Source organism: Rhinolophus hipposideros (genome assembly GCF_964194185.1).
Source record: "Rhinolophus hipposideros genome assembly, chromosome: 9".
In the NCBI taxonomy this organism is placed as follows: domain Eukaryota; kingdom Metazoa; phylum Chordata; class Mammalia; order Chiroptera; family Rhinolophidae; genus Rhinolophus; species Rhinolophus hipposideros.
This window is the reverse complement of record NC_138055.1, coordinates 86,194,025-86,735,642: the sequence shown is the minus strand read 5'-3', so window position 1 is coordinate 86,735,642 and position 541,618 is coordinate 86,194,025. Positions and strand designations below refer to the sequence as shown.

Here is a 541,618-nt window from a genome sequence, read left to right as displayed (position 1 = left end):
GGAGAGAACTCTGGGCTGGAAGTCTGGAGACCTGGGGGCTAGTCCTGGCTCTGCCACTAAATTCACCGTGTGGTGCATGGCAAGATGTTTCACTGCTTATTCCTGAGCCCTCCATTTGATCTGGGAAATGGAGAATTAAGCCAAGTGGTCTGCAATGTCTGTTCCCACTTAGTGATTCTGAGATTTTAACTCCATTACGTGGGTAACTGAGGGCAAACTGATTTCCATGTACATGATGGAAAAAGAAACCTCTCTCCTTGCCTAGGGAGATCCATGTTGATTCAATTCTTATTAAACATCTATACTCAGTGGCAAGCATTTATAATAACCAAGTGACTTTGGCTCTTGTTAAAATTATTCTGGTATCCATGCAAGAATGACACGTTTATGGATTACCTGATGTGGGGTCATTGTGATGGTTAAATAAGTTAGTATAACAGTAGAGTGATTAGAACTGTGCCTGGTCTGTAGTAAGCATGTATAAGTGTTAACCATTATTATTATTGCTAATTATTATTACTACTACTGTTATTACTATTACTATTAAGGAAGAGTGGAATTCCTCAGCCTCATTTTCACAGGGCTCCAAGCTCAAGCCAACAGACCTGATGGAACACTCAGCCTGGAATCTTTGGCTCTGTGGGCCCCAGAGGAGGATCCTTCATCTCTGAGCTCGGTCTCAGAACACAAAGCCAATCTGGTGGCTGGGGCAGAGAAGGAGCGATCAGGATAAGGAGCGTCAGATGGTTGTTGTGAGAGCACAGTGCAGTGATGTTTGTGAAAGTGCTTGGTGACCGGCAGGCTCCCTTCAGCGTGGGAGGCAATGAGCAATGCTGTGGCTTCCTCCTGCATGAGCAATAGACTGTGAGCTCATCTGAGAGTCATGGCGTTTTAGAGCATCTCAGAGATGGGAGATCAGCTGGTTGACCTGCACACCACCCCACCCCACCCCGACATATGGAGGTAAACAAGCCCCAGAGAAGAGAAGGGAATTTGTCCACAGTGTGGCAGTGGCTGGAAGAGACTTCCTATGTAGGATGCCAGTGCTCTTGGCCTGCTGGTTTCTGGCTTGGTAATGACCCTGAGGACTACAGTCAGAGATCAAGAGTGGTTGTCCCTGCAGCCACAGCCTCCCATGCTGGAGGTGATAAAAAACACAACAAAGTGACTTCCTCCAAAAAACTTTATCTATTACTTGAGATGATGTGTATGAGAATCTTTGGGCCACCCCCATCAGCTGGGTATCCTCCAGCAGGTGCTTTCTCCATTTAAGATTCAGAGCCGGTTTCCATATCTGACAACTCCACTAGAGGGAGCCACTGTCACTTGTATTTTTCCCATTGTCCTGAAGGGAAACAAAGACCTTCAGAGCTGCCCTTGGGGGCCCATGGCACCTCCTGGTTGGAAGAGCTCTGAGGCAGCACATGGGTCATTCCACAGAGTCCTTGCATGACCAACCAAACTTGCTGTGTGAATGCATTCAGGTCTAGGAGTCTGCACTGCCCGTCCTCTGGGGCTGTAGGGTTCTCTTCCCTAGCAGTCCCGATGTGGCTGGATGATCAGTGAATTAGGTGATGAGCATGCCTCCAACCCCCGTCCCATTCATACTTGAGCACGAGTAGGAGGTGCCTGTGGGGACAGAGCCCCAGAAAGCAGTTTCCAGGCTCTCATCCTCATGTGGAGAGGTGCTGGCTCAGATAGTGGATGGCCGTCAGCTGTGGCTGGTTGGCCATCAGCTGTAGCCATTAAGCCATTGGTCACTGATATAACTGCCGCTGCTACGGAGGGGAGCCGAGGAGAGTGAAGGAGGAGACTGAAGGGGAGTAAGGAGAGTTGAGGAGAGTTGGTCGGTTGGCAGCAAAGCGGACAGCAGGTCGCACGTTATGTAAACCCAGCCTCCAGTGAGACCATAGTGGTATGACTTCCCTACCTATGGATCCGTGGGTGTTCCTTTTCGGCCTCACCATGTCCTGCGTTCTTATGTGGGGAGCGGGAGCTGAGACCCCGCCGGACGCACCGCACGACAGTGCCGTAGTAAACATGATGCTCAGAGATCCTGGGCATGTATGGGGGAAGCCGAGGCTTCAAAGTCTCCCAGATCCCCTGGCCTATGAAGCCAAGTGGGCAACTTGAGGGCCCCTTATCTGTGAGGTGTCCACAGCATCCTGGAAGAGGCAACAAAGCCGTAGGAAGCAGAGGGCAACTACCCTGGAAACTCACACAGAGACTTTTGCCCCATTTGCTCTCCGTGGAGGAAACTAGCCGTAGAAGCTGGGAGATGACATGGCAAAGAGATCAGGTATCTTTTGAAAAAATGATTTTCCAATTCAAATACCACTGAGTCACAGAGATTTTCCAGAATCTCACCAGCCTAAGAATCAACCTGAATTATCTTGAACTCCTACCTGCTAATCGCTGGAGTTAGGAGGGAATAGATGGATAGGTGACCTTGTGTAAAACCTTTTTCCTACTGGGCAAGTCTTCGACTCAGGGCCTCAGTTTCCTTCTCGGCCAAGCGGGGAGTTGATTTCAGCGATCTCCAAGATTCCTCCTGAAAGCAACAGTGGTAGGCTCCGTGTGTCCTCCTGTATTGTGGTTCATTTGTCGCTAACTCTTTGCTTTTTGCAGTTTGGAGCATGTTAAAAGTCATTTCTTGTCCTTACATAAGCATCTAAAAAAAACCACAAAACAGTAAAAATAAAATTAGATTGACCTCCTAGAACCAGTCAACTCATCAAAATAATTCTGAGCCCTCTGTGCTTAACAGTGTCAACAGTAATTGGTGCATTTCACAGCAATAGGCTGGAAAAGTCCAAAAGCAACGCTCAGGTTTACATTCTCTATGTCAGCAATCATTTGCTTACTGTCTGGTTTCTTTCTTGGTCCTGCTTACTTTTGGCGGGCTAGCGGCCAGCTCTGTAAAATTGCCTTATATCCTGGTGACCAGGTCCTCATTACTTTTAATTTCCAAGCACTGCTCAGTCTCTCAAAGATGTTTTAATGATGGAAACTCCATTTTGAAGTGTTTCAATGAAAAAGAAAGTGGGGAACAATGGTGGGGGTTTAGCGGGACTTTCCTTAGAGGTAAACCTGGGAGAAGAAATTCCTTATTTAAATCAATACATTATTCCAATCAATGCATTATTGGTCAGAATAAGGAGGAAGTGTCTTCCAGTTTTCTTTTTTTTATACCCTGCATCCCCATGATTACTGTGTAACAAACAATTTGTACTTTTTATTCCCTTCTCCTTCTTTCACCTCCACCCCCAAGCCCCTCCCATCTGGCTACCATCAATCAGTATGTTCTCTATATCTATGAGTTTGTTTCTGTTTTGTTTATTTTGTTCTTTAGATTCCACATATAAATGAAATCACATTGCATCTGTCTTTCTCTCTCTGACACTCCACTAAGCACACGACCCTCCATGTCCATCCATGCTGCCGCAAATGGCAAAAACCCATTTCCCTCCACGGCCGAGCACTATTCCATTGTATATATGTACCACCTCCTCTTTATCCATTCATTCATAGATGGACACCCAGGCTGTTTCCACATCTTGGCCATTGTAAACAATGCTTCAATAAACATATGGATTCACAGGTTCCCTCCAAGTAGCATTTAGGTTTCTTCAGGTAAATACCTTGAAATGGAATTACTGGGTCCTTGTCTCTTGTACAGCCTCTGTTTTAAAGTTTATTTGTCTGGCATAAGTATGGATACTCCAGCTTTTTTTTTTTTTCTTTTTTTAATAATATTGGGTGACTGTTTTCTCCAGGGCCCATCAGCTCCAAGTCAAATCATTGTCCTTCAATCTAGCTGTGGAGGGCCCAGCTCAGCTCCAAGTTCAGTTGCCATTTTCAATCTACTTGCAGGGGGCACAGCCCACCATCCCATGCGGGAATCGATCAAATTGACAACCTTGTTGTTAAGAGCATGTGCCTTAACCAACTTAGCCATCCGGCTACCCCACCGGCAGCTCAGCTCAAGTCATTGTCTTCAATCTAGTTGTGGAGGGCGCAGCTCACTGGCCTCTGTAAGAATCGAACCGGCAGTGTTGTTGTTAAGAGCTAGCACTCCAACCAACTGAGCCATCTGTCTGCCCTCTATGTCCTTTTTAATGCTTCTTATCTCTTTGTTGAAGTTATCACTAAATTTCTTGAGCATTCTTATAACCGTTGTTTTGAACTCTGTCTCTGGTAGGTTGCTTGATTCCATTTTGGTTAGTTCTTTTTCCGGATTTTTCTCTTGTTCTTTCATTTGGGATGTAGTTCTTTGTTTTCTCATTTGTTTCTGTTTGTTTGTTTGTCTTTCTGTTTGTTTCTATGTATTAGGTAGATCTGCTGTGTCTCCCAGTCTTGGCCAGGTGGCCTTATGTAGTAGGTGTCCTGTGGGGACCTGGCACAGTCTCCTTGGTTACCTGCTCTGGGTGCTCCAGGAGTGTCCCTTGTATGGGTTGTGAGTGCCCTCCTGTTACAGTTGAGCCGTGATTGCTATTGGCGTGTCAGTGGGTGGGACTGACCCTCAGGTTGATTGGCTGTGGAACTTGGCCACATCCACAGCTAACAGGCTACTCTGTAGGGGGGCTTACTCCACTGAGTGGGATTTGCCCCAGTGGGCTCTAGTACCTGTTGAGACCACCCTTTGGATATGCTGCTTGTGGGGCTAATTGGGAGGTGCTTTGCTGTGGTCTGAAGCCAACCTCCAAGTATGCTGGTTCTGGGGCCTCTTGGGAGGGGCTCCAGTGCAGGCCCAGGTCACCTACTGCTTGTAACCAGCTGGGGACTACCTGGTAAGAGCTACAAAATGATTCGTGGTTGTTTGCTGCCTCTGCTAACCCTGGAGGCACGTAGGAGAGGCCACACTGTGAACTGAGGATGTCTGCCACCAGTACTGGGCCTGGGGTAGCTCTGAAAATAACCAGGACAATTGACCTGCTGCCACCTGCCAGCTTCCTTAAGGTTCAGCCCCTGACAAAGCCTTGTGTGGTACACAAATTGGGTGAGGCAGCGTCTCAGGGAGTCACTAGAGTGGGAAGAGTTGTGGTCCACAGGTTAATGTAGACCTTGGTTTGGTGTCAGTGCTAAGCTTGGAGCTACTCAGCAAAAGTTTCAGAGCACACCCAGGCCACCTGCCACCCGCCTGAGTCCTGTGGGCTCAGATAGTTTTTCAAGAAAGAGAGCAATGTGGGCACGGCTGGCTGCTCTCAGAGAAACTGTCTCTGGTGTTGGGCAAGTTGGGTGGGTTGGGGTCTTTGTGAGGCAGCAGGGTGGAGCAGTGGAGCTCACCAGGGCAATCACATTCAGATTTGGCTGTGGTGGGGACAGGCTCAACACAGGAAAGATGGCACCCACCTGCCAGCTGCATGGAAGAAGGACCTCATACAGGGAAAATGGTGACTGTCCTCCAGCCCTCACTCTAATGTCTGCCAAGTTACAGTCCCTCAGCTGGAGCCCAATGTGGATGCCCGTGAGTGAGAAATTCTGTGTGTGGCCTGCAGCTTTCCGTCCCACCCAAATGGTCAGAATCTCCACTGTTTTTCACAGCCAGATGTTGTGGAGGCTCCTCTTCCCGGGACCAGTACTCTGGGCTGAGGAGGCCTGTGTGGGGCTGGGGTCTCTTGCTCCTCTGGGGGGAACCTCCATGGCCGAGATATCCCTCCGCGTTCTTAACCACCACACAGAGGTTTGGGGCCAGCCCGTTACGCATCTCCTACAGTTCTCAATGTGGTATCTTCTTTATATCCTTAGTTATAAAACTTCTGTAACGCCAGACTTCAGATGGTTCTCCAGGTTGATTGTTTTATAATTTAGTTGTAATTTTGATATGTTCACAGAAGGAAGCAGGACAAGTGTTTATCTACTCCTCCATCTTGGATCTCCTCCTCTCTTCCAGTTTTCTTTTTGTCCAATGTTTTAATAGTCAAGAAAGCCTTCTGGATATTAATAGGAGCAAAATACCAGGGCATACTTGGTCTGAGCCAGTACTTCCTTATTCTTCGTTGTGGCTCGGAATCATCTGGAGAACTTGTTAAAACGCAGATTCCTGAGATGCAACCCCCAAAGTTATTGATTCAATAGGTCTGAGAAGGGGCCCCCAAATGTGCATTTTTATCAAGCTTTCCGGTAATGTTGATTCTGATGGTTGGGACACCACATTTTGAGCAGCACTGGCTTAGAACACAATGAGGACACCAGGCTGCCATCTACATCCAGTGCAGTGAGCACTGAGCAGGTAAAAGCACCTGGGGATTTTAGCGGTCGGAAGAAACAGTCAGTGCGATAAATGCATGCACAGCTAAATCTCCAAGGCAGTGGGAATGGTCCCTTTTTTCCACTGTTAGTTAATGAGTGTGGTTGTAACTAAACTATTGGCTCATTACCACGTTTGTGGGAAGCATCCCGAGTTAGTGGTATGAGCTTCTGGCCACTAGGGGGAGCCAGGACTATTTCTTCACAGACGCAAGGGTCTGAGAAGAGGAAAAGTACTGGAGAGGGTAGGCAAAGCCTTTCAGAGAATGCGGCAACATTCTGCACGGAGGCCACACACCACTGCAGTCTTGATATACACAGACACCATGGAGAGCTAGGGTTCGGCGGGGAGAGGGGATTGCTTCTTTTTCAAGTTGTTTGGTCTTCCTTCCACTCTCTCAAAGTACACTCACGTGAACCCCGTTACGCAAATAGATACTTGTGGTAGCAGATGGAACAAAGTTTGCTATCCCTATTTTGTAGAGGGAGCAGGGAAGAGCGTGAAAAGAGCTTGTGCAAGGGGACAGTAAGGGCGGGCTGGGCTGGTTGGACCAAAGTGTGTCCTGCCCAGGTGTGTCGTGGAGGAGATGCAAGCCTGCGGGTGGGCTGTGAGGCCTCTGTAGACCCCAGTATTGTGGTGCTGGCCAGGCTGTGCTTCCCGGGGGGTGGGGCAGGAGAAGGAATTCTTTAGGGAGTAAAAAGACTGAGTAAGGCAGTCCTAGAAGCTATGAAGACAAAATAACCAAGATGGATTTTTCTTGCCCTGTACTTGCAAAGAAGTGTGGTCTGGGAGTTATCACATGTCCCTTTTTCATGGCCCATGAGCCAGTCTCACGTTCCAAGCACCACAGCAGGCAGCAGAGTCTACAGAGCGGTCGCTAACCAAGAACTAATGGGCCACCTAACATTTCTGTGACATCCTGTCTCTTCCTCCTTCGTCATTAGGCCGTTTTCCCACAGCACCAATGAGCTTTGGAAAGAGCTTAATCTCTCACAGATTATTTGCAAGGGATTTGCATTTCAGCCATCAAAACCTTTTCTTTCTTTTCTTGGCATGAAAGTGGCCATGTAGGGTTTGGAAGAAAAATTATGAATCCAGGTAACATTGGGACATGTGCCATCACTGGTGGGCACCAGGTGTGTATTTTGAACCCTAATTCATTTGAAGGACACATTTCTCTGGTGTTTCTGTGCATGTGGGTGTACAGTCTCTATGGCAAATTATAGTGACAGGACATCCACTGTAAACATTTAGTTTGGGGATGTGGTAAATATTTCCTGGGCCCACCCATACTTCTCCTAAGAGATCCTACCTCTCACCTCCAATGATCCTCCAGTTAGCTTATTAACATTGGTCCCGCGACCAACACAAACACATCATTTGTTCAGATACAGCCCCCCATTAGAACTAAATGGAGGGACCAGCAGCCTTTCTTCTCAGGCTGCAGCCTAATTTTTCTCTAGCTCACAGTGGTAGCTTTTTGGCATGAACAAAGGAGCAGGTTCCTTCTTTTATAGATCTAAGTGAAAAGGGGTGTGTGTGTGTGTGTGTGTGTGTGTGTGTGTAGACTCTATAAGCTCCTACCCCAAAACACTCCTTAAACCATTTTAAGTAAGCAAATCCCTGTCTCCATGCTGGTCTGTCATTTCCACACAGCTCTCTTACTGCTGGTATAGAAAGGATCTTAAATGAGACCAAGGGGTTCCCCTTTCCTTGCATGATGTCCTGGATATAAATTCTGCTTTTCCAAGTGACAATTTCCAAAGGCTCCTTTGTTCTTTGTTGAGTCCAAAGCAGTAACTCTTTAAGACAGACCCTCTGCTCTTACTCCTCAGCCATTCTGTTGTTTGGATGGCAGGTACTTTCAGCATCAGATCCTAGCCGGATCCATTGCTCCCCATGAAGTCTCGATTTGGGGTACCCTTGCCACTACACAGCTCCACTGCCAACACAGGCCTCCATGGCTCCCTGCTGCTGTCTTGAGTGCTGCCTGGTTGCTGGGACCAGTGGGGTCCAATGACCCCAAGTCAGGGAACAGAGAGCAGTGTTTGCTGTGGATTGCGGTTCCCATCCTTTGCCTCTCCTTGCAGGGCCGCACCCACCCTCCCCCCTACCCTGCTCAGCCTTCCCCAGTGCTGTAACTGACCCTGAACAGCAGAGGCAGGAAAGTCACTGCTCCAGTTGAATTTTGCTGCAGTTTCTTTTTTTTCTCCCCTAGATGCTGAGAGCTATTTTTAGCCAGGGATTTTTTTTTTCTTTTTTTTTTTGCAGGGGATCCACAGTCTATTTTTAAAGCCCTTACGGAGGCCAAACCTTGCAGTGCTCCTCACGGGGACTTTGGAGCTAGGTGGAGAGACCAGGGCAGTGAGGATGGGGGAGGGTCTTCCTGAAGATGAGAAGGTGGTCAGAAAAGGCCTAAGGAATGTTGGCAGAAACTGGGTCCCAGGCAGGGGGAGAGGGCTCTTTACTCGGGCTGGGGAGCCCATGAAAGTCCACCAGGTCCCCCTACCCCCACCCCAGTCACTCACGCCTCAGGCCAGGGAGACTCCGACTCTGTTAACCCAGCAGCTGCAACGCCATTGCCTTGGAACGTGGCGTTGATTTAGTTTACATCATTTTCCTTTCCTTTTACTGAGTATCTGCACTCACGTCTCTCCCTACCTCCCTTTCCACAGCACCATCTTGTGCAGGTGAGCTGAATTATGGAAGTTTTGGACAATGGGTTTGGCAGGAGGCCTGTCCTGAGGGAGGAGAGGGCCTGGGTGTGCCATAGATGGTGACCAGGGACAAAGGGCTCCTCAGGTGGCAGGGAGAAAGCAGCTAAGTAAGGATCTGATAGCTGTAGGCTCCACGAGACAGAGAGAAGGAGGAAGAAAAGAGAAAACAAGGCCTCAGAGTGCAGGGCTACTTCTGGGAGATTTCAGAGTCCCATGCAGCGTGACTTCGCAGAGACGCTGACAGGGTGGGGGTGTTGTGGTGTCCTAAAGAGCCTCCCCAAGACCCTGCCTTTCCCCCACTCCCATTCCTGGCACCTAACCCCTTCCACGCCACGCCCTGTGGGACTGGGGAGGGGCATTCACAAGACCTGGATGGAATAGGTAGGGAGAGAGGCCTGGGTGGAAAATTCCAGGCAGAGTTGGTGCACAGTCTCCTAAACTGAACCAAAGGCCTCTCTTACCTTTGCTTTCCATGTAGGGAATTGACAGAGGACCTCCGCTGAGCCTGAGCTTGAGCTTCTCTGCCGGCTTAACTGATTACACCCCTCCTTTCTCTCTCCTCATAGAACTTAGTGCATGGGGCCTGGGACTGCCCTGCCAATGGTGCCTGCCTGCCCCCAACCCCCCTTTCCTACCATCTCCAGCTATACCAAGGGGAGAGGAGGAAGAAGAGAAACAGGGAGTCTTTCATTCCAACTCACTTGCAGATGTTCACATGGCTCTTCAGACAAGTACAGGCTGGGGACGCTGCTGTGGGGTCCACGTGGCGATGGCAGGACCCCTGGGAAAGGCTGCTGTCCTGGGACGGGAGCTGAGACCTGGCCTGGCTCGCTCAGCCCTGCCGACACTCCGGGATGGCCTGCCTCCCCCCCACCCCCGCCCTCCATCAGCTAGGGAGGAAGGGGCCAGACCTCCGTGTGCCCCTGGAAAGCCCCCATGTTCCCCAGACGCATAGCCTCCCCATTGTTACCTGCCCAAGACCCAGGCCAGTTTTACGGTGCCCTCTTTGTCTGTTCCATCAGGCTCCACAGGAGGCTGGGGCTGTGGGATGCCCCTCCTTCTGGACTGTCATCTCCATGACACCCTAACTTTCTCAGTGGTCACTTTCTCAGTGGCACCTTCCCTGCCCCTCTATTTGAAATTGTTATGCCCCCTCCCCGATACCTCTTAATCCCCCTTCTTGCTTAATATTTAGTTTATCACCATCTGACATACCATGTATCTTACCACCTCTTGTTTATTATCTGTCTCCTAACCTAAGTTCCATGAGGACAGGGATTTCATTTCTTTCTTTTTTTTTTTTCCACAACAAATGCCTCAGTTCCTAGGCCAATGATGGCATATTTTAATATATATTTATTGAATGAATTGATAAAAAGGACAAAGTGTGCCATGTTATAAGCATCCTGGGTGGCTTTCTCCCTGACAAGCAGATAATTCAAGAAGGTGATATAGGGAAAATAACACCTCCCACCCCCCAATAGACACACAGAAAAGATCAGTTTAGGCCCCAGGAAAACAAGTAATTCAGAAACTCAACAAGAAAGGGCTGAAGAGATCATAAGATCTAAGTCCCACATTTGTGCAGAAGAAAGAACTAAAGCCCAGAGAGGTCAAGTAACCTGCCCAGAGTCACACAGCCAATTAGTAACCAAGAGTGGAACCTGGGTTCCCTGCTCTCCAGCTACAATTCCAGCAGTTCCAGTGGCTGCTGACCCCCCAGTGCCTTAAAAGGTGTGGAAAGCATTATGTTCCCTCCCAAGCCAAGGAGGCAAGTGTTTTCCTGACCTTCAGGGTAGAATTTTCCCCAAACTCAGGGCAAACAAGTCAGCAAACCAGAGTCCCCAGGTTCTCAGCCAGCTGGAGGGCTCTGGGAGGCTGCAGAAAAGTCTGCTCTCAGCAGGACCCACACTGTGGGGCGTAAAAAAACCCTGTCAGCAAAGTGACAGACACTCTGCTCTGGGAGGTGATCAAGGGCTGTGTCATCCTCGTCCCCAGCACAGTGGAAATCCTCACAAAGGGTAGTTTGCTGGGGTGGGGGCAGGGGGTTGCAGTCTCCATTCTTTCTACACTTGTGGTGGCCCTCGTGGGCATCACTGAGCTGTCAGTGGTAGCAGCTATGGCAGGACAAGGCAGTGAAACACCCCTCGTCTGGGAACAACAGTCTGTCAGCCAGCGATGCCATTACAAACACTGGACTCCCTTCCCACACTGAATCCTATTACCCTGGAGAGACAGGTGTCCCTGAGCTCAGGGACTCTGTCACGTGGGAGAATCCAGAAACCATTATAACATATACAGATCCACGAGCACAAATTGAAATCATGGCAACTAGGTAACCAGGAAACGAGGAAACCAGGTAAGAGAACAATGATACTAATCAATAATGAAAGTGAGTGTGTACGTGTGTGCATTATACATTTGCATGTAATGCTTGTACCAAAACAGATTTAGAGTGACTTAATTCACTATGTCATCATGCTTACAAAGTGCCAGGTGCTTTTCACACCGTGTTATGCTGCATAGCTTCACTGAAAACATCAGGCCAAGGATTTATGGTCTGGGTTTATGGTTAAGGAAACAGAAGATCAGAAACGTTAAATCCCAGGTCTTAAGTCTCTCCACGGGTAAGTGGCCGACCTGGAGCTTGAAACCAAAACTGCCTGATTAAATACAAATGCCACCTGGGGCTAATCAGGATTGGCTTCAGGGAGGGAGCTTAGAGCCCGTTTAGAGGGAGGGAACCCGCCTGGAACAAGCCAGCCTGGCCAGGGCCAGCCTCAGGGCTTAGAATAACCCCATCTTTCCAAGGAGTGCCCAGTCCAGCAGAGCGGGTCCATTCCAGCCCTCACCTCCAGCCACACTCCCCAGGGACTCTCCTGGCCTGGTGCCACCACCTGTCTGCTTCTCTCCTACGTGTGTGCGTTGGGAAGAGTTGCAGAGATGGCTGTGCTGATGGGAGAATGACGATAGGAAGGACCATGGAGAGTTGGCAAGCATGAGGTGAGTGGTGAGTTCAAACACACCAGGAGGCAAGAAGGGCCCACAGTCAATGTTGGTGCCTTGGACTCCGAGTCCCAGAGGGCCCGTGGGAGAGTGAAAAACAACTGCCTGGCCCCCATCACCCTCCTCATGCTGCTGCATTATCTGTGCAGTGAGTTGAATGGTGGCCTCCACAGTGATAGGTCTACATTGTAAACCCTGGAACCTGTGAATGTGATCTTATTTGGACAAAGTGTCATTGTAGATATAATTAAGTCAAGATCTTAAGATGCAACCATCGTAGATTATCTGGGTGGGTCCTAAATCCAATAACAAATATTCTCACCAGAGACATAGAAGAGAGGCAAGAGGAGGAGGAAGCCAAGTGAAGACTGGAAAGATTGGGGCCATCGGAACTGGAAGAGGCCAGGAAGGATTCTCTCCTAGAGCATGGCCCTGCAACACCTTGAGCTCAGACTTCTGGCCTCCAGCAATGGGAGAGAATAAATTTCTGCTGTTTAACCACCACGTATGCGGTCATTTTACAGCAAGTGTTGGAAAATAGTACAGCCTGGAGCACCCTTCTTCTCTAATCTCTTTACCTCAGCCAGCCACTCCTCCTCCTTCAGGACTCAGCCCAGGTATCTGATTCTCTGGGAGCTTCTTCTAGTGAGGCTCTCTCTCGTCAGCCCCTGAGCTTGTCCCTGTGCTAACATTTGCCAACTGGATGCAAATGCTCCCTCATCTAGCTTCACCTTAACATGAGTCTCAGGCAGGGACCTTTCCAGTCTAGGACGTTGTCCCCCATGTTTTCATGGGGTCCAGTACAGAGAAGGTCCTCAGTAGCAGGTGCCTGCACCAGAGAACACCTGTGTGCTTCAGTGTGTAGGAGCACATTAGGTCAGAGGTCAGGGAAGGTGGAGGTCATCGTGCTTGCGAGAGACTTCCTGGAAAAAGTGGGACCTGACTTCAATCTTAAAACACAAAACGGAGAAGGAGAATATTGCAAGCAGGTGGCAGCATGGGCTAATGCGCTAGAGTGAGGCTGCGCGGTGTTCCTGGCGGTGGTGGGCTGGGCTGGACACACCTGCAAGGACTCCGACATGGCTGGCCTGCCCGGAGTAAAAGCTGTTAATTCAGATGCAGCCAAGCCCCCCTATGACAGAGTGCTCCCTATGACCCTGACCTCAGTCCTTTCCGCGAGCCCTTGACTCTTGGGGACAACCCTACGGAATGGGTATTAGTATCGTCCTCACATCTAGAAGAGAGAACAGAGTTAAATAAATTCCCCAGTGTGTCACAATTAATAAGGGGAGGGGCTGGAATTCCAACCCTGACAATCTGGATGTAGGACCCTCATATCATTCTTTTTCTGTCTGGATGATGATGGTGGTGATGGAGATGTCGCTGACACAGTGCTTACCGTGCATCAGAGGCCACGCAGAGCCCTTTGCACATACTAATCACGTCAATTCTCCCCAGTGCTGTAGAACTGGGTGCTATTGTAGAGAGGGAAATGGAGACTCACAGAACATAGGCACATTGCTCAGGCAAACCGCCCGCTGTCATGAAGTGATGGAACAAGATATAAATGTTGGGATGCTGTGGGAATAATCACAGTCCTGTTTCCCTAGAACTGGGGACCAACCTGGATACACAGCAAAAGCTGGTGTTTCCGGGGCCCTGCCTCCACGTGTTCCAGGAGGGACCTCTGTTCCACCAAGATTCCTCCCACGTGCTGTTAAGTGTCCCCAAAGCACCTCACATGCTCTAAGAATTTGTGCTGGCACCTAATGCTTGCTTCCCACTCTTGTTTTCCTCTCAGGCCACGGTGCCCACAGTCATGAGGTCCTCTCCTGATTATTCCCCGTTACTCCTCCAGCTCCTGGTGCAGCTTCTATCCCTGGCCTTGAAATATTCCAAAAGTGACCCTGAATGGGAAAGCAGACTTCACTAGCCCACGCTGCTCTGTACTGCCCTGCCTCCCAGAGATTTCAGTGGAGCAGCTCTCACTCTTTCCTGCTTCTCAGTTCCATCCCCTCTTCCTACCCACCACCAGCCAGGATTCAGGTGCAGGTCCTGGGGCTGGATGGTCTGAGTGACACACCCTTCCCCACTAATGCTGTGCCACTGCTTCTAGAAGGAGAGTGGTCCAATTTCTGGAATCCATTTATTCCCAGCAGGTGCTGCTTTCTCATGTCAATCAATTGCTGCAGTAGATTCTCCTCAATGGTTCTTCAGACACGTGCAGATGGGTCTGAATAGATAGCAAATACGTTTCTGTTCTCCAGCTGATGTGTGAAATGAGTCAGATGGGAAGGAATTGGCAAGTTTTCACACCGTGTACCCAGCCATCGGGGTCACTGAAGGCTGTCATACGGCTGCATTAGAACTCAGAGAGCATTTTCTAAGTTTCACAGCACATTTGCTTTTACTGGGTCATCCTCTCCTCCTTCAAGGATGAACCACCAGATCTCCAGGGCGCTTCTGCTGCCTCAGCAAGTTCAGGAGCAAGACCGTCCCAGCACTGAGCTGCTGCTTGGGAGACACACAGCTTCCAGGAAGACGTGCTGTCAGCAAAGTGCTCTGGTTGAGCTAACACCCAGCTGTGCATGTTGGGAGAGCTCTAGACTGAATATCCTTTGTAGAAAACTCCCCTGCCTCTATATGCTTGACAGAGCCTTAGTATTTGTCTGCTTGGTTATTTGTCTGATGATAACGTGGGCTTTTCTAAGGGACTGGGAAAGTCAGGGCTCTTAACACGGCCCCAGGAACCTCTGAAGTCTGGCCTCTCCAGTGTGGCAAGGATGGGATACAAGGCACTGACTTCTTTCCTGAGATTTTCCTGCCCCAAAGAGATTCCAACTAAGGACAGAACACAAAGGAATGTGTGGGCAGAAACGTACTTATAATCCAATATACTACTTATGGGAATAATAATAGTGATGATGATGATCTGAGGCTACCGGTAATAATAATGATGATGACAGTAGTGAGGGCAATGATGGTGACGATACCAACTAATGGTTACTGAAAGCCAGCTCTGTACCTGGGACTGTGCTAAGTCCTTGATGTGCAACAGCTCATTTACTCCTCCTGGGAACCTGGTGAGATAGGTACTATTATTCCCACCTTTCAGAGAAGGAAACTAAGGCTCAGAGAGGTTGAGTAACTTGCTTGAGGTCACACAGCAGGTAGCAGTGGAACTGAGTCTCACAAGAAGTCTACCTCCAGAGCCCCAGCCTTGAGGCAATGTCTCTCATGTTTTCAGTCCATTTCCTCTCACGCATGCCATATCTTTAATCCAGATAAAGGGCTCAACTCTCTCCCCCAAAAGTGAAGGTATTCTGACCCAGTAAAAAGGCATAGTGAGCAAGCAGTAACTGGAGTTGTCCACAGGGCACATGTGGCAAACAGCCTGAGTGTGTGAGTGGGGAATGGAGGGTGTGGGAAGGGGTGGAAGGAGAGGAAACTAGAGAGGTATATGTGGTAAGATAAGGAAGGGGATCATGGTTTGACTTTATGCTGGAAGCAATAGGGAGGCCTCAAAGGTTTCTGAGCAGAAAAATGGCAAGGTCTAATTTGTACTTCGGAAAGCACCTACAGTGATTAAGTTCTGGATGGGGCAATCTCATGCATATTCCTTCAAGCCATACCACCGGGAGCACCCTCTCGTCTGCCTACTTATGAGGCTGTGCCTGCCTGGGAGGTAGGAAGCAATGGTGAGCCCCTCCATTTTGATTTTGCAGAGGAGGAAGTTGGGACTCAGGTTCCATGCCATTTTGGCTTCCCTTAGAGCTCAGAAATTCCAATGTGACCAGTGTTGTGATGGTAAATGTTTAACAACCTGCTCTCTAGGTGGGGATTTGGAGCATTTGCAAATTCCCTTGGTATAAATACCCCCACTGTGACTGATTTCAAGCCACCAATGTGATATCAACTGAAATATTTATTTATTTATTTATTTGCAGAATTCCTGAAAAATTTATTTATTGATTGATTGATTGATTGATTGGTTGATATTAAAGTATAGCTGACATATAGTATCATACTAGCCTCAGGTGTACAAGATCAACATTTATATACCTTATGATGTAATCACCATGATTAAGTCTAGTAACTATTTGTCACTGTACAAAGTTATTATATTATTGACTATATTCTCTGGGCTTTATACTATATACTATGCTGTATACTATACATTCCTTGTGAAGAAGAAAAAGAGGCACAAACTTCCAGTTATAAAATAAATAAAGCACTGGGATGTAATGTACTGCAGAATTCCTGGATATTTAACATTTGGTTCTAGCAAGCCCGCAGGAGCCAGCTCCACCATATCCCTGCATGCGACTTCGTGCCCTCCCCCTACCTTATTCATGCAGAGACTGAGGGAATTCCCCATCAGTGCTGATAAGAGAGGCAAAGTAACTTGCCCAGGCCATAGCTGGCCAACATGGAGACTCAGGAATGGAGTGAGGGATAGAAATTGGCATCTTGGCTCTCAGGCCACAAGTTTGTGTAGGCTCTGTTTAGGAGGACAAAATTTGATCTCTGCCTGGATCCCCTTCAGAACAGATTTTACCTTCAGGAACAGCAAAATTTTCCTCTGGCTTGTAAGACCTATGTGTCATAACCTCCTACCAGAACTGGAAAAATAATGTCATGGAATATTTTTAATAGCAAGTACAAATCCCTTACAGTGAGAATTTAAGTCCAGTGACTTCTAGAAGATTATATATCATTTTTCAGTTTCCATGGTGCTTATATTGCCCTGGCATTCATTTGGTCATTTGTTCATTCATTCGTTCATCTGACATAAATTGGGAGCCCAGGCAACAGAAAAGAAGGGTCACCAATTAGGTATTGACGAGTCAGAAATCAGAGGTCAGAGCCAGAATCAGACAGTAGACCATGAGTCTTGACAGGTGAGAGGAAAGTTGAGAAGTAAGCAGTCACTGCAGTTTTGAGAACCAACAGATGGGGTGCTCAGGACTGACTGGTGCTCAGCACTGGTGGTCAGAGAACATGGCTCACAGCAACCTGCGCTTGAAGCAAGAGACTGACCTCGCCATTGGGTACTTGCCTACTTTTTGTTGGGAGAAGAGATAATGCCAGGTACGGGATGGCCCTAAGGTGGACCACGGAAGGGGAAAGGAACTGATACTTGTAGGGAGGCTGTTATACATCAGGCACTGCATAAGGTTTTGATAAGTGTTTGTTTGAGAAAATTGTTTGAGAAAACGGATGCTCAGAGAGGTTACATTACTTGCCCAGGGTCACATAGCTGGTAAGTGGCAGCGGTGGGAGATGAGAGAGTAGAAGCTGAGTACAGATTTAGAAAAATTGGCAAGCACTTGGAACTTAATAGAAATAGAATCAGTTGGGTGTTTCCCTGCATTTGGGGGCAGTATGGCAGTTGTTGGGCTGGGGTGGTTGGGTAGAGAGCTGAGGGAAGCAGAGTGATATTTCTGTTCTCCCCATGCCATGAGGAGAAAGGTGTCGACTGCCCTGTTCATGTGTCCTCCCTGGAGGAAATGCTCTGAGTGTTTACACAGAGGCACATTTCGGGCCCTCTGAGGAAGGCCAAATTATAAACGAGATCATACCCCAGCTCAGCAAATGCCCAAGAGTGAGGCACTCGCTGACATGTTGACGGAGAACAGGGACTTCTTGTTTACCCGTTTTGCCATCTGGATGAGCAAAGCAACGTCCAAGGAAATAGCTGTAACTAAGAGCTCAGAGGCTGCCTCTCTGGCTCCCTCTATGCCTGCTCCAAAGGGTTTTGACTGCTTCTTGACCAGGTGCAAGAATGGATAGTTGGGGAGGGGAGGGGAGGAGCTCACAACAGCAAGCAGACACAAGCCAACACGGACCCATGGTCTAGCCGTGGGATCTGGGTGAAGGATTAACAGTGAATGTCTGGAGATCAGAGACCAAGACATTCTCCTGAGGGTGTATGAGTGAAAGGGCTTTATCTGTTGAAGGAGGAATTTAGATCAGACAAGAGGTAGAACTTCCTCATTAGAAGAGTTGAGAAATGGTTTACTGTGTTAAGCAGGTCATACAGTGAAATTCTTCTGTATGGGATGGGGGGTGGAAAGGTTGGGAGTAGAACTGCTGGATCAGGGGATGAGTAACTGATGCGAGTGACTCTCTCCCAGCCTTGGCCCTACAATCCATTCCACTCTACAGAGCTAAGAAAACTGGGGAAGATTTGACTCTTTGACTCCTTTGAGGGTATGTGGCTATGAAAACAGGTCAAAAGTTCCCTTGACCCTGCCATTCTTGCTCTTGAAGGAACACAGGGATCCTGAAAATCTGGAACTGTGAGCAACCCCTACCTTTCATTTGACATTAGAATACCCTGCTTAGTGCTTTGGCACAAACTAATTTGGAAAATTGCTTACATTAGTCAGGAAGGAGCTATCCCAAACAAACAAAAAGCTCAGTGGCTTTACACAATAAAGTATATTTCTCTCTCTCATCACTGTTCAATGAGTTGGTGAAAGAGGAAGACTTGGAGGAGGCTCTGTTCCATGCAGTCATTCAGGGACCCAGGCCCTGATCTTCCTTAGGCCTCACAGTTCTCCACTGCTTGTGGGTGGAAGGTGAGGGATGGAGGGAGGAAAGAAAAAATAGATTACCAGGAAGATTTTTAGAGACTAGTCCTAGAAGCTGCATTAATCACTCTATTTTTTGGGGGGGGTGGGGGAAGGGAAACAGGACTCTATTGGGGAACAGTGTGTACTTCCAGGACTTTTTCCAAATCAAGTTGTTGTCCTTTCGATCTTAGTTGTGGAGGGCGCAGCTCAGCTCCAGGTCCAGTTGCCATTGTTAGTTGCAGGGGACGCAGCCCACCATCCCTTGTGGGAGTCCAACTGGCAACCTTTTGGTAGAGAGGATGTGCTCCAACCAACTGAGCCCTCTGGCACTGGCCCATGTGGGAATCGAACCGGCAGCCTTCGGAGTTAGGAGCACAGAGCTCCAACCACCTGAGCCACTGGGCCAACCGGGCATTAATGACTCTTGATAACATTCCATTGGACAGAAGAATCACATGGCCCCATCTGACTGTAAGCGAGACTGGGAAATGAAATTCCCAGGAGGAAAAGGAAACCATATTTAGATTTGGTGAATTCATATCAGTGTCTGGCACATATTCCTGAGGTTTCTGGAAGGACACTGTGTGTTAGGGGAGTTGATTGTAATGAGAGGTCCTCTGTGACTTCCCGTACAGACATAGCCTGAAAGAAGCACCTTGTGAATAACTCAGAACTGCTTTCAAAGGGTGGTGATGCATGGTGGGGTTCTCAAGCCTTGAAGCTGGACTCTCAGCCGTGCATTGTAGAGCCAGCTGTTACCAGTGGCAGCTCTGTCCTCATCATTGGGAAAAAGTTGTAAATCTGGAATTCATGTGAACTGAGCCTTTGGAGGGAGGCTCCACTGTGGTTAATTTATATTTTGCTCATTGAAGTAACTTAAGCACAAGAACTGGAGCCTTTTAGGACCTGAGCTTCATGCATTTATGAGGCTTTGTGGGGTTCCCAGGAACCTTGAATTGGTTGGTATTTTGCAAGGCATCAGGTCTAAGGCTGAGGAGTTTAAGACCTGTTGGTTTCATTCCTCTCATTTCTGCAGGACATTCTGGCCTATTTAACATGGGTTTTCTAACATCTCTACCAGCTCTACATAGAGAAGTCCAGAGATGTGAAGGGAAAGTATCTGCAACTATTTCTTCAACTTACAGGTAGGATGACCACCTATCCTGGTTTACCCAGGACAGCTCTGGTTTACACCTATTGTCCAGGCATAATTATTAATAGTGCCTGCTTTTGCTCTCAGAAGTGTCCCAGTTTGGACAATGTGTTATGTGATCAGCCTACTTAGAAGAGACTCAGCACCTGGGCTCTCTCCTGACATTGATCAGGGTACATTGCTGCCAACCAGCCTGCCAACAACCTAACATCTCCATGATGACGCAGGAGCTGGGCCTGTGTTACTAGCTACTAATCCCCTTGTCATTGTCTTTCTTTGAAATTTATTAATCGTGTGACTTCCAGGTTCTACAGGATCCCGATCTCTTTTCTTTCAGGCCTCAGAATCATGGGCTTGTGCTTATGCAGTGTTCAGTAAGAAGACAATAAAACAAAAAGTCAACATGCCTACAAGGTTAGTAAAACATGGATTATAAATTCCAGTTTATAGAAGTACAGTTTAGGATAATGAAGATTTAGGACCATGAAGATAAGGGACATTCTTTCCTCTATGCTAGACATGGGGTCTCTTCAAGATGCCTCTCACCTAATGGAAGGTCCAACTAATTCACATCAATCGAAATTCTATAGGAGGACCCCAAGTCAAACTAATGACCAAAAAAGGATCTATGCCATAGTTAATTTACAGATAGCAGGTTTCTGAATGTTCTCTCTGGGTGATCCATTGTTGTCACCAAAAGGCCTCGTTTGCATGAGTAATATATGTAGACCCTCTAAACTACTTATGTTCCCAGCTCTGAAAGTGACAAGTAAGCGAAAGGCCCACAGCACACTCCTCTGAAGGTGAGCAATGACATCGGTGCTGCAGGAAGGAAGCATTAGATGGGAACGCTTAATTAGTTGAATCTAAACATCAAATAGAGTCTGGGGTTAGTGCCAATTGTTGAGGAGAGGGTGACAAGCATTAAGTGTGTAATCTGGTACTGATTAATGTTGCCTCCAAACCTACACGTTAAGCAAATTGAACTCTCCAAACCAGGCGCCTGTCGTGGTTGTAGTTTTCTGTGGTTTTGGAAGAGCCATCCATAAACCCGATTTGGAAGTGTGGCTATGAGCTTCGGATCGCTTAGGCTGTGCTTTCAGCAGCAGGAGACTTTTTACAGAGTTCCTAGGAAACAAACAAAAACAATGAACTGGAGAAGCGAAGCATGACCTAGGTGCTGGGCCCACCACGCGATATTCCTCTGCTGTCTTTGGGGCCTTGGGAAGTGGGTCAAAGCCAATTTCATGGACACTTAGAATCTAAAATGGAATCATCCAACAATTTCCAAGCATGATCTATTGTATAATTGAGGTGTACAGGGACTTCAAAAATGTGCTGATGCAGTTCATTAAATGTGTCTTAGAAAGAAATATAACAACAATCACATCAAACCCACTAGTCCACAAATGGTATTGATTAAGACAAGGTAAGTAGTAAGTAAAACAAAGTCAGTAGAAAGAGAAATGTCAATAACAAAGTTAGCTCATGGATATGTCAAAAAATGTCAAAGTGTTAATAAATGAATGAAGTTTGGAAAAATCTGACCCGGTGTCCTCCTCTTGTTTTACAGATGAAGAAACTGAGTCCCAAATAGAAGAAATGGTTGATGCAGGACTAGAAACGTGGTGTCCACTACCCCCTAAGTCCCACACTAGAGACTGATGCTGGTCAGCATCCTTGGTCCCTAACTGGTAGAGCGCTTCCCAGGAGCTGAGCCACGGTTCTCTCCTCCCACTGAAGGGCACACACTTCCCATCTTCATTCCTCCAGACACACATTTCCCATCCTGCAGAGTATGCATGATTCTTCTGTGGATATAAGACAGGAGCCTCAGGACCCTCAGTGTTGCCTGGGAATCTTTTGGAAAAAGCAAAGCAAAGAATTTCTGCCTGCTGACTTAATGAAGAGCAGAGGTTGTTTTAAGAGTGGATCTCAAGCACTAGCAGGGCTTGGAGTCAGCCCCTTGTTGTCTGAGACTCTGTGCTTTAATCCCAATCACCAGGAACTGAGGCCTGGCGACAATCTCTCAAGTGTCCACTGGAGGAAGGCAGTCGAGGAGCCACACAATGGTTTACATTGTTTCCCTGGGCCTTACACATTGTCTTTGTTTCAAGGAGCAGCATCCCCACCTACATGAAGTTATAAATACCAGAAGGCAGAAGAACTGCATGTGCCCCAGCTTTAGAACCAGGATCTTCCGGGGGCAAGTTTGGCCACGACACACTAGCTGTATGTTGACTCCCTGGGCTGCCACGAGGCTGCAGAGCTTATGCTAACCATTCCCCATCCCCAGATGCAAATCAGGGGCTCTAACTTGCTTTCATGAGCATCGAAATTTCTCTTAAAGATTTCTTGTTTCCATCTGGCTATTTGGATATGTGTGCCATGTGAGCACACTAGCTTTCCAGAACTCAAGATGATCAAAGAATTTGAAGGAGGATAATGAACCAGGAAAAGAACAGCCTGGATGTGATGGAAAGAATACTAGAACTTAATGACAGACCAAGGTTGAAAATAAAGGGGTGGAAAAATACATATCAAGCAAATAATAGCTAAGAGAAAGCCAGGGTGGCCATATTGGTGGCAGTCAGAAGAGACTTAAGAGAAAGACACTTTAAGAGAAAGATATTTAAGAGAAAGATAAAGAGTCATTCTTTAATTACTAAAGGAACACAGAATAACTCTGAGCTGAATTATACCTAATAATTCAAATTCAAACTATATACTGCAACCATTTCGAGAATTATGCAGAGGGATTGGCAAATACATTTATAATGGGAGATTTTAACATACCTCTCTAAAAACCAATAGATTAAGCAGGTAAAAAAAAGCAGCATATAGAAGATTTGAATAACATGTTTAGCAACGTTTGCTCAATGTACATATCTAGACTCCTGTACTCCAAATTAGAAAATACAGTCTTTTTAATCAAGTACGAAACAAAGCTCAACTTTACTATTATTTTTATTTAAATTGATTTTTGTCTTTGAACTTACTACTTGCTTTCTCGGAAGCATCCATGGAATATTATAAAGTTTGAGGTATAGTTCTTATATTTCTTTTTAAGAAACGTTTTATTAAGTACATCAGTGTTATACCTTTTTTTTTAAGTCCATGTATCCACAGAATTATATATGTATTATATATCACCAGTGATGTGTAAAAATAAAGAATGCTGAAATTAATGAAGGAAGTAAGAGTCTAATTATTTCAAGAATTTATGAAAGAGCGGTGGGGTAATCTAATTGAAATAGAAAAAAGAAAATAATAAAGAAAAGAGTAAAATTAACAAAACAAGAAAAAAATAGTAGAAAGAAACAACTAAAGAAGCCGGTTCTTTGGAAAAAGTAACAAAATAGATAACCCTTAGGTAATATTGATTAAATAAAAGAGAACACACAAAATCAAAATAATAGAAGTAAAAACTGAGAATTAATTGTATTTACAGCATAGATTTAAAAATTATGAGATAATTATGATTAACTTTATGCCAATATATTTGAAAACCTAGATAAAATATAACTTATTATAACTGCGTGAATAAAAGGATAGATAACAAGACTAAACTAAAACTGTTACAGAACTTGCATCAGTAGTTTAAAAGCTATCCGCAAAACAAATAAGCAACACAACAATGTAATCAGGTAGTTTTGCATTGAATCCTATCAGCTCTTTAAGGAAGAAACAATCCTTACATCAAAGAATAAAGAGGGAAAACTGTACAACTTTGGTATCAAATTCAGATAAGTTACAAGATGGGCAAATTATGAACCAAGCTCACTTATAAGTAGGCACAAGAAGCCTAAACAAAATATTCACAAACCAAATCTATCAATACATTAAAAATTACATTGTGACCAAGTTGAATTCATCCCATAAATTTAATATAGCTAATTATAAAAAACATTAATGTAATTGACCACATTAGCAAAAAATAAGTAATAACCTATTATCTCATAGCTATAGAAATAATATTTCATAAATTCAACATTCATTCTGGGTTTTAAAAAAAACCGTAGCAAGCTAAGAATTGAATGGAATATCTTTAACCCTATAGAGAATGCCCACTGAAAACCTACAGCAAAATCTTATTACATGGTGCAACCTAAGAAGCATTGCCTTAAAAATCAGAAACAAGATAGGACACCTGCTATTGCCATTTTTATTTAAAGTAGTACTCATAAGGAAAAGAAATAAAAGGAATAAGGATTCGAAAGGAAGAAAAAGTCTTTCCTTATCACAGATGAAATAGTTGTCAACGTAGAAAATTGAAATAATCTATATGCCAACTATTAAAAATCAGGAGTTCATTGAGGTTATGGATATAAGATCAGTATGCACAAACCACTAGCATGTATGTGTAACCGACAATAAACGATGAGTAAACTCTGGTTTATTAATGAAGTAGGATACTATAGAGCAGTTGAAAAGCATATGAACTAGATCAGCCTGTGTCAATATTGATAAATCACAATAAGCAAACATGTGGAGCTCAGAAAAGCAAGTTGCAAATTGACATGTACAGATTGCTACCATAAATGTAGCAAAAGTATGAGAACACGTAGGAATGGTAAGCACCTTTCCGGTTAGTAGTATCTCTTGAGGACATAGGGACAAGAAGGAGATAAAAGGTGGAAATTCAGCAAAACTCTAATGTTTTTCTTTTAAGAGAGGGACTGGAAGCGAATGTGGCAAAATGTTAACATCTATTTAATCTCAGTGTCTATTGTATTATTGTATCTTTTGTGCATCTTAAACATTTCAATATTAAATTTTAAGAAGGAAGGAGTCTCTAGGGACAAGATTTTAGGCAAGGTGACAAGTGGATGTTAGAGATAGGCTGGCTCTCAAGTCCTCCCAGGTGGGTGGCGACCACCAATGTGCCTTAGGCAATTCATTTCTTGCGTAGGGGTGGGGGTGGGGCCTTATGGAAGACATCACTTAGATTTCCTGGCAGTCTTCTGCCACGTGGTATGAGCAGGGTGTGCTTTCCCAAACTGAAGCAGAATGGCTTCCCGATACCCTCCCCCCACCCAAACTCCCACAGCACTGGTGCTGGTATTTAAGAGGTGAGGCTACTACCACCTGTGTTCTGTAGCCAGAGGATATTGTGACTCTGTTTTAGACTAAGCTAGGTGCTGTAAAACAGTCCAAGGGGACCAATTATGGAATTGAGGTCACTGAGAAAAGAGAGCAGAAAACTCTCACTAAAGGAAAATTCGGGTAAAAAGCAAAGAAAAGAATTTTATACAGTTTCATTTTCATATTATCTGTTTTGGATGAAAAAGGATAACACTTTAATACCCACACTGGTAGGTGGGGAGGAAAGAATGATTTGGAGGTATGTGTTTGGATTCCTTTACTTGTATTTCTCCTTTGAAATGTCCTTCCCACAATAAAATACAACCACAAGAAGATAAATGAGCGAGTGTCTTGTGGGCGGTGCAGTGAGCCTCTTAGAAGAAAAGAACAATATAAAGGAAATGCAGTGTCGCAGTCCGGGCAGTCTGACAAGGCACCATACTCTCCCCGTACTCTAGATTCTTGATGAGGTTTGTTCATTTGGGAGAGCTTTCTCTTTGTTCTCACAAGGTAATTAATTTTCCTCTCTTTCGGCTTTGTTCCAAGATCATGCTCTAAATGCTGATTGTTGGGTGCAACTTTGGTAGTGTCTAAGTGAAGGGGATGGCCACGGCTCATCTGATCCAGCTGCACGTCCCCTGGCAGGGCTATCCACATCTGTGGCTTGGGCACACCCATTTTCTTTGTCCCAGCCACATCAAAAAGGAACACTACTAACTGAACACTCATTCCAGGTCTGAAAAACTCTTTTCCTTCCCGTCTAACTTAATTTCCTCACGTTGCAGTCTTGTTGGTCCCCAAATGGCATTGAATAGGATGGAGATTTCACAAAGAGTCAGCCTTTCTATAACACAAGTCTAATATTATGCAGACCTCGCTTTGAAGATTCCCCTGTTGTGAAATGACTTGATTATGGAAATGGCAAGAGTACCAATACCAGTAGTACACCATATCTGGAGTATTGTGTATGTCTGGATGGTACTCTGAAACGATACTCTCAAAATTAGAGTGTGGAGACGAGACCAACCACTTAAGATGGATACTGATGGAAACGATTAAAACAGTATGAGTTGCTGATGAATTGGAATGATTGGGCCAGAGAAGAAGAGACTCGGAAAGATATGAAACTTGTTGATAGGGTAAATGGATGGTGGGTAGGATTGACATGGATGAGAAGAATGGCTGGAGAGGAAGAAGGATCAGTAGGACATGCACAAGTTCTCATCCTTAGCTCCCTGGAGTCTGGGCTCAGAGAGGAGTCTGGGCTGTGCAGCTGCCAAATCTGCTCTGGGCATCAGTGGAACTTACCACTTGCTCAGTACAATTCTCCCTCCTTGTCTTCCTGTCTCTGGTGCTGCTCTTCCCTCAACATCCCCCAACACATTGCCCTAGATGACTAAAAGAGGAAGGAGGGGGGTGGAAGGCAGGTCAGAGCACTACAGCATGTAGGGAACTGAGCTCCGGTGGGGACCCATGCTTGGATCCCAGCCCTGCCTCCAACTAGCTGAGTGACCGATACTCAGGTACCCTCTGAGTATCAGAGGAGGAATAAAATGCAAGCATAACACCTGATGACCTTTAAGCCTTCATCTAGGTCTAGATTTCACAGTGGTTTTTTGTTTTGTTTCGTTTTGTTTTCCTATTTTACTCTGGGAGATTTTGTGCTCTGAGCTCCTGCAATCCAGGTATATTCTTCACTTTTAAAATACTCTGACCTCAAAAGACGGACAATATGGCTGCCTTGGTATTCTAAGCATTTCCACAGAACTTATCAGCATTCGCATGTACTGTTAGAGTAGTAGCATTTCTGTCCATGGGACAGTGAACTCCTTTAGGACATAACACACATCCCGGTCACCTTTGTATCCTCAAGGCCAAGTACTTGACCCAGCACATAATAAGTGTTCAGTAAGTGTTTTATAATAGCCAGTGGAGAATTAGACATTATTGGTTTAAAATATTCTATGTTGGGCCCAGAAGACATTTTCGGATGTTGTCAGGGCAGTACCCTTTCTATGAATAAGAGAACTATCTTAGTGCTGAGAACTTCTTATGTGTATTCATGGATTGATCCTCGGTCCTTGATTGTGTATTTGAACGTGAAGTCTTCCACCTGGGGATAAGGGCAATTCCTAGGGAAGCAGGTAAATAAATATTCTTTAAGCATCAATGCTCGGGTGTCTTGTGGGTGATGCAGCAGACTCGGGGTATATTAATTATACTTTTTATTTTCTGTATTCTGATGCTTTGGCATTCCAGGCCTTGCAAACTCTGGAGGGCCCCCTCCCAAGGTTTGGCAGTTCCTAGAGATAATAAACAACTCAGCCATAAGTGCACCTTTCAGATGAAACCTGCCAATCCAAAGCCGACATCTCTAACACCTTCTTTATCAGGCTCTTCCAGCCACTATCCCCCTGCCTTCCTCATCCCAGGGCCAGGCACCAGCCAACTAGGGACAGATAGCTCCTATCTCCCAGGGCCCTTGAAATTATTCTAATCAACCAACCCTAAACCTGCTTACCCTGCTCCTCACCTATTTCCTTCCCACAGACACCACAGTGAAGGTTCTTCACACAATTTCTCCCTCCCTTCCTGGCTGACCCCAGTGACGTGGTGTGTCTCCTCCTTTTGTGAACTCCGAGTAACAACCTATCTTTACAATGGCAAGCATCTCCTGAACTGCTGATCTTGCTATATCTAAATAATGATAAAACCTCTATTTTAAAATGGTGAACTCCCCACAGTATCCTGGGAAGTAGGTATTCTATGAATTAGGAAACAGCTCAGGCAGGTTATGTGCCAAAAATTAAACAGTAAGTAAGTGATGGAGCTTGGCTTGGAACCCAAATCTAGGAGCCCTAAACGCACTGTTCTTTCTTTCTACGGCCACTTGTGATCACTGAATCATTTTATGGAAAAGTGTTCCACAGCAAGTTTTTTTTAAGCTACAAGTAAATGTAAATATATACTGATATTTCTACTTTAATGCAGAGGTAGCATTCTCTATATGATGTCTTTCACCTTGCTCCTTTTTCCTTACATGATATATCTTGAGTTTCTTTGTTCTTAACCAAACTTTGTTTATCCCCAAAATGGGGAAAAAAGCATTGATAGTGTACACTGTTTCTCGCTCACTGCTGACCAAATAAATGCTGTTGACTCCAGGACAGATGTAATTTGGAGCCTAATGTCCTCTATCTGAGGTTCTGATGTAGTAGCAACAATAACTTCACTTATTGCGACTTATTTGGTGCCAGGCTCCATGCTAACCACTTTACATACATTGTCTCATTTACTTCCTCAATAGTGCTGTGAAGGAGAGGCGATCAGTATTCCCATTTTGCAGATGAGGACACTGAGGAACCTGCCCAAGATCACAGGTGGGCAAGTGATGAAATCAGGACCCCAACCCCGTCTGTCTGATTTTAAAGTGCATGCCCTGGGCCAGTGCTTCTCACACTATCATACATGTGACCTACTTGGGGGATCTTCGTAAAATGCAGATTCTGACTTGGGAGGGCTGAGGTGGGGCCTGAGAATCTGCATTTCCCACAAGCTCTCAGGAGACACTCATGCTTCTGGTCTGCTGACCACACTTCATGCACAAAGGCTATGCCTTGCCTGAGACAAAGGGCTGTGAGCAGCAGTCCATTTCTCTGCCTTTTGTAGAACGTGTCACTGGGGATCCTTCACTGCTTGTTTCCAAACTCCTACAATTCTCCAGTGGCTGTGCTGAAGCATTAGCCACTGGGGAGGATGTGGGGTTTGGGAGGAGAAACACATCTCGTCTTTATTCACATAACTGGCCGCAATGGGGGAAAGACAAGAAGAAGGGAAGGAAGAAAATATTTGAATAAAAAAGGCACATGTTCCTTTATTCTAACAGGAGCCAAACGCTCTATCCATTTTGACAAATGAAGCATCGATAAAACGAGGTTTTGCCAGAGCATATTTGAGCCCCACTTTTTGATGGAAGATCTGATAAGAACATTGCAGGAAAACCGGAAAAAGAAACAGCTATCTTCAAAACAAATTCTCTGCTGATCTGTATGGGAGAGAAGAAGCTGCTGGGCGCAGTCTCAATGTACAAGATGCTTCATCAACTGGCAAAAGAATTGCTGCTGTGGATCGATGGTTCGCGAAATAGCTTTTCCCTCGTGTATCATCCATGCTACCTCACAAGTGATTAGGGGTACAGGTTATATTTTATTTCCTCTCCTAAAAGAAAATTTAAAAACGTGTGTAGAACAAATGCAAAAATCCATGGTTTCCATCTCAAGGCAAAAGCTTTGTATTTCAGCAATACGAGGCCTTCTTCCAAACTTAGAGTTATAGTTCATGTTCCTTAAGGAAAGCTCCATGAAAAGCCAAGGGCTGGGATTATGACAAGACTTTTGTGGATCAAATGCCAATCTTTATAAGTCTGAGGCTGCAGTGCCACTAGGTCCCTTTTGGCCTTGTCCACAGAGCAAATAGCTACAGCTCCTTCTCCCTGGTTCAACTGATCCACAGAAAACCTGGAGACCTTTCCCTTCCTCTCTTGTCCAAGTGTCTGAGGAAATGTATTCATTCATTCAGCAAAAATTAACGAATGCCACTTTTATGTACCAAGCACTTGGGTAAAGAATTAAGACTATGAAGATCATGAGGGATGGTTATTGCCTTCAAGAGAAGCATAATCGTGTGTGTCCATGTGCATTAATGCATGTGTATATGCATATGTGTTCACATGTTTGCTGGGATAGGTGGGTGGGACAGAGAAGTCAACAGATCATTACAATACAATGTGAGAACATTACACAGAGGCGAGAGCAAGGAGCTCAAAGAGTGTAGAGGAACACTGAACCCAGACTGAGAGTGCTGGTCAGGGGAGACTTCTGGAGGCGGTGGGCAAGGGACCGTGAGCCAGCTGAGCACAGAGGAAGAGACAGTTCACACGGGGTTGGCCATGGGAACGGCATGGACACCTGCAGAGAGGAAAGGGAAGGAAGGATGTGCTGGGCCCAGGGAATAAGCATAGTATAGCTAAAATATAGTGCGCAGAGGGAACGTGTTAGGAGTGAATGTGTATGCTGTTTAATATCCTGAGCTACTCACTTAAAATTATGTATTGAGCACTTAATGAAATCATTAAAATTTTCCATACTATATACTTTCTATACTTTCCATTTCTATACTTTCAATGGCTGCATAGAATATACACAGAAGGTACAAACCAGTTAATAACTCCCCAATTGCTAGATACTCGGATTGTTTTTAATCTTTTATTTGTATAAATCATGCCACAATGACTACCTTTGCATTGGATCAAAATGTACAAACATTTAAAAAATTTGTGGTGCTTATTGAATTAATTACTTCTATAAATGTTTACTTCTTCTCTATGTATGAGAATGCCTATTTTATCACATTTCCCTCAAGAGTTGTTATTATTTTAAAAAATATTTTCAAGTTATAAGGTGAAAAAAACCTGTCACATCATTATTTTTGTGCTGCTTCAACATCTTAAAAGTGTAAAAATTATACACACTATACTTGAACATATTCTCTTGTAAAAAAGTGAACATGCACAAGTTCTGTACCAATATCATTTAGCACATAATAGCCTCCATCTGTCCCTTGGGTCCTGGCCACTGGCCCTGCTTCCCAGCCAGAGGGACCCCGTGATGGCTCCCAGCTCTCCTGCAGCCATTAAATCTTTGTCACTGCTGCAGTGACTTCGTCTTCTGACGCATTGGTTGGCTCTTCCTTTTCACAGACCACTTTGCACTTATCAGAGTGAGAGCCACAGCAGCTCTAGCCCTCAGGCCTAGCCAATCAAACTCACAGAGGGTCCGCTTCCCCAAAATCTGCCTGGAAAGGCTAGGTAACACAACCTGCAGGTTTGGAGGGTTAACACTCTGTGAGACCAACTTTGATCAGTGAGACAGGAGAGAAGAGGGAGCCAGTGCACACGTCTCGCTTGCCCTTCCTTCCCCCAACACATTGTTCTCAGTCACAGTGGTTTCAAATGGCTTCTCTGGAGATGAACCAGATGGGGTGTGTGTGTGTGTGTGTGTGTGTGTGTGTGTGTGTGTGTGTGTGTGTGTGGCGCTTTGGCCTGCTTGGTAATGCACACCACCTTGCATTTTCTTTGCCTCCTCCTCTGTTCCTCTTTCCTTCACTTTTGTTTTCCTAGGCTTGCACTCTATCGTTAAACATTAGCATGTAAATGCTGCATCAGGCTCTGTTTTCTAGGGAACCCAGGCTATATAAATACATAAAGTAAAAGATAAAGTAAAAAGTGAAAGTCTCCTCTCCCCTCCCCTCACTCTACCCTGAGACAACCCCTGTGAACAGATTGGTAGTCCCTTGTCTTTTAACTATGCATGCATTTATTATATATATTTCCATTAAAATACGTCCTTTTGAAAAACATACAGGTAGTCATACTCCATCTTACTTTTGTAAACTTAATATCTTAGAGATCTTGCCCTGTTAGTACAAGTGGAGACATCTCATACTTTTTCACAGCTATGTAATATTGAAAAATGTGGATGTACCATAAGTGTACCATAATAGAAGGCTAAGCCCTTCTGTTAGGTTTCATACGTTTCACATGTTATTGTTGAGCAACTACATATATTGATGTACAACTATATGTATAGGTACGGTAATTTCCCTAGAAGAATAACTAAGGTAAAATGGTTTCTTAGCTGTATGGACATATATTAGATTTTAATAGATACTGCCATGTTACTCTGCCCCCCCAAAAAAAGCTTTTCAAATTTAACACCCTCCAATTGTATATAGCAATATCTACTTCCTTATACCTTACCAAACACTAAATATTTTCAATCTTTTCAAATTTTTGCTACTCAGATGGAGCAAACTGTATTTTAATATTTTAATTTGGATTTTTCTGATTATTGGTGAGTTTGCGCATCTATTCATATGGTTATCCAACATTTGATTTCCTTTTTTTGTGAATTGATTTTATGATTCCTTGGTTTTGTGTCTTGCTTACAAAGGCCTTCTGTGGGGGCAGAGTCCCAGAGAGAGGTTTTCAGGCTCTCGGCCTCACGTGGAAAGGAGTTGGCTCGGTTATCAGACGGCCACCAGCTGTAATCAGATGTCCATCCGCTGTGGCTGGGAGGCCATCAGCTGTTACCAGTGAGCCATTAGCCACTAATATAACTGCCGTGGCTAGGCTGGCGGGGGATTGTTGGTTGGTGGGTTGGTTGGCAAAGAAGTAGACCACGGATTGTGCATCGTGTGGAGCCCGCTTTCTGTGTCTCCAACCCAGCTGCCAGCAAGACTATAGTAGTGTGAACCCCCTATCCATGGCTCCATTGGTGTTTCTTTTTGGCCTCACCATGTCCTGCATTCTTGTGCGGCGATCGGGACCAGAGACCACGCATGACACATGGCACAGTGAGCAGGGTGTGGTGTCCCCCAAAGCTTGCCGAAGGGCGATGAAGCAGTTTGTGCATATGGGCGCTCAGTCTCTGGAAGCCGGTGAGGAGCAACGCCGGAGAACAGGAAAAGCAATCTGCCTGGGAGAACTGTGACCCTTCGGGGAGTTGGTGGACCTCTCTGGCCTCCAGATGGCATGCCGACCTGTTGGCCGTGATGGGCATCACTTTCCTTTTGGTGGTCTGCTGCTGCCCTGGGCTCCTAGAGTTGTGGACATTTTACACCGAGGCCTCCACCCAATCGGACACCTGGCACGGCGAGCAGGATTCCGGCCAGGTAAGAATGGTGTCTGACTCTGGGCAGGAGGACGTGTGCCCCCGCACAATGTGTGGTGCCCGTTGGCCACTGTTCTCAGGAGTTGGACCCCCGTGGAGGGGTGGAAGGATGTGGAAGTTTCTCTAACAAACAAGGCTGGAGAAAGTGGAGGTCATTGCGGCCGTGTGGGCTGGGAGGTGCTTGCTGGGGCAGCCTGGGTGCAGGACTTGTGGTCCCAAGAGGAGGCGCTTGCTGAGTCCTCAGTGGAGGATGCAGGTGAGGTCCGGTCGTCCCTCACCCCCAGGATGGGGAGGACTTAGAGCCCTCGCCCTGCGGAGAGGGCACACATTGTGAGGCCAAAGCACAGCCCTGGCGAATGACTGTGGTCTATGGGGAATTGAATAAAGTGATGCCACCTGTGCACACTGCAGTGCCTTCATCCCTGATTTGAGGGACCGCTTGGCTGTTTGCTTGGGAACAGCCACCATGTGGTAGAACTGGTGGATATTTACTTCCTGTGTCTCCCCTGGCCGCCAGTGAGACTGCAGTGCAGGAAGACCCCTTGTTGGGGTGCAGGCGGATGTTTGCTTCCTGTGTCTTGACTGGTCGCCATCAACAATATGGAAGTACCTTGGTTGTGAGCCACTATTGTTCCAACATGGTGTCCTGGGAACCCTGGCAGTGCCCAGGAGGTGTGGCTGTGCCCAGAAAGGCTGGTGGTACCCTGAGAAACCCTGGCTGTGCCCAGAAAGTAGGTGGATATCGAGGGACGCCACCTGGGACATTACTTGAAGTGGACTGAAACTTTCGTGATCTGAGTTCCTGACACAGGGCCCCTCACAGAAGATGCTTGTTACATAGATTGTGAGGCAAGACTCTAGCGGGTGGAGAGTGGGGACAGAGTCCCAGAAAGCAGTTTCTAGGCTCTCTACCTCACGTGGAAAGCTGCTGGCTGGGTTATTAGATGGCCATCAGCTGTAATCAGATGGCCATCCACTGTGGCTGGGTGGCCATCAGTTGTTATTGGTTAGCAATTAGCCACTAATATAACTGGCATGGCTCTGCTGGCTGTGGGGTTGTTGGTTGGAGGTTGGCAGAGAAGTGGATGGCAGATTGCAGATAGCAAGTGGGGTTGGTTGGTTGGCAGAGAACCGGATGGCGGATTGCACATCGTGTGGAGCCTGCTTCCTGTATCTCCAACCCAGACGCCAGCGAGACTACAGTGGTGTGAACCCCCAATCCATGGCTCTGTTGGTTTTCTTTTTGGCCTCGTCATATCCTGAATTCTTGTGTGGGGAGCGGGACCAGAGACCCTGCGTGACACCTTCCTACCACAAGATTATAAAATGTCTGTTCATAGTTTAAGACTTCATAGTTGGGTTTTTAAAATATTTAACTCGCTATTCATTTTGTGTATGATGTGAGGTAACATCATTTTTGATGTAGTCTATCCTTTCCCTACTGACTTGAAATTCCACCAGTATCATACAGAGGAGTATTATCCTCAGCAAGGAAAGACCATTTAAAGTAAATTCACTGCAAATGGGACCAAACTTTCAGAGAAAATAATGAGGGAAATAATGGGATTAGGACTTTATCTTGAAAGTTGAAACTAACAATTATGAAAATACCTTTATTTGATCTTATATTCAATAATACTCAAGTAATAATTACTACTATATACCTACTGTGAGAATAAATTAAGAGTAGATCAAGTGTTCCGATTTTGTGTTTGTTTTTGGTATTTGTATTTTCTCACTAAAACTGAGTGATAGCACAATATGCCATCTTTCACTTTATATTTGGTTTTCTTAGCAGGATCATAAAAGACATAATTTTTACAAAAATAATGAAAGTTTTATTAATTCCCCCAAGAGTCCCTCTTAAGCTTTTGACAATTATATCTTTCTGTTTTTGATTACTATCCTTAGTATCCTTGTAGTGTTTACATTTTTTGATTGTTAGCCAATTTTATACTACAGAGGTCTGTGCAGATTACTAGAGGTCAGGTCTTCTTAGTTATATTTAATCATGGTCTTTACTTTTTAATCTTCACATGTAATCAAAATCTCAGGATTTCCCACTCTTCCCTATTCTTCTGATCCCAGCAGCAGGTTCTACATATATACTTGACTGATTTTAAAAATCACAATACTCAGGAACTCAGTGGATGCAGAGAATGTGTCTCTCCCATCTCTGGCCCAATCTTTCTCATCTTTAATCAAATTCAATATTAAACTTAATCCCACCTCAATTACTTATGAATTATACACTTCACATAGATTACTTAACTCTTCTGAAGTTAAGTTTACTCCTCTGCAAAGTAGAGATGATACACCTAATATTTTATTTTTGGTACATAATTGATATTATTTTAATTCATAGTGGAATCTATAAAAATATTTATCTCATTGAGATTGTCTTCGTGAAAGAACTAGATGTTCTGCATTGATTACTACTGGGATTTTACAGCAAATTAAATTTGAGTTTTTAAAGCCAACAGTATTTTGAGTTTATCTGGGTCATCTAGTTTTGAAAGTTGGAGAGTTCATTGAACATTTACTACGGGGAATTCTATTGTGTAGTTTATTGACTTGAATTAATTTTTTGTTTGTTTAATAGCATCTTAGTTGGCCTCCACATGTTTGTGTGTTTTCCTTCTTTCTTCGTAATTGATTTCTAGTTTCATACCGTTGTGGTTGAAAAAGATGCTTGGTAAGATTTTAATCTTCTTAAATTTGTTGAGACTTGTTTTGTGGCCTAACATGGTTTATCCTGGAAAATGTTCCATGTGTGCTTGAAAAGAATGTATATTCTGCTGCTTTGGGGCAAAATGTTCTAAAAATATCAATTATATCCATCTGCTCTAATTTGTCACTCAAGGCTGCTGTTTCCTTTTTGATTTTCTGTCTGGATGATGGATCCCTTGATGTTAATGGGGTGTTAAAGTCCCCTACTATGATTTAATTACTGTCGATCTCTCCCTTTATGTCTGTCAATATTTGCTTTGTATATTTAGGTGCTTCTATGCTTGGTGTGTAATTGTTTACAAGGGTTACATCCTCTTGTTGGATAGACCCCTTTATCATTATGAAATGTCCTTCCTTGTCTCTTGTTGTAGTCTTTGTTTTGAAGTCTATTTTGTCTGATACAAGTATTGCTACCCCAGCTTTTTTTCCCCCATTTGCATGAAATATCTTTTTCCATCCTTCACTTTCAGTTTGTCTTTAGATCTGAACTGGGTCTCTTGTAGTCTGCATATGTAAAGGTCTCGTTTTCTTATCCATTCAGCCCTCCTATGTCTTCTAAATGGAGCATTTAATCCATTTACATTTAAATAAATTATTGATAGGTATGTAGTTATTGCCATTTTATTATTCATCTTGTTGACCTTTTCTCCTCCTCCTCCTCCTCTTCTTCCTTCTCTTCCTTCTCCACCTTCACTTTCTTCTTCTTCTCCCTTTAACATTTCTTATAATACTGGTTTGGTGGTGATGAACTCCTTTCACTTTTTCTTGTCTGGGTAGCTCTTTATCTATCCTTTGATTTTACATGATAGCCTTGCTGGGTAGAGTAATCTTGATTGTAGGTCCTTGCTTTTCATCACATTGAAGATTTTGTGCCAATTCCTTCTGGCCTGCAAAGTTTCTGTTGAGAAATCAGCTAACTGTCTTCTGAGCTCCCTTGTAAGCAACAAATGCTTTTCTCTTGCTGTTTTTAAGATTCTCTCTGTCTTTAACCTTTGGTATTTTAATTATGATGGGTCTTGGTGTGGGCCTCTTTGGCTTTACCTTGTTTGGGACTCTCTGTGCTCCCTGGGCTTGTATGTCTATTTCCTTCACCAGGTTAGGGAAGTTTTCTGTCATTATTTCTTCAAATAGATTTTCAAGTCCTTGCTCTCTCTCTTCTCCTTCTGGTCCCCCTATGATGCAAATGTTGTTACACTTGATGTTGTCCCAGAGAGCCCTTAGACCATCCTCATTTTTTTGGATTTGTTTTTCTCTTTGCTGTTCTAACTGTGTCTTTTCTGCTACCTTGTCCTTCAAGTCACTGATTCAATCCTCTGCTTCATCTAATCTTTTATTGAGTCCATCTAACGTATTCTTCACTTCAGTAATGGTATTCTTCATTTCTGACTGGTTCTTTTTAAATAGTTTCTATATCCTTTTGTTATTTTTACACTTTCTTTGTTGTAGTTCTCACTGAGTTGATCTGTTCTTCCTCCAAGTTCACTGAGCATTCTTATAACCAGTGCTTTGAACTCTAGACTGCTTGTCTACATTTTGTTTGGTTCTTTTTTTGGAGCTTTGTTGTTCTTTCATTTGGGACATGTTTCTTTTTCTCCTCATTTTGGTTGCTTCTGTGTGTTTGATTCTACATATAAGGTATATTTTCTATGTCTCCCAGTTTAGGAGACATAATGCAGGGTGGCATTATGTAGTAGGTGTCCTATGGAACCCAGTGGCACAGTCTCTCTGGTCCCTTGTGTGGGCTGTGTGTGCCGTCCTGTGTTAGTTGAGCCTTGATTGCTGTTGGCACATCAGTGGGTGGGGTTGACCCTCAGGCTGACCTGCTGTGAGAACTGGCGTGACTACAGCAGATGAGCTGTTGTGTCAAGGCTGACATCACTGAGTGGGATTCGCTGTAGTGGGGCTCTGATGCCTGCTGAGTCCACCTTTTGGGTGTGTTGTCTGTGGAGGTAGTTGGGGGGTGCTCTGAAGCTGGCCACCAGGTGTGTTTGTTCTGGGGCCTCTTGGGAGGGGGCTCTGGTCAGGCCCAGGTCAACTGCTGCCTGTGCCCTGCCCAGGGCCACCTGGTAGGAGCTACAAAGTGATCTGTGGTTGGTAGCTGCTGGTCTTGGTGGTGACTGGGAGAGGTTAAGCTGAGAACTGAGGCCAGCCACTAGTGCTGGGTTGGGGGGTGCTTAGCTAAAGGTAAAGGGTAAGCTGAGGCCAGCTGCTGCTTGTTTGGGGTTTGTGGACCGTTCATAGATTTTAGGGAAGTGCACAGCCTGGGCTGAGCCCAGTTGCTTGTGAGTAACAGCCGCTGAAAGAGGTTCTGGCCTGTGAGTGAATTGCATGGGGACAGGTTCCCAGGGCATCACCAGGGTGGGGAAAGTTTGATGGAGTCTTAGATTTGGTACCGACCTGCTCCTGCAATTGGGTGGGGGGAGGCCTCAGCAAAGAAACAGTGGTGCCTGCCAGCAATTTACTCCCAGAGACAGCTCCACCCCTTGCTCTGAAGCCAGGCATTTCAGTTTCTCTCCATATGTCCCTGGCACTTTTTGAGCTGCTGTCCCAGCACTAGAGCTCAGAGTGAGTGAGTCTGTCAGTGAGTAAGTTTGTGCATGGGCCCTCTAAGAGGATGCCTGGGACTCCAGCAGCCCTCTCTCTCACCCTGAGAGAAGGAATCCCCAGCCAGATGTTGTGGCAACTCCTCGTCCCAGTACTGGTGTTCTGGGCTGGGGATCCCAAAGTAGGACTGGGACACCTTGTTTCTTGGAGGGATCTCCACAGCTAAGATAACCCTCCTAATTCTTAAATGACAAACATGGGTGTGGGACCAGCCTATTTCACGTCTCTGTCCCTTCTACCAGTCTCCATGTCACTTACATCCTTAGTTGTAGGAGGTCTGTTCAAGTTGTTCTCAAAGGTGGTTGATCTATAAGTGTAATGTTGATGTGGTTATGGAAAAAGGTGAGCACAGCATTTATCTAATCCACCATCTTGACCTGACAGTCACCTAATAATTAACCTAGATAACACATGTACTTGGCGTGTAGAAATTTTTCAGTACTTGTTATATCCCCTCTGATCTAATTTCTCAATTTTCCCCCCTTTTTGTCTGGGGGTTGGTTCATCGCAGGTGAAAGAATTTCATAAATATAAATACTGCAGACATGTGATTGCTCCAATATGTATTTTTTCTGGTATAACTTCTCCTTTTACTAGACATTTTCTAATGTAATATTACGCAGAATGATGGCTTTAGTTTGCTTGTCTTTAAAATGGGATTAGAAATACATATTGAATGTTACCAGTATTCAATAAGTTACATTTCTTAACTATCCAACAGACACATAAAGGGTGTTCAATAAATGGTAGCTATTTTTATTATTTTATAATCATTCATATACGATGTGCACTTCACTAGTTGCTCTCTCTAGTTATGGTTACCTATATCCCCTGCCCTCCCCATTGTAGTCAAAAATGTGATCAGGAAATGAGGAAACCGAGGATATTGTGATACACTGAAGACAGTTTGAGGGCCTCATACTGAGTCAGACTAGAAGGGATGAGAAAAATCTCCATAGTTTTCTGGGTCCAGTGCACAAAGTAGACACCTATTGATTAGAGGGGCTCTAATGTTCATAGGCACTATGTTCTTTGCCTAGTACAATAAGCAAATGACACACTGCTGCTCTGTGCCGGCTCCTGTTCTCTGAGGCTGTAGCTAAGCTCTTCATTCCATCAGTGGAATGCTCTGACATTCACGATCTCATGTGATTTTATCGGAAAACCAGACAGTTTTTATCCTTCCCATCTTACAATGAGCTTAGCAAATCCTGTTAAAGAGTAGGGAAGGCTCAGCATTCCAATGTTCAGATGGCCAGTTGGGTCTCAGGCTCCATATTCCAGTGGTTGGAACATCTGCACAGAACCCTGCCAGCTGTTATCTCTGGCAGCTGTCTCTACCATATCCATCTGTAAGTCGCTGTGAAGCTGCAAGGCTCTGTAAGTCAAACCTGGACACAAATGGTGGGAGAAAGCAAGGTGCACACCAGTCTTCAGTGTAAAGGTGCTTGGTCTCCTCCCCGCAGGTTAGCCTACACCTTTTACAGAAACTGCCTGGGCTTCAGTGGATAGACACACAACTAGAACTCAGCCATCAATCAACCAGTTAGGAGCAACAGCTCCTCAGCACATGCCAAGACAAGCGCATGGGACTTGTGAGATGATACAAAGGAAAGAGACCCATTTACAAGAACATACAGATATTAACGTAGCCTAATGGGAGCAAATTGCCACTATTACACTTTATAACTTGCACCTGGTTAGCATTATTATCCCCATGCCATCTTGTACTTTGCTGCTAGAGGAATCTTCCAAAAGCATCTCGTTGTATTTGAAACCTTCCATAGTCAAATAGCACCAATGGTTCTACATGGCTTCTCAAATGAAGCCTGAACTCTGAAACCCAGGATTTAGCAATCTGTTGCAAATCTACATTTCTCGATTTATCTTGGTTGACTCTCCTGTAACCCTTATACTTCAGCCAAACTAAACCACATGTTACTCAGGGTCTTGCACGACACCCCCTCCCCAAGCCCAGCCATTTGCTTGTGGTGTTCCTCCTACAAACTTGTCTTCCCATCTCCTCCCACCACCTTACATATCTCAGTCACATTGGTCTATCATTGCCCAGTTCAAATGTCACCTATTTTTTTATTATTATTTTTAATTATTAGTTTCAGGTAAGATGCCACCTATTTCATGATAACATCTCTGAGTTCCCCAATCAGAATTTATTTCTTTTTCCTCTAAGCTTCTAGACCATCTTTCATGGCCTCGTATTGGTGTTTTCTCCCAAACTATATCGTACGTCTTTGACAGCATGGCTTTACAGCCTATCTAGTGACTGGATTAGTGATTCACATTTAATAGAAACACCATAAATATTAAACGAATGACAGTGTACAATCCTCTGTTCTTTTCCACTGGTCTCAGCATCCACAATGGTATATGTAAATGAGGCAGCTTTTACCATCTCCATTCTACAAAGGGTGAAACTGACACTCAGAAAGTTTAAGTGACTTGCCTAAAGTTACACAGATGGCTAATAATGGAGTGAAGAAGGCAGTGTGGAAGAACTCCTTGTCTGAGTTCTTTTTACTCAGCATCAAAATGAAAATTGTGCCACCTGTAATCAAAGTGACAGAGCTTTGCTGGGGAAGGGAATAGGCCTGAATTGGTAGGAGAAACAGGCAGGAAAAAGCTTCATGGAGAAAGCTGCTTTTGAGCAGTGCTATAAAAGAATGGGAGGGATGGATTAAGAGGAAGGGGGGAAGTGGGCATTCCAGGCAGGCAGTAGTGACAAAGGTGGACATGAATATATCGTGGTAAACAGATGGAGAGTAGTGTTCACTACTATATCCTCATGGCCCAGCTCAGTGCCTCCACAGAGTCAGTACTCAATATATGTTCACTGGAGAAAGGAAGGAAGGGAGGGAATAAAGGAGGAAAGATTGGAGCAGGAAAATTGCATCTATATTAATGAGACAATACAGTAATGCTAGCCCAGTGCTAGAGATAGACCAGGTTGTCGTTGCAACTGTGTTGCACTAAAAGGTTGTCACTTCCTGGCAGAGAGGGAGGCATGCACCCCATTCAGCACTGCACAGGGAATAGAGTCATCCAAGGCCATTATCATTATTGTTCTCTCTCCACCTGTTGTGTGATTGTCAGTGGTAAATGTTGCCTGGATTTTGTCAGGTAAGAGACCCAGTCAGGGAGCCTAGGAGAAGTCTGCTTGGCTTGCTTCTGAGCCCTTTCCTCAGCCCATTTCCTTGAAGACCCTGATGGCTTTGAGCATGATAACACTGTGTTCACTTTGGTATAGGAGAAAAAGAATGAAATAGAGGGCAAGAGACTCGGGTCCTTTTTCCAGCTGCACCACCGAGGCTGTGTGGCCTTGGACAATTCACATCATCGCCACATCTCTGAACCTTAGTTTCCCAAGTTGGCAAATTAGTGATAATAGTACCTGCCTTACCTCAGGAAGAGATGAACTACTTTGAAACTGTGAGATAACACGTGATATTGGAAGCAAGGGTGAAAACTTCTCTCAGAAAAAATAATTGGAAAGCCTATTCTCCATCTTTCATCTTCGAAGCACCTTATAGAATGAAGGAAATTGGGGTTTTGTCTTATGACCTGAGGAGTAAATTACAGTCCAGTGGGAGGGGCTAGGTCCTGAACACACCCCGTGAATACCCACAAACCCTCAAGAGCCCATTGATGAAACACTACCTGGGAACCACCCAGTGTCCCAGCCCTCCACACAGACCTGGTTTGCCTTAGCTTGCTTATCTGTTTTTGTTTGTTCTTTATAGAATCGGCAAGACTGGGATAACTCAGCCCCTTATCTTTTGACTTCAATCAAACTGGAGTCTCATATACATTAAACCTGAAGACTCCATAGAGTGATCAACAGCAGGGTAAATAAACCCCATGTATGGTTGCTCTTTGCTTTTCTTCCCTCCCTCATGCCAGCTTCCAAATAAAATGCAACCCATGAAATTGCTTGTTTGCATCAGATTTTCCGTTAATAATCAGGAATATTAGTATATCATCTACCCTAGTGACTCTCCATCACTCAGGAACATTCTGGCCAGAAGTCTAAAAGCATGCACTGCAGTCTGTGAAATTCTTACTCGGCTGTTATTTCGGAGCTCTTGGAAGCAGCATGCTCAGATGGCTGACAGCATCAGAATGGGAAATACCTGCTCCAGAGGGGCCAGCCAAACAATCTCAGTTGGTTTTATTGCTGCCACATCCAGGAATCAGGTGCCTGGAAAAATATGCTGACAGGATCAGGCTGAGGAAGCTGTGATGCCATCTGGGGTCAGGAAGGGATTTTTGTCAAAATGCCAACTGCGGGGTTGAGGCAGTGAGGTGGTTCTCTGCTCGCGTGGAGTTGGGAATAAACCAGGAAGTACAGGGGAAAGCAAGGAGAAAAGCTGCCCAGAATGTCACTCAGGAGAATTGGGGGCTTTGGTAAAGATGAGGAAGATACTGAGGCTTGAACCTTCTGCATTTTAGAAAGTGTTTTATTTTGGAAATTTTCGAGCATACACAAAAGTACAGATGATAGTATAATAAATCCCGGTATAACCATTGCTCAGCTTCAGTGATAACCAACTCAAGCCTATCTTGTTTCATCCATACCCCTACTCATTTTCTTCCCCTTATCCCCAACTTGGTTTTTATTGAAGCTAATGCTAGACATCGTATAAATACTTCAGTATGTATCTTTTTTTTAAGAACATTTAAAAAAACGTAACTGTGGTACGATTATCACAGCTAAAAATTCACAATCATTCTATTATACCAATAAATATCCAGTATTCATATTTCCCCAGTTGTCCCATAATAGCACTGGGTATTTTGATCAATCTCAGATAGAATCAAAGAAAATAATGAAAAAGGGGGAATGAGAGAAGGGAAACAAAGAGGGGGAAAGTGAGCCAGCATATATTTACTGAGTGTCTATGATATGCCAGACCCTGTGTTGGGTTCGAGAGCACAGTGACCTCATTTTAGGAGATGAGAAAAAGGGACAAGGAGGTTAAGTCATTTGCCCAAAACCAGCTCACTAGTAAGTCTTGAAGACATCATTCCAACTCAGGTCTGTGTGGTTTCAAAGCCTGTCTCTTCTATACCACATTGCGTCTTAAATAACTAAACTATCTACTAGGGACTCTTGGAGGGAAGGAAAAAAAGGGATAGTCATCAAAAAGTCGTAAAGTATAATTGCTTTGGAGCCAGACATTTCTGGATTTGAATCTCGACTCTGAGGTTGAGTGAGGAGGAGTTAACTTCCCTGAATCCTGCTTTCTTCATCAGCAAAATGAGATGTGGCAAGGATTAAAAGAAATAATTCAAACACTTAATTGTTATTATTATTATTATATCTGATGAATAGGGGTGGGAGAGAGAAAGTAGGAGTTGACAAATATTTACCCCATTCTTCTGCAGACTGATGTTTTCAAGGCACTGATCAGGTTGATAACTAAGAATTAGAGACGGCAACTCTGGTTCTGGTGAAGGGAGTCATGGGGGTCAGTGCAGGATGTAGAGAGGAGAGGTGGAGCGATGGAGAGGAAGAAGGGATCAAGGAAGTGTTGGATAAGTGCCTGTCCCTTTCTAAACACAGGAGCAAAGGTAGGAAATGAAGATGAACATGGTGTGGGAGAGGGAGAGTGGGGACCCAACCTGAGTGAAGTGGCAGGTGGGGGCCCAGGAGCAGAAGTGGGGAACAACATTGGACAGATGGAACCTCAAGGAGTTAGAGGTACCCAGTTGTCTTAATTAAGAACAAAACTTGCTCAGAGTTCTTCAGGAACATTAAACTGACTGTGGGAGGCCAGACAGACTGCCTGAGATGGAGGCAGGGACACTTAGGTAGTAGTTGTTACCAACCTTAAAGAAAGTCTCAAGGTCTTGGGGTATATGCAGATTTTATGTTTGTGCAAAGCTGCTCAGGCCCAAAGATTTCTGAAGCTTATTTACAACATTGAAATTCTAATATACTGGTAGTAAAGTTTCTGGTCTCCAGAGAAAAGCTATGTTCCAGGTGTCCAAAAACAGACCTTTTGCAGAGAGAACCCATTGATCAAAGCCAAAACCCTTCCCAACAACAACTGCTGTCCCAAGCAGTGATGGATGAAGACTATGTTGCCAAAAGGAAATGCCAGCAAAAATATGCAAAAGAGACACTGTGTTATTATAATAAAGTAAACTCAGAGACCCAAAGAGCTCAGAAGATCTCAGAATGTGGGCTGATTTTGGCTTGTTCAAATAGGCACTTATTTTAAGGCTCTTTAAAACTGCATTTTTGTGCCGCAGCCTTAGTGACAATGAAATTTGAGCTGATGACAAACAATATCAGGGCTTTCCTCCATTACCCATAGCTATAAAAATAATCTCATAGCTTAGGAAGATTTCCTTTTGATCCAAATTGAGGTTCAGCCATTGATTTCCAAAGAGTTAGATTACTAGAATCATTAGGTTGGAGTGAAAGTCCAGGGGCATCTTGCCCATTCCCATTCTTCCTACAAGAGAACACTGATATGTGTGTGTGTGTGTGTGTGTGTGTGTGTGTGCTTAAATTAAGTATATATAAATGTATACATATTGAATACACAGACACACACACACATACACACACACAGAAAGAAAGAGAGAGAGAATCATAGAATTATGGAAAAAGTTAAATACCGTCTGTGAAGATTTCACCAAATGCTTGTTTTCCTATTTTAATAATACTCACTTCCAGAAAATTCTTCCATCTACCTTGCTTGCATTCCATTGTTCTAATTTAAGTCAATATCCTAGATTTGCAAACACATTTAGTAAGCTTTACATAAGCACTTTGCAGACATTTAGTCAGAGTACCAGAGGAGAATTATGATGCAATATGGTTCATTTATTGAGACACAGTGATTCACTTTCAGCACTAAAAATTGGTGGAAGGCCACTGACAGCTTTGGTTCTAGCCTAAGACCTCTATCAGACTTTAAAGTGGGAGATGAATATATCTACTTACAGCAGTTTTCCTTTCTTCCTTTGTTTATTCCTTCCTTTCTTCTTTTCTTCCTCTTTTTCCATGGACACCTATTAACCAAACAGATATTATAGAGCCACATTCAAAATCAGAGATTTTCTAATCTATGTCCTATTTATTTGTCTTCCTTCTTCCTTTGAGAGATATCTTCTCTACAGAATTGATTCTCAGGAGCAATAACCTTTCTGAAGGGCCATTTAAAAATTCATTTATTCTCTTCTTTGGGCAGTAGTGAAAAAAGAGATGGTGATTAATTCCAATTTTTATGACGTATTAGGTTATTTGAACCAATCCTTCCATTAAACACAATTAAAACTTTGGCTACAATATAAAAAAAAGTGTCCTTAAAAGCACAAATTGCTGACAAGATAGTAATCAACACCAGGAAAACTCTCAGAGAAAGTGAGAAGCAGAGAGATAAACAGGGCTCCAAAGTTGCTTTGAGAGCATTCTTGATCCTAGCAACCCTGAGCTTCAGTTTTGGCAGGCCTAAGTGGTGAAGGGGAAAGAGGTCAAGAACTGAGTCTCACTCCAGGTGAAAAGTTTAATAAGAAACCCTTCCTTCTACCAAACTAGGATCCAAAGAGACACAACATCAGAGTAAGAGGAACAAGAAGTAAGCCTAGCTGCAAATCCAGCTCCCAAAGAACGTTTTACAAATGCTGAAGGGGGAAAAGTCTCAAACGCAAGAGAAACAAATATTCCTGGGGGATTGTGGATACGAGATGACCTTACCGGGGATTTGCAGCTGGGATTTGTACTGTTTAGGTGGTCCAAAGAACCCAAAGCAGTGAACTGGGTTAATGTGAACCTAGAATGGTAATGCTCCCCAGATCCTGGGGAAGAAAAACAAACAAAAATGCTTTCTGGATAAAGATACCCTTTATTTTAGGTCTCAAGAATCCTCCAGAAATACCTTTTGTAAGGATAGTGAACAATACACAGGTAAAACAAAATTAAGCACAAAAGAAAGGAACAAGATAATATGAGTGAGAACCAGCAGAAATGACAAAAGTTGGAACGACCATAAACATTTTAGATATTGGAATTATTAGACACAGATTATAAAAGAACTATGCCTTATTTTGGGTTAAAAATATAAAAGCATGCAATTGTGTGTAAGTACTTAAAATCATAAAAAGATAACCTAGTTGACTAGAAAGAATTAATAAAATTTCTAGAATTGAAAAACATAAAAACTAGACATAAAACTTAATAGAAGTGATTTAGAGCAAATAAGGCTCAGACGAAGGGAAAATTTGTAAACCAGAAATGCTTTAAAAATATTTTATTCAAAATGTAACGCTGTAAGACAAAAAGTTGGAAAATATGGAAGGGAGGTAATGAAATTTAGAGGATAGAGTTCCAGAAGGAGCAGAGAGCATATGAGTCATAAATAGTATTTGAAGAGGGAAAAGCCTGATGAAGGGCCTTAGTCCACCTATTCAAAATACCTAATAAGTTACACAAGATGAATAAACAAAAATAAATCAACATCTAGACTCATCAGAGAGAAACTGCAAAGAACTAAAGACAAAGAGAAAATCTTAAATGCATCAAGAGAAAATAAAGACAAATTAACTTTAAAGGAACAACAATAAGACTAACATTGGACTTCCCAACAAAGCAAAAAATTAAGACAATGGAAAGCCAAAAGAAAATGATTGCTAATCTAGAATACATTCAAGAAAAAGGGTTAAAGACATTTTAAAACAAAAATGTAAGTAAGTTCAGTGTCAGAAGACTCACACTAAAGAATGTATTTCAGTAAGAAGAAAAAGGACTCTATTGGAAAATGTGAGATGCAAGAAAGAATGAGGAGCAGAAATTAACGAAACAGAAAAGATTCATGTAGTAGAGTAGATTAACAAATGTAAAATTTATTCTTTGAAAAGACTAACAAAATTGAAAAATCTGACCGACAACTGATCAAAAAAGAGAAGGAAGAGGATAACCAACATTTGGAATTTAAAAAGGGGTATAATTAGAAAATGGTACAGAATTTAAAAGATAATAAAAAGTATCATTAACTTCAATATGACAAATTTGAAAACCTACATTTCTTAAGAAATTTATAGATATTATAAAATAATTCAAGAAGAAATAGACACCTTGGTTAATCTTATTACCTTATAATGATATCACATTAATAGTCAAAAATCCTTGCATAAAGAAAATATCAGGCTTAGTTGATTTTACTCTACCAAAATTTAATTTAAAAAGTCCAATATCACAAAATTATATTCATAGTACACTCATACAAAAACTAAACACTTCCTAACTCATTTTATGAGGCTAGTATAACCCTGATACCTGAGTCTATCAAGAACACTATGAGAAAGGAGAATTACAAACCAATTTCTTCATGAACATAGATTTTAAAATTCCAAATAAAATAATAGTACACAAAAACAGCAAACTTGTGTTCATTTAAAGAATGCAGGGGGTAGTTTAATAAAGAAAATTAGACTCACCAAATTAATAGATTCAAAGAGAAAAATATTACAATTATCAAAAGATGCAAAAAAATTGATAAATAAAATCTACATCTATCCATTGTAGAAACTACTAGGAAACTGTCATTAGAAGAGAGATTCTTTAACCTGGTAAGGAGTAATACACATATAGTTATATATATGTAAATATACATATATATATATGTATGTATACAATATGATTATACTTTATGGAGTAGTATTAAAATCAATCCCATTCACCATTTTTACTCATCATTATAGTAAAAATATATAGTGTTAGCACAATATGGCAAGAGAAAGAAATATGAGATGTAAGAATTTCAAAGGAAGAAACAAAATGGTTATCATTTGCAAATGCTGTTTTTCCAACCTAGATAATTCAAATTAGAATTTAGCCAGTTTGCTGAGTACAAATAAACAGAAAAAATCAATTGCGTTTCTCTATTCCAGCAATAGTTAGAAATTGTATATCGGTATTTAAAAATTGTAGTATTTGCAATATCATAAAAAGATAAGGTGGCTACAAATAAATCTAATAAAGTTATTGAAGATCTTTATGATGAAAAATTATACAACTTTTATTGAAAGACATTAATGAAGACCTAAGCCAGTGAAGACATTTACTTGTGTATAGATGAGATGATCATCAAAATATCAATTTTCCCAAAATTGATTTTTAGATTCAAAGCAAACAAAAGTCTCAGTTTTCGTAACGTTTATTTTTTTTTCTTGATGGAATTTGACATAATGTACATGAACCAGCAAAAGGCCAAGAAGATTCAGGACATTACTGAAGAGGAAAAGATGTTGGAGTGGGTGTGATGCTATAGGAATGAAATAATTGTAGTGCAGGGTTGGCTAGAGTGTGAAAAAATAAACCCACACATGTATTTACACTTGATGCATAACAGAGCTCAATGGGGGAAAATAAGGTCACTTCAATAAGGATTGCTTATGCATAAAAATGAGATTGATCTCTATTTTATATCATAAAATTCAATACAGATAGATCAAAGACTTAAACGTGAAAGTTAAAACTATAAAACTTTTAGAAGATAGCTTAAGGTACTTTTATTTTTTGCCTTGGATAGGAACGGTTTTCTTACACAGTTAAGAACTATAAATTATAAAGAAAACTATCCATTAAATTGCCTATATTAAAATTAAGACTTTCTATTCATAAAAAGTATGGTATAAAGAAAATGAAATTAAGCCACAAGCTGGGAGAAGAAATTTATAACAATGAAACTGGATTCAGCATACATAAAGGTAACTTGCAAATCAATATACATGGGACGACTGAAAATAAAAATTGGCAAAGATTTGCTGGTATTCAGTAAGAGAATAGTCAATATGAAAGATTTTCAACTTCATTAATAATCAGAGAAATAAAAATTAAAATACAATGAGTTATCCCATCTTACTCATATATCCTTTAGGATGACTACTATAAAAACAAAACAAAATAAAACCCAACCAAAAGAGAAAAATGACAAGTATTGGCAAGAATGTGGAGAAATTAGAACTCCTGTGCACTGTTGGTGGGAATATTGAATGGTGCAGGCACAATGGCAAACAGTATGCAGTTTATTAAAGAATTAAAAATAGGGCTGGCCTGGGGATTCAGGTGGTTAGGGATGCCATGCATCTCTAACCAGAGGTCACCAGGTGGCGGGTTCCATTCCCACATGGGCCAGTGAGCTGCGCCCTCTACAGCTAAGATTGTGAACAACAGCTCTCCGGGAGCTGGGCTGCGTGAGCAGCTGGAGGTTGGCTAAGTTGGGGGGGGGGGGGGGACGTGGGAGGGCAGGGGGCGGGGCAGGCTTATGGCTGACTGCCTCAGCCTGTGGGAGTGCAAGGCTCATAATACCTGCATGGGCCAGGGAGCTGTGTCCTACACGACTAGACTGAGAAACAATGGCTTGAACCAGAGTGGGGTAGGGGAGGAGTGAGGTGAGGGAGGTGGAAGAAAGGGAAACAAAACTTAAAAATAGAACTACCATGTGACCCAGCAATTTCACTTTTGGGTATATCCCCAAAAGAATTGAAAGCAGGATCTCAAAGAGATATTTTTATACACATGTTTACAGCAGCGTTATCCATAATAGCCAAAAGGTGAAAGCAACCTAAGTGTCCATCAACAGATAAATACAGTATATTTATACAAAACGTGGTATATATATATATATATATCTGACATGAGGCATGACAATTAAGTTCACAAACTTGTTGCAACAATGTTGCTAACTTTTTTTGATATCAGAGGGATTACTCATTATGAATTTGTAACAACTAGACAAACAGTTAACCGAGTTTACTGTTTGGAAGTGCTGAAAAGACTGCTTGAAAAAGTTAGACGAAAACAACCTGAACTTTTTATCAACAATTCGTGGCTCTTACATCACGACAATGCACCAGCTCACACGGCGCTGTCTGTGAGGGACTTTTTAGCAAGTAAACAAATAACTGTATTTGAACACTCCCCTACTCACCTGATCTGGCCCCCAATGACTTCTTTCTTTACCCAAAGATAAAGGAAATATTGAAAGGAAGACATTTTGATGACATTCAGGACATCAGGGGTACTACAATGATAGCTCTAATGGCCATTCCAGAAAAAGAGTTCCAAAATTGCCTTGAAGGGTAGACTAGGTGCTGGCATCAGTGCATAGATTCCCAAGGGGAGTACTCTGAGGTGACCATAGTGATATTCAGCAGTGAGGCATGTAGCACTTTTTCTAGGATGAGTTTGCAAACTTAATTGTCTAAATTTTATTTAGCCTTAAAAAAGAAGGAAATGCTGACATATGTGACAATATCGATGAAACTTGAGAACATTTTGCTAAGTGAAACAAGACAGTCACAAAAAAAGAAATACTGTATGATTCCACTGGACACATAAAGAGCTTCCCAGAAAAGAAAAAGCTGAAGGAGCTTATCAACTCCAAACTGATATTACAAGAAATGTTAGAGACTTCTTTAAGAAGAAAAAGAAGCAAAAGAGAAAATATGAATAATAAAATGGCAATGACTACATATCTATCAACAATTACTTTCAATGTAAATGGATTAAATGCTCCAAATCAAAACATAGGGTTGCGGAATGCATAAGAAAATAAAACCCTTATATATGCTGCCTACAAGAGACTCACTTTAGATCAAAAGACACGCATAGGCTGAAAGTAAAGGGATGGAAAATGATATTTCATGAAAACGGAAATTTTAAAAAGGCTAGGGTAACAATACTTACACCAGACAAAATAGACTTTAAAACTAAGACTATAACGAGACAAAGAAGAACCCAGTGGCCCCCTTCTGGGTATTTCATCCAAAGAAACCAAAAACACTACTTCAAAGGACCATGTGTATCCCTATGTCCATTGCAGCATTATTTACAATGGCCAAGATGTGGAGGCAGCCTTGGTGTCCATCAGTGGATGAATGGATAAAGAGAAGGTGGTACATATATTCAATGGAATATTAGTCATAAAAAAAGATGAAAACGCCATCTGCAGCAACATGGATGGACCTAGAGGGTATTATGCTGAGTGGAGTAAGTCAGGCTGAGAACAACAAATGCCATATGGTTTTACTTATATGTGGAATCTAAAGAACAAAATAAATGAATAAACAAAACAGAAACAAACTCATAGATAGAGAATTTTCAGGGTTGCCAGATGGGAGGGAGGTTGGGAATGAGTGAAAAAGGGGAAATGATTAAGAACTACCACCTGGTTGTTACAAAATAGTCATGGGGACGAAAGCACAGCATAAGGAATATGGTCAATAATACTGTAATATAATAACTACATACCATATAAGATGGGTACTAGATTTATCTGCGTGATCACCTTGTAAGTTATATAAATGTCTAATCATTATGTTGTACACCTGAAATTAATATTGTATGTTGACTACAATTGAAAACTAAAATTAAAAAGTTTGGGGAAAAAAAGAAAATATTTTATTTTATTCCATAGGTTTTATTTTGCTGATTATTTCTCATGCTGTGCAGAAGCTTTTTAGTTTGAAGTAGACCTACTTGTTGATTTTGCTTTTGCTCTTTGTGCTATTGTTGCCATATCTGAAAAGTCATTGCCAAGAACAGTGTCAAGGAGATTTCCCCCCATATTTTCTTCTAGGATTTATGGTTTCAAGTCTTACATGTAAGTCTTTAATCTATTTTGAATGAATATTTGTGAGTGGTATAAGGCAGGGCTTCAGTTTCATTATTTTGCATGTGGTTATCCAATTTTCCCAGCACCATTTATTGACAACACTGTCTTTTCCCCATTTTGTATTCTTGGCTCCCTTGTCAGATATTAGTGGACTATATATGTGTAGGTTTAGTTTTGGTTTCTTGATTCTGTTCCATTGTTCTGTGTGTCTATTTTTATGCCAGTACAATACTGTTTTGATTACTGTAGCTTTGTAATATAGTTTAAAATCAGGAATTGTGATGCCTCCATGTTTGTTATTCTTTCTGAAAATTACTTTGGCTATTCAGGGGTCTTATGGTTCCATACAAACTTTAGGATTTTTTTCTATTTCTATAAAAAATGTCATTTAAATTTTGATTGGGATTGCATTGAATCTATAAGTAGCTTTGGGTAGTGTGGACGTTAATTCTTCCAATTCATTAATACAGGATCTTTCCATTTGTTTGTGTATTCTTCTGTTTCTTTCCTCATTGTCTTATCATTTTCCTTGTACAGATCTTTCACCTCCTTGATTAAATTTGTTCCTATGTATTTTATTGTTTTTGATGATATTATACAAGGGATTGTTTTCTTTATTCTTTTTTCAGGTAGTTTTGTGTTTTTCTTTAGTGTATAGAAACACAACTAATTTTTTTATGTTGATTTTACAGCTTTGCTGAATTTGTTTATTAGTTCTAACAGTTTTTTGGTGGAGTCCTTAGGGTATTCTGTATATAAAATCATGTCATATGCAAACAGAGACAATTTTACTTCTTCCTTTCTGATTTAAATGCTATCTGTCTATATATCTATCTTGCCTGATTGCTCTGGTTAGGACTGCCAGTATTGTGTTAAATGGGAGTGGTGAGAGTCAATGCAGGGTGGTCAGTCTTACCTTTCTGCTAGCTTCTGGTCTCTAAGATACTTCTGTCATCTGAGATCTGAGAGCACCATGGGTCAAAGTCTGCAGTGAGGAATGGAAAATGAACTCTAAGGGATATTGGCATTGGTCAGAGGGAGAGTGTTGATGAGGGCACCTTGGGAACTGTCATCATCAAATGGGTCATTGCTCTGAGTTGGAGAAGTAGATGACACTGCTCAGAGAGGAAAGGAAGGATGGAGGCTTAACAGCTCTGCAAGAATAAACACATATGACTCAATAAACACATAGTTAGATATTGAAATAGATGAGTTGTATAACCTATCAGGCTGCTAAGAGAAAAAGATTTCTTCCAAAAAGCAACAGGTAAGGCTGTTCCCAATAGTGATGAGAAGGTGCTAAGATTTTGGAGAACTGCAGTTATGTGAACATTTCAGTGTGTTTAGTTACTTGCAGATTTGTTGTGTCTGATACATAAGATTCTTTGCAGTGGCTTTGAAGATGGAATTTATTTGTCCAAGCAAAAGTATTTAATACTGTTGTGATGCAGTCTATAAAATATTTACATTGTTGTTCTACATATACACATTGCTTACATCCAGCTGCATTTATCTCTGATGCACTTTAAATAAGAGATTTGGATTCCTGACAGTGTCGTCCAAGCCAGCTCTTAGAGGAAAGAATCACAGAATCATTGCAGCTCACAAACCCCCAGAATGTTAAGCAGTTCATTCTTTTGTCTTCAGGCAGGATAGAATCCAAACTAGCCTAAATAAAGAGGCATGTCTCCTAAACTTGAAAAATCTAGAAGACAGAATAAATAATCTTTCTAAATTATCATATACCTCCCTCAAAAAGCACTGTCTCCAATTGTAATTAGTGTGTTCCCTAAAGAATATGGTAAAGAGAAAAATCCCCAAGTCAATGATGATGGACTCTGAGCTCCAAATGTATTAAGGTGAAGTAGCAGTAATTTAAGGCAGTGTGGCATAAAGGGAGAATAATTGAACTGGGAGTCAAGGGCCTGTGTTTGCTGCTATGGTCCACCATTGTCCATGTGAACTTGGGTGAGTCAAAGCCATGTCAATTCTTCCTACTTAGTGTCCTTATTGTATTATGATAATAAACGCTTGTTCCACACCTCCAAGTGTTTGTATGAGGATTAAAAATTATGCATAAGAAAGAACTTTGGACAGTATAAAGTATAGTACACAGATAAAGATGTAAAACAATTCATTGGGAGACGTCATCAAAATGGCGGCATGAGGTGAGCCTCTTGAAATCTCCCCTGGAATTTACAACAAATTGAAAAACTATAACTCCACAAAGGACTCCCTGCACAGCAGACAGGTAAGACGAAGAGGCCCACTACTGAATTCACCTAAAGGTGGGAGAATCGCATGAGCGGGGGAGGAGGGAAGAAAAAAGTGTGGAGACGAATTAAAACACTTAATAAACACTTAATAACACTTAATAAACACTTAATAAAACACTTAATAAAAACACTTAATAAAATATGTATAGAAGGAAACTACCTTATATAATAAAGGCCATATACGGCAAACCCTCAGTTAATCTCATTATTAACGGTGAAAAACGAAGCACTTTGCTCTACGTTCAGGAACACGACAGGGCTGTCCCCTATCACCTCTGCTTTTCAACATAGTGTTGGAAGTCCTTGCCAGAGCAGTCAGTCAAGAGAAAGAAATAAAAGGCATCCAAATTGGGAGTGAAGAAGTTAAATTGTCACTCTGTAGATGACATGATGCTATATATAGAAAACCCTAAAGACTCCACCAAAAAGCTATTAGAAACAATCAACGAACACAGTAAAGGTGCCGGCTACGAAATCAGTGTACAAAAGTCCATTGCATTCCAATATACTAACAATGAAATGTCAGAAAAAGAAATACAAAAAACAATTTTTTTTGCAGCAAAAAGAATAAACTACCCAGGAATAAACTTAACCAAGGACATGAAGGCCCGATATGCTGAAAACTACAAGACATTTTTAAAAGAAATTGAAGAAGATACAAAGAAATGTAAAGACATTCCGTGCTCATGGATTGGAAGAATCAACATAGTTAAAATGGCCATATTACCCAAAGCAATATACAGATTGAATGCAATCCCCATCAAAACCCCATGGCATTTTTTAAAGAAATAGAACAAAAAAATCATCAGATCTATTTGCAACCACAAAAGACCCCGAATAGCCACAGCAATCTTAAGAAAAAAGAACAATGCTGGAGGTATCACACTCCCTGACTTTACCTTGTACTACAGGGCAACAATAATAAAAACAGTATGGTATTGACAGAAAAACAGACATGTAGACCAATGGAATAGAATTGAGAGCTCAAAAATAAAACCACATAAATATGGATAGATAATTTTTGACAAAGAAGCAAAAAACATACAATGGAGAAAAGACAGCCTCTTCAATAAATGGTGCTGGGAGAACTGGAAAACCATGTGCAAAAGAGTGTGCAAAAGAAACTGGACTGCTATCTGTCATCATGTACCAAAATTAATTCAAAATGGATCAAAGACCTGAAACAATAAACTGCATAGAAGAAAACATAGGTACTAAACTTATGGACCTTGGGCTCAAAGAGCATTTTATGAATTTGACTCCAAAGGCAAGGGAAGTAAAATTTAAAATAAACGAATGGGACTATATGAAACTTAAAAGCTTCTGCACAGCAAAAGAAACCATCGACAAATAAAGAGGCAACCAACTGAATGGGAGAAGATTTTTGCAAACAGTGCCTCCGATAAGGGGCTAATATCCAAGATATACAAAGAACTCATGCAACTCAACAACAAAAAAACAAACAATCCAATTTAAAAATGGGCAGGCTACCTGAAGAGACATTTCTGAAAGAGAACATACAAATGGCAAATAGACATGAAAAAAATCTCAACATCACTAACATCAGAGACATGCAAATAAAAACCACAATGAGATATCAGCTCACCCCAGTCAGAATGGCTGCCATGAACAAGACAAATAGTAACAAGTGTGGAGAGGCTGTGGAGAAAAAGGAACCCTCATACACTGTTGGTGGGAATGCAGACTGGTGCAACTGTTATGGAAGGCAGTGTGGAGGTCCCTCAAAAAATTACAAGTAGAATTACTGTATGATCCAGCAATCCCTCTCCTGGGTATCTACCCCAAAATTCTGAAACATTTATCCATAAAGACATGTGATCTCCAATGTTCATTGTAGCTTTGTTTACGGTGGCCAACACATGGAAACAACCAAAACGTCTTTCGATAGATGAATGGATAAAGAAGTCGTGGTATGTATACACAATGGAATACTATTTGGCGGTAAGAAAAGATGAAATAAGACCATTTGTGATAACATGGATGGATCTTGAGATTATAATGCTAAGCGAAATAAGTCAGACAGAAAAAGCAGAGAATCATATGATTTCATTCATATGTGGTATATAAACCAAAAGCAACAAAAGAACAGGACAAACAAATGAGAAACAAAAACTCATAGACACAGACAATAGTTTTGTGGTTACCAGAGGGTAAGGGGGTGGGGGTGGGAGATGAGGGTAAGGGGGATCAAATACATGGTGATGGAAGGAGAACTGACTCTGGGTGGTGAACACACAATGGGATTTATAGATGATGTAATACAGAATTGTACACCTGAAATCTATGTAACTTTACTAACAATTGTCACCTCAATAGACTTGAATTAAAAAAAACACAAAAATAACAAAAGAAAAAAAACAATTCATTGCCATGTATTGAGTAACTACCATCACAAACCCACATTCTTTTACTATATCACTGAAAACTGGCTGCAATTTTTCTCTTATTCTTCCTTCTGGGGCAAAAAAAGCAATTGGTTACATATTGATGACATTTGGTTGTTCAAGGGTGAAATGCTAAGTGTGCAGGGTTTTCACAGTACTCTCCTTGGTCCTCCATGTCCCTCCTGCCTGTTTCCTCATTCCACTGCTTCTTAGCATCTCCCCTTGAGTGTGTTCCCGCACGCCCCACTGACTTGTTCATTGTCCCCTGGAGGTCCTTGTGGATTCTCATGCTTGCATCTTTGCACTGCCTTCCCTCCCTCCTCAGACGCACCCTTCCTTTCCCTTCCGCTCTGTGGATCCTTCAAAGATTACCTGCAAAGTTGCCCAGTAGGCTGTTTGATCCACTCCTGTCTTCCCATCCCAAACACCTCATGGAACACAGTAGGTGGCCCTGCTCACGTGACTGCCTTTAGAGGCTGTCGTTTTACATTCACTTAAGTCTTATATCCTTAACAAAGAAGAGTATATATCTACTGAGGGTATGGACGATGCATTTTTTTTATTTTTTGCCTTTTCCATAGTAAAAAGGCATGAGCCTAATAAGTACTCAGTACTGTAAAGGGACAGATATGGAAAATAAAAGGGGAAAAAACTGCAGAACAGTCTATATGTGTGTGTGTGTGTGTGTGTGTGTGTGTGTGTTTTCCTTTTGAGAAGGAGCACAGTTGGTTTAGAAATTCTGAAGTCAATTTTTGTATTGCATCTCTTTCTCTATGCTGGATGATTAAGCATATTATTTATTTGTTGCTTAGTATATTTAGTACATGAGTAAAATGTATGTCATGTAATCAGTGAAAGAGGTCAGAGTGGAAGCTTGCATTGCATGCAGTCACAGATAGCATTTGGCTTCTATATAACTGTGATTTTTAAAATACGTACTGCATAAATAGTTATAGAAACACTTCAACCACACTGGAAACCATTACAGGTGCCACAATGCAGGCCAGACCTTTGTTCGGCCTATTACTGCCAGCAACAGCTACATATCAAATAGAACAAGCCTTTGGAAGCTTAATACTATAATATAGGTTTGAATATTTGTCACATCACGCTGACACCTTGGTAACGACTAATCTATTACATACAGCAAAGTAATCATTTACGGTCCTGAACTGGGGTGGCTTAGAAAGATGCCAGAAGTGATAAATTAGAGTGCTTACGGGGCTGTGTTTAAAAGAATGCGTTTTTAGTAATATTCTCCTCCCAAGGACACATATCTGAGTTGTGGGTAAAAGATAATTGTATGTAACACAAGTGTATATGTATGCATATAATGGATCTATTTACTTATATTTTACTTCTATGACAGGAAGGATTTAAAAATGTATGCAACCCAAAACTATGAAATAAATTGGGAAGGACAATGAAGGGAGGAAGTGCGTGTGTTTATGTGTGTGTGTGCGTGCACACAACACAGAACTGCACACTGGAGAGTCCTATTTGGTTGCTGGAGAAAGGCTGCAAATGTGACTCTAAGTTTGTCTAAAGACAACAAGGCCAATGAGTCAGCTTTCAGTCCCAGTACCCGCAAGATAAAAACAATTCAATGTTTAAGAAAACGACAGCTTGCCCTGACGCTGAGATTAAGATTTCTTCCAGGGATACTCACAAAAAAAGACACCGTGTGATATGGTAGATGGCCTTCCCAAAGCTCTGACAATAGTTAGAACCATGAATTTATAATACTTTTTCTGGTAATGTTCCTCATTGCAAGCTGAAGGCATAAAAACCATGGTCGAAGACACCCAAACCACGCTCGCCACTCTTATATGGAGCTCACTGAGGACCTGGATTGAGCCAAGGGGTGAAGCTCTTTAGCAGCATCGTCCAGAGAACTTTCTGCGATGGTGGGAACGTTCTACATCTACACTGTTCAATATGGGAATCACCAGCCAATGTGGTGATTAAGCACTTCACACGTGGCCAGTGGGCTGAGGAACTGAAGTTGAACTCCTATTTTTAATTCATTTAAATGTAAATAGCTGCATGTGGCTCGTGGCTGTCAGGTTGGACAGTGTAGCTCTAGAAAAATGTCTGTATGGTATGTCTTTCCAATAACCTTTCGTGAGTATTATTTCTTGTGACTGGGCTAAGGGAATACTTAGAGCAGGAGGAAAATTTTCATCTGAAAGCATTTCTGCATCTGCTGCAGCACGGAGAAAATTAGGCAGCAGAGGCTTCAAAGCTCTATGCCATCAGGCAGAGGTACGTTATTACAGAATGTTTTGAGATATAAACACTCCCAATGTATCTATTTTTGGATAGAAATTATAGTCTGGGCTCTGATGCTCTAATTTGTTTGTACCTTATAGACAAACACATCATTTTAACAGATTTTTTTTAAAAACTCGTACTGCCAATCTCCTTTTTGATTCAACATCTGAGATGCTGAAACTTTTCAGAGAAGAATGAACCAAACACACAAATTGGCATTTCTTCACATTCCTGGTTTCTGATGCTTTCTTGTGATCTTCTACATGTGCCCCTTTCATCCCTTCATCCTTCCCGTTCTCTTCTCTGGTGGATGGGGGCCTTTTCCAAAACAATACTTTTGGGTTACTATGAGAGGTGATCAACATTAGCAAGAGAGAAGTTGGCTCTTCCGCAGGTGGTCCTTTCTGAAGCCTCCCCCATTACCCTGTGAGGATTGGCATAAATATGGGTTTCTCCAGGCTCAGAAACAACAGACAAAATGGTTTCTCCAGTTTGCCATAGAAGAAAGGTAGAATGGAGCTGGGACCCGAAAGAAAGGCAGAACAGTAGGCAAGGAAGAAAGGGGATGGCCAGGGGAGAAAGGACTTCTCACTTTCCGTCTGAGGTGAAGACTCACAGGAGTGGAAGGTGATCTAATAGGCAACAGTTAAGAACTATATTACCCCAGTCATTGGACTCTTATTGTATGTATGATTGACTATGAGCTAGATTGGGTCTTTATGGTAATAGACTACACATCTTCTGGATGATATGGGACAAAACAGCAAGGTTCCATATGTTTTCCTAATCCACTCTCTCTTCTATTCTTTCTTAGGACTGTCTTTGACCTTTCATGGTCTTTTCTCATATGCCCATCAGGAGGTAACATCTATTTCACTTAGAAACTAGAAATCTTCAGAGGGAATCTGCCTCAGTTTCCTGAATTTATTCCCATTACAAATGCAGTAATGCATTCCCATTAGTCTTTCCCTTTCTCCATTCTATTATAGTGGAAAAATGTCCCTTACTCTTCTTGAAGAGTAATTATCCTAGTGTACTCTGCAACCCTCTACTCATTATTCCTAGGGTTCTTGCTCCATTAATTACTTGATTTCTGGCCTATATCTTTAATCTTGTTCTTCCATACATTTTTCTCACTTACCTTTAGCATTTAAGCATGCTCAAATCTCTCCTATATTAAAAGACATAAAAAGGTTCTCTTTACCTTGAAGTCTTTTTTAGCTATTATCTCTATCTCTCTCCTGCCTTCTAGTTCCAAGATTCTTCAAAGAAGAACTACTTGCTCTAACGTCATTGGCTCACTCCATTCATTCCTTGACTAATACAATCTGGTATCTGTTTCTACTACTCCATTGAAACTTCTGTTTTCAAAACAACCAATGACCAGCCGATGACTACGTTTCATTATATATTGTTTACTTTAACTGACTTTCCTGAAGTGCTTTCCTTCTCTTTGGGTATTTGTCTCCAAGATGCCCAAACAGGAGACCTAGGAGCCAGTCTGAACTCTATCACCTCCTGTCCTAGCATGCAGTCCTCTCTTATTCTTTTTACCAGTACTCTGAAATTTTCCACCACAAAGTTTGGGTAAGATTGAACCCATCCCATCTCTAGGGAAGGGCCCTGAGTTCTTTAATCCAGTCAGTATATCCCATCTTCCTGGCTGCAGTGGTTGACTCAAAGATGGATAAATAACACAAGTCAGGCCAATCAGAGTCACTAAGACTCAAATCCAAAAGTCTTATGTGAACTTATTTCTGTGAGATGAGACATATAGCCTCTGGAATTCCTGGCAGCCATCTTGGGAACACACAGAAAAGGTCTGCTTGAGAGTAGAGTCAGCATCGAGGAAAGGAAATGGAGAAATGCAGAGGAAAAAGAAGTCTGGTTATGACCCCTGAGTGCTGGATAAAGCCCTTCCTGAAGCTTCAGATCTTATTCCCAAAGTGCTGTTTTCTTAGCCAGTACATTCCCTTGTTTTGTTCAAGCCATTTTGGTTCAAGTTTCTACTTCAATAACCAGAAAGAGTTCTAATTGACGCAAGCCCCTATATCTAATCATTTCCCCCAGATATTATCCATAATCTGTTTAAAATTCTTCATGAGGAATCCTTTACTGAGATTTAATGAGCAAGCTCAACTCCAACTAACTTAACAATGAGAAAATTATTGAATTTTATAACAGGAAGTTCCATGATAGTACAACTTCATTGCTGACTGATTCAGCAGCTCAGTGATATTACCAGGATCCAGGTTTATTTTCTTTTAGTTTTTTCCATTTCTACTATGACATCTTCAGTTACGACTTAATCATTCGGGCTGGTAACAGGATGGATATAGCAATGACTCACCCAGACGTGACATCTAGAGGATGAAGGGAAAGTCTTTCTATGGCTCTTTCTTATCACTGAGGAAGCTGTTCCCTGAAGCTCTCCAGCAGACTTGCCCTCCCTCACGTCTCCTTGGCTAGGACTGGGTCACAGACAAATTCCTGCTGAGGTACCCTGGAGCAGTGGGCTTTTCTTCAAGCCCATGGCTGTGTGTAAGGGAGTTGTGTTAGGGAGAAAAGAGAGTGGATTGGAAGGGCAGGAGGAAATCAGCGGGGTCCATTACAGTGACTAACAAGGTGCTTCATGAGCTGGCTCCTGCCAACTTCTCTGGCCTCATCTTTTGTCACTCACCTCCTTGTATTTGATTATCCAGCTCTACTAACCTAAGTTTTGTTTCTCTGAGTATGCTATGGACTCACCTGTACATCGAGAGCTTTAAAGTATGCTGCATTCCCATGCCCACACCTTCTACTTATCTTCAGGATTCATCTTACTCGTTACCTTATTATTTCTCCTAAAAATTCTTCCCTCACTCCCAAGGCTGGGTTAGGGGTCACTCTTCTAAACTCCCACTGCACCTCTGTTTGTCGCATTAAAGTATTTGCCATATTGCACTGCAATTACCTGGTTTAGTCGGTCTCCACCATCAGAATGACTTCCTGGAGGGCAAGGATTCCGTCTTGCTCTCTGATATGTTACGTAATGACTGAGGCACACAAGAATTATTTTTTGGCAAATTCTTAAAGGTCATAATTTTCTTCTCCAAGTTATGAACCTGCCCAGTCTTAGTAGGATGGGATATGCCACTGGTCCTTCATAGTACATATACTCCTTCTCTTTTTTTTTTTTAATTTATTGGGGTGACAATTGTTAGTGAAATTACATAGATTTCAGGTGTACAATTCTGTATTACATCATCTATAAATCCCATTGTGTGATCACCACCCAGAGTCAGTTCTCCTTCCATCACCATATATTTGATCCCCCTTACCCTCATCTCCCTCCCCCCATCCCCCTTACCCTCTGGTAACCACTAAACTATTGTCTGTGTCTATGAGTTTTTGTTTCTCATTTGTTTGTCTTGTTCCTTTGTTGTTTTTGGTTTATATACCACATATCAGTGAAATCAGGTCCTCTGCCCATTTTTCAATTGGGTTGTTTGTTTATACTCCTTCTCTTAAGGATGACTCAGAGCGGTTTAAGAAGGCTTCACAGGTTAAGCTCTTAAAAATATTTGTTTCTAAACTTCTGTCAGCGCAGTGTACATCAATATTATCTATTTGATAACAAGGTATTTTTACAATAAATTTTATTTTGATATCATTTAAATACAATAAAACATACCCATTTTAAGTGGAGAGGCCCATGAATTTTGACAATATATCCTTGTAACTACCACTTAAATCAGAATGTAGACCATTTGCATCACCCTAGAGGTTTCCTATGCCCCTTGCAGTCAACCTCTCATCTCTGGTGCCAGGAAACCACTGATCAGTGTTTGCTCACTCTAGAGGTCCATATAGATGGAGACATACAAGTACAGTGTGTGTTCTTTCACAAAGTGCGCATTCAAATCTTTTGCTCATTTTCTGTAATGTTGTTGGTATTCTTATTATTGAGTTGTAAGAGATATTGATCTGTGTGAATATTAGTCCTTGTCAGATACATGTATTGTGAATATTTTCTCCCAGTGTGTGGCTTGCCCTTTCATTTTCTCAACAGTGCCTTTTGAAGAGCAGAATCTTTTAATTTTTATAATGTTCAGTGTCTCAACATTTTCTTGTATGGTTTGTGTAAATTTTTCTTCTGTGTTTTCTTTTGGAACTTAAACAGTTTTAACTTTTATATTTAGGTCTGTGATCCATTTTGAGTAATTTTTGTGTAAGTGTGAAGGTTTATGGATAGCCAGTTGTTCAGCTCCATTTATTGAGATGACTATCTTTCCCCCCATTTAATTACCTTGTCACCTTTTTAAAAAAATCAATTGACCATATAAGTGAGGGTGTATTTCTGGACTCTCTATTCTGTTCTGTGAATCTATATGTCTCTCTTTACACCAATATTGTACTGTTTTGACTAGAATAAGTCTTACAACGAGGAAGTGTAAGTCCTACAACATAATTCTTTTTAAAACTTCTTTTATTCTAGGTCTTTTGTGTTTTCATGTCAGTTTTAGAATCAGCTCTATTTTCGAATAAGTTTCTGTAGACAAACGTTTTGGCATTTTGATTGCGGTTCCATTTTGGGGAGAATTGACATAACAATTTTAAGTCTTCCAACCCATGGTTATGGTACATCTTTCCATGTATTTAGGTCTTCTTTAATTTTTCTCAGCAATGTTTTGTCGTTTTCCACGTACAGTTTTCCATTGTATATGTAACATATTTTGTTACATTAATCTCTAAGTATTTTTTTTTGATGTTATTGTAAGTGGTAGAGATACTACAGATTTTTACATATTCACCTCGTATCCTTCAGCCTTATTAAATTCATTTAATATTTCTAGTAGTTTTTTTTGTAGAATCTTTAGGATTTTCCACATACATACTCATGCTGTCTATGAATAAGAACAGGTTTGCTTCTTCGTTTCCAATCTGTATGCCTTTTATCTCCTTTTATTACTTCATTGCACTGGCTAGGACCTCTGATATGATGTTGAATCAGAGTAGCAAGAGTGCATATCATTGTCTTGTTCCTGATCTTAGGGGGAGAGTGTTCAACTCTTTTACCATAAGTATGATGTTTGCTGTAGGTTTGGGTTTTTTTGTTTTTTGTTTTTTGTTTTGTTTTTTTGACGTTTATCAGGTTGAGGAAATTCTATTTCTAGTTGTGCTAAAAGATTTGTTTTGTTTTAACCATGGATGGATGTTGACTTTCGTCCAATAGCTTTACTGCACCTAATGAGAATCTCCTATGATTCGCCTGATACAGTGAGTTGCATTGACTGATGTTTGAATATTAAACCAACTCAGCCTCCTAGGGTTTAAACTACCTATTCATGTGCAGTTTAGTATTCAGCAACAGATTCTAAGGGGCCCCATTAAGATTTTTGGTATTCTATCTCTGTGTAGCTCCTTCCTCTCCAGTACTTTTAACTTTTAGCCACATAACTTTTAGCCAGCTCAGCCTCAGTCTCCAGTCTCTGCCTCCTAAACTCAATAAGAATGCCAGGTTGTGTTCGGGTTCTACCTCCTTGCATAGCTTCTGGAAAGTACCTCCAGGGAAAAAGCCAAGATGAACATAGTGCTCACCTCATTTGTTTCCCTTTCCTAAGAGATCTCAGCTTTGCCTTACCGGTTACCCAGCCAGTGCTGCCTCATGTCTTCTATCCAGTTTTCTAGTTGTTTTGGTGGGAGGAAAAGTCCAGGGCCAGTTACTGTTGAATGCTGACATTGGACGCAAGGACTCTTGATGGCAGATAATACAATGGTGCGTTTCTCTGATTCTTGTGTCCTTGGTAAATGTTTATTAAAGATCTGTCTAATGCAATGATGTCTGGCCTTTATGGTCACTTTTCCTTGAAGCTGGCATTTCATCCAGCTTTAACTCTATGCCAGGCACTGATCGGTACTCAATTTGTATTTTATCCTCATAACAGCCTGTGATATAGATACTACATTTTACACAAAAAGGAGATTAAGATGTAAAGTGATGAAGTGACATGTGTAAGATCGGGGTGATTGAATTAGAACTCACCTCTGACTTAAAATCCTAGGCTTTTTAATGGTTCCAGTGTAATCTCCCTCTGAGATTTCAATAAAACTCACTTATAAATCTGGTCCTCAGAAACAGGATTTTTCACATGTACCAAAAAGACTCGTATGTGTACAATTTCAGAGTGTTCACAGGCACGTGCAGTGCATCCACAAATAAGCCCAATCACAGACACCAGCAAGAGGACCCCTGGCTATGTAGCCATCCACACTACCATCGTCACCTTGAACCCTTGGTGAACGTCCGAACTTTCCTTCCAGCCTCTTGTGGTTCTATATCACCTTTACAATTATGCTTCATAACTTGTAAGACGGCCATTGTCCTGCTTGTGACTCTGCCCTCAGCAGGATGTAAGGTGAATCCACATAGGCATATCCATGCCTGGTAGGACCACTTCTTCTCATGCCGTGACTTGCCTTATCACTACATAACACGTAAGAAATGGATCCTAAAAAGGAGGCTATTTTTAGCACTAGTTTTACATTTTCTCATAAAAGATTATCAGCACTAATTTTATCATGACCCACTTCCAAGTTTCCCTCAAACACTCAGGGCCTTGTCACTGAAATGCTTGGTCCCTCACCACAAGTGAGCCCGTAGTATTACCAGCTAACCCTGCTACATTTCCTAATTCTTTCACTTTCCTAATCTCCTGAATTATTTCACATTTTTCCCCTCCAACTTCTAAGACCTCCTTGCCATCTTTATTTGCAGCTGGTGACTTTGCTTCCTTTTTTACTGAGAAAACTTCTTCTGATTGCGTAAGTGAATGTCCACAAACACATGTACTAAATGACTTGTGTCTGAACTCTGTTCCCTTTCTTCCATTTCTGTAGACTAACTGTCCTTTTTCAAGGCCACTCTTTCTTTTGGATCTTAGATTCCATTCTCCTTTTGTCTTCTCAAGAATACGGCTTCCGTTTTTCTCTTTCTACTGCATCAACAATTTTTCTTTTCCTCCTGAATCAATCCCCTCCGCACACAGTAACACATATTATAACAGCTCTCATCTTTACGAAGAATAGGCTTGTCTTCTCTCAGCTACTACTCCATTTTTCTTTTCCTGATTGACCCCCAAACTCCAAGAGTTGATTTTACCCACTGTCATAAGTTCTTCTCTCTCAATCTCTTTTCAACTCAATTTTTCTAAATCCAATAGTCAACTCTAAATTCCTCATTCTACTCATCCTATCAGCAGTATTCAACAAAATTGATCTCTCTCCTCAAAATACTGTATTCATTTACTTTCAAGGACCCCTACGCTCCTGGTTTTCTCACTTTTCCAGTCACTGTTTCTTGGTCTCCTTTGCTGATTCTTCCTTCTTTTACTGGCCTCTAAGAATTAGGACATCCTGAGGCACAAACTCTCAATGTTTCTTCTTCTCTTTATACCTTCATGTCCAAGGGCCCTAGTTCAGTACTCTGGCTTTAACTACCATCTACCCCAGTAGTTCCCAGTGGGGGTGATTCTTCCCCCAGGGGATATTTTTGGTTGTCACAACTGGGAGCAGATGCTATTAGCAGCTAGTGGGTAGAGGTTAGGGATGCTGTTGAACATCCTAAAATGCATAGAACAACAAAACAAAAATAACTTCCACAACCAAAAAGTAACAGCATCAACAGTGCCCAGCCTGAGAAACCCTGATCTACCCATCACTCCTCTCTGAACTCTAGACTCGTGTGCCCAACTTCCTACTCAACATCTTCTTTTGGATATTTAACAGACTTAGCATGCCTCAAACTGAAATTTGGATTCTCTCTGCCTCAGCTCAGTTTCCCTAAAAAATGGAACCTGAGATAGGACTTGCATTTTAATGGAAGATGCAATTCTCTAGTAGTGAGAGTAAGGGAAAAGGGAAGTGAGATAGGGAAGGGTAGTGTGCAAATACAAGGTGGTGACTAGCCATGCTGGCCACTCCTTCATGAGCTATAAAGAGATGCAGCCCTGTTATTAGACCATACGATTGCTTGTCCCTGAAAAGAATAAAGGGAGAGAGAATTTATCTACAGACTCTGTCCTAGCTCTTATGAGATCAGACAATTAAGTTCGTGAACTCATCCTAGAAAAAGTGCTACACACCTCATTGCTGAATGTCACTATGGTCACTTTCAAAGTCCTCCCCTTGGGAAGCTATGCATCAATGCCAGTGCCCAGTCCACCTTTCAAAGCAATTTTGGAACTCTTTTTCTGGAATGGCCATCAGAGTTGTCGTGGTAGTGAACTTGATGTCCCAAATATCATCAAAATGTCTTCCTTTCAATATTTTCTTTATATTTGGGTACAGAAAGAAGTCATTGGGGGCCAGAACAGGTGAGTAGGGAGGACATCCCAATATAGTTGTTTGTTTACTGGCTAAAAACTCTCTCACAGATAGTGCCCGGTGAGCTGGTGCATTGTCATGATGCAAGAGCCATGAATTGTGGGCGAAAAGTTCAGGTCGTCTAACTTTTTCACGCAGTCTTTTCAGCACTTCCAAATAGTAAACTTGGTTAACTGTTCGCCCAGTTTGTACAAATTTATAATGAATAATACCTCTGGTATCAAAAAAGCTTAGCAATATTGTTGCAACAAGTTTGCGAATTTAATTGTCATACCTCGTGTGTCCTTCTAGGCAAGTTATCACTGGTCCACTGAGTTAATGCCCCCACGTGGTGTACTGTTCACCTTGACCTTTGTTCAGTCTTCAGGAATCCAGATTGTATTCATTGTAGTGCAGTCAACCTCATGAGGCAGAACTCTGCTGCCCACACAGCTGGCTGTTCCAGCAGCAGCTGAGGCAGCGCAAGTTGCCACAGGGCAAGAAGAAGAGAGAGGAGGGAAGAATCTGAGGAGAGGTCTCAACTGCCCAATACAGTGACAAATAAGACACTCAGGTGCCTTATTTAAATAAGAGCCAGACTTTGTGTAGCTCACATTCTAGCGGGAGAGAAGCTGTCCAATCCACTTTTTCAGTAAATGACGTCCCCATCTTCATAGTTACTAAGGCTAGAAGACATTCTTGAAACATTCCCCACCCCCCACATCCCAAATCCTGCTATCTCTATTTTAAAAATCTAATCCTATTCCAATCACTTCTCACAAGCTTACCACTCTCTTCCTTGTTCATGCCATCCCCGCCTATGTTACTTTATAACCTGCAAACTCGTGCCTAGTTTCCAGTAGCCAGAATAATCTTTGAAAATAGCAAATCATGTTTTAGTGCTATGCAGATCCAAGTCCTCCAACATCTTCCACAGCACTCAGAATAAGATGAAATGTTCTTACAGTGACCTAAGACGCCTGCACCATCTGAACCCTGCCAACCATTGTGACCTACCTCCTTGGTCACTTCTTTCTAGCCACACTGGCCCTCTTTTGTTTCCCAAATATTCTAAGCTTGCCCTTGCCTTAGAACCTTTGCATTGTCTCTTATACCTATCTTTTTGATCTTGCTATTATTCCTTGCTTTCTCTCTTCTTAAAGTTCTTTGTTGATATGTTACCTCTGCAGAGAGGCCCTTCCTAGACATGTAAATCTCTATTTGTCACTCTCTATCCCTTTTTAAACATTTTCTTTACCTGGCATTATAATGTGAGGTCTATTTGTTTATTATTGGTCTCTCCCAGCAGAATGTGAGCTCTGTGAGGTCTGAGGCCTCATGTGCCTTAGTTATTACTGTGTCTGTAGGGCTAGAACATGTCTGACACACAGCTGGGGTTGAGTAAATATTTGTTGAATGAATAAATACCTTCAGATCCTTACCAATGTTGAGCTTGCATCAAGAATGATGAGTTCCTTGCTCAACAACTTTCTTCCAGGTCCTTGGAGGTCCATTTCTGCTCTAAACACATCTGCTAGGGATGTTGAAAACTTCCTCATCTTATTATGCCCCCTAGTAAAGCCCTGACTTTAGGAACCAGTCTGTGAATTTTGTCTAGGAAGGCAATCGCCAAATGCTGAATCAGGGCAAGTGCATCCACATGAGGCTAGGAGATGAGAGTCCTGGGGGCGTTGAAAAGAAAGAAGGAAGTTACAGGCAGAGTGAGGATTGCCATATCCAGGATTGCTAGGACATGGTAAGAAAATGTTTATCACGTCTGGTAGGGCTGTCTCCCATAGGACTGTAACAGCAGCAGCAGCAAGAGCAGCAGCAGCAACAAAAACAAGGGACTTGTACACCTAAAGCTGAAGTAGAATAATATTGTATGTCAACTATAATTAAACATATATATATAACATATATGTATAAACATATATATATATATATATATATATATATATATATATATATATATATATATATATAATGTATAGTCACGGTATGTGGAGTACAGCATAAGGAAGATAGTTAATGGTATTTTAACAGCTATATAAGATGTCAGAGGGGGAGTAGTTTGGGGGCGGTTATCACCTTGTGAGGGGTGTAAATGTCTCATTATTACGTTGCTTTGTACACCTGAAACTATTCTTTTTTTAAAAGGGACTTGACGGTATTTCAGCACACAGCTCCATGTTTTATTTGCAATAAAGCAGTAGTGCAGAAAGGTAGAGTTAGTGGGATAGAACATGTGTATGGAAGGTGGGGAAAGGGCAGAGTTTTAATATGGGAAGGAGGAGTTTAAGAGAACTAACTCTATTTTTACAAAACAAAGCTGAGATTATGGATCCGGAGGAGTGGAGGGAACAAACACTTTTATTTTTCTGAAAAGAACGCTGGAGTCTGAATCTGGAGGAGGGACTTAACTAGTGCCGTACCCGGGATTATTGCACTGCCTGGACAATCCCGCTGAGGCCCCGGCTTTCCACTAGCCACAAGAGAGTGGCTTTGATTAAAGACGTGGGTGGTGTAGGCACCCGGCCACGCGATCTGCGGTGGCGCGAAGGGGTGGTCCCAATGCAGCGGGGGGACCAATCAGCAGCGACTCCGGGCTCTGGCAGCCTGCTTACAGCCTCCGCTGCAGTTGAACGACCGGAGCCGCTGGCTGCCGGCTTTGGAGCTGCAGGCGCCCCGGCGCATCGCCTCCGAGAGCGCCGCTGGAGCCGCGCTCAGTATGCACCACGCACGCCCCTGCATCTGCTGCCCTGTGTCTGTGTGCCGACCCTTTCCCGAAGAAGTTGCAAGCCTTGCAAGTGGCCCTGTGAGGCTCTAGGCCGGGAAAAGAGGCTGCGGGAGGAGGGACGTAGGTGGGAGGTGGGCAGGTGACTTGCTTCTCAGAATCATCCCAATTAGCACCAAGTTGGCAGACAACCCCCCCAAAACTCACGAAGCCTTTAGTGGTTGCCCACATTCTTCGTATTTCATAATAATCTCACTGTAAGAAAATTTCCAACTCCCATTGTAGGTCAAAGAGGGACAGACTCTTAGCACCACCGTCTCGCAATAACACTCCATAGAGCAAAGCCAGTTGATCCTCAACTGCAGAGCTCTACCCAAAGTCCGCATCTCTCCGACTCCAGCCAGGAGAAGCTGGGTGGACCCGGCAGAGGGCCCCCCGCGGGAGGGGCAGCATGGCCCGCCCAGCGTGGCGACCGAAGCTGATTATTGTGCGACTGCACAAACACAACGCCATCCGAGGAGTTTTGCCAGGAACAACCGCCTGCATTGCGTCGGACCTGACCATTTGAAATGTGGAATTCCCGGTGAAGGTCGCGGCCGGGGACCGTGCGTGTGCGGGGCTGTGGGCCACAAGGAACATAGAATTGGTGGTCGGCTTTTTTGGCAGAAGGAAAAAGCTGTGCAGGCGAGGGTGGGGACCGAATGGCAACCCCCCTCTACGGAACCACCACCCCCTCATATTTTCCCTCTACCTCCTTGCTCTTGCCCTCCCCCGCCCGCCCCAACCCACGCCTGGGTGGGCCAATCGCTGCTCCGCGCTCCAGGCGCTTTCTCAGGTTTCTGCTGATCTTGCAGCGCCCAGAAATGGACCGCGCAGCCCCGCCGCCGCACGCACCCTACCCCACTCGGCGCTCCTAACAGCTCCCCGCGCGCCTCTCAGCCTCCGCGAGGTCCACGCGGGGGTGCGGAAGCGGAGGGCATCCGAGAGCCATGTAGACCCAGGTTCTTGCTCGCCCGTTTCCTTCGGGATCGAATCAAGGGCTCCCATAGTGTTCGGAGGGGGGCGAGAGTGCTGTTTATCATCATTTGCTTCAGAGCTTCGGGAGAGGGTGGCATTTTGCTTTTCCGCCCCGCATCCTCCGGAACTCCCTGCACCAGAAGAGAGCACGCCGTCTCCAGGTTGCTGGCAACGGGTGAGAATGGGGATAGGGAGTGGACATTTCCCCTGTAGCTGCTCAGAAAAGCGATTGTCCGGCTGAAGGGGAGTAGCACGAGAGGACGAGGGCGGCGACTTTGCCCCGGCGCCTCGCCTCTCGGATGCTGCGGCGGCGGCGGCGGCCGCGTCTCCCGCCCGTGTACTGCAAAAGCGACCTGCCGCATTCCAACTCCGGCTCTCGGCGGACTCAGCACCACTCCTGCGCCAAGCCGGCCGGCCAGGTAGGGGGCTCCCCAGGTCGGGGCTACAGAAGCAGGGGTTGGGACGAAGGGTGGGGGAAGCCGGGGCTGTAGGAACGCTGCGTGGGACCTGGAGCTTCCCCAGCGTCTCTCGGCGCTTTTCCGATCTCTAGTTTAACGAAGTTGTAAACAGATCGGCTGTTGGGCATTGGGGAAAGTGGGATGGAAGAGCCCCAAACTTGGATTTCCGGGTGTCTGTGTGTGTCTGTCTGTGTGTATGCCCAGTAAAAGTCCAGTGCTTTCTAACAAAGCTAGAGGTCTGTGCTCTTCAGTGTCTGTAGGTCCGTCCCATCGAAATGCTTCTGATTTTCTACCCCCTGTATCACTTTCTATTTCTCTGCAGCGTCCATCGATCGCCCTGGTGGGAGCTTAGAAGGCGGCAGGCGAAGAGGGGTAGGAGGGGGGAGAGCCGAGGAGAAACAGAGGGGTTGTCAGGCGAGGGCATCTGCTGAGCTGGCTCTGCACCCGGTCCTAGGAGAGCTCGTGGAGGGGAGGGGAGGCCAGGGTCACCCCGAAGCGATGGCCCAGCCCGCTAGAACAGCACTGCGTTAAGGCACCTCGGAGCAGGAAGAAACACCAGCTCTCCCCCCCACCCCAACCCTGGGCAAAAAGGTGCACCCCGGGCCGCAGGCGAGGGGGATTCCAAACTGAGCAAAAGGTAGGGTGGAGAGGAAGGGAACCAGAAGCCAAGTCGCAGACCGGTTGGCTTCGAAGCCCCTCCCCCTGAGCGTGGGGCAGACACGCACTCCGGTGGGGGGGGCGCTTGGGTCCCCCCCACCCCTCCTCGCTCCGTCCCTCCTACCGCCGCTGGCCCTTTCCTGCTCTCTCACCCCTGCACCCGGCTTCTACCATGACGGTAATGTCCGGGGAGAACGCGGACGAGGCGTCCGCCGCCCCGGGCCATCCCCAGGATTACCCCGGGCCGGCGGACCACGAGGACCACGAGTGCTGCGAACGCGTGGTCATCAACATCTCCGGGCTGCGCTTTGAGACGCAGCTCAAGACCCTGGCTCAGTTTCCCAACACGCTGCTGGGCAACCCTAAGAAACGCATGCGCTACTTCGACCCCCTGAGGAACGAGTACTTCTTCGACCGCAACCGGCCCAGCTTCGACGCCATCCTCTACTACTACCAGTCGGGGGGCCGGCTGCGGAGGCCCGTCAACGTGCCCCTGGACATGTTCTCCGAGGAGATCAAATTTTACGAGCTGGGCGAGGAGGCCATGGAGAAGTTCCGGGAGGACGAGGGCTTCATCAAGGAGGAGGAGCGCCCCCTGCCCGAGAAGGAATACCAGCGCCAGGTGTGGCTGCTCTTCGAGTACCCCGAGAGCTCGGGGCCCGCGCGAGTCATCGCCATCGTCTCTGTCATGGTCATCCTCATCTCCATCGTCATCTTCTGCCTCGAGACCCTCCCTGAGCTGAAGGACGACAAGGACTTCACGGGCACCATCCACCGCATCGACAACACCACGGTTATCTACACTTCCAACATCTTCACGGACCCCTTCTTCATCGTGGAGACGCTGTGCATTATCTGGTTCTCCTTTGAGCTGGTGGTGCGCTTCTTCGCCTGCCCCAGCAAGCCCGAGTTCTTCAAAAACATCATGAACTTCATCGACATCGTGGCCATCATCCCCTACTTCATCACCCTGGGCACCGAGATCGCTGAGCAGGAGGGCAACCAGAAGGGCGAGCAGGCCACTTCGCTGGCCATCCTCAGGGTCATCCGACTGGTAAGGGTGTTCCGCATCTTCAAGCTGTCCCGCCACTCCAAGGGCCTCCAGATCCTGGGCCAGACCCTGAAAGCCAGCATGAGGGAGCTAGGGCTGCTCATCTTCTTTCTCTTCATCGGAGTCATACTGTTTTCCAGCGCAGTGTACTTCGCAGAGGCGGAAGAAGCTGAGTCTCACTTCTCCAGTATCCCCGATGCTTTCTGGTGGGCGGTGGTGTCCATGACCACTGTAGGATATGGTGACATGTACCCTGTGACAATTGGAGGCAAGATCGTGGGCTCCTTGTGTGCCATCGCTGGTGTGCTGACAATTGCCCTGCCCGTACCTGTCATTGTGTCCAATTTCAACTATTTCTACCACCGAGAAACTGAGGGGGAGGAGCAGGCCCAGCTGCTCCACGTTAGCTCCCCTAACTTAGCCTCTGACAGTGACCTCAGTCGGCGCAGTTCCTCTACTCTCAGCAAATCTGAGTACATGGAGATCGAAGAGGATATGAATAATAGCATAGCCCATTATAGACAGGCCAATCTCAGAACTGGCAATTGCACCACAGCTAACCAAAACTGTGTTAATAAGAGCAAGCTACTGACCGATGTCTAAAAAGCCAAGCAAACAAAAAAGCCCCACTTAGCCGCTTGAAAGACTTAAAAAACAAAACAAAACAAAAACCCTAGTGACCCATGTCACTCTTTGTCGATACTTTACTAAATAGTTTTTGAATGCTCTATTTAACTGTCAATGCATTGTTGCATTGTGGATCTTGGGGGCGGCCAATCAGAAGCTTCCAAGATCTGTGGGGGAAAAAAAAAACTATTTTCATTTTATTAAAAAATGGGAAAAGAAAGTGTATTTTCTAAAATTGGTTTAAAAATTCAGTTCATGAGCTAGACTCGGTAAAATAAGATTCATATGCTTCCCCATACTGAGACATTTGTAATCTTTGGGCTTCTTTAACTTTTTTCTTTTAACAGAAAACCAAATGATCACTTAGAAGTATAAAATTAAAGCTTGCATGGGACTCCAATAGAAAATCTTTGCAAACTGCATAGCACATTTAAGACAGTGCATCTGATGTATTATATGTAACATGATATACAAGCCAAAATTGGCAACGAACAAATGTTTTTATTTTGATAAAAACACAATCACACTGCATATTATAAGATGAAAGAAAAAAGCAAACAGAATTACTTAAGACTGGTTCACAAAGCACCTTAGCAGTCTCTCATGCTGGTCCTGGTCTGTAGCGATTTTCATTCTGCCCCATTCCCCTTCTATACAAACTATCCTCTAAGAAAAAGATACTGAATTAAATTAATTGATTAATCTGCAGTGCTGCTAAGTTTCTCACCTGCAGATGAACCCAACACAGGTCTTTTCTCACTGGTCCCGTACCCTGACCCCTGGCCTTCAGAACTGGATGTAAAACCTTCACCTCCTTATTGCAAGAGAGCACAAATAGAGTTAAATGTAAGCATGTTTGATTCTGATAATATTTATTTTATAATCGCATGCTGAGAACGGTAACTCAGACAATAGGGGATAAGCTTAAGTTTGAATCAACTCTTCTAAAAATAGATCCTTTTTCATTTGCATTCACCAAAAGTGCACTCCTTCATTTAACTATTTTATTCATAAATAAAGTACTGTATTTAAGTGCATATGTTAGTCAGATGGGAACAAAAACTTTTTGGAGCTCAAAGCATGTTCTCGTATTCAGTATTATGGCCTATTTGATTAAGACGTACCTTGAATTAATTAATGCATGATTTCAGTAAAAAAAAATGTAAAAAAATAATAAAAATTACACGTTTGTGGGATGAAGGGCCCAAAGATATAGTGGGTGGGGGTGGGGGTGGGGGCACTCAGTCAATTTTCCTGCCTTTGCTCAGGGAAATGTCGGGTATCTGTGCAGGTGTAGGCAGAGAAAGGACCAATATGCCCATCCTTTAAAAGGAAGCTATATGGAAAACTAAAGAAGTCATCAAGGTATATAGAGCAACACCTAAGAACAAGTATTCTTTCTAGCTGAGGGTCAACACAAGCAAAACAAACACACACACAAAACAAGGTGCAATACTGCATGTTTTTGGTGCATTCTTAAGATGTAAATGAAAATGTTTATCTATTGTATGCATCCAAAGCAGAGCTGATTTCTTTTTGCAGTCATGACTTGAAGTCTGTGGAGACTTCGCCCCTCTCCTCGAGTCTCCCTGAAGAAACTTAACCAATCGATTTCATAGTTGCTTAGTGCCTTTATCCTGTACCCACAGTGAACTGCAGAAAGTGCCTCCGTTAACACAGCTGAGAAGTTACATAACAAAGGGAGGAAGGGTTGGGGCACAGATAGTTTGCTTTTGATTTTTCCATCCTCGCTGTCTCACTTCACCACTGTGAGAAGACCACACCATCCTGACCCCTGGAGGGGAGAGATCTAGGACGGTGCTGTTTCTCTGGCCATCCCTTGGACTGAGTCCCTCTGGCAGCCTGATGTGTGATACGAATTGGGACCTGAGACCCGGCTTCCAACTGGACATGAACCATGAACTTGAGGAGGATTTTTTTGTTTTTGTTTATGGTTTTGTTTTCCTTTTCCATCAGAAGCCAAGATAAACTCTTTGGGAATTTATTTCCTATCGAGGGTCACTCTGGACATTGAAGGCTTCCTCAGGTCCAGTGTAGTATTTCTTGTACATTTCCTTATTCCTCCTCTGTTCGCAACAGCACTTTGCAAATCTCTACTAGTCTGATCTTTCGAGGCATATCACGGCCGTGGGAACATTCGGTTCAGACTGACCTTTCCTAGGCCCTCCTTTCTGGCCCACTCCCTTCAGATATTTCCTATGATGCTCCTATGGTTTTCTCACCTAGCAGTCACTTCACGGGCTAAGCGTCTAACTTCTGCCACCCCCGGCAACCAGCACAGAGAACAGCTGGGACCCTGTGCCTCGCTGAAAGAGAGCCACGTAACACAGGCCTCTGGGGCCCAGCAGCTGTCCAGCAATGGAGAGGAGCTCACCATCTTTTTACGGACACCAGTGGGGATCTTCATTCTGCACTTAGCATGTGGCTACCTGCTGCTGACCACTTTACACTCTTGTCCTGCTTCTGGAAATCTCCTGTTACCTTCAACCCTTCCCCCACCCTATCCTAGAACTAGCAGTGAGGCAGTACATGAAGAAACTAGAATAACGCTCAGGCTGACTGAGTGTGTGGAAAGAAAGAACATGGATATTTTGTTTTCCTGTGCTGCTTCTGTGACTCTGTAAGACGAATGTAACATCATGGAAGATGAGGGACCAAGGACTGTACACATCTGACCACAGGGCATAAACCCTCCCCTGTGATGTTTCCTTCTCTTGTCAACCTTGACTCATCCTGGCTATTCCTCTCCTACCTGCTTAAAAGTCCCCAGTTGGGGGAAAAAAAATGCCAACCTGCCCCAAATTTCCAGGGATGTCTCGATCTTTTATTTAGGTTCTGAGGTCTAGGACACACAGAACTTGAAACGCTGCACTGTCAACAGCAATAATCCACTCAGTACTGTGGGATGGATGGGTCAGAGGATGAGAAAGTGGGACCAAGGCTGATTAGATGGACTTTGGCTACCTGGTATACCTCTCGTAGTTAGACACTGGACTGGTGATTCTTCTGCATGTGCAACAGGAAAAAGAGCTGCATGCAGTGAACCTGTCAGCCTGGGATTGAGGATGAGTTGTTGTTATGAATTTAGGAGGTATGGGGAAAATGAATGCTGCTTATCCATCTGTAGCACATTGCAACCAAGTCAGGAAGAATGGAGTACAGGGACTATCTGTGTAGCATAGGCATGCGAAGTTTCACAAAGCTCTTCCCCCCTGCACTGTAATGGGCTGAAATGTTTTTGTAGACCTGAAGGTGCACTTCACAAAACTGCCTATTAAGGAATGACTATCTTTTGGTTTACTTCCTTATATTTATTTTATTGGGCTTTTAACCTTTTCATTCCCTTCCTAGGTCTTGAGCTTTAACGGCTCATGTCCTGAATACTTGTTTTCTCCAGAAGGAGAAGACTTCTGACTTGCTGATAGCCATAGCTCAGCTCTTCTAGTGTTTGGGGCCCTAGTTCAATAGGGTGGCAGTGGAAGGGTTGGGTCATACTAGGGCTGTTAGCCATCCCAGAATCTCGGAAGTGATTAACTCACCTCAAGTGATCTGAATTAGATAGACCAAAGATGTTAATTTCCTCTGTCCTCAGATTTTAGAAGACAGATTGTAACCAGGAAAGGTTTTTGTTTTCGCCTCTCCTCTCCCCTTTCTGTGCACAGCCCTCCCTGTTCCCCCTTGAGAGTTGAGTTCTGATCATCAGTTAAAACAGTCCACTGGGAGTGTGTTAGTGAGTTAGCCTAGCAAAATCAAAGGAACCAATAGCAGATTCTTCTCCTGGAATATGGCCGATGGACAGTCAATTCTCTAAAATCAAACTGTGCAGTAGGTTTAGATTCCACTGCAGTGGAACAGAAGCACCAGAGCCACCAGTCTTGACTCAGTTGAGAGTTTTTTAAAAATGCATGTAAATGGTAAGTGAGGAATAGATTTCTTTAGGTAGCAATTTGGTATAGTCCATACAGGACCTTCTTCATATTGTGTGTAGTTAGTTACAGATTTTTCAAATTAGTTAACATTAGAAGAGTCAGTAAAATAGTTCCCCAGTCCTCCTATTTAATATAGGAGACCTCAAAACACATGCTTTGAAACAATTTTACAATTGAATTGTCCTCGTTTGGTAGATTAGATTGAACAGAAAGGAGAAAGGGAACATTAGCGGAAGGCAATTCCCCATTTTCTCCCAGGAACTATTTATTCCTGGGAGTGGTGAGAATTGGTGGGTGGTAACCACCCATAGTATAAAATTGTTAGAAAGAATATAAACTGCCAAACAGCCATTTTCCCGCTTTTTCAAGAAAGGGTGAAGTCTTTCAAGCTTATGTTCATTTGAAAAAGACAAACAAACTATAGTTTGTAAACCAGACACAACCCAAGTCGAATTGCGATCTCAGGAGCGGTTGTCATCTACCATGTGGTGGATGATTCCTCGTATTTATATTATGGAATTTCAGGGTATATGCGAACACGTCCAGCATGACTCAGGTAACTCTCAGGAGAATGTACATTACTTATCATTTTTGTAAAGAAGCAAACAAGAGCTGAGTTGTTAACCAAAACTGTTCCATTTCCTTGGGTCACTGTGCGAACTTATTCAGGGTACACGTGTAAGGTTTAGAGGTCTTAGGATCCAATGCCAGACTCTTAGCTCAGGCAAAACGACCATGGGCTTTCTTGGGAAGTCCAGTGTGTACATAAGGGGTGAAGCCCTGCTGACCTCAGGACTGTTAGCTTTTAGGAGATTAGCCCCGGTCACAGTGATTTTCATTTAGGACTTAACTAGGAGTTTACTTTTTATGACATGAGACTTCAAAGCGTATAGAAAAGTTTTGTACCATAACCAGAGAGGAAGAAGAAACGGTGTAAGAAAAGAAAACAAAACAAACCACAAAATCCCTTGCAAACTATTCCAGGTCAAAAACTGTCTCCTCTCTCAAACATGCAGAAACACCTTTCTTCTCTTCAGTGCAGTTTGATGCCGCAGCTCTACGTAGTCAGCGTGGGCGCCAGGTGAATAGTAAAGTATTACCAAGGTCAAACATAAAAATCGAGTAGTATAATTTAAAGTGCACCATCAGGACAACAAACCATTTAAGCTGAAAAAGCACTCTTTTGTTTCTTGAGTTTGCCAGTTGCTTCCACATTGACTTGAGGATGTGTCTCATTTTCACCTCCTGTACATTTCCCCTGCCCTAACTGTTTAACATGTCAGGTGGAGGACGTTGAATGTTATGAATTGAAAACCTAATTGAAGCGCATAGTTTTCATCTATGCAATTTTACTTGCTTCTGTCACTTTATGATCTGTTCATATTTGGCATCAATTAAAGATAATTTTTAAGGATCTTATCAAGGAATATCTTGACTGGTTATTTGTCTCTTGTTTAATTGGCCTTTTGGGACCCCTTTCTTGGGGGAGTCTCTTTAAAGAATATGATGAATTCAGGATAAAATCATGAAGCAGCCTTGTGTTCTTAGAAACTCCTGAACTGTTGCTTCTGTACAAGGAAATACACTTGGGTTACATTTTGACAATAAATTTACAGTTTGGACTCAGGTGGGATCCCAAGGAGAGGCGTTTGGAATTTGGCCTATGAAGGCAGTGGGGACTGAGCTTCGAAAAGAGAAAAAGAAATGAAGCCCAAGGGAGTAAAATCATTGATTATATTCACTTAAATTGTTTTTGATTGGAAACTATAGTTCATTCGTAGTTTAGGCTTTTCTGGAAGGATAACTGTGTGTGTGTGTGTGTGTGTATGACAGCCCTGTGGCCTGGCATAAATAACTTGATGGTTACAAAATGGTGTTAGAAGTAAGTGATTTGGATGCAGACAAAGTGATCCCTAACTTTTCTTTACATATTCTTTTCTCACATAGTTGCACATGTGGTTAACATGCCTTTCTTCCTGTGTTTTTGTTTGTTTGTTTTTTGGGTTTTTTTTTTTATGACTTGGTGCATTTCCTTTTGATTCTTCCTGAGATTTAGAAGCTCTTCTTTCTTCCTTGTGAATATTATATTTTATATAAGCTCTTTTATGTTCGAGCAAATAAGGTTACATGCTTTATGACAGGTGTCTGCTATATGCCAAAGGCACTGGGTGGCTGGGCTGGTGCGTCACCTTAGAAATGTATTGCATTGTGATGGGCTTAAATGGTAAGATTTGGAGATGAATCTTGCTTTTGCTGTAAAAGTTGCTACTGATAGTAGACTGTGAGGCTGGGCAGGCTGCCCATGATCTTTCTGTTGTGGTTGGAGAACAAGCCAGGCTATGTCCTGACAGACAAGGGTAAGAGAGCTCGAACCGCATCAATGGCGATGGGCAAATGAGCCAGGTCATTCACAACCCTGAGTGTGGTTCTCAAAGCTCAGCCTTGGAAAGGGCTTCTTGAAGCAGAAGCAGACAGATCCAGGTAGCTTCAGGGAAAGAAGGCTATAACTGGGAACTTGATTGTTTACAGAGCTTCAAAAAGAAGTCAAGTCACTTTTAAGGGACGCCAACCAGGAGAGTTGAGAGCAGAGAGCTGATGTCATCTGATCCCACTCACTTTGCCACTGAATAGGGAAGCTAGCTGCTGCTTCCTGCAGTTAGTGCAGACTTGTCCAGCTCCCACCCACCACCCCCAGCCCCAGGCTTGCCTGTGGAGGGAAGGCTAACCCTGAAGCTGGGCAAAATGTGCCCCTCTGCAAAGTCCTATTGCATGCCTAGGACAGCATGGTCATACCGCGCCACTGGAAAGCAGACTTTTGAACCAGTTTAAAGGCAGGTAACTGAAAATATCCTATTTAATTAATTGAATCTGTCAGCAATTTTAAGATGTACCATTGCTTGAAATATTCGTAAGAAACAGAGAACGTTGACAGTTATGACCCACCATTGCATTGATTCATCCCAATTTTAGAGATGTAAAAATGTAAAAACAAAACAAAACAAATCTTGGAATTGATGAACTACAGTGATTGTAATGTTTGTCCTCCTTTGTTTCCTGGTGTGATAATAGGCTTGAATTCCAAACACATTCCGTTTGGCAGTTTCCTTCAGACCTGAACCTTGGCTAGAGTCCTGAGGTCTTCTTTGACCTACCTTTTCCTCCCTCGGTGTTTTTGCTCAGCGCTGCGCTTAACTTAGGCTGTGTGGGGGGATCCGTTTTGGAGCTCCGTGTTGTCATGCTGTTTAGCATCCACAGATCATTGACCCGGTGAGGACCTCTGACTTAATTAGGCTGGAAGGAGGTTTAGTCTTGCTGCTCCCCCCTCCCTTGCCCCTTTAATAGCACTCCTTCCATGACCAGATGTTCAGAACCTTCAGCAGCCCTTGGCTGTTATCACGTTAATGGCAATCTGACACTCATTCCCAGTGAGCTGCTAATAGCAACACCTCTAGTGTGTGTAGCTGTCTTTGCAGTTTTCAAATTACTTCCACATTAATTATATTGCTTGGTGAATTAGGTAGGGCTGATATTGTTGTCCTTGTTTTATAGTCTAAGGGGCCGGCCCAAAGTTGCTGAGTGGAGGGAGCAGGCTTAGGCTTCTCGATGATTCCATGGTAGGGATTGTGAATGCTTACTGAGTTGATGGAATGCTGGAACGTGTCCTGTCTCTTGTTAAAGCAAGACCAGTGGGTTTTCCATAGGGGCGTAGGTTCTTTGAGCCTTCAAATTGCTCACTTCTAAAATGGAAATATAATACCACATAGGGTTGTATGGATTAAATAAGATAATATTGGTTAACATGTTTGGTAAGTTTTAAGGTGTTCTATAAATGTGAGATATAAATAGATATATTGATTATAATGATGAAAGGAGGAGCACAGGGAGGAGGGCTCGGGGTAACTCCTCCTCAGAGGAGGAGCTGCACTTTAAAAGAAGACTCCAGGGAGAGCAGATGCTTTACTCCAAGATTAAATGTACGGAGGTAACACTTGAAGACTTGGGGCAGAGAGGTTTTCATCAGGAATCTTCAGTCCTGCATCTAATTACCAGACCTGCAGCAGCCCCACAGAACACTCAGCCTCTGCTTCTAGTTTCTTTCTCCTTTGCCCTGAGACATAATACTATTTTATATCTCCAGACCCCAAATGTCAAGGGTAAACTCTACCCTGCTTAAGTTGAGGAACCAGAGGTATCTTTAATAATTTACATCTCTTCTGATTGCCTAATTTCTCCCAGGTACACAATATTGTGTGATTTGTTTTTTTTTTCTTTCCACCTGCGAATATTGAGAAATAAAGCAAGATGTTGTTTGCAAAGTTTTCTCATATGCTTGTCTGAGAGACAGTGTATAAATATAAAAACCTATTCTTAACTTTCTTTGCCCAAAATACAATAACCCCCGCAAGCATACATGAGTCAATACAGTCTTTTCTTAAATAGCACATACTACAAAGATGCTCATAAAAATTTATAAGCTATAATATCTCTACAGTGGTCCAGCTCTTCTTTCTTAAAACCTGTTGGACAAAATAACTGTGATTTAAACAGCTGTGAGACTTTTATCTGTTTTCCTTAAGGAATTTTATTGCAATTAAGTAAGGAGTTGAGTATCTGTTGGAATCTTTGGTTCATGAAGTATTTTTCTAGAGAATAACATTCAGGGACTAGATTGAGTTCTCAAACCTATTAATGATTTTCAAAAATAGATTTTATGTGGTATTTCATATTTGCTGTAATAGATAACATTCTCAACATTGTTTCAAGTGCTGAGAGTTACATAATGCATTTTAGGAATGTTTCCAGAGAAACCAATTTCAGTTGAAATTTATTTTTTCAGAATTGACATCAGAATGATCAATGAGTAGGAGGGTTAAGCTTAGGATAATTACATTGTGAGCTCAGGGCCAAATCCAACTTTTGTTAAAAATGTTATTCCTCAATGCGTTGAGTTAAACATATTTGGAAATCCAAGGTACTTTTATCTCTACAGTGATTTTTACCCCCATTTTATACAATATCATTATTTCGCTGTTTCAGAAAGGAAGTAATTTTATGTGACTTTCAAAGAGAATCTCTCTGAGACTAAGATTCACCCTACCAAATGGTCCCCCTCTATTAACAAGCAAATTTTTTTTTTTAACCTTAGAGAAGGTTGTGTGTATGTCAGTCCTAAAAGAAGGGACGTGCAGCTCAGTTTTTGAATGATCACAGGATATTGGCTTCTTGTTAAATGACATTTCTAGTTAAGATGGGATAGCTTTCTTTTTAAGTTTCTAGAGGATGAAGATCACATGTGTTGGCATTTAGAAAATAAAGCTTATTCTTAATGGACAAAGATGAGTACTCTAAACATCCTATAATCACAATATTGGTCATTCAGAAAACAAAAAAGTTGAACTTAGAACATACATAATGATTAGCGAGTTGGAAGAACAACGTTTGTCCACTGCAAGAATTCCAGGTGGTGCCGTAGAGCAGTGCTGCAAGTCAGTGACACCCATTGGATGGGCAATCAGAGGCTGTTTAGCAGGACAGAGGCAAATACTTGACTTTAACTATAAATCTCAAGAGTTTGCAGCAAGAGGATGATGGGTAAAATGAGAACGGTAATGTTTTGCCTGCCTGAAAGTGGAAAGTTTGGCCAGGACAGCTTCAAGTCTCTAGTAGTAAGAAGGATGATTAAGAAGCAGGCTGACACACTGGGGAGATGGGAGACGCTGGCTTACCTGTTGCACAATAAACACAGTACAATTGCCGATGGTTATTATGGTGACTAAAATAACAACTCATCAGTTAATGCGATTTAATGTTACGTGACGAACTATTATGCTGTTTTGAAAAAGCCATATAAATTGTCTTATGGGTTAATTTACTGCTCTTAGTGGTCAGCCAAGTTTTAATGGAAATGTTGTTGGACTCGGCACTAAATTATCTGGGAAATTTGCTGGTGTTCAGTCAGTTTCTTTATCCCAGGTTATATAGGCAGAGTCCTACAGAGGAGGAGGAATTCATTAGATGACATTATGGTCTGATCTCAGCCTTGGGATTTCAGTGCTCAGAACTAAAGAACAACTTTTCCATAGGTCCAAAATGTACATACTGACTTAAAGAGAAAATGATTAAAGACAATTTTTAAAAGACAAAGTCTTGTATAGGTACTGAGGATAGCTGTGTTTCATTTAAATGTGTTTCCGTCATATCTGGTAATTTTATATTAAGCACAATTTCCTCCATTCACATAAAGTATTCTATTACTTTGTGAATGAAAATATAATCAATAATGTTGTGAAGATTTTGTAGGGTGTCAGATGGGCACTTGTCTTATTAGGGAGACCACTTCATGGACGGTGTAGGTGCCTGACCACTGCACTGTACATCTGAAGCTGACGCTGAATAAAATTGAATGTCAACTATAATTTTATATATATATATATATATATATATATATATACACACACACACATGCGCACACACACACACACACACAGTCACAGGATGTGGAGTAAAGAATGGGTAACAGAGTCAGTGGAATTGTAACAGCTGTATACGATGTCAGAGGGGTAGTAGATTGGAGGAGGGGGGTGATCACTTTGTGAGGGGTGTCAATGTCTAACTATTACATTGTTTTGAACACCTGAAACTACTTAAAAAAAGAAAAGGAAAATTCTGAACATCCTCGCCTGTTATGGCAATTCCCACCTTCTCTGGCTGGGATAGCATTTAACCCTCATTGTATTGGGTTCAATTCCCCAATTCAGTAAATATCGTGGTTAAGATTCGCAACAAAAAGTGTTTTTCTTGGTGTTCGCTCCTTTGGGAAGGACTCTTATTGTAGTTTACTTTGACAGGAGTTGTAATTTTAGTTAAAATAGTTCATTGATCATTGAGTTCCCTCCCAAGATCTGAAGCTTGAACATTTCCAAATAATACATTTCTTCACCCATTTTGCTTGAGGTTAGACGGGTGCATTTTTCACATATATGAAGTAGGACAATTAAGTTCGTGAAGTAATGCTAGAAAAAGTGCTACATACCTCATTGCTGAATATCACTATGGTCACCTTTGCAGTACTCCCCTTGGGAAGCTATGCACTGATGTCAGCACCTAGTCCACCCTTCAAAGCAATTTTGGAACTCTTTTTGTGGAATGGCTATCAGAGCTATCATTGTATTACCCTTGATGTACCGAATGTCATCAAAATGTCCTCCTTTCAATATTTCCTTTATCTTCAGGTAAAGAAAGAAGTCATTGGAGGTCAGATCAGGTGAGTAGGGAGGGTGTTCCAATACAGTTATTTGCTTACTGGTTAAAAACTCCCTCACAGACAGTGCCCTGTGAGCTGGTACATTATCGTGATGCAAGAGCCATGAATTGTTGGTGAAAAGTTCAGGTCATCTAACTTTTTCATGCAACTTTTTCAGCACTTCCAAATAGTAAATTTGGTTAACTGTTTGTCCAGTTGGTATAAATTCATAATGGATAATCCCTCTGATATCAAAAAAGGTTAGCAACATCGTTGCAACATGTTCTCAAATTTAATTGTCAAACCTCGTATCTCTCTTCCTTCAGAGGTCAGATGTTGGCAGTTAATTTTGCTGGAAAATTGTTATTCATATTTTTAGACAGTCTGGGGTTTGATTTGTTAAAGCATAATCTTTTGGACTGGTGATTGTACGCACTATTATTTCTTGAGAGCCTTAAAACTTAATTTACTGGCACTTTAGTGCACGTACCTTTCAAGAGTAGAAGTGGGGAAGTGGCTGGGCACTTAATGTGAAGATGAAAAAATAAGACTCTATAAAAGTCAGTGCTGCTAGAGAAGTTTCTAAGAATCCGAAATTATGTGCCAGGTATATTTTATCCCTGGCTGATGCTATTAAATGCCCATCTCACTTATTTTGAGGTCCTGATATTTGTAACTCCAGGAAAATGCGTATCCCCAGCCCCAGCTCATGCATGTGTGTGCACACAGCTATACACACACAGATACACATGAACACACATGCCTATACATGCTAATCTCTACTCGTCTACCTGTCCATGAACCTGTGCTATAGGGCAGGTATGTGTTAGCCCAAATGAGGTAGCACTTATTTTGATACAAAGACTTGTGACCATTCCTTTTAATTAAGCAAAAAAGAATCATAAAGATATCATGATAAAGTATTCCATTTTTCAGTTAAAGAAACTGTCATTCATAAAAGTCATTCCATATAAAAGGAAAAAAGTAAGACAGCAGGATTTGGAGATGCTAGGGCATTTTCCTTTGGGATCTGATCTCTCCTACCTGGATTTACACTCCACTGTTGCTTGGACAGCTCAGGCACTTGGTGACAGACAGTAGTCAGAGGTGGACATTATATATGTAGATCTCTGATAGGGCTAGAGATGGGGCCATCTCTGAACTTTGGCCTTTTCCTGTCTGGGCCATTCCTCCTTCTTCATTAAATTCAAAAAGTGTGTATTTTCTGTCACATGGTCTGCCGTGGAAATGACATTCCTATGTGGGAAACTGGGTCACAAGCTTGATGTTATTACCTTGGATTTACACAATTTGGCTTTGTGGGCCCATAGCCTGTCTCTATACTACTACTCCAAGACTTTGTGTGATGGTTTATAAATATACATGATAACAAGAATATCTTTCTCAACAGAGCTATGAGGCTGATTTGCAAATGCCAAACTTTTGATACTTTTTGAAGAAAGGTGTTTTACACACACACACACACACACACACACACACGTAGGCCCCGCAAAACCCAGCAACACTTCCTCAAATTTGAATGAATGGAAGACTTGTCATAAATGAATGAAAACTTGCCATATACTAAAGGTAGGCAGTTTCAGTATTATTTAAATTCATACCTCAGTAAGCTCGAACCCTCTAGCTTTATTTAAACACGAAATTTGCAGACCACAGGAAAGGCGCACTTTTGTTTGATCCGTGTCCGAATACCACACAATTCAATGGTGTCTTCGTTAAAGGTGGACTGTAACAAATGTTCCCTTTTGATCCTTTACAGTTTATAAGGGGTTTTCAATACACTGCATTATTCGACCCTTACAACAGCCTCTCGAGGTGGCAGGTAAGGTACAGAGATATTTCTTCCCACGGGCTGGTTAAGTCCCATGGGAAACAGACTCAGCAATGGAGATGAGATGCAGGAAGATTGCTAAGATGCGCCCTTGGCATTATACCTGAGGGGAAAAGAGAAGCAGGGATGAACAGAAAGGGAAATTGGGCTGTGACGTGTCGTGACAGAGGCCCAGCTGCCCCTGAAGGTAACGCTGAAGCTGGGACTGTCCTTCAGAGTTGTTCTGAGTTGGGGTATAGGGTCCAGGCCTTTAGACATTCTCAGTGACGTGTCTGTGATGAGGCTGTCCTGGGAAGGAGCAGGAGCTTGGGCACGTGACTGTCTTCGTCGGGGGCAATACCAAGGAGGCCTGATGGCTGGGGGCCCTCCTAGCAGCTCGGGGGGATGAGTTCCACAGTCGTGAATGGCGTCTGGATGATGCATCAGAGCATCCAATACGAGAGAGTCATAAGCTTGTGTGTAGCCAGAGGCCAGGCACCACAAGGAAGAAAGCTGAACAGTAAAACGGAGGAACATTCAGAAGTAGGACCATCAGTTTCTAATAATCAAAAGTTGACTGTAGTTTTTAGATTGACTTGTTAAATGGACAAAGTGCTCTGAGGCCCCTGGGATGCTCCTTTCTAATGCATGCGAGAAGGCTTCTTCCACACTAGCCTGAGCTCCCCTGTATGGATCGAGTTCAATTATTCATCAGGAGTGATGGGTGATGCTGGCTAATGTTGCCTAATGGCACAGACTGGGTAAGAGCGCTCCTCTGTAATGTATGCTCGGAGCACAGCTTCGGATGGTATTGACATGGCCTGCTCCTCACTTCGTCTGGGCACCGTTGTGGTGTAATGCTTTGAGGTCCCAGGGAAATGCGCCAAACCACTTGTGTGACTTAATGCATCTGTGTAACATTAGCACTTCCTCTTAATGTGTCACATGGATGATAAAGAAGTGCCTGGAAGGGAGTTTGTGGGAAGGGGGCTTTTAAAAAGCAAAGTCTCCGTCCTTGTGGCACTATCACCATGCCCACAAGTATGTCTGTGGCCAACTTAGAACTACTCGGCATGGAATTCATGCACCCGCATTCTCATTAAGAGAGTAAGCTTGGCCTCTGGTCCAGGATGATTTAGACTTTTCATCTGAAAACAGAGCTCAGGGGAACCAATTGTTTGGGTAGCTTTGCCCTTGGATCTGAAAAACCCTCTCGGCTATGTGATTAATGGTAATTCCTATCACTCTGTGTCTCTAACGCACTAGCATGAAATTTGCATTTGCTACAAAGTCCAGCTTGTGGTACTAGAAACAGATCTGGCCCAAAGTAGATTTGAAACTGTGCAGAGAGCATATGCAACTTCCCCAAACTTCGGTCATTCTGTAGTATTGAATCATAGTTGTGCTGACAAACTAGATTTTACATTTTTAATCTCAAACCTGAGCATTTTAATACTTGACGTTTAGAATAAAATTCCAATTTCTTTTGCCTTAGGTAGTAAATCATATAATCCCACAGATGCTCACAGTTTATAAACCAACCATTTAAGGAGTAAAATTGAATGTGCCATATTTAAGGCAAGCTAGTTTCAGAGGTGTCAAAGACTCAGTGATATTTAGATTTTGCCCGAATCACTGGGGCATGGTGGTACCTGAAGTCTGCAGGTCTCTGAAGAAAAGGAGAAGGAAGATCGAGAGGCTTGTCACCTCAAAGAATTGGCTTTCCTACCTCTACCTGGAAATATCGTCCGTGTGTGTATACATGTATGTCCCTTTGCAGTGGTTTTGCTTTCTTACTTACTTTTTTTCTTACTTTATAAATAAATTTTTCTCGCTACCAGTGAAAATAACTAAGTATGACATCATTTCAGATCAGACTCTTCTAGAAAAGTGAGCTCCTGAACAAAACCCTGAGTTGGAACAGAAAAGTTCATTTCTTTCTGGCACTCTAGAAACATCATAGCTGTCATCTGATTGTTCTAGAAAACTGAGCAGGTCTCTCAAAAGTGGAATCCCTTCTTTTAGGGACAGAATCGAAATGAACTCCAAACAAATGAGACCAGACCATTAACATTCCAGTGACTTCTGGTGAAGGAAACAGTCATTTCTATGGGGCAAACTGAATAGACAAAGAATTGTAGGGATCGATTAGATTTTGCCAATAAAAGTACTTGCTCCTACCTACGACTCTGTCAATCCACTCTCAAAAAAGTATTTTCAGGAATATGAGGCTCTGAATGACCTGCCCCCTTGTTGAATTCCCCTTGTGACTAATGCCATACATGTGTAAGGGGGCTTTAGAGGCAGTCACGGGAAGTATACAGGTTACTGCAGGAAGCAGTCCCTACCCTGGGCTTCACTATTGCCAAGCCCGACTCTTCTAAGATGACTGCTTTAAAAATCGTGGATTCTATTTACAGAATTTCTATCCATCCAGCTTTAAGGATGAAGTAATAAGGGGTTATTATACGCACGATTATGTATATATTTTGTCTCGAGTCACACAAACATTAGCATCTTGAACACAAGCCATCAAGTGAGATCCTGAACATTGCAGAGGACCTAGGCTTACATCAGCTGGAATTAAGTTACATTTTGTTGAGAAATTGTGTGCAATCACGTGAGCTATGGGGATCAATATTGCCCAAGGCAGTTTGGTGAGCATAAGCGCCAGTCCAGAGCTGCAATAGACAAAAAAGTCTAGACAACGTCCAAAACCTGGAATATTTTGAGTTACTAGGAAATGATGCTTCTCAGTAGCATCTTAGGCAATGTCTCTGACAGTAAGCTTATCTCAGAGCTAGCATCACAGAGGTGCTGGCACTGTCAAGAAGATGGGTTTGGTTCTGGTTTTTACTCAAAAGCAAAATCTGGACTCAGAAATCGTTTACTGTGTTGCTAGTTAGTGTACTTGTAGCTTTCATAGTTGGCCTTTTTTGTGAAGTGTTAAGATACAAGTCTTCAATTCCATTGTCCCACAGAGATCCTTATATCCAGAGAAGATCAAATTGTTGTTTGGATCTTGCGTAAGCCCCTGATAACAAGATCCCATAGTAACAATGCTTTCGAGGTCATGGACTCTCAGAATCTTTGAGTTGACCTGAACCTTTAGTCATCTATTTCTTTTACTGAGTTCATATTTGAAGCACCTCAACAGCCTTCTTGCTAGGCTCCCATCTTTTCTGTGTTGTGGTATTGAAGAGCTTGTCAGTGATCAGCTTGCAAATCCAGTTCTTTATCATTATATTCCTGTATCATAAACTTGATTCTACTGATGAGGAAGGACAGAGCAATGGAAAACCTCCAGCTACTGAAGGGCATGAAGCTGGGTGGTAGAAGAGGTAGAAGTCAAGAATCCTGAATCTCCAGCTACGATTCAGTGCATATGGCCTCACACTGCTATGAAGATAAGTGATCTCATGCAAGTTTAGAAAAGTGGTGTAAATAGCAATTAATATATTTCATTCTTGTACCCATTTTAATTCATCCTGTCTGGACACAGTAGTTGTTTAGCATAATGTTAGAAATATTCATTTAAGCCAAATCCAAAATGCATTTGTTGTTATGAACAGAGATGTTTGTAATTTATAAGCACCCATCCTTTTATACATTTGTTGAGGTCTTCCTAATACAAGATATACATGATTGTGGATTTCACCACTGCTGCATAGTGTAACATTAAATATTTTTTGACATATCACATATTATTTTATCAGCCCAAGCATTTCAACAAGAAGGAAATAAAATTAGGTTTTGGTTAAATAAAAATTTTAGCAAACAGAAGATTGGTCCATATTTTTTAGATGTTTGGTATCATTATTCTTCTTTAAAAATATCAATTCTTCTATACTATATAGAGCATAAAGCTCAAAGTCCTCAGCATAGTAAAGAAGGACCTTAAAATTCAACCTAGCAAAACTCCCATGGAAAGGATACACGTCCTTCTCTTCTAAGTAGCTAGCAATCGGGAAATTTTCATTTTGTAGCGTCATCTTATGCTACCTTACTTTGTGCGTCCTATGTTCCAAACCCACAGAACTACTCAACATTTCTAGCAATTATATGAATGATATATTTATTTTAAGTCAGTTTACCTTTTCACGCATCATCCTTTGCTTGACATTGCCCTCCCACCTGTATTTTTACTAGACAACTACCGTGTTTCCCTGAAAATAAGACCTAGTGGGACCATCAGCTCTAAAGCGTCTTTTGGAGCAAAAATTAATATAAGACCAGGTCTTATTTTACTATAATATAAGACTGGGTCATATTATATAATGTAATATAATGTAATGTAATATAATATAATATATTATATTATATAATATTATATTATATTATATTATAATTATATTATAATTATATTATATAATTATATATAATTATATTATATAATTATATTATATAATAATTATATATAATATAATATAATATAATTATAATATAATATAATATAATATAATATACTACATAATACATAATTCTTTCTCCAAAAGAACGCATTAGAGCTGATTGTCCGGCTAGGTCTTATTTTTGGGGAAACACAGTATTGAATCCATAAAGACCCAGCATCACTACATCACCGTAACACTTTGAAAAATATATTTAACCAATGCTTATGTTTATCTGTCATTTCTATTATACTGAGTTTCCCAGGGGATAGGAATTTTTTGGTCCATAGTAGGTGTTCGATAAGTGCTGAATGAATGAGGAAAGGAAATATTTCACTCTGTTGGATGCTATAGGGAGAACTCAAGAAAATTTTGCAAGCAGGTAAGATTTTTAAGTGCTTCTAATATATTATTTATGCAACAGCTTTCTTCAAGGAGCTTAATGTTCTAAAGTCTTTAGCCTTATTTTATCCTTCCAGATTTACCATTTGACTTTTGCAAGCAGGGTGAATAGTTCTCCATCTGTTCTTCCTCTGGGCAGGAAACAGACTTCCCTTCTGCACATGGCCTATAGAGGTCTTCCTTATGAATCCTTTGCCTTGACCCACTAAATGAAAATTATATAATGAGGTTGATAACCACATCCCTGGGATAGAGAAGAAAAGAGGGAGGTCTTTCTGGAAAAGATACTGAAACAAGCCCAGAAAAAGAAGAGAACCTTCTGAAAATGACACTAAATTAATGGCAGACATGACACTAGAAACCAGAAGACCCAACAGTTGAAATATTCTCTCTCTTAGAAGTCAGACTATTACTATTCACAGTGCAGTGGGGACTGCTTTCTGTCTTTCTGTTCTCACTCAAGTCCCGGAGTTGTGTAGAGTTTCCATTTAGGTCTCCTGAGAGCAGATTAACTCTTTTAATGCTTCCAGGATTAAACCAGCCCAAGGTCCCCACCTCCACACAAAAAAATTATTTCTTCTAGATAAATGACTTCAGATGAAAGCTATGCCTTATGCTTTCCCTGTTGAGGATCAGGTGGCCTCTCCTGGGTGAACGGGTCCCTTTGTCACCCGGTTGAATCCTGTCCTTCTCTCCTTTGCCGAGATTGTCTCCACCATCCCCATCTTTTGCTATTTCTTTGTCTTTTGTGGTGTTGGCAATACCTCCTGATTTAGCATCCTCCTGCCTGTATTGAGTGTGCTGTGAGTGTTTCCCCTCCTACCTCATCATTAATAAAGATGCTATGGGAAACTGGGCCCATCACAATCCGGGGAACACCCCACTAACTACCTCCCACCCACTCGCATCATAATCATTTATCATTATCCTTTGTTTACCGTCCCTTCCACTGTTTAGAATCATGTGGCAGTGCTTATATCCCAGTCAACCTGCAGCTCTCTTCCCGGGGCCACAGAGAATCTCACACTTGTCTGCTGTACTGTGGTCAGTGGAGCGGGAGTGCCTTTGTTCAGTGGAAGTATAATTTGGTGAGAAGTGAGGAGTTTGATGAAGAAAGAATACAGGGGTCTGATTTTTCAAGTGATTATTTCCAGAGAAGAAATAGACCGTACACAGAGAGCTGACACAGGAGCCATATGCCAAGAAAGTGGCAAGTGTAGCCAGTTAATCTGCCAAAGAGATGCCAGCAGCTTCTGTCAACCCAGAATGCATGTAGACACTTATAGAAACACATACGCTCACTCACTCATTTCTTTTTGTGGCTTAAAAATAGGCTCACAGTCATGTTTGACCCCCAAATATTGGATGAGGAGCAAATTCTCTTGGTCTTTTCTTGGGACTGGATTGTATTTGACTTTGATAATCTAGATTCAGAATTGAAAAACAAGGAAGATGGGTTTTCTATCTGCAAGGAGCTTCGTGTGGTGAGACAGACGGATTAGACCACTGACAATACAATGGGATGAACTAGCTATGGGCAGAGAAGGTCCAGAGGAAGCAAGTAGTTCTGACTGGAGAGCTGCCAGAGGGTTTTGGGATGGGGGGCGCATTTGAAGTGGGCCTTAAAGCATCTTCCTTTTTATTTTGGGAGGGTTTAAAATGGCAGAAATTTATCCTCTCACAGTTCTGGAAGCTAAAAGTCTGAAATGAAGGTGTCACCAAGGCAGTGCTCTCTCTGAAGCCTCTTGGAGAGGCTCTTCCTTGTCTCTTCTAGCTTCTGGTGGTGATGGCAATCCTTGGTTCCTTGGTTTGTAGTGGCATTACTTTACCTCTGCTTCTGTTGTCATGTGGCTGTCTTCCCTCTGTATGCCGGTGCCCCCTGCCTTATAACGACCAGTTGTTGGGTTAGGGCCAATGACTCATCCAGGAAACATCATTACATTTTCTTATTACGGATCCTTCTTTTTCCTACCTGTGGTCATTGATCTAATTTTAGCGTGTCTGTGTGTCTGTCCATATTCTGCCTCTCTTGAGTTACAGTTACCCAGACTGCACATTGTATTCAGGCATGGACATGCCACAAAAGGTAGAGAAATATTTTCTTTGTTCCTTCCTTATAACGTCTGTTTAGTCAAAGCAGGTCTTCAGGTTAATTTCAGCCAAGTAACTTTTCTCTATCCTCTGGACTGCCAAAGCTCTGTATTTCCCTCTTTTATGGCATTTCACACTAATAATGGTTTGCTTATATCTTTCTCTCCCACAACACCTTATTGGAAATCACCACATTGTATATACATGTGTGACCCCCACAAAACTGGGAGTGCGCCCTATCTGGTGCTATTTGCTTGATACTGCATGAATGAACAGATACGTACCTGAAGGAAAAGAGGGAAGGAGAGAGGGAGGGAGGGAAGAAAAAGGGAAGGGAGGAAGGAAGGAACAAAGGCATGTCCTAACATTCTTCCAGCTAAATATCAAGGAAACTGTTCACTCTCTTGAAATCTTTCCCTCTCCATTTTCTGCTTTAAAATTATAGGAGACAAATTCAATCCAAAGGTAATATGGGTTTAAAGGGCATCAATCATTTACACGTAAAAAAGTGGGACATGTTTTGTCCATTGACTCTGTGTGGCCTCTCCACACTTCATTTTCCCCAGCTCCAGCACCCTTGGGGGCTGCCAGCTCCTGTACCTCTGATGGAAGATGCCAAATGGTTTGCTGGCGTTAGAGTGGGATTTTGGCATACTCTTTCCTCTAGACTTACGCAGTGCTTAAAGTGCTCATCTAAAACATGAAGGAAAGGACATTTAAAATATACTCATACGCACAACTTTTTAATCATTCTTCAAATCACCCTGTACTCTAATTCTCTCCATTCCTTCCTCAATTATTCTTACATCTTAGCATATCCATATAACTTGTATCTCATAATAGCTGTTTAGATCTCATTTTGGTGTTTTAAACTGAGGATAATGTTTGACAAGGGGGTAAATATGAATATTATTTTTGCTTGGGAATGAAAATACCAAGGAAAAAGTAGAAAATTCCATGCCTAAGTATGATATTTGGGTAGTGAGCAAGTTCAGTAGGACAAAATTGGTAGGACTCTATACGTCTGGTTCTAGTGCTGGTTTTGCTCCTCAAAGGTGGTGCGATCTTAAGCTCGTTACTTTCTCTCTCTGGGCCTCAGTTTCCCATTCCTTCCCACTCCTGAGCTTTTGCTGTCTTCCCAGCTCTGAGGATGCTATGCAGAGTAAAACAAAGCTGAGAAAGCTCATTTGTGTGAAGAGTCTTAGCAAAATCATATGATCTCAAAGCAGCATTAGGTTTGTATTATCAAGGGCTGGTTCTTCACTTTGTGATTATTCAGACCTCTTGCTTCTCATATCCTCCCATCTTCCTTCTCCTTTATGATTAGGTGAGAAGGCGGAAAGTGGGGAGATTGAATCAAATGTTACTTCTAGGCACTTCTTGTAATGATTGGGGAAAGAAGAATGAAATTGTTTTTTTAACTAACCCTATTCAATTCTTTGTAGATTGGATTTTAAGATTTTATACTCATTTCCCCATTAGTCTGAGGAAGTAGAAACTGACAGCTTCTTTTAACAGTGATGATATGGACATTTAGTGGTGCTTAATAGAATGAGTTTTCGGTACTTACAAAAGACATAGTGATAATGCATAGAAAGCTGACTGAGCTGAACCTAGTAAGCTACATTTATTTGTTTATTAATTATTCATACTTGGACTTCCTCCAGAAATAATATAGAGAGGTATACAATAAAAATTACATTTGCAGTAGGGCTGTAAAACCAAAGGTAAAGGAGCCATGTAATGAAGGGAGGAGAGATAATTGTACAGAAAGCCAGAGTTAATAGGCTTTATTTCAGTCGAGCGCAAACTTTACCTTTGAGATTCCTGACAGCCAAAGAGAGAAAGGAAACAATGAGTCACGTGGCCCTCATCATCTAGGAAAATAACCATACTATGCCTCAAGTTAAGACAATCTAATCCTTTATTTTACACTAAACTCTAAGCAATTTAATATCTGATTTTTATGCCAATAGGCATTTTTAAATCCTTTACTAGTGCTTTTACAACAGCTGTGGAATTTTTATTTCATAAACCATATTTTATATTGATATTCATATAAAGCTGAAACCATGTTAAATTGTACCTATGAAAGCATGTCTACTGAGCTAAAGTAAAATAAAGCCCAAGACATAGGTTTTTCTTTTGGTTTTGTGGTTTTGATAGAGCTTAAAGAATCAGAACTTTTATCATGCTCCTTGTATTAGGTTGGTGCAAAAGTAATTGTGGTTTAAAAGGTTAAAAAAAACAGTTGTAAAAACCGCAATTACTTTTGCACCAAACTAATATGCTCTGTTTCAAAGATGAATGGTCTCCTGTAGGCTCTGAACAGGACCTGGATAGTTTACTATCAGAGTGCCAAACATATAGGAAATGCAGCTTTTTATAGAGGAGGTAACCACATGCTTTAACTACGGGAACATTGGTGGCAAAGTCAACATTTCCTGTGCAATTAAACGGTGTCTTGTGCCATCTTACCCTATGGCAATCTGTTCCGTGAGAGAAGGAATTGGACTGCTGACTATTTCAGACAGGGACAGAGTTTGACACTGAAAGTAGGGACAACTGTAAAGGTAGATACACCCTTACATGCCGTAGCTTTCCTATTTGGGGATGCAGCTTTCAGTAGAAAGGTTAGCACTTGAAGTCCATGGACATAACTATGATGTAGTGTTTTCCAGCTGATTGAACCATGAAACTCTATTTTCCTTACAGCATGATGACACAGCTTTAATAGGAGCTTCTGAAATCTAATGGATGCTGAAAAATGTGATATCACAGATGAATTAACTTGTAAGAAATGATCAAACCTTATTCATATGTTTAATGTACAATAAACATTGACTAATATCACAAAGATATGTTAAAATATAAAATATGATGCATAACATAGACCAGCAGTCTTCAAAGAGATGATGGGTAAACACACATACAATATGCTGGTTCGCAATTGTTAGGGTGAAGGTTTGAGTTTCCAAAACCCTTGGCTTCTCCAGTGTGCTGTGGGTAGGTCAGGTATGAACACAAAGCACCGCGTTCAATGGGTATCACAACACTAACTTGTTACCCAGGACCCTGCCAAATTGTTTATAGGACACCATTTAGACTCGAAGCCCAAGGGAACCTCCTTCTCTTCTACCTCACAGTGGACTGTACCTGCCCACTCAGGCCCAGGAAGAGAAGCAGGAGTTGTGAGCTGTCCCGTCATCTTCTCCACACACACCCCACCCAGTGGTCTGCTGGAACCTATGAATGCCTACTCAATAGAACCAGTTGCTACATTTTCAGGAATTATGCAAGCCCGTTGTAAAACAGGCTTGCATTAAAATTAAATTCTATAAACTTGAAATTAAGGAAATTATGTTTAAAAAAAAAGCCATACTCACAACTTATCACTTCCCAATTATTTATTACATTTTATTATTATCTATGCTCTTAACCTTATTTATGTCAGTCATATCCATATGATGGAAAAACTCATATCTGTGATGTCAAGTTGGTAGCTTGAAATTGGCCACGGTGGAAGTACTTACACCATAGAAAGTGGCCAATGCGGCAAGCCCTCTCTACTTCTTGACAATCCAGTTGTTAAACATTTGCCAGCACTACCGTGCCCACTTCTACCGTGTCTTCCCAAAAATAAGACCTAGCCGGACCATCAACTCTAATGCATCTTTTGGAGCAAAAATTAATGTAAGACCCAATTTATATTATATTGTATTATTATAAAGACCCCGTCTTACAGTAAAATAAGACTGGGCCTTATATTAATTTTTGCTCCAAAAGACACATTAGAGCTGATGGTCCGGCTAGGTCTTATTTTCGGGAAAGCACGGTAGCCATGACACTATTATCTCTATTTTGTTGAGAGGAAATGGAAGCAAAAAAACTGAAGTAATTGGCTCAAAGTCACATAGCTGGTTAGCCAGGCAGACTGGCCTAGATAGTTTACTCTGGTACTTGGCTACATTGTCCGTGTGTGATGAAAGTAACATCTCTACTCATGAGACACAGTGCTTCATGTATAAATAGGATATCAGGCAGTGGTAGACTATGGTAATTGACTAATGGAGGCACGGAAATAATGAACTAATTTATTTAAAAATACGGAGTCCTCTTCTGTGCCAGACCCTGAGCTTGGAGCTCCTTGCTTCTCAGGAGATTATAGCCTGAAGGAAGACACAGGCAAGTCACCATGGGGGTTCACTAATGCATGGTAAGTGCTGGGGTAGGGTAAATACCAGGTCCTCTAACAGTACATAGTAGAGGCACCAGCCAAGACTCAAAATCCAGGAAGTCTCCCTGGTAGAAGTGACTTCTAAACTGAGTTCTGAAGGCCATTTAAGCCTTAGCGAGGCAAAGACCTTAGCAAGGAAAGGCACTGCAAGCAGTGAGAACAGCATATGCTGAGGCCCAGTGGAAAAAGGGAGTGCTGAGGAAGGAGTTCAGGCACTCCAGGAGGACCAGTGAGGATGGATTGCAGAGACCAGCAGGTAGGGTACTGGCCATGGCAGGACTGGGGCAAGCTTTGCCAGCCAAGCCTCAGATACTACATTTGATCCCAAAGGCAATGGGGAAAAAAGGTTTTAAATAGAGACACGATGGAGTCAGCTTCATATTTTATAATTCATCTGATTTTATTTGGAAACACAGACTTCTGCTAGAGAAACCATTTAGGGCCCTGACCATGGAAATCCAGGCAAGGTGGCAGTTTGTAAGATAAAGACTCAGTTTTTTCCAGTGGATTTGTCTGCCTGGGAGGCTGGTAATGACACTGCTGAGAGCAGTGTCAGTCAGGAGAGTGGTTAAGAGGCCTGCTAGCAGTGGGTTGGGGGCTGAATAGGAGGTGAGGAAGTATTGATACTGTTTAGAAGCATCTTAGTGGGAGAAGTGAATACAGAAAGGGTGGAGGTCACATGAGATTGGAAAGGTGTTTCCTTCACCACCCACCTGGAAGTGGCTATACTCCTTTACTTCTTGCTCATGATGCCCCCCATGTCATTGCTCAGATCTCAAGCTGACACACGTACATCACTTGCCATAGACAACCATAGAATCCCCCCAACCATCCAGACCTGGGTTCTGGAATGCCCTCTCCTTCCTCTGGCCTCCTCTGAGAAAATGTTGATTTGCTCTGTTTTATTCATTCTAGGCCATCTGAGTTTGGGGTCCATGTCCCATTCATCAGTATATTCGCAAGGTCTTGTTTATAACCCACACCAAATCTTTGTGGAATGATTGATTGAGTTACAGTTAAGTGACAATGACTTAAAGTTCCTAGAGGGTACTTTCAAATTGAGAGGCATTTGTTAACTCAAATGAATCTCTAATTTGAGAATGTGAGGAGAAAATCTATTTGGAGAGTAGAAACATTTATGATTTCTTCTTCTCTGCTCTTGCAGAGACAGAAAACTGGACAGTTCCAGTTTTCCCAGAACTAGATATTGAGGTGGGAAGGGTACATTTTAATCCAGCCCTTTTCTCAGGCCCCTATTTCAAAGTGGAGGAATTCAGAGTATAACTCATTTCTAATCCTTAAGACCAGCTCTTCTTCCATTTATGAGGTGCAGTTCACCGAACTCCTAAACTAAAACTTGAGTGTGGTCCTCCACAACCTTTTCTCTATTACTCCATCTTGGGCAGCAATCTCAGTGTGGGCCCTTGCCAAGTTGAACTTCTCACATTGGCCCGGACTCCACCTCTTACACAAGTCCCTCAGGTATATGTGCTGTTGCTTTTGCCCAGAATGCCCTGGAAAATTCTCAGCTGTCCTTCAAGACCCTGCTTAAATGTCACTTCCTTAATGAAAGCTTTCTGACTCACCTAGGTAGACTTAGTTGCTTCCCATATTTCTGCAGGAGCCCTTACCACATTGTGAAAGAAATAATTTATCTGTTTACAAGCCTGTTTCTTTTCTAAATCACAAGCTGTCTTTGAATAGACTCACCACACTGCTCATCACTTAAAAGATATTAAATAATATCTATAAAATGAATAAATGGATACATGAATGAAGACCCACTTCCTGGTGGGTCCCTGGAAAATATTTCGGTATTTTAAGAAGACATTCTGCTCGTGCTCCTCTCAACTGAAGCAGTTTGATTACTTCCTCAGTTCAATTTAGCGATGCTCAATTGAAACCCAACTGTCTCTCACATACCCTATAATATCCCTAGTCTACCACATGAGTTTGAATACCTCTCTGGAGGACACACGTGAATGTTATTTCAACATGAAATTGCTTTTGTTATACTCCCTTATAATTAGACTCTCCGTATAATGGGACTTGCTAAATTGGGAAGAGTTAGAATATGTGTGGGGGCAGGAGATAAGACTGATAGATTATATTCAGCTCAAACTTTCAATCACTCATGAGATGTATTGCAGACATGGCAGATGGTGAAATATTCTAAAAAAGACTTGTAGAAAGTATTCACAGAATGCTCGGAAACCAAGACAAAACACAATCAAACATAAAATGCAGTGGTCACCCACTGCATGGACATGAGAAGACATCCATTCATTCCACCAATGTTTATTTACTCTGTGACTATTCTAAATGTTGAGGATAACTGCAGTGAATGATATAGGCAAGAACATCTCTGCCCTCAGGGAACTTATATTCTAGTGGGAGGATACAGTTAACAGTAAATTGGTAAGACATGTAGACAGTGCTAATTGTATGGAGAACAATAAGGCTGAGAAGGACAAAAAGAAATGTCAGGGGTTTCTAACTTTAAATAAAGAATTCAGGAAAAGCATCACTGAATTGTTGATATTTAGATGAAGATCTAACAATTAGAATGAACCACATAGACATCTGGGGGTGGGGATGGGGATGGGATGAGCATTCCAGAGAGAGAGAACAGCAAGTGCAAAGGGCCTGAGGCAGATGAGTCTGGCTTGTTCAGAGAACAACAAAGAGGCAAGTCTAATAGGAGTAGGCCAGATTTTGTTGAGTCTGTAGGACATTTGAAGGACTGTGGCTTTTACTTTGAGTAAGATAAGTAACCACTAGAAGGTGGAAAGCCAAGGAATAACATCTGACTTGGTTTTACAAAGACAGAATGGATCTACTCTATTGGGCAGAATTTTGAAATGAAGTGGATTTATTAGGTGAAGACAAGGCTGAGCAAGACATCTTAGCTCAGAGGCTGTTCATTCTCCTTCCAGTCTACCTATGTATTACCTTCTCCTTCTCATTCGTGCAACAAAGATTCTTTATTAAGCACCTTTTTAGTGCCAGTCACAGAGGATACAGCGATGAACAAAGTGGATGGGAACCTGAAGTACGATGGGAGGACAGATGTGAAATCAAGTACGTGCACATCCTTGGTATGGAACATTGTGACTGTGCCTCACCGGCTTTCAGCCGCTGCACTCTGCTCTTTTCAGTAGCCAATTTATGCCTCATTTAGTTCTTTGTCTGGAGTTTTCTCCCCCTGTTCTTTCATTTGGGATGTATCTCTTTTTTTCCTCATTTTGGCTGCCTCTTTGTGTTTGTTTCTATGTATTAGGTAGAGCTGCGATGTCTCCCATTCTTGGCTGGGTGACCTTATGTAGTAGGTACCCTGTGGGGCCCTGGCACAGTCTCCCTGGTCACATGAGCCAGGTGTGCCGGGAGTGTCCCTGGTGTGGGTTGTGTGTGCCCTCCTGTTATAGTTGAGCCTGATTGCTATTGCCACGTCAGTGGATGGGATTGACTCTCAGGCTGACTGGCGGTGGGGTTTGGCCACGGAGTGGGTTCACCCCAATGGGCTCTGGTGCCTGTTGAGATCACCCTTTGTGTGCCACTTGTGTGGCTAATTGGGCAGTGATCTGCTGTGGTCAGAATCCAACCTCCAGGTATGTTGGTTCTGGGGCTTCTTGGGAGGGGCTCCTACGTACACCCAGGTCACCCACTGCCTGTGACTGGCAGGGACTACCTGGTAGGAGCTACAAAGTGATCCACAGTTGTTTGCTGCCTGTGCTAACCCTGGAGGTGTGTGGGAGAGGCCACGCTGTGAACCGAAGACAGTAGCCACCAGTACTCGGTCTAGGGTAGCTTGGCAAAAAGCCAGGACACATGGGAGCCTGCTCCTGGTTGCCAACTCCTGGCTCCTGTAAGATTCAGCAGCTGATACAGCCTCTGTGGTAGGGAGTTGGGATGAGTGGGGTCTCAGTGAGTCAGCAGGGTGGAGCAAGCATAGCTCACCAGGCCCATCAGATTTAGATTTGGCCTGTGGGGGCGGACTCAACACAGGAAAGATGGTGCCCATCTGTCAGCTGCATGGGAGCAGGACCCCACATAGGGAAAATGTGACTGTCTTCCATCCCTTGCCTGAAGCCACACACCTCAGTCTGCACTTCATATGTCTCTGATGTATCCCGAGTCACTGTCCTTCCACTAAAGGCCAGGGTAAGCGCCTGTGAGCGAGTTAGTATGGACCTTTTAAGAGGATATCTGGGTTTCCCGTAGCTTTCCATCCCACCCAGACAGTCGGAATTCCCATTGTTTTTCACAGCCAGATGTTGTGGGGGCTCCTCTTCCCAGCACTGGTACTCAGAGCTGGGGAGCCTGGTGTGGGGATGGGGTCTCTTCCACCTCTATGGGGAACCTCTGTGGCCAAGATATGCCTCCCAATTTTCATCCACCATATGGAAGTTTGGGACGGGCCTGTTTCGCATCTCCACCCATTTTACCAGTCTTGATATGGCTTCTAATTTATATCCTTAGTTCAGCTAGACTTCAGATGGTTCTCCAGGTTGATGGTTCTACAATTTAGTTGTAATTTTGATGTGTTCACGGGGCAAGCACAGAGTGAGGCAAGCACAGAGTGTATCTACTCTGCCATCTTGGATCTCTCTTGGCAAAAAAATTTTAAATGGAATAGTATTTAGTGGTTGTGAGGATGTGGGGAAACAGGAATCCTCATGTTCCATTGGGGGAAGTGACAATTTGTGCAGATCATTTGGAGCAGTAATTTCAGTATACACCCATAACCCAGCAGTCCTACTTCTATGTACTGACCTCAGAACAGCTCTTGCACAGGTCTGTCTGGAGGTATGTGTCAGGGTGTCATCACAGCATTATTTGTGATGTTTGGCTGTTGTACACAGCCTAAGCATCATCATCATGGGAGTGGACAAGTTGCCTGTGGTATATGCATATTTTGTAATACTGTACATCAAGTGACATCAAGTGGACCTTAAACATACTAGACAGAATTAAGGTTGAGTTCTATAACATGTGTTTAATGTAAAGTAAAAACACACACAATAGTCAGAACACTGTCTATTCCTCAGGGATGCCTATTTATCCAAGGATGTATATTCATCACATGGAAAAAGTGCTCATCAAGGGTGTGGGGGTCAGGATCTGCGATGAAGGGGGAAAAAATAACAGCACAAAAGAGGTGCCTTCTAATGACTCTGATCAGAGCGTACCATGAACTGAGCACTGTGCTATTCTGTACTCTCAGGACCTGAGATCTAAAAACAAAGAAAACGAAAAGCTAAGGCATAAGACTTGGAGTCAGAAGGTTGACATTTTTTATTTGAGCCTGGTCCCTAATCCTTATGCAAATGACTTAACGGGCAAGTCTCTGCTTTCTCACATATAAAAGCGAGAATAATAAATAACCTCCCTGAAGAGATGTATTTATTTCTAATTGAGAAAATGAATGCAAATTGCTTGGCACATAGTAAATGTACAATGAGTGTTAGGTTCCTTCTTCCTGTCTACCAGTGTCTCCTGGGGAGGAGCAGGTGGTTGCCCTCCAAGTAACTCCCCTTGATTGTCCTCCAACTTCAGCAGTTGCTAACCTGTGACCACTCTCCTCGATGGGCATTGCTGCCTAGTGCATGGAATCTTACTGTTGAAAGGACTCAAACTCTCCTAGAGCCAGGTACACAGAAGAGCCACCTTGCTAGGTTGGTCTCCCATGACCCTTTAGCTCAGGGCAAACAAAGCAGAGCTGGTTTTCCTTGTCATGTCTGGGAAACGAATTGGTTTTCCTACAGCCTGATATTCTGGATTTCTGTGCCCTTCTTCCCAGTCTAGTGAAAGACTGGACTGCTCCTCTCAGAGACCTTAATTACTTCTCACTTACTCTATCCAGCCAGCCTGGAATTATTCCCAAACCTACGTAGAAGTCTTTGATTACATCTGCTCTTACATAAAGCCCCCACCCCACCCCTGCCAGCAGAAGTGAGTAGCCAGAATCCTTCAATGATTCCTCCTAGTAACTAGGATAAAGTCCAAACTCCTTATAACAGGCTCACCTGCCCTCACTTTACCTGAGTAGCCTCATCTTTCCCCAATCCTCTAAGTCCTTCAAGTGTCTGCTTCATCACAGAAACTTCCTTTTGGCTCTTCTTATACGTTCTGCTCTCACTTTAGGGGGTTTGCCCAAGCTGTGCATTCATTCACTCAATAATTTGTTGAGCACCTACTGTACGCCAGGCACCATGATAGGCTCCTTTCATTCTACATGGAATCTTTTCCCTACCCCATCTTTGCCTAGTTACCGCTCACCCATCCTTCAGGACATAGGTGAAAGCTCACTTCCTCCCGGAGCCTTATCTGATGCCCTTCCTTATGCGGGTTAGAGGCCCGTGCGTTCCCATAGCACCTCATATGTCTCTTATCACTGCACTTTTGTATAGTTTCTTTTGCCTTTATCCTCAGACTCCAAGTGTTAAAAACATAGGATCCCCATCTGTTTTGATCACCTCTGTATCCACAGCTCCTAGCTTATCATATAGCAGGCACTCATTGAATGGCTGTTGAGTATAAGAAAATGATCTCACAGCATATTCCAGTATTGCATTGTGTTTTAGATTAGGAAGGGACCCCGGATGTGACTCAGGCTCAAATCCCGCTTTTTTCACTCTTTTTATTCAAAAAATATTTTTATATAGATATCATTCACATAACATAGAATTTATCATTTAATGTATATAATTCAGTGGGCTTTGGTATATTACAAGGTTGTGTAACCATGACCACTGTCTAATTCTAAAACATTTTCATCACCCCCCAAAAAACCCCCCTATACCCATTAGCAGTCACCCCTTGTTTCCCCCTCTCTCCAGCACTAAGCAACTGCTAATCTGCTTTCTAAATCTATGGGTCTGTCTGGGCATTTCATATAAATAAAATCAATAGAAGCAGAATCTTGTGTCTGGCTTCTTTCATGTTTTCAAGGTTCATGCCTATAGCACATATCAATATTTCATTCCTTTTTATGGCTGAATAATATTACATTGTAGGGATTTACCACATTGTATTTATGCATTCATCAGTTGATGACTGAGTATTTGGGTTGTTTCCACCTTTTCGTTATTATGAATAGTGCTGCTATGAGCATTCATATATACATTTTTGTGTGAACATGCATTTCTAGTTCTTTTCATTATACACCTAGGAGTGGAATTGCTGGGTCATATGGTAACTCTAGGTTTAACTTTTTGAGCTGGCAAACTGTTTTCCAAAATGGCTGCTCCACTAATATACAACCGTTCAAATTTCTTCACATCTTCATCAACACTTTTATTTTCTCTTTTTTTTTAATTAAAAAAATACAAACTTTTTAAGCCTACCTATTGGGTGAAGCCCTTCTGTGTTGCAAATACTTTGTGCCCCTTTATGGAAAGGAATTTGTTTTTTTCTGCATTTGACCTTGGACATGTTATTTAACCCTTGGTGAACCTCTGTTTCCTACAAGGGCTAATGATTTCCACCTCAGAGGTCATTGTAGGGACAGAATGAGGTGAGGGATACAGAGCACTTAACACAGTACAGTCACATAGTCACGGTCAGTGGATATGAGCTTTGTGACTGGCTTCTGATGAGCTTCTCCACATCCAAGGATCTCTGTAGAGAGAGAAGACGAAAATTTCTCAGCTCAGGCTTTGGCTTGGTCGGTGGCCCCATCCGTGGGAGCAAGTGCCTGTGGCAATGAACTGGGGGGTAAGGAATGGAGCAGCAGGAAACGCCCCAAAGCCCTGGAGTTCAGAGGTGTCTCTGGCCTCCTGTGTTCTGCCCACATCTAGGGAGTGTTTGGGGCGCAGGAGGTCACTCACAGGCCTGCTCCCCACAGTAGTGTTGGTGGGGACACTGACATAAATGAGGTGGGCCTGGACACAGGAGCTGCGGTCCGTGGCACGTGACTATTCAAAGAGCTGGAAACCAGGGAGGCAGGCGCTTTGGCTGTCCCCTTAAGATGCTTTGGTAGGTCCGCGTGGAAACACTTTGCAAGCTGGGAGTAGTTTTTGCCGGCCAGTTGGTTCTTTTTAGTACTTCTCTGCCATGCCGAGTCACTCAGCTTGTAATATTTCACAGTCACTTCATAATAAGAGCTTCTCTTCTTCCTCATTCCTGCCAAGCAGGACTTTGGGAAAAGGATGCTGCCTTGCTTAATGCAAAGGCAGCAGAAAGAAAGGCAGTGACATGACCCTTCTGTTGCTCCACTGTCGCTACTTTGGACGACAGAGTTCCTTTTTCATCAGGGATCAATAGCTGGGCCTCTAAAACCAGAGGAGCAAGGAGCAGCTTGGTAAATGTATTTCCTCCGCCAGGACAGAGATTGGGTTTCCCCGATCTCTGAGCAGTGATGGGGTACATTAATTCCACTGATATATATATAATACACACAATACACACACACAATCACGAGTATGTGTTCCTCCAATAGTCACCTGATTCAAATTCCTGATAACACGCAATGTGCCTCCTAGGAAACTTTAAAAGTAGATTAACCAGGCTTTCCTATTTCCTATTTCCTGCTCACGGTTAGAGATTTTGCAAATCTGCCCTGATTACCACGGGGCGCTTTCCAGCTCCGGTCTCCGGGACAGGTAGGAGTGTTTAAGGACTCGTTAGGCCAGAGAAGCCATCTCTTCAACGGCTCCTGAGACTTGCGACAAGTACAGACTAAGCAATTTCAGCACTTCTGCTGTTGGCTTTGGATTCATTAGCCAAGCTGAGTGTGCATCAAGACTGGGGGAAATGGGAGTTAGGAGGGTGACACAGAAAGAATCCTGGAGCCCACAAATAGGGCATATTGATAGTGAACATGGGTGGTCAGGGCACAGCTCTGTAAAATGTTTCCTTATCTGAAAAGTGAGGAGTTAGACTACAGTCTCCAGGTCTTGTTGCCTTTGAGAAGCCACAAGAGTGAAAAGAATAGTAATAGTAGGTGATCTGAAACTCCAGATTCTTAGGTTGGGTGTGGGAAGGTGGGGAGGAAGGCGGCTTTCCTCCTCTCCCACCTTTCCTTCCTTCCTTCCTTCCTTCCTTCCTTCCTTCCTTCCTTCCTTCCTCCCTCCCTCCCTCCCTCCCTCCCTCCCTCCCTCCCTCCCTTCCTCCCTCCCTTCCTTCCTTCCTTCCTGTGTGAAAAGCATGGTGACTGAATGATTAGTCAGGAACCAGCACAGACTACTGATGCCTCTTGGGTGTCTTAGACAATGTAGGGTCTATGGTTTTTCAGAAGAGGAGCGTATAGGTAGAAATGTACTCAGATGGGCTGGTTGGAGACAAGGGAGGTTCATCTGATAGCAGTTTCTGAAGACATAAAACCACAGAAAACAATGAAATATGATATTCTTTTCCAATTATGATATTTCATTTGTTGGACTCTTATCATGTTCCTTGATCTTTTTTTATTTAAGTCCACAAGTATTTTTAGGTATACTTGTACTTACACATTGGCATTCGCACTCTGTTTTCAGAGTAAAAAGTCAGATGGTATTTTGGTTAAGTGAGAGAGAGCCAGAGAGGGAAAGAGAGAGAGAATAAAATATATTTTTTCCCTGTAGGCAGCCAGCCTGAAACAATCATCTAAAACATGTTTGCGGGTACCAACTTGGTCCTTAACAATGGCTGCAGCACTGGGTCACACTGCCTGTGTATATAATAACACACTCATGCTGCATCTCAAACACATCCTAGGGGGGTCTGATGATTCTAAATTTCCTCCGTTGCGTGTTATGGAAGGAAGAAAATGTGCACATGAGCGATGGGATTTTTCCTTAGACTGAGGCTGGAGACCTGGTTGGGCATGGGGGTGCTTTCTCCCCTCCATTTATCTAAATTCAACTCAGCCAGTTTATATATGCATGCAGAACTGCAACAGCAGTCTTGATACTGGGTGAAAAGATGCTTTTGGATTCCAGCATCATATTTAGTTGTCTTGGTGGATTTAATGAAACCTTTCACTATCCTTTGGGCTCTAACTACCGATGATTCAGTTATTCTGAAATGTTGTTTATAATGCTCCAAAAAGCCAAATGGTGGCCAAATCTCCATCCTGTGTTGTGTAGGAAAGAATTCTGCAAGGTGTTCTTTTGCATTCTGCCTGTGAGAAGGCTAAACTTTCATCAGAGCTGCTGTGCAAAGTGGCTGAGGGACCCTGGGGGCTACACTGAGGTGTGTGCTTTCTTGGCAGCAGTGACAGTTGGCAGAGTTGAAGACCCGCTCTGAGCTGTGCCCCAATCCGTTTTGGGTGCTGTGGCAGCATGCAGGACAGGGGGGAGAAAAGTGAGAAAACTCCCATGAGAGGAGAGAGAGGAGGGCCACGAGAGTATGTAACCAGGTGGCAGAAACTTTCTTACCATGCGACTGCCAAAACATGGGAGGACAGAATGTCCTTTGAAGGACATTCAAAGATGTCCTTCCATCTTTGAAGGACAAAGATGTAAGTCCTTCAAAATACATCTGTGAATTGGGCAACTTTGTGCTTTGATTTTTCTCAGACGACCTAAGCAACTGGCCCTCCTCCTGAAATCCTGATTGGATTAGTGAGTATCTCTCATCCGACTCCCAAAAGGGATACCCCCAAATGTTTTGTTAGGGGGGGTGGGATTATGGATGTTTTTCCCTCTCTTTTCTAAACCTACGTACTGTTGGTACATTGCTTTAAAAGAGAAATTACTATATTAAAAGTAACTTCAGTTTTCCCAAAGCTCATTAAGGCTAAACAGGCTCATCATCACCAAAAGATCCTTTAAAAACAGTTTGGTGATTAAATTGTAAATGAAGCAAAAACATATACATTAATTTTTCCCACCAGGGAAGTGATTACACATTTATCTTGTTGAAAATATTTGTAAATTTGTTGAATATATTTGTAAAAAACATTCCGTTAAAAAATAAAAAGCTTTTCAAACCAATACAGAAAGTTCTAGGGCTTAGCGAGGAACTCACATAAAACTGGGATTTGCACTTGGACTTGTCATGTGTTTGGACTTTGCCATTATTTTCTCCTAGAAAAGGGCAGGGAGGTGAAAATTTAAGGTGCAGGAACATGTACGTCAAATGGTAGGACCTCACTGAGGTAGCAGTCATTGGGTGAAGACACAAAATGAGTGACATCTAGGAGGTAACAGCCCTCCTTCCTGATAGCCTCAAATGGCAAAATGATTATTCCAGCTCTTTTCAACTCTATTTGGATGAGCAACCTGCGCATAATATTCCTAAGAGTTATTTAAGGTAAAGTACACCTTACTAATCAGGATTAGTAATGATCAGTAACAACAATAGGCAGTGAATTATCTGAGCATTCGATGGGCTTCATTTGAGTTTTGTCTTGGGTTTCTGCTGAGAGGTGACGTTCTTAACTGGCAGGCTTTTAGGTGACTGGGTAGTGAGATGGGGAAGCCAGGATCCTTTCCTCTCCACTCCTGCCATTGAGGTGTGGGGGCTCCCGCCACAGTGTGGTTTGTGCACAGTACACAAGGGTTGTCTTGGTTTTGGGAGTGCCGTCTCATAAGACCACAGGCATCTCCAGAGCAGGGACCTGAACCTTCGCCTGCTCTGCGAAGCCACCGGCACCAAAGCTTTTGTATAGAGCTTAGTGCTGCGCAGCCCATGCAGCCTGATGGAAGCTGATTTCGGGCACTGGAAATGTCCACAGGGACTGTTTTAAACAATGTCATTGTCATGAGTTCTGGATACTGAGCAGCTTTAGAGCTAAGAGCAGGGTGCTGATACGGCAGGGGTAGTAAGAACGTCACTGGTGGCTGTGCCACACACACACACTCACACCCCAGGCAGCTCATGTTCCTTATCTCTTGTTTTTAGAGAATATGGGCCCCCTGAAAGAGAATGGTTAATCTGTCCCTATGCTGCTGCTGAGGTGGAAAAACAAAAAGCTCTGTGGTTCTCTTGTTAGCACTTAGCACAGTACTAGCTGATTGATCAGACTCCTGTCAGGTGTGCTGGAGAAAAGGGACAAAGCCACGTGCAGCAGCTCCTGGGTCGTCAGGAGGACACTGTGCTGGGACTGGAGGATGAGGCCTGGGTGCGCTTATCCCTGGTCATGCTGGCCCTGGGGGACACCTGGAGGGTCCACAGTCAGAGGAAGGAAATGGATTCCACCAGATACAGTCTCAACTGGGCCAGTTTTACCCCCAGGGGATGATAGTTGGCATTATCTGGAGACATTTTGGGTTGTAAGCCCTGGGGAGATGGTGCTACTGGCATTTAGTGTAGAAACCAGGGATGGTAATAGACATCCCACAGTGCACAGGACAGGCCCCTGCCACAAAGAATTATCTGCTCCTGAATGCCCAGAGCACCGAGGTCGAGAAACCCTCCTCTAGATGGGTGAGTTTTGGTGGCAGGCAGAGCTGTGAGCTGGGTGATTGTTAAGCTCCTTCCTAGATCTTTGATTTATTTTTCCTTAAAAAAAAAAAAAAGAAAAAAGGCAGAGTTGGAGATTGGGAGGCATGAATGAAAGTTGGGAAATTCGGATTGTTTAGTTTTCTCAACTGAATACTTTATTAGCCTTCAAGCATGGATTTGTTTTTTTCATGAAGGATTGTTGTGCGCGGTGACAGGCGGGGTCTCTGTTCCTGCTCCCCACATAAGAATGCAGGACATGGTGAGGCCAAAAAGGAACACCCACGGAGCCATTGGCAGGGAAGTCATACCACTATGGTCTCACTGGAGGCTGGGTTTACACGACGTGCGACCTGCTGTCCACTTTGCTGCCAACCGAGCGACTCTCCTCCATAGCCGTGGCCGTTATATCAGTGGCCAATGGCTCACTGGTCACAGCTGACGGCCAACTAGCCACAGTTGATGGCCATTTACTACCTGAGCCAGCACCTTTCTATGTGAGGCCAAGAGCCTGGAAACTGCTCTCCTGGCTCTGTCCCCACACTCCGCCCCTACAGGGTCTCGCCTCATAATCTACGCGACAAGCATTTTCCGCCAGGATCCCTGTGCCATATTAGCCTATTGACACCTATGGACGAAAAGAAACAGTAGTCTGAGGAACCAACAATGGCAAATCCCTTCCATCTGGAAGGATACATGCTAGCTTTTTGTCCTGGGAAAGGAGGATCGCTGCCACTGGCACCTTTCTTGGTTTGTGGTACTAGACCTTTATGGCAGTGCTTGGGGTCCCTTGCATAGTTTCAACAGGTAACAGAACAGGGGACCCCATAATAGGCCATAGCGAGAGCACATAGTTTTCCCGCAAAATCATCCCTGTATCGGGACCTCCATATACTAGTCACTTGCAGTGGTCACTCAGCCACCATCCCTGGCGTCACTTGCAAATCATGAGTCAAACCGACCCCCCATGGGGCTATCAGGCCCAACCACTGACAGTGGGGGCCTTTGACCTGCCAGGGCCAAGTCCATTGCTGCCGTTCCCCTGCTTTCAAGCATGTGGGTGCTGGCAGCATAATGTTTCCATTCCTGCCATAGCCTGGCTTTAACAGAGTCTCACTGGTGGTGACTTGTAATTGAATGGGAGCGGCCGTTAGATGTAGCAGAGCTTCTACTGGTGCCGGTCCTCCCTTCTGTGGTCTCTCATTCAGGACTCTCAGGACGTCCCATAGACGCGAGGCCCAGTCACGCATCGTGGGAGGGTGTTTTGACACCCCGGAGACCTTGCTTCAAAAGGCCTTTATAACGTTCAATCATGCCAGCTGCTTGTGGGTTACACGGGGTATGAAACAACCATTGCACGTCCATCCTGGCAGCCCAGCGCTGCACTTCTTGCCCCGTAAAATGGGTACCCCTGTCACTTTCAATGACTTGGGGACGCCCATAGAGGGCGCACAGCCGTGTAAGAGCGACCACTGTATGTCGCGGATCTGCAGCCGGACATGGCCAAGCAAACATCAACCCCGTAGCAGTGTCCACTGCTGTAAATGCGTACATCGCATTGTGGGCCTTAGGCAGGGGTCCAATGTAATCCACTTGCCAGCGAGTGAGGGGCACCCTCCCTCGCGTAATCTGCTGTGTCTCCCAGGGGAGCTTCCGCCTTTGGGGACTGTCCTGGGCACAGACGGCACAGTCATAGCAGGCATCTGCTATCTCCTGCCATTTCAAAGGCAGACCCCAGCGTCTGCTCACCTGCCACGTGGTTTGACTTCCAGCGTGCTGCAATTTCCTGTGCAGCCAATGGGCCACATCAGTGGCAGGAGCCCATTCTAACCATCGGACCCGTGCTAGGGCCTCTGCTTCATCATTACCTGGGGACACTAAGGGGGAGTGACATGCATTAGGGTCACCTCCTTTCTCTGCCCTAGGTCCCAGAGGTCCTGCCACATGGCTTGACGCCACAGTGGACGGTGTCCTACCAACCAGTTTTGGTGTTTCCATGTAGGGAGCCACAACATTAGTCCCCGGAACACCGCTCAGCTGTCAGTACAAATAACCAGGGTCCCAGGCTAGTGGCTGATTACCATCCACACAGCCCGTAATTCAGCCCACTGGCTACTCTGGCCCGTCTCAGTATCAAACCAAATGGTGTCTGTTTTGGGCTGCACACCAATAGCCGTCCAAACAGCTGCAGCCCCTCGGCTAGAACCATTGGTAAACCAGACATCCTCAGGTACTGGGGACTGTCCTTCTTTGTAGGGCGAGGGCTCCAAGTCCTCCCCTCTAGGCAGAGCGCTTGGCTCAGCCTGGGCTACAAGCTCCACAGGCCCCAGGACCTGTTGCAGCTCTGTGCTCAAAGGGCTTGAGCTAAGGGTGCTACATTGCTCCAAGTAGGCACCCCACTTGGCGAGGGTGGTGGTCTGTGCCACCCACGTTTTGGGTCCCTGGGTCCACGTACGCACCCACCCCTGGACAGGATAGGTTGTTCGAACCAATACCCGTGCCGTTCCTGTGATGGCTTCTGTGGCCACTAGGGCTGCGTACACAGCAGCCAGCTGATTCTCTATTAGAGAGAAGCGGACCTCCGCTCCTTTCCATAATTGGGACCAAAATCCCACTGGCAACCGGAGACGCTCCTGCCGTTGTCAGAGGCCCCATCCATACCCCTCTTGGGTTACGTGAACATCAAGTTCAAATGGGCGGCCGGGGTCCACTACTTGCAGAGCCTATGCCTGCTGCACTGCCCGTTTCATAGCAATGAAGTCTTGCTCTATAGCCTCTGTCCAATCCCATGAGGCCCCTTTTTTTTTATCATAGTGTACAAGGACCTTGCCATTTGTGCCATGTGGGGTACAAACGCCCGCCAATATCCTAGCAGACCCAAATACGTCTGCAGTTGGGAGACCTTGGTCGGCCGGGGAAAGGCTTGTATCTTATCAATAATCGCCTCAGGTATAACCTTTGTCTTACCCGACCATACAACACCCAAAAACTTGATGGATAAGCCAGGGCCTTGGACCTTTTCCTCATTCACCACCCAGCCACGTGACTTCAGGTGGCGGAGAAGAGAGGGAGCTGCTTGCTCTAAATCAGAAAGAGAATCTGATGTTAATAGAATATCATCAACATAATGAAACAAGGCCACAGAGGATGGGCGATCCCACTGTGCCAAATCCTGGGCCACGAGCCCGTGGCAGATAGTGGGGCTGTGCAAGTATCCTTGAGGAAGGACTTGAAAAGTCCACTGCCGCCCATCCCAAGTAAAAGCAAACTGCTCTTGACACTCGGGTGCAATGTCAATGGAGAAAAAGCATTGGCCAAGTCCACTACATAGTGATATGTCCCCAGGCGGACAGTCAGACGGTCCATCAAATTATGTATTGAAGGTACTGTAGCATGCAAGGGTGGTGTCACCTTATTTAACTACCCATAGTCCACAGTCATTCACCAGGTCCCATCTGGCTTCTTGACAGGCCATACTGGGGAGTTACAGGGACTGTGCGTCGGCCTCACAATATGTGCCTTCTCCAATTCCAATATTGTGCGACCAATCTCCTCCTGCCCTCCTGGCAGGCGGTACTGTCGCACTGTAACCACGCGCCAGGGCTGTGGCAACACTTGAGGAGGGTGGTGAGCATGCCCACGTGTCACCGCTTTCACCACCCAGATCTGGAGACGGAACTCTCCTACCGATGTCTGTAAGCTGAGGCCACGTAGCACGTCCACCCCTAGAATATACTCCAGAACAGGGGAGACATAAACCTTGTAGGTACGAGGGAGAAGCCTTCCTATAACCAGTGGTAAGGAAACGGCTTTCACAGTCACAGTCTTTACCCCGTAGCCATCAATGCAGATTGCTGGTCCAGGGAACAGTTCTGGGTTCCCATAAACGAGACTGCAGTCTGCGCCAGTGTCAACTAGGGCCAAAACCCTCTGCACATTAGAAGGGGACCAATGTATGGACAGTTCCACGTGGGACCTCTGGTCCCTGATCGTCCCCTCTGACCGGGTACCTTGGCCCCGCCCCTAATCAAGCTGAAAGGAGTCGGCCTCAAGTGGCTGCATGAAGTCCTGGAGGGATAGGGTCGCACTTTCCCAGACTTCTCCTTTAGGCTTCTCCGGAATTGTTGTTCCGGACGCAACTGTTTCCAAAGTTCCAGCAGGAGTGCATTGGGTTTGTCGGTCTATTTTCTCCCAATCGACCCCTGCTGCTACGAGATCACGCCACATCTGTGAGCATGTTACTCTCTGAGGCCCGAGACCTCGCCCCTTTACCTTTGATTTGGGCTTCCAGGTCTCAACTGCAGGGACCTCCTGTCTTAACTTTCTTCGCCTCCGGCTTTCAACATCCCCTAGGGTGGCCATGGCAGTTGTAACTTCATGGATCCGTCGCCCTACATAAGGTGTAAGAATAGCAACCAAGGATCCAAAAGCACTCGCAGGTACATTATCCAAAACCAGATCTCTCATGCTGGCTGTAAAACGCTCGTCATCCGGCCCCTGCATGGTAAGGTTAAAAATAGCATGTCTCATACCCATTTCACAGATGATTTACATGACTGCCAATTTATGACTGCCATTGACTCAGTGTCTGGCAGCTTGCCAGCCTGTCCCCATACTGTGCGTATCACAGCAGTGTGCCACTCCATTAGAGAATGGTTGCCCTGGTCGTGGGCCAACCTATGGCAGTTCTGTAACCTTTGTCGCAGGGAAGGATGCACTGTCACGAAAGCTAGCTTTTCCATCTCTCCTGGGGAGCAGAGAACGTTGTCTGCTCCCTCATCCCATAAACGTAGTAGCCAAGCCGAGACTGGCTCTCCAGGGCGCTGTCGGCACCGACCCCCAGCTCCTGCAACTCAGTGGGAGTGTAAGGGGTGTAGGTTGGGAACTCAGTCACAGCTGGGTTGCCGGCAGCAACGCCCCCGGGGCCCAAAGGTTGCTCACGTTTTACCCTTTGCTTCAAGATGGGCCGGGCTTGGGGGTTGGGAGCTACATTGTCTCCACTGTGGGGCCCCTCTTCTAACAGGCGGACCCGAGCTTCCAGCGCCTCCAACTGGGACACCTGGTCCGGCACCTGGGCCATTTCATTAGGCGCATTTTCCGTATTGAGACTCAAGGCCCTGAGGAACATCCAGCCCACATGACCGGCTGTAGCCTTCTCCTCCTCCGGCAACTGCTCAGTCAGAGCTTGCAGGGCCCTCTCCACGCTGCCTGGGAAGCCGTCCATGTCCTCCCACCCCTCCTTGGGGGTCCAACTCCTGAGAACAGTGGCCACCAAGCACCACACACTGTGCGGGGGCCACACGTCCTCCTGCCCGGAGTCAGACTCCATTCCTACCTGGTCGGAGTTCTGCTCACTGTGCCAGGTGTCTGAGTGGGTGGAGGCCTCCGTGTAAGATGTCCACAACCTCGGAGCCTAAGGCCGCAGCAGATCACCAAAATGAAGGCAACGCCGTCCATGGCCAAGAAGGTGGTGTGCCAGCTGGAGGCTTGAGTCTCCCAGGCAGACCGCGCCTCCTGCTCCCGGTGTCGCTCCTCATGGGCCTCCCGAAGCTGGGCTCTCACACGCACAAACCGCTCCACCATGCTTCGGTAGGTTTTGGCCAACAACATTCCCTGCTTATGAAACTGAGCTTTTATACGTGTAAACTGCTCCAGTACATTCCTTCGAGTTTCAGCCGACACCACACCCTGCTCGCTGCACCATTTGTCGTGCAAGGTGGCCTGCAGGGGCTCTGCTCTCGCTCCCCACATAAGAACGCAGGATGTGGTGAGGCCAAAAAGGAACACCCACGGAACCATAGGTAGGGAAGTCATACCACTATAGTCTCACTGGAGGCTGGGTTTACACGACGTGCGACCTGCTGTCTGCTTTGCTGCCAATCGACCACTCTCCTCCACTCTCCTCCACAGCCACGGCAGTTATATTAGTGGCCAATGGCTCACTGGTCACAGCTGACAGCCAACTAGCCACAGCTGATGGCCATCCAATCACAGTTGATGGCCATTTACTACCTGAGCCAGCACCTTTCTACGTGAGGCTGAGAGCCTGGAAACTGCTCTCTGGGGCTCTGTCCCCACAAGGATGCTAAGAGATTATTATTCTTTTGGAGGCAATAGAAAAAGAAATGGTTTGGGTTGAGGAGGAAAGATTTGGGTTCACTTCGCGAAGGTATTTCTCTATGTGTAACAATGATAAGAAATTAGTCTAAGCTGCTGAGGAAAATTATAAAATCACCTTTCATACAAAGCTTTAATGAAGTGAAGCAGTATCATCTGGGATGATGGGGAAAACTCTGAACCCAAAGCAGGGACCCTTTGAGTCTTGGGTGGCTCTCTCATCTGTTCTTTACAGAGTGCACAGTACACATGATATCACTATTGTTATTTTTTCCCTTAACACTCAGCCTCTCCTTTCGTCTGCTCCCCTCACCTTCTGTCCACATATACACATTGGTTAGTAGACATTTACCAATCCTCCACTTGCTTCTTTCTGTCCATCCCTAGCTCCATCTCTTTTCCTCCTAGGATCTTTGAGAGCTTTCTAAGACAGAGGTTCACATCGAATGCTGCCCTGTAATTGTGACCCACCAGGAGTATAAACAAGGAGCTCATCACTCTTCTAGCCCAAAGTGTGACTGATAATTTGGCTCAGGAAACTTTGCAAGTCATGTTAGCGTTGAATTTTGCTACCTCATGGGATTGCTGACCAGTATTGTTATCCTTACATCTTTCTTGATGTTCCTCCAAATCTCTCCTGCCTGCCAGAGTTCTGTGATTGAGGGGATTATTTCACTTGGAAAGTATTTTCCGGATACATTTGATTTTTGTGGTCTCTCTCCCATGTTTGTTACAGAGGAGGGAGGAAATGATTTGATGTAATTCCTCTGCAAAGTTGTAATGAAAAAAAAGGGAGAATATAGGATCTTTCTCTCTTTTCTCTCCAGTCTGTCTTCCCATCTTATGTCTTCCACTTCCAGCCAAGAATTTCCAGACATCCTGGGCACAGTACTTACGTCCCTGTGTGGACCACTTATCTTCATTTAGAGAAAATTCTGTGTCATGACCACTGATTATATCCTTCCCCAGGCCAGCCATCTTGCAGTGATTTTGCTTGGCCAAAGTTAGAGAATTTGGATGCTTTTGTGTAAGCTTTCCCTTTAGAGTACTTGTCTTTCTATTGGTGACTTGTTTGTACCGTGTTTCCTGATGGTGTTTTTTTTTTTTTTTTCCTAATCCTACTGGTTAAGAGTACACACTTTGAAGTGAGTCTGACCTGGTTCTTGTCCTTGCTCTAACACTCACTACATGACCTCGGGTGAGTTACCTAACCTTTCTATGCATCGGTTTCCTCATCTGTATAATGAAGTCAATGATAATACCAACCATAGAGAGTGCTCATGAGGATCAAATGAGATAAGTTACTTAACACAGAGCCTAGCACCAGTCATCACTCAATAAATGTTAACCATGCAAAACAGTTACCCAAAGATTTCTGAAGCAAAGAGAAACACGTTGGAAGCTGAGATGTCATGAAGCCTCTAGAGTTCCAGGATGTTATTCCAATGATAGCAACTTCTCACCTGTTTCTTCATCAAATAGGCCCCCTTGTGAACGCTGTCGTAATCCTGGTTGAATGTCCACGCGTGGGCCCTGTAGGAGGCCACGGACACCAGAGTGAAGGTCTCCATCCTGGGAGAGTGCCCACACTGTGCAATTCTCCTTGCCATAGTTCTCTGCCATCAATTCTCACTTCTTGCTAGGGTGACATTCTCCCAAGTGTGTCATTCTTCCCTTCCAGCCCCAGTTGACTTATCAAATCCATTTTGGTGAGCTCCAATTTCAGGTGTGGTCCAGAAACCATCTTTTCATCCCTTTTTAGACCACGGCACTTGGTGTTGCCTGGCCTCTTATACTTGAGCAGAATCCCACTTGTCCAGACACCTGGGAAGTGGATCCTTCTGACCCCCAGCTTCCGGGTGCTGCACTTGCTAGACATCTGCCAGCTTGGGAGCTGGTCCCTGAAGTGACATAAGCAGTTTCTCAGGATTTAGTTGTGGAGATGATCTGCTCCTTAGCTCCTTCCTTTCTTCCCAGGCCCTGGTCTTGTCTAGATAATGCAAGGCATGGGACTCTCCACATAACATATCTAATGGAATTTGCACAAATTGGGATTGTTTACTTTGTGTTTTTGTTTTTGTTTGTTTGTTTTTTTCCACTTGGATATGTGTGTATGAGAGCTTAGCTCTGTCTGTGTGAGGTCAGGTTCTTGATACCCCCTGAGAGACTCGTTTAGCAACAACCAATGAGATACTGGTTGTCTTTTAATCTCGGTAGTAGAATTCTGGGGTGTCAGGGCCCAAAGAGAAAACTAGGCTGGGAATGAGAGCTGAGGGGCTTCCTTAGCTCTAATTGCTGCATCAGGCCAGGAAGCAAACGACAAACAATGACAACGAGTGCAGAGGCAAAGCCCTGGACACGGGGAGATTTTGCAGGGTCAGTGGCAATGTGGTCAGTCTGTAGACCCTCTTCTCTGCACAGCACCCCAAGCCCCTGATCTCAGCCCAGAACTCCTGCTGACCCACATAGCTATACCAGCCGAATAATCTCCAAGATTTGTCAAATGTGAATTGAAACCGGCGTTGAATCCTCTCCTTGACTATATTCGCATGCGCTGATGCGTAGCAGGTAACTCTTCATAGAGATGAGCCCACGTGGGTCTCGAGGTGTCTGTGACTCATAGGCCACCAGGAGCAGGTGATGAACGGCAAGGCTGAGTCCGGTGTTGGATGTTGCTGTCAGGACCTTCCGACGCCCGGGTCTTTGGAGTTTGCACTGGCTGAGGTGTTTTTGTATTAGTTCCTAGGCCAGCAGAAAAATCCAGTGCTGTTGACTTTCGTTCATCTCAGTTCCATTTAAGTCAAGTCAGGAACTTCTTCACCGATTGTCAATGACTGTGGAGGACCCTGGAACTTGACAGATGGAAAAGGCACTTTCTGCTCTCAGAAAGGTCTACGTAGGGGAGAGAATACAAATGAAACAACTGTGGTTTGGTGTGTGATGCGCCAGAACAGAGGCATGGGGGCAGCAAAGGGAAGGCATGCGTGCTGCCTGCCTAGGCTGGGGCGGGGCGGGGTGGGAGGGGCGGGAGGAACAGAGAATCCAGAAGGCTTCTTGGAGGAGGTGAAGCGCTGAGACACAAGTAGGAGTTACTCTGGCAGACATCCTGGGGAGACGGAAGAAATGAGGGCAGGCCGGAAGTGTGAAGGACCCTGGGACATGTGCAGAGCTGCGAAGAATTCTGTACGGGGGAAGTGTAGGGTTGGGGAAGGCAGTCTGGCAGGGAAAGGAGGGGAATGGCAGGGATGAGGTGGCCGAGGCAGGCACCACCAGGGGTATCTGGAAGGACCTCACGGGCCAGGCAGTTTTCAACATGATAAGATGATAAGAGGCTTTTTACGATTTTGCGAAACTCCTGGCCACCATGTGAAGGAGAGATTGGGAGCCGGGAGCAAAACCAGGTCCATGGAAAGCCTTCACCCTAAGGTGGTCCATGTTGTTTAGCAAGAAATGGGCCCCCATTTCCCATAGGGACGCAAACACATTTTGCTGTGTCAAACAGGACACTTAATGATGGACCAGGACTCCAAGCCAAGTCAGCTCCACGCCCATGGTTGGGAGCTAGCTGTTTCTATGTTCTTTCTCTAGATGAATCCTTGGAAGGGTTAACAAAATAAAAAAAGCAACAGAGCTTCAGCTATGAGATATGTGAAAAGATCTTGTGAAAGAAAGCAGCCAGAAAAATCTCAGGCAGAGAGCGGAGGAAGAAAAAATATGCAGAGTAACAATGGATTATAACAAAAATGTGAACCCTTGTGAGAGAGGATGTGTCTGACTCATTCTTTAATAGGGAACTCAGCAGAGGGAAGCATGCTGGCTGCCTGCTGACAAGAAAGGGGCAGGGGAATTTCAATAATCTGCACTTAATTCATCTCAGTTTGTATTTTAAGGATAATACAAAGAATCGAACCACGGAAATGGACGCTGATGTATCGGTTATCATCCTCAGTGGTGACTCACTTGGGACCCTTGGTTATAATACAGAGCTGAGGCTAAGAAATGTCTTTGGTGGTGTTGTCTTGGGATACAAAGAGTGTCAGGATTTATTACTGAGGGCTGACATTTATGAAGCACTAAGAATGTGACAGGCACAGTTCGTAGAGCTTTACATGTCACTCCTTTAATCCTCACAGCATCCAGGGGTGCGGCTGTATTATTAGCATCCCCATTTTACAGATGAAGAAACCAAGACACAGAGCTTATGTAACTTGCCCAAGGGTACACAACTAGAGAACTGGAGAACAAGGGCTGAAATCCAGGCAGTCTGGCTCCAGGGTCACTGTCGACCATCCTGCTAGGTCTTGTCTGAGAATGATCTAAGTAAACAAGGTGAGCCAGTTAGATGACACGGAAAGGTATGTGTAGGCTGGTGAGAGCCGTTCGCAGGTAATATTTGACAATTTCGAGTGCATGTGATATAACAGAGTTGTAGGAAAAAGCCACAAAGAGAAAGCCAAAAACAAGACATCCCAAAGCAACACAAAGAACACAGTGCAGCCTTGCTGGAGTCGGGGAGACTGGGTATCCTGGTGAGGATGCAGGGGCGTGGGGGTTTGGGGGGGAGGGAATGTGAAGGGGGGGTGTTGGGGGGAGTGGCTGGAGGGAGGGGTGGAGGTCCTCTGCCAGGGTGTCAGCACAGCGGGGAACACAGGCAAGGAGCAGCGCAGGAGAGCTGCCATGTGGTCTCCCCAAAGCACTGTCTTCAGGACTCTGCCCTGAGGAGGGAAGCCTGACTGCGTGGGACCAGTTCAGCCCTGGCCCAGGAGAGTCGGACAGATGTGGTCACAGAGCCACCGAGCTGTGGGCCTGAGGAGCCCTCCTGAGGTCACCTGTCCACTCCCTGTCCAGGTTTGACTCCACTTACCCATCTCAGAACATGGGATATTTCTGTCCTTACAACCCCTGGGAGAGCTTGGAGATGTGCTGCTTCTTCTGCTAGGATCGGGGTTTTGTGAAGTGAATGGTGGTTTCCTTATATGCTTGAGGTGTTTGATCCTCTTTTTTTTCATAGTCCCATAAAAAGTGAGAACTGGAAAGAACTTTCTACTTTTGCTGGTCCAACAACCTTACTTTACAGGCATAGCAACAGTTTTAGAATAAAAGGTGCTTGACAGGGCCACCCAGCTGGCTGGTGGCCGGGATAGAAGTGGGTCCAGTTCTCCTGAGTCCAGCCCAGCACCCTTTAATGAGCTGGTTTTACTGAGAGTTTATTTTTGTGAAGCACTCAATGCAGATTACCAATGGCTAGTTATGGGTTCAGAGTCAGGGAGTTTCCTGAATTAACAGCACCTCTTTTTATTTGTTTTTTGCCCTGTTTCCTGGTTTTCTTTTCCCCCTTTCCTCTCTCCACCCATCATCCCTCGTCTGACATCTCCCATCCTGGCCTCTCTGTCCTCAGATTCCTTATACTCTTTCCTGAGTTATTGCTGCTTCTTTTTCTCACTTTCATGGTTTTCCATTCTCTTTCCTCCTCTTCTCCCTCACCCTCCCGGCCGCTACACACTGACATGCATGCACACATAGACACCCACATGTACCCACACAGACGTACACACTCATGCTGGCTCACGTTCTCTCTTGATTTAGAGAGACAGAGTCAGACTGGCTCCATCTTCTCCCCTTCAGGAGTGCTAAACACCAGTCCTTCTCCTGTAGAGCTAGTTATTATTTGAATTTTTGCCTTTTGGAGAAGGAGAGAGGCTAGGACTCCTATATTTTTTCACTCTTCTCTTTAAACACAAGCGAGTAGATGTTTCTCACCTAATAAGCACATTACTAAAAACTTGGCAGGGAATAGGGAAGCCATAATTGACATTCTTCTTTTAGGGAAATTAGTATAGTGCCTTTTGCAGATGGGCACGTAATGAATTTTTGATGACTAAAGTGATGTGTGCTAGTCATGGTTTAATCACTAACTCACTGGATCTCCACGGAAATCAGTTTCCCTCCTTTGGATTATTTTGCCCATGTCAGATTGTAGAGATTTTGTCAGTAGGAAGACTGAGGCTAGAGCAGTCATTAACCTTGGGGCTAAAACTTGGGTGTGAGGGAGGCCCGGGGCTAGAATCCCACACTTTCAGATCCGAGAGACCATAACTGGCAAGATCTGAGGTGGGGTGGTAGGCGGTGTTCTTCAGAGCTCCTCTGAAGTATTCATTCTTTACTAATGGCCCCAGAGAGGATTCCCACTATGGAGGATTTCTCAGCGGTAGCTTTTCTTCCTACCTGGACACAGCAGGGGAGAGTTCAAGTCCTGTCTTCCTTCCTTCTCAGTCCCACCTCCTGCAAATCTGATCGGCTCAGGACCCTCTGCCCCTCTGTGGAGCCTCCTCACACAGGCTAAGCTGACCTTGCCGTCTCCATCGCCACTCACCTGCTTACCCATCCACTTCCTCTCAAGTCTAACTCTTCTGAGCCACTGGCCCTCTTTTCCTAAGGGACTACATTGGGTTGGCTTTCTGCAGTCCAGTTTTCTCCCCACCACATCTAATAGGCCCGTGTAGGCCAGAGATGGAGGGGACTTTTATCCCAATTTTAGTTACAGGGCCTACTCCCCTGCTTCCCTCTGCGGTGCCCTGCCTCTGTCCTCTTTCTGAACCATGAATAAGCATAAAACAAAGACTCAGAGACTGATGTTCTGATAGGACCTTGGAAAGGTGCCTTCATGGCAACTGTAAAACGAGGCTGTGAAGATTGGCCCTCCCCGGTACCGCCCGGTGGCTCAGGCAGTTGGAGGGCCATGCTCCTAACACCAAGGTGGCCGGTTCAATTCCCACATGGGCCGGTGAGCTGCGCCCTCTACAGCTAAGATTGTGAACAACAGCTCCCCTGGAGCTGAGCTGAGCAGTCGGAGGTCAGTAGGGGCTGCAGTGGGCTACCGTGAGTGGCAGGCAGCCAAACTGCCATGACCTGCTGTGAGCAGCCGAGCAACGACCGGGATCAACTGTCTCAGCTGGGTGGAGTGCTAGGTTCATAACACCAGCATGGGCCAGGGGGCTGCGCCCTACAACTAGACTGAGAAACAACGGCTTAAAAAACAAACCAACCAGGGGGTGGGTGGGGGCAAAAAAAAAAAAGGAAAGAAAAAGGAAAAAGGAAGATTGGCCCTTTGTGCTTCACATCAAGGCTCCACTTTGAAAAGCATGGGATCCTATAGAAAGGCAATATCATTTCATCTTTAGTCTTTTAGGTCTTTGAGTTGGTGTTTTTACAGTTGGATTGATCAGTAATGTTCTACATCTACCCCCCTCGGGAGACCAAGCTCATAGTTTGTTGACTAGTATTAGCAAGGTCGTCAGAGGCTATGGAATCAATCCTTCTTTCCACAAGGACCGAATCCAAAATATAAACCTATTGCCCCTCTCATTCTAACTTCCCAGGGGACATTTGGATATGAGTGAAAGGGTGAGGGTTGTCACTATGATTTGGAGCCAGGAAAGCTAAACATTCTGCTATGCTGCACGCAATCTGCACTGTGAAAAACAGTCCCACCCCAAATACTGAGAAACACAGCTAGGACATCACAAAATCCCAGAGTGATAAAGATGGACGTCCCTGTAGAGGCCAGGATTCCAGCACCCTCCTTTGATGGAGGAGAAAACCTCCGCCTGGAACGGGAAGGTGGTTTGCTTAAGGTCATGCAACTAACTGGTGGCAGAGCTGGGACAGGGCCCCAGCCCTAGGGTTCTCAGCCCAGTGCGCCTCTCACCATGCCTTCCTGCCCTGTCAGGCAGCAGAGGGCGCCAGAGAGATGGGACCACAAAGGCAGGCCCTCCCAGAGCACGGACTGACCACAGGAAGGCCCTGGAGTGGAGCTAGTGTGCCCCCTGCGCTCACTGTGGCCAGGGCTGGTTTCCTATCGGTGGGTTGGCTGGTTTTGTGAAGATTTTCTTCCTCCCTCCAGAAAACATTCCCAAATAACCCCTAGGCTAAGGTGCAAGATGAGCTAGCTTAATGAAACGGAGCAGCTGAGCCTGGGCTAGAGGAGCGGGTTCTCTTGGTGAGTGCCCTGTGTTGTGTGCACTCGTGGGAGGATGGAGGGCGCTGGGTGGGTGGGCAGCAGGGGTCAGAGGCCTGTTCTTAGCTCTGCTGCTATGTGATGCTGGGCAGGCCATGGGGCTTTCTCAATCTGATCTCAGTGCTCTGCTTCCTGTCGCCTGCCTCGGGCATTGCAGGTACCAGCTCTTCCCAGTGAGGGGCTGGAGCTGGTGGGGGTGTCTAGATGTATCAGTCAGTGTCCAGGCAGGAAACTTTAATAAAAGGAATGTTTTCTGAGCAGGTGATCAGGTTAAGGGCACCCAGTAGTCTTGGAGCCCCTTGAACTCCCTCTTATAGACTCCTGTTCCTTCCAGTGAGAATCCGAAGGTGGCTGGTTATCTTCCTTTTCCTCCTCCGAATTCACTCTCCATGCTTCTCTACCTGCCTGTAACCTCGAGGTGGTAAGGAATACATCATCTGGGTCACCCACCGTGCCTCAAGTGAGGGCAGCAGGGGAGGGAACTGGGAGCTTGTTCCCTGCTGGGTTATTGTTGGTTGGCCTGTTCCTATCAGGTGGCCCTCTCCACACAGCTATTGCTCTGGATTCTGGGAACTCTTCTTTCCCCTCATCGTTTCAGAACAAAGGTTATGAGGGATAGAATCCTGTCTCCCCAGGGAGCACAGAGTCTCCTGGGTTATCTTCCTTTTCCTCCTGAGGAGGAATCTGCACTCCTCAGGGATTACGGCACGTGAGAAAGCCTTGCAGAAACAAGAAGTGTAGCGCTGAGGTCCCTAGCTGGCCATGGAGATGGCAGGAAAGGCTTCTCAGGAGCAGAGACACTTCAATCGCATCTTGACTAGATCCATGTGCAAGATTAGTCCCGAAAATATAGGCAGAAGGAACAGCACATGCAGAGGCACCACTGCAAATGAAAACGACAAGGCGCCATTAAGAACCACGAGTTCTTTTTTGATTGCAAATATGAGGGGACAGAGTCCCAGAGATCAGTTTCCAGGCTCTCGGCCTCACGTGGAAAGGTGCTGGCTCGGGTTGTAGATGGCCATCCGCTGTGATCAGTTGGCCATCTGATGTGGCTGGGTGGCCATCAGCTGTTACGGGTTAGCCATTAGCCACTAATATACCTCCCGTGGCTGCGCTGGGGGTTGATTGGTTGGGAGAGGAGCGGATTGTAGTCAGCAAGTGGGGTTAGCAAGCATGGATGGCGGATTGCTAATTGTGCGGATCCTACTTCCTGTGTCTCATCTGGCTGCCAGTGAGACTGGGGTGCAGAAGTCCCCTCTTTGGGGTACTGGCAGATGTTTACTTTTGTGTCTCGACCAGCTGCCATTGAAAATATAGTGGTATGACTCCGCTATCTATGTCTCCATTGTTGTTCCTTTTTGGCCTCACCATATCCTGCATTTTTGTGCAGGGAGTGGGAGCTGAGACCCTGCATTACAAAATATAAACCAAACTCAGTGTAGTTACAGACCAAAAAACAGTGTTGGTTCCAGAAACTAAAATGTCCGGAGGCTGCAGGCATGACCGGCTTCAGGTACTGAAATGTAATCATCAGGTGTCTGTCCTTCTCTCTGCCCATCTTAGCTGTGCTGTCTTCTAGGTCAGCTTGATTCCCAGGCAGGCTTTCTCCACAGCAGAAGGTGGGCAAGAGAAGGAAGGGAGATAGTTCCTGTAACACTGGGCTTATGTGTTTCTTTTGACTTGTGAATCTAGAGAAAGATACACACTTCTCGCCCAGCCTCTATATAGCAAATATGAGAAGTTAGTCCTCCCAGCTGGGATGAGAAGGAGAAACGTGGGCCAGGCCTCTCCTTGGGCAGGTTGCAGGCCCAGAGTCAGTACACCTGGACCACAGAGAGAAGGTTCTCACAGGAAAGGGACACTTATTTCCTGAAGAGGAGGAGCCAAAGCATTCTGGGAAGACCAAAAATATAGCTTCTGCAGTCCATTTTATGGGGTATATAGTTGGGGAGCAGGGTGTGTATGGAAGAGGGGCATGTGGGTATTGGGAGCTGAAGCTGAACAGAGTCTAGGGTCCCGATGATGACGTCTTCCCCATGGGCAATGGGGGCCCTTGGAGTGTTTTAAACAGTTTTCTTAAAAACCATTTAAAGACTTAGTCGGACTTGTATTTTTGAGGTATAACCTGAAAAGCAAAACCACTCTCCACTAAAAAGAAAATGTCTTTAAAAAGCATATACTACTTCCTGAGGCCGAAAAGAAATGCAATTGGGATTACCTGCTATTTAAGTCTCCCTGCTTCACTCCCTTCCCAAACCTCCATTGTCTAAAGACAGAGCACAGGGGCTGACAGTGCATGTTTTCAGTTTGCATTAGAATTCTTACTTAGGCGGGGCCTGATACTTTTAATTTGGGGCTTGAGGGCCAGCCAGGGCTAATGTGCCTATTGCTGGGCTGGGCTCCAGTTCAGCCGTCTCTACGGAGCCAGAACATTTGCAGGCAGAACTTGGCTGGGACACTGACAGGCAGCCTCCCGGAGCTGCTGCCTTTGGTCCCCGCCATGGACTTGTGAGTCCCACCAGGCCCTGTCACACGTAAGGCAGGCGCTAAGCCACACGTTCTGCTTTCCTCACAGTAGGCAATCGCTACTGACACTGTCTAATTGCACAATCATTTTTCATTTGTCAAGACCCACCTGTCTCTGTACAAAATAGAGACTGACAGCCAGGTGGGGGTGGACATTTATCAGCGCGGGGGAAGCACAGACGTTTTGCTAAGAGTGACTGTTGGAGTATTAGTAGCAGAGACTTCTGGAAGAGCGGTGGCAGGGAGAATGGCTAAGGACTTAGACTCTGGAATTGGACTGCGTAGGTTCAACTGCAGATACCAGCCCTTACTGAGCGCGTGACTTGGGCAGGATGCTTTAACTTCCTTATCTGTGAGGTATGAGATAACGGGACCTACTTACATGTGTGCCGGTGAAATGGAAGGATGATTATACAACACTCAGCACCGTGCCTGGGTCAGTAAGTGTTAACTGTTACCAGTGTCACATTTTTCTGGCCTTTTCATTAGATAGGTCCCTCTTTGTGATCAGCTCTGTCCGTGTCACTGGATGTTCCTCTTCTTGGGTCCTGGGCTGTCAGTGGGTGGTCGGATTAAGTGCGCCAAGCCTGGACAATGTTGGCAAGAAGGTTTCTCGGTGGCCTTGGCCTCTAGGGGCACGTGCTCTAAAGGCTTCCTTCTAACCACAGATTTCCTGCCAGTCTGGAAGAAGTAGAGATACTTACAGAGCTGAAAGGGACATGTGGGTGATTTCATTTGCAGAAATAGTTGATGTACAAATATTTTCACAGGTTCCTTATTGATTGAGTCAGGCACAGATTGGAAACCTCAGCATTTTAATATACTGCCTCTCCTGGGGTCCTGTGCATTGAAAATGAATGGCGTATTTAACCCACAGTGTTTTCATGACGATATATTTTTTTATTTTTTATACTAGTGTGACTTTAGAGAACTTATAAATGATCTGTCCCTCCTAGTGTGGACCAATTGAGAACTAGGATCTCACAGCAGGAAAGGTGTGTAGGGTCCTATGGTTGCATGTTTTAGTGATAAGGCAGAACAGGAGGACAAAACCTGACTTGTGGGCACGATGGGGCTCCCCGATATTTTCAGTCCTGAGTTACACTTGACCGTGTGGTCACAGGCAGAGCTGGACACGCCCAGCCTCTCCCACAAGGTGAAGTCTCTCACCACCTGGAGAAAAAAGGAGAAAGGGGAGGAGGGGCTCGTGTGCCCTCATCTCATATCAGCATGTCGAGGACCAAACCTACTCCTCAGTAAGTGGCACTGCCAAGCCCTCAGTTACTCAGGCCAGAAACCTTCAAATCTCCCTGCCTCCTCTCTTCCTGTCTCACCTTACATCCCATTCAACAAAAAGTTATGTTGAATAAATCCCAATAATCTCCCTTCCAACCATACCTCAGCTCCACTCCCACCTTCGCCTAATCCAAGCCACCCTAATTTCTTGCTTGCTTGGACAACCTAGATATCTTCCCAACTGCTCTCTGCTTCCCCTCTCACATCACGGCAGTCAGGGGAATGGTTTAAAACTATAAATCAGATGGTGTTATTCTTCTGACCCAAACTCATAGTTTCCCATCAGAAGCAAAATCTCAGCTCTGTCGTCTTTCCTCTGAGGCTGTCGTCTTGCTTCTAGGGCCATGACAGCCCTACCTACTTCCTTGACCTTTCCTCCTCCCACAGCTCCCTGCTCACCCTGCGTCAGCCACACTGCCCTTCTTGGGGCTACGTGAGCACTTCAAGTTCACTCTTGCCTCTTGCGCGTGCTATTTCCTCTCTGGTACATTCTACCCCCTGATCTTTGCTCATTATTTTATTCAGGTCACTGCTCAGCTTTTGCCTTCTCAGAGAGGCCTCCCCTGACCACTCTTTCTAAAACAGCTACCCTCTCTGTTTGCCTTTATCTTACTTTTTAAAAATCACATATTACTCTTTGACATTATATTATGCATCTTTAAATGCTTGTTTAGAACCTTGTTTTATTTACTGCTGTTTTCCAAATGCCTAGCACGGGGCCTGCCGTAGAGGAAATCATTGAAAGAGGAAAGAGGAAACCCAGAAGGGGCAGAATCGCACTGCTCAGGCCCTTGCCCCAGGCTCACTTACCAGTTCAGCCATTCCCCCCTGTGACACCAAGGCAAGAGGAAGCTTCTCATTCTGACGGTTCAGAGAGGCAGCTTGGCATTGTGGGTATTGCTACAGGCCCCATGTTACAGATGAGAAAAGCCCCAATTCCAACTTGTGTCTCTCTGCTCTTAAGCTCTCTGCACTAGTACCTTTTTGGCTCATGTACTCATCATAGCTTTTCTCTTCTAATCCTCATTACAATCCTAAGAGGCACACATTTTACAGTTCAGGAAGCAGATAAGAAAGGCATTTGGGCATTTAAGTGATGTCCCCAGTATCGTACGGTCTGAAAGTCACAGAATTTGGATCTAGGCGGCCTGTCTCAAAGCCTCTGCTCCTCATCTACTGCCACTCGCTGGGGAGCAGAGGCCACCAAAGGTGCAAAGATGCCCAGTGCTGTCGTGAGGACAGTGAGATGCAGGCCCTGGGTGATCCAGTGGGCGCTTAGTGGGCACCGGCTATGGGCCAGCTGTGCTAGTTCCTGGGGATACAGGGTTGAAGATGACAGAGTCTGTGCCCCCAAGAAAGTCAGTCTAGTAGAAAACACAAGAGTGAAACCCAGCAATTTCATTACAGTGTGGTAAGTATTGCAAAGTACTGAGCCCAGGAGGGAATGGCAGTGGGAGGGACACTTAACCTGGTCTTGTGAGGTTAAGGGAGGCTTCCAGGAAAAGGGACCTACCTGGACAATGGGAAGATGGGTGGACAGCTGAAGGGGCCAGGCGAGTGTGCCTGGCAGGTCTGTTCTGAGAACCATGCAGTTCACTATCTTTGGACTAGATTGTTGAGTGAAGGAGTGAAGACAGGTGAGGCTAGAGGGAAAGATATACTCTGAAGGGCCTTGAGTGACAAGTGAGATAGCTGAGCAGCCGAGACCATGTCCTGTGGGCAATGGGAAGTCTGACTGACTTGAAGAAAGCAGGTAATGTGATCAGACCTGCCTGTGAGACCGATCACTCCCGTTTTAGTGAGGAAAGTAAATTTGAGAGGGAGCCAGAAAGGGGGTAGGACAACCAATCAGTTATGGGACCACTACAGGAGGGGAGACCTGAACTAAGATGGTACCGGTGGGGATGGAGAGAAGAGAGATTCAAGAATGTGACAGAGGCAGAAGCCTCAGCTAGCATGTTAGATAATTCTATACTTGATAATTTCCAGGCAAGATGCACTCGTCATAGTCTAAAGAAAATATGGACACAAGGCATAAGATAAGCCATGTGTCTTCACAAGAGCACAATGCAAGCCTATCACAGGGGCTTCAAAGGTGCAATGACCTACCCTTCCCTCTGAGTTTGTTCTCTGAGGAGGAGCCAGCCAGCTGCAGCCATGCTGCCATTACTGCCAGGCTGTGGCCTCCTGCTGCAGCAGAGTTGGTCTACAGCTGTGGACCTTCCCTCCTCAGTCTCAACCCGTGTCTCGGCAGAACTCTGCAAACCTTCCACCTAGCATTTCTCTTCTAAGCCCTCTGACCCATTGTGGGGACAGAACCCCAGAAAGCAGTTTCCAGGCTCTCGGCCTCATGTGGAGAGGTGCTGGCTCAGGTAGTAAATGCCCCTCAACTGATTGGATGGCCATCAGCTGTGGCTAGTTGGCCATTAGCTGTAACCAGTGAGCCATTGGCCACTAATATAACTGCCGTGGCTGCGCTAGCAGAGAATGGGGGCGAGCAAGAGCGGATTGCAGAGAGGCGGATGCCGCCAGTGAGAATATAATGATTTGACTCCCCTACCTGTGGCTCCGTGGGTGTTCCTTTTTGGCCTCACCATGTCCTGCGTTCTTATGTGGGGAGCGGGAGCTGACACCCTACCTGACACCCTGCACGGCACATGGCACAGCGAGCAGGGTCCCCCACGCGACACATGGCATAGTCGGCAGGATATGGTGCTGGCCAAAGCTCTCCGAAGGGCAATGGAGCAGTTTGTGCGTATGAACACTCGGTCTCAGGAAGACTAGGAGGAGCAGTTGCCTGAGAGCTGGACCCCCATGGAGGGGTAGGAAGACATGGATGGTTCCCCAACCAGCAGAGGCCGGAGAAAGCGGAGAAAGCGAAGGTTGTTGCTGCCCTGTGGGCTGGGAACTGCTTGCTGAGGCAGCTCGGATGCAGGACTTGTAGTCCCAGGAGGAAATGCTTGCTGAGTCCTCCATGGGAGATGAGGGTGAGATCAAGGTTGTCCCTCATTCCCAGGACAGCCCTGGAAAACAACTATGGACTATGGCGAATTGCCTTCCATTTCTAATTTAATGGACGCTTGACTGTTTGGGAACATACCACCATGTAGTGGAACTGGCGGATGTTTGCTTTTGTCTTGACCGGCCGCCATCGAGAATATGTAAGCACCTTGACTGTGAGCCACTGTTGTTCCAGCATGGTACCCCGAGAGGCCCAGAGAGAGTGGCAGTGCCCTGAGAGCCCTGGCTGTGCCCAGGAAGTCTGGCTGTGCCCAGAGAGAGTGGCAGTGCCCTGAGAGGCCCTGGCTGAGCCCAGGAAGTCTGGCTGTGTCCAGAGAGAGTGGCAGTGCCCTGAGAGGCCCTGGCTGAGCCCAGGAAGTCTGGCTGTGCCCAGAGAGAGTGGCAGTACCCTGAGAGCCCTAGCTGTGTCTGGGAAGTCTGGCTGTGCCCAGAGAGAGTGGCAGTGCCCTGAGAGGCCCTGGCTGTGCCTGGGGAGACTGGTGGGGTACCCTAAGAAGCCCAGGAAGTCTGGCTGTGCCCAGAAGGACTGGTGGTGCCCTGAGAAACCCTGGCTGTGCCCAGAGACCCTGTGTCCAGGATATTGCATTCACCTCCAGGCTCCTCGCACAGGCCCTCTCGCGGAAGATGCTTGTCACGTAGATTGTGAGGCGAGACCTTGTAGGGATGGAGTGTGGGGACAGAGCCCCAGAAAGCAGTTTCCAGGCTCTCAGCCTCACATAGAAAGGTGCTGGCTCAGGTAGTAAATGACCATCAACTGTGATTGGATGGCCATCAGCTGTGACTAGTTGGCCATCAGCTGTGACCAGTGAGCCATTGGCCACTAATATAACTGCCGTGGCTACGCTAGCAGAGAATGGGGGCTAGCAAGAGCGGATTGCAGAGAGGCGGATGCCGCCGGTGAGAATATAGTGATTTGACTCCCCTACTTATGGCTCCGTGGGTGATCCTGTTTGGCCTTACTGTGTCCTGCGTTCTTATGTGGGGAGCGAGAACTGACACCCTACCTGACACCCTGCGCGACACATGGCTCAGCAAGCAGGGTCCCCCGCATGACACCCATCATGACTGGTGTTGACTCTTCCACCGTCCTTTTAGGTTTCTACTGATGCGTTCAGGAATCCCAGGAACTTCATGTTTCAGAACATAGAAGGGTGGGAAGAATCTGCAGGGACTCTGGAAATACACTAAAAGAGAAGTAAGAGAGGGAGAATTACAGCAACATTTCAGATTTTTTTCTTGGCTGCAGCAGACTGTCGGGATAAGGCCTGAATAGGATGGATTGCCTCTTCAGACTGCTTTAATTGTCCACTAGCAAGGTTGCAGGAATGAACTAATTAAGGATTGCAAACCTTAGAAATGCAAGTCTTAAGTATTCGCAGGTATGACAAGCTGTTCTTTGTTTTTCCTAATTGAATTGAACCACCCCAAATCTTTTTACATTATAGTATAAAATATAATAATCCAGGCTAAAGCAACCAAAAGGTGTGGTTTATTTATTTAGTTCCTCAACTGAGTAAGAGTGGACTTTTTCAAAGCTGGTGTGGGGACAGAGCCCCAGAGAGCAGTTTCCAGGCTCTCGGCCTCACGTGGAGAGGTGCTGGCTCAGGTAGTAAATGGCCATCAACTGTGACTGGATGGCCAACAGCTGTGGCTAGATGGCCGTCAGCTGTAACCAGTGAGCCATTGGCCACTAATGTAACTGCCATGGTTTGCTAGCAGCAAAATGGGGGCTAGCAAGAAGATGGTGGCTGAGCCTGCAAGCGGGGATTGAAGTTAGCACGGCGGATTGCAGCTAGCATGGGGAGTCAGTCATATGGCAGAAAAGCGGACAGCAGGTCGCATGTCGGGTGACTCCAGCCTCCAGTGAGACTATAGTGGTATGACTCCCCTACCTATGGCTCCGTGGGTGTTCCTTTTTGGCCTCATCATGTCCTGCGTTCTTATGTGGGGAGCGGGAGCAGAGATTCCACAGGCCACCCCGCACAAAGCTGGTTATAGAGCATGCGTTGGGAAGTGGTGGGGGCCAGTGGAAAATATATGCCCTTTCTTCACCCCACCTCGGACAACTGCAGGGAAGGCACCTTCCCTTTTTCCTACTACTCCTCCCGCCCACACACACACCAAAGGAAAAGTAAAATGTAAATATCACATGCTCCTGTAAATATCCTTCCTCATTTATTTTGAGAGCAAAAGGTCATTCTCCATACTGCAAAAGCGACCTGGTTTCTAACACTTCTGGCAAAAGAGAGGGTTAACGGTTAAAAGACCCAAGTTTTAGTCCTGGCTCTTTTGATTAAGGCTCTACCAGCTACTTAATCTCTCTGAGCCCTCAGTTATCCATCTATAGTTGGGGAATTATAAGAGTCCTTGTTCAAAGTGTTGTAAAGGTAGAACAAAATAATGTACATAAAACTATTCTGTCTGGCACATGGTAAGGGCATCAAATATAATTAATAATGATAGTGATGGTAACAGTCATAATGATAATAAAATATAATAAAGACCTCAATACATTTTACTTTGAGATTAAGACAAGTGGTTAGTTCGATTTTAGAGCTTGGAAAATCTAGGCTTCTGGCCATAAGTCAGCAGTGACTCTTAGAAATGGGGCCAGGATATCCTGGGAAGGGAATTCCTCGCCTTTAAGCTCTGCATACCCTGTTCCCTGGTCCTGGGCTCATTCACATTGCCGCAGCACTGAGGGGAGGGCTGTGGATTTGTCCCTGATCAGGAAGGTAGAGGACCAGGCCACTTTCTAAATTGTAATCTGAAAAGAACTCTAATGAATCAAGAAGGTATTGATTTCGCCCATGAGATATATGCTATCTGGAATCAACATGCAACAAAACAAGGTTGAGTGTCCTCTCCCCACAAAAGTCTCAAGCCTGTCCTGGGCTGAACAGAGTGACAGGGAACTGTTACCAGCCCTTTTGACCTGTGACCCTGCTGCCTCCTGCTGCCATGGTCTGCTGAGGGTACATTTTCATCACCTTGCTATGGTCAGTGACTCCCTCTCCAGCTGCTCAGTGCCTACCTGATTCTTTTTGATTTACTTTCTTATGCCCTGTGATTCCATGTCTAGTGTCCTTTCCAGGATTTCATGCTGCCTTGTGTTGTAGAAACATTTACTTGCTCAAGATCATGAGTGGCCAAGTTCCTAGTCCATTGCTCCGTCCATCAGGATAACATTCAACTTGCACAATCAATTTCCTTAGAGCCATTTCTCTGCAAAAGTCAACTGTTCCTTACACTGGGCCCCCATTTAAAGATATTCCTAAATCTTAGAGGAGTAAGGAACCAATCGAATTCTATCACCCTTTCTGTATGTGCTTTGACCTTCAGTGACCTTCAGTGGAAGCTTATGGATGGAAAACAGTTCTCCCAGTTTTCTGACTCTTCCATTTAGTGACCCTGGACTATCAGCCCAATCCACTTGTGCTACGTGTTACAATCACTGTTCCCTGCAGGATCCTCATCGGAGATAAGAACGGTGACTGTCAAATTTCACAGGAAACTTATGGGGCTGTGAGGATGTTCAGTAGGAACCTCCATAACCGTCTCTTCTCCATGCACCATAATCCCAGTGCCTTCCACTCATCCTCATAGAAGTCACCTTGCAGCCTCTTGCTCATTTCCTTTCTTTTCTTCAGACACTGGGCAAGTGGCCTCCTCGGATACGATTTTGGAGTGACATGGCCACTGGAAGTCTCACTTAGTTCTTATACTTTAATGTACCTGAGACTCAGGATGGGAGCTTGTTAAAATGCAGATTACAGGCACCTGCCCTTGACACTGATTTGGGAGTTCTGGAGCTGAGGGCAGGAGGCTGTGTTTTGGATCAGCTCCCTCAGATTCTGGAGCAGGGATGGCTTGGAAAGCAGCTTATGATCTGAGGAGTGATTTTCAATGACTGTAGAGGAAGGCATGGTTTCTGCCGCGTAGCAGGACACAATAATTCTTGTTGGATAATTCCAGCACAGTGGACTGATACTGAAAGATTTTTTAAAAGTTACTTTTCTATTCCTACCATGCACAGAGGAGATTAATTTTCACATGCTCCTGAAAGACAGTGGGCAGAGGGATTTTTCCGCAGGTCCACTGCTGGGGAAACTGAGATTTGGTTACCCACAGTATGTAAACTTTCATAAAGAATACTGTATGACATTGCCTCAGCCTCTGTGTAATAGGCTATGTAACTCCAAAATGGAGTACCAAGATGCGTTAAAGCCAATTTCCACCCTCAAGAATTTTGCCACACACATAGGAACGATCACTAGCAATATTGCTATGGCATTTCAGAAAAAAGGTGGTCACATTCAGTTGGGGAGTCTTGGAAGGCTTTGCAGAGATGGCAGGTATGAGCTGAGGCTTATAGGATGAGCCTAATTTGAGTAGGTGGGAAAGGGGCGTGTGTCCGGGTGACGGTGTACGTTGGAGCAAAGCATGAATGTGAGAAAGTGACTGCTCTAACAATAGTGAGTCAGCTGGCATGGCTAACACTTAAGAGTGTCAGGAGAGGGGAAATAGCTAATATAGAGAAGTTACACGTATGTAATCTTAATTTTCACATCAGTTCTACACGAAAGGTAATGTGTTCCCATTATATGGAAAGAAGTTAGTTCAAGATCGCACAGCTAGCACAGCGCAGACCTGGGGTTTGAACCCAGCCAGCTCTTGGGAATGGACATCCCAAAGCCAGGATCCTCACTCACTTCCCCAATAAAACTGCTGTAGAGCCCTGCGTGTTGAGCTTAGGGTTTTGTATTCAACATCCGGGGAATAGAAGCGTTTGGAAAGAAGGGTCTAGAGGCCAGCTTTCATCCCAGAAGTCTGCCCAGATCTCTCTGCCACTCCAGTATTTCTTCTGGAACTGGAGAAAGCTACAGCCATCCCATTTTGACCTGTCAGACCCTGTTGGCTGCTTGTTATATGCAAACACAGTATCATGGAAAAGCAGGTGGAGAGTTTTACAGATTCCTTCTTCAGCAGCAATTGTCTAATTAATATTGTCACCAGATGGCCCAGTTATCTTATCAAGAGCAGGCAAGTGTCAGCAGTGTACGCGTGTGTGTGTGTGTGTATGTGTGTGTGTGTGTGTAAAAGTCGTTGAAAAATCAGCAGCTTTTCCATGTGAACAAAACCTGCATTTCCAGCTGACATCTAAATGCCTGACATCAGAAAACTTGGGGCAGGGATAACGAAACTTCCTGTTTATAAGTAGCAGACTAAGAAACTCCTTGCCTCCGTGTGGAAAGAATGGCCATGGTTATCGCTTTTCATCAGGGATTTTGTTACTGCTCGCCTGCACAGGAATTAGTGGTGAGGGCACATTTCCTTCCAGTAATGGATTTGGTAGGACTGTTTCCAGACAGGGCAAATGAAACAGGGATGACTTCTGGTTCCTCAATAAAATGTATTCCTTCATTGTGTAAATGAGATACCAATTTCCAAAAGACTTCTTTTAGTGCTTTCCAAATTGACAAAGTATTTTCCCATTTAATTTTCACAAGAGTCCTGGAAAGTCTCTGTAATCATCTCCATTTTGCAGATGAGGGAACCGGGGCTCCGAGACACTGAATGGCTTGACCAAAATTTAAATAAGTATTAGTGAGAGTGGGTGGGACCACCAGAGCTGGTATTATAAGTTCTTGTATTATAAGTTCTTCACACATTTGCTTGTTCATTCATGCTTTCACTTCTTCATTGATTCCTTCAACATTCATTGAACACCTACTGTATTCCTGGCATTGAGTTTGTGTGGGGATCCAAAGATAAAAATGTGCAATACTTTGAGCTCCTTAAATAGAATGCTAATAAAAGAGGGAGCAGGTCAATGACTTCTCATTCTTTGGAATGCTAATTGGTGTTATTTCCACTCACATTTAAATACAAACAGACAATATTAGGAATCCATGAGTCTTCCAGCCAGTATTCCATTTCCTAAAGATATTTTATTCTCACTTATTCATCTGCACTTTGGGTGTTCTATTACCTGCCCTGGGTCAATACTTGCCTCAGTTCAATATTAATTACTTCCTGGATGCATTCATTTCCTTTCTCTTGGTTCCTGAAAAGAAAAATTTTAAATGTATCTGAGTGTTGAATCTACATCAGATAACTCTTCCATTTGAATCACCTCCACAAAGGTTGTCCCCCACTTCCCTTTTCCTAGCCTTCTTGGCAAAGATGATTTAAGTTCAAATGGCCACAATTTGCACTTTATAGAATAAATTTTGCTTCTTCTTCCTTGCTCTCCTTTTGTTATTAATCTATGCCTTTGATATGACGCACCATCCAGTGCCCTGGACTATAGGTATATGCCTACATGTTCTATCTTTACTAAATGGTAACTTCTCTGAGTGACAGAATCGCAATGCATTTATCACTAACTACACCCTTCACAGTACATCCCATACTAGGTTTAAGGGTCTCAATAAAAGATTTAAATTGAGATCTCTCAGCGCCAAAGCTCATCTCTCTAAGAAACCCCTTTTCAGGGGCACTTAGCAATCCCCAAGTGCCCTCAACTCCAAGGACTGCCATCTTAACCAAGTACCAACCACCACCACCTGACCTGAAGGTTTCTTGTCAGCAGTCCATAACCTGTCCGGCTGAGTATTTGCTTTTCTAGTTCCCATTTGCCTTAAAAACTTTTGAGGTCCTCAGGCACTTTGTTGAATAGAATTCCTCCTACTGGGAGTTAGGTTGGAATCTTTGAGCAGAGCATCTGGGTACCTAGCCAGGTGACATGTGAGGGTCTGTGCTGGTCAAGCTGTGGTGGATCTGTGTCTCCCAGAGGCCATTTGTGTGGATGTTGAGTGTTTCCTCAAGAGAAGGGAGGGGAAAGCACTCATGCCCCATAGAAGGAGAAGAAACTCAGGGAGGAAGTGGGATATGAACTTCTCGTTTCAGAACAAAGACATGGATGGGATTCGGGGTCTGGGTTGGGCGCTGCCTGGGAATGCAGGGTGCGGAAGTACTGCATTTGGTTAAGCAGGGTCATGATTTTTATTGCAGAGTTACTCGGATGTCTCAAAAGGTTTACTCTGATATGTGGACATGTTGAGTCAGCCCCTCCCATGAGTATGCCAAAGCAGACAGTAGGGGTCCATTTGGGGACAGTGCCATTTGTTCTACAAAAGATCTTCCCTTTTAGGAAAGCTTGCCACTGAGGTTATTGGAGTTTGCCAGGTATCAAGAATCCACGTGCATCTTAAGCTGTTTGAAGTGAAGCTGGTCTAGAGAAGCCAAGTTTGTTGCAACCTTTGGAAAGTATTGGCTTGTAATGGAATCACACAGAGCAATGCTAAAGAAAAGAAGACTGGGACATGGGCCTCTTGGAAGAGCGTTATGTTGGAACAAGACACTTAAGCCTTCCATCCTTCTGTTTCCCCATCTGTAAAGAGGAGACATGGTTTCTAAATATTAATATACCTTTAGAGGCCCAGGGGGTAATATCATTGAGAGAAGTGGGCCAGGTGTAGGCCAAAAGGAGTGAAGAGAACTGTAAGGTGCAGGGCCTGCATAAGGGCTCTCAAATTAAAATTCTTTCAAGCCACCAATTTTCAACCTCTGTTCTAAAGTGTGTGAGCTTCTTCTTGAAAGAAAGGTAATATACAAGTCCAAGCTGTGATTAACATTATCATCACTTAGTCAGTAGCATTACTTCATGCTCCCTATGGATAAGGTCCCATACCATGTGCTGAAAAAGAATACAAAAATTTTACCATGTGATGCCAATTTTTGAGGATTTACATATTTGGTCTAATTGTGTAGACAGATGTACATCTATTCATTCATTCTTTCTTTCAAACAATATTAATCAGACATCTACTGCATGCCTACCTCAGGGCACAGTGGCTATCAAAAGCACAGGTTACCCCTGTGAAAGATCCTGAGGGACACCATGAAGACTGAGATATGGGCCTTGCCCTCAAGTGGCTCATGTGCTGGTGGGAAGACAGAGATCCACATGGCCCCCATGCCAGGCATGAGATGGTAGTAGCTGGAGCGGAGGCATCAACCAAGTTTTACGTCTGATATGTGGAGAGCAGTGAGGATGGGGGATTACTCCTGTAGGAAGGATTAAGACAGACTTTCTAGATGAGGTGATGTTTTCATGAATCTGGATTTTGATGGGTAGTGAGGTTCACAGGTAAGTGGGTGGGGATGGGTTTTAAGGAAAGAAAAATATATGAGGGAACCAGAGAGGCAGGGAGGAGGTTGTAGCACTGAGGATGCTTTATGGGAAATAAGGCTGGGGAGAGGGGCCAGTCGTGGACAGTTGTACTTGTGTGTTAAGGAGAGTGGGTTTTATTCCCTTGTCATTGAGGAGCGGTGGAAGATTTGGGGCATGATCAGATTCTGGCAGCAGCTCTTCTCCTCTCCTACTGTAAAGGGTCCCTCCCACCTCGGTTGTCTCTCTTGCCTCAAGGAACAAGTGTCCCTACTTTCTGCCCACACAGCCCGAGACCAACTTCTCCATGGGAACTTCTGACCTTCTCCATTTAGGATTTTTCTGTCCTATTTCCTCATTAGATTCTCTCTCACCTGCATATCCCATTATGATGATCAAATTGTAACTATGATTGCTGCTCTTTCAAGCTATTACCTTATCCTTTTCCTTTAGCCATGCAACTTGTTGGTCTAGTTATAGCCATTTGCTTCCATTTTCCTCCCGACTCATTGATTCTTAACCCCTTGCAGTCTGGCATGTGCCTCATGCCCCACCCCATTCCAGGAACTGGCTTTTCCTCCCAACTGCCACGTGCAATGGGCTGTTCTTCTGCAATTGTTTGCCCAACCTCTCTGATCTTCGAATGTGGTTGGCCCAGGAGCTTTCCTGAGCTCACAGATTGGGCTACATTAGTTGCCCTTCATGTGTACCCAGAGTACCCATAGGTACCTCAGTCTCACTCTTCTTACTCTATTTGGTTGGAATTGTGTGTATGGCTGTTCTTTGGTACTCAAAGGCCAGGACCACACCACTCATTTGAGATTCCCCAATACCCAGAACAAGGTATGCTCAGGGATGCCCGATGTGGTGGCCACTCGCCATATGTGGCTGTAGAGCACCTGACATGTGACTCGTCTGAATCTAGAAGAGCTGGAATTATAGAATATGCATGAAGTGCAAATATTTAGTACAAAAAATAGCTTATTAATAATTTTATATTGAATACATGTCAAAGTGATTATATTTTGGATATCCTGGGTTAACTAAAGTGCATTATTAAAATTATTTTGACTTTTGACTTTTGTTTGTTTCTTTTGACTTTTTAATGTGACTGTTAAGACATTTTAAGTTACATTGTAGCTCCCATTATATTTCTGTTAGACAGTGCTGACCTAGAACATGCTGAGGCAGAACGGGGCGCTCAAACTACAAGGTCTGACAATTAAGTTTGCAAACTTTGTTGCAACGATGTTGCTAACCTTTTTTGATATCAGAGGGATTATTCATTATGAGCTTGTTCCAACTGGACAAACAGGTAACCAAGTTGACTATTTGGAAGTGCTGAAAAGGCTGCATGAGAAAGTTAGACGACCTGAACTTTTCACCAACAAGTCATGGCTCTTGCATCACGACAATGCACCAGCTCACACCGCACTGTCTGTGAGGGAGTTTTTAGCCAGTAAACAAATAACTGTATTGTATTAGAACACCCTCCCTACTCACTTGATCTGGCCCCCAGTGGCTTCTTTCTTTACCTGAAGCTAAAGGAAATATTGAAAGGAAGACATTTTGATGATATTCAGGACATCAAGGGTAATACGACGACAGCTCTGATGGCCATTCCAGAAAAAGAGTTCCCAAATTGCTTTGAAGGGTGGACTGGACGCTGGTGTTGGTGCATAGCTTCCCAGCGGAGGGCTTCAGAGGTGACCGTATGATATTCAGCAGTGAGATCGGTAGCACTTCTTCTGGGATGAGTTTGCTACCTTACTTGTCAGACGGTTATCAGCCAGAATTGAATTGAGTTCAATGGTGTCCTTTCTATTGAGCCCCTTTCCCTAATTCCAGTGGTGAGCCTGCGCCTGCTCCTCCTCCCAGCTCTGCGGCCTCTCTTTCTCTGGCTCTTTTGTTTTCCTGCTCTGAGTACTGGTCACCTCCAGAGCTGAGCCTTTATCCAGCCCCCGGAGACCCAGTATGTGGAGGCTGACTGAAAAGGATGAACAAATGCACAAAGCTATGTCGATTTTTTTTCTAAAGCAAATGAATGAAATGAAAAACTGAGGGAACCCATAGCCAATGGCAAGAGTGAGCCATCGCAGGCTTCCTTAACGTGACCATGGGACCTTCCAGAGGCTCTGGAGGCGAGGCACAGGAAGGGCTGGCTGGCTGGCACAGCCCTCCTCCGCCCATTTACATAAAGGCTGCTGTGAAACTGGGAGTAGTATGTTAAGTGCATCGAAGGTCATGGATTGAAAACTGAGAGACCTTGAAATGGAGATGTGTTTGCTTTAGTAACTGTGGGTGTTTTCTCTCCGGGTGGGACCGACAGGGCTGCGGGGCCAGGCTCATTATGCACCCACGGCTCCAGGGCACTCAGTCCTGTTCCGGGAAAGCAGCTGCCAGCAGTTTTTCCTCTCTAGCCCTCCCTCTGCCTGAGTCCTGTCTCTGTTTTGAACAGTGGTCAGATTTAAGAAACTTGGCTTCTCTTACATTCCACTGATTGCTGTGAAGATAATTTTGTGAGTACATGAAAGTGTGAGGGTCTCTTAGTTTCTATGTATGCACACTCACCAATAAACGTGATTTTTGTTTTCATTTTGAAAAAAAATAAAGAAACTTGGGTTCTCTTATTGTTGCCTCACCTTGCTCTGGAATCTTAACTAGGCCCCCTAACCTCTCTATGCCATGACTTCCAAGCCCTGTCCTCTGCCTTCTCAGAGCTTCGGAGGATGAGTGATAAAATAATGAAGAGAATCCTGAGTTTCTCTAAGTCAACGTGAGGTCCCAGGTGGAGTTTTATTGCCAGGCAAGCTGGAAAATACTTAGCCAGCTCGGGGTAAACACTGCCCCAGTCTACCTGCCCCAGTCCGTGACAGGGCTTAGATGAACTAAATAATGATGTTAACAACTATTGCTTGTTGGGTCCACCCCTTGCTGGCCAGCTCTACCTGTCAGCTAAACGTTAACATCAGTATCATACGAATAAGAAGGCTGGTGCTAAAATGGCCCTACTGGTAAGAAGTGGAGCTGGATCTGAACCCGTATGTGTCTCATGCTCTTTTCACTGTCGTTACATCCAATCCTCAGAAAAGCCAAAAGCCCTGAGGCTGAGCTATGTATTCAGTTCCCATTCAGCAATTTTCCTTTCCAGCCTCATTTTATGTGGCCCAAATTATAATTTGATAGGTAGATAGTAAATGGTAACCCCTAACATTTAACTGTTAAGTTATATTCCTGACTTTCTGGAAAAGTGAACCAGACAGGGATTTTTCCGCCATTTCACGAATGGCTAACCTGAGGCTAAGTGCAGTCAAGTGGTGTGTTTGAGGTCTTGTAAGGAGTGACTGGCAGGCTGAGGGTCTGAATTCGAAGCAGTGACCATTAGAATGAGCTGTCCCTTCCATCCGCAGAGTTGAAATTCAGAGGGACACCAGACACAAGTTCCCAGAACAGAGAATCTAGCCCTTCCCAGGCCCCTTATGAGGCTGGGGAAGCAGAGGGCTGTTGTCTGCGAGCTGGCGTGCCTCCCTCTCTAATTAGTGCCATCTGTGCCTGCAAGCTTCTTGTGTGGTAGCGCCAGCCTGTTCTTTCTGCCTGTATCCTCAGCATGGGTCTCTCCACAATGGGAGGATTGTGGTGGCTTAGGAAACACACGAGAATCTTCCGAGTGGCTGCAGTGTGCTTACCTTGAAAATTCGCCTGGAAACAGATGACTCATCATGCCCTCTGCTTCCAGGCAACATCACACCTACAGTATCCCTGACAGTGTGTTACTATTCTTAATGGTCTATGTGAGGATGACATAACTCGGTGCCTCATGGGTAGGCAGTTCTTCTTCACATCAAGCCTGCAACTAAGGAGACAGGAGATGGGACTCCTTACTTGTGGTCTTTAAGAACATGGTGGACGGTACCTGCCCCTGTGGCTGGCCAGGCAGGCGCCGTCTAGGACTGAGCAAGCCCCTTGGGACTGTGGTTGAGACCAGAGACACGTTCCCTGAGCTGAGGGAGCACACAGACTGGTGAAGGTCAGAAGCTGGTCTGGAGGCCTTCTGTGGAAGTCCTTCATTTTGCAGCTACAGAAACTGGGCACCCAGGCAGTGGTTCTCCCGATCAACACCAGGCCAGAGGCCAGGACAGGGCTCCGTGATCACCCCTTCTCCCTTCTTGGAAAGGACACCATCACCTAGTGAGAGGTTCTTGAGCCAGCCATTGGGAGTTCCGTAGACACTTCCTTCCTCCCTCTACCCCAGAGATTCTGAGTCGGTTGTTCCGTGGGGATGCCTGAGATTTTGTTTTTAACCTTTATGGGTGATTCTAATGTGTGGCCAGAGTTAAAAACCACTGGCAGGGGGGGAAGGCTGAAAGGCCAGCAAGTGAAATCAAACAGAATGCAGCAACATTTAGTGAGAATCAGCTGTGCACACAGGAAGGTCTGTAGTACTTAGGTGGGTCCTGGGAATGCACAGACATATAAGACACATTTCTGCCTTTGAGGAGATCGAAGCTTACGGATTATTTGGGAGGAAGATAAGGCAAACATGGGAAACACAAGAGGCGCACAAGAAATATGTTGTCCTGAGTTGCTAGTGTTATTTGCCTGTTTATCCTTGACAAAGCACAGCATGTCACATATGGTGCTATGTACATGATATACATGAGATAAGATCCCGAACACAGTGGCAACAATATTTCTGTCTCAAGGTCTTCGTACTTGCTGTCCCCTCCTTCTAGAATGTTCTTCTGCTCAGCCTTGGCTTGACTAATTCCATACCATTCTGGTCTCAACTCAAATGTCACCTCCTCAGAGAGGTTTTCTAGTGTAGTCCCCTCCCCCATCATTCACTCTCTAGCACACACTGATTCTCTTTATAATACTTCTCTCTGACTGGAATCTTATTTCTTTGCTTGCTTATTTTCTGTTTGTTCCCCGTGGAATATAAGCTCCATAAGAACAGGGATCCAGTCTTTTTTATTTCCCATTGTATCTCAACACCCGGCACAGTACCTGGCACATAGTAGGACTTCATGAATATCAGCTGAGTGAGTTGTTAGCGAAGGAATCTCATGGTGAAGGTAGCGTTTGAGCTGAGTCTTTGAGCCTGAGTAAGACTTCGAAGGAATGGGAAAAATATGGAGCATGTCAGATTGGGAGTGGCACCTGAGCAAATTGTCCATATGAAACAAAGGGTGAGTGTGAGTGTGTGGGGAAGGGTAGGGACCTGGCAGGTAAGTCAGATTGGCAGACACAGGAGTGTTCTGTAGGGAGTGGGGTGGGACATGCATGGGAAGGTGGGTCTGAGCTTGTTCGTGGAGGCTGTGAAAGCCAGGCCCAGAAGTGTGGCCTCTGCCATGTGGACAGTGGGACCCATCAAAGGCAAGCAAGGAGGAGAGGTGCATGGTCATTTCGCAACAGCATGCAGGTGTTTGAGGTTGAGAGCACAGCCAGGGACCCCTGCATCACAGGTGATGAGCTAAGAAAAGGAAGTCTTTGCCACTGTGCCTTGCCAGGTGCCAGGTGGCCTAAAGCTGAGCTGGAGCCCTCTGCCTAGGAACTATGTGTCCCCTGCTGTGGTATCATTGTGCTCCAGAGGAGTACCCGCATGGGAGGTGGTGATGCTGGGGCGAGGGGGAGGGGCAGGAGGCCATGTGGCTGGGCTGGCACTGCGCCCTCACTGCTGTCAGAGAGTGACTCAGATCCCCTCCTGGCACCAGCCTGCTCCGGCAGTGCAAGCTGTTCCTTTGGCTCCTGGAGACTGGGCTGGCTCTTCACTTCTCCCCCAGGACTGAGGCCAGGGAGGAGGGGTGCTGGTGTCCGCGTTCCCGCCCCCTTCCCCCCTCCCAGCACAGGGGTGGGAGAGGAGGAAGTGGACTGGGTGCTGGGTTCTGGGTGCACTGTCTGTGGTACCTCCAGGCTACCCCACGTCCTGCCCAGCACGGGCACAGCAGGACGCCAGGCATACTGTCCGGACGGACGACCAGGTGATGTGCTACTCACATGGAAGGCTTTCCTGAAAAGTTATCATCACAAAATGGGTCAGATGGACAAACGCTGAAGGAACATTGGCAGTGACTAGCTGTGAGTAATGATGTGACCTGAGATTATTCAGCAGCGAACGTTTGTAAAGCACTTTATAACTTGCAAAATCTTTTCACAGCCTTAATGTCAGTGTCTTCACAATCATCCTGGAAGCCCGGTGATGTCCCTGCTTCTTTTTTCTCAGAGGCTCAGAAAGGTTAAGTCACTTGCTGAAGGTTACATAATTGTTGAAAGCAGAGCTGAGAACCCTAACCTGGGTATTCGGGTTATGACAGTTTTAATAAACCATACATGGTGCTAGTTTACCCGGACTCTGCAACATAAGCACTTGTCATATTTTCACTTGCTTGAAATGTCACGTGCTGACAAGGAGAGTTCTAGAGACCATTGGTATCTTATAAGTTCAGTTCCACTGTTCCCAGAGGATCTCCCTATTAAGCTGACCTCAGTCACTCACTGACTTTGGGAGCCAGAGGGCAGGGGAAGTTTTGAACCCCCTGAAACAAATGGGAAGCTTGGAATCTCAGTAACGGTTGAGATTGCTGTTAGGCTGAGCAGAAGTAAATGAGTATTTGGGGACCAAGATGTGTGGACGTGATTATATAAACTATCCTAGAGACCTGTCCACAAATAGCCCTCACTTGGAAACTGCTCTCTCTAATGATTGTAAACCTGACACAGGACACCCATGGGATCAGGGAGAGAGCACAGCCATTCACCTAAGCCTTTTCAGTGGTTGTCCTGGCTGCTTATGGGTGGGGGAGCAACCTTGGATGGCCAGGGCCATGGTCTCTGTCACGCTCATTCCCATCTCTCACCACTCCTGGGAATTTGCTTACCCTGCCATCGATCTCACCACCAACCCCCTGATGGAAATCTAAACACACTGTCCCATTTCCCTCCACCCACGTGCATTTCATGTTTTCTTTATGGTCCTCACATTCATTCTCTGCATCCCTAGGGATCAGCAGGGACCATCTCCATCAGACCAATTCAGAGGGATGGTCACATATGTCGGCCTGCAGAGAAATAGCCTCACCAAGAAGGTTGCCAAATGTCAGTGGGAACCATAAAGACCACATCTGGATGTGGACCTCTGCAGTGGTGCCCCATGATCTTATGTCCCAGGAAGTTTCACCACCTGACTGAACTTAGCCTCCTTTAGGAGGCGGGGCAGCACATGGCTTGCCACAATCCTTCATTAGTTCACGAAGAGAAGCAGACTCCTGCTCTCATCTCAAAGTACCAATATCAGCAGCCACCTTTTCATAACTCAGTAATCACTGAAGCTTTTCTGGGGGCAGGGGTTTCTGAGTAGTTTCACATTTTGACATTTTGTGATTTTTTTTTTTTTTCAAAACCACAATTTGGCATCTCTGTATCTGAGCCCAGGGCAACAAGAAAAAGGAGACTTGATTCCTTCAATTCACAAGTGTTCATTGCAAATTTGCCATAAGCCTAGCACTGTTGGGGTGCTGGGAATTCCAAGATGACGGAGATAGGGTCATGGTGCTGAGGAACACACAGTCCGGTGGGAGAGACAAGCATGCAAATAATGAACCAGGCAGTGAGGGGACTGATACTCTCAAGGAAGAATAAACAATTCTTCTACAAGGAGTGAGGATCAGGAACAGATTCCCAGAGGAGAGGGTATTTCAAACGGGCCTCGAAAGAACATTAGATCTCCACAGATTCAGCAAAGAGAGAAGTTGTTTCAGGAGCCACACAGACAAAAGCAAGGGGTATGAGAATGCACATGCCTTCATGGAAGACACAGAACAGCTAAGGCCCCCACCCACAGCTGCAGCAGCTGTGCACTGCACAACTCCAGGGGAGGTCAGTTATCCAGACTGCAATGTGAATGGTGCAGCCTGGAGCCGTGCAATATGGCAGCTGGAGAGAGGACGCATGGCAGGGCTGGGGGAGGCGTAGAGAGGAATTATGGGAGATTTCACTTTCATGTCATCTGTCGCCTCCGCCATCACTGTGGAATTATTCAGCAAACATTGGTTGAGCAACTACTGAGTACTTGAGATTCTACCATACCTTGCCATTCTTGTCTACTGCACCAGCAGGGGATACTGAGGACTGTCTCCAGGGACGCTTAGCTGTCTAGTAGGAGGTCGTCACTCTTCAGATCTGGGGCACGTCATTAGCCCACATTTCAGTGACAGGCGGGTGTTAGTCAGTGGGACTGAGCCCCTGTTGCCTAGCATCATAAACGTCTTAGAGCAGCAGGGGATGGTATTGACCATTTAGTTCAAGACCCTTGTCATATAAATCAGGAACTGAGGGCCAGAGGAGGAAATGACACCTTGAAAATCACACAGCTTGCTAGTTTTAGAGTCTGGACTAGAAACTAGGCCTCCAACCTGGAATCTCAGTAATCTTTCCACCACATATGTCAAGAATTACAATTGAGTACCTTGTATTTATCCTTCCTAGAATGGGGAATTGTGCCTGTACTAGTTAGAGCAAGTAACCCCACTGCTAGGATAGGTAACGCTTGAACTCTCAATGACCTAACACAATAAAAGTTTATGTCTTACCCTCGTCCCAACCCAGTAGGGGTTGGGCAGCTCTCCCGGTAGTTACAGGAGTGCAGGAGGGTCCTAGCTTATGATGGAAAGAATGGCGAAAACACATCCACTCTCCTAGGCGGCAATGCACACCTGTTGGTGAGAACAATCACAGAAGGCATCCAGATGCCCCAGGCTGGACAATGCAGTTTGCCTGTGTACCCAGGTATATAAAATGAGCCCCCAACCAGCATATGCCACAGACGTAATATGAAAACACAATGCCAGTCAACCAAGTGGTTATTTGGTCTTTACCCCAGAGCCATCACCTCCTTCTTCTGTCCCTCTTGCCATGTTCTATTCTACAAGGTGGAAACTGTGACCCAGAGAATGCAGCGAGCTGTCCAGGGTCATAACCAACTTCAAAGATCCAGAACTTGAACTCGGGAAATCTAGATTTCAGGGAGCATTCCTTCTCTGTTCTGGTACATCTGACGTTATCTTCAGGTGGCACATACCTTCTCGAGGAGACCTATATTCATGGCAGCACACTTCTGCACTGGCTGTGTGCAGTGAGAGGAGGGGGTGGGCGGTGAGGCCCTGGGGAGGAAGAGAGGAAGGAGAGAGGAACAGCCCGCTTCTCTCAGAGCTCTTGTCCCCCTTCTGCCAGCCACACTTCCCTCTTACTCTGCCCCAGAATTGTTCATTGTTCTCAACAGTGAACACCGCAGCCCAGAAAATTTGTCTGCAGGAGAGAGCAGCAGGGACTGACTCCTGGGCCAGATGTTTGGGGGGGTGTATGCCGGCTCACGTGCTCGTCCACTGCTTTGGTGTCAGCTGAGCCTCCCCATGGTATAGAGCAGAAAGCAGTGTTCCTTTCCACCTCCAGGCACCCCAGATATCAATCAGTACCCGGGGAAGGGATTTTGTGGGAAGGCGTTGAGTTGGAAAGAGATGGGGGTATTCAGTTTCTCCCCTGTGCCCACTCTCTGAAGGCCCTTGAAATAACGTCAAAACCCCTTCACTTGGGGTTTGGGGGCTCTTCCTGGGTACTCTGGATACATGCCTTCTGAAGCCTGTTCATGCCACCACTGTTGTAACCATCTCAATCCTTCTGACAGCATGTCAGACTCATCTCTTACCTTCCTCTGGCATTCCTGCAGGCTTTGCGAGGGCAAGACCAGGGCGTGGAAGATTTGATTTGAAACCATTTTGACAACATGCAGCTGATATTGCCTCAACCAATAAACTGTTTAGAGCTACAAAGTTATGGTCTCTTTAGAAATCACTTTTCAGTTCCTGGGTCACCACACCCTAATTTTAAGCCCTTTTTATTAGCAGCCCTAATTCAGGCTGTCGATGAAACAAAGCTTTTATACAACTAACTTTCGTTTTTTGGGTTTTTTTTGTGAGCAAAGGAATATTAAAATTTCTTGTTCTCCTTGGTGAAGGCACTAATTGTTTTCATTACCTCATTATCTCATTTTTGCTTTCATTTACCTTATTATCTCATTTTTATCCCCAAAGTAAAATGTGTCCAGTTACTGTGTGCAAGGTACTTGATTAAAAACTGCAAGGGTCAAAGATGATTTTTAAATGGCTCCATTCCTCCAGGAGCTCAGTCTAGTGGCTGTGATGGCTTACAATCATTGTGATCACTGTCAGCAGGTCCCGGTTACCGAGTGAGCTCGTATTTCGTGCCAGGCAATGCACAGAGCTGACATGCATCACCTCATTTATTTGGCACACCGTTCCTAGGAGTTACGTGTAATTATTCTACCCACTTTACAGCCAGGTAAGCTGAGTCTCAGAGAGGTAAGGTCACCTGCCCAAGGCACTGAGCTAGTATGCAATAGGGCTGGTAGTTAAGCCGCTGACTCTGGAGTCAAGACGCTGACTGTCACAAACAATGCAACTAGAAGCGAGAACCATGGAAAAGGCTACAGCAGAGCGACAGATGGAAGGAGAGGTTAATTAATTCTCACTGGGGAGCCTGGGAAGGTGACCTAGAGGAGTTTGAATCTGAGCTGGTCCTTAAAGCCTTGGCAGGCTCCCAAAGGCAGAATTATATGGGAGGAAGTCCAGTGGGAGAGCAGCTCACTGAGGTGCCACATTCTGCTTGAGGAAGGGCCCTGAGGAGCCAACTGGAGCAGGAGAAGGAGCCAAGTCAGGTTTCCCCCATTTCTCTTTCCTGCTCTCTCAGGTAGAATCATTCCAAACACATTTATATGATCCTGAAAATGATTCCATTATAAAGAACAAGGTTGTCCCCTCCCACTTTGCAGATGGAACCCTTTTGCAAAGGGTTCTGCTCAGAATGGCTGAAGGACAAAGAAAGCTTCTAGGCCTTTGCACTGGAGTGCTTAGCCACACGACTTCAGGGACCTCTGGCCTGTGGTGCGCTGGCAAATCCTAGAGCATCCTGTGGCCCACTGTGCCTGGGCGCGGGAACCAGGCAGCAGCTCTAGCACGGAGGTGCAGGGCATTCTCCTGCCTGATTCCCAGCATTCACCCTCATTCTTTCCTGAGTTCTTACCTTCCCAACGCAACAAGATGACTCTATGTGTTGTAATCTCAGGCACAGCTTGAGCCATCATTCTGGGAGATCTCCAGGCCTTTTTTCCTGCAAGCAGAGTCTACAGGACCAAATGTTGGGGGAAATGGCCTGGAGTCCTACTCCTCTGTAACTCCGCTCTGCTGACCGTGGCTCCCTGCCTGCCCTGCGCCCAGCTCTGTGCCCAGGCTGGGCACACTGCTGCCCCTGCAGATAAAGGCCTCAGGTTTCTGCTCTGAAAACAACCAGAAATGAGCCAGGAAACAGGCAGCAAGTCACTGTCATTAAGCAAATGAAGAATTTTTGAAGCAGTGACATGCCGAGGATGGGGGAAGCGTAGTTCAGCCGCAATCACAGCAGGAGAGGGGAGGCAGGTAGGAGTAAGATCTTCCTGACCGTTTGGGATGGACAGGAGGGAAGGGCCACATGGCATCTTCTTCAGTAGAACTGATTGGGAGAGGGGCAGTCCATCCTGAAGGGGGCTTTCACTGTGACCAGGAGCCAGGGTTTAGTTCTCCACGTGGGAGAAGGCGGTGCTCAGGTTTCACTGTGCCCCAGATCACCTGGCATCCTGTTAAAATGCTTACTCAGATTCAGGTGATCTGGGCAGGGCCCAAGAATGCATTTCTAAACCACTCTGAGAGGAATGGCTGCTGATTCCGTCGGGCTGCGGACCGCACATCCAGAGCAAGGTGGCAGACGAGGACACAGTAGGGTTCTCCATGAAGCAAGTGGGGTGAAGACGCAGGTGTGACTTTCCAATTGTAATTTCCTGTTTTAAAAATCCTGAGGCATTTATATGGGGGTGGAGGAGGCGAGGACCAGATGTGGGAGGAAAGTATATTCTGCTGGTGCAGGAGGAGCCGCGGGCTACTTCAGAGCCCCGTTCAGCAGATGACCCCAAGTGGCTACCCAGGACCCAATCCCCAGCAACACTTGCTGTGCCCTGGTCTCCAAGAGTAAGGTCAGGCCTTGCTCCCCAGGGGACAGAAGGAGTGACCTCACTGGGTGGAGGTGGGAGTAAATGATTCTAGCTTTTCTCCACCAGGAATAACATTCTGGCCTCACTTGTTAAGACTAACATAGTCTGGGGATAGTAAGATATTCCAATTCATGACAAATTCAGATTACAGAGTTTGTCGAGAGCTATCCTTCAGTGACGTCTGAAATGCTTGCACCTAGAGGGCCTGGGGGTCTCCTCAGTGTCCTGAGCATACTATTAATAAAACAAAGTCCAGACCTAAAGAAGTGTTTGAAGAGTTTATATGAACAAAGGTCTGAGGACCAGCCTGGAAGCAAAATCTCAATAGATTGAGAAAATGCTCCGGAGAACAGCAGTTTGCAATTTCTCTTATACGTTTAGAATAAAAGGAGGAGATGTAAGCAAGGTTTCATGAAATCCATTGGTGGTAGATTAAGGAGGTGGGAGAAAGCAAAGTGGGGAAATCTCTAGGACTGGATGAAAAGGAAAAGGGAAAGACACACACTTCTTTTACACTGATTGGCACAGGGTAGGTAACATTTAACAATACAGGAAATAGAGATGGTATGTGGGCAACAAGGTAACAAGGAGGAGTCTCAGTGTCCTCTGCTCGGGTGCCAATAGGTCTGTTTTAGAGGGATTGGAAAAGAGAATTTCTCTGATAATTTAAAGGTATGTTATCCTAGAAGCACAAAAACAATTGACAAGGCTTATTTAAGGTAAAGGTTAACCTTTCCGTTGGGAAGCAATGGGCCTGGGACCCACCATGACCTGCCCAGTTGGGAATTTATGATCAGACCATCCTGTGTGATTGCTTTTGGTCACTTTGCTTGTCAGGCCTGCCATGTGTGTCCCCCCTGAGATTGTCATGTCTGCTTTGTAGACCCTTTTTCATTCAGAAGACAATCTCACCTGCAGCCAGCACCACCATGCTCTGAGGTGTGTGCCGCTCAGGAACTCAGACGGTTCCTTGTGTGTGTGTTGGGGGAGGGAGTGGACCCTTTGCTGTCTTTTTTATACCACTCATCATCTCAGCTAGTCTTCCCTTCAGCTGAGGAAAAAAGTAAACTCAGCCCAGGTTGGCCTATTTGTCACCAATTCCAAATCGAGGGAGCCAAAACTGTAAACCACCCAGGAAACAGAAAGGGTTCATACCATTTACTTACATTCCATTTCTGCAGCCCCAGGGCAAGAGACTGGGGGGCTCATCCCAGAGAGATCGGGCTGAGGGGCCAGGCAGGGGTCGGTGACATGGCTGCTTGAAACCCCCTTTCAGTCTGGACTTCCCTTGGCCACGTTACTTTGTTTGACAGAGCAGTCTAGCACCTTCCATTCGCCCCCTTACAGCCTCCACTCACTAGCAACCCTGCTGCAGCAGGTTCTCAAACTGGCTTGATTTTGCTCCCAGGAGACAATTCGCAATGTCTGGAGATATTTTTTGGTTGTCAGAGCTAAGGGCAGGTCCTACAGTCATCTAGTGGGTAGAGGCTAAGGATGGTAATAAACATCCCACAGTGCACAGGACAATTCTCCGCCTCACCCTCACCCCCTCTCTGCACACACACACACGAGAAAGAATTACCAGGCGCTAAGTGTCATTAGAGCTGAGATGAAGAAACCCTGCCCTAGACCAGTTCCCAGGGGTCCTGGACTGACCTGAGACCGCTGGATACACAGGTAGCTCAACTAGGACTTTGCTAGAACACATGCCTTAGGATGAGGTGTTTATTTTCTTAAAATGTGGATCCCTGTTAACTTGCTCTCTCATCCACCTGCCTTTGCCTTCTTCCTTTCACGTTGTTCTCAGGTCTTTTCGTGTGCTCAGCATTGAAGAGGTTTGAATAGGTGGCTGTGGTCTAGCAGGTGAATGGCGGGGGAAGAAGCCAGGGTCTTTTCTTGTATTACATTCCATCTGGTCACCTCGCGTTACATTCAATCCTTAGCATCTCCCCAGAGTTAGGGCTGGTTGGGGAAAGGCACAGGCTGTAGAATTAGGCAGCCCTGGATCTTGGCTGCGTGCCCTTTGAGTTAACCTCTCTAGCCTCAGCTGCCCCTCTTGCAAGGTGCATGGAACCATGCGTGTAACCATGCAAGGGTTTGAACATGGTGGGTATTCAGGAAATGAGAGCTAGATGGCTATAAGCATCCAACACGTTCATGACATGCTTGTTTTTCCCATCTAACACTGGGTAACCAGGAAGCGAAATCAAGTCCCTAAAGTTGAGGAGTAAATACACTGAAGATGGCAGTAGCCAGAGGCAGAGAGCAAGTCAGGATTCATGCTAAACAAAACGGTGACATTGTACTGTGCAAGCAGATGACCTGCTCATCTGTCTGTGTCCGAGAGTTTGCCAAACGTCAGGTGTGAGGCAGAGACTATTGGAGGAGGGGCAGTCATGCAGGCCAGAACCAGTGCATGTGCTTCTGGGGTGCTGTGTGGGTGTACGTGTTTGTGGCTGGGTGTGCAGGACTGTTTGTAGTCACATGGATTTGATTCCTAGGCTACATGTAGTGCTTTCTACTTTCACCTTGTTTTGTGTTTTTGTTTTTCTCAGGTAAACACGCTGGCATTAAACACCATGCTGTTATTCATCTATTTCTACTTATCTACTGCCTCTTTCCCCAAAAAGGATCTATCTACACCTATACTCACATACACCCGTACATATAGGTGTGGTCAGCTTACTAAAGCAGGAATATGTTTGTGTACCAGGATTAAAAATTATGCTAAATCTGTAAGCCAGGCTAGTCACTCCAATCAGTTGTCAGATTTGTCTCTGAGCTTCCTTGCCAGCTAAGGTAAAAAGGAAACAAGGACAAAATCACATAACGCAACATTTTTATGTGTGACCTGGAATGATATAGTGGACAATTCTCTCGACCACGATTCTACTACAATGGCAGAAGTGGTTTTCACAACAAATCTCAACAAAAGCTGAGGGCATAGCATTAAACTGCAGATTAGTGAAGACAGCTCTACATGGCTCCTGTGGGGACAGGCTCTCAGAGTTCAGCTGATATGGAACAGAACTTAGGATGCCCAGCGGAGTAGATGTGTCACCATTACTCATATTCTCTTCCCTCAGTAGAATTTCTCTGGCTTGGCTTTTTCCCAGGAGTTGTTTACAGATAATTTGAGGTGTTACTTCCTTATGAGCACGTGGCTGCTGCTTTTCTAGATCATAAGCAGATACATAACTTATATAAAAGTGCCATCTCTGCTCCAGGAATTTGAGTAGGCACTCTGTATTCATCTCTATGTTTATTCATTTTTTTCATTTATTTGTCCATCCATCCAACCATCCATCCATCCATCCAACCATCCATCCATCCATCCATCCATCCACCGAGCCCTCCCGTAATTTTGGAAAACAGAGTGGGAAGGTGTAGTAGTTGACACGTTACTTATTTAGATGAGCTTAGAGCCTGTGAGATGGAGGCTGCCATTCTCCATCCCCCATAAATGACATGGTCCTCACCTGGAGTTGTAAAGGCCTGTGGGATAGAGTGGCGATGAACAGGCTTGGGTGTTTAGCAGGGAAGCTGTTGGTGATGTATGGACAGGCCAAGCTGTGGGAGAGAAATCCGAAAGTCCATCCATGGAGTCTCTAAGTAATTAAATGAGTTCACCAACTGAGAGCCATGCTGTTAAAAAGGCTTCATGGTGTCCCTTTCATGAAAAGAAAACAACCCCTGGCTTCTTTCATTCTTATCTATATATTTATAATTGAGACCATGCTTGTTTGCACAACCAAGTCTATGGGTACAAGTCAATTTATTTTGTTTTTGGCACTATGCTACTCAGTTGCCAAGAAACACATCAATTGCTTAATGTTTTATCTAATTCATCCTGTTGATCCTTTGTAATATGATCCATTTCTTTGTTCTTGGTTAAACCAGTCATGTGGCTAGATTCTAACTAAAATCCATCTCTTATCATCACCACCCTCCATCTCCTGGGCAGGTGCACACACACCTATGCACACACACTCACCTGTACACATACGAGTGGATACAAAGCTTCAGAAAGATAGAAAATAGCTTAGAGCAGGAACGAGAGTCCTCTAACCCTCCGAAATCTCCCTTGTGACAACCCTCAGAGCTGCCACATCATGAGGACCTGAATTTGAATTCTGCAGGAGCTGTGCTATTCTTGCTAATGAACTTGCTGGATTTTATTAAAATTAACCAGAACATCTTTTTTGTTAGTTGTTTCATGCTACTGAAAATATTTCTATAATGCATTAGGCCCTTTTCTCACTTTGGTGAATATCACAAATAATTGAACCTACCTTTGAATGATTCAGGCTCATTATAGTCGAGGATGAAGGCTCATTAAGGTGTAAAGGAAATGGATTTTGGAATGAGACAAATCTGGAGTTGGATTTTGGCTTTGAATGCCACTCACATGTCTTGCGATTTTAGGCAACTTTTATTAACCTCGGCTTTATTTACTGGTCTGCAGAAATAGAGATGATCACATTTACCTTACAGGGCTGTTACGAGCATTAGAAATGTTGTAGGTAAATTGCCTGGAGCTTAGTAGTGTCCTGCATAGGATAGCAATTTTGTTTTGGCTTTTTTTTTTTTAATATTCCAGAAAATGCCAGAGGAACATATAGTTATAAAAGGTGCAGGAAATTGAAGCTGAGTGAAACGTGGACTGTCCTTGGACAGCCTTCTGACAGCTGAATTCTGATGCCGAAACCAACGTCCTCCCTGGGAACAAAAGTGGAGTATAGTGGGTAAAGATGCACATCTGATGTGTCCATTTGGTTGCTTACTGCAGAGCTGCAGTGTAAGTGTTATGTGCAGTGCTGAGGAGCCTGCATGGGCAAGGTTATCACCTGGCTCTGCTAGATGCCAGGTGAAACACAGAGTAGAGGGACCAGGGACTTCAGCCCAGCCGCACAGGGGAGTGATGGGGGACGCTGACTTGGACTTCCTGCCCCAGATCTCGCAGCGGCTGCCTGGTCCTCAAGCCACACTGGTGACACCCTTCACTCAGGGTGATGGGGGGGTCACTTATGTCTGGTAGAATGTCCTGCTGTGGAGCAGAGAGAAACTCAGAGAAGCAAACAAAAATATGCTCCTAGAGCATCTTGGGTCTCTAGTAGCTTTTAAGGCAAAGAACATTTTGATGAAGTATCAGCAAATTGTACATATGGATTGCAGTTCTTGGCCTCAAAGACATCTAGACGCAAACTTAAGGAGGAAAGTTTTGGCAGAATGTGTTTTTGGGAAGCTACCTTCTCAACCCCAGGCAGTTGAAAAGTCACAAGGGGCAGATCCGGAAGTAGCAAGAGGTGGCAAGAGGGACAGTGGCTCCCAAGAATCACAGCCCTGCCACATTTCTAAGAACGGAATTAAATTCAGTTGGCTCTGTATTTGCCAACCCACAATGTGCAGCCAAACCCTCAAAGGGTCCACTTGATAAGAAAGAGTTGAGGCCAATTAAATGCCTTTCCTTCCCTTTCTCTTGTTCAAACACCATGAAAGCAAACCCTGACATGTTCAGCTAGTAAGGTGTACGAAGGACGAAAGTTAGGGGAATGAGGAAATCCTCAGCCTATTCCCAGTCTCCCAGCCAACTGGAAACAAGGCTGGATTTTCAATTATTAATTAATCACAAATTAGTAAATAATAAAAAATAAACGATAGTAAAGTGTTGTGATGTCTTCCGTGCTTCTAGAAATGCGAAATGCTAAATGGCAATCCCCATAATAGACTCTCAATAAATGTAATTAAATGCCTACTAACGCCACGTGCTCTGCTGGGCACATTGGAAATCACAGAGAAGTGCTGGGTGTGTCTACAGCTCCTCCAAGGGATCTCAGACTGGTGGGGATTGCAGGGAGCATCAGGAAAAGGCCACTGGCCATACCAGGCAGTAAGTGCCAAGTGTCAGGTGAGCAGGAGGCTAGCCAGCTCCAGGAGCCCACTGGACCAGAAGACAAGATAGTTGGCATGTGTTTCCTCCTTGTGAGTTTCATGGCATCCATTTCACTGGGAGAAACCCGTTAGATATGCTGTCTTCCAGGCAGTAACAGTTTTTAAAGCCCAAGGAAGGAATTTTTAAGGGGGTCAGGAGAGAGGTGGGGGAGGAGGGATCATTCTCTCCCTGGAATCTTTGATCCAACAGACCTGTATTTGTTAAGGGAAAGGATCATGATGCATTTGTCCCAAGACTTCACATCTGTGACTTTAAATAGTGACATAAAACTACCTGCCCCAGGACTGCATACCTCACACTCACTTGTACTGTCAAAGCTGGACCCTGTTTCCGCCAGGAACCTCCACCCCGCCTGGGCCCCTCATGGGCACAACCAGTCCTCACTCATCTTTTCCTGAGCACCGGCCGGACACACTCAGCCCTGACGTGGCCTCTGCTTTTCTTGTCACTGTTCTGCTCTGCTCAGCCTCCTCTCTGGAGTGAATCTCCCCTTTCTGAAAGGGGTGCCCTAAAGTTGCCTTACAGGTCTCCTTTCCTTCATTCTCCGTTCGCTTCCCACCACCTTCTTCAAAACCGTATTTGAAAACACAAATTATGTCCTCCCCTCAATGTCCCTGAGCTTGTGAAGCACTCATGTTTAAAGGAATGAGCTCCTCTCGAGGCTACTCTATCTGTCAACAAAGTGTGTTTCTCTAGGTACATGGCTTTACACTAAGTTGTGAGGGAGGCAGATGAAAAGACAAAGTGCTGGTTCTCAGGGAGCCCAGGTCCAGGAAAGGCGGGGATGTCAGAGAGAATCCTTACCAAGCTCCAGAAGAACAGACTTCAGCGCACGTGATGCCGAGTGTGGCTGCACAGAGAGGTCAATGAGGCAATGAGACAGTATGGCCGTGGGGTCGTGAAGGTGAGCTTGATGTGGCCTTAGAAACAACATGGCCACTAGAAAGCAGAATTGAGAAAACAGCCCCAGAATCAAGATGGGGGTGTCTCCATACTGAGAACCAAAAGGAGCCTGTTGAAAATTGGGACCATGATAGATAGGAGGGAGAGGGGAAGGGGGATGGCATGAGGGAGAAACGGCTACCCTGAGTATACAGACAAGAACTTGGAAAGTCTGTTAAGTGCCTGAGAGGATACTGGTGACATAACTGGTGACAAACTGAAGTGGCAGTTTGAAGAAGTAAAAACAAGCCCTGGGCTCTAGTCTGAGTTCAGGTACTGACTGTCGGAATTGCTGCCCAAACGTGGACAGGTCATTCAACTCTCAGGCCCAGCGTCCTCTCCTTTGTGGTGGGGGTGGGAGTCATGGTGGAAAAGAAGGGCAAGTGCAACAGCTCCATGCCTCTCCCTTCCCCCTCCAGCTGCGGGCCCTGACTTTTGCTGCCATCGCTGCTTCCACTTCTACCCAGAGCCACAGGGATCTCATCCCATGAGTCACAAGAGACGCTTGGAGGAACAAGTCCTCTGACTTTCTAGGAAGAGGCACCCTTCTCCCTTAGTGGAAAAAGCCCTAACTAACTGGGCCTGTGCCAAGAGGGACATCCCAGCCTGCAAGGCCCCAACCAGCCACCCTTGGCCCCTTGCAGTTTGCTTGTGGATGGCCTTTACCATTTCTGGTGCAGTGGGACCCAGCAAGGTACAGTTTTCCTCTCCTTAGGTCTGACCCACTTCTGGTTAAGAAGTATTTAGATTTCTTGTGGAAGAGAAAATCAATAAACCAACTTTATATTCCTTTCTTGTGGTTTTTTAGAAATATTACAATAGTCCTTTAAGTGGGCTCCTTATTTTTTGAATGGTAAACTGATGCACAGGGAAGAGTAGCCACAGGTTTTATCCCACAGTGAATCAGAGTCAGGGCACTGGGGTGCTGAGCTCCAGTTCCTGACAGAGGTTTGGGAACCCTAATGTGCATACAAATGTGCCGGTTACATGCAGACCCTCTGGACCCTCCCTGCAGAGTGAGGGGTAGGATGCCTGGGGTGGCCCCAGGGCTTCCCTGGTCACGGGCTCCCGTGTTTTCTGACACAGGTGGCCCAAGGACCATATTGGAACCTCTGCCCTAAGCCTAAGAGGCTCCTGCTTCCTCTGTTCCTTCTCCTCATGATAGAACGTCTTTCTCAGATGTTCTCTTTCTCTGCCCTGTTCAAGTTCCTGGCCCCAGCATGGTCTGATGGCACCGTCTGAAAATCCCTGCCCTGGCCTCTGTCCCTGCCATAGCCAGACTGTGGATGGGGACTGGCTGGTGAGCTGCCTGTGGACAGGGCAAGGGCAGACCACTTGAAGGGCTCCCGGATGTGTGAGCCAGGCCGCAAGCACGGCATCCAAGCCAAGTGCTATGGGCTCGCACCCCTCTTTTCTCCCTCCCTGCAGTGGCTGGTGCTTAGGGCAAGCCTGAGCCAGCATCCTACGGCCCGGAACCTCTCCGCTGGGCACAGCTCAGCTGCCCTCTCTCCAGGCTTCCTGCTTTGGGGCCCTACTCTCTCGTCTCCTATCAGTCACCCCATCTCTTAGCTCCCCAATTCCTTTGCTATGTCTAATCTCGCCCTATTGAGATTCCCCAACATCCAGCCTGTCAGAATGGAGCTGGGAGGCTGTGACTAATGTGCTTGAAGGTGAGTCATCAGCTAAATATAAAAATCCACTCACTCCTGGGATGCAAAAGCTGCCGAGAGGCCCCATGTCCTTCCCACCCAATGCATCCTTCCTCAGGGGCCGTGAAATCCCCCTGAAGTTTATTCATGAGCAGCAAACAAACAAATACCAGTGAGTGGCAGCAGCGCCTTGGCTCCCTACCCGGTGGCTCTCTTCTGCAGAGCTCTGAAGGTGCTGCAGGCAGAAGAGGTCATTAGGAAGACGGGGGCCTGGGCCCTCCACACAATTGTCAAGGAGGCAGAATTTACCTTCAGGACGTCCCCTCTCTTCTTGCTGCCCCTGTCCTTATTCAGGAGACCCCAAACCACCCGTCCTCTTGCAAAGGTAAAGCTGAGCCTTGTAAGTACACCTGTATCTTGCAGGAATCAGGTGATGCTTAACCATCTGGGACTGAATAGCTGACGGGGGGGAGGGGGGCTGTGCAGTTACAGGCCTCCTCTTGGACAGGTGCCCTCCATTAGTGTCACTTAATTCCCTCCACATGGATTGCTTTCTAGTTGGGCTGATGTAATGTCTTTGTTGCCCTTAAAATGTGGGCCCTTGTTTTATTTATATATATATAAATAATATCACATGTATATTTAATAATCGACACTTATTTTGTGTCAGGTACTGTGCTCAACCTCTGGCATGGATTATTTCAATTAATTTCCTCAATCCTATAAGGTAGGTTTATTGTTATTCTCAGTTTACAGATGAGGGAAGAAAAAAACCAAACAATGTTCAGAAGATGAAAACAGTTGTTCAAAAGTGCAACACTAGGGGTATTAGAACCATTTAAGTCAGTACTTTGTACGTGACCTCTAAGCTAAACCAATAACTTTGAAACTTCCTTTGATGCCAGCCTGACCCATACATAGTAAGAAAAATATTTTATGTCATAATTCATTGACTACACACACACACGTATATATGTCTATGTGTGTATTCACACACACATACATATGAAACAAATGTGTGGGGAAACAACACTTACTCTTGCTGCCTTCTAATTCTATTCTATTCTGTTTTGGTCTGGTTTAATTTTGTTTAAAAAGTTAAATAAATTCGCAGCCTACCACATTTCTTTCATGATCCTCTATAGGTCATTATCTGCAGTTTGAAAACTGAGCATTACATACTTAAACTATACTAATTGTTCCATGGGACAGTGTCTGGAATGCCGAGCTCTAGTCCTGGGACGGGAACTAACTTCTGTGACTTGAGACAAGAGTCTTCTTCCCTTCCTGGGCCTGATCTTCCTAAAGCCTGTTGTGTAATAGAGTTGTACTAAATGACCCTGGAAGCCCCGCTTTCTTTATTCATTGCAAACCATTTGCTTCCATTTCCCTCTCAGGGGAAGCAGAGCAGGTGCCCCTCCCCCACAGCTGTGCGTCTCACATGTGTGCACCTGTGCATATCTGCCATGTAAGGAGAAGGACTGAGTGATGTCCTGGCGAGTGTTCATTCCCGCTTTGACGGTACGCTCCATCACTGCAGCGTAGAACAAAGAGAAAATACAGTTTCCACCAGTCTGGGATTTATACTCCCTGAAAAGGCACATTTTCTCATATGCAGTGTTAATTTGACACCCCCCCGTCCCCCCACCCCACTTTCACCCCACCTCCGTCTTTTCCTTTGTCTGCTTGTTTATCTTTCTTGTTTGAAAAGCAGAGAAAAAGCCATTTCGATGGAGATTAGACCCTGTGAGTGGCAGTACAGAGAGACAGAAACAGAGGGACAACTGGGATAAGTCAGAATGCTGTGTCTGACTCAACAGGACTGGGTCCTGGTCTCCCGTGGGCCACTGAGTGGCTGTCTGACCTTGGGCGTGACACCTGACCTCTGCAGCATGTACTGGACATGAGGGACTTGGATAAAGTCTCATCTAGCACAGACCTTCCAGAATTACTAGTTTATACAATGAGGCGGGAGAAAGAGAACAAGCCTTTGGGTGACGCTGTCCGTGAATGATCAATCCAAGAAAACACCGAGGATGAGACTCACTTCGTTTTTAATAACAAAAATAACCAGTCATTCTTCTCTTGACCTCACCTAAAGGCTGTTTATCGAATTCCCATGAGTTTCAAACTTCCAAATTGGCTGCTGTGGTAGGTGAGCTCCTTGTGGACAAGTTGCATGCCACAGGCTAATGCAGGGCGAATGCCATCGAGTTACTAGAGCAGATCGGCACACGGGCAAACCCAGGCCATAGATGAAGCTGTGGTGGAGAAGAGCTTTGTTCAGGTAACAGGCTAATCGGTGACCTGACCGTGTAGGTGACGGTCACTGCATCTATCTCCGCAGCAGCCCCACCCCGGCCCTGGGTTTCGCTGTGTCACCTGCAGGCCTCTGTCTCTCTGACGTTTGGATAAGGATTGTGTGGGGCGAGTATGCATCCCAGGTCCACCCATGGCAGGCAAAACGTGCTCTTCCTTGGAGCCTGGCTCCGCAGAACACAGCTCCCAGGCGGCGGTTTGGGCAGGAGCATTCCTGCAGCAATCCGTGCCGCACCGCCTCCAGGCCTCGCTCCACGGGCGTGATGGGCACTCTTCCTCTCCGGAGGTCCTGTTCACACTCGCCCTGCACCTGCCTGGGAGGACACTCAGGCCGTTTGGCCCGTGCCCTTTGGCCTTCCCCTCCCTTCTGGGAGAGGGAGCATCGTGGGGTGGAGGCCCAGGGCACACCGGAAATAGAATTCCTTTGACCTGCAACTGGGCAGCAGTTTCCTTCCTTACTGGCAGCCCCACTAGAAGCCACATGGAAACTGGCTCTCTAACTGAATCTCACAGACTGAAAGAGGCTTTGAAGGGTGGTCTTGATCCCCTGTTTAGGGAGAAGACACAGACCCCAGTGACCACGGCCGGCCTCCGAGGACAAGCAGCCTCTCTGGAGAGGCCCGACTCCCCCCTCTGCAGTCCTCTCCCATTTGCATTCTTCTTCCTCTCTTCCCCTCAGCAGGGGACGCTGCCACCTGGCCTCTCAGTGGCAGAGTCCTCTGGCTCCCCTTGAAGAGGCAAGAGGAGGGTCACAGCATCACCACACTCCTGAGCAAAAAGAGCCTGCATTTCTAGTTGTGCCTAACAACTACCTTGTCAAAACGGAGCCAGTGTGCCTCCAGTTCCTTCATCCAAGCATTTATAAGCACCTACTATGTCCCAGGTACTTCCTCCACCCTCAAAATGAAGTTTACTCCCAACAGCAGGCCTCTGTTTATCGTCAGCTCTGGAATGAGATGCAGGGCCTAGGGGTGGGGAACCTGTGTGCTCCCACCAATCTGATCAAAAGGCACTTGGTAAAACACATGGGGGCTGCCTCCTCTCCTTCCTCCTCTGCCCCAGTTAGTCAGGGGGAATAAGGTTGTGTCCTGCTCAGGGGTGAGTAGAGGACATTTGGGGAGCTTCCAGAGCCTTGGAAAAAGGAGCATCTGCCTGCAAAATGTTTCCTGCAATTGCAGCAGGAGAAGAAGGCATGATTATACTGGCTCGATGTGGGTTCAGAGCAGACACTGCAGATACGGAAAAGGGAGTGCTGTCTTCTCCGGGTCTGCTGCGCTCTGGCCGGCTAGTGAGCCCTAGGAGGGAGGGTGGTGCAGGGACTTGGAAACCCATCTCCACCGTGTCTCCTGGGACCATGAACCTAGCAGCTAGCACTATAGGCAGTGACAGAGGAGCGAGAACTCTCTGGGTCTGGGGACCCTATCGTCCAAGGAACCCATGGCCTTATGGGCATGGGGACTTTGCCTTCCAGAGCCTCATCCTAACATGCAGGACATCTCAGAGCTACCAAGTGGAAGAAAGGTGCCAGACACAAGCCTCGTCGCGACCCCGGCACCTGCATTCTGCGCACGCGCTGCTCTTCCATCAGACACGGAGCTGCTCGGGCCAAGGGATGTGTGCGCCCTTTTGCTGCTCCCCTGCGTGCCTCGCAAGGGCCCTCTGCCCAGCCCATTAGCTCCTGTTGCCTCGAATCGAAGTGAGCGAGGGGCTGAGGAGGAAAGAAAAAAGGGAAAGGCCTGGCATTTGTCCCATAGAAACACGTTCATCTTTACAAAAAACATCGATAAGGAGAAGCAGAGTTTACATAATATTTTTTAGGCGTGCCGTCTTGTTTTCTTTCTGTCCCCAGACTTTTCACCTCAGGCTCAGAGTGAAGCAGGCTAATTTGTCTTTCTGAGAGCTGGGTCAAGGATAGAGGAGGTCACCACCTCCCACTTTATAGGTGAGGAAACAGAGACCATAGAAGTACCTGCACCTGTGTCGACCCCCAAGAATCAGGAGACGTATTGAAAATGGGGTCCTCACTTCTCAGCCGTGGGTCATGAAATCCAGTAGCTTCTGGCTCTGCTCAGAATGCCCGGAGGCAGAGGGCCTGTGCATGGTCAGCAGTGGGCAGGAACTCACCTGGCCCAGCCTCCCTCCTCCTCTCTACAATGGGGATTCAGCCATGCTCCTCTGTAGACTTCTTGTGAGGATTAAATGAGATGAGAAATGTGTGATAATCAGGAAAATTCTTTACAGGTGTTTATCTACCCTGGGGTTCCAGTCCCTTCTTCATACTGCCAGACTCTGCCCCTTCTCCAAAGCCCTGGTCTCCTCCTGTAAGAAAAATGGCAAAACTTTGAGGCCAGGCCACCCTGTGTTTGAATCCCAGACCAGTCATGTGTCTTCGGGCAGGTCAACCACTGTGACCCTCAGTCTCCTCATCTGCAAACTTGGAATAATGATACCCACCTGTCCCAAGTGCCTTGAGGATCAGCTGAGAGGAGGCATATTTACAAGCACCCAGGACAGCCTGACCCTGGTCAGCCTTTACCCCTTTGGGTAAACACACCCGTGGGCACACACTGAGATCTTCCTACTCTCGGGGCTCCTCAGACCTGCTTCTACTCATCAGCAGTTTTCCAGTTTGGAACGTTTGCCTTCTTTACTTTGGGAAGTGGGGTGCAGGAAGTGGACTCGAAGCCTGTGACACCACAAGGTGACATTGCCTGGGATCAGAATGTGGAGGTGCTCAGAGCCCTTAGTTTGGGGATCCCCACTGCAGAAAGAGCAGGGGAAGGGAAGCTGACTCCAGTGTCACCCCTCACAGCCAGGATGAGGCCACAGGACTTGTGTTTTATGCCTTTCTCCACTTGGTACCTCTGAAGTGCTCTGTGAATTACACATGTCTTGGCAGAGGCATTTAGCATTCGCTTCAGCAGGGAGGTCCAAGGTGCCTTTGGAGCCTGGGTGCAGAGCCGAGTGGCGTTGGCTGAATCCACAGGGCTCAGCTGCCCTCTAGTGGCTGGATCGGGAAGGTCATGGGCAGCCCGGCGCTAAGCTTGCCTGCCAACGAGACTGAGCCCTGAGTTACCGTGATGATGGGTGTGTGTGGTCACCTGGAGACTCAGCAGCACCAGGAAGCACCAGCCTAAACTAGGCCAACACGCGGAGGTTATCCCCGGACACCCTCGGGGCCCTCGATTTGGGGTTTCACTCCCCCATTCATTTGTTTATTCATTCAACAAACATCTATGGAGTGTCTGCTGGTGTGTGTGGTTTTTTCGGGGGTGTGGTTCTAGGCAGTAGGGACACCGTCGTGATCAAGATAAGCAACTGCACCCACGCCTGGAGTTTTCATTCTAGTGAGTGTGATGTCTGTTGGGCACAGGTAGGGGTCCTCTCAACACCCCACCCCCCTTGCCTCAGAGTCACGAAATCGGCAGACCAACCAGGCACCTGATTCATGCCAGAATCTCTCATATCTGTTCTTTTATTTTTAATGGTCCCAGCAATTAAATGTCGCAATATAACAGGAGGAGCACTGAGCAGACTGTTGAATGAACTAGGTCCAAATCCTGGTTCCTCTAGTTACTAACCCTGTGACCTTGAGGTCATCATTTAAACCCCCAGCTTGGCCTGTGTGAGAACAGAGCCAGAAGAGCAGTTTCCAGGCTCTCAGCCTCACATGGAAAGATGCTGGCTCAGGTAGTAGATGGCCGTCAGCTGTGACTGGTTAGCCATCAGCTGTAACCAGTTAGCCATTAGCCACTGGTATAACTGCCATGGCTGAGCTAGCAAGCGCAGATTGCAGCCAGCAAGTGAGGTTGGTTGGCAGGGAAGTGGACGGCAGGTTGCGGATCGTGTGACTGCAGCTTCCTGTGTCTCCAACGCAGCCACCAGTGAGACTATAGTGGTATGACTTCTCTACCTATGGCTCCGTGGGTGTTCCTTTTTGGCCTCACCATGTCCTGCGTCCTTATGCGGGGAGCAGAAGCTGAGACCACACATAACACCCTGTATGACCTGTTACCCTCAACAGTGGGCCAGGGACTCGTGAACCAGTAATGGACCAGAGCATGTGATTTCTTGGGCTCTCCAGTGGTAATGTGGGCATAGTATTCCCAACTGACCTGCAGCCATGTACACCAAAGAGACTTTTACCTGGCATTTGGAGTGAGCAAGCCAATACTCTTTTTGCTTTATTAAAAGAAGGAGATAAACTCATAAAAATTAGTTTGATACAATGTGTTGAGCTTTACTGTGTGCCTGTGTCTGTTACCTGTTGTTGCATAACAAACCACCCCAAAACTTAGTGACTTAAAACAACAGTGTCTTACATTTCTCGTGATTTCTGTGGGCTGACTGGGTTCAGCTGGGTAGCTTTTCTGTTTTACATACTTTCTGCTGGGACTGGAATGTCCAAAGTGGCTTCTTCATGCACATGTCTGGCACCTCTGCTGGGATGGCTGCACCTGCCAGGGAGGGGGGGATGGTAAGCGGGCTTCTCTCTACATGGTATCTCTAGTGGGTGCCTGGACCTCTTCTGTGGTGGCTCAGGGCTCCAGGAGCTTCTACGACCCAATGAGCAAGTCCTTGTCCAAAATGATTGCACCCCATTCACCAAAGGAAGTCACACGGCCAAGCCCAGGGTCAGTGTGGGAGGGAACCACACTGAGATATGAATTCCAAGAGGCATGTCCGTGGGGGCCACCAGTGCAAGAGTCCCCAGCAGCCAGTCCCAGACTGGATGGGGGAACATTTCCTAAAGCAGTGTGGCTGTGTCCCCGGTCTGGAAATCAGGATGTGTTTGCTGCAGCTGTCCTACCTTAGAAGGGCTTTTAACTGGAAAATTAAAATGCTCCATAACTTGGTGCGGCGGGGATTAATAAAATGAGATCTGCGGAGTCTTTCTTGGTCTTGAGTAGAGGTTTTAATAGCTGCCCAAACACCCCTCCCACCAGCTTGAGGGGTGACCCCCCCTCAATAGGGTCACTATTTCATTTCTCTGAGTGGAAGCCACTCCAGCAGAGAGGCTGTCTGCACACCAAAGGAACACCATAAAATTCCTCGTTTATTTCTGCTTTTCTATTTGTCATTGGTAAGAAAATGGTGGCATTGTAGGTGTACGGCGTAATAGCACTAGGGTTTTGTGACGGCAAGCACATTACATTTTAAGGTCACCAGGCTCTAGACACAAGCTCCAAAAAATAATTGCCAGCTGTCAAGTCTTAGTTTTATTTTCTGTTTTTATCTCTGGTGTGGAGGTTTGGGTTAACCATAGTTCTCTGGTCATTAAACTGCCTTTGTTTTATTTATTTTTGTGTGACTATATGTATTTACTTATTCTTTCTGGCTCCCATTCCCATGCCCCATCCCACAGGCAAACATTTTAATGTGACTACTGTATGTCCTTTTATTTGTGTGAATTCTTCCAAGGTATGTATCACTTTTTTGTATGCATACATGTTTAATTTACACAAACTGTTATGTTATAAATCTAATTTTGCTGTTTACTGTTCCCATTTGTTCTGTGGTTTGGAGGTCCATCCATGTCACTCCATGTTTTTCTAGTTTGTTGTTTCATGATGCGCACTCCCCCAATGCCATTCTCACCTCTGCCATGTGACCTGGCCGTCCTCCCAGTGGCAGACTCCTGGGTCACCTTGGCTCCCACCCGGCAAATGTCACTGCTAGGGACCTCCTCAGCAGACCTGTGAGCATTTCTCGGGGCTCCATGTGCAGGCACATACTCGCTGGCACATATGAGGTGTGGGTAACAAATGAGACAAGAGAGCTTTCCTGACTGGACACCGCAGGCTCCGCTCCCAGCAGCACTGCCGAAGGGCAGACTTTGTCTTCCCAGCCCAACCCTGGAATCAGTCAAAGCAAGAAGATGCAGACACAACCCCCGTTCACGAGGATCCCGTGACATTACTCCTCCCTGCATCCCTAACGCTGGCCCTGGTGGACTTTGGTACCCATGCCCCTCTGCCTGCCCTCCTTGGCTCTGTGTCATGGCAAACACACCGAAGCAACTGGGAACTGATTTACTCAAAAAGAGGAGCTCAGTGCAGACGTGAGATCTCACCTCCCCCAGTCGCCCATCACATGACAGGGTTAGCTAGGTGCCGGCTCCGTGGACCGTGGCCTGCAGCACAGGCCTGGGCAACACGTGGCTTGTTTGACCCTTGACAGTGACTCCTGATAGCCGATGTCTTGGTTGGTTAGTACAAACAATGGTACTATGATGCATGACACAGGGCGGGGAGTCATGAAACCCTGGAGACCTAAACCAGATCACCTGTTCTAGACACTTCATTTCACAAGAAAAGACACTGAAACCCAGGAAAATAGTCTTCTCAAGACCACTGGGTAATTAAGAGGCAAAGCTGGGGCCAGAACCCAGGGGTCCCATCATCCAGACCACGCCCTACATCCTTTTCCACTTCAGGGACCCCAAATCCACAGACAACCCCCATCTTTATTTCATGAGGTTGAACTTTCCTTCCCCAACTCGGTCTTAAGAAAGACTCAGAAATACTAAACTGGCGTTATTGGTGGCTTTCCTTCCTTTCACAATTCAGTGTAGTAAACAGTAAAATAAAGCCAGGATAAGAAAGATAAAAAGGGAGGAAAAGAGCAGAACAGTCAGAACTGTTTCTCAGTAATGAAATAAAGGACTATCTTCCTTAAGAATGGAGGCCAGTGGGTGTTTCCCCCCATTCTCCAGCTGGAGAAACAGAATCAGAGAGACACCTAAGGATGGCTGTGAAGGAATATGATCAATTATTTAGCAAATATATGTAAAACTACACACATAGCTCCTTGTTCCCCTGTTCACAAGAATCACCAAAGCATGTTTTATTCCTTTGTAAATATTTCTTCCTTGTAGCTCAGAGCAACAATTAACGTCCTCACAGTATGTGTTTCTTCTTTCATCTGACATTCCATGAAAATAATAACAATAGTAGTGCCTACAGAAATACTTAAATAACAGGTATGTTATTTGTAAATAACATAAAATGTGAAATTGACAATACTGGACATGGGAAAACAGGACTGAGAAAAATCTTACTTCTGGACAAACGCTTAATCACGTAGGATGACAGGAGTTGAAAACGAGGGCATGAGTTCTGGTAATAAATAAACCAATATCTCGTTGGACATGTTTCAGTTGTGCTCCTGGGGGAAGGCCTGCCTCTGCATTGCAACAGCCCGGAATGCCCCAGAACCTTCCTTTGCAAATTAGAACCAGCCAGAAGGACAAGAATCCTTCAGACCTTTGAGCTTCTTTGATTAGCCACCCCATAGGAGAAATGTTAGAAAGACTGAGTGCTTTCTTGTGAACCTAACTCACACCAAGCACTGGTTTTGTAAATGGGGTGCACGAGAAACCTTTAGGGGACCATGACACCAACATCCATGGAGCCTGTTTGGTTGTGCCCCCAGGACGGTGCCAGGGAGCAGTGTTCCTGGCCCTGTGAGTCCAGCACATGGCCACCCACGCCCTGCCCCATGCTGTGCGTTCCTGGAAGATTTACAAAATTTTTGAATTCGTATACCATTAGATTTACCCTGTCAAAGTGTGCAGTTCAGTCGTTTTGGACATATTCAGAGTTATGTAACCATCACCACTATCTAATTCCAGAATATTTTCACCACTCCAAAGAAACCTCGTATCTAGTAGCAGTTATTCCCGATCTTTTCCCTTCTGTGCCACAGACCCCAGCAACCACTAATCTACTGTCTGTCTCTCTAGATATGCCTATTCAGGAAATCTCATATAAATGGAATCACACAACTTTCTGTGACTGTCTTCTTTCACTCGGCATACTGTTTTCAGGGTTCATCTATGTTGTATTCTGAATCAGTACTTCATTTTTATGACTTTTATGATCTTTATTGTAAAGATGTAGCGTATTTCATTTATCCATTTATCAGTTGAAGCCCTCAGGGAGGATTTTAGTACTAATCTGAGCTGAACTTGAAATCCATAGACAGCAACTTTTGCCATTTCCCGATCTGATGGCTAACATGACAAATTTAGCATTTTAGGAAGATTCTGTGCTGGGCCCGTGAAAATGAGGTGTGTGGTGAGGCAGAAATGGGGGCTGGTGGAATGCGGAGCTTCCTTCTACCAAAGAGGAGAGAAAAGTTAAGGGTTCCTAGGGAATCTTTGTGCAAGAAGCAAACCTGAACACTCTCTGTCTCCAGTTCTGACTCTGAAGCCATAAAGCCACAGGCTTAAAAGAGCAGCGCATTCTGGGGGTGAGAGCCCAGTGGTAGTTTCAACCTTGTCTCATATTTCTCCTGGAAGCTCCATGGAAAATCAGCCTGCCACGCTTCTTCCTGGAATGGGCATAACTGTTAATTGCCTCTCGCACAATTATCCGCCAAAACCCTGTTGTTAATGAAATGAATGATTTGGTTTATCCTTGTTAGTAATGGCCCATAGTGTGCCAAGACCCATTCCTGCATCCGCAAGACTGGCAAGAATGCCCTGCCAAGGCTCCATGAGCGATTCTTACAAGGAGCTCTTTCAGCTCAGCTGGATTGGGGTGGGGAAGGCTGCCTGAGGCCAGAGGAGTGCAGCCTGTCCTCTGCACACACAGCCCACCCCACAATATGCCAAGAGCAGGAAATGAGGCCAGATCTCTGGTCCATACACAAATTTTGACCTGCAAAGCCCAGGGCTGCTTCTTCTCTAGCGTGTAGGGAAAGGGCACACTGCTGGACCATGGTGACATGTCAGGTTTACAGAGGTCCAGGGAGAAGGCTGGCTGACTGGCAGACAAATTTGTCTCCATCCACCCTTTCCCCAAAATACCCCCTGTACGGCTTCCCGTCTGTCCTCCTCTCATCTTCCCTTTGCCTATAATGTTAGGTTTCCACTCTGCTCCCTCTGTCTCTCTTCCCAGTGGCGACTGCCCAGTGCTGCGCCTCCATTTTGTCTGGTCCAGTCTTCCTCTATTGTGCATGCTTACTGCTTTTCAAGCAAGGGAGGGAGAACAAAGAAAGAAAAGCAGACAGAAATAGGTATGGGTGCGGCAAATAGGGCTGCTGAAGGCAAATGTATATGGAAATATGGACAGTTACTTGGAGAATATTGTGTTCAATATACACATGTGGGCACATGCACACACACACACACACACACTTGCACACACATTTTCTCCTCCTCTTGTCTTTAGGAATATTCTATTTAGGAATGAGGTCCTCAGGTTTGGAACTAGTTGCCTAGAGTTGTATTGCGAAATGTGCCTCAACTGTAAAGAGACTAGACTTACATGTAGTTGAGACACTCTCATGAAATCAGCAGAACCAAGTTCTCACCCCATTGTTTGCCAGAGAACAAGGTTTTGGAGGTTGTGTGGGGGATGGGGGTATATATGGACCTAACTCTGGGCCAGCCACTTCCTCCACAACAATATGGAACAATGTGAGAAAGACGCTTGTATACATAGTGAGTTAGACAGCTTCCTACATGCCACTCTAGACATTTTGCAGCAACTTCAATAATGATAATGAAACAGAATGATAAACTAAATTATGTGACAGGAACATAATATGTGAAGAACATATAAAATCAAAGATAAGACCAGCTGCTATTGCAGCTAGTGAGGCTATAGATTTGGCCCTGGGAAGTGCAGCCCTTCCCACTGTTGGAAGTGAGAAAGGAATTGCCCCTGGGTTCTGTCAGGAGGGCATGTGGAGGCAGAGGTGGGTGCCTTGGATAGCTTCCCTGCAGTGGAGAAAGAAAAGGTCTGGATGAGGGTCTCCAGGGGTATCCCTCATGGAAGCTGGGGGGAGGGTGCCAGCATGACCATCAGCACAAGCAAGAGACAAAATATGGCAACCCAAACTATCCAGGTTGAGCTGAAGGTAAAATTCCCATCATCTAGTGCAGTTATATTTTTTTTGGGGGGGGGTATTTATTTGTTTATTTAAGTCTCAATATCATCTTTATTCTTTTTTATTAGTTTCAGGTGTACAAAACAATGTAATAATTAGACATTTTCACCCCTCACAAAATGATAACTCCCCTCCCCCAATCTACTACCCCTCCCACATCATATATAGCTGTTACAGTTTCATTGACTCTATTCCCTATGCTGTACTCCACATCCTGTGACTATATGTATATATATGTATGTATGTATATATATATATATATATATATATATATATATATATATATATATATGTTTAATTATAGTTGACATTCAGTATTATTCAACTTCATTCATGTTTAATGTTTTTGGAAAAGCAGTGGTATTCTTCTATTCCAATAAAATCTTGTGAGGGGAGAGAGAGAGAGAAAGGAGAAGAGAACCTTCTTTGGTTCAGATGGAGGTGGGGACCTGGCCATTTTCCTGGGGCCTCTCCTTCCCCACATAGAGATTGCTGAGACCTCTGCTATGAATCCCAAGAATCTAAAAACACCTGATCTGGTCTAGGTGAATGGATGGACATCAAGAAGGAAAGAGGAAAGGAGGGAAGGAAGACAGGGAGAAAGGGACAGAGGGAGGAAGGAAGGAAAGAAAGGAGGGAGGGAAGGAGGAAGGGAGGGAGGTTGCCTTTTATTGCTAGTTCCACAAAATTACTGTGAGAAGCAATAAGAAAATTTGTATTTTGACTCATAAATTGGAGCTTCCTCTTCTTGTTGGGCCAGGCCACACTTTGATTCTTTTTCACCCCAATACAATAAACCATGATGCACCAAGAGATTGAAGGGGCAGAGTAAGCTTATGGGCTCTGGAGCCAGACTGCCTGGATTTGAATCCTGGCCCTGCTACTTAGGAGCTGTATGATGCTAGAAAAGATACTTACCTTCTCTGTCTCAGTTTCCCCCTCAGTAAAAGGGGGTGTCAACAATACCTCCCTCATGTGGTTGTGAGGGTTACATCTGTTAGCGGGTGTATGATGCTTGGAACAGTGTTTGGCATGTGGCAATGACTTAACAACCTAGCTGTTGTTATGTTATAGGTATGTAAGTGTACAGCTATGCTTCGCGCATGGGATTTCCAGCCCTCTGCCCTCAGGTATCATCCTGTCTCACCTCACAGCCCCAGAAGTGGCTTAGCCCTCCCACTGAGGGCAGACAGGCCCTCGTGATGGGTAACTGAGGAAAGGGTGAGATTTTTCTGCCTTTTATTGGGACAGAAGGAATCTATAGTGACACCCAGTCACCATCTTGTACAGTTGTGAGACATTGAAAGACAAGCCTTTACCCAATCTCCATGATCTATAAACCGAAGGGGCATTTAACAATGTGCCGGGAGCATCCGAGGTGATAATGGGACTCCTTCCTCACAGCAGACGTGCCAAGCTTGGAGAAAGGGCACTAGACTTGTGAGTCTTGCCCACATTCAGAGTCCCGTACTCTTGATCCCACCTGCTTCCCAGGGGCAAGGGGTGTCTTGAGGTCTCAGGTCCTTTATAGGGGATTTTCCACCGTTCTCCCCCAACCAGAGTGAGGCTCTCCATACGTAAGGGGTTGGTATTATGAAGACACAGGTGAGAGCTGCCAGCTAAGTAATGACCACAACCTTTACATCCTGTGTTTACATCTTCCTGATGTCACCGAGGGTCTCCATCAGCCTGTAAAATGCAGTGTGGGGTCATTTCCCACAGTAGTTTGCCATCGTCTCTGGATACCTGAATTCACAAAGCTAACCTCTAAGGTACATACCGCGCCTGTTGTGGGGGAGGGAAGGTGGGGGGGAAGGTGAGTGGGAAGATCTGTGGCAGAGGAAGTGGAGGGTGGAGGGAAGTGTGGCTAGTCACAGACATGGAGCCGGGTGTGGCTGTGCCCCGGAGGGCAGGGACACCAAAGTCACAGCAATGGCCGAAGTAGCACACTGGGCTGTGGGTGGGAGGGTCTGGCTGGAGAAAGAGCAAACTTGAAGTCCCAGCAGAATCATTTTGACTTGATTCTATAGGAAATGGCTTGTGACCTCATGGGAGGCTAGGAAAATTTCCCAGATGGTGAGAAAGGCAGGGGCTCCCTGAGGGTCCATGGCAGCTTGTGCCAACGCTCAGGCTTGGAAGCAGGCATATGTGGCCAGCATGTTCTAAACCACAACCTCCTGGTGGGGAGGATCCCACGTTTTCTATTTCTTCAAGCCTCTTCTGAATACCCTTGGCCACGAACGTGGATAACCCAGGGCTCAGGACCGCTCAGAGGAGAGACTAAGGCACTGCACTCTTAAGAGCCTGTCTCTGGGAGCTGTCCTGGAATCCCTGTGGAGTGAGACTTAGCACATGGGCGCCGGCCGTACATACAGCCATCTGGCTTCTAAAGTTGGTTCTTTGCCCTGTATCTCATGAAGAGGAAAAGGATCTGCCTAAGAGCGGTTATTGGGCAAACAGCCAGTTTAATTGCCTCTCATTAGGCAGGGGCTGATAGATACAGGTGGTAATTCGATTCCCCCAATGCTCCTTTAGCCTGCTGGTGAGCAGAGGGTTAGAGGACGTGTGACGATGAGGCAGCTTCATAAAGAGATACACTTAATCCTGAACCATGTGGGAAGGGGGGCGGGGGAAGAAGACTTGAACCTGAGACAAGAGGAAGTGGCCTACCCCATGAAGACATGAGATGTGTGGTGTCCCATGCACACCTGCTTCTCTAAGAGGGTAGCCTTTGCCCAGAACGTAGAGTGGGGAGCACAGGTTAAGCAGACGCTAAGGGGGGCCGGGCAGCCTGCCTCTCCGTGGGTACTGACCATGCTGACTCTCTCCCCACCCTCTCCGGAGCCGCTGCCATCATCCTTTGCCCTCCGAGTGTCCTTCACCCACCAAGCCTACCTCTACTTCTCTTTCTCCCTGGGGCAGTGAGAATGGCAGAGTGTGGACTTCAGCCTCAGTTCCTGGTCACCAGTGTGTAAGCGTGAGGGTGTGTGAGTGCGTGTGCAGGGGCTCGGGCTGTGGGGTATCCACAGCACAGATCAGAACACAGGAGTAGATGGCGACTATGCATGGGTCATACCCTACACGCTGGAACCCAGAGGACCTACTACTGGGACCCACCATCAGCCTCAAACCTGAGCGGCCAGAGCAGCACCAGTCACTGACCGGAGGAGCACAGACAGGGTAAGTTCAGCCATGGAGGGCCCAGGTGTGGTGGGCCTCAATGAGGGGCGGGGAAGCCAGAGAAGAGGGAAATCAGAGCTCTGTGCCTCTCTGCCCCTCCCCCTTGTTGTTGCACAATATCCATGTCCCTTGGTCCCTGCAATCTGGGGGACAATGCAGAGGCTGGCGATCCCAAATGGAGCAACAGAGGGTGTGAGCATTGGAGCAATGTTATAGCCAATGAAGTCTCCCCAAAGGTGCACAGTGGGTGGTCATGGGTAGGGGGAGGGTACTGTAGACCTCAGCTGGCCATGCTGTGAGGGAAGGAGAGAGTAAGGGAGGGTTGGATGAGACACAAGCTCTGCTTTTACTTATAGGTGCCCACGAGGGCCAGTGCCCAGGGAAAGCTCTGGAATAAACACTTCCAGGCCTTAGAAAATGGAGATAGGAGATGGTGTCATCTGACAGGAACTCTCATTTGTTTCTTCATCCTAGTGTCAGACTTTCTGAGGCACAGGGGTTGCTGACAAGCGGGTGAGGAGTTGGCTGAAGGGAGGGCTTGGGGGCAGATGGGTGTGTGACCAACTCCACTGTCCACCCTTCCCCTTGGCTTTACTAGACCCAAGCACGATTCCTGGTTCCTGACACACTCGCCACTTCCTGTCACCCTCCTCTTTGTCTTCTGTCTTCTCCTGGGGTTGGCAGGCCCTCACATCATGTCCCAACTGGAGCCTCTGAGGCAGGCAGGATCCCTCGCCACCTACAACCTGGGCCTTGCGGTTCTCTCAGGATACATCTTCTATGAGGTAAGGCTGGTGGGTGCCCTGCAGTGTTCTAGTGTCTCTTCCTTTTTGGGGTGCTTAGGAGATAAATAAAACCATGATCTTCCTATGCAGAAAGCTGGACAGCCTTGATGGGGACACGTGCAGGAGCAGGGTTCTGTTTCCTCTTTGGCTCTGCTGTCTTCCCTGTGGAGACTCCATTCCCTGTCACCAGCTCCCATTTTTGTTTTTCTTTTTCTTTCTTTTTATTAGTTTCAGATGTACAAAACAATGTAATGGTTAGACATTTGCACCGCTCACAAAGTGATAACCCCAATCTATTACCTCTGACATCGTATGCAGCTGTTACAATTCCATTGACTCTATTCCCTATGCTGTACTCCACATCCTGTGACCGTTATATATATATATATAAAATTATATATAAAATTATAGTTGACATTGATTATTATTTAGCTTCAGGTGTACACTGCAGTGGTCAGGCACCTACACCATCCATGCTGTACACCCTACAAAATCTTTACAACATTATTGATTATATTCCCCAAACTGTCTTTCATGTCCCCATGGCAATGTTGTAGTTACCAATTTGTGCTTTCTAATCCCCTCACCTTCTCCCTCATCCCCACCTACTCCCATCTAGCAACCATCAGTTTTTCCTCTATATCTCTGAGAGTATTTCTGTTTACTTTGCTCATTTATTCAGTTCTTTAGATTCTATTCAGTCTATTCTATACGTATAAGTGAAATCATATAGTATTTGTCTTCCTCTGTCTGACTTATTTCACTAACCAGCTCCCGTTTTCCTTTTCCTTAATTGGAAAAGTACAGGTCAGTGACAAGTAAGATCAGAATTCATCAGCCCCCTCCCACCTAAAACAAACCCCCACCACCTCCTGTTTCTACCTGTACCTGTTTCTCCGTTAATCTCTGCCCCCAAGCCGGTGTTCCTTCCAGACACCTTGCTCTCAACACGTCACCATTCAGCAAGTGTGCACGGGGCATGTACTTCATGCCAGGCTATGGCAGGACCTGCAGAATCACTGCTGGATGAGGCACCCTTGCCCTCCAGGAGCTCACATTGAAGAGGGGAGATGGATGTGGAAACAGGCGACTACAATTCAGTGAGAGCAGGGCAACAGAAAGTATGCTCCGGGGATAGGCAGGAAACACAGAGACCCAGGCTCTGAGCCAAGGCTTAGGGTGTGGGAAAGCTTTACAAAGGAGTGGTCATACTCGCCGACATTTTGGTGTGTTTCTTATGGTGGGGCACGCTGCTCTGAGCATGTCCTGAGGATCTGCTTTTCTAATCCTCATGACAGTGCTGTCAGGAGGCACAGAGGGGTACAGTAAGTTAGCAGATGGCAAGGCACCCTGAGCTCGCACCGCCCCTCCTCCCCTCCTGCTCCAGCGCTAGCAGGGAGGAGGTAAGTGGAGCAGCCTGAAGTAGCAGGTGCTGACACTACACCTCTTTCACCTTCTCTCCCTCATGGGTTGGTCTCCCTTCCTTCGTTATATCTCATCCTTTGGTCCACCCTCTGCCCTGCTAACATACCCATCCTCCCAAAACACCAAATGGATGGGCCTCTGTCTGCGGGTCTCTGCCTATGTGGCTGCCCGGCCAGCTGGGGCTGAGGTAAGACTCCTCCGCTGAGCGGGCATATGAGGCCTTCCACAGCCCGTTCTGGCCTCAGCTTTCCTTTCCAGGCTCACCTCCCTCTGCTCCCTCAGTAGCCCTGCTTACTTGCCTCACAGCCGAGCTTATCAGGCAGCGGGCCTTGGCACATGACTGTTCTTCTCCCAGAAATTATGTTCTCCCCTGGTGCCCGGACAAATTCATGCACATCCTGTAGACTCAGGCCATTGTAGCCTGTCATGAAGCTTCCCTGATTTCCCAAGGTCAGTGAAGGTTGTTTGTTTCCATCCTTGGGTTTTCACCTCTACTCTCTGTGGTGGATGGGGACAGACTCCAGCAGCTGGCAAGTTACTGACGGTGTGTATCTCCCAACTCCATCTTGCAGCTTCAGTAACTTCCCTTCAGCAGCTTGAAATCAGCCAGAGGGAGTATTTACACCATAGGAATTGGCAAACACTACAAATCAGCCCCCCTCTCATCCCTCTGTCTCATTATTTGCATATTTGTCTGTCTCCTCTCCAAACAGCAAGTGCTTCAAAGGTAGGGCCACATCTTACTTATCTTTTTAAAGACCGGCCCAGCATAATGTCTGGTATCATGTGGAAGATGCAAATAACTTGTGAGACATGAGACATGCCTTAAAGAACTTGTCATTTAATTGTGGTGACAAATTACTCTGCTGCTACCATAATCCTCTGAAAACCTGCCACGTCCAGATGAGCTTCCTGCTCAGAAGTCCTGCGTAGCTCCTTTTGCTTAAATGACCAGAATGTAGAGTCCCTCCAGGTAGAGATTTTTGTCTATTTGTTTTATCGAGGTGGCTCTGTGCTCAGACCAGGCCTAGTATGAAGGGCTCAGTACCCTTTGACACATCATTGTCAAATGATTAAATAAATGACAAAATTCAAGCTCCTTAAAACAGGCTTCACGACCCCTTGTCAATCGGTTCTCCTCTCTCTCTCTGCTTCTGGGGCTGCTCCTCCCCTAGTAGGAGACCTCGTTACAGTCCCGCTGCTCTCTCGCTGGTCCCCAGTGAGCTAAGAGATGTCCAAGCACCAAGCACTCTTCTCCTGGCATGGGGCTTCCTCTCCCTCCCTCTGTGTGCCCAAGGCCTCCTCATTCTCCAGTCCGATACCAGCTTCTATTTCCAACCTCCTATTTCCTACTGTTCATCAGGCCCCAACTGTAAAGGTGAGGATTGTTTCCTACATCCTCAGTGAGGCTTCAAGCTCCCTGGGGGCAGGGCTGAGGTGTGTACAGCTGTGTCCCCTCCAACACTTTAGCACCTCGCTTAGAGTCTCACACCTAGCAGGTACCCAATGTGGGTTTGCAGTCCAGATTAAAAATGTTGGAGACCAGCAAGATGTATGCGAGTCCCAGCCTCTGATCTGGCCACTCCATGGAGCTACCAAGTGTCAGTGAGGTTGGGAAGGATGGTGGTTTCCAGAACATGACCGGAGGAGGTATTAGCCCTTCGGGCCCTGACCAGTCAGGTCTTGCCACAGTGGGAGCAGGCTTCATGACTTGGTCTTTTCCTTCTCCCTCCCTCCCAGTTTGTGGCCACCTGGCTCCTGGCTAACTCCAGCTACTTCTGCCAGCCAACGGACTGCAGCCCAAGTGAGCTTCTCATGAGGGAATAGCTGAAAGTGGGAGTGACCCAAATGTGTCAGCACAGGCTCAGAAAGCCTCAGCTTGAATCTCAGCTCTGCCAGTTACTTGCTATGTGACCATGGGTTGCCTACTTATCTTTTATGGGCCTCGGTGTTCTTATCTATAAAATGGGGTTCATAGTATCTACTTTGTAAAAGGAAACAAGTGACAGCAGATTAAATTAGATAATGTATGAAAGTGTTTAGCCCTGGGCCTGGCACACACTGAGTGCTGGCTAAGGGCTTAGATATTTCAGTATGTTTAGCTGTTCTTTGTCTCAACTGGAAGCAGAAAGAAAGGTTTCCTTGCAGCAAAACAATCTAGCGGAGGTTTGGCACGTTACCTGGGAGTGATTGGGATGCTGAATCAGGGATGTTGAGCAATGAGCTAACATCTGGTCCCCGGACCGGCAGCATCAGCACCGCCTGGCAGCTTGTTGAACATTCAGAAGCTCATGTCCCACCGCCAGCGCACTGAGTAAGAATCTGCTTCTCAACAAAAAAGATCCTAGGTGATCCTTATACTTTTTAGATTGCACGGTTGCAGCCTGGGCACGTTTGGAGAGTCCTTCTGTTATCACTCCAGTAGCTTCTCCCCTCTTTCCTGTGTTAACAGGCGTCTTCCTGCAGACAGGAGGGCACTATGGGCGCAGTGGGCGGCGCAGAATAGTGAGCACTGGGGCTGACGCCAGGGTGAAGTGCGCCCCCTGACAGAGGTCTGACTGCATTCCCCCGTCCTTCCCAGCAGATGGCGAGCGTGTGCTGATAACGCTTCTTCTCAAAGGCCTTGGAGTTGCTTGACCCACCCCGGTAAGCGTTTAGGCGCTTGTGCTGAGTTTCCTCTGTCTTCTGGGTTTGGGGTAGTGTACGTGCAGTGTCCTGTGTGAACACTTCCCTCCAGCCTCCCTGTCGGATGTCCTCAGGATTTTCCCTGGCGACCAGGGCTGAGGCTGATGTCAGAGCAAAGCCTTGGTCCCAGTACCTGGTGGAGGAAGGACGCTCACCGATGCAGGATCTCAGCGCCACAGGCTCCCATGGGCCCCCACACTTCACCCATGTACCTGCATAAAAGTAGGCGTTTGCCCCACTAGCAACCAGGTTCCAGGGTACATGAAAATGAAAGATAAACACATTTTTAAAAATTAATATTATGTGACAAGGGTCATCAGACAGCAAAAGCTGTCCTTAAGTGTTAATGAGGACAAGAAACCCTGCTTATGAATCCAGAAGGCTCACAGGATTGAATGGGGGTGGGGCATGGTCATGATTTGGGGGTACTGAGGAAAGGGAGGGGGCTCTTTTTTTATCAATTCCTTACCAAAATGGAGTAAGAGTAGAGAACCTTTCAGAATTGATCTTATGGTTGTCTGGGTCCTAAGCTGAATGTTCAACAACTGAGTTCTCTCTTATCCTACCTGGGGGGTGATTTAACCTTGGGCAAGTTACTTAACCTCTCTGTGCCTGAGTTTTCCCATCTGTAAAATGGAAGTAAGTATAAATCATATAGTATTATTGTATTTCTATGATTCTTTTATGCATACAAAGTACCCGGCACACAGTAGGTACTATACAGGTGTTTGACTAGCGTTATTTCCCTTGAGTTTCAGTCCCCCCTTTAGAAAAACAGAACCACTCCCTTCTTGGTACTTGAGGTCTCAGGAGAAGAGTCTGGAGAAACAGGGCCCCCACAGTTGACACTATCTTTTCTTCCTCTCCAGGTCTTCTTTACATTATGAGAGAAACCAGAGCAGATCACCTTTCAGCACATCTACGACCATGACATCATGCTCTTCAACTGGTGGGCTGGAGTCAAATATGTGCCAGGTGCTCAAGGTCCATGACGCAGCCCAGGGCAGCCCTACCCAGGCTCCTGTGAGGCAGGTCTCTCTCTGCTGGGCGGAGTTTCCAGCTTGGGAGGTGTGCATTCTGTAGTATCACGGTTTGGCTCTAAGGTTACCCTTCTCTGTGGCCATGACATCAGGCCTCTGCTCCCTGTTGCTCCTCTGAACTCCCTGGCCACCCCTCCCTGGTGCTGGGGTAGAGGCTGTGGGAGGTGCTGATAGCCATCAGCCCAGAGGATACAGAGGAGGGCACAAGCACTCTCATTTAGCATCCTGTTAATCCCACGACAGCATCATGACCTCAGATGGCTCTTGCCAGACTTTCTCAGGATAGACCCTTCCCAAGGATTTTCCCTGTAGTATGCGCAGAGGTGTTCTCTGCAGGACAGAGGATTGAAAGGTGAAAGAGAAAACCCAAAGCACAGCCAGGCCCAGCTCCACTTATTTCCCTTGATCTCCCCTCCCCACTCTGTAGTCAGGATGCTGAATTCTTTGGCTGGTGTCTGTGTGTACCTATGCTAAGGACTGGCTAGTCTGAGTCTCAGCATGCAGCCCTACCTGTGGTGGAAGTGACATCTTATCATCCTACAGCTGGTGAAAAGGGCCCCTTGGCTCCAGCGGCCTTGACTTAGCCTGGGTTCTATTTTTGGCTGCACCAATAACTTGATATCTGACCATGAACTAGCCTTTCTCATCCCTGGGTCTTCCTTAGTAGCCCAACATGCAACAGTCTCAGTAACCATTTCAAGTCCTAGAACCAACTCTCCCTGACACGATGTGAGACCTGTAGTGAATGACTTCCAAGCTTCAGACCTCAGTCTTATCATCTGTCAAATGAAGGAACTGGGCTAGAGGACCTCAGAGTGCTAATATCCTATAAGCCTGTGATCACTAAATGACCGATCCCCCGGTGCCTTGTGGTTTGGGGAGCCTGATTGCCAGATGGTAGTGATAGCTGAGGTGTCCCTCAGGAGACTTGGGATGGATTGAGTTCATCATCAGTGTTGTATTGTATGACATCGTTGTATTGGGGCAAATGGGGAGCCAGAACCACGAGAGGGGTCAGGAAGATTTTAAGAAAAATGTGTTAGGAAAAAATAGGTGCGGGCTTCACCAGGCTTCGTTGTTTTCCCAAGAGGAAGACTGAACTGTAGGAGGTCTGCCCCCTGCTGGTAGATGGAGGGGTGAAGGGGACCGGGTGGGGGAGCTGTGAAGACAGAGGGTGAAGATGGCCTCTCACCTCTCCCATCTCTTTGTTCTCAGGCTTTCTTTCCCCCAGGATCAGTTTGTGGCCATTGCTGCCCACTCCTCCTACCGTCTCTTTGCTGAGTGCGCCTTTCTCAGTGGATTCACCATGGCTATCCTCCTGTATACCCCAGCCTCATCACTCTTTTCTTCAACTTCTACCACCAGACATACCTAAGGAGCAAGAGGGAGAAGCTGACTTAAGGGGCAGGATGTGAGAACTAATACTGGCTGAGCCGTCCTACAGACAGTTGGGTGGAAGACATCAGCGCTTACAGCCTACCTGCACTGAGCAGGCACCTCTGGGCCTGCATTTTGTCCTGTGAAGGAACGAGGAGAATTGCCTCTTGTCCAGAGTTCAGGAGGACAGAAATGGAGTCAGCTTCCTGTACACACTTCTGTGACGGCATTTCTCACATGGATTTGACTATTTGCTTCTTCCTCTGCTAGACATGAGCCTCTCATGGGAGAGACTGTCTTATTCTCAATGTTCCCCACACCTGGCACAGCACCACCATTAACGTGTGTGTGGATCCTTGTATTCCACGATTGGCAGTCATGATCTCTGGTGAAGATCAGGTCTTCACCTCAGGGCATGGAAGAAGTCAAGGCTGGCTTGATATCTTACAGTGGGAAACAATGACGGAGAATATCCAAGAGTGAGCATGGGTCTGTTTGGTTGGTGATGGGGCTATGTAAATGGTTACCCTGCATATCTTCTTGTCTGTTCACTGCTGCTTGCTCGGGTATTTCTATAGTTGTATGATTCTCTGTGTGTGAATGGGGTTGCAGAGAAGGCTATGTGTATATGTCTAAATAGCTGTTTTGAAATATATATGCTGTTTATATAAACACAAATATATGTATATGTGTTTCCATTTGAGTTTCTCTCTGTGTGTTTCGTTGTTTCTTCTGTAAATCTCTGAAAGTGCCACACTGGCAAATAAAAGCCACTGGGATTAATACCGCTCCTGTCCCAAATGGGAGACATTGAAGTCCACTGAGAAATCTCTGAGTACATGTTTCAGTGGGAGCCTCTATAGAGGGATGTGAGAAAAGGAGAAATGGGGTAAAATGGATACAGCCATCCACTTCACAAAGAAGGAAACTGAGGACCAGCAACAGAGAATATACAACCAGGATCATGTAGTATGGCAGAAGCAAAGGTGTGCTGAGCCACTTAAAACCAGAACTGGATGTGTCTCTGAAAAGCAGTTTGCCTGGGAGCTGTCTCTGTATCTCCAGTGTTCTTATTCTTCTTTATAATCTCTCCCCTTAGCTCTTTTCTTCCACTCAGTAAATCCGTAGTCAAGAACATTAAAGAACTGTTGAAGTTTATGCAGTGCTATTTCTCCATCAGATTATCTAGTTAATTAAGTCAAGGCAGGCAGGGCTGCGATCTGTGGACACAATCCTCAGAGAAGTAAGTTATACTGGATATGAACACATCCCACACACTTTTCCACATGCAGGTTCAGTGCCTTTGGAGATGGGTGCCCATTCTAAGGCAAATATTTAAAAAAAGAAAAGAAAAAACACATAGGAGTAAAGTCTGTTCATTTGCTTAGCAGCCAAAAAAAACAGTCATGGCAGAGTTCAGAGCTAATATTTGTCTCGTTCTTTGTGGCTGCCTCTGCCTGATTCAGCACCCAAGAGGAAGTGATAGTTCCCAGGTCATGTGTGAATGAAATAAGATTTAGGCTGGGGAGAGCATGGCTTGAGCTAGTGTGGTAGAGAGTTTGGGGGGAAATGCTCAGTGAGCTGAGGGTGCTCCTCCTTTTTGAAACTCACTGTGTCGTAAGGAAGCTACCTGCTTCAGGAGAGTTGTGCAGATATTGCTCATCAGTGTAGAAAGGTTACATGAATATCATAAAGCAAAAAGTTATTTGTACGTGTCAAAGCATAGCCAAATTCCTAATTATATTGCTGAAGTTCAATTCTATAAACTTTTGAAGTAATGACAAGCAAAAATGATTGCTAGATTTTTAAATATACATATAGCAAGGTTGAACTGTTGCACAGAGAGGGCCGGTTTGCCAAGACAGGGAAGCGCAGGATACCTGGTGGGAAGGTCCCATCAACAGAAGTGAGGGAGTAGCCCCCTCACTCCCCTGTCTCCCATGAGGGTCCAAGAGTTGATGGCCTGGGTTCCTGGCTATTGCCTCTTAAATCAGAGTATATCTAATTAAAGGAATAAAAAGTCCCCAAAATGGAGCCATTGTTGTCCTCTTTCAACTCAAAATTCAGTGATGACCCCCTTGCCTGCTCCATACACACTCTCCTGTCCACTCCGCTGAAATGTGCTCAGTTGGGCCTGAGCAGATGTTTGGAACCAGGAATCAGAAGAAAAAAACATGTCCCCGTTTGTTAGTCCCCCTCCCTTCTCTCTTGCAGTTCTCCATACAAATGGAGGAATCCCTCTAAGAGAAGATAGCCTCTGCCTTTTGTCCTCTGTCCCTGGGTAGTCTCAGGGCGAGATGTCTATTCCAAAGGAGGACTTTAATTAGGGCTTTTGAAATTCAAACCCTCACAATCAGGGTCTAAGATCTCAGGGACCTGGGAGCTTCAGGAAGTCACAAAAGGCACTGCAGGGATGTGTGGTGGGACAAGAAGTGAATAAACTATCAAAGAAATACAGAATTGTGACTTCAAGCATCTGCATTTTAGTAGGGATAGGGAAGACAAGATGCGTGAATACCATAGGGAAGATTCACTGAAAACACACCACATACAGCATTATGCCAGGGGACAACGTGGACAGCAACCCCTAGGAGATAGCCCTGTATTCTCAGAAGCACCACCTGAGTCCAGAGTCCGCCTGTGCCCTCTTGCTGCCTGAGGAGCACGTGGGGCAGTCCACATCCCCTTTTAGTGCCTTTTTAGAATTCAGGATAGGAGATTCTTTCAGCTCTAAAAACTATACTCTGATAGAGCTGGAATAATAATGTATGGTCATTAAAAACCCTTTAAAAATACTCAATTTAGCAATGCAATATTAATAAAATGTAGAACCCCAATTTTGCAAAGAATTACATATAAAATATAAACACAAAAGTGGTAACAATAATCACCTCTAGATGGTGTGTTTTCCTGTTTTCTGCAATGCCTATTTTTTTTTTAACCATAAAAATTATAATGAGATGAATTCAAGATACCTAGGCTGTTCTTTTTTTCTGAGAATGACTACAGCATGTATTTGATCTCCTCATGACGTCTTCGTTACTGACATGGATGGCACATTTGACCCCACTGTTGACCTCTCAGTCATTCAACAAATATTGAGGGTTTGCTGCATTCCAGGCACCGAGCTCCGTGTTAGGGATCTGACACACCAGGCTTCATTTGCACTGGGAGGGCCATGTCAACACTTAGAAGGCCAAACCTGGAGCCTCTCCCACTGCTTCAGGGAAAGCTGGGAAGAAAGCCCGTTTTGCCCCAGTGTGGCGATGAAACTGGACTTTGATCAGATGTATACACAGTGTCATACGTGAAAATGGGGCTGCACCACATCCGCCTAAATCCAGTCTTCCTGGGTGACTCCATTCCTTGGTTTGAAATGAGATCCCAGGATGTCAGAAGAAGGGCATCCAAGTGTATGTCTAAAAGCCCCTCTTAAAAAAAATAAAATATTGTACATTTCTAAAATTGTCCAGTTCCAGGAACTCACTTTTTCCCAGACCATGGATTCATTCTGTGTTCCTAGGAAAGTTTCCTCAGAGCGAGACTCTGAGGCGGAGGCTTGGTAAGAGTCTTCAAGATCACAACAGCCGACTGAGAGTTGTGAATGGTGGGGATGTAAGGGTGCAATGTGGTAGACCAATAATGTAATTAAACCTAGCTGTTTGCAGTTTGATCCATCCTGGTAGTCAGCTGTTTCCTCTTTGTTTCTCCTCCCACCGATTAAATGAAGAACTCTGTTCCCTTTTCCAAGACCACCCATATCTTGTTAACAAACATCCTAACCTGAAAAGAACATCTTCTTTAATCCTCAGGCCCCGGACTTCGGGACCCAAGATCACAGCTCCCTAGCAGTTTTTCCACAGATGGCTACAATGAAATTTAAGATAACATTGAGGCAGACCTGAGGCCCCAGGAGATGACTTCTCAACTATTAGCCCTGCTTTCCTTTGTTCTTTACCATCTATTCCACTACAAAACCTCGTTTGTGTTTTGGCTCAGGGAAGGTGGATTTTTAGACATAAGTCTGCCATCTTCCCTAGCTGCCAGCATCTAGAATAAAGGATGCTTTTCTCCTCACCAACCCTTGTCACTCTAGTTTTTTTGGACTCTTCTGGCGGCAAGCGACACTGAACCTGAATTTGGTAACAGGGATGGTCGAACTAAGCTCTATCAAATTTCCAATGACCTTAGTGTGCAGTTTCCAGCTCTCGGCCTCACGTGGAAAGGTGCTGGCTCGATGATTAAATGGCCATCAGCTGTAATCAGATGACCATCCACTGTGTCTGGGTGGCCATCAGCTGTTACCAGTTAGCCATTAGCCACGAATGTAACTGCCGTGGCTAGGCTGGCAAGGGAGTGGTTGGTTGGCAGAGAAGCAGACGGTGGATTGTGTGGATCTTGCTTCCTGACTGTCCAACCCAGCTGCCATCGAGAATATAGTGGTATGACGCCCCTATCCATGGCTCTGTGGGTGTTCCTTTTTGGCCTCGTCATATCCTGCGTTCTTGTGCGGGGAGTGGGAGCTGAGACCCTCCCTGACACATGGAGCAGTGAGCAGGGTGTGGTGCTGGCCAAAGCTCTCTGAAAGGCTGGTGGTAGGAGCAGCTGCCCTAAAGCTGGACCCCCATGGAGGGGTGAGAGGATATGGACTGCTCTCCAACCAGCACAGGCCAGAGAAAGCAAAAGTCATTGCAGCCGTGTGGGCTGGGAAGTGCTTGCTGAGGCAGCTCAGGTGCGGAACTTGTAGTCACAGGAGGAGAAAAGGCTTGCTGAGTCCTCAGTGGAAGATGCAGGTGAGATCGGGTCGTCCCTCACTCCCACGTTGGGGAGGACTTGGAGCCCTCGCCCTGCGGAGAGGGCACACATTGTGAGGCCAACTCACAGCCCTGGCGAATGACTATGGACTATGGGGAATTGCCTTCCACCCCAGATTTGATGGACCGCTTGCCTGTTTGCTTAGGAACGTACCACCATTTGTTGGAACTGGCAGATGTTTGCTTCCTGTGTCTCGCCTGGCCGCCAGCGAGACTGTGATGCAGGAAGACCCCTTGTTGGGGTATAGGCAGATGTTTGCTTCCTATATCTCGGCAGAAGTGGACAGCAGATTGAGGATCATGTGGCTCCTGCTTCCTGTGTCTCCAACCCAGGCGCCAGCGAGAATACAGTGGTATGACTCCCCTGTCTATGTCTCTGTTGTTGTTCCTTTTTGGCCTCAGCCTATCCTGCGTTCTCATGCGGGGAGCAGGAGCAGAGACCCTGTGTGACACTTAGTATCTAAAAACTTACATTTGGGAAGTGAAGGAAATGCCTTCCAGAGAGAAAAAGAGATTTGCCCTGAATCGATATACTGAAGCATTGGGACCTCAGCTTCTTGACACCCTACCCAGGGCTCTGTGTCCTGTAGGACTGTGTCATGAAACGAATTTCTTCTCGTAAGTAGGGCAGTTTAGATATCCCAGATCCTGGACCCCAGCTTGTAGCTCATGCCACTGGAAAACAATGCTAGGAGGCTTCTATGCGTCACATCTCCCACCATCCTGAGTCTTCTTCCTTCCCCCCTTTCATATGTAGAGTTATTCTGTGGTGATTGCACTTCCCATTTAGCTCACTGGTTATAAAATATCAAAATGGGATCAGGATGAAAAGAGGGGAAGAAGGAAGAGACACAGAGAAAAAAAATGTAAAAGATAGCCTTCCTTTAAAGGAAGAAGGAAAAATGGTACCTGTCAGTCTTCAGATTTTCCAGGAGCAAAAAAAAAGGGAAACACAGGTGTGACTATTGGAGCTCCAGCATCAGCTCTGAAGACAACAGCCTTATAGAGACTGTTTAACCAGGTCCCACGCTTGTGTGGGGTCCAGTTCCTGCAGCTTGTTCCTTATCACATGTACATGTCTGACATCTAGTTTCTACAACTGGCCACAGGTCATAGATGGGATTTATGACTTCCTCTTCCACTACTACTGCAATTCCTGTGCCTTATAGACAGTTAGCAATGGTTCTTAGCCCCTGTGGAGAAACATATTTCCTACCCATTCCCTCCCACCCCACACCTCAAAAAATCTCCATTACACTTTAATTAAATACCTAAATGTGTATGAGTAGTACCTCAGTATACACCGTACAGCTGAGGTCTTCCAGGAGCCTTCGCAGGGATCCAATATGGCATAAAGTAGAAGAAACATTTAGTTCTAACACAAATTGTGGTTTTTATATTGGAGTTTGTGAATGTTGTGGCTTGTGAAAATGTGAATTCACTGTAAGGGGCTCATTTAGTGTTTCACACAATTGCTGTGAGAACTTATTTAACCAGTCAAGCAGGCTAGGCTGAACTGCTTCCCAGAACTTCCTTCCCTGCATGTTTCAGGTTAGATTGGGAACCAGAGACACGTTTGCATGAGATGTGAAGGGCAGAAGTGAAGCAGCAGCTGTATTATTTTTTACTGGCAGAAGATTGGGGTGTATGCCTTTGTAGCTCACGTTGACGTGGGCAATGGGGGGCCTGCAAGCGGCCCACCTTCCCCTGCCTCCCTAGGGTTCTCTGATTCCTGGGCCAGGTGTATGTTTTTGCACCGACAGAAGGCGTCAGCTGCTGCTGCAAAACCAGCTCATCACTAAGGCCGGAGGCAAGGAGGACTGATGTGGTTCCAGGCTGTCCTGACAGTTGCAGCTCGTCCTTGCTCTCTCTCACTGTACTTGCGTCTTCCTTTCCCAGCCGCCTGCCCTGAGGACACAAACTCCAGTGTCAGACAGGAAGACAACAGCCTTACTGTTTCACCAGCTCCCACCATTGCACAGGGTCAAGTCCTGTGACTAATTCCTTATTACACATACCTCCTGGTGGTTCTGCTTCTCTGATCAAACCCTGACTGAGGTGGTCTCCTGCCGTCTATACCAGCTCCACAAACGCATAGAAAACCCTAAGTTAAAAGTGGAGAGAAGTCATCCTCAGGCAGTTAGATTCTGCACCCTGGGTGAGAACAGGAGCAAGCAGAGGCGGTCGACAGAAAAGCTATTGCAGAGTGAGCGCCTCCTGCAGGAACCAAGAGGGGCCTTCAGGACAGGGAGGTGGAGACTTGTCTAGGGTAGGGAGAGCAAACCTGGACGTGGACAACTCTTGGGGGCCGTTCTGATGACTCAGACCCTGCTTACCTTCCCTCATTAGGGCAGCTAGATAATGGGACACTCATTGCTTTAAGATTATCAACTAAGAACAGAGATCTCAAATTCTTCTTATGTTTTTTAGGTGAAAAGTCTCAATTCACATGTAAGGAAAGATTGGAAAGTATATATGTGATCAAACAGGGCCTTTCTTTCTCCATTTCTTTTTTCTTTTCCTTCCTTCTTTTCTTTCTCTCTCTCTCTCTCTCTCTCTCTCTCTCTCTCTCTCTCTCTCTCTCTCTCTCTCCCCTTTCTCCTCCTCATCTTTCTACCCCCCACCCAATAAAACAAAGGGAGGAGAGAATAATTGGAGATTATACAACAGAGTTAGATGGGAGTTTGGAGACCCTGTGCCATGCCCCACCCTCATTTAATCTGGAGATCTGAGAGAGGAGAGACCTTGGTGAAGTCCAGGGAGATGACAACTCCTGTAGATGAGACACTGAATGTGCAAATGGACGATGGCCAGACCATACACAAAAATGGATCTCTGCCCCCCAGTCTGCAGAGCCAGCCCAGGAAACCAGCCCACAATCTACAGTCCCAGCCCAGGAAGGCCGCCTGCTGTCCGTAAGTCGGATTTGTAGGAAGTTACAGCACTATCTCTAGCACCTGGTCCAGGAAGCCAAACAATAACCCCTATAACAATCTTTCCCAAACAATCGGACTTAGATTAGTAACCGACAGCTTCCCTAATTTTTGTCCCTACTTCCAACTTAGTACCAACCAGAGAAAGCTAAATATGCACTTTTAACCTATCTCATAGGATACTCCATTTCTTGTGCAACTGCAGCTTCCGCACTCCAGCAGTCTCCAAGCAGAGCATACCCAAAGCCTTCCCTTTTTCCAGTATCAGGTTTTCCCACCTCTGTGAGCCTTTGAGTCTCCCAAAACATGAGTGATGGTGGCAGACTCCCTGCTAAAGCAAGCTCTGAATAAATAGCCTTTCTTTGTTCCCACTGGGATTGCACTAACCCAGAAAGTAGGGTTGCCACATAAAATGCAGGATGCCCAATGACACTTGAATTTTAGAAAAACAATGAATAATTTTTAGCATAAATATATTCTATGCAATATTTGGGGCATACTTATGCTAAAAAAGCATTCAGTGTTTATCTGAAATTCAAATATAACTGGTGTCCTATATTTTTATTTGCTGCATCTGGTAATCCTACTAAAAGTGCAGCTAAAAGTTCCCATGTCCCACCCCCACAAGTGGAAACAAAAAGTTAAGAAAAAGAAGGAGTGAGAGCCTTGTTGGGGCTACAGGAGTTTCAGAACAGGAGGAGGGGAAACACATCAGAGGTGATGTGAGTCACCTTCCCCGCAGTGGATGAGGGTGAGGCTGCACCTCAGTGATGCCCAGGGTGGAGGAGGCATGCTGAGAGAAAGGCTTGTTCTGATGCAGGATGACAGGAGCAAGACACATCTTGGTGTGGACGTGAAAGCCTAGTCTCACCAACGCTGCAGCTACATGTGTGTAAACACCATTCTCCCTCACCCCGAACTTAACATCAACCCCAGAAAGAAGAAAAGGGGATGTGAGGAATATTCTGAATATGTCTGAACTATCAACCTAAAATGATTTTTTAGGACTTCCTGGGGAGCATGTCAACGTTGCTGAATTTGACTGACTTAACCTCGAAGTGACAGTATTAATTTTCTGCATCAGTTAGAATGGAGCCTCAATATTAAAAAGAAAAGTCCAGTTATCAGAGAATTTTAGGAAATGAACATTTTGCATATGAGTTCATTGTCTGGGAGGCTTTCAAAAATTCATACTCACCATATGTGTGAGCTCCTGGTCATGTTAAACATCAGCTAGACACATATATGGCACCTTTGGAAAAATAAACGTCTCCCCATCCCATCACCCGACCCTCACTCGTTAATCCATTTTCTCCAGAGAGAGATGTTGAATCTCACTTTATTTGGGCAGTATTATGAAAAGAGTAGTCTTGTTTTTCACTTTCCAAATATCAAATTACATTATTGTATTGAATGTACTTTTCAACCTTCATATTTTCCTCACACCCTTTAAATGTTGACAGCTTTCTAGACACTCCATGCTTAGAACCACTGACTTAAAGGCTACTTTGATTTCCTGATTCTTCCTCTACAGGAAATTGATGATGACGATGACGGTGGTGATGATGGTGGTGATGATGGTGATGATGATGGTGGTGATGGTGATGATGATGGTGGTGATGGTGATGGTGGTGATGGTGATGATGATGGTGGTGATGGTGATGGTGATGATGGTGGTGATGATGATGATAGTGGTGATGATGATGGTGGTGATGATGGTGGTGATGGTGATGGGATGATGATGGTGGTGATGATGATGGTGATGGTGGTGACCATGATAACATCAGAGCTGCCCCAGTTGAGGGCCTGTTGGATCCCACTTTCCATATATCATTGATTTAGGTGATGATTCTGCAAGCTAGAGATCATCATCCCCATTTTACAAATGAGAGAAATGAGCTCAGAGAGGTTCACTGATTTGCTGAAGGTAACACAGTAAATAGGTGGTGGAGCGGGGTTTAAATCCAGAGTTGTCTTAGTCCAAAGCCTGTGATTTTCCCACAGTGCCTCACTGCCCAGCCACCACAGTTTCCTAATTCACAGGAAATTTCTGATTCCTTTGGTTGCCTCTAACCATAGTTTTTCTAAAGAGGAATGTGCTGGGTCCTCTTCCTGGCATTGACTGCTGGGCATCTTTAAATTTTCATTTGTTAATAAACATTTATATAATGCTTGCTGTTGCCAGATACTGGCCTAAGCAGTTTACAAATATTAACTCATTTAATTTTTATAACAACCCCAAGAGGTTAAGCACTATGATTTTTTTTATTAAATTTATTGGGGTGACAATTGTTAGTAAATTTACATAGATTTCAGGTGTACAATTCTGTATTACAGAATAAATCCCATTGTATGTTCACCACCCAGAGTCAGTTCTCCTTCCATCACCATATATTTGATCCCCTTTACCCTCATCACCCACCCCCCCACCCCCTTACCCTCTGGTAACCACTAAACTATTGTCTGTGTCTATGAGTTTTTCTTTCTCATTTGTTTGTCTTGTTCTTTTGTTGTTTTTGGTTTATATACCACATATCAGTGAAATCATAGGGTTCTCTGCTTTTTCTGTCTGACTTATTTCGCTTAGCATTATACTCTCAAGATCCATCCATGTTGTCACAAATGTTCCTATATCATCTTTTCTTACCGCCGAATAGTATTCCATTGTGTATATATACCACAACTTCTTTATCCATTCATCTATTGAAGGACATTTTGGTTGTTTCCATGTCTTGGCCACCGTAAACAAAGCTGCAATGAACATTGGAGTACACGAAGCACCATGATTATTATTACTCTCATCTTACAGACAAAGAAACCAAGGCACAGAGAAGTTAAATGACTGCCCAAGGTCACACAGCCAGTTACTTTTACAGAGCCAGTTTCATATCTATTACCATACCATGTGGTCCCCTTTTTGGCAGAGCTTTGATTTCTCATCCTAACCTGTCCCCTAACTAATTCCTGTAAGTGCTGAGAGGGCATGGGGTCAAGGACTCAGAGTTCCCCATACGAAGGTCCTCAATAAGCAAGCCCCAGTCTTTAAAAATACCCACCATAAGGTGAAAGCTGGCATGGTCCAGCTATGGATTCTGGCAGTTATCAGTTCTGTTTAAAAAAACAGGCCCTTCTATATATCCAGTGTTTGCAAAGTGCTAATTGCCTCCAAGAAGTCTCCTTTTTTGAGACTGAAAACCAAACTTATAGTCTTGGTGGTCTTTACTTTCCTCTTCATAGCTTCTTCTCAGCCTCACTCCCTCTTATCTCTGCCAAGCTGCACAGGTGGGCCTGGTGCAGTAAGAGGGAGAAGCCGACAGAAGTCGCTCTGCCTCCTCTGAGTCAGCAATCCAGCAGCACCCCCACCTGGGAAGTCACACAACACCAGGCATAAAATCCTTGCCTCTTAGAGTTACTTGATTTCTTCCACAAGATGCCGGACATCCCACACAAGAATCTTTTAGAAGGGTGGGTACTGCCCAGGATCTGGAGACAGCGTTCCTGGGCTCCTGCCCTAGCATTACCACTAACCTGGGTGTGACCTAGGGCATTTTGCCTGACACCTCTGAGCCTCAGTAGCTCATTTGGACCCATTGAAATAATGCATATTGCGGTAATTTGTAAATGGTAATACACTCTGCACACAATTCATAAAAAAAAAAAAAAATCTTTTAGAGACTCTTCAGGGCTATCAGTCATTCATACCTTTGTCACTGGCTTTTCTCCAGCAGGGACTTGACGTGCCCAAAGGGCAGCATGGGAGTAGGGTATAAAAAGTTAGGAAGAGAAACCCAGTGAAAATCCCTCTCTGTTCTACAGTTATTTAGAGGAGATGCCCTAATAGTGGCATAACAATGACGAGCAGTTTCCAAGGCTTCTACCATTCACTTCTCGATAAACCTTTAACAATGTACTTAACTGCATTAACTCTCAGTTTCCATGTCCAAAACCTAGGATTCGTAATAGCAGCTACCTCTATGGCTGTTTTTGAGGACTAAATGCCATCGTGTATGTAAAAGGCATAGTTCAAGCCTGGGCACATAATAAGAGCTCAAGAAATGTTAACTATGTAGCTGTATTATGGTTATATAATAGATGCCAGTTTAAATGCACTTTGCTATTTTACATAAACTCCACTATAACCTATGAACTCAATGCTGTATTTCCCACTTGACAGATTAAAAAAAAAGAATTAGAAAGGCTAAATTACCTGTCCCAGCCACGTAACTAAGTCAGAGGTGCAGAGTGGGACTCAAAGCCTTGGTTTTCTGCCTTCCAATGTCATGCTCATTTCATTTCCTATAAACAGTGTTAGCAGTCATCGTCTTCTTCTAGCTCAGCCGAAACGTACACGCATGCGCACACACACACATACTCACTCACTGCAACTTTGCCTTGTTCCTGAGCTCTAGGAAAGCAACCTTGTAATTTGGTAGTTGGTTTTACACTCCTCCAGTCCAGTGGAATTGTACTAGGGAGCTGAGAGTATCCAGGCAGTTCACGAAGTCATTGGAGGTGTTTGCCAGTCATTTCTTGGCTGGCAGAGAAAAAGGCCCAGCAGCTTAGTTTTAAAAAATTCCCTGGATCTCAGTGGCGGAGCCCTAGCTGAAAATGTGCAAGTCCTTATTATGAGCCTCAGTATCACATTCCTACTAGTGGCATTAGCCTGCTAAAAATATGGGAGTTGTTTCCCAAGATTAATAAAAAGAAAGGAAGAGTCTTGGTGTTTCAGCACTGGGCTGGGGAAGGGAAAGACATTAATATAGCAGCAAATGCATACCATGTAATTTCAAACAGTCAATAATGTCCCACTGCAGGTTGGTGGTTTTACTGAGATAAGTGCCCTTCCCCAGATGACTATCTTCACCCGAGAAATAAATGATTGCTGTGTGTGAGAAATCACACTGCTTCTCACTTTGTGAGAAGTGACAGTGATTAATAGAAACCAGGTTTTAAGTTTGCAAATATTTCATCCATGCACAGGAACTTTCAGGAGTGGAGAGATAGCTCTTAAAGAAGAAAACATGATAAACTTTTCTTCCACAGACAGGAGACCGAGATCCTTGTGGGATGACTCAGTGTTTAGCGTTGCCCTTCATTTTCCAACAAGTCCAGGTCTGAAAAAGTGTCTGAGACGATTGACCACTTGTGGGGTTTCCCCTGCTGCAGAGACATTGTCTGCTGGAGAAATCTCTGCACCTGGACTCTGCAGGTCTGGGTTGGAAACCAGATCTTGGGTTGCTCAGCCTGTGCTCCTTCTCTAGGGCAAACCTCCCATTGTTTGAGTGTAAAATGAAAATATTTGCCTAGCTAACCACTTAGGTTCCTTTCTGCTCTCCAAGTCCCATCCTGGGAGTCTCCCTTTGTGCCGGGGAGAGGCACAAACAGTGTGGCAGACAGAACAATGGTCTCTCAAAGATGTCCAGGTTCTCATTTCAAGAACCTGTGAACATGCTACTGTACATGGCAGAAGGGACTTGGCAGGTGTGATTAAATAAAGTATCACAAAATAGGAAAAGTATCTTGGATTAGGTCCTCAAAAGATGGAAGAGGGAGGCAGAAGAGTCAGAGAAGGAGACATGACAAAGGAAGCAGAGGTTAAGGTGATGTGATTGATGGCTTTGATGATGAAAGAGGGGCCATAAGCTGAGGGATGCAGGCAGCCTTGAGGAGCTAGAAAAGGAAAGGAAAAGAGTTCTCCCATAAAGCATCCAGAGGGAACCAGCCGAGCTGACACCTTGATGTTTAGGCAGAGAGATCCATTTTGGATTTCTAACCTCCAAAATTGTAAGATAATAAATATGTGTTGTTTAAGCCACTACATTTGGGGTAGTTTGTTAGAGCAGCGTTAGGAAACTAGTATTAACAGAAAGGCCAGGGCCAGATAAGAAGGGTCGCTAACCCCCACACCCACCACTTTGGGCATCTGGGATGCTGAGGCTAATACCCAGCGATCCAGTTTCACCCTCCACCAGACTGGGACACCACAGCTACTTCATTGGGTCAACAAGGAGAAACCCACTAATATAGAGACTTCCCTGTTCACCACAGACAACTGATGCAGGTGCTTTAGGGCCTGTGCCTGAATTTGTCGGCTACCAGGCTAACGGTACACAGCAACAATGCTAATGTTCATTAAGTGCTCACAATTTGTCAGACATTTAATACTTAAAACAACTACAAGAGTAATAAAGCACTATGAGTGGCTTTATTTGACAGGTGAAGAAGCCGAGGCCTAGAGGCTGAGTGTCACAATAAGTGCAAGGTGCTGCAGGCACTTTCCCCAGCTCTGCCTCAGTTCCAACCCCAAGCTCTTGTCTAGGAGGACGGATGTCCCCGCCCCTGAACTTGATATGTGCCCAGCATCCAGTGAAAGGGCCCCTACATAAGACAGGCCCTCCAGGATAGTGGTTCTCAAACTGCAGTGACATCAAAATTACCTGGAAAAGCTGTGGAAATACAGCTTCCTGGGCCCCATCTCCAGATATTCTGAGTCAGTAGGTCTGAGAAGGGTCTTGGGAAATTAGATTTCTAATAAACTTCTAGGTGATCCTGACACTGCTGGTCCACAGACCACACTTTGAGCAGCAAGCCTCTGGAAGCCATCCCATCTCAGCCCCTCCCTCCAGGTCCAGTCACACGGAAACAGTGGCTGAGCCCTAATCCTGTTGCATGACCAAACTATCTTTTTATCAAATCAGAATAAAAAGGATTTATTCTGATAGGGACATTGAGAGAAATGAGGGCAAAGGCGAATATACTCTCCGGGAATTGGATCTCATGTAAGTGTTAACTAAATCAAAGTAAGGGAAGAGAAGGTTGGCCTTGGGGTTGCCCAGCATTTCTTTTGTGCTCCAGTTGGTGCTGCATCTATTCACGTACTCATTTATACATGTGTGTAAGCATTTCTTCCCCTACCACATTCCAGAGTATTTGTGGTTGCTTACAGGAATACCAAAATATCCAAAAAGTAAAGTATAAGTAAAATTAAAGATTACAGCTGTCGTGGGTACAATTTTTTTATTAAAAATATCTCTGCTATGTTTTTCTTATTGCAAAAGTAATAAATGAACATTGTAGAAATTTTAGAATATATAAACAAGAAAAAAGATTCAAAAAGAATATTCATAATCCCGTCACCCAGAGAAAAACACTGGAAATACCTTAAAGTATATCTTCTTATTCTCTCTTTGCAAGTATGTAATGATTTTAATATTTTATAGAAGTGTGATTATACCCTCCATATTGTTTCTTAGCCTGCTTTTTTTACTCAACAATATATTGGGAACATCATACAAAGTTAATGCACTTTCATCTACAGCATCATTTTAAATGAATGAATAGAAGTCCATTGTAAGAACAGATCATAATTTATTTAAACAATCACCTCATTACCACGCAAGACTTTAAAATTTACTGTTATATTTTGATATACTGGTTGCAGAATTCCATTTCAGATAAATATATGGCTCTCTCAGTTTCATGGACTCCTGGTTGAATCAAGCCCAGGAGAAAAAAAAAATAATTATTGAGCAATCGTCATGCTACTGAATCTATTTTTCTAGTCTCTTTAAGCACAAAAGAATGGCTGTTCTCATTAGTCTCTGTCTTTCATGTTATATAACTTGTGAGAGTTTCTAACTGGGCTACTCTGACATTAATTATATCTCCTTTTTTAACTTTGGAAATTATTCAGTGAATGAATAGTGATCCATCTTCCTATGGTTTCCTTGAACCAAAGTGACATGCAGAATATTAACATAGTGCTGGGTTTTGGGAAGAAACGATCCTTGTAAATAAATAAAGCAAGAACTTAGCAGAACATTAACTCACTCTTTGGGGTGTGTCCCATGAATCCTTCCAAAATACCGAGTAAAGTATATGTATTGAGATTCATCTTCAGAGATTATTCATGTGAGTTCTTTTCCTGTGTCTCATTCCATTTGGTGGAGTGGCTGCTAGCCAGCTGAGCAGTGGGCCTTCTGTCTAGTCACCACTTTTATTGTAAAGCAAAAGTGACTTCCAGGAGACTCTCTCTCGTTGCCTTTAGCTTTGGTTTAGAATGTATATTACATACATTCCACCTGTTCCTGTTCATCTGATTCCAGGAGACCTTCCAGTCTCTAGTAGGCCCCTTCCTTCACAATAACAACATCCTGTTTACTTTAGGAAACCATGACACCCACTAATCTCAGCCATGCAGAATTTACGTGACAGATTCCACAGTCATCTCTAATGAGAACCTGGTTTCCCTCCCCCTAATCACAGTGATTGATACAAAGATAATCATAAAACTTAAGCCAGTCCAATCAGAGGTTCTTTGATAGGGATTCTGGGACACAGACACCTTTCTCTAATATTTGATCTTAATGAGGAAGCATGCCTCCCTCCCCCAGGAGCTAGCGGTAGACAGCTTGCAGCACTGAGGAGAACCAGCCTTCGGATGAAGACAGTAGGGATGGGAAGTAACTGAATCCTTTGAGTTGCTGGATCAAATCTTGCCAAAAATCTATTTTAAATTTGTCCCTTTCAAATATGTGAGCTAATAAATTCTTTTTCTATCTAAGCAGTTGAGGGAAGTTTTCCTGATGCTTACAGCTAAAAGATACATGAAATACCTGATGCCATTTGTAAATAAACTAGCAGACTTTCAGCTTTCTTTCTTTTGATGTCCTTATTATCTACAAATTCTTCTTCCTCTGTAACCCATAGGTTTCCTGCCCATTAAGCTCAAACATCCGCTTCTCCTCACTGCCTTGCTATACCTTTCCTCTTTTCATAGGTCCCAAGCATTCAAACTCTCTTTCTTTTCAAAGCTGCCATCCCTCTCTTCATCCCTAGGAGGTTTTCTGTTTCCAGGAGTGACAAAGAAATAGGACACAATCAATCCCCCAGCTTCCTTCCTCTTTCCTTTCCTAGAGGCAAAGGTCCTCTAGGGACCTTTCTGACTTCAGGAGTTTGTTGCTAACCACTGTGGGAAAACATTCAGGGAAACAAAATTGCAAGCATGGGATGTTTGTATGGGTTGCAGAAATCATTTGCTAGTGTTGTCATTGGGCTGTAGGACCTAGCTCATGGCTGGTTCCAAGGTGTCACCCTCATATGAAAGTTGGCCTAAAACGCTTAGCCCAAGAAAATTCAAACTGGTACCTTTGCTCAGTCTGGGGACATTCTGAGTTGCAACCTAAACTTGCATCCTCATTTTTATTTCAGGTATGGATTCCCAGGTCTCTTTAGAACAGGAAATACTTCCAAACTGGTTCCCAGAAATTTTCTTGGGCTTCACGCCACTCTGCGCCTACTTTATAGATAACCAATCTGCCCTTCTAGGAGAGCTCTCTGACTCGGGCCCTTGGAAATTCTACCCTGGTGCAAATATCACCTATTGTTTATTCCTCAGCATTAAGTCTCTCCCTTCATGGTAAGAATAGCCCAGTTCTTTTAAGGGAGCCACCTTTCTCCCACTCTTAGTCATGTAGTTTAGGTAGGAATGCCCTTAACTCCACAGGTACACTCTGATTAACTTACCAATCAGTAAAGCTCACATTTGACTACAATGATTAGATGGTCACATGACCCCATTAAGGCCAAAGAGACATGGAAACATTTGTTAAAGTTCTTCATCTCTGCTTCAGCATGGCTAGTGTCATTTCCTACAACTTCCTGGATGCCTCTTTAGCTTTAGCCCCTGGAAGTCCTCCCTTCTTTTCTTACCCAGATCTCTGTTCTATGCCATGTGCGCCTAGTATTTTGCCAAGACAGATATTAATGCAGATTCTATTCTAACTAATGGTTGGTTCCTTTACCTCTTTTTCTAAACCAGGAATAGCAAATAGGATTTATCTTGTGGGTCAACTCTGATCAATGAGTATTTAGTCTGAGATCTGTGCTGAGAAAGATTTGGAGGCTGCCTCTGGCATCAGCAAGAAATTGTGTGATGATCACTTAGTAATATCTGTCATGGGCAAGGGAGGATGAGTGACGACGCACCATGGTTTTGATATCACTGTTCTAAGTCAAGGTCTGAACCCAGCTCCTCTAGCAGTTACATGGCCTCCCATGTGTCTCCGTGCAGCTCCTGGCTGAATGTATCTTTTCCTGGCTCATGACTTATGGGTGCACCCAATGTGCTTCTGTTCTTTGTCTCAGGAGCTCATTGAGAGACCTGCAGACCTTGCAGACCTGAAATTATTGACATACCGTAAGACAAATGACTTGCTTGGCATCCTTTCTGTCTTATATTATTTGCTCTTTCCATTTACTCAAGTTTCTGGTGGCTCATTCAAGTGTCCCAGTAGTGTTCCCCCCTCCTTTCCCCAGCTACAAAGATAATTTCAGGATTATAAATATACAACATAAAAATAACTTAAATATGAATAGACATAGTTTCCACCAAGAGAACAGGTGAGCTGTTGATAACACACCAACCCTCATCCATCACTAATAAATTTCATCCTTTTCATAGACAGAGCAGGCAAGCTTTATTCATGATTCTTTCCTCAAAACCACAGCTAAATCTTTGGCACTCTAGAAGTTCTAGAGTGTGGTCAGATTCCTGACCAAAATCCGTTTGTATTGGCAGCTGAGCACTCCAAATGTCTTATGTTTAATCTTGTTTTTAAGAAGAGAACTTTCTGTTCTGTGATTATAGACCATTTCTTATATGGGTATCCAATGTAGTATGATCAGTATCGATTTTCACTTAATATCCCAGCTCAGCGGCAGAGCTGTCTGAGGTCTCACTCACCGTTGTCAACAGGTTCTGCCCAGTGATTGGAACAGTGATGTGGGCCCCCTGTGGTATTTGTCTACTGTGAGCCCCTCCCCTCATGGTCTGAGCTGTGGAATGCAAGGGAGCCCGGAGTCTCCTGTGAAGACTGGAGAATCTCCATCTCCAGTTCCTTAATTGATCACAGCTTCAGAGTCTCTTTCACCACGTAAGGTGACAGGTACTGGGGATTGAGATGAAACATTCTTCAGGGGGCCCTTACTCAGACTACCACAGACCTATAGCTATAGGGGGACCTGCTGCTGCAGTAAAAGATCTGCTCAAAAAGAACAAGCTTGGTATTATGTCATTTGCTTGTACCACATTGTAACTGTTAGAAATAAGATAAAACTGTGTGCAGTCAACACAATTTAATAAAAATTTTGGAACGTAAGTCACAGTTCTCCCTGTGCTGGACGTTTTACGGTTTTGCCCCAGGGTCCATATCCCTCTCTCAACATAGCCAGATATCTTGGTTCATCTCCAACTCTGCTGCTTACGGACTTTGTAACCTTGGGGTATTTACTTAAACTCTCCACGTCTTGGGTTCCTTATACGTAAAATGATAATTGTGCTTCCAGCACATGGTGGTTTTGAGAATTGTGTTAACGTGTATAAAGTGTTTTGAACATTGCTTGCACATAGTTTATGCATGAGTTATTACTATTACTTCAATTTTCCTCTGGGGAAACACTTGTCCCTTCTGCTCCATGTAAGCCATGTATGCAAAGGGGCCCCAAATGCCAAAGGAGCTGAGAGGCCAAAGAAAGAAGTAGACAAGTCCAGCTTGTCAGTCAATGAGTTGAATAGGGAACCTACAGAAACACAGCCCTGGGCAGCAGCAGATCATTTGTATCTCTGGGTCTTTCACCCCCAGGCCACCCACTCATATCACAATTTAGAAATGAACCTACATGCTTCAACAAGAATGTGTGGTGCTCAGGGGGAATGAAGGGGCAAGATACCGTGAGGCTCTGGTGCCAGCGAGAGCTAAGACATAGATAGCATCCAGGAGACGTTTCACCCGAGGAAGGATTAATGGAAATTCCATGATTAGCCCGAAGAAGCTTCTGTAGTCCACCAGATTCCAGAGTCCACCAGAGGGGAGGGGAGAGGATCAAAGGTCCGGGTTCATGCACTCAGAAATTAACATGGTGGATTAGCTTCAAGACGTAGTCAGCTAGTGAAGATGGAGTCAGTTGTGCCCCCATTCCTTCCTTCAGTCGGTCTATGTTTCAGGGAGAGCTGACGCTACCTTTACCTCTGTTGTGGTCTGACAGCTCACCCAAGCCCTTCCTGAGTCTGGGGTTTGGTGGCCCAATCTTTCCAGAAAGAACTTCTTGGCCAGGGATGGAGAGTGGATCTGGGCTAACAATCTACTTGCTCCTAATTATCTCTCCCTATTTAGTAAATGAAAGCTCTTCCTTCTATAACTTTAAGTGATCCATGTTATAAAAGAAAATAACCCCATAATACACAAATTCAAAATTATTCTGTGAAAGCTGTCTATTCTGGCCTAAAGAGATAGTGGCAGAGTGAATATTTCTGACCCAGCTTTCTCTGTCCTCGTTAGTCCTACTTCTCAGCTTCCAATATGTTGTTGAATCCCTAGTCTACTATCATCTTCTCTCTCATTCTTTTTGTCCTTGTGGATTTATACCTATTTTATTCTTTTACAGTCTATGGGATTTCAGAAGGGAGAAAAGGTCACAGCCTGTGTTTAACCCACTTTATGTAACTGTAAAGTCTTTCCACAAAGTCTTTGAGGAATTAAAGATGCTTTACTGGCAAATGGACAGGTCGCATTGCCCTGGGCAGCCCATCTTTTAGAAGTCACTGTACTGCACCAACTTAGGTAGAAATTATAGCTGCAAATACCAAGAACTAGTTTTGAGAAAATTGAGCACTCAGAAACCTAATACACTTCAGAGCAAAATGCCTTCATTCTAAAAATATATAATAATAATAACTTAACATACTAAGAATTAATTCCTGTGCTTTGTTCAATGAGAAGAGTGGTCATGGCACTGCAGCCTGTGTCTCACACATGAAACCAGCTTGCTTTGGCTCTATAGACTTACATTGCATCCCTTCTTTGCTTCAGGAGTTGTCCATGGGGTTTCCAGATAGAGACCAGCTCTCTGTTTTTTGTTTTGTGGGGCTTTTTTTAAAAAAGAAACCACTGTCTTTCTTTGCTGTCTGCCATATGAGAGACTGTGGAGTTAGAGCTAAACAGTCATATCCCCCTTGCCCAGTTTTCTCTCCTGTTATCAGCTGTCACCATGTGCAAAACAAAAACAAGGAGAAATAAGGACATAATTCAGTTGTCTGAAAATGACATTCAGGAAATGACAGTTGCTGACTCGTTTACCTTGCAATAATACATCTTGACATTTTGGGGGTCAGAATGAGCTGCCCATTCAGATCATTTTCTATGCCCCCAAGCCCCTCTCACTGGACCTCTCCACACCCAAACGGCACACATAATAAATTATGATATCAGAGGAAGATCCAGGGTTTTGGGGTTTGTTTTTTTTTAACATTCAGTATTATTTTATATTAATTTCAGGTGCACAGCATAGTGGTTGGACCTTTATATAATTTACAAAGTGATCCCCCTGACTAGAACCCACCTGGTAGTAACTTTACATAATTATTACCATGTTATTGATTATATTTCCTATGGTTTACTTTACATCCCCATGACTATTTTATAACTACCAATTTGTACTTCTCAATCCCTTCACCTTTTTCCACCCTGCCCCCAACACCCCTTCCATATATCACCCCAATAGATCTAGTACTCATCTGACACCATACTCAGTTATTACAATATTATTGACTATATTCCTTATGCTATACCCTACATCCCCATGACTACCTTGTAGCAACCACTTTGTACTTCTTAATCCCTTCCCCTTTTTCACCCATCCCTAAGCACCCTCCCATCTGGCAACCATCAAAATGTTCTCTGTATCTATGAGTTTGTTTCTATTTTGTTTCTTTGTTTATTTCGTTCTTTAGAGTCCACTTATAAGTGAAAATATATGACATTTGTCTTTCACTGTCTGACTTACTACACTCAGTACAGTACCCTCTAGGTTTATCCGTGTAACCGCAGATGGCACGATTTCATTCCTTTTTTATGCAGGAATAATATTCCATTATATACATAATGGGGGTGCCAAAAAATGTATACAAGTGGACACTTTGGTCAGCATTGCTCAAATTGTAGTTCACCATAATCAGAAGTGCTGGATGCTGATGGTAACCACTTTGAGCACCTCTTGTAATTTCAGAAGTCAAATGTGACTTCTATTCATCTTTTTTTCTCAGTATATATGAGTATTACAATTTTAACAGTTTTGCTTTCTTAAAATATGTATGTATTTCTTTTGATATAAATATAATCTCAGAGCCAGTGAGTGTGTCAGTGAGTAAGTCTGTGCACGGGCTCTCCAATAGGAGTGCCTTGGAGTGTAGCTGCCTTCCGTCCCACTCATCCACAATCTCTGCTGGTTTTCATAACCAGAAATTATGGAGACTCCTCTCTCTGGCACTGGAACCCTTGGCTGGGAGCCTGGTATGGCTGTGGTACCACTTGCTTCTTTGTTTTGGTGGGAGGAAACCTTCACAGCTGAGATATCCCTCCTGATTTTTAGTGGTCACACGTGGGTGTGGGACTAGCCTATTCCGAGTCTCTGCCTGTCCTACTAGTCTTAAGGTGGCTTCTTCTATATGTTCTTAGTTGTAAGGCTTTAGTTCAGCAAGATTTCAGGCAATTCTCAATGATGGTTGTTTTGTACTTTATTTGTAATTTTGATGTGGTTGTGAGAGAAAGTAAGCTCAGTGTTTGCCTACTCTGCCATCTTGATTGGAACTCCAGGAAAATCCACGTTTTAAGTAAACTAAAGCTTATACAATTTGGGGAGAGGTATTCTCCTTCCTTTAGAAAGAGAATGCAAAATTATGAACATAAAATTAAGTATGAAGTAGGATATTTATTTTAAATGGGAAAATAAATTATAGAAATTACAAAATGTAAAAAGCTGACAAATACAACGAAAATCTAGAAAAGTAATATCTTTATTGTTTGACTACTTGACAAGTCTCTTTAGTAACTTTATCTCTATATTTTTTGAACAAAATATCTCTATATACTTCTGCTTAAGGCAACGATTTTATAATGTTATGTGCTATAGAAAAAGAATTCAGTCTTTCTTTGAGCATGATTGAAAAATTATTTTTATTTTAAATAAATATATAAAATAAATAAATATAAATTTAAAAAATAAATTTGTTTATTATTGATAGATTTAAAAGGCTTTTCAGACTCAGAACTGGTCATTGGTAAGTCACGAACATTTTAAAAATTGTTGTCAGGTTTGAGAAACATCAAGATTTTTTCATATATGAGCCATAAGATTTCATGCACATTTCAAGTTTTCTTGCACAGGGACTAATCTTAAAAACTTTTTGAGTTGATGACCCCATTAAGCAGTTTGTCCTTGGTGACCCCATTGTACTGGTGGATTATGTTGTCCGTATTTTGTGTTAGATCAAGAAAAACTAGATTATAAAATGATATAAAAGCTTATTCTTTACTTCTATTCAAAACTTATCTTTTTCTCTTTATGAATTACTAATTGAGGTATAATTTGAAATGAAAGGTTTTTGACTTACAATTTACTTCTCAATGTCAGAATGATTTCTATTGACTTTATTGTTCATTTATGACTTCCTTCTCTTCTGATCCCTATCTCCATTCCGCACTCACCAACATACGTGGACACTCTAGCTTCATCCATAACCTTCAGCAACCAGCCAGGCCTTGGCCACCTCTGGGGCCTAGGGGTGTGCACTCCATAGTGTGGTCCACTCTTGGAAGGCAAGAGACTCAGGAAGGGGACAATGTAGATCCTGGAAGCAAGTCCAGAGCCATTAGGGTAGGGAATTCTGTGGTCCTCAGTACTCCAAGTAGGAACAGAAAGCAGAGGGGCCATAAATTCCAGTTGAGTATGTCCCCTTGACCTTGTGGACTTATCTTGGGGGGATGGGTAGAGCAGGAGGAGAGGCAGAGTGAGGTCACCTTAAGTGTGGGGCCCAGGGCAGGAGCCTCTGTTGCCCAGGTTCAAAGGTAGCACTGATGCCAACCTCAACTTTCCTCTAACCAGCTCTCCAAAATGCCCACACCCACTCCAGTTTCACCCAACATGGGGGGAAGTGGGCTGCCAATTTTACTAAAACTTGAGACTATGTTGAAGACATTATTAAGGCCCTTCAGGGTCTCAGAAGGGGCCCATGTTAGTGAGGCATATCATTGGTTTCACAGTAAATTGCCTCTGTACAGTTTCTAGCATTTATCTGGTGATATATGGCACGTTGAATGAGAACCAGCTTCAAAGCTGGACCTCAGAGTAACATTTTTGTTCTCATGCAGAACCAAAGTTTCCAGGGAACCCTGTGCTGATCCTGCACCTACATTCTCAGAACCATTCCTTGTTTTTTCCTTGCTCTTCTCTGTATGTCAGCAGGCCAACACCAGGCTGAAGGAGGTTGAGGGGGCAGGGGAGAAGACAGCATATTTCTTCCTTTTTCTTTCTGCCTGAGGCCTCTTCCTCATGTCTCTAACTCTCACTGGACAGACCTCTCTGCTTCATGGTTCCAGCTTTTCCTGGGTGACCTTGGTTCAATTAACACCACCTCCTCATTTTGTCCTTCTAGCTCGGTGGTTCTCAAGCAGGGATGTTTCTGTCTACCACCGCTCCTCCCCCATCCCCCCAAAAAATAACCTCAAGGGACATTTACATAGCAATGTCTAAAAACACTTTTGTGTTTCACAACTTGGGGGGAGGTTGCTACTGACATCTAGTGGATAAAAGCCGGAGATAAAGGCTAAACATCCTATGATTCACAGGACAGCCCCCCACAACAAAGGATTATCTGGCCCAAAATGCCACCTGCTCTATCCTAAGGCAGTAGTGGCTCCTTTAGTTGTTAATCTCAGGTTTGTCTCATTGTCCTGTACGGTGTTTAGGGCTTCCATTAAGTGTAACCAATTCCCTGTATTAAATTCTCTCTGTTGAAATAGTTAAAGTAGCTTCTGTTTTCTTGGTTAGACTGACTAATGCCTCCCCAGAGTATTAGCTTCTTTTCTTTTTTCTTCTCTAGTCAAATCAGTCAATGATAATTTCTCTGCCTCCTTCCCATGGATTCTAGATATTTTCACCTGTCTGTCTATATTAGTCAAGTTTCCCCTCCCCCCAAAAAACAGAACCGATAGATAGATAGATAGATAGATAGATAGATAGATAGATAGATAGATAGATAGATAGATAGAATAAAAGGGATTTATTATAGGTATTGGCTCAAGTGGTTACAGAGGCCAAGAAGTCCCACAATCTGTCATCTGCAAGCTGTAGAACCAGGAAAACTGGTGATGTAATTCAATCTGTGTCTAAAGACCCAAGAACCAGGGGGTGAGGGCAAGAGAAGATGGACATGCCAGCTCAAGCAAAGAGCAAATTTGCCCTTCTTCTGCCTTTTGGGTCTATTCATGCCCTTAATGGACTGTATGTTGCCACCTGCGTTAGCAAACGTCATCTGCTTTATTCAATCTACCAATTCAAATGCTAATGTGTTCCAAAAGCACCCTCATACACCCAGAAATATGTTTTACCATCTATCTGGGCATCCTTTATTCCAGTCAACCTGACACATAAAATTAACTATCACACCATCCTACTCTTTCAGTTAAGAATTGTATAGTTTTTACAGAGTACTTTTTAATTAATAGACAATTTTATTATATAATGAGGCTCATCCACGGTTATAAATAAGCAGGAGAAAATGCATAACTTTCTTTTATTAAATAAAAATAGAGCACTCAAATTAATATAATCCAATTTCCACTCTTCGGAATACATTATTATAAAAATGTATTCGAGTAATTTAATATCACTATAAATACAAAATGTAGATTAATTTTAACCTAATTAAAGTGAGGTCTTCGGGGATTCTTTTTAATTCCCTGTTAGGCAAAACTGAAGAGAGTGCTATCTGTTGTTTTTTTCTATTTTTTCATTCTACAGCATAATGAGTAGAGTTAAATTTATTGAGTTCCAAAGTGACAAAGCAAATACATTTTGGGCTTCTTACATGTAGGGGATATATTAGTTTCTTAGGACTGCCATAACAAAGCAGCAAAAACAGAGTGGCTTAAAATGACAGAAATTTATTGTCTTAGTTCTGGAGGTCAGAAGTCCAAAATCAAGGTGTCAGCAGGGACGTGTTCCCTCTGAAGTTGCTAGGGAAGGAACCATTCCATGACTCTCTCCTAGCTTCTTGTAGCTCATGCATTCCTTGGCTTATAGATGCACCACTCCATCTTCACATGGTGTTTTTCCTGTGTCTGTACATGGTCTTCCTCTGTGAATGTCTGTGTCCATAGTTTTCCTTTTTATAAGGCCACCAGTTATATTGGGTTAAGGCCTTACTGGCCTCATTTTAACTTGGTCACCTCTGGAAAGACCTTATTTCCAAATTAGGTCCCATTCTTAGGTATTGGGAATTAAGATTTCAACATATCTTATTGGGGGGAGAGGGACCACACAATTCAACCCACAAAAGGAGTGTTAACATCATTTTTATACCCTTTAAGATGCTTTTTTTGAAAGAGGAGAACTTGTTTTCATGTTCAAAAGATATAAGTATTCTCCACCCAACAACTTTGGTTAGATTTTAACAAGATCTGTCATTCAGTGTGGAACTTGAACTTCTTACTCTGACTTGGATGGCATTCTTGAGGTGTTTCCTACCTACCTCTATAATCTGACCATATAAACCACTGGCTTTCCTTCTGTTCCTTGAACACACTCATCCTTTTCCTGTCTCAGGGCCTTTGCACTTGCTGTTCCCTCTGTCTAGAACCCTCATCTGCAGTCTTTGCATGGCAATCTCTTCTTATCCTTCAGAACTCAGTTCACATGTTATCTTCTTAGTGTGGCCCTCTTGGTCTATTCTCTGTAAAGGAGATCTCCATCCTTATTACTCTTATCAGATGTGGTTTTTGTTGGTTTTCTTGTTTATTTTCATCAGAGCACTTTCCAGAATATAAATCTATGCTTGTTTACTTATTTATATATTTTTTCCTTCCTCTTGTCTTCAAACACCACTCCCTCCCCACCACCCAAAAACTTAGGAGCCTCTCAACAATGTTACACAACATGGTACTTCAGGGGGATTTCCAAATACCCACCATCCATCAAACCCCTCTAATTTTCCCAGCACTATACTTCTTTGTTTATATTATTTCATTCCATTTCCTCAACAGTCCTGGGGATGGAATTATTATCCTCATACTGCAAGTGAAGAAACGCTCTTAGAGACGGTTAGGTGACTGGCCCAAGGACACATAGCCACTAAGAACTGATGGAGGCAGGAATTGAGCCCATGTCTGTCTGGTTGTGAAGACCTCTCTTTTTCTACCATGCTGGTGTGCCTCAATCCCTGATCCGTAAAGGAGTCAGAGGAACATAGATAAAGCATAACTTCTTCTCTTCTTTTACTTGACCAACTTTAAACATTAACCCTCTGACATTCGGTGGACATTCAATGGCCCATCTCCTTTCATTTAGGAAATTACTCTCACCTGCCCCATAGAAATCATGCTTAGCTATATGGTACCTGAAAGACTAACCCCACCCTGAGAGTGTGCATGTGACCTGGGTTGGCCAATTAGAGTGCACCTTTCCCAGGTCTGCATGCCAGTACAGGAAGGAGCCTGTGATCTGAACCAGGCCAATCAATGTCCTCTCTGGGACTTTGCTGACGCTCTAGGGACAATTATTCCTCATTCATTAGCACCATAGTGGTCAGGACCTGCAAGTGGCCCTCTTAGTCACGTAGAGGAGGCTGGAAGAGGAAGCCAAATAGAAGATAGCAGAGCTAAGAGACAGATGGATAAAGAGACAGAATCAGAGACCTAATAACAATTTCAGCACTCAAACCTGCCCATTCATTTATACAATTACTTGTTTAACAGGTATCTCCGCAGTAAACTAACTCCACAAGGGTAAGAATTATGTCTTGCTTTTGTTCAAGGCCGTGCCTGTCATGGAGTAGGTGCTCCACATATATTTGAATGACTGAGAGTATTGTTTCTGCCAGCAGTGCCTGAGCTCACAGCATAATGATCATATTCAAGTGAAATTATTTCTGTCTCCAGCTTTTAGAATGAGCTGTCCGGGCATAGGGGCTTGATTAAAATTGGAGGAAACCTTAGTTAATCTTAGAGTTGTATTCAACTTTATGATATATTAATATAATGAGTCCTTTTTTAAAATTTTAGGTTGGTATTAGTGTGAATTAAAACTGGGCAGGGATAATGCATTCTGGCTCTGTTCTTTAGAGATGTATGTGACGTCCAAGGCACCATAACTTAATTGAACTCTAATAGGTCTTTAAGCACCCTGTCAGATTATAACCTTATTCATCATCTCTTGGAAGCTAAAAATAGAAGATGATACAAGAGGTTAACATCATCTAGCAATGAGTGCTTTTTCAAAGGGATAGACATAAATCATGGGAAGCATGTCACTCACTCCTATCTAAAGCCACAGGCTGGGTACATCTGGTACTTGGCAATTGTTTGAGAATGAAATAACTCTTGAACTGAAACTGCCATTATTCAGGAGAGGCAGTTTGTGAGGGTTTCAGAAGATGTGACGAAAATCTGCCCCCAGCCAGCCTCTACTAAGCATTCTTTGTGGGCCATGCGGTGGTCCTTGATTGCTGGCTGCTTTTATCTGGTTTCCAGGACAGCAATTCAAATAGTGGGATGGGCTGTGGGAAAGAAAGAAAAATGGGAATTTCTCTCTAATTTTTCTGGAAAAATCATTGATCTTGCATTGTGTCCCAGCTTCCATCTTGGTAAAATAAAACTAGTTTCTGTTTCCTCCCTGGAGTTTGTGAAGTTCTTAGAGATCCTCAGAGGAGGAGGGGCAGTACTAAAATGAAGGAAACAACTGGTAACAGTGCTAACAAAAGGAAGGAGTGGTAATTACCTTTGTTGCCTCAAATCCAGGCAGCAGAATAAATGAAACTCGGCAATTTCTGCTCACTTGGAGTTAGGCAGAGTGCAGAACTTGAATTACGGATGAGAAAAGGAAACAAGCATCTATGGAACATGTAGCTATGTGCCAGGCATGGTTAGGCATTACCTTAATAGGTATTATCTATTAGGTATTACCTGCTTACCTAATAGGTATTGCATGGCATATGGTGTTACCTTAATAAGTTGCAATGAAACTACTCTGTAGATAAACATATTCTAGGATTGACATTCAAGGAAATTAAGTGATTTCTAAGCTAGTAAGTTAAAGAGACAGCATTCATCTCCAAGACTGGCTCCCAATGTCTTTCTTTGTTCCATTACACCATGTTATCTATATATATCTATGAGATATAAAAGTGAAAGTGGTTCTTTGTTGTGACTTTTAATAGGAAGAGAACCACTTTCACTGCACAGAAATCATGGCATCTTGAGTTCCCCTATAGGCACATTATTTATCCATGAATTCATTTGACAAATATTTATCAAATGCACTGTACCAGGCACTAGGCCCTGGTGGAGGAAACGGACATGAGTTCTGTCCTCAGGGTCTTTGCTATTTAGTTAAAGAGACAAGAAAGAAGGAAAATATGCAGCATTACAAACTGTGATAAGTTCTCTGGAGAAATGAACATGGCAGCGATAAGAATAATTATAGCAGGGTGGAATTTTATCATTTGCTGTTTCATGAAGCAGCATAGTGAAAGAGGTTAAGATGTGAGCTTTGAGGCCTGACAAGATTAATGTTAGCTCTGCCATTTCTAAACTGTTTGATCTTGGACAAGTTACTTAAATCTTTCTGTGCCTCAGTTCCTGAACTAGAAAATGGAGATAGTAGTACTTATTTTAAAGGGTTATTGTGAAGATTAGATGATAGAATCCATGTAAATCCATGTGAAGTATTTGGAACTCTGCCTGATACATAGTAAGTACTCGGTGAATGTAATAATTTCATATCTACTATTTGTAGGCTACCCATTATACTTACAACAATCCGTGCTTAAAATATTTGGCCAAGTGACGTCATAGGAATGGAGGCAGCAGGGCACATTTTTAGAGTTCTCCTCTGGATCTTATCACAAACAGGACATCTATAACCCATCAAAGGACTCTCTGCTTATCACGCAGAACAGCTAAGAGACTCATGCAAGGATTACTTGAAGGTGGGCAAATTAGGCGAACAGGGAAAGAGGGAAGGGAGCGGAGTGGAGAAGCGGGCCACATCTGCAGTGGTGGAAATGCAGCCAGCATCCGCAGCTGCAGAGATGCGAGGGATCCCAGGACGGAACAGAACACAAAAGCCAGGAGGTGGGCTCTTTCCCTACATCCCACAGCTGATCTCTCCCACTGAGGGGGCAGCCAGTTGGGCCGTAGGTTGGACAAAGGACACAAACTGCATACCTGGGCCCCTTCCCCCCCCCCACTCCCCGCTCTTCCAATCCTACCTCTGCCCTTCCAGAGATTTAAACTGGCCCCTGAACTGAGGAGTAGTGTCAGATTGCAGAGGAGCCTTAGTGCTCAGGCTCTGGGAAGACTGGCAGGCAGCTCTGACCCAGGGAAGAGACTGGGAAAAGTGTGATTTTTGCTGGGCTAGGAAAGAAGAGACTCCTCCACCCACAGCCACCACCTTTTCTGATCTACGGGAGGAGTGTGACACTGCTGGGCTGGGAGAGAGAAGACCCCTCCATCCTCAGCCCCCACCATTTCTGGCCTGCCTAGGGCAGGGCAATTACAACTGCGGAGGCACTCCCAGGGATCAGCAGTAGGCGGCAGACGCAGCTCCCGGCTTTCAGCAGCTCAGAAATATCCCGCCTGCCACACACACATACACACACACACAAACACACACACACACACACACACACACGGAAGAAGTGCCCTAAGACTCAGGAGAACTGGACACAGGGCTGGTGGTGCTACTCTCAGTGTGCATATGTGCAGGCAAAGGCAAAAACTGCACTGACTTTGCAAAAACTACCATCCAGACCCCTCAGCCCCACGCATCTAAATCTGCAGTCCCAACGTCACTCTGGGCACCAGGTGACCGGCTCTGCCTGCACAATAGGCAGGGACTCTGGTACAGCAGAGGACAACCTGGAGATTACTTGGTGAACTTAAGCCGAGACTGGCGCTGATTTTTTTGTTTTGTTTTGTTTTGTTTTTTGTTTTTTATTTTATTTTGTCTTTATATCTTTGATATCTTTGCCTGTGTTGAGTGTGGGTTGTCAGTGGTTTTTACATGTGAATGTATTTGATTTTTTCTTTGTTGTTGTCATTGTTGTTGTTATGCTTGGTGATTTGCTTTGTTCTGAAATTGCGCTACCAGGGCCCAGCTTTAGAGGCACAAGATTCAACACACCCAGAGGCCAACTCCAGACCAAACCAGAGTACTAACGGGTTTGACCTACAAGTGACACACCCAGAGGGAATTCTCTACAGGCACAAGAGCCGATAGAGGCCAAACCACATTTAAGTGGTCGACCCTCACGCAGCAGAACACCCTGTGATGGGCAGAGCCAAGTCTCACAACTAGTCAGCCTAGGAGTTAAGCCCACCTACTCACAAGCAAAAAGCAATTAAATATCTTCTTTAACAGGACAATATACACAACAACACAAGAGTCACCATTGGAGCACACGCAGAGGAGAAGAACGAAGTAGTGCAAGTCAAATATAAAGGACACATACTACATAAGATAACCCAGCAAGAACTAAGAATGCTAGGGAATCTACCTAATACATCAAAGCAAACACAGAGAGTCAGCCAGAATGGGGAAACAAAAAAAATATGTCCCAAATGAAAGAACAGAAGAAACCTCCACAGCTGGGACCAAATGAAACAGAGGTAACCAACCTATCAGTGACAGAGTTCAGAACACTGGTGATAAGAATGTTTAAGGAGCTTAGAGATGACATAAAGAAGGATAGAAAAATCATAATAAACAACCAGTTAGAAATAAAGAGCACAATTACTGAAATAAAGAACTCACTTGAAGGAATTAACAGCAGTTTAGATGAAGCAGAGGATCGAATCAGCGACTTAGAAGTTAGCAGAGATTACCCAAACAGAACAACAGAAAGAAAAAAGAATAAAAAACAATGAAGATGGTTTAAGAGACCTCTGGGGGAAACATCAAATGCAACAACATGCGCATCATAGAATACCAGAAGGTGAAGAGAGGAAGCAAGAGATTGAGAACATATTTGAAGTAATAATGTCCGAAAACTTCCCTAACCTGATGAAGGAAACCAACATACAAGCCCAGGAAGTGCAGAGAGTTCCAACCAGGATCAACCCAAACAGGTCCACACCAAGACACATTATAGTTAAAATGGCAAAGCTTAAAAACAAAGAGAGAATCCTAAAAGCAGCAAGAGAAAGACAGAGGGTTACATACAAGGGAACTCCCAGAAGACTATCAAATGACTTTTCTACAGAAACATTGAAGGCCAGGAGGGAGTGGCAGGAGATACTCAAAGTGATGGAAAACAAAGGCCTACAACCTAGATTGTTTTATCCAGCAAGGCTGTCATTTAAAATTAAAGGAGACATAAAGAGTTTCCCGGAAAAGAATAAGCTAAAGGAATTTATTACCACCAAGCCAGCATTGCAAGAAATACTAAAAGAACCTCTGTAAATAGAAGATGAAAACAATCTACAAATTTTTAAATGGCAATAACTATGTACCTATCAATAATCACTTTCAATGTAAACGGATTAAATGCTCCAATCAAGAGACATAGGGTGGCTGAGTGGATAAGGAAGCAAGACCCTTGTATATGCTGGATACAAGAGACTCACCTCAGATCAAAAGACACACACAGGCTGAAAGTGAAGAGTTGGAGTAAGATATTTCATGCAAACGGAAATGAGAAAAAAGCTGGAGTTGCAATACTTATATCTGACAAAATAGACTTTAAAATGAAAAACATATTAAAAGATAAAGATGGGCACTATATAATAATAAAGGGATCGATCCGACAAGAGGACATAACTCTAGTAAACATCTATGCACCCAACATAGGAGCACCCAAATATATAAAACAGATATTGACTGATATAAAGACAGAGATCAATAGTAACATTATCATAGTAGGGGACTTCAACTCACCTCTGACAACAAGGGACAGGTCTTCCAGACAGAAAATCAATATGGAAACAATGGCCTTAAATGACACATTAGACTACTTGGATTTAATCGGTATTTTCAGAGCATTTCACCCCAATGCTACAGAATACACGTTCTTCTCAAGCCTACATGGGACGTTTTGCAAGATAGACCATATGTTAGGCCACAAAACAAGTCTTAATAAATTTAAGAAAATTGAAATCATACCAGTTGTCTTCTCTGACCACAGTGCTATGAAATTAGAAATGAACTACAGGAAAAAACCTGGAAGACACACCAATTCATGGAGGCTGAATAACATGTTACTAAATAATGAATGGGTCAACCAGGAGATCAAGGAAGAAATCAAAAGATATCTCGAGACAAACGAAAATGAAAACACAACAACCCAAAATCTATGGAATGCTGCAAAAGCAGTCCTAAGAGGGAAATTCATAGCATTGCAGGCCTACCTAAAGAAACAAGAAAAATCACTAATCAGCAGTTTATCTTCACACTTAAGGGATCTTGAAAAAGAACAGCAAAATAAGCCCAAAGGGAGTGCAAAGACGGAAATAATAAAGATCAGAGTAGAAATAAATGAAATAGAAACCAGAAAAACAATACAAAAGATCAATGAATCCAAGAGTTGGTTCTTAGAGAAGATAAACAAAATCGACAAACCTTTAGCCAGACTCATGAAAAAAAAAGAGAGAGAGGACCCAAATTAATAAAATCAGAAATTAAAGAGAAGTGACAACAGACACTGCAGAAATACAAAAAATTTTAAGAAACTACTATGAGCAGCTATATGCCAACAAATTTGACAATCTGGAAGAAATGGACAATTTTCTAGAGGCGTACAACCCTCCAAGGCTAACTCAAGAAGAAACAGAAAACCTAAATAGACTGATTACCACCAGGGAAATTGAATCAGTAATCAACAATCTCCCAACAAACAAAAGCCCTGGACCAGATGGCTTTACAGGCGAATTTTAGAAAACGTTCAAAAAAGAATTATCACCTATTCTCCTCAAGCTCTTCCAAAAAATCCAGAAGGAGGGAAGAACTCCCAAACACTTTTTGTGAAGCCACTATCACCCTGATCCCCAAATCAGACAACGACACCACAAAAAAAGAAAACTACAGGCCAATATCGCTAATGAACATAAATGCAAAAATCCTCAACAAAATATTAGTGAACAGAATTCAGCAATACATTAAAAAGATCATACACCATGATCAAGTGGGATTCATCCCTGGTATGCAAGGGTGGTTCAACATCCGCAAATCAATTAATGTTGTACACCACATTAACAAAATGAAAAATAAAAATCACATGATCATATCGATAGATGCAGAAAAAGCATTTGATAAAATCCAGCAGCCATTTATGATAAAAACCCTTAAGAAAGTGGAATAGAGGGATCATATCTCAACATAATAAAGGCCATATATGATAAACCCACAGTTAACATCATACTCAATGGGGAAAAGCTAAAACCATTCCCCCTAAGATCAGGAACAAGGCAAGGTTGCCCACTTTCTCCACTTCTATTCAACATAGTGCTGGAAGTTCTAGCCACAGCAGACAAGAAAAAGAAATAAAAGGCATCCAAATCAGTAAGGAGGAAGTAAAATTGTCATTATATGCAGATAACATGATACTATATGTAGAGAACCCTAAAGACTCCACCAAGAAACTATTAGAGCTGATAGATGAATTTAGTAAAGTAGCAGTATACAAAATTAATATTCAGAAATCAGTTGCATTGTATATACCTACAATAAAATATCAGAAGGAGAAATTTAAAAAACAATCCCATTTACAATTGCTCCAAAGACTGTAAAATACCTGGGAATAAATTTAACCAAAGAAGTAAAAGATCTGTACTCAGAAAATTATAAGACACTGAAGAAAGAAATGTAAGAAAATACAAATAGATGGAAACACATACCATGTACATGGATAGGAAGAATTAATATAGTTAAAATGTCCATACTGCCTAAGGAAATATACATATTCAACGCAATTCCTATCAAATTACCGATGTTTTTCACAAAAATAGAACATATAATCCTAAAATTTATATAGAACCATAAAAGACCCTGGATAGCCTCAGCAATCTTCAGAAATAAGAACAAAATGGGAGGTATAACAATACCTGACATCAAATTATACTATAAGGCTGCAGTAATCAAAACAGCATGGTACTGGCATAAAAACAGACACATAGACCAATGGAACAGAATAGAGAGTCCAGAAATAAATCTATGCCTATATGGCCATTAATCTATGACAATAGAAGCAAGAATGTATAGTGGGGTAAAGACAGTCTATTCAATAAATGGTGCTGGGAGACCTGGACAGACACATGCAAAAAAATGAAGCTGACCACCTCCTTACACCATATACAAAAATAAATTCAAAATGTCTTAAAGACTTAAATGTAAGATCTGAAACCATAAAATTCCTAGAAGAAAATATAGAAAGAAACTTCACAGACATTACCCAGAGTAAGATTTTTACTGATATAGCTCCTCGCGCAAGGGATGTAAGAGAAAAAATAAACATGTGGGATTACATCAAACTAAAAAGTTTTTTCACAGCAAAGGAAACCATCAATAAAACAAAAAGGGACCCTACTGATTGGGAAAAGATATTTGCCAATGATATATCTGATAAGGGGTTAATATCACAAATTTATTAAAAAACTCGCTCAACTCCAAAAAAACAATCCAATTTAAAAAATGGGCAGAGGACGTGAAGAGACATTTTTCTAAAAAGGACATACAGATGGCAAACAGATATATGAAAAAATGTTCAAACTCACTAACCATCAGAGAAATGCAAATAAAAACCACAATGAGATACCACCTCACTCCAGTCAAAATGGCTATCATCAATAAATCAACAAACAACAAGTGCTGGCGCGGATGTGGAGAAAAGGGAACTGTTGGTGGGATTGCAAATTGGTGCAGCCACTATGGAAAACAGTATGGAGGTATTTCAAAAATCTGAAAATGGAACTACCTTACGATCCAGCAATTCCACCACTTGGTATCTATCCAGAGAAATCCAAAACTCTAATTCAAAAAATTTTATGCACTCCTATGTTTATTGCAGCTCTGTACACAATAGCCAAGACATGGAAACAACCGAAATGCCCATCGGTAGATGACTGGATTAAGAAACTGTGGTACATTTATACAATGGAGTATTACTCAGCCATAAAGAAGAAAGAAATCTTACCATTTGCAACAACATGGATGGACCTAGAGAACATTATGTTAAGTGAAATAAGTCAGACAGAGAAAGACAAATACCACATGATCTCACTTATATGTGGAATCTAAAGAAAAAAATAAGTGAATGAACTAATCAGAAACAGTTTTGGAGACAAAGAGGAAAAACTGAGGGTTGCTAGATGGGCGGGGGGGTGGGGATAAGGGAGAAGGTGAGGGGATTAGAAAACAGTCAGTAACCACAAGATGGCCATGGGGTTCTGAAAATTAATTTGGGGAATGTAATCAATAATGTAAAGATTTTGTAGGGTATCCGATGGACACTTGTCTCATTAGGGAGACCACCTCAGGGATGGTGTAGATGCCTGATCACTGCACTGTACACCTGAAGCTGAACAATAATGAATGTCAACTACAAGTTTGTGTGTGTGTGTGTGTGTGTGTGTACTTACAAGAAGCGGAGTACAGCATTAGAAATAGAGACAGTGGAAATGTAATGGCTCTGTGCGATGTCAGAGTTAGTAAATGGGAGGGAGGGAGGTTCACACAGTGTGAGGGATATAAACAATAAATGTCTAAGTATTACTTTGTGTTGTGCCCCTGAAACTAATAAAAAAAATAAAAAGAAAAAAAATATTCAGCCAGTTATTTGTGGTGTGACCCATTGAGAAAATCTAATTTCCTATAACTAACATTCTAATATACACAATTTATAATCTGATACATATAACAAACATGTTTTATAAATTTTGTAGACGTTATAGACTCAAAGCTAAATGTTCTGTTTTAGAGAATTTAAACAAATGTGTAATACGTTTTTAACTATATTGGAGAGTCTTTTTTTTTTAACCTTTAAATATGGAAACTGTAATGATCAGGATTATGGGAGATAGTAAGAATTTTTTAAATTAAATATTTGACTGGGTGATACTTATTGTTCCTTGTTTTTTTTCCTGAAGTTTCTGGGGTGTAAATATTCTCTAATCCCCTTTTATCACCTGGCTGAGGAGAGTAATATAACCCGGGATTTTGACTTTTTCATGTAGTTTTGTCAATGAGATTATCCTCTTTCAAGCCTTACCAGTAAATACCACGTAGCATGTTACCTATAGTCTCTTTTAGTTTCAATCAAAGCTAAATCAAAACACTTCCACAGTGGCATGAATTGATTTTAGTCTTCAGAGTGCAGCCAGCACCAACTATGGAATAATACATACTTCTCTTCTTCCATAATGATTATTTCTCAAGGCAATACCGCTTGGATCTAGCAGTTCACTTTCTTTTCTCTTCCCAGCTTGGCCTCTAAAGGTTTTAGTTGTTCTCAACTTCATGTTTAAAGAAGCAGAGATGCCGTGACCTGCTTGTAGTGGGACAGTCAGGTTTCCTACTCAGAATTCCAAGTTCTGAAGTGGCCGTGATCCTTCCTCAGCGCAAGCAGCACCTGAATCTCCCATATTTGCGCACACATTTGCTGCTTATGTTTATGTCATTGATCATCAAGCAATGATCCTTCTTCCCTCAAGCCCTCTGCATTCTGTCTCATGCCATTGGCTTATTGAGAATGAACACAGTCTGCACTGTTCTTGAAAGTGAACTCTAACCCTCCTGGGCTTTGCTTTGTATTCCTCACTCGGTTCAAGAAGAGTTGGAAGATGGTTCCATATTGATTTATTTGCTTTTTTGATTTAGATTATTTCTTTTTTCTTACGTTCTTAAGGGTACTGTTCAAAAACCTTCTTTAGTGCACCCTGGAGGAACATAAGAGGTGGGGTGGAGGCAGAAGAGAGCTAAGGAATGAAAGGGTTAGTTGCAGAAAGTGGGGGGAAAGTGAGCCTAGTGATTTTCGTAGGTTGGCTATCGAACTGGCCCCATATTTCCTGAAGCCCGTTGCATTTCTCCCAGTCTCTGCTTCCCACTACTCATCTGCCAATCCATAGGGCTGTGCAAAGAGAATTGACTGAAAGATGCATCAAATTGGGCTTCAGGTAGTTCACCCTGGCCTTGAGTCTACCACTTCCTATCTATTGACCTTCGTAAAGTTACTTCTAGTAGTCTCTTATGTTCAGTTTTATTTACCTGCAGTCAACCACAGTCAAAATATATTTAATGGAGAATTCCAGAAATAAACAATTCAAAAGTTTTAAATCACCACCGTTCTGGGTAGTAGATGAAATCTCGCACCGCACCACTCCATCCTGCCCTGGATGTGAATCAACTTCTTGAACAGCATATCCACGCTATGCATACAGAGCAATACGATATTTTGAAAGAGAGAGTGAGACCGCATCCCCATAGCTTTTATTACAGTATATTGTTATAATTGTTCTATTTTATTACTGGTTATTGTTGTAACCTTACTCTGCCTAATTTATCAATTAAACTTTATCATAGGTATATATGTATAGAAAAGAAAAAGCATAGCATATATAGAGTTTGCTATTATCTGTGGTTTCAGGCATCCAGTGGAGGTCTTGGAAGCTATCTCCTGTGGATAAGGGGGGAATACTATATGTATTCCTATTTTTTTGAGGGGCAGTATGTCATTTGGTCTTTGTTTGAGGTGGATTCATGTAATATGGACTCTGTGAAAACCAGTTAAGACTCAGATGAGAAAGTTACCCTAAACTTGCAGATACACCTGACCTTAATTACTTGTCCACTCTGGTTTATGCAGCCGAGGCCCAGCATTTCAGAGGCACAAAAGGGACTCTGGGTTCCTTTTTCTCCACAGCCTTGTTGTTACTCCAACACTTGCTATTACTTGTTTTGTGCACTGCTAGCAGGAATGTTAACTGGTAAGCCACTATGGAAAACAGTATGAAGGTTCCTCAAAAAATTAAGAAAAGAATTACCATATGATTCAGCAATCCCTCTTCTGGGTATCTACCCAGAAAATCTGAAAACGTTTATCCATTAAGATATATGTACCCCGATGTTCATTGCAGCATTATTCACAGCAGCCAAGACATGGAAACAACAGAAATGTCCTTTGATAGATGATTGACTAAAGAAGATGTGGTACACTGGGGAATACTACTCTGCTATAAGAAAAGATGAAATGCTGCCATGTGTGACAACATGGATGAGTCTAGAGAGTATCATGATAAGCGAAATAAGTCAGACAGAAAAAATTGAGAGCCGTATGACTTTACTCATATGTGGGATATAAAACTGAAAGCAACAAACGAACAAGACAAACAAACAAGCAAACATAGACACAGACAACAATTTAGTGCTTACCAGAGGGTAAGGGGGAAGGCAAGGAGGTAGAAGAAGATAAAGTGGGTCAAATACATGGTGATGGCAGGAGAATTGACTTTGGGTGGTGAATACACAATGCAATATATAGATGATGTATTATAGAATTTTACGCTTGAAACTTATATAATTTTACTAACCACTGTCACTCCAATAAATTTAATTTAAAAAAGAGACATCTGGTCATCTTATCCCAACCACAAGCCACTCTTTCCAAAGCACTTGTCTCAACACTGGCCTCATAGGACTGTTGTTAGGGTCAAATGGTTTAGTAGGCAACATGAGTACAACTATTATTACCAGCATCTCCATGTTCCAGATGTGTAAACTGAGGCACAGAAAGGTTAGATAGCTTGCCCCAGATCACACAGTTAGTAATTGGCATAGCTAGGACTTAAACCGAGGCATGACTCACAACAAACCCAAATTTATAGTAAAATAGTAAAAGTAAAATAAAATAAAATGATGAGACAATGTTATTTTTTCTTATATTTGTGGTTAGGTTATTTAGGTTATTTTGCACATAGGCAATTTTCTTAAAATGAAAAAATGATACATTTTGCTGGCTTTTTTGGGTATTTCTCCAAAAATGGTACGCTAGTAGGATACATAATCTTTCATACTCAAATTTCCCAACACTATCAAAATACGAATCAATTTTGAAAAACGATTTAAGGGCTTCATCACTTTTCCCAGAAGCCTCTCCTAAGTCTCTGATAGACCAATAATTTTCCCTTGAAGCGCCTGTGCAATTGGCCTGATTGCATTTGCACTCTGGGCTCACACAATTAGCAAGAGCCCCGTCTGGCAAGATGAGATGTAAGAGGACATATACTAGCGTTAAGATGAGAAATGTTTGTTTGAATAGGGACTAATTTGCTATTAGTGAATTTTTTCATTTTAAGATGACCTTTGCTTCCTTATGTAACTTGACAACAGCAGGGACATGGATAATGAAGGCTGAGACGGTGAAGACCCTTTGGTCTTCCACAGACATTAACTGTCTTACCTTCTTTAGAAAACGGCCACAGCTTGACTGACTTGACAATTTGGTGAATGATTGAGGCATGACATTCATTTTGAGAAACTGCAGAGAGGAAGAAGCTCTGAAAACAGAGACGTCATCCTTCTGTAAGGTATTTTACAATAGAAAGGGGCCCACGCTACTAGGAAAAGAGCTAATAGCAGAGATCACTTTTTCATCTGAGAGACTTATCTGCAGGCAGGGCAAAGTTTATTTGCAGCTTCTCTTCTCATCACCCTCTGAATGGTCTCCCCGGCTTTGAAGTCCCAGTCTCTAACCCTCTCCTTAGTTCAGAATGGTACAGAGTCCCCAACTGCCTGGCTGCCTTTGGAGTCTCACTTTTGTGGGGCTCCCACATGTAATTAATTGTTTTTCCTCCTGTTAATCTGTCTTTTTATTATAGGAGGGTCTCAGCCAAGAACCTACAAGGTAGAAAGAAAGTGATCTTTCTTCCCCTAGGACTTAACCATTCACCATAGCCCTTCCCGCTCTGAATAGCCACCATAACCCTTGTTTCTACAGTATTTTCAAAGGCACCACTGGTGTTTATTACATTCTTCCTCTACCACCCAATCCCCGTTCCTTTGCCTGCAGCAAGCATCTCAGCTGACTAGGAGGAGTCTTCACTTGTTATATGGACGCTAGAATCTGCTTGGGTAGAATGCACTTTAGCTATATCAACTTGGGCAAATTGATTAACTGCTCTGTGCCTCAGTTTCCTCATCCCTAATGGGGATGAAAACAGTTCCATAGGATTGCTATGAACACTAAGTGAATTCATAAATACAAAGCAATTATTTTTCAGCATGGAGGGACAGTTCCAGAGGCTTCCACTTAACCCTTCTTACGTTACTAACATTCACATCACAGACCAAGGAGACAGTATGACTATTCTGCCAGTACTGCAACTACAGCTAAATACCCAAGAACTAAAGAAATGACTATAGAATGATTCAAAAATCCACAAGGATCACTGCGAATGGTCCTACTGTGAGTGAGCTAGGTCACCTATTTTCCATGAACTTCATATGCCTACCAGAGAGTTACAGATGGCATTTGGAGCCTCCAGGAATTCGCATTAGCTAGGAGGTAATAATAATCCTGCAAGCCCTGTATAAACCCCTTTTTTCAGGGCCCAGTTGCCCTGGTCAATGGCTCCACGTGCCTTTCTTAAAGGAAAGGAGGACAAGATCAGTACACACTGATGTGTGCTGGTGGCATTGCAGGGCTGCTCCTCAAGAGCATTTGGCCTCCCTTTCATTCAAAGGATTCGGGTCTGGGAACCGGGAAGGACTGCGGCTGTCTTCATTGTGATGCAGTCACTCCTCTGCTCCCCAGACTCAGATATCATTGTCATTATACAAATTAAGCAATGCTTTAGTGCCCACGTGTCTTAGCCCTCAAGACCATTAGGCAGCCTCAGATGTCGCTAAAGTCAAACCCTTCTGATAATCACACCTAGCCTTCGTTTATTTAAGGAATTAGGACCAGCTTGCCCCTTCAGGAAACCTTTCTCCTCGGAAGCGTCTCCTCTGTCATGGCCAACCTACACAGAGCACGTACATGGCGAGAATGCTAATGCTCCTCTTCCCAGGGTGGTTTTCTCCTGAAGCTGGGTGAGTAGGTCAGCTGTGATCAACCCACTCTGCTATTCCTGTCTTCTTTGTCTTTGCATTCTTTCTTTGTCTCCCATCAAGGAATGTGTGGCATCTGAAGTTCACGTGCACAGGCCATTAGCGAAACTCCGTTTCAGACAACCAAGCAAGATGTTTAAACCTCTTATATGTGTTTAATAGAGCACTTCGAATCCAGGATTTTTTGGTGAGGGTACCTATAAGATGAATTTGGTGCAATCTAAAATTATATTCTTCCCCTCCAAACACTCTCAGAATTCTTTCCCATAATCTTGCGATGCTTTTGGTATATAAGCCTGTTCTTCCCAGGTTTGATTTTGATTTCAGGGCATACTAAAATCTGACTCTAACTGCTGGTCTGGAGTCAGTGGGCGAAGGTAGGGGTTGTGCTGTGAGGACATCCCCTCGCAAGGTGACCTCTGAGTACAGCTAGTGTCTTTGAATAAGACAGGGCCAGCCTCATTAGAGTGGGGGAAGGGCTACTTCTGTTAGCCCAGGAAGCCCTGTGAGTTCTGGGTTTTTAGATTCTTGCTTGGAGTTATGTGACACTTCCAAAATATCTCCATTTCGGTGTCATGGAAAGAACCACTTTTTTCCCTTATAAATGCTGTGGGGACAGAGTCCCAGAGAGCAGTATCCAGGCTCCTGGCCTTGTGTGGGGAGGTGCTGGCTCAGGTAGTGAATGACCATCAGCTGTGATTGGCTGGCCATCAGTTGAACCGGTTAGGCAATTGGCTACTGATGTAACTGCGGGGCTGCGTTGATTGGTTGGTTGGTTGGCAGGCAGAGAAGTGAATGGCGGACTGCGGATCATGTGGCTACTACTGCGTGTGTCTCCCCCAACCGCCAGAGAGAATATAGTGGCTTGACTCCCCCATCTATGGCTCCCTGGGTGTTCCTTTTTGGCCTCACCATGTCTTGCATTCTTATGTGGGAGCGGGAGCAGAGGCTCCGCAGGACAAATGCTGTGAAAAACCTGATGAGACTGTGAATTCAATCTATTTTGTAATTCATCAATCTTCAGGGTTGTCTTTGCCTCTGATTTTCAGCTTTATTAGCCCTCTGCCTGCATAATGTAAAAGAGTATTTTAGGGAAGTCACAGAAATTTCCTCATTCACTGACCATGCTTTGAAATGAGAATTTAAATCCCTAAGACTGGGTTTTTTCCTTTAAATTTTACTTACACCTCATAGACTTTACATTCCTCCCTCCTCAGTTTACCAGAGCCTTGCTTTTAATAGGCATTTCAGTCTTGGGGTTTTGCCAGTCGGCAGTGGCTACTACATGCAATTTTATATATATCTCCAATCAACTCTTTAAACATCATTCAGGGTTTGGAGCAAGAAAAAAATGGTCTTTTTCTATACCTGGAGGAAACTTCTGGAAGCTTCTATGGCTTCCCTTTCTCTCCCCACTTACCTTTACCTCTGCCCACTAAAGGTTATTTTCTTTCTTCCCCGGGGTGGAAGGTAAGGTAAAGATGAAAGGGAAAGCAGCAAGTGAGTTATTGCTTCATCTGGTGTCACCATGTCCTCTGGGCCCTGTAGATGATTAAAGCTGGGGCCTAGAGGATGGCTCGAGCTGATTCTTTCTTTCAGGACTTTTGCATAGGAATTTGGGAGGTTCCCTGCAGGCCGCCCCTCCTGCACTTCCTGTGACTCAAGTGGATATCTCTCTATTCCTCAGACCCTGGATACCCAGCTGTACATGCTCAGCTTCTCTCTGCTGAGGTCCATCTAAGAGGAACTATTGGATAAGACCTAGGGCTCTCTCCAGTAACCCAGTACAGTCATGGATAATCTCCTCATTCCTTGCCCAACAAACTCGGAGTCCCTGATGATTGCAGTGTAACAATGCTCCTGGTTTCTGTATCTCCAAAGCACTTAGCCAGCCTTTTGTAACATTCTGCATTTTGTTGGTGGAGTTGAACCCCATTCCACAGCCTGACTGAGCTTTCTTGGTCATTACTTGGGCTCTAGTCTTCTGTGTTTTCCAACTGCAAGAGACACATCTCAAAGCTTTCCCAGGGGTCTACTGGAGGCCATCATGCTAGACTTGGGGTTGTCTAACCCCAATGCCCATTGTCCATTGTCCAAAGGGGAGAGGATTTAATGCAGAGCAAAAGCCTCTTTTAAAAAGATGTTCTCAATCATCTTCTCCAAATCCTCTCTCTGACCCCTTTTTCTATCCTTGATTTCACTGAGAGCCCCAGGAGATGTGGACCAGGTTCTCCTTCATCCCCATTATAAATCCTGCCTGGAAGGGAGGAGGTTAGGGAATAGGAGTTTGGTCTCACTCTAATTTTTGTATCCTGAGATATAATCTATTGATACATCCATGTAACCTGAGGCAGGAATATAATCCAACGTTCTAGTACAATACTTTTAGTCACCTTTTCGCCGTTGGGTGCCAATGTTTTACGTGTATCTCATCCTTACTACTTTCAAATTCAACCAGATCACCTAGTCATTCCCAGTCAATTCCCAGTCCCTTGGGGTCTCTTTTAAAGGAAGAATCCACTGTAGTTAGTTTCAGTAGAAATTTATTGCATCATATTAATTAGAATGTCAGGGAAAGTGAAGGCAAAAAGCCTGGATGTCACACAGGAAGAATGTCCAAGCACACCACAGATGTCCAAACACATTATAACGGTGGTCGAGCTAAATCCTGCTGTGGCTGCCAGACAATGCTCAATGTCTATGAAGCCAGGACTGACCACCAGGGCTCCCATTACAGTTCCTGCAGCAAACCATATGCCCCCATGTCCACACTTACTCGGAGAAGAGTGCATCTGCAACCTTCGCTCAAACCTCAAGTCTTGCTTAGGTTCTGGGTTTGTTAGAAGATAGCCAAATGTCTATATGCCAGGAGCAGAGGATCTTGGGAAATGTGTCATCTTTGTTAGTTTTTGTCTATGGAAAAGAGAACTCATAATACAGAAGAACTAAACAGAAAGATTGGGGGCGGACACAAATGATAAATGTCCCTTACAAATCTCTTATGAAAAAGAGTTTATGATCCTAATCAATAAACTATTTTTGACTATATAAGAACAAATAAACAAACAGAAAATCCCCTCTTACGTACCTTTTGAATTTTGTACCATTATATACAATACGTATTCAAAATATAAATTAAGAAAAAGGTAGATTCACTTTTCAATGCTCTTCCATTGTACCATGTTTCTTACCTTCACTCCTCTTAGGCGATTAGAGTCTTCTAATGCCTTGCCCTATCATTGTTCTTTAACACTGGCAATTGTTATGATTGACGCTGATAGCTTGTGTTCTCATTTAGTCCTTGTGCTGTTATAAAGATAAATGAGGTAATATATTTAAAACATTTAGCATAGTACTTGGCACATTGTAGGTAATCAACGCAGTAATCCTTCTCCTCTCCCTAATATTATTGCCTCTGGTTGTTATTCCAGTCTTGATTGCAAAGAAGTCATCAAGATATAACGGGTGCCTTTCAGGGGCTTTCGAAACATGTTCCCACAACGTAGATATGCACACGAGTCCAAGCTAAGCCAGTTACGCTTTCTTTTTAGAGAAGGGGTTAGGTGCTTGAAAGGTAAGAGCACACATAGGTAGATGGAATCAGAGTTGGTAGCAAAACAGCCAAGGATACGCACGCTAGCTAAGGAAAAGAGATAGCTGAAACTGGGAAATTATCCTGGTTATCACATGTGGGTTCTGTATTCAGGTTGCCGTTATTCCCTGCCCTGCCACTTATCGGCTGTGGGATCTTAGGCAAGTTACCTAAGTGCACCAAGCTTCCGTTTCTTCATCTTTAAATAAGAATAACAACAGTATCTATTTCATAAGCTTTTGTTAATTGTGTTGGACTGTTGCTATCACATAGGAAGTTTGATTTCTGGATTGAGCTTACTTGAAAGTTTGTTTGAAAAACATTTTAATTCCCTCAGTCTTCATCTTCCAGCGAACTAGTGATTCTGCATTTCATGTCTCCTGGGTGTCATAAGAACATCGGTAAACATAGTTAAGATGTTTAAAAAGAAGATTTTTTTTTTTATAACTAATCAGCTTCCATTTACAACTCAGGATCTTATCACTTATAAGAAAAGAGCTTGAAGATCACAATAGGTATAAAAGTGTCAAGCTGAATTTAATTCAAAGTTTTCTTTAGAGAGAAAGTTTCTCTTTAAGCAAGTTGACCGACGTCCTGTTCATGGGTGAATTCACTTGCTATATGTTGGGTAGGGTTAATCCCAAACAGGCTCGGGATATGTCGTCTCACAGTTGGTTCCATGTGAGATGGAACTAGAAGTGAGCAAATAAAAAGGTCTGTCTACTTCTTTCCCAAGAGCTCAAGGAAAACTGGCAAGATCTCTATGGCTAGCTATCCAGAGACACTGATTTGATAAGGTTTCAGACCTGAAACCCTGGAACATATGCTTTCTGTTTTTGTCCCATTCTATTTCACTGAATTAGTAGAAAAATCTCAGCATGCTAAATTATATTTTTTTGGTAGATATCATTTCATGAATATCTTTTGAGTTGTAGAGAAGGCCTTGAAGAAGAATCCCACGGGTAATTCCATTTTAGTTGTGCTAGGTTATTTTATTCCTTCATTTTTTAAAAAAGTAAATCTAATGCTATGAAGATTTTTCAGAGTTCCTTGGCCTGTGGGTTGAAATGGGGGCACATTGGTGGTGATAACCTACAGTTTGCTGAATTTATTGCACATCTTCAAGTTTCAGAGTACCCCCATTGAAGTTTCATTCAGTTATTGTGGGGAGCCCCCAAAGGGTAGATTGCAAATAAGTCTGTCCACTACAGTTACCAAGGGGCACACATTATGTCTTCTTCCCATGCTCTGACCACCTCCCTCCAATGATATCTGTTGTCCACTGAGCCATTTGAGAATGGGGCATATCCACCACCCATGCTGCTGGCGTTCATGGGGTTTCCCTTGAGGTTTGTGCCAAGAATGCCATCTTTCAGTGATCCCCAGACAGCCAACTTGGTATGCTAAAGCAGCCTCATGTTCCCTGGAGCCCTAAATGTGCCAAAGCTGGGCTCCATCCCTCACAGAAGGGGTGAAAGCTCTGCCCTCTGGGTATTGTGTCATTTGGCACAAAAGCTGGGCTTCTTCAGGAGGGAGCCTTTGTAAAATAGAGACTTCATTGTCTGTTTGCAGCTACTCTGGCTGCACTGCTGACATGAGTCCCTGGGGCTGGGCTGTCCTCCCGCAGCCCTCTTCCTCTGAGGAGGCTCTTCCCTTCCTCTCATGTAAATCATCTCATGTCAATAGATGCCTTTTCTTTCAGTTCATCAGTGCATTTGTTGGAACGCTTTTGGTTTCAAATAACAGATATCAACTTGAGCCAGCAGCAGTGAATAAAGGGACTGAATTATAAAGCTCTTGGAGTGTCTGGTAAAATGAAATGATAGAATTGCAGCTGAGCCTCAGGAGGAAATAGGGGACTGAAAAGCTATCATGATGTTTCCTTTCCTCTCCAGTTTACTGGCTTTCCCCGATCCCTACTCCACACGAAGAAAAACATGGTGCTATACGGGCTTTGCTGGGGAAATGCAGTGAACTGGCCATTTCTGAAGCATATGTGACGGTGAAGGTGGGGAATAGGGAAGGGGCTTGATGTAGCTTTGGAGATGTGGGCAAGGGCCAGATTAAGGTGGATTCTAACAACTGGGAAATTTATCCTGAAGGCAATGCATGGCAGAGCCACTGAAGAGTGTAGAGTAGTACATCAGACACATTTCTATTGTAGTCAGGTCATGCTGGTGGTATTCAGAGAATGGATTTAAGGGAGCAAGACGAGATGGATAGAATAGTAAGGACACTCTTGCAATATATAGTGTTGGAAGGAGATTCAGAAGTCTTGATGGGAGCAGGAGCAGAGAGAAAGGGGTGGATTGAGAACTATTTTAAAGGTAGAATCCACAGGACTTGTTCATAGATGACCATGAGAAGAAGGAAGCAAATTCTAAAATGACTGCCAGGTTGTTGGCCTGGAAAACTAAGTAAATGCTGGTGATATTGACTGAGCTGGGTAATATTGGAGGAGGAAGTGATTTTGTCTGGGGGAAAGATGAGATGGCACACTTTGCATAGCCTGGCTGGGACTCACCTGACTGCATATATAGCAAATTAAGTCAACTTTGTGCTGGCTGAGTTTGGGATGCCTAAGGAAGGCTCAAGTAGTGAGGCCCAGGAAGCCAGGAACATAAGTTAATTCCGTCACTCTGAGAGAGTCAGCCCTGGAGATTTATAGTACATCTGGGACTTGTCAGCATAATATATGCTCATTCGATCATGATACTGAATGATATGGCCAAGAAGAGCATGCAGTAAGAAGAGCAGTTGACATAGGATGGAAGTCTGGAGAACACCAGTATTAAAAGGGAGGGAAAAGAAGAAACTGAGAAGGAGAAGCCCACGAAGGAGGCAGAGAAAGAGATAATTTGCAGTGTTGAATACAACAGAGAAGGTCAACAAAATGTCTAAAATATGTCCATTTATCCATAAGATATTTATTGAGCATCTACTACTCGTATGTTCAGCAGTTAAGAGATCAGGCTCTGGAGCCAGACTGCTTATGTGTGAACCACAGTTCCAAAATTTGCTTGCTCTATGACCTTGGGCAAGTCATTACCTTCTCTGGGCTTCTGTTTTCTCATTTATAAACAGGCAACAATAACAGTAATTACTTTGTGCGGATTCAACAATATATGGACGTGGCCGTTACCTAATAAATTCTATTATCATCGTGTATCAGCAACTCTTCTGGACTGCAGGGATATAGCTGTGATTGGAAGGATTTGACAAGACAAAGTGTCTGCTCTTATGGCATTTCCATTCTATGTGGAGGTAAGGGGAACATAGACCATAAACAAATAAACAAATGAAAAATAACAACAAAAAACAAACAAGAAAATAACAGATAAGTGCGAAAAAGACAATAAAAGATGACATGATGGGAGGCTGGGTGAGCTGAGACCATGTAGGTGGGGTGGTCCGGGAAGGCCTTTCTAAGGAGGTGACATTTAGGCTGGAACTTGAAGGCCAAGGAGGGATAAACCATGAGAATATGTAGGGACAGAGAGTTCCAGGTACACAGAGAACAAACGCAACGATCCAAAGATAAGAATACATCAGGTGTGTCCCAGAAAAAGACATAACCCACATTGATCTGGCATCATGCCCCATGATCTCGTCATTAACTATGCTTCATGGTCTTTCTGATGCAAGTTGTGTTAATAGAGCCACAGGCAAATAGAAAGCCCTAAAATTTATGTGGCCAATACCACCAGTTGGCTCACTCAACCCATATTCTAAACCCTATCTGTAAGGAAAGCTAAAAACTACATGCTTAAACTCTCCTGCAAGCTAGATTGAGGCCTGAGACATAGCTTCTGCCCACTTGTGAGGCATAGATGCAAGATGGCGGCTGAGCCCAAAGAGAAAGAGAGCAGATTCTCTGCTAAGCTCAGGGGTAGAAGCGCTTGGTACTTCTGGGGGATTAAAATGGTTCCATATTGAGGTAAGGCACTTTCCCTAGTTGCATTGCTTCTGGCTGAGTAGCATTCAAGCCTGGTTCCCTGGTCTTCCCAAAGTTTCTGTGAACTTTTTAGTACCTTTTATGTATTTATTTCTGCTTACACTGGCCAGAATGAATTCTGATGTCTGCAACAAAGAACCTTGAGTCATAAAATGCCCTACTAATTCTGAACTCTCCCCAGCTTCTCAACCTCTTCCCCCACCCCTATCTTGTATCATTCTTTGGTAAATCTATTTGTGTCTAAGAACAGAAATATCATCCCCACTCCAGACTTGGACCTCTTCTGCTAAATAATCCCAGATGATTTGTCAACTGTGTAATCCAGTACTTTGGGTCTGGCACAGGGCTAAGAACTGTGAAGACTATAATGGTATGTAAGCGTTGCCTTTGTCATGGGAATATGAAATCCCAAGACGTAAAATAGAAACAATCATCACAAGATGATGTAAAAGTGATGTGAGAATAATAATGATTAAAAATAATAATAATAACACAGTAGTTATTTGTTTCATGCGTGTTTACTAGGTGCCAGCTATTAAATAAGAACATTACGTTCATTCTCTAATTTTATCCTCAGAGTCCTATGAAGCATGTATCGTTATCACACACTTCAAAAGATGAGAGAGCTGAGGCTTAGAGAGTCCAGTGACTTTCCCAAGGTACACAGCAAGTAGGTGGTGGAGGCAGGATTTCAACTTGCAGTCTGACTTGAACTTAAAAGCGTGTGCTTTGCTGTGTGCTAGACACTAAAACAAATGTTATCTTATTTCATCTTCTCAATGATTATGTGAGACGGATACCATTTTCCCAACACAGTAAATTGGGAATTAAATCTCAGGAAGACTAAGGTGATTTACTCAAAGTTCCAGACCTCTTAGTAGAAGAGCCACAATTTGAACCAATATCTTCTGCCCCTAAGTCTAAAGTTCTTTCTGCTAAACCACACTTCTCTTCCAATCTAACTCATCAGTTTTAGTTCAGATTGTATTTGACAGCCAAAAATAATAGTGGCTTAAGTAAGAAAGGCTTATCAAAGAGGATCAGAAGGACAACATCCAGGCTGGTGTGGCAGCTCCAGAAAGGCAGGGGCCCAAGCCCCTTGGACTTCCCATCCCACCATCCCTCAGTTGTAGCCTTCATTCTCCTGGTCTGAGGCAGCTGCTGGAGCTCCCACCATCAGAAGCATGATCCCAGAGTTACGATAGAGGAAGGAATGCGGAAGGGAAAGCCAAATGACAGGATCTAGCTGTCTTTTAAGGTTCTCAGAAGCTGCTACATTTTACTGCTGCTTACATCTCACTGGACAGAAATGAGTCATATGGCCGTAACTAATTGCAAAGGAGGCTGGAGGGGAAAAAACAGATCTTTATTATGGGGAGCCGAGCTAAAAATGAAGTGTTCAGCTACAAACATGCCCAGATAAAAATGAAGTTTTCCTTTTAAGAGAGAAGGAAAGTGGATGTTGGAGTAGGCAGATAGCAAGTTCTGCCTACCCCCTTTTGACGTGAATCTTTGAAGGCTACATAGCTGTCGGGCCCTAACAGAAACGTACGGCACACTCAGAAGAATTTAACTGAAAATAAATTGATGGAGAAATTATTTTCAAAATTTTGGGACAGATTAAGGGAAATACAAAGCGATAGGAAGACATCTGGAAGCTAGCAACAGAAGGAAGCTGCTACCAGCTCCTACCCCTAGACCCAAAGAAAGAGAGAATGGCCGGAGATTAAAGACCCCAGTCCCTCTATCCTCCTGCCCTTCTATCTTCTGCAGGCAACTCCCTGGGTCCCACCTGAGGGCAAGGGAGCCTGGGTGATGCAGCCCTGGAGACCAGCCCTTTGGGGCCCAGAGCAGGTAAAGGAGCAGAAGATGGTATGCAACAAATGGGGGATATCCAGCAAAGTTGCTTCTGTAGGTGCCACCAATTCCTAGGGCTCCACACACAAGGACAAGGTGGCTGGCCCTTACTTGTGGTGAGAAGATTTGCAGCAGTTTGAGTTCAAGGAGAGTCTGAAACTTCCAGCAAGAGAACCTGGGTGGGGGAAGGGAGGACCCCCAGGAAGACCTCCCCTCCTCCAAGCTGTGGCTTGGAGATGATTGAGGAATGCTCTTGTCAGCTCAAGGCTGAGTGCAGAAACAAAACCACAGCCTGCCCCTCTTTGGTCAAAGAGAGCAAGGACCGCTACCTGCTTTCTCTCCTTCTCTGTTGCACAGGTGCCGAGTGAGCTGCAAACAGTGTGCAAGAGTGTGTGGATGGGTGGCTGCTCGGAATACAGATGCCTCTGTGCACACTTCTGAACTTCCACATGCAGGCAGAAAAGAGCAGGAAAACTGGGAAGCGAGGGCGATTCATCCTTTCACACCTTTGTCTCTTTCCGATTCGGAATGTGAATTGCATATTGCCCTATATTGTCTGCTGTTGTTCTGGATGTATGTTTTCTCCCTCAAAGTTGAGCAGGGATTAGGGTCCCACTTTATATATGTTCTCCAAAACACTTGTCACTGAGGCAGTGTAGTATGCAATGCTGCAGTCCGAAAGACTTGGGTTCAAGACTCTGCTTGGAAAGACCACATAGCATACGATTCCATTTATAGGAAATATCCTGAATAAGCAATTCTATAGACACAAAGTAGACCAGTGGCTGCTGGGGCTGGAAGAATAGGGAATGGTGAGGGACTGACTGCTAGAGGGTACAGGGTTTTTTGTGAGGGTGATGAAAAGCTTCTAAAATGGATTGTGGTGCTGGCTGCACAACTTTGTAAATATGCTAAAAACCATTGACTTTTATTCTTTAAAGTGTGAGCGCTATGGTATGTGAATTATATTTCAATAATTCTGTAGCAGAATAAAACCCACCCTGCTTGGCATTTATTTGCAGCTTCGCATCTGTAAAATAGGTATAATAACAGCTACCTTCCAGAGCTGCTTCAAAGGTTTAATGAGATGCTGTGTGCAAAGCAATTATCACAGTACCTTGCACATAGTAAGTGTTCAACAAAGCTGACTCTCTTGTTATACTCATTTAATGTTTGCCAGCTGATTCCTGTATTTTTAAAATCAAAGTGGAATCAGCATAAAGCTGAACATTAAAGCAGAAAAGGTGCTTACAAATCAATCTAGTTCTACCCTCTGCAAATGGGCAATTAGTGATAAACCCAGAAAATCACCACAGACGAGAGGCTCAAAGGAGGTTATGAGAGTAAGTGAGTACATGGGTGAATTTGAGATCTTAGAATGATGGCCTTTTTGCCGCATGACTTAAGGCAGTGACACGGAACCTGCCTCAGCCCTTTGCAAAAAGAGTGAGCAGAGGAGCAATTACATAGTTCATTTTCATGCTACAGAACTCAGTGCATGCTCACTAGAGTCTAAAATGGTAATGACTTTATACAGTTGATAATTTTTAAAATTCTGTTAAAATCCCTTAGGTAGAGTATTGAGAACAATATCATAGTTATTTTCCTTAATCTTAGAAATGATGAAAATATTAAATATTAAAACTGCTCCAAACCACTTACATGAGGTATTTTTTAACTACATCATTCTCTTTCTCTGTACACACACACACACACACACAAACACACGTGTAAACACAGAATTATAAGATGCACAATTTTTTACAGCTTAACATCTCTGATCAGGACACAGCTTATAATCAATGGATTGTTCTAATTTAACTGACAACATCATTTTCTTTCTTAGCTTTATATAAAATAATGGTGCATCTTAAAATGGATGACAAATTAAAGTGTGTTATGCATACACATATTTATATAACCTTAAAGGATGAACTAGAAATTTGTGCTGGTTGAGTGATCAGAAGACAATCATGACTGAACCAAGTGCCTGATAAAACACAGAGGATGGGGCACCATACCCTTTATGTGAATAGAATGTGTGTCCTTGGGGCCCGTTAACAGACAATGTGGCCTTATTGATATTTTTGCTAATATAACTCTGAAGTATTGATTAATCAGCACAGCTATGATTAGATATACCTGGATTCTTTTAGGGAAAGACACCATGATCATTTAGATGTCACATGTTTCGGTGTTCCATCCTTGAATGTTCAGGGTTTATCCTAGGCTTCTGTGGGCAACCCTTCAGCTGTTGGCAGACTGCAAAAGCCAGAGAATTGGATGAGGCCTGCCACCTGAATCAGCAAAGCCTTTCTCTGAGAGTCTTGCTTATTTTAGTGGTGAAGGGATTTCTATAGCTGAAAGGCTGAGTACTGGGCATGGTTTGAGGGCCACAACAGATGGGCAAAAGATCTGATTAGCAAACGCATTGCAAAATAATAATTGTTTAGTTGCTGCTGAAGATAATCAACTTGGGTGTTGGAAAGCTTCCTTCTTGGTGCATTCAACTCAAAAGGCCTCCTGCTCTCGGTGTGGGCCTGAGAACACAGTCCCTGGGACAGTAAGAGAGGACAATCACAGCTGAGATTGTTGCCAGTACTGGCCTTCTGAACTCATTTGGAGTTTCCATGGAAGTGGGCGTCAGGGTGGATGCACTTGTTTTCCTCTCTAGCTGAGTGATGAGTTTTCCTCGTTTGCTGGTTGTTTAGAGTAATGTCCCCAGACACATTTCTATCAAAAGCACATGGGGATCTAGAGACATGCAGGGAGAGTTGCACGTGGCTTTGCCGAGCAGAAATACAAAGCACGAGAACAAGTCAGCCAGAAAACATTTGTGAGGCTCATCCCGGAGTTTCCCTTCCTGAGAAAGAAAGGAACACAGAACGGAGGGTCTTCTTAAAGCCCTGCTTTAGGGTAGGGGAGCCGAAGCACTCTGCAGAGGAGTTCTGATCTTCTGGCATGACAACGCCCAAAAGGCTCTTTCCATTCACTCATTCTCCTGTTGTTTTTTATCCACCTACCGTGTGTACATATTCTTCTGGGCAAGGAGGATACAGAAATATCAGTCAATGGAACAGACAATGTCTAGCCACATACATGTTCCCTTCTAGAGGATGGAGTCAATAAACAAATAGATGACTAGATCATATCAGATGGTGATAAGTGAGAAATACTGTGAAAAACATAAGGCAGGTAAAGGGAGAGGGGGTGTGTTGCTGCTTATGCAGGTGGACAGGGTACTCCTCTGAGAGGGTGGGACTGAGCAGTATGGAGACTGGTGGGACCATAGGGAGTGAGTCGCAAGGGCGTTGTGTCCCATAGAGAGAAGAGCAAGTGCAAAGGCCCTGAGACAGGTGGCTGCCCGATACACAATGACCTGTAAGGAGACCAAATGGCTGGAGCAGGTGGAGCTGGGAAAAATGGTAGGAGGTGAGGGCTGAGAGAGCTGGGGGAGGGCTATAGTTCATGGTGGGGTTTTTAGGCCATTGGAAGGACTTTGGCTTTCCTCTGAGATGAGAGCGTTTGGAGGAGTTTGCACAGAGAAGTGATGGTCTCTGAGACACATTTTAACCAGAGCACTCTGACGGCTGTGTGAAGCACACACCGTATCAGGAGGCAAGGGTAGAAGCAAAAAGACCTGCTAGAAGTCTGCTACAATAGTCCAGGTGAAGGCGTGATGGCATGGAGCAGGATGGCAGTGGTGGAGCTAGTGGAAAGTTGTCTGGTTCTACATGTACCGGGTCTGACAATTAAGTTCACAAACTTGTTGCAATGATGTTGCTAATCTTTTTTTTATATCAGAGGGATTATTCATTATGAGTTTATACCAACTGGACAAACAGTTAACCGAGTTTACTTTTTGGAAGTGCTGAAAAGGCTGTGTGAAAAAGTGGGACAAAAACGACCTGAACTTTTCGCCAACAATTCATCGGCTCTTGCATCACGACAATGCACCAGCTCACACGGCACTGTCTGTGAGGGAGTTTTTAGCCAGTAAACAAATAACTGTATTGGAACACCCTCCCTACTCACCTGATCTGGCCCCCAATGACTTCTTTCTTTCCCCAAAGATAAAGGAAATATCAAAAGGAAGACGTTTTGATGACATTCAGGACATCAAGGGTAATACGACCGACGACAGCTCTGATGGTTCCACAAAAAGAGTTCCAAAATTGCTTTGAAGGGTGGACTAGGCGCTGGCATCAGTGCATAGCTTCCCAAGGGGAAGACTTCGAAAGTGACTGTAGTGATATTCAGCAATAAGGTGGGTAGCACTTTTTCTAGGATGAGTTCGTGAACTTAATTGTCAGACCTTGTATTTTGAAGGTAGAACAGGATTGGATGAGGGGTGGGCTGATGGATTGCATATCAGAAGCACAAGAAAGAGATGTGTGAAGGGCAATAGCAAGTCTAGGTCCGCACAACCGGAAGCCTGGCACTGTAGTGTCGTGAGCCAGTGCACTGGAGGTGAGCCAGTTTCTTGAGTAAAATCCTGTTTGGGACTTGTTAAGTCTGAGATATTTATTAGATATCCAAGTGGAGATGCTGAATAGGCCGTTGTGAGTCCAAGTTCGAGGGAATGTCTTGGCTAGGGCCATACACGTGGGAGTCATCAGCCTATAGGTAGTATTAAATGGACTGAATGAAATTATTTAGGCAAGCATGTAAATAGAAAAGAGTCAAGGATGGAGTCCTCGGGCTGCTGCTAGAACACACCCCACACTGGTAGATCAGCTCTGCCTTATATTGTCTTAATGATGGACAGACTGTCAGGCAGAGCCCTGCCAGGAGCAGGCCTTCCCATCTCCTGAGGATTTGCTTGGAGAGGTCACAAGAAAGTAAGGTGCTAACCCGGTTGGCAAATGTTTGGATGAAACATAAACAAAGTGTACCAAAGGGTACTGTCTTCTCTACCATGTGCACCAGTCTATGCCCCCCCCCAGAAGCATTGATCAGAGAGGGAATTCTATCCCCACCCTGAAGAGCTACCATCTTGCCACCTGTGCACTTTCCACCTGTTATCATCTTAACATCGAGTAATCAAGAGAAAAATGGATTTATACTGAGATTGGTAGTACTTAAAATTTGGTTTTGCTGCATGCTAGCTGTGTGACCTTGAGCAAGTCTCTTAACTTCTCTGAGCCTCCATTTCTTCATATCCACGTATCTCACAGGCTTATTTTGTCAATTAAACGGGATTACATGTACAAAGAGGCCACCCCTGTGTCTGGCAAATAAGAGGTAATTATAATAGTAAATACTATGTGCCAGGCACTAATTCATACATCTTTTATGTATTTACGTAATTATCACAACAACTCCATGTGGTACATACTGTTATCATTTCCACTCTACAGACAAGGTTAAGTTACTTAGCCAGCTAGTAACCCAAGTAGTTTGGCTCTAGATATGATTCATTTAGCCACTATGCTACACTGCTTCTTGAGAATACCTTAAAATTTCTCTTCTCTCTCTTTTTATAAATAATCACACAAAAAAGCATTTTATTGTATGGTTCAAGTTTTCCATTCACATTTTTGTATTTTTCCTTGTTATTAAACTACGTTCATTATCCGATCCAACCACTATTATCATCCCCTTTATACTAAGAGAGGCGGTTTTAATGCAATGGCAAAAAAAGAAAAATTCAAATGTTCTGAAACACAAGTAATAAAGGTCTTATTGCCAACCTTCTCTGTGGGAAGTTGGGTCAGCGTAACCAGGCATACAAAGCAAGCTGGAGATATGACTTTCTTCTTAAATGCACAAGAACTGACCAAAAAAGGAAAACTATGTTTTCGGAAAGCCATGAAAGTCTGCACAGAGAGCGAGGGATTTGCATTTTGGAATGTTAGGAGAAACTAAAATCCTTTGTAGCTTGCATGCATGCGTACATTCACATACGTATATGTGAAAGTGTGTGCATGAGTGTGTTTGAAGGTGTGTGAGTGTATGTGAATGTTTGTGTGTAGGCGTGCATGCATGTGTGCATTTGGAATGTGTAATACCTATTGACTGCCAAAGGAGTTGGCCCTGTGAGTATTTGGCAAAAAAAAATGGGCTAGGATTGATTTTCTGGTTTATCTTTCCTCAAATCATTGAGCTGGGGACACTGAGAAGAGAAAACAGTCACCAAGGAGAAAATAAAAGCTTGTTTCCCGTGAAACAGGACTGTCCTGTTTAGCAAATAAAAATACAGGACTCCCAGTTAAATTTGAATTTCAGATAAACAACGAATAATTTTTTTGGTATAAATATGTTCCAAGCAATATTTGGGACATCTTTTACCAAAAAATTATTTTTTGTGTGAAATTCAAATCTAACAGGGCATACTTGTATTTTATCTGCAAACTTACCATGAAAGTGAATGAATTGAAATACCTGTTCAATTTTTCAAATCTTTAAAATCCACAAACCACTTTTGGACTAGCAAAGACCTTTGGTTCTGGTTAGGGAGTCAACATCTTTTCTCTTTCAGAAAGTCCCTTGATGACTGGGCACCACCATCTGTGAAATAGGGAAATAATCCTATGAGCTCTCTGTCCTCTCCCCACGGGAAAACCCTGTTGAACCTCTTATGCTCATGTTTAATGGCCTGGTGCACTTCACAGACCTTCATTCTCCACTTCAATGAAAAAAATAAGAAGAAGAATATTTAAAAAACATTTTTTTAAATTATAGTCCTTTAATTAAGGACTTTTTTTTCTTTTTTTAAATTTATTGGGGTGACAATTGTTAGTAAAATTACATAGATTTCAGGTGTACAATTCTGTATTACATCATCTATAAGTGCCATTGTTTGTTCACCACCCAGAGTCAGTTCTCCTTCCATCACCATATATTTGATCCCTCTTACCTTCATCTCCCACTCCCCTCCCCCCTTACCCTCTCTTGAGAGTATAATGCTAAGCGAAATAAGTCAGACAGCAAAAGCAGAGAGCCATATGATTTCACTGATATGTGGTACATAAACCAAAACAATAAAAGAACAAGACAAACAAATGAGAAACAAAAACTCATAGACACAGACAATAATTAAGGATTTTTAAAAAGGATTCTTATGGTGGAAGGGTGGTTCAGTTGGTTAGAGTGTGAGCTCTGGGCAACAGGGTTGCCAGTTTGATTCCCACATGGGCCAACGAGCTGTGCCCTCTGCAAGTAAAATGAAGACGAGCTACCACTGAGCTGCTACTGAGCTACCACTGAGCTGCCACTAAGCAGCCACTGAGCTGCCGAGGGGCGGCCGGATGGCTCAGTTGGTTGAAGTGTGTGCTCTCAACCACAAGGTTGCCGGTTTGACTCCCACAAGGGATGGTGGGCTGCGCCCCCTGCAACTAATATTGAACAACGGCAACTGGACTTGGAGCTGAGCTGCGCCCTCCACAACTAAGATTGAAAGGACAACAACTTGACTTGGATCTGATGGTTCCTGGGAAAAACACACTGTTCCCCAATAAAGCCCTCTTCCCCTTCCCCAATACAATCTAAAAAGAAAAAAAAAAAAAAGAAAAGAAATTGTCCCTGTAAATTGGGAGCTTTTAAAAAAAATAAAAAGGATTCTATGACATGTCTTAATAACCAGCCAATACCCTGTGGTGTCAATGGCTTTTTTCTCTTTCCCTCTCTCTAGCTCTCATGGAGACAGAATTCTTCCTTTCGGCAGAGTAGCAAACTGTTGAAAGTCTCAGGGGGGAAGAGCACACTCATGAAAATGCAGAGAGGAAACTTCCCATGAGCCCTTAGAAACTCCAGGCAGACACAGGTCAGGCCCAGGAGTCAGAGAGCATGTAATGATGTAATTGGAGGGGAGCCCTTGGTGTCCGGACAGGCATCTGGACCACGCAGGATTTCTTCCAGCTTGAAGTGCCTTTCTTATCCTTTTCACTGGGGCAAAGTACCACGTGCAGGTAAGCCTCGGGCTCTCAGGCAACAATCCCTGTGTCTGTCACTCCCTTGTCTGAGCCAAAACCTCTTGGACCTCTGCTTTTCTCATCTGCAAAATGGCCGAAACACTAGTGCCTACATCACAGTTATTGTAAGGACTAGATGACAATGTTAATAGAACTGTGTCTGGCTCTCAGGAAGAAGCACTCATAAATGTTAGTCACCATTATTACTGTTGTTATTGGATGATGTTTCCTAATAAGTTCAGTTAATAATTTTTAGTAATAACCTTTTCTGATGGTAGATGTAATGCATCTACATAGAATAATATGTAAAAATATAGAAAAACCACAGGGAAAAATTAAATCAGAAATACCCATAAAGCTATCTCTGGGTTTTTTTTTCCCCTCTGTGTGTACTAGTGGTTCTCAATGCGGACAGTGCATCAGAAACACCTGGGAAGCTTTCAAAAATGCAGACACCTGGGCCCCAAACCAGATCTAACAAATTAGAACCTCTAGGGGTAGGAGCAATGGATCTGTATTTAAAAATAAAAAACATTCCAGAATATTCTATAGCAAAATCAGGCTTAAGAACCCTGACACTCACTTATACATTCTCTCACTCTTTCTCTCAGTTTTCAAAAACTGGACAATACTGTACATTCAGTTTTTTAACCCGTTTTGTCAAGTTGCCTTATCTCTCATCACCATTCATCCACAGTATCTTTTTTTTTCTTAAAGCTTTAGTTGTGGTTTCTAATAAGCCCTGATCCACTGTTTTTTGCCCAGCAGTCCTCACACAAAATGAATCCATTTAAGAATGTCATCACTCCAGCCTTCTCTTGCCTCTCTAGTCTGCCACGGTTGATGAATGGAGACTTAGTCACCATTATTCTTTCTCCCCCTCTCTTGAATTCCAGCTCCCTAACTGATGGCCACGAGTAGCTCTGGTCTTTCAGTTGTCTCTGTGGCTTTGTGGCTAAAGCTGGAGATCGTGCTGGCAGACAGGCCAGTGCACATTTTCTTGCACATTTTCTTCCCTAAAATATTAATTTGACATATAACGCTATTTTTCATTTAGTGCTCAGCTGACCATGGTGGAGGTTTATTTCAGCTCAAAACAACCTCCAAGGACTCTGAGGGGGAAATTTTCTTGGCTGTCCAACTGACATTTCAGGAAAATAAAATGACATTAAAACACCATAAAAAATCCCTCGTAGACCGCTGTCTCCAAATACTGATTAATGAGAAAGGACATGGGGTGAGCAAGGGGCTTAAACCAATTAAGAAGCAAACACCTGACCATTTAAGGCTATCCTGCTGCCAGTACCTGAAATTACTGCAACAAATGCAGCAGTCACGGGGCAATAAGCGTCATCCTGGCTTTCTGTCATCCCACACTGATACTCCAACTGCTGAATGGAAGCACAAATAATCTGTATTTGAAAACTTTTCAAATCCTTAAAAAACAGAGATTTCTCCAGAAGCACCCTGATGAAATGTGCATTTGGGTATTATTTGCGTGGATGAGGGAGCAGCCTGGTTTACGACGGGTCACTCACTGGTCTTGGAGGAGAGCAGAGGAGATCTGGACTCCCAGGGCGGACCATTTGCTTCAGTGTCTCTGGCCAGGCCAACTGAGGGATAACAATGCGGGCTGCCGGCCACTCTAAGGACAACAGGGCTTCAAAAAAGAAGCCTGAGTTGTTCTGTGAATGAACATAGGATGGGGGCAGCTTACAATTACTGAGGGATGATGTTCCAGGCTCTCTTAAGGTTGACTGAGGAATCACTTGGGGACAGGCTCTCCGCTCTTGGGAGAGTGGATATTTTGAATGGTACTGGTAGGATGGCTTTCTATTTCAGAGCAAAAAAGGTGAAGATTATTAGAGAGATGAAGCCCATGCAATGAGGTGCGGTGTGCTGGGCTTTTCCCCTCATAGCACGCCTTAGGATGAAGGAATCTTAAATATGTGAACATTTTTTTGTCGCAGTAGGAAAGAACGTGGGTGTGTAGTCACACAGACTTGCAAGTTCTTCCCCCTCATTGAATATTTCTACTGGCTCATCTAACTGGGGAGCCAGCAGTAGGCCTAAAACACGGCAGGAGTCAGGCATTTAAATAGCATTCACTCTCTATAATGGGGATAGGTACCCACTTCATAGAATGGGGACCAAATGAGATCAGTGCGTGCACAGTGTCTGGTACATATGTGGATTCCCATAGGTGGTGGGGCCAGAAAACAGGGGGAATGAAAGTCTCAACAGCAGGCTGAGATGGGGTGGTGGTGTTGTTAGTCAGGGTGACAGAAGGCTGTGCCTGAGGGACAATATGACTCAAGGCTCTGTCTATGGCCCGGGAGGCCCTTGAGACCCTGGATGAGGCCGGCTCACTGACTGTGATGGTTTAATGGTTTGCTAAGCCGCTGTGTGAGCGTTGCCCTGTTCTGCTTGATTATTCAACAACGCCTGATTGATAATGAAAGTCATACTGAGGCCTGCCAAAATTCAGACACTGAATTTCAGAACACTGTAATTCTTCTTGACCCAAAGAATGGACATTGGGGGATCCCAGGAGGTAGACACATCAGACAGGTTTGCACTTCCCTTAGCCCCTGTCCTATCAGATGCTACATCCAGGTAGTAGCCACGCTGCTCCTGTCTTCAGCCTGAATGTGTGCTTCTTCAGTTTTCCAAACCATCCTCACCCAGATGGTGATGGTGGACAGCATAGGTCTGGGCTATGGGACTTTGGTGATAACAATTCTTGCCCTTCCTGTTGTTTGAAGAGAAAAGTTCACGTTGGAGGATGAAAGGAACTCGGAGCCTGGTTTCTGGCCAAATCTGGTCAAAAAAGGGCACAAAGGGACTTTATGAACCTCTTGTATGAGTCAAGATTCTCGAGTGCAAGTGACAAAAATCAACTCAAGCTGTCTTAAGCTAAGAGAAGAAATCTACTGGCTCATCTAACTGGGGAGCCACGAGTAGGCCTAAAACATGGTGGGAGTCAGGCATTTAAATAGCATTTACTCTCTCTCTTCTTTCTCTTCTCTGTGTGTCAGACTCCTTCTGTCCCATTGGAGTCAGGCTTCCTATGCTCAGCTAGGCTTTTATGATCCTAGCTCAGCAAGATTAGCAGAAAGAGCAAGTTCTCTCAATGAATATTAAATCTACATGGTACATACTGAATATAAATGTGGAGAAAGGCTCTAATAAGTCCTGTTTCTGTAATGTGCCCACCGCTGTCCCAATTACAATCACCGTTGTGAGGGTAACAGGGTACTATAATAAGCATGACAGTAGATTGTGATTGACAATCCCACATGAAGTATACGGGCTGGGGATGAAGGAGCTCCCCAAAGGAAATCAGGGGGGTCAAGCAGACTAAATAACAGACGTCCCTGAGGCCCCTGAACTGAAGTATCTGAGTGAATGCCTTTTTAATATTGATTCTTTTGTACCCCAATTACTCTAAACATGACAATATCACATACACCACATGCATTCGTTTGTTAGGTCCACCATAACAAAACCCTACAGACTGGGTGGCTTAAACAGACATTTATTTTCTCGCAGCTCTGGAGGCTGGAAGTCTGAGGTCAGGGTGCCAGCATGGTGAGGTTCTGTTGAGAATCCTCTTCCTGGCTTGCAGATGGCTGCCTTCTTGCTGTGTGCCCACGTGGCCTTCCTCTGTGGGTGCATATGGAGGGGGGGCTCTGGCATCTCTTCCTCTTTTTATAAGGGCATTAGTTCTGCTGGATTAAGACTCTACCCTGATGACCTCATTTAGCCGTATACCCTTCACAGGACCTAGCTCCAGTACAGTCACACGGAGGGGTTAGCGCTTCAACCCCTAACAATTTTTAAGAGGACACAATTCAGTCCATAGCATCTGGGATCTAGATATTTCTACAAGAAACAGTTTATCTGTTTCACAAAAACCTCAAATTCTAAAAAACACTTTATGCTTGAAAATGATTGTGAGAGATATTTGAAATTTGGGGTAAGCAGGATTCAAAAGGAAAGAATTTGCATTGCTTCTAGGTTCGAAGCACCCCAGTATTTCAGAGGGGAGCACAGCAGGAGGCCCTGATAAACACATGGATTAAGGAAAGGAGGTCTTCCAAAAGACGTAACAAGATCAGGAGCTGTGGGGCCATCCTATCTCAGCTGTCAGGAGCACAGCAAGGGAAGGAGGGCCCGTGGTGCCACCGACGGCTGACTAGCCTGGAATTTTCAGAGGCAGCCAAGTTTCTCTGCTGTCTGGTTCTGGTTCTGGTTCTGGTTCTGGTTCTGAAGATGCAGCTGCTAATGATCAGCTCTAGTTCTCCCCCTGCACTCTCCCCAGAGAAATAAAATTTTACACTTGGGGTCTAGCGTTAAGAGCATTTTTAACAAAATAAAACTTTATATATGCCCATGCACACAAGTCAGTTAGTTTAAAAAGAGCCTCGGGAAAAAAACTCTCATTCTTGTATTTTTTAAGAGTTCCTCCTAAAATCTAGGGCAACTTTACAGTTTTGTTCTGTGGCTTGTCTGTTCATTTTCTTTTCTGGGTTTTGGATTTCAGATCCAGCTATAGTTTGCTGCTGGGTTAAAGCCTCTGTCATTATGCCCTTAACTTTTTAAGAATAAGGAGGACCAGGTGGCACCCATTTTCATGGAGTGTAGCTGGTGGCTTACTCTGAAGAGGCCTGTCTCTACTACTTCCCAGCTCTGAGGTCTGGGCTGGTTCATCTTTCTTAGGCTCATAAAGTTGTAGATGTGCAATAATATATGGAAAGCGCATATAGCATAGTGCCTGTCCATAGGAAATGCTCTAAAATAACAGCTATTATAATTATCCCTCTCTTTTGCAAATTGTTCAATGCCCCATATGTAGGGGTCTAAGACTCAAATGTCTTAGGGGCCACGAAATGAATTTAAATGTGTAGAATTACTTGGGATAGGGCAATAGGGAAGGGAGGAAGCTATGAGGAAGTGGGAGGTGCATGCTTTGCTATAACAAAAAGGAAAGGAAAGGAAGAAAGGGAGGAAAAGAAGGAGAAGAAGAAAGAAAGGGAGGAAGAGAAGGAGGGGAAGGAAGAAAGGGAGGAAGAGAAGGAGGAAGACAGCACTGCACGTCTGCCAGCTGGATTTGGCCCTGAAGCCATTAACTTACAACCCTTACTCTGATTTAAAAATGAATATATATTTTAAGGAGCTGAGGGAGCTATGTTGGGGAAACAAATCCCAGGTCGTAACCCTCACTCCGCAATTGTTAGTAGTAAAGGAAACTCCCTGTCAAATTTTTAACCAAAGAGAAGTCAGGTCACTCTAAGTTATTCAGGGTAAAGGACTGACCTACCCCATATCCAGTGTGAATGAGATATTCACTAATTTTCAATAATTTACTATCAATGACAACAACATAACAGCAGCTCTGTCTTTTTATTATTATTATTTATTCTCAGGAGGAGACTAGATTTCCAGACAGGCATTTTCTGGTAATTGAACAGCATGACATTGTTTTCAAAGATGAGGATAGGAGTTACTTTGTTAGAGATTCTCTGGGGACAAGCCTGATGGGCTTCTGTATGGGCTACAGATGGTATTTATTAATATTATTTATAATCTATAAATGTTTATGTATATTCTTCAAAGAATCTGTGTTCCAGCTTTTCTTATACAACGGCCTCATAAGAAGAAGACAACTTGGTATGACTTGGGGAGGATGATAAAGTATTCACATCCATTGTCAAAACTCTCTCTATCATGGTGACCGAAATTGCCATATTATTCTGACCTTTGCAAGAAGGACACGAGACACCCATCTTAAAACATCACCTCACAGGCAATTGAGGAAGAAGAGATAGCACATTGATCTGTTATCTCTCTTATATCTTATCGCCCGCTAGTTTATCAAATTTCAATTACCTAGCTGGTCTTCTAAGGAAGACAATAAGAGAGAAGTAGTTTCTGAAGAAGGGAAGAAGCTAAGGAAGACACATACACAAAGCCATCCATTCATTCATTCATTTTGCCAGCATTTATTGAGTCCTGACTCTGTGCCATGTCTGGCGATGGAGCATGGAGTCCAGTTGGGGAGACACAGTTGCAGAGCAGTGACAGTGCTATGGGAGAGGTAATCCGAGAGTGTTAGGGCCACATTCGAAGGGCATTGTCATGATTCAATTTACGTATCAACTTGACTGAGCCATGGGGTGCCCAGATATTTGGTTAAACATTATTCTGGGGGTGTCTGTGAGGGTGTTTCTGGGTGAGACCAGCATTTGAATCAGTAGACTGAGCAAAGCAGACCAGGCCCTCCCTAGTCTGACTGAATGTCATCCAACCATTGAAGGCCTATATGGAAGAAAAGTCTGACTAAGAAAGCTCTCTCTCTCTCTCTATCTCGGCTGGGACATCAGTCTATCAGTTTCCTCCTATCTTTGGACTTGGACTCAGACTGGAACTTAATCATTGGCTCTCCTGGGTCTCCAGCTTGCTCAGTACAGATCTTGAACTTTCTAGCCTCCATAATCATGTGAATCAATTCCTTATAGCAAATCTGTTTAGATGATAGATAGATGATTAATAGATAGATAGATAGATAGATAGATGATAGATATAGATAGATCGATAGATAGATTGATAGATAGATAGAACCCACACTAATTAGTCATCCTTCTCAGTCTGTGCAGGAAATCTGGGAAAGGAGGGGAGTTGTAAAGACAGCTTCCCAGGAGCTGACACTGGGCTGAATTCTGAAGAATACCACAGAGTTAGCAAGAAGGGAGACTACTCATTGCATACTTCCAGGCTCCGTCCCCAGACTTTTCCAGTTCAAAATTTTAATCAATCACTTGAATGAATATATAAGAGGCACATTTATGACAGGAAGATGACGAAAAGTTAAGAGAGATAAGAGTTACTTCGGATAGTGGCAAAATCGATCTTGACAGGGTAGAGGATGGATCAAGTCCAACCAGATAAAGCTGAACTGAGCTCAACTAAAGGCATTACCCTTGTGTTAAACAAAACAAAGCAACAAAAATCTTGGTGCAGAGGCAGGCTTGCAAACCATTGTATTCCTAGAAGTTAATGGTAGCAGCTGCCAACATCACATTCTCATTTTGTCAGGTGATCATTTATAGGGTCTGATTCTTCTGTTTCAGATATAGATTTCAAGGTGGGGTTTCCCTAATGCACCATAAGCTCTACAGACTACTCAAGCTGCTACAACCATGTTCATTCCCTCAGAAGTCCCATCTGAACATATAAACAGTAATGTCCTACTCACAACATGTCTGGGGCCTTTTTAAGTATTACCTCTACTGTGGGAACAACTGAAATTCTGTACCTCATCTACAGAGGCAAGGCTGAGCTTTACCTCAATGGTTTCTGCAAAGTAATTTCCCTGATGTGTGAATTGTGATTTAATAATAGAAGGGACTACACTTGATACAGAGTAGGTGCTTATTACATATTTGTTTAATACATATAATCATTTGGCATTTATTGGCTTTAGCGGAATGAAGGTGGTAAGGAAATTTATTTTCCCTGATGGTGCTTTTTGAACTCTGACAGTGAGCACATAGTCCTATTTGAGGTTTTTTTTTCCCTCCAGGAGATGTGGGCTTCCAGTAACTGAGCAAAGAAAAATTAGAGCAGCTCCTCAATTGCATTGTATTCCTGAGTGTTAAAATCTTTCTCAAGGAAAACTGTTGTTATTATTTAGAGAACCACCATGTTTCCAGCTTGCTTGTCGTGCAGATCTCTTTTTTCCTCCATATCCAAAGAAAGCAGCCAGTACTATTAGGACATAGAACATGAATTGTTAAATAACTGATTCACTCTCTAGATAACAATCCAGGCTTGAGTGTCTGGGGAGACGGTTTGATTCATTGTGTACAAGGACAGATCATTCCTTGCCTGGCTTATTGACAACGTGTTTTAATTAGCTGCCCATTCTCTCATGGCAGTCACTGTTCCAAATGTAAAAAGATTTGAGCTTGTTAAGGTGATGGCTTAAGTAAGAGCTTATTATGTTTGCACTTTCCTTCCTCTCATTTCTGCTCAGGGACCGAGCCCTATCATACGATGTGGCAAAATTTGCATCCCCTCAGTGGATACATGGTCCCAGAGACAGGGCACTACATTGCAGGCTCTTCAACGACAATAACTTTGTTTTATCTTCATACCCTCTCAGCTTTGCATAGCACCTAGAACACAGGAAGTGCTTAAGAAATGTTGGCTGAACTATTCAACTGAGGCCCATTTAGAAGGCACCCACTTTTATCATCTTGTCTTTTACCTTCCACATATTGTGTCACCAGTCTCCACATCTTGTAGAGTCTATATCCAGAGGTAATGTTCAAAACACTTAACCAACAATACAGCATGGGCACTGACCAATCAGCCATTGTTTAGAATAGGATTCTGAAGGACCCCTCCTGTGAAAGAGGTTAACCCTTAGTTCTTGTTTCACTCAGGGGGATTTAGGGAAGGGACATTTAAGGGAAGGGCATGGAGGTTAGAACAGTGGCTACTTACTAGTTGAAATAGAAGCATTTAAATATTTTAACAATGGTACAGGTGTACTAGTGCATACCAGCTAATTACATCTGTTTAATTGCTTCAAAGCCATCCAATACATTGCTTTTCCCCCAGATAAACGTATTTGTTGTAAAAATATAATGAAATAAAATGAGCTGGGAAGATTGTAGCTGCAGCATAGTTTCTGAAATTTCTCTGAATCTCCAAATAAAGACAGAAAAAACAACGAGATGGCCAAACCAAAAACCCATGAAGACACGGGGGACAAAACAGGTGACAAGATGTATTTGTCACAAAACAGGTGACAAATACATAAAGATCTGCATGGTATTCACATCTATGCAGGAGAAAGCAGAGGGAAGTGGTGGTGCATCTAATGGATCTGAGAACAGGAGAATCCCAAAATAGTCAACAGGCATTCCCTGGAAAGCATGGCAGACCAATCTGAAAACGGCAGCTATAACTACGTAGGAAGATGTTTGCCGACTCCAACAGCAGGAGAGTGGAATGGGTTTGCAGTAAAACTTCAAGGAGCTGGAGCCGCTGTGAACTCTCAGAACTGACCGGCCAGCGTAATCAATAGAGAAACTGTCATCAGTATTCAAGAACTCAGGGAATACTGTTCACAGGATTTTACTTGAGAATAAGCTTCAGACAGGAAAGACTGGTGGCGAGAATTAAAAATATGGTTGTTTTTAAATTAAGATGAAATGGTTGTTAAAAGCATGTAATGGCTATGTGACCACATAATGTAGACATGGCACAACTATTAAGAGGAGGGGCCAGAATAGAGACAGTAAATGCAAAAATGTTCTCAAATGTTTTCTGTAATAATATTTAGTAGTATTAGTATTGCTATTCTGAGACATTGCTATTCTGAGTATTGCTATTTGGGGATAAAGTAAATGAGCAAATACAGGCTATTCTAATTCTATCATCTCCTGTGTTCCTAAGAACCAGGATTCTCATTTGGAAGAAAGAAGATATAATACAAAAGAGGTTAAGAAAAAATAAACAAAAATTAAATTGGAATTATTAGTATATCTATATATCATACAAAACTCTATATAATATAGATATATCTTCTCTATATATATATCCTATAGTCTATAGAATGTGTGTGTGTGTGTGTGTGTGTGTCTTGTAATCTGAGCTCTGTCCCCTGAAAAGACCTAAATTTTGTGACCAAAGCAGCAACATGGAGCACCACTACTACTAATATTGTGGTCTTGAAATACCATTTCTCACTAAATGAAATGAAGGGTTCTTGAAGAAATGGATGATTCTCCGAAAAATAGCTGATTCCTATCTAGGACAGAAAGTATACAAGATGAGCCTGTCACACCTGATAGCAAGGAAAGTATCCAATATTTCTAGGAACATGGCAGGGAAACCTCAGGAGCTGAATTGAAGAGGTTCTCACTGGCCAAAGATGAAACCATTTGAGCTTGAAGAAAGCATAATTATTGTAGTTGATTAAAATCCATCAAATATGTTTAAATTCATGCAAATATTTAAAAACATAATTGATTACTTTCAGAGGATGATAGGGAACCAAACCAATTCATTATCTTGAAAACAGGTAAATAAAGAAATACAATCAAACATTTATCTTGCCTTTTCTGCAGAAACTGTAACACTGGGTAACGAATGGGAGAATTATCTCTTTGTAAAAGCATTTCAGTTAGTAAATAAAAAAGAAGTGTAAAATTAGAATTCTTTTTAATTGTTATTATTTTTATTGAAGTATATAGAAAATTTTATTTTGCAAACCTTAAAAAGTCAAAGGATTGAGGTATTAATCAACAGCACCTAACATCACCAAAAGAGAGACAACCAGACATGATATGCGCCTTAATAAAGATGCAATACCACCTGTGGTCTTGCCAGAGAGAATCTGGATGCAGCTGCTATTTTGTAGGGAATGAAGAGGATAGAGGAACAAACTGCAGTGCACCATAACATCAGCACAAACAGCAAAATCCAGACTGTGCAAAACTCAACAAGACCGATGCCCCCAGGGCTCTTCAACAGATAGATACAGGAAAAGGAAGGGGGGGGGGGAAGCGAGGGAACCTTGTAGATTAAAAGAGACTTAACAACATACCAAACTTTAAAAAATGGAGGTGACATCTAGAAAGGCATGCATACTTGAGTGATAAACTATAAAAAAGTAAGAAAATTAGTACTAAAAGTTAGGATAATATTTACTTCTGTGGGGAAGAATGGGGATGGGGCACAATAGGGCTTCTGGGTTATCTGGCAAGGTTATATTTGTTGACTTGGGAGGTGGTTGCAAGGGTGTTCACCTTAGTAACTTGAAAACACACGTTTGTTTTTTGTGTTCGTATCTGTTTTATTTTCAAATAGAAAGTTTTTAAAAATGATACTGAGGTAGTATAAGTCCTCCCCTTAATTCTCTACTCCAACTTCAGAGATAAATACTGTTAACATTTTGATGTTTGTTTTTGCACTTTTTAATGCATATGTAAGTATGTGCAATATGTAGGCTTTACCTAAATGAAATCATACTGCAGGTGCAATTTTGAAACCAGCCTTTTCACTCAGCAATCGATCATGGACCTCTTTCCATGTCAAATCATAGAGAACAGCCATATTTATTTATGATAAAAAAAATTGCTTTTAAATAAAAGCATCTGTTCCTTACCAAAAATTTCAGGCAATACAGAAAATTACAAAGAAGAAAAGCAGCACAGTCTTCAAAATCTTACTACTCAAGAAAGAAGGAAACCATCCCATTGTAGCTGAGTGAGGTGATGGATGTTAACTAAACATATGGTGATAACCATTTAGTAATATTTGCATACATCAAATAAATATGTTGTACACCTTAAATGAATACAATGTTATGTGTCAATTATATTGCAATAAAACCACGGAAAAAATCTTATCACTCAAAAATAATGAGTATTAACATAATTCAAGAAGTCTCTTTATACCTGAAACTAGTATAATATTGTATGTCAACTATAATTGAAAAATAAACAAAAAATCTCTATTTATATATAACTGTAGAAGATGAAAGAGAATTTTATGATTATTTACCAGTTATTTTAATTAAAGTATTGAATTTGTTTTACTTTTATAAAAGAAAAAACTGAAAGTAAACTGAAATAATTCAGCTTCAGATAACTGTTTTTCCACCATGAGAAAAGTGCTTTTTGTTTTTTGGGTTTTTTAAAATTAAAGTTTATTGGGGTGACAAATGTTAGTAAAGTAACATAGGTTTCAAGTGTACAATTTTGCAATACATCATTTATGTATCACATTGTGTGTTACATAACTGACCCCCCAGAGTCAGTTCTCCTTCCATCACCATATATTTGATCCCGTTTACCCTCATCTACCACCCTTTTCCTTCCTTACCCTCTGGTAACCACTAGACTATTGTCTATGTCTATGAGTTTTTGTTTCTTTGTTTTTTTGTCTTGTTCCTTTGTTGCTTTCGGTTTTATATCTCACATATCAATGAAATCATATGGTTCTTGACTTTTTTTGACTTATTTCACTTAGCATTATACTCTCAAGATCCATCCATGTTGTCACAAATGTTCCTATATCATCTTTTCTTACCGCCGAATAGTATTCCATTGTGTATATATACCACAACTTCTTTATCCATTCATCTATCAAAGGACATTTTGGTTGTTTCCATGTCTTGCCCACCGTAAATAAAACTGCAATGAACACAGGGGCACATACATCTTTACAGATAAATGTTTTCAGATTTTTGGGGTAGATACCCAGGAGAGGAATTGCTGGGTCATATGGTAATTCATTTTTTTAAATTTATTGGGGTGACAATTTTGAGGAACCTCCACACTGCCTTCCGTAGCGGCTGCACCAAGAAGTGTTTTACAAGACAGTCTTGAAGTAAAGAAAAAAAGGAAATCATTATACAGTTGAAGTTATAATATGTCTCTTGATTTGTTTCAATTTTAGATGATCACAGTTGGTTCCCTGCTGGTGAAAGATGAGGTAATTAGCATTTTACTTCCTCCCTCTCTCCTTCTCTTACCTTCTGATTTTTAAAATCTATTATTTTTACTTTGTCAGGATTTATAACATTTGCATTTTGTTTCACAGCTAGAATTCAATCAGTTGTTTGATTTAGTTCTGTATTTAAATAGCTTACCTGCCTATCATTAGCACTTTTTTCTATTACCTTAATGTTTTCTGTTCCTGAATTATTTTTTTTTTTAATTTACTCTTGGTCCTGATTAGTTGGATTTTTTTTTCCAAGAAGGACTCATGAGTGTTTTACTCTGTTGAGTTCTTTCATGTTTGAGACATCTACCTATGGTGGGGTAATATTCCTAGGTCATTCTTTTTTCCCTCCAAACTGTTGACATCGCTTCGTTGTCTTTTGGCATTGAGATTGTTTACAAATGTTTATATCCAGTGTGATTCCACTCCTACCCACCTCCACCTCCATGGATGATTTGCCTTTTCTTCTTAGACGTCTAATTATTTTCCCTTGAAAATTAGTAACTTAACCAGGCTATGTCTTGATGTTTGTTCAAAGTAGTTTTTTTTCCTGGCATACAGTAGAAATTTCCCTCTGCAGGTTCAGTTCTTCCCTCATTTTTGGATAAAACATTCCTGTATTGTGTTTCTGAATGCATATTTCATTGTATTTATTGGACCCTCTACACCAATTAGGGACACCAGTTATCCTTATGTTTGATTATCTCCTGGCTCTCTTATTATCTTCTTGCTAATTGCTTTACTCTGTCTGCATTTTCCCTTTGTATTTGTCATAATTATCTCAAGCCTTTTATCCATGCCATTAATTCAATTTTCAATCATGTCTTTCCTGTAATTTGGCATTTCTAATTTATGTATTAGATATATAATGGTGTTTCAGTTCTTGATTCATTTCCTAACTCTGAAATATCCTTTTTACTCTTCCTCTGTCATTTTTATCATCTCAATTTTGAGCTATTTTCTTAGGTTCATATTCATATTAAGGTCTTTTTAGTACAACGCATTCCCTGGGAAATCTCCTGTATCTTGGAGTTATGCTTTCTTCCAGCTTAGTTTCTTCATAGTTCACCCATTATCTCCCTCCCCTCCTCAACATCCATCCTCCATTTTTTTTTTTTGACTGTGCCACATTCACATGGTCACCATGAAATTTCTTTTCATTTCACTCTTGTTTAGTAGGAGCAGCTCCAACCAAATCTTTTTACAACTGTTGTATAGTGTGGATGAAATCTCCTTGCTCCCCTTCCAACCTTATCTGGGATGAGTTTGTAGCCCTGTCTCTGAGCTTGTTTTTGTTCATGACGTTAGGTATAAGAAAAGGATAAGCTGTGATCATCTTTTACTCTATATCTTCACCCTGAAATTTTGGAAAGCTTTTTCTAAATGCAAATTTTATCCTGCCACATCTTGCTTAAAACTCTGGTGATTTATCATAACTTTTAGGGAAAATGTCTAAACTTCTTAACTTATATCCAAGATCCTTTGTTATTTGGCCCACCTACCTCCCTAGTCTCAGGTTTCCCACCATTCTCTACCTCATTTATTAATTGGTCACAGGAGGCTTTTTTTTTTTTTTTTTTTTTTTTTTGCTGAGCCTGGATCTGCCTTGGAAGCCTTCACAACGTAGGACTTCTGGTAGCCTGTTGGCCATCTGCTCTAGTTGAATCCCATTCATCCTCTAAAAGTTACTTCCAGTGTTCTTTTCTGGGAAGCTTTCCCAGAATACTCCTCCCTTCCTTGCCCTCCATTGTGTACTTCAGATACTTTTGTGCTTTTCTGTCATAGAATTTATCCTACTTAATTGTAATTTACAATATAGTATAATGGGTTTTGAAGCTAGACTACCTGGGTAAATTTGCTCTGCCACTTGCATTTGTGTGACTTTGAGGGATGTTATGTAACCTTTCTGTGCCTGTTTCCTTATGAGAATTAAATACATTAATGTATGTAATGCTTTCATTGAGCATGAGCTCAACGAAATAAATTTTAATTAATTAATTAATTAATTAATTTATTTATTTATTTATTTATTTATTTAAAGGAGCCATCACTAACAGGAACAGTGGTCCCATACCACCTAGAGCCCCTACCTGACATTCTAGGAGCTGTCCGTGGTGCTAAAATAATACTCTTCATAAGGACAATGCCCCCACTGTCTGTCATACATTTAGCCCCAAATGGGTCATATCCATCATTACAACTTTTCAGCTTTAGTAATGGATGTAGAAACTGTTTCTCTCTTTCCATTTCCACAATCACCATTTTAGTTCTGGCCTTGGTCACCTCATCAGCTCCATTTTGTGTGACTGAGGTTAGTTAGCCTCCTAAGTAGTCTCCCTACCTCTGGACCATTTGATTGACATTTATATTATCCTTCTCTAAATCTATCTTTACATTAAGTCTTGTCCGTACTTACTAACTCACAAGAAATTTTGAAACAGTAGAAACAAGTCAAATGTCAACATGAGTGGATGGTTAAATGATAATATATCTATGAGAAATGTACATTAAGCAGCCAATAAAGATAATCATTAAGGCCATTTAAAAATCTAGGAAACAATTTGTTGAGGGAAAATAACAGACTACAGTTTTGAATATCATTCACTCATTTACTAAACATGTTTTGAAGCATCTATTTCGTGATAGGCGTTAGAGATGTAAAAATTATTAAGACAATCTCATTCTTTAAAGGACCTCAGAGTCTAGCAGGAGAGATAGTCATACAATCATGTACATTTGGACAAAGAACAGGAAGGAATATGGAAGTATATGAATACTATTAGTGGTGGAAATGTGGGTGAAGTTTGTCTTTTTGAATATCTGTTAGGGAGTGAATCCTGGCACAGAACCTCAGAGCAGAGAGCAGAATCAAATTCCTCTGACAAAGGCTACAGGTGAGTTCTTCCCAACTCCATTCCTGCATCTTCAGGCTACCCACAATAAATGATTGATTGAATGAATAAATGAATGAATGAATGAATAAATCAGTGGACTGCCCAATCTGAGATTGTTGCTCACATAAGTCAAATAGGCCTTGACAAGGACAAAAGGATAAGAAATAGCATAACAATCATACAGACCTTCTACAGCAAAATAAATGAATATTTCTGAGCAACTGTGATAATGCGATAAAAAAATTAGAGGGAATGTGTATAAGGTTCCCTGATGAGTATCCCAGTCCCTTATTAACTGTCCACCAGGTTTACGTTCCCAGCCCTGTGTCCTGGGATTCCTAGGAGATCTGGTCTTTTTGTAATCAAAGGGTTTGTTGCCCAACACACGTAGAAACCAATACTACGACATTGACTTTTGAGAAATGAAAGAGCAATTTTCTTAATTCTGAGTCAGCTCACAGGAGACAGGAGGTACTGCTCAAATCTGTCTCCTGGTAAGGGGAAACAGGAATGCAGAAGCGCTGGTGGGGCAAGTTTTAGTTGGAGGACCTTGGAACTTGGCCATTTATGGTTGAAGGGAAGTCAACACCAGATATTCCTAGATAACAGGCCCTTGACTTTGGAAAGGGTTCCAATGTTCAAGTTCTGGTTATGTCCTGGTCCTTTGGTCCTGTGAAGGGACAAGACTTTAGTTCTGGATGGAGTCAGAGGTCAAAGTTTTCTCCTCTGTGCATGCTTCGAATGCATGGCTTGTGGTTTTGGTCTGTTGTCTCTGAAAAGCAACTCAGTATCTTGTTAGGACCATTTTGAGTTGTTTCTGCTGTTACATTTTTACTGTCACAGCCTCTATGTTGGTCATTCTGCTGTCCTCCATCAAGAATATTCTTCATTCTTTTAATTCAAATCTTGTATTCCTTTTTTAAGCCAACGAGTCATCTTCTTTAAGAGCCCTTTCTTAGTTAACTCCTCTCAGTTTTTGTATAAATATTTGAAAGTCAGTTTTACTGGATATAAAATTCTTGGCTCACATTTCCACTGCTTTGAAGAAGTTCCAGAAAGAGAAGAGTCTGTGATACATTAGCACCCACCTGTCATTGATTAATCTCATAGGCTCCAGAGTCAGAGAGATTTGGGTTAGATCTGTACCCTTATTAGCCATGCAACTTTTGCAAAGTGTTTAATATCGATACATCTTAGTTTCCTAATCTATCACATGGGGATAATAAAACTATCTGGTAGGGTTTTATAAGGATGAAATAGATTGATACATGTAAAATGGCTTGCCACAGTGCCTGGGACATATGAACTGCTCAATACATGTAGTTGAGACTGTTTGTTTCCTTGATATTATTCTTGATCTGTTTCAGGGCAATATAAATTGATTTAACCAATAATGTATGTTCCCATAGTAGGCATTTAACAGAGGCCTTCTGAAGGGTTGTAATTTAAGAACATGATGAAGAAAACCAGTATGTCATTACTAATGCATTTCTAAATGGAGAACGATAGACTGGTAAGAAGTTATGCTAATTGGTAACATTTCTTATACACAAAATGTAGACAAAATTATTCATTTCTCTTTTACTATTTATGTGAAATTGTAAACTGGTTCATTTTTGCTCAGTTTTATATCAAATGCCTATCTACGTTAATAACTAATGAAAGAAGTTAGGCTGACTTCTCGATCCTGGTGCATTTCCTGCTGTATTTAAGACGCAGACTTGTAAATATGGCCTGAAGATCAAGAGGACTGAATAGCACTGTTGTTTGTCACAGGTGGAGATGTTGTTACATGATTAAGAAAAAAAAGGAAAAAAATGCTATGTTCTCAAATATTAGGAGATTTTCAAGAAACAAATTACATGTCTGAGATTAGAAGGCTAATGGAGGTATGATGATATGAAATAGAGATACAACTTATTATTAAAACACTTTGAAGATCCTTTAAAATTATGAAAGAAATAAAGACCCTTCCCCTCCCAAAAAAAAGGTAGATCTGATTCAATCTAGTTTCAGTTTTATATTGGTTCTTTAAGTTAGTTAATGGTAGCATAAGCAAACGTGGGGATTTCCATAGAGGAGCAGGACTGACTGTGTGCCATTAGCATCTGACGTGTTGTCATTTATTTGTTAGTTGAATAATTGTCTTGGTTTCTGAAGGGAGATTGAAAAATTATTCAGGCTAACTAATGCCTGAAGATCACCCTAATAATTACTTAACTGAAACTGCTCCCTTCTCACCAGGGATCTTATTCAAGTTTAGTAAAAAATGTAATTGGATTAGATTTTGCACTCACAAAGCAAAGACTGTTAATTAGAAGGGGAGAGAGGTAGTGTTGTAGAACACAGCAGAAGCAGTGTAAAACAAGGGGCTGTGGTGAGATACTACACAAACCAACGAAATTACGAAGGTAGGTTTCCCACAATGCTGAGCACAAAATATTCACATGGTAATACTCTAAAGCAAGACCGTTTCTTCTGGACAGGTTCTTTTTTTTTTTAATTTATTAGTTTCAGGTGTACTAAGACAAGGTAATACTTAGACGTTCATCATTTTTATCCCTCTTAATACATCTATTTAGATCAAGTTCTCATTTTACAGAGGAAGATGCTAAGACTCAGAGATAGGAAGCTACTAATTGGATCTATGACAAGAGTTCATGTTTTTAATAACACTTTTCCACTGCTGTACCTTTTATATGAAACAGAGCACAGGAGGGCAGTAAAGCAAGTGGGTGGACCCTGGAATCCGACTGCCCGAGTTCAGATCCTGGCTGTGCCACTAACAAGCTGTGTGACCTTGAGCAAATTACCTCTCCTCTCTGAGCCTTCATAGTTCACTCTGAAAAACCACAGAATCATAGTACTCATTTCATAGGATTGTGTGGATTGAAAGTGATAACAGGTAAAGCCCACGGTGCATAAGTAAGTACACTTAATAAAATTATTTCTCCAAAGTCAAAACATCAAAGACCAATCTGAAGAGATTCGTATGAAGAAAGGAAAAAAAAAAAAACTACTGTATGCAGATCATAAGTTAAAGTTAAAAAGGAGTTAGCAGGCTTCATTAATTTCTCTCCTTCCTTTTTCTCCTAATATATGTCACCCCCACCCCTTTTATCTGTGCTGGTAGTCACCAAAGGGAAATTCAGACAAAATGTTCTTATTTAATAGATCAGAAAGGCACTTAAGTCTGTTTTACATTTGTTTCCATAGTGCTGCTGACTATGTTAGAAATTATAACATGAAAATTAGAAAATTTTAACAATGTTAGAAAATTATAACAGTGTTTCTTTGACAGTGGCGATAAGAGAGGAGCTGCCAGAATTACTGGCAGCCAGGCAATGCCAAAGCCAAAACATTCCTCAGAAGTGTTTACTCAGCACAAGCCTTTGCATTGCCACTGCTGTCTGCCTGCTTACCTGTCACCTCTGGTTTTGAAAACACAAACATCCTTGTATGCTTTTCAAAGGATTCTTTGGTAAACAAGGGATATATCTTTTTTGTTTTTCTACATAGAATTCAGGCTGCTTTGAATTCCGTACTATTTCATTTACTTTGTTCAGCAGTAGAAGCCGAATCGAGAAAGGCTAGGTTTCTTTCTGGGAGACCTTCACACATCATTACATCCTACTCTTTTTCTTGAGGATTTGGATCCTTTATTCTCCTGGCTCAGGGGTGTAAAGTGTTTTCACAGTCAGGAGAAATATACGTCCCCTCCCTGCAGCTAATGCATCTGGGGATGGACTTTTCCTGTTGTTTGGAGAAGCTGGGATAGAGGTGGGGAGGCCGGTTGTGAAGAGGAAGCTCTACACGGAGGGGGTTGCCAGGGAGACCCGTGGGTTCTGCAGTACAGGGGTACAGACTCCTTCCCCTGCTGAGCTGCTTGGTCGGGAGAAAACTAGACCACTTCTGTTCCATGAGGTTGTCTTTCCCCAAGCGGTGGGTTGCTCTGCTGTTTCCCCACTCTTAACTCTCACCACCTCCCCACCGAAAAGGTTTATGGAAGCTTAAGACTTTGAAAAGACAATCGCAGACCCTAAAGAGTAGGATGGGACACCAGTGGGGCATCTTCCTATCCCACGGGGAGAACAGAGGTCCTTTTAAGGTGGTGAGTAATCCCACTTCAGTTCTCCATCCCTGCAAGGTCGGCCCCAACGTTCAACTGCAACCTTTTCCAGCTCAGAGTTGGGCAGGCACTGGAGACCAGCTCCTCTCCAGGTCTGGAGCAGAGCGGTGCAGCGGCCTGGGGAGGTGGGGAGGTGGGGACGCCCCACCCGGGGAAGAAGGCCCTGGAGCTCAGCTCGCCGGGAGCCGGCCGGGGACCCCGCGGCCCGCGCGCCCCCGCTCCGCCCCCGCGGAGGCCCCCACCCGCTCGCCGGCCGCGGCGCACGCGTGTGCGGGCGGGGGCAGCGTGGCGCTCCCCGGCGGCCCTGCGCTCCTTCCCGCCCAGTCCCTCCTCGCGCCCATCCCGGCGCGGACGGTCCCGGCACCATGCGGAGGGTGAGTGAGCCGTGACCCCAGAGGCGCGAGGGGGCAGGTGGCGAATGTGCCGGCGGGCGTGAGAGCGCGTCCCGCCCGCTCCAGGCCGCCGCCGCAGCGGAGCGGAGAGCCTCGCGGGGGAGCCGGGCGGGCAGCGCTGGGGGCGAGACGCAGCCTCTCTGGGCTGCAGCCGCCGCCTGGCGGGAGAGCGCCGCCTGACGCTCTGCGGGGAGCAGGCGGTGCCGCGGGGTCTCCCCCGCCGGAGGGCTCCCCCCCGCCGGAGGGCTCCCGGCCCTGCGCTCCCTGCGGCGGCGCGGACACGTCGGGGCTCCCTGCCCGCGCCCGCGCCTCCCGGGGGCGCAGTGGGGTCCTTCCCAGCACCCCCACCCCGAGCTTTTAGGGGAGCATCTTCGCGGGCCGCTCGTGCCGGCTCGGCCCCTTCCTCCCTGCGTCCTGCTGCTCCGCGCCTCGCTCCCCCCTGGGAGCGTCCGGACTCGGGAACTTTGCGCTGCTCCCGGGCGCGGGGGGAGGGCTGCTCCCGGGCGCACGCCCCAGGGAGGGCGGGCCCCGGTCGGAGTTCGGTGGGTGACCGGCGGAGGGGGGGTGTGTGTGTTTCGGGGCGGTGGGCCTCCCCCCTGGCTCCCATAAATACTCTCGATTCTGGTATTTGGAAGGAACAGGGAGTGTGAACTAGAGTCCCTCCTGGGCCGGAGCGAGCCGGGCGCGCGGGCGGAGGGGCGCCGCGCCGAGTCCCGGGTCAGAGGGGGTCTGCCCCGTGCGCTGGGGGGCGCCCTCGGCGGCCGCGGCTTCCCAGAGCAGGTGTGCAGGTCCTGCCCCTCCCCGCCCCTCCAGCCAGCGCCCTGAGTGGAAAAACTCCAGTTTGCAGGCTGAACTGCAGTTTATTCCACCTCGAGGCACAGCCTGGGGGGTTGGTGCTGCTTCTTGTCAGGCCCGAGAGCACGCGCACGGGCCCTGCGCCCCTGGATCTTGCCTGTCTGGGGGGTGGGAGCTAATCCACACACAAATGTTGGTGATTTTAAGTTACCAATCCCAGCGTGCTGTTCGGATTTAAACCTTGGGGACGGACGCTGCTTTAATCAAATGCAGGACAGGGTAGAAGGGAGTAGAGGAAACTTCAGGAAGTCCAAGTATGCACTTTCCCAGACCTCCTACCCAGATGACAGTTCAGGTGTCAAGGAAAGGCTGTTGGGTGTTTTCTAAAGAGACCGGGCTGAGAAGAAGCCAGAGCCTGCGCATTTCTCTGGGTTGGACTTTGGGCTTGCCCTGCTACTAATGTATGTATGTGCCTATGGCTTTAGACACCTGAGTGGCCCTGTCAAAGATTTCTTCCTCTCAGCTGTTTGGTTGCTTCAAAGGGAGCTCTGGCCTGTGGTTTTGCAGATCGTGCCAGAATTAAATCTTCTGCTGTGTGGGGGGGTGGAGGGTGGAGGTGGGGACAGTGGTATTTGGAGTGAGTGTACAACAAGTAGGGATTGGCCCAGCTGCCACTGGAAAGTGTTAGGGAGCGGACATGGAAATTTACCTGGCTCACCTTTTGGATTTAGTCCAAATCTGCTCAGGTGTTTCTGGGGAGGACAGGATTTCAGCCAGGCTGACCAGATAGTTTGAATGCCTAACATTGGTTGAAGCAGCAGAAATGGGAACTGGCAGGGTTGCTTGTTTGCATTCCAAATTCAGGGGTCAGTAACCTCCTTTTACCCTCAGTGTCACCAAGGTAATTAAGGAAGGCAACTGGGATGGGATATGTAGGCCTAAGTAAGGTGTGTAAGAGAATCAAAATTTGGAGATGGAGATGGTTTAGAGAACAGGTATACCTCAGAGATACTGTGGATTTGGTTGCAGACCACCATAATAAAGCGAGTTATCACAATAAACTAGGTTGTAATCTTTTTACTGGGAGGATCTTGCCTCCAGTCTGTAAAAAACGCAACACCTGTGAAGTGCCATAAAGTGAGGTGCAATAAAACGAGGTATGCCTGTATGGTAAAATGTGATTTATGTACTGCCTGCTTTGGGCTGAAAAGAGATGGATGCTTGCTAGAAATGTAGATTCCTGAGCTCTACCTCAGGTCTATTAAATCAGAATCTCTGGGACTAAAGCTCAGCAATTTGCATTTTAAAACACCCACCACCACGAGGCATATGTATAAAGCACCTACTATGTGTACACACTGTTTTAAGGAATAGTGCAGTGGGGAGATGAGAGCCAAAAACCTGTTTTCCTGAAGAAGGTTACATCCTAGTTGAGAAATCAGATAATAAAGAAGCAAGCAAATATGCAAATAATTTTAAATAGTGATGAGTGCTATGAAGAGACTAAAGCAGATAATGAAATGGGGAGTGACTCATGGCATGAAGTCATTTTAGTTTACGTGGTCAGGGAAGACATTTCTAAGGAGCTGACATTTGAACCATGAATTACATGATGTAAAGAAGACATCTATGTGAAGGTTTGGGAAAGAGTATTCCAGACTAAAGAACATCAAATGCAAAGGCTCTGAGGCAGGAACGGGCTTGGCCTGTAGAGAAATATTCCGAAGCAAAGTGGAGTATGCAAGGTGGAATGAAACGAGTTTGGAGAGACAGGTAGGGACCGACTCCTGTAGGGCCTTGTTGGCCATGGTAAGAAATTTGGATTTTAACCTAAATGCAGAAGGATGTTATTTAGAGAATTTTAAGCAGAAGAATGGAATGATGTGATCTGGTTTATTTTTTTTTGAAGATCATTTTGCCTAGAATGTATAGAATGGATTGTGGAAGGGGTTATGGTAATAGCAAGGGAGACCATCTTTATGTGCAGGGCTGATGGAGACAGGTGGAGAGTCAGGATGATTTTGGAGATAGAGTCAATTGAGCTTGCTGATGTGGGAGGAAGGGAGAGGTTGGAATGCGCTAATCTACACCTACGATTATTAATTGGTGTGTGCTGGAGAGGAAGAAGGAGGGGGGGGAAGAGAAGAGGGCGAGGGGCAAGGAGAAAGATGGTTAGGCCTCAGCTGGAATGCCCCCAATGATAAGAGCTGATATTTAGTGAACATATCTGTGTACCTGGTACGGTGGTACATGTATTATTAGCAAGAGTGCTGTGAAATAGTAAGGCTTGTCAGCATTTTACAGGTATGATAACAAGCTCAGAGAGCTTGAGTATGTTGCTCAAGGCCATTCAGCTAAGTGTTGGAGTTGAGATTTGTGCCTGGGTTTGCCTGACTCCAAGCCCTGCTTTTGGGTTTGCCTAACTCCAAGCCCTGGGTTTGCCTAACTCCAAGCCCTGCTCTTGGCGTTATGCTTTGGTACCCACAAACTGCCTACTTCTGCCCAGGTCATTTCTGGCTCTGGAGAAGCAGATAATTTGGCAAATACATGTGTCAACTTTCAACTGTTATAGATCAGTAACTGTAGATAGGTAACTATTAGAATAGAAAATAAGTTCTCTTATTTGGTGTTCCTGAATGAAAGAGAAGGTGCATCGGGAATGTACAAAGTAAGAGTACAGATGGTGCCCAGTAATTGGGTTTCTCGGAGGAGAGGCTAAAGTGGTGCGTTGCCACTCTTCCCGGCTTTGAACTTCATGCCGTTGACAACCACAGAAGCCACGTGCTGGATTCTTCTTTCACCTCTTCACACAGCTAGCTAATGTTCTCTTCTTTATTTTTGCATCCAAAATGAGCTCTTTCCTACGCAGAGCCAGAAGTTTTAGAGGATTGGTTACTTAAAAAAAAAAAAATTGTTTGTATTAGAAAGAGTTAGAAATCAGTTGCGGAAAAATAATTAGAAAGGCTGCTATCATGTATTGATGGCTTTCTCTGTGCCAGGCATCTGTTGCCTCCCTTCATGTTCATAACAACCTTTTAAGTTAAAATTAATAGGTGATACATTTACACAATATAAAATTCAAAATTTGAAAAAGTTTGCTGTGAAAATTGTTCTTCCTGTTCTGTTGCCCAGCCAGCTGGTTCCCTTTCCCCAGAAGTAACTGATGTTAAAGCCATTTGTTGTGTCCTCCCACAAATTATGTATGTACAAGCAGTTGTATATTCGTAGTGTTTTCCATAAAAATGTAAATGTAAATGGTAGTATGTAAGTGTAAATGTTTTACACACAAATGGGAAAGTAGCATGTAAGTGCATTGTGCCTTTTCCCCTTGGATATAAGATTCGTATTTGTAGATCTACCCAGTTTTTTTTTTGATGGCTGCATATGGAATACCTTTATATGGATATACTAGAATTAGTTGTTTCTAGTCTTTTGCTATTATCAGCAGTGCTGCAGTGAATAATCTTATATCTACGTGATTGTACACATGTGCAAGTATATCATGTGACAAATTACAGTAGATTCCAGGGTCAAGTGATAGGAATATCTTCAGTTTTGTTAGGGGAAATAGCATAGTACAGGGGATTATTCCATAAAATCTCCGAATAGAGCACAGACTTGGAGCTGGATTGCCAGGGTTTGCATCTTGACTCTGCCGTTTAAAAATTGTGAAAGTCGCTTAACCTCTCTTTACTTCTCTGTTGCCTGATTTTTAGAATAGGAATAATAATAGTACCTACCTAATAGGATTGCTGGGCAGTGCCTCCGTTTGTGTTGCATAACAAATCACCCCCAAATTTAGTGGCTTAAAAACAATAACTATTTTACCGAGCTTATGAGTCAGTAGGTAGGCTGGGAAGCTCTTTTGGTCCAGGCCAGCCCAGCTGAACTCTGCTGGTTCTTTCCTGCTTCTGTGATCACCTGCAGGTCCATCGGTAGCTGGAGGCTCTCGGATGGCCTCACTCACATGTCTGGTAGTTGACAGGTGAGTTAGTCTTTAGGGACGTCATTTGGGATGGCATGTGATTTCTCAGGCTCTAGCCAGGTAGCTCAGGTCTCTTCACGTGGTGGCCTCAGGATTCCAAAGAGCAGCGAGAGATGGCAAACCTCAAAGCACAAGCAGTTTTCAGATCTCTGCTTATGTCACATTTGCTGTTGTCCCACTGACCAAAGCAAGTGTCACGGCCAACCTCTGAGTCTGTGGGGGAGGGGAGTCTCCCAGGACAAGGGTGTAGTCAGGGGAATCATTGTCGACATTCTGCTGTCCACCACAGAAACTGAGTAAGTTAATATTTGTAAAGTGACTGTTACAGGGCCTGCCACATTGCAAGTGCTCTGTAAGTTTGTTAAATTGAAAAGAGAAAGAAAAAGAGATGGCCAGATTGCCCCCCACCGGCCATGTGGGTGCCTGTCTCCCCGTTTCTTCATCGGAGAAGCAGACGTTATCTGTGCAGAGAAAGATGTCTTGTTTCCATTTTGCAGATGAAGAAGTGATGCTCAGAGATGTGAAGGCATTCTTCCGATGTTACAGGCCCCACAAGAAATGTGAATCCTTTGCCTATAACGCACCTCGGCGTGTCTTGCCACTCTAGACAGAGGTTTGATTTCTGTGTTTCTGATACCTCCATCCATTGCTCTCCTGCTTGCCCTCGCATTTCATGCCTCTCATTTCCATTTCCATTTGGATCTTATTAGGTTGGGAAGGATCTGTCATCTGTTGAAGTCTTTAATAGTGATTTTGATTTCAGCCTGGCCTAACTGAATTACAGTGTCTCTGAAGGGGGTGGGCTCTGTTACATTCGTGAATGGACAGTAAGGGGAAACCTGTTTTAAATTGAGAAGACAGATGAGTCTGGCCTTATTCTGTTTATTCTTGCTTCCTTTCCATTTCTTATGTCTTTTTGCTTCACTTTCTCCCTTTTTAAAGAGTTCAGGAATTCCATTCCCTAAGGGGCAGATGTGAAAGTGGGAGACATCATTTCTCAGTGGTTCAGGATTTGGTATCTGGAGACAGATTCCATGTATTCAAATCCCACTCAGCCGTTTACTGAGCTCGGGATGGTTCACCTGCATTAAAGAGTTTTTCTGAGGTCTGAATGATAATCTGTTCAAAGTGCTCAGTTATTATTACGTAGATTACTTTTGCTTCTGTTCTGTTTGCTTCTGTCCTTTCTGTTCTGTTTCACAGCCCTTCTTTTCAAACCTATTCCTGTGCCCCTAGATACATCTAGCGTTTCCTGAGCCCTTACTCTCAATGCCTTACATATAATTAGCTCATTGAGTCCTCACAGCAAACCTATGAAATAAGTGCTGTTTCGTTCCTACTAGGTATGTTCAAGCGAGGAAGCTGCACACTGAATGCCTAAGTAGTTTGCCTAGCATACCACAGGTAATAAATGAGGGAGCAGGGATTTTAAGCCAGGCGTTCTGGCACCACAGTGTGTGCTCTTAATGTTTTTGCTAAAAAAAAAAAGAAAAAGAACAAAGAAAGAAATGGGAAGGAAGGTCGGGGATTTAAAATTGAAAGCTTCTGCCCTAGGTATACTGCGGGGGAACTCACATGCACTCTTCGTCCTTAGCAGTAGCTGAATATACCCAGCTGTGCCTTAGACATAAATCCCAACACAAAAAATCCTTATGCCAAAAGCCTTTCCAGCTCAAGCATTGTAATCCTAACAAGATTTCATGCATTGTGCTTCCTTTGCAACTGAGGTATGGCACTGTGGAAAATACGTGGGGCTGTTTTCAAGGTTTGAAAATCGAGCTGGCTAGTTCTCAGTCTCGCCACCTCTTGCTGCTTTTGATGGGCCACTGCTCTGGTGGCAGACGATGTTTGCCAAAGCGTCAGGAGACTAAATCATAAAGATTGCAGTTAATAGATAACTTTCTGAATTTAGAATTGTGCATATCTTCAAGTTGAAGGAAGCCAGTGACTGAGGCTGTTTCTAAGCTTTGTTTGCTTGTAGACTAACTGTGATGGGGTGACGCTCATCACATATTTAAAATGACCCTCCTACTATGTGCAAGGCATCCACTGGAGCCAGCAGGCTCGTAGCCTGGTCTCCTCATCCAGTTTGTAGCCTGAGGAGATTGTTAAGCTGTTTCATGAATTGTGCTGTGATGTTTTAAAGGAAGAACAAATTGCTAGGGGTTGGTAGTGGGAGTTCCTGACCTCCAGACAAGGTGACGTTTCGCTGAGCCTTCAGGGCGAGCAAGGGCAGCCAGGGAAAGAGGAGGAGGGCTGCGTTCCAGGTGAATGAACATGGGCAGAAGGGGGGCGTGGAATGGCATGTTTCAGGAAGTGAGATGCATTCAGAGTAGCTGCATGGATAGAGAGCAGGAGTCATGAACGGCAGCAGTTTAGGTTGGGAAGGTAGGGAGAGGTCAGATCCTGAAAGGCTCTGTAAGGCATGTTGAGAATTGTCCTAAGGGCAACGAAAAGCCATTGAGAGGCTCTAAACAGATTTTGAAAATCAAGTATTTGTTTCCAAAGGATCCTTTGGACACAAGGTGGAGAATGGACTGGAGGAACAAGACGGGGGTAGGAAAACTGTTAGGAGGCTATTACAGTAATCCGGATGGCGTGGACTAAGGCAATGGTCAGGGGAATGGAGAGACGTGTTCTATTTAAGAGGTGTGTAGTGGCAGAACCAGTAGGACTTGGTTACTGAGGCCATGTGGAGGACAGGGAGGAAAGGGGTAAAGATTCCCAGGGTGTGTGGTACTGCCGTGGCAGGAGATCTGAAACTCTGGACGGAAAAGCGAGGGGTGGAACTTGGGAAGCTGGCTTCTGTTTTGTACACATTGAGTCTGAATCACCTGTGACTCATTGAGTAGCGACATCCAGAGCAGATGATTACAGCGTGTCTGTAGCTTAGGAGACAGTTTTATTTAAAGATATAAACTTACAAGTTATTGGCATATAGGAATAGTAATTGAAGCCATTGGAGTTATAAAACACCACATAGAAAACGTATTTAGAAACAGTGGTTCACAAAACCTGCTGTACATCAGAATCACCTGGAGAGCTTGTTAAAAATGCAGAATCCTGAGCAATACTTCCTGAGCTGCTGATTCAGTGGGTCTCTAGTCAGAAACCAGAATCGCCATAGCTGGAAGAGTTGACAATATGCATGAGCTACAACGCAGCCATTTGCCCCTTAGGTGTATGTCTTAGAGAATCTCAAGCTCTCGGTGACCTATACTTTTTAAAAAGAAAATATTTAATGTATAATAAGGTATAAAGAATAATACATTGACATCCATGTATCCACCACAACTTAAAAATTAAAAAAAAATTAAGATAGACTGTAGTATGTTTATGAAACAGAATACCACTCAGACGTAAAAAGGAATAGACTACTGTATATGCACAAACATGGATGAATCTCAAGCTAAAAGAGTGCAAACTATGTGATTCCATTTATGTGAAATTCTAGAACGGGGAAAACTAAGTTATGATGCTAGAAATCAAAACAGTGTTTGCTGATGGGTGTTGACTATGAAAAGGCATAAGGGAAATTTCAGGGGTGATGGAAATGTTCTTGATATGAGTGTGGTTTACATGGATGTAGGATGTATACATTGGTCAAACTCAGTGGACTGTACACTTAAGAGCTGTTTCATTACATGTAAATTGCACCTCTATTAAAGACTCTAAGACAAAAACCAAATCAATAGGGATGGAGTTCTCCTAGTTCTTTTCCTTTCCAACCACAGGTAGCCTCTGTCCTGAACTTAACATAGCAGTGCACTTTAATACTTTTATTACATATGCATATATCTTTAAGCAATACATGCTATTAGTTTGCATACCTTTAAACTTTATATCATATGCATGTGTGTATGAATGTATGTATTGTGTAATTTGCTTTTTTGCTCAACATTACATATTTAAGATTCAGCTATTTGATACCAGAGCTTATCATGCATTTTTAGAGCTAAGTATATTCATATACTGGAATACCACATAATTAAATTATCCGTTCACTTTTGCCACTGCTGTTTCAAAACAGTACTGCTATGGTTTTGTGTATCTGCTTGTTTGTGAGTGCTAGGGCACTTAGGGGTGGCGTCGTGGGGCTGCAGGATAAGCATACTGTCAATTCTACTAAATATCGCCATAGTCTTCTCCAAAGAGATTTATTAGAAGTCTATGAATGGGCTGTATTTTTTTAATTTTTTTTTTTTTAAGATTTTATTGGGGAAGGGCCACAGGACTTTATTGGGGAACAGTGTGTACTTCCAGGACTTTTTTTTTTTTTTCCAAGTCAAGTTGTTGTCCTTTCAATCTTAGTTGTGGAGGGTGCCGTTCAAGCTTCAAGTTGTTGTCCTTTCAATCTTAGTTGTGGAGGGCGCAGCTCAGCTCCAGGTCCAGTTGCTGTTGCCAGTTGCAGGGGGCGCAGCCCACCATCCCTTGTGGGACTTGAGGAGTTGAACCAGCAACCTTGTGGTTGAGAGCCCACTGGCCCATGTGGGAATTGAACCGGCAGCCTTTGGAGTTAGGAACACGGAGCTCCAACCGTCTGAGCTACTGGGCCATGAATGGCTTGTATTTTTACCAAACACTTGGTACTGTCAGACTTAAACTATTTCTGCAAATACGACAGGTTAGAAATATTACGGTTTTAATTTGTGGTTCCCTGACTAGTAGTGTGGTTGAACATATTTTTATGTATTCATCAGTCGTTTGAGTTTCCTTCTAGGAATTACCTGTTCATATATTTTACCCATTTCTTTTGGATTATCTTTTTCTTACTGAGTTGCAAATATATTTTTCCAGTTTGTGTCTTTTAAAAAATATATTATTTTGGTGAATTTTAATGTATTTGAGGTTACCTATTCATTCCTTTGTGGTTTGTGCTTTTTGTTTCATAGGGAATCCTTCATGTGTGTAGACTAAAGATATTATGTTTTCTAATAAGAGTTTCAATTTGGCCTTTATCACTATATTAATTAAATTTAGTGTATTAAGTAGTGTATTAAGGTAGGGATTCAGTTTTTTCCCCATATAAATAATCAATTATTCCAACAAAACTTATTGAATGCCTATCCTTTCCCACCAATCGACACCTTTGTCATATATCAAGTTTCCACATGTGGATGAGTCTATGGCCTCTGTATTCAGATCTTAGTTACTACTTATTTACAGTAAGTTTTGACATCAGGTTGGATCACCCCACTTATTCTTGAGTGTGTTTAAATATTTAATTCATTGATGTTTCTACTGCCCAGAACAATGGCAGGCCTATAGTAGAGGCTCAGTAAGTACCTATGGAATGACTGAAGGAACATCATCTGGTATCAGATAAATAAATAGCCCAGGAGTTCCCTGCGGTGCTGGACGTCGTTTTACCTTTGGGGAGGAGAGGAGATAGTCGGGAGCACTACCTCTTGTTTCCACTCTCCTTTGCTCTCTGTTGCCTTTTGTCCCTTCTCGTTCAGACCAGAATCTTAAAGAATGAATCCTCAGCAAGCATAGCTGTATGGCCGAGGCCAGAAAGTACAGTGTGTGGTGAGAGTGGAACTGCTGCTGACTGTGACCTTGGAGGTTCTGATCACAAGTTGTAGACAGCTCTGTGAGGCCTTTTGAAGTCTAGCCAATAACTGGGCCCTTAAGTCTTAGAACTAGGACGGAGGTCATCTGAAATTTGGTCTTCTATGCATGTGAACATCTTTATTTTGTAGGCTAGTGTTGCTTCAAAATAGACTTCTTTCTGTAGATTAGTTCTTGGCATGTTTTGTTGGTAATAAAAAGAACCACCATACACTTAATGTTTGCTGTGTGTAAGGCATTGTGCTAAGCAATTCGCATATATACATTTCGTTGACTCTTCAAAACCATCTTTTTTTGTTGTTTTCCTTTTTGCCGCGGCAATATTTATTCATTCTTTCATTCATCTAACATTCTTGAGCTTTTGGGCCGAGTTTGGGACAAGGACTGCCAAAATACACAGCTTCTGAGCTCCAGGAACTGAGTTTAGTGAGGAATAGACTTTTAAATAAATAGTTACCATGCAGTGTAATGATTGGATTAACAAAAGCATACCCCAAATAGAGCCTAGCAAGAGCATGATTAACTTTGGGGGGCAGGAAAGAAGAGTTGTGGTGTCAGGAGAATCTAGGAAGATGGTTTTAAGTAGAACATGACCCCTAAACATACCCTTCAAGTTCTGTCTGTTCTCTCATGCTCAGTCTGATGACTTTGACCTTCTTCTGGTCTGTCCTCAATGACCATGTCTTCCTCAATGACACCATGACCAATAGGTGTTTTCTTTCTGTCCTTGACTTCCTTAACTCCTAATTTAAAAATTAACTTTTTAAACACTTTATTGAGGAAAGATTTACATATTATAAAATTGATCAGTATTAAGTGTATAATTCAATGATATTTAGTAAATTTGCTGAGTCAAAACCATCATTTAAAATATTAACCCCATTTGACAGGTGGAAATGGGGGCTCGTGAAATGAAGTGTCATATCCATGCACATCCCACTAAGTAACCAGAAGAGCTGGAATTCAGACTAGTGTCATGTTTTGGTAAAGCATTTTCAAGTTTTCAATAGGAAAATGCGCCTGTGGAGTTCATTATAAGGGCACCTTCATTATTACCTTGGAATCTAAGGACTAGGTTTGTTATAAACTGGAAGGTGTCATTCACAGATTGTTTAGGTAAAAACACTGGGAAAGAGGACTGCATTAGGTATTGTCTGAAATGTGAGTAAAATACTTTGAGTTGAACCAACATACAGAACCAGCCAAACAAAAATCCAACGTCAAAACATTAAAAAAACAAAAAAATGTTGAACTAACAATCAACGTGTGTGATAAAACCACAAATTAAAATAGATATGTTGATAATAAACCACTCTGCTTACTTGTCTTCTAACCATTATGCTTAGTATTTGGCTTTTCAGGGTATTTATAAACATTAATTTCCTAGCAGAGAATATTTTTTTATTCCTACCCCCAAGCAAGCGGTGACATGGAATAGTCTAACAGGCCGTTCACCGGAGCGAGGCTCTCCGCTTTTTCCAGTCGGAATTCCGGGGTTCAAAATGATCTAACAATTGAATTAGCTGACAGGTGTAACGATAGCAAATACTGTATAATTTGTGTTGCTTTTAGAGACGGCAGAAGTGGGGCTGCTGACAGTGCGCTGGAACTGACTGCACTCAGAAAGACCACCTTGTGTCTCCGTGGAAGGGAGGAGACAGCGGCCTCTGCCTTTCTGTTTTGAATGATTGTCTACATGCTGCATTTCTGGTTTTTGAATATTAATGCTGGGAAATTGGCAACAATGCTTGAGATATTTGTTGACCGGGTAGAGCTCTCCATTCCTCAATAAAAGGAGGGCTCAAACACCCCATGCACAGGGCTTTGCTGGACTAGGACGCTCAGCTCCTCTCTTCATACATCCATCATTCTGATAATGGAATTGAATGTGCAGAAACCCTTCCCTGCTTATGCTCCCCCCCAGATCAGGCAACCACAGGAACCGCCTCAATTCAATATTGGGACACTCAGGCAGAGATAACCAGACCGCGGCACGCTTTTTAGGTCAATATCAAAGAAAATATATCTGAGATGATTCTAAGTTCAGTATTTTATTTCATATTCTGCAAATGAAGGCTAGATCAGAATCAGTTTTCAGGAAGCAACCTTAACACCTCCCCTAAAACAGGGACTAACAAACTTTTTCTTTGAAGGACCAGATAGTAAACATATTGGGCTTTGAGGGTCACAGGACTCTGGTCATAACTACTTAACTGTGCCATTGTAACGTGAAGGACACCGTAGAGAACATGTAAAATAAATAAGTGTGGCAGTGTCCCAATAAAACTTTATTTATGTACATTCAAATTTGAATTTCATATAATTCTCATGGCATAAAATATTCTGATTTATTTTCAATCATTTAAATGTGTTAAAACCATTCTTAACTTGTAGGCCATGAAGAACAACAACAACAACAAAAATGGGTTGCAGGATTCGGCCTGTGGACCCTAATTTGCCGGTAGCATTAGAGATTCTCCTGTTACAGGTATGTCTGCAACTTGTTTTCCTGTGTTCGAACCAACCTTTCTGCCATAGCCCATCCTCATCCTCAGTGGGTTATGCAGAGCTACACAGACAGAAAACCAGAAACTCATCCCCCAAATATTTCAGTCTCCTGCCTGCCTCACTTGCTGCCTCCTCATATACCCACACACACCCCTACCTATCTTTATTTGATGTTCATGTCACCCTTTCCTAATTACAAGGAATCTTGTTGCCATCCTTTGGGATCCTGATAAGTTATTACATTAACTAGAAAATGAAAAATCTGCATCAAAATAAAGATAAACCAACTGGCACTCAGCAGAATGTTATAGAAATTAGTAGTAAGAGTATGGATATTACTTTATTTGCAGAAGTGGGTACATTTGTTTTCTATCTTCCAATAATTTCTCATTACAAGTTATAAAATGAAATTACTTTAGAATGTTACATACTGTGTATTCTACAAGTTTATTAAAGTTCCGTTTTAATAGGTATTTTTTTAGTGCTTATATAGTGAAAAGTGGTTAACTGGGATACAGATGGTCTTTCCAGGCAATGGACAGATGGAGAATTGTTCAGATGTACTGCAGTTATTAGTTGGTCAGTTGCATGGATACTCTGAAATGAGACCCAAGATCAAGTCACTAGTGCTCAGAAATTTAGTGCTCAACTAGTGGTTCAGCAGAGACAATATTATCTACTGTGGTATCTGAACTGAGGTCTGACACATACAGGTGTGTGATCTCGGACCACTCTGAGGCTCATTTTCCTCCTATGAAATGGGGATGAAATAGTTTATGTGAAGGCACTTCTTGTAAATTCTGAAGTGCTGTCCATATGAAAGCTATTACTGTTATTTGCTAAGTCTGAATGCAGTTCTTTGTTCATGGCTCACAAACCTGGAAGGTTATTAGAATCATTTGTGGGTATAGTGGCGGGGAGGAGCATCAGGAAAATACAGACTTCCAGTCTTATCCCAGACTTACTGAATCAGAATCTCTGTGAACAGACCTAGAAATCTATATTTCTAGCAGATTCCCTAGGTAATTATGATGTGTTTGGGAAATTCCGTTTTGCTCATAAGTCTCAGTTGATGGACGTAAGAAAACCAAATACTTCTCTCTTAACCCTCGATTGGACTTTCCCCGTAAAGGTTCATGCCATTTTTCTTCAAAGACAATAAGGGACTAGGAAGAGAGAGAGAGGGTCAGGAAGAAGAAGAATTATCTTCCCTTTATTTTCTTGGTTGTGTCTGCTGAAGCAAGTAGAAATAGAGAGAGAACTGGTGTTTTGATGTGCATCCCAGTGTCTGAGCCCAAATTGTGTTTCTCCTCTGTCAGCTCCCCCTCCGCAGTCCTGAGATTTAGTGTTGTTTTCACTTTCTTCTGTGCATTGAAGCATGTTTGTGAAAGAGCATGAGATTCAGTGCACTACGAATGTACAACAGATTGACAATATCCTTCCCAGTTTTGCTTCTCAAAACTCGTCACTGAAAATGTTTTTTCGTGTTATTTCTGGAAATAGCACAATTGTAATGTTGGCACATAGAGATCACAAACACAAAAAGAATCTCAGTAGTACTAAAAAGGTAATCTGATTCTGAATTTCTCACATTTTCTGCATGGCCACTAATTTACATATGAGTAGTTGTAGATTTCAAATGAGTGAAAGCACCACCTCCACATTGACAGCCCAGATTGTTTTCAACAGTAGAACTCATTAGTATATACATACACACAAATGCTCTCTTATAGTAGTTTGAAACTTGCTAGTGTTGGGGAGACATACGAAGCATTCCCCTGTTTGCAAAAGTCCTTCCACAGATACCAGCTATTGGCTGTTTTCCAGGTATTAGAAACTTATGTGAGATGTAGCCTCACAGCCTTTATCTGAGAAGTTTGCAGGCTTCGTAGGAGTTGGTCATGAATATGTCAAATCGTATTTCCATATTCACTTTAAAAGACAATTTTTTTCCATGGAAAAATATACGATTGATGTATCTACTCTGTGTGTAGCCAGATCCTTTATTCCATAATTCATTATTTATTATAGTTTATTATTATCCATTATGTTATTTAGTCCATTTACTGTTTTATCAATTTGATAGAGATACTATAGAAAGTAAGTAAATGTTTAACAAGTACGTATTTGAAGGACTCAAAGGGGTCTGCATGTCTTCTACATCTCGTAATGTTAGATATGCCATACCTGTTGTTCAGCATCCATTTCTAGCTTCTACTCTTATTAGAAGATGCCTTTGGATGCTGAGTCTCTCCTCTATGGCTCCAAGTATCCAGAGATGAAGTTAACAGCCACCTCTTGAATACCTTTACCTTTCTCCTCCTAAATAGTCCTCAAACTCAATAGGTCAAAAGTAAACTTATATTTTACTCTCACACCTGATCCTCTTCTTGGGATTCTTACTTCAGGGAGCCCCACTGCCATTGTCCCAGATGCTGACGCTTCCGTCTGTGATGTCCTCTCTGACTCTCAGTCCTAATCAGGAGCTAAAGCCCCTGGCTGCATCTGTCTTCTTTCGCTTCTACTGCCACCCTCCTGCTGTTAGGTATTTGTTTCTCAAACTGGGGTCCAAGGACTCTCCAGGGGTTCCATACAAATATCCTTGAGGAGTTGAGTGTTTTTCATCGTAAGTTTTACAATTTGTACTTTTATGTCCAGGATAACAACATTAACAGGGACATGTTTGGAGTTATCAAGATTTGTCCCTGAGTTCTGCCACTGATTTTGGGGTGTGTGTGTGTGTGTGTGTTGGCTCTGTATTGGACAGGTCCTCTTCTGGGCTCTCATGGTGCTTACGTTTGGCTAAGACTCCACACATTGTTAGAATTGTGTGAGTCTAGCTTTCCCAGTGGACTTGGGGCCAAGGACCGTGTCTGGCTTATTTTTGTGTTTCCAGAACCTAGCTTTGGGCCTGACACCACGTGTGCGCTAATGCTTGTAGTCAGTGTGGATACATTGTTTTGGAGTTGGCTGTCCTCCCATACACATCTCCATGTGTGGCTACTGTTCTTTTAATGTTTATGTAGTATTTAGTCATATTGATAGATAACATTTGGCTTAAACCTAAGTCCCTTATTTTCAGACTTTTGGATTATTTTCATTTGTTAGCTGAATACCCTGTTTCCCCAAAAATAAGACCTAGCTGGACAATCAGCTCTAATCCGTCTTTTGTAACAAAAATTAATATAAGACCCGGTAATCTAATCTAATCTATCCAATCTAATCTAATTTAATTTAATTTAATATGATACCGGGTATAATATAATAAATATAATATAATATAATACCTGGTCTTATATAAGACTGGGACTTATATTAATTTTTGCTCCAAAAGACGCATTAGAGCTGATGGTCCGGCTAGGTCTTATTTTTGTGGAAACACGGTAGTATAGTTAAAAACATCTTTGAACAAAGTTATTTTTCTCTCATCTAAATTGTTTTCTTGGAAATCCCTCAATGGAATTACTAGGTCAAAAGACACAAGCAGTTTTGTTCCTCTTTTGATATGATTCTAGGCTTCTTTTTTTTGATGAAGAAGCTGGACTGAGTTGTAATATATGACCTTTTATGAGGCATGTTTTCTTTCACTTTCATTTAAACTCTCTTTGATTTGGAATCAAACTAGAAAGAACAAATGATGGTTATCTGTCTGCCACTGTGCCATCATTGCTTACCTAGACTATTCTCTCTTCCTCCAGTCTTTACACCTGCAGCCACACCTTTAGAAATGTGTACAGTGTATATTACGTCAGTCTGAGTAATGTTTCAGCAGGCAAATCTAATCATTGAATCCAATCATGCTCAAATGAAGCAGAGCCTGTAAGATAAAGTTCAACTACATGGTCAGGGCTTACAGAGCCCTTAAGACGTGGCTTCTGTTCCTTATCTAGCCTTATCAGTTGGCTGCTGCCCAGATGCCTGCTCTACTCACCCTGCAGGCGCTGTTCTCAGCTGGGAATGTACATGCTGTTCCCTCCATCTGAAGGGAGCCCCCACCCCCTTGCCTGCCTGGCATGGCCTTATTCATTCTTCAAGACTCAGCTGCAAGTCCTAAGTGCTGCCCTCCTCCCAACCCTTACTATCTGCCCCACGCCCATTCTTCCAGAATATTTTCCATCCTTAAGGTTTTTGAAGTCAGTGCTTCCTGACTAAGAAAACATTTGAAAATCACTTGATTGTATGTCCCTAATGTTCCTTCCAATCTTATAATTAATTATCTGACAAACTGACATCCTGTGGTACTGGAGACTAAAATAGATCATAAGATGAATTCTGGCCTTGGAAGTATACATTTGAGAGATGTGTCCAAATCAGCACACCCAGGGTAGTGATGCTGGCCGGAACCATCCCATATGTCTCAAAGAAAATAAATCCATACTCAATAAGCATTTATTGTTGCATAAACCATCACAATGTGCTCACAAAACTAGGAAAAGACACAGCCTCCCCTTGAAGGACTTACACTATTGAGGAGAAACACATCGAACAATTACAGCTCCATGTTCTTCCCCCCAAAAAAGTGCATAATTAAGTAAGCTACAAACTCTGAACATGTCTATATGTGGCAGCAAGGAAAAGCATAAAAGGAGATGGTTCCAAGCAGTGAGAAAATGTATCATGGAGGAGGAAAGAGTTCGAGCTAAGCCTTGAAGACAACAACTAAAGACCAAAAACAAAACACTAAAATACCTTTATAGTTTTAAACTGCTTAAGTTTAAATTTAAAAATAAGATCATGCTGACCTGAAAAACAAACACTTATTTTGTAGCAGGACAGTTTCCTTATCTTCCTTAACTTCCTGCTTCCTTTAATAAAGCTTTTGTCACCTATTTAGAAGCTCTTTTTTAAATTTTTTCATCTTGTCCCTGAGATTGTGAGCTCACTAAGGATAGGAATTTTGTCAGTCATTTTCGTAACCTAGATTTTAATACAGTGACTAGCACATGGCTGGTCCTCAATAAACATTTTCTGAATGAGTAGAACTGCTATTTTAGTTTCCTTATTTATAAGTAGACTAATTATAGGTAAGTCTACTTATTTGTAAATCAAGAATCCATGTATGGTATATATGGTAATTCTCAATTTTCCAGAATATCAGTGTGTCAGAGCCTCCTTTTCCCTCAACCATTTGTGTTTTTTTTTTTTCAAAAAAGAGCAGCAGTTGTAATTGTGCTTATTAACTAAACTGTAAACCCTAGACTGTAAGGTACATGAGGAGATACCTAATTTACCATCATATTCCCAGAGCTTAGTACTCATACCTGACACCCAGTAAGCACTCAGTAATTATTTGTTGAATGAATCAGTTGATGAATGAATGAAATTTTGAGAAAAGGCACTACCCATGTGGCATGTTACAAGCCTGGACAGGTAGGAATTCACTGCATTTATATGTACGTATCTGCCCTAATTTATTCACCATTCTGCTGATGTTTCCATTTAACTCACTGCTTTTCTTGATAATCTCTGTGCTGTCTTCCACCTCTACCATCCAGATTCTGAGGGAGATGACGTGGAGATGTCAGCTCCAAGCAGGAAGCTAAGACCTTGGTGTAGTTGGCAAGGGAATGCCTTTGCCCCCCAACTGGGAAGCGGCCAGTCTCTAGGGCTGGCCTCCTCATTTGTCTCCAAACGTCAAATCTCAATCAGCGGACATCCTGTTGTTCTGGGGACACATAAATCCTATCTGCATGACCGAGCTGATTTACAGAGCCATGATGTTATGCAGAGCCTGCTGCCAAAACCTGAGGGGCCATTCTGAGGGAAACACTTCGTTCTGGAGGAGAGCGGTCACGTCTCCTTTCTCTGTGTTGAATCTCCTTAGGATGTGTGTCTCATTTCTTGGTATCCAGGGGAGAATTTGTGTTTTTGACCATAGCCTATTCCATCTGCTACCTAGTTTCTGCCTTGAATTGTTAGTCCTATTAAAAAGCTTTATAAAGGAATAAATAACCGAGGTAGAAATTAATGGAGGGGAGGGAGTAACATGGTGTTGGGAAGAAAAGGAATTATCTTCAGGTGTGTATGAGAATGATGCCAGACAGAGGAAGACTTAACAACAACAACAAACAAACAAACCTGGAATGGCAGCAAAACCTGCTACTTGGTTCATTAAAAAGGTGTTATGCCTTTGTCATGCAGGGTGTCAGGCGGGGTCTCTGCTCCCGCTCCCCACATAAGGACGCAGGACATGGTGAGGCCAAAAAGGAACACCCACGGAGCCATAGGTAGGGGAGTCATACCATTATATTCTCGCTGGCGGCTGGGCTGGAGACACAGGAAGCAGCAGCCACACGATCCGCAACCCGCTGTCCACTTGTCTCTGCCAACCCACCTCACTTGCTAGCTGCAATCTGCCTCTCTGCAATCTGCAAGCCACACTCCGCCACACCTTGCTAGCTTAGCCACGGCAGCCGATGGCCAACCAGTCACAGCTGAGGGCCATCTACTACCTGAGCCAGCACCTTTCCATGTGAGGCCGAGAGCCTGGAAACTGCTCCCTGGGGCTCCGTCCCCACAACATTCTCAATGACCTACTTCCAGACGTACGACGTCTATTAAAGCCTTGCTGTGTGAAAGCTATCATCTTACTTGGGAATAGAATGAATTGAGCCAGTACTGTATTTATTACAGCTGTTGTCAATGCCGACTGCCCTCACATGCATTCTTATGACTGTTTTTCTGGAGAACGCTGACTAGTACAGCAGCCTTGCCGCCCTGAGCACTGTTTAGCTTTAGCTGCAGGGCTCGCTGGAGCCAACAGTGCCCAGCAGGCAGAGGTCAGGGTCCGAGTGTCTAAGTGGCAGAGGCTGACATATCTGTACCACAAGGCGTGCTGCACCCACATGGCAGGTGGTGCAAAATGAGGCTGACTTCTGTGTCAGGACAAGGGTGAGAAGCTAGTTACAGGGGCAAGTGAACAGTGATTGCTTGGCACATAGGAGAAAGCTGAATATTGAATGAAAGAGGACCAGGAAGGGCAGAGGAGGTCAAGGGCTTGGGTCTGACATACATGTAGTGTTTCTCTCACTCTGTATCCAAGGCCGTTGGCTCTGACATTCAGGAAAAGCTGCTGTACTAGTCAGGGTTCTCCAGAGAAACAGCCCAATAGGATATGTATATAGGAGATTTATTATAGGAATTGGCCTGTGCAGTTACGGAGTCCACGTCCCATGGTCTTCTGTCTGCTAGCTGGAGAACAGGGAAGCCAGTGGTGTAGTGATTCAGTCCCAGTCTGAAGGCCTGAGAACTGGCTGATAGCCTAAGTCCTGATCTGAGTCTGAAATCCAGAGAACCAGCAACACTGATGTGAGCTCCAAGGGCAAGTGGACGTCTCAGCTTAAGCAGAGAGAGCCAATTTGTCCTTCTGGCTTTTTGTTCTTTTCAGAATGAGGCTAACTGATTGGATGAGGCCCACCTACATTGGGGAGGGCTATCTGCTTTACTCAGTTCATCAGTTCAAATACTAATCTCTTCCAGAAACAGCCTCGCAGACACACCTAGAAATAACATTTACCAGTTACCTGGGTATCCTTTAGCCCAGTCCAGTTGACACATAAAAATAACCATCACAGCTAATTCATTCTTAAGTGCCTATACGAACTCATATGTGTATTTCTAGAGCCCACTCCCTCTCCACCATGAGCACTGCAGAAAAGGCCAGGCTCGGGCAGCACGAAGGACAAGTGTGAGGTGAAGGCTGTGGATAAGGATTGGGGGAAAAGGACACATGTAGAATGGATGGATGATTGTTGTTTGGGCCTGCGTGAATTTAGACTTCTCCAGCTACTTAGAAGAAAGGAGATCTTTTTATTCTGTCCTTGTTTGTCATACTCCCACCCAAGGAAGAGGGCAAAACATATTTTGGACGAGCAATGAGCAAATCAGACATAACACTTAAGGGCGGTGAGATGGGGAAGGTAGAGAGTGGGCTGGGGTGTTGGTTGGATCAGGTGTGCTGTTTATCTCTTTTGTGATTCTGGACACGTGAGGATGTGTGATTTAAGGGAAAGATACGAGATTAGGAGGCAGAAGTCCAGGGTTCTAGTCCTGAATCTGCCATGAACAAATTCATGGTCACCAGAATTGAATCTGGAGCATATCACTGGGATGTGGGGCTTTTCGATTGTTTAGAAAACAATGAGGTTGGTTTTCAAACATAGGATACACATGGAATTTTCCTCAGTCTGAAGCAAAATTGACAATAAGAAAATGACAATGATTGTTGGCTAATCATGAAACTAAGCGTATTCAACTTAATGGATCCTCCTGTTGTTCTAAGATTGGGTATGTCCTAATTCTTTTGATGTTAAATTCTTTTATGAAGTGATTGTGAAAGTAGACGGGGGTTGGATTTTTATTTTTTATTTTTTTAGTTTTTTTAGGATTTTTATTTTTTAATGACTTGGCAAAATAAAAAGTTGGCAACATTGTTTTAATCCCTTAAATTCTTTTAAAATTTTACTGATACACAAACCATTAAAATGCTCAAACCGGAAAACCTTTAAAGTTCCTTTCCGTTCTAACCGTTGGGGATTCTAACCTTTTCTTGCCGCTTGGAACCGTGAGGTGGAGAACTTGTGTCAGCTTATGTTTGCATCCTGAAACAAGCTGTGTTCCTGCCTGGAGAACTCATAGTGCCTGTAGTAAGTATTACAGATGCTTCAACATTTTCTTCGACTGAAACAAAACCATAAGCATTACTTTAAATCTTCTTTGACCAAAGATTAGAACTGAAATAGTGCAGAAACACTCTGTTATACATTGTTAGTTGGAGGATGAATCGGCCTAGTGGAGGGGTCAGCAAACATTTTTTATAAAGGAACAGATCATAAATACTTTGTTATGGGTCCCATGAGGTCTCTGTCATACTATTTTATTCCCTCCTCTCTCTCTCTCTTTTTTTTAAACAACTCAATAAAAATGCAAAAACACTTAACTCGTGGGCGGGATTTGGCCTGTGGATCATAATTTGCCAACCCTCGTTCTAGTGTTTCTGGAAGGGTTTGGCTTTATCTCTCCACGTTACTGATGAGTAGTTACCCACAGGCTGAGCAGTCCACTCGCAGGAATTTACCCTGCAGATAGGCTTGCACCTGTGCAAAATGGCCTGGGCACAAAGTTTCACGTCGTGGTATTGTTAGAAATACCAAAGTACTAGAAGCAACCTAAAAATTCATTAATAAGAACTGGTCAAATAATAGAATATCCATACAGCAGAATATGATGTAGTCTTTTAAAAGAATACAGCAGCTCTTTATAGAATAATACCTGAGATACACCCTTAAGAGGGAAAAAGGCAAGGTGCAAAACAATGTTTTTATAGTACCATTTCTTAGTTTACAAAGAATAGTGTATGTGTGTGTACCTGTATGTACACACACACATACACAAGTGCTTGAACTTCTTAGATGTATAGGATACTGGTAACTATGGCTGTCACTGAGGAGAGTAATTGAGTATCTCATAGGGAAACTTTTTACTTATATTATTTTGCACCTTATGATTTAGCACCATGTGCATGTGTCACTATTCAAAAAATAAATTTTGTTTTTAAAAAAGAACCAAAATGGGGTACCTAGTTAGCTCAGTTGGTTAGAGCGTGGAGCTGGTAGTATTAAGGTTGCCGGTTCGATCGCCACATGGGCCACTGTGAGCTGTGCCCTCCTTAAAAAAAAATAAAAAAAATAAAAATAAAGTTAATTAAGAAAGAACTGAAATGGAGAAAAGAATGGTAATTCTCAATGTGAGCAAAATCAAAGATGTTACTGCTTGAAATAGACCTGAGTCTTTTTTCAATCACAAGTGAACCTACACTGCCTCAAAAAGTGTCCACATTTGGTTCCCTTCACATGAAGGTACTTTGACTGAAAAATAACAGCCTTTGTCAGCTTTTGATCATTGAAGGTGGTAGAATACCCATCTTGAGAAGTTGGCTTTAAGGTTATGTTGTTCGAGTGTTCCTTCTGATTTTTAAAATTGTGAGCAGTCACACTACGAGATCACTTGAAGAATGAATATTTGTGAAGAGAGTTTATCTTGGTAACAGAATGAAATCCGTAGCTGGCCGTGTTGGTGCTGGAAGGCTCACTGAGGCTCGTCTAACCCCCGGGTTTGATCAGTGTCCCAGACGAGACAGCTAACAGTGGCGAAGCCTTTAACTCAGACTCGCTGACATGGAGAAGCGACATGGAACACCTCTGGCAGGTGTTGCTCTGTAAGTCCCAACCTTTCTTTTTCTCTGTTGCTGACTCACTAGAAGGCAGAGGTTTGGAATACGGTTCCCCAGTGGTCACCGCTGTGTCTCTGTGGTCTGCTGTGGTGTCTCTGTTCTCCCGCTTCCCTTCCGTCCCCGCTGGGACAGCTTTAAACGGCTCACTTCTCCGTTATGCTTCTTACCCTGGTGACAAGGCCCCGCTGCTTTTTTGCGCCCTTCCCTGAGAGCTAAAGTGTTGGAATAAAAAACAGCACTGTCTCTTATGGAGGGAAAGGGTGACTTGTGACCAGACCCTGGGGTAGCGAGAAGATGTAAGAGGCTAAGCGTGCAGGGTCACTGAGGTTTAGACTTAGTGAGCTGGAGACAGAGAAGATAGAGTGTGGTAGACTGCAAACGTGGCCAGTTTTCCACCTCTCCCTACAGCCATGCCTTTTTCAGCTCTCCCACCTCTCCCTATAGCCATGCCTTTTCACGAGAGGCAGAGTATTTCCTCACCCTCGAGTCTGACCTGGCCTTGTGACTGGTTCTGGCCAGTAGAGTGCTGCCGTAGTGATGAGTGGTGTGCCAGTTCCAAGCTTATGCCTCAAGAGGAATGGCATGTTTCTGATGGCTCTCTGACACTCCACCATTGCCATGACGACGTTTTTGGAGCAGAGCCAAAAGAGCCTAGTTTTCCCAGCCTATGGACTTCCTACATTTGCAAACAGCCAGCTGACCCCAGGGTGATAATTATTCCAGGGCAAGTCGTCCCAGCCAAGGTCAGCAGAGCCACCGAAGTGACCACCACACCAACAGTAAGAGCTATACGCACTGTTATATGCCAGTGCTGGTTTTGGATTGCTGTTTCTGCAGCATTATTGTGAAAATACATACAGATGGCATGGTAGGGAGTGGACTGGTGGCGGGCTCTGTGTTCAGACATGGAGAAACCAAAGTTTTCTTTCCCCTCCTTTATAACACTGTCTGAAACATGAGAAACTGATTCTGGTACAATAGAAGAAATCAAAAGAAAACAACAAGGAAAGCAGGAAAGGAAAGCAGCAGGAAAGTATTGCATAGCTGCAGTACTCTAAAGGGAAAACAAGCCTTCAGGCAAGGACTATATCTAGCAGGTGCTGTGGAAAGGTCAGTATACCATGACACTGGCATTTGAAAGACCACCCTCTCTTCCTTCTCTATAAACTGTTTAATGTAATCTGTTGGGATTTTCCCTCATTTTGCCAAGGGGTAATGGGTTGCTATTACAATATTACTAATGAACTTATTTCAATTCCCAAATATCAGGTAGTTACCATGTTACACAAATGTGATCACACTTAAGTAGAAGTGCTGCCCAAGTAATGCGATTTTTGAAAACTTGATAAAGCACATGAAAAAGTTAAAGGAACTCTAATTGAAGAATCATTGAGGCTGTTGGCATAACATTTTATCCCAGGAATATGAACATTGTTTTAGGAAGTATGGAAATAGACCGTATAGTCAGTTTTTCCAGTAAAACAAGCCATATGCACACCCATTCTTAATTTAAAAAAAAATAAAATTTTTAGAAAAATAGGATATTTCTTTAGCATGATTTAAGTATACTGTAAGCCAGACAGGAAAATGTGTGTATGTACATGCACACATGCACATGTATCTTAAACCAACATCTAATGTCATATTTAGTAGGAAACACTAGAGATTTCCTAAAATTAAAAAAAATAACCAAGATGATATTCATTATTGTTCTGTCATTGCTTGCCAGTGCAATAAAGCATGAAACATGTATTCAAAGTGTGCTAATAATTGGAAGAATAGAGGTTTTAAAAAATAAACAACATAATTACTGACCAGTAAAGACAAGCAAATGTGTGGTAATACTCTGGAGTCAGAGCTCAGTAAACTTGTGGGTATATACATGAGGAGCAATAGCTATATTATATACCAGCAACAATCTGTTAGCTATAATGGGAAAAACGCTCCTTCACAATAGCCACGAAAAGTGTAAAACCCACAGAAAACACAACACATTGCTGGACTTACGTAAACAAAGAAGTGTACGAGGAGATATTTTTAAAACTTTGAACACATGAGAACTCCATCAGGTTTCTGGGTGTTAAAACACTGAATATTTTACATGTGTCATTTCCCCCCAGTTGTTTTATAGATTTCACATAAGCCTGTAGAGTGCGGAAGGATAGGTTCATTGCTACAGGCTTTCTGGGAGCTCAGTTTGGTAATGTGCAAGGAAAACTTTGAAAGAGTCTCTGTCCTTTTGGCCTCAAGAAATAGAAAACCTGGCTAAAAATGATTTAAACAATGAAAGGTCTCGTTGTCCAGAGGTGGAGTGTTTCCTGGGACCTCAGTGGCTCAACACCACCACCAAGGACATGGTCTTTGCTTTCCCTGCCGTGCCACCCTCAGTTGAATGGCCGGTCGCTTGAGGCCTGACTCCTGAGAATCACAAGGTGGCTGCATCATTTCCAGCAAGACATCCTCGCTCACTGATACCTGGAGTTGAGAAAAGGGACAATTCCTTCCTGCATGGGTGTCTTTTTATACGGGGAACTTTCTCCAAAGCTCCCAAAGACTTCTCATATCTCGCAGGCCAGAATGGCATTAAGTTGCCACTACAAAAATAGGTGGTCGGCTGGATTAGGTTGTAACTGTGACTAATCAAGAGTCTCTCATCTTTCCTTTATGGGGAGAGGCCCCTGCTCTGAGGATATGGTAGAGCATGGGGTGAAAAACGAACAAATGGGTCTCTGCCAGTAAGGGGTGGGGGTGTGTATGTGTGTCTCAGTGTGTGTATGATGTGTGTGTTTGTGTGTGTGTGTGTGTGTGTGTACTGGCTTTGAGTAGACAACCAGCAGTCCATACTCTTTGAATCAGGAATTTCGGTTCTAGAAGCTCATTCTAAAGAAACCATGGAAGTGAATAAAGCTTTCTGTGCTGAACTAGATGGTATTATTTACAATAATAAAAACATTATTAGGTATATAGTTATAGAACTGCAAAATATATGGCACAGGTTTAAATTATTGTACATCCATGACACACAATATTATGAAACCATTAAAAAACATGTTTTCATGGCATAAAAAAGCTATAGAGTGTTTGAGGGGGGAGCAAGTTATAGAATTATAATTAAATGGATCCATTTTCATTCACCCATACACACTGAAGATTGGGAGGACATACAGCACAGCATTGTCTTTCTTCTAGTGATAAATTATGGGTAATTTTCTCCTGTTCTGTATTTCTGACCTTTCTGCAATAATTATGTAATACTTTTAAGATTAGAAAACCTAATATCATGTTTCCACGAAAATAAGTCCTAGCTGGACCATCAGTTAATGCATCTTTTGGAGCAAAAATTAATGTAAGATCCGGTCTTATTTTACTATAGTGTAAGACAGGGTCTTATCTAACATGATATAAGACCAGGTCTTATATTCATTTTTGCTCCAAAAGACGCATTAGAGCTGATGGTCTGGCTAGGTCTTATTTTCGGGGAAAACACGGTAGCATTAAAATCACACTGTATCCATTAGATTTTGCTGTATAGCAAACTGTTCCAAAATTTAGTGACTTTACTTAGCTTGTCATTCTGTAGGCCAACGGCTTGGGCTGGGCTGAGGTCGGCAGTTCTTACGCTCTTGGCTGGGGTCACTGACGTATCTGAGTTAGCTACTGGGTTGGCTGGGGGCTGGCTAGGGGCCCTCATCTTCAGACGAGCTTGATGGCGGTGGAGCAGGGTTCCAGGAGTGAGCAGAAGTGCACAGAGGCCTCTTGGGCTTGAGTTCAGAATGGCACACTGTCAATTCTGCCACATTCTATTGGCCTAAGCACGTTACAGGGCCAGCCCCGCTTCAAGGCGCGGGGAAGTAATACCTTCCCCACTGGCATGCCTTTGGTGAACAAAGCTGCATAACCATGTTAAATAAGGGATATGAATACGAGAGGGGTAGGGAATATGGAAGCATTATGCAAGCAACGTCGCTGCATCTTAAAAATATAAAACAAAACAAATAAGCCTTACCCAAAGATTACTGAAATAAACTATGAAGTGAAGGGCGTATATTTAGGTGATGAGAACTTTCAAATGTTTCCATTCAAGGTCATTGGGAAGATTTTATCTTTTCTTCTCACTCATGGCTGGTTGAGAGTTTAGTGGCCGCATATCTTTTGAGATTGCACTAAGCAATTAAGCTGTTTTTAGAAAGAGAGAGGGGCCAGCAAAATCCTCTCTGTAAATGAATTAATATTGATGCACACTCAGAATTTGTCCTTTGGGTGTATCCGTAACTCAACCTGTGTGGGTCTTGGTGAAGTGCTAGGTGATGGGACCACAGCCAGAAGCAACAGGCCGGAGCCTCACATGTTTTCATCTTGTTCCCCATAGGAATGGAGTTTAGAGAAGTTCCTTGGTGGACGGGCTCCACTGAAGAATTACGAGGATGCATTCCATTCCTTCTTGATGTGTAACCATCAGGCTGTGGCATTAGTAGATTGTGGATAACTGAGAGGCCTTGTGATGCTTCTCAAACTGGGGGTGACAGGGCACATGTAGAGGTTTTGGGGGGACCTGAAGCCTTAGCGTAAGCATGATGCGTCTTGCTGGGGCATCGCTGTAGTGTCACTTTTCACCTTTTGTATTTTGAAGTCACCTTAGATTTACTGAAGAGTTGCAAATGCAGTATAGAGAGTTGTATATCCTCACTGGGCTTCCCCTAATGTTAACAGCTTACATAACCATGGCTCGTTTGTCAACACTAAGAGATGTACATTGGTACAATACTGTTAACTGTAGTGAGTAACTACAGATTTTATTCAGATTTCCCATTTTCCTGCTACTGTTCTTTCCTGTTCCAGGATCCAGTTCATGTTGTGTTCAGACATCGTGTCCTTATTCTCCTCCAGTGTGTTGGTAGTGTCCTCGTCCCTTGTCTTATACGACCTTGACACTTTGGAAGAGTGGTGATCAGGTACTTCGTAGAATGTGCTCTGATCTGGGTTTGTCTAGTGTTTTGTTATGATTAGGCTGAGGTCCTGGATTTGGGGGAAAGAGTACAATGGTGGCAATGTGCCCTTGTCATCGCGTCATGCCAGGGAGCACATGAAGTCAGCGTGACAACACTGGTGATGGGAACCTTGATCACTTGGTTATGAGGTATCTGCCAGGTATCAGTACTGTAAAGTTACTATTGCTCCCTGTTCTCAATCTGTTCTTTGGAAGAGGATCACTGAGCCTACCCCACAATCCAAGGGAGCGAGGGGATTTAAGCTCCACCTCCCAGAGGGAGGAGTATCAAACAATGTGTGGGCGTGTCTTAAAACTACCTCAGTAATTAATAATGCTTTATTCATCTGTCTTAATATTTTGGGGACAATGTTCTAAGACTGCAAATATTCATAGTTTCACCCATTAGTCCCAACAGTCCACCGTGGCAGGGTCACCGTTTGGATTGAGACTTTTCCTGTTATTGCCCCTTAGAAGAGGTGAGGAGTCACCCTGTCCACCACAGCTGACTTTGATTCAGCCTTCTGGATTACCTTGCATGTTGATGTCTGCCAAGGAGGAGCCGGGGGATTGGATTGGCGCTTTCACATTGAGCAGTGGAGAGTGCTGCCCAGTTTGCCGGCAGTGATGAGGGCCAGAAGGGGCAACCATCCAGGTGAGCACCCTCTTGTTCTGGCGCTTTCACTGTGAAGGTTTACGACCTTGGGCAGGGCCCTGAACAATGCTCTCGGGATAGTGTGTTCTGTTACCTGACTTGGACAGGCACAGAGAGTCCTCCTTTCTGCCTCTGTTTCTCATCTGTGAAGTCCGGGAACTGTGGGAGATCAGAATGAACCTTAACACGCTGTGACCCTAGGTTGCTGCAGCAGGTGGGAAAGATGCAGAGGTGCTGGGCTGGGGGAAAGGGTGCTCGTTCAGCTGATCACAGGGTAGGCGGGCCCTGAGCAGCCGCTGGGAGGGCCAGGATACTGCCTTCTGCGCTCTGTTCTGTGCATTGTCTTCTGTTTTTTCTGTTCTGCTCTTCTGTCTCTTGTCTGTCTGCCCCTGCATGTGAGCTACAAGGACTCTCTGCCAAAGAGGTAATCTAAGATCTCAAGCTGGAAGAATGTGGGGACTGAGGACAAGCCAGAGATTTACAAAGCGAGATACCTGGGTTAACTCAGTTTCCTTGGACCCCACGGGGAGTCCTTTCTGGGTTCTGGTTTGTGGCTGTCAGTGGCCCCAGAGGCAGCAGATCTATTTCTCCCACCTAAACGCTGAAAAGCAGGAAATTCTTGGTCTTCTCCGGTATCAGACAGCCTGTCTCAGCCTTGTCCCCAGTAGGCGGCCACAGTGTCTCTTTTCCAGCCGTTTTGATCTTTTGCTTTTTAGTTTTGGTGACTGATCTATATTCCAGCCAGGTTAGGAAAGTGGGCTGCTGTTTCGTTTTCTCCAGGATTCTCTTTTCCCCTTTTTTTTCTGGGCCTTCACAGTCTCTCTCATTTAAACCAGGGACTGCTGAAGTCATCACTCCCCTTTTCGATTTGAAATTCATTTCTGTTTTATAGAGCTCTGCCCCTCATTGAGCCAATATGTTCAGGCGTCATCTTTCACATCGCTTGGTGGTTTGAGGTTCCCCTGCTCTCCATCTCTTGGTCTCCCTTCCCACACACAGGCCCAGCTGCTTAGGGCTCTACCTGCCACCCCCCCACACACACGCCCTCATAGATGCTCTGTAATAGCCTCTTGGCCATTTGAGACCTGGCCTGGTGTCAAGTTTCTTTTTTAACAGCAGTCTTTAAAACCTACAATTATTTTGATTTCTAAAGTAATGCATGTCTACTGCATAAGACTTAGGAATAGAGAAGACAATAAAAATCACCCATAATCCACTGCTCAGGGAATGGCTGTTAATGTTTCTTTCATTTTCTTTCACTCTCTTTTTGAAGTATCTGTATGTGTGTAGGTATGATTAGTCAACATAATTGGAGTCCTATTATACCTAACGTTTTATAACCTGTTCTTGTTTTGCTTTGGTTTTCCCACTTGCCAATGTTAACATGATTTTTGGTATGTCTTTAATTTTTTTGAAGTTAACGGATGTCCTGCTTATTAAATGACCACACAGTCACTTTCTGCCTTTTTCTTATAATCCCCAAGGTTGTCATTTTCGTTTCCCTGTGTTTTAGGATGATGATGATGATGAATTACATAGTGCTTACATCAGGCACTGTTTTAGAAACTGTATTGGTACATTTCATCCTCGGGATAGTCTTCAACGTTGGTGCTGTTATTAGCCCCTTGCGGTGTATGAGGAAACCGAGGTTGAGAAACTCCTAAAGTCACTCAGTCGGTAAGGGACAGAACTGGATTTGAATCTTGTTGGCTCTGAAGCCATATTTCTAGCTCTCTTGATGTTCCCCTTGTGAACATGTTCTTTCTGGGTCACGTGCATGCCCTTTAGTGGAGAGGGTAATTTGTAACCTAGAGCAATGGTATTTTCCAGTCTTTGTGGATCAATCTGGGTGTTAGTCTTGGCTCAGCCACTTCCATGCTCTGTGACCTTTGGTAAATTATTTCACCGCTTGGGCCCCTATGGGCCTTCTCAGCTGTAAAGGTCTGTGACTGTAGTGGAGAAAGCAGGACAGAGGCAGCACTGGAGGACACATCCACAATGACAACATTATTACCCACTCAGTTTTCGGGGGCTGTTACATTGGGCCCCAGTCAACATTCCCATGAGGAAGATGCTTTCCTCCCCATTTTATGGAGCAGGAGGTAGGAGATGCCCAGAACAAGTCCCCACAGAGGCCGGGAGGTTTTCTTGGATGCTAAGCGAAGGCAGTCCTCATGACAGGTAAATCCCATGACATACTTCCTTTGCTTGTGTTGAGGTCTTGGGGCTTCTGTGGCCAGCCAGCAGGTGTGGAGACTGAAGGGCATGTGTCCCTCCTTGGTGCAGGTGCAGCCGCCCCGTGCCACCATTGCCGGTGTCTTGTCCCTAATGTTTTCCAAGGTGTGTGGCTAGAAGGATGTGCTGGAAAACTTGGCTTCTTTAGGGGCAGTGTGTGCTGGTGGGCTAGTGGGATGGGATGGCCAGGGCAGAGGTGACCACTGTACTTTTCCCGACATAGGTGACAAGGTGTGGTTCGTTGGCACCACAGATATTTTTCCTGCCCCCCTCTTCCCCCACTCACTCCTGCAGAAAGAAAAGGAGAACTGGAAGAAGACGCTTGTCTTACAGAATAGAAAGTTCACCCCCTTCAGTTTCCCTTCCCTTTTCATCTAGACTTAAAAACAGAAAAAAAAAAAAAGGAAAAAAAAAGCCAGGGGTTTTTGGACTTGGCTGGCTTCCAGCTGTGACACAGGAAGAGCCAGTAGTGGACCGTGGCCCTTGCTTTACTCATTACTGTGTGGGTGCTGGTAATGGTGCTTTCGTGCTAGCTCCTCGGGCAGATGGCTTTATTTTTCTATTGTTATTTCCCCGTTTGCCGGACATCTCTGAGGAGATGCTGACATTTTCTTCTTTGTCTAGCTCTCCTAGAAACAAATAAGAGAAATGTGCATACTTCAGTTTTGTTTTTCTGTTGTTGACTTGGAAAATGTCTCTCTTCGCTGAGGTATGGGACAACTTTCCAGGCAAACGATTTGGGGACTTTATTTCAAAGTCTCAGTTCCTAAGATAACGAATGAGGGTTTCAAGGAGCCCTGGTTATGTTCGGGCAGTGGGAGTTGGAATTCAATGGAGCGAAGCACAAAGTGTTTGTTGCGAGCACACATGTGTCAGTCACAGCGTCAGGCTTCCTGAGGGGACTTGGAAGGTCGTGATGGTAATGATGACGTGTTTAATAAAAATAACACAGCATTTGTGGACTGCTTCCCGTGCGATTGGTATATGCTCCTTTAAACAGCTCTGTGGTGTGTATAAATTCTTGAGGCTCAGGTTAAGTGACTTGCTCAAGGTCACCTAGTAAGTCGTAGAACTGGGTTTTAGACACAGCTTGAGCCAAAGCCCCCCACCTTTAACATCTAGGCAAACTACCTCCAAAATCATGTTATTAGAGAATCTGGGCATTTATAGCTTCAGATTTTGAGATACCTGAAGGATTTGCTTTTGATAAATAAAATAGAAGGAAAAGAAAATTTGTTCTTCCTCTCCATTCTGTTTCTTTGAACCGACTATGACTTATATGATGAAATGACTAAAAGATCTGCCCTCTGGTCCAGGCCCACTATTTCATGTGTCTCAGGGCGCTACCATTTAAATTGGTTTAAAAAAAGGTATAATTTACATATCATAAAATTCATCTATATTAAATTCACTGATTTTAGTGAATTTCTAGAGCTGTGCAGCCATCACTATAATCCATGTTTAGAATATTTCCATTTACTGCAACTAGTGGCCTTGTAACCGTGTAGTCAGTCTCTGCTCCCTCACCCCAACCCCAAGGAACCACTAATCTGATTTCTAACTGCAGATTTTCCTTTTCTGGAAATTTCTTATAAATGGAATCATGCAATATACCTAGGGTGCCAAAAACATGTATACACATTTTAAGAAAGGGAAAAACTATTAAAATTGTAATACTCAATATATACCAATAAAAAAAGGTGACTACAAGTCATTTGTATACATTTTTTTGGCACCTTGGTATAGTCCCTTGTGTGGGGCTTTTCTTTTTTCATGTAGCATAATGTTTTTGAGATTTCATGAGTGTCATAGTGTATATTGGTAATTCATTCTTTTTTATTGCCAAATAATGTTTTATTATGTGGATATGCCACTTTTTGTTAATCTGTTCACCAGCTGATAGATATTTGTTGTTTCCCTTTTTGGCTATTTGAATAATGCTGCTATGATTATTTGTGTGCACATCTTTATGTGAACAGATATTTTCATTTCTCTTTGGTAAATACCTGGGAGTGAAATTGCTGGGACCTACGGTATTAGGTTGGAGCAAAAGTAATGGCGGTTTAAAAGGTTAAAAATAATTGCAAAAACCGCCATTACTTTTGCAGCAACCTAGTGGATGTATGTCTAACCTTTTAAGAAACTGTTACACTGTTTTCCAGGTGGCTGTACCATTTTTCTCTTCCCACCACTGGGGTCGGAGGGCGTATCAGTTGCTCCACAGACTTGCCAACACTTGATGTATTGTTTAATCTTTTTGATTCTAGCCCTTCTAGGGTGTGTGTAGTGGTATCTCACTGTAGTTTTAATTTGCATTTTCCTAATGACCAATGATGTTGAGCATCTTTTCATGTGCTTGTTAGCTGTTTCTTTATCTCCCGTGAAATGTTAATTCAATTTTTTGCCTATTTTTTTATTTGCGTTCTTTGTCTTATTATTGAGTTGTAAGAGTTTTTTATGCATTGTGGGTACAAGTTCTTTATCAGATACGATTTCTAACTGTTTTCTCCCATCTGTGACTGGTCTTTTCACTTTCTTAATGGTCGCTTTTAAAGAGCACAGCTTTTTAATTTTGAAGTCCAGCTCATCATTTTTTTCCTTTTGTGCATTGTGCTTGAGATATGCCTGTGAGCCTTTCTTTCTGGTTTATTCTTAGTGTAAGTGCCCCAATTTTCACTGTGACATTCCCCCTGGATCCTGGATGTATTCCGCTCTGAGGACAGAAGGCGTAGCCCAGCCTCTAAGTTCTCTTGCTAGTATTGTATGGCAGGCGCCCTGCTGGCAGCATGTGTACAGGCCTCTGGTTACCAAGTTTTGAGATGAAGGTAAAATTAGACCTGCCTCAGCAGTTACAGCTGAGAGAAAAGAAAAAACAACTGCTCCATATGGAAGTGCTTTTTTTTCTTCTTTTAAAATTAGTTTGGTGTTTCTTTGCTTATTGATAAACAGCAATAATAATAAATATCTCTTTCATTGCTTTGAGGTTTTTAGAGTTCATTCACCATTATCATCTCATTTAAGTCCTTTTGCAGATAAGGAATAGAGGGTTTAAGTACAATAGAAGGGTATTTAACAAAAATAAGCTGTTCCTATTTGAGACACATGTATTATTTAATCATTTATTTTCTTACAGGGTCTACCTTAAAACTTTGGGGTGTATCCTTTCACCTACGGCAGGAATCCTTAGATTGCCCTTGCTGGCAGATACCCCTCTGTTTGGTACCCAGGCATGTCCAACAAAACAACCTAAGGCCATTCTTTATTGGCAATGCTTCAACTATTTAAGAGTAGCTACTTAAAGCCTTTACTTCTGCAGGCCCAAATTCCTCCTGTCCCATCAACTATTTTGTATCTAACTCAGATTAGACCTTCAGTCATTCTGGTCACTTCTTGCTAGATATGCTTTAAATTGTCCATATCTTTTTGTGCCCACAGCAAACCTACACATCAGACATGGCCTGGCTGGCAGAGTTCACTGCTCCTTTGATGTGGACGGGGGCTGCCTGGTGGTGGCAGTTACTTAGCAGCTGCATTGCACTGTTGGCACATGTGAAACTATGGGCAACCAAAATCCCAATATTTTTTTTTTCCTTCTGTGGATTTTGGCCAACCAGTTTTCCGTTAGTCTCTTTTTTATATAATTGCTGTTTGAAACATAAATGCCAGACTTTAAATTTACTATTATTAAATATTAATGACAGCACTATTATCTAGTATCTATTGAGAATTTGCCATGTTTATGTTTTTGGGTTTTCCCCAGGGTTTACCTTTTGGAATATTTTGAATTTTGTGTCTTCCCTTTTCCTGTGTCTTTCCCAAGAAACGTCTCTCTATTTACTGAGAGAAACGTTTGCACATGTAGTTCCTGCCCCTCTGGGTGTCCTCTCTACCCAGATATGTTTGGGTTTTACTGGTTCATAATGACTGACGATAGATGTGTAGAAGGTAGATCCAATGGGAGAGATTACAGCCTGGATTCCATGGACTCCTTCCTCCGTGACCTCCTGGCCCGGGGCTCACATGGCTCATTATCATACATTTCTGCCCTTTGGGGATGAAGTCATGTTCTCCAGATCACTGCCCCATATAGCTTATGGGGTGATGATTATGAAGTACTTAAATCGATTTAGAGAAAAGGTTACAAAGAGGGAATTAAAAGAGAGGAAGAAAAAAGATGGTTTTTTTTTTTTTTTCATTTTGAAGTCAGTACTTAACCAACTCAGCCCTGACATTTCTTGCCCAATCTGCTCCTTCCTGCTGTCCCCATGATTGCTTTCAAGTCATTAGTGCCCGTTCCATGCTGTGGACTGAGGGTCTCTTAACTGCTCCTCATCAGACAGGGAAATGCTCTTTTTAAAAATATTATAGTTTGTGTTTTCAGATTTTCCTTCCTGAGCAAGGAATAGGCTGCTAGAGAACCTAACTTGACTAAGAGCAGAGCAGATTCAAAATAGATAATATTTTCCAATCATATATCTGACAAGGAACTTGTATCCAAAATGAATACACACACACACACACACACACACACACACACACACACAAATCAACCCATTTAAAAATGGGCAAAGAATTTAAATAGACATTTCTCCAAAGAAGATATACAGATGGGCAATAAACACATGAAAATGTGTTCAATGTCCCTAGTCCTTAGTGGAATGCAAATTAAACCATATTGAAATACCACTTCACACCAACAAGAATGGCTGAAATAAAAAAGATAGACAATAACAAGTGTTGGTGATGTGGGGAAATTTGAACCTTCAGACACTGCTAGTGGGATTGTAAAATTGTGCAGCCACTGTGGACAACAGTTTGGTACTTCCTCAGAATGCTAAACATCGAGTTACAGTGTGACCCAGCATTCCACTACTAGACCAAAAAGAAATGTAAATACGTGTCTAGACAAAAATGTGCACCAATTGTCTTTTTATTATTGAGTTGTAAGAGTTTTTAAAGAATTGGATGCAAGTCCCTTGTTAGTTTGTGATTTGCAAATATTTCCTCCCATTTTGTCTTTTTACTTTGTTGATTGTGTTCTTTGATGCACAAAAGTTTTGAATTTTCATGAAGTCTAATTTATCTGTTTTTTCTCTTGTCACCTGTGATTTTGGTTCTGTGTTTTTGAAATGCTAAAAATATTAGCTTATCTTTTATTATGGGCCTGTTGCTATAACATACAAGAGAAGCTAGCTGTGAGTAATTGAATAATTAATGTACTTTGTTGGGGAAGAATAAGAGGCCCACACAACTCTAATGTTCAGTGTATTAATGGTTTTCCTTATTTCTCTTTGCATCCCACCACCCCATCCCCAGCATTTAGCATGGGGTTGTGCGTACAATAAATGCTCAAAAAATACTTGGTGACTACATCTAGAAAGGAAAATTGGTCTTTGCTCAAGACCTAAACAGGATTTTGAAGATAAACCTGAGTTCAAATCATAGCTCCACCTACTGTGTGGCCTTTCCTAAGCCCCTTAACCTCCTTTCATCTGTTTCCACATGAGCAAGAGAAAGACAGAAATGTTTGTCTTGGGGGGGTTGCTGTAAAGATTGCATACAAAGCCCTTTGAACGTGCAGATATTCCACAAATAGCAGTTACTGTTTCTATCAATTAATTGATCTCTAGCTCAGTTTCAGCATTTGGTAAAAGAGTGATGGTGACGCTCATCTGTAGCTGTGGCAGTCGTGTACGTAAAAATCGATGAGATGGTACACTCCCTGCTCCCTTGGATAAGTCAAATAGTCCATTTCCCAGAACCTCAGGAAAACCTTCCTTGGTTCCTGACCGTCTCTATTTTTGTAGAATTCTCATTGAAGAAACTTTGAGTGTATAAGCTGTTGTACTGCCGAATACCATAGCTATAGGCCACATGTGGTTATTTCTGTTAAAATGAATAGAAATGAAAAATCCAGTTGCTCAGTTGTACTGACCACATTTCAAGTGCTGAATAGCCATGTGGCTGGTGGCTGCCATCTTGAACAGTGGTTCCTCATCACATTTTTATCATCGCAGAAAGTTCTGTTGGGCCTCACAGTGGCCAATATTGGACCATTTTTTGTGATTTTTCTGTTTAACTGCATAGCCTGTGACGTAGACTTTTCTACACTCCGCTAAGCAGCCACTTCTGGGCGCCTCTCCTGTCCCACTGAGGGGACATTGAGGCTCCCGGACCTTGAATGCTTTCGAATCTTGGGAAACAAAGAGTTACATAACTCAGTATAGTGTTATTGTTTGTTATTGTTGTAATTTCAGAAATTTCAGCTTCCTGTCTGCTAATGTTTTGCCGTTTTATTAAGTTTGGTCATGAGGGAGGCCATTAGGGGGCCCTTTGGACAGTTATGGTCTGGTGAATACCATAGTAACCTGACTGGGAGGCAAGATGCTTCCCCAAATCTCTCATTTTCTGTGAGGCGTCTGGGGCTGGGAAAAAAGGAAAACTATATGAAAAACAGATATTGAGGATTCTGGAAATGTTTTCTAGTGATAGAATGAAGACAGTGTTCTAGAGATTGGAGTCTTTGGAGACAGTTTGACGGGGAAGCCCTGAATAATTCCTCTTGCTTGGATCCGTTAAACTCACCTCCTGGATTTCTTCCTCATGACTGTGCATAGTTTAATTAGATTGTAATGCACCTGGATTCTTCTCCTCGACTTAAAAAAGCAGGAGAATTAAATTCCTTTTGGGGGCAGACTTGCTCTTACATCTTCCTTTCTCATGTCCTCCTAAATGGGTGCCTTCTCCAGGAGTGGGACACACCTTAGATGGATCGTGAGGGTAGTTTATTTTTCACTTGATCCAAGTCCTGCAAACGTGCATGGAATGAGGGGCCGTGGGTTACCATTCTTTCCCATCTGCTTGTAATTAAGCGTGGACTTTGCCAGGCCAGGAGAATAAGCCTACCGTCCTTCCTGAATGGGAAGAAGTGATTAATTTTAGACTATTCCAGCATTTCCAAAACCTAGATTCTAGTAGATGTTCCTTGGGAAAGGGTTTTGTGGTTAAGTTCTCAAATAGTGGGTGAAGCACAAATCACAGATTTCTTTCCTAGAAGGGGTTCAGGCCCTTTAATATGTTGATGGACATTGCGGCTTTCTGGGAGGGGCATACAGTACTTATTTCCCAAACTTACTTGACCTTAGAACCCTTGTATGACCCGGCATCTTGGGACAAGTGGCCTGCAGGCTACCCATTTGGGAATTGCTGGAGTGAAGGGTGGTGTTCTGAGAAACAAGAAAACACCCATTCTAGGAGAGTGCAAATGCAGCAATTTTGTAAATACTTCTGCTTTCGGTTTCTCAGTTTTTGTTTCTCAGTGATTATTTTTAACCCAAACAGTAGTCATTTGAAGCTCTCAGCAGCTCACGGCCCTTATCAAATAAAAGTGCCCCCAAGCCTTGCAGAATCACGGATATCATCTGGCCTGAAGAGAAGGTAAAACTTGCTCTCTGATTTTTCTTTTTTTTAAAGGAACGTTGCAGTGAAGCTGCTAATTCAGTTCTTTCAGAACTATGTTTAGGGTCTGTTAAATATATATTTCTGCTTCGAGGTACAATCACATCCTAAGAAATAAACAATTTAGGGTCAATTCTTGTATGATGAGGATCCATTAATTGCATTTAGAAGATGTCTAAAGCTCCGAGGGCAGACTTTGTTGTCAAGGCGATAGATTATCTGTGCACCTTGCTTCTGTGAATACTTTTCTGGGTAGATTAACTAAATGAACTTCTATTTCACTTGGTGTAATAGTGTTAGCCAGGACAGTGCCTGCTAATAACAATAATAATAGCTAACATTTCCTAAGTGGTCACTCTGCCAGGCAATATTCTAAGTACTGTCCCTGTGCTAACTGATTTACTCCTCACAAAAATGCAGTGAGCTAGCTGGTATTCATCTCACTTTATAAACAGGAAAATACGATAGGCATACTATAATAGTGAAGGTTAGAATGAATTATTGGGTCTGTGTTCATATCAATGAATAACAAAGCCTATTTTTCGGTACATTTTCTTTGAGATGGTGCTCCTTTTTATAAAATCATAGGTACCATGCAGTACGTAATTGATCTTGCAATTAATATGTTGTTCTGAAGGTATCTATCGTACATTTCGTAGCTCCTAATTGGAATTTTTAGATGTCAGCACATGCTTTAAAAATGGAATCGTGTATGTATTTTTTGTACTTATTTCAACAGCTTTTTCTTAGGCCGGTTTCTGTGTTTGATGCTACTGGTAGGACTGCAAAGATGACGGACCCACACATCCTGTCCTCATAGAGATGTCATCAAGGAGAAGAAGTGTAATCATCTGAGCAGTTACCGTTTAAGCCATATCAGGGAAAGCATTTTATTTTAAACAGTCAAAGAGGAAAAGTTGGTAGGCTGCGTGGGACAGGAAGCTGGAGAGAAGCCACAGGTCTTGGAGGACTTTTTTCCCAGCTTTGTTGAGATAATATTGATGTATAACATATGTAAGTTTAAGGTGCACACAGTGCTGATTTGATACATGTATATATTACGAAATGATGACCACAGTAAAGTTAGTTGACATTTCCATCCCCTCACCTAATTATCTTTTGTGTGTGTGTGGTGACAATTATGATTTACTCCCTTAACAACTCTCAAGGATTTAACACAGTATTGTTAATTATAGTCACCACGCTGTACCTTAGATTTCCAGAACTTACTCATAGCTGAAAGTTTGCACCCTTTGACCCACATCTACCCATTTCCCACTCCCCACAACCTCTGGCAACCACCATTCTATCTCTACTCATGAGTTTGTTTTTTAGATTCCACATGTAAGTGAGAACATGCAGTATTTGTCTTCCTCTGTCTGCCTCATTTCTCTTCGCATACTGGGTCCATGGGATGACTTTGGAGTTTCCACAGGCCTGGCTGGATTTCACCGGGAGTAGTCATCTGCGGGCTGTAGCATAATGCTGCTCTGGGAAGCAGGCATCTATGTGGGTAATCAAGGAGCTAGAATGTCGCGCTTTGAAAGGAATACCAAAGGTGCCTCTGATGATCTGCTTAACGCCCTCTCGGGCAGGGTGGGGTGTACTTTTCGTGATGCAAATGAAGGGAGGAAAGTGAGGCCCCATGGAGAGTTCTCTTGTGAGGAAAGATGAGAGAGGCTTGCAGTCTGCTTGGTCGTGGTGGGCCTTCTTTGACACAGACTTTTGGGTTATTCTTGGTTCATGTGAGCACTGGGCCAGGACCTGGTCCCCCAGGGTAGCAAGGGCCATGAAGCCCAGGCTTCCATTTGAATCCACTTTAAAGGAAAATGGTGGAGAGGGTGGGGAGCAGGAAGCAGAGTCTCCATGGGGAATTTTGCACAGAGCTCCAGATTAAGATGGTAGGCAGGACTCTGAGCTCCTGGAAAAGCTGAATGTAGCAGCGAACCCAGGCCCACACTGTCACCTGGAACGCACCTTCCCGCCCCCCAGATCTGCCCTGCCGCTTGGTGTGCTGTGATTTATTTAATAATTGTATGATTACAAAGATAAGGACACTCTTTAAATCACATGATTGACTGAAAGGAATGTTGGGAGCTTTTTATTTCTCGATGATGTGTATTGAGTGCTTCAAAACTTTTGTTTTCAGTTACAGTTGACATTCAATATTACATTAGTTGCAAGTGTACAATTGACATTCATAGAGTCATGCAGTGATCCCGCTATTAGTCTAGTGCCCACCTAGCACCATACAGTTATTGCGGCATTACTGACTATATTCTCTATGCTGTACTTTACATCCCCGTGATTATTTTTAAGTCATTTAAGCCTCACCACAGCCCTAAGAGGTGAGTGTTACTATCCCCACTTAATAGACAAACAGAGGCTCAGCGGTTAAATGACTCCAAACCAAGACTCAAATCGGGAAGCCTGGTTTTGGACGACAGTGGTTTGGCTTCTACCTCAGGCAGGAATCTAATTAAATTGTCCTGGGAAGATAAAAATCTTTGTTTAAAAAACAAAATTGTCTGGGTACATAGTTCTATTTAAATGAAAAATATATGTATCGGCTTTATTATTGTAATTATGTGATTTTTTGTCTCTGGACAGGAGCAAGGGACTTGGTCATTTTTGGCTCCCAAGCCTGGGTGACCGGCTGGTGATGGTGAGAGGTGACCAGGGACCTAAGGATTAACTTGCATTCTGGGTCAGGAGGCTTGACACGAATAAAATGGCATATAGGAGCCTGGTACCAAATCAGAAGGGTCTGGAATGACCCATTCCTGCCTCTGCCCTCACCCTGCACGGTGGATCACCATCCCTACCTACCTATCAGAATGTAAACTGGGATTTTTGTGTGTTTTCGTTATTCCTGCATCTCCAGTGCCTGGCATATACAAGGTACCCAGTATTTCAAATGAGTAGATGCAGGAATAAATCTCGTATGGCTAACATTCTGGCTTTTTAGGGACCATTATGGGAGTTTCCATCCTGCTGCCCACCCTGCCACCATTCTAGCAGTGTGAGCGGCTCTCCCCACAGCTGGGACGGCTGAGGAGTGGGGCATGGTAGCTGGTTCACCCGCAGGACTCACTGAGGAGAGATCAGCAGCCCGTCTGGGTCTGGCACTGCCCTGGTCGTTTTAAGTGTCCTGTTAAGTTGCAGAGTTCCCAGATAGTTGATGCCAATCACCCCTTCTACCTCAATGGTTGCTTTGGGGAGAGATGACTCTGAGAGCTTCCCGCTGGGCCATTTTACATAGCATCACTCCTGAAAGCCTTGCTTTTAGAATGAGAAAAGTCTGTTCTTTGTGGCAGAAGAGGCATCCATAGGGTGCCAGGCGGGAGTGCCCTTCCTTCTGTGTCTGTTGGGTACTTTTTGTGGTCATTGCCCTCAGGGAGTTCACTGGAGGGGGCGAAGGGGCATTTAGATGGAAAACTTACAGTTCCACAGAAATGCTGGAAATGCAGCCACAGAAGGAAGAACAAAAAGCCCAGGGGACAGAGGAGGGAGGAGCTCAGGGGTGTGGTAAAAACTTCCCCAATAAGGGAAGACTTCATTTGCTAGGCACATCAAAGTACTGTGTTTCCCCGAAAATAAGACCGGTCTTATATCAATTTTTGCTCCAAAAGATGCATTAGGGCTTGTTCAGGGAATGTCATCCTGAAAAACCATGCTAGGGCTTCTTTTCTGGTTAGGTTTTATTTTCGGGGAAACACGGTACTTTGTTAACTGAAGTTCTAGGGAAAGGGTAGTAAGTGCAGATGGCCCCACTTTCATGTCTCCTCCTTCTCTCTTCACTTCCTCCCATCCTGTTCACACCTGGATCTCCCTCCAGTCACACTGTCAACCTCACTGTCACTGAAACTGCTCTTGTCCACTTCAGTGTCAGCTCCTTCCAGACCTTCCCCAATCGCGCTATTCGATATGGCCCGTCTTTTACTATCCTCTTACCTTGCGTTATTTTCATTCATAGCCGTGGCATTCTCTGGCATCATGTTTATGAATGGACAAGTGCTATTCATTTCATACATGTATTTATGCAACTGATACTGATTGAACACCACCATGTGTCGGGCGCTGGTTTAGGCTCTGGAGAAAAGTGGACAGGACAAAATGCCTCATTTCATGGGGCTTACCATCTAGAGTGGAGAGGCAGACCAAAACCAAATCAACGATCATTTCTGGTAGTGGTAAGTGTATGAAGAAAATAAAATAGGGCACCGAGATAGAATGCTGGTTGACTGGGTGGTCAAGGAACGCTTCTCTGTGGAGGTCATGCTTCGACTGAGACTTGACTGGACAGAAAAAGCCAGCTGCTATGGGTTGAATCGTGTCCCCTAAAAAATCGTATGTGGAAGAATTAACCTCCAGTACCTCAGAATTGACTTTATTAGGGAATAGGGTCAGTGTGGTGTAACTACTCGTAGTTAAGATGAGGTCATACTGGAGTAGGGTAGGTCTCTAGGCCAATATGACAGGAGAGATACCAAAGATTGCCAGCAAACCTACAGAAGCTAGGCGAGAAAGATGGGACAGATTATCTCTCACAGCTCTTAGAAGGACCAACCTGCTGACACCTTGATCTTGGACTTCTAGCCTTCAGAACTACAAGGCGATACATTCTGTCATTTAAGCCATGGAGAGTGACCCTTGTGGATACCCAGGGGAGGGTGTTCCAAGTAGAGGGAATGGTAAGTGTGTAAGCCAAGGCTGGCTGGAGTGGCTGCAGGTGGGTGGGTGGGGAAGAGTAATTGGACATGAGGTCAGAGAGAGAATCGGGGGTGAGGGGAGATAAGATCCTAGAAGGATTTGTAAGCTGTTGTGAGGACTTTGGCTTTAACCCTTGAAAGGTGGAAGTCAAAGCTCTCCTGGCCTGAGCATTAGAAGAACGGAGTGCACATTTACTGCAGTGGCCCTTCACTGAGGGAGAGCGGGGCCGCAGAGGAGCTCCTTTGGGCCCTGAGGTGCCCACTAGCCCTCCTGGCAGAGATGTTAAGTCGGCAGCTGAATGTAAATGCGGTTCCAGGACGGGGCTACACGTGTGGGAGTCGTCGTCATATCATCCTCGTGTAAATCCATGAAGCTGGGTGAGAGTACCAAGAGAAGTAGTGGGCGAAAAGAGGTCCGTGGGCGTTGCATGAGTTGGGGAAAGGAGGATGAAGGTGGAGCCAGTGCAGTAAGGGGAAATCTAGTGGAGAGGAGGGTCTTGGAAGTCAAGTGAAGAAAAGGTTTGGGAGAGGAGAGTGTGTTAATTCTATCAAATGCTGCTGACCGGTCAGTGATGAGGACCAAAAATTGACCACTGGATTTAGCAATGGCCATTGGAGGTCAAGTCTCCATTACTTTGGAAGCTGACCGCTGATTAATGCCATCTGTCGAGGATTTTCTCTGCGAAGTAGACATGATGCGCTCAAGTGTACACTCTGTGGCTTAGATTCAACTTTCTTCTACTTTACCATCCCCGCAAAATTGTTTATACTCCTGTCCTCATAGATGTACGGTTTAAGAGTTGAGGTATGTTCTCACCCAGCCATCTCATCTTATGACCACGGAGAACAAGGCTTGGGCAGGTTAAGTGATACAAACAGGTTTGCTCATGGTAAAACCAGGACAAGCCCAAGTCCCAGGCCTGCTGTTTTCCTACCACATCTGGCCTGCTCTGCTTAAAGGTGCCAGAGTCAGAGAAGGTCACTTCTTCTCCCTCCAGTTCTTACTGTTCTCTCTCTGTAAGCATGTTGAGCATACATAGAACTCTATGCTCCAGAAAGCTCTGGAGTTCCTCAGAACTGGGTTTACATCCTGATTATTCCACTCACTAGCTGTATGACTCGGGCAGACACATCCATCTCAGCGAGCCTCAGTTTTCTCATCTGCAAAATGGGGATAATAATGACACCCCAGAGATTTTTGATAAACTGTTGCTTGCCTGTAAAGCGCTTTGAATAGTCCCAGTACATAAAGGGTGTTCCATACATGTGGTTCTTATGATCATTAAAATGTTAGGACTTTAGTTTCCAGAGTGTTGCTCTTGTTAAAACCATCTTTAAAAAGATTTTTAAATGATGCCGTTGCCTGGGGTTTATTTACAAAACAGATTGAGTAGAGTTACACCCACAAATCTGTTAAGGCTTTTCCCTGAAGGAGTTACCAGATGTCTCCCCCCCGCCACCCCCAGTTGCTGCTACTGGGGGAAAATACTCCCAACAAAAAAACTGAAAGCAATGTACTGTACACTCAAGGTAGATACATAATCTGTTCCCCTTTTATCAGCACTGAGAAAACAGAACTGTCACTGTCCAGTTCCCTGCTCACCGTCACTCACACAGGGAGACAGCAGGTAGCCATGTCAGGTGTACCTGAGAGCTTCTGAACCTGGGCTTTAGTGTTGACGGGCCTTCGAGATGCTTAAGGGTTACTATCAGAGTTCAGAACAACTTTGCGGTTATTGTTGGCAATAATGCAGGCTTTTTCAAATGAATCTGTACCAACTCTTTTTAAAATATATGTTGGAAATTAATTGGTAGGGTAATGTGTGTTGATAAATTTGCCTTCCTCAAATTAGCAATTGGTTAAAAAAAAAGCATGTAAACATTGGTCAGTCCTTTAGTAACTAAAGCAGCAAAGCATTTCTTATTTCCCTCGTTCCCTCCTTCCCTTTCTTCCTACCTTCCTTTTCATATCTTTCTTATCAGTGAACTGTTTTCCTGATTGTGTGTGTGTGTGTGTGTGTGTGTGTGTGTGTGTGTGTGTGTGTGTAGTGGAGAGCTTGGGAAAGAAAAGGGCAGGGAGCATAAAGGAAAAGTGTGAGTTACAGAACATTTCTCAAAATTGTCACAATTCTATTTCTTTAAACATATACAGGGACTTGGACTCACTCCAAAGTGTTTTTGCCTCTTTGATTAGAGTGGGACCTGATGTAGTGAATAGAAAAACAAATGTGTTTAAATGGTAATTGATAGCATTATTTATTTACATTTTGCAATAAATACTGGAATTCTATTTATGTGCCAGATGCTGTGCTCGGCATGGGCCAATAAATAATAATTAATGCTAACTTCTTTCAGTAAGCTTTAATATTATGAAAATGATGAAGAATTCCATGTTGTGAAAGTACAATGAAAGATTGATTACTTTCTTTTCCATCTCAGACCTTCAGATTTTCTTGACTGTCTTTCCCGAGAATTTCACTACATATCCACTTGTGTGTGTATCTTCATCATTATCTTCTTGTTATTTTTAATAGAAATGGGATATTTTAAAGACTGTACCACCTCTTGCTTTTTTCTTTCAGAAGTAGTCTTTGTTAATATGTTAGCACCAACTGTTCTCACCTACTGATTTTATTACAGTTACATAGCATTCCATGGTATGGGTAAACCATAATTTAATTTTCTAGACTTCTAGCTTATTTGAAAATGGAGACATTACTTCCTGCACTATAAAGTTCTGTTTGAATCAGAATTATACAAAATTATGTCTGTGCTACCCTAGGGCCACCATTTAATAGATTCACAGTAAATATTAGAAGAATGGATGAATTAATCTTGTTTATTCATTTATTATGCATATTGTTTTTCTTTATAGATAATGAAAAATAAAATTCAGAACTAAGAATGATCACATATTCCAAATTAAAGATGTCTGTCCTCAGGAGGTTGGTATCTTATTATTGTGCATCTCTAGCACCTGATTTTCACAGTGACAGACTCAGTAGGTGTCCCTGATGATGACGGCATGAATAGTTACGTTGTCCATTAGTGCCAAGGGGGAAAAGGTAGCTCTCTATAGACCAGCAAGCTTCTGGCACATTTCGTTCTTTCTGGTAGGTGTTTTCATTTGAATGAATGGCACAGGCCTTGAACTCAGACAGGTCAGACTCCAGAAGCATGTACACATTGGTCAGAATTGCTCTCAGAGTTTTTCAGGCCTTCAGGGATGTGACTCTGAAAACCACGAGCTGCCTTTGGTGGAGGGACCTTCCATTCCCCGTGGCAGAGCCCCCCGGTGTTTTATTTCAAGCACATCTTGGTTCAGTAGCCAAAGGGTCTGCCCTAAAGTCATCTGACAATATAGGTGTTTCGGAAATTAATTCAGTTGTGAACTGGCTGCCAGTTAGTTATCACAGGTGCTGAGAGGGCTCATGGTCGGTGACATTCTCTGCTAGCTGCCATGGCAGACAACGAAATGTATACAGTGTAGGCCGAAGCTCTCAGGTGGCTTGTGGGGGCAACACTACCCCCAGACAGCGAGCAGTGTGGTGTGTTCTGGCCATAAAGAGCAAGGGCTCTGGTGCCGGGGCTCGCCTCTCTAGCTGTGTGACCTCGGCAAGGTCGTTGATATCTTTGCTCAGTTTCCTTACTTGTAGAGTGGAGATAACACTAGTATCTACCTGGGTGTGAGAATTAAGTGCCTTAATACCTGAAAGGTGCTTGTACTGTGCCTGACACTTGAGTGCTTAGTAATTATTGCCATAGCTTACAGCACTACAAATGGAAAAGGGGGTGATAGTATCTCCTGTGCTGCAGTGAGCTACTAGCCTCACACATGACCGCCTCCATGACATTCAGTATCTTGTCCCATCCTTAGAGCGCCCAGTGAACTAAGATACTTTCAAGCTGAGTCCCCCCCACCCCCTTCCATTCTGGTTGGTGGAGAGGAGGCCCTGGCAGTGCCTGCTGGAGATGCCGCCTTTCAGGTGGGCGGTGGTCATGTCCTTGGGGTAGTGACCCACTCAGTCAGCCCCAGGACAGGAGGCAAGTCCAGGGCAGGACTTAGAAGGTTTAGGCTCTAATCCAGGTTTTGCCATGTCCTCTGCTATGTGACGTCCAGCCGATCACTTCGCTCTCTGACCTCCGATTTCCTTCCATGTACAATAGGGGTAATAAAAACAGCACCAGCACAAAATTGCTGTGAGGTGCAGAGAAAGGAACTGTGGGTTCCAAGGTCTGTGTCTTCATCTCCCTCACAGTTGAGGGACGGCCTAGGAAATGAGAGTGAATTTTCTTGAGATTCAGTTTTGAGACACCTTAGACAATGCGGAGGCGTTCCTGGATTGTTACACGGAAGGCTCACCTCCCACGCCCCAAAGTGGTTGATTGTTGTACGAGGAGAGGGCCATGTTTGGGGTGTATGATAACATTGAGATCCTGGGGAATTTTGAAAAGCACCCCAAAGTCTAATAAAGGGCCCCAGATGGCTTCAAGGCTGGAAGGAGAATGAATTTCAGCGTTGTATCCTCAAGAAGGACATGGTTGGAAATCGGATGTCCATTGATGACCTCTACGACCTTCACAAATGCATCAGCTCTCTACAAACATGTTAAGCGAGGGAAGTACCGGTAGAAGAGAAAGCTGGGGACTCTGCAAGAGGCACATCTGTCACTGGGGGCAGGGGAACAGTACTTTTCTGTAAGAGTAAAGGGATGTGTATGCTATCCTTAATAAAGTGGAGCTTCCTTGGAATCCGTTACTTCGCTTTCCTCCAGATGCTACTTTTACTCATTCACGTAGACTGGGAATGAAGTCTGACTCCTCCCTAAGTCGTAGGGTTTTAGGTTTGGACTTCACCACTTGCCCTTCGCAGTCTAGCAAGACCTGTGGCCTTGAACAAAGAAAAATTGTTATTGATACTTTTTGACATTTGGGTTTCATGTACTGAGCGTGGTAATTTTTAATTGCCCCATAATGCTAAATGTTAAATCTATTCTTAAAAACCCTTCCATGTTGGAATGAAATGTCCTAGGAAAATGGAATTATACTTCTCGTCAAAAAATATTTATTGGGTACCTTTTCTGAAAACTGTAAGAAAACCCAAAAAAGTATAACATATCCTCCCCTCATATGCTTATCTAGTTGGGGATATAAAGTGGTAGTCCCACATCACTTTAATATGAGGCATTGGGTGCCATGTGAGTGGTTTGCGTGGTGGTTCCTGAATCTAACTGAGCATCAGAATTGTGCTAGTTGAACAATTTCAAAAGCTGGGTCCCTGCCCTCAAAAATCTATGAGCTATAGAGCTTAGTCTTACACATCTCGTGTGTGTGTGTGTGTGTGTGTGTGTGTGTGTGTGTGTGATGAATTACATAAAATGTATCCATACATACAATGCAAATTTTAAAATTACAAAAGGGTATTCAGATTTTGTAAAAAAGATATTTTCAACATGAGAAAAGAGGCTCACAGAGGTGAAGTAGCTGCCCAGCATGATTAAGTGATTTGAAATCTGTATTTTGAAAGCTGATTCAAAATCTATGCTCTTTCCTCCAAACAACAGATAGAAGGATGGAATCTTCACTTTGTGGGTAAAGAATGAGGCTCAGAGCACTTCAGCCACTTGCCCAAGATCACATGGAAACCCAGGTTTTCTAAGACCAGATCCCACAGTGTTTCTAGTCACTTGTAGGGCTGACGTAAAGGGGGACAAACCGGAATGTCTTGGCCCAGAGGAGAGAGTCAGGACCAGTGTGTTGAAATAGGCTGACTTGGGATAAGCCTAAAGGAAAAGATTTGTCACAAAGCTGTCCAATATGGCATGAGATAGAAGTGAGTCTCTCTGAAGGTGAAGGAGTTTGCAGGTTGGCAGTCCCGAGGGAGCTGTCATGGCTCCAGAAAGCCATCAGGCACGGGATACAATGCATGCACCCGAGGGCTGCACTTCTGCCCTGAATCCACACCAACGCTCTGACGTCGGGATTCGGAAGGTCTTTCACGTGAAGCCATTTTATTAAATTTATAGGAGCTGTTTATGCCTTTGGGGAAGCCGACTATGGAAGATTTATTTTTTGCTTATTAGTCTTATGTCCTCCAGTGTTGTCCTGATTTACTTTTCTTTTATGTCCTGCCATTTTATGAATTTGATGTTATACATCTTTTTAATCTATTTAGTACCTATCGATCCTTTTGTGGGCATACTGAAGATGGCCCCAGGGCTTTCAAAGGCTGGTGGAAAATAATTACTATACTAGCTAGTGAAAATAGAAGTGACAACACACAAACCTTCACTGAGGACAGGGGAATTGACTGAAGTCTAGATTTGCTTCATTTTTCTAGAAAGAAAATATCACTTAAAAATATCAGACTGTTTCCTGTTGGCGTTTGTTATTTTCCAATTTTTTTACCTTAATTATTCATGGGGGGGAGTCATATTTTTAAAATGAAGTCATCTACTCAGCAGTTCTGAGCAATATACATGCATGCAGCCCCTGCCTCCATGTCGTTTACCAAATAGCAGGAAACACAATTGTACAGTTTAATATAAGAAATGTAATGATGGAATAATTACAGTGCTGTAGGCACACGTGGGGGAGGTGCCCAACCCGGTATTGGTAGAGGTAAGGGATGCTTCCTGAGGAAGTAACACTTCAGGGTGAGCCCTGAAGCTGGTAGGAATTAGCCACGAGAAGATGTTTTCCCGGCATAGGAAGCAACATGCGTGAAAACCGAGGGAGGAGCAGCATGCAGGTGCATTTGAGGGACTCGGGCATTCTGCTGAGTTGAGACATGAGGCAGTGGGTGCAGACTGGTCAGTTGTGGCTCACCAAAATATAAGCCACATAAAGGATCTTGGGGGCATTGAGATGCGATTATAGAGTTAAAACTAGAGCAGGATGTCTGAGATTTGAGTGGCAGAAAGGTCAAGACAGTGGAGGGTGGAGAGTGTTTCAGCACATGCAAATGCCCTAGGGTGGAAAGAACTCAGCACACATGAGGAACCTAAAAGGTCTACAGCTTGGTCGCAGTGCATGGAGCAATGGGGAAGGGCCCTGTTAAGCCTGGAATCTCTACTTTGAATCTTGCAGTCATGTTAACGAATTTTTACTTTAGCTTAAGAAAACTGTTACTTGAGCTTCTATGTAGCCAGACTGGGTGCAGGGGCGGCAACAGCACAATAGAGAAAGCAGTTAGGAAGCCCCTGTCATGATCCAGGGAAAAAAGAGCTGATGATGGCCCCGCCGAAGATGGTCAGGTGGAAAGAATGGACAGAAGTGGCCCAACTTGTGTGAAATTTGAAGAACTTGCAACCGGGCAAGCGAGGGGGATTAAAAGGAGAGCCAGGCCCTTACGCCCAGGCTGGTGTTTGGTTATGAATTTCAGAGATCCTCACTCATGGGGTTGTCCACAGAGCAGGCTGGCCTGGGAGGCTAGGAGAAGACGGCCACAGGGTGGTGTGCAGTTGCCCGTATGCTCACAGAATAGTCTGCAGCACACCCCCAGGGGAGCTCCATACTGTTGGGTAGGAAGAAATCAGAGGTTTATTGTATGATCACACAGCCTGCTTGCCTCCTGGGCTGGAATCTTCATCCTCCCCTTCTGTCCTTGTGACTTGAATTTGTTGGTCTTGGTTCTGACCTCTGGAACCAGTAGAGCAAGGGTAATCTGCCTTCCACACCACAGATGTTCTAAGACAGCTGTCTCTCTGTTAGATAGTCCTCAAGCTGCACGGCCCCTTTCCTTCATCCATTCCTCATGGCGCTTGTTTTTGAAACCGTTCTCCAACCTGCCTCACCTTCCTTCAGACACCTTTCATCCTCCAATACGATGGATTGCAGCTGGCTGTCACCTTGACGACAGAAACAAAGGCCTCAGGAGAAGATGGTACAATTCTTTATTTAACACTTGTATTTCTGATTATAAAAGGTAATGTATACTCGCAGAAGAATGTTGAAAAATACGGGAAAGTATAAGGAAGAAAAATATAAATTCCCATAATACTATCATCTAGAGATAATGAGCTTAAATCTTGACTTAATTTCTTCTGATCTTTTCTGTGTGTATTTGTTATTACTTTTTAGTGGGTACAAATTGGCCACTTTTATATGTGACATTTTTATGTCATTAAAAGTTCTCATTGCCATTATTTTATGTAATTATTTCCTGATATAATAGCTTTCGGTTTTTCACTTTTATAAATAACATCCAGTTGCACACAACTGCATTGCAGCACGTAAGTCTTTTTTGAACGTCCCATCTCCTTAGGATAGATTCCCAGAATGGAACACGGCGTACAGATATTCTCTGGGTTCTTGTTACATATGGCCAGATGGTCCTCCAGAAAGAATTTACCCATTCCTCTCTCGGGACCCCAACAAGGCAGATGAACTTGTCCGTTCCAGTATGCCCTCACCCGGTCCAGAGGATATCATAAATGGAGATATAAGTCCTAAATATGAGGAGGGAAAACATAGATGAAATACCACTACGTCAAACCGTTAACATTTCTGAGTGCTTATGTATGTGTCTGATACTTGCCAAGCATCCTTCATATATTTATATCAAGCACTTCTCTTGCTTTCTATCAAGTACATCAACTCTGCATTCAAGTACTATTCCGGATAAAGAAATAGACAGTTAAGTGATTTGCCCAAGGTCACACAGATAGTTCCCATAGTGAAGCTAATTTTGGTACAAGCAACAGAGTACTTGACTAAAAGAAGCTTTAGTTCTAGATTTTTAAAAAGTACACCTGTTTTCTTCAAGTGTCACATACGTACAGAGAAGTGCACACACATCTTCAGTGGTATCATTGGATGGATTACCTCAGGTTATCACATCTGTAATCACCATCCACATCAAGATGGTGTGAATATTAGCAACATCCCAGAAGCAAACCGCACAGCCTCCCCAGTCAGAATCCTTCACCTCTTCTGCAAAACTGGGTGACCACCATCCTCATTTCTTACATTTTGGTTTACTTTTGCCCATTTTTGAACCTTATATAAATGTAATCATAGTGTATATGTTCTTTTTCTCTTTGCCTCAACATTTTTTTTATTAAAGTTTATTGGGGTGACAATTGTTAGTAAAGTTACATAGATTTCAGGTGTACAATTCTGTAATACATTATCTATATCTCACATTGTGTGTTCACCACCCAGAGTCAGTTCTCTTTCCATCATCATATATTAGACCCCGTTTATCCTCTTCTAGAGCCCCCACCCTTACTCTCTGGTAACCCCTAAACTATTGTCTATGTCTATGAGTTTTTGTTTCTCATTTGTTTGTCTTGTTCTTTTGTTGTTTTTGATTTATATACCACATATCAGTGAAATCATATGGTTCTCTGCTTTTTCTGTCTGACTTATTCCGCTTAGCATTATACTCTCAAGATCCATCCATGTTGTCACAAATGCTCCTATATCATCTTTCCTTAACGCCGAATAGTATTCCATTGTGTATATATACCACAACTTTATCCATTCATCTATCAAAGGACATTTTGGTTGTTTCCATGTCTTGGCCACCGTAAACAAAGCTGCAGTGAACATTGGAGTACATGTGTCTTTATGTGTAAATGTTTTCAGATTTTTTTGGTGAATACCCAGGAGAGGGATTGCTGGGTCATACAGTAATTCTACTCTTAATTTTTTGAGGAACCTCCACACTGCCTTCCATAGCGGCTGCACCAGCCTGCATTCCCACCAACAGTGTATGAGGGTTCCTTTTTCTCCACAGCCTCTCCAACACTTGTTACTATTTCTCTTGTTGATGGTAGCCATCCTAACTGGGGTGAGGTGATATCTCATTGTGGTTTTTGTTTGCATTTCTCTGATGATTAGTGATGTTGAGCATTTTTTCTCGTGTGTCTGTTTGCCATTTGTATGTCCTCTTTGGAGAAATGTGTCTTCAGGTCCTCTGCCCATTTTTCAATTGGGTTGTTTGTTGTTTTGTTGTTGAGAGGATATGACCGTTCCTTGTATATGAGTTCCTTGTATATTTTGGATATTAACCCCTTATCGGAGGTGCTGTTTGCAAAAATCTTCTCCCATTCAGTTGGTTGCCTCTTTATTTTGTCGATGGTTTCTTTTGCTGTGCAGAAGCTATTCAGTTTCATATAGTCCCATTCATTTATTTTAGCTTTTATTTCCCTTGCATTTGGAGTCAAATTCATAAAATGCTCTGAGCCCATGGTCCATAAGTTTAGCACCTATGTTTTCTTCTATGCAGTGTATTGTGTCAGGTCTTATGCTTAATCTTTGATCCATTTTGAATTAATTTTGGTGCATGGTGACAGGTAGCAGCCCAGTTTCGTTCTTTTGCACGTGGCTTTCCAATTCTGCCAGCACCATTTATTGAAGAGGCTGCTTTTCTCCATTGTATGTTTTTTGCTTCTTTGTCAAAAATTAAGTGTCCATATTTATGTGGGTTTATTTCTGGGTTCTCAATTCTATTCCATTGGTCTGTGTGTCTGTTTTTCTGCCAATACCATGCTGTTTTGATTATTGTTGCCCTGTAGTACAAGGTAAAGTCAGGGAGTACGATACCTCCAGTATTGTTCTTTTTTCTTAAGATTGCTTTGGCTATTCGGGGTCTTTTGTGGTTGCAAACAAATCTGATCATTTTTTTGGTTCCATTTCTTTAAAAAATGCCATTGGGATTTTGATGGGGATTGCATTAAATCTGTTTATTGCTTCAGGTAATACGGCCATTTTAACTATGTTGATTCTTCCAATCCGTGAACACGGAATGTCTTTCCATTTCTTTGTGTCTTCTTCAATTTCTTTTAAAAACATTTTATAGTTTTCAGCATATAGGTCTTTCACATTCTTGGTTAAGTTTATTCCTAGGTATTTTATTATTTTTGTTGCAATTGCAAAAGGAATTAGTTTTTTGTTTCTTTTTCTGAGATTTCATTGTTAGTATATAGGAATGCAATGGACTTTTGTATGTTGATTTTGTAGCCAGCAACTTTACTGTATTCGTTGATTGTTTCTAACAGCTTTTTGGTGGAGTCTTTAGGGTTTTCTATATATAGCATCATGTCCTCTGCAAAGAGTGACAATTTAACTTCTTCATTCCCAATTTGGATGCCTTTTATTTCTTTCTCTTGCCTGATTGCTCTGGCAAGGACTTCCAACACTATGTTGAAAAGCAGAGGTGATAGGGGACAGCCCTGTCGTGTTCTTGAATGTAGAGCAACGGGCTTCAGTTTTTTATCATTAATTATGATACTAATTGAGGGTTTGTCATATATGGCCTTTATTATGTTAAGGTATTTTCCTTCTATACCTATTTTATTTTATTAAGTGTTTTAATCATAAAAGGATGTTGTATCTTGCCAAACGCTTTTTCTGCATCAATTGATATAATCATGATTTCTGTCCTTTATTTTGTTTATGTGGTGTATCATATTGATGGATTTGCGTATGTTGAACCATCCTGTGCCCCTGGGATGAACCCCCCTTAGACGTGATGAATAATGTTTTTAATGCATTGTTGTATTCGATTTGCTAGAATTTTGTTTAGGATTTTTGCATCTGGATTCATCAGAGATACCGGTCTGTAGTTTTCTTTTTTGTGTGTTATCCTTACCAGGTTTTGGTATCAGGGTAATGTTGGCCTCATAAAATGAGTTAGGGAGTACTGTGTCTTCTTCAGTCTTTTGAAGGAGTTTGAGTAGGATTGGTATTAGATCCTCTTTGAAGGTTTGGTAGAATTCACTAGTGAAGCCATCTGGTCCTGGACTTTTGCTTTTGGGAAGGTTTCAGATGACTGATTGAATTTCTTTACTGGTGATTGGTCTATTTAGATTTTCCTGTTCTTTGCGATTCAGCCTAGGAAGGCTATATGTTTCTAAGAACTTGTCCATTTCTTCTAGGTTATTGAATTTGGTGGCATATAGTCCTTCATAGTATTCTTGGATGATGCTTTGTATTACTTTGGCATCTGTGATAACTTCCCCTCTTTCATTTCTGATTTTGTTTAATTGTGTCTTTTTACTTTTTATCTTAGGGAGTCTAGCCAAGGGTTTGTCAATTTTATTAATCTTTTCAAAGAACCAGCTCTTTGTCAGTTTAATTTTTTCTATTGTCTTTTTGTTCTCTATTTCATTTAGTTCTGCTGTGTTTTTTATTGTTTCCTTTCTTCTGCTGACCTTGGGTTTCATTTATTCTTCTTTTTCTAGTTCTTTATGGTGTAAGGTTATTTATCTGGGATTTTTCTTGTGTCTTGAGATAGGCCTGCATTGATATAAATTTCCTTCTTAAAACTGCTTTCGCTGCATTCGAAAAATTTTGGTAGGATGTATTTCATTCTTATTTGTTTCTATCTATCTTTTGATCTCTCCTCATTTCTTCTTTGACTCGGTTGTTCTTTAAAAGTATGTTGTTTAATCTCCATGTATTTGTGGTTTTTCCTGCTTTCTTTTTGCAATTCAAATCCAGTTTCAAAGCCTTGTGATTAGAGAAATCTTTTTTAAGAAGATTTCAATCTTCTCAAATATGCTGAGGCTAGTTTTATGTCCCAATATATGGTGTATCCTTGAGAATGTTACATGTACACTAGAAAAAAATGTATAGTCTGATGTTCTAGGATGAAGTGCTCTACGGATGTCAATTATGTCCATTTTATCTCATGTGTCATTTAGGTCTGCTATTTCTTTATTTATTTTCTGTTTGGATGATCTATCCATAGCTGTCAATGATGTATTTAGGTCCCCTACAATAACTGTGTTTTGGTCAATTTCTCCTTTAGTTCTGTTAGTAGTTGCTTCGATATTTCAGTGCTCCCTGATTGGGGCATAAATATTGATGACTGTTATGTCTTCTTGTTATATAATCCCCTTTATCATTATGAAATGTCCATCTTTGTCTTTTGTTACCTTTTTTATCCTGAAGTCTGTTTCATCTGATATCAGTATGGCTACACCTGATTTTTTCTGGATACCATTTGCTTGGAGTGTCAATTTCCATTCTTTTTCTTTGGGTCTTTGTTTGTCCTTGTAGCTAAGATGTGTCTCTTGGAGACAGCATACAGTTGGGTTTGATTTTTTGATCCAATCTGCTACTCTGTGCCTTTTTATTGGTGAGTTCGGTCCATTTACATTTAGGGTGATTATTGATGTGTGAGGATTTCCTATCATTCTATCTTTGGTTTTCTGGTAAGACTGTGTCTGCATTGTTTCTTTGCCTTTTTGTTGTTGTCTGTTATTTCTGTGTGGTGGTATTCTATGATTTTTCCCTCTGTTTCTTCTTTTATTACATTATATATTTCAGTTCTGTATTTGTTTTGAGTGGTTACCATTAAGTGTATGTAATAGAAAGTTCCATATTTAGAGTATTCCATTTTCTTCAGCATGCTTACTTCTCCATACCCGTATTCCGGTTCAGGTCTTTACTCTCCCCACTTTTACCTTCTTTTTGGTCACAAATTATCCCTATTTATGCTGGTCAAATAGCCTCCTTCAGTATTTCTTGTAGTACAGGTCATGTGTTAGAAAATTCTCTCAGCTTCTGTATGCCTGGAAAGGTCTTTATTCCTTTGTAGATTACTGTCTTCTTTCCCCTGGCTGCCTTGAGGATTGTTTCTTTGTCATTAATTTTGGACAGCTTCAGTACAATGTGCCTTAGAGAAGGCCTGTTGGGGTTGAGGTATTTAGATGTTCTATTTGCTTCTTGGATTTGAGGATCCAGTTCTTTCCACAAATTTGGGAAATTCTCGTCGAATATTTCTTTGATTATACTCTCTGTTCCCTTCTCTTTTTCTTCTCAGTCTGGTTTGCCCATTATTCTTATATTGCTTTTTCTGATGGAGTCAGAAAGTTCTTGTAGAGTTCTTTCATTTCTTTTAAGTTTCAAGTCTCTTTCTTTTTTCATCCGTGTCATTTCCAGATTTCTATCTTTGATGTCACTAATTCTTTCCTCCATCTGGTCAACTCCACTGCCTAAGCTGGGTATTTCATTCTTCATTTCTTTTGAGTTCTTAATCTCCAGAAATTCTATTTAGTTCTTTTTTAAAATTTCAATCTCTTTTGTAAAATATTAATTTTGTTCTTTGATTGTGTTTCTGAGTTCATTAAACTGCCTGTCTGTGTTTTCTTGCATGTCATTGAGTTTTGTAAGAACTGCAATCTTGAATTTTCTGTCATTTAAGTCATATATTTCCATGTCTTTAAGGTCATTTCCTGGAGAGTGTTCATTTTCTTCCTGAGCTGTCTTGTTACCTTGGTTATTCATGGCAATTAATGATTTATTATTTCTCTTCCTAGGACCCACAGGATTGGGTTCTGCAACAGGTTGATAGGAAGTGGTCTTTCTTTTGTTTTCCAGTAGATGTTGGTAGAATGTTTTATTTTCTCTCTGACTGCAGCCTTTTATTCTCTCCCACACTATAGTGTTATATTTTCTCTGCACTATTCTGGCTTCTCACACAACGGTGGGATTCCCTGGAAGGCAAGCTTCTCCTCTGTGAACAGTTTGCCTGGGTCATAGGGTGCTGCCTCTGTGGGGGAATGCGGAGAGCTTCTGAAGTTCCAAATCTTTTTCTGCACCAGATTCAGAGTCTGTGTATTTCAGCAGCTCTATTTACTCCCGCAGGAATCCACCCAGATGGGTGGGGACAGGGGCAGGGTGGGTTGTGAGAGGTGGCCCAGAGCAGTGGCGGCGACCACCACCACAGCTGGTCCTGTTTCCACAGTTCCCTCCCCTTTGCCGGAACTAGTTGGATTGTGAATCTGTGTCTGCGGTCCACAGTTCTCAGAACAGCAAATATTCTGTTCTTTTGATCTGACACTGCTACTGTTCCACTTCCAACACTAGACAGGTGGAGGCGGGGTTAGCTCTGGGAAGGTAGGGAGGGGTTGGCTAGTTTCAGTGCCTAAGGCTTCCGTTCTCTGCGGCAACAAGGGCTTAGACCACCGTTTTCAGCCCTCTTCCCTCAGTCTTTGCTCCGAGGTCTGCCGTGAACGTTGGGTTCAGCTGTGTTATATGCTGCCCCCTCAGCCCTGTGGGCCATAAGCGGAGCCCTAGCAGTCCGAGTCCTTCCCTCTCCCGCAGGTGCGGTAGTTCCGGGATGCAGCGAGCTTGGAGCACTGAGCTAGGTCTGTGTCCTGTGCCTGCATTGCTCCGTCCCGGCACTTCTCCCTTCCCTCTTCCCCGGTCGCGCAGTTTGCCCACCTTTAGGGGAATTCAGTAGTGGGCCTCTTCGTCTTGCCTGTCTGCTGTGCAGGGAGTCCTTTGTGGAGTTATTGTTGTTCAATTTGTTGTAAGTTCCAGGGGAGATTTCAAGAGGCTCACCTCATGCCACCATTTTTATGAAGTCATTCCCTCAACATTTTGATTTGTAAGATTAATGTATTGTGTGTAGTAGTAATTTGTGCATTTTGATTACTGGAGAGCATTCTTACCGTATGATTACACTATCATTTATCATTTTACTGCTAGTGGACATGTATGTTGTTTCTGATTTGGGGCTATATAAATCACCATTTATAGTAGCCCCAAATCAGAAACAATGTAAATCAACTATATGTTGTTAATAAATAAATCTAGTAGATTTATTTATTTACTTTTTATTAAATCTACTAGAAACTACTATAAATCACCATTTATTGTGAACACTTTTATACAGCAGAAGGCACACAAGTGCTTCAGGTCCAAGGGAGACTTACATAGTTCTCTATTTTTCCAGGTCTAAAACATTTCTTTTAAAAACCTATTATGTATATGTGAAGAAAGAAGTGAGACTGAGGGTCTCAAGGAGACCTGCAGGGAAAGGCTGCATGTCGTCTGTCAGAGAATGTGGTCATGGCCTCTTGGAGCGAGAATTGCTCCAATGAACGGGACATTAACTCTGCTGCTGGCACCTCCAGACAGAAGGTGTTTCGGGAGGAGGAATATTGCTCTAATTTAATTATGAAGTTCAAGGAGCAAATGATGAGCTGCTCCAACCTGCTGTACCAGATGGAAGAGTGCCACTGGATGTCCCTCAGGTCTCTCAGGTGTCCTGAAGAGGAGGGGGAGGGAGCGTATATCATGCAAGGGAGCTGCACCTGCACCCAGAAGCAGAGTGAACGCCAGAGATTTGGGTCCAAAATCTGGTCGATCCTGTAAACCACTTATTTCTGAACTTGGAAGATTACAAGGATATGCAGGAAAATTAGAATTAGAGTGACCACATTTCCTGGTGTGCCCAGGGCAGTCCCAGTTTACATGTACCTTCCTGGTGCAGTTGTTAATAGCACCCTTTTTATTCCCACAAGTGTCTGATTCGTATAATAAATTATATGGTCACCCACTTAGACAGTGTTTGAGGTTCTGCCACTTACTTGCATGGTGACCTTGGACAAGTTACTCTACCTGGCTGAGCTTCATATGCCACACCTGCCACAGAGGTTGTCATAAAGATTAAGTGAGGCAGTAGATGGTCCTGGCTCAGAAACAGGACTTGGATTTAAGGCCTTTAAAATTTTATCTTTGCTATCATCGTCTCTGCAGCTGAAACTTTCCGCAGTGATGATTAACTGTGAATGTCTGAGACCACAGAGGCTGGGAAGCTCTGCATTTTCTCCATCTTACCTCTTGAAGAATTTGCTTTTCTTTTTCCCAGGGTAGGAGTGATTGATTGTTTGGGCTTTTTTTCCCCCCAGGATTATCTTCCCCATGCAGAAGATAACAGCATCTGAAATGTGAACTGACCATCAGTTAAGCAGGATGGGATTTAAATGCCTCAGTCTTCGTGTTAGGGTCATGATTAAGAAATCCTGAGATAATAATCAGTTATTTATAGGGTGATCTGAGGTCTGGTTTATGCCTGTGGTCCTGGTGTAATTATTAACAGCATTCCCTTTCACTCCCACATGTGTCTTAGTTTGGACAATAAGTTTCATGGTTACCCTAACTGTTTAGGATCTGCCTGAGGTTAGGAGCTCTGGACTAGGAATGAGGCCAATATTCTGACCAGGAGAATGGCTTGGTATGTTGTGGTATGGTCCTACAATGCATTACTACTTTGTAGCAGTGACAGTGGATGAAGGATAATTAGGTATGTAAACATGGACGAAACTCAAAAAATAAATATTGAATGAAAAAGCAAGTTGCAGAATACCTACTATTTAATTTCCTTTACGTAAAGCTTAACAAAGCGAAATTAAGTGACGTTGTTTAGGGATACATACATATGTGATAAAACTATAAAGTAAAGCAAAGGAATTTTGATCTCAAAATTAAGATTGGTTTTTGCCTGCTGTGGTTGGGGGTTGCGGGAGGGCCAGGAATTATAGGAGGGAACAGAGATCTTCAAAGACACTGATTTTACTCCATTTCTGAAACTCTGTGATGGTACATGAGTGTTTCGCTATTGTTCTTTTACTTAAAATGCGCATACATGTTATGTACATTCTTTTGGTTCCTTGGAATATGTCACAAACAGTATAACAAATACACAAGAAAAAGCATATACAGAATAAAATAAAAGAAGATTTTGCGTGATGTCAAATTTTATACTTTTTGTCTGTGGTTTTTGGGTTAGTGTTCATTGTTGAGTGCATTTAGGGAAAAGGTAGCCAGACTTTCAGGCTTTGAGCAGAGAGGATGACCGGGCAGGTTGATAGTATTTTAACACCCTGGTTGTTACAGGGCAAGCATTTGGTCTTGTTTCTGTCCTGCCGAGGTTACTGCTACCCTCCTGCTAATGCGCTGACGTTCACTGAACAAACATTTCGTTAATCCCTTAATGTGCATATATTATGTCTTTTACTTCTCCAGAAAGTGCTGTGAGATAGATTCTGGTGTCACCTCCATTGTGGGGTTAAGGACAAAGGAGCTCTGAGGGGTGGGAGAGGCACGGGCCTAGTTGTCTGCGGGATCTCACCTGCATTGTCGGCTGCACTGCCCTGCCAGTCTTACCTGGGACTGAGGCAAGTGCCTGACATTCTCAGTTCTACAAAAGGCTTTTGCCCCTTCCTGTTTTTGAGGATGACATCTTTGTCTGGCTCCGCTTGCCCACATGTCAGTTGCCGAGAGTCCCTGTGGCTCCCTTAACAGAACGGCTGCTCCCTGCTCACGCTGGGGACAGCTCGTGTCCAGCCCCTGCTACAGGGGAAGGAAGGAGTGCTGTTTTCTGTGGAGCAGAAACATCTGTGCCTCGGGTGCTCCTGACCTGACCGATTTGGACTTAGGTCTTAGAAATGGGTGGGAAGGGGCTGACCTGACCAATCGTGGGTGAAATTTGAGTGTTTCCTCAGTTGAGTGCATACACTTAGTATGGTTATCTTAAGAATAAGTATAGAGCATGAAATCAAGAGGGGGTGGCGTGGGATTGTAGCCGGAGGTGATTGGATTCCAGCAGGACAGATGGCTGTGGTCAGAGAGAGGCCAGCAGTGGAATAAAAGACAGCCTGACTCCAGTTTTGAATCCCTGCTTTGCCACTTACTAGCTTTGACCTTTGGCAGGTTACATGGCCTCACTCAGGTCCAGTCTCCTCATCTGTATGTTAGAGATGATATTACCATGTCAGACTGTTTCTTGTTTGCCCCAAAGCCATTACTCTTTCCTTCCTTGTTAACCAAGCCAGCGGAACTCACCAAAACTCAGCAAAGATAGGCCTTTGCCCTGGCCTTGGGGGCGGGCATGAGAGTGCCTTCTGGTCCCTGAGATATAGCGGGAAGTCAGCTGGGAGAAGATTTTCCTCCTGGGTAGGAGGGAGGTAGAGGAGGAGAACCTCTGCTGTGCTACTTCTTGCTTCCTGCTTTGAATGCAGCTGACTAGGATGCGATGCTTGGAACTGCAGCAGCCATGTCATGACTATGAGATGAAGACAAGGAGAATCAGAGACGCCAGCCCCATGTCCTGCCATCACTAAGCCCCCTACATGTCTATTGGACGCTCTCTATCCAGATTTCTTGTTATGCAAGGAAAATAGACTGTGATTTATGTACGCTACTGTTAGCCATTTTTTCCTGTTACTTGCAGTCAAACCATGATTTTAAAAGTATTTATTCCTTAGTACGTTCTTGTGAGAATTAGGGAGAATATATTTTGGACCTGTCTGGAACAGAGTGGATGCATATTGGTAGTTGCTGTTGTCATTACCACCGTCACCATCACCTGCAGGGTATCTCCTTGGGCTGCTCACACTGCAGGGCTGGCAACAGAGAAATGGTGAAGGATTTTGTCTCTTCCCTTTCTCCTATAAGTAGTTGTACAAGGCACGGTGGGGTGCCTGATATTGGGGAAAGGATGGAAAGGTAAAGAGGAGTACAAAAAAAAAAAAAGGAAGGAATAGAAGTATATCAGGGAAACACAACAGGTTCATGGTTTGAATTGATTGCCCTCACGTCTTATTTACCTGAAATTGGATTCGGTCATCCTGAATCCCCGATCGAAATAAGTTTTTGAAAATAAATGTAAATGTGTTTATTTTTATAGGGTTATTGTCATTCATGACTTAAAATGTTAATGATCACACCCTTTAAATTAGAATGGCAATTATTTTAAACAGGAATAATGCTTTTTTACACAACAAACAGTCTGGAAGAGGATTATTACAATGGGGCAGCATCTTTCTTTTCAACCCCCAATTACCTTTCAATCCAGTTGCTGGCATTAAACTGCACTTGTATTTAGTGTTCTGGAAATTGGAGAAATGAGTGCATTATCATCAAAGCAGGAAAGGCCAGTGCTTTGCATAATCGTTGCTGGCACCAATCCTCAGATTTTGCATCTGTCGCTCTCACCCTCCAGTGCCCTAGTTTGGGATTCTGCCCAAGCAAAGTTCTACTTGCTGGTTTTAATCATTTTCAAACCCTGGTGTGGATTGTCTAGTCACCCACAGTTGCTTTTTCTTCATGGCACATTTTTGCTTGAAGCAGAGTCCCTGTGATGATTCCAGATTTGTCCAAATAACAAGAGGAAGCCTGCCTGAGGCCACCGACAAACTCTTCACTTGCTTATTGCCACCCACAAAGCAGACTTTTTGAATATCACCTTGGGGGAAGGGGTGAAAGCTCAGCTGGTCTCAGTCATAGTAAAGTGGAGTTGCTGAGACCCTGATCCTCCTGAGCGGTGAACAAGGAAAGCCTTTGATCTCCTGCAGAGCTGGCTGTGTCCAGGAAAGGGGAAGAGTTGGCATGAGTAGATGGGAAGAAATGGGTGAGGGGGGTGAATGAGGCTTTGGTGTTGGATTCGTGGACCAAAACTGAAATAAGGAGGAGCAAGACCGAGGATGCTGGTAAAAATAAATATGTGTCAACTGGTACAAAACCAGTAGTATCCCGTACTACTGCCGTGGTGCCCCGTACTGGAGTGGTGTCCTGGGAGTCCTGCTGTACCAGTCGTGAGTTCATGGAGGACCCTGGGTGCTGGACCAGAGACCAGTTGGCACTGAAAGGCTTGAGGTACAGGAAAACTTAAAAACTTGAAGAACTGGTACAACTGTGCTGCGGCACGCAAGCAAAAATCAACTCTGAACAAAACCCTTTGCGTTCCCCCAAATCACATTGTATAGGAACAAAGCAGGGAGGGTGTATGCCTCACCTAGAGCCTGGCACGTAGTAGGTACTTGAATATTTACTGATAGAATTAACAAATGTGCCACAAAATGATGTATCAGAAATCCTCCCTGTGTCCTAAAATAAGAATTAATTTTCATGAGCATCTTCCTGTGTTTTGCTGGGTTTGGGATTATATCTTACATGATCTTCAAAACATGAAACAATAGCGTATGTAGAAGAGGAAAAACAATATTGTGGAGGGAAGAGAATAATGAATAATTTTTCCTTTAAAGGAAACCAGAGAGAGCTACTGCATCTCCTAATGTTTTTCCCTTTGTACTCTATCATGTAAAATAACTTCTGCAGGATAGGAAGCAATAGTCTACAAAGGCAGCTAGTTCAGTGTTTTAAAGGGGCACACGGTAGATGGTGATAGAGCATTACGATAGAATGTACTTTTACTGATGAGAAAACAGGAATAGAAAAATGATCGCAATCACTTTCTAATCACAGTCTGGCTCTATATCAGGATGAAGCCTGGTGTTTGTGTTTTAAGGCAAAATGGTTCCTTGAGGAGATCGTGAAGATGTCAGCTGGCGTGGCAGAGTCAAGAAGTGTCTGTTCTATAATGAATGCAATTGTTACTGTGGACTTTGAATTCCAAACTAACTCCAGTAAAAGTAGTACAGGTCGTTGAGCTTTGAGCAGTACATAGTTCTGATGAGCTCACTTACGAGGAGCTAGACTACATGCTATTTGGGGCGGGATATAAAAGATTGCAGGGAATTGTTTGACTCACCCTGCTCCTTCCTATAAAAAATTTGAAGTGACTTTCAACAGATGTATAATAATGAAGCTGGCAGAGTGGATCTAGAAATTGAAAATCAAAACCAATGAAAATAAGAGAATATTAAAGTACTATCCATAAGTGTTAAAATAGGCCTTTTGATTGATTTTACTTGGAGCTTCCTGGCAGTAATGGCAAAAAGGGAAACATGAGAAGGTAGATAACTCACACTTTTGGAAAGGAGAGAGCATACAAGATTCTCAAAGGAAGCAAATCTTTTCTAAAAGATTGTTGTTGTTGTTGTTATTATTATTATTATTATTGAACTGATGATTAAATTTTGATCATTCAGTTTGCTTACTTGTTTCCCTTTATTTCTTTACCTGGTATAGTTATGCCTTTGCTTCATGTTCTCTACATTGTCAGTGATCTACTCATTATTAGTGCAATTACGGAATTCAGGGAAGGGAAAGGAGGTAAATTCAAAATAGTCAGTTTTGTAGTTGGTGATGGTTAAAGTCATACATGATATGTCATTTTAACAAAGTTTGTGCTATCTGTGGATTAAAACAAAAATTTTATTGTCCAAAACCACAGAACATAGAATTATTTATATTTTAAAAATCCCTGTGACTTGATAAAGCCCATCTATCTTTGTGCTGGGCCCAGGACTGGAGCCCTTAGCCAGTCGGTCAATTTTTAAAAGTTAAATTGATGTCCTCACTTATATACATTTCATGTGTATCTAATTATAATTAATAAAAAAATTTCTGTTCACTTCATAGGATACGATTTTTGTTTTTATATGGTTTTCATTTTTATGGCTATGTAATATGCTGCAGCGTTTTATATAGTAATTTAGTTCTGTACAGCTAGTATCTGTTTTCTCTTCCTAGTGAATATTCTTCAGCAAACATATTTGTGCAGTTTGTTTCACTGTAAGAAATGAGTTTACTGGATTAAAGAATATGCCCAGCTTTGCCATTGTTTTACTTTCTAAACGCATCAGTTAACTTTCTTTTATATCTTTGCCCACGAAGGAGATGAAAAGAGCTGTTGACAAACTGGTTATCTGTCTCCACACAATTTTTCAACCGCTTTTCATCTCCTTTATGGCTCGCCTGTGTGTACCAGTTCTGATCTTGTCAATCATTGCAGCTCGTGATCCGCAAATTTCTCTGATTCGTTCTTACTGACATCAGTGGTACCCTCCTTTTAAAATACCCTTTATTATATTTTGAGTTTCTAGCATATTGAATGTTGTGGCAGAGACTGCCAGTTACGCCCAACATTTATTCTCTTTCTTTTCAGAACCCACAAGCTTTAGTTGTGTACTCAGCCATCCAGAATAAAGACTACGTTTCCCAGCCTCCCTTGTACCTAGAGGCCAGGTGACTAGTTCTGGCTGATAGAAGTGAGCAGAAGAGATTGGTAACTTCCAGGATCCTTTGGAAAAAACTGGTGTGTGCACTTTACCATCACGTTCTTGTTTACTTTTTCTACCCTTCTGCCAGGAGCACAGTTATGGCAACCAGAGCTCTAGCCACCATATGAATCATGAGCACAAGGGTCGTACTCAAAGGCTGTAGGAACAGTGGGCCAGAAAGCTTCTGGTTCTGGGAGGACATTATGGATTGGAGCTAATACACACGGCGCTGTGCTGCCTGCGTCTGCACTTTCACATACAAGAGAAATACGTTCTTACTTTGTTTCAATCATTATTTGGCGTTTCTGTTTTTCACAGTTGAGCCTAACACTAACTGATGACATATGTGTTTATATAAAAAGCTATATCAACAATTGAAGCGTCTCAGACTTTACCATTTATTGGACATGAATATTTCATGAAAGGCGAGACCAACGTAAAAGCAAATTGCAAGGATCAAATGCTTTCTCAACTCTTTTCTTACTATACTCCTTTCTGTTGAAAAAAATTGTCCTGATGATAATAGCTGTGTTTATTGAGCTCCTCTTATGTGCTTATTTAATACCCTATGAGGAGGTATAATTGCTATCCCCTTTGTATAGATGAGGAAATTAAGGCTAGAAAAGATTAATTTACTAGCAGGGTCACTTATCTAATAAGTGTGGGATGGGACTCTATCCTGGATCTTTCTGACTCCAGAGCCCAGTGTCTTATCTGTGCATGTAAGCCATCCCCTTCCATATGCTGTTCTCTGTCTCAGGAACACTGGCCCTCTCTGTGCCTTCTTTGCCTAGTTACTTCTATGCACCCTAAGTCTCCACTCCTCCAGGAAGCCTTCCTGGATTTCTCCATGCCATTCCATAATCCTGCTGCCTTCATAGCACTATGCATCTCTATTCCAGCATTTATTGAACACATTGCTTATTATCTCCCATAGTAGACTGAGATCCTGGGGAAGGTGAGGAAAGTTTGAGTCTTATTCTTTATTTTATTCCTAGAACCTAGCATGGTGCCTGGCATAGAGATGCTTGATAAATATTTGTTGAGTTATTAAATGAACTCCTGTGGCTGTCCAAAAGGTGTTACTTTTTAAAAACTCTCTTTGGCTTAGACTTTGAATTAATCCCTCTTCTGGAACTTTTTCTTCTGGCATAGTCTTGTGCCGTAATAAAAACATGCCTGTAATTTTTAAAGAGTTGATTTGGCAGATAATTTAGCCTTTGTCATATGTGGCAATTCCTCTTAGTTCTTAGCCGGCCAGCTCTGCTGTGAATGATTGCACAGCGTGAACAGACTGGTATGCTATCCAACTGCAGTGATTTTTTTACATGCAGGCAAGAAGAGATGAGATCATCATAAACTGGCATATGCATGAATTCATTCAGAAAAATGACTCTCTGGATCCCAAATTGCATACTCACATTCTTTTTATATGTCGTGGATGACTAAGAGGTCTTGGCTTTTCATAGAGTTGGAAGATAGGCTCTTGTGTCACAGGAGGGCAGAAACTAGAGCTTCCTTAGGTCTAGCCAGACTGAGTGCAGTGTTGCTCGGTCCGACCTTTATAAAATGCTCTTTCAAACGTATGCCCGTTGAATGAGTTTGCATCTCATTCGTGGAACTGAAAACACATCCCTAATCCGAAAACTCCTGTAGGGCAGAGAGTTCCTGTTTCAGGCCTCTTTGGATCCCCAGCTCTCAGCGCAGTACACCTCACATAACATAGACCCTCTTCAGACGCGGGAATCCACAGAAGGAATTTAGTTTCACATTTGCCGTCTCATTTCACTCAGAAGCTTGCTTGTTCTTGAACTGTTTGAACCTTTTACTTTGTGTGTTGTGGGCCCATCTTACCTTTTGGCACAGAAGTTGGCAGGAAAGAGCAAGGTGATGAAACTGAAACCCAAGGAGGGTAATAACTAACTGCCGTCCTCATCTTTTTATTTATTATTTAACTATTTTAAAGTCAGTGTTTTAAGGCAGTATTTTATTGGCTTTGTTGTGCAGCTATTACCATTGTCCATCTCCAGAACTGAAACTTTGTCCCCATTAAACACTAACTCCCCACTCCACTCCTTTCCCTCCCTCAGCTACTGGTGGTCACCATTCTTTCTGCTATGAATGTGGCTGCCCTAGGCATCTCATGTAAGTGGACTCGGGCAGTGTTTGTCTTTTTGTGACTGCCTTGTTTCACTTAGGATAATGTTCTCAAGGTTCATCCATGTTGTAGCATGTGTCAATCTCCTTCCTTTTGAAGGCTGAATACTATTCCAGTATTTGTACATACATCATTTTGTTTATCCATTCATCAGACAATGGACCCTTTGGTTGTTTCTATCTTTTAGCTGTTGTTAATAATGCTGCATGAATATGGGTGTACAAATACGTTTGCATCTTAATTACACCTCCCCTGTAGGGTGTATACCAAGAAGAACTTAAAAATCCTTTAGCATCATCAAAATTAAAATTGCTTCAAAGGACGCTATCAAGACAGTGAAAAGACAACTCATACAATGGGAGGAAATATTTGCAAATCATATAAGTGTCTTGTATTCATAATGTATAAAGAACTCTTACAACTCAACAAGAACAACAACAAAAAAACAAATAACCCGAATAAAAATGGGCAAATTACTTGAATGGACGTTGCCCCAAAGAAGATATACAAATGACCAATAAACACATGAAAAAATGCTCAATATTATTAGTCATCATGGGAATGCAAATCTAAATGACATAAGACTGCACAGCACCTAGGACGACTATAATAAAAAAGACTATCATAGGTGTTGGCAGGATGTGGAAATATTAGAACTCTCATACACTGCTGGTGGGAATGCAAAATGGTGCAGCCACTTTGGGATGCAGTCTGGCAGTTCTTCAAAATGCTAAGCATAAAGTCACCATATGATCCAGCAATTCTACTCCTAGGTATATATGTAAGAGAAATATGTCCACACAAGACTTGTACACAAATGTTCATAGCAATATTATTCATAATAGTTCAAAAAGTGAAAACAACCCAAATGTCCTTCAACTGATAAATGGATAAATAAAATGTAGGTTATTCAGCTAATGGAATATTACTTGGCAATAAAAAGAATGAAGTACTGATACATTCTGCAACATGGATCAACCTCAAAAAACATGGTAAGTGAAAGGATCCCGTCACAACAGACCATATATTGTGTGACTCCATTTATATAAAATGTCCAGAATGGGCAAATCTGTAGAGACAGAATGTTGATTAATAGTTAGTTACCTAGGGTGGAGGTAGGGGCCAGATGGCAGGGAGAATGGGAAGTGACTACTAATGTGTGGAAGGTTTCATTTCAGAACGATGAGACTGGTCTAAAATTAGATTATGGTGACATTTGCAACATACTAAATATACTAAATCCCACTGAATTGTATATTTTAATTGGGTAAACTTTATAGTATGTAAAGTTTATCTCAATACAGCTGTTTAAAGGAAAAAACTTTAACACACTACCTCAGCATTCCACAAGGTGAGGGTGTCATATCATCAAAGTGGTCCTTTTTTTTAATTCTCCATCAAATAGAATGCTGTCCTCTTTTTGGAGAGGAAATTAGGGAATTTGCCATTAAAAATGTGAGGGGAAAAGAAAATTAATATATTTTGTTTCCCAAGGTTGTAAGACATAAAACAAATTTTGGCAATATTTATTCATTTCCTAAAAAGGTAGCATTTTTTTTCTTTAATAAATGAGGACAGAATTAATGAAATTGAGCTTTGCATTAGAGGACTTTACCAAACTTACCTTAAGAGGACTTACCTTAAAGATATTTGGGGGTCTGTCTTCCCCTTAGCCTGAAGTCTTCCTTTCTCTGACTTTGCGGGCAGGGCAGTGTACACCCACAGCCCTCACTATATGTCCAGACTTCCCAGCGAAAGTCATCCCCTTTCTGCACAGGAGTCTCTTCTTCCTCCACTGGCATTTGGTTCCTGCCACACAGCTGACTTTTGATAAAACAATAGGCCCTCTTCCCTCACCTAATAAGTCAATTTTAGGCTTACTATAATAGTGGAAGTGGTTAAGGCTAATTGAGAGAGATTGACCTGTTAATCTTTTGAAAAGATTTTACCTATTAAATTAGTATTGGGGTTGTCTGTAAATTTTGTTTGTCCCCAACATTGTTGGCTTTGGTTAACACGTGGCTAACTATTGGTTGGACTCTCCTTTAACTCTTAGCTCCCATTTCCTTGTGCCTTGGGATTACTGGCTCATTTTCTTCACCAGATTGTTGAATCCTGGCAGGACCAGTGACAGCTTCAAACTTCTCATAATTCCTTGCGCTACATAGGCGCTTAATAATTACTTGTTGAAAGAGTAACTCTGGGCAGATAGAATTTAAGGATGTGAAGAAAGCAGTGTTTACACAGTAGCTGTGTTTTGTTATTTAACGTCTGCTAAAAGAATGTTACGCAACCAGCTGAGAGAAATGCAAAATGCTCACTGTTTGATTGATCATGACATGGGCTTCCAAGTATGCTAACATGGCATTAAAGCACATGAATTAAATCACAAGAATGAAAATAATGTGTGGCTTCTCTTCTCGACAATCTGAGCATAAAATTTGTCCGTCTAGCATCTCCCAAAGGTACCTCTGGCATGTGAGCTCTGGATTTTGTTTTTGTTGGTGGGGTTGATCAAAGCCATCAGTCCTGTCGGGTGGTTTGACCAAGAGGAACATAAATCTAATCCAGAGCCATGCACAGACTTTTAAAACAAAAGTCTTGTTGCCTAATGTTTTGTACTGTTGCTTAATTTGAATTGATCTTGAAGAATGTGATTCTTCTCAAGTCCCTGTGGGTTGGTTTTTTTTTTTTTTGGTTGTCATTATTATACAACTAAGATGTAGAATGTTTACCATAAGAGAGTAGAAGACAAAAGTTTAATTTCCATTTCAGCACTTTGAGTTTTAGAGATTAAAGAATGAGGGTATGAGTGGATGTGATGTAAATGTCACCATCTTCTCGATACCGGTAGCCAACGTTAGAGGGGCAAGAAGCTGCCCCCCTGAGCGCACTGATATCCAGCCTTCCCATTTGTAGGTCTGATGATCTTGTCCTCTGTTCTGGCTTCATTCCATCGTTTCAAGGAGGAGGAGCCTTGCTCCAAAATTCCAGTGACCTGAATTTGAGACCTGGCCCTGCCTTTGACTTTGGATGGGTCTTAGCCTGAGGCATCCTGTCCCCTAGGTGGCACTTTACATATTTGTTTTAGTTGCCACAGTTATGGGTGTTACATTATTTACGACTTTATTTCATTTCAGGATCATAAAAGTGGCATTATAAATATTAATTCTAGAAAGAAGGTAGTGGATCTTCATTGAGAACCACTAAAGTAGGTAGGTCGTTGGGCTCTCTGAGCATTAATTTACCTTTACCTTCTTCTGAAATGGAGATAATGCCTGCCCTACCTATCAGAATTATTTTGAAGATCAAATGTGGAAATAATGTGAATCGGAGTCTTTCAGTGTGTTTCCCCAACTGCAAAATGGAGATAATGCTGGCTTCCGCTAGCCCTTGTAAGGATTAAGTGGGGTTATGTATACAAAGCCCTTGGTAAATGGTAAAGCAGACTACAACAGTAATGTGTCCTCCACCACTTAATTATTTCATCTGAACTCCTGCCATTAACTCTGCTGCCCAGCCCACTGTCTTAATGCTGACTGAATGTATTTGGTGATGTTCCATTTTTACATCCCATACCTCCCTATGCTCTCTCTCTCAGCCCTTCCTGGATTTTTTTTTTCCATCTTTTTGCCTCTCCTAAATTGCTCTTTCCTAAATTTTTCTCTCATCTAAGCTCACACCAGACCCAGAGGAAGAGTCTTCTTCCTCGGTTAGTCTCCTGTTCATTTACTTCTTGGAACGGTTGATTATCTTACTGTGCACATGTATCTTCCTGTTCCCTAGAATGTAAGTCCCTTGGCCATAGCAGGGGCAGTGCAATTGGTAGATACTCAGTGGTGGTTTGTTGATTTTCAACACCCAAGAGACATGCTTTAAAATGAAACAAGCTAGCAAACTGAAACTTTTTCTTCCTTGAGGATATATAGCCACCCAAGCAATAATGCTAAGTAGTTACAGGCATCCCTCAGAGATATTGTGGGTTTGGTTCCAGACCACCTCAGTAAAGCAAATAAAGCAAGTCACATGAATTTTTTGATTTCCCAGGTAATATAGAAGTTATTTTTACACTCTGATGTAGTCTAGTAAGTGTGCAATAGCATTATGTATAAAGAAGAGAATGTACAATACCTTAATTAAAAAATACTTGATTGCTAAAAAATGCTAATCATCTGAGCCTTCGTCAAGTTATAATCTTTTTGTTGGTAGAGGGTCTCGCTTCCATGTTGATGGCTGCTGACTGATCAGGGCGGTGGCTGCTGAGGTTGGGCAGCTGTGGCAATTTCTTAAACAACAACGAATTTTGCCGCATCAATTGACTCTCTCACAAAGGATTTCTCTGTAGTATGTGATGCTGTTTGACAGCATTTTACCCACAGTAGAACTTCTTTCAAAATTGGATTCAGTCCTCCTAAGCCCTGACGCTGCTTTATCAACTAAGTTTATGCACTATTCTTAATCCTCTGTTGTCATTTCAACAGTCTTCACAATATCTTTGCCAGGAATAAATTCCATTTCAAGAAACCACTTTCTTTGCTCATCCTTAAGAATCAACTGCTCTTCCATTAAAGTTTTATCGTGAAATTGCAGCAATTCAGTCACAACTTCAGGCTCCTCTTTTAGCTCTCTTGCTGTTTCCACCACATCTGCAGTTACTTCTTCCACTGAAGTCTTGAACCTTCAAAGTCATCCATGAGGTTTGGAATCAACTTCTTTAAACTTCTATTAATGTTGGTATTTTTACCTCTTCCCATGAATAACAAATGTTCTTAATAGCATCTAGAATGGTGAATCCTTTCTAGAAGGTTTTCACTTTACCTTGCCCACATCTATCAGAGGAATCACTATCTGTGGCAGGTATAGTCTTATGAAATGTAGTTCTTAAATAATAAGATGTGAAAGTCAAAATTACTCCTTGAGCCACGGGCTGCAGAATGGATGTTGTGTTAGCAGGCATGAAGACAGCACTAATCTCATACATCTCCATCAGAGCTCTTGGGTGAGACCAGGTGCATTGCCAATGAGCAGTCATATTTTGAAAGGAATCTTTTTTTCCAAGCAGTAGGTCTCAAAAATGGACTTAAAATATTTGGTAAACCGTGTTGTAAATAGCCGTGCTGTCATCCCGGCTTTGGTATTTATAAAGCACAGGCAGAGAAGGTTTAGCATAATTCTTAAGGGCCTTTGGAATGGTGAAAGAGCATCACCTTCAACTTGAAGTCACCAACTGCATTAGCTCCTAACAAGAGAGTCAGCCTGTCCTTTGAAGCTTTGAAGCCAGGCATTGACTTCTCCTCTCTAGCCATGAAATTCCTAAATGGCATGTTGTTCCAATGCATGGCTGTTTCATCTACACTGAGAATCTGTTGTTTAGTATAGCCACCTTTATTTATTTTCTTGGCTAGATCTCCTGAATAACTAGCTGTAGCTTTTCCATCAGCACTTGCTGCGTCACCTTGCACTTTTATGTTATGGATTGGCTTCTTTCTTAAACCTCATGAACCAGCTTCTGTGACTTTCAAACTTTCCTTCTGCAGTTTCCTCACCTCTCTCAGCCTTCGTAAAATTGAAGAGAGTTAGGGCCTTGCTCTGGATTAGTCTTTGGCTTGAGGGAATGTTGTGGCTGGTTTTACCTTCTCTACAGACCACTAAACTTTTGTCCACATAGGCAGTAGGGCTGTTTTGCTTTTGTAGCATTCATGTGTTCACTGGGTAGCACTTTTGATTTTCTTCAAGAGCTTTCCCTTTGCATTCACAACTTGGCTAACTGTTTGGTACGAGAGGCCTAGCTTTCAGCATGTCTTGGTTTTCGATGTGTCTTCCTCGCTAAGCTTAGTCATGTCTACTTTTTGATTTAAAAGGAGAGACTTGTGATTCTTCCTTTCACTTGAACACTTAGAGGCATTGTGGCGTTATTAATTAGCCTAATCTCAATATTGTTGTGTCTTAAGGAGTAGCCGAGGAGAAGAAGAGAGATGGGGACCAGCAGGTTATTGTCGCAGTCACAACATACACATTTATTAAGTTCACTGTCTTATATGGGCGTGTTTCATGGCACCAGGAACAATTACAATAGTACATCAAAGTCACTGATCACCATAATAAACATCATAATCATGAAAAAGTTTAAAATATTGCAAGAATTACTGAAACGTGGCACGGAGACATGAAGTGAGCAAATGTTATTGAAAAAATGGAGCCAATAGACTTGTTCAATCCGAGGTTGCCACAAACCTTCAATGTGTAAAACAAACAAACAAACAACACCACAGTATTTGCATAACGCAGTAAAGCAAAACACCGGCCTAAGACTCAGAGCCAGAATTATCTCCAAAGTCATTCATCTAGAAATAGTAGAAGAGCAATTGAAACCTGTCTCTGTCTTCAAATCCCATGTTCCACTCTTTCATTCTGCTTTCTAAGGAGAATGAAGTTTTGACCATCACTAGAAATAGCACTTGGAAAATAGAACTCCAGAAGAGTCAGTGTTAAGTTAAAAAGAAAAAGGCATGACTGAGGCAGGGTCACTGAGCTACAAGGTTTACCAGGGTGGCCATCTAATACTTGTTGCTAGGATACCAAACCGATGTTTTGCTAGGATACCAAAGAAGGGGAGAGGGGCTTCATCCTCAAACCTTATGAGAAAACCCAGAAAAACATATAGAACACAGCAAGCAAGTTTGAATAGCGTGATGGTAACTGTCCAGCCTCTGGGGCCAAACTGGCTTTGGGTCCCAGCTCTTCAGCTTTTTCAGTGGTCAGATGTGGGGCAACTTCTTTATTCATCCTCTGTGCCTCACTTTCTGCACTTGTGAAATATGGGGATGATAATAAAAGCTACCCTTCAGGGTAGTTATGGAAAGAGATCATACAAATAAAGATTTAGAACAGTGCCTGGCACATAATAAGGACTTGGTAAGTGTGGGTTGTTGTAATTAAGGCTGAGGAAAGGATTGCACAGAAAACTTGAAACGTTCCTACCGCTTGTCAAGGGCCAGGAGCTGATGGCCAGGAATCAGGGCCAGAAGCCTCCTGGGTGTGCAGTCATGGCTTTCCTAACTCCCTGGAGGGTCCATCGAAGGTTCCCCACGCACGTGTATTTGACAGTGTGTCCCGTGAAAGCTCACTTTAGACCCAGGACTTACCCTTGAGTAACAGTAATAATATTGTTTAAGGGACAGACTTATGTTGCTAAGTGGTTTTGTTACTAACAGTCCATAGCAACACACTCTGTTCTTCCTCCAAGAATTCAGAATAAATTGGCTTCCGTGGCAAGGTTTGTAACTAAATGCTGAGCCCCTCACACTTCCCTGGAAGTCCCAGCTATGCCCCAGAGAGGCATGAATCGTTTAGGAAGGTTTTGTGTGTGCCGGTTGGACCCTTAATAAAGTAGACTTGCTTGCTTTTAGGAAAGTGCTTCAGTTATTAACGGGGTAAGGTCACGTGGGCCTAACAGTACCTGTGCAGCTGGAACGGTATTTAGGAACATCAAAGTGTGTTTCCCTGGTGGGTTATGGAAAGTGTCAAAGGACTAGATCTGGAAGGGAGATTTCGGCCTGTTCCTGACCCCAGTTTTCTGGCCAGCCTTGGGCAGTAGCTCCTCTCCTTCCACTGGAAAATGAGAGACCCAACATGGTCATCTAACCTGTTGGCCTCTGGGTATGTCATGTGGAAAATGGCAATTATCCTTCCATCAGCTTCTTTGTTACGTACCTTTCGGTACCTGTGTGGTTGTTTTCTTCTTCACGGAGGCCTAGAACTGTGCTGCTGGCTGGACAAAGGCACACAGTCCTGCTGGCCATAAAATTATATTGCACTGTGGCTTGTGACGTGAGGCTTAGGAAGTGAGAGCGCTGGAGGGGTGATTTCCCACCCTTCCTTCCAGAGAGGCTCCTCACCAACCTTATACCTGCACCAGGGTTCCTGTCCCTAGAATTCCAGGAAGCACCCCTGTTCCTAATTTCTGGGACTTGGAAAAGCTTCCGTTGAATAGAGCTGTGGTGAAAAAAAAAAAAAAAATCGGGGCCTCAGAAAGATGGGACTGAAAGTACAATAGGTAATCACTGCTGTAGCTCCTTCCCAGCACTTACTTCATCTGGAAATGCTGCTGGTACGCAGGTGATAGAAAGTCTGTGTTGTTTCCTGCCAGTTCAGAGTGCTGGGGACCCTCCCCTTGACCTGGAGGGCAGGGAGGCGGAGGGAGGGAGAGGAGGGGTAGCTGACCATCTGTTCTTTGAGCAGGGTTGAGAGAATCTCTTGTAAACCATGCATTGAGATGCAGAAAATGAACAAAGGTCCTCTGTTTTTATTCCTAAAGGTCAACTTCATGGCTTAGCCCCAGTCATGCATTAATAATAGCTGGCATTCATCGAACTCTTATATTTCTCATTAAATCCTCACAGCCCTCTGCAGAAATTACTAGTACCCCCATTCTTTACAAAGGGGAATCACAATCTGAGACTTTCCCACGGTGTCACAGGTACTAAGAGATGGCAGTAGAATTTGAACACAGATCCAACTGCAAGGCTCAGATCCAACTGAGCCTTGATGCTAGGCTGTCTCTCACCTTGGCATTCCATATTTCTCTCTTAACTCCATAGTGCAAATGCTGCCTGCAATATATTAAGACTATTTCATGGTTTGTATTTTGCATTGATAAAAATCATGTAAATTGATTAACATTCAGCTTTCTGTGCTAGGAGGTTCATTTTCATCCAGTTTCTTTATGCTCCAAAAAGGAGTCTCCCTGTTTTAAAAAGTGCACATTATGTTCAGAAGTTTGGGAAAATCTCTGGTGGAAACAGCTTATCAAGGGACCCTGCTCTTCCTTCTCTGTTCTCTTTGGCTCCCTCCCTTTGATCCCTGCTGCCACTCCCCTCTCCACTAGAGAGCCTAATTACCTCCCTTTCTCTTCAACCCAAACCCCTTTCTTAAGGCACATCTAAGAAGTATGACATAAGAAGTATATTGACATTTTCAAAAGAACTTTTGCTCAGTGGCAGAGAAAATGAAAAGAAATTAATAACATGCATGTTTCTATTTCTAAAACTATGAATTTTACCAAGCCCCTAATCCCTTCACCTAGAATAATTACACTTCATTTCTTAATAGATGTGAACAGCCACCTAGCTCTTTGCCTGGCCTGTAGGTCCCATCTGATTTTCCCAGCACCTGGGATCCAGTTTATTTTCCACCCACCTCTTTTGGAAATGCAAACCTTTTTCTCTAGAGAGGGTCCTTGCAATTGGTTCTTATTTCCAGTCTGAGGAATAGTGATGGTTTTAAAATATGTCCTAAAATTCTCCTCCATTTAAAAGGTAGAGACTAATTTCCTTCCCCTTGAGTGTGAGCTGTGCTTGCTGACTTGCTTCTAACTAATAGGAAGTTGAGGAAGTGATGGTGTTAAGGCTTTGGAGACTGAGTCATAAAAGGCACTATGGCTTCTGTTTTGCTCCCCTTTGGACTACTAGTTCTGGGGGAAGCCAACTGCCATTGTCATGAGGATGTTGAATCCTATAGGGAGGCCCACATGGCCAGGAAATGGAGCCTCCTGCCCACAGCCATGTGAGTGCGTCATCTTAGAAGGACATCTTCCAGCTCCGGTCAAGCCTTCAGGTGAACAGAGTCCCAGGTGGCATCCTGCCTGGAAACTCTTGAGAGATCCTAAGCCAGAACAACCCAGCTAAGCTGCTCCTGAATCCTTGACCCATAGAAACTGTGAGATAATAAATGTTTGTTGTTTTAGACTACGAAATTTGGGGAGTAACTGTTATGTAGCAGCCTAATACAGGTGTGTGCCTAATTTCCAAGTGGTATTTGGGGCAATGATTATTATACACTAGTAGTCACATCTTTATTTCCAATTCTCATGTTTAGGAATGTACTAGCTGGGTAAGTTGTTTAAAGTATCTAAATTTCAGTCTCTTCCTCTCTACGTTGGAGGTGATAATAGGTACTCATTGAGTTGTTGTGGGTACCTGGTTCATTGTAGGTCACTCAATAAATGGGTAACTGCTGACATTATTAATATATTCTCAACTACTATAATCCTTGGTTCCTCTTCCTTTTTAATAATCCATTCTTTTCTCCTACTGACACAACCTGCCACCGTCTTGAGAAACCTGGTCGTGGCCTTCCCGTAGCACTGTGGATATGGGTCTCTTTGCGCTTACCATGTTATGCTATGATAGAGTACTATGGATCTCCCTGGTCAATACTAAGCTTCATGAGGATAGGGACGAGCCTGCTGTCTTTGTTTCCATAGTGCCTAACACCCAATAAATGAATGGAGAAATTACACAGCTTCCTGTGCTGTATTTGCACATAAGTTGTTATGGGCATTTAATGTCATTACAATGATTAACTCTTGCCTCCAGCCAAAGAGGGTACATATTAAACAATAAAAGCAAATGGGAAAGTCTGTTGTTCATTTTGCTCTCTGCCTTTCCAGTCCAAGAAACTTATGATATTACTGCTGATTTATTGTGGGTCGGTAATTGTCCTCGCTTCCATAACTTTTTAGCATGTAGGGGCCATTTAGAAGTCAGGGAGAATGTTGCTGTGAGAACCTCTTCACAACAGCTGAAATATAGTTGAGTATTCGAGGCATTTTAAATGTGTAACTGTGATTCAGATTATTTATTGCAATACAGATTCTCATACGGGGGCATTAAACGTTCTTTCTCCAATGTTGGAAGGCAGCTTAGAACAGAGAAACTGAATGGGGCTGTTTCTGACCTAGGTCCAAATCCGGATTCCAGAATTTATGAGCTATCTTGCTGCCCAGCTGTGCCCCCAGCTGTTTGATCCCTGAGTGTCTATTTGTTCCACTCGGTGTGGATGACAGAGAAGAACGTCAGAGAATACTCCTTACTCACCCTCACCCCTAACCGGGCCTCCATGAATCTTCACATCCCACATTCCCTCTGTTTGGTGTCTTCTTATCCATTAGGCATTTAATGGATATTTATCATATGCCAAACAATGCTGAACACGGGCTATACCAACAAGGGATTCCTGAGGACTGACACGTGGGACAAGTGGGGTCTGCACATGTGAATGGGTACCAGGCAGCTCTCCAACATTAAGAATATGAAGGATTAAATTTCTCTTAGCACAAGTTGTGGGTCAGATCGGCCCCTGGTGACTGTAGGTTGGGATGTTGTGGAGTGGTCCGGTGTGGTGTTTACTTTCAGTTTGCTTTGCTAAGGGAAATCTGGGACGTGTTATTCTGTTGTGAAAACATTAATTAGTTATACTTGAGACAGTAACCATCATGTAAGCCAAAATTAGTAATTTTAATATGTCTTCTGCTGAAGCCAAGTGGGAGGGAGAGCCAGATCTGGTGGGATGTGAGCCTCATGCTCCAGACCAAAAGCAAAGGAACGCTCAGCAGAATGAAGCAGGGAGGCGGGAGGGTCCCCACGGTAAATGTACAAACCTGTGAGGGGAGTCCTAGAAACTGGAAAAAGACAACTTGTTCATGCCGCTCAGTGTCTTTCCTGGTATTTCTTGACAAAATTCATCTATTCATCCCATCCACCCATCCACCCACCCACCCACCCACAAGTCTCTACTGCATATCAGAAGTAAACAAAAGTAAAAGGCATAGTTCTTGTTTTCAAGAAATCTGTGATCTAATAAAGACATATAATTAACAAACAATTACAACATAGTATTACGTATATATGTTTAAAAAATATTAACACACGGTGTGGGGAGAGGAAAAAGGAGATTAATATTCTTAAACACTCATGCTGGGAGTATTAATCGATGCAGTTGTTCTGGAGAGTAATTTAGTAATACTTACAGATGCTCTAATTTGTATTTCTGTTTGTCAAGCAATTTCACTTATAGCATCTATCTGGAGCGTATAATAATGGAAATGTAAATAGATGTGTAAGAATGTTTGTTATTATTTTTATGACAACCAATTAAAAGGGGGGAAACAAACGAAATGCTGAGCAGTAGGGGATCAGTTAGTGACAACATTGTTTGGACAAACAAGGGAACACAGTGCCGTCTTGAAACAGCGTGTTTTGGAAGAGAGTTCAGTGCCCTATGGAATGTTAATTCCCCATTGTTCAATGAAAAGAATAAGTCACAAAGCAATAAGAGTAGTATTCCAATTTTCTGTACTAAATATATGCATAAAAAGCAATGTTGGCAGTGGCTGTCTCTGCATTATTTTAATCTTCAAATTTTAATTCTTTGTGGATTCTCAAATTTTCTACAGCGTACATGAGTGGCCTTCGTCATTATGAAAGGCAATTAGCCATAGACCCCAAAAAGTGGAGTATGGCTAATGGCCTGGCCACGAGTTCTGGAGTGCGGCTCAGCTGAAACTCCAGAATGTACTAGCTGGGTAAGTTGTTTAAAGTATCTAAATTTCAGTCTCTTCCTCTCTAAGTTGGAGGTGATAATAGGTACTCACCTCCTATGAATTAGTGTACGTACGTACACTAATTCATTGAACAGATACCTGTGTTTGCAGGTAGTGAGTCAGGAAGGAAGGTTAGAGAGGTAGACAGGACCCAGAGTATACAGGGTTGTGCAGGCCACGCTGAGATTTTGGATTTTATTCTAAATGAGATGGAAACTCTTGGGGGTTTTTCAGCTGAGGAGTGGCATGATCTAATTCCTTTGGCTGTGCTGAGCCACCATAGTCAGGTAGCTGTGGTCAGAGGGCTGCCCACTGAAGTGTTTGGAGAGCTGGGATCCTTGGCATTGCCACAGAGCTGCCCCCTGAAGCTGTGGCTCATGTGTCAGGAAGGTGGCAGACAGCTTCTGTTGACAATTCCAGATGCCCTTTTCCATTCTGCTCGGAGCCCTGGGATGTTGGCTTATGTGGACCAGTTTACAGGCTCCTTCAGTCTCTAGTTTCCCAGTGGTTTCAGCCAGTGGGGAGGCCAGTGAGAGTGGTAGGAGGGGAGCGAGGTGCTACTGAGTTTGCCATCTGTTTTCAGCAGGAACTCTGTCTGATAATCCACCTCTTTCCTGGTGGCTTCTGGGAAATTCTGACCACACAGGAGACCAGGAGCCATTCTATAGGGGCCCACGGCCCAGAGTCGCCTTGGGGAGGGCTTGCAGAAGTTAGTGGGACTTACTAGAATAGGCCTCGGTAGCCATGGTTCCAGGCACATTCTGGGGAATCTGATATATTCGGGGCACATCTAGATAATCGAAATTAAAACACAAACAGAATATTTGGTCATGTTAAATATTTACTGTCACACTTTTTAGTGTGATAATAGTTGTGTGGTTATGTTTTTTTCAAAAAGAGTCCTCTTAGAAATACATATCTAAAGTATTTATGGATGAAATATGATGTTTGGGGTTGATTTTTAAATTATCAATGGGGAGGTGGATAACGGCTGGAAGTTTAACCATAAATTAATAATTATTAAAGCTAGATGATGGTTACACGGGAATTCAGTTCGTTTTAATCTTCTCTCTCTTTTGTATGTTTTATAATAAAAAGTTGGAAGTTCACACACCCATAAAAGTTAGGTAGAAGATGAGTCCCAAGTAAATATCTCTTAAGTCTTTTTACTTCTTGAGAAGCAAACTAGTGCATAAACCTTCCTTTCTTCATGATATTCAACTCTTCAGCTGCTCACAGAAGTTAAGCTTCCTTTCAGAGGCTGTTTTGGGGTCATCTGTCATCAAGGAGTGGTAAGGTGTTATGCAGCAACAACAGCAGAGCATATTTTAAACTATACTTCGTGTTATACTTTGTAAAATAATTTCTTCTGTGGTAATAAGCTCACTGGATGGCAGTATTTGCTTTTAGATTGGGTTAGAGGCTTTTTAAAACGTGTGATTAGAGTCTCACCAAAACAGTGTCTTTCACGGAAGGCAAAGGGTGTTATGGAAGAAAGGGTACTCTGTGGGGAAACATGAATGACCTTGCTTTTTATCTCAGCTTTCTTATTAATAAGCTCTGTGGCTTTGGACATGTCGTGTTTCCTCTCTGAGCCCAATTTTCCATATGTAAGGAACAAGAGGATTGCACTAATTTCTCTGGTCCCTTCCAATAATTCTAAAAATTTTATTTTTAATTATAACTTTCTGACTAAATATGAATAATTCATATTCATTGGAGAAAATCAGGAGCATGTAGAAAAGCAAAAACAAATAAAAATCACCTTATTCCTACCTCCCAAAAAATAACTCAGTGTTTTTCAATGTCTATACATGTTGTTATTCATACGAATCAAATTCATGTACCATTTCGTTGAACAACTAATCTGTAGATAGTGTCAATCATTGAAGCAATATAAAGATGAATAAACGTGGTCTCTACCATGTAGAAGTTGATAACTTAAACTGTTCCCTGCATCTTTACCTGTGAGGTACTTCCCTTCAGAGAGAGAAGCCCTTCCATCCGTCGCTTAAATCGGCTGAGTTTGAATGCCATTGGTGGTGTAATTTGGATCATATTTGAAGATATTTTTCCCGACTGTTATTTCTTCTGATTATGTGTAGAAGGAGAGCTCTTACAGGCAGGCTAATGAAGAGAGGACAGACTTTTCTCATTCCATTCAGTTTCTTTGACTGCTTACCCCAGGCATATCAGAGCTGATGGGGAGAAGCAATTTGTCTGCTTTGAATCTCACCTGTTCCTCCTCAGGCCACACTGCCACCTCTGATGAAGGTATAACGAGCAATATGACAGCCACAGAGCAGGAAGGCTGGCAGAAGCAGAGAAAACTTCAGGAGGAACAGATCATCTGGAAGCCGACCTTTCTTCTCTAGGACAGTTCACTTTGTGACAGGAAGCAGCCAGCAATCTAGAAATCTGGCCCAATATAACAAAAGAAGTAAGAGAGCAGGGAGGAAGGGTAGGAGTATTGAGAGACCTTGATTTAATTGGATAAAATGTGTAATTAAGTCCACTTCCATCTGGCATGCCACGCCACGGATGCTATATTAAATATGCACGAAATTTTTGTATATTTTGCACCCCAGTTTTGAAATTGTGATTTGTGATCCCAGTCTGGCAAAATGACCTGCTTACACAACACCAGCCCTGTAACCTCGCCCTAGTTTCAGGGAAATCTGGGTCTGCAGCTAAAGCAATTAATGCAGTTTTCTTGCATTACACTCACCTTCCCTAAACGTAACATTTCCACACCCCTTGATCAGTTCATATAGTAAATAGTGTATTTTTTTCTACAACAGATGTTGGGTGTGATCTTTTTAAATTTAGCTTAGGTAAATGTCCATTACCATTCTGTTATTTGAAAAAGAACTTTAGCCCACCCCTGCAAATGGAACTTGCCTTCCAAGGTGCGAGAAAGATACGTGAAAGAAGAAATAAATATTACTAACGGCATGTATTTCGATTTCCTAGTTCTCAAGGACTTGAGGCCTGAGCATAACTTATTTGAGTCCTATCCAGAAAGGCAGTTAGAAAAAAATTGAAACAACATCCAAGGCTGAAAATCAATTTTGGATTGTATATGAAGAAGGAACTTCAAATCCCATCACAGAAATAGACCTTGGAAAACATGCCTTCCTCGGGAAGTGGTGCAGACAACATACAGCAGAGGCCCTTGGGTGCTGTTCAGCTTGGAAGAGAAGGTTCAGGAATAACAGACTAACTGTCTACAGATATTTGAAGGGCTGCCCGGTGGAGGAGGGATTATATTTTTTGTGTGTGTGAGGCAAAGGAGTTGTACTGATACATTAGTGTGTAAGAACGATAGAGATGTATCTTTTTTTATAAGGAGACATTTCTAGGGAGCTGTACAGAGATGGAAAGATATCTTTGCACAGATAGGTAGAAAGTTTCTGGTTACTAGAAAGAGGCTGGGAGACTGTTTATCCTCTCTTTTTATTTTACTCTTCCTCTTGCTTACTATCCTCCAACCACACTTCCTTTTTTTCAGTTCCCCACAGGAGCTGAAATGCTCCTTTATTCTCTGTCCGGAATGCCACATCCCTGCCTCCCCCTCCTTCAGCCTGCGAAACTGGACCTTGTTCTCCCTTACGTCTCAGTTTAGTTGTTACATCCTCAGTAGGTCTGTCCTGACCTTACCTAAAGAAGGTCTCACTATTAAAACTATACCATTTTTTAATAGCACTTGTATTTTTCCTTTATAGCACTTCCTGAATTTGTGTGTATATCTATATGTGTACAGACACATACCTGTATATATCACATGTATGACATATATTTCACACACACATTTATATAAAACAACAGAAAATAATGTGTGTGACCATTTGTTTAATGTGTTTCACCACTAGAAGGTAAACTATGCAAGAGGTACCACATCTGTTTTGTTCTTTCCTCTCTTCTGTTGTGTATGGCGCTTAGAACATAGTACCATGCTTCCCGGAAAGTAAGACCTAGCCGGACCATCAGCTCTAATGTGTCTTTTGGAGCAAAAAATGAATATAAGACCCGGTCTTATGTTATGTTATAATATAGTTCTAACCCTTGCTGGTCTCCCTTGTCAACGCAGAGAGAGATCAGGCCTCAGCAAGCAATACTGTCTAGCTGGAATTTAATAACATGTTTTGTTTTTATTGCATTTGTTGCTTGGTTGCCTTTTATTTGTGGGTATTGATATTGACTTTTCCTTTATGGGAGTGATCCGAGGTTTTCTTTCAAAATAAAACTATATAAGTAAAGTTGTAATTTCATTTAATGAAAAATATTAAGGAAATTACAGTATAGGTGATTCTTGAATGACTGACATTTTGGTTCTTGAAGGGTCTGAAATTTGGGAACCACTTAGGCGGTCACTGGTTCCCAAGAGTCCATCCCAAACCGGTGCAGGTCCGTGACAAAGGAAATGCAACAGGGTCAGAGTTTCATACAGCTAAATGTCTTATTCGTTGTCATTCTGGTAGCATGTCCTTTTGATATTTGGGAAAGCATCCTTTTCCAAAATAGATAGTGATTTTCAAGAAGTGTCCTCAACTTGGTGGAATTAAGTGTTGGCAGCCCCATGTGTTTCCTTCCTGTTAATGATGTCGTGATGACAGCGTGGGGTGGCAGTTTCACCTGCCCTGGAACCCCAAAGTCCGGGGCCCACTGTGGTCCCTTCCAGTGTGGAGAGTGCATTTAATGGTTGCAAGTAAAGTCTTGTTTGCCCTTTATGTGAATAGCTATAGGGCAGAAAATCCCACTGTGTGTGTGTGTGCATGTGTGTGTACGTGTGTGTGCATTTGTATACACTCGTCCCCAATATAAATGCAGATGTAGTCTACCACCCTTTCTGTTCAAAGGATTTGCGTGTTTTCCACTTATTTCAAATAGGGATTCCAAATACCGCATTTATAATGAAAGAGGATGTATAAATAATTTACAGAAATTATGAGTGATGTATGAGGGGGGAGAGGGTGCTGCTCCTGTAGCAGCTTCTTGCACTGCAGAGAAGAGAGAGAGGAGAGGACTGTGAGGGCGGTGGCTCCTGGAAGGTGGGATGGATATTCTGAGGGCAGCAGCCACCCGGTTTCCTGAGGCGGAATGGCGGGGGCTGGCCACGCAGGAAAGTGGGAGTTGGCAGAGGAGACATGGGCTGGGCCTCTGCGGAAGGATCCAAAAGTCAACGGCTTCCGCCAGCCCGCCAGCAACCTGAAAAGAAGCTAGTGCAGCATTGCTTTTGCTGCTGCTTGTGCTGAATTTGCTTTGCTGGTAGAACTCAAGGCCTGGGTCTAAGACTCTCATGCCCCTGTTAGAAATCTAGTGGAGATATTAAGACTGCAGAGATTATGGCCTTACTGATATACGTGTCAGTTTCGGCAACTTCCTGATTGAAGACATCTGAAGAACTAGACCCGTAAAGTGACTTAAACCGGATGTAACGCACGGTCAGCGTCTTGACTTTGCACTTGAAGCGGCTGCCCTCGGGGACCTTGTTACTGCGGTCAGTATCGTGCCACCCTCCGAGCTGGTTGTCATGGTGGCCGTGTCTGTGTGCGTGCACATGTGTGCTCATGCATATCCAGGTCTGGGCTTCCTGGGCAGGAAGTTTAGCTCTGAGCCATGTGATCAAAGGCCGACGCCTTCACCTCGACCAATAGCCCCTAGATATTTATGGAGCACCTGTTATTTGTCAGGCATCACGGGGGTTGCTCCATAAATGACATGTGTCCATGTCTACTCGGGCATGTAACGCACAGTGACAACAGGATTGGGTAAGTTAAAATGAAACAAGAGAGGGACGGGCAGAATACTGAAGGATCACAGAGGAGGAAGCATTTCATTCTAGGGGGAGAAATGAAGGCCCTATTGAAGAGACATTAATCTGGGCCCCAAGGCGATGGCACGGGGTGCAGGGGAGAGGGTAAGGCTATGCCAGCTGAGGTAATAAAAGCATGTGAAAAAGATGGGAAATACCTTTTGCGGAGAGTGGTGCCCTGAAGTAACCCCGAGACTGGCCCACAGTACGTGTGTAATCGTGTTGGTGAGGACTGTCTGTACACTGCTCCGGTGAGACTGCGCAGTACTGGGGGGACGTGGTACTGAGGGACGGTGTGAAAGCCGCAGGGTCACGGGAAAAAGTCAGGAGACAGTGCAGATTGACAGCTAACGGAATTTAGACCTCATTTGTGGTCGTCAGTTAATAAATGTCTTTATAAAGAAGGTTCCAGGAGACATGCACTTTGCTTTATGGATTGACATTTGGGGAGACGCATTTAAGAACAGAGTATTTGACAGGTGACCAAATGAATGTTACTGTCCCGCAGAGTTTGATTTGCTCTAATACTTAGACCATGGTCAACAGAACTGCATTTTGCTTTTAAAAGTCAGAATTCTTTTAATGTTTCAATATTAGGTTGCTGCAAAGGTAATTGTGGTTTTTGCAATTATTTTTAACCTTTTAAACTGCAATTACTTTTGCACCAACCTAATATAATAATGCTTAAGGATAGCTTCCTTCTTTTTTATATATATTTTATTTTTTCCATCTTTTTTTAAATTTTGACACTCACTATTACTTTATATTACTTTCAGGTATACAGCACAATGCTTTGTATATTTTATGTAAATACATTTATATAATTTATATAATATATTATATAACATATATAATACATTATATAATACATAAATATAATTTATGTAAATACATTTATATAATTTATGCAGTGATCACCCCAATTAGTCTAGTACCCACCTGGGATCATACATAGTTATTACAATATTATTGACTATATTTTCTATGCTGTAGTTTACATCCCCATGACTATTTTGTAATAACCAATTTGTATTTCTTAATCCCTGCACTTTTTCACCCAGCTCCCCAGCTCCCCTCCCCACTGACAACCATCAGGTTGTTCTCTGTATCTGTGAGTCTGTTTCTGTTTTGTTTGTTCATTTATTTTGTTCTTTAGATTCGACATATAAGTGAGATCATATGGTATTTATCCTTCTCAGTCTGACTTGTTAAACTTAGCATAATACCCACTTAGGTCCATCCATATTGTTACAAATGGTAAGATTTCATTCTTTTTTATGGCCAAGTAATATTTCATTGTATACACCACGGGTTCCAAAAAAATGTACACTTTTCGAAGTTGAATTGAAATACAGTAGCAATGTGTAGTATGACGTTCCGCTTAAAAGATGGTGTTAATCAAATGGATGCTAGCATCATTCATTGTATTATAATAGATTTTTTCCTTTCTTAAAATGTGTGTACATTATTTTGGCACCCTATGTGTGTACCACTTCTTCTTAATGGGTACTTGTGTTGCTTCCATATCTTGGCTATTGTAAATAGTGCTGCAGTAAACTTAGGGGTGCATATATCTTTTTGAATTAGTGTTTTGGATTTCTTCGGGTAAATACCCAGAAGTGGAATTGCTGGGTCACAAGGTAGCTCTAATTTTTTGAGGAACCTCCAAACCATTTTCCATAGTGGCTGCACCAATCTGCAGTCCCACCAACAGTGCAGGAGGGTTCCCTTTTCTCCACAGCCTCGCCAATACTTGTTTGTTGATACGTTGATGGTAGCCATTCTGACAGGTATGAGATGGTATCTCATTATGGTTTTTATTTGCATTTCTCTAATGATTAGTGACGAGCATCTTTTCATATGTCTATTGGCCATCTGTGCGTCCTCTTTGGAAAAATGTTTGTTCAGGTCCTCTACCCATTTTTTTATTCGGATTGTTTGTTTTTCTTGGTGTTAAGTTGTATGCATTCTTTATAGTTTTGGATATTACCCCCTTATTGGATGTACCATTGGCGAATAACTTCTCCCATTCAGAAAGTTGTCTTTTCATTTTGTTGATGGTTTTCCTTGTTGTGCAAAACCTTTTTAGTTTGATGCAGTCCATTTATTTTTTTTCTTTTGTTTCTCTTGCCCAAGGAGAGATACCAGAAAAAAATATCACTAAGAACAATGTCAGAGAGTTTACTGCCTATGTTTTTTTCTAGGAGTTTTATGTTTTCGGGTCTTACATTTAAATCTTGAATCCATTCTGGTGTATTCTTGTATATGACGTAAGAAGGTGGTCCAGTTTCCTTTTTTGCATGTGTCTGTCCACAGTTCCCACCACCATTTATTGAAGAAACTGTTTTTCATCATTGTATTTGCTGTGCTTCTTTGTCAAAAGTTAATTCACCAGACATGCATGTGTTTATTTCTGTGCTTGGAGGTTTTGGGACCAGCCTGTTTTGCGTCTCCACCCCTTCTACCAGTCTCAACATGGCTTTTTCTTTACATCCCCAGTTATAGAACTTCTGTTCAGCTAGACTCAGATGGTTCTCCTGGTCAATTGTTCTATAATTTAATTGTAATTGTAATGTGGTCATGGGAAGAGGGAAGCATAGCTTTCATCTACTTCGCTGTCTTGGATCCTCCTTCCCCAGCTTCCTTCTTTAAAGTGTTTTCCATCACAAGAGGTGACTCTTTCCAAAATCATCTTTTAAATTAAAAACACTTTTAAATTAAAACCAACTTGAAACCAACGAGGAGAACTACAAATCCTTTGTCTCTACTGGTAACCAATCTGCACGAAACTGAGTGGTTTTTCTAAGTGTTCGCCAGCAGGGGGTGACAGTGCTGTCTGTGCAGTTTCAGTTTCCTTATACGTATTATGTATAAAACACAGACTACCTGTTCGTCTAAGCAAAATTGGAAAGCACATTGGCATGAATGGGTGGGAGGCACATAATCAGCCCTCAAGTTCTGGCATGGTACAGCCTTTGTTGCAAACCAACCTGAGCCAGTTCAGTTGTACACGATTAATAAGGTCATTTTCGGTAGATTATAGCTCCTGAGAGCTGAGGACCATGGGCCTCTACCACTACAACCTACCTAAGAGGAAGAAGGATAAAGCAAGAGCAGGTCTTCATCCAGGGATGAAGCTACAGCAAGTAGGCTCGCAGCCCGTGCTGGGACCTGCTGGTGAGGTCCCAGCTCCTGGCCTTAAGGTACTCAGACAAGCACCTGGTGTGAAAGACCGTGGTGCTTGTGGTGGAAGCACTGCAGCTGCACAGTTCGCTGACCTTCATAGACCGGCGCGGCCCATGGAAGCCACCCTAACACAGGGCTGGAGGACGTGGCTGCTGGGCTCCCCGAACACTCTCACCCTGGTCCTGAGAAGGCAGAATTACCTGTCTGGCATTCCAGGCTGATCCATAGAGTTGGAACGCCTTTTTATCAGTAAAAATCGTTTCTCATATCCATTCTGCTTATGAACACGCTGCTGATATTGATACAGATAAAATTAGTTGAAGCCTTGTAATAACCGCATCTGGAAGGCCAACTTTTGAGTGCTGAGCAGTCACAAATGCCGAGTACCTGCTTTTAGGTTATAAATGAAAATTCACACTTCTGTATATCACACTGTTTTTGCTGGAGTGTTTTGAAGAGAATTAGAGATGCTTTTTCAGCTTACGTGTAGAGTGTGGACGTGCTTGTGTGTGTGTGTGTGAATTGCTTGACACTTTCCAATTTATAGTCTTTGTATGTGTATGTTGCTTAACAATAGTGGGACTACATGCTGTACATGGTTTTGTCACCTGCCTTTGTCATTTACTAACATGTTAGGAATATATTTCCAAATAATACTTCTGCCTTATCAGATTTAGTGACTGCGTAGTATTCCATTTTATAATATAATTTACTCATAGCTCACTATTAATGGACATTTGTGACTTTCACAACTTTTTGCTATTATAAGCATCCCTATAAATAAAGATTATATATGTTTCTTTGTGTGCTTGTTTATTTCATTATAATACATGTCTAGAAATAGAATTGCTGAATCATAGGGTATGAACATTAAAAACATGTTTAAAATTTTTTTCAAATTACTCTTTGAAAGAATATAGCCATCTATACTCCCACCAGCATCTGCTTTCTTAAATACTCTCCCACACTGGAAGGAATATTAAAGAAAAACATTTGCCCCTCTAGTCGGTTAAAAAAAAAAAAGTCACCCATGTTTTATTAGTGAGGTTGGACTTTTAAAAATATATTTGCTATTTGCATTTCTCCTTTTATTGTTTCAAGTATTGGTAATGTAAGAAAATTAATCTTCCACACATTTACTCTCCCTATCTAGATGGGAGATGCCTTAAAATTATTTGTTAGATTGGGAAAAATACAGGCAACTTAAAGCATTTTAAATCGTCACATTTTCCTAATTGAAGACCCTCTCCAAAAGTGGGGCAGTGTTGCAACTGTGCCATTTCTGGTACTCCCCCAAGGATAGGCATTAGTTTAGACCCTCTTTTAGAAAGGCATAAAGATATTATTTTAGCCGCCGGACTATTCAGAGAAGATGGTGAGATGCTTAAGTTATCAGCATTTAAACCTGCCAAAGTAATATTCATGCAGCACAATGTGAAATGAGAACTTAGAGTTCTTTAATTAATTTGATGGAGATTGATAGCCGACAAGACCATTTAACCACCAGAGAGATACTTTTTCAGCAGAATTACCTAGTTTTCTTGTCTACAATTGATTAACCAGAAAATTGCTATAGCTTCAGTCCATTTGCTGACATGTTTTGAGGAGTTGGTCAAGGAACGATTTCCTTCTCCCTTCACCCCATCATTGTTTTAAGTATTAAACATACAGATCCGGCACCAAAATAGCAATTCTGAGAAAAAAGTTTCTAACTTGTTAAGACATTTGAAAAGAGGACCAGCTTCCAAATGTAGGAGGCCCTCTACCCCCTGGCCACCAAGAACCTTCTCCCTCACTTCCGCCTGTTGCCTGATGCTCAAATCTGCTTTACAAAAAGATGGGCCCTCTAAAGAAAGGATTTTCATTTAGAGCGAGGGCCTAAAAGTAAAATACATTGAAAGGTAAGAATGACTCTGTAAATTCACATTGAAATATAAATGATTTACTCTAGATCATTCTTATAGAAGGAGTAGGCTCTAAAAAGGGGCTGAGGTTAAGTGAGATCTACCAAGAAGAAAGAAACAGAAAGGAGCAGCTGGGATACAGAGCACCACAGTTTGGTCTAAACTCACCTTGGATGAGAGCTTTACTTTTCAGGGGCCTTTTCCAGGTATCAGTGGTATTTGTGATGGAACAGTTTGTGAATAATTGGCATTTTCATTGCTTCATCCAGCCTGTTCTTAGAAGAATTTTCTCTCTCCCTCTGCCTCTCTCTCTGGCCACACTAACAAAGTTATAATAGATATTTAGTAAAATTTTGGTTTTTAATCCCTTTAATTCTTTAATAGGTGTTCACCTTTAAAAGAATGTATGTCTGCTCTGTAGATGCTTCCTACTGGGGGAAAAGAAAAGCTACTTTCTACTCTTGAAAATCCTTGTTCCACTCTTTTCTGCAGTGTTGTCTTTCTAAACAATATCCTCCGGTTCTTGTACTTGTGTTGTTTCCTTGCTGTTTCACCACTTCCTGCATTCCCTCCACTACCCTTCTCGCCTCCTCCAAGCTGAAACCCCACATTTCCGTTTCTCCTTCCTCAAAGTCTTCCTTAAATTCCATCTCCTGGACTCCTATGCCTCTGGTAGTCAAGTAATGCTAAACTGTTTCCGAATAACACTTTCTGTAAAATCTCTGTTCTTTTGTATCTGTAACTGTCCAATTAGTAAAACTTAAAAACAAACCTTTTTAAAATGTAAAAGAAATGTCATTGTAAAAGATGTAATATAGAGTAAATGAGAAAATGAAATTCCCTCTCCCCCACTCCTGCTACCCCCCTTCGCTCTAATATGCCTCATATGGTTCGTTGTATATCTTTTCAGACTTCGCCTGTTCATATGCAAACATTTTTATGTGTAAAAAATATGTTAATTTATTTCTACAAAATAAGATTATACTGTTCTATAACTTGCCTTTGGAAACAATATTCTATGTATAAATTTTATTTCATTCTTTTTCGTGACTTTATTGTTCTGGTGTATGGCTATATTATCGTTTATATAAACAATCCCCTATTGATGGATATTTATTCCCAGTATCATCTTGTTATATACAGTGGTGTAATAACACCTTTTTACATAGCCTTTTGTGTGTTCTCTGGCATTCCTCTTACTAGAAGAACATCTGGGTCAAGGGCTATGTACATTTTAAACCCTGACAAATATTCCCAGATGGCCCTCTAAAGAGGCTGTGGTTATATTAATTCACACTGCCATTGGCAAACCATCATTCAGTCTCCACATCTCACTCCACGTGTCACCTTCTTAGGGAAACCTGACTCATCGCCTTTTTCTCCAGGCATCATGGGCTACCCTTCCTTTCTTTTCAAGTATCCATCCCACCAAAGTTCTGTTACATTCCCGAATTTGTACACTCATCCCATTATTTGAATATTTGTGAAATATAAGTGTTCACCACACCACCATCTGTATTCTTCCTTGAAAATTTTTTCCTGATTCCAAAAGTAACCCATGTTCACTATATGGAAAAGACCTTACATTACAGAAATAGAATGGATCTTTGTGTATTTTAGACAGTCTTCCTCTGGCTACTACCGCCCTCGTTGGCACTTACAGTATGTGCCATACTAACTGAGGCACACATCTGTCTCACCCATAAGCCCACATTCCTAGAGGAAAGGGACCGTGTCTTTTCGTGTTTGTGCCCCTGCACTGATATGGCATCTGATATGCAGTGCGCTCACCGTAAGTGCTTGTCACCTGAAAGAGCAGGGAATAAGACAAGCCATGGAAAATAGGCCGTGTTGCATAAGCACTGTAATAGCGATGGTTTTGCATGGACTCCCACAATACCAGGCTCTCAACAGAAACTCGAATACTGATGAAATCCACCCTCCCCTAGATGATTTGGTTTCATAGCCGTTAGGGCCTATTTAGTTCCTCTCACAAAGCAAATGCAGGATCCTGAGAAGCAGTTATTAGCTGGGGGTGATGGGTTTACCAGTGTGATTTGTTGCTATGTGTGTTTCTTATCCACTGGCTCTGTGCTCATGAAGTCAATATCCCCTGCGTTCTGTTAAGCCAGGCAATCTGGCGAAATACAGAGTGAAGCCGAGCATGTTCAAGTTCCAGAATCTAACAGCAGCAGTAAGAATAGCTGCCATATATTGAACGGCTCCCATGTACAGATGTTTTACAAGTCATTTAATCCGCCTGAAAACCCTGTGAGGAAAGTGGTGTTTTCCTTCAGGTTCCAGGTGACATTCAGCCTCAGGGAGACAAACTTGCCAAGGTCACACAACTGTTAAGTGGTAGTGTCTGACTTTGAATCCCAGTCGTTTTATTTATAAACTGTCTTTATTCCCTTTTTTGATCCTCTTTCCAGCTCTCCCAGCCCCCTGCTATGGAACAGGAAAAGTAGATCATCTGACAGAAAAGTTTGGAGTCCCTTCTCTTGTTCACTGAAACAATACTTGAATCATCAAGAAAAGAACCTCATCTTTCACTTTGTTTCACTCTTTTTCTAAAATCATTTTAGAAAAAGAGTGAAACAAAGTGAAGATAAGAGGGATCAAGTTCACTTTAGGAGCAAGACTGTGTGACCCATTTGCACTGACCACTGCTTTGGGAAGGTTTCCAGATTTCACTGAGTGAAAAGTCTGATGTTACTTTGGATTTCTGGATGCAGAGCTGTTGTTTCACAGAATTAGACATAACGGGGAAACTACAGACTAGAACCAGAAATGTCAGGCTCATCCATGGTCCTCATGGGAACACAGACTGTCCCAAAGCTTGTTCCTACCAAGAGGCTAAATGAGATCTTGCAGGTTTCTTTCTGATTATATTCACCCCATCCCAAACGGTTAAACATTTTTTTCATTTTTACATTTTAGAAAAGGAGACATGTGTCCATAATCACTTACTGATTTTTTTCAGGAAATTCTTTGCTTATTACACATCGTATTGCCTCAGCTCCCAGTGGGATGGGGTAGCACTCTGCAATCAGACACATTAATATATCTGCAGTACAACTTACTATTGTTCACATTCGACAGAGCAAATGAAGACTGGAATTACATGTCATTTCAGGACAGGTTTTTGTTAACCAAATGATTTGCAAATACTTAGGAAAAAGCTTTCAGTTTCCATAACTTTGGGGGTTTCTGAATTACAGCTAAAGGATTGTGGACGTAATTTTCTCTTTTTGAACTGGTTGAAAATTAACTCGTGGACCACCAATACTATAGACAGTGGACCCTCATACCCCTTGTTAAAAGCAAAATAAATGCTGTTTTACCAAGCGGTCTGCCTCCCTGATGTTTAGGGCCTGGTCGGCCCCCATCTCTTGTGCGTCCCCTTGGCAGCTTATGTCAGTTCCAAGCTTGACAGTTCTCGGGGGGGGGGGGGCGATTCTGTCAGGTTGCTCTCCGTGAACCCTACCCCATCGAGTTCCTTCAACCATGTTCCCTCATTCTCTCCTAAGCGAACCTGGAAAAGAGTCAGTTTCCATCATTGTCTTTGTGAGCACTGGTCACACCTCACTCTGCTCAGCACACTGCTTTTCCGGATGTCACGCACTCCCTAAGCCTGTTTTCCTTGGTTTTGGGAGCCCTCACCATGGAAACCATTCTGGCTCGTCTCATTCCATTCCCAGGTGGTCTCTGACTGTGCCCACGTGATGCACACTGGAGAATGCAGTCTGGCTCCTAGGTTTGCTTTTCAAGTTTTAATTGCTTATTTTGGCGTGTGGCACAATCCGAAGGATTTTTCTACAGAGGGATGGGTTTCACCATGCCTAGTGACCGGACCGCTGTCTGTCACCCTAGTTGGTTAAGACACTCACTTCTCATACCCATGATGACACCTTATCATGTCCAAAGCCATTATGAGATCAGGACAGGCCAGAGCCAGATAGTTTGACCAACTTGTCCCTGCCCCTATTTTGGTTCCTTTAGACCTCTTACTTGTTATTTAGTTATTGCTTTTACAGTTTGTGGAGTACATCAAACAAGGAGTGTCTCCAGAAACTATACTATGAAGTATCTGGCTGTTGGTGCTGGTGGCTAGAGTTTGACAGCTGGTACCATCAGCTTCTCCCAGCACCTGATTTGTCAGAGTGCAGCATTCAGGCCACGTGACTCCTACTTGGGCCAAGAGTTTTCAATCAGCCCAGTGACTTAAATTGCCAAAGAAATGATGTCTGCTGAGACTTCAGGATTTACCACCTGTTCCTAGGCTGCAAGGTTTCCCGTAGAATTCTTGCTGACATAGTTTACTCCCATAACCTCCCAGATTTGTGGAGTGTGCAGCTCTGTGAACTTTTCTGCACAATTCACATTCATGCATGAAGGGCCTTGGTGTCCAAAGAAGATGGGCTTTCAGGGATCCGTAAACTTCTGGAAATGGTATGCACTATTTTGTATGGATATGTACATGCGCATTTTTTGTCGGGAGAGGCTTACATTGGGTTTTCGACATCATAGCCTAAAGTGATAATAGCCCCAGGAAAACTATTTAAGTCTCCCGAACCTTTGTAAAAAGAATAATACTAGATCTTATCCAGTTGGTTTTAATGAGGATACAATGATAACATGCATGTAAGCTGCCTAGTGTGGTATCCACAGCATCCGATACAAGTTAGCTGTCATTATTTGCCTGAATATGTGATCCTCAAAAGGTTAAAATTATTTGACGCCTTTTATGTCTTAGAATTAGGTAGGTAGCAGATATGTTATCTGCGATAATTACCAATGTTTTACAGCCCTTTATGCTGTACAGAGAGTCTTCGCAGTACGGCCCCCTGTGAGCTTCACAGAATCCTTGTCGGGAGGTGGGAGAGACGGCCTAACTATTCCTTTTTACAGATGAGGAAACTGAGACTCAAAGGAGACCAAGAGCGGCCAGCTAATAAGGATCAGAAAAATGTCTCCTGCTCGTAGTCTGGTGGACAGACCATAAGACAAACAGTTACAACACAGGGTGTGATGAGTGCCTTAACCCTTGACGTACAGGACGGTAAGGCAGTCGGAAGGGTTGGGAAAGGCTTCCTGGAATAATGACACTTATTCTGAGCCCTGAAACGTAGGTAGAAAGAGTCCAGGCAAAGAGTGGGCCGCAAGTGTGTTGTATGTAGTGGCAGCAGCATATGCCAATTCCTACAGGCAGGGGGACTTCCAGTAGGGAGCCTCTTGGCAAGCAGGATGGAGATGAGCAGAGACCAAAGGGGAATGGCAGTTTCCTGGACCCCCTAAAAACAAGAGGAATGTCTGAAGAAAAGAGCAGAGAATTAAGTTTGGCTTCATAGACATGCCTACAAACCATGCAGCCCTTTAAAATAATTCCGAGGAAGACCAACAACATGGGAATGTATTTGGTATGTCTCGTGAGGATGACTGTGTAAAACTGCCCATATGCCACGATTTCAGCTGTGTAGAAATGAATCTTCAAAGGACAAAGACATAGACATTCAGTTGAAGAAGGAAAATAACTCTGTGTTAAGGCAGTACATTTTTAAAACTCAATGTGTGATTTATGAAATTTTATGTTAGTTGTTTGTTGCCCCCAATACGTCGCCTGGGTGGTCATGGTTCCAGCATTCCACTGGGCTTCCCGCCTCTGTAGTTCTGAGTCATTCATCCATCTACCCATCCATCCATCCATCTATCCAATCATCCATCCATCCATCTACCTATCCATCCACCCATCCATCCAGTCATCCATCCATCCATCTACCCATCCATCCATCCATCTATCCAGTCATCCATCCATCCATCTACCTATCCATCCACCCATCCATCCAGTCATCCATCCATCCATCCACCCATCCATCCATCCAGTCATCCATCCAGTCATCCATCCATCCATCCATCCATCCATCCATCCATCATCCATCCATCATCCATCCAGTCATCCATCCATCCATCCATCCATCCATCCGTCCACCTGTTTCACATTTGCCATGTTCCAAGCACTGTGCTTAGGCGAGCATCAGCTGCGCCTGTGTGTGCACCCCCAACAGGTCAGCTTTCAGAGAGCTCAGCCAAGCTGGCACAAAGGACTCCCACCCCCACCCCTGTGTCTACAGAACTGCAGACAGAAGGCAACTCTGACTTCATAAAGCACAATGTGAGCGCCCCTGTGGGTGAAGTGTGGGCTCTGCCTCTGGTAACTTTCTTCCCTTCCTTCTCTCCTTGTTCCTTTTAAAATTTGTTCCTTCCCATAGATCAACTTCTATTTCTGGGTTCCATTTTCCCGTCATTTGCCTTCATGGGTCTTCTCAAAGTCCCACAGATGTTCTACAGTGCTTTTGGTTGGCGAGCCAACTGCTGAAACAAGACCAGACTTACAATAATGGGAAGATGTGTATGGATTTGAGTTGTAACTCACTACCAGCAGTGTTTTCGTGACTTTGCAAATGAATTCCAAGTCTGAATTCAGCCGTCAGTCTTTTAAACAGAGATTCAAATCTCTTCTTTTTCAAAAGTTGAATCAGACATGTTCAGTTTTAAAAGGAACCTTAGACATTTGTAGTAATGAGGTATTTTTTGGACTGGTTTTTAATTTTTAAAAATGACAGTTCCCTATATTGAGGAGAAAATGGGGAGATGAACATTCTCATCATGTACTGCTGGTTAGAGTAAAAATTGGTGTTGGCATGAAAAACGTAGATGCCCTTTGGCCAAGAGATTCCATCTCTAGGAATTTATTCTCAGAAAAGAATCAGGGATGTGTGCAAAGTTTTGTCTATAAAAGTCTTCACCACAGTGTGTTGAATGGGAAATGATCTAAATGTGGTACAATAGAAAATTGGTTAAATGAACTGTGGTACATCTCTTTCATAGAACACTCTGTAGCCATTTGAAATGATGTAAAGTACAGCGTGCGGAATATAGTCAGTGATATGGTAATAATTATGTGCAATGTCAAACAGGTAATAGACTTATTGGGGTTATCACTTTGTGAGTATAAATGTCTAATCACTGTATTGTTTTGTACACACGTGAAACTAATATAATATTACATGTCAATGATAACTGAAAAATAAGTTTTTAAAAATTAAGAAAACTAAAATATAAATTGTTGAGCCTTAAAAAAAGATATTGTACAAGAGTAAATTCAGTAGCATGGAAAGTTCTTTACATTTTATGCCAGGAATGCTTTTGGATGCAACTAATGAAGATACAGTTATTTGCAGTGGCTGAAGGAAGTAGGGATTTATTTTTCTCACATATGAATAAGTTGGAATGGGGACAGCTGCTGGCATTGGGTCAGTGGTTCAGCAGCATCAGGACCAAATCCTGCAGTATCTGTGAACTTTCTAATGCTCGACACCTCACGAGAGGGTGCTGCAGCGTCAGCAATGAGTCCCCCTCCAGAGCAGAGAGGGAGTGCAGGTGGCAACCACTACTTACCTGCCTTTTCTTTTCTTTTCTTTTTCTTTTTCTTTTTTTTTTAGTTTCAGGTGTACAAAACAATGTAATAGTTAGACGTTTACAGCCCTCTCAAAGTGATAACTCCCCTCTCCCAATCTACTACCCCTCTGATATTGTATACAGCTGTTATAATTCCACCGTCTCTATTCCCTATGCTGTCCTCCACATCTCGTGACCATATATACATATATGTGTGTGTGTGTGTGTGTGTGTGTGTGTGTATAATTACAGGTGACATTCAGTATTATTCAGCTTCAGCTTCGGGTGTATAATGCAGTGGTTAAGCATCTACACCATCCATGAAGTGGTCTCCCTAATAAGACATGTTCCCATTTGACACCCTACAAAATCTTTGCAATATTGTTGATTATATTCCCCAAACTGTCTTTCATATCCCCAGGGCAATATTATACCTACCAATTTGTGCTTTCTAATCCCTTCCCCTTCTTCCTCACCCCCACCCCCGACCCTTCCAGCAACCATCAGTTTTCCTCTATATCTCTGAGACTATTTCTATTTACTTTGCTCATTTATTCAGATCTTTAGATTCTGCATGTAAGTGAGATCATATGGCATTTATCTTTCTCTTTCTGACTTATTTCACTTAGCCTAATGTTCTCTAGGTCCATCTTACCATTTATCGAGAGAGCAAAGCTCTCTTGGAAGCCCCCAGCTGATGTCTCTTTACATCTTATTGGCTAAAACCATATCACATGAACACCTCTGCTTGCAAGAGATGTTAATCAAGTGAGCATTTAGCATTTCAAAACTGAAGAGCACAGGTAAGCAGAGAGATGAGGGTTAGAAATGAGTATTGGGTCACCCAACCCACAGGGTCTGCCGCTCAATATTAAGTGAAAAATGTAATTGGAAGAATAACATTTACAACATGGTCCCATTAAGAATACGTAAAATAAAATGGATAATTATACACATTTTTTTTAAAAATAGAAATATTCCAAAATTTTATTCCTGAATGATTCATTTTCTTGTTTTACTTTTTCAAAGTTTTCTACAATATAGAGTTAAAATAACTCTCTTTTACCTCTATTTACCTTGAAAGCCCTGATGCTCTGGGTGGTGGGATTACGTGTAAAATGAAGCTGAGAGGCGTGAGTGATGAGGAGCTTGTCCTAAGTGCTACATCCAGTGGGACAGAGCTTGGCCAGGCCCCCATCCTGTCCCCACTGCCACACACAGAGTAGCATTTCGTCCCTTAGGTCCTCTTCATTGCATTTCTCATGGAGTTCTTCACAGCTTAAACTGACTCCCTCCCCTTTCTTTCCAAAGTAGCTTTCTGTGGATGGAAAGGGCAGGGTATGTGGCGTTGGTCTGTGTTTGACCCTGGCTTATCACTTAGGAAATTTTACTTAACCTTTCTCAGCCTCAGTTTGATCATCTAGACAATGGGGATGATTAATATCTGTCTCCTAAGATTCTCGAGTTTCGAACATTTTAACATGGGCAAAGCAGCCTGTACACCTGCTGTACAGTAGGTGATCAGTAATTGCCTAAGGCTTCCTTCCCTCCCCTCTGCCTTTGAAATAAAGTCCAAGCCCTCGAGATCCAAACTCTAGACCCAGGGGGCCTAGGTCCTCCACGACCCACCCTCTCCCTTTGTCTCCCATCCCACCGCCATCGTTCCCACTCAGTACTCCATACCAGCCATGTTCAGGCTGCGTCTCTCCTCTCTGCTTCTGTCTTATGGCCCCTTTGCTTGGCTAAAGTTGCATTCATCATTTAAAACAGTTCAGGGAAAGAAGCCAACATACAGATGATTCTGGTTTTAGGAAGTACAAGAACACACAAAACTCATCTATGTCAGAAACCCAGGGAGGGGGAGGAGTTCGCTGGAAAGGGGCATGAGGGAACTTTCTGGGGCGATGGAAATGTTCTAGATCTTGTTTTGGACCATGGCTACACAAATGTGTGCAACTATCAAAACTTGTAAAACTGAATATTTAACATCTGTGCATTTTGTTGTGTGTTAATAATACTTTTATTTTTAGAAGACAGCCTGGGTACCACTCCCTCCAGGAAGTGTTCCCTGGCCTGTCCAGGCTGGATTTAAGCCTCTCTTAAGGGCCCCTAACTCCCCACACACATCTCTGCCATTGCACTGAGCACATAAATATCTCCTCTTTCGGTGTTTTGTGCCGCCTCCGTCTGTGAGCTCCTGTAAGGGCCCAGACTCTTGCTATCTGTGTAACCTTGGGAAAGCTGCTTAATCGTAACCTTTCTGTGCCTTGGTTTGCTCATTTATAAATGGGGAAGTAATCATGTCTCCTAATGTGGGGTTGTTGTGATGATGAAATGAGAATATATACTTCAAGGGTCCAGTGCATAGTAGGAACTCAGTAACCATTAGTGTGACAACGGGGCAAAACATTTACTCACACTACACTCGGATTGGCAAAGAAAGTGTAGATTATTTTTCTACTGCTAACACAGTCTTCCTTGCAGCTCTTCTCCCTCAAGCTGGATAGCAGAGGAAAACCAAGTTTTAGTCCAATCTTATAACTTCGTCCCATTCAACAACTAAAACTCTAAAACTTTGCCCCAGTCGACTCTTTAGATGACAGATTCCGACGTCTGTCTTTCAGAGCCCTGTTCCCACGTCAGTTCCTCCATAAGATGGCACCTGCGTAGAGCAGGGAAGTGTGATTTGCACAACAGAGAATGGGGCCTCACAGCCAAGATGAGCCTTCTGGGTCCTTGTTTGTGCCTGGTCTGGGCTGCTCCCTGGAGTGTAGTGGCTGAAATGCACGCAGGGCTGCCTGGCTTTTCAAGCTATCGTGGAGGCAACGTGCAGTGGTGGCCGTGGGGCTGGGCATTTACCACTAGCCTCTAGGTCCCTGCACACTGCCAATGCACCGGGCGTCAAATACAAAAGGGGAAAAGCATAGTGATGTACTTGAACATTATTCCTGCTTGTTAGCTCTGTACACCCAGCATCTGGCATAGTTTCTGGCCACCGATATTTGGTGCCTCAATTAATATATATTAGCTCCCGATCCTCCTTCCTCCCCTTCCCTTGAAGGGGGGTTAGAAAACAGGCAGATCCTTATGGCTTTCAAAGCGGCACTTGGGAGGTAAGACACTTGGTACTCAGCAATATGGGATTTTAAACTTTTTAAATAAAATAAGGTGGAAGAAACCTGCCCATATCCTCTAAATCTAGGAAAGCCCTGGGAAGCGTCAGTAAACAACAACAATAACAAAACTGTTATTACGACGATCATTTGCAAAGCACCTTCCAGTGATGGTTCCACAGGACGGTGCCCGGCTCAGTGTAAGCACTCAGCGTGTTGTCGCTGCTGTCACAACTGTTATTTTATTTAATTTCTGCGTGACTGTGGTCTTTGCAAGATGAAGTTATGATTTTGTTTATAATTTTTACAGATAAGGAAACTGAGGCTGAGGTAAAGTGATTTACCCGAGAGCACTGTGTCGTAAGCACTGGAGCACGTTGTGAATGTGTGTCTTCCTGCTCTGGCTCCCAGACTCCTTTCCCTTCTTTAGTCTCCTTGGCTCCTCCTCTGTACTTGACATCAACCCCAGTCACTCCAGCTCACTTAGAGCATCTGAAGGTGAAACAGTGCTTCCACCTTTAAACCAGCCCAAAGGGAAATTCTTAAATTCTAAGATACAATCTTGGTAGGGCTTAAGCACAACTGAGCCACATGGGGTCAAATGATTAGCTTTTGATTGTAGCCTGCAGGTAGATTTAGACGTAAAAAAAAAGTACAAGCATATTTAAACAATTGTTTAACATCTCTAGGTTCTAACGTTAGATCGATCTCTCTCTCTCTCTCTCTCTCTCACACACACACACACACACACACACACACACACCCCTGATAAATTATTTTAGTACGTATTGATGAGAAGAAAATGCATGGGACTCATTTTCTTCAGGTTCACTAAGAGTTTTTTACTTTGAGTTAGAAGATAATGCACGGTTTGAACCATTTCTAATTCTAGCAAACAAACCTAAAGAAACCCTACAGTCTTGGCAGTTTGCTGATTGGTCATTTAGTGTTGGCCGTTATTCTTCAGAAAACAGAAGTGAGCAAACCCTTTGACCTGACTGTAGAAAGCAAGACCGTTCCCCAGATGTTCAGTAGAAAGAGAGTGGGCCCAGGAGCCGGCTCCTCAGGTAGGAGGGGAATTAATCATTGGGTACCTTCCGCTGTGTCTCTACTATGCTGCCAATTCCAGTGTCCTCTGAACAGTGTGCACATTAATAGTTTGTGCTGGCAGTGGCTTTGACCTCTCTGAACAGAGAGCACCCAACCTTAGAAAGAAATGCCCTGGCCTCTGGCTCAGCTTGCGTAAGGTTAAATCATCCTTGTTCGGCTCCACCCTACTGCACTGGTTGCTCCCTGTTCCGATTGCTAATCCACAGAGAGTGCACAGGACGACCACAGGGTGTGGGCTGTGGGTTGGAGTAATGGCTCCCCACCAATCCCAGCCCTCATGGAGGGTGGGAGAGGGTCACCTGAGCCTGGTCCACTCGCATGAGCACTCGTGATGCCTTGAACTTGGACAAATCACTTAACCTTCCTGAACCTCCTCTTTCTTGGCCCCCAAAACCCGACTGATGGTCCTTGCCCTGCCTGCCTCGCAGGAGGAAGTGATAACACTTGGTAAATGTTTACATTTTAAAGCACATAGAAATGTAAATTGTTTTCCAAAGGTCAAATACTGTATGATTCCACTTACTGAAGTACCTATGGTAGCCACATTCATAGAGACAGAAAGGAGCAAGGCGGTTGCCAGGGGCCGGGGAAGTAGGAATGGGAGTTAGTGTTTAAAGGGTACAGGGTTTCAGTTTGCGAAGATGAAAAAGTTCTCGAGCCAGATCATGGTCGTGGTTGCACAGCAAGATGAATGCACTGAACTGTACACTTAAAAATGGTTAAGGTGAATTTTAGGTATGCATATTTTACCACACTTACAAAGAATTTACGTTGATTTAATGTCCCCACGCCTGGAAGTCATCACAAGCCAACCTTGACTGTCAGCCGCCCAGCAACTGCAGGTCCTCAGAGCGGGACCCCAGCCTCCCTTCAGTCTTACATAGCCCCCCTTCCTCTAATTGCACTGGCTGAGGAGAAGGCCAGGTCTGCACTGAGCCCCCTCTGGTGCCAGGCTCTGCGCCAGGCCCAGGACGTGCAAAAATAAATGGATGGTGCCTGTGAGGGATACAGACCCACAGATGAGACATTTGGACACAGTACGGGGAGGGCTGTGATGGGATGGCCGGGCTGCCGGGGAGGGGGGGGTGCTTCCTGGGTCCTCAGGATGTGCGAGTCCCAGAGTCAGCCGGACCAGGGGGCTGGCAGAGGTGTGGCCAGCCGCTACTTGTGCCTAATGCTCCATTTACTTTCATGCTTCTCTGCCATTTGCTGGTCCTGTTCCTTCAGCTAGAGTGCACTCTTTCCCTTCTTTCCCCCCAAAATCCTCCTAATCCTTAAAGTGCCAGCTCAGATGCTTCTCCCCTTCCAGAAACATTCCCTCCACCCAGCCAAAATTAATCTCCCCTCCTCCTGAACTCCCACAGCCACCTCTTATATCTCCATTCAGCACATATTTCATTCTGTCAGGTAATACAGCTGTTTATGTTTCTGCCTCTCTTGTTGGCTATATAGGGATTTTTATAGTTCCAAGTAAGAGAAACCAGCTGGAACCAGCCTTAGCTTCAAAGCCATTTATCAGAGTTCTGGGTGTCTTCCCAAACCAAGACAATTCCTGACTTTCTCTTTGTTCCTGCTTCCTTCTGCTCTGCCTGCTTCCTAATCGACATGGCAGAGGCAGATGGCATCCCAAGGCTCCCAGGGGTGATTTCCATCCTTCTTGGTCAGTGATCACCTCACGACCAATTAACTGTGGCCTGAGGAGCAGGATCATGGGTCCAGGCGGGGTGAGCCAAAGCCTGTGTATGCCCTGCGGGGTCAGCGCTGGCTGAAGTCAGTACCAGCTGACCACCCCAGACCACTTCCTCCCTGGGCTCCCACCCTGCGCCTGACCCCACCTCCTCGTGGTTTTTGTCCTGCCTTTCTTTCTTGTGGATGCTACTTCCCCCCTCTGTCCCTGATATTAGTGTTTTCCGTGGTTTCACTTATGCATTATTTCATTTTGTACATTTTCTTTAGGTGATCTCAGTAATTCCGCTGACTTCAGCAGCTGTCTGTGTACGTTCAGATTTGAGTGCCTGAGCCATATAATATCCTGTTTGCTAGTGATTGTCCCATGCGATGCCTCACAGTGCGCAAAATTGCACGTACTATCTGCCTGTCACCCCTCGTCCATTCACCTGACTCTCCCCCACGCCTGCCCCATACTCCGTATCTCTGCGAATGGCATCACCAGCCCCACCCACCCATCAAATCTGGGAGTCACCTGAACACCTCCCTGGCTGTACTGCACAAATCCAGTCTGGCACCAAGCCCTTCCCCTTTCACCTCCTCTCAGATCTGTCCACGGTGTGGTCTTCTCAGGCCTGCATCTTGTCTTACTGTCTTGGAACTGGCCTCCTTGTGCCACCTTCCCCAGTTGGTAGCCCAGATGCTCTTTCTAAATAAAAAAGTCTGGTTATGTCAGCCCCTTGCTTAAAATCCGTCGGTGGCTCCTCATTGCCATTGGAATAAAAGTCGTACTTCAGAGTGTGATGCGCAGACCTCCTCGTCCCCTGCCTGCCTATCTGTGCAACCTTACCTCTTGTGTTCTCTCCAGCCTTAAAGTTTCTGACAGTGTCCTGCTCTCTAAGACTCCCCTCTGTGCCTTCTTTGTAAGAAAATATAAACAAATAAATTTTTGCTATTTACAAATGAAGAGTTAACATAATAGGGAATTAAAAAGTGTATAGACTAGTTCTCAAATGACGAAAGGGGAAAGATGAGGTCCCTAGGTTCAGAGGCAATACGTCAGCCCTGTGATAGCTATTTTACAAGGTGCCATCGAGTCCAAGAATAGTAATAATCCTATATCAGGTATACCACATACCTAGATAGCTGCTTCTTCCCCAAAACAAAACAGGCCTGAGGGTTTTGACAGTGTAATTGGACATGCCCTAAAGTAAACCAGGTGAAATCTGTATTCCAGATAAAATCTCTTGTGTCTAAGGTGGAGGTTAGAAGAAACGTAACTGCCTACGCAGCTGTCAGAGCGCAGCCCCTGAACTGACTGACTCTGTATCTGCTCGGCTTTGCTTAGGTGACGGAGATGGCGCTGGGGCTGGGGCTGGGGAAGGACATGTGCAGTGAGCAAGATGGGGAATGTATGTTAAATAAACAGCCGGCAGCGTCTGCCACATCCCGATTCAGTGTCCCACGATGATCAGTATTGTACGCTGTTCCACACCAAACTGTTATTTCCTGGCATCTGCCCTGAGTCACTAATGACAGAGATTTCTCAGTGTTTGTAGCTACCGTTGCTTACAGCTCAAACTTTTAAGTACAGCCGTCTGCCTTGTGCTATTCTGTTAGTAATACTTGGTCACAAATAACAGAAAAATCAGAGAGCAGTCGTTTAAACAAATAAGGGTGTATGTCCCTCGCATAATATGAAGTCTTGAGGCAGAGTGGGTCAGCTCATTATCAGAGCCACTTGGCATGGTGGCTGTCATCTTCATGGTGACAACATGGTGGCTGCAGCTCCAGGCATCAGGTTTACATTTAAGGGGAGAAGAAAGGTAGGAAAGGGTTTCTTTTGCCAACTGTTTTTGTTGTATTGGGAACCAGAAACGGAGTTGTACTTAGGCTTTATTCACCAGAACCATGATGTATGGCTTCCCTGTGACTTCAAGAGAAACTGGGAAAGTATATTTAATGGTGCGTATTAAAGTACTGAACAGAATTGGGGCATGTGAACAAGGAAGAAAGGAGTAAGGGTTAGTGCATTCCCAGCTGACGGTCTGTCATACTCGTATGCCGCCCCAAATGTGTTTGTATTGCTCTAGCTGCCCATCTTGTGTACTACTGCTGAAATCCCTATAGTGTCGTTCTTTGAGTTCTTGAAATTCAAATGTGTTCTAATACTTTTGCAAAGTGCTTTCTGCAGAATTCCATTTTACGTTGGTTAACCCCGGCTTTAAATGGGCAAGAGATACGGGTTGGACTAAGCGTTTTCTGGCAGCCACACTCCCAAATTGTATTAGCTTTCCCACTATCGAGCTATTTAATCAGACATTCATAATATGTATGCAAATCTCGTCAATCTTCTGGTAATAATAACAGTGAGGCTAGATGGTCCAAGCTTGACATCAGAGGATTAAGATGACTTAATGTGCGCATGGAGACATCATTCGTATCTTTACTGCTGTTTCAGTAATTCTTCACAATCATTTAGTTTTATGATATAAATTTGTTGGAATTAAACTTGAACAGCTCATAAATAGTATAATTAACTTTTGTTCCACTTCAGTTCCAAGTACTAATTGATTTAAACCCATTGCTGCGTGTTCTCTCTGTTCCCCATATATTCCTGAATCAGAACACTCACACTGTCGTTGCTTTACTTTCCACTATAACTGTATGATCTGGGAGGACGTGAACTGCATCTGTCTTGTCTTTCATCTGCTTAGCTGAGTACCTGGCCCATAGTAGGTACGCAGTAAACCTTGGCTGGATCATTTAATTTCCAAATGACTCTTGATAATAATCAGTTGCATATCAGCAGCAGAGGCAATCCCGAGTGGCCTGCCTAGTAGCTCCGTGAGCCGTCAATGTTTTATTTAAAAAGAAAGGTATTGTCGTGCGGGGCAGCAGGCGGGGTCTCTGCTCCCGCTCCCCACATAAGAATGCAGGACATGGTGAGGCCAAATAGGAACACCCACAGAGCCATAGGTAGGGGAGTCATACCACTATATTCTCGATGGCGGCTGGGTTGGAGACACAGGAGGCAGGAGCCACACTGTTCGCAAACTGCTGTCCACTTCTCTGCAATCTGCAACCCGCACTCCGCCGTGCTAACTGCAATCCGTGCTTGCCAGCCCAGCCACCATCTCCTTGCTCACCCCCATTTTCTGCTAGCGTAGCCACAGCAGTTATATTAGTGGCCAGTGTCTCACTGGTTACAGCTGACGGCCAACTAGCCACAGCTGACGGCCATCCAATCACAGTTGATGGCCATTTACTACCTGAGCCAGCACCTTTCTATGTGAGGCCGAGAGCCTAGAAACTGCTTTCTGGGGCTCTGTCCCCACAGTATGAAAGTATGGGCTGCACACTAGACTATGCCAGGCTGTATCTGGGCTGTATTTTTAGGCTCTATATGGTTGTTCCATGTTTCTGTGAAACATGTTGATGTTTTGTAGTCCAGGCACCCAGACAGAGAATGACTTTGTGATTCCATTTCCCGGGCCCAGGGGGTTGTTCCCATAGCCCTGATTTCAGTCGGAGCCCCACCCTACACCAGGCCTCCGTGTCCAGGGGGGTGAGCCACGTAGAATGAATGCCCTTTTTGTAAATGTTTCAGGTGAGGTCGAAGCAACGCCTAGAACAGAGGTTTGAGGCAGACAGTCCCATGGAAGTGACAAGGCCGCCTCAGCAGTTTTGCTGTTTCGTTGCTTCCAGCCCACATCTGTGTTTCCCACAGGCTCACTCGCGTCTCACTCACTCATATATGTACCCAATGATCCCGGACACCGGCTGCAGATCATGTGGCCCATTCTGTGGTCTGCTACTCATCTGCGTTCCTGGTGCTCTCTCGGCAACAGTTTCCCCACCGAAAAATAAATACAAAGAAAGAATACTTCATAGGATTTTTTGAGGGCTAAATGATACTTTATATGTGTGTGTATATATATATATGTATATTTATATCTCATATGTATTACACAGAATATATATTAATGCAGTATATTCAGAATATTATTACATTGTATATGGTTATATATAAACTTAGAACAGTGCCTGGCACATATGTATTAATGAAACATCAGCTGTTACAAGTCCACAGTCCCCTTTTCACAATTCTAGAAATCTACAAGCTCTTGAACACCCAAATGTCCTCATAATTTTGGCAGAAAATTCGGACTGGATCTGAACTCAATGACCTGAAGGGATGTGAGACTATTTTGAGGCGGTATTTGGCCACTTAGTGTGAATATTCGCACATTTTGCTGCACAGATAGCAGGGTGGCAGATGACAGGCTGCTGCCCAGCTCCCCTGGCTATATTATGTAACATTATCGTTTTCAAATGAAAAATGCTGACTTCCGAAACGCATCTGGGCCCACACTTTCCGACAAGGGATTGCGGCCCCGTGTGATCCTTCACCTCCGCCCTCATCACCTACTCCGTGCCGGGTGAATGGACCACAGTCTCCGCCTCGCAGGGACGCTCAGAGCACTGGGCGGATTCCCCTGTTGGGGACCAGGTCAGAGAGCACGCCCGTGACATGGGGAAGCTGGTGGGTTTAAGGAAGGCATCTCCAAAGGGATGCCTGAGGTGAAACTGGAAGCATCCAACTCCTGGCAGCGGTCACAGTGTAAGGGCTGAGGACGAGGCTGTCACTGAAGCCAGCGGTGCCAGGCCGGAAGGCGGAACGCTGTGCAGTGTGGAAGGCAGGCGACAGCAACCACTGAGAGATCACACATGTGACGGGGCGTGTTCTGGATGCTGTGGGAGCCCAGACGAGGGCGCCGGCCTTGTCTCGGGAGTCAGAGGAGGACACCCTGCCCACGTACATCTAGGCCGAGACTGGAAGAAGAAGTGAGCAGGAGAGAGCAGGTGAAGAAGCCGGGAAGTCATGGAACAGGGAGAGGAAAGGACACGTTGAGGGTCCATTTCAGAAAACGGAGCGAAGTCAGTGTGGCTAGAGGAGAGGTGAGAGACGGATGGTGAGAGACAGGCTGGACCACAGGACCAGTCCGATGACCTGAGGGCAGGGTGCCCGTGGTCTTGCCTTGGTGCAGGCAGTCCGGCTTTATGGCTGTTGGCCCGGCCTTACTGTTAATAGCACTGTCTTCCACCCTCAGAAGTGTCCTTATTTGGACCATTAAAGTATATGGTTCCACCCTACTTACAGACCGACTTAGGGACCTGAGCATTTATCCTCAGGGAAGTGGGAACCCATTGAAAAATTTTGTAAAATGTGCATTTTAAAGTTAGTTGGGCCACTAGGCTTTGCACAATAAAAAGGTCGGTTGTCTTCCTCTGCTGATCATTCTACTGGTCTCAAGTTATATCTGGAACAGATATCAGGCCTGGGAAAGTGAACTAGAACTCTGGTCAGCAGACTGACCTTTGCGGAAGCAAAGCAGAACGATTTGCACGCGTCTGTGTATACACGTGTCTGATGATCCTGTGAAGTGGAAATGTTCGCCCTTAGTTGAACTGTCAGCGTCCTATGTTGTCTGGACTACCCTCTGAAACAATTCTCGGTCTGTTTCTGAAGCTTCAGGAGGGGTGGTGGCCTGGTCTTTAATTACGCCCCAAGTGTGTTTGCCCGCCTGCCCTGCTCAGGGGCCTGTGTTACCCTGTGTGGTTTTCTCTACTGGTCAGAGCTAGCAGTTGGCAGGCACCTACTGATGAGTCTCCTGCTTTCAGTCAAGAAAAGACAGGAGAATTCAGGAAAACCCAAGATTCATGTTTTACATTTGTGTAGGATGCTTTCAGTTCCTCCGTGAGACTCAGATTCAGACCTTTGGGAATTCCTTTACTCTTAGTTCTTGTTTCTGTCACATTTTGAGCTCCCCTGGCTGCTGCTGGGTAGGTGGAAAGATAAAAGGTACATGGCAGCTGGTAATCCCCTTTAGGCCTCACAGTGGGATATAGTTTAAGGAGATTTAGCAATAAAAAGCAGATTAGTCCTCCAGATAAGAAGGAATTAGAATAGTTCACAGCTGCGGAAAAGGCTTCTGTGGGCTGGTGCCCTCAGCCCGGATACTGATGAGGAGATGGGCAGTTGTAGGTGAGAAGAGGTTAACAGAACTCCCCTGGGGCCAGCTGCCTGGGAACCCACAGGCTGGCCCTTCCCTGGGTGAGTTCACCTCAGTCAGGTAAACCAGGAAATGGCACTTAGGGAGAATGGGTGATTCATCTGTCAGGGGCAGACTCACACACAACCTCAACTTGCATATACACAATGCACGCACACACACTCAATGTTAGAATGCCAACATTTATTAATTTACTCTCATATCAAATGCTTGCATTGTTTCCCCAAAGACAAGCTAAGTTACAGTTTGAAAGCCTAAATAAAGGCTCTTTTCATTTTACCCTAAAAAAAAACCGTGGTCCGCAGTCCAGTGCGCAGTCCATCTAGGACAAATTGCACAGGTAATTGGACTGTGAGAATGACATCCCAACCTCACCTTTCTTTGACCTATCGCTTAGCAGGAGGTCATCCCCCTGAGGCTTGAGCTTGGAATGTCCCCTGTCCCAGTTCCCTGTTTTAGAAAATTACCCTGAAACTTATGATTAATACCCTTAGGCTTATTGATCACAATCTCTATGGTCTAGCATTCTTGCCAGGCGACTCCCATCTTGTTCCTGGGTTGCTGACTCCACTAGAGAACCACGTTGCCAAAGGAAAGGCTCCATACGGACCCCTGGAACCATCATGGAGGAACGCACAGATTTTCCCTTAAATACCCCAAACTGGTCTGAGAATGGTAAGGCAGTTTTTGGAGGTGTTAACCTGCTGCCTTCTCAGACCACCGGTGCTCTGATAATAAACGCTTATTCTATGACCCAACTCCTGTGTCAGTCAATTGGCTGAGCGGCGCAGGCAACAGAACTCCGGACTCGTTGGTCTCTGGTTTCAAGAACGTTGTCATTTAGAATGTCTCTTCTACAGCCCCTTGCAGTACACTTACTCACTGAAGTAGGGTTTGTAAACTGTGAGTCCCTGGCCATACACCAGGAGACCGAGAACTCCATGAATTGGTGTGTGTGTGTGTGTGTGTGTGTGTATGTGTATACACATGTGTATTTCTCTGGGGAAAGGATCCATAGCTTCCATGAGATCCTCACAAGAAAAGAAAAGAAGAAAAGCTGAGACATGTGGACATCCACAGCTAACTAATAATTTGACGCCCTTTGAAGTGATATTTTTAAATACTTGTGCAGCATATACCTAAAGGGATGACAGGAGAAAATGGCACTCAGCTTCTCCACTGCTGCCCCAAGAAATTCAACTCAGATCCTTACTTGTGTTTGCTGGTTAGCATAACAGAAGCCCTGCAGATATCCTGCGGTCATTACCGGCACCCTCCTTCCCTTTTGTAGTTTTGAAATGGTTCTTAATTAGAGGGAAAATCATTCAGTGAAAAGGAAAGTCCTGCGATTAATGAAGGCTGAGGGAGTTGGGTAGAACTTGAAGAAAGGGACTCCCAGAGTTGGAGTTATTGTCCAAAGCTGTATTTTTTTCAAGGATATCTTCAGATCTTACTATTCCTACAAGCATAATGTAGACGCTATCAGAGTTCCCAGAGGAGAAATAGCACTGCAATTTATTGGCCAAGGGGAGGCACGCTTTGCATCTAGGATAAGACCCAAGCTGATTAGAAGGCGCCGTGCACACCTTCAACTGAGAAACTGGAGCCGCACTGTGTGTGTGCCTCAAGTTGCACCCCTGCCCCCTCCCCACTCGCCCCTCCAGGTACCCTCCCTTCCTTTTTTGGATGCCTAATTTGCCATGGACTTTTGAGTCTAGGTTGGCTTGGGTTGGCCATTTAATCCAATGTTACTCCTGGGATCTGACTCCGTTCCCTCTCCTTGCGTTTCACAGGTGAGATGTTGGCATTCTCCCTACATTTTCCATCTGATTTTGGCCTATTCCTATTTGTAGCTTCGCCACTCCTATTTCAATAATAAAAGATCTTAGTGATGCTGACTCATAGGAAGGTGATACGGGACAGTAACTCTGAAACGATAGTTGGAATGTAGCTTTCGTTTTCTTTGCAATCTTAGGGTAGAGTGTTCTCACAAGAAGCTAGGCCTATGAGAGGCGCTCACTTTCCACATTGTATATTTTGATAATGCTTAGTCTTTTCATGAACATGTGTGATTGTCACACGTGGCTTGCATGAATGTAATGCAAGCAGTACTCAGAAGAGCCCGTTCTCAGTGGTGGCTGCAGCACTTGGGTCCCCATGTGTGATGGAGATAGAGACAAGTTTCCTAGTCAGGAACGGGCAGACCTTTGCTGTGGTGGGCCAGGTAGTACATACTTGAGGCTTTGTGGACATACGGTCTCTACTGAGCCACTCGGCTCTGCAGCTATAGGGAAAGGCAGCCGTCGGTACTATGTAAACAGACGGAAGTGGCTGTGTGCCAGTCAGACTTGTTCAGAGGCACTGACGTGGGAATTTCATACATTTCTTTTCATGTTTCATAAAGTATTATTCCTCTTTTGATTTGTCTCTCAACTGTTTAAAAATGGAAAAACGATTGCTACCTCATGGATCATACAAAAACAGGTGGTGGGCTGGATTGGGCTAATCCCTGATCTTCATCAACTTATCACAAAACTAGGCAACAGTGACAGAAGTCATAAAAGTAAGCTATGATGATAGACGTCTTATCAGTGTTTGCTTTGGGGTGAGGTGGGAATTGACTCAGAAGAGCCAACCAGTCATGTTCGAGGATTAGAGCCGTGTTCTGTGTCTTGCTATGGGTGTGGGTTACACAGTGAACATGTTCGTCAGGACTGATTGAAAGTCCATTTAAGATCTGAACGTTTCATTGCATATAACTTCAATAGAAAGAAAAGGAATGCGTGTTTTATAATAACCACAAAATCTCAGTGGCACATGATAGACAAGCATTTATTTCTCATCTGCATGTCTGTGGCTCATCGGGGGCAGCTTTGCCCCATCCGGGTGCCTATTTGGGGCTCCAGAGTGGACAAGGGTCGTTCTTTTCTTCGCGATGGCAGAAGCACGAGACAGCAAAGCGCACAGTGCATTCTCATTTCAGTTTTCCTCCTGTGACTTTGCTCAAACGCAGCCTGACTGCAAGTGGCCACATATTGTCATTTAAGGAAACGTGACTACAATGCCAAAAAGTGCATTTCTTAGGTCTAAAGCCTGACAAAGCTCCACCTTTGAAAGGACGGCAAACGTTACAAGTCAGCGGGACTACACACATGAAATACTAGAGGAGCAAAACAGGACTGAGTATAACCAAGTGCCACAGTATGTCTCCAGATAAAAATAGGTGTCTGGCAGGTCAGAAAGGGCATGACCTCTGGTGTCCATGAAGTGGTGACACCTGCGATGGTGCTTCCTCTGCCCAGCCCTCGAGGCAGTGGTGCTCTGCATTCTGCTGGTGCGTGCAGCAGGGTCTCCCTGAGTGAACTCATGCTACTCAGGGCCTCTACAGCTGCCTCTTGCTGCAGCTTGACCTCTCTCTTGAACTCCAGCCCCTCATTTCCAGCTGTCTGCTGTGCCTCCTAGGTGCCATGAGTGCATTCAGAGGTGAACTTAGGAACTGATTCTTTTCAGTCCTGTCTCAGTGAAACAGCCCCTTTGTGCCCAACCCACGTGCCCGAGCCAGGCAGGTGGGAGACATCCCACACTCTCCACTCTTCTTCATCCCCAAATCCAGGCACGGGCTATATCTACCTAACCTGTCCCCCTAAATATTTCACAGATCTTCATGTTGCCATGGTTCTATTAGGTTGGTGCAAAAGTAATTGTGGTTTGAAAGGTTAAAATAATTGCAAAAACCACGATTACCTGTGCACCACCTAATATTTTACGGTGTCATCACAGTTCACAAGAACCATTGCGTTTCTGCGGGTCTCCTGGCTTTTGGCCTCTCCTGCCCTGATCCTGCACTGTATCCAGCGTGCCCTACATCTGATTTTATCATTCCCTTTATCATGTGTGTGTGTGTGTGTGTGTGTGTGTGTGTGTGTGTGTGTGTGTGTATTTTCACAGCGGTTGTCTCCAGAAAAGGGGGCTTGGGGTCTAGAAAGGGAGGGAGACGTCCTTTTTAATCATATACTACTTTTTGTAATGTTAGACTGTCTGACCATGCACATGTGTTTTTATTTTTGGAATGCAATAATTATAAAAAGAAATACTAGACACATCGGTGGTTGGGCTTTATGACTCACTGGAGACAGAGAATGAAGTCGAAGGAAGAGTCAGATGATTTTGAAATGTGAAGCCTGAATTACTGGGAGATGATAGTGTGTTGGGAGCTAACCAGCACATTGAAATTCTGCAGTTATAGCTGCAGGCCTTCGTCTTCCTGCTCATGGGTCCTAAGCTTCACCGGGCAGCATAGGGCTGCTTGGATTCCTAAATCCCACAGCTTCTCAAGGGCAGGTTCCTGTCTTAGCAACCTTAGTTGCCTCCAGCATAATCAAGCTGATACAGTAGAGCATTAAGTTTAAAAACCAGGCTTTGGAATCTTGAATCCTGCCTCTAATGCATACTAATTCTGTAAACTTGGGCCATTATCTGACTTCTTTGAGCTACATATTTCTCATCTGTGAAATGTGAAGTATTCACAGTTCTCCCCTCCCCCGTAACAGTGTTTTGGGGATTAAATGAGATATTTCATGTAAAGCTCTTACTACAGTGTCTAGTTCATATTATACTCTTTCTAAATGCTGGCTATTCGTGTTAATAAACTACATCCAAGAATTGGTTTTCCTCTTTTGGCTTGAAAATCTCTAGTGCACAGAATTTCATGGTTTTGGTAGCTGTATCACACTGACAAGTCCTATTGAATAAAGAGTTCACTACAGTTAGTCCCTCTGAGGCTTTTACATAGTATGTTATTCATATTTTTTCTTAGCTCTCTCCCCTGACTCCACCTTCACCCTTCCTGCACCCCAATATTTTGTAGGCTTTACAGTTATTTCTATTACATTTTGTCTTGTTTAGTCTTACTGAGAACTGATCTAGGATGAAAATGTTGATGAGTTTAAAAAGCATTTGTATAAACCTATGAATTATAAAACCAGAATGGTTTATAAAATCGTGTTATGGGGACATCACTTAACATTTTGAAGTCATATATTTCATTCCTTCAACAAATGTTAGGTCGCTACGTGTGTTAGTCACTGTTCTAGGTGGTACAGTGAGCAAGTCTGACAAGGCTTCTCCCCTTGGCATTTACTTGTCGACTGGGAGGATATACGGCAATGAGACGTCCTCGCATGGTGATAGTGAGGAAATGACATTTGAGCTGTCAGGAACGCTCCGACTGTGTGACTTCTGGGCGAAGCAAGCTCCAGGTGGAGGAAGAGCAAGGGTGAGCACGCGCTTGGCGTTTAAAGGAACAGACAAGGCAAGCGTAGAAGGAGGGTATACGTGAGGGCAGAGGGCGGGAGGAGACAGTGTGAGGGAGATGGGCAGGGCTGTGTCACGTGGGGCTGATGAGCCACTAAAGGGGTGTTCTTTGTGTTGTGTTTTGATTTTAGTTTTGTGGTTGGCTGGATCAGGATGACCACCAAACAGCCATGTCCTATTCCTGGAACCTGTAAATAAGTTCTCTTACGTGGTAAAAGGAACTTTTCAGATGTGATTCAGTTAAGAATTTTGAGATGGGGCGATTATCCTGGATTTCCCAGTGAGCCCAGTGACATGACAAAAGTCCTTGTAAGGGGGAGACGGGAGAATCAGAGTCAGAGAATGTGAGGAATGCACCACGCACCAAGGAACGCAGGCAGCCTCTACAAGCTCAGAAAGCCAAGGAAACACATTCTCTTCTGACGCTTCCAGAAGGAACACAGCCCTGCTGACACCTTGATTTTAGACTTCAGATCTCCAGGACTGTAAGAGAACTCATTTGTGTTGCTGTGAGACACTCAGTTGTGGTAATTTGTTACAGCCACAATAAGAAACTAATGTAGGTTTCTGATTCTAAAATGCAGTAGGAAGCTATTGGAGGGTTTTAGGTAGGTAAGTGATGGGATCTTATTTACTTTTTAAGAGACTGGGTTATTGGGAGGCAGGTGGGGCCACAGGGAGGCCAGTGAGGAGGCAGTAATCTCAGGAGAGATGTGACAAAGGTCCGGCTTCAGGTGGCGGCCCCAGGAGGGAGAGGACTGAACAGATTTGGGATACAGAGTCAGTGGTGAGGATGTGGAAGAAAAGGAATGCAGGGCGATGCTGAATTTGGGCTTATGCCGTTGGACGCCATTGACTGAATTGGGAAGATAGGACAAGAAGTAACTTTAGGGGGGAAATTAGGCATTCTGTTTTGGATTTCGTAAGACTTGGGGTGCCTGTTAGGCATCCAAGTTCTGTGTCAAATAGGCGGAGGTCTATACTGGCGGAGGTCTCCTCAGAGAAATCACCTGCATGTCCCCTCACCCCTGGACCGTGTTGCCCTCCCACAGAATTTCTCTAGTGCCACTGTCACCAAGAGACTCCCTGGCTGACTAAACTTGACCCAGTGTGGCATTTCCATTCCATGTTTTTTTTCTTAGTCCTGGGCTCATTTTTCATTCCCTACTCAGTGGAAGCCGAGTGAGCCATTAGCAGAGCCTAAAATGAGGCCCAGTATACTTGATAACTGAAGAGTGATAAAAAAAACAATTTAGATTAATTTGTGCCTCAAATGTGTACAGTTAGTTAGTACTTTCTCATAGCGCTAAATTAATTTTGTAAATTTTAATTGCTGTTCAACTTTTAATTGTGTTATATGGGGTGGCCAGTTGGAACTCTGCCTAATAAGATTGATGAGAGCACCCACATTTGCATATATCATGCCTTGCGGGGGCCAAGCAGGAAGGGCTTAAAGAGGAGGAAAAGGATAGCAAGTGAATGATGATTGAAACAAGTGTATTTTCAGAAAAAAGAGAAATTATCAAAAACTTGTATTCTATTCATCCTAACTATTTCCTCTCATTGGTGTTATTTTTATTTTTTGGAGAACAGCGACCTTGTATTATTAAGAGGAGCTAGGTTGTTATTTACAATGGAAAAAACTCTGATTTTCATGTGTTTATAGTTCAGCTGATGAGCCAGACCAACGAAATGTTGTTTATTGAACAGCTTGCTCTGCGAAGTATTTTGCTGAGTGCTGAAGGAAGCATAGTAATTAGGATGCTGTTGGCCAATGCACTGGCTTAAGCAATCAGGAAATTTATTGCCTTACAGAAAGTAGGGCGCCCTCCGGGAAGAACAGTAAGCTACTGCTCGCCCTGTGGTTGTTACGGCTCTGTCCAAAATGGATGCAGTGATGCCGGCCCTCGCGTCTAGATCTGGTAACGTTCAAAGAAAAAAGACGGGCTGCCTCTTCCTTGTATATGTTAAATGTGAAATAATCTTTCCTAGAAGCCTCTCAGCAGACTTTTCTCACGTCCCATGAGCTAAGATTGGGTCACATGTCCATTTGTAAACCAGTCCTTGGCTGAGGAAATGGAATTAATCTGATTGGCTTAGACCAGGGGTTGGCAAACTACTGCTCTTGACCTGCTTTTACAAATAAAGTCTTACTGGTACAAGCAACACCCATTCATTTACATATTGCTTGTGGCTGATTTCACACTACAAGCAGCAGAGTTGAGTAGTTGCAACAGAGATAGTTTGACCCACAAAGCCTGAAATATTTACTCTTTGCCCCTTTATAGAAAAAGGTCTGATCCTTGGCTTAGACTTATCACCTGGGGTGTATGGGTGTTGGAGAGTCAAGCACTAAAACCACTGTAAATACTAAAGAGGTGTAGGGTTGGTCCTGTTCCTCAGAGGCTACTGGGGGATATGATATTTTAAAACATTTAAAGGTCTTCATATGCTATTCACAGTTTAGTACTGAAATGAAAGGTGTCCCATAAAAACTTATCATTGGAAACTATCTTTCCTTTCACTACAAAGTAAGAAAAAAAGAGACCCCCCCCATTCGGAACCCCCTCCCTCTTGGGAGCTGCAACCTCTTCTCCTGCCTCTAATAAACTATCCATCCTGTTAAAAAAAAAAAAAAAGAGAGAGAGAGAGAAAGAGAGAGAGAGAGAGAGAGAGAGAGAGAGAGAGAGAGAGAGAGAGAGGGAGAGAGAGAGAAACAGTTTCATGGCAGTTCCCATGCAGAAAGAGCCAGAGCAATATTTGACACTGTAATTAGCCAGTCCTTACCACATATCATGCAAACTACTGAGAGTAAATCCAGACTGACTATGTGCAGAGTCTGGGAGAAAGTGATAGATTGGATTGGGTGAGGGAGTGGGTGGCGAGCACAGCAAGGCAGTGACCAGAGGGTACCCAGGAAGTGACCTGTGACGATTTTGAGGTATTCAGAGTTCCTTCGAGGTGAAAAAACTGATACCAGAAGCAGTCCATGAGAAGGGCTGCTAGGAACTAGGTAGAGGTTCAGGATTTGAGTTCAGTCCCCTCTGAGAAGTGAGGGGAGCCCAACTCTCAGGACTCCAGGAAGAAGCACTAAGCACTCCAGCAAAGCCAGGGAATGGGGCTACACTGGGGAATGTGTACTAGGGTTCAGGGAGCGGTCTTTGGAGTCTCCCCAAACACTCTGTGTACCCCTGTCTTCCTTTGTGTCCTGGGACAGGTTACTCGACATTTCGAGGCTGGCTTTTTGCATCTGTGCAGTGGGGGTAATGTTAATATCTGCTTCCCAGAATTGTTGGAGAATGACATGTGATTGATTGAATGCTTAGTGCAGTTCCTGAATTGTACTGCAGTTCTGTCAGGCACCTGGAGCTCTATTTACAGAGAGGGAGCTGCAGGCAAATTCCAGAACATCTTTACGTGTTGGGAAGGATTTCCTATTGCAGTGACTCTGAATCCTGGCTGTACATTAGAATCACTTCAGGAGCTTTTAGAAATATATATATATGTACTGATTTTAAAGAGGATAAACAGATAAATTGAACCAGAACCTTTGGAGTTATAGCCCTCCAGATGATCCCTGTGCACTGAGAGCCATCATCTTGCTTTGTCATCAGTCCTGGTTCTCATTCGCTCAGGGCCTCACTAAATCTGCAGGTGGCCGCCTCACTGGAGACAGCTGCGTGGGGCTGTGGCTGGTGGACACTGATTGTCAGCTCTGAACTTGAGATAAGCTGACAGAGAAGGGAAGCTGCCAAAACCAAAACCCACAAACACATTCACGAATGCCATCCATTCGCTTGAAAAGAAGCCCTGCGTGGAGCAGGGAAAGCACAGGCCCCTGAACTCTGAGTTGGTCAGGGCACATCTGGAGGGTTGTGTTGTGTTTTAGGAGGGATACAGATAACAGTGGACACTGTCTTTGCCAGGCTTTTGAACTGAGTGGGAAGAGTGGCAGTGTCCGAACAGGCAGGCTACGCCCAGGCATCACTGTTGGCTAGAGCAGGTCACAGGTGCAAGACATGTGTCCCAAATCAGCAGTCTGGGAAGAGCACAGTGTATGGAGGGGGAAAGGTGTCCCTTCAAGGAGTAGAGCAAGGGGTCAGGATCTGAGTTTCGATAAGCAATTCATTGTCACAGGCTGTGGAGAAATACAGCGGAAGGTAGAAACAAGGTTGACCAATGGAGACAGAACATGTACGTGTTGTTTTTGGTATGACAGATATGCAAGCCAGTTGAGAAATAAATTGCACAGACACTGAGCAGTGGGCACACTTTCCTGAGTCAAAGGCAGATTCTTAAAGCCCCAACAAAACACCCAGTGGAAGGTGAGCCAAATGTAAAAGGAACAGGGACAGTGTCCGGTGAAGAACTGAGGACGCTTAGTCTAGAGATGGCTGAGGAGCTGAGCAGGATGAGAGCGTCTCAAGATACTTGAAATAGCAGCTTGTGGAAGAGTGTTCAGGACCACTGAGTAGACACTGCAGGGAATCAGACTTTTGTTCAACAGTAAGAAATTATTTTAACATCAGGAATCGAAATTAGAATAAGATGGTGTATTGTGAGATGGTCATCTCCCGGTCACTGGACATAGTCAAGCTGATATTGTGAAAGGTTACTAATATCATGTGGGAAGTGGGACTGGATCAGTGTGAGAACTTCCAGCCCTCACTCATGTCAGCAGTCTCAACTCAACTTTTATTTGATTCAAGTGTGGTGCATTGCAAGATTTTACTTTTTAAAGGGATATGCTCCCCCGCAAAAGAAGTATGAGAAATTTAGATTGTTATGATTCTTTGGTTTCTATTACAAGGAAAGAAACCATGACAGGTATTTGAACAACTAAGTGTTACTTGTTTGCATAGCAAACCAAGAGCTTCAAATACTTATGTAAATAGGGACTCTGTCAATGCAGGTGGAGTGACAGAGAGAGTCCGTAAGTTTATTTTTCTTGGTCTTGTACTTTGGGAGGCACCTTTGGAAAACCTTTTAAAGCTATTTTACATTCAACTCAACAAATGTTTTTGGCTTTTGGACAAATATAAACAGTGATGGCAGTGGACATCTCTTGACTGCTTCTCCAACATGATTTCTCCCTTATGTCTTCCTAATAGCCCGTTTCCATTAGGGACCAATGAGTTTCTGGAGAAGCTGACCGTACCTTGGTTGGGAGATGGAGCCTCTGTGTTAGGCTAAACTAATTTATATGTTATATCCTCCTTGCCACTGTGAGGTCAAAAGTGGTCCCATGACCTAATCTGGACCATTCAGAGTGTATTTCAGGTTTGTCACTGCAAAGGCTGGGACAAAGACATACAGTTACGAGCTGTATTACGATGGTCAACGATGGACCATATAGGTGACCATGGTACCATGAAATGCGTATAATGGAGCTGAAAATTTCTTATCCCCCGTGACATCTGAGCCATCAGTCGTAATGTCGTACCACAACACATTCCTCACATGTTTGTGGCGATGCTGGTGTAAAACAAACCCCCTGCGCTGCCAGCCCTGTAAAAATACAGCACATACAATTATGCACCGTCCATGATACTTGCTAATGATAATAAGTGACTGTGTTACTGGTTTATGTCTGTACTATACTTTTTATTGTTGGTTTAGAGTGTATTGTTTCTACTTATTAAAAAAAAAGTCTGCTGTTACGCCGTGTGCTGTGTTATGCCGGCGGCAGCCTCCTGCATCCCGTGTTTACCGCGTCTCTTGGTCACATCATTTTCTCTTGTGCCGGATTTAATCGTGTGTTTTGTACAGGAGCAGGCTGTACAGGCGTGTGGCCGAGCAGCGACAGGATGTACCCCACAGCCCAGCTGTGCAGTCGGCTGCACCGTCTAGGCGTGTGTCCCTGCGCTCTGTGACGTCCGCACAACGACAAAGTCACCTAATGATGCGTTTTTCAGAATGTATCCCCGTCATTGCCCAGTGCGTGACTCTTTTTCTTGCTTGACTTGAGCAAGAAGTCAGTTTATGGCCCTGCGAGCTGTAGGTAGAGCTATCATGCAACTATGATCAGGCCAGTTTCAGAAGGAGCTGACGCTCAGAACGGCAGAGTGGAGAAATGGAGAAAATCAGGTCTCGGTGCCATAAACTTGCTGCCAGATTAAACTTTGGCTGAAGCCCAAACTCCTACTGGACTTTTCAAGTAGATAAGTACCCTTTATAGTTAAGCCGGTTCGACTTAGGTCTTCTTTGACTTAGAGCGGAAAGATTCTTTAGCCATTAGTATAATGATTATTTTTGAGTAGTGACATTACAGGTTACATTTTATCTATTATTTAACTGTACTTGCTAAATTGTAGTTAGCATGGGTTAATTTTGTAATGAAAAATAACAACAAAAAACTCTATTAACATGTAATCGTAGTATCCACTTTGCCTGAACACTATTTGTCTAGGAAAGTAGGCATTCTTAACTAGGGTTGTACGGAGACACACCTACAGCTAAACTAATCTGTCTGTTGCTTGAGATGGGTCTCTGGTGACATCTCTGATGACCTCTTATACTGCCATCTATGTTATTGTACTATAGATAATTCGCTAGTTTTGTGAATTTACTTTTTAAACAATTTTCTTTATTTTGGTGCACTCCTGTCTAGTTGCTTTCGAGAGAGACAGAGAAATCCGATGTACTGAAATTATACCTTCTACCACTGCTTGCTTTTCTGTTTTCTGAGCACTGAAGAAACTCAGTACTGTGGTATCAGTCATTTAATTATTCCCCCCTCCTGACTTATAAAAAATACATATGTGTGGTCAATTTTAAATTAATATATAAAATTTTAAATGCAGCAAATAAATTGCGAGGAAAAAAAATGGACCTTATTTGAAAACTGATTCAAACAAATAAAAAAACAAATTTAGGATTTATAAGAAATTTAAGCACTGGATATTTGAAGCACTAAGGTGTTATTATTGTTTTTTTAGATATAACAATAGTATTGTTTTATGTTTTTAAAGAAATAGTCTTTGTCTATTAGCAATACATATTGAAATATTTACAAATGAAATAATATAATATCTGGGATTTGCTCCAAAATCATACAGAAGAGAGGAAGTGAGTGGGAATATAGATGAAACAAAATTGGTCATGAATTGATAATTACTGAAGATGAGTAATGGGTACGTAGGCCTTTGTTAATCTGTTTATTTTTTCTGTGATGAAAAGTAAAATAGAAGTCTCCCCTCCACTTACTTTCTAGTGCTAATCAGTATTAACAATTTGATATATTTTTTCCAGAAATTTTTCTATGTATAAATTACAAAGAGAAAGGGCGTTAGTAGCAAAGGTTTGGTTTTGTCTTTATTTAATTAAATGGACCTGCTAGACATGTTGGTCTACAACGTTTTTTGTCGGGGGGAGTGTGGGAGAGCTCAGATATCATGCACATTTTGCCATATAGTTTTATATTGATTTTTCCCCCCAAAGAGAACAAAATCCTTTGCTTCTGTTATTAACCGTGCTGCCTCTGCACCACAGGGAATAATTTGGGCTTTTTGTGGGAAATACCTGTGTTTGAAGCCTGGAGTTTCTGTGGGCTTTGACCAGAGGTTTAATTATAAACTTGGGCAGTTCCCACACATCTGACTCTGAGTCTTCCTGGCACGGGATTCCCATATGAAGAAGCAGCAACCCCACTCTCCTCTACGGGATTTGGCTGTCAGACAGCAATTGTAAAACCTGTTGGAAATTCAGTACTTTCTGTTGCCTGCTGTTTGGGGGGCCAAACATTTGTGAAAGCTAGAATTCCTGTTGCTTTTTGGGGGTTTTCTATAATGTGAATTCTTAGTAACTCATGTACATTGGTGAGAGAGAGAATTTGAGTGAGAGTATGGTTTGTATTTTTTAAAAGAATACAGTGGACAGGGGGGACCAGGCTTGCCTCCTGGTGGAGCTCTCTGTGTTATCATGTCGGGAAATTGCTACAGTTTAATTCCAGTGCACTTTTCAGTACCTATTGTTCATTTCCCTTTCATCCCCATGGGAAAAAGAAAGACAACCTAAGACAACCTTTGCTTTCTCCCTTACCCTTGAGGATGACAGTGATTAGCATGCTTTTCCTGACATATTTCCCAAGGTGTTTCAAAATACGGCTATCGTCATTTCATTCTTATCAGATATTTTCAGAGTGACTGCTCTGTGCCAATCACAGTATCATGCCATTGGAAGCAGGGAACATGCAAGATGAATCGGTTTTCATATAATTGTTGTCTGGGGGGAAATACTGGGGTTGGGCATTGAGGAAGGATGAATCTGTGATTAGAGTGGGGAATATTTGTTCAATGGGTATGTTTTATGTATGTACACATTGATACATAATTATACATAATTATGTATATACATACACATGATAGATACCAATTACTATTTCATTACCATGTGCTAAGTACCTTTTTAAAGGTTTGATATCAGTTATCTCATGTAATACTCATTGCAAACCTTATGAAGCACTTGCTTTTATTATACCTCTTACAGATAGGAAACTGAAGCACAGAGATGAAATAATTTGCTCAAAATCACACAGCTTAAACATGGATTTAAACTCTGAAAATCCAACTTTAGAATCTGTGCTCATTATGGAATTATTACTAAGGGACCTATTGGCTCATTGAATATGGCATTAGTGACTTCCAGTTTTCTCAAAGAGGAAAAGATGGTTGGTTAGTGTTAATTGTAAGTATTCCTAGAGTCTGTTGAGTTTTCAAGCTGTGAGACATGTAGAAGAGCTTTCAGCAGATACACATTGTATTGCAGTTGGGGGTCAGAACTAATTTCTAGACTTCAAGGAAATTGATCAAATTTTAACTGTGTATTGTTACTACCCGGGGGTGACATTTCACCTTTCGTGAGTGTAGATTCATGTCAGAATGAATCTTACTCTGTCCCTTGAAGTGTTACGACAAAAATCCATTAGGCTATTTTCTTGCTTAGTCAATTTTACAATGTTTAGTTATTCATCATGAAGTCTGCTTTCACGTGTGAAAGTGTGTGTTTCCCCAGCGTGCATAAGTGTGTACCCATGTGTCTATGCATGCGTACATACTCTGCTTAAAAACATGAAAATCTCAGCACATTCTTGTTTTGTATGGCCTGTACCCAGTAATTCTAAACTCTTTCAATTGGGAATCCAATGGAAAGTAAGAACTGCATGTTACTACAAGCATGTGGAGCCCGCAGTTCTAACTCATAGTCCCAGGTTCTCTTTTCTCCCCTTCATTTCATCATGATAATGACAAGAGCTGTCATTCACTGGATGGTGACAATATGCCAAGCTCTGTATTAACACCTTGCCTGTATTATTTCATTTAATCCTCAAAAATAACCCTTTGATATAGGTTTTGTTATTCCCATTTTACGGATGCGGAAGTGAGGGCTTAGAGAGATCACTACCTTAGAGATGTGACAAAGTCACGTAGATAGAAGGGAGGGCATAAACCCAGGTGTGTCTGCTTCCAACGCCAGTTGATTCCTGTGGAGAAACCCTGAGGCAGTCGCTGACGATGGAAGGAAGGCAGATGTTCACCACGGTGTGTGCTTGTTGGAGGGTCCGTTTTGATGTAGCGTAACTTGAAAAGGTAAACAGCAGTAACGAGAGGTCCTGTGCACTGGGGACATTAGAGGTGGTATCCTATCTCTGTTTAATAGTAAAATGGTAAACAGTCACGATTCCTCATCTGTAAAATGAGGACAATACCAGGTTAGCTGTATTACAAGGATTAAAGGAGAGAATAGAAATGAAAGTGCTGACGAAGCGCTGTACACATGTGAGGAATTATGAGCCAGCACTCTCATTCCCCCACACCCCACCTATGAGCTTTTAAAGTTAATTTCTTAGGATTGAAATTAGATGCTGCTATGGCTTTGGTTTCACGGGTTCCTTAAAAAGGACTTCGTCTTGTTTTTTGCTTCATTCATTCGTTAATGCATTCATTCATTCAGCTAACTTTTATTGAATACCAACTATGTCCCTCCCCCATCCACTACCCCTCGGACATCGCACACAGCCAGTACATTTCCACTGTCTCTATTCCTAATGCTGTACTCCACTGTCTCTATTCTTGTAACTATATGTGTGTGTGTATATATATATATATATATATATATATATATATATATATATATATATAAAATTGTAGTTGACATTCGTTATTGTTCAGCTTCAGCTTCAGACCTATGTAGTTTTAAAATCTTCCCAAATGAAAAGAATCATATTTCCTCTCAGCTCACCAGGAAACAATAATGAATAATAGATTCCTATCCATTTTGAATATATTTAAGTTGGTTCTGCAAAATTTCACGCTTGTGCTGTTTTTTAAATTTTTAAACTGAACACACACACACACACACACACACAGTCCTATAGGCAGATGGAATCGAGACAAAACTTGCTCAGTGCAATAGGTATTTACTAAGCATTTCCTAGAGTAGACATTATGACAGAGTAAAACACACAAATCCAGCAGTAGTAATCAAAACAACAACAAAACTTCTAGATCTTTTGGATGCCACCCGTCTTCGTTGGGTGCTTTTGGTACAAGCGCCAATAGTCCAGTGCAAGGAATTCTGAGACAATCTATGTAATTCCTCAGAGAGGGTGGGCAAATGAGAAGAATTCTGAGGCCTGGAAGGGTATAAAGTGCAAAGTTCCTAAGTGTTCATTAGGGAAAGCATCAAAATCAGTTCTGTGTTCTCAGGTAGCAAACATGTGCCACCTTCCCCACTCCCCCCCCTGCTGCTCCACACACGTACGCACATGAGCATGCATTGATTTCAGAAGGCTGCCTGCAGTTACACTTACCACCAGGAAAGTATGTAATTTGGGACAGTAAGGGGGGACAGGCTTTGCTGGGGAAAAGGAGGAAGAGAATGAGTTTCTACTTCCAAAAGTTAGGATTCAACTTCCAAAAGTTAGGATTCGAACTGTTCTTAAAACATCATTTAACCAAATCAGTGCCATGCCGCAGAGGTTAACTCGTCGGTAAATGAGAGCTTAATGGAAACAACAGCAGCATCACGCTCGGGTTGCACATTTTAAAGCAGTAAAATGGTATCGACCTCCAATGCCAGCCTCGGGGCTGCCCCCAGTAGCAGCTGTCACTGTCAGGTCAGCCTGATAATGGTCCTGCGTCTCTGTCACTGTCAGTGAGCTCACGGTAGCCTCCAGAGTATCTCACACTCACGCCCGGGGCCGGCTCACCCTCGGCCATCAGGAGAGTCAGAGCTTCAGGAACGGCACAGAGCCTGCCTACACTCGACGTTGACCCTGTGCCTGAAACTGTAAATGTTTCCAGCTGTACCCACATGAGAGAGATCTTCAGAAATGAAGGCGGTGTTCTTTGTACACTGCTGCTCCTGGGAAAACAACTCCCATTCCTGATCCTGCAGCCGCGTCCTTGCTGACTACATTTAGTTCTTTCAGTGATTTTTCCAGAACTTGTCAGTGGCTCTGTCATGCTCGGCTCCTGTCTGATTAGAGACGAGGCGGTTGCTGATCACTCTGTCTCCAGACCTCTTACCTGAGACAGGCGTACTCGTCCTCTCCAGGCCTGTCGGTGTAAACGAAGGAGGGGAAGTTCCAGGTATGCCGAGGCATAAGTGTGTAATGGATTCATGTACCACTTAGAAAACTTAAAGGATATAACGTAGATCTCTTTTCCGACCCTGACCCCTCCCCAGAGACAGCCATTATTCAGTTTCTGTTTATTCCTATAAAGATATTCTATTCCTAAATAAATGCACATTCATATTGTGTATATTATACACCTAAATGTATATGCATATACACATAGCAGCATAATACACAGATATACACACATATACTTATTTAATCATCCTCTTTATTTACACAGGTAGTCGCGTACTATATATAATATTCCATACCTTACTTTTTTCACTTACCTTGGATATCACTCCAGGATAGCAAACGTAGAGCTGCCAGGTTGTTTCTTAATAGCTACAGAATGTTCGTTCCTTTGTTTAATTAGATGGGTCACCATTTACGTAACCGGCTTTGTATTGTGGACATTTTGCTATACAACTTCTCGCCATCCCAACAGTTCTTAATTGAGTAGCCTTGAGCATATACCTTCAGGCACATGTGCTAATTCACCTATAGTATCAGTCTGCAGAAGTAGAATTACTAGACTAAATGGTATATCCTTTTAGTAGTAATAGGAATTGCCAACTTGGCCTTCTCTACAAGATTTATTCGTTTCCAGCAATGCACAAGGGTGCACACCCCTGACTGCCTCTCCCCATGCCCATCCCCACCCAGGCCATGTCACAGTCTGTCTGCTGTGGAGGAGAAGGTGTGGGTCTGGATAGGAACATGAATAGTTTGAAAACTCACCCTAAGGGTGGTAGCAGTCTTTCAGCTAATTAATAAGTTACAAGAAATCTCCCTCAAACCAAAATTTAAAAAGTGGAGACACTTATTGGCACGTACAACAGAAGTCCAGGGTGGAACTTTGGATGGGGCACAGCTGCATTCAGGAGGGGCTGCCACGTTGTGACATGACTGCAGGGGGCACGTTCACATGGTGTCGGGAAGCAATGTGGATGGTGCCCCATGTTCAGGATCACAGTGGACGTCACGTGGACTTGGTCCTTCTCCACATCTCAGCCCTGTTTTCTTGGGGTTTGCTTCATTCTCCAGGCAGGCCTCCTCCAAGAGGTAGCCCTGGCAGCTCTAGGTTTCTATTTTGTCAACTTCATCCTCTTAGATTCCCCTTCTCTGCAGATACAACGACAGTCCCACAAATGAGCCTCATTGATGTGGCTTGGGTCAGACGCTCTTTCCTAACAGATGACGTGTGAGGATGTCTTTTGATTGGCCTACCCGTCATTCATTCCCTGTTCTTCTGAGAAGAGCACCCTTGATTGATTTTATTCCTGAACTCTCAGTCCACATGGTTTGGGGCCCTGCCTTCCGCCAGGTGTGAGCAAGCCACCCAGGCACCCCTTCTTGCAATGGCCAAAGCACTTCTGATTTTTGGATCCCACCACTAACCGGCTGTAGGCTTGATGAGTGCTTCTGAAACTCAGGAGAAGTTCTAGTTGAAGACGAGAGGATGCAAATTTGCATACACACCATCTGGGGATCTTGTAATAAAGCAGATTCTAATTCATTAAATTTGAGATGGGGCCCGAAGTTCTGCATCTCTTACAGGCCTTTGGATGATGCTGATCCACTGGTCCAAGAGCCACACTCTGAAGCGAGGGGTTATACTGTGGGTCCAGTGAGCTCTGCAAGTTCCTTCTAGTCTAATAATTTTGAGATTTCATGGCTTACACAGCAGGATATGAAACAAAATCTCCACAAGCCAGACAATTCCAATTTGTCTCCATTTCACAAAGCAAAGAGAAGTTACCTTTGTGATCCCATTTATCAAAAATAAAAGTATTATTAATACTATTCAGTTTTAGAAATGTAATTCTACTGCCTGCCTTGGTGAAGTGGGAGTTGAGGGAGGAAGCCTTTAATGAATTGTTCCTAAAGAATTGTACTTTTGACCAATGCTGGCAAGAAAATAACTTTTCTCCTGGGGACTATGAGCTCTCTGTTCTCTTGGTAGAAAAAACTGCCACTGTTTTCAGTATCAAGCCAGTGACTTATTAACGCTTTACTTGAGGAATCCATTTGCCCTTGGCAGACACTAGGCTTTATGTGTCTAGTTATCCCATTACAGCTGGATGGCCTGGTAGCAAATTCGAGGAACAATATACTGTTTGGAGGGTGGGGGGAGAATAAAATAAGTTTCTCTCTTGTGACCAACTGCTCTTTAGGTGTTCTTTTAAAATAAATTCTTTCCTCGTCACGTCTCAGAACCACTACCTCAGTCTAGGACTAACTTGAACGGCATTAAGTATTTCCTTTGTTCGCCCTAATTCCAATCAGGTATTAAATGGACCCCACCGTCTAGCATCACTTATTGAATCAGAAAAATAATTTCTTTTGCAAAGCAATTTCATGCCTTGTTATCCCCAATTTGTCTCTAAAATGCAAAGTTAGATGGCACACCAGAAAGTCCCCATTCATTCCAGAGATTGAAAAGAGAAAAACAAGTTTTGTAAGGGGCTCAGCAAGCCCGTGACACTGTTCCCTCAGTACCCTGATGCCTTGTGCAGCCCTGGGATGATGTTTGCTTTTCCACCATGCCTGCTGCCTACTGCAAGGAAAATTGTGGCCTTAAGTACTTGCGTCATTATGCAAATAGGGGTTAATGAATCGGTTGCACAGAATGTACTGTGATTGAGAGTTTGGCTGCTTTTATGAGACAATAACAAAAAGACAGCTGGATTTTTCTTCTGCTTTCTTTGGTGTATCCTTGTACTCTTCTATTTTACAGACATTGCCTTTACTGGAAGGCTAGTCTAGAGAATGCTGCAAATTTCTTTTTTCTTTTTTTGATTAAAATGTATTGGGGTGACAGTGTCAACAAAGCTATCTATGTTTCAAAGAATTCTGTAAAATTTTCATCTTATACTTCATTTTCTTATTGTTAAACTGTTAAATAAAGCCAGTCCCATCTGTAAGCTTGGAAAGCAGCTTTAACCTTTTCACTGCATTAATTGATTTCAAGTTCGTTCTCCAAAATGTGTCAAAAATCCACAGAAAATAGTTATAGTATTTATATTTTTAGCTAAATAGAGTTAAGGTGCTACATTTTATTAAAATAAATGATTATATAGTATAAAATGTCCTATTGTTATTCATTCTTGAAAAACACAAAAATATAGAAAAATGTACATCTGCTTTCCTAAACTTCCTTTCTGGAACACTGAGCTCATGGGGTTAGGTTGAATGCTGCTGTCAGCGGCACGGAAATATCATTCAACTACAGATGATCGTTGCAGCGAAATGTTAAGATTTCATTTTTAAAAGGTAACATCTCCTTTTTAAATACTGATCCTCTCTAAATACTGTGGTGTCCACATTTGTGTATTGAGATTAATACAATCCTTCCTTTGAATTGGAATGAACTTAAAATGCTCCAGAAATGAGGTGTTGAGCCCCTCTTCTGGTTCTCTATTTCCATAGCTGCCTCATTGAGTGGAATAGCCCAAGCTAGCAAGTTATGAATCAACAAATAGCACTCTGAAGGTGGAATAGAAGGGAGAGGGCCATTTATTGCAGGAAGGGGTCATCCTCATCCACTAGCAATGTAGATAGCAGGAGACAGAAGATTCGGGGACTTGTAAACATGCTGAATGAAATTTGTCCCACAATTCTATTAACTCCTGCTGCTACCCAAGGCGTAAGGGTGGGTTCTGGGTACATACTAGTGATGACTCTGAGCCCTGATCTCATGAAGGTAACGTAAATGGACCATTTGATTTCTCTGGGCTTTACTTGAAAAATGAGGCTAATTCCTAACCACGCAACATTGCTGTAATAATCAGACACATTTAGAAAAGTATAAAGTGTGAAATAAGTAGAGTTCTTTAGGTCAACGTGGTTACACAGCCTCAGCACTCTCCTCAACCTTGAACTTTCCAAGATCAGCTGTTTTGCTTATTTTCAACTTTCCTGACTTCAAGTGTCCCTCCCTTTGTCCTTTGTCTTTTTGTGACAGTTGCATTTTCCTCTCTAATGATGATCCCATTTTCCTGACTCTTTATCGATGCCAGCTTCTTATCTGCTCTGCAAAATACTCTTCGAAAGGAGGGGCCTCCTAAGAAATTCCATAGGCATTCAATACGAATTGGAAAAAGAAAAAAAATGAGTATCCAGAAGATAACCTAGAAAAAAATCAGAAGTAATTTCCTATATTTTATACGCAATAAAAATCAGATACTTAAAAATAACACCGAGGATACAGTCAATCATGAGACATCTCTGTCCTTTCCTAGAGTTAAAAATAAACGGAAAACAATTTTGGAGTTGGGCGAGTGGCCAGCCTTGTCATTTGTGGATAGGAATGATGGGGGGCAGTCCTGAGCGGGGCCTCAGGCTGGGTGGGGCTTTCTCTGGAAAAAACTGGAGGAGCGTAGGCTTGGAAACATGAGGGAAACTTTCTAAGAGTGCCTTTGCTGTACGTGTGGGAGGAGGATCTCAGTGCTGTCACTTAAAGACTCCTGGCCCGGCACCCAGGGCGTGGTGTTTTTGGCCCCTTGTACACATTTTTGTGTATCATCTGTTAATTGAGGGAGTCCCTCCTCCCCCTCCAGTTTTAACAGCAGGGCAGTGCCTGTCTCTGTCTCTCTCTCTGCCTCATGGCCCCCCGCAACCCCTTCACCCCACAAACATGATTTCATCATCACCGTGAGTGGGAAAGCATGGCAAACCTCAAATCTGGGCCCCTAAAGTAACATTTTTTGAGGATCTTGTTGTACACTTTGTAAATTGCACGATTAACAGGCTTTCTTAGGGATGAGGGCTCCTTTTACCCATCCCCTGACAAAGACGAGGCTGCTTGGGTGGGTAGTTGGTACCATGGTGTAGTGCAGGGTTGGCAAACGTTTTCTGTAAATGGCCAGTTAGTCAATATTCTAAGTGTTGTGGACCACTGGGTCTCTGTCACAAGTACTCAGCTTGGCCGATGTATTATCAAAGTGACCGTAGGCCAAATGCATGTGCGTATGCAAGTGAGCATAGCTCTGTTCTAGCAAACTGCATTCACGGATGCTGACATTTGAATTTCATGTAGGTTTTACATGTCATGAAATACTCTTCGTTTGATTTTTTTTTAACAGTTTGAAAATATAACAACTATGCTTTGTTTGTGGGCCTTATAAAAACAGGCGGTGGGTAGGGTTTGGGCCACAGACCATCGTAGTTTACTGACCTCTGGGTTGTGGAAGAAATGCAGAACTACCGTGTTTCCCCGAAAATAAGACCTAGTCAGACAATCAGCTCTAATGCGTCTTTTGGAGCAAAAATTAATATAAGACCTGGTGTTATTTTACTATAATGTAAGACCCGGTCTTATGTAATATAAGACCGGGTCGTATATTAATTTTTACTCCAAAACACACATTAGAACTGATTGTCTGGCTATTTTCAGGGAAACAGGTCTTATTTTCAGGGAAACACGGTAGGAGTGAGAAACCGTGCATTCCAGTTTCAGTTTTCCTACTTTTGAGCCTTGACTTAGTCACATAACTTCTAACTTCAGTTTCCTCATATGTAAAATGAGTCTGGAGAGGGGAGCGGGAAAGTAACTTGGGAGTGGAGAACCGGGGCTAACACCACCTCAGCCAGGTGGTCGGTGTTAAGACCATGGTGGTCAGTCATGCTCCTAGCAGGGACCCTGGACATATGCTATGAAAACGGCACCTCACTTCTGTGATCATCCTCCAAAAAAACCCAATAACCCCCGTCTGAACCCGAGGAAAACATCAGACAAACTCAAATTCTACAAAATACCTGACCAGTACACCTGTTCAAAAACAAGAAAAGTGTGAGAAACTGTCACACCAGAGACGACTAAGGAGACATGATGACTAAATGTAATGTATCCTGGAGACAGATGGGATCCTGGGACAGAGAAAGTGTTAGGGTCCGGAGTCAACCCCTCCTCAAGTGAACAGAAGTCACACGATAATGCAAGTCACACAGCGAGGTTTATTTCCAGCTAGCTGGGGTCCGAGTATCTGCCCGACGCAGCGGGTTTCAACAAGGACCCCAAACACTTAAAACTCAGGGTTTATGTAGCATTTTCAAGGCACAGAGTAATTAAACTGCAGGACTTACACAGCTTTAAGGAGTATATGACAAACTGCAGGATTTACACAGCTTCAAAGAGTGTAAGATAAGGTACAGGGTCGCTTGTCTCCTCGCTGTCACTGCCCACATCTTGGAATTTACAGTCAGGTTGTGTTTACACTTAGGTTGTGTTTCAAGCCAGGGGCCGTTAACCCTGACCTTAAGATAGCAGTTCTCAGGCTAACAGTCTCTTACAAAAGGGCATTTGGGGAAAATTAGTGACGTAAGAAGAAAGCGTGGAGTTTAGTAATAGTATTAGGTCAGTGCTGGTTCCTTAGTTGTGACCGATGGACTGCGGCCATGTAACATGTGAACCGCTGGGGGTCTAGGTCAGGAGAATACAGGAACTCTGTACTATCTTTGCAATTTTGCTGTAAATCTAAAACTATTCTAAAATAAGTTTAGTTATATTGAGAAAAAAAAAACAAAAACGAAGAGAAGCATCTCCAGGATTTGGAAAGTGGTAAGGTGTGAAGGACAGGGAGAAGAAATAAAGATGAAAAGTCTTCAGCTGAGTACCTGGGAAGATAGCCCAGACAGAAAAGATGACATAGCCCAGTGGACAGAAAAGATGAATATAGAAGGCAAATCAGGCTTGAAATAGGAAATAATGAACTTGGAATCCCAGGTACTGTTGAACACTTAAAGTGACAAAATCCTCGGAAAGGGCTTTTGGATTTCACATATTTTGTTTAAAATGATCTCCAGCCCTGAAGTATTTGACGTTTAAGCACTAATTTAAGAAAGAAAGATTAACCAGATTAAATAATAACATAGTTATTGGACATTGTATAAATAGTTGGACTCCAGCTCATACATAATATGTTTTATATATACAGATGGTCCCTGACTTAAGATGGTTAGATTTAGGATTTTTCGACTTTTTGATGCTGCAAGAACCATATGCATTCAGTGGAAACCGTACTTAGGATTTAGAATTTTGATTTTTTCCTGGGCTAGTGAGATGCGGTACCTAGTCTGTCCTGATGCTAGTCAGGGAGTCGCAGCTCCCAGCCAGCCACGTTATCACGAGCGTAAACAACTGAGAGTCTACAGTGTAGTGGTAAATGGATTTTCTACTTAATATGTATTTTCATTTTATAATGGGGTTGTCGGGATGTAACCCCATCATAATCGAGGAGGTTTGTATTTGTGGGTATATTTATTCTGTTGTCATTAAACTATTGCTTGGAACTTGGAGTAGCTGTAAGCCCTTCTTTAATTGCAAAAGGAATTCAAGTAGTGTTGCCAAGTGGAACATGATTTAAATGACTGAGCAGCTGGAGCCAGCCCTTTAACTCTAGCAAGAAATGTAACTTGTGTTGACCCACACTAGAGAGAATGTTTTGTTTACTTCAGACAAGAAATCAGAACTTTGTTTGAGCCATTCCTTGTTCTGTCTCACCCTGTTTATCTTTTACAGCCAGGATTGTTTCAAACGTGCACACAGGCCTCTGGGGGCCTGTGATATCTGCTGTACATTCATAATGTATGTGAATGTAGTGTACATTACGTTCAGAATGTCATGTATGTATAAGAATCCATGTACATCCATGCACAGGTCGTGCATAGGTCATGAACAAGCAGGTCTCAACAGAAGAAATTCAGATGTCAATAAATGTGTAGGGGGGAAAAAGTCACAAATAATCAAAGATATATAACTAAACATATGCCAGTGACATGGTAAAGATAGTTAAGAAAACAGGATTCTGTGCTGGGAGGGGTGTGGGAAGCACGCTCTGGTAGGAATGTAAATCAATACGATCTTTTGGGAAGGAAGTTTGAAATCTGTATTCGAAACTTTAAAATGTATATAGTTTCTGTTCCAGTATTTCTGCTTCGAGGAATTACTATCCTCAGGAAATAATGGGACAGGCATATAGACATATATGTAACTAATGATCATCTAAGCATTGTTTGAAACAGGGAGACACTGACATAATTCCAACAATAGACTTAACTTCAACAGTGGAGATGCAGCTATTCTAATAGAAAGACCTGCATTATTAAGTTGTTCAAAAAAGTGTCAAAATGAATTCATAGTCCAGTTTATATTAAAATGTATGTGTGCTTCTAGAATAACATACACTAAATTTTAAATGTCTTTAAAATGGAGAAGTAAATAAAAGAATTTTAAAATCTAAACCAAAATGTAGACCCTCCATGCTAAATTCTGAATGGTGTGAACTGTCCTTGTTTCAGAAATTACTATTATTTGTAGAGCCGAAAACATGCCCCTATCATCACTCATAATCTCCTCCTAAGTAATGCTAACTTCCTTAAATAAAAGTTAGAGTTCATCCTAAATTTTTGAGAAAGCTATTTTATTCAGAGTGTGAAGAATCTAGCGCTCTTAACCAAAGAGAAGCCAATAATACATAGTTACCATTCCTTAGTTTTATTTCATGCTGCCATACTTAAAATACTCCAGACGGTGCTTGGTACAAAGCAGTAAAGGATATAGGGTGATAAAAAAAATGAGATTTCTGAGGAAAAAAATCTCTTTCATCACTTTGATTTCATTAATTTATACCTTACCTCTTTCCAAATGTATTTAAAATACCTAGATCTCTCCATAGAGTGTGCTGAGCACAAATAAATGTTCACACATAGAAAAACCAGCTGTACTGTTTTACTGACTCCAAAGAAATGACTTGTAAAAGACAGAATGTAGTATTTCCAAAAACACTCAAGATTTCTGAACGAGGGACTTCACCTTTAACACATGACTGACATGATTCAAAATCAGTTTTCTTCCCAGGTCAATAGAAAACCATTGTGGCCATGTAGTGCAGTTCAGTAGTTCAGAGGACGCGGACCTTGAGAAAAAGAGCTGACTAGAGCCTGCAGGATTCTTAAATAAAGCTTCATGTAACCATACACAGCCTGATAGAGCTAGAAGAGAGGAAAAGGGAGGAAGGAGTGGAAGGTTTCACCTGCTCTTTGGCAGGCATCTAAGCGTAAATGCTTTTTGTGCACTGTCTCATTTAGTAAAGCTGCAGATATGTGTGTGTGTGTGTGTGTGTATATACATATAATGTTCAGATGGTTGTTTGATCTAAATATTTCTGAATAAAGCAATCCTCTTCCTGATGTTGCTCTTACCTGCTGCATCCCATGGACAGCCATTCCCTAGATTTGCCAGTTATGCAGTTAGTTGTTAATGATCCCAGATTTATCCTTCTCCCCCAGGGTTCCATTAGCCACCGTTTAAAGCATGCACCGTAGCCAGGGTGAGGAGGGCTTGGGATTATATGACGAGGTCTACCAGATGCCTCAGATTTCATAGAGTTTTGAACAGGACTTCGTTTTCATTTCACTAATTTGTAGCTGCCTCTTTCCAAAAAGGATTTAAAGTCCTGAAATCTCCCATCAGTATGTGTGCTGTGAGACATTTCATAAGAGGGAGAAACTCGGGAAATCTACACAGAAAGGCAATATGCAAAAAAGCAGGACAAGTCAGTGAGTAAATGAAAGAAAGCAAAAGTCTCCCTTTGTTGAAAGGAGCAAAAGGAGTGAGAGTGAAAGAGTTAGTAGAGTTGGTGATGGGAGTGGAGCTCTTTAAGATGCTTTAGTGATTAAAATAGGTGAGGCATATGAAAGGGGAGCACTTGGCTTTGTGGCAGATTTGTCTCTGAATCTTTCCCAGCATCAGGAAGCCTTCTTCCTGTGCTAGGACAACTTTAAGCCCAGGTTCCTTCGAGAGCCTTGAGCCCAGGTAATTCCATGTCCGTTATCCCTGCCATGCTTAGCTACAGCTGAAATGACCTCAGTTATGCTGGCATCCTCTTGTTCTTCTGACTCCTTCCGTCTTTCCATCCCTTTGGAACTCCTTCCTGCAGAGTCCCAAACTTGGGCCCAGGGACTCAGTCTGGCCCTCTGCCATGTTTTCTTCAGCCTGTAAACTCCCTTTGTCTCTACATAGCAACCCCTGGCAAGAGGCAGGAGACTGCTGTCTGTGAGAGGGACACATGCCCTCCTGTTTGCAAAGTCCCTGCCACACCCTGTAGTGTTCCCAGTCCTGGCAGTGTTCTGTTTCTCGGTCAGATGAGTGTGTTCAGTTTGTGAAAATTCATAGAGCACTGATTATTTTGTATTTTTCTGTGCATATGTTATGTATCCGTGTTTTTTTTAAGGATTTAAATTAATTAAAAAGCAGAATCTTTATTTCCCAGACAAACCACGTTTACGTTTAGGACATGGAAAGGTCAAGCAGTTTTGTCCGTGGTCAGAAAGCCTGGTCCATGACAGAGCTGAGGGTCACACCCAGGCAGTCTGTTCTTGACATCAAAGGTTTACTTCCTCCGAGGAAAGCTGGTTCAGTCATGAGATACTCTCATACTAGTCTTGGCTTCTCTTTGCTGCCACTTCAATATCCAAAACATGATCAGAGACACATTTACATTATTTCTTTTATATGCTTTGGTAAATTAAAGATGGCCATATATTCTTTGCAAGCCCGTACTGAGATGGGGGATGCAGTTCCCTTCCCTTGAATTTGAGCTATGCAGTAGCCCAAGGACGCTGGCTGACAGCCCCAGCTGAGCTCCCAGCCTACAGCCAGCATCCCCACCCGTGTGAGTGAGCCATCTTGCCAGTGGGTCCTCCAGCCTCAGTTGAGTGACCCCAGACAATGCTACGTGGGGCAGAGATGAGCTGTCCCCACTGAAGACTGCCCGAATTTCAGATTTCATGAGCAAAACAAATGACTGTGGTTTTAAGCCACTGAAATTTCGCATGGTATATTGTGGAGCAGTAGGTGACTGGAACACCTGCCAACTTTGCTTAACAAATATAAATTAGAACCAAATGTAAGATCAAAAAAGTTTTATTTTTAAAAAATATTAGTGCCTTTATGGAAAGCTTCCTCTAGGAAAGAAAAAAGCAACTTAAATCATCCCTGAAAACCATCCCAGACATTATTTTTGCGTAGCTAAAATATTTTTTTCTCTGTCCTCACTAAAGCAAATATCAAAGACCACCTACATTAGTACAGATTTACTGACTAAATTGGAATCTTCTAAGAAAAAACACATTTGCTAGTAGAATCTCAATAAAGGGACATCAAAATAATTGCAGAAACTAAATCAGTGTGAAATCAGACTCTATATGGATCTGTGAGTCACTGGAAGTTAGGTATAAGAACCGCAGTCTAAACTTTGTTCCTGCCATTAGCTAAAGGGCAGAATAAAATCTAATAACATTTTTATTTGAGACTGCCCACTCATTCAAGATATTTACTTGGCAAATATTTCCCCAGCCAGACAGCACAATTACATAGGGTGTGTCCCACCAGACCTGACCAGCCAAGTTGAAGAGTGATTGCTTACCAGGGTAGTGTCTTTACTGCAAAGGGAAATCAGAGGATTTATTGCTCCCGCTTCTTCTGAGCCCTTTCCAATTTGTACTCCCTGTGCTCGGTACTCCCTAGAAGATTGGCGAGGAGGGGAAGAAACGCCCTTGAGTGCATGGCTGGTGGTGAAATGCCTATGAGAAACTTGATAGGGCTATGACTGGTGGTGAAATACCTAGTAGAAAGTTGGTGGGTCTATGAAAACTTAACATGGCCACAAATATAGGTGAGCGGAAAAAAGGACGTCAGACAAACAGGAAGTTGGGTGTCAAGTAATTTGTTGAACATGTAGATGGATGAATGGATAAGATAGTGAGTTAGAAAGAGAAGTGTTTTTTTCAGAAAGGGTGACAACGGTCTACTCTGTTTGACCAGGGGTGTTTCTCAACTTTGCAACTAGAGTGTGGAAGCAGCCATGGACGTAAACAAATGAACATGGTTGTGTGCCAATAAAACTTTATTTATAGACATTGAAAACTAAATTTCTTATCTTAATGTGCCACAAAATATTATTCTTATTTTGATTTTTTTCAACTGTTTAAAAACGTGCAATCCATTCTTAGCTGACAGGCTGTACAAAAACAGACTGCAGGCTGGATTTGGCCCAGGGGCCATAGTTTGCTGACGCCGTTGTCATTTGGGTGGGGAGGAGTTGGATGACTGGGAAAAGAGGAAGTGGCTTGCCTTCCACATTTTACTTATTAAACTTAGGTATTTGGGGAACTTTTTAGACTAAGTATATAACTTTTATAACAGAAACATTATGTCCATGTTAGGGTCCAAAGGAAAAAAAAACAAAAAGTCTCTATACAAGGGCTCTGTTGGGTTTTAGTGGAAAACAGACAAGTGATAGCCCTTGGGGCTCATGTTCAAATAATTCGAGATCTCATTCATTCACACTGACCCACTCAGAGTTTGGGCTGATGGCCCCTTTGCTCACTCTAAAGAGATTTATCAACTTAAACTGTAAACAGTTTAAGGCAAATGGTGTAATTATAACTTATTTTCATCTGCTTATTAAAGCAGGTGCATTAGAATATCTGCTTAAGAAGACTGTGAGCCTAGATAAGATGCTGAAAAGCAATGCCATATTTCTTTTTAAATGCAGTGTTACTCAGGCTAATTCAGACACCTCTCTTTTCTCATTTTACCCACAATTTGTTTTGCTTTTGTGGTACCTATCCTAAGCTAATTTGCATTAGGGTTGTTTATGTTCTTTTTGTGCATCTTCACAAATTCCCTGAAGACATGGTACTGACTCTTATAGATTACAGCTTTCATTCATTCATTCATCCATTCATTCATTCATTCAACAAATAGTTACCGAGTGCTTTTTATGTACCAGGCATTGTTCTAGGTCCTGGAGATACGGGAGTGAACACAGCAAAGTTCCTGACGTATAAACACATTCTTTGTTGAACCAGTTCTGTTCATCTGCATTAATGTTTCCCTTCAGGGATAACAAATGAAATTCATCCCACAAGTCAACCCTGATTGTCAGTGGCTGCGTGGGGTAGTATCTCAGGCGTTTGGAGAGTCAACGACGGTAGAAAGAGGCCTGTGTTTTGTCACTCATCTGGGGAGAAGAGTGTGAGAGCACATAGACCACGTAGATGTCATCCTTTCTGTAGACTGAATCGTGGCACAGGGGAAGCACTGAGGGAGAGTGTGACATGGCGATGGTGGAATGGAGACAGATTTGGCGTCCCGATTCAGATGAATTTTTCTCCTTTTTAAAAATTGTTCATTTTTATTTAAAGAAGAATAACAGAAGATTCTCAAATGTTTTATTTTGGTCTTGAATAGGTTTCGAAAGAAGGTATCTATACAGAAGGTTTTAAGATCGTAAATGTATACTGTGTATAATTTTTGAAACAGGAAAATAGTAAAACTTCTTTAGGATTAATTAAATGTATTGAACAATAAGATGTCAATCAACTTTAAAGAATGTCATTACTTTTCACAGAAGTGTTTTGCCATTTTATATGGTCGTAAAATTATAGAGCTCCTACCACCCCTGAGGACACCTTTATCTTCAGATAAAGACCTGAGCCCTCTGATGCTGTGGTTCCTCACAGATTTTTGAGAAAGCAGCAACCACGCCTTTTTGCACAAATAAATTCAGTGCTTGAATTCAGTAGGCACAGTATATTTCATTAATCAAGGGCTCGAAAAAGAAAAATATCAAGGGGACGTGATTAAAAGTCATCCTGGCTTTTATTTTAGTTTTCTGTGTGTGTGTGTGTGTGTGTGTGTGTATGTGTGTGTGTGTTGTGTATGAATATACATGTATGTATTTATATTTTAGTTGACTGACAGGTTAGTTGTCTTTTGGAAATTATGGTTCATAAAATAATTTATACTTACACTGAAAGCATAATCAACAGATCACTATAGTCTTTTCTATCCCCAAAATCAAGAAACAGTCCCCAAATTAATGTCTCTTCTGCCTCTTCTTTGTGACATGGCTCATGAGGCTTCAGTCTCCTCATCTTTAAAATGGGGGAAATGGTATCTACTTCAGAAGATTGTTATTTCTTCTTCTTATAACTGTCGTCATCAACAACATCATTATTATTAATAGCTAACAGTTATTGAACATGTATTATGTCCTGTCTGAAGCACTTTACGTGTTATTGTCTCCTTTATTCTCTCAGTAACACTACAAGGCAGGTCCTATCATTGTTCCTGTGTTACAGATGAAAAACAGGGATGCAGAGAGCTTACCAGTCTGTTCAAGGTTACACAGTACGTGATGACGTGATGTAGGTGGAAGTTCCTTGCCCTGGGCCGGCACGTGATAGGTGCTCACTCCATGTCCCTGTGCCCCGCCCCCCTGTCCTGCATAGCAGCAGATTTGAGGGAACTGCCAGCTCTGTGGGTGGTTTGTTTAAGGGATGGTAGGGGAAACCTATTTATTCTTTCTTCTTCCCTCTGCAGGCCTCCTAAGATTAGAGATGTCCCTTAGGGTATTTCTAATGGTATCCTTTTCATTCATTATGAAGGCTTTGTCTTAGGCCTTTGACAAGACTACAATAACAACTAGAATGCAAACAGGAAATAGGTGAAACACACAAAGCAGGTCATTTGACGAGAATTAGTAATGAAACTCCTGACAAAGGTAGAGACCTTGCAGGGGATAGTGCAGGGCTACTTCCGGTTGGTCAGAGAAGGGCTGATACCCAGACCAGAAGAGGAAGGGAGTGGTTACCAGACCTGGGATGAGAGGCCGTGTGGAGGGGGCTGCCTGGCCCGAGCCATGACTTTGGTTAAGGGATGCAGCGGACCCCACTGAGCCATAGAGAAGGAAACTGGAGGAATGCATCCCCCAACTCCAGCCTCCTTCTGCTCTCTCACTCCCCCTGCCTGTGTTCCGCAGGGCGAGCCCAGTTGGAAGGCCTCGAAGCAACCCATGTAGACTGGGCTCCCAGAACACGCAGAGAAGATTCTGTGCAGCAGGTGGAAGGTAGTGCTGCTGCCACACCTCAGCAGGGCCGGGAAATGGGAGGAGATTGCACCATTCTTATAAGTCTTGGTATTTGTGCAGATTCAAACATTCTTGGCTCCAGCTGTTTAAACAGATGGCTGGAGCCACCAAGTAGACAGTTACGAATGACTTTTTGTTCGTGCACGTGTGGGAAAAGGTCTCTGCAAAGTCTTGTTGGAGGACAAAGAATGGGACTCGGTATTTCCACACATCACCTTGAAGGCTGATTTACTGTCTCATTAAGCACACCTGTTAAAAATCTGAGTTCACTTTTTTTATGAAGTGAACATAGTAGCACGTCCTTCTCAGGGCCCTGTGGGGCTTCACCTAGTCAAAGTCTGTACCTCTTTTGAGATTTGTCGTGGAGATAAAAAGTCTCATGATGATGAATTTCAGTGCCCTGGACTTTAGATTGTGGATTCTATGGCATATTCTGCACTCTCAGGTCTGAGAGTTTCATCTTGGAGATAAATAGCTTGAATTGAAATGTCATAGATATTTTTCTCTGACCTTTTTGCGTGTTAGATGGTCTCAGACATGCAGACCAGGATGACAAGTGAGACAATCCTACCAGGAACAACCACTTGAGCAACTGTCTAAACCCTTCTTTGTTGTTGTCGTCTGAGAACTACAGGTGAAACCCAGAATAAATTACTGAAATATAAATTGAACATGGAAAGACTGTCATGACATATCTACCAAGTATCTTATGGTTTAGACAGTGTATCAGTAACCAAGAGGAGTAACTGGAACTCTCACACATTACTCGTGGGAATGTAAATTGGTTCAACCATTTTGAGAAACTGACAATTTCAACTGAAGCCCTGTAGAAACCTACCCGGTGAACAGCGGTTTTACTTCTAGCTGTGCATGCAGGAGAAATGAGTGCAGATGTCCACCAAAAGACACACACGAGGGTATTTCTACCTGCCTATTCCTAACAGCCCCAAACTAATTACCCAAATGGACATCAACAGGGAAATGGATAAATTGTGGTACTGTCATACAGTGAAATACTTCACAGCAATAAAAATGAGCATTTTTTAAAAATAATGAACTAATAAAGCATGCAAAAACATGGATGAATCTCAAAGATATTGTATTAGGTAAAAGAAGCTAGACACAAAAAGAGTACCTGTATGAAGTTCAGGGACAGGTAAAATTAATTGATGGTAATAGAAATTAAAAAAAAAAAAAAAAAGATTACCCCTTATGCCGGGCGAGGATTAAAGAGGTTCTGATTTGAAAGAGTCATAATGAAACCTTCTGAAGTGTTGGAAATTTTCTATATTTTAATATGGATGGTGTTCCAGAGGTATCTATATAAAAATTGCTCAGTTTCAATAATAATGTGTGTGTATGTGTGTGTGTTTAAGTGTATTGAGTGACACAGCCAAACCCTGGCAAAGGTAGCAATGATAATACCAGGCAAACACAATGAAACATTTACTTTACTACAGAGTACACATGGATACAGTCTTTCTGGAGTTTGCCAGTATGCATAAAAATCATTAGGAATAGGCATACCTTAGATCTATATCCTATAGAAATCATGGAGAACATATGTACAGGTCTATCCACAAAAATGTCCATTTCAATGTCCTTTGTAATGTTGAGCATTTGGAGACCATCCAGTGTACAGTTTTGAGAACCGGTATGTTCTGTAATAATATGCAGCTATTTAAAAAACGTGGCAGGGAAAGGCACTGGGGTTGCATTCACATGTGTTTCTACTGAGGAAACAAAATAGATACAGCAAAGACTCCAGAAAACTGTGTTAGTTGACTCAAAAAGCGGCTTTAGTGATGATGAAGGCATTTGAAATAATGTATATGACTCAAATTGATAAATATTAGTAGATATATGATTACACATTATTCATATCCCTGGAAGGAAAATGCTATAGGTCTTACATTCTTTCCTTAAATCTATTTATTCTCATACTCTTTGGGTTAGCCTTAGATTTAGGATCTGTATATCTCATTCAGATTGAACAAATGAAATCTTATCTGGGGCCTGAAACTGCAGTTTTCCTTTTTAGCAATTGCTGATTTAAAAACTCCAGGCCTCTGAGTATGTTGATACAAGCAGAGACTGGCTGCTAAACTGTAAAGCCATTGGTGAGAAAGGTCTTGGATAAAGTTGAAGACTTGAAAACATTCCCGTAATAAAATTTCACTCTGTTTTCAGTAACCTTATTAAACATCTATTTAGAGTTGTCTCTGAGAAGCCTGAAAGTGTTCTGACATACAGACTTTCTAAAATCTAATATTACCTCCTATGGAAATAACATTACATGTTTATTACTTGTCAGGGGTAACATTATTCAAATTGGTAACTACCCAAGATGATAGATAGTTTTAATTGTTTTGTCAAGAAAGGGGTCCTCAAAAATTTATTTCTGTCTCCTTTTCTGGGGGGGGCAAAGGAAAAATTAGGCCAGTGACCTTCATAGTGCCCTTATTTTGAACAGTGCATGTAAGAGATGTTTGTACTGTCATTTCTAAACACTTTTTTATTCAGTTTAACAAAAAATCTTTGCAAAGGAGAATGCTTTTTTCCATTGGGAAAAGGAGGAATCACCTTATTTTCAAGGTTGCCTTATATTCAGCCATTGTTTTTGCATCTGTAAATGGAAATAATGCTATGAAATCTTAGTGGTATTAAAAGAATTAAACAGTGTCTGATAAGAGGCAAGTGCTCAATAAATTGTAACTGTGTATACGAAAAAATTTGGACAATTAAGTTCGCAAACTTTCCACCGTGTAAGTGTACAGTAGGAAGTTCATGAACTTAATTGTCCGACCTTTTGTATATATATAGCTGTATGTACACTTGCATAATAACTCACATAAGTGTAGCTCTCTATACAGGAGTCATTATCTTAGTTTCTTATTTCCTACCTAGCATCATATTTGGCACACAAGGCACCATAGTTTTTACCGCAAGCCCCCAGTTTGGGTTTGTCATATATGGCAATCAGTCAATCAGTCAATAGCTAGCCAGCTTTGGTGACTTGTATTTTGTTCTCCAGGCCACACCGACCTGGCGTTTCAGTAGAATTACAGATATTTTCTAGTAAAATTAAACATGTCAACAGCAGGTTTAACTCCTTCCAAAACTCTTTTTATTCACGAGAATTCTTGGGATGCCCTGTGCTCCTACCTCATTCATTCATTCATTCATTCATTCATTCATTCATTCCACACATACTTTCTGAACACCAGTCCTGACTTGTGCACACAGCTAGGTACAGAGGATATAGGGAACAAAACAAGAAGAGGCCCCACCTTCATTCATGGAGATGATATTCTGCCAGGGGTGCCTGCATGGTGTCACTTCTTTTGCTGCTCCAGTGTATTCCAAGCAGTTCCCTACCCCCATTCTCCTATTGCTTATGAGCTGGTGCTGGAGGCCTGCCACTCGCTTCAGTGGGCACAGCTGTTCTCTGAGCACTGGGGCTTTCTTGCCTTCCAAGAAGGAGACCCTTCACCTCGTTCACCTTGCTGGACTTCCAAATAGGTCAGTGGTCACATAGCTCATAGTGGTCTGGAACCCTCTCTCCAGGAACTCCATTGAAATGAGCTGATTGTGGCACAAAGTCTTGGCTGAACACTTGAAAAATACCCCATAAACAAATACCAGGTTATCTGAGGTTTGTCCTGATGATTTACCAGCATCCTTTCACATCTTTGTGGTGTGAAAGGAAAACTAGGGAAATGTGCCGGCCACGATTGGCATGAACTAGAGACGTTTTCAGGGAAGGGTGAGGGATTCCAGTCCAGAGTCTCTTCAGATTCTTAAAACAGAAAGAATTGTGCAAAGATTAAAAAAGCAAAAGTAAACACTAAACCTGTGAACAAAGAATGAGCACAAAGGGGGGAAATCCTTCTATGGAAACAAGCTTTCCTTCAGAGGAGAAAAACAAGAACCTGCTAAAAAAACCTGTCAGCCTGGTGTAATAAATGGAGGCTGGAGTCTGCACAGAGCCTCCTTGGTCTGTTTCTCTGCTGAAACACTATGTTTTTAAATGGAAATTAATGTTTGGCAGCTCAGGGATTGACGTAGCAGGCGCCGGCTCCATTGTGGAGTGGGGACACAAACAACAAGTGGGTAGATGATTTCGGCAGTGGGTTAAGCAGAGGGTGAGAGGATGCAGTTAAATGAGAAAAAAACAAAAAAGGCAATTCTGTGAAGTCTGGCATGAAGGTAGAGGCAGCTCAGTTTAAGAAGTTACTCCTAAATTACGTGTTTGATTATTAAAATGATGTTTCTTGAGCGTCCTCTTTGTGTGTTTATTGTGCTGGGCTCTGGGGACACAGTGGCAGTTGGGTTGGAGGAGCAGACAACACCCATCAAGTCCCTACCCTTTGCGGGACAGGGCTTGGGGCTTTGGCCACCCCGAGAACTGCGTCCCAGGCCTGGACGTGTGGAGCCAGCCTCAGCCGAGGTCTTTCAACTCCAGAGCTGCTGTCTTCCTGCTGTTTTGGAACCTCTGTCCTGTTGTGGTTTTGCTTTTATTTTTACTTTCTTTCATGACTAAAATCTTGATTTCCATTCTGAAGTGCCACTTTTTCTGATTCTTGGAAGCTGCATTGGGACAGTGTTCTTCTGAACAGAGAACTACAGTCTCAGGAGACGTGTGCAATTCCACCTGCTCTCTCCAGCCTGTTTCCTCCCCCGAGCCTCTGAATGGGTTTCAGGTCTAAGCCTGAAAGATGCTTTCTCTGGCCAAATCCTCCTTCTGAAGTCTTCCCAATATCTTCTCGGTTCCCTCTCCAAGATGGGCCTCCCCTCTTCAAACCAAACTTGGTATAAATTAAAATGAAAGCAAGGAGAGACACTCAGTGAACCGTTGATGGCACTCCAGGATTTGACTTCATTCTGAAGTCAAATTCTATTTCAAAGACAAAGACGTGTTTACAGGAGAACCTGATGAAACGAAGGTCCACACGTTTAATTCAGATAATTCTTAATGCAGAAGCCATGGAAGAATTATAAAGAAACATGATTGTGGAAATTTCAAAATTGTAAGACACTGTGTCTGTCTTTAATTTTAATCATTCATTCATTCAACTGATATTTATTGAGCATCTACACTATGTGCCAAACACGTCAGTGCTGGAATACACTTGGCAGTAAACAAAGGAGACAAAAAAAAATGCTTGTTCTTACGGCACATATATTCTAGTTCTTTGAATGACTCGGGGAAACAGTCAATAAATCTAAGAAGTCAGTACATTATATGGAATGTTAGAAGGTGATATGTGCTAAAAAGAAAAAGAGAGCTGGGAAGAGAGGTACTGAGTACCGGAGTATGCCTGCAATGCAGCCTTCCTTACATAGGCTGACATTTGATTGACATGTGAAGTGAGGGAATTAGCAGATGTCTTGAGGGAGAGCGTTCCCGTCAGAGGGAACAGCACGTACGAACACCGTAAGAGCATGTCTGGTGTGCTAGGAAGAGTGAAGCCACCAGCCTGGCTGGGGCACAGAGGGTAAAGTCAGAGGTTCCGTCTAACGGTGGGTCTTTGTAGGAATGCGGCCTCTGTCTGAGTGAGAGGAAAGCCATGAAGGAGTTTTGAGCCGGAGTGACAACATCTGACTTCGTTTTACCGGGGTTAATGGGGTCAAGAGAGGGATTTTTAAGGACTGGGAAATAACAGCGTGTTTGTATGTGTTGGAAACGACCCATGGAGAGAGAAAATATGATGCTGCGGGAGAGGGGAGAACTGCGGGCGTGAGGCCCTCGAGGAGGGAAGGGGGTGGGATGTATAGCACAGGGGACCAATGGACTGGCCTCAGGATCACAGGCGGTTCGTCAAGGGCAAGAGGAGGGCAAGCACCCGTGCAGGTGGAGGGTCGATGTGGGGTGGGGGCTGGTGGGAGTGCTCGTCTGATGCCTTCCTTTTTTTTCAAAGAAGTGGAAAGCACAATTGTGAGCCAAGAGCAAGGATGGAGGAGAAGGTGGTGTTGGAGGTTTGAGGAGAGAGAATATCGATTAGAACCACCTAGGAGGGAGGGAAAGTAAATGGGCCAGGAAAGTGGGGTAGGATTACCAGATCACGATCCTGGTTTCTGATCATGAATCTAGGGTGAGACCAGCTGCATGGGCGTGTGCCCCAGCCATGCCGAGCTGGATGAGGGTAGGAACAGAGTAAGTGGAGGGTCAGATGTACCCCAGGTGGAGGGTTTGCTGGGTAAGTATTATGAAGGGAAGGAGAGGGAAGGGAGTGGGTGGTATAAGTAAGTGAATGATGATAAGCTGCTTAAGAAGTGAAGATAAGGGGGATATTGAAATAGTGAAAAGATGGTAGGATCAATGCATGTCAATCTACTTGGATTGGGAGGGTATTAAAGGGAGTGAGATGGAAATCAAAGCTGTGGGTGGGATGCTTGCAGTGGATGATGGGGGCAGCGACATGGTCTAGTTCAGGGGTGTCCAGACTTTTCTCAGCGGCTTTCACCAAAGGCCATATGCGGTAAAATACACCAACAGCCGGGCCACTCCCTCGAGGTGAAGTACGTATTGCCTCACCTGGTTTATTTAAGTAAACTAAATACACTTTTGGAATTTGCTGCGGGCTAATTAACAATGTATTGCGGGCGCAGTTGGCCCGCGGGCCGCAGTGTGGACACCCTTGGGCTAGAGTGTGACTGGGGAAAGCTGAAGTAGAATGGAGAACAAGACACTTGATGGAAAAGTGGTCGAGGAACGTCAGGGTGGCGGTATTGGGAGGTTCCTCTGTGGGTTTTGAAATCACCAGGTATGTATAAGTAAGTAATGTGGGGAAAGATAACTGAGTCAGGGGCTAAAATCTTCAAGGAATGAGAAGAGTGACCGTTTGGCGGGTTCTGTTGATAACTGCAGCAAGGAGGGGTCGCCCGTGTAAAGTCTAATGACAACAACTGTTAAAAGGTGGCAAGTGTAGAGAGAAAGGAAGATCACTGACACTGAGGAGCAGGAGAGCACCTGTGGAGGTGAATTCAGGACCCATGGCACAAAGGGAGTGGGAGAGAAAACAGAGGGAGCAGTGTCCGCAGGAAGACCCAGGTTTCAATTAGAAAGAGAAAGTGAAGAAAATGTTTGAAGTTTGGGGATAGAGAGGACTTCTTTGGTGACAGACCGTGGGTTCTGAGGACAGAGTGGGAGGGCTTGGGACATCGGGCTGTCAGCACTGTGTGGGGGTGGCAGCCGGGTGACAATGTTTGCCTGCCTGCATCCCTGGAGATTCCGGCCTTACAGACCTCAGCAGGGTAAAGGGCGTGATGGCAGGGTCTTGCTGGTTTTGAAGACTGCAGACATCTGTGTGTTGGGAGGGAGGGTGTGGTGGAAGGGAGACTTTCCAGGACATCTTGCAACTTGGTCCCCTCCCACTGCAACTGTAAACAATGAAAACATAGAAAAGTAAATGGAAATGCATCAAAGTCCCCATAGTAGTTGTATTAGGATAGTGGAATTACGGAAGTTTTTGTTCTCTTTTTCACTATTCTCCCCTTGAATTCCATGCAAGGACCTCTCCTTAAGCTCAGTTTAAACATTCTACCACCTCTTGCTTGCAATTCAAATAAAACAGCCAACACTCTGTGATAGGATTCAACTTACTTTGTCTAGATTCACAAAGGATTCACGCCTTAAAAACAATGATGACTGCAAATAATCTCCCTGCTGCTGATATTTCTCTGGGTGTTCTCACTGTGTTTTCACAGGAAATCCCAGGTAAAGCAAATGCCTTTCCGTCCTTGATTATGACTGAGTACAATGCATCCTGGCCCCCGGCTCTATTATATTTTGTTGGCCAGATCCAAACCTCTCGTGTTCTTTCAGGAAGTGTGTTTCTAAACATTTGCAAAGCCTGTATAGAGAGTTCTTGTGTGCCCAGATACACAGATTTGTAATTAGTAATAGCTGAAGTGTTGTTTTTTTTATATTTTTGCTAAACCCTCTGAAGCTTCAAGGGCTGTTAGATGTGAAATTAGTCTAAATTTCAAGTTTGGTTATCAAATCTATTTATTTTTATTAGGTGAAGTGTTTAATTATTCCCTTTACTGTCATCTATCCTTATCCCCAGCAGCACTTCTTTGTAATTAAACCTCCTGGTCCTGAACCCAAGGTTATTGCACACATGTATGTAGAAACTAACCAATCTATTATCACTTAATGTACTAAACACCATCGAATATTTTTGAAACCCCCTACTATATTCTGATTTAAGGAAAATATACTACTTTCCCTCTAGGTTTTAGTTAGAACACTATTTTATCTGAAGAGAAACACACTGGAATTAAATATTAAATATAGGGACTAACCACAATCACAGTGTATTTCTTGAATGAATGAATGAATGAACGAATGAATGCATGAATGAATGATGATTTTTATAAAAATTCTTTTAACCTCCAAGCATATTAACAGATTGACTTGGATCTTGGGAATGAAATCCTACAGGAAGAATAAGAACAACCTGGAGCTAACAACACAGAAAACCGCAGTATTCTTGAATGTATCCAACAGGAAGGACCTCCGTCAGCTCAGGCAGTTGGCTTAGCATCTCTGGCTCTCACTTTTATATGACAAATGAGAGGATTTAACTAAACTGTAGAATTATGGATACTGTCAGGCATCATAGGGATTTCCTAATTTCCCACAACAGAGACGTCGGATCCTGATTCCCAGTTCATTGCTTTTTCCATTACACTGTGTTAAGCTTAAGCCACTTCCAAATAAAACAGTAGATGATTCCAACTTTAACAGTAGTTTCAAAATGGTGGTGGCCTGGAAGCAGATTTGCTCATACCCCATGCCTACTGAGCCATTTCTGTGGAGTTTGGGAGCAAAATTCTTACGTCATAGTGATGGTTTCACAACTCCATGAATGTACTGAAAACCATTAAATTGTACACTTGAAATTGGTGAATTTAGGTAAGGGAATTATATCTCAATAAAGCTAGGTGAGAATTATTTTGTTGATAGGTGATAGAAACAATTCAAATGACTCGAGTGAACGAACGAGAATCAATGGCCCATGCTATTGAAAAGTCCCTCACCAGACATCCAGGCATGACTAGATTCCAATCGCACACAATAGCTTTGGACCCAAGGTGCTCTGACCATCTCTCCGTCCTCTCTGCTGAGTGGGAACTTCATTCTCAGGAAGATATACTGGCAATTCTCAGCTTTTAGTTTTACCAATTTGGTAATTCTGGCAGCTGCATATCCAGCAAAAGTCCTGGGACTGAGAGTTACTGGCTTGGTTTGGGTCGCATGACCATCCAGTAATAATAACATTGATATAACACCAGGAACCAACTTAATTCTAACGATATCGCATTTTACAGATGAAGAGATTGAGGCACATAGAGGTTAAGTAACTCGCCCAGGATCTCACAGTGGTGAGTATAGGACCCGGATTTAAAACTCAGGCAGTTCGCCCCTAGAGTTTGTGGTCTTACTGGTTTTAAATGCTATGTTGTCTCCAGTCATTGGAGTCAAGGCAAGGAAATGTTCTGACTGTCCAGTCCTCGAGCAGATCCAATATTTGCAATTGTATTCTCTCCTGACACCCTGTGTTCCAGACCTTTGAGGACTGATTAGACAGGTAGGTGTGTGGCTAGGGAAAATCGGTTAGGCGCTTGGATGTACCGTGTTTCCCCTAAAATAAGACCGGGTTTCATATTAATTTTTGCTCCGAAAGATGCGTTAGGGCTTATGTTCAGGGGATGTCCTCCTGAAAAATCATGCTAGGTCTTATTTTCCGGTTAGGTCTTATTTTCAGGGAAACATGGTAGGACCTCATGGATCTCAAGTTGAACCAAGAGCAACATCCATAGGAGGCAGTTTCAGTTGGGGAGGGAAGGAAGGGAGGCTCGTAATCTCAGGGGCTGCTGTATTTTGAGCAGCTTTCATTGTCAGACGGGATCTCTACAGTTTATATGTCTTCATTTCTTCTCGGATGTCCAGAGGTGTGGGTGTGTATATTCACTGCCAGCTCTGTAGAGCAGAAAAGGGTAGCACTAACCAGTGCACGAAAATGTGGCTCCTGCAAGCAATAAGCCCTGACCGCCAACAGGAGCAATTCATATTAATAATAGTAGTCATTACTACTGAGAGCTAATGCTTGTTGAGTGCACTGTACTAGGTACTTTATACGCATTCCCCCATTCTGTCCTCCCGTCACCTTAGGAATGAATAGGTGTTGACGTGGCTCCATTATCAGATGAGGCAACTGAGTCACAAATGTTAAGTAACTTGTCCCCCATCACAAAGATGGCACAGAGTTGGGACTGGTGGGGTTCAGGACATGCTACCCACGACATGGCACCTTGGCCTATGGACTCTTCTAAGCTGAACGGGTTTGAGATAACAGCAGAAGCAGGAAGGTCACTCTGACCTCCTCCCACCCTTCTCTCCTGAGACAGGCCGTGAAACCCTCCTATACCCAGAGGAAAGGAACATCCTTATCTCGAGAAACAAGGAACACTGAGAAGAAGCCAAACAAACAAGCTTTGCTAAGTTTCCCCCGGTTTCCTACCCTTAGCTCACATCCTTTTGTCTTACCACGTTTTTTCTATGACTGCCCACTCTTTATCAAACCTAGCATCAATCTAACTGCTTTTTGGGATCTTCATTTCCTTATGAAGGCTCCCGTGTCACATGAAACTTAAATAAATGTGTATGCTTTTCTCCTGTTAATGTACTTGTCAGTTTTACTTTACTTTACTAGAGTGCTGAAAAACTTTTTCCTCCCCTACAGGACTCATTCAGACCAAGTTCATTTCATTTTAAAGTCCATCTGCTTTTAACCTTTGAACCAAACTGCCTTATTCTACAACAAGGATTTGTTACTCTTCAGGAGACTAAAGACAGAGAATCTGAAGAACCTTTGAAAAGAAAGGGGCCCCCCAAACTTGCTATTCTAAGCTCAGGCTCACAGAGGTGGTTTAATGTCTCAGGTACCTCATCACCGAACTTAGGAAACAGTGGTACCACATCCTGTGGGCCCGTCCATGCTTCCAAAAAGTTTCGAGGGTCAGATTTCTCCTGCTTGCCTGGCTGTTGGATTCCTAACTTTGGAAGGCCAGTTATAATTGCAACCCTTGATGAGTCCTAGAGCCATTTTTCTGGATTAAGGGTAGAGTAGTCAGGGACAGCATGCCTGGAAAAATCAGCCACCATGATCTATCTAGAAATGTGTAAAACCACACCAGATTACTTTTGCTGAAGTTCAAGCACCCACTTTGAGCCCTGAGTTCAAATAAGGCGATATCCAAAGATGTCCAACCTCAGAAATTCATAGAGCAGATGGGACATGTACACAAATCACTACAATAGAAGGCAAGATGTAGAGTGTGAGCTCTGATATCAAACTGCCTGGCCCATGACGTCTAATGCCCCCACTTCCCTTCTAAAGTACTTAATCTTTCTCAGCCTCTATTTGCTCATCTGTAAAAGGGAATAATAATAGCATGTTTGCACGGAAGTCATTGCGAGGATTAAGTTAAATAAAATTTAGAAATTGCTTATAGGAATTCCTATCCCATAGAATCTGCTCAATAAGTAATCTTATAACCAGCTCTTGTTTCTGTTGTAAACAAAATATTCTTTGTGGCAAGAGGAAGGAGATATTGCTTCTAGTCAATGAGGAAGACTTCCTTGAGGAGGAGCCTTTGATCAGGGCCTATAAGGGAGGCATTTCCGTGAGCGAGGAGGGGTCATTCCATCCAGTGGGAACATAACCTGCGGGTAGGGTGTGTGTTGGAATGGTGAGTGATGCAGAAGGGCGGGCGGGGAGAGCTGTGGAAAGGGAGGAGGTTCTCAAAGGGCGACCACCATATTAATCTCCTGGTCCAAACCTCAGTTTCGGGTGCCAAGTGCCCCGTAAAGAAGAACTGCCCCATCTGTTTTGTCTTTGTTTTCGTTTGGTATCTGTGATACTCATGATCCTAGCCAGGGCTGAATTGGAGACAAGAATCCCTTGCAGACTTAAGAGGCGACAAGGATTACTCCTGAAGTCACTGGACTCTTAACCCTTCTATAAACCCCGAGTGCATCACCAGGAGCTCTTCTCTGCCCTCAGCCCATCCTGCCCATTCCTAGCCATAGCCGCAGGGGCCTGGGCAGCCCAGAAGACTGTGGTCTGGGTGTTACTGTCATTGAGCAGCCCAGGCCCCCAGGACCTGGCAGCTAGGGTGAGGAAGGAGAGCCCATCTTCGTTTGCAGAGATGCAGGAGGATGCCTGGAAGAACTGTGCTGAGAGGGTGACTTTAGCTGTTATCTGCTTGGATATGGGATTGCGTCACTCCCACTCAGAGGTTCTTGGAGCCCAGAATGTTACATAAGCGAAACGCCTGATGCATTTGGTCTCTTTAACACTTAATTCACCACCTCCACCCCTGTTCAATATTTTCAATATTTGTAATGTACAATGATAGCTAAAGGGCAGAGCTTGAATGACTTTAAATTTAAAAATTAAAAGTAAAGCCCAAAGGATTCTTTTCTTGGCTTTGTTCCTCTAAATGGAGGGGGCCGTATCTATGTCTCCATAAGAAATGGGCACAGTTGTGGAATTGGCACAGGGCTGGAGTTCTGTGTGATCTTGCCCGGAGTGATACCTAATTGTGGAAGTTTTTAAGGGAGCATCTTGAAGCTTGGCTGGTTTATAATTACACTGGCTGTACTGGTTTTTCTTTGGTTAGTAAACGTATGGCATTTACTAGGTGGCAGGACTTGGGTACAAATTGTTACATTGTCAGATCCAAAGCAAGTTGAAAGTATGTCACACAGCATTTTCAGAAGGCAGACATTGCCTCAAGCTTAGGCCTGGCCTAACCTGATTCATAGTAAATCTGCTTCAGCAGCACAGGTTGTAGGAATCAAAGGTAAATAGGCCGATGTTTCCAAATATATGACATGTGGAATTGTTAAGCAATCACTGGGTGTGGTTTTTTCTCTTGATTCAGTTGGTAAATGATTGTAACATATTCAAACAGATTGCTTGCAGGCTGTGTACATTATAATAAGTGTCTTTTTAGGTTTACCTTCAATCACAAGAAATATGTGTATTACCTTGCATTTGTATAAAGTACTTTTACTGGGCCCGCGTCCTCTGATCCCATTCAGAAGCAAGAGAGACGTAGTAAATATTATCCTGACACTGAAGTTGAACTTGCGCAAGGTGACAGTTAATACTGGCTGGCCCAGAGGGGCAGCCAGCTAGGTTCTCTGCTTCCGCATACAGTGTGTTGGCCTCTCCTCCACGTTGCCACAGAATAGTACGGTTTGATTGATTTTTCTAAAGCCCTGATTTTCCAGCTTCCAAAGAAGACCAGGAGTAGGTCATCTTTTTGTTTCGTTATGTTGACCCAATTACACATCTTCTTTCCATAGATTTCTCTGTTCTGTAGGATGTAGGAAGCAAATGTTATGCATAGCCAAGGATTTTTTAAACCAAATTTATCAGCAAAATCTGAATTTCTTTGGAACAGGAAATAGGGAAAACAAATACTTTATCACTGCTGATTGCTCCTCCACACATGCTAACCAAAACTCTAAAAAAGGGTTGGGATTTGGAAATTCAAATTATTTCCTTGTCCCCTAAATTAAAACCCTCTTTCCCTTTAGCCACAGGTCCAGCACTTTCTGCATCTCCTTCTTCCCAGGCCAGCTTTGGAGAGAGCCGGCTGCCTCCCTGGCCTCAGTTCCCCCGCACCCCCCACACACACACCCACACACACACTCTCTCCAATCTGGACACTGCCCAGGTTTTTGTTAAGGTCGCCAATGGTCTCTGTGTAAGTCAATTAGGTAGACAGTTTTTAGGTCGTCACACTCTTCCCTGGTTCCCGTGACACTGGGTTTTCTTATTTTCCTCCTACACCTCTGCTTCCTTTCTACTTCTCTACAGTATCATGAAATGTTGGGGGTTTTTATTCAACAAATAATTTAGCAAGTGCATGTTTCATGCCAGGAAGTTTTCTTGGCTGTAGGGATAGAACAGTGAACAAAAATAAGTTGCTGGCTTCATGGAGTTACATTTCAAGGTGGGCAATTATAAACATTAATATCTAATATTCCAGATGCTGATTGAGGTGCAGTAAATATAAATATGGTGTAAAGCATAAGTATAATATATAATTTCTATGTTGTATATAATGAACTGTATGTCAATTGGGCATATATCATACAGATCTTAACAAGTTTTGGAAAGCAGGGAAACGGAGATGGATGAATGTTGCAATTTAGAATAGGACGCTCAGCGATGTCTTCACTGATTGGCCGATACCTAACTAGAAACCTCAGGAAGTGAGGTAGTGGTCTATGTATGTAAAATGTCTAGAAGACCATTTAGGCAAAGGGAACAGCAAGTGCAGAGACCTTGAGGTAAGGGGCACTTGGTACATTTGGGGAACAGCAAGAAAGCCAGAGCGGCTGGAGCACAGTGTGCCCTGTAGGGGAGAGGTGGAAATGAGGACAGAGAGGTGGCCTGGGTTAGGAGAGGTCAGAGCGGTCATGTGGTATCATCAGCCACAGTAAGGACCTTGCTTTACTATGAGTGAAATTAGAGGCCAGTGGAGGGTTTTGAGCAAAAGACTGTTGGGGGCCAGGGTAGAAGCAGGGACCTGCATAGGAGGTTATTGAAATAGCCCCAACGGAACTCCCAAACTGAACTCTTTTGCTCCTGTCTTTCTTCTGACCTCCAGCCTTCCTTATCCATCTCTTTAGTTCCACCTACACTTGGTGACCACTCAGTACATCCGAATGTGTCCACGCTCCTCCACACCCCTGACATCTCTGAAGTCCCACAGCTCAGTAAATGGCGCCACTGCCTAAGCAGATACTCCAGCGTCCTCCGAGAGCTCCTCCCTTCCAAACATCACACCCGGGGAATCACCAAGTCCTGTGATTTCTGCCCCGCCACGTCTCGCAGATGGACTCTTCACCACTCTACTCCCGGCCTCCATGGCTTCTTTCCCAGACTACAGTAGTAACCTCCTAACTGGGAGCTCTGTGTCTACTCTGCCCCTCCAGCTACAGCTGGGCTGGGAAACGAATTCTCCACAAAAATGTAGAACTCAGTGAGAAACTGAAAAAAATTTTTTCCATAAACATGGGCCTTTTTCACAGTGGAGCTGCCTTTTAAGTTAGCAAGAGGGACACTTACCATCTAAAGTGTTGGCTTTTAGATTACATCACTGGAGTGCAGAGCTACCCAAGCACAGCAGGCATCCCGCTGACGTTTGCGTGGCTAGAATGCTCCTTCCCGCACTAAAGAATGCTTTTGCCCCAAATAGGACTTGTAACACCTTCCCTGCACCACAGAAAGTTTATTAATGTCTGGTTTTTGAATAATAGTTTGGTACCTACATCCTGCTACTCAGAGCACCCCACTACATAATTAGGGATTGTTTTTTAATTCAAAAAGGGGGTAGAGTGGGTGTGGTACAGATGCATGTTCACTTCTTTATTTAGTTTTACCGGAAAGAAACCAGAGTCTCCAGTTCTAGCCCAACTGCAGCCAGACTTAAAACTAGCACAAATAATAACAATCGGATTATATGGCTCCTCCACTTAGAACCCTCCATGGTTTCTAATTGCCCCAACAATAAATTCTAGATTTCCCTACCAGGCCCTGTGTGATCTGCTACTTACCACCGACCCCTCCCCGCCAATCCCTTACTTTTTCCTGCTACATTAGATTTATCTCCATTTCTCAAGTATATATCAGTCTCCCCTCAGCTGTCTTTCTCTACCCCTTCTGCACCCACTTTAAAACTTTTCTTTCTTTAAACCACCACTTGAATGTCTTTTAATCAGGAAATCCTCCCCAGTTCCCAGATTGGGTTAGGTCTCCCTGTCATATGCCCTGTCACACCTCTACTTCTTGCCAGAGCCCAAATCACCCTGTACTTCTTTAGTATCGGTCTTTCCTGATCAATGCTTTGCTCCATTTGGCCAGGTTCTGTTGGTGGTCTGTTTCAGCTGCTGCCTCCCTACAATCTGGCCAAAGCCTGACACACAGTAGGCCTTCCATAAATGTCAACTGGCTGGTTTGCTTGGGTTTTGCTGTAAACGTCAGGGTGTTTCATAAAACAAAATGTTTTCCAAGTGAAGATTGAAATTGCCACTCTCATTAATTTGGTGATCTCTTCATTAAACAGGAGGAAGGTACAATAGTTGTATGACCTGTACCTCTTAAAAAATGGAAATAGATTTCAAAGGGGGGATAGTGAACTAAGAGAGCAGGAAAGCTGAGATAATTCTGTGACTATTATGTCTGTCTTTTTATGGGCATCACTTCACTTGGTCCCGTTTCATAAACTGTAATGACTTGACTTCATATGTCTCATCCAGTAAAATAGGGTTCCTCTCAACCTACATCTGAAAGAATAATCATAACGTGCCCTCCCTGATTGAGGGTCAACGGATAGTGAGGATAGAAAGAACCAATAGAAAGTATCTCCACAAAACTCCAAGTCTAAAATTCCATTACTTTTGCCCCGCTCCGCCCCCAACAAGGTCGCTCTCTGAAGCTACGTATACCCTCTGTGGAGCTGGTTGCTGTGGGACCAGTATATTTTATAATCTGTATAGTGATAGCCATGAAATAAAGGACAGGTCTACAGTTTTCACTGGTGTAGGATGCACTTAGCTCACGCCAAAAGTTCTTTTCTCGTTTTGAAAAGACTTGTCTCAAGCTGAACGGCTTCAACTTCCTTTTTTAAGACATGGCTCCTTTTCTTCAGGAAACGTATTTCTTTCTTTCTTTCTTTCTTTTTCTTTTTTTTTTTTTTTTTTTTTGCCAGGATACAAATGGGATTTAAAATACTGAAGGAAGTAGATTTGCTTTACTGAATACACCCTTGGCAACCGAGAGAAGGCTATCTGAGATTAAAAAAGAATAATAACCAGGTTTGTCCGTACACGACTTTGGGTGACAGAACTGCACAGGGTTACAAGGTTATTGTACATGGAACCTTGTGGTTCTCTTTTTAAAAACACTGCCTAATTATGCATGTAATGACATAAAAACAAAAGCGGCCCATTCCCTTCCCAGTTTCCATTCTACTGAGGGTGATCCAAGGGCACAATTAGATTTTCAAAGTGATCAGAAAGAAAATTCAGTATTATTAAGGAAAAACAGCTTTAACCTTAGACTCTAACCTTGTGCATTCCATATAAGCAGAAAGACACAAAAAGCCTGCCAGTGAATGTTGCTTGCTGTCTTTTGAAAACTAATGTTATGCCACTGGGCTGCTGCAAATAGTAATGGTCTGTGCCCTTTGAGCTGTTTGTATGACAGTGGTAATTGGTCGCATACTTACCTGGTCACTCATGCAATTCTGGTTTACTGTACGGGGATTTAAGGATGCCCTTTGTGTTCACAGCACTTTAAGTCACAGGTGTGAAACGTCAGGTCTCCTCAGCCTAGACCACAGGTCCAGCGGGGTTTAGTAGCGAGTTTACTTAGAGATATGTAATTAACCAACTGTATCAAATAAATATAAACTTTTTTTTCCTTCTGCCAAATAAAACTATTTCTAATTTAATGCGATCATAGGAATTGAGCACCAATGCTCAGTTTGATGAAACATTTCCAACTAGACTGCAAGTTCTGTGAAATAAATACAAGGTTCAAAGAAGCTTTAAGTTTGAAGAACATTGAAATAAGCTTAATATGTTTTACACATACATTCCATACGTCCTTGGCTTGGTTTCTGATATCAGATAGTCTTGGGTTTGAATCAGTTACTGGATGATTCTGTACCTTTTCAGGTCTCTCACCATGAGCATTAGGTGATGGGTATGGAGCACATAGTCAGTACATTTCCTGTTCAGGTAAGACATGCTAAAGCCCGCTGCATTGCATTTGCATTCTAATAAGTGCGTTCAAAATAAAAACACTCAAAGGATCATGGAATTTTTCATCACCAGTTAATTAAGGTCAGACAGCCAGGATTTCACTTGTTTCACACTCAAACATGACTTAATTCATACTTTCATAACTAAATGTCAGTTCTGCTGCCAAAGTAGAAAACAGTAACAATCCAGAGATTGAATAGTAGGAAATTAACCCAAATTTTTGAGACTCTATTGAATCTAATTTTGTATAATGCCATTATAAATATCAGTTGTGTGCTTAATGATGTAACTTGGTTCTGTTTATTTTCTTTGAAAGTGTAGGGAAGTGGGAAAGGCCTGGTGTGTGGTATCATTCAGAGTTGGGTTTAAATCAGTCTCTCAGAGTGACAGTGGGCAAGTTTCCTAACCTCTCAGTCTCGGCCTCACTGTCCTAGGACGTGACAAGGACACTGTGAGGTGTGTGTGTGCAGTGTGTGTGGTGTGTGTGGTATATGTGTGTCTGGTGTGTGTATGTGTGTGTGGTGTGTATGTGGGGTGTGTGTGTGTGGTGTGTGTGGTGTGTGTGTGTGTGTTGTGTGTGTGTGAGGTGTATGTGTGTGGTGTGTGCTGTGGTGTGTGTGTGTGTGTGTGTGTGTGTGTGTGTGTGTGAGTGTGTGAGAAAGTGCACAGGCACAGACTGGAACACTCAGCCTATGTCCACAGTAATTGCAATCTCTCCTCCTCTTCTCCTGCCTTTTTCTCCAGCTCTGCCTATGATTAAAAAAGTCATTTTACGTACCTGTGCCTCGGTTTCCTAAAAAAGAAGGCTGGACCATACAGTCTTGACGATTCTGAAAAGTTCTACAATTCTAGGCTTTAAAAGTATAAATCCTTTTTTTCAAATGGTTCCTACTTGGAAAAAAAGTATTGGTACCATGCTAAGAAATATGACTGATATGTAAATGCAACTATTTATAGACCACGAACTATGTCTGTTCTTCATGCTAAAAATAAATTATTCTGAGAACGAGTTAATTGGAAAATCCAGAAATGATCAACTATTTTTTGCATTCATCTTAAAAGAGCAATGGAATTCCATATCCTGCAGTCTTGAAATGAGTTAACTGGAAGGATGTAAATATTGCTTGGAATAAGAGTGGCACACAGGCAGATGTGCTTTGTCTTCTGGTGGGAAGTAACACATGTAGGGATCACTGTTTGCACCGAGCATTTAATAATCTCATCTATTGAAAATGCATATTCAGACGTACTTTGAAATTGTGTTAAGCTACCTAGACATTGGCACGGAAGTCATCCTGGACAGATTCCAAACTGCCGCCGACCAAGAAATCCAATACAAATCAATATGTAATTACAAAATCCCATCTTTGGCCACAGCTCTTTAAATATATTTATTTAGGCATGGAATCGACTTTGAACACCAGACTTTAGGACTGTAGAGTCCTTTACTAATCTCAGGTTCAGTGCTTTGGGTATATTGTCCCTTTGGCCTGAAAAGCCCACTCTCCATGTGACCCAGCAAGGGCAGAACTTCTGCTGCCCCCAGTTGGGCGTTGCTGTCTCCACTGGTCACTCTGTGCTCTCCTCGTCTCCCTTTTAAGAGAATTACATCTCATTTCAAAAAGGAATCACTGAGTTTTGTAAAATCGTTATACTTCTTTTTCCTTCCTGTTAGCTCTTTTTCACAGCAGAAGTTCATTGGGTTGGCCCTACCTGAGGGTTTCATTCAGAGCAGCAGGCACCTTTGCAGTACATGCTTACCTCCCCATAGAGTGTTTATTTTTCTCTACTGCTCTTCTTCCTTAAAGTCTCAATTCACTAGTTTCCCGTTTCTCCTATGTCTCTGTTGCTCTCCCTGTACTCTTGCTTTCTGCCCGTTTATCTCTAGGCCCTGCAGGTGTTTTGCGCACAGGGGCAGCATATTGAGAACTGTAGCTGCTCAGAAGGAGAAGAGACGATATTTTGCAGGAGCTGTTAAAGACATTTAATGGATCATCATTACCTCTCTAGTTATCTCTTTTGATGAAATTCTTTACATAACTCCATCTCTATGTGAAATGAAGAGTTTAAGAAAGTACCTAATCAAAATGAATAGTTTTCAACAAAGGAAATCAGGGTTTTATGTTCCCAGGGCCATGGGAGTTCTCCATAGGTTGAGAGATCCCTTCTCTTTCACATCCCAGCTGCTGTCTCCTTGCCTCACAGCACAGCTGCTTACACATGTTTGCCAAATTAATCATCACATACATGGTATTATGGGCTGAATGTGTCCCCCTAAAATTTATATGTTGAAGCCCTAACCCCCTGAACCTCAGAATATGACTGTACTTGGAGATAGGGTCTTTAACAAGGTGAATAAGTTAAAATGAGGCCAGCCTGACTGGTGTCCTTGTAAGAAGGGGCAGTTGGAACACACAGAGGTACCAGGGTTGTGTGTGTCCACAGAGAGGTGACCACGTGAAGGGGCAAAGCAGCAAGGGGGCTGCCATCTGCAAGCCAAGTAGAGAGAGGCCTCAGGAAGCCAGTTCTGCTGTCACTTTGATCTTGGACTTCCAGCCTCCAGAACTATAAGAAAATAAATTTCCGTTATTTACGTCACCCCGTCTGTGGCATTTTGTTACAGCAGTTCTATACACGAATACAAATGATCATAGAATGACCACAGCCGTGTTATGAGATCACCGCAGGATCAAACAGGTGAATCCAAGATATGAGAGCTAGAAAACACGGTGAAACAAATCTCAAGCAGGAAATTTGACTAGCTGGAGAGATAATCCGGGACATATGTGATCTGGAACATGTGTGAAAGGTCCTTTTTCTTTCAAAGCCCAGTTTGGGGGTTTTGTCCTCTCTCGAAGTTGGGGGGTGGGGTGGGGTGGGGGGTGGAAAATGCTACCACAGGCTCCAAACTACAGAAGTGTAAGCAAACCCTGCAACCTCCAGAGAGAGCCATCTCCTTGCTGAGGCTCTGACTTGTGCATGGGGCGACCCTGAGGGTAACCAGCTTAGTTCTAGGTGAGTGAGGATGAAACAGCTTTGCCTCAGTTAACGACAGCCCAGACAGAGGAGTCAGAAGTGCCATGTACAAGTGCACTGCAGCACTCAGCGTTCAGCTGGATTTTGGTTTCTGCTCTGCTCTATGGAGTCAGCTTCAAAGAAGTCTTTAGAAGTACTTGCATTGTAACTGAGTCCCTGTATTTACTTATTCCCCTGCACCTCAGTTCTAAAGGTTTGACTTTCATAAAGCCACAGTGAGTTCTGGCTTGATTCAATACATTAAAGAAGAAAAATATGTGTTTTATGTACCCTGTTGTATGGGCATCTGTAAAATAAGTCCTTAAAAACCATCATTTCTATTCTGTTTGATTTCCATTGGGTAGGAACAATATATTAACAATGTATAATTCATGTACTGTGTAGTCCACTTGGAAATCTCAATGAATCTTCAATAATAGCAAATAGGATACTTTTCAGAGATGAATTGCACCTAAATATTTTATTTTGGTGTGAGATAGGGATCTATTGCAGTTTTACTTTTTGCCAGGTGAACTACCAATGTTTCCTTTCCCCATTGATTTATAATGCTGCCTCCATCATAACTTATGCTTCCAAATATGCATGGGTCTATCGCTGTTTTCTCTTCATTGGTATATAAGCTTATTCCTAGTCATGTTAACTGACTTGATATCGGGTAAGGAAAGCTCATCTTGCCTGCCCCCACTCACCGTATATTTTTCTTCAACATTATATATTTTCCTCTACTGAATTTTAAAATACACTTTCAAGTTTAGGTAAAACCCTTTTTGATTGTGTTCTGTTTCATTTATCAACTGATTTAGAGAGAATTGACAGCTGGTTGATACTGCACCTTTCACTCCAGGGGCATGGAATACTTCAGTATTAGTTTTGGGCTTTCTTTTATAGAACAATGAATTAAAAAAAAAACAAAGACAAGTATATACTATATTCAAATCCCCAAACACTTATGGAATAATTTTCATTGCAAGAACCTTGCTAGGCACTGTTGTTGTTTTTTTATCTGTAATTTTATTTCATTTATAAATAATTTTTTATTTTTCAATTACAGTTGACATACCATATTATATTAGTATCGGGTGTACAACATAGTGATTAGGCATTTATATAACTATATAAATATTACTCATCTGACACGCTACATAGTCATTACAATATTATTGACTGTATTCCCTATGATGTACTTTACATCCCCATGACTGTTTTTATAACTGGCAATTTGCACATCTGAATCCCTTCCCTTTTTTCACCCATTTTCCCCAATCCCCCTCCCATCTGAAAACCATCAAAATGTTCTCTGTTACGAGTTTGTTTCTGTTTTGTTTCCTCATTTATTTTGTTTTTTATATGCTACATGTAAGTGAAATCATATAGTATTTGTCTTTCTCCGTCTGACTTACTTCACTTAGTATAATATCCTCTAGGTCCATCCATGTTTTCACAAATGGCAAGATTTCACACTTTTTATGGCTATTATTCCATTGTATATATGCACCACATCTTCTTTATCCATTCATCTATTGATGGACACTTAGGCTGCTTCCATATCTTGGTTATTGTAAATAACACTGTAATGAACATTGGGGTGCAGGGTCTTTTTGAATTAGTGTTTTGGGTATTTTCAGATAAATGCCCAGAAGTGGGATTGCTGGGTCCTTCTTTGTCTCTTGTTAAAGCCTTTGTTTTAAAGTTTGCTTTGTCTGATATAAGTATTGCTACCGAAGCTTTTTTGTTTGTTTGTTTCCATGTATATGAAATATATTTTTCCATTCCTTCATTTTCTGTCAGTGTGGGTCTTTCCATCTGAAGTGGGTCTCTTGTATGCAGCATGTGTAAGGATTTTGTTTTCTTATTCGTTCAGCCACCCTGTGTCTTTTGATTGGAACATTTACTTCATTTACATTTAAAGTAATTGTTGATAGATATGTAGTTATTGCCATTTTATTATTTATATATTTGATTTGACTCTTTTTTTGTCTTAAATAAGTCCCTGAAACATCCTTGTAATACTGGTTTGGTGGTGATGAACTCCTTTAGCTTTTTCTTGTCTGGGAAACTCTTTTTCTGTCCTTCAATTCCACATGATAGCTTTGCTGGGTAGAGTAATCTTGGTTGTAGGTCCTTGCTTTTTATCACTTTGAATATTTCCTGCCAATTTTTTCTGAACTGCAAAGTCTCTGTTGAGAAATCAGCTGGTAGTCTATGGGATCTTCCTTGTAAGTAACAAATTGCTTTTCTCTTGCTGCTTTTAAGATTCTCTCTCTGTCTTTAACCTTTGGCATTTTAATTATGATGTGTCTCGGTGTGGGCTTCTTTGGGTTCACCTTGTTTGGGACTTTCTGCATTTCCTGGACTCGTATATCTATTTCCTTTGCCAGGTTAGGGAAGTTTTCAGTCATGATTTCTTCAAATAGGTTTTTCAATCCTTTGTGTTCTCTCTTCTTCTGGTACCCCTATAGTACAGATGTTGGAACACTTGATATTATCCCAGAGGCCCCTTAAACTATCTTCAATTTTTATTTTATTATTTTATTTATTTACCTATTTATTTATTTTGCTGTTCTGAAGGTGTTTTCTGCTACCTTGTCTTCCAAATCGCTGATTCAGCCCTCTGCATCATTCAATCTACTGTTGAGCCCCTCTAATGCATTCTTCTTTTCTGACTGATTCTTTTTTTTTGTTGTTTTCTATCTCTATTTTTATGTTTCCTATCTCTTTGTTGAAGTTCTCACTGAGATCATCTGTTCTTCTTCTAAGTTCATGGAGCATCCCAATAACCAGTGTTTTGAGCTCTGAATCTGGGAGATTGCTTTTCTCCATTTTGTTTTACTTTTCTTTTCTGGAATTTTGTTCTTTCATTTGGGACATGTTTCTTTGTCTCCTCATATTGGCTGCCTTCTTGTGTTTGTTTCTATGTATTAAGTAGATCTGCTATGTCTCCTGGTCTTGGTAGTGTCCTTACGCAGTAGGAGTACTGTGGGCCGCAGTGGCTCAGTCTCCCTGGTTACCTCAACTGGGTGCTCAAGGGGTTGTGTATGGCTTCCTGTTGTAGTTGAGCCTTGATTGCTATTGACATGTCACTGGGAGGGATTGACACTTAGCTGATTGGTTGTGAGTAAGTGGAGGGGCTGTTGTGCAGGTGCTGACCCCATGGAGCAGGATTCACTTTAGTGGACTCTGGTGCCTGCCGAGTCTGACCTTTGGATGTGTCATTTGTGGAAGTGGCTGGTGGTGCTCAGGTGTGGTCTGAAGCTGGCCACCAGGGGTCTTGGTTCTGGGGCCTCTTAGTAGGGGCTCTGGTGCAGATCCAGGTCTGCTGCTGCCTGTGCCCAGCTTAGGGCCACCTCGTATGAGGTACAAAGTAATCTGTAGATGGTTGCCATTAGTGCCAGGCTTAGGGCCACTTAGTAAGAGGCACAGGTCATGCTGAGGCCAGATACTGTTTATTTGGGGTTTGTGAACCTTTGAGAGATTTTTAGGAAAGTCCGCAGCATGAGCCAAGACAAACCATTTTTATGGAAAATCCACTTGAAGTGGCTTGGGTGTACCTGAAAGTTGGGTTTCAGGGAATCACCAGAGCAGAGTGTTAGCCAGGCTGATGGAGACTCAGACTTGGTGCTGCTTGTGCCTGTAGCTGGGACAGCGGAGGGCTCAACAAAGGACAATGGTGCCTCCCCACACTTCTGTCTGGGAAAAAGCTGCCCCTCCAGCCCTCAGCCTGAAGCTAGACAATTCAGTTCTTCACCATATGTCCCTGGCACCTTTTGAGCTGCTGCTGCAATGCTGGAGCTCAGAGTAAGTGAGTCCATCAGCAAGTAAGTCTGTGCGTAGGCCCTTTAAGAGGAGGGCCTGAGACTCTAGCCACCCTCCATCTCACTCAGCCATAATCCCCTCTGGTTTTCATAGTCAGAAGTTGTGAGGCCTTCTCTTCGTCTCACTGGAACGCCGGGCTGGGCAGTCTGGTGTGGCGCTGGGACTACTTACACCTCAAGGGGTAACTCTACAGTGGAGATACCCCTACCGATTTTTAACTACCACACATGGATGTGGAACCAACCTGTTCCACGTCTCCATCCCTCCTACCTGGCTCAAGGTGGCTTCTTTTGTATGTCCTTAGTTGTAGGACCTCTGTTCAGCTAGGCTTCCGGTGGTTCTCAATTATAGTTGTTCCATAGTTTAGTTGTAAGTTTGATGTGGTCATGGGAGGAGGTGATCACAGCATTTACCTACTACACCATCTTGATTGGACTCTGATGGATTTTTAATATGAGCAAATTCAAAAACATCACATCTAACAGAGAAGGGTATGGTAGATATATACACAATTGATTTACTATAAATTACACTGTCATAAATACTACGATAAAATTATACATAGCATGCTGCTAGGGAAGGAAGATTAATTTTGACTTGAGAGATCACTTGGGGAAAAGAGCTATGTGCAATATGAGTATTAGCATATTTACGTAATATTTGTCTCAAAATTTCTAGAATGAAATGTAGAGAATACGTGTCAGCCTCTGTGTTTTCATATTTTGGCAACTAAATAAAAGTGGCCTTTGTTGTTTATGTTGGCATGTAGTCATTATAAAATATATTGAGATATTTTGCATTTTTTGTGCTAAGTCTTTCAAATGTAATTTAATTAAAATGAAATAAAATTAAGACTTATTTCCTCAGTTTTAGTACACACTGTTCAGGTGCTCATTGGCCACATGTGGCTGGTGTCTACTCTATCGGACAATGCAGCTTTAGACAATCATTTATTACACAATTTTTATATCTAAAGGAAGGAAAACATTTAAAACATAGTAATTTAAATAGGTGTCTCTGGGCTGGATTTTATGAATAATATATATTCTAACTGATAATCTAATCAACTGTATCTAAAACATTCTGATATTTTGGGGTTGAAGCAAATGCCATTCCCTTTGTAAAAGGATCAGATGGAAATAAAAAGAGGAAGCCTCATCTCAGTGGAGTGCTGCCTAGGGAATAGTTTTGCACTTATGAGTGTCAGAAAGCCACAGTAAAATATAAAGAATTTCTGCTTCTTTGGGTGGAGCAGAAATTCTAACTTCAACTTTGTAAGCTGTTTTGTTTCTTCTCAGATCTTTTATTTGTTTTTTCCTGTTATTACCTCCAAGAATCCCTTTACAAAGTTGAAAAGAATATTGTTGTTCTTAACTCCAAATGACCAAATTTGCTAATATTCTGAAAAGCCTACATGTTGCATTCCTGGGAACTTCTGATAATTCCTATAGATATGTGTGTTAAATGCTTGCTCATGCATGTGCGCGGGTGTGCCTGCCTGCTGGGTACCTGTATACCGCCATGATTTTGTATCAGATACTTTATATCTTATGCCTAGGATAGCAGTTTTTTTCTTTTGTGAAAGGCATTCCTTCAATGGAATGTCAGAAATATTAACTAGGAGTGCATCAGCCACAGCTAATCTGGGAAGAAGCAATGAGAAATAATAGAACTATAGAATACCTTTCAAAACTGTCAGCTGGGAAAGTGAGTACTTCTAAATACTTGCAGGAAATTTGACCTTTACTTCCCAAATGACATGAGATGGATTTCTGGGAATCTTGAAGCACAAAATTGAAACTCTAAAAGTGCTCGGAAATGTTTTGTTTTTTTTTTTTAAAAAAAAAAGATTAACAAGGAGCCTTCAGAGGATAAAATCATAATGGTGTACTTTTGAATTTCAAAAGCCCTGTTTGTTTTCTTTCTTCAAGGGAAGCACAGGAAGCAAGAGGTTTGTCTTGGGGTCATTAGGAATGCTGGATGTTCTTTAAACTGTGTGGGAGAAGCAGGGAAAGGTCAGGCAGGGGTGAGAGCAAGTCAAGTTCATATGAGTTAAATATTATGCACGGTGAAGTGCAACAGTGGACTTTCCTACATTGAGGTTCTTTCCCATTAATATTCTCAGTAGTGCCACTGAGGCCTTTGGTTGAGTCAGTTATTTAATGGTTGCAATTATTCCCATTCTACAGGTGAGGAAACTGAAGTCTATAAAGGTTACATAAATTGTCCAAGAATATACACCTAGTAAATGAGCTTTTGAGTCAGATAAGCCTGGACTTAGACTCCACTGTTGTCATTTGTTAGCTGGGTACCCTTGGTCAAATTGCTGAATCTATTCAGAGACCCTATTGCTACTCAGTAAAATGGGAAAATAATAGCACCTACCATCATGGAGACAGGGGCAGGTAAGAGGTATGGCATAACTGGGAATTGATATATTTAAAGTTCTGGTGCAGACGAATTAGGCTAAATAATAACTATTGTCATTTTCTGACTCTGTACAGAGTACTATAGATATGTTGTAGGAACACACAAAGGAATGGAGAAAGACTTTTTTATTACTCTTCAGTAGCAAAATATTTCAGAGCTTCGATTGACTATTTTGCCCTGGATGTTTGAGGTGTGGGCTGGGGCAGGAAGTATCAACATTTGTGATAACTTCATACCAGACATTTTTTTAGGGTCTGTCAGTCAGTATTAGGTCTGGCTTCATATAACAGAAAAACCTCACTGTATAAAATGAGTTAAAATAATGGGAAATAGGCTTCGGTTAGCATTTTCATGCAGAACATTTGGTTTTCAGCAACAGATGACTATGTTCATTGGGAAATAACTGTACTACAGTTTATCCACTCTGTTGTTGATGACAATTGGGTTGTTTCCAGATGGGGACTATTACCACTATGAATTTTCTTGTGTGTGTGTCCTGATTGGCTCGTGTCCTCCAGGGCATACACTGAGGAGTGGAGAGGCTGGGTCATGTGGTATGCGTAGCTTCAACTTTATGAGATAATTAGTGCCAAATCGTGTTTCAGAGGGGTTGTACCTGTTTATGTGCCCACCTCTGACGAGTGACAGTTCCCCTGCTCCAGATCACTGCCAGCACTAAGGATCGCGATACCTTTGAATTTTGTCAATCTGGTAGGGTTATCCTGATTTCTTTTTCGGATATCATATTGCATAAGCATTTCCCCATATGATTACAGATTCTTCTGAAGTGTAATTTGCAATAGATATACTGTTTTTTTATATCATTACATATAATCAGCCTTTTATTTTTCATAAACAATATGCAATTGTTTTATAAACAATTCTTTAGACTGTTTCAAACTTTTCAGAATGATAAAACAACGAATGAGCAATCTTTGTCTGTAAAACTTTTCCTGTATGGTATTATTTCTTTAGGATGGGTCCCTAAAAGTGGAATTGTTTGGTCAAAGTGTACAAGCAAAAAGGAACTCTTTAATATATATGTATATGTATATGTATATGTGTATGTGTATGTATATGTATATGTATATGTATATGTATATGTATATGTATATGTATGTATAGGAACAGGGGCCTAAGGGTTAAGGGAATTGGAGATTCATATAAAGGGAGGAAGTTTGTCTTTGTCAGTCCAGAGCTGGGGCCCAGAGCTTAGCTAGAGGCTCCTACTTTCTTCTTTGTTCTAGTACCAACTAGAGGTACAGTGTTGGAGTTCACCCTCTTTCTTAACAGAACACGCTCTGGGAGAACAGCAATCTTTGACGTCTTATTGGTAAGGAGAAGAAGATATCACATGAAAGCTGATGTTAGGTCTTATGTTGTTTTCTGCAGACATTTAATGAGCTCCTCTTTGGAAGTACTTTACATACCTTACCTCCTTTAATTCTCAACAACAATATGAGGTGGGATCTATTACTACAGTTTAATTATCCACTCTGTTGTTGATGACAATCGGATTGTTTCAAGATGGGACTATTACCACTACCGTGTTTCCCTGAAAATAAGACCTAGCCAGACAATCAGCTCTAATGTGTCTTTTGGAGTAAAAATTAATATAAGACCCGGTCTTATTTTACTATAAGACCGGGTATCATATCATATCATATATCATATAATATCATATCATATCATAAATACCATGTTTTATTTTATTATAAGACTGGGTATAATACACTATAATATAATATAATACCAGCTCTTATTTTACTGTAATAAAAGACTGGGTATAATATAATATAATATAATATAATATAATATAATATAATATAATTTAGTACCAGCTCTTATTTTACTATAGTAAAAGACTGGGTATAATATATAATATAATATAATATAATATAATATAATATAATATAATATAATATAATACAATACAATACAATATAATATATAATACTGGGACTTATATTAATATTTGCTCCAAAAGACGCATTAGAACTGATTGTCTAGCTAGGTCTTCTTTTCAGGGAAACATGTTATGAATATTCCTGTGTGTGTGTCCTGATTGGCTCGTGTCCTCCAGGGCATAAACTGAGGTGTGGAGAGGCTGGGTCATAGTATATGCATAGCTTCAACTTTATGAGATAATTAGTGCCAAATCGTGTTTCAGAGGGGTTGTACCTGTTTATGTGCCCACCTCCTCATGTCCTCAGCTTATGAATGAGACAACTGAGGCTTTGTAGTTAGTAGGTAGCAACACCAAGCTTTGGATCCAGGCAGTCTGTCTCCAGTATACGATCCTGCCACTTGGTCGATAACAGTACAAGATTGTTTATGTGAGTGATATAAGCAACAGATACTGCCGGAATTCAGAGAACGAGGAGGTGACTGTGAACTGGAGAGGACAAGGAAGGCTTCGACAAAGAGCATCCTGTCTTTTGATCGGACTGTGACTTGAGTTCTTTCCGCACATCACATCATGTTCCTCTGGCAGTTTCATCTCCCACCAACCATCCTGATCTTGCAACGTGAATTGATAAAATGCAAAGTGAATTCATGGACAGTGTGCTTCTCAAGTGTAGCTAGCTCATCCTTCAGATTCAGTATGTGCTTAATAGAGAGAATCCTCCTGGGCTGGCCATGCATAGAACGGAGACAGCTAGACATCTCCAGAGAACGGCTTCCTCTGTGGTCCAGTGAAGTCGGAACCCTCAGCATCGCAACTCCAGTTAGAGATTTAACCGAATGGAACACTGCACCTAGTGCAAAGTAAGGCGTTTCTGTCTGCGTTTGTTTTCTGTCATCGTTGTGGACTTCTGGGAAACTGCAATAGCCGACAGCCAAGAGTCACACCCGTAATCAGACAGTGAAACCCTTTCCTAGCAAATGGTAGGGTCAAGAGGTTAGAAATAACAAAGCACTCACGTTGTAATCTCTGTGTACCTAATATGAAACCAAGACTCGAGCCAACATGGGAACCGCACAACAGAAGGAAAGACGAATTTGTGGAATTCTCCATTCAATGCAGAGAGTGTAAATTGTTAGTTTACTTACAATGTAAATTTTTAATGAACAGCTCAGCGTGTACTGGGTCATTCATTTTGAACCTGAACCAAATCTGTGAACTGAAGCGTACTCCTCCGACCAAATCAGGACGTAATTGTCAGTCATTTAAAAACCTTATAGAACCATTGCTTTGTGTCAGACACTATGCTCCACACTAGTGGACCAAAGATGAAGGACTCTGCCCTTGACGCTCATGTTCTTCCTGCTTGAGCTCAGTTTCAGACCCACTGCCCCCTGCGGACAGAGTCTCACGGAGCGGCTCACATTAAGGAACACAACCTTTGCCCCTCTGTTTCTACAGCTGGTCCCCTTCTTGGGTGGAGTAAGGAGACAGAACCTGGAAGAATGCTGTTCTTGGGACAGCGTCTCCAGAGAAGAGTCCCTACACCACCCACTCCTACTTACTGGTGTGTTACCCTCCCCCCCAAAAAAGACCCCAAAGCTTTTCCTGTAAAAATTAGAATTGCACCTAAAATTTGAACTACATTTTTAATTGAAAATTTTAATTTTGAGATTATTATAGTCACGTGCAGTTAGAAGGAAAGATAGAGAGATCTGTGTCCCCTTTATCTGGTTTCCCCAGACGTAACATCTTGCAAAACTGTAGTCCAAAGATCATATTAACATTGATACAATCCACAATCTTATTCAGGTTTCCCAGTTTTGTTTGTAGTTGTGTGTGAGTGTGTGTTTCCTTCCCTGCAGTTTCATCACATGAGCAGGCCCTACCCACCACTGCAGTTAAGACACAAAAGAGTTCCCCCAGCACAGGACCCCTGGTGCTGCCCTTTATAACCACACCCACCGCCCTCTTGCAACCCCCTTTTCTCCCCACCCAGTCACCCCTGGCAACCGACAATCTCCTCTCAATTCCTGTATTTTTGTAATTTCAAGAATGCTACAGAAATGTATTCATACAATATATAACCTTGGGAGATTGGCTGTTTTCACACAGCGTGATTCCCTGGACATTCACCCAAGTTGTTGTATATCAGTAGTTTGCTCCTTTTTCCTGTTAAGTAGTACTGTAGCATACCCATGTCCCAGTTTGTTTAACTATTCACCTGCTGAAAGACATCTGGACTGTTTCCAGTTTGGGGCTTTTATGAATAAAGCTGCTATGAACATTTGTGTAAAGGTTTTTATGTAAACATATGTTTTCTTTTCCCTAGGAGAAATGCCTCAGAGTGCAATTTCTGGGTCACACGGTATTTGCACATTTCATTTTATAGGAAAATGCCAAACTGTTTTCCAGAGACTGTACCATTTTACACTTCTGCCAGCAGTGTATCCACCCGTGTATGAATCATCTAGTTTCCCCGTATCCTTACCAGCATTTAGTGCCATCACTGTTTTTTAGTTTTACCTTTCTGAGAGGTGTGTAGTAATATCTCATTGTGGTTTTAACTTACATTTCCCTAATGACTAATGATGTTGAACATCTTTTCGTATGTTTATTTGCCATCTATATATTTTCTTTTTTTAAAAATTTTTTTGCGGGGCCAATATTGGGGAACAGTGTGTTTTTAAAGGACCCATCCGCTCCAAGTCAAGTCATTGTTTTTAATCTAGTTGTGGAGGGCACAGCTCACTGGCCCATGTGGGAATCGAATCTGTGACCTTGGTATTATGAGCACTGAGCTCTAACCAACTGAGCCAACCGGCCACCCTATATATTTTCTTCAATGAAATATCTCTTCATGTTTTTTTGCCCATTTTTTGGTTGGATTGTCTATTTTTTAAATTTTGAGTTTTGAGAATTCTCTATATATTCTAGATACTGATCCAACTAATTTGTTGGATATGCGGTTTTGCAAATATTTTCTCAACATGTGTATTTTCTCTTTTCATGCTTTTAACAGATCGTCCACAAAGCAAGCAAAGGTTTTTCATTTTGATGAGGTAAAATACATTTTTGTACTTATTAATGTAACCTCAAGTCTGCAGGTAAGACAAATGTTAGTGACAAGTTTCTGGAACACTTGAAGGTGCCTAGTAGAATCCTCTTTAAAATTCATTGCTTTTGAGAAATCAATAATATGCAATTGTTCAGTTTGCTGCAAAGGACTATTAGAAGGCAAATTCACTAGCCTGCAGAGTTTAATTCTTTCTACTTTCCTGCTTTTTTATCAAAGTCTTACCAAGTGGAAGTTTTGGGCCAGAAGATTGCTAAAACTAAATCAGTAGCAGTGATTGTTTTCTTATAGTCATGTAGAACATGCTATGTGAGAAATTAAATATGAATGTTAAGACTGATCATTTCCAGTTCGCTGGAAACCAGGTGGTTAAAGTTAGAGATTCCTATTTGTATCGGGCCTGGAAGCTTCTGATCCTCAATATAAACAAATAAACAAAAAGCAAATAAATAAAAATGTGATCAGCATGCATTCACCACAGGTAGTTGAATACATTTTTTAAATCCGATTTATTTTTTCCTTTACTCTCTCTGCCCTTAAATCCTCAGGAAAAAAAAAAAACTTACTGTACTTTTTGTCTTACAAATCTTTCCCGCAGAGGGAACACTTTCCTATACTATTAAAATGGAACATGAAAGGAAATACATTTTCCTTTACTTTGTAAGAGGCTTACATTTTCCTCTTTAAAATTGGACTCCATGTCTATTTCCTTCTCCCCGCTATAATGACATGGTAAGCCTGAAATCCCTATAGAGGTCAAGTTCATAGGGCGACTACTTCCTTCCTTTATCCTACCACTGAACCAAAGACAGAACTGTCTTTGCAAATGTAGCAGCTTTATTTGTGACAGTCTGTCTCCATGTCTATTTGGGATGTTCCCTCCGGACTGGACCATGTCTTATTCAGTTTTCTATCCCCAGCACCAAGAATGGAACCCATCACACTAACGGCGCTCAATAAAATTGGGGAATTCAGTAACTGGTCAGTATCTGAGAATCAGTAACATTCATCATTAAGCAAATATTTATCCTTATATATTATTCATTCCAACCCCTTGAGGACAAAAGCTACCTTTTGCTTTTGTCTGACTCATGTTTTAAACCCCAGTGCTTGGAAAATAAGTAGACATTTAATGAATGTTAAATTCTTCCATTCATTCAGCAAATAGGTATTGAATACATACTATGTTAGGAACCATCAAGAATATACAAACTTATATTTGTATAAGGAAAGGCATAGCCCTTTCCTTCAGGTAACCCACAACCTAGTGGGGGTAGGGGAACACATACATTATCACATAAAACATTTAAATGCATGATAAGATATTATGACTTTTGTGTTCAAATAAGAAGTACAGAGTATAATTAGTCTAACAGTCTACAGGAAGTCATCTGACATGGACTGACTAAGGAAGGCTCTCCAGCTAGTGCCCTGAGAAAACTCTGTGACCCCACTAGAGTCCTCTGCTCCTCTTCTCTATTCATCCTGTCTGCAGTTCTTGCCTTCGCTTGAAATGCCACCTTTCTCTACGTCTTCTTTCTACCCATAGCCAGCACTGAATGTTGTGTTAGGCCTCTTGAAACTAGCTTAAGCAAAAAGAGGAATACATTTCTTCTTATAACTGCCAGCAGTTTTTCCCATCCCTGTGTGCACCCACCACTCCTTTCATCAAGCAGCGGTGGGTGCTATTTGTCTTCCCTTTGACTCTGGGCGGGACTTCTGACTTGTTTTCGCCAATAGAAGGCATCAAAAGAGACTAGTTGCCTCCTTTAGCCTACCACTGAACCAAAGAGTTATTCTAGGCCAGTTCTCAGCTAGGTCTTAGGAGGTTTGGCAGCTTTTGTGTTTGTTCTCTTGGAAACCAGTCACTGTGTGAAGAAGTCCAGCTGCCCTGATGGACAGAGGGGAGACCTGGAAGATAAAATAAAAGATAAAAATATTTCATTTTTAAATATATAAACATCTATAAATAGACACAGAGACTTAGCCAGCCCCAGGCATTGCAGCCACCCCCGTTCCTGTAGGTGCTAACATATGAGTGAAGCCATCTTGGAGGCTCCAGGCCCAGCCATGTCACATAGAATAGAGAAAAGCCCCTTCAGAGGAATGCGCCAATTGCACAATCATGAGCAAGTGAATGGTTGTGGTTCCAAGCCAATACATTTTAGGGTAATTTGTCAGGCAGCAATAGATAATGGAGAAACCTAGATCTAGTGCTCTAAAACTCGGTAACGGTGACGTGTCTTTCTCCTTGCATGGCTCTGCTTTCCTCAAAGGCTGTCTTTGTATAGTGGCAGGGATGTCCGCCACAGCAGCAGGCTGACATTCTACCAGCTTAGCAGTGGCCCCTAAAAGGGCACAGCTCTTTCCCAGTAGTTCCAGCAAGTCTCAGGGGTGACGGATTGGCTGTGACTGGGTCATGTGCCTAATGCTACACAAGTTACAGGGACTCCAATTGGCCCAGACTGGATCACATGGAGCCAGAGGCAGGGTGAGCACGGTCTGCCTCACTTAAACCACATGGATTGGGGGTGGGGGGAGCGTAGGTCCCAAAGAAAATCTGGGCTCTGTGAAATTTGTTACTGTAAAGTTGTGAGTTTGTTTTCATTATTTTTTGGAGAGAGAGGATTTTGGTGGCATCGTCGGAGGCACAGACAGTTCTTACAATGACAGGAGAAATTTTTTCTGCCCGCTGCCCCCCTCCACCCTGGGACTGACAAAACCCTAGGCATTGCCTCCAAAGGAAGGGTAATGGTCTATTATCTCCTTGGATCCTACTTCCCAGTAGGAGAGCCAAATGGTGATCAGCACTGCTTATTTTCTGTCTTTTCTGGGGAGCTTGCTCTTGTGCTATTTAATTTGTGTTTTTAAAAACATTATTTTGTACGAGTGCCCAGTAGAGCAGTAGCTTATGAAATAAATCTAAATGATCTAAAAAAGAACATCCTCTGTTAATTGAAATTTCAGTGGGACTAATAAAGTTGATATTCATCCTTTTCTTTGAGAGTAAGCATTTCCAGCATGGACTTCTAAGGAAGGCCAAGACAGTAACAGAAATGGAAAGTAGATGCCTATTGGCATGCTAACGAAAGCCCAACCGTGGTTTGTCAGGGACCTTATTTAGGTCTGACCTCTCTAAATTCATGCACACACAGAGTTACACATAGACACACCTCACTGATATACTTCAGATGGCCCTAAGTAGCTGGAAAAAAAATAATTAGTTATCAGGCAAATGAGGGGGGAAACCCAGAGATAGACTCATATAGATTTTCAGAATGGATCTTTGTAAAATTAAATTGACATAATGACTTAACAACAGCCTGCCTTGCCTTTATATTAAGCTTTATACTTCTAAGAATACTATTATGTTTATTTATTTGATTAGGGGGGTACCTACCCCCACTGATGATTTAAATTCCAAGATTAGTTATGACATCATCACATCCGTCCCTTGACTCTTTGTTGCCTTTAAATTGTAAAATTATTATGAAATACTATGTGTGAATAAATACACAGGCAGTGTACCAATAGTCATCATTAAATAGAGCATTATTTATAATCTTGTATCCCTCTCCTATTGAAGCCTTCATTCCCCCACGAGAGATACTGTCCTGAAATTTGTGTTTATCATACTTTTGCTTTTCATGATAGTTTTACTACACATCTTTGTTCTCCTAAAAAGAAAATCATTTACTCTTCATATTTTTTAACTTTACATGAATAGAATCTTACTACATGTAATTTTATGTGGCTGGCTGATTTTGTTTCTCAGCATTGTTCATGAAATTCATCCATATTGATTATTTTTAGCTCGAGTTCTGTTTGTGGCTTATCTTTTCAACTTATTATTATTTCTTTTCATAAGTAGAAGTTTTAAATTTTAAATCTAGTTGTATCTTTATGACTTTTTGTGGCTTGAGATCATAATGACACTCCCCCATTTTCTTCTGCCAGTTTTAAAAGTTGTGGGTTTTTTTCCCCCATTTATGTCTTTATCTGGTATTGGTTTTTGTGTATGCTGTGAGGTAGGGATCAATTTATTTTTTCCCAAGTGAAAAGGCTGAGCATGCTGTTCCGTTCCCTTGCTTAAAAATTTCCAAACCTTCCAACCTTTGTTAGTATTAAAGTCAACATTCTTAAAATGGCCTGCACGGCCCTCTGTGACCCAGCCCTCTGAAATGTCTCTGACTTCATCTCCTACTTTCCAAGGAATGATGGTCTCCTTGCTCTTCCTCAAACACTCTCAAAATGTACCTACTCCAGGGCCTTTGAACTTGATATTCCTCTGTCTGAAATTTTCAGGTATCTACATCACTGGCTCCCTTACTTTTCAGGTTTCTGCTCAAATGTCACCTTATCATGGAGGCCTTCTCTGGCCACCCTAGCAAAAATCTCTCTCTCACACACACCCACACACTTGTGTCTCTTCTCTGCTTTGGAAGAACTTACCTGAAAAACTCTCTGCCTGATATAATTGTGTCATATAAGTTTACCCTCTTTATTTAAAATATATTTTTACATTTTGAATAGTTAATATATGCACACAATTCAAACATTCAAGTTTAAAAAGTACAGTGAAAAATTAATCTCTCTCCTATCCTTTTTAGCTGCCTAGTTCCCCTTTTCTGCTGTTAGTTTCTTGTCTGTTTCCCTAGTTTCTTGTTTATCCTCCCAAAAATATGTCATGCATATATAAGCACATACATATATATGGTTTTTACATAAATGGTGGAATATCACATAAATTATTCTGCATGTTGCTTTTTTCCAATCAGTGTTTCACACAGCTATCAGATATACGTATCTTAAATTTCCATCCTGATATTGTCATTTCCCTGTCCAGAAACCTCCAGCAGCTGCCTAGTACCCACAGAATAAGGTTGAACTTCCTAGTCTTGAAAGTACAGCCCTGCACCACGTGGTCTCCACCTACATTTTCCATTAGGTTTTTTCGGTTCCTAAAGATACTCCCTAAACTGATAACTGAAGGTTTTTCCCAATGTCCCTTTGTTTTTATGCTCGGTACTTTTCTTCGACCTGCACTGCCCCAGCCCCCAGCCCTTTGAAGGGAAGGAGCACCATTTAGAACAGCACCTCCTTCCTTCTGGACTGGTCACTGCACTTAACGCCTCTCTGGAGCCCTTGCACTTCCAGATTTTCAGCTCAATCTCCCATGAGTACAGCCTACACAATCAGACCGGGCGTTCTGGCTGTTGGCTTAGAAGCATATTTAATTATTCACCAATCAGTCCTTTCTCTTCTAGACTCCAAATTTCTTGTGAGCAGCGATTATTCACTGGCAATAGGGACTACAAAAATGAAAAGGTATGTCGACTTGTAAGTACCTTCCAACGTAAGGTGAGCCAGACCTACAAAATTAAAATACACAGCAGCATAGATCTTTAAGTGCAAGTGTGTTCTATGCTCGGTGGAATCATAAGAAAAACATGGGCTTAAAAAGAAACATCCGATCCCTGCCCCAGGGTCAGGCACGTGGCAGATTCACACACAGTAGGTGCACGCTGACTAAAAGAATAACATGAAAGGAAGCATGGAAGGCAAGCCTCAACATCTTGACAAAAATCCATCTTTCATCATAAGCATACAAAGAAGTCAACAAATAGTGTAGGTGTCACTTATCTTTTGAAGAGAAAAGAGGGCGATGCGGGAGGGGGTGGAATCAAGTGTCAGCAAGGGAGGGAGGTGGAGAAATCGCACCTGGAGAAGGGTCTCGGGGCCCCCGCGGGGCGCGCAGGGGGAGGCGGGGAGAAGTGGTGGGAGGAGTCTCTCCGGGCCCCGCCCCGCCTCCCCTCCGCCCCGCGGCGGCGGCGGCGGCGCGGGGCGGCCACGCGGCTGTCGGTACCGGCTGCAGTAGTCCGCGCCTCCCGCTCCGCCGCGGCTGCCGGGGCGACCCCGACACGGCCGGCAGCTCGCGGCGCGGCGGCCGCGGGAGACGGGAAAGTTCCCGGCGCGAGCGCAGAGATGCCGGGCAGCGACACGGCGCTCACCGTGGACCGGACCTACTCCGACCCGGGCCGGCACCAGCGCTGCAGGAGCCGGGTGAGCGGCGCGGGCAGGGGGGCGGCGGGGGCGCCGGTGGGGGCTCCGGGCCGAGGGGCGAGGCCGCGTGGGCTTCGCCTCCCGCGTGAACTCCTGTCCCCCGCGTTTCGCTGCCTGCCGCTCTCCCTCCCCTGCTACCCGGGGTCCGGGACTCTCCGCCCCTGTCGGTGCTGGAGGGGCCGGGAACGGGGCGTCGGAGCCCGGCCTGCGGCTGGGAGACCCCAGGTCCACCGCCGGGCTGGGGCGCCGAGCGAAGCCGGTCCCCTCCCGTCTCCCGGTCCCCTCCCGCCCCCCGCCGTCCTGGTCCCCCCGCGCCTTGCGGGGACCCCGGCATCTCCCCGACGGCCGCGCTCTGCCGCCCTCTCCGCCAGGGAGCGCCCGCCGCGCGGTGCCCAGACGCGAGGGAATCCCGCCACCCGCGGCCCGGTGTCCCCGGTGGGACGGCTTCCCTCTCCTGATGTCCCCGCTGCCGCCGCGTCTCCCAGCCCTCGGGGTTTCGGGCGCCGGGCCGGGGGCGGCCGAGCGTCCCGGCCCCGCGCGGCGGCCGCTCGCGGTCCTGCCCAAGTGAAAAGTCAGTCCTTGCTCTGCCTCTCCGGAGTTTCCAGCCGTGCGGAGCAGGCGCGCTCCCCATTGTTTGCAGTGTGATTTGCTGGTGCAGGTTTTGGCTGTGGGCGAAAATAGCTCTTCAGCGCAGGCAGCAGAGACGAGCTCTGTAGCGCTTCAAAATACAGACGGAGGCCGCAGCGCGAGCGCCGTCCCTCCCGGGAGAAGCAACCTCCGCCCCCTGGGGGATACCTTTGCCCCCCGCGGCTGTTGAATCGGATTGAAGTGCCCAGTAGAACCGCACTGCTCCGCGCTGGCGTTTGTTCTGGCAGGACATACCTGGAATTGTTCTTTGCTCAGCTTACTGCTGCTCACTTGTTGGGAATCTCAGCGTTTCAGTATTAGCTTTCCTGTATAAAGTTCACGAGGTAGTCTTGCTTAGATTCTGGCCTTCCACCTCCAAGATCAAGAGGCCAGCCAGATGGCAAAAGTAGCAACGGTGACAAATGTGGCCTTGTCCCTTGTGTAGGATTTGGGTGTTTAATCATAATTCGGAGAAGCAAGCAATTACCCCAGAAGTGAAGTAAAAAGTCCCTGATATATTTACCTGCTTTCCCGTTTTCCTTCAGCGTCTGTTAATCAGTTTAACAGAATGATTTAAATTTTTACAGATTAAATATATGTGGGGGAATATTTAACCTCCTGTATCTACTCCACCCCCAAAAAATATTCTTATTTTTTTTTACATTTTCTTTAAAAGTTTTATGACAATTTCTTATGAAAGTAACCAGAAGAAAGCATGGATGAAAGATCTTAGTTTACCTGCACTTAGAAGTTTTTGGAAGGGTGCCTGCTGGTTAACAGAGTTAAGTGCAGAAAGGTAAAGAAGATCTTTAATTCTAATGCATTCTTAGTTGAGGGAGTCTCTTGATGTCTCAGTTGACAGAAGAAATTTCAGACTTGAAAAAAGTGGAAGCTTGGTTTCACTTGTCACAACTGTGATACTCTTTGTGTAAACAACAAGATTAGTAATCTTTGAGGGATGGATGGCTCACTGTGAGCTCATTTTAGTGATTTGGCAAAACTCATAGAACTTTCCAAAACTCATTCTTCATAATCTGTAAAACGGTGGTGATACACTTTGTGCGTCAGCTATTTCCAGGTGGAAAGTGGCAAAGCAAACGTATAACTTCAGACTTGGTTTCTCTGCTGCATCTGCGATTGTTCCATTGCCATACCCATCTTTTCTGTAAAAGTGCCATAACGTTATGTGAAGGGGGCTTCTTATTTTCTTTAAGATTCTACCCACGGTGTTATACCTACTACACTGTTTTGTTAGCATGGAGATAGAGTCCTGTGCCCTTAATGATGAGATGTGTTCTGAGAAATGTATCATTAGGCAACTTTGTCAAGTGAACATCATTGAGTGTATGCGCTTACACAAACCTAGCTGGGGCAGCCTGCTGCACACCTAGGCTGTATGCTATAGCTCTTAAGTTAAAAGCTTTAACAGCCTGTTTCTCTACAAAACACGAGATTAAATCAAGAACAAGAGAAAACGATGCAATCAAAAGACGTGGTAAACATGAGGTGTGTGAGGCTGCTGCTGGCATAGCAGAGTATACTGTTTTACCGCAAACTGTTTTTTGGTGTTGTTTTTCTTTTTAGTAAATGGAAAGAGTACATTCTAAAAGAATGATAAAAAGTATAGTATAGTAAAAACGTAAACCAGTAACATAGTTATTATCAAGTATTACGTGTACCACACATAACTACGTGCTATACTTTTTTACGACTGGCAGCACGGTAGGTTTGCTTACACCAGCATCACCACAAACACGTGACTAATGTGTTGTGTCACAACATTACTACCAGGGGTAAGATGTCCCTAGGTGATAGGAATTTTTCAGCTCCATCGTAACCTTCTGGGACCCCAGTCATATATGTTGTCCATCATTAACCGAAACGTTATGTGGCGTATGACTGGCCCTACCTGATTTTTAAATAGACCATGTATTAAAACTGAGTTAGACATGATATGCAGTGATTATTCTAAATTAGCTTATTGGGCTAATGAAATCTAGTGAGGACTAGAAGAAATTGGACCGAGGAGAACTGGAACATGCGTGGACAGGAACCACAAGCTCTACAGCAGTGATGCTGAGAGAGATCCCTGTTTAAACTTCTTGCCTGTCTGCTTTTAGGGTTTGTATTGTTGAGACAGTGAGGAATAGAGAGAACTAATGGAAATTTTGTAAATGCATCAGACTTTTCTGAAGTGGGGCTGATGTAATTTTGAGTTTGTCCTTACGGCTGCAATAAGCCTGCTGTAACGAAGGGAAAGCAGCAACAATTTTCCTGTGCAGCAAGTCTTGTCCCATTAGATGGTATTAGCTCCTGTTTTGTGGGACTCACTTAGATGTAGCTATAAAGGCATAATTTCTTTGCACTCAGAAAGTATGCAAAAGGAAAATATCGAGCAGTATTGTAGTTTAATTTCGTAATGTCAATCTCTCCTTTGCACTAAACCATCTAATACAGGATTTGAAAAGAACCCTTTTTGAACTCAATTGGTTAACTGGCTCCCCTAAACACACTATAACTGACGAGAATTGGGGACGCCTGGGAAGAGTTGATTAACCTCTCAGAGATACATAGTTTTCTCCCAGGAAGGACGTAAGACGATGAGATCACGTTGTTGGTTACTGAATTTTTTGAGTTCAAAATTGATACCCTGTTGAGAGAACAGGGCAAATACACATTTCTCTTGCTGACCTCGGTTAATTAAGCCTTTGAGACTAAAGCAATAATGAGGCAGTTTACTATTTTAACATTGGCGAAGCCTATTTTTACAGCCAGGTAGACTAACCTAGATTTTTTTTGTCCCCCTCAGTTAAAATGTAATATAACTAATGAATGCCATGATTATCTGTAAGCTGACAAGCATGCATCATTCACGTTTTTAAACTTCATCTGGGTAAAACTCAGAAACGGTGCCTGTTAACTTGATGCACATAATATTCCCCTACTTTAAAAGAAAGAACATACGTGATTAGAATCCTACTTTTTTTTCACGCCCTAGATAAAGCCTATCATCTTTTTAAGAACACAGGCAGTCTGCTTTCTATACAGCCACTGGTTTTTATTAATCAATAATGTTCACACTTCAAATGTTACGTGAGTTCTAATCTTTAAATGTTCTGAAATGCCACCTTCAGCCAGTTGGGACTTGGGTACAGTGATGAACAGCTGGGGAAGCCTGCTCAGACCTGAATCATGGTCTGGCTCTTCCCACGGGGGCCTAGGGCAAGGTCTAACCTTTCTAACCAGTGCCCCGTCTGTAAAAGGTGATAATAGTCCCTACTTCTGGGAGTGATGGTTTCTTTAGTAACAGAGCATTTGTAAAAAGAGGAGATGATTCTGTGTGCTCGAGTGTTAGCTGTTTTTATCCTTACTGTAAGGGGAATAATTTTTCTTGTTTTGTTGGTACCACCTCTAATCATTCTGAATGCTTCCCCTCCCCGCCCTAATCTCTAATCTATCAGCCATTCCTCTGGGTCTTTCTTTGACATTTCTCTGGAATTGGTTCCTTCCTCCTGTGTCCCCCAGTCGTCTCCCACCTTAGTTTAGCCACTTAGGATCTCGGGAAGAGGTCACTGGTACACTAGCTTCCTCATTGCTCTGTGATTTCTTCCACTTCCATTCCGCCTGCAAGGACCAGAGCATTCTGCCTGCAGAACCACTTGTGGCTGTCCCCAGAAGACAGGTCTTGTGCTGGCGCTGCTTACTAGTGGTGTGATTTTTGGACCCTGTAATCATTCTAAGTCTTGGTTTCTTCCTCCACCTTCTAGGGGTGTTGAAAGGAATAAATGCAATAACGTCTATGAAATGTGAGGGACCCACTAAGAACTAAGTGGAATGTAGCCATTTTTGCTATTACTACCGTGTTTCCCCGAAAATAAGACCTCACCGGAAAATAAGCCCTGGCATGATTTTTCATCATGACATACCCTGAACATAAGCCCTAATGCATCTTCTGGAGCAAAAATTACTATAAGACCCGGTCTTGTTTTGGGGGAAACATGGTATATAAGAAGTGATCATAAGCTTGAAAATGGAAAGAGTGCTAATATTGGGAATAGTAGTCTTTTCTGGTATTTTTAGCATTTTGTTCCTCCCTCATCATATTGATTGTTTACGTGTTTGTCGCTTACATGTTTATAAACTACAGACACTGGCACTTTGAGTACAAGAAGCTTCATTCGTTCAATAAATATTTGTTGAGCGCCTTCTATGTGCTGGTGGCCTTCCTGGGCATCAGTAACATAATGGCGAATGAAACAGAAAGCCTGGCCTCTCTGGAAGCTTAATGTCTGGTGATTGTATCTTATTTATACTTGTGGGCCCAGGAGGGCCCAGAACCCTTCTCTTTTACAGGAGGAAGTGATGATAGTGCATACAAGTCTTAACATCTGAAGGAACACCTGTGTCAGGTTGGTGGCCGCCTGTAGCGCACCTTTAAGTGTTCTGTGGTTTGCAAGTCAATGCAGAATTGGATGGTGAGTAATGACCAGAAGCAGCCAAGGAGCAGAGGGTATCATAGCCATTCTCACCGTGGACATGCTTGTGCAGTGATGCAGTAGGGTGATGATGGTAAGCTCACTTCCTGGGCAGGAACTGGAGAGATGGCACTGACCTCGTGAAGTGGGAAACTGAGTACTTCCTGAGTCCGCTTTTACTCAGTGATTTGATTTATTCGAAAGAGTTAATTAAAGGAACGATGAGTAATGATGAGTCTCCCAAGTTGGAGTTTTCTGAAATTTAGGATGGATAGATTGATGTGTGTGTGTTTTGAGCTATGCGTGGCTGCAAGCTCACCAGTTCTCTCCTTAGAGGAGAACAAATTGCCAGCCACCGGCAGCACGCCCGCTTGTCACATCCGCTGTTCTGCTACCAAGTGGGATCTCAGTGTGTTTGCATCAGACCCACTGCCTGCATCTGCAGGGCTGCTGTTAAGGACAGAAATCAGCCTAGTCCTTCTGGATGGAAATTGCCCAGCTCTTGACTTCGGAGGCTATAGCTTGCAGCCCTCCTGTTCCTTAATTGTGTTTTCATGTTTTCAGTGGAGGGGATAGTGAGAGAAGAGGAAAAGAACCATGAATCATTGTACTATGAATCAAAATGTGGACCTTACATTCCTTAGAAAAGGAACATCAGGATATATGATCAGTGCATAATCCAACTGTTTCCATTCCCTTGGGGGGAAGGGGATGCCACTTGAAGGAAACAGTGTATATGTTCATTGTTCCTCTGTAACGAGGCAAAAGAATGTACATGAAAAGAAGACTACAGTAGCAATAATAGCCAACATGTGCTAAGTCCTTGCTATACACCAGGCACAATAGTAAGTACTTCAGATGCACTGTCTCCTTAAATCCTAACACTACCCTATTTATAGGTCCATTGTACAGATGAGAGAGTTGAGGCCCAGGCAGTTGCTTGTCCGAGGTCCTGTGGCTATTAGGAAATGGCAGAGCTAGGATTTGATGAACCCACATGTAGTTCTAGAGCTTACATTTCAACCACTTGCCTACCTTCTGCCTCTGAAGTGAGTACTGGAGGGCAGCTGGGTCTTAACAAAGTTTAACAAAGCCAATCCCCCATGGAGTGTCTCTATGAGGGAAAGTCCATCCCTTAGAAATGGACGTGTTCAACCTTTGCAGGACAACTGCCCAGAGTTGTGTTCGAGATTCTTTTTTTTAATTGAAGTTTATTGGGGTGACAGTTGTTAGTAAAGTTACATAGATTTCAGGTGTACAATTCTGTATTACATCATCTATAAATCCCATTGTGTGTTCACCACCCAGAGTCAGTTCTCCTTCCATCACCATATATTTGATCCCCTTTACCCTCATCTCCCTCCCCTCATTCCCCTTACCCTCTGGTAACCACTAAACTATTGTCTGTGTCTATTAGTTTTTCTTTCTCGTTTGTTTGTCTTGTTCTTTTGTTGTTTTTGGTTTATATCCCACATATCAGTGAAATCATAGGGTTCTCTGCTTTTTCTGTATGACTTATTTCACTTAGCATTATAATCTCAAGATCCATCCATGTTGTCGCAAATGTTCCTATATCATCTTTTCTTACCACCGAATAGTATTCCACTGTATATATATACCACGACTTCTTTATCCATTCATCTATCGAAGGACATTTTGGTTGTTTCCATGCCTCGGCCACTGTAAACAAAGCTGCAATGAACATTGGAGCACACATGTCTTTATGGATAAATGTTTTCAGATTTTTTGGGTAGATACCCAGGAGAGGCATTGCTGGGTCATATGGTAATTCTATTCGTATGTTTTGAGGAACCTCCACACTGCCTTCCATAGCTGCTGCACCAGTCTGCATTCCCACCAACAGTGTATGAGGGTTCCTTTTTCTCCACAGCCTCTCCAACACTTGTTACTATTTGTCTTGTTGATGACAGCATGTTCGAGATTCTTGGGATAAAGCACTTTGCCAGTCCTTGGCACGTAGTCGTATGTCCCCAGTAAACATTTGATGAATAAATGATTTAGAGTGATAATCTGGGAACTTTTATAATGCCTAGGATGTAAGAATTTTGCCGATTGTTTGGGGAAGTCTTAAAGGCTGTTAAATAAGCTCATGATTTAAGAAGAGTTGAAAAACTATCTTTTAGCCTGATACTTGGTTTCTGGAGGACGAGCACGTGAAGGACATCAGGGTGATTCCCCTTGGCACCCTTGTGTGGTCTCCCACATCTCCCTGTAGGGCTCAGCATCACTGGACTGAAGCTGTGAGCTTGTCAGACGTAAGGCAGAGGGTTGGAAAGTTAGACTCAAAGGTTTTGCTATGTTAGAACTGGAAAGGAATTTAGACATTAACTCCAGACCATTCCAGTTGCAGAAGTAGAAAAGTGACATCCAGTCAGACTGTAACCAGTAAACTTATGTAACTCATACAGACTAACTGTTGTAGCAGCTTTAAATACTTTTATATACCAAGTTAATTGCTATTATATGGGATAAATATTTCAAAATTAAACAAGGGAGAGTAAGGATTTAAAATTATTTTCAGGAGAGAATTGATGAACAGATTTAAATTTTTGTTGAGTCTTCTAGGTGAAAAAAAAAGTGAATTTGAATTATTTAGTGTAAGGCCATCCTCTTTCAGAATTTATTTCCAAATTTTTAGAGGGGTGACGATTCATATATCAAACTACTTAACTGTGCTGGATCTGTTGTCACTATTTAAAAATTATATCTTTTCTGAATAAGGTCCCTTTTATTGTATTTTTCAAAATAAGTTTTGAGAAATGGGTTCATCTTTCTCTTGACCTTCCACCTGTTGGGATAGGATATTGGGGAAAAACAGGCCAGATCCACAAATCATGGAGTGTATCATGTACGTATTCACCTTAGAATTCAGTCCGAGTCTTCGCTTGCCTCTGAAGCTCTCTGTTCCGTTGGGTCTCCCATTGAGAGTATCTTCTACCACCAGGTGTCTTTAGTACATGTGATTTTCATACAACACAAGAACGTCACCTGGGGGGAAGACAAAGAGAGGGTCTGTTGACCTGCTGAGAGAAGGTACATCCAGTGCCAATCCCCCATGGAGTGTCTGTCTGCGGGAAGGTGTGATTTCTGCCTTACACCCTGATTTGAGAGCCCAACGCCAGTCAGATGTGGCTTTGCCACATAATGCACGATACTTCTGCTTAGATGTTCCACAGGCACCTCAAAGTTTGTATGTCAAACTTAATTCATTCCTTCATGTTCCACCCCCCATTCCTGGTTAATACTTTTCCCAAATAGCCAATCCCCAAACCAGATGCCTGGGAAGCTCCCTCAGTCACCCCACTGCCGTGCCACATCCAGTTGTTTTTCTTCTTAAATTTTCTCAACCACCTTTCTCTCAGTATCTTCGACCTCACTCCCTTAGTTGGCTTCTGGATTTGAGGGCTAGCATGAAGGGTGAAGAGGATGGGCTCAGGAGTCACACGTGAACGTCACCTCCGCTTACACTGTGTGTGTCAGCAGCCGTGAAACCCATTGTAACATCTGTTACGCTGACTGGCTCATTCGTTGTTTACCAGTTTCCCAAACTTCAGTCATTCCCACAGCTGCACACACCACCTGTACTATCATTAATATTTCCAACTCAATTCACTCCTGAAAACTTAAACTTGTTTTTAAAGTATCAGTGTTACGTGTCCAGCTAAACATTGTCTGATCCTCGAGGCCTGCAGTGCCAGATTTAAAAGATTAGTAAACGCTGGAGCTTTGTGAGAGCTGTTAGCACGAAACAGACTTTTCTCCGGCCTAAACCAACTGGATTGGGTTGCGGGTTGTTGTCAAGGCAGTTAGTTGCCCACTGTGATTCTGTGTCATTTAATGCTTTCATTTTGTACCACCTAAAGTAATTCAGAATCAGTTAGGGCAACACTGGTCTTCCTGTATCATCTCTCCTTAGATGCTTAGAAATATTTTTTTCCTGGATTCTGAAAATTTGAGTAATTGAGTGTTGAGATGACCAAAAGCGCCCTCTGGGGAGTCGAAGGAAGTCTTGTCTGCGTAGGAATACTTGGATGGATGAGGTTGGAAAAATGAAGTTGTGTCTGGTCCAGGCTGACTCTAGACTTCTGATGACCTGAGATAAACTGAGGCAATGGAAGGCCTTGGGCTAAGAGTGGACTGTCCAGAAGATAGGGATTCCTAATTTCAGGCAAGGACAGAAAGTGGGGAGAGCAGAAATTTAAGCTCTGTGGTTTTCTGAAGTCAAGTTGAATCTAATTAAGATGTGTATGTAGGCTTGTTATAATGTGAGGAAACTGAATGGTACTGCAGCCTTTCACAGAAATTCTGGTATGAGCACTTGTCCAAAAATGAAATATGCCCTTGATGAAACTGCTTTAGCACCTCAATATATTTACTCCAGTGTGTACAACTGTGTTGGAGGCTAAAGTCCCCTTTTTCTGCCTTTGTAAAGACACTGTAGTAACCAGAAGTCCTGGAGCTGGACTTCAGATAGTCGGCGGTGTGCTATTTTAATCTCACTAATTGGAACAGGTGGCCTCTGCTTGAGACTCCATCACTAGCTGGCATAGATTTTAATTTATCTAAAATATGGGGCCCATTCAGTAAGAGCTGTTCAGGCTTGTATTGGCATCAGGCATAGCACTTGAAAACTTCGACCATTAAAAGCACAGAAGACGGAGAGGAAGATGGGACAAATGCAGTTGAACAGTTTGCTGCTTTAATTCAGTTCTTAAATGTTGAACGGTGCAGAGCTAGTGAAAGAACGTGGTGGAGTGAAGCATGTCCATGCTTGAGAGGGCTTCTTGTAAATAAGTCTCCAGAGAGGAAGATGTCTGAGTATCTCCTTTGAATCCATCCCATAAGATGCGTGGCTAAAAGGACTGCTTGCCACCCTGGTGCTTTTATAGGCAAGAGGTGAAGGGACGTATCTGGGTTCTCTCTGTGCACTCCATGCCTGTGGGCCGCCTGCTCCATCCCTTCACACGGGAGTGGTTGGTGGTTGTGTAATTTGTGCCTCGGGATGGAGCCTGGTGGGTGGGGCTTTGTACTGACTCAGTGAATGAACATGGGTATGTTGTAAAATTGCACTATGGGACTTGAGAAGCTGGAAAACATTCTACTCTTGATTTATATCAATGCAGTTTCATCTACCTTGTTTTAATTGTTGAACAGGATTGCAGTGTATGGGTATTTCATACTTTAACCATTTCCTTATTAAAGGACAAGCATATTACTTCCAGTCAGGTAGTTCAGTGACTGCCCTTGGAAGTGCTTCTTTTTTGCACATGTGAAAAATGTTAGTGAGCTATATTCTTAAAAGTGGAATGGCTCAGCAAGGGACGCAGGCGTTTTACATTATGGTACTGCCAAATTGTACACTGTACCTATTCTGTGTCAAACACCAGGAGCTGGGGTGCAGCAGTGAAGGAAAATGATATAGTTTATTTATATAACTATCTATGTCTGAACATGCCTCAACTCAGGTCTTTCTGACACCATGATATGATAAAGTTTTGTCAAGGTTTTTGATCCTTGCCAATCCAATAGGTGAAAACTGGTCACTCATTTTAATTTATATTTTTCCTGGTAAAAATGAGATTGATCGTATTTTTTTTACATTTTTATTTTGAAATAAATACCCACAGGAAGTTGGAAATAATAGTGCAGAGCTGTCCATATACCCTTCAGCCAGATTCTCCCATTGAGAACCTGTAGTACAATAGTTTCACATACTTGAAAAAAACATTTGTGTTGTGAACTGTCTGTTTGTGTATCCTGGCCATTTGTCTGTTGGGTTATTAATCTTTTACATTGATTTGTAGCAGATTTTTTTTTTTTTTTTACTTACTAATTAAGTTGTTTGGCACCTACATTTTTTCCAGTTTGTCATTCCTGACTGTGTTAATTTTCTACTGTTACGTAACAAATCACCATAAATTTAGCCTCTTAAGACAGTACCCATTTACAATCTCATAGTTTCCCTGGGCCAGGCGTTCAGGCACAGCTTACCTGCATCCTCTGCTCAGAGTTCCATCAGCCTAAAATCAAGGTGTCAGCCAGGACTACAGTATCTTCTGAGGTCTTGGAATCCTTTTCTAAACATACTGGTTGTTGACTGAATTAAGTTCCTTGAAACTGTGGGAATGAGACCCTTAGCCCCCAGAGGCTGCTCACTGTTCCCTGCCATGTGACCCTCTCATATGGTAGTTTGTTTCTTTAAGGCCAACAGAAGAGCATCTCTTGTATTTTGGCTCTTACCTCTACACCTTTGAAAGGGCTCACTTGATTAGGTCAGGCCCACCGAAGTAATCCGCCATTTGATGAACTAAAGTCAACTGATTAGGAACCTGGATTACACCTGCAACATTCTTTCACCTTCGCCATATAATTTAACCTAATCATGAGAGTGAAACTCCAACACAGTCACAGATCTTGCTCATAGGAAAGGGGAGGGTGCCACATAGGGTGTGTACAGCAGCAGGTGGGAGTCTCGGGGGCCATCTTAGAATCCTACCTGCCACACTGACTTAATATCATGTTGTGTGTCTGCTGAGCACAGAGCTGCGTGTAGCAAACACTGAATAAATGGTAACCGGCTTTCACCATGAAAGAATTTAAAAATTTTAGGTTTGTGTCATTCTTAGAATGGCCTTTCATACTTCGAGATTCTTGAAAGAAACGGAAACACCATGTTCTTCTAACACAGTTTATGATTTTTATTTTTATATATTTTAATCTTTGATCCAGTTAGAATTTGATTCCCTTTAAGATAGCTCCACATTAATGACATAGTTGTCCCTGCATCATTTTTCACGTGATTATTTTTTATAAAAATTTATTTCATAAATATTTTTGTATTTTATGTTATTTATTTTTATATATATTTAAATATATTTACATGTATAAATATAAACATATACATGTTTGTTTATTTTACATACTTATTTTTTAAAATTTCTACTCTTTCTTTGGGTTTTGAAACAAATCAAAGGTTATAATTTTGGTGCATTTATTCTGGATTGATACCCCTCCACAAACCAGGATTTGAAATGGGCATTTTGAGAACTCTAGCTCATGCATTTGGAAATTTTCAAACAGGCACGATTCAAGTATTGTTTGTTTACAGTAAGGAAAGACCAAAAGGTAAAGGGGAAGAGATGGTAAAGTTTGTTGTTTTTTTTAAAGTTTACTTCTTTAAAGTTTAAAAGTTTACTTCTGCTTTGAACAAGATAATACCTCTCAACAGGTTCTGTTTCATGTAGAATCCTGCCCTTCCACATGTTTGCAAGAGCTGTTACAGGATAAAGAATGTGTGTTGTTGCTTCCTAAACAAACCGTCACTGCTGCCTTCATCACTTGGGGTGTGCATCCCAGCTAGGGAGATGAGATGGAAGAGCAGGAACCCAGCCTAACTTTGTGTTCTGTGGGGAGCAGGCTGCTTTCAAGCTCACCTTCCTCTCACTTAGTGAACATATTTAGTTAGCACTTTTGGGCCGTCCTCAGTACTAGGAAACTCAAGTTGATTTGTCACTCATGTTACAATAATGAATACAACAAGATTTCATGTTTGTAGGTAATAGGCTGTTTCTTTATGTGTCTTAATTGTCCGTGTTTGTAAGTCACCCCTGCGGCTTGCTAAATACCACTGGATATTTAGGGGTTGTTATACGCACCTGTGTTAATATTGAGAGGTTCGCCTGCCATGTATTGTCTGCGTCTGACACAGAGGGATGTGAAAACTAACACTTAACGTTTCATAACCTGACCCAAGAGGTTAATTAATGGCGGAATGAATATGCTTTTATTACATGTGCTTTCGTTTGGGAAGGCCATCGTGCTTGTAAAACCCTTTTGATTTAAGCAAATTATCAGGTAATATTTGTTGTAGAAAGCCTGCGAAAGTTCACCTCGGTGCTGAGTCGTGTAGAGGTACTCACTGAATTGGCATTTGCTGGGTATGTGGGCACCAGTCTTCTTTCCTTCAAGTGGCTCATTTATGTCCTGTTACCACCTGGGGAGCCACGTCGTTTATACCAAATCATTACGTTTCGAGCAGCCAAAAATGCTCTACTATTTGGGTGGATGGGAGCATATTAAATATTACTATTGAGAAATTTGGCTAGCACCCTGGCCATTTAAAGTGATCTAACAGCAAGTATGTGTTGTAAATACTTGGGGCTCACATTTAGCTCTTACCTTGAAAGGAGGACTTCAAATGAGAGGTCTTCAGCCCTGTTACTGTTTTAAGGACAGTTTTGCCAACAGCCCACCATTCCAACAGACATTTTTTATTTCTTTGGGCAGATAGGAAATGAATGAGATAGTCTTGTATTTATGTGGGTTTCTTTTAAATTAAATTTTGATGCCTTCTCAACCTTCATTTTGGAAGTGATTTGCTGCATATTTGGAATGATTTTTTTTTAATGGTAAGAGTCACTACATAAGAATAATACATATACTGTTGAAAGATGGAGACACTAAACTTGTATACAAAGATTGTTTTATTTTCTGATACTTTGGACATTTCAGAAATCACAATGACTTTGTTAGTAAATAATTCTTTAAATTAATTGCTCTTTAGTTTATTTACACAATATCCTAAAATGAGCCTGGATGTTTTTCTAGGGCAGCTAGCTTATTAAACTCTCAGTGGATTTTAATTTTCTTAAGTTTGTGCTTGCTTTGGTTGTTGAATTTAAGGTTGAAGTTCATGTTCTCTGGAAGTAAATGCAGTGACATCAGATTCCAAAATTATAAGGTAATGAAATGGCCCATCAGAAACAGCAACTTACACCATATTTAAAAGTAAACCAGATTCACAGAGGAAAGAATGTTCTGAGCATGGGGAAAACCCGAATCAAATCCTTAATCAAATAGTTCTGGTTAAATAATTAGTAGACAGAATTGGTTTTAATTATTGCTTCAAACATGGAAAAAACCTTTAAAAAATATGATAGCCATATATACCTACCTCCTAGATTTACCAGATGTTAATGTTTTGCCGTGTTTGCATCAGATTTCTGTCACTTGTTTTTAAGAAGTAAATGGTCCAAGATACAGCTATCTGGATGGAGGCCTTCTCCCTTGCTACGTCCTCAGAAGTCTCTGTAGGCTGACGTTTCATTCCTTTGCGTGTTTTTATACATTGATGGATCCGTAAGCCTATGGGAAGCAGGCTAGGCCCCAACTTGAGGTCTCCGCAAAAAATGGAGAGGCTGCTTTATCCCAGAGCTCCCTTCCTTGTCCTGAGTGCTTCACTGTGTCCCCAGCGCTGTGCTCGGCCCTGAGGCCGGTCAGGGGTTGGTACTGCCCTCACGAAGCTCAGAGCGGGGAGGGCAGACCTGCATGGAATGGCAGTGCTCCAGGGAGCCCTGGCTTCATGTGGACTGTTCTGGAAAGAACTGACCCTGAGAGGCTCTGAACAGGAAGGAATGGGTGTCGGCTGTTAAACTGTCCTGGCCCACCTCCCTTCACACACACACACTCTCCTGGAGCAGGCGTAGCTCCTGATAGTTGTTTGTAGGACATTATTGGCAGAGCAGGAGAGACGATACCAATTTTTGAGGTTCCTCTTCACCTCTCATTAGCCAGCCCTTTGATGTGTATTTTGTATACGTGTGTATACTACAGGTATACTTTTATATCCTCATGCAAAGGAAATACTAAATCATGGGCGTCACAGGAAGGTTCTTTGATTTGACTCAGATGGAGGAAGGATGCTGCAGAAAGGGAGGAACGGAGATGTTGTCATGGCAACCAGCAGGTTGTTGTTGTTTTTTTTTTTAACAGTGGAGTACTGCCTGTTAACCCAAACCAGTCACCTTTTTTTCCTAACTACAGAAAACAGACTGACGCAAACTCAAGGAACTATATAGTACCATCTCTCAGTGGGGTTTTCCTTGCTTTTTGGACACAGTGTTTTAGTTCCTTCATAGAATCACCCTTTAAGTGCCTTAGAACCTTACAAAGTCAGGCGCTGTGGCATTCCCATTATTGTTACGCGTCACCCTCATTTCCACACCCCCAATCAGTGTAATCCACAAGGCCAGGATTTTTACAAGAGATTAGAATGAAGATGAGTTTGGAGTTCGGCAGGCATTACAAATGCCTGCTGTGGCACAGGCCCCTCCTTGGGGAAAAGTATTGCATCTCCCATCCTTCCAATGCTTTTGCTGTTTGTCCTTGTGTGATCTTGTGCTTGCTTCTTCCCTATCCATCGCTCTCCACATGCAGCAGATGCTGAGATGCTTGCTTAGAATAGCTCACTCCTTCCGGTCACTGAGTAGGCAAGTTCAAAGTTCCCCCTTTGCTGTCTGAGAACTCCTGTGAGAACTCTTGAAAACTTGAACCCTTGAGGTTTTCTTTTTGGTAGCTCTGGTGAGCTTTCATATACCTGGGGTACAAGAGGCCAGTGTAAGAAACGTGCCCTTGTGTGAACAAGTGGAGCATAACCTGGGAAAATAAAGACCTTCTTGAGCGTCCCAGCTGAGTTTTTTTGTTGAGCGCTTTGCGAGGAGGCAGAAACCTAGGTTGTCCTTTCTCTCCCCTAACGTCTTGGTCTGAGGAGTCCCCTTCGCCCAGGACCACACCTTGAGATGGAGAGCTCCTGGACCACTGGCCCTGATGTGTGACAGTGGCATCGAGAGTGGTACCTGTGTCTGTGCGGCATGGGGCATGGCAAAGGGGGCACTTGGCACCTTTCCATGGCATTGGACTTAAGAATGAACTCCCTTTGACTCCTTGGGCCGGCTTCTTCCCACCGCATGCCGCCCAGTTGTCTCCTCAAGCCCCTTTGTCCCCTTGCCCCAGCTCAGGAGCGTAGCATGTGGGGGATGGCAGGCCGGAGGCCATTCCTAAGAGCACAGGTGTGGATCAGGCTTGTAGCCATTCTGCCCTCAGCCTAATTCACCACATGTGTGTTGAGCACCAGCTTTGTGCTAAGCATCCAAGGGACCAAAACAAAAATCTCCACCCTCACCAAACTTACATTCTGGTAGGGCAAGGTCCACAAACCGGGCCAGTAGGGAAAATATACACTATGTTAAATGGTGATGAGTGCAATGCTGATAAATTGAAGAAAGAAGCCCGGGGAGGCCCTAGCTGTGGGGTACAGAGAAGCAGTTTTCAAATGGGTGACTATTTAAAATAGGCAGAGCATTCAGGAGAGGGCATGGCAACTTCAGAGTTCCTGTGACAGGAGTGTGCCTGTTGGCGGCCCATTGAAGTGCCCATGTGATACCAGCAGGGTGAGCAAAGTCATGAGGGCTCAGTGGAGAGGCCAGTGCAGAAGCCAGTACATGTTTACGAGGGTCCTCATGGCTTCTGGGTTCAAGGTGGGCGTGAGCTCGCCGGGAGACCTGTGGGAGTGCAGCGAGTGGCGTGGATTAGGATGCTAGCAGTGGAGGGGTAAGAAGCAGTTCGAGCTTGTAAATGCAGGCCCTTTTAAAGCCCTCCTTCGGTGTGCTAAGACCTCTGAGTGGGCAGCATACGACCAGGGCTCTGGGGCGGTGGGCCTGGTTTGTAAATCCTTACAAGCCGTGTGAGCTTATTTTAGGCCATTTGCCCTACCCACGGGAGCTACAGTTTCTTCGTGTGAGAAAGTAATTGTCATTCTTTCCTTAGAAGGATGTTGAGGGCTTATGTAAGATAGTGTGCTGAAGGGGTCCTCCCTGACTCCCTTTCTCATCTCACACCCAACCTGTGCCCCAGTCTGTTGTGAAACAAGAGTTGTCACTGTGGTTCACTTGTCTCTCCCCAGGGGGAAGTGGCAGGGCTTGTATGTCCAGTGCTGGGCACAAAATGCCAAATAAGTATTCAGAAGGATAAAGAAATGAAAGGGAGCAAGGAAGGAAAGAAAGAATGAATTAAGAATTTCATGCATAGGTATTGGTGTAATTGTTTGAGCTCACATATTCCAACAGACAGCAGGAGTTTTTCTTTTCAGAGTTCAGTGTTTAAGGACATGAAATGATTAATTAAGGCTTTGGCTACATTTTTTATTTAAATATGTCTAATTAGGGAAGACATGTACTCTTATTTCCATGTTTAAAAATGTATCTTCTCCCTGCTTTGGGCTCGTAGAGAAATGTTGGTTTGAAGATGCTAATTGGTGTTTTTACTTAGGTGTTCTTTACAGATTTTGTTAGCAGATTTTATCAACAGTCCGAGGACATGTTTCTCTAACATTTTATTAATGAAAAATTTCAAACAAATACATAGAAAATACAAAGATAATAACAATTTAATGCAACATTAACTTACTATACAGATCATCTCAGTGTCGGCACAGTGTAGTGGTGATTACTACCTGGCAGGTCTTATTTTGAGTTTGGAATGCGACACTTACCTACTATCTAGCATTTGGTTCAGGCGTGAGCCTTGCCGCCTTACGGCAGGGAGACCACAGAGACAAAGTAATGTCTTCAAGGGCAGGCGGTCTTGTCAAGTTGGCTGGCTATTTTTTCTTTTTTTTAATTTAATAGGAAAAACAAAAACAAAATGGTTGTGTTTTTTTCTATTTTTAAAATAACAGCTTTATTGAGATATAATTCATATCCCATACAATTTTCCCATTTTAAAGCATACAAGTTAATGGTCTTTAGTGTATTCACAGTGTTGTACAGTCACTACCACAATCAATTTTAGAACAATGTCATCACCCGAAAAAGAAACTCCATTCCCATTAGCAGTCACTCTCCATTTCCTCCGTCCCAAAACCCCAAGGCCAAGGCAACCACTAATTTACTTTCTGTCTCTATGGGATTCACCTGTTCTGGACATTTTCTGTAAATGGAATCAGACATAAAGTATAGTCTTTGTGTCTGGCTTATTTTAGTCAGCGTGATGTTTTTCAACGTTCACCCATATTGTAACATATATCAGTAGTTCATTCTTTTTATTGCCAACTAATACTCCATTGTATGGGTATACCACATTTTATTTATCCATTCATCAGTTGGTGGATATTTGAGTTCTTTTCTACTTTTTGGCTATTATGATTAATGCCACTTATATCCAAGTTTTTGTGTAGACATGTTTTTTTATTTCTTTGGGGTATTTACCTTAGAATGGAATTGCTGGGTCTAGGCTAAATCTATGTTTAACCTTTTGAGGAACTGCCAGTGTTTTCCACAGTAGCTGCACCATTTTCTGCACCCACCAGCAATTTGTGAGGGTTCAGATTTCCCCGTATCTACAGCAACACTTACCTGTCTTTTGATTATAGCCGTTGTAGTGGGTATGAACTGATATCTTCAGGTGGTTTTGTGCTCGTTTTTAAAGTTTCTTTTAATCAAAGTAGTTATGTTCATTATGCAAAGAAAATAGGTAAAATATTTTTAGCTGGAAGTCTGGTATAATTAATAATGTAACTTCAAAATTAACTTCCATACTTAACCACATTCCTTCCTACTAGTCATTTGTTGATGCTGGTTATTCAAAAGCGAGATTGGGTAGAACAATTGTGAATTTGCATGGCTTGGCTTTGACTTTGTTGCTGAAATTGCACAAGAACAGGCACTGAGAGTTTCATGGGCCTCACCACTACAGAGCCCAGGGTTTGGAAGGCCTTGTCAGCGGTCAACCTTTTGAGGGACGTGGTAGGAGTCTGGCTCCATGTCATCTTAGGTAAGTGGCCAGGCACTTACTCATCATTCTCCCAAGGGTCAGCTGCTGCTGTGCAGATGCGGTGGTTATTATAGGCAGGTACAGCCAGAACTGGCACCTGGTGCCAGTAAAGGTACGCTCCATGCCTTCTTTACAGACAAGCTTTACAGGCCACAAATTCTATCCTAAAGAACAAAAAGCCTAACAAAATGCATAGCATTTGTGAGGCCAGAACTAAGTGTTGGTTGCCTGAATGAATAGGTTTGGCTGTGAGAGCCGGACACCACTCTAGCGTGGCAGTGGGAGCTCTCAGCCTGGGACCTGATCCGAGCTATGGAAACGCCTCTGTTGCAGGATTCTTACTGTGACTACGTAAAAGTGCTCGGCTCAGGGTAGGCACTCGACAGCTGTTCATTCTCTTCCTTAAGTAGCTCTGCTGTTAGTCTCAGATATTTTCCTCTACAGGTTTAGTCCAACAACAAATATGACGGAACACAGGGTCAATTGTGCTGCTTAGCTTTTCTTTGCAGAGAAATAATGAGCTCTTGGTGAAACTTCAGTATTGGTGGAAATGAATCTTGCAATTTGGTAGCTGATGACTGACACATGTTTGCTCAACAGGTACTCAAATTTCAGGAAACTTGCCTAGAAGGAAAAAAAAAGGAAGAAATCCTAAGCACATTTTTACCCTGTTTGCCAGGTACTTATTTATAAAATCATCATCTTTGGAATGTCCCAGCTGAAAATTTTTTTCCAAACATTGTCTAGTTTTGGCTCAAGAGTTCAAGTGACCCTGCATGAAAGTTTAAACTTCAGTGGATATAAAAGGGTTGGATTCTTTTGGGAGCCTCTGTGCCTTAGAAATTATTATTATTATTTATTATTATTTTAAGAGAGGGCTGTTCTATGGTCACTAGGTCTTTTTTTAAACCCACGGGGAAGTCATAGTAACGGGCTCTGTGTCTGATCGGGTTCCATGGCAACAAAGGGTTGTGACTTGATTAGAGGAGAGTTGAGCATGCCAAGAGAGATAAAAATCAGAGTGTGGAAAATGTCCGACCAAATGAATGTATTTTTGGATCATGTGCTCTGGAACGGAAAGGTTTCCTGAATTGGCATTAGTCTCCATTACAAATTTGAATCCCACTGGGTTATGTCATTAGGTTATAGGTGTCAGTGGTCATTTCCAAAAGATCTGTTTGCAGCTTTGCTTTTATTCATTTGTTCATCCTTTTTTATATCTCCTTAATTAAAAAAAACACTCAAAATAGTCATGGTGAGAACCTAAGACGCTTCTGATTTCAAAGGTGGAAAAGAAATGTTAGCATCTTTGTGGGACTGATTACTGCTGTAAATTGTGAGACTGCGTGGGAGGGCCAATTAGAGGCAATTATAACTAGATAGAACTCTCCCCTGAATTCAAGCTTGCTGTGTGCTTTCCAAGCTGGATGCTTCATTTTCCATCCGCGTTTCTTATTGATGGGTTTAGAGATGCTGCTTCCAGGGCAAGCTTGTGGAATTTTTGTAGAAGCTATTCTTTCCCAACAACAAGATGCAGATTGATGCTACTGTGTTTCCCCGAAAATAAGACCTAGCCGGACAATCGGCTCTAATGCGTCTTTTGGAGCAAAAATTAATATAAGAACTGGTCTTATTTTACTATAAGACTGGGTACAATATAATTACTATAATACAATGCAATTAATATGATTAATATAATACCGGCTCTTATTTACTATAGTATAGGACCGGGTAAATATAATATAATACCGGGTCTTACGTTAATTTTTATTCCAAAAGACGCATTAGCCCTGATGGTCCAGCTAGGTCTTATTTTCGGGAAAACACTGTATAACTAAAAGTGGGTGATTATTAGAGTTCTTTTGAAGATGCTAATATTTGACCAAGAAATCGCGCGATCTGAGGACTTTGAATCACCCTCACCTGGTTATAAATGTTCAGGGCTGTATTTACCTTTCTGTCAGATATGCTGTTTTATATTTCTCCTCAACCTGAAAGCGAAAGAACTCCAGGACCGGTAGATGTTAGACAGCCTGACAATTCCAGTCCCCTTAAACCAGGGGCATGTTCTGACATGCCCTCCAGGTTTAGGCTTCATTAGTCACTTATGTGTCTTCATAGTGAATCAGAAACTTTACTGATACTCATGATAAACATAATAATTGGTATTGATTTAAGAGGAAACAATTAGCTCACCAGGTTTCGGGTGTCCCAGCTATCATTCATCAGCTGGTAAGACCTTGGGAAAATTATTTAACTTCTTGGGCCTTGATTCCTTATCTTAAAATGAAGAGTTTGACCTATATTGGTGCTTCTCAGACTTCCCTGTTTATAAGAACAACCTGGGACACTGGTTTAACAGATTCTGATTCGTAGGTCTGGGGTGGGGCCCGGATGACAGTAGCCTCAGGTGATCTTACAATTGGATGTTCAGGAAATGCCAGACTAGCTCAGCCGTTATCAAACTTTGTTAATGATCCTGCTTCCTAAACACTCTGCAGACCAGTTTCAGTGCTTCTACTTCGGACTTGCAGGCCCTGTGACTGGGGAGAGGTTTTGCCTCGTGTGGTATCCACTCCTGGCTCCAACTTAAATCTACATAATATGCAAAGGTTGCAATAACCTGCTTAACTGCACCTTCCTCCACCCCAATGGACAAAGCCGAACTCAATAGAAAAGTCCACTGCTGGCTGAAGGAATTTACATCATGGTTAGAAAATATAACACTTGAAACCAAATAAATACTTGACACAGTTGTTTCTAGCAGACTCTGACCCGCCTCTTGCTTTAATAAATCTTGCTTCTGTATTTCTCCCTGACTCGTGAATACTTCCACAACCGGGGAATGAGCAGCCACAACACTATTTGGGCCTAAGAATGGGGTGGGATTGGGGAGGAAGGGAGAAGGAGGTTGTCTAATGCAGATCCCCAGGTTCTGCCCCTAAACTCTGGGTCCTGGAGGCTCAGGAATCAGGTGATTGCAGCCACAATTTGGGAAACACTGGTCTACACTATTGGAGCTCCCTTCCAGCCCCAAAGATGGCTCTTTCACATGTTGCCCCTGACCACCTCAAGTATGCCAGAGGGGTTGTGTTGATGGGACAGCCTGGAGGTTCTGCTTATACCCAGTGCTAGCTCCAAACTCCGTATCAGTGTTTTTAAAAAGTTATTTGTTTTAAAATAACTTTTAAAGTCACCCCAATTTGTAGAGTAAAAACTACATTAAGTGTAAACACACTTGTCCAGTACCAGGGAGATTGTTCAATGATCGAGCCGTCTAGATTATAGAAGTGTCTGTAACACGTACGGCGGGGTCTTAGAGGAAAAAACTGACCTTCTGAGACTCTAAGACAGGAATTCCTAGAGTTTAATGAAATCATTAACTGCTGGAGCAAACACAGTTTAATGTAAATCTGCCCTCTGCCCTTACAGAGTTTCTATTTGTGCCTCTTATATTCAATTTCCTGTTTAACAAAGATTAAATAACACTGTTAAGTGAAGAGTTTAGTAAACCATCCACATAAGCCTAAATGATGAGGTTCACTTTTTTTTTCTATTAACTAGCTTAATGTAAAAAGTGCAAGTTCATAGAAAAAAAAAATCCCATAGCACTAAAGGCCATAAGACGAAAAATGAAGTCTCTCCTTCCAACTTGTCCGTATCCTCAGAGATAAGCACGGATACGTTTCTTATTGTTACGCAATTTACAGAAATGTTTTCTGCACAAGGCGTATGTATCATAGTTTATTTAACGAGTCTCTTATTGATAGACGATTTAAGTTCCTTCTAGGGTGGTTTTCTTTCCATGTTTGTTTTGCTTTGTAATACTGGACTGAATATTTTTGTACATCTTTTTCTGTAGCCATATATGGATAAATTTCTAAAAGCAAAATTGTTGGGTCAAGGGGATGTTTCTTTTAAATGAGGATAGATGGGAACAAAATGTCCTACCAAAGGGTTGCACCAATTTACTGGGGAAATCTTTTGTTCTCAAAAGGTTTTCCTGCCCACGTTGATTCGAATGCAGCAGGTAAGCAGCTAACTTCCCTTGTCTCCCTAAACGGAACCTGAGACTTAATTCAGGGCCTCTGGTTGTAGGAATTAAATGAGTATTTCATAAGGAAGAGGAGACTTTAAAAGGTGTCTAAGGTGTTCATAGGGGAAAGAGAAGGGAGAAAGGCTTAGTAAAGCAAGCAGCTAGCCTTGAGTTTTCAAGTCACACAAAATCACAGACTACGAACGGGGTCCTGGACAAAATCAGACAGCCCTGGAGCAGAATGTGGTCTTGAGGAAATCATGCTCTAGATTATGGTAAGCTGTTTCCTGGACGCGACCTGCTCCTGTAGTCGGTACCATAGGGCAGCTTTGGGTGAAACATTATGGTGATGACATGCTCTTCATTTCAGGCAGCACCTCTGATGTAAGTTGTGGGGGGTCTGTGTGTGTGATCCAAAGTAATGTTTAAAATGAGAGAATTGTGTCTCAGTAGTCACTCACTCAGACGGTGTGCTATGTTCAGCTCCTTGGTGTCTGAGGGAACACTGCACACCAGGAGCCAGGTGGCATGGGGATGTGGCTGGTTTGGTGTGGCAGATACCATCTAATCTGGCCGTCGGTATGCCTCCTACTGGCAACAAGATAGAGGATCTTACGGACACACAGAAAATAGTTGAGTCTATTCACGTCTGATAAATTCAAGTCTATTCAAGGCAGGGAGGAATTGAGAGGTATTTTGGGTCTGTCTAAATGTCAGTGGGTGTCAAATCTTAAACACTGGCCTACAGGGATGGCCAGGTGTGTAGTGAGTTTAAAAGGAGCTATCCAGCGTCCAGACAGTCCGAGAGCAGTGGGAATCTCAGTTCAGAGCTAGGCATATTGGGAACAGACAGTACAAGTTCTTCTCCAGCACTTAGGGACAAAAGTGCCCTCTCGAACTAGTCATGCTTGAGCCACAGCACATGTGGCCGGGTTGAGCACAGCCAGGAATAAAACAGATTCCAAAGACTATAGCCGTGAATTGAATCATTCTCTGCGTTTAATCAAAATAACTAAATGACTAGAGACCTTTGAGGCAATTGTCAAGGAATTTTATATTAGAAACGTTGAGAATTTGTTTTTTTGTTGTGTGTGTGTGTGTGTGTGTGTGTGTGTGTGTGTGTGTGTGATATTTATGACTAACACACAGAACATGAAATATGGATGCTGAACTGGGCTGTGGATGAAAGAATGAAAATATATGAAGCTACCAGGAAAGGATGGAGTAGTAGGAAGGAAGATGTGATCGCGAATGTGTTTTAGCAAATAAGTTGGGGATGAAATAAAATATCCAGTGACCAAGATATTTTCAGACTAGGAACGGAGCCATAAAAATAGGTGAGATAATCTGAGCCCAAATTTGAAGGCAGAGACAGAAAGCAAATGCACAAGCCTGGCGATGTGGAATTGAATTCTGTATGCCGTAGCCTTGGTAGTGGTCAGTCTGATTTTTAAATCTGTAGTTTCATTACATTCATTTGAAGATATAAATAGAATAAGAAAAATGAGCCTAGTAAAGAAAGAATATATTTCTTATATAAAAAGTATGCTATTGATTTAACATTTGGTTTAAGGCAAGATCTATTTGATGGAACTTATTATTTGACATTTACTTATTAAGGCCTTTACTTGAACTGAGCCAGAGGGTAGAGGCTATGCGATATTAACTCTGCTAGACATTCTTCCTCCCAAATATTACAGTATAGTTTTACGCAAAGAGTCAAGTTCTGTTGTTTTGACTAGACTTTAGTAGACTGACAAAATTCTCTTTTTTTTCCAAACCCCATTGCCCTTTCCCCCATCTCATCCCCAAACACAGAATTATATCAATACCACTTAAGTCATCTAGCAATTTTGAGATCTTTGCATTAGTTATTTCATGTCAAGGGCAGAAAACCCCTGGTCCCCAGGACCATTCTGGCCCGAGTTTTTAAATATGATTTATGGCAATTCAAATATTGGAGGATCTGTTCATATAAGGGAGGTAAAAGACGAGTGACTGACAACAGGAAAGCGGGTAATCTTTCAAGGGTTAGTACTCAAATTATTACAATACAAAACAGTATATGGTCACGAAAGAGCAAGAGAAAACTATTAAATATCTTCTCTGTCCTTTTCTGATCTCATTAATTCCTAGGAAGCATTTCCTCAGGTGAGACTAGTCTCAAAAAGATTAATTTACTTGCCAAGGTCACACAGCTGTTACGTGGCAGAGCTGGGAGTTGCTCAGGTCTGCTCGACCTTGAAGCCCGGGCCTGTCCTCTCAGTAAGCTGCTCCAAGGCGCTGTTGCTGCCAATGCCAGTTTGTTTCTTCAGCCCCTTTGTCTCTTTGAGCGTTCCTCGGGACATCGGAGCTTAAACCTCCCCTCGGAACCTCAAATTCATCATGTCCCCGACTCTCCACATCCTCCTGCGTCTCCTCAGTGGCCTATCTGGTGACTGATCTTGCTGAGCACTGGAAGGAGTGAAAAAGAGAAGTGGGGTTTTCCGGGACTCCCCTCCTGATCCCCACAGCCAGCTGCTGTCAGCGCCTTTTCCTGCCGCCTCTGTCGTATACTGGAAACACTCTTCTCTCCTTCCTCACTGCCCCCTACATCCAGCCCTCACCACCACCTGCCTTAGATTATGGTAGCAGGCTCTGGTCTGCTCCCCCGAAATGCATTTTCTCTCCTGCTTTCTCTGAAGGACTTGTCTGAAACAGGGATCTGATGGCCCTTTAGCGGCTGCCACGCGGCCTGTCAGCGGAAATCCAGATACCTTAACTGGGACCCTCAGGGTCTCATTCCTGCCTGCCAGCTCAGTTCTTCCCCTTCCTTCTTCGCTTTGCATGAATCCTTACCTGCTGTCTGGCTGATTCAGAAGTCACTGTGCCTGAAGCACCTTCTGTGACGAGTCCCTCCCCCTTCCTCTCTTCCCTCCTTGCTGCCCCTCCCAAGTGCCACCTTATGGCTCCATGTGCACCTCTCAGGGCCCTCATCAGTGCTGTCATTGTTTCCCTCCCCACTAGACTGGGGGTGGGGGGCTGTGTCCCTTTGCAACTCCACACAACTCGCTGTGCCTGACACACAAAGGCACCAGTGAGCATCTGTCTCATGAATGAAACAACAGAGCGAAGCCTCTCCTGACTCCACTCGCTGCCTTTGAGCCACTCCCCTGCCCTAGGCGCTCGGACCACTTTTTCTACCTCATTTATGTTGGGGTTTCCTGGGCTCGTTTCACTGCTTCACATTGACTCCACCCAATCAGTTTGTTGAATTGAGCCCGGTTCCTTGTCTCCTTGTTGGTAAACTGGGAGTACCCTAGTGAATGTCCTCGAAGATTCTCTTGCAATCCCGAAGTTGTGTGATAATTGGGCACAAAGCCCAATTGTCCAGCAGTGGGTTGAATACAGGGTATGATGCTGGCAGTTTAATTGATTACAGTTCAGGGTGGGGAGTTTCTCTGAGTTACTACCCGGAGATAGTGAGCTCCAGAGTCCAGGGTGAGTCATGTGGAGGTGCTGAGAGTATCTACCCGCCTGCCTGCAGACTCAGATGCCTCTGGGGCGGGAGGGAGAACAGGCTGCCGGCCGATCCTGGTCTGCTCCCTGATGGGTGTGTGATGTTTGGTAAGTCTCTTCACTGCTCTCCCATTGCAACTAGACTGTGTAAATACGTATTATAGAGCTTTGTGGTCATTAATATTCTGTGAGAGTCTTGAAAGTAATACAATTATTTTTGTGCTCTTACTCCCTAATGTAAGAGCACAAAAATAATGTGTATTTCTTTGTCTTTGTGTGTGCTCAAATCCCTCCCTAATTTCTCAGCAGGTGTCTAGGTCCTTAGGTTGTCTGAACTCCTAACGGACCACCCAACGCCTTATTGTTTGGTCCTTTAAAAGTGTAAATCCCACGTATGTGATTTAACAGATGAGCAAGTATCTGGGTTTGAGCGAGGGGCCTGCCTGTTGGCTGGAAAAGAGCCAGTTGTGTTCCCACTTCCCTGTCAATTTGAAAGTAATCGTGGATCTAACAGGACTCAGTTGGAACCTAACTTAGTACTTTAACATCCGATCTTTTGGCAGGTGGCTACCTCTGAGTCCTCCCTTCTCAGGAAACTTCACACTCTGTAAAACTGACTTTGTGTGCCAGTGGCAGCCACCGTCAGCCCACTGCGAGGAAGAGAGGTGTGGTGGCTGCCTCCCAGCGGGGGGTTGGGAGAGAAAGCAGCCGTGGGGAAGCACAGGTGGGTCTGAAGAACCAGGCTCCTTGGCCATCCTCAGACACCCCATGTGACAGATGCAAGGCTCTCTGTGGGGCGGTGAAGGTTCCGTCACCTGAACTCTGCCCCTGTGAGCTGCTTGATGTCATGGGAAATCCATATCCAATTTGGCTTTGTGTGTGTGCCTATATCACGGCAGACTTCGGTGTATTGCCAAATGTAAACACAATCTTTCATTTCCCATACATTAAAATATTTGAACACATATATTAATTCAAGTCATTTTGTTTTCAATTAGTTCTGCATCAGAGGTTTGTCTAGAATGTCACAAAGGTGGGCTTTATTATTGATAATGATCCTTAGCTCTTAGAAAGTAAAGCAATTGGGGATGGGAGAGGGATATGGAAAATTGTGAGTTTGCTGCATGCCATTTGATCCTTTGCATCGTAGAGATTAAATTGCTTGTTATTAAAACAAAATATTGGAGGGCTAGTTGTTTTAACAGCAAAGCATCCTAATAGCCTCTTAGCATTTTGAGTGCAACAGTTGACAGATATTGATGTATATGGGTGGTTTCTGTTAGAATGAAAGAGGAAAACTGCCACCCGAACTGCTAGCTCACTGCTTGTAAAAAACAAACAAACAAAACAGCTGTAGCTGCCTTCTGTGCAAGGCTGTTCAGAAGGAGGTGGAAAGGGGTCTCTTCTTGTCAGCCACTGGTTGACAGGCTCCTCTGAGAAGCCCCCTTCTCAGTGCTGGCCAGCCCCTCCCAGCTCTTCCTTCTCCAGGATCCTCTTCTCCAACTCACTGAGGAATGGGTTGCCCAAAGTGCAAACTGGGGTGCTTTGCGGCTGCCCAGGGGTTCATCTGTAGCCTGGGGAGATTTGGAGGCTGTCTCTCTCCTGACTGCATCCTTGACATTCCTGGGTGTGAACCAGTAATGAGGATAATGACCCAGGACGATTTTTGTAGGTCAGGACCTATTGCAGGTGATGGCCTGAGGGCCTTTGAGTCCAGGTCATAATTTAAGTAGGGCCTCGAATTTAGATTTTAACATATTACCCAGAGAGTTAAGTATAGAGCCAGAGACGGAGCAATAGGATTAAAAGATGTTATTTATCTTATAACTTAACACATACATGTACAATTTAGTTTGTTACCTTGTAATTTATTCCAAAGTTCTTAATTTTAAATGTTTGTAACTTGTAAAATACTACACATAGAAGATAGCCATTTAAAAAATAATGTGAAATACCCCTGTATCTAAAAACCAGGGTAAGAAATCAAACTTAACCCTATGACCTTTTCCCTGATTGCATATCCATCTGTCACAAGACTTTCTACCCTCATGAGGCGACACTGTCCTAAGGGTTGTATTAAGCATACCCTTGCTTTTCTCTATTATTTTGCCACCTTTGTGTTTATACCTCAACAAGAGTCTGCCTGCCTTTAACCATAATGAAGTGTAATTCATAATGCATGTCTTCTTTGACTTGCTTCTTTTAAGACTTATCCATTTTAATTCTTGTATCTAGGTTCATTTTATTCCACTGTACAAATGTACTCTATATCTGTATCTGTCTGTCTGTCTGTCTATTCTTTCTATTGCCTGTAGACCTTTGGGTTATTTCTGGTTGGCTGTGGTTGTTGTTTTCTGTAGTGAACGCAGCTGCTATGAATATTTTCAGTGCGCTCTCCAAACGTGGGCCTTTGGTCTTAGGAATGGAGTTTCTGGGTCTCTAGGACCTGTGCATGTTTAAATGCCAAACAAAGAGTTTTTAATGTTTTAAGAATTCATTAAATGTAGGCATTCCAGATATATCTTCTAATCCGAGTTCAGCGTTGCTTCATTTAAAAATAAATCCTAGAATCATCAAAAACAAATTTTTTTAAAATGGAAATAGTCCTGTCCTGTTTTGGCTTCTGAGAAACTTCAACCTTTAGGAGATAGCTTTATTGCTTTTTGTGTTTGTTGTTACAGAAACCGTTTTTGAAGGGCAAAATCTGATTTTAAAACCTGAGAATCAAAAATAAAACAATCTAGCCCTCAGGAGTCACATGAGCGATATGAAGCAGTCGCTACATGGACGCTGTGGCTCCTTGGCCACCATAGGTGGGGACATATATGCCTGTCACATGCCCGTCTGCTCCTGCGAAGCTCTCATGAAGAGCCTTGTGGGAAACATCACCACCCACACAATATGGATTCCAAGCCGGGAGAGTTTGGAAACTGAGTTCTTAGTAGAAATGAGTCAGTCGTGTGGTCCCTTGAGGAAATGGTGTTTTGTGAGAAGTTATATGTGAATGGTGGTGAAGCAGGGCCTGGTTGGCACCCCCCTAGTAGAGGCCTCACCTTTCCTTGCCCTGTAACGTCACAATACATCATCCCCCTGTGGCTAGAGCTTGGAAAGTCCCCCTGTCCCACCCAGTTCCCTGTTTTAGAAAATTACCCTGAAACTTATGATTAATACCCTTAAGCTGACGGATCACAATCTCTATGGTCTAGCATTTCATTCTTCCCGGGCTATTCCCATCATTGTTCCTGGGTTGCTGATACCACCATAGAATCTTGTGCCACAGGGAAGGCTCCATGCAGACCCCTGGAACCATTAGGTAGCCTCTGGAGGAGCGCCCAGATTTTCCCTTAAATACCCCAAGCTGGTCTGAAAATGTTAAGGCAGTTTTTGGAGGTGTAAGCACAGTGCTCCGACAATAAGCGCTTATTCTACATATGGCCCAACACCTGTGTCTATCGACTGCGTGCTGCAGGCAGCTTGAATCCCGGACTTGGTTGGCCTCTGGTTTCAATATAACATTACTATACATGATTTTTATGGGATTTTATTTGAAAACTTTTATTTATGACTTGGCAATTCCAGCTCAGTTCCATGAATTTTTTTAGAACTACCTTTTAAAACATGGTTTTACTTTTTTGGGAAATTGGGTTTAAAAGCCCTCTTTCAGTAGGAAATGTTCCTAAAAGTAATTGCATGTACTAACTCATAAGTTAGTTTGCATTACAAAATTGCTTACTATCCTTAATATTCAGGCCAGTTATTTTGCTATTAGTAGTAAAATCATAGGTCCTAAGAGGAAACAAGGAAGTGCCTTGAGTGTGCTAATGACATTTTGTCTGTATTTGCATAACGTTGCCTGTTTTGTTTTCAGAATGTGGGCACTGGGCACTTTCTAAAAAGTAGGAAAACAAGGTGAATAAAAACAAACTGTACCAAAAAAGAGAATATAAAATAGAAAGTATCTCTGGTCCCAAATTCCCAGTTCTGTTCCCCAGAGATAACTAACATTCACAAATCCTAAGGTATTCTTGTAGAAATTTCCATACAAAGTACATTTGTATATATTTATATAAACCCCACCACTGCCTCTTTCTTAAAGAACAAATGATGTGTATTATAGCTACAGACATAGCTCTGCATCTTTTCTCCCTCACTAGTTTAGCTGGACAGCTTCCCATGGTAGCCCATTCAGGTCCACCTCCATTTAAATGTCTGTGCTATTTTCCATTGTACTCGAATTTTTTAAAGTTGTCCCCCACAGATGGATGCCTATGCTGATTTCAGAATTGGAAACAGGTGGTGGTGGTGGTGGTGGTGGTGGTGGTGGTGGTGGTGGTGGTGACACAAGGCACACTATGCTGTTAGAAGTAGCAACGAATAGGAGAAACGGCAAAGACTTGTAAGTACTTTGTTCTCCATTTTTGTTCTTTAAATCTCTGGAATATTTTTGTCTGTTTTAATGTGTTTGGAGACTAGATGGAAGCTCCGAAAGGCTAGTTTTTTCCCTCCTTGCATTTCCTTCCTGTGGTGGTCATGATGGTGGAAGAGATTGTGGTATTTCACCAAGGATCTGAGGAAAAGGAATGTTTTTACAATTTATTGTTTAAAGAGCTGGGAGATTCCATTTCTCTTCTCTCCTACTTCTAGCACAAACACACCCTATTGTAATTGATTATTCGTTATAACCTGATTAGCAAACCTTTCTTAGGATAATTCATCTATTTGGACATGGAGGAGCTTATCATTACATTAATATTTCTCTAACAGTGTTTGCAAACACTGTCAACACTGTCGGTTGTCTGTCCAATCACCATTTTTCTTTCTATCTGGCTAGCAGAACCAGCTCTTGCAGTACAGGCTGGAAATGTTACTGCTTCCACAGCCTCCCTTGCAACTAGTGCATGGACATATGACTTAGTCCTGGCCAAAGGGACTGAAAGGAGATCTGCTGAGGAGTTTCTGGAAAACGTTTTCCTCCCTAATAAAATACAAAAGAAGAGCACTAGACTCATCGATAGCCAGAAATTGTCTACATGTGATCCTTAGCACTGTAGTAGCTGTCTTGCCCCCATGAAGAAATTAGCAAATGTCCTCATGACAGTGGAATGGAAAAATGCAAAGAGCTTTATGACATTTGTAAGCCACCAAATTAGCCCTGTCCTCTGATCTTAGTTTGTCAACTGAAAAAGGCCCCTATTATTGAACTTCTTTTATGCAGTTACTGAAATTATCCTACGTGACATGAATTTTACCCATAGGAAATAATACCAAAGTAGAAAATGACTGAGTTAAGAGAACTGAGTGCCTGTTATAATCAAGAAATAATGTGAGGCTCTGGAACTGCAAAAAAGGGGGGGAAGAATAAGGTAACTAATGAGAACAATGCAGCAGAGGGGTTAGTGGAACAGGAAGGACTCATTAAGAGCCGCAGGAGTTCTGAGTAGGCACTGATTACTAGATTGGTGGTGATGAGAAATGATTTTGTGTGGAAAAGGTTAAATTGAGCCAGACTGTAAAGTAGAGGGTTGGGAATGACATTTAGGAAGGCTGGGGCTTTAGAAAGAACACAAGCTATGGAATGAGACCTGAGTTGGAACTCTGGCTCATCACTCACTAGCTTGTGCCCTTGCCAGAGTCTTTGATTTCTTTGATACTCATCATCATTGACTAACCGTAACTTGTAGAATTGGGGTGAGGATTCAGGACAAAACATGCCAAACATGTGTCATGCCGATGGGCATGTAGCAGGCACCAAGTAGATGGCAGTAGAAGGGGTGGTAGGACGGCGTGCGTGGGGGAACACATGAGCAAGGTGGCATGAGCTAGTAGAAATGATCAGACCGGTTGATCTAGGGAAGAGGCTGTGAGTACGCAGTCTGGGGAGAGACAGGTTTGCGTCAAGACGTAGAGGACCTGGACGTCCAACTCACGGAATTTAGACCTCATCCTGTAGACAGCCTCCATGGTGACCACTACAGGCGCAGTCGGAGACAGTGAGATGAGGGAGGAAATGGTTGCAGTGTTCCAGATGTGCAGTATAAAAGACCTACACCTGGCAGGCATCGAGTGTTGGAGAGAAAGGAAGGATTAGGTGTTGGAGAGAGTATCAAGAACGAAGGTGAACTTAGTAGTGATGTGAGAAGGGAGGAAAGACTTAGCCACGAGTCCTAAAGACTGAAGGCTTGTCAGTTTAGTGTGAAATTCAGAACAGATTTGCAGCACTTCCTGATAATCACATCCCAGGTTGGGACAAGAACACTTGGCAAGATTTATTGAAATTTTTCATGAAAGATGCTATATAAGTGAAAAATAAGCGATGGTGCCCAAATCTTCTTGTCATGTAATTTGTGCTTAATTATATTTGTCACTTTCCCACTGTTGATGTATAAAGTTTGGTTCCTCTGAATGATGTGCCCCTTCATAAAATAAACATACCCTTGCTTCTGATTAGATATGATTGAACTCTTCACTGATTGTTGAAAAGCAGTTGTGCAAAGTTTATCTCTGCCACAGGGACTGTGGCACTTACAGAAATAAATATATACGATGGCCTTATTAATACAATATCAGTCATCACAGCATCTGAAGTAATGAATGACATCAGAGGCATCAACAAGTTTTGAAATCAAAGAAATTTCAGTTCATGAAATTCAGGGTAATATCTTGGGCTGAATGAGCTTTCATAATGTTCTCAATGGTGAATCCTAAACAGATGGTCCTCTAACATTTTGAAATGCTGAATAATGTAGGTGGAGTGAGTCGCACGCACTGTTAAAGTACACCACACTGGAATACTCTTATGTAGTGAGCAGCCCTTGGAGCCTAATTGAGTTCATCAGCTTTCCCAATGTAAGGCAAAAAGAAACCCCTATTATTTATGTATCTTAGGGAACTAGGCACGAGTAAAGCCCCTTAAGAAGAAAGGCGTTCTTCTAGTTGGGCATAAAATTAACGTGTCTTCCGGTGGTAATTCTCAGCACACACAGTTCTGTAATGAGCTCGGAGCAGGTGTCCTAGCTGAGTTCTTAAAGTCTCTTTGGGAAGTTAGGGCTCCCAGCCAGGTACAGACCCAGGATTTGGTTCATTAGTTCCCAGTAAAAAAAAGAAAAAAACATCTGGCATTGAAATTTTCCCAGACTGCTCTCTATCCTTCATACACTCCCCTTTTTACTAATCTAATTAGGTTGTTTTATTTTTTTTTTTTCAGACAGAATTTGAGTCATGATAGACAGTGTAGATAGGTATGCTTTGGTGTTTTCCTACAGTCAGAAGAATCTGGGATATTTTCTGGATATATGGCTTAGAGTGAGGAGAATACAATTTGCAGCATACACTGAAGGATTTCTCTTTAATCCATAAATGAAAGACAGAAGGAATTGTACTCTTCAGGAAAGTCATCTTTAACGCCTGCCATTTCTTTCATTTGAGGTAAAAATTTTGTCCTTTGTCATCTATGGAGCCCTCTGATTAAAAAAAATAACAGCACCAGAGCTATGATAACTGGAGTTTGTTTAGCATTTCAGGTCCCCAAAAAAGAGATGAGTAGAAATGGAATAAATTACTGATCATGTATTTATGAGGCAAAATGCCTGACTTCCCATCATATAATGGATAATATTAGTTTAGGTGAGAACTCAGCTGTCCTTAGCTTCAAATGATGTTAAAAAAAAAATGCTCTGGTTATAGACCCCCGCATCCCAGGCAGAGGCGCACTTTGTGTTGATATGCAGTGCAGTATGAGTGTACGGGCACATTTTGACCAGATCCTACAAATCATTAACGAATCCTTATTATGAGAGTTTGTGTACAGCACATGGACCAAATCTGAAATCCCTATGTACAGTATAGGCACAGTTCTGTGTTTTTAAAAATGTTAATAAGAATCTAAACAGTTTCTATATGTAAGGGAAGGTTTTATGGGTTTTTTCCCCCCTGTACTCTTTTTGATATTTCAACTTCTCTATTTCTCAGTTAGAGAAACTTTTATTTTTATGATTGAAAAAGAATTCCCATCCACTTTTAAATCCCTGTCTTTCCTTTGCCTACGTGATAAAAGTGTCAAGTCTAGCATGGCTGACAGAGCCTAACTCAGGCTGTCAGTATTCTTCAAAGTCTCACACCTCGTCATTTTTTTGTCCCAGCCCTCATTCATACTCTGATTGAGAATGACCCACTTAGACCTTCTAAATTCTAGACACCCAAGAAACTTCGTTTCCTAAATACTTGTTTTGTCTGTGCTCCCTGCTAGATTCTCCTGGCTGGTCTTTGAGCCGCCGCTTCTCAGTCCGAGCCAAATATCACCTTAGAAGCCATCTCATTGAAACCTCGTGGTTTCTTCTTTCCGCCTTTCGGTGCCCTTGTAGAACCTATTATAATACATTGTTCTGCAGTGTGTCTTCTGGGTGCTGGCCTGCCCAGACGGTGAACTCCTGGGGCAGAAACATCACACTCATTGTCCTGACTCAGTGCTTTCAGAGTACTGCTTGCCTCACAAAAAGAGGCCCAGGAGAACAGTTTTGAAGTGGAACTTCTGTATTTTGGGGGCCGGTTTGGTACCTAAATCACTTCCATTAACTCTCATAACAATTCAGTCTAAGTGAGTAAGCCCCAATTGTACTTTGTGTGTTTCAGGTAAATTCAGCCTCTTTGAGAAACATCGGCTTTCTAAATAACTGCTGGGGTGCCAAAAAAAACTGTATCCACATTTTAAGTGATGTTATTTAGGATTTCCAGGTGGGAATTCCCTCCCATTCTCAGGAATTTTTTTCACCTTCCCATTCCCGAACCCCGAGATATAAACTGTTTTCTGTTCTCCACGATGAATCGTTTCCACAAAGTGACGACCGATACTACCAACCACCTGGGTTCAAGGAGCCGATTTTCCTCATTTCCCGACCAACTTTTCTTGGGATTCGGGAACAGGAAAGCGAAAAAAATTCCTGAGAATGGGCAGGAATTCCCACCTGGAAACCCTAATGTTATCTCTGTACATTACTTGTCAAAGTTGAATTGAAGTATGAAGCAATGTATAATATGACATTCGCTCAAAAAATGGTATTAATCAAATGAATGCTAGCGTCATTTATTGTATTACAATTTTAATACAGTTTTTTCCTTTCTTAAAATGCGTATACATTTTTTTGGCACCCTCTGTATTAAGGGTTGAACCAGGACATTTGCAGTCCTTATCAACGTGGTATTTAGGATTTTGCTGCATTTTGCACAATTTAAGATGAAATATTTTTGTGTCTAAATCTGAGGTATTTAGTAGCTACACCACAGATTTTAATGCCTGGCTAGTATGCCATTGCAGATGTCTACTCTTTTTCTGTGTTTTGTGCATTTTCTCTTTTGTAGTCTAGTACTAAAAACAAATACTGATTCGGTAGTGTTGTGAAAGTTTTGGAAACTTTAAAAATGTTACAGAACTGACAAAATGCAGTATGAATTGACACACTAATGAAATTAAAGTTCTTTTTCTGCTGGACTTGAACAACACTGTATGTTAGTCAACATTAAATACCTGCCATGTTACAGGTTCTGTGAAGATAAAGTAGTAATTTTGTCAGCTCCTGTGTTTTCATTGTCTAAGATGTTTTTGTGTGTTTGATTTTTTCCTTTTTTGAGGACTAACTTGCAGTAGAGTGTGTGTATCTTAAATGTGCAGTTGTACAGTTGGGTGATTTTTGCCTGTGCGTGCACCCAACGTTGTCAGCGCCCCAGCACTCCTTGGTGCTACCTCCTGGAAAATCATTCTCCCTGCCTGTCATGCAGGGTGTCGCGTGGGGTCTCAGCTCCCGCTCCCCACATAAGAACGCAGGACATGGTGAGGCCAAAAATGAACACCCACGGAGCCATATTTAGGGGAGTCATACCACTATAGTCTTGCTGGCGGCCGGGCGAGACACACGAAATAGGATCCACACTATCCGCAATCCGCCGTCCACTTCTCTGCCGAACAACCCCACTTGCTAACTACAATCTGCCGTGCCAATTGCTCTGCAATCCACAATCCACGATCCGCTGCTAGCATAGCCACGGCAGTTATATTAGTGGCCAGTGGCTCACTGGTTACAGCTGACGGCCAACTAGCCACAGCTGATGGCCATCCAATCACAGTTGATGGCCATTTACTACCCGAGTGAGCACCTTTCCACGTGAGGCCGAGAGCCTGGAAACTGCACTCCTGGCTCTGTCCCCACAAGGGTGACCACCGTTCTGACCTCCATACGCCTGGAGTCATAACAGCCAGTACGTTTGTGTGTGGTTTCTTCCATTAAGTATGACATATGTGAGATTCATCTATGTTGTCGTCTTAATAGTTGTTCATTCCTTTTCCTTGCTGCATGTGGTTTTTAACTGCCTTTTGCTTAATTTTCATCTTGGTGAGACAGATCCATTATAAGGAAGGGTAAATAGCCAATTTGTGGTAATTGGTATGTGTTTCGAGCTACCAGCTTTACAGACCGAGTTTTAACAGAATTGTTGAATACAAGTGGCAGAGGCGTCTGAAGTTGCAAAGTCCAGCCACCTTGTTTTCTCAAACGAGGGACCTCAGTAAGGCTCAAGCATTTCTAGACCTCGGGTTCCCTCGTGATCTAGTCCTGGTTTCTTCCTGCAGTCACGATGCTGTGTCACAATACAAACTTGGTCACATGGGTGACCCCAGTCAACAGGAAAACAGTTTTAGGAATTTAGAGATTTAGAAATACATACCGTGTTTCCCTGAAAGTAAGACCTAGCCGGACAGTTAGCTCTAATGCTGATTATGTATAAGACCCGGTCTTATTTTACTATAAGACCGGGTCTTACATTAATTTTTGCTCCAAGAGACGTATTAGAGCTGATTGTCCGGCTAGGTCTTATTTTCAGGGAAACGGGTAATCATCAAGACTTAAAATGTTGGCCCTTAAGTGGTAAGAATTTCAATTATCTGGAAATTTCTTTCACTCATTTATAACATTTCCTATTTAGTGTCAGTGAAATGAGGTGTTACTGTTCGTGGAACTTCTTTTTTTTATTAGGAACAGTTCTTAAAGGAGAAGGAAGGGGGAAGTTTAACCAGTGCACGTGTTTATTATGACATTTTCAGTTTCAGTGCATTATCTTAAACTTTTGCCAATCCCAGATGTAGTCCTTTAACCATAAAAATTATTCTTAGGATGAGAAGTCCTAGGGTAAATTCTGATTCTGTGACCTCTGCAAGTAAAAGACTAGTCTGTAATCTTACACTTTCCTGCGAAGGTAGTAATATTTAATATTCATAGAAGGTTTCATAGAAAGGATTATAAAGGCAAGATTAGTGGACTTGCAACAATGGAAAAATTAGATCCTTTTATTGACCCATTGGCCAGGAAGTAACCACAGAGCATTCTTTGGTATGTTAGTGCCTCCTTAAATATAATTAGCAAACATTGAAACAAGTGGCTCCTCTTTTTCCTAATAATAAAGCACTATTTTTCAAACAGGATTGAAATTCCGTAATTGGTCGTGAAATAAATTTGAGTTACAACTATCATTTTATATTTTTTATATGGAAAAACAGAAGAAAGTACAGCAAATACCCATCTACCGTATGCAGATTCAACAATTAAAAATTTTTGTATTTGTGTGGGTGTATATGTCAAGTGTTTCAAAATTACATACAGACATCACAGTACTTCATTTCTAATATGTATCTAAAAGCAAGTTTTTCTCCATAATAAAATTCATATACCTAACAAAATTAATTATAATTTCCTAACATGCAGTTGTCCAAAAAAATGAGTTGCATTGCATGTAGTAAAGATAAGTATTATTTCATAAAACTTGTGTTTTGATTACATGTGTGTATACATACACACATGTATTTATATACTGGTAAATATTTATCTATCACTATGGGTCTCATTAAGAATTTGGAACATACAGCTTTATAGCATAGAGAAGTCCGTCACATAAACAAGTGTTTGCTACTCAGTGATACTCTTAGTTCTGTGCTGAGTGTTGTATGGCATCTAAAAAAGTGAATACTTTCATTAACCGAAAAATCCATCAAGGAAGATAAACAAGTAGGGTCCCACTCAACAGTATAGATAAGAACCAAAATGGATCAGGAAAGAACGGAAGTACCATAGGCTGGAATGCTATAGAAAGACCTCGGGAAAGAGAGCTTGAGGGGATGGTAGGATTTGGATAACACAAGAGGCCATGGAAATGGTTGTCCAGAAGGACCTAATGTGAGTATTGAGGACAGAAAAGGGGCCACAGGTTAAACCTGACGAGTTCAAGAGACTGAAAATAACCACGTAAGATGGCGTGAACATAAAAAAAATAAATAAAAAAAAAATGCATAACTAAGATGGGCCTTGGCGGGAAATCACATCTTTAGCCTGATGATTTTTTCATAGTCAGTCTTCACCTTAAGTGAGCCTGTCTATTGTCATTTTATACCTAAGATGACATCCTTGGAGTGTCAGTAATCCTTTTTTCCAGACCAGAGTAGGAAGCTATAGAATCCCTCGTTGTTATTCTTGTCCCCTGATTACCATCTCTATGTGCTGTAAAAAGGGAACTATTAACTATCCTGTACCCTCCTATGTGTACCTGTCTCTCCAGTGTACTTTTATCCAATCCCAGGTATTTCCCCACCCTTTGCTTTCTCCCACCCCCTTACTCTACCACCAATGGATTTCAAGGAACCCTCCTCCTTTGATTCTAATGTATAAAATAAATTGCAAAACGGCCATTTTCTGGAGCATTTTCATAATCTGTTGAGACTTTGCTTCTGGGCAATTGTCATCAGTTAGGCTCACATAAAGTCTTAAAAGCTTTTTCTTAGGCTGGATGTCTTTCCATTGACATTACCTAGGTTAAAAAAAAAAACTACAGAGATGTGTTTAGCGGACAGAACTGAGATCTGTCTGGTGGGTGGTGGAAGGAAAAAGACATTGGATAGTTGCAATGGGAAAAATTACTTGGATTGAAAACCAGCAGGAGGAGGAACCCAATTTTATTAAAGGATGAATCGTTGTACATCTTGAGCAGTGTTGTAACGTGATGGAAGTGGAAGTTTAGCAGATTAGTGTGATGACTCTATGGACTGGATTGAAGAAATACAAACGTTAAAAGCCATGAAAACCTGGTTAAACTATTGCCCTTTGTGTAAGGGAAACAGCAAGTGAGGGTAAAGAACCTGGGCGTAGCAAGGAAGGGGCAATCTAGAGAGAAATTACTGGACAAAGAACAGACTTTGATGACAGTTTGAATAAGGATTAAAGAGACAGAACGTGGGTAAAATTAGAGAACGCTTCCATTGATAATGAGTTCATGGAATTAACTACAACCCGGCCCAGAACAACCCCACACATCTAGAAAAACAAGCTCCATGCATAATACTCGAAAGAATTAGTTTAGGGGCTTTTTAGAGGACACAGCAAGTTATAATTGTTAGATATTTTTTTCTAATACGTGTTCCCTTGTTTTGCTTAAAGGTTTAGTGGTGGGAGATGTTAGACATTTGTCTTAGGGCCTTAATTTAGAGGCCGAGTTTCACTGAAAATAGCAACATAGAAGACTACCTACTGACACCTATTAAAGGGTTTTAAATTTTAGTCATTTGAGGTACTGTACCTTTGTAAATATCAGATTAAATCACTCCGACAATACGTGTTCTGCTTTGGATGGGTGGGCCTCTTTTAAAAATTAATATCTTTACTGTCTAGGTTCATTGAAACTTGATCCATGAGGGACCTCCTGGCATGTGTGTGAGACCCTGCTTGTCTTTCCTGCTCCCTCTCTGCTGTAAGATGCACATGCCTACACAGGCAGATTCCGTGGTGGGGGCAGCAGTTCCCAGCTCCGACCGGAAAAGCGTAATCATGGCCACAGTCCCCTCGTTGTTCTTGGCTCTGGACTTTTCTCAAGTTCCCAGCTACTTGGGGAATGTTGTGCTCAATAAATGATAGCCTGGACTTAAGCACTTACTTGGTATTTAAGGCCCTGTTCCAAGCACTTTCTATTATCAATTCATTTAACCCTCACAATCACCCTGTGAAACAGACCCTGCTGTCCTCACTCACTTTACAAATGAGGAAACCAAGGCATAGACAGAATAACTTGCCCAAGGTGATACAGTTAACGTGGCAGGGCTGGGATTTGAACCTACACAGTCACTCGGAGTCTAGTTAAGCCGTGGGGTGGGACGCATGGCTCTGGAATCAGGGCTTTCCTGTGAATCTCGGCTGGCTGCTTGTTGCAAGTGCTGCAAGTGGGCCCTGGAAGGCTGTTCCCTCTGTGTGGAAATATAGTCGACCCAAATACGGACTTGGTTCTAAGAAAGGTCATGGTATACTGTTTATCTTAAACCTAACAATCCATAGTTCAATTTATTTCTTTGTGGTTCCCATGCTCCCAAGTTACAAAACAGTCTGTTCGTAGAGGACTGTATCCGAAATGTAAATCATGGTGCTTTTAAACCACTGTGGCCATGGTAGAAGGAAGAGGAGGAAGCTTCCTCTTACCTGCATGCTGGTCCCAGAGCGGCTGATGATTATAGTATCACCAGGACTTTAGCTAGAAGAGGAGGTTTATGCACAAGCTCGCGTGGTTCACTGACATGAAAAATCATCGTTAGTACTTAAAACAGAAGCAATCTTCGTTTTTTATTATGCAAGATACCTTTGGATTTAATCTAGTTTCTTAATGTCAAATTGGGAACATCTTCAGTATTGCCTTGTGGCACCACGAACTGTCCAAATCTGTCTGCTATTTACTCTTCTGGTTTCTCCACCATACCAATTTTTCACTCTGTGATGTTTAATGGTTACATAGTGATTGAAGTAAAGTACATTTTAGGGGTGGTAGGGGTTATGGGAAACATGTTCGTGTCTAGTAGGTAAAAGGTACGGATTTTATTAGTGCCACCTGGTGCCACCTCCAGCTGTGGGTGGAGCCACAGCTCTGCCACTTGCTTGCTTTGTGACTTCAGAGAAGTCACTTTTCCCATCTGTAAAATGGGACTGATTATTCTAATCTCAGATTCTTGAAAAGAAAAATACATTTAGGAAATTATATAATGCTTAATAAGTCCTTAAGGACTGGTAGCTTCTATTTTTAAAGTAAATTTTAAATGTCTTGCCAAGGTCCTGTCCTCTTCTCGACCTTTCTTCTTGAGACCTGCTTTTGCTCTTTAACCAAGTTATTGACTCCTTAGACTTTGGAGGATAAAAGGACTCCTTTGTTCTTGTGTTCACATTCTATTGAATTGTGATTTCCTAAGGGACAAGGAAATATGCTTGATTATCTTGCTGGTGCAGTAGATAAATTATTTTTAAAAGTTTTTTATGTAATGCAATACAAGAGTGCTTTCTTACGTCATCACAAATAATGGATTGAGTTAAAACATGGTGTCAGAAGGAGCAGGCACCTGGGTTCCCTGCAGCAGTTCCAATAGTAACCGCAGGGGAGGAAGGGAGTACACCTGCGTATTCTGTGCAGGGTGGAGCTTCATATTTACCATTTGGTAACTGATCACCTATGTGCTGCTTGGAGCAACAGAGACCTGTGAGACACATCAGGTTTCTGAATGTTTGAGCTCTTGTCTGAACCAACAGCATTAACAATCCACAGTCCAGTCGGTCTTGAAAGTAATCTTAGCCCAACCTCAGCTGCAGGTTCTTCTTTATCTCATTGCAAGCAGCTGAAAGAATGTAAACATGAGAGACAGCTGTCTGCCCCAGTTGGCTGTCGGTCAATCATTGAATCATGCAACAGATGCTGTCCTATGGGGGAAGGAATGTGGGGCAGGTCACAGGTGGTTTATGAGACATTCCCTCCTCCGGAGGCTTCAAGATAGTGGGGAAACAAATGTTACACAAGTATACTGTACCTAGCAGAATAAGCACTGGAAAAGGGGGGAAGGAAGATTTGGGGGAAAGCACAAAGAAAGCAGTCAGTTCCTGCTGAGTGTGGAATGGGGGAGGCTTTGTGAAAGAGACAGTGTTTGAATTGGTAGTTGAAAGGTAGATTGGGATGGAGGCCATGCTAGGGGCAGGAACTAGCATGCATTTAACATACAGAAATCCGAAAGCACGTGACGCATACAGGCTTATTGGACTAAAGGAATAAGATGAAGGCTAAGAGCTTAGCCCTTGCTACAAATCCTGTTCTGTCTTATTAGCTAAAGCCACAACGTATTTGATGCCTCCCACATCCAAGTCTGTGGAGCATAGCTAATGACCCCTGCTTCGTTGTATGGTGAGGATTGAAGGAGAGTGTATATAAAGCTCCAGCCCTACTCTAGTGCCTATGCGTAGATGTGCTCAAAATACCGGTATTTTTGGGTCTACTGGAATATAGTGCAGATAGGACCCTGCTCAAGAGAGTTTTAAATTCTTTGCTAAGGATTTCACACTTGAGGGAATTTGAAGTTTTTCAGAAGGAACCAGACATGATCTGATTTTTCTTTTCAGAAGATCATTTTATTCGTCGACCCATGGAGGTCAGAGTTTTTATATTGATTGCCCTCATTTGAAGGTCCAACACAACTTCCAAATAAGGTTGTTATTCCTCGCTGGAAATAAATACTAAAATGTTGATTGAATGCACCTTTCATGGACATTAACAATTGTTTCTTTAAGTGTAATGCTATTGTGGGGACTTGTGGGTCGCGGATCGTATTGATTTTACTTCCTGTCTCGCCTAGCTGCCAACCGGACTGGGGTGCCCTCCTTGGGGTACTGGCGGATGTTTGCTTTTGTGTCTCGACCAGCCGCCATCGAGAATATGGTGGTATGACTCCCCTACCTATGGCTCCGTGGGTGTTCCTTTTTGGCCTCACCATGTCCTGCGTTCTTGTGTGGGGAGTGGGACCAGAGACCCTGCATGACAGCTATTTATTATTTGGTTGAACTAAAAGCAGCTTTTTATTTCTAATTGCTATCAGTGACAATACTGCTGGCTCACATTAGAAAATATAAAATTGCTCAAAGAAAATAACTTCATTATTGCAAAAGGAAAAGAAAATAATAGAGATCAGTTTTCCTTCGACTGCCTCAAAATTATGTTATTTCTAAGCCCTGACTGATGGCTGGTGGTGTTCTGATCTATTTACAACAAAATTCTATACTACAAATCATCTGGTACATATGTTTCCCCTGTCCCAACCCCAGTGTTTGTTGTAGTACCAAAACAAATTTAATCCTGACCTGCAGAGAATAACTTAATTATGAGGCTTAGGTTTGCTTTGGGATTGTACTGAATACCAAATGCTGGTTCCTGGCCCAGTCATACAGCAACTTTTCAAAGAACACAAGCCCAGTTGTGACCCCTAGTGTGGTTTTCTGTGGGTGCCCTGAGAATGGGGAAGTTTATGAGCTGGGCATGTTTGGGAACATTACCCCTGTCAACACGTGGGAGTGAGAGTGTTGTGTTCTTCTCCACGCAGGATGGCATACTTAGTTAGCATCTAAAGACTGAAGGGCACTCACCTCTTTGCACTAAGAGTAAGATTATGATAAGGGCGCGTCATAAGCGGTAATAAGGGGAAGCAAAAAGCCAATCAGCAGGTCTAACAGTTACTCAAAGTTTGGTTCTGAGCATTCTAGCACCCACAGCAAAGAGGGAAGCATAGTTATTATCTGATGGAAACCCTTCTCATCATCACTGTTACATTCGTTTTGTGTTTATCCAGGAAGCTATACGTTAGTAGACAAACTGCTTTCCCTGTAACAAACAGAAGAACATGGGTCAAAATGAAAAAGTACTTGGGTTCATATTCTAGCTGCTGCATTAAAAAACAGACAGTAGGCCAAATGTAGTCTCTAACGATTCTTCCAGCTCCAAAAGCCTAAGTCCTGTTGCCTGCCGTACAGTGCCCCTCATATGAAGTTGGTCATCGTGTGTGCCTGCGGGGCGGGTGGCGCCCTGAGGACTCCTCAGAGAGCTCCTTCCAGCCGGCCGGAGATGTGCTGGATTTGTAGCTGCCATTCTGAAACTTAGATAAGCACATGTCCCTGCCAAGAATGCCCACCCTCTGTGTTTTGAGGGTGAGGGAAGGAATAAATACTGTATGAAAAGGAGAAGGCTGGGGCCCCGTTCTTGGGATGGAGGCAGACCTTCCGTCTCCCGGCTGGCTCTCAGGCTCCTGGCTGCCAGGGCTGGCTGTTCTCTGCTCACTGCCTAAGGGCCTTAGAAACTCATTTTTCTTCCTCCTTTAGAGCTACTGCCTCTACTCCCTCAGTTCCTGGGGGTGGTTCTCTTGGAGTGGAATGTGGCATTCCCACGTCCCCCTTAGCCTTCAAGCCAAGTGCTCAGGTCCTTTTCCCAGGAAGGATTTGCTGACAGACACTGCCAGGAACCAGTGGGAACTAAGAAGTATGGGTGGGAAGATTCCAGAACCCCCAGAACTTGTTAGTTTAGTGCCCGGGGTACTCACTCACCCCGTCCCTCAGTTTCTTCTGAATGTAGGAACTAGAAGCCTCAATGACGTTGATTCTGTGTTTACCCCTAAAATTGGGGCTTTCTGCTTCCCCTTCTTTAGAACTTTCCATCTCCCCACAAGAAGGAACTGGGAGCCCTTCCTTCAAGAAGGCTGAGTTCTTAGGGCCCAAGCCCGCAGAGGCGAGGGGAGATGGTAAGTTCTTGCTCCCTTTCCCAACCTCGCCTGTTTTCGAGGTGTGTGGGGTCCCCAGAGACTCCTTCCTCTTCGTAGAAAGAGCCCTCTTTGGGTTTTGCCTGGGTTCCCTGTACAGTTTTCTCCCCAGGGGACCCGTGCTGTTCTTGACCTGTGCTCGCTATTCATTCTAAGTTGCTTGATTTTCATTACCATAGCCTTCCCCTTCCACCCTTCAAGGCACAGTCTTTTTTAATCTGTTTCTCCCCTTTAATTTAATTCTTATGTAAGTTATACAGTATATAGTAAATCTTTCCCAGGTCAGACTGATTTTGTAAGGGATTAGTTTGCATTCATTGAAAGTGAGTTATAAGCTATTTTGAAGAAATATGTATTTTCTAGTGCATGTAATTCAAAATAGGTTACCACTGTTGTCTGGGAGAGGCTTAATGAGAAGATAATTATTTTTAATTACAGTATCAAGTGTTTGTAAGTGCTTAAAGGTGTTTGAAGAATTTGGTTTTGAGAACCTTGAACACTGTGCCTACTTTTACACTATTAATTAGCAGTGTCTGTGGATAAAGGATTGAGCTATCAAAGGTACTGTATTCCAGCCCCCTCCCAAATCATCCCTGATTCCAGAGGATGAGATTTACTTCACCTGCAGTCAATAAATGGAACTTTTGACTCTACAGATTTTCTTTTGTCAGTGATGCTAAGAGAGGAAGAGGTGGGGGGAAGCAAAACCTTTATGGTAAAAGTAGTGACTCAATTCCCGTCTGTACACTGAATTTATTTCTAGTTCAGAATGTATTTTTGTCAAACTTGAATTACAAACGGAAGTGTTCTTTGTCTAAACAAATTAGAACAAACATTTCACTAAGACAGTTTGCTGATATCCTTTTGGATACTACGTGAAGACCTTCAAGACTTTTTCATTTCTAGCATGTCATGGGGAAAGTGGCTTTCTTCTAAAATAGAGGTATTGAATATTCTGTGCAGGTATCCCCATGAATATATTAATTATGTCATGATAAGGACACTCGTCAAGCATTCGGTTATTTTTCCAGTACAAGTTAGCTCCATTAGCAATAAACCCAAGTTTCTGATGCTATGGTCCGGTCCGTGATTGGGTTGGCTTCCCTGGCCCATGTTCACTGACTGTTGAGACCTTTAGCAAGTGTGTGTCAGGTGACCACGGTGTAGCAAGAGGGAAGGTGTCTTAGAGTATCCTACGTATTACAAGTAGGATAGTGATAAAGTTCAAAGTTTTTCTGGGAGAACATACAAAGGTGCCCCTTCAGGGCCCTGCCTAGCAGCGCCTGGTTCTCTCAGCTCTGTCACCCAGCGTAGGGAAGGGTGTCTTTCCTTCTCTCCAGGCAAACCCATGGCTTCTCTGCTGAGTGCCGTTTTCCATATGTCCAAATAATCAGTCCCGTACTTATTAGGCTCTTGCTTCTTCCCCGTAGGTCCTTTATCTTACTTTTCTGATTCTTCTATTTCCTCATTTTCTTTTTTTCTCTTGGTGATTGTAAGTGCTTCGCCATGATTTTGATAAAAGCAGTAAGCTTTTTTTTATCATAAAATTATTGTGCGTAAGTCACTGTTTACGTTTTGGAGCATGGATGATGAGAAATGGATTTTACAGGTTGTGTCAAACCTGACATTGATGTTGTCCCAGCACGGACACCAGGGCCACGGGTAGGAAGTCACATGGGTGATGACTTCACATTCGGCCTGAGGGAGAATTTCCTGACGGAGTGGTCTAAACCGAGCTGAAAGCTTCCGCACGCATCTGGATAACCACATTAGGGACTGCTGCAGGATGGATTCTCACATGGCCGGTGGCTGAGCTTGTACGGATCTTTCAAAGTCTTGCATATTTCATATATCTAAGTTGAGCCCCAGCTAAGCTATTTATTATCCATGGAGCTCAAGAAACATATGTATTCTTTACAAGCCTTGCTTTTCTCATGAAATAGGGTTGATGTAAAAGAATGTATGAATATATAAGAAAACCTTTCTTATCTATTGCCTGACTCGTAAGAGAAGTACTCAGTCATTTTTGTTAGGGAGGCAGGCTCTGGAGACAGGGGATTTCAGTCCTAACTCTGCCACTTTCTATCTGTGTGCCCCTGGGCAGAGTACTGAACTCTGTGCTTAGTTTTCTCATTTGTAAAATAGTAATACTAGTAGGACCTGTCTCAGAGTTAACAAATAAGGTCCTGTGCTTCATACTAACACGATTTCTTTCCTCCTGGGTATGTGGTATGATTGTACTTCCCTGCCCCATGCTTCCCTTGAAGTCAGGTGGGGCAATGAGCGGAGGAAGTCAGCGGGTCTCTTCTGGCAGAAGAGACCCGTCCACTTTAGGAGCCAGTGGACGGTTCCCTAGGTAACCCCCGCTGTCACCACCAGCAACATTCTGGATGGCAGAGGCTCCGTGACAGCCTGGATCCCTCCGCTGATTTACAACAGATATGTTAGCCTGAGCAAGAAATAAACCTTTGTTTTTCTTTCAAGCCACTGCTATTTTGACATTGTTTGTTACCACAGCAAAGCCTAGAACCTTTTGACTGGTACACCACTGGAACTGTCTTCACTCTAGACCTGAAGTTAGAGTTGAGCTAAAACGAGTAAGAGTACAGAAGGTCAGCTGTGTGGACTCGGACACCTGGGCCACAGACACCTGTGACAGTCTCTGGGTACTGAACATGCAGCTCCACGTGGGCTGTCCGTAAACCTGCCCTCCTGTGTGCTGGGAAGTGCCTGTTGCCTGGGAAATGACAGCCAGTGTGAAGGACCTGACCCTTTCCTGATGACTGAGCTCAAGCAGGTTTTCTTTAAGCAAAGGTTCATGGTGTCGGCCTCGGGACTAAGTCGGCGGCTCTCTCTCCCCTCGTTCTGATCTCTCTTATGCCTCTGCATACCCTGACTACTCAGTGACCCCCCAGAACCTCAGGGGATTCCTGTCTCAGTCCACGCCCTCCAGGGGTTCACAGGAGGCCCCCCCCCATTCACTCAGTTCTCTTGCGTGGGGGTTTGGGTGGTATTGTCCTTCCCTTTTTGTTCATTTTCCTCTGGAGCTTCAGGGGGTAAATATGAAATGTCCTAAGGACAGCTCTCTCTGGAAGTCTAAACAGCGTGCTCGAGCAGCACTGGTAATGATGGAGTTGGCCCTGGCATCCCGGTGAGTGAGCTGAACTCACTCACGTCGTGCTGGAGGCTTGGATTGTTGCAGACATGACTCAGTGTCAGTTTCTGACGTCCGTCCAGGGCTTCAGCTCTTCCTTAGCCTTTGTTCCAGAACATTCAAGTGACAATGGAAATGATTCTGCTGCCTGAAGGAAAACATTATTAGGAATGGCTTTTCACTGGGGTGTTGGTGGTCTGCCTTTCATGTAAGGTAATAATAGCCAAATAATTTTGGGAGAACTGAGAGAGGCTAGCAGTCATTTTTAAAAACAGCGTCTTTTTTGCCAAAACAGTAATTCATGTTCATTATTTTTAAAAATTGGAAAATACAAAAGTATAATATAAAGAATGACTCCTCATAACCTCACAGTACAATGATAACCATTGTGTACACTTTGGAGCTTGTTTTCCTTTCGGTTTTTACATATAGGTACAATTTTAAATGAATTGGAATAATAACAATGGGAAACCTTTATTGAAACCACTCTCTCTGTCAAGTTTTGAAGTACTTGGCATGTGTTATCTTCCTTACTCCCCACAACAACTCTTTGAAGAATCATTATCTCCATGTTACAGAAAAGGAAACTGAGACACAGAGGGACATCATCGTTTTTCCAGGGTCACACAGCTCATAAGCGTAGGCCAGGATGGAAGCCAAAGCAGTCTGTCTCCAGAGCCCAGGGTCTTCACTATTCCATGATACTGTCTCACAGTACAGGTACATTTCATGGAACTGGGATACATTTCATGGAATTTTGCAATGTTATCTCTGAGTTCTCTGGTTCTCTCTTAGTCCATAGATTAGGACACCTACATCCACAGATGTTATTTGATTTACCTATGAGCAGTGTCGCTGGAGAATGTCAGTGCCAAAATGAACACGTGTCTCCTGATTCACACAGGCCACATGCATGCTGAGTCTCGGGTCCAGGAACCTTTGTCCTTCTCTCGGGGCCCAGCCCTGAAACAGCTGCACTCACTGTACAGTTGACCTCAGTGCCGAGACAAGATTAAAGGGAGGACGGAGGACTCTCAGGGCTTTGCTCCCAGCATGTACATGAAATTGCCATTTGTGTTCAGGGAGTGTATGAGTATCTAGTGATGATGTGTTAAGCTGGCAGTAATGGCCCTGCAGGGCTAGGGCTCTAAAAGGCCGAAAGGTGTGGCCCAGCAGAGATCCAGCTTCTCACCCTCATCACACATTTCTAACAGATTTGTTGACAAGCAGTAAGAGTGATTGATTTGAGCTATAAATGCTGTAGCTTTCCCCGACCTGGGCTCTCGAGGACATGCCAAGCATTGTTACAACTCTAAGTGAGCCAGAAGTCAGCCAGCCCCTGCGTAAACACATTCCTGTGTGCACAAGGCTGTCTGTCGTGGCCCTGCCGCCTGAGAAAATAGGCCACTGCGTGGAGACGCCAGAGCTGGGTGGCCCGCTGCGGTGCGCTTGAGAATCAAAGGTGGAAGGACAGGTCATGACTTATGGCTGCAGGTGGTTAAGGTAAGTGATAAAACCCTCTGTGTCTTCAAACATAGCAGTGGACTTCTCTGTAGGGAATACCAGGCAGGTTGTTTGGGGGGTTTTGTTGCTGTTGCTTTTATCATTCAGTCAGATCTTTCGTAAGCTTCAGGAGGGCACAAGCACATTCTTATGAATCTCACAAACAACGTGGAGAAAAAGAGGAGACGAGTACATGATCTATCAGTGAAAACTAACGTATGTTGTCAGCAGTCAGGTGTGTGGTTCCCCCTGGAGGTGGGGGGTTTATGACCGAAGGGGGCCCGGGGGGAATTTCTGTTGTTTCTTAATGGGTCCTGGTTACAGAGTGTGTTCAGTTTGTGAAAATTCATCGAGTTTTATACTTACCAAATGTGCTCTCTTCTGAGTATAAATTATACTTCAATTAAAGTTTAAAAGTCCTTATTTGTGTTTGTGTATGTTGTTGTACATTCATACTCAGAAACTCTCCATTTAGTTGAATCAATTTGAAATGATGCAGAATTTATTATGTAGGTATTGGAAAAACATCGCTACCTGGAATCGTCAGCTCTGTGTGGGCAGAACTTCCAAGGTCATGTTTTGATTCTGTTAAACTGTATCTTAAATGACTTCAGTGTGGCCCTGTTTTCTCAGGTGGCAGGGCCACGACAGACAGCCTTGTGCACACAGGAATGTTTGTGCAGAGGCTGGCTGACTTCTGGCTCACTTAGAGTTGTAACAATGGTTGGCATGTCCTCGAGAGCCCAGTTCAGGGAAAGCTACAGCATTTATAGCTCAAATCAATCACTCTTACTGCTCGTTAGCAAATTTCAGAAATGTTTGATGAGGGTGAAACGTTGGATCTCTGCTGGACCACACCTTTCAGGCATTTAGAGCCCTAATAACTCAAGTGTAGACTGTCCTGAATGATAAAGAATCATGTTATTTTAGTTTCACAGACATTTATTCATAGCCTCCTGTGAACAAGGGACAGGGTTGGAATAAGCTGGGTACGGGTGTGACACCAGCTGTCCCCTGAAGGAGCCTGCACTCTGGGGTGACAGTCCTTGCGTGAGTGATAAAGGAGCAGTAGAGCGGTGCCACAGAAGCACCATGGAGGGTCACAGAAAGGAAGGGAGCTTTCCAGCCGGACAAGGCAAAACTTCATGGAAGAAGTGGCATTTGAAATGGATCTTAAAGCTTATGTAGGATTTTGATTAGCAGAGGTGGATGGGTGCCAGGCATTATGGATATTAGACATAAGAGGAAATCACATTTAGACATATGAGGAATTAGACATATGAGGAATACACATACATTCCGGGAATATTGAGTTGTATGGTTCAGTAAGATGACTCGGGTACAAGGTAAGGTCTGAAAGGTAAGGTAGGGTCTTACAAGTGGCCAGGTTGTATTATTTCACTGGAGGCTTTAGGGAGTCAAGAAAGTTTCTGAGAAGTAGAAGAGCATGATTAGATTAGAGCATAATCGTGATGAGGACTATCATAGACTTTAGTCTTCTTTAATCCCTATCCCCATCCTTCCCTCTTGATCAGATGAGGTCACAATTCCTCTATCCTTTTTTCATATATTCTGTTTTCTAGTATTCCAGAAACTTGGCGTTCATTTCCTTCCAGCCTTTCCTGCTATGTGACGCTCTTTTGCGAGACAAGGCAGCCACTGTCTCTTATTCATGGCAGAATTCTGTGTGAGAAGAGAGGGGCCAAGAAGTAATGTTCACAAACTTTTGCAAGTTGTGCAGGAGACCAGACCCCCAGTGTTCCGCTGTGCCATCGGGCTCCAGTCTATGGGAAAAAGGACAGGGCAGCATTTTTCATATGGCAGAGTGTTAATAATACTCAGTGTTGGAAACGGTCTATATTCAAGTCTGGGTCACTTAGGCAATGTGAGGTCTATTAAGTTATTATCTTATTAATTCTTTGCTATATCAGTTACTGTCCCCTAAAAAAAAGGTAACTCGTGCTGAATATTGTCTTATCTCCCATTTGAATTCTGTTGAGACTCTCTATCAAGGCATTATTCTAATCAAAGGGTTGTTAACCTGACAAATATAAGATGATTCTGTTTAGATACTTACGAATCTTGTTTATAGACTGTATTCAGACTCTACAAACACCTGTTTTTGAGTCCTCAGCGGACACTCATAGTAGAGTGTCCGGAGTGGAAAGCAGACCTCAGTTAGTGGGATTTGATTCAAATCCTGACTCCTTTCGGTCTCAGTTTCTAGCTGTTGTATTGATTTAACATTCTTTGTGTGGCATGGTAACGTGAGGGTCAAACAAGACAGCCACATGAATGTCCACCCAGGCACCCAGGCTGCACTTGCCGTCCCTTTTAGAGCACAAATTGGTGTCAGTGTGTCGTCGTCATCGTCGCCCCCCACCCCCAGCCAAGATGCTTGATACTTTGCAGCTCTTTTCCCCAGGTGGCCCTTGTGAGAAAGCCATTTCACATGGTCTTAGCATTATTACTGTTGTGGTTTTTTTTAATCTCTTAAATTGTGGGTTGCTGTTGTTTCCACATCTAAATACTGTTGTTTCTCAATTATTAAAATTAACCTTGTACCATATTATTCCGTCACATCTGTTTAATGATTCCAATAAGAAAATCATTTCTGGTGTTGATGACTGTACCTTCTGGAACTTTCTTCCTTTTCTTTCTTTCATTCTCCTTCTATTAAATGATTGGGTTCTGAATTGGACGCGTCTCCCACAACGGTGAAGTTCACTGAGAATGGGGCCTGGCAGGCATCCCAGTTACGGGGCACTTTGGGAAACCAGGACTGACTGGTAACCTCATTCCATTACGCATTTCTACCCTGGCAGCCAACAGTTACCATCTAGTCAGACAGAGAATTGGATACCCTGGGAGATCCGAATCTCACAGTTAGTGTACGTGGATACCCAAAGGGTTGGACTGTCCTGTATTCAGTTTAAGAGGATAGTGAGAGTTGTGGGTTTTTTTTAATGTGGGACTTAAAGTTGTGTGTGCACAGATTCTGTCGTCGGTAACTGTCTCTTTGACTTCAAATCTTAAAGTGCCTCCTCTGTCTCTTTCAGGTAGAACGTCATGACATGAATACCCTAAGCTTGCCCCTAAACATACGCCGAGGGGGGTCCGACACCAACCTCAACTTTGACGTACCAGATGGCGTCCTGGACTTCCACAAGGTTAAACTCAGCGCGGACAGCCTGAAACAAAAGATTCTAAAGGTGACAGAGCAGATCAAAATCGAGCAAACCTCCCGCGATGGGAACGTTGCGGAGTATCTGAAACTAGTCAACAGTGCGGACAAGCAGCAGGCTGGCCGTATCAAACAAGTCTTTGAGAAGAAGAATCAGAAATCAGCTCACTCCATCGCCCAGCTGCAGAAGAAGTTAGAACAGTATCACCGAAAGCTCCGGGAGATCGAGCAGAATGGAGCCTCCAGAAGTTCCAAGGACATTTCTAAGGACATCCCACACTCTCTGAAAGATGCCCACGCCAAGTCTCGAACTGCTCCCCACTGCATGGAGAGCAGTAAATCGGGCATGCCGGGGGTCTCCCTCACTCCACCTGTGTTTGTCTTCAATAAGTCCAGAGAGTTTGCCAACTTGATCCGGAATAAGTTTGGCAGCGCAGACAACATTGCTCACTTAAAAAATTCCTTAGAGGAGTTTAGGCCTGAGGCGAGTGCCAGGGTCTATGGGGGCAGCGCGACCACTGTGAACAAACCCAAGTATGGCAGCGACGATGAGTGTTCGAGCGGCACGTCGGGCTCCGCCGACAGTAATGGGAACCAGTCATTCGGGGCCGGGGGACCTGGCACGCTGGACAGCCAGGGGAAGCTCTCCATGATCCTGGAGGAGCTGCGGGAGATCAAGGATACCCAGGCACAGCTGGCCGAGGACATCGAGGCCCTGAAAGTGCAGTTTAAGAGAGAATACGGTTTTATCTCTCAGACCTTGCAAGAGGAAAGATACAGGTATTTCCGACTCTTCCCGTTTTTTCAGAAGCTGCTCACTATGGAGAGCGCAAAAGTGATGCGCCAATGGTTGTTTTTTTCATAAAGAGGAATATGGGTCAGAAGGCATTTGGGAGTCCATAGTTCTTTCCATAATTTTTGCAGTTTGTGACTTAACAGCTTGACAGCTTAGAGAAAGACATTGTATGTGTGGGTCTGTTAAAATACCACTCTTTCGGCTATGACTGGTGTGTATATTAAGCTCCTGATTCAGGGGCTTGACTTGAGAGGTTTCGTTAACCAGTTCATAGAGCTGTATTTGATTTTCCTCCATAATATAAAATGACCATCGAGTGAAAAACTAATTCATTGTCCAACAAGGTAGATTTTATTTCGTATATCAGTCTTACAGTCTTTCTATAGCATATTTTTTTGATGTACTGTATTTTGCTCATTAAACTTTTCACCCTAAATGAAGAGTGTTCAAAAGAAAGTTTAAAATTAAAGTATAAATTCAAATCTTGTGGATTGTATTAGCTAATTTTAAAAGTCAACAACAACAAAGTTGTTGTTGTTGTTTTTTAAGTTTTTTTTATTGGGAAATATTGGGGAACAGTGTGTTTTTCCAGGACCCATGAGCTCCAAGTCAAGTCGTTGTTTTCAGTCTAGTTGTGGAGGACGCAGCTCACTGGCCGATGTCAGAATCGAGCTGGCAACCCTGTTGTTCAGAGCTCATGCTCTAACAAACAGAGCCATCCGGTTGCCCCAAAAGTCAGGTATTTTATAGACTGGCTTATATGTGATTTGTAGCTTATTAATAAAAAGTGTAGATGCCCAAATAGGCGATTTCCCACCATTTTCCCAATAAAAATATTCTCCAAGAGTTTTGTCAAAATGAGTGTTACTTATAAAAATGTAGATTAAAAAAGTGAATACCTATCATATTGAAAGGTTTAAATTTTAAATTAGCTTTCATGTCGTTTTATATCTGATTTATGGTTTTACATATGTATTATTTATGAATGTGGCTTTTTTTCAGCTCGTATTTTATGAAATGATTAGTTTTAACTTTCTGCATACATCTTTGACTATGGTTTCTTTGTCACACAAGGACTGTTTTTGAGTCACAACTTTTCCAGAGAATATTAATCTTAATTCCATCCAAACAGTTTGGGATATGGTACTCTTTGGATCCAAATTTTACCCTAAGTCACAAGTATCTGTTTACATAAATTTAGGAAAGTTTTTGTTCTCATTTATCATACAGTTATATTTGTAATCCTCATGATTTAGCCACTGACTATATTGCTTGCTTTAAGAAATCTTAAAAGGCTTATTTATAACACCAACATTGGGTACCTATGAAATCCTACTTGAGAGTAAACATTAAATCTGTATTGATTTTTTAAGAATGATTCTATCAGGCGACCTAAATAAGCATCTAAAACTGTCATTGATTGAAGTCATTCCAGGCTAGTGTATCTTCCCCAAATAGTGCTTCCTGTTTCCAAAATAAACATCACAAGTTTATATAAATATAAAACAAATCCCTCTTCTCTGAAGATGAGGGCTGGGACTGGGAATTTTGTGCCTCTGTTACTTTAGAGTTGAACTTTGGGAAATCTGCCCCCTGATAAGCCATCTATAATTTATAATGAGCTTAATTTGTTATTGGCACTTAAGTTGCAAGAGCTGAAACATGTATTTAGAATCCATGTGCGCACTGGAAAAATAGTGGATGGAATTGGTTGTAGCTCAGTAATTGGATCTCCCTCGAGGTGCTCTGGCACATGAGAGCCAGCTGTGCCTGTGAATCGGTAGGCACTGTGAGGGCAGAGCAGGGAGAAGCGCGGGATGCCAGCGGGGGTCCTCACCTTGAGCAGGGTCCCAGACAGCCGTCTCCTCACCAGCCGTGGTGAATGCATCAGTGGCGAGGTCTGTCCTGCAGCCAGCAAAGGCGCTGGAAAAGCCCTTTTCTCTGACATGGACAGGCCAGATTTGCTTTGCACGAAACCTCAGTGGTGAGGAGACAGAGTTAGGACTCTAGAGACCGGTCTTCTCTGGAGCTGGAATTCAGTGTTACTCAGAAGTATATTCCCTACAGCTAGATTTTTCTTTTGGAAATACAGTATGCCAAAGCGATAAAACCAAGCCAAGGGGCATTGGTGGCAGTGAGATATAAGGGACGTCATTCTATTATAGAATGTGCTGTAGGACTCCTCTGAAATCTCATGCTCAGCATCGGCTCCTCTTGTTAACAAAGGTACGAGCGACTAGAAGACCAGCTCCATGACCTGACGGACCTGCATCAGCATGAGACGTCCAACTTGAAACAGGAGCTGGCCAGCATCGAGGAGAAGGTGGCCTACCAGGCCTGCGAGCGCTCCCGGGATATCCAGGTACCTTTCCGTCTGTCACTAGACACACAGGCTCTTCCCAGCCGTTAATTCATTTCGCAAACAGTGCATTACTCTTAAGCCCTGAATTTCGGGCACATGGAGCAAACATTTCCTCTCCACTTATTAACCCCGTTAGCTCATGGTACAGTCATTATTGAGTGAAGAACCTATATTCTGATTACTTTCTGCCTTAGTTAATAAGTATTACCTACCCCCCAAGCCCATCACCTATACCCTACACTCCCCATCTCAACCAAATTTTTAAGAAAATGTTAAATGTAAGATGAACCTTGCCTTTTTAATGGGAAGTTGATACCTTTGGACCACTTTCACCCATTTTGCCCACACCCCCTACCCCCCTCCTCTGGCAACCACCCGTCTGTTCCCTGTTTCTCTGAGTTCAGATTTTTAGATTCTACGTATGAGATCACAACAGTATATGTCGTCCTCTGTCTGACTTATTTCACTTAACATAATTCTCTCAAAATCCATCCACGTTGTCACAAATGACAACGTGAGAAGGAAGGGTCTCCTTCCTTCTCGTGGCTGCATAATATTCCATTGTGGATATGTACTACACTTTCCTTATTTATTCATTCATCAGTACACACTTAGGTTGTTTCTATGCCTTGACTATTGTAAATAGTGCTGCAGTGAACATGGGGGTGCAGGTGTCTCTTCTAGATACTGATTTCATTTCCTTCGAGTACATACCTAGCAGTGGAATTGCTGGGTCATAAAGCAGTTCTGTTTTTAACTTTTGAGGAACCACCAAACTGTTTTCCATAGTGGCTGCACCAGTTTACATTCCCATTGATCGCCTTTTTTAAAAAAACAGACTGATGGCCTTTTTTAGAAAAACAAAAATGTGTACCCTTCAAGGAACGTTCAGCTTCACTTTTACAAGTTCCCTTTGTAACCAGTGACTATTTTCTCCAGCGCCACTTCACAAGGGAAAGCACTGAAACATAAAGAGAGATTCCTTCCACAGTGTGTGAGCTGGAGTCTCAATTCCTTGTGTTTTGTTTCACTCTGTGTCACGGGCTGAGCCTGTGCTACTGTGTTTCCCTGAAAATAAGACCAGGTCTTATATTAATTTTTGCTCCAAAAGACGCATTAGGGTGTATTTTCAGGGGATGTGTTATTTTTTCATGTACAACAATCTACATTTATTAAAATACAATCATGTCATCTTCTTCTGGAACATCGTCGTTAACACACTAAATGCGTCCATCTGGCTGATGATCTTAACTGGGGCTTATTTTCGGGGTAGGCCTTATTTTCAGGGAAACACAGTAATCCCAGCTGTGAACTTAGACAATTTTGGAAGCCAAGCCATCAGGCAGAGCTGGTAGTCAGCGCTTGTCTACAGAGGACACTTGAGCATGTCTGCCCCTGCTCTGAGTTAGGAGACAGCTTCACCACTGGCTAGCTTGAAAAATGTGAACCCATTTAAATGTTAAGTGTTGCCAGGTGAACCACGCAGTCAGTTTTGTTAGATCATTGTTTTAGAACATGTCTGGGATGTCACTGGATTATTCTAAATATTTTGTTTTCTTATTTAGGGGATAGTTTGGGTTAGTAATTGTTTTTCCTTTTTTAAAGAAATATACTTGAGGGATGAATGGGTAAGATAAATGAAGGGACTTCCCGTAGGGAGCCTAAAAGTTCAGAAGAGTTCATGTCAGTATTTTTTGGTTTCATCCCTAGTTCAGAAGTGCAACGAGGACATCTGTGAGTGAGTGGAGGGTCTTCCTTGTTAGGACAGTTAGAATCCTGGGTGTACTGCTTAACTGTGACCCTGGACAAGTCAGCTCTCTGTGCCTCAGTTTCCTCATCTAAAAAATGGAAAGATTAATGAGCTCCACCTCCAAAGGTTGTTGAGAGGATTAAATGGGATAATAATGTAAAGTACTTAAATCTTTGCCTGATGCACAATAAGCAGACAAAAAAATAAATGCTGGCCATTCTTTTTATTGTATTGGTGAGTAGCCTTATTTCTCAGGGCTTTTAGCAATTGAGCCTGCTCAACTTTGTCCTTACTTCTTGTGTCTTTTGTTCTCATAGGCAGGATTATGCAAGGGGGTGGGCTAGTGTAGATGAGACTTGGCTAGGCCCAGAGGGATTCAGGGCTTGTTGTTGTTTTAGGCAGATGAGTTGGGGGGTTTTTTCACCCTGAATTCCCGATTAAAAGAGTTTAAAGATAATCCTGTCCTCTGTCTTTATCCCCAATAAGTTAAATACTGGACCCAATGAAGTGTCATACTAAAGACTGTGGGGCTGAAGTATCTCCTGGTGGCTGTTGTGACTAAAATTCTGTACAATTCATTGAGTAAACTTCTTGGGCTTTTCTTTCGGTAAAAAAAATTGACGGCAATACTAGGGTCAGTTTATTTATATACGTCATTCATCTACCCAAAGATGAATGAATTTACCTAAAATGTTGATCTTTTGTCTTATTCTGTCACCTCCATGCCATGTCCTGAAAAGAATGCATGATTTCTGGGGCGCTTATCTGTCCTTGTAGAAAGCCAGCACTTTTTAGAATGTGAAGACATGAAGTTTTACCGTTTGTGTTGGTAGCCCGTATATTGAATGAACATTACTATAGAACAGTGAACCCTGTTCTTCGGCCCACAGAGTATATTCAGCAGAAGAAAAGCAAATCATGTTGGAGCCATTTAAACCATGAAAAGATGACTGTATTTTAATTGCGCAAACACATAATTGGCGAATAAGTTAGATAATAAGCTATGAACTAAAAGGGGCTCATTGTACTGCCTCTTCTTAGGTCTTTGTCTTCCAAGAAACTAAAGGTTTTTCTCTGTCGGGCCTCATGCCCCATAACCCAGTCTCGTGAGCACTCAGCCCGTATGTAGCACCTGCTGCCTGGCCGGCACTGGCTCTGTGCTGAGGACAGCAGCCTAATGGGCCAAGTCCTTACCCTCCTGCAGCTGTGGTTCCTTGACTGGGGAGGAGGGTTAGAGGGAGACTTGGCGTGGTCTGTTGGGTCCAGGAAGGCTTCCCTCACGATGTCCTAATCGATGTGAGACCTGAAAGATGAATGGGAGATCCGAAGGTGAAGAGGGGGGTAGTGGGGAGGCAGATATTTTAGACTCAGTACACTGCACGTGCAAAGGCCCCAAACTTGCTCCTTTTCAGAACCTTAAAAAGCCAGTCTGGCCAGAACACAGTGAGTGAGGTAGGCAAAGGCTGGCATTAAGTGAGGCAAGAGAGAGTGGCTAGGCCTGAGCCATGTTTAAGATTTAAAAGGTCTTACAAAAAGGAGTGACATCAGATATGCGTCTTTCAAAGATCACTTGGGCAGCTATAGGAAAGTGGATTCTTGGGGCTGAAGATCAAGAGGGTGTGTGAAGAAATCAGTGGAAAGTTACTGCAGGCAGGCAGGAGACCTGGTGACTTGGATTGGGGTGCAGACTGGGACGGGGGAGAAGTGGACCGGCTGAGATAGACGCTGGATGTGGCGTTGCCGGGGTTGGGTGAGGGTATTGCTGAGAGGGCTGGCCCGGAATGGCCCGCAGGTGTTTGCTCTGAGGAACCGGTCAGATGGGTGCTGTTTTCTGAGAAAAGGAACAGGAAGGGGGACGGGGTTCATGGCCGGTGAGGGAGAAGGTACAGTACTTGAGGCCACATTTGGACATGTTGCTTTTGAGGTGCTTTTAAGAAGCTGAAATGGAGGCCTGTAGATACAGAGTCGATCTCAGGAGACACCGCTAGGCTAGAGGTACACTTGGGATCATCTCTGTCCTAGTCATTGAAGCCTTGGAAAGAACAAGTTCTGGGGAGAATACGTTGCCTTAGATGGCGTCCTGAGTGACAGCATTCACAGCACAGGTGGAAGCAGCTGTCCTTTTCCACCTTTGTCCCTCCGTGCTCCGCCAGTCTGTAAAAGGATACACAGACTGAGAGCAGCGAAAGAAGGGCTCGCGATTGGAGATGTCACCTACTCTATGGCTGGGAGTAGACCACTGTCCTGAACCCCACCCCTCCTCTGGTTTGCCCTTGTGGTACCAATAGATGCCAGTATTTTATGCACTTTATTTTATATGTAGGTGGAGTCAAAATGCTTACCCATAATTCCTCATTGATTGCAGTTTATGGTAGTACACACGTGTTCTGAATCACAGGATAACATGAGCCTTGGGATTCTCATTTGACTTCTTTGTCCATCGTCATCGTCGTTATCACGGTCAGACGGGCTGTGTGGAGCTGCATGGGCAGCCGGTGTTCGGAGCTGGCGGTGCCGCGCGCAGGCGGCAAGCGCGCACGGGTAGCCGGTGGCCTCACAGCGTTTGATCCTCACTCTCCCTCTTGCCCACAGGAAGCCTTGGAATCCTGCCAGACGCGCATTTCTAAGCTGGAGCTCCACCAGCAAGAGCAGCAAGCCCTGCAGACGGACACGGTGAACGCCAAGGTCCTGCTGGGCAAGTGCATCAACGTGGTCCTGGCCTTCATGACCGTCATCCTGGTGTGCGTGTCCACCATCGCCAAGTTCGTCTCGCCCATGATGAAGAGCCGCTTCCACATCCTTGGCACCTTCTTTGCTGTGACTCTCCTGGCGATATTTTGTAAAAACTGGGACCATATTCTGTGTGCCATAGAAAGAATAATAATACCCAGATGAAGCCACTGGTCCCTGCCTTCAGGTTCTTTCAGGTTTTTATTTTACAGAAAACTGCGCATACTACCAAATTTGAAAATGAACAGTTGTGCCGATTGAAGATGGCCCGAAAGACTGGGACCGTGCGTTGTAAATAACTACACCTCTCTTAACTCGGTAACAGTTGCCAGCTCAGTCCCTAGACCCGGTTAACGTGAATCTGTTTCTAAGCTCTCCCCACGTTGCTCACTGCCTTAATCAGACCAGATTTTCTGCCCACCTGACTCGTCCAGTGTGGTAGACCTCTGGTTATTGAGCATTTGGCATAATTAATTAGTGATCCAGAAGAAAAGGGAACTTAAACCTCTTTCTCTCTCAAATCTATCAAAATGGAGCTCACTATTGTTAGTGGTTGCATTTTCCCTGAGTCTTGTAAGCACCCAGGATGTGGCACGAATCAGGGAGGGGGAGAAGCGCGGGCACTGGCCTTGGTGAGCACTCGTGGCCTGTGGAAATACAGTAAATCCCATGTAATCCAGCCGCTGTCCCACAGGTCCCTTAGTGCCCAGTGTGTGACTCTCTGTCACATGGAAATCTTACTACACACCTGTTTTTCCATTCAAAGCGTAACTTAGTTGTTCTGTTGCACTTTAAACGGTAAGACACGAGGAAGTGTGAATGGGCTTTTGCCAACTCGGAGAATTGGACACCTGATTTCGTCTTACCTGGCTGTTGAAGGCTCAGCCTTTGAAGCATGTAGAAATGCTTCCAAATCCCTCATCAGACTGTGATTTTTATATTAATTTGGGGTCCTGTAAGCACGACTCCGGAGGTTTGTGTTTCAACAAATCTTAATTGTGATAAACCCCCTTTGGGGATGTAATTGGCTTCATTCCCAGGTCTGTGAGGGATTGCGAAGCCTACTCAGTCAGTGAAAATGCATGATGGTCATGATGCAGTGTTGTTGTTTTCTCCCTTTAAGAAAGACAACAGAAGCCTCATTTATAAAGCTAAAGTACACTAAGGTAAGAACACTGGAAGCAGGAGGAAAATACGACCTGTGATTTAATTGGATGGCTGCTGGATCAGTGGGGGCAGTTCACGGGGATGACAGAGAGGGTCCTCTTAGGACCCTGAAAGACCAGCCAGAGTAAAATGAGTTAGATCCAGTGTCTGAGCCACAGTTACCATCTCACTCAGGACCTCACTGAAGATAAGTTCTACCGTAACAGAGTGGCCACATTTCCATGAGGTCAAAGCATTCAAAAGCTAACATCTGGCCTGTTTTGGGGATGCCATTCACTGTCTTCAGCCCAGATGATACTTTCCTTTAAATCTGTTCCTCTGTGTACATAAAAGGAAGACACAGAAGAATTTAATGGAAACTGCTGTCCAGCCCCTCCTCCCACACCCACTCCATTATCTGAAGGCGAAAATAGGCATGTTACTGTCTATTTTCTTCCAAAAAGCATCAAGTCTCCTGGATGTAAATTAAGTGCAATATTCTGCAAACAGCTGCTCTTAGGGAAACCTCCTGAAACAATGTGACAGTGTGACATGGGTTGTGGCATTGGAGTAGTCAAGCTTTTTTGGTACAAGTGCAGTGCGTGTGTGAGACTCATCCAACTCAAACTTTGTTCAAGTTTATAAATCAGTGATTTTAATCAATTCACAAACTTGTACAACTATCACCATTATCTAATTCCAGACTCGAGCTTTTTAAAAACAATAAACATGAATTTGTGAAATCATTGGCTAAAAAGTGTTTTGGGTTCCGAGAAGAGGGAGTTCCTTGTCCCACCCGCATCTCATGGCTATGTCCCCCTTCGCTGTCGGTCTCTCCCTTGGTCTCCCAAGTTGGCTATAAATACGCGGTGGTCCATCAAATCCAGGGGACAGAAGCAGGTTCCAGGCCCAGGGAAGGAAGGAAGGAAGAACGGTGTGTGCTTCCTTTGCTTTTGTATTTTAATGGCCAGCATGCCTCTCTCTGTGGGCTGAAGCTGGGTGTAACTTACACCCTTGCGTGAAGCTGGGTCCTGGGTGGGCTCCTCTTGATTTCTGTGAATCTTTGTGAGGCACTTTGGACATGCCAGGGGTTAGGGTGGGTATAGATGCTGCTATTAGCTTAGAATGGGTGAGCGCTCCAGCCGTTGAGGAAAGGGCTCTGGGAGGATCTCAGAAGACTTGGCCTTTTCCTCCAGCCACCACAGTCCACCTGGGGGTCAGCCTAGCACGTCGGCTTTGACACTTCCCAGACCTGCAGTCAGTGTGTCTCCTCCTCAGTGTGAGAAGTGGGAAGCAGCATGCTCAGGAGCGGTTAACAAGCTGCTAGAAACGGGCTCTGCTCTGAAACACTGTAGGGTCTAAATCACACCTGATCGCGAATTCTTTTTGCAGAATTCATACTTTCCGTGATTGTCATTAGACATCAGATAATCTTGTTTTCACTTGGATATGCCCAACCTACACGACGTATTAGAGTTTTGTTGAAACGTTTTGATAAGATGATATACTCCAAGGAGACTTTTACTCTCAGTAGTTTATTACTGACTCTTCTTAAAGAATAAATTCTCCCACTGCTTGTTTTCTTCACTGCGTAAGGTGAGTAAATAAAATTTTATAATTATACAATTAAAAATAGTGATCCAGCTACGACATATCCGGGAATTGAATATTTATAATTAAGTCAACGAATCCCTTTCCCCACCTTGCATTGGTAGTAAACATCTTGTGCATACATTCTAAAGAAGAAAAACTGTTGTGAGATGGTAAGCACCTGCTCATTCAGTGAACTTAATGATTTTAAATGCTGGACATTGCATTCTGGCACTGGATTTTTTGGTGACCTGTTATTTTCATGATCACAAGGATGATAGTTTGCTGAGGACAAAACAAAAACCAAAAAATACTCTCTTGTGGGTTTTGAATCGGTTATTTGCAGCATATATTTTTGAGTATGATTAAACCAGAACAAAATACCCTTCCTTTCCCCCACAAAAAGGAATTCAAACCCACAATGATGCAGTAAATACAGGTGCTCCCTTGCTGATTTTGAGCCATGAAAGGATTAGTCCCAAGTTTCTGCCGTGTACCATCAGTGGTTTTACTTATATAATCGCTGTGATCTCTTGATAAACTGAAATCTTCTACACCCGTCCTCTTTTCATTTCAGCCCATAATGCTGTATCCCTGTCTGTCAATTAGCATTCGTCTGATTTTAGCCCTTCTGCTTTGTCATTCTTCTTTTCATTGAAATATTGCTCCACTGTGTGGGGCAATTGCCCCGACATTCCTCTAGCATATCAGGAACTAGCTTCCCTTGGGCAACTAATTACTTTTGTCCTTTTTGTTTGGATTTTAAATACCAAATTATTTTGCATTGAATGGGAACTTTTTTGTGTTGAATCCAAATATAGTTGTATTGGTTTGGAAAAAAATTGAATAATACTTATTAATGTGAACATATGTGATTAAATAGTTTTACATATTTCTGTAATTTTGAGGAACCAGTGGTAGGACAAAGTGGCATTATTTAAAATTCAAGGCTTTATCTGGAGAGAGGTACTTCAAGAGGTTTAGCACATATGCTAAGGAAAGACTTGGTCTAAAAAGATAAGTCACCGAAAACAATGAGATTGGCCTGTTTACATCAGAAGTAGTAACGAAGCCAAAAAAAAAAAAAGGTACAGTTAATAAGAATTTGATAACCGATGAGATACAAAGCAGAACTAATCTATAACTTTCTAAAGTCAGTACAGTTCTCTGCTTATCAGGAGCTAGGAAGTAATATACCTGGATTGTTTCACCAATGATTTATGTGTTGCAATTTTAATTTATGTATTTAAAGCATGTATTGCTATGATTGTCCTAAGAGAAATCTCTCAAGAAAACGTGCTCTGTGTTTAGACAGTAGTTAGTGGTTCTGAAAGTAAAAACTGGAAATGTTTACTGTGAGATCTGTTGCAGAATTTCCATTTTGTGGGCTACCATATAGTTTCATGTCAGCCTAAAATTGCAAATTATCTGTAGATCTTTGCCCCATTCAAAGCAGGTGCCATTATTTTTTAAAAGAAACACTTGATGTTAGCTTTGATGTTAAATAAAAAGCTAGATTTGTTAAATTTTCACATTTGTCAGAGCTGATATCAATGGCAGACTTGTTTGTGTATGTGTGTCAATTCTTTAACAGACTTTATGTTTTAGAGCAGTTTTAGCTTCACAGAGGACTGGATGGGAAGCTGCAGAGATTTCCTGTCCACCCCTGTACCCACACATGCCATCTTCCCTACTATCAACAACCCCCGCAGAGGGTATACTTATTATAATTAAGGTACGTGCATTAACACTTTATCACCCCAAGTCTGTAGTTTACATTAGGGTTCACTCTTGGGCACTGGCTTTGGACAAATGTATGATGACATGTATCCACCATATGGTATCACAGAATGGTTTCACACCTAAAAATCCTCTGCTCTGCCTAGTCGTCCCTTCCTCCTATCAGCTTTTAAACTAATTTCATAAAAAGTTGTCGGTGTGCGTGTGTGTGTGTGTGTGTGTGTGTATGTGTGTGCGTGCGTATGTGATATGCAGCCCAGCCCGTCCTTCAGGCCCCAGTGGGGAGGAAGTTACCTGCCAGCAGGTATGACCAGGAGAGGTAGAAATTGGACACAGAAGGACATGGTGATACCGAACAGCCCCTTTCTGGGCTTTCATAGATGGGGATGACAGCTACCATTCTTTGAGCATTTACTGTATCCGATGCTTTGTGCCATATGCTTTGCATGCAATAGCCAATGTAAGTGTTCTAACACGCAGTAAGAAGGCACTATTATCTGGCTTAACACACGAGGAAGCTGGGGTTAAATAACTGGCAGCACCATGCAGCGGTAACCTTCAGCCCCCGCTCGTGTGACTTTGGAACCTACTGGGAACCAGTGCCCTGGCGCTGCAGTAGGAGGGATTAAGTGATTGGCTTTTAGTCACTCAGTCGTTCTCAGCTCCTGCCAGGTAAGTGACTCTCCTGGAAACCTAGAAAAGGTCACTGACTTATTTTTTCAATTACAGTTGACAGTATTATATTAGTTTCAGGTGTACAGCATAGTGATTAGACATTTATATAACGTACAAAGTGATCCTCCCAGTAAGTCTAGTGTCCCCCTAACACCATACACAGTTATTACAATATTACTGACTGTATTCCCTATGCTGTACTTCACATCCCTGTGACTGTTTTATGACTACTAATTTGTACTTAATCCCTTCACCTTTTTCACCCTGTCCCGACCCCCTAGAAGGGGTCACTTTTCACCCTAGGACCAAAGCAGTCAATACTGTCGTTGTAAATTGTGCATTCACACCTTTGCACCACTGGCATTGTGGTAAGGATAGTTACCTGAAGCTGACCTCCTAGATCTTTGAAGAGACATAGGCCAACAGATTTGTGGATGAAGAGAATGGAAAGCTGTTAATTAAAGAAACTTTTACACTCTCCCTGGCTTCCTGAGCTTTCTGGGGAGTCTGATCGGCAGTTGGCTTGGCTGAATATTATCTGCTTTTTTGCTTAGCTCTAAAGACGGCAAAGTCCCTGGTGGCTTCTGCTCTGTGCTCACGACATCTGCTACCATCTGTGGTGGCTACCTCGGAAATTTCTCTCCTTGCTAAGCCAGCCAGAATTTCTCCCCTGCCAGGACTTTAACTTGACTAAAGCCATTAATAGAACCGAGCGTCAGCCATCTTAACATGTTAACAGCTGTTTTGTTGGTGGTTACTCTACTCTGGCTCAGGCACTGGGAATTGGATCTTTTTTTTCTGTTCTTAAAAATAAGCTGTGGAGTACAGGCATGCTCAGAGATACCGTGGGTTCAGTTCCAGACCACTGCAATAAAGTATCACAGTAAAGCGAGTTGTAATCTTTTTACTGATGGAGAGTCTTGCCTTTGATTTGTGAAAAAAAACTCTACAACTGTGAAGCACGATAAAGCGAAGGACAATAAAACGAGGTGTGCCTATAGTAGAAAGAAAGCAAAGTCCTGCCTTGGTCAGTACTAACAGCTAAGGGACTCCACTTGCCAGAAAAACTCTCAGAGGCCTGGATTCTTCTCTGATTCTTGGACTGCCCACATCACAAGCAGTGATGCTGACCAAGCCTTCCCCCCAAAGGGGGAACGGTGTTTCCTCCCCAAAGTGGTTTTGATGACACCTCCCTCATCCTACTAAGCCCCGTGGTTTCAAGCCCAGGCTCTGTAGCTGCAGGAAACAGAGGACTATAAGACAGACACCCCTCCCCCTCCAAATTTAGGCCACAGGCAGGACACATACACCCCCCCACACACAGTGGCTGAAGCGAACAGGGACCCAAACAAAAGCCTGTTTTCATTGTGGTCTTCCCCAGTGTGGGGTCAGAGTCCCAGGGAGCAGCTTCCAGACTCTCGGCCTCATGTGGAAAGGCGCTGGCTCCGGTAGTAGATGGCCATCAGCTGTGACTTAGTTGGCCATCAGGTGTTACTGGTTAGCCATTAGCCACTGATATAACTGTCATGGCTACATTGGTGGGTTGGTTGACAAGGCAGAGAAGCAGACAGCAGACTGCGGATCGTGTGGCTGCTGCTTCCTGTGTCTCCAACCCAGCCGGCAGCGAGACTAGTGGCATGACGCCCCTATCTACGGCTCCGTGGGTGTTTCTTTTGGGCCTCACCGTATCCTGCGTTCTGGTGTGGGGAGCAGAACCAGAGTTCCTGCATGACATGGCGCAGCGAGCAGGGTATGGTGCGGCCAGGATCCCCAACGGGGTAATGGAGCAGTTTGTACATATGAAAGCTCAGTTTCACGAGCAGGATATGGTGCTCGCCAGAACTCTTCGAAGGGCAGTGAAGCAGTTTGTGCGTATGAACACTCAGTCTCAGGAAGTCCGTGAGGAGTGGGGCTGGGAACAGGAAATGCAATCTGCTTGGGAGAAACGTGACCCCTCAGTGAATTTGTGGGTCTCTCGAGCCTCCAGATGGCACGCCGCCCTATTGGCCAAAGCAAGCATCATCTTCCTTTTGGTGGTCTGCTGCTGCCATGGGCTCCTAGTTGTGGACATTTTACACCGAGGCCTCCACCCAATCAGTCGCCTGGCACGGCGAGCAGGATTCCAGCCAGGTAAGAATGGTGTCTGACTCTGGGCAGGAGGATGTGTGCCCCCGCACAATGTGTGGTACCCAGTAACCACTGTTCTCGGGAGCTGGACCCCCGTGGAGGGGTGGGAGGGTGTGGACGGTTTTCCAACCAGCATAGGCCAGAGAAAGCGAAGGTCATTGCAGCCTTGTGGGCTGGGAAGTACTTGCTGAATGAGGCAGCCCAGATGCAGGACTTGTAGTCCCAGGAGGAGACGCTTGCTGACTCCTTGGGGGAGGATGTGGGTGAGATCGGGTCGTCCCTCACCCCCAGGTTGGGGAGGACTTGGAGCCCTCACCCTGCAGAGAGGGCACACACTGTGAGGCCAACTCACAGCCCTGGTGAATGACTGTGGTCTGTGGGGAACTGCCTTCCATCCGTGATTTAATGGACCGTTTGATTGTTTGCTTGGGAATGTACCACCATGTAGTGGAACTGACAGATGTTTGCTTCCTGTGTCTTGCCTGGCCGCCAGCGAGAATGTGTGAGAACCCTGGCTATGCCCTGGGAGCTCTGGCTGTGCCAGAAAGTAAGTGGACATCAAGGGACACCCCCTGGGCAATTACTTGAATGGGACTGAAACTTTTTTTCGTGAGCTGGGTTCCTGACACAGGGCCCTTCGCGGAAGATGCTTCTTACATAGATTGTGAGGCAAGACCCTAGGGGGTGGAGTGTGGGGACAGAGCCCCAGCAAGCAGTTTCTAGGCTCTCGGCCTCATGTGGAAAGGTGCTGGCTCAGGTAGTAAATGGCCATCAACTGTGACTGGATGGCCATCAGCTGTGGCTAGTTGGCCGTCTGACTCTGGTTGGCCGTTAGCTGTAACCAGTGAGCCATTGACCACTAATATAACTGCCATGGTTACGCTAGGGGGTTGGTTGGTTGGTTGGTTGGTTGCCAGAGAAGCGGACTGCGGATTGCAGTTAGCAAGTACGGGCGGCGGATTGCGGATCATGTGGATCCTACTTCCTGTGTCTCGCCCGGCCACCAGTGAGACTGGGGTGCAGGAAGACCCCTTGTTGGGGTACTGGCGGATGTTTGCTTCCTGTGTCTCCAACCCAGCCACCATCGAGAATGTAGTGGTGTGACTCCCCTATCCATGGCTCCGTGGGTGTTCCTTTTCGCCTCGCCTTATCCTGCATTCTTGTGCGGGGAGCGGGACCAGAGACCCTGTATGACACCCAGACTCTGGTCAGAACTGTTGCTAGATGACTTCCTCTATGCTTAGGTTTTCCCCTAGTCAGCAAGAAACCTAAGACAATCAGTGAAAACCACATGTAGGAATGGAAGAGGCCCATTCAGTTGTTCAAGTATTTTTTTCCTTAAAGGAAAAGCTAGAAGGACCCAAGAAGGCTGACGGCTGGTGGCTGGCTCTCTTGCTGAGCTGGAGAGTGGCAGCAGTGCGTTGTTGGTCCTCTTGGCTCTTCTGGGCATCCAGGTCACAGAGCGAGCGGTTCATGGGCTCCCTGTGAATCCTCGACTCTCCTAACCAAGCTGGGGATGTTGGTCTGGCTTCCTCAGTAGACCTCTCCTATTGGGGAAAGACTAGCTGTCCAGCTGGTCAGAGCATTTCAGCTCCTTGGCAGCTATTTATATTTGAATATAAATCGGTACATTTGCTTTTTTTGGTCGAGGATGTTCTTGACCAAAAGATGATGATCAGAGTTCAGTTAGTATGAATCAATTTCACAGGAATGATTTCCTAACAAACTACTAAAGTAGATTCTGAATTATTGCATAACATATGGGAAGCCCAGCTTGACACTAAGGGGGCATTCGCTTCACCTCCAGTTGGATTAACCTGGAGGAAATATTTAACCTCTCAGAATCTTCCTTTCCTAAACTGTTAAATGCCTATAGTTGTAAGGTTTAGATAAAGAGCTTAAAATGGGGCCTTCAGTTATTTAATGTGTTTAATGAGCACTTAGTATATGTCAGGCACTGTTCTAGGCACAGGGTTAAAAAACAATGCTTCATCCTCATAGGGATTCCATTCCAGTGGGAGGAGAGAGAGGACAAAAATATAATAGAATACGAGGTCTGACAATTAAGTTCACAAACTTGTTGCAACGATGTTGCTAACCTTTTTGATATGAGGGATTATTTGTCATGAATTTGTATCAACTGGACAAACAGTTAACCAAGTTTGCTATTTGGAAGTGCTGACAAGGCTGTGTGAAAAAGTTAGACGACCTGAACTTTTCACCAACAATTCATGGCTCTTGCATCACGACAATGCACCAGCTCACAAGGCACTGTCTGTGGGGAGGTTTTAGCCAGTAAACAAATAACTGTATTAGAACACCCTCCCTACTCACCTGATCTGGCCCCCAATGACTTCTTTCTTTACCTGAAGATAAAGGAAATATTGGAAGACGTTTTGATGACATTCAGGACATTAAGGGTAATACAACGACAGCTCTGATGGCCATTCCAGAAAAAGAGTTCCAAAATTGCTTTGAAGGGTGGATTAGGCACTGGCGTCGGTGCATAGCTTCCCAAGGGGAGGACTTTGAAGGTGACCATAGTGATATTCAGCAGTGAGGTGTGTAGCACTTTTTCTAGGATGAGTTTGCGAACTTAATTGTCTTTACCTTGTGTGGCAGCAGTAAGGGCTGTGCTCTGAGCATTTAAGCCAAAATTAAAACTCACCTCAGTATTCTTAGAGAGGAAAGGAACTTCCTGAGTATTGTTTTCTCAGCACAGCTTCCCCGACAGCCATGTGGGCATGATTGAGTAGAGCCCTCTGAAGTGGAAATATTTCTAGGTCAGAGAGACTCAGCCCCACAGCAGGAGCACTGGGAAGATCTGGGTGGTTCTGTTGGAAGAGGGGATGAGGTGTTCCTGCTCAGTTTGGCTTGACATGAATAGCATGCAAATGAGCACCTGGGTCTGAGTCAGCAGTGAGTAACCCCTCCGCGGGTGCTGAGTTCTGAGCACACACATGGCCTCCCCCTGCCTCCTCCAAATCCCTGAAGAGCTTCACATAGGCAGTCTCTGCCCCCTAACCCTGGCCCTTGCCCATGCTACCCTGCCCTGACACAACCTTGGGTCAGGCCAGATGCTCACTGCACCTGTGCCAGGCCCACAGGCCCAGCTGATGAGACAGCGTCCCCAGAAGCCTGGGCCTTGGGTAGTAAATGTCCCTTGTAACAAGGCCGAGGAAAACATCCCCTTCTCCTGGAGCTCCCTCCCCAAGAGCTCTTCCTCCACCGGGCACTGAGACGCCTATTCAGGCTTGAGCTCACTTAGCTGCTCCCTCCTCTTCCCCTTCTTACTTCTCCCCATCGCCCTGTCCAACACAGACCCTCCATCTATGCCCACTTCTCACCGCCTCTTCTGAGAGCTTGCTTCTCGTCAGTCATCGAGTCCTGTGCCTGTTTTCCCATGGATTTGTTTCTGCGCACACAGCTGTCTACACTTGTACTATCCTAAACCCACTTTTTTGGACCCCGCCTTTCCTCAACTCTCTACTCCTCTCTCCCTTCACCAAGTTTCTTAAAGAAATAGTCTCCACTCCCCATTCCCAGGGCTTCTTAATCTACTAAAAGCTAGTATCAGCCCCCACAATTCACCTGCCACTTCTCATTGGGCTCCCCCACGACTGCTTGCTTCTCTGGTGCATGGTTTGTAGCCTGTAAGTTCATTTAATGTGTACATCACCTGCCACCGTGACGCACCCCTCAATCCGAAGCATTTCATTCCCACTGGGTGTTCCTTGCCACCCCCCTTCTGGCTCCTGCCACTTCCTGTCTTCTTTGGCTGCACTATCTCCATTTCATCCCCTTCCTGCAAACGTCCTGTGACTCAGCCATCACCTGTACGACTATTACGTGGTGAGCACCTGCTTTTTTTCAGCCACAAACCCCTATTTCCACCGATTTACCTTTCATCTCTGCATAGACATCCTTAGGGCACGTCAACATATATAAAACCAAGCTCGTTGGTTAGCCTGCACCGAATCCGCCCTTTCTGTGCTACCTAATTCCAGTAAAGGCACCACCACCATCCACTCATCCACACAGACGAGAAAGTTCAGTACCACCCTCTTCCACACCAGCACCACCTAGTCATTTCAGGCCTGCCTTTTAGACGAACCCCAAACTATCCACCCCAGTTTATCCCACCCGCTACTACGGTGGCTTGGGACACCACCATTTCTTCCAGGAGAGGAGTGGCAGCCTTAGGTGGTTCACCCAGTCTCCGGTTTTGCCCCCACCTGATCCGTTATCCCCCATGGGACAAGCAGTATGATCTTTTTCAAATGCAAATCAGATCACCCTGTTTGCTGTTCACCCTTCAGTGGTTCCTCACTGCCCACATGGTCACATCTGAATTTCTGAGTGAAGCCAACAAGGTCCTTGTTGTACTGGAGCCAACCCAGCTCTCCAGCCTCATCCCCCACCCTCCTGGCCCAGGCTCCCCACCTCAGGCCCTGCAACCACCTAGCTTTCCACGCCCTTGGGTGACGGACAAGTGCTTCCTTCTGCCTGTAATCACATCCCTTCTCCTTATCATTCTTCAAGACCCTCCCTCATGTCAGCTCTGTGAAGCGTAGGGGGAGGTACTTTGTGCCTCCTATCCCTCATAAAGTGTCATAAAGTATTATATCACTATGGAGTCAGTTTCCTATTTCATTCAGAAGGTTAGGAGGTTCTTCTCCTCACCCTGTATTCTGTAAAGGAATGCTCTGTCATCATACCTTTATCCCACCCAGTGATTGGCAAGGGTTGATTTCAGGTCTGTCTCCTCTAGTACAGGGAGTTCCTTGTAGCCCAAGCCACACCTACTCAGCCAGTCCTCCCCTAGGGCCTCCCTGAGGGCTTGGCGGTGGGTGACGCTCAGTAGATTCAGTCAACAAGAAGCCATGTCCAGCGAGAAGGAAACCTAGTGGGGCTACCTTCCTTCCCCCACTAGATTGTGAGCACTGGTGGGCTGGGACTGTGTCTCTTTCTTCTTTATCCGCCATTGCTACACAGGTGGTGTTCAATGTATATTATTGAATATGGATTGGGTTTATTCAACCGTTCTACCAGAAATCCCTCCAAAGCAAAGGGATAAAGGTACCTAACTAGAACAGTGCCACTTCTGAAAAGCTTTCCTTCAACTTCTTGTTCCCTGATACCAACCTTTATCCTACCCCTGCATTCTCCCCTCACCCCGCCTTCACCTCACCCCACCATTCTCCCCTCACCCCACCATTCTCCCCTCACCCCACCAGTCTCCCTTCACTCTGCACCAGAAAGCAGTCTGGGGCCATAAAGCAGGTCTCATAAAACCTTGCTGGAGTCCAAAGTCCACCCTGGCTAAAAACAGAGCACACCTCAGTGCCCAGCCCCAGACTGGCTTTCTCGGGACTTTTTACTTTTATCAAAATTGTGACCACATTTCTGGAATCAAAACAAGGAAACACAGACTTATAACTGATAAAGAAAAACAGTTTCTGTTCATTGACCATGTCACTCAGCAGGCCCAGGGTGTGCGTTACGTGACTTTATCCCCACCACAGCCCTGGGAAGAAGCCGTTGTCCTCTTCTGACCTTACATGTGAAGGAACTGAGCCTCGAACATGGTGGAGCTGAAACTCAAAACCCGCCTCTGTCTGACTGAGAACCACCAGGCCGGGTGAGTGTGCTCTCGGGGGCACAAAGCTCTCTGTGACGTGCCTGATACATCTCGAAATAGGAAAATTTCTGGGATTTCAATTATTTCTGAAGACAGTGGGACAAGAATATTGGAAATCTTGAATGTCTGACTTGGGAATTTCCTAGAATGTTTGGAAGCCATTACCTGGTAACAGGGTGGTTAGGTGTTATGGTGAGGGGCCCAGCCTCCCTCGGCTGGCCTGTGTCCCTGGAACCACCTTCGCACTCAGGGTCTGTAGCCTCCCATTCAGGAAGCGCGGGGTCTAGGGCTGCTTTCAGGTCCCAGACCTACATATTTACATATATGGTGTATTTACACACTATTGTGCACAGATAAAATAAATATGTAGCGTGTAACCATGCATACCATAGATTTAGGGACATTTCATTCATATATGTAAATAGAATTCATTGTGTATTTTTTTAATTTTAAAATCACAAACTTAGAGAAAGAAAAGTTGGATTTCAGTACAAAGAACTACCTGAGAGTAACTTGCCAACCTGATAGCCAATCACCTACAAATACTTTAGTGTGTAATTCCTAAAAATAAGGACATTCTCCTACAAAACCACAACACAGGCATCAAAATCAGGAAATTAAATGGATCTGTTACTGACATCTAATCCTCAAACTCCATACAAGTTTCACCAGTTGTCCCAATAATGTCCTTTGAAGCCAAAGGATCCCATTCAGAATCACAAATTGCCTTTAGTTATCTCTTTTGTTTCCTTCTGAATGAAGCAGTTGTTCTGTCTTTCCTTGACTTGCATGATCTTGGCGCTTTTGAAGATTACAGGTCAGTTATTTTGTATAATGTCCCTCAGTCTGGTGTTTCCTCATGATTAGATTCAGGTTAAATATCTTTCCAGGAATATCACAGAAGTGACACTATGTTTTCATTGTATCCTATCAGATGGGCCACAGTTTCGGTGTTTCCTATTACTGATACTTTCACTTTAATCACTTGATTAAGGTGGTATCTCCCAGGCTCCTTCAGTGTAAAGACATTTTTCCCCTTTGGTCAGTAATAAGCATTTTGTGGGGAGGTACTTTGTGCCTCCAATTCCTCATCAAACTTTCAATTTATTTTTTTAGGAGGTCGGACAATTAAGTTGGCGAACTTGTTGCAACGATGTTGCTAACTTTTTTTGATATCAGAGAGATTGTTCATTATGAATTTGTATCAACTGGAAAAACAGTTAACCAAGTTTACCATTTGGAAGTGCTAAAAAAAGTCTGCATGAAAAAGTTGGATGAAAATGACCTGAACTTTTCATCAACAATTCATGGCTCTTGCATCACGACAATGCACCAGCTCACAGGGCACTGTCTGTGAGGGAGTTTTTAGCCAGTAAACAAATAACTGTATTGGAACACCCTCCCTACTCACCTGATCTGGCCCCCAATGACTTCTTTCTTTACTCAGAAATAAAGGAAATATTGAAAGGAAGACATTTTGATGACATTCAGGACATCAAGGGTAATACGACGACAGCTCTGATGGCCATTCCAGAAAAAGTTCCAAAACTGCTTTGAAGCATGGACTAGGCGCTGGTGTCAGTGCATAGCTTCCCAAGGGGAGGACTTCGAAGGTGACCATAGTGATATTCAGCAATGAGGCATGTAGCACTTTTTCTAGGATAAATTCGTGAACATAATTATCTGACCTTGTATATCAGTATGGAATCATAGCTTCCTATTTTATTCAAAGGTTTAGTTGGAATCCATAGTATTAACTTTAATGACATGTTGTCCCCTGTTTGGCCAGTGGGAACTCATTCAAGCTGTCTTTTTGTCCTTTGGATATGTCCTCATCATTGTTTGAGTACCCCTTGCTTTTTGGCACAAGACGTTCTAGGTTCCTCTTACACTTTCTCCACTCTACATCTGGAAATGGCCATTTTTGCAAGGATTCTGGTTCCTCTTAGTGGAAAATGATATTCAAAAGCCAAGATCTGTGCTCTAGCTTTGCTCTTTGCTTTGGGGGCATCACTACTCTCAGGTCCTCTCAGTGGACGGGGGTGGGGAATACATGTAGCATTTGTACATGGATATATGCATGTGTGTATAATATGTAACAGGATATGTGGACATACATACATACACGTCATGGTCTAAATGTTTGTGTTCTCCAAAATATAAAAGATAATGATGCCAGACTACAAAAGATAAAACTCCAAAGCCAGGTCATTAGATGTGGAACTTCCATAGGGAGTAACTGAGAAGTATCGTAAGCTCGTGAACCCCTTGCCAGTTTGAGAACAGAAACGGATCGAGAGAGGGGAGAGAGAGGATGCTCGAATTGGTTTCTTCTTCAGTTTTCTTCTGAGGACTGGGGTGAGGGTTCTGCTACCCTCAATTTAAAGCAGGGCTTGAAGAGAGCTTTCACTGACAAGTGGGAAGCTTCAGAGGCCTGAGGCTGCCAGAGAGAGGAGGGCCATGTTGGGGTCAGCACCAGGACGCAGTGTTTCCCACCGGCCTGACATGGGCCACATAGGAGACATGTCTGCGTGGGATGAATTGGACTGAGCGGTGGGTGGGGTGCGAGGGAATCACAGCAGAAGGAAGCTAGAGGTGGGTGTAGCCTCCCTATGGGGCTGAGGACAGATACATCCCCTCACATCAAGGGAACTTCAGGGAGAACCTCCAGCGAGGGGAAGCGCCCGCAAGGACGTCAGCTTTCGCATGGGCCAAGACAGCAGAGGCACAGAAGGCTCATAGCACTTCCTGTTCAAGAAAGACCTTCCCCCTGGTTTTCGCCTTCACCTCCTCATACCCTGACCCGAAGGAACCAAATGCACTCCTGCGGGTTAATAGAGATGAGAACTGGGTGGGAGAAGAAGAGGCATGATGTGGAACAGAGAGAGAAGCCAACAATGCATCCTTTCCCACCTCAGGCTTTGGGCCTGGCATAGCCTGGCAGTGGAGGGAAGTTCTGTGATGTGAAATCAGGTTCAGGGTTTTTACTAATCCTGCACCATTTTGTTTAGAGAATTGTGACTGTTTGCCTAGAAAGTGACTTTGGACAGTCTGTTACCTAAGGGTGAGGATTACATTCATGGGCCTGCCAGAGTTTTCACCAGGAGGAGGGAGATAGTATCCCCAGTGAAGAGTTTCCAGGGATTGTGAGAAGCAACAATAGTTTATTTTTATCACATCTCATGAGCAGTGTGCTCAACATACCAGTTACAAGCAGAATAAAGGCGGCTTACGCAACAGGTATTTATTTTTCTCACCTAGGTGGCTGCAGGGTTAGTTCGTCAGCTCAGTGAAGGCCAAGGACCAAGCTCGTCCCATCCTGCTCTGCTGGCCTCAGTGCATCAGTGGTGTCTCCCCTTCTAGCTGCAGAATGACGGCCCCAGATCCAGCCGTCACAGCTTCACGCAGAGAACACAACAGGAGTTGTATGCTCTCCTCACTCACTTCTTGCCTTTTAAAGAGAGGAAAATCTCTCCTACAAGTTCCCCAACGAGACCAGCCTTACAGCTCCTGGAACCAGAATCGATCCTATTCCCACACCTCATAATATGTTCACTGAAGAAATAATCTCCACTCCCTTGTTTCCTAAGACTCCTCAAACCACTATAACGTAGAATCAGTGCCTCCCGCCCATAAACTGCTTTCAGTGAGGTCATCAATTACCTAATTGCCAAAAGCAGAGCATGTATTTCACAGACCTGGTCTGACTTGATTCCTAGATCAAGCGACACTGCAGACCTCTCCTTGCTCTTTGAAGTTCTGTCCTGCCTCGGGGGTTTCCTTAATACCGCGATCCTGGGTCTCTTTTACTCCTCCATCACTCGCCAGCATTCTGTAGCTCCATTATCTCCACTCTACCTTCTTTATACACACTCTCCCTGGTTTCAGCTATCACCTGTGTGACAAATACTACCATCATTACATAGCTAGTACCTACCTCTTTTCTGAGCTATGTATTCAATTTTAAGTTTCCCATAAAGTATCTCTCCATGAATGTCCCTAGAGATCCTTAAACTAAAAAATCAAGGTCATTGCTTTTCACTTACACCAGATCTGTTCTGTTTCCTTCCATTGAAGTTACCACAATCACCTACCTTGTCACCCAGGCTAGAAATCTCAGAGCCAGCTTCCTCATCATTGCCACTGAGTCTACCTTCTAAATTTATCTTAAATTTGTCATCTTTCCATCTCAACTGCCACTACATTGGTCTGGTTCAGTTCCGCCCAGGACAGTAGTAACAGCCTCTTAACTACTGCCCCTCTCCCTTTTTTCCTGCCTTCTATGAGGATATGATGCCTGGAACTGTGGCAGCCACCTTGTAACCATGAAGTGACAGGAATGAGAACTAATAGCCAATGTGCTAAGCATGGTAGCAGAAAATGAAGATGCCAGGTCCTTGTCAGCTCTGTCGAGCAGCGGAATCAATACTAGAATCATCTACCTGCAGACTTCTTGTGATGTGAGGTTGTAAACGTCTCTTCTGCTTAAGCTCCTGTTAGTGGCCATTTTTCACGTCATGAGGCATTCCTAACTGACACGGGGAATCAGAAGAGGGAGGAAACAGTAGGAGAAAACTTGTGACATGTTGGCATGGCGACCTTGAAGCAACTATTTCAGTGTGAAGGATATTTGTAGGTAGCTGGGGGGAAAAAAAAAATGAGTAAATATTTAGTTTTTTATTGTTGTTGTTACTGAGTAAGGTATTCAACAGATATCATACCCATCTTTCTTTTTCTTTAAAGTGTTTTAAACAATTTTATGGGCTACATACTATTCCATTTATAGATGTATCATTATTTTTAAATCTTTTTTGACAGTCAATATTATTATATATATATATATGTATATATTATTTTATATATATATGTTATTTTATATATGTATATATATTATTTTATATATGTATATACATATGTGTATGTATATATGTAAGGGTCTTATTTTCTTATCCATTCAGCCCTCTTCTGTCTTTTGATTAGAGCATTTAATCTATTTACATTTAAAATAATTGTTGATAGATATATAATTATTGCCATTTTATTATTCATATTTTTTATCTTTTTTTCTGTCTTAAAGAAGTCCCTTTAAGATTCCTTGTAATACTGGCTTGGTGGTGATGAACTTCTTGGATAGCCTTTTCTTGCCTGGGAAGCTCTTTATCTGTCCTTAGATTTTAAATGATGGCTTTGCTGAGTATAGTAGTATTGTTTCTAGGTCCTTGCTTTTCATCACATTGACTATTTTATGCCAATCCTTTCTGGTCTGCAAGGTTTCTGTTGAGAAGTCTGCTGACAATCTTATGGGAGCTCCCTTGTAAGTCACTAGTTGCCTTTCTCTTGCTGCTTTTAGGATTCTCTCTTCTGTCTTTAACCTTTGCCATTTTAATTATGATGTGTCTAGGAGTGGGCCTGTTTGGGTTCATCCTGTTTGGGACTCTCTGCTATTCCTGGACTTGTATGACCATTTCCTTCAGCAGGTTAGGAAAGTTTTCAATCATTATTTCTTCAAATAGGTTCTCTATCTCTTGCTTTCACTCTTCTCTTTCTGGTACCCCTATGATGTGAATGTTGTTATGCTTGATGTCCCAGAGGTCTCTTAAACTATCCTCATTTTTTTTTTAAATTCTTTCTTCTTTTTGCTGTTCTAATTGGGTGTTTTATGATACCATGTCTTCCAAATCGCTGATTCAATCCTCTGCTTCATGTAGTCTGCTGCTAATGTTCTCTAGTGCATTCTTCATTTCTGTTATTGTATTCTTAATTTCTGACTGGCTTTTTAAAAATGGTTTCTATGTTCTTTTTTATGCTTGCTATCTCTTTGTTGAATTTCTCATTAAGTTCCTTAAGCATTCTTATAACCATTGTTTTGAACTCTGTATCTGGTAGATTTCTTGCCTCCATTTCTTTTAGTTCTCTTTCTGGATTTTTCTCTTGTTCTTTCATTTGGGATGCATTTCTTTGTTTCCTCATTTTGGCTCTCTGTGTTTGTTTCTATGTATTAGGTAAATCTGCAATGGTTCCCAGTCTTGACCAGGTGACCTTATGTGGTAGGTGTCCTGTGGGACCCAGTGGCACAGTCTCCCTTGTCACCTGTACCAGGAACACCAGGAGTGTCCCTTGTGTGGGTTGTGTGTGCCCTCCTGTTGTAGTTGAGCCTTGATTGCTATTGACATGTCAGTGGGTGGGATTCACCGTCTGGCTGAATGGCTGTGGGGTTTGGCCAGGTCCACAGCTTATGGGCTGCTGTGCAGTAGGCTTGCCTTACTGAGTGGGATTTGCCCCAGCAGGCTCCAATGCCTGTTGAGAACACCCTTCGTGGGTTCCACTGTGGGGCTAATTGGGCAGTGCTCTGCTGTGGTCTGAAGCCAACCTCCAAATATGTTGGTTCTTGGGCATCTTGAAAGGGGTTCCAGTGCAGGCCCAGGTCTCCCACTGCCTGTGACTGGCCGGGGACTACCTGGTAGGAGCTACAAAGTGATCTGCAGTTGTTCGCTGCCTGTGCTAAACCTGGAGGCACGTGGGAGAGGTCACACTGTGAACCGAGGACCAAGGACAGCTGCCACCAGTATTGGGCTTGGAATAACTCCACAAATAGCCAGGACACTTGGCCTGCTGCCACCTGCCAGCTTTCTTAAGGTTCAGCCAATGATAAAGCCTTGTGAGGAACATGAGTTGGGTGAGCAGGGTCTCAAGGAGTCACTAGAATGGGAAGAGTTGTGGCCATCAGGTGAATATAGACTCTGATTTGGTCCCAGTACTGAGCCTGAAACTACTCAGCAAAAGTCTCAGAGCATACCGAGGACAGTTGCTGCCTGCCTGGGGCCTGTGAACTCCGATAGTTTTCCAAGAAAGAGGGCATTGCAGGTGGGGCTGGCTGCTCTCAGAGAAATTGGGTGGGGTGGGGTCCCAGCTGAGTCAGCAGGGTGGAGCAGCAGAACTCATCAAGCCAATCAGATTCAGATTTGGCCTGGGGAGGGGTGGGGGTAGGCTCAACATAGGAAAGATGGTGCCGCCTGCCAGCTGCAAGAGAACAGGACCACTCACCAGGAAAATGCTAACTGTCCTTCAGTTCTCCTCCTAAAGCCACACACCTCAGTCTGTCCCCTGTATATCTCCATGGTCCCCTGAGTCACCATCCCTTCCCTGGAGCTCAAGGTGAGTGTCTGCAAATGGGTGAGTCTGTGCATGGACCCTTTAAGAGGACATCTGGGTTTCCCACAGCTTTCCATCCCACCTGAAGTGTCAGAATCCCCACTGTTTCTCACAGCCAGATGTTGTGTGAGCTCCTCTTCCTGGCACCAGTACTTTGGGCTGGGGAGCCTCTATGGGGGGCCAGGGTCTATTGTTCTTCTGCAGGCAACCTCTGCAGCCGAGATATACCTCCTGATTCTCAACTGCCTTAGGAAAGTTTGGGGACCATTCTGCATCTTTGCCCCACCTACCAGTCTCGACGTGACTTCTTTATATTTTTAGTTATGGGACTTCTGTTTGGCTAGACTTAAGGTGGTTCTCCAGGTTAATTGTTCTATAATTTAGTTGTAATTTTTTTAAATTAAAGTTTATTGGGGTGACAATTGTTAGTAAAGTTACATAGATTTCAGATGTACAATTCTGTAATGCATCATCTATATCGTATTGTGTGTTCACCACCCAGAGTCAGTTCTCTTTCCATCACCATATATTGGATCCCCTTTACCCTCATTTACCACCCCCTTAATTTACTTGTAATTTTAATGTGTTCATGGAGGAACGCAGGCATGGAGTTTATCTACTCTGCCATCTTGGATCTCTGTATACCCACCTTTCTATATGAACCCTCACCGATCCCTCTTTTCTTTTATTTCACTTAGGACTCCTTTCCGTTTTTAAGATAAAACAGTGTTATGAGCAGTTGTGTACAGAGTGTTTTAAAATGGTTACATCAAACACCTCCTGATAGACCTTCATCAAGTGTATATTTTGGGTAGCAGGAATGTGTAAGGTAGGTCAAGGCTGCAGCAAGTGGTCCAGTTTGGCTGAGTGTGCAGTGAACACCTTGAGCCTGAAGAATGGGTGGAGTAAAGAGGAGTCTGGCTGAATTCAGAGACTGGGTGATTTGAGAGTAGGGTAGGAGTAAAATTTGTAGAATGCAGGGCTTGGGAAAGGTGGGAACCCTTCTTTCCCAAATGGTGTGTGTGTGTCGAGGGGGACTCATTTAACTGGGGGAATTCTTGGCCTCCATCTCATCTAGCTTCTTGGCTCTCAGTGCACCTCTAGGTGGCCTCTCTCAGCTCTACACAGGAGCCTATGAGAAACCCATAACACAGCTGCCACTACATCATGCAGGGATCACGGCATCTCCTGCGCTGAGGTCTAAAGTCCATCTTGGGTGTACAAGTGATAATCTGGTCGGAAGCAGGGGCTGGGGGACTTGCCTTGATGCTACAGGTATTTCTAGTGGCTGCTATTGGTTGTTAGGGGAAACACCAAGCAGAATGCCTGTTGTGCCACAGGCAGAAGGAGTGTAAAGATGAGTTCCAGGCAGGGAGAGAACAGAGGACCCAGAGGCTAATGGGACAACAAAGAACTCTGGGCCCTTAGGAGAAGCATCCCCACTCATATTCAGAAGTGCAGCTTGATTTGAGTATGTGTTGATGACAATCTATGGTGGGACATCCTGGCATCTTTACCAATGGTCAAGACTGGGAATGAATTAAGTCTCCATCACCAAGTACAAAACTCCATGGGACCAGCAGTCCAGCAGTCATCCAGTTCTTAATAAGTAGACCTCCAGAGACAATGGTCCCTCCCCAAATAGCCCCTTCAACACTGCTCTTCTGATCACAGTAGTTTCCAGGTTTCATTAGGCATCACTAATTGTGGCTGGTTAGTTACTTCTGAGATAGTTCAGTCCTGATGGTGAAGAACTGCCCTTGAGCAAACAGAGAAATACACTTAATAAACATTCAAACATTCTTGGCCACTGGAAAAGTATCATCTTTTGTTTATATAATTTCTTCTAATGTCTTTTTTTCCTAAGAAGAGGGTGTTAGGGAAGTGGGCATTTCGCCCTCCAGACCTTGTCAGCTTGAGAATTCCAGGCAAGCATAGACTGTGGCCACATCGTACGATCACCAAGGCTCAGCCATTTCTGTGTCTGAGGAACCAGAAAGCTCCCTGGGTATAGCCCTCCTCATTGCTGAGGTTGTAGCAGCCTCTAGGGGTTGCCACAAGTTATTGGGGGTTTGGGACCGTGTCTAGGATCAGTTTAAAGACAGAGCTCTCAATACTTCCTCCAGGTGTCCCCAGGAGGCAACAATGGTCTGATAGCTGGGCCTCAGCACCTTCATCCAAAGACCATGGTCTGGATCTGGTTAATGAAGGCGTAAGGGAAGGAATTGGAACCTGTAGACGGTTAGCTTGCCAAGACCCACCTAAGAATTGCTCCAACTGTAAGTGCGCACACACACACACACAGCTACCCATTCTGAATGTGTGCATATTCATGTCGTCACCCTTCCTGTGGAAACCCCTGAACCCCACCAGTTCTTCCCCAGGGCCCAGCCTCTCATTCTATAGACACACACACACACCACCATCACCACCACCCCTGGAATGCTGCTGCTGAGGGGCATTTAGCTTTTTCCCAAGTCTGTCACCCAGCGTGTTTCAGGCTCTAGTGTTTATGATTGTCTCAAAATCAAATCCAGCCTCGTCACTCCCAGTTTAAGGGCCTTCATGGCTTTTTCATTACCGCTGGGGCTGAAGGAGAACTCCTAAAAGTGGTGTCTGAGGCCCACGTCCCGACTCAGCCTACCCTTTCAGCCACGTCTCTCCCAACGCACCATCTCTACAGTCAAGTCGGGCTGAAGTCCTTTTGGAGCTTCAAATGCTGTGCTTTCTCTCCCTCCTGAGCTTCTACAACTAGAAGCTCCCCTCTGGTCACAGCACCATGTGCTACATGACTTTCTAATAATTAGTTGTGAGTGTGTGTGTGTGTGTGTGTGTGTGTTAGTGATCAGATATTTGGCCGGGCATCTGTGATTTTCGCACTGTGGAGCTCTGCTGCGAAGGCTACCAAAGGAGTTTATGACACACTTCCTATTTTCATAGAATGTGACCTATTAGGTATATAAGACACGAACACATGAAACAATTAGAAAACGATTAAGCATTAACCAGAGGTTGCAAATCGGTGGCCAAAACTGGTCAAACTGTATCGTGTTTGACAATAACAATTTTAGACAGCCCAGTGCTTTTTCCATTCTGGTACAACATGTGTAATATATAATTTACTATTTTAACCATTTTGAAGTATACAGTCAGTGGTATTAAGCACATTCACTTTGTTGTGCGGCCATCACCACCATCCATCTCCAGAACACATTTCTTCTTGCAAAACTGAAACTCTGTCCCCATTAAGCACTAACTCCCCATTGCCCCCCAACCCCAGTCCCTGGCAACCACCATTCTACTTTCTGTTTCTATGATTTTGACTTCTCTCGGTACCTCATATAAACTGAATCATTATAAATATTTGTCTTTTTGTGACTGGCTTATTTCACTTAGCATAATGTCTCCAAGTTTCATCCATATTGTAGCATATGTTAGAATTTCCTTCTTATTTAAGGCTGAATAATATTCCATTGTCTGTATGGATCACGTTTTGCTTATCCATTCATCTGTCAAAGGACACTTGTGTTGCTATCACCTTTCGGCTATGAACATGAATATACAAACATCGCTCTGAGACCTGGAGTATACATTCAAAAGTGGAATTGCTGGATCATATGGTAATTCTATTTTTTTGTTGTTTTTGAGGAAACTTCATACTGTTTTCCACAGTGGTTGTACCATTTTACATCCAACCAACACTATACAAGACTCCCAATTTCTTCACATCTTTGTCAACACTAATCTTTTGTTTTTTTGATAGTAGCTGTCCTAATGGGTGTATGATAGCCAGCTTTAAATTTTTTATTAATTAGTTGACAATATTTAAAAAATCAGATGTCTCGTTGTTGTTTTTAAAGTCTACATTTCCAAATTCTTTTGAAAAATTGGAAAATTGTGGCAGCCCTCTACTGGGGCCTGTACTTATGCCTGGGTGACAGTTGGCTGGAGCTGAACAGTAGCTGCCCCTTTGCACAAAGCAGGGCCTGCGCACACCAACTCACCTTGGCCCCTCTCCCCATGGGCTTCTGGACACAGAAGATGAGGACAGGTGCCTTTCTCCCCTAGCACTGCCGCTTTAACCCATAGTAGTGCTAGGAAGAGAGAAGAATGCTTCTTGTATTCATCTTCCATTAAAGGTGAGAAGACTAAAGGTAGATGGGAAGACTGGGAGTGAGCCTCTTTTGTGTGACAGTGTATACTGCTTATGTGTAATTTTCCCAGCACCATGCTTTTTATACTTAGCCACTTCACTCGTGTAAGTTCTCTCCCTGGCCCCTGTAGGCACTTGGCTTTGTGGTCCTTGTGCTAAAACAAACTGTGGTGACTCTCAGCCACTCTGTTTTCTGGGGCAGTGGTTGCACCGTGAGCTGCGCTAATCAAAGGCAGTTTGAGAAAGGAGGTAGAATTCCATCTCTGCCTTGAAGGACAGTGTATCGGTTTGCTAGGGCAGCCATAACCCATCGCACAGCCTGGGTGGCCTAAACAATGGAAACTGAGTTGCTCACAGTTCTGGAGGTTGGAAGTCAGAGATCAAGGTGTCTGCAGGGTTGGTTTCTTCTGAGGCCTCTCTCCTTGGCTTGCAGATGGACTTCTTCTGCCTGTCTTCACATCCTCTTCCCTTTGCACGTGTCTGTGTCCTAATCTCATCTTCTTATAAAGACACCAGTCATTATGCATTGCAGCCCACTCATAGGGCCTCATTTTAACTTAATTATCTTTTTGAAAGACCTGTCTCCAAATACAGTAATTTTCTGAGATACCAGTGGTTAGGACTTCAACATATGAATGTGGAGAGGACACAATTCAGCCTATACCAGTGGGTAGGACTAGGAAGGAGGAGAGAAAAGGTACAGTGGGCATGCACTTTCTCCTTCTGGGCACCTGTGTTAGTGTCCTATTGCTGCTGTAATAATTTCATCACACTTGTAAAGTCCTTTTGCCATGTAAGATAACATACTCACAATGCCAGGGATTGGGGCATAAACAGCTTGGAGGAGCCATTGTTCTTTCTCCCTCAACACCCCTCCCGTCTTCCCTACTTCAACCTTCAAGATCTAGTGGGGAGTTCTCCATCATAGCAGCCCACTGGAGTGGTGACGTGACCCAAGCTGGCCCAGTCAGAATCCTTTGAGGAGGTTCCCCTTGAGTGGCAAAGCAATGCAGTTTGAGTCTGCAGTTGGCAGAGATAAAACTTCTGTAAGCTCGAAGTTTTAGTTGGCACTTGTAGAGACAGAAACCAAGGTTTGGAGAGAAGGACAGATGGAGAGTCTTGGCAGTGTTTCCATCGCTGGTTCCAATTGTTCCTGAGGCTAGTCTTTTAGAAATCAGAATATTCTCCATTTAGTTTGTTTCAGTTTGGTTTCTGTCCCTGGAAATCCACATCACCTTGACATACTGGTATACAGAAGCTATTTTGAATGAAGGCTGGGATGTGGGGTTGTGCAGCAGTGATACAGGAGCGTTAGCATGTCCCTAGGTAGACAGGGAGGTCCCAGGTGGAATAAACAAAGACAGCCATAGCCTAAAACTTCAGGTTTTGAAATCACTCCTTTGCTCCGGGACATAATGTAACAAGGCCTTGAGGTTCATCACAAAATTCATTTTGGTTTGACAAACAGAGCAGATCTGATAGATAAAGAGTGGGTTACTTTGCTAATTCCTTTAGGATGGGCGAGCAGAACAAACCTGGTAGATGAATTTTGTTAGAAGGCGCCAGTTCCCTTCTTCAAACAAGTTCCCTTCTTCAAACAGCTCTCCTTCCCCAAACAGGCAGGGGAAGGTATAAAAGTAAGAGCTTTTGCCTCAATCATGGGGCACCCCCTATTCGGGACCCCCTTCCGCTCGGGAGCTGCAACCTCTTCTCCTGCCTCTAATAAACTATCCTCTTTTTAAAACTTTTTTCCTCTCCCTGGTCCGTGATTCCATTCTTCAGCTTCACGAGACACGATCCCGGCCCACACCCCAAAACTGCCGGCAGATCCAACATCACCTACATCAGCAGGAGCAGAGATGAATCTCTTTGGAAGCTAATAAAGCTTAAGCTTCAAGGGCACTCACTTCTCACTTACATGTGTCCCTCCGTGGTCCTGTTCATATGTTTTTGCAAAATTTTTAGGAGGTACATTAGCTGCAAGTATTAAGACCACATCAGTCTCTTTCCATTTCAACTCCCCACTATTAAATCCCCCCTCTCCCCAGCTTTCACATGACCATGGGCATTTTTGAAAACCAACTAGGGAGAAACTGGATTGAGGATACATTTACAGTGTGTTATGTGGGATACATTTATATGGCTACCAGTCAGTTCATTAAGTTGCTGGTTGGCTGGGTGGAGGAAGGTTTTTAGAAATACTGCCACTGCCCTGACTCAGCCTGGTGACAAGAAGGTACAGTGATGGCAATCCTGTCACTACATGACTATGTCCCACTGTGCTCACCACCAGAAATATGTGAGGAGAGGAGGAGAAACAAGATGGAAAACCTATGGAGTCAAAGGTTGGTCTGTTGAAAACTTCTTTCATCATCAAATTTGTAAAATTGTAAGACGAGGGATTGGATTCTTAACTTCTGGTCAAAATTAAAATTCGCCCTTGTCAGGAACATATCAGATAAAGGTACATCAACATACCACACATTTTTTTTCTTTTTTGATGAAGATTGTACACAATGGAATTTGTCAGGATTCCTGTGGATTTAATCCTAGAAGGTTAAAACAAAAGTATGTCAGTACGTGAAGTCGCATGATTCATGCATCCTAATCTATCAGACTATGTATTAGCAAGACATTAACAATAACAAGTTATGAAGCTAAAATACACTTGTCTGAGTTATCAAATATGTTAGGAAAAACCTGAAGTCTCTTTCTATTCCCTCCATGGATAATAGTGTTTCAAATGTATTATCATATGAAGAGACAGTCAAAGAGTATGCAGCCAAAAAGGAAGGAAAGGAGCACTTTAGAAGTGTCAGACGACCAATTTACACAAACTCGTGTTATTTTTCTATATTTTGTGTTTTTGTGGTATTTCCCAGCTTTTAAAACTTTATCATTTGTTATTATTTATTTTCTCTTTATTTCCATATTTAATTTTGTACTTGTTACTTTGCACTCATTTTCTTTCGAAGAGTGAACATTATTCAGGCCCCAGCAAACCTGGGTCAGCCCCCATGCGTAGGAATGGCCAGCCTGCCTAGACTGGAGGCTGAGAACTGAGGAATTTTGCAGGCAGGTAGAGAGGGAGAGAGGTTGGGGAGACTGAGAAGGACATCAAAAGGCAAGAGGGGGAGGGCAGTCCCAGTGAGGTAGACAGTGGGTGCATTGTGGGTACCTGTCAAGCAGAGTGACACGACAGAGGGCTTCATTTTCTCTGGGAACAGATGCTTTCCAGCTGTGTCAGCCTTCTGCACCTGTAATAAGAAGAGAGATGATTAAAGACTAAAACAGGTGGTACATTCTGGAATCCTGAAAAAGAGTCCAAAAAATGCCACTCTCTAAAAACAGAGATTTATAAGAACTGACATCAAACAGATGAGGGTTATCAGTTTGAGGGCTTCCAAAGCGCTCAAAAATTCCTCAAGGAATAGGATAGCTTCTCAGTTCATCCAAGAGTTGAGAGTGTATCCTAAAACCCCATCAGGAAAGCATAAATTTAAGTGTAACTAATAAAATATGCGACTTCCAAGAATTCTGCTAAATATATAATGACATATGATAAAGTTTTTAAAAAGAAAACTAAAAGGTGGCAGTCATACACATACACAGATGAATAAATTAGACTAAGAATATCTATAAGGCAGAAAATATATAATATATAATGGCTTTCGTCCAAAGACAAATGACATATAAGGAAAAATGTTTATAACTCATCATATCACAGCCAAAGATTAATTTTCTTAATACATCAGAGTTCCTATAAATGATTTTGTTTTTAAAAAAGGATCAACAATTTAATAGAAAAGTAAGCAGTTAATGAGAAAGGACATATAAGTGTCTCTTAGACATATGGAAAGATATTAAACCTTACCCACAATAAGAAAATACAAAATAAGATGATACTGTGATATCACTTTTTGACTATCAGATTGGTAAAGATAAAAGAAAGTTTGGTATAAGTGTGGGCAAATAAGCTGTCTCACAAATTGTTGATACGAGTGTAGATACAATTTTTGTGGAGAGCAATATCTATCCAAATTACAGGTGTATATCGGCTTTGCCTCAGCAACTTGACCTCTAAGAATTTATCCTGTATAAGTGGTCACACATGCATGATATGACATATATATGATTACCTGCAGCACTTTTTTCTATAACAAAAAACGAGAGGCAGCCTACATGTCTTTCTAGAGAGGACCAAATAAATAAATTACCATATATCCATCCATTGGAATATTACTCAGCTGTAGGAAAAAATGAAGATGCTTTATTTTAACTGACATGAAATGATCTTCAAAATATATGAAGTGGAAAAAGCAAGGTGTAGAAGAAATACAAAATACTCTACTGTTACGGTTTTTAAAGGGAAGGTGGGAGGAACGTAGCAATGTGTGTATGTATTGTTTGGATAAGCATAAAATATCTGTAACGAGACACCAGAAACTCAGACATCACTTGCCTCCAGAGAGAAGCTCTGGGTGTCTAGAGATGAGGACGTGAGTAAAGAAACTCACGCCTTCCTGGAAAAGAGTGGAATAAGTAATCCTGCAAATGTTGAGGGCTGGCGTTACGGCAGGCACTGTGTCAGGTCCCGGAGATATGGCAGTTAGTAAAACAGATAAGTGTCCTGCCATCATGGAGCTTACACCCTAGTGAATGAAACAGTAAATAAAATATATGGATGGACAAAGATGGATAGACAGATGGAGAGAGAGAAAAAGAGAGCTCAGGTATTTTGAAGAAAATTAAAAATGGCAAGTGTAAAGAGAGTAATGGGGATGACAGAGCTATTATTTTAGACAGGGTAGTGGTCTGAGAAGGTCTCATGTCATTCCCTGGTGGGAGTATCCAGGGGACATGTGCAAAGGTCTCAAGTGGACAGTGTTGAGTGGGTAGTAAGCAGTTCACTGTGGCTCAAGCAGAGAGAGGGAAGGAGACCATGACAGGAGGCTGAAATGTGTCCCCACATTTCACAACCATTCTCCAGGAGCAACAGCCTGCTTGGGCCTGCTGGGGTGGCACCAACCCCTCAGGGGTTCCCCAGGAAGGCCAGTCTTCTCTCTGAGCTCTAGCTATTTGACCAGAACAGGACAGCTTCTTCCAGCTTTTGAACTGTGGAAGGCAAATAGGTTGGTACGTTGCACATTCTGGGGTGATGTCCATCCTTTTAGCCAGTGCTTGCAATGACTTTGCTCTGAGGTAACGTTCCAGGACCACGGCAGCCCTTCGGTAACTGTGGTATGAATTCTCCATTCTCCTAGAGAGCCTCTGTGTCTTACAAGGAAACAGTTGCAGAGCCCTATCCTCGTATTAGCTCTTTCTGAGCCTGTGCATTCCAGAAGTAGTCCCAGACAGAGCAGCCTTCTGCACTTCCCTAATGAAAGACGTCTGAGCCCCCAGGAGGCCACAGCTTCACCAGTGGGTATATTTTCTCTGTAGGACTTGTGCTGTTTAAACTCTCTAGCATACTGGGTCGTCGCTCTTTAAGACAACAAATCCCCAGGGGAAGAGGGGTGCATCTTGCATAATTGGACAGTTGGCTGTATCCAGAGAGAAACGTTTGCACAGCACATGGAAAGCCAGCCCAGGGACCCACATGTTTGCTCAGCATCCACATGTCAAACAGCAGGAGCTGCCCTTGAATGCAGGGGTTGGAAAGGGATTTTCCTCAAATCTAAGTGAGCCTCTGGGATGATGGCTCATTCCAACGGCGTAGGGTAGGGAAGGGTGTTCTGGAATGTTGGTGCCAGGTCTTGCCTCATCTGAGATGATCACAGAGCCTTTTCTCTCTCATGCTGCTTTCCAGCAGCAAAACTCACCCTGGAATACTGAGGGGGTCCTGGGTCTGATTCGGGGTCCACGTGTCTGGAACGGGAGCCCAAAGGCCAGCTGTGGAAGCAGGGGCGGGGCAGGGGGTGGGGAGAAGGAGGGAGGCCTGTTTCAGCTGTGCTGCAAACGAAGACCCAAGGACTTATGCACATGATTAGTGATGAGGAGCTAGTTGCCTAGCAACAGCAGCCCCTTCCCCCTTCTATTCCTACCCCTCAGGCTGCTTGTAATGTTTGGTGACATTTTTCTTTGCAGAGCAGAGACAGGGAGTCTCCTCCTTAATTAGCTGAAAATGTTGCACCCCACCCCCCGCACCCCATTGCTAGTTTATTGATCAGACTCCTGATTAGAAATCACCCCCCAAAGCATTTAATTATTAATTTCACATTAATAATTGCTGTACCAAGCTAATCCCACAGATAGCTGTTCATATAAGTGAAGAGCTCAGACCAAGACCTGACACATTGGAAGTGCTGTGTAAAATTAGCAATTCAAATAGGTAACGATGTCTCTTTCTTCTAGGAGCTACCACTAGTGAGACCTACACTGAGCAGGCTTTTTTCAAAGAGCATCACTATTTTCCCTCAGCAGAAGGCTACAGCCAGTAGAGTCCTTAGAGAACACCCCCTAAACCACTTCCTTTTACTTGTGGGGAAACTGAGGCCCAACAAGGGGAAGTGACTTGGGCGAAGTCTCACAGCTCACAATGCCAGAGCTAGACTGGCCCCAGGCCTCTTAGTGTTCAGCCTCCGCACTCCGTCTCTGGCCTTCTAAACTTAGCATTGCATAAGAATCTCCCCAGGAGCCCATCAAGACTGAAGATTTATGATTCCTGACCACCCCCAGCCCCCACCCCCGCCCTGTATTAGTGTCCTAAAGCTGCTGTAACAAATGACCACCAACTTAGTTGCTTAAAACAACACAGGTTTATTATCTACAGCTCTGCAGGTCAGGAGTCCCAAAGTGAGTCTTACAGGACTAAAAGCAAGGGGTTGGCAGAGCTGGGTCCCTTCGGAAGTCTCTAAGGGAGAATCTGTCCCTTTTCTAGCTTCTCAGGGCCGCCTGCATTCCTTGGCCCATGGCTGCATGTCTGCTTCTGTGTCACATCTTCTCTGCCTCTCCTACCTCCCTCGTTCCCTTCTAAGGACCCTGTGATTACATGAGCCCCTCCAGAAAATTCAGGATAATCTCTCCGTCTCAAGGTCTTAAATTTAGTCACACCTGCAAAATCCCTTTGGCTGTGTAAGGCAGCATGTGCACAGATCCTGGGATTAGGACATGGACGTCTTTGGGAGTTCCTTATTCTGGCCCCCTCCACGTTCTGATTCAGTCTTCTGGGGTGTCTGCACCTAGAACAACCCTGTCTGACTGTGCGGCAGGGGCTCTGTGAGCTCAGGAGAACACTGCTTTCCCCCTTCTACCCCTCTGTTCATCACTCCGCACAAGAAAATGCTGCAATTGGCAGGGCGAGAGCATTGTTTCCATTGTATAAAAGGAGAAGCTCAAGGCTGAGAAAGGTGTGAATTTCTAGTCCAAGTTCCCACAGTGAGAGCTGAAATTAAAAGCCATATTGCATATCCCCACACCCAGTGTTATTTTTACTACCGCACAATCACCACCTGATTCTCCCGCTGTGCAACAGACGCAAGCTTGTGGAGCCTGCTCCCTTCTTCTGACACTCCATGAAGCCAAGGTCCAGAATGGGTCAAGTGGCCTGCCAAAGCTCTACTTCCTGTTACATGTTCTACCCTTGGGAGGTCCAGGAGAGCTCGGAGGTCTTCACTTTCCTTACCAACCTGCTGGGAAACACTTTTTAACACAGAATAAGATTGATGTGCTAAATTCATGTCGGATACATGGGACAGTAACAACATCTGAGCCTTCTGGTCGATTATCTACACAGAGCAGGCTGATGGGAGTTAGGGTCTAGAAAAGAATGGGTATGGACATGACGGGCCTTTTCTGTTCACGTCCCAAGAGGAAAAAATAACAAAGGGGACTCTGCATTGCTAGTGCGCACGTGCGTGAATGAACACTAGGGGGCAGAATTTGTCCAGAAACGGGAGCGCCGCCGCTACTTTGGGTTTTAAGGGTGATTTTTAAAAGGGCGAGTTTGTACCGTGAAGGATCATTGCCTTTAAAAGAGTCTTAGTCCATGAGTTTCTAATTGGGCTATTAATCTGGAAATCAGTGTAAAATAAAGAAACCCAGAACGTGGGTTGAGAGCTGATGCTACGTGAATAAGGAGCGTCCCATGAATGATCTTGTAACGGTTCAATTGTCTTATAGTCTTTGTTCTTTTTTAATGTGAACTGGACTCCTGACCACAACTTGGCAATTTGTGGTAAGGCATTAGGTCTAAGTATTGAGAAAAACCAAATAATGTTTTAAGAGTTTTTCTAGTATATAGTCTTTGCAGCAGGAAAACACACACACACACACACACACACACGGACATACTTGACTTTAATAGTGGCCTGAGGATAGTCTTTTGTTTAGAACAACAATAACCACCATATGACTATAGTTAATAATGCTGTATTGCATATTTGAAAATGGCTAAGAGAGTAAATCTTAAAAGTTTTCATCACAAGTTAAAAAAAAATTGCCGCTATGTATGATGACAGATGTTAGCTCAACTTATTTTGGTGATCATTTCACAATATTAAAAGTATTAAATCATCATGTTGTATACCTGAAACTAATATAATGTCATATGCCAATTATATCTCAATTAAAAAATAAAAAACAAACGAACAAAAATTAGTAACTACCAAAAATGAGAACTCATTAGGTACAAGACAATGGGATTTTCTTGCATTATCTCACACTTTTGTTTTTTAACAGGTGAAGAAACTGAAACTAAAAGGGGTTAAATAAGTTAGTTGTCCAAGATTACCCAGCTAGGAAGTGGTTCGTGCAGATCTCAGAGTGAGAAGATCTGTCTGACACCATAGCCCAGGTTCTTAGCTCCTGTCTTTCTGAAAGCCTGAACAATCCTATCCTAATGGGGAAAACCTGGGTCATACACTCTGACACTTTACATTGTCATCTGAGCATGGTGCTGATTTGGTGACTGGTCACAAGAAAGTATCTCCACCACTCTGTTGAATCTTAAGATCTTATGATGAAGCAAACACTTAATTAGTCAAAATAAATATAATATAACCTCTATGTTAGAGACATTTAGGGTATCAAGAACTCAGATTAATGTACAGAGTCCGGGACCATCACTAGCTCTTAGATCTGCAGGAAGCTGGCTCTGGGGTAAGAAGGAAGCTTTTCTAGGATGGAAATGAAACAGAATGGTGTATGAGGTGTTGAGTGGGATTATTTCCTCACGCTCTAGGTTTAAGAATATGGATGGTCCTTTTCCTGCTTGCAGGCCCTGGAGTTTGCGGGGAGCGGGGGTTGGCTTGTTAAAGAATAGTCACACGCAGGGCAAACAAAGGTGTGTGTTGGAGAAATGCTGCATAAGGCCGTTAGCTGGGGGTCAGCTGGGGGAGGAAGCCATATTTCCTAGAGGGAACAGCAGAAGTTGCCTAGCACTCAGTGGCAGGGCCAGCCTGAGGGCCGCTTGGTTAGCCACACAGGACCAATAGTCCCGCCACAGGCAATTACAAAATAGCATATTCAACTTTCCCTTTCTCTTCCTCTTCCCCCAAAGCCAGAGCTGTATGCGTAGGGAAGGTGAGAAAAATAAACCATGTGACCTCCTCTAGCCCCAAATCTTCTAAAGCCAGTAGTCTAGTCAGCATGAGAGGCTAGGAGGAAAGCTTTGAATCAAATACAAGATTGAAATATTAAACTGAACAAAGCTGAATCTTAACTGGAGAGAAACAGTTTTGATAACTAAAATGATGAACAGTTATAGAATCAGACTGGAATCTATGTAGCTGAAGGATCCTGCTACCCAGGGGAAAAGGGAAGGCCCACAGAACATAACTGATAGATTTTGGAGGTGGGTGAGGGAAATCCATTTTGTGTTTATCCCCCCCCAGAGAATTGACAATCTTCACTAAACCTCCTGCTCAAAAGGAAAATCAATGAATATTATATATTCTGTCACAGGTGAAAGATTGCAGCCCGCTGTGTCACACTGTGTTGTTAGAAGCAGCGCATGCAATGGTCACAGAGCCCTCTGGACTTCCGTCTCACAGGACTATGTTGGGTACCCCGGATAATGGTGGGGAAAGCCAAGGGTTATTTTCATTATCAAGATTGTAATACAGCTCTTTCTTCTGCTCTCTCAACAAGTGCTAGGTTAGGAATTCACCTTCTTAAGCGCCTTCCCTCTGCTAAAGATTTCCTCCCTCTGAGAGGTCTGCATTGATACCAACCCTACCCCCAACCCCCACCCCAGTGTCTCCCTCCTGAATTTTCAGCTCTCATCTTCATTGAGCCCTGGACTTCAGAGGAGCTATACAGAATTTAATCTGCAGACACAGTGATGATACTCTCTCTCCAATCCTGTATACCTTTACCCCTCAGCTTACAGATTTGGGCAGTGCAAGAACCCATAGACAGACACACCAATGGAAAAAGGAAAGAGCCTAGAAATAGACCCAAGGACTTTATCATAATGAAGTTTGTGATTAAAAAAAAAAATCATCAAACCGTGGGAAAAAGAAAGAATATTCCATAAATAGTGTTTCATAATTGGTTAACTATATGTGGAAAAACAACCATTTAAATTCTCACTTCCCATACATCAATTTCCAATGGATTAAAGACTGAAGAGGTAATAAATGAAAGAATAAAAAGGTAGAAGAAAACTGAAGTGAATAGTTATCAGACATTGGGATTAGGGAAGAACTTTAAAAGCATAACGACAGAAAGAGAAATCACATGGGAAAAAATGATAACTCTGAATATGTAAATATATTTTAAATGTCTACCGAAAAATGATATAAATACAATCAAAAGGTGTGGCAGTAACACAGCCCTTAGGTCCCATTGCACCAGCTGACAGCAAGCCAAAAGCCAACACGTAAGTAAGACCATCCTCAGCCATCCATACCCTAGCAAGGTCACCAGCTGACAGCAGATGCGTGAATAAGCCCAGCCAATGTCAGCCATACCTGGTTCACGCCATCGGGTACGCCCTGCTGACCCATAGCTTTATAATCAATAGTAAATGTTCTTTGGTTTAGAACACTGAGTTTTGAGGCAGTGTGTTATGCAGAATCAGATAAATGACAAATTCGGAAATGACAAATTGGAACAAATATGTGCAAGAAATATGAAAGATAAAGATTAAAATCTTTAGTATGAAATGAGGTCCTATAAATCAATAAGAAAAACAACACCTGCCATAGAGAAGTGGATATAGGACCTGCTCAGACAAGTCATTAAGGAAGAAGAGAAATGACTAATTAATGAAAAAAATATTAAACCTCACTAAAATGAAAGAAGTACCATCTGAACATTAAGCCACACATATATTTTTTACTTATTAAATGAACAGCCGTGTAAAAATATTCAATAATGATGAGTGGCATAGTGTGATGGGCGTCTCATATCTACGGGTAGAAGTAGAACTGACAAACCATCTCTGGAAAGCAACTTAGCAAGATTTTTAAAAAGCTGTTGATTGGTGTGTAATCTTGTATTGTTGTGGACGATTCCTCAACATGCTGTTTGCATGGCTTTGTAGTTCCTTCTCCTAGAAGCAGAAGATATTTTCTTGTGTGTTATTGTTGTGCTTGGTGTAGTCGCTGGTTTTGGCCAGTGGAACGTTCACAAATGTGTGCTGTGAGCAGAGGTTTAAGCCTTCTCTGGGTTTGGGTTTGTTATCTTGCATTTCTCTTCCTATCACAAGAATGTCTTCCCCTGTGTACTTTGGCTCCGTCATCCTAGACCTCAGAGTAAAGAAAAATGGAAATAATAGTGGCAGAGTAGTGTTTGGAACTTGCCCAATTTCCACATGAAAACAGATGAAACAATTAAATAGCAAAATCAAAGATCCACAGGCATTTCTGAGAAATAACCAGGTGAGAAGGTTATCCCATGAACTCTGAAATCCAAGAGGGTGAGTACACATTACTGATAGTCAAGAGGCCTGCATGATATCAGCATCTGTGCAGGAAAAAGCCTAGAGGAAAGCAGTGGGGGAACTTAACAAACCTGAGAAAAAGAAACCTCTAAAGTATCCAACAGATAGTCACCGGAAAGCTCAGCAAGCTAATTTTAGAACAACAGATGAAACTGTTTTGCCTGCTCCAATTAGCAGGCCAGTGCAAGGGGCCTGCAATAAGATCTGAAAGGTCTGGAGCAGTCTAGCCAAATAGCTATGAACTGCCAAAGCTCACCAGTGAGGGCCCTGTTCAGGGCAGGGCCATACCCTGACAAAGCAAGCTGCTGTATTTTTTGCTCTACATGAAACACAAAAGAATAGGTAACTTTGTGCAGTTAGAAAACTTATCCTAGACAAAGCAACCTTCTAAAAGTTCAAGAAAACCACCTTCATACAAAAATGATCAACAGAAAAGTATTGAGGTCAATCATACAAAGTTATTGTAAGAAAAATGAGAATAAGGAGCAGAATATATTCCTACAGATAATAACAGCAGACCAGAGAGATTTGCTTTAAAGAAAAGAAGAGAAAGGAAAAGCAAAATATAATGTACTAAATGAGCTAAAAGACATTTAAAAATGATGTAAAACATGGAAGAATAAATTAATGAGGGATAGAAAAACTCAGAAGTGATATGAGAGAAATCAAAAAAAATATAGACATTTAAAGAAAAAAAAAAAAGACTAAACTACAAGGAAGCCAGTGAACAAACACACAGATAATGCCTACTAAGGGAAATAGAAAGTGAAAATAAGGAAAATTTTAAAAATTAAAAATAAAAGAGAGAGAAGGATTTGAGAAAGATATTGAATGAATATGGGCAAAGACGATCCAACATATGGTGAACAGAAGTCCTTGAATATGAAAACAAAACAGGAGAATTAAACAAATACTAAAAACTATAATTCAAGAAAAACTTTCTGAAATAAAATAGATTTGAAAGTATTAAAAGAGCACACTGTGCCTATGAGAATATTGAACTGAATGACCGACACCAAGACATGCTCTAGGAAAATGTCTGCACTTTAAAGAAAAAGAATAAAATCATTTAGGCTTCTAGGCAAAAAAGAATATGTGGTTTACAAGGGAAGAAAGTTTATCACTAGACTGTGACATATTATGTTATAAGAAAATGGAATAGTATATTTAGAATACTCAAGAAAAGAAAATGTGACTGTCGAGTAGAACGGACATAGGCACAGTTATGAACATGCAGGGACTTAGGGATCATTGTTCCTGTGAGTAATTCCTGAGGAATACATTAAAGAACAAGCGTTAGAAAAACTACAGGCACTTAACACCGTGCACTTACACAGTGAGTTTGCGAACTTCATTGTCTGCGTAAGGAATGATATGAGCATTGAGGTTATAGTTACTTATAGATAAAGACTAAATAAGAATAAAAAAGAGAATGTGGTGTGGGGACAGAGCCAGGAGTGCAGTTTCCAGGTCCTTGGCCTCACGTGGAAAGGTGCTGGCTCAGGTAGTAAATGGCCATCAACTGTGATTGGATGGCCATCAGCTGTAACCAGTGAGCCATTGGCCACTAATATAACTGCCGTGGCTACGCTAGCAGCAAATAGTGGCTAGCAAGAAGATGGTGGCTGGGCTAGTAAGAGCGGATTGCAGTTAGCACGACAGAGTGCAGTCAGCAAGGAGTCATTTGGTTGGCAGAAAAGCAGACAGCAGGTCGCACGTCGTGTGAACCCAGCCTCTAGTGAGACCATAGTGGTATGACTCCCCTACCTATGGCTCCGTGGGTGTTCCTTTTTGGCCTAGCCACATCCTGTGTTCTTATGTGGGGAGCGGGACCAGAGGCCCCGCAGGCCACTCCACACGTCAAATGGCGCAGTGAGCAGGGTACGGTGCTGGCCAAGGCTACCGAATGATGGTGGAGCAGTTTGTGCACGTAAAAGCTCAGCTTCAGGAGGCCCGTGAGGAGTGACACCGGGAACGGGAGGTTGGGTCTGCCTGGGAGACTCAAACCTCCGGATGGCATGCCGCCCTTTTGGCCAGAGCAAGGGTCGTCTTCCTTTTGGTGGTCTGCTGCTGCCGTGGGCTCCCAGAGTTGTGGACATTTTACACGGAGGCCTCCACCTACTCAGACACCTGGCATGGCGAGCAGGGTCTCCCACATGACAGTGGTATGTGATGATTATTATACGCCTTGACAGTGTAGATGTAGTACAACGGAAAAAAATGAGGAGGTTAGAATGGAGATAGGGTATGCAAACTTGTTTAAATTGTTTTTAGTAATCATCATGGTGGGTGGTTATTCTGGGTATTGTTATTTTGAAGCTTTTTTGTGTATAATGTAGGATAAAGTAAAGGAGTCATCATGGGATAGTCTGTCATCACTCATGTCTTTGAGAACCAGCAGCAGGATTCTTGGTGTGGATGGAGGTTATTCAGAGGTTAAGGAATAACTCGGTAGTCCTGAATTTGAAATGGAAATATCACTGTGAACTCGTGAAATGGTTTATCCTCAAAAATATATTTTCTAGTTCTATCCACTGAAGAAGCCCAGAAATAGTGACCACCCCATCCAATAGCATAAAGCGTCCGTGGATTGTGGTTATGAAATGCCATTTTCCACTAAAAGAAAACCAGGACTTCTTAGAGAAAGGACTTGTGGCTCTTCAAAACCATGTTGGGTCTGGTTCTTTCTGTAGAGCTTTCTAGAACTGCGAAGGTTCCTTATTTACATCTAATGGACCCAAGTTAGAATTTCATTTTTTTGGGGGGGAGGAGGAGAAGCCATTTTGCCCGTTATCATCCATGCTTCTAACAGGATTCTCAAAAAGGGGCCCCTGAAAATTTAGGGGTGAAGTAGAACA

The 541,618-nt window shown here is 43.3% G+C and overlaps 3 protein-coding genes across 10 annotated transcripts; all 3 read left to right on the top strand.

Annotated features, from left to right (window-relative positions):
- The first annotated feature begins 70,592 nt into the window (after positions 1 to 70,592).
- On the top strand, positions 70,593 to 74,496 carry KCNA1 (potassium voltage-gated channel subfamily A member 1). The gene is made up of 2 exons (XM_081059856.1): positions 70,593 to 70,970; positions 71,332 to 74,496. Exon 2 carries the CDS (start codon positions 71,839 to 71,841, stop codon positions 73,318 to 73,320), a length of 1,482 nt encoding a protein of 493 aa, XP_080915982.1. The 5' UTR covers positions 70,593 to 70,970; positions 71,332 to 71,838; the 3' UTR covers positions 73,321 to 74,496.
- A 92,193-nt stretch (positions 74,497 to 166,689) lies between these two features.
- LOC308502935 (very long chain fatty acid elongase 5-like) lies at positions 166,690 to 183,059 on the top strand. Of its 2 annotated transcripts, XM_081061562.1 has the most exons (6): positions 166,690 to 175,045; positions 175,644 to 175,830; positions 178,996 to 179,059; positions 179,840 to 179,901; positions 180,810 to 181,008; positions 182,196 to 183,059. In XM_081061562.1, exons 1-4 carry the CDS (start codon positions 174,918 to 174,920, stop codon positions 179,890 to 179,892), a joined length of 432 nt encoding a protein of 143 aa, XP_080917688.1. In that variant the 5' UTR covers positions 166,690 to 174,917; the 3' UTR covers positions 179,893 to 179,901; positions 180,810 to 181,008; positions 182,196 to 183,059. The 2 variants fall into 2 exon arrangements, with proteins under 2 accessions (XP_080917688.1, XP_080917689.1); XM_081061563.1 differs by lacking the exon at positions 178,996 to 179,059 and having other exon boundaries at positions 179,708 to 179,901.
- Positions 183,060 to 261,369: 78,310 nt separating this feature from the next.
- Positions 261,370 to 506,916, top strand: TMCC3 (transmembrane and coiled-coil domain family 3). 7 transcript variants are annotated; one of them, XM_081061187.1, is made up of 5 exons: positions 261,370 to 261,486; positions 274,250 to 274,343; positions 494,887 to 495,791; positions 498,034 to 498,169; positions 502,512 to 506,916. In XM_081061187.1, exons 2-5 carry the CDS (start codon positions 274,278 to 274,280, stop codon positions 502,812 to 502,814), a joined length of 1,410 nt encoding a protein of 469 aa, XP_080917313.1. In that variant the 5' UTR covers positions 261,370 to 261,486; positions 274,250 to 274,277; the 3' UTR covers positions 502,815 to 506,916. The 7 variants fall into 7 exon arrangements, with proteins under 7 accessions (XP_080917313.1, XP_080917314.1, XP_080917316.1 ...); XM_081061188.1 differs by lacking the exon at positions 274,250 to 274,343 and having other exon boundaries at positions 261,385 to 261,486; XM_081061190.1 differs by lacking the exons at positions 261,370 to 261,486; positions 274,250 to 274,343 and adding an exon at positions 292,190 to 292,417.
- Positions 506,917 to 541,618: the final 34,702 nt, after the last annotated feature.

What these genes read in the sequence shown, in the direction of transcription:
- KCNA1 (XM_081059856.1), top strand. Translation starts at nt 71,839, where the DNA reads ATGACGGTAATGTCCGGGGAGAACGCGGACGAGGCGTCCGCCGCCCCG.
- LOC308502935 (XM_081061562.1), top strand. Translation starts at nt 174,918, where the DNA reads ATGGCGACTATGCATGGGTCATACCCTACACGCTGGAACCCAGAGGAC. An exon ending in ACCGGAGGAGCACAGACAGG is followed by an intron (nt 175,046 to 175,643) that starts GTAAGTTCAGCC and finishes TGGCTTTACTAG; the next exon opens with ACCCAAGCACGATTCCTGGT. An exon ending in CAGGATACATCTTCTATGAG is followed by an intron (nt 175,831 to 178,995) that starts GTAAGGCTGGTG and finishes CCTCCCTCCCAG; the next exon opens with TTTGTGGCCACCTGGCTCCT.
- TMCC3 (XM_081061186.1), top strand. Translation starts at nt 442,200, where the DNA reads ATGCCGGGCAGCGACACGGCGCTCACCGTGGACCGGACCTACTCCGAC. An exon ending in ACCAGCGCTGCAGGAGCCGG is followed by an intron (nt 442,278 to 494,886) that starts GTGAGCGGCGCG and finishes TGTCTCTTTCAG; the next exon opens with GTAGAACGTCATGACATGAA. An exon ending in AGCGCTCCCGGGATATCCAG is followed by an intron (nt 498,170 to 502,511) that starts GTACCTTTCCGT and finishes TCTTGCCCACAG; the next exon opens with GAAGCCTTGGAATCCTGCCA.